The 547693-nt window shown below is 46.0% G+C and overlaps 1 protein-coding gene across 4 annotated transcripts; it reads left to right on the top strand.

Annotated features, from left to right (window-relative positions):
• The first annotated feature begins 114568 nt into the window (after positions 1–114568).
• Positions 114569–484095, top strand: CDK12 (cyclin dependent kinase 12). 4 transcript variants are annotated; one of them, XM_077459478.1, is made up of 14 exons: positions 114569–116667; positions 133826–134704; positions 198287–198463; positions 210041–210180; positions 249666–249836; positions 249927–250116; positions 250197–250253; positions 253743–253844; positions 289180–289257; positions 298824–298940; positions 311775–311906; positions 366696–366898; positions 414815–415300; positions 482577–484095. In XM_077459478.1, the coding sequence occupies exons 1-14, from the start codon at positions 115649–115651 to the stop codon at positions 483242–483244; spliced, it is 4419 nt and encodes a 1472-aa protein (XP_077315604.1). In that variant the 5' UTR covers positions 114569–115648; the 3' UTR covers positions 483245–484095. The 4 variants fall into 4 exon arrangements, with proteins under 4 accessions (XP_077315604.1, XP_077315608.1, XP_077315605.1 ...); XM_077459482.1 differs by having other exon boundaries at positions 482634–482767; XM_077459479.1 differs by having other exon boundaries at positions 114570–116667; positions 414815–415255.
• Positions 484096–547693: the final 63598 nt, after the last annotated feature.

Consider the following 547693-nt stretch of genomic DNA (forward strand, 5'->3'; position numbering starts at 1 on the left):
GACCAGCTGCTGTTGAATGCCCAGGATTTGTTGTTGCATGGCCTGGATGTTGCTCTCCATTAAGTCGATCCTGGCATTCCAGGCCATGATCTGCCCTATCAGCCTCTGGGCACTTTCCGCTGAAAAGGGCTCCGCAGCTTCTCCTACCACCACCAGATCATCACCTAAAAACATGTGTAGATAAAAAATTGGTTAAAATATACAGCCATTAATTGTTTACCTTAAGCTGGGTTGTCAGACACTCACTTTCACTTTGTGGGGTGTGTAACGCCACCTGCTCTTCCTCCTCCACATCTAGCCCTGGGCTGGGCTCATCCAGTGGAGCTACGGAGCTTGGTCCAGCGGAGGATACCGAGCTTGGCTGCTCCCTCGAGGACACTGGGCTGGGCAGCTCCAATACTGGCGCGGGGCTGGATGGCTCCATCACCGACACGGGGCTGGGGCTGGGGCTGGGGCTAATTGCCCAATCAGGCTGGCGAGGTCGGGGGGTCCTGGGCTGCTCCGCCTCTTGTCTGAGTCTTTGTTTCCCTATGAGAATGAAAAAAAAATAAAAATACTTTTAAGCATAGTGATATTTGAGTTCAGAAATTTGAATATGAAACATTGGTTTGAAGTGGTGTAAAATTATTAGCTGGTTATTACAAGATCCTAGTTTAATACATCCTTAAAATGACTTTTTTTTAGTTAGGCTGTGTTCAGACTGCTGCGATGTGTGAACGCTGCAAATCTACTGTGGTTTCACGCATCGCATGCGGAGTTCGCACTGCCCTATGTGACCTGCTGGGAGTATCAGTGTAAAGTTTTATTGACACCTCCAAATTAGTTATCATTTCACAGTGCAATCTTTAAACTCGGACAGGAATCGGACCACATGGTGTGAACACCCATGTGATCCGATTTGGCTGTGGACTAAAAAAAGGGCCATGTACAAGTTTGGTCCGGATGCGATGTAAATTCAGCCATACTACATGCATGGCTGAAATCGCATCACACAGAGATCACATGTGATTTGCACTGCAGTGCGGTGCAAATCACATTTGATCTCGTACATTGCAGCAATGTGAACCTAGCCTTTAACCAAACTGTGATACTGTATATCTTTTGTCCAAGTTTCACAGACGGACACACTCGAATCAACGCCTGGAGTACCTGTGTGTGATTATGTCAAAAATATTCTATGAAGGCCCAAACTACACTTATAAATGTTTCCTAGTCCAGATGTTGAACCAGCATTTTATCTATCTATCTATCTAATTTTTTTAATTGAGTCTACATTGCACTGAATAAATTTATGAAACTTTATTAAAAATTTATATCCTATAAACTGAGCGTGACAATTCAGTTTATCATGAAAAAAAAAATAAAATAACTAATTAAAATCTAATCCAACACCAGATAAATTTACACCATACACAAATTCATGCTATTTACGCCCACATATACGAACAACCATATGCGCCATATTTTCATAAACTACCTACACGAACGATTACGATCTAATCCGCCAGATTTACACCGCCTACACGAACGATTAATATAAATCCGCCAGATTTCCAGTCACTATCTACATGAACGATTACGATCAAATCCGCCAGTTTTACATACACTATCTACACGTACGATTACGATCAAATCCGCCAGTTTTACATACACTACCTACACGTACGATTACGATCAAATCCGCCAGTTTTACATACACTATCTACACGAACGATTATGATCAAATCAAACGATTATGTCCGACAGTCACGAGAAACGCGGAGTTTACTCACTTTTTTTCAGGACCTTTTTGATGCGGTCATATTGGTCCGGCTCCCTGGACTTGATGTCCGACCATCTTTTCCGCAGCTGGTCCTTTCCTCTCCGTACCCCGAATTTTGACTCCAAGGCTGTAACCACCTCGTCCAAGATGGCGCTTTTCCTTATATTTGGTTTTGGGTAAGGGCCATGTTCCCCATCATAATCATCCCTCTTAAGGATAGCTACCATCTCCACCATCTCTTCGAACGCCATATTGGTGGCCTTATATCTCCTCCTTGCTTGGGGCCCATGGCTTTCCTCCGCGCTGCTCACGCTGCTAATTGAACTTGCATCCGCCATTTTCCACTCTCATACACCCACAGCGGAAGGAGGGTAAAAGGGGCGGGGAAACACGGTCGCAAGGAACGTCAGGGGCGGGCGACGCAGGCGGAGCCTGAGCGCATGCGCCGTATATAAAGCGGTACCACGAGGCCGTACGCTTGTCCGAACGGGAGCAGCGAGTGCTACACGCGACGGTAAGATAGTTATCATTTTATTTTCGGTTAATTTAAAGCCTGCGTTAGGGATATCCATATTGAATTTTATTCTTATTGATGTTTAATTGATTTCTATGTGGGTTGGTGGTTGAGTGGGCTTGGTGTTTTGTGTGGTAGTGTGGGGATGGGTGTATAGGGGGTGGGGCTAGTGTGTGTGTGTGTGTGTGTGTGTGTGTGTGTGTGTGTGTGTGTGTGTGTGTGTGTGTGTGTGTGTGTGTGTGTGTGTGTGGGGGGGGGGGGGGAGTGTTTGTGTGTGTGGGAGGGGTAGTGTGTGTGTGTGTGTGTGTGGGGGGGGGGGGTGTTTGTGTGTGTGGGGGGGGGGAGTGTTTGTGTGTGTGGGAGGGGTAGTGTGTGTGTGTGTGTGTGTGTGGGGGGGGGGGGGTGTTTGTGTGTGTGGGAGGGGTAGTGTGTGTGTGTGTGTGTGTGTGGGGGGGGGAGTGTTTGTGTGTGTGGGAGGGGTAGTGTATGTGTGTGTGTGTGTGTGTGTGTGTGTGTGTGTGTGTGTGGGGGGGGGAGTGTTTATGTGTGTGGGAGGGGTAGTGTGTGTGTGTGTGGGGGGGGGGGGGAGTGTTTGTGTGTGTGGGAGGGGTAGTGTGTGTGTGTGTGTGTGTGTGTGTGTGTGTGTGTGTGTGGGGGGGGGGGGATGTGTTTGTGTGTGGGGGGGGAGTGTTTGTGTGTGTGGGAGGGGTAGTGTGTGTGTGTGTGTGTGTGTGGGGGGGAGTGTTTGTGTGTGTGGGAGGGGTAGTGTGTGTGTGTGTGTGTGTGTGTGTGTGGGGGGGGAGTGTTTGTGTGTGTGGGAGGGGTAGTGTGTGTGTGTGTGTGTGTGTGTGGGGGGGGAGTGTTTGTGTGTGGGGGGGGGAGTGTTTGTGTGTGTGGGAGGGGTAGTGTGTGTGTGTGTGTGTGTGGGGGGGGGGGGGGGAGTGTTTGTGTGTGTGGGAGGGGTAGTGTGTGTGTGTGTGTGTGGGGGGTAGCGTGTGTAGTAGTGTGTGTCTCGCCTACATTCTCACAATATAGTGTGCATTTGGTCTGACTTTTTTTTTTTCTTTTCAGAAAATGAAAAAGTATACTGCAGACCCCTTTAAAGAGGAGGCCTTCCTCTCCACCTTTATAGATCTAGTGGAGTCCCACAGCAATCTGTGGGATACAAAACACCCCCAATACCCAATCCGTGCTGCCCGGAAGAAGACACTGGAGACAGTTTTGGCGTTTGTGAAAACCCGAGTCCCCCAGGCAGACACTGTCTTTGTGAACGCCAAAATTCAGAACCTGCGTAGCGCGTATAGGCGGGAGCAAAGAAAGATCCTAGAGTCCCAAACATCAGGATCAGCAGCAGGTCAGGTCTATGTACCTAGGCTGTGGTATTATGACAGGCTGCGTTTTCTGGATGACACGTCAGAAGCCAGGCCGTCACTTTCGACTCTTCCATCTACCCGTCCCTCCACCCTTCCCTCCGCCTCAGGTGAGCCATCCCTGGAAGATCCAGACCCTTCCTTGCTGGACGAGGTTGATGCGCCCAGCTGGAGCCAGGTATATTTTAGTTTCTAACGTTTGGATTGCTCAAATATTAATGATGTCAAGTTCAATGTTTGAATTGCTTCCAAATCTAGGATTTCATCACAAATTAAATTAGATAGAAGGATACAGTAGTTTACACAAATGTGGCTCAAATCTTAATGAACTGATGGAAAAATGATGGTGTCAAAATGATAGCCTTTTGTATTTCAAGACAAATGTATTTGCAAGTGAGAACTGTAAAATTGTTAGTGATTGATGATTTCTAAATATAGACATATTTTAGTTATTGATTGCTTTGTTTTTTTACACAGGATGAGCTCACCCAGGAGGAGGCAGGGACCAGTGGTATGGAGGAGGAGGCCGGGACCAGCCACACGCAGGAGCTAGCTGGGCCCAGCAGGAGTAGGACTGAGAGCCAGGTCCCTCCCCTCCGCCTAGCCAGCAAAAGGCCCAGGAGGATGTGCCGTACAGAGGAGGAGTCCTTGGTGCTGATACAGCGAGCCACCCAGATTTTGTCCAAACCCCCCAATCCGCAGGAGGCCTATGCCACTTATCTGGCTAGCAAGCTCCAAGAAATGGACAAACCCCAAAGAAACATGTGTGAGGCAATCTTCTTTGATGCCATACAACTGGGTCTGAAGGGTGAGCTCACACCCACCACGAAGCTCTACAAAACAGACCCTACTGCTCCTCCTCCTCCTCCTCCTCCTCCTCCTCCTCCTCCTACTACAACTCCACCACCAGAGGCACAGCCTCCAGCGAAGCGTGGAGGGAAGGCTAGACAGAAGAGTCGCAGGTGACTGCCTGGCTTCAGTCTGCTCTGAAAGAAGACGCAGGCTGTTGTAGTACCACAGTCTGGGGACATAGATCTCATCTGCTGCTGTTCCTGGTCTTTGGGATTCTAGGACCTGGTTGTGCTCCCTATGTACATGCTACGCAGGTTCTGAATTTTGGTGTCCACTCACTTGATGTGTGCCTGGGGGACAAAAGGCTTCACAAACGTCAAAATTGTCTCCAGTGTTGCCTCCCTTTTGTTTTTTGTTTCTGGTTCTGAGGAAAAATAAAAATTTATTATTTCAAAAAAATCTTGTATGTTTTCTTTTTTTTTTTTTTTTATCAATATTTTTGTATAATTTTGGGTTAAAAAAACAAAGTTTATTTGTGAGTAGGCAGATACATGTCAAAAGACTCTGGGGGTTATTTACAAAACACATGTTCATGTAAATATGCTAACTTCAAGTGCAATTTTTAAAGCACTGCAAGTGCACTTGGAAGTGCATTCGCTGTAAATTTGAGGCTTAACATTTGAAATGAGGGGAAGCTCTGCTGATTTTGAACATGCAATCATGTGTAGGCTAAAATGATGGTTTGGGTATCTATCTATCTATCTATCTATCTATCTATCTATCTATCTATCTATCTATCTATCTATCTATCTCTACTTGCATAGTCCTGCTTGGCCCAAAAAAATGCAAGTCCATCTTGTTTCAAACCCCCCACCCAAAAAAAAAAAAAAAAAACAATAGTAGTTCCAAAAATATATAGTAATAGATTTTTTTTTTTTCTGAAATAAATAAATATATATATATATATATATATATATATATATATATATATATATATATATATATATATATATTATTTATTTATTTATTTTTTTTTTGGGTTGGTTTTTTTTTTTTTTTTTTTTTTTATATAAATTGGGAATATATTTTTGCTAGAATTGGAAGATTAATCATAGGATGAGGATGAATAAAAACATGTAGTATAACTCTGTGTGAATATAAGCAGCAAAGCTACTTCACTTTTCTTGCATTACGAAGAAGAAAAGAACGGGCTATATTAAAAAAAAAACACAAAATTAGCAGCATGACGAATATGCTAGCTTCAATACGAACACTAGTTTTACAAGACCGAGCGCTTCTGCCCTGTAAATTCTTTCTGAGTATGCGCGGAACTTAGTTTGACGAACAAGCCTACACACGGGCGGACTGTTCGCTCAAACCAAGTTTCAGCGGACAGTTTTACGGAAATTCCGAAAAACTTTGTTCGTCAGACTGTCCGCTGAAACTGTCCGCTGAAAGCCCACACACGAGCGGACTGTCCGCTGAAACACTGTTCAGCGGACAAAGTTGGGCGAACAGTCCGCCCGTGTGTACGCGGCCTGACTGAAAGCTCTATTTAAAACGAGCAAGATATTTAGCTATAAAGGTGGATATAGCGTTGTGTATACTGCGTTCAGAGCACGCAGACAGCACGCACAATCTCCTAACACTGACTGAAAGCTCTATTTAAAACGAGCAAGATATTTAGCTATATAGGTGGAGGTTTTTATTTAAAAAAAAAAACTGCTGCCAGTTGTATTTACAAAACAAAGACATAAATACTCATTCTTGAAAAGAAGAAAGGAAAACCAACTTAAACAGACTTAATAAAATAGAAAAGAAAACATGCTTTCTTCACCAGCTTAAAAGAAAAGTCACTCGGATTAGAACAGTTTATCTACAATAACAACCTATCTATATACACTACACACCCTTTAAAGACAGGAACGTAACGAAACCATCAGTGCCTACCATGCTTTTAAAATTAGATTGCCCAAAAAACTAAACGTGAGGGACAGGACAGACAGACCCACCACCTAGGGAAAAAGAAGGGGGAGGATCATCAAGGTGGCCGGAAAGAAAAGCCTCTCCACAATCTGGCACACCTTTCCCTGCCCGTTCTTTCTCCCTCAAGATACCTCACCTTCACCAATTCCCGAAAGATATCACCCGCCACCTCATGCACGGGCAGGAACTTGCCCCTAGTGGACACTAAGCACCGCACGTGCCAGGTGTAATAAAGGCAAACTGTACTAACTAAAAACAGTGACGATAACTCCTGACCCCTCCGGACCATGAAGTCGCCGAACACCCTCTCAGAATAGGTAAGGGCCCGGAGACGGGGATAGCCAATGGCATCCCCAACCTTCCCCAGAACCTCCAAGTTGAAAGGGCACTCAACCAAAAAGTGGTCCATGGTCTCCAGTGCCTCTCCACACTCGGGACGAGGACAGCCCCTGTCCTCAAGACTCCGGTACTTTAAGTTCGACCTCACATAGAGCCGTCCATGGAACGCCCTCCATGCAAGATCCCAGAACTTGGCCGGAATTCTCTTAGAATTCAGAAGGGCTAATCCCTCCCTGAGAACCCTGTCCGGACAATCCCTTAAGGCTAGTGGTCTCAAAAAGTCAGAGGTCATGACCCGCTGGTACAGCTCGCGCCGACCAAACGAGCCCACCTCCAGGGCCGTTATCCTCCACCGCCTCAGTACCCTTAGGGCAGTTGGAACATAGGTGGGGAGGTACCCATGGGATCTCCGTAGATCACCGGGGTGACCACCCCCCTCCCACCCCCTCAGGAAAACCAGAAACCAGCTCTTACATGAGCGTTCCCACAGGGAGGGTTCGTCCTGAAAAATGGATTGTAGGTTGAACTTAAGAAACACCACGGTAAAGAAAACCGTGGGATTAATCATGTCCAACCCACCCTGCCTCCTCTGTCGGTACGTGACCTCCCTCTTTATCAGATTCAGCCTGTTTCCCCACAAAAGCAGAAAGAACAGACCGCAGATCCGCGCATAGAGTGATCTTGGCAGAAGACAAACGTAGCTGACAAAGAGGAATTCGGGAAGCAAATAGGTTTTGACAAGACTCACCCTTTCCCTCAGTGACAGCTTCCAGCCTTTCCAGGCATTAACCTTTTGGGTGGCACTCACCAGCCTGCGCTCCCAATTTAGTTTGGGATAGTCACCCTGGCCAAAAAGGATGCCCAGAATTCTCATTTCTGGCCGGGGCATGGGGAATACATCCGGGAGGGCAAACTGCTCACCCTCCCTCCCCAACCAGTGAACTTCACTCTTAGTCCAGTTGACCAGCGAACCGGATGCCTCGGAGTAATCTCCAATCTGTGTTTCCACAAACTTGGCCTCCTTTCGGCTAGCCACTACTACGGAGGCGTCGTCCGCATAGGCCACCACCCTTACCGCCTTATCCGTGCCACTGCAGGGCTCCGCCTGGACCCCCCCCAGGTGTCCGCAGTCTAGCCTCCTTACGAAGGGGTCAACCGCAAAGACATAGAGCAGGGGACTCAGCGGGCAGCCCTGCCTAACACCAGAGTCCACCGGAAAGGTAGGACCCACCCAACCATTGACAAGAGGGAATCTTTCAGCCCCCCTGTACAAAACTCTGAGCCAATCGATGAATTGATCAGGCAGACCGTATCTCCCCAAGAGAAGCCAGAGATACTCATGGTTCACCCGGTCAAAAGCTTTCGCCTGGTCTAATGCCAACAGATACCGCCCGTCACCCGTTGCCCTGCACCTTTCCACAGCCTCCCGGACGTTGAGGACAGCACTAAAGGTGCTGCGGCCAGGAACCGTGCAGTGCTGGGAAACAGACAGTAGCTTGCCCGCGACTGCAGACATACGCACAAACAGTATCTTCGCCAGGATCTTTCTATCCGTGGAGAGAAGGGCGATAGGGCGCCAATTCTCCACCAGGGACGGATCTTTCCCCTTTGACAGAAGGATCAAGGCCGACCTTCTCATCGAGGGAGGAAGCAGGCCAGATGCCAAACACTCACTGAACACCTCCCTCAGGCAAGGAGCCAAGTGAACCCATCGGGTCCCGGCGACTTCTTTAGAGACAAAGAGTCTATGGCCTGTTCAACTTTGGCCACAGAGATCTCCTCTGTCAAAGAGCCAAGGGGGTCAGACCCCACCTCAAGTGGAGTCTCATCAAGAAATTTCTTGGCTTTTCCCAGGTCCAAAGGCTTCTTCTTCAGGAGGTCTGAAAAATGGGCTCTGGCGATCCCCAGGATTCCCGGCCTGGACCTCGCCAAAGAACCCGAGGGATCCCTCAGTCCGTGTATGACCTTCCCACTCACCGCGTCACCACAGCTCTTGTAGGGGTCCGGGTTGGTGAACTTCCCGTAATCCCTCTCAAGAACCAGGGAGGCGAGACGGTCATACTGACACTCCTTCATCTGAAGCTTCAGACCTGAAATCTGGTCCTGAGGGCCACCATCAGAAACCAAGCGGTCAAGCCGCCTGCGCAACTTCTGGTAGGCCTGGAACCAGGAAGCTGCCCGACGACCAGAGACTTCACGGAAGAAGCCTTCCGACCAGTGGCGGAATTATCAGGGTCGCAACAGTCGCAAGTGCGACTGGGCCCTGTAATTCTCTGCCACTTCAGGGGGCCCACTGGCAGCCCGCCCGCCGCCTTCCGCCCGCCGCCCGAGGGGCCCGCCTGACTGTCCGGCCGGGTGTGTGTGTGTGTGGTGTTATTCATTATCGCCTTGTCGGGTTCATGCCGTGGTGAGGGGGGGGGGCTTCCTGCACCAGCGTGAGAGAAGTGCTCGGTTGGCTCCGCCCCCGCCTATCCAGAGCGACTGTAAGGGAGGCGGGGCGGACACACAAAAAACTTCAGCCAATTCAGTGAAGGCGCTCTCTGAAGCAAGGCTGTCCACCCCACCCCCCCCAGACTGTTCCACCCCATCCCCCCAGACTGTTCCACCCCATCCCCCCCGACTATTCCACCCCACCCCCCCCAGACTGTTCCACCCCACCCCCCCCAGACTGTTCCACCCCATCCCCCCCAGACTGTTCCACCCCATTCCCCCCAGACTGTTCCACCCCATACCCCCCCCAGACTGTTCCACCCCATCCCCCCCCAGACTATTCCACCCCATCCCCCCCAGACTGTTCCACCCCATCCCCCCCCAGACTATTCCACCCCATCCCCCCCCCCAGACTGTTCCACCCCATCCCCCCCAGACTGTTCCACCCCATTCCACCCCATCCCCCCCCCAGACTGTTCCACCCCATTCCACCCCATCCCCCCCCCAGACTGTTCCACCCCATCCCCCCCCCCAGACTGTTCCACCCCACCCCCCCCCCAGACTGTTCCACCCCATCCCCCCCCCCCAGACTGTACCACCCCATCCCCCTCCAGACTGTTCCACCCCATCCCCCTCCAGACTGTTCCACGCCATCCCCCTCCAGACTGTGCCACCACCTCCCTCCAGTGCCACCACCACCCCTCCAGTGCCACCACCCCCTCTCCAGTGCCACCAGCCCACAACCCCCTCCAGTGCCACCACCACCCCTCCAGACTGTGCCACCCGCCCTCCAGTGCCATCACCACCCCTCCAGATTGTTCCACCACCCCCCTCCAGACTGTTCCACCACTTCCCCTCCAGACTGCCACCACCGCCCCTCCAGACTGTGCCACCACCTCCCTCCAGTGCCACCCCTCCCTCCAATGACACCACCACCCCTCCAGTGCCACCATAGTGCCACCAGCCCACCACCACCCCTCCAGACTGTGCCACCCCCCCTCCAGTGCCACCACCACCCCCCTCCAGTGCCGCTACCCCCACCTTCCTCCAGTGCCACCACCCCCCCTCCAGACTGTGCCACCACCACCCCTCGAGTGCCACTAGCCCACCACCCCCCTCCAGTGCCACCACCACCCCCCCTCCAGACTGTTCTACCACACCCCCCCAGACTGTTCCACCCCATCCCCCACCCTAGACTGTTCCACCCCATCCCCCCCCTAGACTGTTCCACCCCATCCCCCCCCAGACTATTCCACCCCATCCCCCCCCAGACTATTCCACCCCATCCCCCCCCAGACTGTTCCACGCCATCCCCCCCCAGACTGTTCCACGCCATCCCCCTCCAGACTGTTCCACGCCATCCCCCTCCAGACTGTTCCACGCCATCCCCCTCCAGACTGTTCCACGCCATCCCCCTCCAGACTGTGCCACCACCTCCCTCCAGTGCCACCACCCCCTCTCCAGTGCCACCACCCCCTCCAGTGCCACCAGCCCACAACCCCCTCCAGTGCCACCACCACCCCTCCAGACTGTGCCACCCGCCCTCCAGTGCCATCACCACCCCTCCAGATTGTTCCCCCAGCCCCCTCCAGACTGTTCCACCACTTCCCCTCCAGACTGCCACCACCGCCCCTCCAGACTGTGCCACCACCTCCCTCCAGTGCCACCCCTCCCTCCAATGCCACCACCACCCCTCCAGTGCCACCATAGTGCCACCAGCCCACCACCACCCCTCCAGACTGTGCCACCCCCCCTCCAGTGCCACCACCACCCCCCTCCAGTGCCGCTACCCCCACCTCCCTCCAGTACCACCACCCCCCCTCCAGACTGTGCCACCACCACCCCTCGAGTGCCACTAGCCCACCACCCCCCTCCAGTGCCGCCACCACCCCTCCAGACTGTGCCACCACCCCTCCAGTGCCACCAGCCCTCCACCCCCCCTCCAGACTGTGCCACCACCACCCCCCCTCCAGACTGTGCCACCACCACCCCCCCACCAGACTGGTCCACCATCACCCCTCCAGACTGTTCCACCACCCCCCCTCCAGTGCCACCCCTCCCTCCAATGCCACCATCCCCCCTCCAGTGCCACCACCCCCCCTCCAGTACCACCAGCCCACCACCCCCCCTCCAGACTGCCACCACCACCCCTCCAGACTGTGCCACCACCCCCCGGACTGTGCCATCACTCCTCTAGTGCCACCACCACCCCCCCTCTAGTGCCTCCACCACCCCTCCAGACTGTGCCACCACCCCCCTCTAGTGCCACCACCACCCCTCGAGTGCCACTAGCCCACCACCCCCCCTCCAGTGCCACCACCACCCCTCCAGACTGTGCCACCACCCCTCCAGACCCCTCCAGACTGTGCCACCACCACCCCTCCAGACTGTGCCACCACCACCCCTCCAGACTGTGCCACCACCACCACCCCTCCAGACTGCCGCCACCCCTCCCTCCAATGCCACCATCCCCCCTCCAGACTGTGCCACCACCACCCCCCCTCCAGACTGTGCCACCACCACCACTCCTCCAGACTGTGCCACCACCACCACTCCTCCAGACTGTGCCACCACCACCCCCCTCCAGACTGTTCCACCACCCCCCCTCCAGACTGTTCCACCACCCCCCCTCCAGACTGCCACCACCGCCCTCCAGTGCCACCCCTCCCTCCAATGCCACCATCCCCCCTCCAGTGCCACCACCCCCCCCTCCAGTACCACCAGTCCATCACCCCCCCTCCAGACTGCCACCACCACCCCTCCAGACTGTGCCACCACCCCCCGGACTGTGCCAGTGCCACCACCACCCCCCCTCTAGTGCCTCCACCACCCCTCCAGACTGTGCCACCAGCCCCTTCTAGTGCCACCACCACCCCTCGAGTGCCACTAGCCCACCACCCCCCCTCCAGTGCCACCACCACCCCTCCAGACTGTGCCACCACCCCCCTCCAGTGCCACCCCCCCCCTCCAGTACCACCAGTCCACCACCCCCCCTCCAGACTGCCACCACCACCCCTCCAGACTGTGCCACCACCCCCCGGACTGTGCCAGTGCCACCACCACCCCCCCTCTAGTGCCTCCACCACCCCTCCAGACTGTGCCACCAGCCCCTTCTAGTGCCACCACCACCCCTCGAGTGCCACTAGCCCACCACCCCCCCTCCAGTGCCACCACCACCCCTCCAGACTGTGCCACCACCCCCCTCCAGTGCCACCACCACCCCTCCAGACTGTGCCACCACCCCTCCAGTGCCACCACCCGCCCTCCAGTGCCACCAGCCCTCCACCCCCCCTCCAGTGCCACCCCCCCTCCAGACTGTGCCACCACCCCTCCAGCCTGTGCCACCACCACCACCCCTCCAGACTGCCACCACCCCTCCCTCCAATGCCACCCCTCCCTCCAATGCCACCATCCCCCCTCCAGTGCCACCACCCCCCCTCCAGTACCACCAGCCCACCCCCCCTCCAGACTGCCACCACCACCCCTCCAGACTGTGCCACCACCCCCCCGGACTGTGCCATCACCCCTCCAGTGCCACCACCACCCCCCTCTAATGCTTCCACCACCCCTCCAGACTGTGCCACTACCACCCCCCTCTAGTGCCACCACCACCCCCCTCTAGTGACACCACCACCCCCCCTCCAGTGCTGCTACCACCACCCCCCCTCCAGACTGTGCCACCACCCCCCCTCCAGTACCACCACTGCATTGGGGACACAGGCTGAACTGGGGACACAGCTTAAATTGGTGACACAGGATGCACTGGGGAAACAGGCTGCATTGGGGACACAGCTTGAATTGGTGACACCGGCTGCACTGGGGACACCGGCTGCACTGGGGACACCGGCTGCACTGGGGACACAGCTTGCATTGGTGAGATCGGCTGCACTGGGGACACAGGCCTCACTGGGGACACAGGGTGCATTGGGGTCACAGGGTGCATTGGGGACACAGGCTGCACTGGGCACACAGGCTGCACTGGGGACACAGGCTGCACTGGGGACACCGGCTGCATTGGTGAGACCGGCTGCATTGGTGAAACCGGCTGCATTGGGGACACCGCTTGTATTGGTGAGACCGGCTGCATTGGTGACACCGGCCGCACTGGGGACACAGCTGAAATTGGTGACACAGGCTGCACTGGGGAAACAGGCTGCATTGGGGACACAGCTTGAATTGGGAACACTGGCCTCACTGGGGACACTGGCCTCACTGGGGACACTGGCCGCACTGGGGACACTGGCCGCACTGGGGACACAGCTTGCAGTGGTGAGACCGGCTGCATTGGTGAGCCCGGCTGCATTGGTGAGACCGGCTGCACTGGGGACACAGGCCTCACTGGGGACACTGGTCACACTGGGGACACTGGCCACACTGGGGAAACAGCTTGAATTGGTGATACCGACTGCACTGGGGAAACAGGCTGCATTGGGGACACAGCTTGAATTGGTGCAGCCTGTGTCACCAATTCAAGCTGTGTCCTCAGTTCAGCCTGTGTCCCCAATGCAGTGGTGGTACTGGAGGGCAGTGTTACTGGAGGGAGGGTGTTGGTGGGATTGCCTGCATAAAACATTGTAATTTCATGAGATACATTATGAGGGCGTGTTTGGGGGCGGAATTAGGGGCTGGGCATGGTAGGGGTTGGGTGGGGCAACAGATGGCGAGCAGTGGCGGAATTAGCAGGATCGCAACAGTCGCAGTTGCGACTGGGCCCTGGAATTCCATCACTGTGGGGGGGGGGGGGGCGGCGTGGTTGCTATCCACGGGGCTGTGAGTGGAGAGCGTGTCTGTCATTTAACAGCAGCGCAGAGACACCGGGACTGACGTTTAATTTTCCCTCGTTCTCTCTCCCAGGGAACACAAAACACACAGCTGATCTGCTCCCCCTTCGGCCCCCCCTCCCCTCTTCTCTCCTGTGTTCTCCACGGGAAATGTGAGCTTGTTAGCTTCGCACCTGAATGCCCGCGGAGAACACAGGAGAGAGGAGGGGAGGGGGGGCCGAAGGGGGAGCAGATCGATCTGTGTTTTGTGTTCCCTGGGAGAGAGAACGAGGGAAAATTAAACGTCAGTCCCGGTGTCTCTGCGCTGCTGTTAAATGACAGACACGCTCTCCACTCACAGCCGTGCTGACCCCTCTCCAGTGTGTGCAGAGACTCAGGAAGATCCCGCCGCCCATCAACATCCATAGAGCTGCTGATCGTTGCCTCCCCCCAGGTGCGGGGGGGGGGGGGGTTACAGAGTTACAGAGATCTGCTGGGGGCCAAGGTGCACATTGGAGTCCAGCAAGGTACAGAGAAACCTCTTTAAGGGGGGGGTGACTGTCTAGGGACCCTAAAGTAAGGGGGGCTCTCTGGGGACCCTGATGTAAGGGGGGTATCTGGGGATCCTGAAGCAAGGGGGCCCTCTGTGAACCCTGATGTCCAGTACCACCGCCACCCCTCCTCCAGTACCACCACCACCACCGTGCCATCCACCTTCAGTACCACCACCACCTCTCTCCAGGACCACCACCACCCCTTTCCAGTACCACCACCACCCCTCTCCAGTACCACCACCACCCACCTCCAGGACCACTGCCACCCCCCCTCCAGTACCACCGCCACCCCCTCTCCAGTACCACCACCATGCCACCCACCTCCAGTACCAGCGCCACCCCTCTCCAGAACCACCATGCCTCTCCAGTACCATCGCCACCCTCCTCCAGTACCACCACCCACCCTCCAGTACCACCGCCACCCCTCTCCAGGACCGCCACCCCCCTTCAGTACCACCACCGCCACCCACCTCCAGTACCACCACCACCCACCTCCAGTACCACCGCCACCCCCTCTCCAGTACCACCACCATGCCACCCACCTCCAGTACCACCACCACCCCTCTACAGGACCACCATGCCTCTCCAGTACCATCACCACCCTCCTCCAGTACCACCACCCACCCTCCAGTACCACCGCCACCCACCTCCGGTACCACCGCCACCCCTCTCCAGGACCGCCACCCCCCTTCAGTACCACCACCGCCACCCACCTCCAGGACCACCACCCCTCTCCAGGACCACCATCCCCCTCCAGTACCACTGCCACCCCCCTCCAGTACCACCACCACCCACCTCCAGGACCACTGCCACCCCCCCTCCAGTACCACGCCACCCCCTCTCCAGTACTACCACCATGCCACCCACCTCCAGTACCACCGCCACCCCTCTCCAGGACCACCATACCTCTCCAGTACCATCGCCACCCTCCTCCAGTACCACCACCCACCCTCCAGTACCACCGCCACCCACCTCCGGTACCACCGCCACCCCTCTCCAGGACCGCCACCCCCCTTCAGTACCACCACCGCCACCCACCTCCAGTACCACCACCACCCACCTCCAGTACCACCGCCACCCCCTCTCCAGTACCACCACCATGCCACCCACCTCCAGTACCACCGCCACCCCTCTCCAGGACCACCATGCCTCTCCAGTACCATCGCCACCCTCCTCCAGTACCACCACCCACCCTCCAGTACCGCCGCCACCCACCTCCGGTACCACCGCCACCCCTCTCCAGGACCGCCACCCCCCTTCAGTACCACCACTGCCACCCACCTCCAGGACCACCACCCCTCTCCAGGACCACCATCCCCCTCCAGTACCACCGCCACCCCCCTCCAGTACCACCACTGCACTGGTGACACAGGTTTCACTCGGGACACAGGCTGCACAGAAATGTTTTACTTTGTTCTACAGTGAAAAAAAATATAGTATCAAAATCATGCTTTTCGGGGGGGGGCCTTCCTGATTTCTTGCATCGGGGCCCTGAGGTTTCTAGTTACGCCTCTGCTTCCGACCTCTTCTTCACTACTTCCCACCATTCCTGGCGAGAGCAGCCGCTCTCAAGGAGTGAAGCTTGTTCCATAAAGAAATCTTCATAGGTCGACCTGACTTCAGGGTCCTGAAGTAGCGACCCATTTAGTCGCCACAGGCCCCTACCCTTCTGAGGGGTGTCCGCCACATTCAGAGTGACCGACACCATACAGTGATCGGAAAACTCGACCGCATGCAGCACAGGAGCCGCAAAGGACGAGTCCCCCTTCAAAAAAATCCTATCTAGTCTACTCTTACTACTACCTCTGGAGTATGTGAAACCAGTGAGGTTGGGGAAGTGGTGAACATGCACATCCACCAACCCGGCCTCCCTCACTATGCGATTCAAAAAGATACTATCATATCCCAGAGGGCCTGAGGTGCCTGCCCGGTCCTTTGACCTGGTGACTAGGTTAAAGTCACCACCAAAGACCACCTGCTGGGATGTAAACAGGTATGGTTTCAGCAGCACAAGAAGGTCCTTCCTCCCTCTCCTTGACTGGGGACCATAGAAATTTATGAGGCGGAGAAATTCCCCTCTCACGACTGCATCCACAATCAAACACCTAATGATTTCTAATTCAATCACTCGTCGACGAGCCACCGAACCGGTCTTAAAAAGGACCGCAACACCACTGCAGGGCTCAGCCGCAAGAGACCAGAGGGAGGGCCCATGTCTCCACTTCCTCTTTGCTAGGTGCATCTCTGCCACAGATGCCAGCCAGGTCTCTTGCAAAAACAAAATGTCGGCTTCAACGCGGCCGAGAAAATCAAAGGCTGAAAACCTAGCCGCCGCAGAACGCACAGTTGCAACATTAATCATCGCAAGGCGTATTGGAGCGGGTACCGTCATCCTTAGTGATTAAAGTTTACGTTCCTCTCTATATTACAAACCCAAGTTAATCCTCCTCGGAATCGGAGGATAGGACCCCAAAACGGTTCCAGAGGGCGAGCGAGGATTCCCCACCCGCCCCCAGACTGGTGCTGGGCTGAGGGTCCTCGCCACCCTCCTTCCCCAGGCCCTTCCTCTTCCGTTTTTTTGGCTTTTTCTTAACCCAGCCCGACTTGGGGGGCTCTCTCCCACTCTCACCGTCCGACCTCCCACTAGACACCTCCTTGGGGTGCTTATTCACCCCCTTACCCACCTCAGAGGTGTCCATTGGGAGACCACCCTCCAGGCCAACCCGCCGACCACCCACCACCTCCGTGGAGGCGGGAGGAGGCATGAGAAGGGCCGCCGGATCCGGAGGCAGACATGGTACATCTGGGGGGGAGATGCGGACGGGGAAGGAGAAGAAGGGGGGGAAAGGGAAGGTGGCGGGGGACGGGAAGGGGAGGCAGGGAGAGGGGAAACAAGGGGGGGAAGGCAGGGGCTGGGGAACTGGTGGAGGGGGGGAGGATGCTTCTTGACAGAGGGCTTTTTTGGTTTATCCTGAACCTCTGCTGGATTCCCTACCGTCACCCCATCGGGCACAGTACCGGACGGGGCCGGGGAACCTGCTGACATACCCACCCCTGCAGTACCTGCCCCCTGCTCACGCCTGGGGGGTCTGACCCTTTGAGGGAGGGGGGCGCCCTCATTCTGTGACCCAGAAGGATTGGGGCCCCCACTTTGTCTAGGGACCCGCCCACCCTCCGGGCCTGGAGCACTCTCCTCAGTCTGGCACCCCCTAAAAGCTTTGGGGCAACGACTGAAGGGGTGCCCCATTTCCCGACAGAGGTTGCAACCCTCAGGTGAGTGGCCGAAACCATTACACCTCACGCAGCGAGGCATAGTGCAGTCCGCGCTAAGGTGCGTGGGACTGCCACATTTGAAACAGCGACGGGGCTGGCCAGGGTAGAAGACCAGGATCCGGTCTCTCCCTATAAACGCACTCCCGGGTACATGCGCCACGGTGTTGTTGTGGCGCTTGAGCCGGATCCTGACCAACCAAGCACCTGTCCAGACCCCGCGCTTGTTCAAATTCTTCCTCAACCCTGTCTGGAGCTGCCCATACCGCGCCAGCCAGGTTGCGATGTCCTCAGGAGGAAGGGACTCGTTTCTAACCAAGACGGTCACGTTCTTTATCTCCTCCTGCCTCGAGAGAGGTACTACACGGAAACCTTTCCATGGATCTGACTTCCTGACAATCTCGTACAGGGTCAGGAAAAGTTCCATAGAGATCACGGAGACGAAGCTCACATCGAACTCCTTGCTGTTCGCAGGATGTATGACCGCAAACAAGTCAGAAACCTTGAAGCGTAATCCTAGACGGTAGTCAATTACTTGACCCCTACTGGGACACGCGGCCGTTCCCTCCCACCTGAGCTGCACCACATTCCGCCTGCGCCTCTCCGGACCCCCCGTACCCCTTGACCACGCCTGTGCCCCCTGGAGCTGTTCCTCAGGGGGGGCCCTGAACAGAGGAACCTGCCACCTGGGCAAATGAGCGCCCAGCTTTCAGGGCACCTAAGAGGTTTGCCTCTTCCTGCGTGCCCAAGATGGGATTCGGGACTGTGGGGGAAGGGCCAGACCCCTGCTGAGACGAGCCCATGGGCTCTGACGGAGCAGCACACACACCCCAACTCCCACCCTCTATCCCCCCCAACAGGTGACTTGTTCTCAACCACCACCGTAGATGGGGACGTAGCCACACCCCCCACAGCAGCAGGGGCTTGAGAAGAACCCACTTCCATCCCCTGTGCCATATCCTGCTCCTGCTGTTGGGACCCCTCCAGCTCCCTGATGAAATCCAGGGCTGGGCACTCCCCCCTTAGTTCCCCCATAGGGGACTCCCCCCAACTTGTCTGTCCACCGGGTAAAGCTCCACTGGAGGATTCAGGGGTACCCATGGCAGTAGCCACCAGAGGAGCCTCTACCTGACCCAGAGGAGCAGGAGACTTGGTCACCGAGGCCCGGGGTGTCCCCACCTCCTCAGTACATTTTTTCACAACCTCCGGGGTCACCGCAAGTGGTACTTCCAGTTCACGGAGGTCACTTCCGACCGCACCCCCGGAAACAGGAAGTGACACATCCATCTCCCCGCCCTCACCCTCCCTGGTGTCTGCAGAGCATGTTTGTCCAAGATGTTTTTCCCGAACATGGTCCGTGCTTGCCAGCACCTCCCCCTCACCACATGTGGCCGCGGTGGGGGCCGCCATTACGGCCGGCACCCCTCGCACTGTCCCAGATGCTGCGGGCTCGACCGGGGCCACTGGGGGGCCCGCACAGCATCACTGTCCACCAACCTCCGGCCGCCGATCTTCACAGGTCCCTCCGGGTGGCCTCTAGCAAGGACCACCACCAGCTTCCTTCCATGCTGTTCCATCCGACTTGCCTCTCCCCCGGAGCTTCCCTGTGCATCATGAGGTACCCTACCCAGATCTATCTGCTCCACGGCCTCTGGCTGAGAAGGTGAGACAACAGGGATCTGGGGACCCTCCACACTTACGGCTCCGGGGGCCACGCTCACCCGGCTGGTCTCCACCTCGGGGCGCTGGTCTTCCTCACCCATTGAGGCTGCTTCCTCCACCGAGGTTTGTAGCTTCTCCTCCGATCCCGACAACACTTTCTGGGAAGAGCTCTTTCTCTTGGCCGCCTGGGATCCTTTCTGGCTTGCCCTCAGGAGTTCTTTCTTTACCTCAGAGAGGAAACCCCTCTCACCGACACAGCGTTCGCAGAGACCGCCCAGCAACCGCCATAGGTCTCTGCATTCATGCTTCAGGCCTTCAATGGCCTCCCGGTATTCCCCCCTTCTGCTACTGGCTGAGCGGTCTCTGCGATTCCGCAGGTCCGCTAGTCTCTCGGATTTCAGCACGTAGGCCAACGTGGCCTTCTGTATAAGGACTTTAATCCTAGTCCTCTCCCGGCTGGGCCCGGGTCCAGTCCAGTAGTTCAAACTGTGTCTGCAGGAACAATCTCTCCTCCCTGGAGAGGTCTTTCACTCCAGGGGGATGAACCGTGGGCCCAGGCCGGGAAGAGGGCCCCAGACCTGGGCTGGCTGACACCATCAGCTCCCTCTCCTCCTCCAACTCTCTGGAAGCTCTCACACTCTCAGGACAGTTCAGAGCACACAGACAGCACGCACAATCTCCTAACACTGACTGACAGCTCTATTTAAAACGAGCAAGATATTTAGCTATATAGGTGGATATAGCGGTGTATACTGCGTTCAGAGCACGCAGACAGCACGCACAATCTCCTAACACTGACTGAAAGCTCTATTTAAAACGAGCAAGATATTTAGCTATATAGGAGGATATAGCGGTGTATACTGAGTTCAGAGCACGCAGACAGCACGCACAATCTCCTAACACTGACTGACAGCTCTATTTAAAACGAGCAAGATATTTAGCTATATAGGTGGATATAGCGGTGTATACTGCGTTCAGAGCAGGCAGACAGCATGCACAATCTCCTAACACTGACTGAAAGCTCTATTTAAAACGAGCAAGATATTTAGCTAGATAGGTGGATATAGCGGTGTATACTGGGTTCAGAGCACGCAGACAGCACGCACATCTCCTAACACTGACTGCAAGCTCTATTATAAAAGATAGATATATCGCTAGATATATAGGTGAATATAGCGGTGTATACTGCGGTCAGGGCACGCAGACAACAACCACTACAGAAGAGCAAGAACGAAAAAATTGGCCGAAAACGATCGGTGTATACTGTGTTGAAGGTACACAGAACACCCACTAACTGCTTCAGACGCCAACACACTTCACAGGGCCGCCGCGCTGGCGGCCTTATATAGTGTGGGGCGTGTACTACGCAGCCTGAGCTATGATTGGCCACAGGCATCCTGCCTTTGGCCAATCATGGCTCTCCTCGCTGCCGGCGCTGTGATTGGCCAAGCATGCGGGGTCACAGTGCATGCTTGGCCAATCATGAGCCAGCAATGCACTGCGATGGGGCAGTGCATTGTGGGCCGTGAGCGCCACACGAATTTGGCGCGAACGGCCCATAACGTTCAGGATTCGCTGAACGGGCAAACAGCCGATGTTCGAGTCGAATGTATGTTCGACTCAAACACGAAGCTCATCCCTATTGATGACCAAAAACTAAAACTATGTCCCATTTTCACACACAGGAAGACCTCAGCTGGGAGGAGGCTGTGGCAAGTGGCAGCCGGGAGGTCGACCATCGCCCTCCTCCTCCTCCTGCCACAACTACAGGAGCCGAGCCACAGCCTGGAAGGAAGCCTGGAGGGAAGTGTCAAAGGAAGACCAGAGAGTGATGGCCTGGGTTCAGTCTGGTCTGACAGAAGATGCATCCTCTTGTAGGACCACAGCCTAGGGATATAGATGTCATCTGTTCTTCCTGATCTCTTGGACTTCTGGACCAGACTGTTCTCCCTGAGATATGTACTCCTCAGGCCACCAATTTTGCATTTTCAAATTAGTTCATGTCTGCCCTGGGGGGCCAAAGGCTTCACCAAATTGACCAGTTTCTCCAGCGTTGCCTTCCTGTTTATTTGTTACGGACACCTAAATAAAGTTTTTTTTGGTTGAAGAAATACTTGCCTATGTGTTTTACTTCAAAAAGGACAGTTTATTTGTGAGTAGGCAGGTACATTTCAAAAATACAAAGTCAAATGAATAACAAGGGGCACCAACACCAAACAACCTCCTGTAGATTAAAAAAGAAAACAATAAATTAAAAAGATAATAATGGTGTTGTGGTAAGTTGACACACAAAACACACCAAAAAAAAACCAACCACAAAATTATAAAAAAATAAATAAAAAATATTGGGGAGATGTGACAAATTAAAATATTGTATTGATGAAATGAGTAAAAAGAATAAAGAAATAAGTTTGGGAGAAGTGTGTGTGAATATGAGCAGCAAAACAACTTCATTCTTGTAGCATTGTAAAGAAAAAGAGAATGTGCTGCATGAAAGAATTTTTAACATTGCAGCATGACAAATGTGCTATATCGATTACGAGTGGTAGTTTTACCTGACTGAGCGCTTCCGTCTCAGAATTTTATTGTGAGCATGCGTGGCACCTTGTCCGTCGGACTAGGCTACACACGATTGGAACTGACGTGATCGGATCATGTTGTCGGAAAATTTTATAGCCAAGCTCTCAAACTTGGTCCGTCGGAAACAGTCCGATGGAGCCCACAGACTGTCGGATTATCCGACAACACGGTCCTATCAGACATTGTCCATCGGAATGTCCGACTGTGTATACAAGGGCTTATGGATAGTTTTGGACTTTAATATTTTAAACTGATTTTTTTTCACATCAGTGAGTACCTTGTACTTCTCTTTTTTTTTTTTTTCACTAAACTCCAAATTATAGTGAACCAGAATCAAAAAGGCAAAGATTAAGCTAAAATTGCTAAGCTATGGCATGGCTACAAGGCGAGTTTGATAATGTCTCTATATTAGCTATTTTTATCGGCATTTTGCTCTTTGCTATAGTTTGGCTTTTATTTAATAAACCCGTTATGTGTTAAATGAGTGTTCTATAACACGTCTCTTAAATATTGCCTAAGACACCCATAAGGCATGGGTTCATTGAGGTAGACTGGAATGAGAGAATAACCTAAACATGGCATGTGCCATGCTATGTTTAGTGTATTTTCTCCTTCCAGGCTACCTCTATGACTCTTGGGCCTGGTTCACACCTATGGAATTTTTAGTGCTTTTTGCATTTTGCAGATTTGCACTACAGAACGTGTTCCATAGGAAACCATGGTAAATGGAATGTAGTGCAAATCAGCAAAATGCAAAAAACACTAAAAATGCATAGGTGTGAATCAGGCCTAAAGGTGTATGGTCTATACACAAACTGATTAAGCTAGTTTTGTTGTTAATTACCTGTAGTAGCCCTTCTAGGCAGTGAATTGATGTGTGTAAGCTTCATTGTATGGGTAGTTTTGGTTGGAAGTTTATATTTAAACAGATGTGTATTTCACATCAGTGAGTACATTGCACTTTTAAGTAGTGAATTGATGTGTGTAACCTGCATCTGTTTGTATTGGATGTTGATGACTTTGTTTTAAGTATAATAAAAATAGAACTTTTGTATGCATATTTTTTTTATTGATTCTAAGTTTACTCTTCTGCCAATGTGTGCATTGCACAAAGGGAATATGTGTGCGCAATGCCCCTGCATATATTCTATTTTTGCTCCCTGCATACGATTAATACTGACTTAAACATAGGTATATATAATACTCGTCGTAGGTGAGCTCAGTGTATGTATGTCTCTACTGTCCATCAGTGTATGTATGTCAGGTAGGTGAGGTCACTGTCAGGTGGGTGAGGTCAGTGTGTGTCAGGTAGGTGAGTCATACATTGATGCATCATTGATGGGCAGCACTAGTAAGCCAGTGTCAGGGCTGGCTTAGCCCTTCCTCCTCTGTGCTGGTCGCTCAGCTGTCGGCTAATTGCCCGCGCTCTTCTCTTTCCACAGTTACCAGCTGTTCCCGATGATGCTCGTCTGACCTGCCTATTTAAAGCCTTCCAGCTCATTTCTCCATTGCCTTCATGTTTGGTCACATCACAAGGAACCATCTCCTGCTGCTTGTTTCAAGACTGTCTTGCTGACATCCCTCCTGGCTTCTTATCCTGCTTGCGGTTGCTCTCCTTGGATCCCTGACTTCTGGACTGGCTGATTACCCGATCTGGTGTATGAACTTTGGACTGGCTGACTACCCAATCTGGCTACTGGACTCTGGCTATGTTTGACTACGCTTTTTCTATTTACCTTTATATTTGTATTATTAATAAACAAGTGTGATTTGATTGTACTTCTGTCTCTGTCTGTTTCATGGTTCCTGACAGCCAGTAAGCAACCAGCAAGTTAGCTTACCCTCGCCACATAACCCCATCGCTCTGCCAAAAACACCCGTGACACGACCACCCCGGGTCCCCCCACGGTGCCACTATCGGCCTTCGGGCTGAAGCCCCTGGTCTTTTTGACACCTAGCATCGCCCCTGCCAGTTGGGGCAGCACAGTATGGATGACACCAAGGGTTCCAGTTTCTGTTCACTCTGCTTCTACCAGTTCTGTTCCTGCCAGTCCTGTTCCTGTCAATCCTGCACCTGATGTTCCAGAACCCATGCAACTTGGATGGATGTGTCCATCTCTGACATCAGAGAAATGCCTTTGTCGACGACAAAATAACCTATGCTTGTATTGTGGGGAAGCTGACCATTATGTGCATACCTGTCCTGCAAAGATGTGTAAGTGTCCAGCTATTTCGCCTGTTAACCTGTTATCTTTGTCTGCCAATACAACTCTCCTAGCCCTTCCACTCTCTTTCCAGATGCCGAAAGAAGCAGTTTCCGTCAACGCTATTATTGACTCTGGGAGAAATTGCATTGACTGAGGGGGCGTGGCCGGATGGTGATGGCGGCGGTGGTGATGTGTGAGGAGTGAGAGAGGTGTGTGCTCTCACTGCACGCCGATGTGGAGCTAAACCGAAGGCGGTGTGACCCGTGGCACCCTTGATTTCCCCAGAGGAGAAGCAGTAGGTCTCCGTGAGCTTTGGCGGAGTACCTGCGGAATATCTGTGGAGTCCGGCGGAGTCCGGTGCTTGGCGAGAGAGAGGAGACGTGTGGCAGCAGAGCGGAGCGGTGAGGGCACAGGAAGCCCCACTGACAGCGTGTGGAGGGCGAACGAGAGATTCTCAGTCCGTGGCTGCGAGGTCTCGCGAAATCTGTGCGGAGTGGAGCTACAGTGCTAGAAACTGGAGAGTGTCATAGTCACAGCCAGGTACGACACAAATGATATTAAAGATACAGATACAGCACCAGTGGAGATTTCAGAGAGACATTTTCCTTATGTTAAGCTACCCACCACTGCTCTCTGAGTTTAAAAAAGGGAGATGCTGAAGATGATGTGGTGAGGTGGTGTTAAGTGGATGCTGTACCATTTGGGTGTGTAATATATGTGGACACATGAACAGAAAGCGCACATACACTTTGAAATCCTGCTGCTACTCCCCCCCCCCCCTTAGTTGTTGAGAGAGGGGGAGAAGAGGAAGGAAGGAAAGGGATTATTATTGAGCAGTGGAGTAGCTGGAAATTGTTGAAATTGAATGAAAGCCCGGCATTAGTCCCTCCCATCGGTGAGCCTTGGCCCAGGAGAAATTACCCCCCCCCCCTTTTTTTTCACCTCCTTTTTTGGAAGGGAGTGAGGAGGGAGAGGACTAAAGGGGGAAAGGGAGCTCCTGTGGGATACCTGTGGAACTGAATCATGTCTGCAAGGAGGAGAGGGGAGGAGCATGTCGGACAGGAAAACGTTGGGATACAATCACTGAGATCAGCCAAGGATAAAGACAAGGAAAAGGGCCCCCAGCCCATTGCAACAACTGTGATATTAGCAGCAGCTAAGCTGGAAAAATATGCTCATACCCCCGATAATACGCCAACTAAGGGGGGACAGGGGAGTCAAGTAAAATCTTCAATGGATAGAAAGAGCCAAGGGCAGTCAACGCAGGCGGGAGCAAAGCACATAAATAATAAAAGTATGAGTGGTGCTGGAAGATCTGAAACAGCCCCTATGCAGGTGTCCTCAACAGATAGAGAAGGAGAACCAACGCTGAAGGAGGTCTTGGGGGCAGTTAATATTTGTAAACAGTCACTGGTAGAGCTATGCGATCAAACAAAAAGTATTAAAGAGGAGCTGGCCCTGATGCGGCAGGAACTTCAGATGACGGTTGATAGAATAACAGCAGCAAAAGGGAGAATTTGTCAGATTGAAGATGAGGTGTACCCACTGAACCAAGAGGTTAAAGATCTAAAAATACAGATGGGAAAATTTGAAGGGAAACTGGACGAAATGGAAAACAGGCTCCGAAGGGACAATATAAGACTGGTAGGCCTCCCGGAGAAATGTGAAGGCTCTGATCCAATCGAGTTTTTGGAAAGATGGTTTACTGAAGTGTTTGGTAGAGAGACTTTTTCCCAACAATTTGCAATAGAAAGGGCACATAGAGTCCCGCTTAGAATTCTGCCAGCCTAGATCTGTGCTACTGACATTTTTGAATTATCGAGATAAAGTTGTTTTACTCTGTAAAAAAAGGGAGATGGGAAGTATTACTTACAATGGTGCAAAAATTTTGTTTTATTCTGACTTCTCACCAGATCTGCAGAAGCGCAGAGCGGAATTTATTGAGATCAAGCGCAGACTCCAGAAACTGGACATTACATACGCTTTGCTCTATCTGGCCCAGTTACGGGTAGTAGCACTGGGAGAGACCTTATTTTTTGATACCCCGGCAAGTGTAGCGGCCTGGGTGCAGGAGAAGGGGGACCAGTTACTGAGGAAGTGATGTTTTTCCATATATGTGGTTCTCTTCCCTTCTTTTTGGTTATTTTTTTTTCCCTTTTTTCTTCTCACCGCCCCCTACATTTCTTATGGGGGGGGGAAAGTACACGCACAGGGGGGGGTGCATCGGGTGCACTGTATTTGAAAAACTAGTATAATATGCTGAGTTGGGGTGTTGTGAGTGGTACACAGTATAATAGGAATTTATGAATGAGAAGAAGGGAGGGTCAAAACGGGATGTTGTTGAGTATAAAGGGGGAGGGGGGTTGGGATGAAAGCACAAGAGAAAGAGGGGAGGGGGGGGCAAGATGGTGTGGGTTGGGTGGGAGTGTAGCGGTCACAGAAAAAGCCCCTAGGGGTAACCTAGATTGGTACAAAGGGGGAGGGGGGAGGGATTAAGGAACACTGGGGTATACAAAGCACAGGAAAATGTTGAAGCTTGCACAGTAATAGATGATAAATTAAAATTAATGAGTAAACAAGGGTTGAAAGCATGTATAGATGTAAAGTTTATATTTTGTACTCAGAAGCGAAGATTAGGAAAGGATGACATTATGATGTATAAAGGGATGTTTAAACTTATCAAGTCTTTTATTCAGTGGGGTCTCTTCTTTCTCCCTACGCCCCCTTTTCCGCCATGGTCTGCCGGTGGAGATGCAGGGATAATTTTTGCTCTGTGCCAAGGAACTCTAATTCCAACCTTCTGTGTTTTTTTCTTTCTTCTTCCCCTCCCTTTTTTTTCTTCCTTTTTGAATTATGCAGTCTAGAGCTTTGAATTTTGGCTCTTGGAATGTCCGAGGGCTAGGGGCTCCTGTTAAAAGAGCAGCGGTGTTTGACGCCCTTGAAAAATGCGATGCAGGGCTGATCTGCCTACAGGAGACGCATCTAACTGAAGATACCAAATTAAAAAGTCAAAGCAGGAAATTTCAAGCTCAGTTCCACTCAGTTTACACCTCCTATTGAAGGGGTGTGGCTGTGTTGGTAAGGAGAGAGGTGGCGTTTTCCTGTCGGCAGATCAGCATAGATAAAGAGGGGCGATTTGTTTTTTTATACTGTGTAATTGAGAATCAGGAGTATGTTTTTGCAAACATTTATATTCCTCCGCCATTTAAATTGGAAGTTCAATATTGTTTAATGAAATTCATAGCGGATAAATCAGGGATGCCAGTTATAGTAATGGGGGATTTTAATGAGGTCATTAATAAAAGCCAGGATAGGTTTCCATCAGGAATATATATGCAGACGGAGGTTGAGCTCCGGTTGTCCCGGTTTCTGCAGGAGGGGGGACTGTTTGATATGTGGAGAGTGCGGAATCCGGATCTGCTACAATATTCATGTTTTTCAAGCTCCTACTCCTCACTCTCAAGAATAGTTTTAGTTCTTGGGAATGAGGAGGCAAGCCCTGTAGTAAGGGAAATAGACTACCAACCCAGGGGGGTGTCAGATAGGTTTCCATCAGGAATATATATGCAGACGGAGGTTGAGCTCCGGTTGTCCCGGTTTCTGCAGGAGGGGGGACTGTTTGATATGTGGAGAGTGCGGAATCCGGATCTGCTACAATATTCATGTTTTTCAAGCTCCTACTCCTCACTCTCAAGAATAGTTTTAGTTCTTGGGAATGAGGAGGCAAGCCCTGTAGTAAGGGAAATAGACTACCAACCCAGGGGGGTGTCAGATCACTCACTAGTGACAGTATCGGTAAATTTAGGGGGGACAAGACCCCCAAGAGTATGGAAAATGAATCCAGTATGGTTCGAGATAATTGGAGACCCTGATAAGGTGCTATCTAAACTAGCAGAGTTTATAAAGTTTAATAATGAGTCTGCAGAAAGAGGAGTGATATGGGATGCATTAAAGGCCTACCTCAGGGGTATCCTTATCCAACAAGTAGTGAAAATTAGGAAGACATCCAGTGAATGGGAGAACAGAGTTAAAACGGAGCTAGCGGTAGTAGAAAGAGCTTTTGTAGAAAACCCCACCCCAGAGAAACAAAAAATATGGTTAGAAAAACAACAGGAATATAAGGCAGTGATTATTAGGAAAATAGAGAATAAAAGATTGTTTCAGAAACAAGTGGAGTATGGGGAGGGGGAAAAAGTAGGGAGGATGCTGGCACAGATAGTAAGAACTAACTCCTCGCCATCCACCGTCCCTGTGATCAGGACAGAGAAGGGAGAAATCTCAACACAGGGTTCAGTGATTACAGATACCTTCAGGGCATATTATGCAAAACTGTACAGATCACAAGGGGTGACGGGCGATGAGGACATGGATATATTTTTCGTGAACATCAAAATACCGTCCCTCACCAAGGAGGAGAGGGAGACAATGGAAGCCCCATTAACGTTAGAGGAAATTCAATTTGCAGTGTCCGAAATGGTTAATCAGAAATCCCCAGGACCAGATGGTCTTCCTGTGGAAACCTATGAATATTATGGTAAAATATTGCTGCCAGAGCTTCTCAAAGTATTAAATTGGGCAAAGGAGGAGGGGAGATTGCCCACCTCAATGACCGAAGCAATGATAATAGTTTTGCATAAAGAAGGGAAGGATCCGTTGGAAACCCAATCTTATCAACCCATTTACCTCCTTTGTGCGGATGCTAAAATATTAGCCAAAGTACTAGCAGTCAGATTGAATAAAATCATCTCCAGATTGATACATCCCGATCAAACGGGATTTATCCCGGGTAGGTCCACAAGTATGAACATAAGAAGATTATATCTTAATCTGCAGGTACCAACAGAAAACGAAGGCAAAAAGCCAATCATGGCTTTGGATGTGGTCAAAGCCTTCGACAGTTTAGAATGGAGATATATCTGGCGTGTACTGGGCGAATTTGGATTTGGTCCCACGCTCATTGCGTGGGTAAAAACTCTGTATAATGGCCCTAGTGCCAGAATCAGGGTTAATAATGAGTACTTAGATAAGATCTTTTTAGAGAGGGGGACAAGACAGGGGTGCCCTTTGTCGCCCCTGATCTTCGCCCTGGCGATGGAACCAGCCATTGCATGGAACTAGCCATTGCAATTGGATGCAATACGAATATGGTTGGCTTCCAAAGGAGGATGAGGGAAGAGAGGATCGCGTTGTATGCGGATGATATTCTCCTCTTCTTGGGGGACACAGAGCAGTCCCTCAGGTAGGGGATGAAAGTCATTATAGATTTTGGTAGGTTTTCGGGATTGGTTATAAACTGGGAAAAATCAGCCCTTATGCCAGTGGATAAATTGAGGAGCCAAAGACCAGCGGCAGTGCCGCAGATGGAAGTAGTGGAATGAATAAAATACTTAGGGATACATACAGGGCCGCTGATAGGCCAGTACAACTGGCCCTGCTGTACCGGGCCTGACCAGCAGGGGGGCCCGGGCAACCTGAACTGCAAAGTAAATTTTTAATGAAAAAAAAATAAGATTCTCCTCCACCGATCATCGTCCGCACCCCCAGCCGCTCGGTAACGTTTTTTTTTTTTTTACAGATGTGCTTAATCTGTTCTGTATGCGGCTGCAGGGAGGGGAGGGACTATTTGTTGTATTTCGGGCGTGGAAGAATACGTCTTCTGCGCCCGCTCCTCATGCTCCGCACACCGCACAAGTCCCGGCCAGCATATCCTATGGTGTTGCGGAGTGATATTCCTCTCTCTCTCTCTCCCCGCGTGAGAAGAAGTAGCAGAGTGAGAGGAGCAGAGAGAGCAGGGGCCGGGCGATCGAGCTATTGTGGACACTCAGGAAGAGGGAGAAAGTGATCTCTGCTGGGGCCAAGGCAGCTGAGCAAACAATTACACAGGTGAGGTGTATGCTTGCTTGGGGGGGGGGGGGGGCTTGAAGTTCAACATCTACTACTACTCTGCAATACATACCCTGCCAATACTCTGCCAATACTCTGCAATAAATACCCTGACAATACTCTGCAATACTTACCCTGACAATACTCTGCAATACTTACCCTGACAATACTCTGCAATACTTACCCTGACAATACTCTGCAATACTTACCCTGACAATACTCTGCAATACATACCCTGACAATACTCTGCAATACATACCCTGACAATACTCTGCAATACTTACCCTGACAATACTCTGCAATAAATACCCTGACAATACTCTGCAATAAATACCCTGACAATACTCTGCAATACTTACCCTGACAATACTCTGCAATAAATACCCCGACAATACTCTGCAATACATACCCTGACAATACTCTGCAATACATACCCTGACAATACTCTGCAATACATACCCTGACAATACTCTGCAATAATACCAAAAATACCATTTTATTTATTCATTAATGGTTTGTATTACATATAAATATTAAAGAGGTATGTTCTCATCTGAAAACAGTATTTCTTTTGGATAATCAAACCTATAACTGGCTGGAGAAAAACAAATATCACTTGTAGACAAACCTACACTTTGTTTCAAGGCGGGGTCTGGGAGGGGCAATGGGTGGGGTCAGGGGTGGGGCTGAAGGAGGGACCAGGGGCGGGGCCAGGGAGGAGCTGAGGGGGGCCCCATCAGGAAGGCTGTACGTGGCCCCATGATTTCTATCAGCGGCCCTGGATACATATACAAAGAGATCCCAATAAATATATAAGTGATAATGTTGCCCCATTAATAGCTAAATTTAAAAACAAAATTGAAATCTGGAAGAGACTCCCATTATCAATTGCAGGGAGATGTAATCTGATTAAAATGTTATGGATGCCGCAGTTATTGTATGTGCTACATAACTCCCCGATATGGGTAGATATAAAATGGTTCAGGAAAATAAAGGTACTATTTCGAGAACTCATATGGAGAGGAGGAGTGTAGAGGATTGCCTTACAAACCCTGCAATCACCAACAAGAAAAGGAGGAATGGCAGTACCACACCCAAGGAGCTACTTCCTAGCTGCCCAATTGCAGCATCTGGGAATGAGTAAAGAGATAGGTGGTGGAACAAACAAGGCTCTAATGCTAATAGGGACACCCCACAAGACTATGGTAGAAGCTCTCGAGGTAAACTCATTCCCCCAAAGAACACCTACAATAAAATTAGCGTTAAAAGTGTGGAAGGCAATAAAGGCGATTAAAGGTCTGGGAGGCTTAACCAAATACGCCCCTTTGTGGAATAACCGGAACTTGCAGGAAATGGAAAAGATAGGGGGATATAAAGACTGGGAAATAAAGGGGATAGACAAGCTGGCCCAGTTATACACAGGAAATATATCAAAAACATTTAACGCATTAAGATCGGAATTTGATATACCAAAACAATCATTTTATAAATACCTTCAAATTAGACACGCGTTAGGGAAACAATTTAATAAGCAGGGACCAGTTTGGAGCAATTCCCCTATCTATTGCAGATTAAACTCCCAAGAAAGGGCAAGAGGATTTATAGCAGATGTTCACCCACTTATATGTGAAGGAAGTATAGTAAGTCCAGAAAGGTTTAAATGTATAAGGAAATGGGAGGAGGAATTCGGAACATTTACGGATGAGCAGTGGATGAAGATATTGGAGGGTGGGCACTCAATCTCAGTCTCGCCTGCCCAGAAGATGTCACATTTGATGCTGCTACATAGATCATATTATAAACCAAAGAGATTGTTTAGCTTTGGACGTAGAGCGGATGATGAATGCCCTAGATGACAGGAGTCTGGGGGACCTGACACACATGTTCTGGCGATGCCCAAAACTGTTTCGCTACTGGTCAGAGATTGTTACCATTTTGAATGAAATATTTAGAGTGGCGGTCGAGGGGGACCCCAGAGTATGTGTGTTGGGTCTGGACGAAGGAATAGGAGGATCAGCATGTATAAATAAAGCAGTATTGAGGTGTATGTTTCAAGCAAGAAAATTGATAGCGCAGAGGTGGCAAGCAAAAAAAACCCCTCCAGTAGCAGACTGGTGGCTGGCAATTACAGAAACAATATGGAAGGAAAAGGTAATATATCTAAGGAGAGGAAACTTTAAAGAATTTAAAAAGATGTGGAAACCCTGGCTGGATAGGCTGAGATACCCAGTATGAGGGATTGGGAAGATAGGGGAGGGGGAGAAGGGAGGTTGGAAGAAGGGAATGGTAAAGAAGGGAAAAAAGAAGGAAGAACATCTAAGCAGTGAGAGGAAAAGTGGATTGATAGTAGAAGAATTAATGATACTTCATGGATAAGAGTGTTTTTTAAAGGCCTACCCTGTTATGCAGAAACGTTTTACTTGTTAGGGTGAAATAACTGGATATATTTTTTATAAAGAATGTTTTTTTTCTGTAAAATACTGAAGAAAATAAATAAAGATTATGAAATAAAAAAAAATAAAAAATTATTGACTCCGGAGCATGCAGTTGCTTTATTGACTTGACTTTTGCAGCCAAGCAACGCATTCCTCTCCAGCCAAAAACTCAAGGACTTTCACTTTACCTGCCATTTGTCTTATGAATTAAATCAGGACTAGTAACTCAAGAGATACCTCCGTTACCTGTTGTTACCCCCACCAAACATAAAGAACTGCTAAGCCTTGATGCCATTACATCCCCATTGTTTCCCATTATCTCAGATTAATTGGATTACTGGGAAAGTCAGTTTTTAATCTCACTATTGTCGAGAACATTGTTTGCCAGACCCTTCAGATACTTCTATGACCCTGTTATGCATGGACTTGGATCAGGAAATGTGTCTAACTGTGCCTGGGTTCTATCATGAATATCTTGATGTCTTTAACCACCCGGCCGTTTATATGCATTGGCCGGGTGGGAGCCGTCTACTCCTGATAGGACGTTCAGGAACGTCCTTCAGAAGTAGCGGGATCGCGCGCGATCCCGATGTGCTCGTGTCACCCGGACACGGCACATCTCAGATCGGCAGGAGGGCTCTGTGATTGGCCCTCCTGATCACATGACGGCCGTGTCCAATCACTGCCGTCATGTGATGTAAACAAACAGCCGGTTGCTAGGCAATCGGCTCTCCTCTCCTCACACGGAAGTCATCGCTGAGGAGAGGAGAGCAGAACGCTGCAGCCGGCTGATGATCAGTGAGTATGAGCTGTTTTTTAGAGCTTTTTACTCACTGATAGGGATGAGCTTCGTGTTCGAGTCGAACGTACGTTCGACTCGAACATTGGCTGTTCGTCCGTTCAACGAAATCCGAACTCTTGGTCCGTTCGCGTCAAAATTCGTGTGGTGCGCACGGCCCACAATGCACTGCGATGGCGCAGTGCATTGCTGGCCCATGATTGGCCAAGCATGCACTGTGACCCCGCATGTTTGGCCAATCGCAGCGCCAGCAGCGAGGAGAGCCATGATTGGCCACAGGCAGGATGCCTGTGGCCAATCATAGCTGAGGCTGTGTAGTGCACGCCCCACACTATATAAAGCCGCCATTGAGGCGGCCTCGTGTAGTGTGTTAGCATCTGAAGCAGTGGGTGTTCTGTGTACCTTCAACACAGTACACACCGATCATTTTTGGCTGATTTCCTATCTTGCTGTTGTGTAGTGGTTATTGTCTGTGCCCTGACCGCAGTATACACCGCTATATTCACTATTCACTTCACTATATTTATATATCTTTAATAATAGAGCTTGCAGTCAGTAGTGTTAGGAGATAGTGCGTGCTGTCTGCGTGCTCTGTACCCAGTACATACCGCTATAATCCACCTACATAGCTGTTCTCTATTTGAGCCCAATTGCCATCTGCAGGAGTTATTGGAAGTTGTGTGTGCCACCAGCACAGCACAGTATACATCTGTATATACCCCTTTATCTCTGCTGTTTTCTGGTTATTGTCTGCGTGCCCTGACCGCAGTATACACCGCGATATTCACCTAACCTACATAGCTAGTGATCTATCGTTATTAATAGAGCTTGCAGTCAGTAGTGTTAGGAGATAGTGCGTGCTGTCTGCGTGCTCTGTACCCAGTACATACCGCTATAATCCACCTACATAGCTGTTCTCTATTTGAGCCCAATTGCCATCTGCAGGAGTTATTGGAAGTTGTGTGTGCCTCCAGCACAATATAAACTACCCAACTGCTGTTTTACCCAACTCCCTTCAGGCCATTACCATGTCTGGAAGGCCAGCAAGGAGAGGCAGATAGGCGCGAGCCGATAAAAGAGGGCAAGCAGGCTCTGTGTCTAGAGACAACAGTGCTGGTCGTGGACGCAGTGCATTGTCATCAGCACGTGGCCATGGGACATGCTTGTCCTTCTTTTCGGCAGCTGGACATGTTGAACCGCAACATGCCAACGACTTGGTAGAGTGGATGACCAAGCCCTCTTCATCCTCCTCATCCTCTCTCACCCAGTCTCAGGGTAGTCGCAAAGCAGCTGCCAACGCATCGTCTTCCCTCCTCTCAATGTCATCATCAGTGACTCCTTCCCTAGACCCACCACGTCCTCCTGAGGAGTCTCCTGAACTCTTTGAGCACAGTGTTGAGTACATGCTCCAGGAGGATGCCCAGTGTTTGGTGGGCTCTGATGATGACACTCAGCTAGAGGAAGGCAGTAGTGTGAGCACAGAGAGAGGGGATGCTCAAGAAGGACAGCAATCTGGCAGTCATGTTCCACAAGCTGCAGCATACTGCCAGGTTTGCTACAGCGATGAAGAGGGAGGGGATGATGAGGGCACTGACTCCACGTGGGTGCCTGGAAGGAGGGAGGAGGAGGAGGAGGAGGAGGAGGCACATGTCCAACGAGGCAGGATGCCCTCCGGGGGCCAGCTTAGGGGCAGCACACCGACTGAATCACACCGCAGAGCTCCGCCTGTGCAGAGCGCTGCCTCTGCGCGTTATTCTAAAAGTTCTTTGGTGTGGGCCTTTTTTGAGACGAGTGCATCAGATCGCACCGCTGCTATTTGCAACATATGTCTCAAGCGTATCTCACGTGGCCAAAACATCAGCCGCTTGGGCACCACATGCTTGACCAGACATATGTTGACCTGCCATGCAGCTCGTTGGCAAGCGTACCTCAAAGACCCACACCAAAGAACAAAGCGGACCTCTCCTTGCTCCTCATCAGCTGGCATCTCCAACCCCACTAGACCTTCAGTCCTCTCTGAAACCTGCTCTGAGAGGAATGAAGGTGTAGAATTAGGTGTGTCACAGCCAAGTGCTTCCGGGAACTCTGCTAGCGGTACACCCACGTCCGATTATAGCAGGCAAATGTCCCTGCCCCAGATGCTGGACCGGCGGAAGAAGTTTACTCCCAGCCATCCACATGCCCAGCGGTTGAATGCTAGCTTGGCTAAATTGCTAGCACTTCAACTGCTGCCTTTTCAGTTAGTAGACTCGGCCCCCTTCCGTGAGTTTGTACAATGTGCGGTTCCTCAGTGGCAGGTCCCCAAACGCCACTTTTTCTCACGGAAGGCGATTCCGGCTCTCTACCGGCATGTGGAAGGCAATGTCCTTGCCTCGCTGGACAGGGCGGTCAGCGGTAAGGTGCATATTACCGCTGACTCATGGTCCAGCAGGCATGGACAGGGACGTTACCTGTCTTTCACGGCCCATTGGGTCACTCTTCTGGCTGCTGGGAAGGATGCAGGACAAGGTGCAGTAGTGTTGGAGGTTGTTCCGCCCCCACGCCTCCAAAATGCTACTATTGGTTGTGACACACCTCTCTCCTCCACCCCCTCCTCTTCTTCTTCCTCCATGGCCTCTTCCAGTGCTCTGTCCTCAGAACCAGCGGTGCTCCGTAGGCGTTGCAGGGGCTACGCAAGTACGCAGGCAAAACAATGCCATGCCGTGCTTGTGCTGGTTTGTTTGGGGGACAGGAGCCACACTGGGGCGGATGTTTTGTCAGCTCTGCAGGGGCAGGCCGAGAGGTGGTTGACGCCACGCCAGCTTAAGCCAGGAATGGTGGTTTGCGACAATGGCACCAACCTCCTCTCCGCCCTCCGACAGGGACAACTGACCCATGTGCCCGGTGTAGCTCATGTCCTTAACCTGGTGGTGCAGCGGTTCTTGGGCAGGTACCCCAGCTTACAGGATGTCCTGAAGCAGGCCAGGAAAGTCTGTGTGCATTTCCGCCGATCATTTAATGCCTGTGCTCGGCTGGCTGAGCTCCAAAAGGAGTTGAACCTGCCCAAGAACCGCCTTATATGTGACATGCCCACCAGATGGAACTCAACATTGGCCATGCTGCAGCGGCTGCACACGCAGCAGAGGGCCATCAATGAGTACCTGTGCGACTACGGCACCAGGACAGGGTCAGGGGAGCTTGGTTTTTTCTCACCACGCCAGTGGGGCATGATCAGGGATGCATGCACTGTCCTGTCACCATTTGAGGAGGCCACAAGGATGGTGAGCAGTGACAGTGCATGCATCAGTGACACTGTACCTCTTGTCCACCTCTTGGAGCATACGCTGCGTGGAATAATGGACAGGGCACTTGAGGCAGAACAGAGGCAGGAAGAGGAGGACTTCCTTGCCTCTCAAGGCCCCCTTTATCCAGACAGTATTCCTGCTGTGCCACCCATCACACAGGAAGAGGATGAGGAGGAGGAAGAGGAGGAGGAGGATGATTGTGTCAGCATGGAGGTGGAGGCTGGCACTCAGCATCAGCAGCAGTCTTATAGGGATGATTTACAGTCCCAAGAAACACGTGGACTTGTACGTGGCTGGGAGGAGGTAGCTGCGGATCATGTTGTCCTTAGTGACCCAGAGGACTCCGGACCGAATGCCTCAGCTAACCTACGCTGCATGGCCTCCTTGATCCTGCAAAGCCTGCGGAAGGATCCTCGTATTCTTCGGATCAAGGAGAGGGACCATTACTGGCTGGCCACTCTCCTTGATCCATGGTACAAGGGTAAGGTTGCCGACCTTATCTTGTCATCGCAGAGGGAGCAGAGGATGAGACATCTCCGGGAGGCCTTGCAGAAAGCTCTGTGTAACGCGTTCCCAGAGACTGGGAGGTTACAAACTCCTGGTCCTGGACAACGTGTTGCTGAGGCATCGGTCAGAAGGAGCGGTGGAGAAGGTGGCCGTCTGACTGATGCTTTCAGACAATTTTTTAGTCCGCAGCCCCAAGGTATGATTGGTTCCAGCACCCATCGCCAGCGTCTGATTTACATGGTGCAGGAATACCTAGGGGCAAGGTCAGACTTGGACACCTTTCCCACCGAAAATCCTCTGGCTTACTGGGTCTTGAGGATGGATCACTGGCCAGAGCTTGCACAGTATGCAATTGAGCTACTGGCCTGTCCTGCATCCAGCGTTCTTTCGGAACGCACCTTCAGTGCTGCTGGTGGCTTTGTTACCGATCACAGGGTGCGCCTGTCCACCGAATCAGTTGATCGACTGACCTTCATCAAGATGAATCAGTCTTGGATCACCCACAGCTACCAAGCACCTGAAGCTGATGTAACCGAATAATTTTTTTTGAAATACCACATCCCTTCAAGACTGCCTATGCTGATGCTGAGTGACTGTCCTGTTATGTTGATTGTCTATCCTCTTCCTCCTCCGCTGATATGTTGGAAGAACATTTTTGGTTCTGGGTGATGCCAGCAGCCCAATTTTTCTGCCCCTGTTTAACAGGGGTGTTTAATTACAATTTTTGATGCAATGCTTTGCAGCAGGGCTAATTCCTGCAATAAAACTAGAGTATATGGCAGAGGTTGCAGTGTGGTGGCACCAGCACCAGTGCCTAAGGCCCAATTTTTCTGCCCCTGTTTAACAGGGGCGTTTAATTACAATTTTTGATGCAATGCTTTGCAGCAGGGCTAATTCCTGCAATAAAACTAGAGTATATGGCAGAGGTTGCAGTGTGGTGGCACCAGCACCAGTGCCTAAGGCCCAATTTTTCTGCCCCTGTTTAACAGGGGCGTTTAAGTACAATTGTTGATGCAATGCTTTGCAGCAGGGCTAATTCCTGCAATAAAACTAGAGTATATGGCAGAGGTTGCAGTGTGGTGGCACCAGCACCAGTGCCTAAGGCCCAATTTTTCTGCCCCTGTTTAACAGGGGCGTTTAATTACAATTTTTGATGCAATGCTTTGCAGCAGGGCTAATTCCTGCAATAAAACTAGAGTATATGGCAGAGGTTGCAGTGTGGTGGCACCAACACCAGTGCCTAAGGCCCAATTTTTCTGCCCCTGTTTAACAGGGGCGTTTAAGTACAATTTTTGATGCAATGCTTTGCAGCAGGGCTAATTCCAGCAAAAAAAATAGAGTATATGGAAGAGGTTGCAGTGTGGTGGCACCAGCAGCAGTGCCTAAGGCCAAATTTTTCTGCCCCTGTTTAACAGGGACATGTAATTACAATTCTTGATATAATATTTCACAGGAGGGCCCCTTCCTGTGCCCACCCAGAGTAACGGTGAGGACTTATAGTGTTGTGGCACCAGCACCACAACCACCAAAGGTCAATTTTTCTACCACTGTTCAACAATGGCATGTAATTACAATTCTTGATATAATCGTTCACAGCAGGGCGCTCCAGCGCCCACCAAGAGTCACTTTGAGGGCTTACAATGTTGTGGCAAAACGCAAACGCAAGGAGACAGCAGCAAGTGAGATGAAAAAAGATGGACGACAAAACAAATTATACAGGGGTGATAACCCTTCCCTATGTTTTCCAAAAAGCTTAAAAATAGTTTTTTTGACTGGAGCTACACTTTAAAAATGTACCAGTTGAAAATTACAAACAGATTCAACTTAACACAACAAACCTACACAGTCCCTGTCTTGTTTGCACTGCCTGTATACTGCTGTTCTGAGTATATAGGGCCTGGGGGCCACACGCATTTCCTTTTTTTAATATGGGTACAGGGTTCCCCTTAATATGCGTACAAGACCCAAATAGGCTGGTAATGGGCAGGGAGGGCTACCCATGCCATTTTTCTGAATGATTTTCAACCATATTGCAGGAACCAGATATAACATTAAAACCGCAAGCAGTTTTAAATGGTGTTATTTCCGTTTAATGTCATTTTGTGCAGGGACTGTTCTAAACACGGGAAACACGTGGCACTTCACAGGCATACTACAGACACCCCCCAAGCACCATATTTAAAGGAATATTTCACTTTTTTTTTCACTTTAATCGTCAGTAAAATCAGTGCTCCCGCCAAAACGGCCATTTTTAAAAACATTTTAGGCATTGACCCATGTCCCCTGGGGCAGGAGCCAGGTCCCCAAACCCTTTTTAGGATAGTATCTTGCATATTAGCCGTTAAAATTAGCACTTTCCATTTCGAACGTTCGAGTCCCATAGACTTCAATGGGGTTCTAACGTTCGTAACGAACGCGGGGTCCGTTCGAAAGTTCTGGTGCGAACCGAACCAGGGGGTGTTCGGCTCATCCCTACTCACTGATCATCAGTCTAGTGTCAACACACAACACACCACATAGTACAAACACAGTCCCCACACATGTCCCCAAAACACACATGTCCCCAAAACATACATGTCCCCAAATAATAAAAACACATGTCCCTAATAATAAAAACATGTCCCCCACATATGTCCCACTAAAATCACATGTCCCAATGATTATCTGCACACATATGTACGTGATCACCTGCACACATATGTACGTGATCATTTGCGTACATATGTCCGTGATCACACAAACCAATTGTTATACAGTTAACGGAATTTTTTTTACCAAAAACATGTAGCAGAATACATTTTGGCTTAAATTTATGACAAAATTAGATTTTATTGGATTTCTTTTCAAATAGAAAAAAGAAAATATTGTTTTTTTTCCAAATTTCCGCTTTTTTTGCGCTTATATCGCAAAAAATATAAAATGGAGTCGTGAATAAATAACACCAAAATAAAGCTCTATTTGTGCGAACAAAATGATAACAATTTCATTTGGGTACAGTGTAGCATGACCGCGCAATTGTCATTGAAAGCGCTAGAGCGATGAAAGCTGAAAATTGGGCTGGGAAGGAAGGGGGCGAAAGTGCCCTGTATTGTAGTGGTTAACAAGCGGAGGGCTGACACTCTCCCTCCTCATCGGCCATATGACTGCCCGATTGAATTGCTTCCTGGAGCCAAGATTCCCTTTGGATTTCTCCACTCACAGAAAGGAAACAGGACGCTCTGAAGGAATATGTCAACAAAAACCTAGAGAAAGGATTTATCTGCCCATCTAATTCTCCAGTAGGAGCAGGAATATTTTTGTTGAAAAGAAAGACCACTCTTTGTGACCATGTGTGGATTACTGGGAACTGAATAAGATTACGGTAAAGAACCACTATCCCCTTCCTCTTGTACCCAAACTGTTCCAAAGATTAGGATCCACAACTGTCTTTATTAAGTTGGACTTGCGAGGGCCTATAATTTAGTCTGTATCCGTGAACAGGATGAGTGGAAAACAGCTTTACGTACCAAATTTGGCCACTTTGAGTATCTTCTCTGTGGGTTGATTTGGGCTCTCTGTGTGGTTTGAATCAGGGTCTTCTGTGGGTTTAATTAGGCTCTCTGTGGGTTGAATTGATCTGCCTTCCTGGGGGTTGATTTAGGCTCCATGTGGGTTGAATTAGTCCCCTCTGTAAGGGTAGTATTGCACAACCTTTTATGGGTGGAATAGTACCCCTTTCTATGGGTGAAATAGTACCCCTTTCTGTAAGGGTGGAATAAGGCCCCTTTATGTGGGTGGAATAGTACCCTTTGCTGTGGGTGCAATTAGGCCCCCTTTATGTGGGTGGAATCTGTGGGTAGTATTGTGCCCTTATCTGCGGGTAGATTACTGTCACATTTTTGTTCTATTTTTGAGGAACATGTATTAAAGTGACTAGTGCCCATTGGTGTGGGTGTATATTATAATGCCCATTTGTTTGGGTTTACTGGGGAATAGAGATGAGCCGAACACCCCCCGGTTCGGTTCGCACCAGAACTTTCGAACGGACCCAAAATTCGTACAAACTTTAGAACCCCATTGAAGTCTATGGGACTCGAACGTTCGAAATTAAAAGTGCTAATTTTAATGGCTAATATGCAAGATACTGTCCTAAAAAGGGTTTGGGGACCTGGTTCCTGCCCCAGGGGACATGGGTCAATTCCTAAAATGTTTTTAAAAATAGCCATTTTGGCTGACGCACTGATTTTAATGACGATTAAAGTGAAAAAAAAGTGAAATATTCCTTTAAATATCGTGCCTGGGGGGTGTCTATAGTATGCCTGTGAAGTGCCACATGTTTCCCGTGTTTAGAACAGTCCCTGCACAAAATGACATTTAACCGAAATAACGTCATTTAAAACTGCTTGCGGTTTTAATGTTATATCTGGTTCCGGCAATATGGATGAAAATTATTGAGAAAAATCGCACGAGTAGCCTCCCCCTGCCCACTACCAGCCCCTTTGGGTCTTGTACGGATATTAAGGGGAACCCCGTACCCATATTAAAAAAAGGAAATACGTGTGACCCCCAGGCCCTATATACTCAGAACAGCAGTGTCATGGTTATGCAGTGATCTTCCTGTGTTTGCTTACCTCCCCTCATGTGTTCAGACTAAGAGGCCAACCACTTCCACCTGGTGGTTTTATAACCTCTCCTCTAAATATGGCTCCACCCCAGGCCCTATCAGGGAGCCCTATATTAACCTGTGCACTGCAGGCCATCAGTGCTGATCAACCATTGTGTATACCTTTGTGTGTTAGCTTCCTGTTTCCTGCCGTGTGCTCCTCTACTGTTTTCCGTTACCGACTTTGGCGTGTCTTCGACTATCCCTGTTTGTCTGTGATCCTGACCTTTTGGCGTGTCCCCGACTATTATTTTCTGCTTGTGGCCCCGACCTTGGCTTTGTCCCTCACCATCCCTATCCTCCTGTTGCCTACTGTGGGTGTGAGCTGGGGGACCCTGGGGGTCGCGACCTGGAGCCAGTTGCAGCCAAGTCCATCCTCACCACTAGAGGCGCTGGTGAACACCTGCTGGCTCTTAGAATCCGCGCCCCAGGGAATCTTACGCTCTAACCCCAGTGGGATCTGTCCCCCATCTGCAGCAGTCAGCCGTAGGGTCCACAACCTTGCGGTGCACTCCTGATCCCTACGGTGTGCATCTGTTACCTCACCTCAAGGTGACCTGACAAGCAGTATACAGGCGGTGCAAACAAGACAGGGACTGTGTAGGTTTGTTGTGTTAAGTAGAATCTGTTTGTCATTTTCAACTGGTAAATTTTTAAAGTGTAGTTCCAGTCAAAAAATCTATTTTTAAGCTTTTTGGAAAACATAGGGAAGGGTTATCACCCCTGTATAATTTGTTTTGCCGTCCATCTTTTTTCATCTCACTTCCTGTTGTCTCCTTCCGTTTGCAAGTAGGAGACGTTTGTAAGTTGGATGTTTGAAAGTAGGGGCCTGCCCTATATGCTCTGCAGAAGTGGCGGAACAAGGTGTTGGTGTTGCCACAACATTGTAAGCCCTCAAAGTGACTCTTGGTGGGCGCTGGAGTGCCCTGCTGTGAACGATTATATCAAGAATTGTAATTACATGCCATTGTTGAACACTGGTAGAAGAATTGGTCCTTTGGTGGTTGTAGTGCTGGTGCCACAACACTATAAGTCCTCACAGTTACTCTCGTGGGCACAGGAACGGGCCCTGCTGTGAAATATTATATCAAGAATTGTAATTACATGCCCCTGTTAAACAGGGGCTGAAAAATTGGGCCTTAGGCACTGGTGCTGGTGCCACGACACTGCAACCTCTCCCATATACTCTAGTTGTGGTGTAGGAATGAGCCCTGCTACAAAGCGTTGCATCAAAAACTTTAATCAAATGCCCCTGTTAAACAGGGGCTGAAAAATTGGGCCTTAGGCACTGGTACTGGTGCCACGACACTGCAACCTCTCCCATATACTCTAGTTGTGGTGCAGGAATGAGCCCTGCTGCAAAGCATTGCATCAAAAATTGTAATTAAACGCCCCTGTTAAACAGGGGCTGAAAAATTGGGCTGGTGGCATCACCCAGAACCAAAAATGTTCTTCCAAAATATCAGCGGAGGAGGAAGAGGATAGACAATTAGCATAACAGGACAGTCACTCAGCATCAGCATAGGCAGTCTTGAAGGGATGTGATATTTCAAAAAAAATTATTCGGTTACATCAGCTTCAGGTGCTTGGTAGCTGTGGGTGATCCAAGACTGATTTATCTTGATGAAGGTCAGTCGATCAACTGAGTCGGTGGACAGGCGCACCCTGTGATCGGTAACAAAGCCACCAGCAGCACTGAAGGTGCGTTCCGAAAGAACGCTGGATGCAGGACAGGCCAGTAGCTCAATTGCATACTGTGCAAGCTCTGGCCAGTGATCCCTCCTCAAGACCCAGTAAGCCAGAGGATTTTCGGTGGGGAAGGTGTCCAAGTCTGACCCTGCCCCTAGGTATTCCTGCACCATGTAAATCAGATGCTGGCGATGGTTGCTGTAACCGATCATACCTTGGGGCTGCGGACTAAAAAATTGTCTGAACGCATCGGTCAGACGGCCACCTTCTCCATCGCTCATTCTGACCGATACCTCAGTAACACGTTGTCCAGGACCAGGAGTTTGTAACCTCCCAGTCTCTGGGAACGCGCTGCACAGACATTTCTGCAAGGCCTCCCGGCGATGTCTCATCCTCTGCTCCCTCTACGACGGCAATATAAGGTCGGCAACCTTACCCTTGTACCATGGATCAAGGAGAGTGGCCAGCCAGTAATGGTCCCTCTCCTTGATCCGAAGAATACGAGGATCCTTCCGCAGGCTTTGCAGGATCGGGGAGGCCATGCAGCATAGGTTAGCTGAGGCATGCGGTCCGGAGGTTCTGGGTCACTAAGGACAACATGATCCGCAGCTACCTCTTCCCAGCCACGTACAAGTCCACGGGTTTCTTGGGATTGTAAATCATCCCTACAAGACTGCTGCTGCTGCTGATGCTGAGTGCCAGCCTCCACCTCCATGCTGACACAATCATCCTCCTCCTCCTCCTCCTCATCCTCTTCGTGTGTTATGGGTGGCACAGCAGGAACACTGTCTGGATAAAGGGGGCCTTGAGAGGCAAGGAAGTCCTCCTCTGACTGCCTCTGTTCTGCCTCAAGTGCCCTGTCCATTATTCCCACGCAGCGTATGCTCCAAGAGGTGGACAAGAGATACAGTGTCACTGATGCATGCACTGTCACTGCTCACCATCCTTGTGGCCTCCTCAAACGGTGACAGGACAGTGCATGCATCCCTGATCATGCCCCACTGGCGTGGTGAGAAAAAACCGAGCTCCCCTGACCCTGTCCTGGTGCCGTAGTCGCACAGGTACTCATTGATGGCCCTCTGCTGTGTTTGCAGCCGCTGCAGCATGGCCAACGTTGAGTTCCACCTGGTGGGCATGTCACATATAAGGCGGTTCTTGGGCAGGTTCAACTCCTTTTGGAGCTCAGCCAGCCGAGCACAGGCATTAAATGATCGGCGGAAATGCACACAGACTTTCTTGGCCTGCTTCAGGACATCCTGTAAGCCCGGGTACCTGCCCAAGAACCGCTGCACCACCAGGTTAAGGATGTGAGCCACACAATTTGCAATAATATGCACCTTACCACTGACCGCCCTGTCCAGCGAGGCAAGGTGTTAGGTACCTGGGTGGTGAGCCTGACTTGGTGGAAGGAGACCTCTCTTACGGCTCTGGTTCAAGTCCCCCTGAAGTGGGAACAGAGAGACAAGAGCACAGCGGGGTAGGAGCGTCTGGCCAGATGCAGCAGCAGATGCTGATGAGATGGAGATCCTCCGGATGCAGGAACCTCAGCAGCAGATGGCAGCCGATGATGGTTGGCAAGCTGACTGTGGCGGCTGGGTGGAAAGTCCACGGACCTTGAGAGGCAGTAGCAGGTTCAGGAAGGTCTCTGAGCAGGAGAATAAACAGGACCGACAACAAGCAGGAACCAGCAGGTGAGAGGCAGAAGAAACGTCAACAGGCAGAGGTTCAGCAATGGTAATCAGTCCGAGATAGGTCAAACAAACCGAGGTCGGGGCAGGAGAGAGCAGCGGAGTCAGACAGGAGCCGGGTCGGGTAATCAGGTAAACTTCAGGCAGAAAACGGGTTGCTTCAGGTACTAGCTGCAGACGAACAGCACAGAACATCTGCAGCTGTACCTTTAAAAAGGGCCACTGGCGCAAATCGTGTTAGCGCGCACACGTGCGCACGCGCGCCGCGCGCGCAGGCAAACAGCGTGCACCCACGCGCCTGAGGCGCCCAGCGGCGCACGTGCACGCGCCGACCCGCGGCACGAGTGCGCATGCGTGAGCGGCGATCGGCTCGCACGGAACGGACGGAGCCCTGACATTGCTCCCCCACAAGGGGCAACCTCCGGGTGCCCCTAGCGACTCTCTTTTCCGGGTGCGCGGAAAAGAAGGCCCGAATTAATCTGTCAGCATGCAGGTTAACAGCAGGTTCCCAAGAATTATTTTCCGGGCCATAGCCCTTCCACTTAATCAAGAACTGACCTTGTCCCTGCCGTCTTCTGAAGTCCAAAATGGCCTCCACCTCATACTCTTCATTTCCATTAACCAGCACAGGCTCAGGCGGTCTTGTTCCTCTATCAGGAAAGGGATCAGGTACAGCAGGTTTGAGCAGAGATACGTGGAAAACTGGGTGTATTTTCATGGAGTCAGGTAAGGATAGTTCATAAGACACTTCATTAATCCTCCTCTTAACTGGAAATGGCCCCAAAAATTTGGGTGCCAATTTCTTGGAAGGACAGGCTAATTTCAAGTTAGAAGTGGAAAGCCATACCTGATCCCCGATTTGAAGAACCAGTTCTCCTCTTCTCCTTTGATCGAAGACCTTCTTACTGTCCGCCTGAGCCTTAGCTATGGCTTCTTGTAGGATCCGGTTGTTGCGATGGAGAAAGGACACCGTGTCCTGGACTGCTGGAACATGGGATTCTGAAAGGAGATCAGGAAGAAAAGACAAGTGAAAACCATAATTTGCAAAAAACGGGGAGTGCCCTGTGGCAGAATGACTGGCGTCGTTATAGGCGAATTCCGCCAAGGGCAAAAGGGATACCCAATCGTCCTGTACAAAAGGCGTAAAACATCTAATATACTGTTCGAGAGTCTGGTTGGTACGCTCAGTCTGTCCATTGGTCTGGGGGTGATAAGCGGAGGACAAGGCCAGTTCTATCTTCAAGGTCTCACATAGGGCTCTCCAAAAACGAGAAGTGAACTGGACCCCCCTGTCTGACACGATATTAGTGGGTACCCCGTGAAGTCTGATTATCTCCCTAATGAAGATGTGAGCCGTCTCGGATGCAGAGGGGGTTCCCTTCAATGGTAGGAAATGGGCCATCTTGGACAAGCGGTCACAAACCACAAAAATGGCTGTACAGTTCTCAGAGGGAGGAAGTTCAACAATAAAATCCATTGTGATCATCCGCCAGGGTCGGTCAGGTGCAGGGAGTGGTTTTAGCAGCCCCCAGGCCCGGTTTCTGGAAACTTTACTTCGACTACACAGGGGGCAGGAGTTAACGTACTGCTTGCAGAATTCCCTCATGCCAGGCCACCAGAAGGTACGCTGTACAAGCTCCAGTGTTTTGCGAAAGCCAAAGTGTCCTGCGAGGGGGTGATCATGAAGAAAACCCAGGATCCTCATTCGGACGTCTTCAGGGACAAAGATTAAATTGTCTTTCCATAGCAGACCCTCTCTGGATACCAATGTAATCCCCGGGGGACAAGAGGATATGAGGGAAGCTCCTCTTAACTGGGACAGCAGGTCTGGCTGGATAAGCAAAAAGGTGCTAGCAGTAAGAATGGTGTCTGGGGGTGCGGTGTCCTTGGAACCATCAAACATGCGAGAAAGCGCATCCGGCTTCACATTTTTTGAACCAGGACGATAAGTAATATGAAAGCAGAACCCAGAGAAGAAGAGAGCCCAGCGGGCCTGCCGAGGCTTCAGACGTTTAGCGGTACGGAGGTACTCAAGGTTCTTATGATCAGTGTAAATGAGTACGGGATGGACCGCCCCCTCCAGTAAATATCTCCACTCCTCTAGAGCGGACTTGATGGCTAGCAACTCCCGGTCCCCCACGTCGTAGTTCCTCTCCGCAGGAGAAAGTTTTCGGGAAAAGAACCCTACGGGGTGCATCAGATCATTGTTGCCCTGGCGCTGGGAAACCACTGCCCCCACTGCTACCTCGGAAGCATCAACCTCCAAGATATAGGGTCGAGACGGGTCGGGATGGCTGAGAATGGGAGCAGAAGTGAACAAGTTCTTGAGTTTCTCAAAGGCTACCTGTGCTTCAGGGCCCCAATAGAAGTGTACGTTTTGCTTAGTGAGCTGGGTGATGGGAGAGATGATGGCAGAAAACCCCTTAATGAACTTTCTATAAAAATTGGCAAAGCCCACAAAGCGCTGGATCCCCTTCTTATCAGTGGGAGCTGGCCAATCAAGAACAGCGGATACCTTCTGCGGGTCCATTTTAATGCCTGCTAGGGAAATTTCAAGGCCAAGGAACTGAATGTTCTGCTGCTCGAACTTGCATTTTTCGGCTTTAGCGTTTAACCCGTGTTGCCGGAGCCGAAGCAACACTCTGCCGACATGCCCACGATGTTGTTCTAGAGACCCGGAGAAGATCAGAATGTCATCCAAGTACACAATGACAAAAATGTCCAGAAAGTCCCGGAAAACATCATTTATCAGATGCTGGAAAGTGGCAGGGGCGTTACAGAGCCCGAAGGGCATAACCAGGTACTCGTAGTGCCCAAAACGAGTTCGGAAGGCAGTTTTCCACTCGTGGCCAGCCCATATACGGACCAGGTTATAAGCTCCCCTCAAGTCTAACTTGGTAAAAATAGTAGCCGACCTCAGCTTCTGAAAAAGTTCAGGTATCAAGGGTAGAGGATAACGGTTTTTAACCGTAATCTTGTTCAGCTCCCAGTAATCCACACAGGGCCGAAGTGACTGATCCTTCTTGGTGACGAAGAATATTCCGGCACCAGCAGGAGATGTGGAGTGGCGGATGAACCGCTTCTTAAGGTTTTCAGCAATGTAGACCTTCAGGGCTTCTTGTTCTTTCTCAGACAGGGGGAAGACACGTCCAAACGGGATCTCTGCTCCTGGAAGAAGCTTGATGGTACAATCATAAGGACGGTGTGGAGGAAGGGAATCAGCCCCCCGCTTACTGAAAACGTCCAGGAATTCGTGATAGGGTTCAGGAACTGACTGACACAAGTCCAGGTCTGAGTCCAGACAGAGAAGCGTTCCGGGCTGGGCAGGAACCCCAGGAAGGCAGTGATCTAGACAATAGGGGGATAGAAACTTCACCTCCCCGGAGGACCAGTCAATGGTGGGGTTATGGGCCTGGAGCCACGGTATGCCTAGGATTACCGGAAACAGTGGTGAAGAAATAACATCAAAAGTTAGTAGTTCCGTGTGCTGGCAAGAGGTGGTAGCTAGTAGTGGAAAGGTCTCCTGGGTGACTTGACCGGATTTAATTTGAGAACCGTCGGCCAGGAAGATGGAAAGTCCATGAGGCTTCTTCCGAAGAGGTATGGAATGCAGGTCGGTGAAGGCAGAGTCGATGAAGCAACTGCAGGCCCCGGAATCAAGGATAGCGTTGACGTGGACTGTCCTTTCCTGAAGCTGTAATGAAAGTAGAAGAGCAATGTGGGAGGTGTTGGCTGGCAAGATTACGGAACTGTTGGACACAGAAGAAAGGCACTTACGTGTCTTAACAGGGCAGTTGGTCACGTAATGTCCAGCTGCCGTTGCCGGGCTCGCTCTTCGGGTGACAGGGTGGGCCGCAGTAGTCCGAGCTGCATGGGCTCATCAGAGGTTTGAGCAACACTGGCAGGTCCCCCTTGAGGGGAAGAGGTGAAGAAAGGTGCCGGAGTAGGAGTTCTTGCGGTCATCCAGGCTGGTCTATGAGGTTGAGAGGAGCGTTCGGCCCTTCGCTCACGAAGCCTCCGGTCAATCTGGATGGCCAGAGCAATTAGGCCTTCCAGGGAGTCTGGGGTACCAACACGGGCCAGTTCGTCTTTAAGGCCTTCAGACAGACCCATACAGAATTGATGTCTCAGGGCCGACTCGTTCCACTGGGTGTCTGCGCTCCAGCGTCTGAAGTCCGAAACATAGTCCTCAACCGTTCTACGGCCTTGCTGAAGCACAGATAAAGCAGATTCCGCAGTGGCAGTCCGTTGGGGGTCGTCATAGAGCTGGGCCATTCCTTCGAAGAAAGAAGAGAGGGTCTGGGTGAGGGAGTTATCGTTTTCCAGAAGATGATGGGCCCAGGACTGAGGTTCTCCTTGCAGAAGAGAGATGACGAATCCCACTTTAGTTGCTTCCAGGGAGAAGGTTCTGGGCTGAAGGGCGAAATACAACTGGCAGGCGTTGCGGAATGCCCAAAACTTAGAACGGTCCCCTGCAAACCTCTCTGGGATAGGTACCCTTGGTTCAGGTGGAAGCATCATAATGGCAGAGTGAGCAGCTGGCTGAGCAGGAGGAGGCTGAGGTACCGTGACTGTTGGACCAGAACTAGATAGGTGCTGAACACGCTCTTCCAACCTGGTGAAGCCGTCCTGAAAGGATTTCACGACCTGGGTGAGGGCCGCAAGATGCGAGCAGATCTCCTTCATGGCGGAGACCCCTTCCGCAGGCTCAGTCATGGCTGTTCGTACTGTTAGGTACCTAGGTGGTGAGCCTGACTTGGTGGAAGGAGACCTCTCTTACGGCTCTGGTTCAAGTCCCCCTGAAGTGGGAACAGAGGGACAAGAGCACAGCGGGGTAGGAGCATCTGGCCAGATGCAGCAGCAGATGCTGATGAGATGGAGATCCTCCAGATGCAGGAACCTCAGCAGCAGATGGCAGCCGATGATGGTTGGCAAGCTGACTGTGGCGGCTGGGTGGACAGTCCATGGACCTTGAGAGGCAGTAGCAGGTTCAGGAAGGTCTCTGAGCAGGAGAATAAACAGGACCGACAACAAGCAGGAACCAGCAGGGGAGAGGCAGAAGAAACGTCAACAGGCAGAGGTTCAGCAATGGTAATCAGTCCGAGATAGGTCAAACAAGCCGAGGTCGGGGCAGGAGAGAGCAGCGGAGTCAGACAGGAGCCGGGTCGGGTAATCAGGTAAACTTCAGGCAGAAAACGGGTTGCTTCAGGTACTAGCTGCAGACGAACAGCACAGAACATCTGCAGCTGTACCTTTAAAAAGGGCCACTGGCGCCAATCGCCTTAGCGCGCACACATGGGCGCGCGTGCCGCGCGCGCACGTGAACGGCGTGCACCCGCACGCGCCTGAGGAGCCCGGCGGCGCGCGTGCACGCGCCGACCTGCGGCGCGAGTGCGTATGCGCGAGCGGCGATCCACTCGCACGGAACGGACGAAGCCCTGACACAAGGACATTGCCTTCCACATGCCGATAGAGAGCAGGAATCGCCTTCCTTGAGAAAAAGTGGCGTTTGGGAACCTGCCACTGAGGAACCGCACATTGTACAAACTCACGGAAGGGGGCCGAGTCTTGCCAGCTTCAACCGCTGGATGGCTGGAAGTGAACTTCTTTCGGCGGTCCCAGCAGCTTGGGCAGGGACATTTGCCTGCTATAATTGGACGTGGGTGTACTGCTAGCAGAGTGCCCGGAAGCACTTGGCTGTGACACACCTAATTCTACACCTTCATTCCGAGCAGGTTTCAGAGAGGACTGAAGGTCTAGTGGGGTTGGAGATCCCAGCTGATGAGGAGCAAGGAGAGGTCCGCTTTGTTCTTTGGTGTGGGTCTTTGAGGTACGCTTGCCAACGAGCTGCATGGCAGGTCAACATATGTCTGGTCAAGCATGTGGTGCCCAAGCGGCTGATGTTTTGGCCACGCGAGATACGCTTGAGACATATGTTGCAAATAGCAGCGGTGCGATCTGATGCACTCGTCTCAAAAAAGGCCCACACCAAAGAACTTTTAGAATAACGCGTAGAGGCAGCGCCCTGCACAGGCGGAGCTCTGCGGTGTGATTCAGTCGGTGTGCTGCCCCTAAGCTGGCCCCCGGAGGGCATTCTGCCTCGTTGGACATGTGCCTCCTCCTCCTCCTCTCTCCTACCAGACATCCACGTGGAGTCAGTGCCCTCATCATCCCCTCCCTCTTCATCGCTGGAGCAAATCTGGCAGTATGCTGCAGCTTGTGGAACATGACTGCCAGATTGCTGTCCTTCTTGAGCATCCCCTCTCTCTGCGCTCACGCTACTGCCTTCCTCTAGCTGAGTATCATCATCAGAGCCTACAAAACACTGGGCATCCTCCTGGAGCATGTACCCAACACTGTGCTCAAAGAGTTATGGGGAATCCTCAGGAGGACGTGGTGGGTCTAGGGAAGGAGTCACTGATGATGACATTGGGAGGAGGGAAGACGATGTGTTGGCAGCTGCTATGCTAGTACCCTGAGCCTGGGTGAGAGAGGATGAGGAGGATGAAGAGGGCTTGGTCATCCACTCTACCAAGTCTTCGGCATGTTGCGGCTCAACATGACCAGCTGCCGAAAAGAAGGACAAGCATGTCCCATGGCCACGTGCTGATGATGACGATGCACCGTGTCCACGACCAGCACTGTTGTCTCTAGACACAGAGCCTGCTTGCCATCTTTTATCGGCTCGCGCCTGTCTCCCTCTCCTTGCTGGCCTTCCAGACATGGTAATGGCCTGAAGGGAGATGGGAAAACCAGCAATTGGGTAGTTTATATTGTGTTGGAGGCACACACAACACCCACTCCTGCAGATGGCAGATGGCTCAATTAGAGAAGAGCTATATAGGTGGATATAACGGTGTATCCTGCGGTCAGGGCACGCAGACAGCACGCACAATCTCCTACAACTGACTGCAAGCTCTATTTAAAAAGAGCAAGATAGCTAGCTATATAAAAAAAAACTGCTGCCAGTTGTATTTACAAAACAAAGACATAAATACTCATTCTTGAAAAGAAGAAAGGAAAACCAACTTAAACAGACTTAATAAAATAGAAAAGAAAACATGCTTTCTTCACCAGCTTATAAGAAAAGTCACTCGGATTAGAACAGTTTATCTACAATAACAACCTATCTATATACACTACACACCCGTTATAGACAGGAACGTAACGAAACCATCAGTGCCTACCATGCTTTTAAAATTAGATTGCCCAAAAAACTAAACGTGAGGGACAGGACAGACAGACCCACCACCTAGGGAAAAAGAAGGGGGAGGATCATCAAGGTGGCCGGAAAGAAAAGCCTCTCCACAATCTGGCACACCTTTCCCTGCCCGTTCTTTCTCCCTCAAGATACCTCACCTTCACCAATTCCCGAAAGATATCACCCGCCACCTCATGCACGGGCAGGAACTTGCCCCTAGTGGACACTAAGCACCGGGCGTGCCAGGTGTAATAAAGGCAAACTGTACTAACTAAAAACAGTGACGATAACTCATGACCCCTCCGGACCCTGAAGTCGCCGTACACCCTCTCAGAATAGGTAAGGGCCTGGAGACAGGGATAGCCAATGGCATCCCCAACCTCCCCCAGAACCTCCAAGTTGAAAGGGCACTCAACCAAAAAGTGGTCCATGGTCTCCAGTGCCCCTCCACACTCGGGACAAGGACAGCCCCTGTCCTCAAGACTCCGGTACTTCAAGTTCGACCTCACATAGAGCCGTCCATGGAACGCCCTCCATGCAAGATCCCAGAACTTGGCCGGAATTCTCTTAGAATTCAGAAGGGCTAATCCCTCCCTGAAAAACCTGTCCGGACAATCCCTTAAGGCTAGTGGTCTCAAAAAGTCAGAGGTCATGACCCGCTGGTACAGCTCGCGCCGACCCAACGAGCCCACCTCCAGGGCCGTTATCCTCCACCGCCTCAGTACCCTTAGGGAAGTTGGAACATAGGTGGGGAGGTACCCATGGGATTTCCGTAGATCACCGGGGCGACCACCCCCTCCCACCCACTCAGGAAAAACAGAAACCAGTTCTTACATGAGCGTTCCCACAGGGAGGGTTCGTCCTGAACAATGGATTGTAGGTTGAACTTAAGAAACACCACGGTAAAGAAAAACGTGGGATTAATCATGTCCAACCCACCCTGCCTCCTCTGTCGGTACGTGACCTCCCTCTTTATCAGATTCAGCCTGTTTCCCCACAAAAGCAGAAAGAACAGACCGCAGATCCGCGCATAGAGCGATCTTGGCAGAAGACAAACGTAGCTGACGAAGAGGATTTCGGGAAGCAAATAGGTTTTGACCAGACTCACCCTTTCCCTCAGTGACAGCTTCCAGCCTTTCCAGGCATTACCCTTTTGGGTGGCACTCACCAGCCTGCGCTCCCAATTTAGTTTGGGATAGTCACCCTGGCCAAAAAGGATGCCCAGAATTCTAATTTCTGTCCGGGGCGTGGGGAACACGTCCGGGAGGGCAAACTGCTCACCCTCCCTCCCCAACCAGTGAACATCACTCTTAGTCCAGTTGACCAGCGAACCGGACGCCTCAGAGTAATCTCCAATCTGTGTTTCCACAAACTGGGCCTCCTTTCGGCTAGCCACTACGACCGAGACGTCATCCGCATAGGCCACCACCCTTACCGCCTTATCTGTGCCACTGCAGGGCTCCGCCTGGACCCCCCTCAGGTGTCCGCAGTCTAGCTTCCTTACGAAGGGGTCAACCGCAAAGACGTAGAGCAGGAGACTCAGCGGGCAGCCCTGCCTAACACCAGAGTCCACCGGAAAGGTAGGACCCACCCAACCATTGACAAGAGGGAAGCTTTCAGCCCCCCTGTACAAAACTCTGAGCCAATCGATGAATTGATCAGGCCGACCGTATCTCCCCAAGAGAAGCCAGAGATACTCATGGTTCACCCGGTCAAAAGCTTTCGCCTGGTCTAATGCCAACAGATACCGCCCGTCACCCGTTGCCCTGATGTTGAGGACAGCACTAAAGGTGCTGCGGCCAGGAACCGTGCAGTGCTGGGAAACAGACAGTAGCTTGCCCACGACTGCAGACATACGCACAAACAGTATCTTCGCCAGGATCTTTCTATCCGTGGAGAGAAGGGCGATAGGGCGCCAATTCTCCACCAGGGACGGATCTTTCCCCTTTGACAGAAGGATCAAGGCCGACCTTCTCATCGAGGGAGGAAGCAGGCCAGACGCCAAACACTCACTGAACACCTCCCTCAGACAAGGAGCCAAGAGGCCCTTAAAGGTCCTGTAGAACTCCGCCGTGAACCCATCGGGTCCCGGCGACTTCTTTAGAGACAAAGAGTCTATGGCCTGTTCAACTTCGGCCACAGAGATCTCCTCTGTCAAAGAGCCAAGGGGGTCAGACCCCACCTCAAGTGGAGTCTCATCAAGAAATTTCTTGGCTTTTCCCAGGTCCAAAGGCTTCTTTTTCAGGAGGTCCGAAAAATGGGCTCTGACGATCCCCAGGATTCCTGGCCTGGACCTCGCCAAAGAACCCGAGGGATCCCTCAGTCCGTGTATGACCTTCCCACTCACCGCGTCACCACAGCTCTTGTAGGGGTCCGGGTTGGTGAACTTCCCGTAATCCCTCTCAAGAACCAGGGAGGCGAGACGGTCATACTGACACTCCTTCATCTGAAGCTTCAGACCTGAAATCTGGTCCTGAGGGCCACCATCAGAAACCAAGCGGTCAAGCCGCCTGCGCAACTTCTGGTAGGCCTGGTATCGGGAAGCTGCCCGAGACTTCACGGAAGATGCCTTCCGACCTCTTCTTCACTACTTCCCACCATTCCAGGCGAGAGCAGCCGCTCTCAAGGAGCGAAGCTTGTTCCATAAAGAAGTCTTCATAGGCCGACCTGACTTCAGGGTCCTCAAGTAGCGACCCATTTAGTCGCCACAGGCCCCTACCCTTCTGAGGGGTGTCCGCCACATTCAGAGTGACCGACACCATACAGTGATCGGAAAACTCGACCGCATGCAGCACAGGAGCCGCAAAGGACGAGTCCCCCTTCAAAAAAAACCTATCTAGTCTACTCTTACTACTACCTCTGGAGTATGTGAAACCAGTGAGGTTGGGGAAGTGGTGAACGTGCACATCCACCAACCCGGCCTCCCTCACTATGCGATTCAAAAAGATACTATCATATCCCAGAGGGCCTGAGGTGCCTGCCTGGTCCTTTGACCTGGTGACTAGGTTAAAATCACCACCAAAGACCACCTGCTGGGATGTAAACAGGTATAGTTTCAGTAGCGCAAGAAGGTCCTTCCTCCCTCTCCTTGACTGGGGACTGTGACAGTGGGGTCACTTTGGACACAGGGTGAATAAAAGAAACCCCCGATATGGTCTGTGATAGCCATATTCAAGGCTGTATATACATTGTATATAGATTGGATGTATACTGTATATGGGGGTTAAGTATCATTGCTGTGAGGAATTAAGTTGTTTTGCATTTCTATTGTTCATTTAAGTCTGTCCTTGTGTGTATTGTAAAGTGCCAGACAGACTGGCTGCCAACCCTTTGTGAAAAGATGTGTATTGGGTGGGATCGTTTGAAGCCTAGCAAACTTCAGGATGAGGTGTTGAGTCTTGGGATGTGTGGGTGGAGCTGGGCCCTTGTTCATGTCAAAGCATGTGCCTTGAATTGTGTATAAAGTTACAATGTTTCTCATTAATAAAGTCATTTCCTACTACAGAAGAGACAGAGTGCGTCTCGTCTTTTTGCCAGAGGGGTCGGCTCCTATAGGAAAGGGTCGTTTAGCTGTGGATATTGGTAGCGAGTGGATGTGTGTCTAGGAGAGGGAACATCGTAAACGGCGTTAACCCCCTTTATATTAGGGGTGCTGTTACATTGGTGGCAGCAGTGAGATCTTCCCTCCAGTTACTGGGACACTTCAAACCACCACAGTAAATGACCAGCTATGCAGCCTGCAGGAAAGCCACACTGAAAGACTTACTTGAGAGCCATGGAGGGACCAGTGGGACAAAGAACAAGGCCACCTTGATCAGGGAACTAACCGAGATGGATCAGAGGGATGGTGATGCAGGACCGCGGTCAGTTGAAGACTTGTTTTAGCAACGAGTTCGACAGCGGGTGGCATTATATGGTGCTAACCCATCAGAGACCGCCATACAGAATGCCATTAGAGACATCCAGCTGCAGGATGAGCGACAGGAGAGAGAACTAGAGCGGCAACATGAGCAGAGAATGGCAGAAATACGGCAATCGGAGACAACACCTAAAGATGCAGCGCCTGTCCGTAAGTTGCCCTTTCGGGCGTTCAAACTATTTAAGGAGGGAGAGGAGGAAATTGAAGCATTCCTGCAGGACTTTGAGAGACTATGCCAGATACATGAAGTACTGCCCCAAGATTGGGTCGCCTTACTGGCAAGTAATTTAACTGGCAGAGCAGCGGATGCGTATCGGGCCCTGGAGGATGAGGACGCTAAAGACTATGACCGGGTAAAAGAAGCTCTGCTAGCCCGATTTGCCATTACACCCGAAGCCAGCCGGATTAAGTTTCGAGAATCCCGGAAACAAACCCACATAACATACGTGGAGTGGGCACATCGTCTGCAGCGAGACCTTAAGGGCTGGATCCAGGGAAGCCACGCTCATACCATAGAGGACATCACCCAACTAGTACTCTTACAACAGTTCTTTAACCACACCCCTCCGGTACTACGTGATTGGGTACGAGATAAGCAACCACGGACTGTACAGCAAGCGGCTACTTTGGCCGATGAATATCTGGACTCTCCAAGGTCAGGCGGAAGCGAGCGCTATCCACCATCTCGGCCCAGTTTATCAGCCTCTAACACAGCTTCAGCACCAACCCCAGCGGCCACTTATCCTCAGCAGCCCAGGTTCAACTCCCAGGACTATGCACAACCCATCAGGTGTTTCGGATGTAAACAGCTAGGGCACAAAAAGCCAAACTGTCCATTAAATCCAGCCATCCAGTCCCAGTCATGGAGACAACCAGCAAGGGGGAGCCCCCGCACACCCATGCCTGCGGCCCACTGCGTTGAGGAGGAAGAACATTGGGGCGTCCTGCACGAGGCTGATCCAATACAAGCAGCAAACCTGGACAACAGGAAACAACACAGGCAGACGGTCTGGGTTAATGGAACGGTAGCCAATGGCTTACGTGATAGCGGCGCTACCATGACCCTACTACAGAAGAACCTCATCCCAGAGAGCCAACACACCGGAGACACTGTAGCCATAAGAGTAGCGGGAGGTACCATCTTCCGGCTACCCGTGGCCCGTGTTCACCTGGATTGGGGGGTTGGTTCGTGACACATGAATGTGGGGGTGATGAAGGACTTGCCTGCGGATGTACTACTGGGGAATGATTTAGCCCCCCTCCTTTCTGCTTACACCCCGATGGACCCCGATGAAGTCAACCCTGTGACTACCCGTGCACAGACACGTACTGCTGGAACCGGCCCGCTCGCTGCAGAGACCCAGGTGAGACTATCCTCCCCGACACGTACCTTAGATCAGGCGCGCCTAGGCTGGGATACCCCAGAAGCATTCGGGAGGGAAACTCGGGAGGACCCGACCTTACACAAGTATAGGGCTAAGGCAGATACTCAGGAAAGGGGAATAGATGGGGAGCTGTTTGAATGGGATGGGGATAGACTGTATAGGATCCCTAAGCCATCTCAGAGAAGTAAGGCCCCTTCGCAGAAACGACAGCTGGTGGTACCTAAGAAATACCAGCTGGAGATTCTGCGAATCGGGCATGATGTGCCGCTAGCAGGACATCTAGGGTTCCGTCGCACGGCCCATAGGATCACACAGAATTTTTTCTGGCCCAATTTTAGCCAGGATGTGCGACAATACTGCAAAACGTGTGACACATGTCAACGGATAGGGAAGAGGGGGGACCACCCTAAGGCTAAACTCATGTCCATGCCTATTATTGGGAAGCCCTTTTACCGCATAGCCGTTGACATTGTGGGTCCCCTGGCCCGGCCTAGTCCATCCGGAAAGAAGTATATTCTCACTGTGGTGGACTACGCCACCCGTTACCCAGAGGCAGTAGCTATGTCCAACATTGAAGCAGGGACAGTAGCTGATGCCCTGGTTAAGATTTTTACCAGAGTGGGGTTCCCTAAGGAGATTCTCTCTGACCAGGGAACCCAGTTTACTGCGGTTCTCACCCGGCAGTTGTGGAAGGTGTGCAATATTAAGCCCTTACTGAGCTCCCCCTACCACCCCCAGACTAATGGTCTCTGCGAACGCTTTAACGGGACCCTCAAGAAAATGCTGAGGACCTTTTCGGACTCTTGCAGAGACTGGGAGAGATTCCTGCCTCACCTGTTATTTGCGTACAGAGAGGTACCTCAGGAATCTACTGGGTTCTCGCCCTTCGAGTTGCTCTATGGGAGAAGGGTCCGCGGACCCCTCGATCTCATCAGAGGACACTGGGAGGGAGAGACAGAGCAAGAAGGGACCCCCATAGTACCCTATGTTCTGGAACTCAGGGACCGCATGGAACAACTGTCTCTGATGGTAAGAGAGAATCTCCAGGCGGCCCAGGGAAGACAGAAGAGATGGTACGACCGGGGGGCCCGACAGCGGGTCTTCCAGGTTGGGCAGAAGGTCTTAGTGCTCAAGCCTGTGAAGACCGACAAGATGCAGGCATCTTGGCAGGGCCCGTATAAAGTAGTAGCCCAGGTATGTGATACTACCTATGTCATTGCCAGCTGTGCAGATGAAAGAATCTAGCGAACCTTTCATGTGAACATGCTGAAGGAGTATCAGGAACGGCAGGAGGATGTTGCTTCAGTATATGCCCCTGCTGCGGATGACTCAGAAGGTTTACCCCTCCCTGACTTACTAGAGAGAGAGCCCCAGACTGACCTCATTAGCCTTGTACAGCTAGGAGACCGGTTAAGCCCCACAAAGAAGGAACAGGCTAAGCGGCTTCTGTGGGAGAAACAGGCGACGTTCTCCCAAAGACCGGGCTATACGACCTTGGCTGTACATAAGGTAGAGACCCCTGGACAAGCACCCCTCCGCCAGCCCCCCTACCGTATCCCTGAAGCAGTCCGAGAGGAAATGCGGAAGGAGATACAGGAGATGATTCAGTTAGGAGTCATTGAGCCTTCTGACAGCCCTTGGGCCTCGCCTGTAGTCCTGGTGCCTAAGAAAGACGGGACTACCCGGTTCTGCGTGGACTACAGGCGACTCAACGAGAAGACCACCACCGATGCCTACCCGATGCCCAGGGTAGACGAACTACTAGATCGTATAGCCAGGGGACGTTATTTAACTACAATAGACCTGTGTAAAGGTTATTGGCAGATCCCCCTGGCCGAGGATGCTATCTCCAAGTCGGCATTTGTTACCCCATTTGGCCTGTACCAGTCTAAGGTCATGCCATTTGGAATGAAAAATGCCCCGGCGACCTTCCAACGTATGGTGGATAGGCTCCTCGATGGCTTCCAGGATTTTGCATGTGCATATCTGGATGACATTGCGATCTACAGTGGGTCTTGGGAGGAGCACCTGGTTCACGTAGGAGTGGTTCTGGACAAAATTCGGGCCGCAGGCCTGACCTTGAAACCAGACAAGTGCCATCTAGGGATGGCGGAGGTGCAGTACCTGGGACACCGAGTGGGGTGTGGGAACCAGAGACCCGAGCCAGCCAAGGTAGAGGCAGTAGCTAACTGGCCCACGCCCCGTACTAAGACCCAGGTATTGGCCTTCTTGGGAACTGCAGGGTACTACTGACGTTTTGTCCCTAATTCTAGTGCTATCGCCAAACCCCTGACTGACCTGACGAAAAAGAATTTACCTAGGCAAGTCCTCTGGTCTCCAGCTTGTGAATCCGCGTTTCTAGCCCTCAAGCAAGCACTTGTAAATGCCCCTGTCTTGGCTGCCCCAGTACCTAACAAACGTTTTCTTGTCCACACCGATGCTTCCATGTTTGGACTGGGGGCGGTGCTGAGCCAAGTTGGGGAGGATGGAGGAGAACACCCTGTCGCATACCTGAGTAGAAAACTATTACCCCGGGAAGTGAGCTATGCGGCAGTGGAGAAGGAGTGTTTGGCCCTGGTCTGGGCCCTTAAAAAGCTGAACCCCTACTTATACGGACAGGAATTTTCACTGGTCACCGACCACAACCCATTGGTCTGGCTTAACCGGGTCTCCGGAGATAATGGCAGGTTGCTGCGGTGGAGCTTAGCCCTACAACCTTACAACTTCACCATCAGCTACCGACCCGGTAAGCAAAACGGCAATGCTGATGGGTTGTCCCGGCAAACCGACGCCCTCCCGGGCTCCTAGTGCAATGTTGATGGGTTATCCAGTATTGGAAGAATGGACCCATGGACTAACTGCGGAGTCAACCCGTCTGGGGTCCCCTCCTCTGTTAGTCCCCTGCCGAAAGGGGAGATGTGTGGCAGTGGGGGTCACTTTGGACACAGGGTGAATAAAAGAAACCCCCGATATGGTCTGTGATAGCCATATTCAAGGCTGTATATACATTGTATATAGATTGGATGTATACTGTATATGGGGGTTAAGTATCATTGCTGTGAGGAATTAAGTTGTTTTGCATTTCTATTGTTCATTTAAGTCTGTCCTTGTGTGTATTGTAAAGTGCCAGACAGACTGGCTGCCAACCCTTTGTGAAAAGATGTGTATTGGGTGGGATCGTTTGAAGCCTAGCAGACGTCAGGATGAGGTGTTGAGTCTTGGGATGTGTGGGTGGAGCTGGGCCCTTGTTCATGTCAAAGCATGTGCCTTGAATTGTGTATAAAGTTACAATGTTTCTCATTAATAAAGTCATTTCCTACTACAGAAGAGACAGAGTGCGCCTCGTCTTTTTGCCAGAGGGGTCGGCTCCTATAGGAAAGGGTCGTTTAGCTGTGGATATTGGTAGCGAGTGGATGTGTGTCTAGGAGAGGGAACATCGTAAACGGCGTTAACCCCCTTTATATTAGGGGTGCCGTTACAGGGACCATCCAAATTTATGAGGCGGAGAAATTCCCCTGTCACGACTGCATCCACAATCAAACACCTACCGATTTCTAATTCGATCATTTGTCGACAAGCCACCGAAACCGGTCTTAAAAAGGACCGCAACACCACAAGCCGCAAGCCGCAAGAGACCAGAGGGAGGGCCCATGTCTCCACTCCCTCTTTGCTAGGTGCATCTCTGCCACAGATGCCAGCCAGGTCTCTTGCAAAAACAAAATGTCGGCTTCAACGCGGCCGAGAAAATCAAAGGCTGAAAACCTAGCCGCCGCAGAAAGCACACTTGCAACATTAATCGTCGCAAGGCGTATTGGAGCGGGTACCGTCATCCTTAGTGATTAAAGTTTACGTTCCTCTCTATATTACAAACCCAAGTTAATCCTCCTCGGAATCGGAGGATAGGACCCCAAAACGGTTCCAGAGGGCGAGCGAGGATCCCCCACCCACCCCCAGACTGGTGCTGGGCTGAGGGTCCTCGCCACCCTCCTTCCCCAGGCCCTTCCTCTTCCGTTTTTTTGGCTTTTTCTTAACCCAGCCCGACTTGGGGGGCTCTCTCCCACTCTCACCGTCCGACCTCCCACTAGACACCACCTTGGGGCGCTTATTCACCCCCTTACCCACCTCAGAGGTGTCCATTGGGATACCACCCTCCAGGCCAACCCGCCGACCACCCACCACCTCTGTGGAGGCGGGAGGAGGCATGAGAAGGGCCGCCGGAGCCGGAGGCAGATATGGTACATCTGGGGGGGAGAGGCGGATGGGGAAGGAGAAGAAGTGGGTGAAAGGGAAGCTGGCGGGGGACGGGAAGGGGAGGCAGGGAGAGGGGAAACAAGGGGGGGGAGGGGAAGGGGGGGTTGGGGAACTGGTGGAGGGGGGAGGATGCTTCTTGACAGAGGGCTTTTTTGGTTTAGCCTGAACCTCTGCTGGATTCCCTACCGTCGCCCCATCGGGCACAGTACCGGACGGGGCCGGGGAACCTGCTGACATACCCACCCCTGCAGTACCTGCCCCCTGCTCACGCCTGGGGGGTCTGACCCTTTGAGGGAGGGGGGCGCCCTCATTCTGTGACCCAGAAGGATTGGGGCCCCCACTTTGTCTAGGGACCCGCCCACCCTCCGGGCCTGGAGCACTCTCCTCAGTCTGGCACCCCTAAAAGCTTTGGGGCAACGGCTGAAGGGGTGCCCCATTTCCCCACAGAGGTTGCAGACTATAAGTCTGCAACCCTCAGGTGAGTGGCCGAAACCATTACACCTCACGCAGCGAGGCATAGTGCAGTCCGCGCTAAGGTGCGTGGGACTGCCACATTTGAAACAGTGACGGGGCTGGCCAGGGTAGAAGACCAGGATCCGGTCTCTCCCTATAAACGCACTACCGGGTACATGCGCCACGGTGTTGTTGTGGCGCTTGAGCCGGATCCTGACCAACCAAGCACCTGTCCAGCCCCCGCGCTTGTCCAAATTCTTCCTCAACCCTGTCTGGAGCTGCCCATACCGCGCCAGCCAGGTTGCGATGTCCTCAGGAGGAAGGGACTAGTTTCTAACCAAGACGGTCACGTTCTTTATCTCCTCCTGCCTCGAGAGAGGTACTACACGGAAACCTTCCCACGGATCTGACTTCCTGACGATCTCGTACAGGGTCAGGAAAAGTTCCATAGAGACCACGGAGACGAAGCTCACATCGAACTCCTTGCTGTTCGCAGGATGTATGACTGCGAACAAGTCAGAAACCTTGAAGCGTAATCCCAGCAGGTAGTCAATTACTTGACCCCTACTGGGACACGCGGCCGTCCCCTCCCACCTGAGCTGCACCACATTCCGCCTGCGCCTCTCTGGACCCCCTGTACCCCTTGACCATGCCTGTGCCCCCTGGAGCTGTTCCTCAGGGGGGGCCCTGAAGTTCTGGGCACCAAACTGGCCATACAGGGGGCCCAGAGGAACAGAGGAACCTGCCACCTGGGCAAATGAGCGCCCAGCTTTAAGGGCACCTAAGAGGTTTGCCTCTTCCTGCGTGCCCAAGATGGGATTCGGGACTGTGGGGGAAGGGCCAGACCCCCGCTGAGACAAGCCTATGGGCTCTGACGGAGCAGCACACACCCCCCCCCACTCCCACCCTCTATCCCCCCCAACAGGTGACTTGTTCTCAACTCCCACCATAGATGGGGATGAAGCCACACCCCCCACAGCAGCGGGGGCTTGAGAGGAACCCACTTCCATCCCCTGTGCCATATCCAGCTCCTGCTGTTGGGACCCCTCCAGCTCCCTGATGAAATCCAGGGCTGGGCACTCCCCCCTTAGTTCCCCCATAGGGGACTCCCCCCAACTTGTCTGTCCAACGGGTAAAGCTCCACTGGAGGATTCTGGGGTACCCATGGCAGTAGCCACCAGAGGAGCCTCCGAGACCCCCAAAGCCCCTACCTGACCCAGAGGAGCAGGAGACTTGGTCACCGAGGCCCGGGGTGTCCCCACCTCCTCAGTACATTTTTTCACAACTTCCGGGGTCACCGCAAGTGGTACTTCCAGTTCACGGAGGTCACTTCCGGCCGCACCCCCGGAAACAGGAAGTGACACATCCATCTCCCCGCCCCCTCCCTCCCTGGTGTCTGCAGAGGATGTTTGTCCAAGATGTTTTTCCCGAACATGGTCCGTGCTTGCCAGCACCTCCCCCTCACCACATGCGGCCGCGGCGGGGGCCGCCATTACGGCCGGCACCCCTCGCACTGTCGCAGATGCTGCGGGCTCGACCGGGGCCACTGGGGGGGTCCGCACAGCATCACCATCCACCAACCTTCGGCCGCCGGTCTTCACAGGTCCCTCCGGGTGGCCTCTAGCAAGGACCACCACCAGCTTCCTTCCATGCTGTTCCATCCGACTTGCCTCTCCCCCGGAGCTTCCCTGTGCATCATGAGGTACCCTACCCAGATCTATCTGCTCCACGGCCTCTGGCTGAGAAGGTGAGACAACAGGGATCTGGGGACCCTCCACACTTACGGCTCCGGGGGCCACGCTCACCCGGCTGGTCTCCACCTCGGGGCGCTGGTCTTCCTCACCCATTGAGGCTGCTTCCTCCACCGGGGTTTGTAGCTTCTCCTCCGATCCCGACAACACTTTCTGGGAAGAGCTCTTTCTCCTGGCCGCCTGGGATCCTTCCTGGCTTGCCCTCAGGAGTTCTTTACCTCAGAGAGGAAACCCCTCTCACCGACACCCCGTTCGCAGAGACTGCCCAGCAACCGCCATAGGTCTCTGCATTCATGCTTCAGGCCTTCAATGGCCTCCCGGTATTCCCCCTTCTGCTACTGGCTGAGCGGTCTCTGCGATTCCGCAGGTCCGCTAGTCTCTCGGATTTCAGCACGTAGGCCATCGTGGCCTTCTGTATAAGGACTTTAATCCTAGTCCGGCGCTTCTGCATCCTCCCCGGGTCCTCTCCCGGCTGGGCCCGGGTCCAGTCCAGTAGTTCAAACTGTGTCTGCAGGAACAATCTCTCCTCCCTGGAGAGGTCTTTCACTCCAGGGGGATGAACCGTGGGCCCAGGCTGGGAAGAGGGCCCCGGACCTGGGCTGGCTGACGCCATCAGCTCTCCTCCTCCAACTCTCTGGAAGCTCTCACACTCTCAGGACAGTTCAGAGCACGCAGCCAGCACGCACAAGATCCTACCGCTGACTGCAAGCTCTATTTAAAAAGAGAAATATAGCTAGCTATATAGGTGGAGATTTTTATTAAAATAAAACTGCTACCGATTTACATAATCAAGAACTTAAAAGACTCTTACTTGAGCAAAAAAAAAAGAGCAAGAAAACAACTCGTACAAATGTTTTTAGACAGACAGAATCTATCCAAACTGCCCCCTCCTAGTGAAGGTAAAGTCCATCTCAAAAAAAGGGGAAAAAGAGGGCCCATCCCGGACGACCCCTAGCCCCATGATCATCTGGACTACTTATAAGAAAAACAGAAGCTTATCCAAACAATTTCAAACATTATTCTAACTATGTACACTTTATTACATACCCCCTATAGGCAGGAACGTAACGAAACTGACGGTGCATACCATGTTTTTCAAATTAGGTTGCCCAAAAGCTAAAAAAAGGGTGAAAGGACAGACAGACCTTCACCTAAGGAAAAGAAGGGGGAGATCATCAAGGTGGCCGGAAAGAGAACCCTCTCCACAACCTAGCACACCTTTCCCTACCCATTCTTTCCCCCTCAAGAAACCTCACCTTACCCAATTCCCGACCAATATCACCCGCCACCTCATGCATGGGCAGGAACTTGTACCTAGTGGACACTAAACACCGAGCGTGCCAAGTGTAGTAAAGGCATATGACACTAACTAAATACAGTGATGATAACACAAACCCCTCCGGGCTCTGAAGTCACCGTACACCCTCTCAGGATAGGCAAGGGCCTGGAGACGGGGATAGCCGATGGCATCTCCAACCTCCCCCAGAACCCCCAAGTTGAAGGGGCACTCGACCAAAAAGTGGTCCATGGTCTCTAGCACCCCACCACACTCAGGGCGAGGACAGCCTCTGTCCTCTAGGCTCCAGTACTTCAAGTTCGATCTCACATAGAGCCGTCCATGGAACGCCCTCCATGCGAGATCCCAGAACTTGGCAGGAATTCTCTTGGAATTCAGGAGGGCTAGTCCCTCCCTGAGAACCCTGTTCGGACAGTCCCTTAAGGCCAGTGGTCTCAAAACGTCCGAGGCCATGACCCTCTGGTACAGCTCACGCCGGCCCAGGGAGCCTACCTCTAAGGCCGTTATCCTCCACCACCTTAGTACCTTCAGGGCGGTTGGGACATAGGCGGGGAGGTACCCATGGGACCTCCGAAGGTCACCCGGGCGACCGCCCCCCTCCCACCTACTCAGGAACACCAGGAACCAATTCTTGCACGAACGTTCCCACAGAGAGGGTTTGTCCACAAAAATGGATTGCAGATTTAACTTCAGGAACACCACAGTAAAGAAAACCGTGGGGTTGATCATGTCCAACCCGCCCTCCCCTCTCCGTCGATACGTGACCTCCCTTTTTATCAGGTTCAATCTGTTTCCCCACAGAAGCAGGAAAAACAGACCGCAGACCCGCGCATAGAGTGATTCTGGCAACAGACATGCGTAGCTGACATAGAGGAACTTGGGAAGCAAATAGGTTTTAACCAGGCTCACTCTTTCCCTCAATGACAGCTTCCAGCCTTTCCAGGCGTTAACTTTCTGGGTGGCACTTACCAGCCTGCGCTCCCAATTTAGCTTGGGATAATCACCCTGGCCAAAATAAATGCCTAAGATTTTAACCTCTGGTCGGGGCGAGGAAAAAACGTCCGGGAGGGCGAACTGCTCTCCCTCCCTTCCCAACCAGAGAGCTTCACCCATATCCCAGTTGACCAACGAACCAGACACCTCGGAGTAGCCTCCAATCTGTGTTTCCACAAACTGGGCCTCCTCTCGGCTAGCCACTACCACCGAAACGTCGTCCGCGTAGGCCACCACCTTCACCGCTTTATCTGGGCCACTGCCGGGCTCCGTCAGGACCCCCCTCAGCTGCCCACAGTCTAGTCTTCTTACGAAGGGGTCGACTGCGAAGACATAGAGCAGGGGACTCAGCGGACAGCCCTGCCTAACACCAGAGTCCACCGGAAAGGTAGGACCCACCCAGTCATTGACTAGAGGGAAGCTCTCGGCCCCTCTGTACAAAGTCCTGAGCCAATCAATAAATTGATCAGGCAGGCCGTATCTACCCAGGAGAAGCCAGAGGTACTCGTGGTCTACCCGATCAAAAGCTTTCGCCTGATCTAACGCCAGCAGATACCGCCCGTCACCCGTTGCCCTGCACCTCTCCACAGCCTCCCGGACGTTAAGGACTGCACTAAAGGTGCTACGGCCGGGAACTGTGCAGTGCTGGGAGGCAGACAGCAGCTTGCCTGCAACAGCAGACATACGCGTAAACAAAATCTTTGCCAGAATCTTTCTATCCGTGGAGAGAAGGGCGATAGGATGCCAATTCTCTACCACGGACGGATCCTTCCCTTTGGACAGAAGGATCAAGGCCGACCTTCTCATCGAGGGAGGGAGCAGGCCAGATGCCAAACACTCACTGAACACCTCCCTCAGACGAGGAGCCAAAAGGCTCTTAAAGGTTTTATAAAATTCTGCCGTGAACCCATCAGGCCCCGGCGACTTCTTTAAAGACAACGAGTCAATGGCCTGCTCAATTTCGGCCACTGAGATCTCTTCCACCAAGGAGTCCAGGGGGTCAGACCCCACCTCAAGTTGAGTCCCGTAAAGAAATTCCTTGGCTCTCCTCAGATCCAACGGCTTCTACCGAAGGATGTCTGAAAAATGGGCTCTGATGATCCCCAGGATGCCTGGCTTGGACCTTACCAGGGAACCCAAGGGATCTCTCAGTCCATGTATGACCTTCCCACTCACCGCGTCCCCGCAGCTTTTGTAGGGATCCGGGTTGGTGAACTTCCCGTAATCCCTCTCCAGCACCAGGGAGGCGAGACGGTCATACTGACACTCCTTCATCTGGAGCTGCAGATCCGAGATCTGGTCCTGAGGGCCACCATCAGAAACCAAGCGATCTAGCTGCCTGCGTAACTTCTGGTAGGCCTGATACCGGGATGCTGCCCGACGGCCCGAGACTTCCCGGAAGAAGCCCTCCGACCTCTTCTTCACCACTTCCCACCATTCCTGGTGGGAGCAGCCGCTCTCAAGGAGCGAGGCTTGTTCCAAAAAGAAGTCCTCATAGGCCGATCTGACTTCAGGGTCCTCAAGTAGCGACCAGTTTAGTCGCCACAGGCCCCTCCCTTTCTGAGGGGTGTTCGCCACATTCAGAGTGACCGACACCATACAGTGATCGGAGAACTCAACCGCATGCAGCACAGGAGCTGCAAAGGACGAGTCCCCCTTCAAAAAAAACCTATCTAACCTACTCCTACAACTACCTCTGGAATATGTGAAACCAGTGAGGTTGGGGAAGTGGCGAACGTGCACATCCACCAACCCAGCTTCCCTCACTATGCGATTCAAAAAGATACTATCATATCCCAGAGGGCCTGAGGTGCCTGCCCGGTCCTTTGACCTGGTGACCATGTTAAAGTCACCACCAAAGACCACCTGCTGGGATGTAAACAGGTATGGTTTCAGCAGCGTAAGAAGGTCCTTCCTCCCCCTCCTGGACTGAGGTCCATAAAAATTGATGAGGCGGAGGGATTCCTCACGACTGCGTCCACAATCAAACACCTACCGATTTCTAATTCATTCACTCGTCGACAAGCCACCGAACCAGTCTTAAAAAGGACCGCAACACCACTGCAGGGCTCAGCCGCAAGAGACCAGAGGGAGGGCCCGTATCTCCACTCCCTCTTTGCTAGGTGCATCTCTGCCACAGATGCCAGCCAGGTCTCTTGCAAAAACAAAATGTCGGCTTCAACCCGGCCGAGAAAATCAAAGGCTGAAAATCTACCTGCCGCAGAACGCACACTTGCGACATTAATGGTCGCAAGGCGTATTGGAGCGGGTACCGTCATCCTTAGTGATTGAAGTCTACGTTCCTCTCTATATTACATTTCTAAAAGAATCAAACCTCCTCGGAGTCCGAGGAGGAAAGGATTCCGAACCTGCTCCATAGGGCCAGTGAGGAACCCCCCCTGCCCCTGAACTAGTACTGGGTTGGGGGTCCTCACCACCCTCCTTCCCCGAACCCTTCCTCTTCCTCTTCTTTTTGTTTTTTTTCTCCCATTCCACTTTGGGAGGTTCCCTCCCACTCTCCTCATCTGACCTCCCACTGGAGATCTCCTTAAGCCTTTTATTAACCCCTTTACCTGCCCCTGAGATGTCCATCGGGGCCACCTCCCCTGTACCAGCTCGCCGACCACTCACAACCACCGAAGAGGCTGGAGGGGGCATTAGTAGAGCTGCCTGATCCAGGGGTGGGTGCAGATTACCCGTAGATTTAATTACTGAAGGGAGGGGGGGAGGGGGAATGGAGAGAGGGGGAAGGGGGTAAAGGAGAAGAAGGGGAAACTGGGAGGGGGAGACCAGGGGGGGGAGAGGGGAAGGGGGGGGCAGGGGAAAGGGAGGAGGATGGGGGGGAACAGGGGGAGGGGGGAGGGTGATTTTTGGACGAGGGCTTTTCGCCCTGGCCGGTTCCCAGGTGGTTTTGTTGCCGTTGCCCCATCTGACACAGGATCAGACTTGCCGGCTCCTTCACTATGCCAGTTCCTGCCCTTGATCCACGCCTGGGGGGTCTGACCCTTTGAGGGAGGGGGGAACCCTCCCTCTGTGACCCTGAGGGGCTGGGATCCCCACTCCGTCTAGGGACCCCCTCACCCTCCGGGCCTGGGGCACCCCCTCCAGCCTGGCACCCCCTGAACGCCTTGGGGCACCGACTAAAGGGGTGTCCCATTTCCCCACAGAGGTTGCAGACAATAAGCCTGCAACCCTCAGGTGAATGGCCGAAGCCATTGCACCTCACACAGCGGGGCATTGTGCAGTCCGCGCTGAGGTGCGCGGGACTGCCGCATTTGAAACAGCGACCGGGCTGTCCAGGGTAGAAGACCAGGATCCGGTCTCTACCTATAAAGGCACTGCCAGGTACATGCGCTACGGTATTATTGTGGCGCTTGAGCCGGATCCTGACCAACCACGCACCTGTCCAAACCCCGCGCTCGTCCAAACTTTTCCTCAGCCCCGTCTGGAGCTGCCCGTACCGCGCCAGCCAGGTCGCGATGTCCTCAGGTGGGAGTCACATTTTTACCTCCTCCTGCCTCAAAAGAGGTATCACCCGGAAACTTTTCCATAGATCTGACTTCCTGACGAGCTCGTACAGTGTCAGGAAAAGCTCCATGGAGACCAAGGAGACAAAACTTACATCAAACTCCTTCGAGTTTGTGGGATGTATGACTACAAATAAGTCCGAAACTTTAAAGCGCAGCCCCAGCAGATGGTCGATGACCTGACCCCTGCTGGGACATGCAGACGCCCCTTGCCACCTGAGCTGCACCACATTCCATCTGCGCCTCTCAGGTCCCCCCGTACCCCTCGTCCAGGCCTGCGCACCCTGGGGCTGATCCCCAGGGGGGGCCGGAAATTCTGGGCGCCAAACTGGCCGTACAGGGAACCCAGGGGGACAGAGGAACCTGCCACCTGTGCAAACGAGCGTCCAGCCTTCAGGGCACCTAAGAGGTTTGCCTTCTCCTGTGTGCCCAAGATGGGAACTGGGTCTGTGGGGGAAGGGCCAGACCCCTGACGAACCGGACTCTCTGGCTCAGCACCTCTACCCACCGTATCCCTACCAACAGGTATTTTACTCCTTACCGCGGGGGAAGGAGCAGCACCCCCCACAGTTACATGATCCTGAGGGGGAGTTACCTCCATTTCCTCAGGTCCCCGTTCCTGTGACCCCCTCCAACTCCCGTATAAATTCCAGGGCCAAGCATTCATTCTTCAATTCCCCCATCGGGGACTCACCCCAGCACACCTGTCCCGCCGGAAGAGATCCCCCGGAGGACGCTAGAGTTGCCGCCTCCCGGGAGGCATCCGACATTACCACCTCCCCTCCCCCAACAAGCGACACCAAAGGCCCTTCCAACTGAACCTCAGGTGTCCCCACTTCCGCTTCGGCCCTCCCAGGACTTCCAGGGCCACCGCGGATGTCACTTCCGGTTCCCGGAAGTCGATGAGGTCACCAAGGTCACTTCCGGCCGCGTCTCCCGGCACCGGAAGTGATGCACCCGCTCTCATCCCGCCACTCCTCCCAGTGTCAGCAAAGGACGCTTGTCCGCACTGTCCAACCAAAACTGAACTTGTGTCCATTCCTGCCAGCACCTCCCCCTCTCTCCATGCGGCCGCGGCGGGGGCCGCCATTATGGCCGGTTCTCCCCGCACCACTACGGACCTGGCGGGAGCGGCCGAGGTCACTGGGGGGGTCCCGGAGGGGGGTCGAGCTGTACTGTCCGCCGGGGACCTCTGACCACTGGCCTTCACTGGCCCTTCCGATCGTTCTCTGGTGAGGACCACCATCAACTTCCTGCTTCGTTGGCTGTGACTTGCATCTCCACCGGAGCCTTCACGTGCCTCATCGGGTACCCTACCCGGATCCACCTGGACTGCAGCCTCAGGCATGGCAGATGTTAACACAGGGATCCGGGGACCCTCCGCACTGATGGCTCCGGGGGGCATACTCTCCCGACAGGCCATGGACTGGTCTTCTCCAGAAGTTGTTACCTCCTCCGGAGTCTGTTGCACCTCTGCTTCAGGTGAGGGCTTCAGGGGGGACTTCGGGGGGGGGCACTTCCTCGCCTCACCGCCTGGGATCCTTCCTGGCTGGCTCTCAGAAGTTCCCTCTTTATCTCCGCCAAAAAACTTCTCTCACGTTTCCCTCGCTCGCAGAGACCGCCCAGCAGCTGCCAGAGGTCCCTGCATTCTCGCTTTAGGCCATCTATGGTCTCTCTGTATTCACCACGTTTGCTGCTGGCTGAGCAGTCCCTGCGATTTCGTAGGTCGGCCAGCCGCTCTGAACGCTGCACATAGGCCGCCGCGGCCTTCTGTATCAGTGCCTTTACCCTTTCTCTCCTCTTCTGGAGCTTGCTTGGGCCCTCTCCTGGCTGGGCCCGGGTCCAGTCCATCAGTTCGGACTGCGTGAGCAAGAATAGCTTCTCCTCCCTGGAGAGGTCTCTCGCCCCAGGGGGGGTTGTCTGAGACCCAGGCCGGGAAGAGGGCCCCGAGCCTGGGCTAGCTGACGCCATAAGGCCGGCTGTCCAAAAACAGCCGTGGTTCTCTACAGAGCTCCTCCACACACGTCTGTTCTCCAGGAGTATACCTCTCCTGGTGTGTACTGCGTTCAGGGCACGCAGACAGCATGCACAATCTCCTACAGCTGACTGCAAGGTCTATTTAAAAAGAGCAAGATAGCTAGCTATATAGGTGGATATAACAGTGTATTCTGCGGTCAGGGCACGCAGACAGTACGCACAATCTCCTACAGCTGACTGCAAGGTCTATTTAAAAAGAGCAAGATAGCTAGCTATATAGGTGGATATAACGGTGTATTCTGTGGTCAGGGCACGCAGACAGCACACACAATCTCCTACAGCTGACTGCAATCTCTATTTAAAAAGAGCAATATAGCTAGCTATATAGGTGGATATAGCGGTGTATTCTGCGGTCAGGGCAAGCAGACAGCACGCACAATCTCCTACAACAGACTGCAAGTACTATTTAAAAAGAGCAAGATAGCTAGCTATATAGGTGGATATAACGGTGTATTCTGCAGTGTGGGCACGCAGACAGCACGCACAATCTCCTACAACTGACTGCAAGCTCTATTTAAAAAGAGCAAGATAGCTAGCTATATAGGTGGATATAATGGGGTATTCTGCGATCAGGGCACGCAGACAGCACGCACAATCTCCTACAGCTGACTGCAAGCTCTATTTAAAAAGAGCAATATAGCTAGCTATATAGGTGGATATAACGGTGTATTCTGCGGTCAGGGCACGCAGACAGCACGCACAATCTCCTACAACTGACTGCAAGCTCTATTTAAAAAGAGCACGATAGCTAGCTATATAGGTTGATATAATGGTGTATACTGCACTACAGAAGAGCAAGAAGGCAAAATCGGCCGATAACGAATGGTGTATACTGTGTTGAAGGTACACAGAACACCCACTAACTCCTACAGACGCCAACACACTACAAAAGGCCGCCACGCTGGCGGCCTTATATAGTGTGGGGCATGTACTACACAGCCTGAGCTATGATTGGCCACAGGCATCCTGCCTATGGCCAATCATGGCTCTCCTCGCTGCCGGCGCTGTGATTGGCCAAGCATGCGGGGTCACAGTGCATGCTTGGCCAATCATGAGCCAGCAATGCACTGCGATGGGGCAGTGCATTGTGGGCCGTGAGCGCCACACGAATTTGCCGCGAACGGCCCATAACGTTCGGTATTCGCCGAACAGGCGAACAGCCGATGTTCAAGTCAAACGTATGTTCGACTCGAACACGAAGCTCATCCCTACTGGGGAAGAATATTGCCCATTTGTGTGGGTATCCTGGGTTAACATGGTGCCCCTTTTTGAATTTTACATGTAGATTGTTTTTTATTTATGCATGTCATTGTACTATGTGTCCATGTTTGTTTTGCTTGAATTTGTATTACATGTCATACTGGTGCAATTTGGCTGAAAACTAATAAAAAATATGTAAAAAAATAACTTTTTTATTGTCTTAAATGTATTTTAGGTGTACTTTGCTATTAAAATGTGTTGTTTGTGTGTTCTAATAATCACCTAGCACCACCCCCGCAAACCCCAAAAAATACAGAAGGAAATGTGCCCATGTGCCCATCCTATGAAAATGTGCACAGGGTACTGTCATGGTTATGCAGTGATCTTCCCGTTTGCTTACCTCCCCTCATGTGTTCAGATTAAGAGGCCAGCCACTTCCACCTGGTGGTTTTTATAACCTCTCCTCTATTTTTTTGTTTTAAATCTTCTTTATTATTTTTCTTATAACAAATACATCAAACCATTACTTTCAATCTTAAAACATTTGGGGTTTACACATATACCCCAGTATCTTCACATTCATACATTCTTTTACATATCCATAATAACATTATATGTTGGCTCTAGAGGGGGGGGTTTGTTGGAGCGGAGATGTTCTGTGGAGGGAAAAAAAAGAAAAAAAAAAAAAAAAAAGGGAAAGAAAATTTTTGTGTTTATCCTTTCTCTTTCTATAACCTTCCTTTGGTGCATTATTTATACTTTGTGCGAGAAAGAGAAGAAAAAAAAAAAAAAAAAAAAATTTTTTTGTGATTGTGACATTTATTTTAATATCTCCACATATGGTCATCTCCGTTCTTCCCCCCCCCCCCCCCCCCCCCCCATGCCCTTTCCAACCCTTTTTCACTTCCATTTATCTTGAATCATACTACAAACAATAACAATACCACAATACAACAAAATTTAACGGTTGTGGTTCGGCTCTCACTTCCCTCTTTCCCTTTCCCCCCCCTTCCCCCTTACCCTTTCTACGGTGCACCTTTGGGGGATACGAGCTTACTCAGCAACTTCTTAGTTATTCTCTCCCTCCCCTCCCCCCTCTCCTTTTGGAGATCTCTGGGGGGGGTTTAGTTGAGATTATCTAAATTTTTAATCTGACATGGCATACTCTTACTCTATTTCTCGAGAGTAGTGCTTCCAGCCTGCCCACATATTTTTTATGTTTTTCCTGTTGTTCTTTTATACTATATATCCATTTTTCAGCTTCCATTATTTTATCTACCTCTCCCTTCCATTCCAATAATGTGGGGCATGCTGTCTGCCTCCAATATCTAGGTATTAATAATTTGGCTGCATTCAACAAATGTGGTGTAACGCCTTTTTTATATGATTTGATGGATCCTTCTGTACCATGAAATAGGTATTGTAGGGGTGTCATTTCTATAGGTTTTGTTGTTATCCTCTCTATCCATCTAGCTACTCCCTCCCAAAAATTCCTAATTTTTGGGCATTCCCACCATAAGTGAAGGTATGTCCCCTTATCCTTACATCCTCTCCAGCAATGCCCATCCGCTGTTGGATATATCTCTGCTATTCTAGCTGGTGTTCGGTACCATCTGGTTATAAACTTATATGACATTTCTTGTATTGCTGCACTTATTGATGTCACATGTGTCATTTCCATGATTTTTTTCACTTGTGTTGGTTTAATTGTGCATCTTAGTTCCTTCTCCCACTCTCTTATAAAGTAAGGGGTTGTACTGCTTTGTTCACTTAAAATTATTTTGTACATCTGAGATAGTAAATTACTTGATTTTTCTAATTTCAGACACATCTTCTCGTATGTCGTCAGGGAACTCAGGGGTCTTACTTGGGGTTCTAATTTATTGAAAAAGTCTCTTATTTGATAGTATCTCCATCTCGACATATGTATGTCTCCTTGTGCTGATATTAAATCTGTCAGTGGAAGTAAACTTCCTAGTGGAGCATATCTTAAACATCTTGTGTTCCCCCCTGACCCCCAGGAGCCTAATGCTCCCTTTTCTTCCCCCGGTGGAAACCATGGGTATCCCCCTAATGGAGCTAGTGGTGATGTACGTGGAGCGTATTTTTCATTTTTATTCATTCTGTCCCACACTGCTAACGTATTCCGTGTTAATGGTGAAGTCCACTTTGATAATGCTCTATTCGTAACCTGTATCCATGGGGCCCCTGCTAAATTTCTACCCGCCATATTTTCTTCCACTGATACCCATGCTTTATTTAAGGAGTCATGGCACCAATTTAATATACGTACCATAGCCATTGCTTTGTAATACGTAAATACATCTGGGAGCCCTATTCCTCCTTCCTTCTTATTTCTGCGCAAGATGTCATATGCTATCCTAGGATTTTTCTCCTTCCATATAAAGGATATAAACATTTTACGTATTCTCTTGAAAAAGATCTGAGGCACTGCTATCGGGACAGTATTTATGATATATAATATTCTGGGTAATATATTCATTTTCAAGGTATTTATCCTTCCGAACCATGTCAGTGAGTGATCCTTCCACCTGTTTAAATCTTTAGTTATTTCTGTTATTAAGGTTTCATAATTCAGTTCATATAAAGATTTAACCTCTGCCGTTATATGTACTCCCAAATAATATAATGATTTCTTTTCCCATCTAAATGGTAGGTTATTCTTCATCAATATTGACATTGATAGTGGGACATGACAGGGTAGTAGTATAGATTTTTCCATGTTTATTTTAAAGTTAGACATTCTTCCGTATCTCTGAACTTCCTCCATCAATGCCATTATTGATCCCTGTGGTTCTGAAAGATAAAATAGTAGGTCATCAGCATATGCTGATACCTTGTGCTCTTCAGTTCCTATTCTAATTCCTTTTATTCCCTTATTATTTCTCACCCTGCACAGAAATGGTTCGAGAGTTAAGGCAAACAATATTGGGGACAGGGGACACCCCTGTCTTGTGCCGTTTCGTATTTCAAAGCATCCTGATAGGGTACCGTTTACTTTCACTCTTGCCCTAGGTTTGGCATATAGGGCTACTATCCATCCCATCAATCGGTCTCCCATACCTATTGCTCTCAGCACTTCTTTCATAAAGTCCCAGTCAACTCTATCAAATGCCTTTTCGGCATCCATTGATAAAATTGTCCTGGGTACTCTATCTGGGCCATTTTGCATCCAATGAAGTATATGTAGAGCTCGGATGGTGTTATCTTTGGTTTCTCTCCCTTTCATGAAACCCGTTTGATCGTGATGGACCAGTTGTGTTACCTCTTCTTGTATTCTGGTGGCTATGATTTTGGCTAATAATTTAGTGTCTGAATTGAGCAATGATATGGGTCTATAGTTGGCACATTCCTGTGGATCTTTCCCCTGTTTCGGCAAAACTGTTATATATGCTAACAGTGCTTCTGGGGACATTGTACTAGAGGCAGAGATTTTATTGAAATATCTGCATAAAGGTGTTTCTAGTATCTGAGCAAACTTTTTATAATATGCATTAGTTAACCCGTCGGGTCCTGGGCTTTTACCCCTCGGCAGGTTCTCTATTGCTTTTCTTATTTCCTCTTTAGTTATTGGCTCTTCTAGTTTTCCTATTATCCTAGCCGGGAACATTGATATTGTGGAACCATTAATATAATCTTTCATCTCTTCTATCCTCCCCCTATCTTCCACCTGCTCCAGGATGGGTTGGATATTATATAGCTTCTCATAAAATTGTTGAAATTCCTTTGCTATTAATTTTGTGTCTTTTACTTGTTTATTGTTCACTCTGATTTCATGTACATGGGATGATTCCCTCTTTTTTTCTAGTTGTCTAGCCAATAATCGGCCGCATTTATTCCCATGTCCATAGAATCTGTGTGCCATAAACCTATATTTGTCCCTGGCCCTTTTGTCAAGTAAGCTCCTCTCTCATAATTCCCAGCTGCCTGGCATCTTCTGGTTCACGAGTGCTCTTGTGTTTGTTCTCTAATTCCTTTATTCTTTCTACCTGATCTTCTATCTCTTTTCTCTTTTCCCTCTTTACTCGTGTCCCATGAGCTATTAATTCCCCTCTAATTACCGCTTTGTGGGCTTCCCACACTGTTTGCTCAGATACTTCCTCTGATGTGTTTAATACAAAGTACTCCTCTAATTTATATTGAAGGTCCTCTATTATTTTTTTGTCATCTAATAGTGACTCATTTAATCTCCATGTTCGTTCCTTATGACCTGCGTGTGTAAGGGAGATCACCGCCACCACCGGAGCATGATCTGAGATCGTTATTGACTTTATATCTACTGCTTTTACATATTCTAGGTAGTATTGATCTACCAGGATCCAGTCCAACCTGGAATAGGTGTTATGGCTCTTTGAATAGTAACTATAGTTTTTTTTTTCTCCATTTAGTGCCCTCCAACTATCTACCAAATGTGAGGATTGAAATAATTTTTTTACCTGTTTAAGTGCTCTAAATGATAAAGGTGTTTTCCCCGTTGTTGTGTCTAATTTGGTGTCAACTATAATATTAAAATCCCCTCCGAGAATCAAAAACCCTTCCCTGAATTTTTCTAATACTCTTAGTGTTTTTCCTAAAAAATCAACTGTGCGTGTGTTTGGTGCATATATTGACGCAAATGTGTACCTTTGTCCCTGCAATGTTCCTTTAATAAATAGGAACCGCCCTTCTGGGTCTGTGTTCACCACTGTGGATGTCAAAGGGCACGTATTCCCAAAAGCTATCGATACTCCTCTTGCTCTCGCAATTGGTGATACTGCATGAAACCATTGGTTATATGGGAATAGCGGTAGCCTTGGTGTGGATCCTGATGTGAAATGTGTTTCTTGTAGAAACACTATGTCTACAGCTTGGTGATTTAATTCCTGCCAGAGACGTCCCCTTTTTTGAGGTGAGCACAATCCCCTTACATTATAAGTCATTATTTTCAATACTTTAGCCATTTCTTTACTCTGAGTAATTGTATACCATTCTTAATCTGCTGCTGAGTGTCTCTTTTCCCCATTTCCATGTACACCTGTAAAAAACTCCAAAAAGAAAAAGGAAAAGAAAAAAAAGAAAAGAGAAAAATTCCGTACCGGCCACATCCACAACTTAACACTTTACTTAGTAAAATGTGCCAACTAATGATAGGGTGAGCCCGTTTGGTTGCTCCCAGCTCCTCCCGAGCCCTCCCCCCTTCCTGCATATTGCAGGTTTAGTCAGTCCCTTTTCACGGGACCCGCCTAATTGGAAAAAAAAAAAAAAAAAAAAAAAAACCCTACAGTAAAATTAAGTGAGGGTTTGAGTACTGACCCATACTCCCCCCCCTCCCTCTTGGCTTTACTTATTTCTATTTCTTCCCAAATCTCTTTTCTCTTCCCTTCTTACAGTTCTTTTATGCTAAAATATGCTATCTTCTTTCGTTAGCCTTTCCCTCCTACTTGGGACCATGGCTCCCGTCGTTGGATTAATGTCTTGATGTTAGTGGTTCTCCAGTCCTGGAAATCTACGAGTGGGAGTTCTAATATTTCTAAAAACTCTTTTAAATCGTCTTTAGTACGGAGTGCTGCTGTTTTCCCATTCCTTGATGCTATTAAACGGAAGGGGTACCCCCATCGGTACCTAATATCTGCTGCCTGTAGAGCTTCCAACAATGGTCGGACCATTCTTCGCTGCATTAGTGTGCGACGGGATATGTCAGGGAACAGAAGAATATGGGCTCCTTCATATTCAATTGTGGGGGTGTCTCGTGCAATTCTGATTATTGTTTCCTTTATTGTATACTTATGCAATTTGCATATCACATCCCTGGGCTTCTCTTTGTTTTGAGTGCTGAAGGAGGTGACACGATGAACTCTGTCCATTTCAATAAGTTCCGGCGCAGCTGTTCCCATAATTTGACAGAGTAACTTTTGGACTACTGTTGGTAGATCGCTGTTATGATATTTTTCCGGTAGACCTCGTATGCGTATATTCTGTCGCCGATCCCTGTTCTCAAATTCGTCCATTTGATCTCTATAATTATTCATTACTTCCTCATGGTATTTAATAGTGTCTTGGGTCTCTGCTACCGCCTGTGCCATCTCTTCTTGGGTATTTTCAATTCCTTCCATTCTATTACCTATTGTCACCACCTCTTCCTTTAATTCCTCTACTGCTAATTTGCATGATTTCTCTACTGTTGCTATTAATTGTTGAATATCCGCCTTCGTAGGGAGGGCCCTTATATGCTCTCTTAGGTCCCATTCTATATTTATATTTTCCGGCTCTTCCCCCTCAGAACCTCTTTTATTTTGCTCTTTCCTACTCTGATTTTCCGGACTCTTTTTTACCATTTCTTTCCTTGGTGTGTCAACATGAGGTCCTTTATGGTCTTTGTCTTTCACCCTTTTTTCTTTTTGCTCTTCCTCGGGTATATTACCTCCTTCATCAGTTATACCTTGGGTTCCCTCCTCTTCGCTGACAGCTGCTCTTTCTTTAGCGGGGGGTCTTTGTGAGTCCAAGCCCTGATCTATTGGGGTTCCTTCCATTATTGAGAGTCTTTTTTTTTCTCCCCTTACTCCACCGCCCCTCCAGTCCTCTTTCATACCTCCTGGGGTTTGTGCTCCTTCTCTTTGCCTTCCCTCCAAGTAGTTTCCGCTTACTCTCCGCTCTTCTCTGCTTGTGGTTTGTAACCCCCGACCGTACCCCATTGGCTCATTATGATCCAATGTTGATGCTCCTCGTCCCATCTTTGTATGCCCACCTGCCATCTCCAAGCTCCCCCGTCTCCCTTCCTGGCTTCGGTTTGTCGATCGTTCACCCTTTGGCGGCGTCAGGTAGGCCCGCAATACACTTGCCGAATTCCTACTTCCACCCGCAGCTGGTTGTAATGCCGCACGTCTACGTGTTGTCATTCCTACTACTTACTCCTCTCCGCTTCTATTATTCTTTCTTATCCTTTGATTCTTTTTTATTATAGTCCAGTCTCTATGCTACCCCACACTGTGCATCTACGCTTCTGTTGGGTCTTAAAAGAGAAAAACAAAGAAAACCTAGAGTATGCCAGGGAGTAGTGCTATTTAACTTTGTTCATCAGCTTCTTTTTGTTGCCGGTCTATCTCTACAGCCAAAAGCCACTTCCTGTGTATAGGTGTTTATATTTATATGTTCATATTGTCTGTTGTTCAGTTCCTATGAATCCGATCACTAATGTCCATACACCATTATACTTGTGGTTATAAAACCCTATGTATGCACTCAGGGTAGCTCAGGTCTTATAATCAAAATTACTTTCCCATATAAATAATAAAAATGGGTTCTCTCTCACCCTCTCTTCTGATGCTCTCCAAGCTATTCTCCAGACTGTTTTCCTCTGTGTCTTCGGTCCAAACAGGCAGGGGGCTCACAGGAGGTTCACAGGGGGCTCGCAGACCCACTCCGCCGTCCGGGTAAGATCCGTTCGAACGTCCCACCCGGTCTCCTCCAACAGTGTCAGCACGGTCTGTCAATCCCTTCGTTGCTCCGCTCCTGAGTGTAGGAGGTCCCGAAGTCTCGCGAGACTTACCACTTCTCCCGCTGGGCTCACCGCTTCGTTGCTCCGTCGCCCGCTCTGCAACGCTCGGCTCCCCGCCGGTCCGCCAGTTCCAGTAGCCAGGCACCGCAACCGAAGCCGCTGTGGGAAACAACCGAAGCCGCTGGAGAGAAGGAGGAGGGGGGTAGCAGAGAGGTGAGACCTTCCTGGTTTTTCGGGGGGGTATCTTCAGGCTTGCCGCTGGTTAGCCATTTCGTTGTCCCTCTCTGAGGGGATAGGGAAGTCGATCATTCATCCCGCTGAGACTACTTCCTAGCGAGGGAGGGGGGAGCGGCATCAGTCGCTCATTCACTCACACGCTCCTCTCCACCGGAAGTCCGGCATGCTCTTGTTGTAGGGTAACAATTGTCTCATAACCTCTCCTCTAAGCATGGCTCCACCCCAGGCCCTATCAGGGAACCTTATATTAACCTGTGCACTGCAAGCCAACAGTGCTGATCAACCATTGTGTATTCCTTTGTGTGTTTAGCTTCCTGTTACCTGCCGTGTGCTCTTCTGTTGTTCCGTTACCAACTTTGGCGTGTCTTTGACTATCCCTGTTTGCCTGTGATCCTCAACAGACAACACTGGCCTCTGCTTTCGTGGCTGTCCAGAAAAAGGTACCTATATACATATCTGGTGGCATTGCCCAATTGTACAATCATTTTGTACGTCCAATTTTTCCAGACCCAATTATAGCTCTCCTTAATTTAAAACCAGCCTTTCTGAATCAGAAACAATTCAAATTAGTTCTTACACTCCTGATAGCCGCAAAGCAGACTATAGCCAATGTGTGGAAAACAGACGTGGTGAATATTGCAGAAACCAAACGTAGAATGAATCAATCTTTCATCCATGCTAAAATGAACGCTATAGAAAAAAACCAGATGACAAAGTTTGATATCATATGGAAACCCTGGATTAAATATTATACGTTAGATAATATTGATAACCGAGTTTTATTGTTATGGTGTTTACGATTTTTTATAGAATTACAACATTAGCTGACATATAAAACCTCCAGAGAATTATTCCATACTTACTATAAACATACTTTGGAAGTTATGGTCAAAACTTTAAAATCATATATTTTCTTTTAGACATATTTATATTTTCTTGGGATTAAAATGTTTAAAACTCAGCTATAAGAATGTTTTCAAATTCTAAAATATAGGCCATTTATTGTCAATATCTTGAAATTCTTCTTTGCTTTATATCATCCGTACTTCAATATGTCTTTTTATTTCTGGTATCAAATAATTTGTCTTATATTCTGTACTTGTAATTTATTTTAACATAAAATAAAAACTTTTGAACAAGAAAAAATAATAATTGTGTCCCTTCATACTGTATATGACTATTTTTCCGTACAGCTGTCATAATCTTATCCTTAGTTTGAGTATAATGTAGTTTACATATTACATCTCTAGGTTTGCTCGGATCAGCTTTTTTTGGTCCCATGATTCTGTGTGCTCTATCAATTATAATTTCAATTTCTAGTGGATCCTGTATTATTTCTTGAAATATCTTTTGTAGTACTTGAAATAGCTCTCCTGTTTTCAGATTCTCTTTTAATCCTCTTATCCTTCTGCTCCTATTTTCTTGCTCATCAATAACATTCATTGCTTATTTTAGTTCTTTATCTTGCTCCTGTTTTTTGTTCTTTACCTGCATCATCTCTTTTTCCATACTTTCCATTCTTATGTCCATATTCCCTATGTCATGGTTATGCAATAGAGTTGGTCTGCTTACCTGTTCCCATGTGTTCATCTCTAGAGACCAGCCGACCCTCACCTGACTGCTTTTGTAATCCATCCTCTGGCATGACTCCACCCTAGCTCCTATCAGAGAACTTTATATTAACCTGTGCACTGCAGGCCAATCCCGCTGATCAACCATTGTGTATTCCTTTGTGTGTTTAGCTTCCTGTTACCTGCCGTGTGCTCTTCTGTTGTTCCGTTACCAACTTTGGCGTGTCTTTGACTATCCCTGTTTGCCTGTTATCCTGACCTTTTGGCATGTCCCTGACTATTCCTGTCTGCTTGTGGCCCCGACCTTGGCTTTGTCCCTCACCATCCCTATCCTCCTGTTGCCTACTGTGGGTGTGAGCTGGGGGTCACGGCCTGGAGCCAGTTGCAGCCAAGTCCATCCTGACCACTCGAGGCTCTGGTGAACACCTGCTGGCTCTTAGACTCCGCGCCCCAGGGTATCTTACACTCTAACCACGGTGGGACCTGTCTCCCATCCGCAGCAGTCAGCCGTAGGGTCCACAACCTTGCGGTGCACTCCTGATCCCTACGGTGTGCATCTGTCACCTCGCCTCAAGGTGACCTGACAGGTACATTATTACATTGGGAAAATCATACTTGCAAGACAAGTGGTAGGAGACTCAATTCTTAGAAGGACAGAGAGGCCAATCTGTAACAAAGACCTGAAGCGTCAAACAATATCTTGTCTGCCGGGCTCTTGGGTTCGGAACATCACGGATCTGGTGGACAGATTACTGGGAGGGGCTGGGGAAGACCCAGCTGTCATTGTGCACATTGGCACCAATGACAAAGTTAGAGGTAGATGGAGTGTCCTAAAAAAAGATTTGAGGGATTTAGGAGCTAAATTGAGGAAAAGGACCTGCAAGGTAGAATTCTCAGGAATAATACCGGTACATCGAGCCACACCAGAAAGGCAGAGGGAGATTAGGGAAGTAAACAAGTGGCTGAAGAGCTGGTGTAGTATGGAGGGGTTTGGGTTCCTGGAGGACTGGATCGACTTCTCAGTTGATAATCGGTACAATAGAAGGGATGGACTGCACCTAAATGAGGAGGGTGCAGATCAGCTGGGAATGAAGATGGCCTAAAAGTTAGAGGGGTTTTTAAACTAGGCGATGGGGGGGAGGGTGCAGAGGTAGGGATAGTAAGCGCGGAACATATTCCAGAGGGTAGTATTGGGGGCATTAGTGGTAGGTTGACCAAAGCACATAAACCCAAGCAAAAGTATAGTAGCAAATCCTAGTTGCAATCTCGGAACAACCAATAAGAGGATAATATGCAACCGGTCTACACTTCATTGCATGTTCATCAATGCCAGGAGCCTGGCGGACAAGATGGGTGAACTAGAGATACTATTATACGAGGAGGATTTGGATTTTGTAGGAATTTCAGAGACCTGGTTCAACAGCTCTCATGATTGGCTGGCAAACATTCAAGGGTATACATTTTATCGCAAGGATATAGAGGGTAAAAAAGGGGGAGGGGTCCTGCCTATATATCAAGAATAATGTAAAGGTGAATGTGAGCGATGACATCACTAAGTGTGCTAGGGAGGATGTGGAATCCTTATGGGTAGAGCTCCAAAGGGATGAAGCTAAGGGGAAAATAATACTGGGAGTATGCTATAGGCCCCCTAACCTGAGGAAGGAAGGGGAGACTGAACTGCTATCACAATTTGGATTAGCAGCAAGGATGGAAAGTGTTATCATAATGGGGGATTTTAATTATCCAGACATAGGCTGGGCAGAGGGAACGGCACATTCATCTAGGGCTCACCAGTTCCTAAATGTCTTGAAGGACAATGTTATGGGTCAGATGGTACATGCACCAACTAGAAATAAAGCGTTACTGGATCTACTGATTACCAACAATACAGACCCGATCATGGATGTGGAAATACGGGGCGATTTAGGAAACAGTGACCACAGTTCAATTGGCTTCTGTATAAATCACACAAATAGGAAACATAAGGGGAATACAAAGACACTGAATTTCAAAAGAGCCAACTTCCCTAAACTAGGAACCTTACTAGAAAGCATAAAATGGGATAAAATCTTAGGAACAAAGAATGCGGAGGAGAGATGGGTTTGCTTTAAGAGCATATTAAATAAGGGCATTAGCAAATGTATCCCATTGGGTAATACATTTAAAAGAGAGAACAAAAGTCCTGGATGGCTTAACTCCGATGTAAAATGCATATAAAAGCAAAGGAGAAGGCCTTCAAAAAATACAAGGTTGAGGGATCATCATCAGCATTCAGACTTAATAAAGAATGCAACAAGAAATGTAAGGGTGCAATAAGGACGGCTAAGATAGAACATGACATATACATAGCGGAGGAGAGAAAAAAAAATCCCAAGAAATTCTTTAAGTATGTAAATAGGAAAAAAGGGAGGACAGACCATATTGACCCAATAAAGAATGCGGAAGGACATCTGGTTACAAAGGATGGGGAGATGGCAAACGTATTGAATTTATTCTTCTCCTCAGTCTTCATGAGGGAATCGAGGGGCTTCAGTAACCAAAACTGCAGTGTTTATCCTCAAGACACATCATAGGAAGCACCTTTATGGTTAACAGAGGACAGAGTTAAAATTAGACTTGGGAAAATTAACATTAATAAATCCCCGGGACCAGATAGCTTGCACCCAAGGGTACTTAGGGAACTCAGTCAAGTAATTGCTAGACCATTGTTCCTAATTTTTACTGACAGTCTACTGACTGGAATGGTACCAGCTGATTGGAGAAAAGCCAATGTAGCACCAATATTTAAAAAGGGCCCAAAATACATCCCTGGGAATTACAGACCAGTTAGCCTAACATCAATAGTATGTAAACTCTTGGAGGGGATGGTAAGGGACTATATACAAGATTTTAGTAATTAAAACGGTATCATTAGCAGTAATCAGCATGGATTCATGAAGAATCGTTCTTGCCAAACCAATCTACTAACCTTCTATGAGGAGCTGAGTTGCCAGCTAGATTGTCAGAAACCATGAATCAGACCGAGACAGAAGTACAATTAAATCACACTTGCTTATTAAATAAAAATAAAAAGGTAAATTGAGAAAGCGTAGTCAAAGCATAGCCAGAGTCTAGTAACCAGATCGAATAGTCAGCTAGGCCAGAGTTCAATAAACAGATCTGGTAATCAGCCAGGCCAGAAGTCAGAGATCCAAGTGGAGCAACAGCAAGCAGGATAAGGAGCCAGAAGGGATGTCAGCAACCCAGTCTTTAAACAGAACTGCAGGAGATGGTTTCTTGTGATGGGACCAAGGCGAAGGCAGAGATGGAGTGAGCTGGACAGCTTTAAGTAGGCAGGTCAGGATGATCAGGAACAGCTGGTAACTGTGGAGAGAGATGAGAGCTGGCAATTAGCTGACAGCTGAGCAGCCAGCCCAGAGAAGGAAGGACTAAGCCAGCCCTGACATAGATAAAGGAAGGCCCATAGATGTGGTTTATCTGGATTTTGCTAAAGCATTTGACACAGTTCCCCATAAACGCTTACTGTACAAAATAAGGTCCCTCGGCATGGACCATAAGGTGAGTACATGGATTGAAAACTGGCTACAAGGGCGAGTTCAGGTGATAAATGGGGAGTACTCGGAATGGTCAGGGGTGGGTAGTGGGGTCCCCCATGGTTCTGTGCTGCGACCAATCCTATTTAATTTGTTCATAAACAACCTGGAGGATGGGGTAAACAGTTTAATCTCTGTATTTGTGGACGATACTAAGCTAAGCAGGGCAATAACTTCCCCACAGGATGTGGAAATCTTGCAAAAGGATCTGAACAAGTTAATGGGGTGGGAACACACCTGATGGAGGGGGGAGGAGCTGCTGATTAGGATGGCTCCGTAAGGCTGACATGCTGCTGCTACAACCAGCGTCTCTCTATCCCCGGAGTTGAAGGAGGGATTTGGATGTAACCGAGCCTTGGTTACCTGCCTTGCCTACCCGCATTTTTTTTTAGTTGACCGTGCAGAGCTGAATTGGTGGTCTGTAGCCTACAAGCTTACTATTGCTACTATTTGCAACTTACCGATCATAGCTGAGTCATAGACGGAGGTGAGGAAGCCCGTGGGGTGCCGCAGAGCGAGGAGCAAGGTTGGTGGTCTGAGATGCGGGAGTTGATCTGGGTGCTCTGTCTCGCTGTGTTGTGCAGGGTTGGAGACGGATCGGAAGCCTGGTTCCTCCCATCGGCAACCTTCGGAGAAGCGTGTGGCAGTGATTGGGAGAGCCTCGAAAGCCTCGGAAAGCACTCGGCAAAGACCGGGAGGTCTTGGTAAACTTCGGAGAGCCTTGGGGAATATTCGGAAACCAGCGGGGAAATACGGAAAGGAAGGTACTCCGAGACGCAAACTATTGTAGGTGGGATCCTGACGGAATGGATGAGTAATAAGTAAACACAATACAATAGACTCACCCCTGAGCCAGACAGCCAGAGAATAACTAGGAGCCTGGTAGTCTGAACGGGAGCCTTTCAGAGGAAAACAGAAGGGGGTTGAGTGAACTGTATGTATATGTGCATATACGGAAGACAATAATAATACTGGAGACGGCTATATGGAACTGTAAACTTACTGAAGTAATAGCTACATTAGTCACAAATGTGCCACTGCACTAACTGTATTAATCTGCACCAGAACTTTAAATACTAACTTAGAAAACCTATATGCTAATCAATTAAGAATAACAAAGGTAATTACTACATTTGATTTTAATTCAAGAAATCTGGTCCTTTGTATATCTCATGGTTGGAAAATATTACTACATTTGATCTTAATCCAAGAAAGCTGGTCTTTTGTATATCTCCTGGTTGGAAAAGGTTTGAAAATACTACTGGGGAAAATTTTGTACATGTGCTGATCTGGGAATGATATAACTGAAGATCTATTGAGTGTGGTGTGCATAAATTGTAAAGGACTGAGACTGACATACTTAGAATACGTATAAAAGAAAGGAGACAAAAGCGTAAATATAACAAAAAGCTAGGTATGGCACCAAAAAAGGGAACAAGTCACTATACAGTGGTGGGAATAAAAAAGAAAAGGAGGGTATAAATAAAAACACCACTGGGGTCAAAACAATGCAAACTACTGATATAAAGGAATTTTTCCAGCAATTGCAACCGTACTCACAACCACAATCACCCCAGACAATACAAATATTACAACTATCCCAAGACGCATCAAATCTAGTGGAATCATCTCTAGCATCAGGAACGTCAGGAGAGGAGTTAGCAAACCATCCTAGAAACAGTTCTCCAATAGACACCATGGAAATAGCAATAGAAGAAAAAAAGGAGAAAGATAAAGTAAAATGGGATATAAAAAAATACATATCCTCTCTGCCCACTAGGGCAGATATGGACCATTATATTCAAAGATTGGAAAAATCATATAAAATAGAAATTCAAGAGATAAAAGTAATTACTCTGGAAACACAAGAGAAAGTATGGTGTCAGGTCACCTTGAGGCGAGGTGACAGATGCACACCGTAGGGATCAGGAGTGCACCGCAAGGTTGTGGACCCTACGGCTGACTGCTGCAGACAGGAGACAGGTCCCACCGGGGTTAGAGCGTAAGATTCCCTGGGGCGCGGAGTCTAAGAGCCAGCAGGTGTTCACCAGAGCCTCGAGTGGTGAGGATGGACTTGGCTGCAACTGGCTCCAGGTCGCAACCCCCAGGGTCCCCCAGCTCACACCCACATTAGGCAACAGGAGGATAGGGATGGTGAGGGACAAAGCCAAGGTCGGGGCCACAAGCAGACAGGAATAGTCAGGGACACGCCAAAAGGTCAGGATCACAGGCAAACAGGGATAGTCAAAGACATGCCAAAGTTGGTAACGGAACAACAGAAGAGCACACGGCAGGTAACAGGAAGCTAAACACACAAAGGAATACACAATGGTTGATCAGCGGGATTGGCCTGCAGTGCACAGGTTAATATAAAGTTCTCTGATAGGAGCTAGGGTGGAGTCATGCCAGAGGATGGATTACAAAAGCAGTCAGGTGAGGGTCGGCTGGTCTCTAGAGATGAACACATGGGAACAGGTAAGCAGACCAACTCTATTACATAACCATGACATAGGGAATATGGACATAAGAATGCAAAGTATGGAAAAAGAGATGATGCAGGTAAAGAACAAAAAACAAGAGCAAGATAAATAACTAAAATAAGCAATAAATGTTATTGATGAGCAAGAAAATAGGAGCAGAAGGATAAGAGGATTAAAAGAGAATCTGAAAACAGGAGAGCTATTTCAAGTACTACAAAAGATATTTAAAGAAATAATACAGGATCCACTAGAAACTGAAATAATAATTGATAGAGCACACAGAATCATGGGACCAAAAAAAGCTGATCCGAGCAAACCTAGAGATGTAATATGTAAACTACATTATACTCAAACTAAGGATAAGATTATGACAGCTGTAGGGAAAAATAGTCATATACAGTATGAAGGGACACAATTATTATTTTTTCTCGTTCAAAAGTTTTTATTTTATGTTAAAAAAAATTACATGTACAGAATATAAGACAAATTATTTGATACCAGAAATAAAAAGACATATTGAAGTACGGATGATATAAAGCAAAGAAGAATTTCAAGATATTCTCGTGGGAATGACAATAAATGGCCTATATTTTAGAATTTGAAAACATTCTTATAGCTGAGTTTTAAACATTTTAATCCCAAGAAAATATAAATATGTCTAAAAGAAAATATATGATTTTAAAGTTTTGACCATAACTTCCAAAGTATGTTTATAGTAAGTATTATATAGTAAGGGAGGAACATAAAAGGTATATAGGAGGGGAAGGGGAGGGAATAATTCTCTGGAGGAGGTTTTATATATCAGCTAATGTTGTAATTCTATAAAAAATCTTAATCACCATAACAATAAAACTCGGTTATCAATATTATCTGACGTATAATATTTAATCCAGGGTTTCCATATGATATCAAACTTTGTCATCTGGTTTTTTTCTATAGCGTTCATTTTAGCATGGATGAAAGATTGATTCATTCTACGTTTGGTTTCTGCAATATTCACCACGTCTGTTTTCCACGCATTGGCTATAGTCTGCTTTGCGGCTATCAGGAGTGTAAGAACTAATTTGAATTGTTTCTGATTCAGAAAGGCTGGTTTCAAATTAAGGAGAGCTATAATTGGGTCTGAAAAAATTGGACGATCAAAAAATTTGGTAATTATCAAAATGATTGTACAATTGGGCAATGCCACCAGGTATGTATATAGGTACCTTTTTCTGGACAGCCACGAAAGCAGAGGCCAGTGTTGTCTGTTGAGAATTTGGCGATTCTCGCAGGAACCAAATACCAGCGTGTGAGAACTTTATATGATGATTCAGATGCCAATATATTTATAGAGGAAGATTTTGTGAAAGACCATATGTTGGACCAAGACCTAGAATCGATCATACAATCCAAATCTTTTTCCCACTTGGCCACATATTTAGGTATAACAGTATTAGAATTAGATATCAATTGTGTATACAATGATGTAATACGACCTTTAGCATGTGGTTCCTTGAGACAAAATCTTTCAAATTGAGAAATATTATGTAAGTTTACATTTAAATTGAGAAGAGGAGTATACAAATTTTTGATTTGGAGATATCTGAATATTTCTGATTGTGGAAGTTGATATAATTTACATAGATCTGTAAAAGATTTTATTGATGTAGTTGAAGTTAAATTATATAGACATTAGTGATACCAGCCTTAGACCAAGCTTTAAAGGTTTTGGGATATTTCCAGGCTGGGTAAAAAGTCGGATTCTTGTGAAAAGATAATAGCGGATTTTGTGGAGATTGCAGACCATGTGAATTTCTATACCTATCCCATATAGATAGAGAGTGCTTAGAAATGGGGTTATTTATAGACTTACGATCCACAGGTTATAACCATAATATATTGTTTATAGGAAGAGGATCACAGTCTACAGCTTCAATGAGGACCCATAAAGGAATCTCTGTAGAAGAGTGATATTTTGTTAATTGAGATAATTGAGCTGCCTTATAATATATGTTAAAGTCTGGAAATCCCAAACCCCCCAAAGCTTTGGGGAGAACAAGTGTTTTTTTGTGAAGTCTGGGTTTTATTTTCCCCCAAGTAAATTTCGTTACTTTTTGTTGAATCAGCCTAAGAAAATATGCAGGAATATGAATCGGGAGAGTTCTGAATAAATATAAAAATTTCGGAAGAACAGACATTTTTATGATATTGATTTTCCCAAACCATGATATCGGCATTGATGACCAATTAGATAAGGACCTTGTAATATTTTTTAATAGAGCTGGGTAGTTAGCTGCAAATAAATTGGAGGGGTTAGGAGTAAACTGCACACCCAGATATGGGAGGCTATGATCTACCCACTTAAAGGGTAGTGAATTTTGTAAAGATTGTTTATCTTTCTCGACAAGTGAAATGTTTAATGCTGAAGATTTTTGAATATTGACCTTAAGGCCCGAAATAAATTAGAATTCTTGTAGTACAACCATAAGATTTGGGGCCGAAACATGTGGAGAAGATAGAAAAAGGAGAATATCGTCTGCGAATAAACAGAGCTTATGATGAAAGCCACCCATTTCAATACCTGTTATAGTGGGTTCCATCCTAATTCTTTGTGCTAAAGGTTCAATGAGTAAAGCAAATAATAATGGCGAAAGTGGACATCCTTGACGAATCCCCCTCAGTATATTAAACTCGTCCGATTTGTACCCTGCATATCTGATATAAGCTTTGGGATCTTGATACAAATTAGAGATCCATCGTAAAAATTAGGGCCGAATCCCCATTTGGAAAGGGTATAGTTCATATATGACAATGATACTGTGTCAAAAGCTTTCATTATATCTAAAGAAAGAAAACAAGTGTGAATACGTCTTTTTTTAGCGGCATGTGACAGGAGTGTTGCCCGTCTAATATTACCTCCTGCTTTTTATGTCCAAATTTAGTAACGAAATAGGGCGATAATTAGACCATACTGAATCGTCTGTGTGAGGTTTAGGGAGCATACAGATAATTGCAGTCAGGGTTTCTCTTCTAAAAGAATGACCTTCCAAAAGGGAATTAAAAGTGTTTGTCAAGACTGGAGATAGGGTGTCTACAAACGTTTTGTAATACAGCGCAGAAAAACCATCAGGAACTGTCCTTTTATTTAGTTTCAGATTTTTGATAACTTCAGATACCTCTATAATTGACACTGGTTCCTCCATCATTTCCATTTGTGTTTTAGATAGTGTCGGTAGAGATATATGAGAGAAAAAATCTTTCGCTCTAGAAGGGTCCAACTCCTTATTAGAAGAGTATACATTTTTTAATTGTGTTTTGAATTTTTTAAATATTTTTAAAGGATTATTTGTGTATACCCCCCTAGAGATTTTCAACGGTTTCGTTGGGTTCTGGCAGGATTTTAATGCCCTGGCTAATAGTGTGTGAGGTTTATTTGCATTGATATAGAAATTGTGTTGTGATCTCTTGGTGGTTTTATCCGCTGCTTCAGTAAGGAATATATCAAATTCCAATTTGCTTGCTGTAGACATATGCCACGGAGAACAGGTTTGTGTGCTTCCCATGATGTAGTCGGAGAGATGTCAGGTGTGGAGTTATATTTTATATAATCTTTGAGCGCAATTTCAATATTATTTTTATGAGCTGGATTTGTGAGTAGGAAATCTCTTAATATGTCCATATATGATCCATGTTGGATCTTTTTTTTTGGAATTATAGAGGCAACAGTAATGTAGAGTGCACTATGGTCGGACCATGGGATGGGAATAATTTTTGTAGATATTATTTCTGGAATTAGCCCTATGGACAGAAATATATGGTATATCCTAGAGAATGAGCGATGAGGGAACGAGTAATGTGTGTATTGTCTCTTGGTTGGATTCAATTCTCTCCAAGTATCTACTAGGTTATGTTTTGTAATTAGTTTTGATAAGAGTTGTTTGTCTGCTGTATGTGACTGTGGGATTGGTGATTTATCCAAAAATGGAAATATGGTCTGATTAGAATCTCCACATAGAATTGTAGTACCTATTTTGTGGTGTTCTATAGTTTGAAATAAATGAGAAAGAAAAGAAATAGGATTTTTGTTAGGAGCATAGTATGATGTAATGGTGATAGCAGTATCAAGTAGGTATCCTTTAAGAATCAAGTAACGACCTTCTGGATCCTTGATTTCCTTCATTCGTGAAAATGGTGTATTGCGATGGAAAGCTATAAGCACGCCTCGTTTTTTAGAGGAGGCCGAAGCTGTGTATACTTGGGGGTAGTCTTTACTGAAAAATTTGGGAGTGGATTGTGACGCAAAATGAGTCTCTTGGAGGCAAACTATATGTATTTTTTTGGATGAAAATGGGCGGAAGGCTTTAGTGCGTTTGTGTGGAACGTTTAGTCCCTGAGTATTTAATGATATGATGTTTAATGGGGCCATGGAGTTGGGAAAAGTAAATATATGTTGGTGTTTATGTAAGAACGTGTGTCATATAAGAAATTATTTGTCTCCAGAGTATAGGGGTGGAGGGAGGGAGGGGAAAGGAGATAATGACTGAAAAAGAAAATACAATTAATATACAATATTGAAATATATCTTAACATATCTATGTTCTTAATGTGTCCGTTGGGAGGAGAAAAACTCTCCCTCCAAGGGTACATGAGCCACTGTCAACTGCCCGGTGTACACCGAGCTGCTGAGGGTAGCAAGAGAGGGTGCAAGGAACTTCCCTGCAGAACACCAAGAGCCAATCATATAATTTCATTTTTCAAGCTAAAAATAAAAATGTAAGATTAAGGCAACCTCAGAGACAAAGAAGAGAAGAGAGAGAAAAAAAACAGTTAGAATAAGGTGCCTAAATTATTAGGAACATTACTTAAAAAAGATTATGATAAAAATATTGATTGGAAGTCAGAGAAAGAACTTGGCAGTAGCCATTCTGTTGAAAAGGCAAGATAGTAGCCTCAGTACAAGTGTTTATCAGTCCATAGTGTCAGCCAGATCTGGATCCGGAGGTGGAGATTGTATGCAACTTCTTTTCTGTGGATTGTAGTCTTCTTCTCTTCTGGAAGCAGAGGAGGGATTATCAGCATATGAGGATGATTTTTGGTGAGTGTCCGCAGCATCTCTTGATGTGTTTATCATCCCAAGTTTCTGTAAAGTAGTTTGCAGGTCCTTAGCTGTTCGGCACATATATTTGCCACTTTGGAAAGTAAAACACACTGAGAAAGGAAAGCCCCATTGGTAGATTATGTCATTTCGCTGTAATATTTGCAGTAGTGGTTTCAGGGTTCTTCTTTTGTTGATTGTGATTTGTGAGAGGTCTGTGAATAATTGATATTTATGACCCTGAAAAATTAGGGGATCTTTATTTCTAGCTGTATTTAGCAGTAGTTCCTTAGTGCGGTAGAAATGCAATTTTGCGATAATGTCACGGGGAGGACCATCTGTTTTCTTTGGTGCTAGGGCTCTATGAACCCGGTCCATTTCAAGACGCTCTAGTGGGATAGCTGGTTGTAATTCTTGAAAAAGTGCAGTAATAGCACCGTTTAAATCAGTCACAGATTCGGGTATTCCTCTAATGCGTATATTGGAGCGTCTTGCACGATTTTTCGAAATCCTCCAATTTGGATTTTAATATGTAATTTTCCTCTTTAAGAAAATCAATTTCTGAGGTAATGTTAGATGTATAATTTTCCAGATCGTCTGCTCTAATTTCCAGTGCTGATGTACGCTGACCAAGTATTCTAATGTCTTTAGTAAGGTTTCTGGTGATAGTATCTGCAGTGGATTTTAGTGATTTTTGAAGCAGATTTTCTATTTGTTTCAGCGTTACAGGAGGGGATAAGTCTTTTTGTGTGGAAAGTTCTAAATTCTCCAGAGCTGACATATTTTTCTCAGGTATTTGATTAGAGAGACTATGTGCCTTTAATGAGAGAACATCTTTATGTAAAGCAGCAGAAGGGGCTGTCTGTTTGTTCTCCTCACTGTGTCTCCCCTCAGAGGGGGAGGGTTTCAGTGCCATACTGCTGTATGTGTGAGGCGGCGCTTTCTTGTTAATTTTCTGCCTCATGAGTCTCCTCTGACCCCCCCCCCCCCCGAATGTTACCTATGTAAGGTAGGGATATTTATCTACCATTTGGTATGATATATGTGCGGAGGGACAAGTTACCTCCGCCGTTATATGGCTCCGTTGTCCTGCTGAGAATGGAGCTCTAAGCCAGCATTACCTCTCGGCTCGGCTCCGCCTCCTCCCTCCGTTCAATTATTATTTTTTCAAGATCTAAGATAAGCTTACATTGGATAAAAGAAGAGCATTAAAACCCTTGCTGGAACAGCTAACTAAGGCCGAGTACACACGGGCGGACTGTCTGTCCAACTAAGTCCGTCAGACAATCTGACAGACAGTCCGTCCTACTTTTGAATGAACGGACTTGACCACACACGATGAACAGACAGTCCGTTGAAAGCTTGCGCGATGACGTGTACAGCACGTACGACGGGACTAGAAATACAACGTCCAATACACTGCAATGCAACCTTCGGCCGTGTAAATCCTTTCTGAGCATGCGCCATACTTAGTCCGTCCAACTTGCCTACTCACGAGCGGACTGTCCGCTGAAACCAAAGTTGGACGGACAATATTACGGAAATTCCGAAAGACTTAGTCCGCCAGACTGTCAGCTGAAAAAGTCCGCTGAAGCCCACACACGAGCGGACTAAGTTGGACAGACAGTCCGCCCGTGTGTACGCGGCCTAAGAAGAATTTGCAATACAGATGGAAATTTTCTTTTCAATTACAGGTTCAATACAAGGGTCAAACAGTAACATATAGGGATTTGGATGATCTAGTGAACTTTCAGAAGACTCTCCAAATCCTATAAGTAATAATACTGGATTGGCCTAAAGGATTTAAGAGACTGTATAAAAAATTATAAAACTTTAAAGAACTGTGAGGAGAGTGGGGTGAGGGAAGATGGATGGGAGGGAGGGAGGGGGGGGTATGGTGGGGTGGAGGGAGGAAATGGGGGGGGGGGGAAACTTTAGTAATCTTAAAACACATGGAGTAATAATCACATAGGAATGTAACACTTTGTGTAAATGATATGGAGATGATAAATATCTAATAGATAGAACTATTAATGGAAAATATCACTTATCACGTATTACTTTATCAATTTAATTTGAAATGTAAGGGGGTGGGGGGTGGGGAAGATAGTATAAAATGTTAATAGTAATGTATCACATGTGAATAATTAATATAATAGATCATTTATATAAATACATTTAATACATCAAAAATGAAATTAATATAAAAGGGCACTTAAACACAAATGGGTGGGAAAAGAATGGGATATTAATAAGGGGTGAGAATGGGTAAGGAGAAATAGATATGATTTTAATATAATAACATTAATATAGATGAGCTATGATTATTTCTTCCCTCCCCCTGTCTCTTTTTATGTTTTTTTTTTCCCTCTCTTCTCTTCTCTCTTTTCTTTCCTCTCCCAAGTTAAAATATAGTGGAGAGAGGGAGGAGAAGGGGAAAGAAAGAATATAGAGGCAATTCGGGATCAGTAAAGGAAAGGGAAGGACAAACAGGATTTAGAAAGAGGAAAATTGAGGTGAGAGAGAAAGTAGAAAAATAACAAAAATAGCATGAGAAAGCCAACAGGTAGCAAATCTGGATCAGTAGCTTCGGTTGCCCTTCAATAGGGATCTTACTATAAGTAAGTTAGACTTATTAAGTCAATAGATAGGGGATAAGAGGTGTGGAAGGGAAGGGAAAGGGTGTGTAGAGTGTGGAAGAGAGAGAAAGAATAGGGAAGTGTGTGTAAGGGTGGTGGGAGGGTAAGTTGAAAGGGGAGTTTTTTTTTTTTTCTCCTCTTGCTCTGCCCTAGGTTCCTGAGTGCCCCTCTCTCGATAATCTCTCTCTAGAGTGATGGGAGGGGTAGAATTCTGCTCCTTCAATGTAAGAGGCCTTAACTCCCCCTCAAAAAGAAATCAAATTTTACAATTTCTCCATAAGCAAAAAATAGATATTGTTTTATTTCAAGAAACTCACTTTCGTTCAGATCACATACCCAAAATAAATAACAGGAATTATACTACATGGATACATGATACATTTTTATTTTCCAAATCAAAAGGAGTATTGATTGCGTTCCATAGGGGTTTACCATATCAAATATTACAAAAATATAAAGGTAAAGACAGCAGGTCCTTTATAATAAAGGTCATGCTGTATGGTAAAAAGTTCACAATAATTAACCTTTACCTAACTAACTACAAACAAATAGAGGCTGGAGTGAAGGCCCTATCGGACGCAATGGAGAAAGCAGAAGGAACAGTAGTTTTGGGTGGAGATTTAAACTTTATAATGTATATTAAATTGGTTACTACTAATACTCAAATTCAAAGGAAAAAAAATAAAATAAAGGAGTTTAAAAGCCTATTGGGAAAAAATATCAACTAACTGACATATGGAGGGCCCAGCATCAAATGGAAAAAAAATTCACTTACTACTCGAACATTCATAACTCATATCACAGACTGGATTATTTCTTTGTAAATAAATCCGGTCTGATGATGACCCCAGCATCAGAAATTGGAGGATTTTTGTGGTCGGATCATGCTCCAATATATCTGGAACTTAAAGAGGAAGTAAACCCTGATGGGTTTACTTCCTCTTTTTTTCCCTGCAAAGGTAAAGCATAATGGACTACTATGCATCGCATAGTAGCTCATTATGTGTCACTTACCTGACACAGGAGCCAGCGAAGTCGCCGCTGATCCCTGTAGTCCGCCGCGTCCATCTTGCTGGTGGCGTCTCGCAGCTCCGACCAATGACAGCGGCGAAGCCGCGATGACGTCACTCCCGCGCATGCGCACGGGAGTCGCGCCTCGCAGCTCCGCCGCTGTCATACGGCGAGGCCGCGATGACGTCACTCCCGCGCATGCGCACGGGAGTCGACAAATTTGGCAAATCCATTCTTGGACTTGCCGCATTTAGTGCGCATGCGCGCCGCTGTCTACGGCGCATGCGCCGTAGACAGCGGTGCCCATTTTCGGGCAAATATCTCCTAAACCATATAGGTTTAGGAGATATTACTTGGACCTACAGGTAAGCCTTAATCTAGGCTTACCTGTAGGTCAAAGTTGTTTGGAAGGGTTTACTTCCATTTTAAGATAAATGAGTCAAAAAAAATGTATGGAGTATGGAGGTTGAATGATAATTTAATTAAAGATAAAAAATGTGAAACAGATATTCAACAAATGATAAAGGAGTTTTTAATAATACATGAGAAAGATGAGACCTCGCTCCCAACACAATGGGAAACGCTAAAGTATGTATTAAGGGGAATATTCGTCAAGCATGGATCAAGAATAAAAAAAGAAAGGGAACAAAAAAAATCTCAATTATTGCTAGAGATTGAAAATATAGAAAAAATACATAAGCAGAGCCTGGACCCAGCTGATAGAATAAGGTTAAAGGATAAACAAATAGAGTTACAATCAGTGCTTGACAAAGAATCCCTCCAAATTAGAGCTAAAAATAGAACGCAGTGTGGTACCAATTTGGAAATAAACCTGGAAAAATTCTGGCCAAATCATTAAAAGTACAGCAACCGCTAAGTTATATAGTAAAAATCTTGAAACCAAATGGGGAAATGACATACGACCCAGTAGAAATATCTAAATCCTTTCACACTTATTATACTAAATTATATAACATAGAAGAACAGCAAGATTATAAAGACAAAATGGGAAAGACAGAGGAGATATGTAACTATGTAGAAGAAACGGCCATATCTAAATTTTCTAAAGAAACCATAGAGATTCAACAAGCAATTGCAGAATTGGCTTTGGGGAAAAGCCCAGGTCCAGATGGGTACATTGCTAGATTCTATAAGGCTTTTCAAGATTTGATCATACCTATACTTAAAAAGACATTCAATTCCATATCTGATATACAAACATTTGCACCACAAAGTACTGAGGCTCATATCATATTAATACCAAAACCTGAGAAAGATCATACACTATGTAAGAACTATAGACCTATATCTTTGACAAATATAGATATAAGAATATACTCAAAGATTATATCTAAAAGAATAATTTCGATTATATCAGAGCACCCAAATTTGGAGCAGACAGGGTTTGTGAAAGGGAGAGAAACAAGGGATAATATAATCAAAACTTGTACGTTAATGTAATATGCTCAGAGAACTGCCATCCCAGCATGCCTCCTAGCAATAGATGCTGAGAAGGCATTTTATACGGTGGGATGGCGGTTATTGGAAGAAGCGTTAAAGCAGATAGGAATAGGGCCAAAAATGTTGGGGAGGATTACTGCATTATATAACAACTCAAGAGCCAAAGTTATAACAAATGGAATCTTATCAGAGTATATAAAGAACTCAAATGGAACCCGACAGGGATGTCCCCTATCCCCACTGCTATATGTAATAGTGATGGAGCACCTTATGGAAGCCATAAGAAAAAATAAGGACATTAAAGGGATATAGGTTAAGGGCAAGGAATATAAAATGTCTGCATATGCAGATGATCTACTATTATATGTAACTAATCCTATAATAACAATCCCAAACTTAATAAAAGAACTTGATAGATTTGGGGAATTGAGTAATTATAAAGTAAATTATGATAAATCTAAGTTGATGAGCATTACGCTAGAGGAAGATATACAAACAATAATACAAAAGGTTTGGGAAAAAAATACTGCGCTAAAGAAATCTCTCAACAATCAGTCTAAATATCTAAAGGCTGCGATTGATACGATGTGATACACACCTATAAAGCATAAAAGTCAGGAATTTCAACCGCGCTCACAATTACAAAAATCTAAAAAAATATATCTAAAACCTATAACAGAATAATATGTATACACTATAACTAGTCAAAAATTATAATACAAAAACTCAACTAAGTGAATAATAAAAATATACTCTATAACTCATACAATAATCAAGTGTACAAAAAAAAAAAATTATATATATAAAGTGCTCAAAAATTATATATAAGCAACAGTTCCTCATAAAGACGTAGTAATGAGCATGCAGTGGTAAAGTGCACAGAATTTTTGTGAACAATCAGAAATATTATAAATAGAGTGCTCAAAAATTATATATAAGAAAACAGTTCTTCATCAAGATGTAATCGTGGGCATAACAGTCCAATAATCATAAGTGTTTCTTCTCAAGAAATCCTATGCGGGTGCAAGAGAGAGAATTTCCTTCACCAACACCGTGCTGATAAATGGTAAAAATGCGCGCTTACCAAATCCCAGAATCAGAAAGGCATTTGATATCAGAAATCTTAGGGGTCATCACACAGGGACATCACCTCGTTTTCACGTGGTTGGACCATTCATAAAAGGCAAGCAAAGACTCCCATAGCGTAAAACCGTAAACCAAAATCTTTTATTCCATAATAAAAAACATACTCACAAACATAAAGGTCAAATCAGCGTTAAGAAAAGTCGGCTGGCAAAGCGAACGCCCAAATGTCACGTGATTTGCGTCAAGCACGTCAAGACCAGCCTACGTACGTTTCGCCATATGTGGCATCGTCTGGGGCAGACGATGCCACATATGGCGAAACGTACGTAGGCTGGTCTTGACGCGCATTTTTACCATTTATCAGCACGGTGTTGGGGAAGGAAATTCTCTCTCTTGCACCCGCATAGGATTTCTTGAGAAGAAACACTTATGATTATTGGACTGTTATGCCCACGATTACATCTTGATGAAGAACTGTTGTCTTATATATAATTTTTGAGCACTCTATTCATAATATTTCTGATTGTTCACAAAAATTCTGTGCACTTTACCACTGTATGCTCATTACTACGTCTTTATGAGGAACTGTTGCTTAAATATAATTTTTGAGCACTTTATATATATATATATATATATATATATATATATATATATATATATATATTTTTTTTTTTTTTTTTTTTTTTTTTTACCATTTATAAGCACGGTGTTGGTGACGGAAATTCTCTCTCTTGCACCCGCATAGGATTTCTTGAGAAGAAACACTTATGATTATTGGACTGTTATGCCCACGATTACATCTTGATGAAGAACTGTTTTCTTATATATAATTTTTTAGCACTCTATTCATAATATTTCTGATTGTTTACAAAAATTCTGTGCACTTTACCACTGTATGCTCATTACTACGTCTTTATGAGGAACTGTTGCTTATATATAATTTTTGAGCACTTTATATATATATATATATATATATATATATATATTTTTTTTTTGTACACTTGATTATTGTATGAGTTATAGAGTATATTTTTATTATTCACTTAGTTGGGTTTTTGTATTATAATTTTTGACTAGTTATAGTGTATACATATTATTCTGTTATAGGTTTTAGATATATTTTTTAGATTTTTGTAATTGTGAGCGTGGTTGAAATTCCTGACTAATAATACAAAAGGATTTCCCATTTAAATGGAAACAGGATGCGATTACATATCTGGGAATATATATTCCCAGAGATTTAAAGCAACTGCAAGATCTGAATTATAATACAACAGTTTATAAAATAATTATTTTTTTAGAAAAATATGATAAAATAACATATTCATGGTTAGGGAAAATAAATATTGTAAAGATGGAAATATTGCCAATAATGTTGTATATTTTTCAAACAATGCCTATAAAACCATCAAAAAAACTGAAGAAGGACTTGAGAAAGATGGTGGGAAGCTTTATATGGTCCCACAAAACTCCTAGGGTAAGTAGAGAAATAATAATTAGATAAAAAAAAAAATGGAGGATTAGCGTTACCTGATTTTTATAAATATCTGCAAGCGGGATCATTGATAAGAATAATAGACTGGCAGCATAATGCGAATAATAAGCAATGGGTCAACTTAGAGGAAGAAATTGTGTGGATAAAAATAGAACATCTACCATGGATGAAACCTAATTTAAGACCGAAAGAAAAGGAATTACCAATTTTTGTTAAAACTACATTAGAAATTTGGGATGCCATATTAAAAAAAGGAAAATTATCTTCTATGATAGGACCCATGACTCCAGCATTCTCCAATCTTGAGTTTGAGCCAGCACTAAAAGTTACAACATATTTAAAATGGAATATATTGGGGCATGAACAGGCAATACAAATCTTGGTGGATGGGAAAATGCCACTATTCCAGGATCTGGGACAAGAATTTAAAGACAAATGGCTACAATATTTTCAATTAAGAAGGTTTATTGATCCAATCAAAATGAGAATTAGCAGACAGATAACTAAATTTGAACAAATAGCAATAGATAAAGATAAATCGATTAAAAAATTATCTAAGATATATAATTTATTACTTCTTTCTGGAGATATTAAGGAAATAACAGGAGTGAAAAAATGGGAGGAAGAAACAGGGAATATATTAATGGAAAAATAATTGGAAGAAATCTTTGAGAAAATACATAAATTATCAATAGCAACTAAATATCAAGAAAAAAATTATAAGATCGTAATAAGATGGTATAGGAGTCCAGTGGTAATGAATACGATAAAAAAAGAGAATTCTGAAAAATGTTGGAGATGTAAGATAAAGAATGGGACTCTTGAACATATATGGTATAGTTGTTGTAAGATAAGAACATTCTGTAATGAGATAATGGAAATTTACCAAAAAGTGGTAGGAATAGAGATAAACAAAGATATAAATACTGTACTATATTCTCTTATATCAAAAACATTAAAACAAGGGGGGCGTGGCGCCGCGCAGCGTGATGGCCGCTTTTTGAAAGAGCTCCGCTCAACGCTCGGGGAAGTACCGTCCACAAGCCTGCTAATCACGTCCCACAGCCGGTAGATCGAGCACCAGCGACGTAGGAAACCCCCGCCAATCAAACGACTATGCGGAGGAGAGCGCAGCACCCGGCAAACACCATGAAATTGCCGGATTTCTATCCGGCAGTAGGCCGCGGGCCACAGAAAGATGGCGGAGGAGGACGACACACAGAACGGCGCTCCCAACATGTATCGTCACCTAAGACGAGGCCTGGAGCGGAACTCACGGTGGAGATGGATGCGGAAGCAGGTACGCAGTCCTCTGATTCGGACTCCCCGAACGTTTCTCCGTCGTCCCGAAGCCCTGTTAAGTCTAAGCCTAGACTGGATCCTGCTGCAAGAGCACATAACCGAACGGATGGGCTGGACATGGAAGTGAGCGATCCGATCGGCAGAGGTACAGCAATCCAACCACAAGTGGATCCGTTCACACAGTTCCCAACTACAGGTCAGCCTATTTCTGATACTACTCTTAAGGAACTGTTAATGCTGCTGAGGTCATCTTTACAATCTGACATGACGGCCTGTCTACATCAATGTAGAGCTGAAATTAGTGACTTGGGGGGAAGAGTGCACCAAGGGGAAACTAGAATGGGTGACGTCACCTCTTCTTTCAATGCGTTGGTGGACTCACACGCAATGCAACAAGAAGCTATCGACAAAATGCAATTAAAAATGGCGGACCTTGAGGACCGTTCCCGTAGAAACAATCTAAAGATCCGAGGGGTCCCGGAAACAATACTAGCACAACAACTGCCATCCTATGCTCAGGACCTCTTCCAAGCACTGGTCCCATCACTGTCTCCACTGGATCTGATGATCGACCGAATCCACAGGGTCCCCGTCGGGTACCGTCGTTTTTACCCCAGGAAGTACCCCGGGACGTTTTGCTCAGAATGCACTTCTTTCAAACTAAAGAAAAAATCCTGGAGGCACTCCGAAAAGGCGATAATATCCCAGAGGCGGCCTCCAATCTCCAGATCTTACCAGACCTCTCGCAACACACCTTGCAGCTTCACCGCAACTTGGCGACCATAACCAAAGCCATGAGGAACCACAAGATCCTATATAAATGGAAGTACCCTGCCAAACTACAAGCGACTTTCAATGGATCCACCCATCTTATCCACTCCCTGGAGGAAGGGTTGCATCTCATGGGAACCTGGCAGATCCTGCCACCTGACCATTTTCCGGATCCATCTCAGTCGTCAAGCAGACTGCCGATCAAATTGCACAACGACTGGCAAGTAAAACCACATCGTAGATCCAGTGCTCTCCACACTTGATTCCTTATAGCATGGTCCTCCTCCCCATAGCTTCCAGCAAAGTTCCCTGAGCGTTCATGGTACATGTTATCGTACCGTAAACCCCCACTTTGGGCATTTCCATTGCCTGACCTGTATGGGTCTTGTTTCTTACCCCAGTTCTCCTGTTTTAATTTTTTTCTTTTTCTTTTTTTTTTCCTTTTTCCGATTGTGTTCTTTTTATGCTCTTTTTGGCGCTTACACATGTCATGGTACCTGCCTACTACGCTCCGATCCGCATAAACACAACCTGTGTAAATATGGGACTTCTCTGAGAAGTTACAGTACACCAACTGTCACAGTACTCACTCCACAATTGGGACCCAGAGGACTACATCTCTGCAAGCCACGCTATACTCCGGTACTCTCAATGATACCCACACCTACCGTCTACAACTTCTCCTGGTCCTTAATCATTCATCATCTGAGCACGGTAATAAACATCGCACTCTAACCAGAGCCCATGAGTATTAACATTCTTTGTCTTAACACGCGTGGACTTAATCATCCTGCTAAAAGGCGATCCCTCTGGAATGAAGCGATCAAGCAGAAGGCTGACATACTGGCAGTGCAAGAAACACACTTTCACAAACTGTCCAAGCCACTTTGCACGCACCAGAACTTTCCGTTCATTATACACTCTTCCATCGCGGCAAAGAAAAGAGGCGTCATGATAGCCGTGAGAGATTCGGTGAACTTTGAACTTAAAGATTCCTTTATTGACCCCAACGGCAGGTTCATCATATTGGTTTGTAATGTCAATCGGATCCCTATTACTCTTGCTTGCATATATGCTCCCAACTCGCACCAATTGAGGTTTCTTAAGAAAGTTATTAAACAAATGGAGTTGATGCGAGTTGGAAGCTTACTGATTTGTGGGGACTTTAACATGATTTTAGACAAAGACTTAGGCCGCGTACACACGGGCGGATTGTCTGTCCAACTTAGTCCGCTGAACCGTGTTTCAGCGGACAATCCACTCGTGTGTGGGCTTCAGCGGACTTTTTCAGCGGACTGTCTGACGAACAAAGTCTTACGGAATTTCCGAAATTTTGTCCGTTCAAACTTGGTTTTGTCCGTCCAAACTTGGTTTCAGCGGACAGTCCGCTCGTCTGTAGGCAAGTTGGACGAACTAAGTATGGCGCATGCTCAGAAAGGATTTACACGGCCGAAGGTTGCATTGCAGTGTATAGGACGTAGTTTTTCTAGTCCCGTCGTACGTGCTGTACACGTCATCGCGCACGCTTTCAGCGGACTGTCTGCTCATCGTGTGTGGTCAAGTCCGTTCATGCAAATTTTGAACGGACTGTCTGTCAGATTGTCTGATGAACTTAGTTGGCCAGACAATCCGCCCGTGTGTACGCGGCCTTAGATACCTCTTCTGGAGTCAGGAACCATTCTCCCAAATTCCGTGACCTTCTGCTACAGGAAGGACTGTATGATGCCTGGCGCTGCCTTAATGCAAACGAGAGATCATACACATACTATTCCCCAAGATTTAATTCCTACTCCAGACTAGATATGTTCATTACGGTTGGGGACTTACCGTATATACTCGAGTATAGGCCGACCCGAATATAAGCCGAGGCCCCCAATTTACCCCCAAAAAAACTGGCAAACTTATTGACTCGTGTATAAGCCGAGGGTGAGACATGCCTGTCCATCCCTGTGTGTGTGTCCGTCCATCCCTGTGTGTCCGTCCATCCCTGTGTGTCCGTCCATCCCTGTGTGTCCGTCCATCCATCCCTGTGTGTGTGTGTGTCCATCCATCCATCCATCCCTGTGTGTGTGTGTGTGTCCATCCATCCATCCCTGTGTGTGTGTGTGTCCATCCATCCATCCATCCCTGTGTGTGTGTGTCTCCATCCATCCATCCATCCCTGTGTGTGTGTGTCTCCATCCATCCATCCCTGTGTGTGTGTGTCTCCATCCATCCATCCCTGTGTGTGTGTGTATCCATCCATCCCTGTGTGTGTGTGTCTCCATCCATCCATCCCTGTGTGTGTGTGTCCGTGTGTGTGTGTGTGTGTGTGTGTGTGTGTGTGTGTGTGTCCAGCCTACCTGTGTCCCGAGCCTGTGTCCCGAGCCTCCGTCCCGTGCCTTGCCTCCGTCCCGTGCCGTGCCTTGCCTCCTTGCCTCCGTCCCGTGTCGTGCCTTGCCTCCGTCCCGTCCCGTGCCGTGCCTTGCCTTGCCTCCGTCCCGTGCCTTGCCAGGATCGCCGCTCTTCGCCGGCGCCTCGGCGGCCATTCTAAAATTCAAAAGCCGCGCCTCCGCCTTCGCCTGTGATAGGCGGAACACTGAATTTCCCAGCAGCCTGTGTTCCGCCTATCACGGACATCGTCTCATCCTCGTCCGTAGTACGAGGATGAGCGGATGTCCGTGATAGGCGGAACACTGACTGCTGGGAAATTGAGTGTTCCGCCTATCACAGGCGGAGGCGGAGGCGGAGGCGTGGCTTTCGAATTGTAGTATGTCCGCCGTCTGTCTGCTCGATACGCTGATCGAGCAGTCAGACGGCGATGACTCGAGTATAAGCCGATGGGGGCACTTTCAGCCTCAAAAAAGAGGCTGAAAATCTCGGCTTATACTCGAGTATATACGGTACTCCACCGGATCACAGAATCATCTATTTTAGATATCACCTGGTCAGACCATGCCCCTGTATTGATCTGCATTACAGGGAGCAGGTCCCAAGTTCCATCTCGTATTTGGAGGAATAATGAGTCTATATTTCAGGACCCAAAACCCCAAATAGAAATCTCCCAACACCTGGAAGAGTACTTTAGATTCAATGACCCTGAGTGCACTAGTCCCTTCACTAACTGGAACGCCCATAAGGCTTATATAAGGGGAGTTCTGATAAAACTCAATTCCAAAATTCTTAAAACACGCTCTACTACACTAAATAATCTACTAAACGAACTCCGTTCTTTAGAACAAAATAATCAATCCAACCCTTCCCCGGACCTTGCTAACAAGCTATTTCATGTGAGATACAAAATTAGGGAATGGTACTGTGCTCAACATGAACACGCCATGCAAAATCAAAAAACTCAAAATAAATTACTATGGGAACCACAATAGAGCGGGCAAATTTTTGGCCAATCAGTTGAAAGATAAACGCTCCAAAACCTCAATCCCACACCTGTTCCACCCCAAAACCTTGGCAAAGATAGAACACCCCCAGGCAATTGCGGACGCATTCGCAGATTATTATGCATCCCTTTATAACCTACACTTGGATCCTAATACAAATAAACCTACAAAAGAGAGTATAGATTCCTTCTTAGCTAAAGTCCATCTACCCTCACTATCACACACACAACTCCAGGAGTTGGAAACCCCATTTACCCCAACGGAATTGGAGAAAGCTATTCGATCACTGCCTTTAGGAAAATCCCCAGGCCCTGATGGCCTCTCTAATGTCTACTACAAAAACTTCAGCACCATACTATCCCCCCACCTTATGTCCATCTTTAACATAGCTAGGAAAACCGGATCTTTCCCTACTGAAATGCTCAAGGCCTATGTCGTTACGCTACCCAAGCCAGGGAAACCTTCAGATACTCCAGCTAACTTCCGCCCCATATCTCTTCTCAATGGGGACATCAAATTATATGCTAAAGTGATAGCGAACAGAATCTACGATATCATGCCTACCTTGGTGGGTCCGGACCAAACCGGATTCATGAAAGGGAGACAAGCATCAGACGCCACACGATGTCTATTGAATATCATCCACCAAGCTAGGGCCGGGGGAACGCCTTCTCTGCTTCTCTCAATAGATGCGGAGAAGGCGTTCGACAGGGTCCAGTGGGAATATACTCTAAGAAAATTCGGCTTTCAAAACGAAGCCCTATCAGCTATCTTGGCGCTTTATTCCAATCCCTCTGCCCAAGTCTTTACTCTGGGGCTCTTATCCAAACCCTTCACTATATCGAATGGCACCCGTCAGGGGTGTCCTTTATCACCGTTAATCTTCAACCTGATGATAGAACCCCTGGCGGAGGCCATTCGATCCCACCCACAAATTTCAGGACTCAAAACCAAACGAAAGGAACACATAGTTAACTTATTTGCAGATGACATCATTATTTTTTTTATCAAATACGGTTGTATCCCTCCCGTTCACACATGACATTTTAGAAGCATTTGGACAGATATCTTTTTATAAGGTAAATTTTACCAAATCCCTTATACTAGATCTAGGCCTAAATCCCCACACGAGCTCCCATCTACAAAAAGCATATCCTTATATATGGGCCTCTAAACAGATTCCCTACCTCGGCATCCTATTAACAGCAAACCTGCCCCAGTTAGCGGACGTCAACATGAAAACTCTTTTACAAGACGTTAAAAATACCCTTTCCAAAATCTCACTTACTGAATTATCGTGGGCGGGAAGAATAGCATCATATAAAATGTTAATCCTACCGAAAATCCTCTACACATTCAGAACTCTCCCAATACCATATAAAGCCTCACATTTCCATGAATTAACAAAACTTCTCAAACAGTACATCTGGCAGGGCAAAAGAGCCAGATGCCCAATTAACAAACTTATAATGCATAGGAAAGCGGGAGGCATGGGCCTTCCTGACATTAAGGATTATTACTGGGCGGCCATATTAGCACAGGCAAAACTTTGGTTCCTCCCCAACCCTGAACCACTATGGGTAGACATCGAGGCGTCTATAGCAAGCATCCAACCTATTAGTCTCCTTCTCTTAGCAGACACTTGGAAACTCAGATCTTTAACATGCCTCTCCCCACCCATCACAGCGACCATAGTAGCCTGGAGGCATCTTCGTCAACAACAACTGCTGGGGAAGCTTCCCACTAATATTAGAATCCCGATTCGAACTTTAGAAATATTGCTTCCTTACAGCAATATTGCCACGTGGAAAGATAATGGAATAGAATGGGTAGATGAGTTATACAAACAGGGAACTCTAAGATCATTTGACTCCTTGAGATCCAGCTTCAATTTACCCCAAACTGGCAAATTTCTATATAACCAGGTGGCCTCTTTTCTATCGAGATCCCCACCACCAAACGTTGAAATTCAAACACTTATATGGCAATATTATCCAGAGATAAAGGCATCTCTCTTTTATATAACAATCTACAGCACAAACAACTTCTAGTGAAATCCTCCTCTATGCTTACTTGGGAGAGAGATTTAAACGAAATCTATGATATCAGTCAATGGAGCTCTGCCCTCAGATACAATTATAAAGCCTCACGTTGCGTTAGCCATTGGGAGCTCACACAGAAGATTTTACATAAGTGGTATAGAACCCCCCACCAATTAGCAAGAATGTTCTCTACTCACTCATCTCTATGCTGGAGAGACTGCGGCAATGTGGGCACCATACTACATATATTTTGGCACTGCAAAAACGTCACTAGCTATTGGAGGAAGCTATTTAGTATACTTGCAGAAATCACAGGGGTGCTGCAGTCCCCAAGCCCGGCTCTAGCAATTCTCCATCTCGGTATTGATAATTACCCGCCCGAGTTCCGTATAGTAGTGACACACATCCTCATCACGGCCAAGTTGGTTATAGCCCGACATTGGAAAAGTGCATTATCCCCAAATCCATCAGAAGTTCTAGTCCAGGTAAACCTAAGCTTTCATTATGAAAGATTATTAGCTCTTAGGAAATCTTGTGGCAAAAAATTTGACTCACAGTGGAAAAGTTGGACAGAGTGGTACAAGAAATGATCACTATTTTCATTAGTAGTAGGATCCCCTGAACAGGTCCCAAATTGACCATCACACCATGATTCATCTAATGTCATCCAACTCCACTCTGGATGGCCCCTCTGTCACAGCGTGATCCCAATTTGGGGTGCGGAGGGAGTCACCCAGAGGTCCGAGTGCCATAGGGTGTACTGATTGACTAAAATTGCAGGTTGACCCTTAAATGTGACTGATCGAGTTCATAATTATGGATTTGTGAGTAAAGCCAGTAGACGGAAAATGTGCTGTTACTTGTAAGCGAATTTCTGCATTACTTTGTTACGTTCTTGAATTACTTTTGATTTGATTTATTTTTGACTCATTTCGATTTGTATCCTTTATCGATCTGTAACATTCACTATAGCTCATTGATATTTGTATTGGTTTTTTTCCCTTTTTTTTGTTGTTTCTGTTGTATCACTTGGAAATCAGAAAACTTAATAAAAACGATTTTCAAAAAAAAAAACATTAAAACAAGGGGAGGTAAGGAGGAGGAGAAAGGGAAAGAATTTTGTACTTTTTTTTATTTTTTTTATATGTGAGTGTTGAATTTTGGATGAATGCATGTATGTATGATGTATCATTAGACAAATGTTAAGATGATGTGTGTGTTTTTTTTTTTTTTTATATAAATAAAAATAAATTTAAAACAAATTAATGGGCTGGGCAACTACATGGCAAATGAGGTTCAATGTAGAAAAATGTAAAATAATGCATTTGGGTGGCAAAAATATGAATGCGATCTATACACTGGGGGGAGAACCTCTGGGGGAATCTAGGATGGAAAAGGACCTGGGGGTCCTAGTAGATCAGAGATCCAGATAAAACGATAAATCTCCCGCTCTACAAGACTCTGGTCTGGCCGCACCTGGAATATGCTGTCCAGTTCTGCACACCAGCCCTCAGGAAGGATGTACTGGAAATGGAGCGAGTACAAAGAAGGGCAACAAAGCTGATAAAGGGTCTGGAGGATATTATTTATGAGGAAAGTTTGCGAGCACAGAACTTATTCTCTCTGGAGAAGAGACCCTTGAGAGGGGATATGATTTGAATATACAAATAACATGCTGGTGACCCCACAATAGGGATAAAACATTTTCGCAAAAAGTGAGTTTAACAAAAATCGTGGCCACTCATTAAAATTAGAAGAAAAGAGGTTTAACCTTAAACTACGTAGAGGGCTCTTTACTGTAAGAGCGGCAAGGATGTGGAATTCCCTTCTACAGGCGGTGCTCTCAACGAGGGGCATCAAGAAACAATTAGATAAGCACCTGAACAACCACAACATACAGGGATATACAATGTAATACTGACATATAATCACACTTAGGTTGGACTTGATGGACTTGTGTCTTTTTTCAACTTCACTTGCTATGTAACTATGTAACATGTCATGTTTAAATTGTAACTTGCCAGGTAAAATACTGATTGATCAGCTGCTGATGACAGGCATTCCCACAAGGATTCGGTGAGATTTCTGTCACAGAAATGTCCTACTCATCTTTCATCATCTCCACATCTATACCCTCCAGCAGTTCTTCATGCTGGGTGTTGTGGAGGATGCAGCAGTCAAGTAACATGCCCCCACTTTCCCCAGAGCATACTTCAGGAACCCATCCGATAAGGATATACAGCGGAACCTACTCTTCAGGACATCAAAGGTCCGGGTCATGGAGCTGGCTTGGTTATACCGTGCCTGGGCTCCAGAGGTACAGTAGGTGACAAGTGTGAAAAGCCAGGGGAGGAATGGCTATCCGGAATCACCTAAATGTTAAACAAAAAATGAAAGTTGCATTTAAGTTTGCCAAAACAATAGCATAGGTGGGAATAAATTGGAAAGAGGGGCACATTACTGAGGAGTCACAGGTAAGAGCTTGCAAAGGAGAGACATGCATTGGAAAGAGGGGGCATATTACTGAGCAGTCACGGATATAAGCTTGCAGAGGTGAGACATGCATTGGAAGGAGGGGGCACATTACTGTGCAGTCACAGGTAAAAGGCATGAAATGATCTTACAAGTATGTAAACAAACATGCATGCAATAAAACAAATATGAGGATTATCCACTGCCCACCGAGTAGCCAGCCATAAGGGAATGAGTTGTTTTCAAACAGCTGTGACTGTCTGAGAATATTGGTGTCATGGACTGACCCCAGGAATCCAACTTGTTCATGGAGTGGTAGACCTTTCTGTTTGGGTAAATATGCTCCTTCATGCTCAGTGGAAAGAGGGGGACATGGGTGCAATCTATAGCACCCATTACATTGGGGATTGAAGCCATGCCATAGAAGCCCCCTTTGATATGATTCCACTCCTGGCGAGATGCAGGCATATACATGAAGGTGGACACAATCTCACAAAATCCTTCCAACAGTCTTCCAAGGACCCATGAAAAAAGATGCCTGTGAAATTCCAACTGCATTACCAGCCACCATCTGGTATGATGCCTTGCCTAGGGTTGTCACCTCATACCTTTAAAACCCGAATACATCTTTATTACACAGGTTCTGTGGCTGATTATGGTGGTAATTAAACTTACTTGGTGCCTTATCTGCATTAAATTAGCCTAAGAACCTCTGTAATTGATATGTGTTTGGGTTTAAAGGGATGAGGTGGCAACCCTAGACTTGCCCAGGAAGTGTAGCACGGCCAGCAATTATGTAATGTCTGGGACTGCATGACTCCTCCGGGTGGTGGCTTCCAGGTACATCCACAGCCTCACATAGAGCATGAGGATCAGCTCCTTTGGTAGCCAGAACTTCCTCAGCACTGAAGTCATCCAGCAGAGTTCTCTTGGAAAACTGACAGGGAGCCATCAGAACAACCCTTCTCCTCCTCCTCCTCTGACGCCTCCACAGCAGATTAAACTGGAATAGGCTGATCTCAAATGTCTCCATTGGGGACAAAACACCAGCAACTCTCTCTCTCCACAACCTCTGATTTTAACACCAAAAACTGCACTGGTTTCTGCACATTTTTTTATTTCCTGTTTCGTTTGTGAATTGGACTTAACCAATTATTGCACGATTTTTTGCACAATTTACCAACAATTTTTTATTTATTTATTTACCACAAAAAAAAAAAATGTTTTGTGTGAATTGTACTTAAAGAGTTTGTTAACCCATCTATATAAGACTATGTCAGCCCCTCTATTAAATGCTGGTATTGCACACAATGTCAGTAGTTTTCAAAAACTAGCGTTCTAAATACCTAATTTGAGCTGTCTTCAGGCCAGTCATATTACTCGTGGTCGCTTTACAGCTCCGATGGATTGCTTCTGCGGGAGGGGCCATGATCTCCCTCTGACGAATGCTTTAAGTAATGCTGACCCCCTAACATGCCACATTTGACATGTCTTTTTTTGGGGGGAGTGGATCTAGCTGCCACTTCCTCCCGGGGCACCGCGGTGCCGGGAGGAAGTTCACCTCTCCCCCCTCCCTCTCGGCAATCATCTGGGACACGTCACAGGTCCCAGGTTATTGCCCGGCCAGTCACAGTGTTAAGCCACAGCTGGGCGCCTGCATTGACAATGCCGATGCCACAGAGTGGAGGGGGCTCTCCCCCTCCTTTCTGTAGAATATCTTTCCATATATTCATATATTCCACCTGTCCCACGGTCCAGCGATGCAGGTGAACAAAGCCCCACTCCTCTGAGTGAGCCTTTGTTCGGCTGCATCGCTGGACCGTGGGACAGGTGGAATATATGAATATATGGAAAGTTATAAAAAATTACTGAAGGCCAGCCCCGGACTATTTGGCTGGCAAAAGATCAGATAGTTTTTTGCAATTCGGCACGGCGTCGCTTTAACTGACAAATGCGCGGTCGTGCAACGTGGCTCCCAAAAAAAAATCCCCCCCCCCCACAAATAGAGCTTTAATTTGGTGGTATTTGATCACCTCTGCGGTTTTTATTTTTTGCTCTATAAACAAAAAAATAGTGACAATTTTGAAAAAAAAAATGCATTATTTTTTACTTTTTGCTATAATAAATATCCCCCAAAAAAATCTAAAAAACATTTTTTTCCCTCAGTTTAGGCCGATATGTATTATTCTACATATTTTTGGTAAAACAAATTGCAATAAGTGTTTATTGATTGGTTTGCGCAAAAGTTATAGCCTCTACAAAATAGGGGATAGTTTTATGGCATTTTTATTAATAATTTTTTTTTTTACTAGTAATGGCGGCGATCAGTGATTTTTAATGTGACTGCGACATTATGGCGGACACATCGGATACTTTTGGCGCTATATATTTTGGGACCATTCACATTTATACAGCGATCAGTGCGATTAAAAATGCATTGATTACTGCATAAATGTGACTGGCAGTGAAGGGGTTAAGTGTGTCCTAGGGAGTGATTCTAACTGTAGGGCGGAGGGGCTGTGTGTGACACAACACTGATCACCGCTCCCAATTACAGGGAGCGGTGATCAGTGTAACTAGGCAGAATGGTGAAATGCTTGTTTACATCAGCATTTCCCCGTTCTTCCTCTCCGTGAAATGATGGCAGGGATGTCCGTGGGACCCGCGATCACACTTACGAAGCTCGTGGCGGGCGCACGCCCGCAAACTGCTTCTTGAGGGGCAACGTACAGGTATATTAATATGCCTGTACATGCCCTTCTGCCTAGGTTTATCGGAGTGATCTAGTCGGCAAGCGGTTAACTAATCTTTTTTTGTATAATTCTCCTTTAAGGGGGCGTGGCAGGGGGGGTGTCTCCTATGCTTAACTACTTTTGCTAATAGATGTCCCTCGTTTACATCAAAAAGTTGAGAAGAATGCTATATGTACATGTGGCTTGTGAAAAGCACAGGCACACTGAGAATGTTTCTTTCAGTCTACCAGTCAAAGAACACATCTATTCGCACACCCATTTCCAGCTATCACGTGCATTAAAAGCACAAGAACACTCTCCTTGAACTTCTGAAAATGGTTCAATAAAGCTTAGTGACGAAGTGAAAAAAAAAATGCCCAAAAAAATGGAAATCTCGCAGCGCCACCACAGAAGGCCCACAGGGCACGCGAGAATTGACTGCATGCTACTGAAACTCAAGTCTATTAGTTTGCTCGTGGTCCTGAAGCCTCGCGATTTTTCCAGTTAGCAGCCAAGCCTCGCGAGATTTAGAGAGACGGCTGCTAACCTGTGGGAAAACCAACACTCGCGAGATTTGGATGAGTATCCTGCTGGCTGTGGTAACGCAAGGCGGCCGCTTATCGCGGTGGAACCGTATTATTTCCCGCTGAAGTTCTTTCCCGGTGACGGGAACCTGCGCTTCAAACAGCTGAATGCAGTGGTGAGCGGACGGAGCCTGGAGGGAGGAAGAGTGTGGCAGTCTAGCAGTAAGGAAGGAAAGGCCGCCCAGTGCTGACAGGACAGGAGAGGCCTGAAGTCATACTCTGTGTGTGTGTCAGGGGAGAGACCAAGTTCGCCTGGCACGAGGAGGGGACACCAGCGGCCAGAGGTCATTGGCCAGTGTGGTATGTGTTGTAGAGACCATTCCCCTGTGTGAGGACCACATCATTGCTTTTCATTCAGCTGAAGCCACGTTCATGTCCATCGGCAGAGCTTGTAGGAGATTCTGCGCCTACTCATTGTATGGATATTTCTCCTGCAACAGCATCCTGTTTATGAAGAGAGCTCGAGAAAGGACACAGCCCCCCTGCAATACCACCAGTGATTGTGCACCTACTGCTCATCACAATTCCGGGAGCTTACAGAAAAGCTGGACAGAGCTTCCTGATACTGACATCTAAGTTACAGGTCTGTGGAACTTCATAGGATAGTTAAAGGTTTAGTGGGGTCAGAAGAGAAGGGGATAAGTATTTATGCTTTGGAACTGTTGGTAAAGCATCGCTTATTAGAGTTACAGCATGCAAAATTGATAAAGAACCATTCAGTTACAGTTTTCACATTGGTCAAATTAAAATATATATTCCAGCTGTTTTTAAGAAGAAAGGTTCTGCTGTTACACAGAAGATTTATATGGAGGGAGGCTAGTGTAGTTCCCTTTCATCTACGGTGGCACTATACTACCTCCTGTTAGAGGAGTCAGACATTTTTGTAGATGTTAGAAAAACCAGGGTGAGAAGGACAATTTTTTTTTTTTTTTTTTTTTTTGGCCCGTAATTTTTCTATTTTGGAATATTTTGTACAAGATTTCTCCCAGATCTATCTTTTTTTTTGTGGGGAATACCCTCCCCTCCCCCCTTCCCTTTTTTGTTTTCCGCAAAGGAATGCCAAACCCCGTGCGGCATGGGAATAAAAAGGACAGTGGAGGATCTACATCTAACATGCCGCAGAGCAGTGGCAGCAGCAATAATAAAGACCGTCTGAGGCCCAGTTCTAAACACAAGCGACATAAGGCCAAGCATCTCAGAGATTCTCCTCTTACATCTGAGCCAGTGGCACCTAACACACTAAAGCTTGTGGAATATGATGACATAAGCTCAGACTCTGATAGTTTCTCTGATGATGTTCCAACTAAAACAGAGAAACGAGAAAATGATGAGCGTAGGGGGGCTGAAAGAAGTGATAAGGTACATAGATCAAAGCATCGGCATCAGCATAAACGCATTAAGGAAACTTTTAAAAGCAAGCAGTTGGAAAAAGAGCGTAAACCAGAAAAAAGTCAGGAAGTGGTTGTGAGCAAATTACAAAGTTCCAAAGACAGGACATCCAGTGCAACCAAAAGGGTGGCTGAGGAGCAAGAGGATCATAACCGCAGTTCAAGAAGTAGCAACAAGGAGATTCGGACATCTAAAGTGCATAGGGAAAAATCACGGCGGGAGAGGGAGCTTAAGTCTGGTCACAAGGACCGCAGCAAAAGCCACCGCAAAAGAGACTCCTCCAAACGTTATAAAACATCAGACAGTCCTAAAAGAAAAGGACGTAGTCCACGAAGGAAGTATGGAAGCAGTCCAAGACAAGAAGATAGCTATTCTGATGCCTCGGGTGGGCTGGACTATGATGGAAGTCCACAACGTTCACATGTTTCTTCCAACTATATTGAGGGTTACAAGAAAAATCTTGAAAGTCCAAGCTACAAAGAACCTTCTGCATACCAGAGCAATGCTCGCTCCCCCAGCCCATACAGCCGGAGACAGCGCTCACTGAGTCCATACAGAAGGAGATCCTCTAGCTATGAGAGGGGAAGTGGCTCCTATAGTGGGCGATCTCCAAGCCCCTATGGGCGTAGACGGTCCAGTAGTCCTTTTGTTTCCAAGCGCTCAGTGAGTCGGAGTCCAGTGCCCAGGTATATATATTTTTATTTGACATGTAGATTTACATTATTTTCTACGTTTTTTTTTTTTTTTTTTTTTTTATATATTTATACACTTAAAATAAGCTTGTGTTTTGTCCGTGCAGGGAAAACCAACAGGTTCACTATAATGCAAATCCCCCCCCCCCCCCCCAAGTTATCTTAAAGCAGAAAATTTTTCTCTCCAGTGCTGCAGTGTCCTGGAGCTCCCTGCCAGCCATTGACATCTTTGGACCGTCTAGGTCGGCCTGTCAGTTTTTTAGGCGGACCTGAACGGACTCTCCATACAGGTCTATGGAGCTAATGAAAAAGGCTTTTGTAAACTGCAAATTATAACTTGGAGCTTACTTGGTTCTAAGGGCTCTTTTCCTGCTCCCATATACACTGGGTTTTTGTGCAGCAACATTTGAGCACTGTCATGCCATATGGTCTCTTGTAGCCAGGTATGTTGCATTGATGTTGGGCACATGGGTGCTGTGTGCACTGCCATTGAAACAACGACCTTTGTCAATGGCGTCAGTTTGAAATGCTCATGAGATCTTTCAGAATACACTGGTGCATTTAACCTGCTATTGACCTCCTCCTGGTCTGGCTTTGACTTGCTTCAAGCAGGTTTTGCATATTCTTAGACTTTCAGGAAATGCAAAACTTTTTTGAAGTGAATATAATCCTGTTGACACATACCCTAAACTTTTTTGCATGGACAACTTTTAATGTTCACTTTAACATGCTTATAAACCCAAACAAACCTTTTAATTAGGGATGCACCGAAATTTCGGCCGCCGAAACATATCGGCTGAAAATGCCCTTTTTCGGCAATTTGCCGAAAGAGAAAAACGGCCGATAATAGAGCCGAAAATGGTGCGTGGCCTGGGTGGGGGAGGGGCTCCGCCCCCCGCCCCTGGTGACGCCCATCATGGGGGGTGTATGGCGCAGGAGAGCCGACCGCCGCCTGTTTGATCACAGCGCCGGGAACATCACAGCTTTCATTTCAATAGCTGCGTGTTCCTGGCCGCGCGCCGTCACACGCAGCCCCTCCCCCTTGTCCGGGCACTTAGACAGACAGATCATCCACAGGATTGGACGGATGATCTGTCTATCAAAGTGCCCGGACAAGGGGGGGGGGGGCTGCGTGAGACGGCGCGCGGCCGGGAACACACAGCTATTGAAATGAAAGCTGTGATGTTCCCGGCGCTGTGATCAAACAGGCGGCGGAGGCGGCTCTCTTCCCTGCACAGGCTGGCTGCAAAATGGGACACACTGGCTGCAAAATGGGGGACACTGGCCTGCAACAGGGGATGCCTCCTGTACCGTGTCCCCCGTCTCTGACCATCTCCTGTACCGTGTCCTCCGTCTCTGACCATCTCCTGTACCGTGTCCCCCGTCTCTGACCATCTCCTGTACAGTGTCCCCCGTCTCTGACCATCTCCTGTACCGTGTCCCCCGTCTCTGACCATCTCCTGTACCGTGTCCCCCGTCTCTGACCATCTCCTGTACCGTGTCCCCCGTCTCTGACCATCTCCTGTACCGTGTCCCCCGTCTCTGACCATCTCCTGTACCGTGTCCCCCGTCTCTGACCATCTCCTGTACCGTGTCCCCCGTCTCTGACCATCTCCTGTACCGTGTCCCCCGTCTCTGACCATCTCCTGTACCGTGTCCCCCGTCTCTGACCATCTCCTGTACCGTGTCCCCCGTCTCTGACCATCTCCTGTACCGTGTCCCCCGTCTCTGACCATCTCCTGTACCGTGTCCCCCGTCTCTGACCATCTCCTGTACCGTGTCCCCCGTCTCTGACCATCTCCTGTACCGTGTCCCCCCGTCTCTGACCATCTCCTGTACCGTGTCCCCCCCGTCTCTGACCATCTCCTGTACCGTGTCCCCCCGTCTCTGACCATCTCCTGTACCGTGTCCCCCCGTCTCTGACCATCTCCTGTACCGTGTCCCCCCGTCTCTGACCATCTCCTGTACCGTGTCCCCCCGTCTCTGACCATCTCCTGTACCGTGTCCCCCCGTCTCTGACCATCTCCTGTACCGTGTCCCCCCGTCTCTGACCATCTCCTGTACCGTGTCCCCCCGTCTCTGACCATCTCCTGTACCGTGTCCCCCCGTCTCTGACCATCTCCTGTACCGTGTCCCCCCGTCTCTGACCATCTCCTGTACCGTGTCCCCCCGTCTCTGACCATCTCCTGTACCGTGTCCCCCCGTCTCTGACCATCTCCTGTACCGTGTCCCCCCGTCTCTGACCATCTCCTGTATAAAAATATTTTTTAAAAACAGTAATTTTCGGTATTGGTGCTGTTTCGGTATCGGTTTCGTTTTTCGGCCTAGTGTATTTTTCATTTTCGGTATCGGTTTCGGCACCAAAAAACCCATTTGGTGCATCCCTTCTTTTAATATATTACAGCTTACCAATCCTTAAGAGTAGCTCCACTTTTTCAGAATAAAAAACAGCCTCTGGGTAATTGGTGTGCTTTGAAAGGATTTTAACAAACTTTGTTGCAGAGTTCTACTTGTGTCTGCTCTGCAGAATTTTTTTTTTTTTACACTGCATTGGTTGGATATTGAGTCTGAATGAGAGGAACTAATTCATTTTAGTCATATGGTGCAGTGTCTGCATCCCCCTAAAAGTGAATAACCCTAGAGTAGCTCAACAAAAATTACATTTTTGTTGCGGAGAATACTTAAAGAGGAAGTAAACCCTTTCAAACCACTTTGACCTACAGGTAAGCCTAGATTAAGGCTTACCTGTAGGTCCAAGCAATATCTCCTAAACCTATATGGTTTAGGAGATATTTGCCCGAAAATGGGCACCGCTGTCTACGGCGCATGCGCCGTAGACAGCGGCGCGCAGGCGCACTAAATGCGGCAAGTCCAAGAATGGATTTGCCTAATTTGTCTACTCCCGTGCGCATGCGCGGGAGTGACGTTATCGCGGCTTCGACGAATGGCAGCGGCGGAGCTGCGAGACGCGACTCCCGTGCGCATGCGCGGGAGTGACGTCATCGCGGCTTCGCCGCTGTCATTCGTCGGAGCTGCGAGACGCCACCAGCAAGATGGATGCGGCGGACTACAGGGGACAGCGGTGACTTCGCTGGCTCCTGTGTCAGGTAAGTGACACATAATGAGCTACTATGCGATGCATAGTAGTCCATTATGCTTTACCTTTGCAGGGAAAAAAAGAGGAAGTAAACCCATTAGGGTTTACTTCCTCTTTAAAACCTGATTTTATATTTTAGAGCAGAGCTCTTCACCCAAGCAGGAATATTTTACATACAATTACAGTGCTGCAGGTTGTAAACGTAGAGTATTTTGTAATAGCATTAAATTACAGAATGGCTTTTATAGCATTTGTATATGCTGTATTTTTTATTTTTATTTGCCACTTTTTTTCCAACTTTTAAATGTGGCGGCTGCATATGTTTTCCATTTGTAGGCTTGTTCCACCGCCCCCCCCTCCCCCCCCTTTTTTTTTTTTTTTTTTTTTTTTTTTTTTTTTTTTTGGGACAATCCAACCAGTAACATCCTGCCCTCATCTTGGGGTGTTTCCATACCACTAGATGAGCAATGCAGACACATTTTGCACAGCAGCATTGTCCACCTGGGAAGGGAGGGCAATTATTTGGTGCAGTAGCAGATTTGTATAAACCTGACTTCCAAAATAAAACTGAAGTCCTGCCACCACTTTTTAAGCAGGTCCCATTCACACAGCGGGATTAGCTGCATGCCCCCAGCAGGACCAGCTTTTACCAGCACGGGAATGCATTCAACACCTGTGCATCACCATGCTGGTAAAAGATGGCCCCGAAAGGAGAAAACAGCTAATCTCCCGGTGTGAATAAGGGGTCTATGAGCAACAGTTTTTCCTTTTTCGAATAAAGAGGAAGGGTGGAGAGGCTGAAGTTAGTATGTGAGAACTGATTGAAGTAAAGGAACACACTGCCTTTACACAGCAGAACTGTGTTCTGAATAGACAAGCTCCTTTCTGAGCCCCCCCACCTTTCCCGACACAAATTCATCTTGTGTTGGAAAACTTCTAAGAAGTTGCTCATGCTGATGAGGTATAAAGCACCAGAGAAAAAGGACGCTTAGAGTATTGGAGAGAAGTAAAGACTACAGTTATGTGCTTTGCTCAGTTTCCATGACTGAGGTTTACAACCACTTTGATTTTATGCGGAACAATATGGCCACTTACAAATGAACCACTTACCGACCGCCGCACACATATACGTCGGCAGAATGGCTCGTACAGGCAAATGGGCATGCCTTTTACGTCCTTTTGAATTTGCCACCTTGCAGGCACATGTGGCCGCATGCCATGGGTGTGTGCCCCCGGGCTACGCAAACTTGATGGTCTCTGGTGGCCCGCGATCGTGAAGCAGAACAGGGAGATGTAAACAAGGCATTTCCCTGTTCTTCCTAGTGACATAACAGGGATCGGGAGCAGTGATGGCTGTCATGTCAGTAGTAGCCCAGCCCCCCCCACAGAATCACTCCCTAGGACACACTTAACCCCTTGATCACCCCTTAGTGTTTAACACCTAACCTGCCAGTGTCATTTATACAGTAATCAGTGGCTATTTATAGCACTGATCACTGTATAAATTACAAAGGTGTCAAAAGTGTCCCATGTGTCCACCATAATGATGCAGTCCCGATAAAAAAATTGCAGATTGCAGCCATTACTAGTTAAAAAAAAAATAAAAATGAAAATGCTATAAATCTATCCCCCATTTTGTAGACATGAACTTTTTTATTTTTTTTCAAAATTTTCGCTTTTTTTTGTTTTATAGCGCAAAAAATTAAAACCAGAGGTAATCAAATACCACCAAAAGAAAGCTCTATTTGTGGGGAAAAAAAAGGTACATTTTGTTTGGGTACAACATCGCAGGACCACACAGTTGTCAGCTAAAACTACACAGTATCGAATCGCAAAAAATGCTCTGGTTAGGAAGGGGGTCAAGTGGCTAAGTTGGAACCTCTGTTGGGCTTCATGTACAGGGGACAATTTCACATCCTCCCCTCAACGATTTAACTTGACAGATAGTAGCCCACGTTTAAAATGTCAGTTTTGCCACATTTACATGCCACGTTTGTGTTTAGAAGCGTTTTTTTTTTTTTTTTTATGGCCAAAAACTAAAAATGCCTATAAACGAAATGTGGGTTACCTCATTTAGACGCGTTTGGCATCTGAAACGTCGGAAATTTTGTCGTCTGAATGCATTTTTTTTGCCTCCAAAAAAAGGCCTATAAACGCAACTGTACACTAAGGATAACATTGAATGAGTTCAGGGGCAGTTGAAAAAAGTGTCAAACTGCCTCTGAATGTCTGTTTAGCAGCAGCAGTGTACATGGACGGAGCGATCACGTTGTCAACGCCGACGAGTGCTCCAAGATGGGCGCCGCTCCGGAACTAGGCCGAAGCCCGAACTTTCCCAAGGCCGAGACCGCGGAGCGCTCCGCAGATCGAGAGGTGTATTGATCCGAACGGGGGTGACCCATTCGGATCACGGATCGGTGACGAATCCTATGTGTACATGTACACAGCTTTGTTGCCGTTATGCAGTTGCGTTTTAACAGCGTTTCTTTGGAAGCAAAAAAATGGGTTCAGACACTGAACATTTCCACATTTCAGATGCCAAACGCAGCTGAATGCAGTACCGGTGTTTAGATGCGTTTTCGTTTATAAGCGTTTTCGTTTATAAGCGTTTTTACAGGCACCCTATATTTTAGACTGAAAAGACAAAAATATAAAAATAAAAAATAAAGGAAAAATAATAAATATATATAATATACACATACCTGATCGTCACCAAAAGACGTTAGTCTGGTGACACGCTCTTCCTCATGTTGGTGTCCATGCGTGTCAGACTGGGTCGTACATTTTCAAGTAGAAGGTCAAATGTTGCAATGGACATGCGTGTGAACTTAAAAAAGGGTAGGTACGCAGCTATACGTACATGTTTACAAAATATCCTGCCGACATTCGCTGCACAATCAAAGGATGGGTCCAATAGCAACGAACTCTGACTCTGGACCTCTCATGCAATTTTCTATATCGTTCTAGCATCATCAAGAGCAATGTCAGGAGCATTTCCTCACATATGCTCATTATGGGATCCATTTCCAAAAAAAAGCACAGAAATAGAGGCAAGTACAAGTAGACAACGGCTTTCTGCTGCTGCTACTCACTCTGGTCAAAATGGCTAAAATTGTTAACTTACAATGTTTTTTGAGCTTGGGGAGGGTACGAGGTGGGTCAGCATGGTGTCAGAAGCTGGGGCTTCTTCCCCAGCTATCCCTGTAATTGCAACCGGCTCACCTGCAAATAATGCAGTGACTAGGCCCCTGTTGTGACGTGTCAGAGGATGCAGACCAGGACAGTTAGAACAGTGAGGATGATTCTGGGTCAGTGCAGGAAAAAGCGCCAGTTGGAACACTTATCACAGCTGTGCGGGATACCCTGAAAATACAGGATGCAGCAGGATCTTCTGCTGAGGTGTCAGCCCCTTTTTGGCCCCATAAACCCTCCCGTAAACTTAAGGTGTTAACATATTTGACTTTTTCATCTACAAGGAATGGGGAAGCCCGTAGCAGCCTTTTCAGTCCCAAGAAGAATGGCGGCACGTTACCCCTTTGAGGAGAGCCTCCTTAAAAAACGGATGGCTCCTCCAGTTGTTGACCCCCCCCCCCCCCCCCCCCGGTATCCAGGTTGAATAAAGTAACCACGGTTCCGGTAGCAGGGACTCCTGCATTCAAGGACCCTACCAACAGGAGAGCCGAGGCGGTGGCCCAGTCTATGTTCACGGTAGTGGGGTCAGTTGTGCAACCTGTACTGGCTACAGCCTTGGTGTCGCAGACGCTTACTGAGTGGGCAAAGTTATTGCACTGTGAATTGGAGACTCAATAGTCTCTCCCAGTCTGCATAGAACTAGCAGACCAGTTGGTGCATGACCTTAAGAATGTCTGTGATGCGGCCTTGGATACTGTCCCCCTGCTCTTTAGAGTATCGGCAGTGGTGCTATGGCACCTGATTTGGCTGAAATGCTGGTCTGCGGACCAGGCGTCTAAAAAAGCTCTGGTGGATTTGCCATTCCGTGGTGAGAGGCTATTTGGAGCTTCGCTGGACGACATTAAGAATGTTACAGGTTGGAAGAACACGTTACTTCCACATTCCAGGAAGGGTAAGGAGCCACGCTGTAGGCAAGGGCCCTCCTTTTCCGCTCAAACTGCTTTTTTGCCCGCCCGGGAGGACAGGTAAGCGCTCCCAGTCCGACAGGGCGTCTGCTGATGGACAAAAGCGTCCCCGGGTTCGCAAACCCAACAAGCCTATGAGCAAAAATACTACTGCGTGAAGGTTTGCCCAAGCCCAACACACGGGTGGGTGGGGGGGGGGGGGAAGAGAGTCGCCTTCGGGAGTTTGCAGTTTGGTGGACCTCACTGCTGTCCCACCAATGGGTCTGCAAACTGGTTTCATTGGACTACAAGATTAGTTTCTTGTCCACCAAACAGATTTTTTCCCCTCCAGCATACCTTTACTCCCGGCTTGCCGGGAAGCCCTGTTAGGGGTAGTAAAGGACCTACTCATACGCAGGGTGATAGTGCCTGTTCTGAAGCTGGAAAGGTTTCAGGGATTCTATTCCAATCTGTTTGTAGTCCCCAAAAAGGAAGGGGTACGTCCAATCCTGGACCTAAAAGCCCTCAATGGCTTTGTGAAAGTACAAACTTTCAGGATGGAGTTGGTTCGCTCCGTGGTTGCTTTACTCCATCAGGAGGACTTCCTGGCATCTCTGGATATCCAGGACGCGTACTTATATATACCCATATGCCTCAGTCATCGGAGGTTCCTGCGATTTGCAGTTGGGGAAGAGCATTACCAATTTGTCGCGCTTCCTTTTTGGCCTGGCGTCAGCACCCCGAGTCTTTACCAAAGTGTTCGCTCCAATTCTGATGCTGTTAAGGCAGCATGGGATCGCAATAGTAGGTTTCCTAGATGACTACCTTCCGAGAGCAGCTTCTACCTCAGAATTAAGGGAGGATGTGGCGATCACCATGCAAACTCTACGAGAGTTTGGTTGGGTGCTTGTGCCGACTCAACGCCTGGAGTACCTGGGCTTGGTACTGGACTCCATGGAAGTGTTTCTCCCTTCAGACAAGCTGCAAACTCTCCGAGCCCCGGTGAGCCCCATGCTTCTGCATGTGTGTTTTGGGCCTCATGGTAGCCTCCTTTTTTGAGGCGGTATCGTACGCTCAATTTCACACCCGAGTATTGTAGAAGGAGATCCTGTCCAAATGGGACAAATCTCCGTTATCTCTGGATCGTCGGATTCAAGTGAACCAGTTAGTCAGGGATTCCCTCCTCTGGTGGCTGAGGTCTCCGGCCCTTCGGTTCGGGAGATCATTTCTTCCTATCCATTGGACGGTGATCACAACAGACGCCAGCCTGACCCGCTGGGGTGGAGTGCTGGGGGTACAGTCGACCTAGTTGCTGATCAGTGTGCTCGAACTTCGGGCGAGCAGGCTGTGCACATGGTCAACAAGGCTACAGGGGTGTCCGATCAGGATCCAGTCAGACAACGCCACAGGGGGTGGCATATGTCAACCATCAACGAGGAACAAGGAGCTCAGCCACAGCACAAGAGGTTGCTCACATCCTCCTGTGGGCAGAAAGACACGTGCCAGCTGTGTAGGCCATATACATCCCGGGCGTAGAAAACTGGCAGGCAAACTACCTAAGTCGCCAGATGCTGGACCCAGAAGAATGGTCATTACATCCTGAGGTATTCAGGCTTCTTTGCCTGAAGTGGGGCACACCAGATGTGGTTCTCTTGGCCTCTCGGCTCAATCGAAAGGTGCAGAGGTTTGTGTCCAGGACAAGAGTCCCCTGGGCGCACGCGTCGGACGTGTTAGTGGCTCCATGGGAGCAGTACTGGCTGATTTATGCCTTTCCTCCACTCAAACTGTTACCATGTCTGCTACACAGAGTGTAGGCCGAGGCAATTCCATACTGATTGCCCCAGATTGGCCTTGGCGTCCTTGGTACGCCTACCTAGTACGCCTGGTGGTGGATGCTCCTTGGGGGTTGCCAATGCGAGAAGACCTCCTCTCGCAAGGTCCGATACTCCATCCCGCTTTACTGTCGTTGGTTTTAATGGCAAGGTTGTTGAAAGCCAGGTGCTAAATGAGGTCAGTAATTTCCACTATGCTGAGGGCATGGCAGTCTTCTTCTCGGAAGATTTACCATCGTACGTGGAAGGCCTACATCTCCATGTGTGAGGAGATGGTGTGGCATCCACGCACTTATTCGGTTTCCAGGATTCTACTGTTTTTACAGCGAGGTGTGGATCAGAAACTTGCCTTAAGCACCATCAAGGGACAGATATCAGCCTTGGCTCTTTTTCCAACGCTCCTTGGCGTCTCACTCATTGGTAAGCACCTTTGTGCAAGGGGTTCGGCATGTAGTCCATCTGGTTCAACCACCCCTACCTCCATGGGATCTGAACCTGGTGCTATCAGCGCTTCAGAAACTGCTGTTTGAGAACGTTTAACTCTTTCCCAGAAAGTTCTCTTTTTAGTGGCTGTTACATCTGCCAGGAGGGTTTCTGAGTTGGCGGTCTTGTCTTGCAATTCGCCCTGTCTGGTTATCCACAAGGTTAAGGCGATGCTTCGTCCGCGGCCCTCTTTTTATTTTTTTTTTATTTTTTATTCCAAAAGTGGTTTCGGCTTTTTATCTCAATGAGGACATTGTGTTACCATCCCTTTGTCCTAAGCCGACACATCCAAAAGAAGTTGCCCTACACTCCCTGGACATAGTCCGGGCTCTAAGGGTATATCTGTCTGCTACGGCTTCCTTCCGGAAGTAAATTTTTTATTTTATTTTTTCCGTTTACTGGTCCAAAGAAAGGTCTGGTGGTCTTGTCGACCACCGTTTCCCAGTGGATCAGACAGATCCTGGTCCAGACTTATGCCTTTAAGGGGCAGATGCCCCCCCCTGTCATGGCCACCAGGGCAATTGGGACCTCCTGGGCTTTCCGATATCAAGCGTCTGTTTCCCACATGTGTAAGGTAAACTACAAAGTTGATTTAAGCGCATCCTCGGATGCTTGCTTTGGCCGCAAAGTTTTGCAGGTGGCTGTGTAAAAGTTGCTATTTACACCCTTTTCTTTTTGAAGTTAGTTTTTAACACATTTTTTGATGCATGCGTTGGCCACAAGTTCTGATGCGGTCATTTCAAATGGCAACTCCTCCGTTGAGGCGTGCCTCTGGTTGTGGGTGAAGTTATTTTTTTTTACCCCTCGTTTTGACACTGCTTGGGGACATCCCTCCGGTCAAGATTTAAAGGAGCTGTGTCCGTCAATGAACTTCAGAGAAAAGGATTTTACGGTGAGTACAAAAATCCTATTATTGCAATAATCTCAATTTTGTTCTCTATATATAATGTTTGGGGGTTCTAAGTAAATTTTATAGAAAAAAATAATAGATTTTAACTTGTAACAAGTGACAAAAAAAGTTTAGCCTTCAAGTGCTTAAAATGCCCTAATTTGCAGACTGAACATTCCTTTGATCGAAAAGAACCGAGAGATGCATTATTTATCTTCATCGCTCGGCTCTCCACTTGTTTAAAGGAGAAGTCCAGCTTAAGCTCATTTGGCTGGACTTCTATGGCTTACAGGAGTGTAATTAGTTTTCCTCTCCTGAGACCCGTTTTCAACAGAGAGCGGACTGAAGTCAGCTCTTTGCTGACGTCACAGGTATCAGTCCAGGCACTGCGCCATCACGGCAAAGTCTGGAGCCACCAGGTGCCTGGACTGATACCTGTCTCAGGCTCTTGGCGATCTTTAGCTGAGAGCCTGAGATGGCTGCACCAGCCCCTCCACAACTCAGTGTGGCCAGATTGGAGTGCTGCCGATTGACAGTCAGCAGCTCTTTGCTCGGGGAGCTGAGAGAACCAAGCCATCTGCGATGTTCGGTCGCTCGGTTATCAGTGCATAGGTACCAGGGGACAGATGCAGCATCATACACCTAGGCAAGTAACATGAATCGTGGGAAATGCTGTATAATAGAGGAGGTTCAGCCCCCTTCCCCCATCAATGAAAATTTAAAACTCAGCAGCGACAAATACTGCTGACTTTTAATATATGGACACTTAACTGTACATGGAGGGCATGATTTCAGCACCGCAGCCTATATTCTGATCGGGTGCAGCCGTCACGATTACTGATTACCAACTGCCCCGCTAGCGGCCGAAAAAGGGTTAAAAGCTGCTCCATTGTTTTCTATGGGAAGGGGCGCTTTAGGAGCAGTAAATACACCGCTGGGGCTTTCACACTGGAGAGGCCGCAGCGGCTGGTTCAGAGCGCTTAACAGGCGCTATTTTTACGCTGTAGCTCCTGCAAAGCACCCCAATGTGAAAGGGGCCAAAGGCTGGAAAAACCGGGCCGGAATTTAGTCTCTCACAATGGAACGAATGCAAAGTGAAATGTACCTATTGTCATGCATTTCCCTTCGCATACCGTCACTATATATGTAGTGTGTGTGTGTGTGTGTAACCTTGGATTGTGAGAATAATTTGTTCCAGAAACATGCTTGTAATCCAAAGCACTTGTATATCAAAGCAAATTTCCCCATAAGAAATAATGGAAACTCGGATCTAATAGAGTTAATAAATAATGGAAACTCAGCCAAACTATCAAACCATCCAATGGCTGGTGTCCTAACGAATCACATGTGCAGCACCATAGCAGTTGAAGATTAAACAGAGGCAAACATGGCAGCTTCCTTGGCTGAAAATGATAGGGGAGTTTACTTCCACTTTAAAGCGGGACTGTACTGGGGGAAAAAAATATTAAAAGCCAGCAGCTATAAATACTACAGCTGCTGACTTTGAATAAATGGACACTCACCTGTCCCGGGGTCCAGCGAGGCCGATGGATCGCTCGGCTCTCGGCTGCTGCCGCCACCATTCTAGGTGAGGGAATCGGGAAGTGAAGCGAATCGGGTTCACTTCCCGGTTCCCTACTGCGCATGCGCGAGTCGCGTAGCGCAATAGGAATTGTCCGCGCTGTCTCTGGGACCCGTGTGTGTCCCAGCAGACAGCGCAGCAGGATAGGAAGAGGCATAGACTCCCACGGGAGTCTATGCCCGGAAGTGGGTGTAAATACCTGTCTTTGACGGGTATCTCCACCCCTCTCCCCCCTGAAAGGTGCCAATTGTGACACCGGAGGGGGGGTTCCGATCAGCGGAAGTTCCACTTTAGGGTGGAACCCCACTTTAAGTACCGTAGTTTGTTGCCATTCCACGAGTGTGCACAATTTTAAAGCATTACATGTTGGCTATCTATTTACTCAGCGCAACATCATCTTTCACATTGTACAACAAAATTGGGCTAACTTTTTTACTGTTTTTTAATTTTATTTATTTAAGTAATTCTTCCAAAATTTGCTGCGCAAATGGTGACAAAATATTGCAATGATCGCCATTTTATTCTCTAGGGTCTATGTTAAAAAAAAAAAATATACAGTGGGGCAAAAAAATATTTAGTCAGCCACCGGTTGTGCAAGTTCTCCCACTTAAAAAGATGAAAAGCCTGTAATTGTCATCATAGGTATACCTCAACTAGAGCTGCACGATTCTGGCCAAAATGAGAATCACGTTTTTTGCTTAGAACAAAAGATTGCGATTCTCTAAAGATTCTTGCGACGTAAAATTTTTCACATTATACAAAAAAAAGGGCTAACATTACTGGTTAGTGTTTTTTTTTCTTTTTCTTTTTTTTTTTTTTGAAAGATCGCTGCGTAAATACAGTGTGACATAAAATATTGCAACAACCACCATTTTATTCTCTAGGGTGTCTACTAAAAAATTATGTTTGGGGGTTCTAAGTAATTTTCTAGCAAAAAATAAATAAATTTTAACTTGAAACCAACAAAGAAAAAGGTTTAGGCCGGGTTCACACCGCTGCGATGCGGGAACGCCACGAATCCGCGGCGTTTTCCCGCATCACATTACTCCCGTCGGCAGTTCACACTGCCCTATGCGGACGGCTGGGAGTGTCAATGATATGTTAATGACACCCCCAGATCCGTCCGCATATCGCAGTGCGATCTGCCGACTCGCACAGGAATCGAGTCGCATGGTGTGAACCCCCATGCGATCCGATTCTGTTGCGGACCAAAAAAAGGGTCCCGTGCGAGTTTGCTGCGGGAGCGATGCGAATTCAGCCGTACTATCTGTATGGCTGAACTCGCATCGCTACGGAGATCGGATGTGATTTGCACTGCAGTGCGGGTGCGAATCACATCCGGATCTCCCCCCGCAGCAGTGTGAACCCAGCCTTAGCGTTTAACAATGTACTTTGGCAGAATGGCACGTACAGGGAAATGGGTGTACAGGTACGTCCCTTTGAATTTGCTGCCGTGCCATCGCATACGCGCAGGTTGGGACCCCCGTGAGTCCGACTGTGGGTCCTGTGGACTCAGTCGCCGTGGGGACACCCACGATCGTCTCACGGGGAGGAAGAAGGGGGGGGAGTTGCCAATGTAAACAGCATCTCCCTGTTCTGCCTAGCAACAAGTGATGCTGATCTCTGCTCCCTGTGATTGGAGCAGAGATCAGTGATCTGTAAAACACACAGCCATGCCCCCACAGTTAGAAACACGTCCCTAGGACACACTTAACCCCTATACTGCCACCTCCTGGTTAACCCCTTCACTGCTAGTATTGCACAGTAATCGGTGCGTTTTCTATAGCACTGATTGCTGTTTAAATGACAATGAGCCCAAAAATGAGTCAAAAGTGTCCGATGGGTCCGCCATAATGTTGCAGTCACAATAAAAAAATTGCTGATCACCGCCATTACTAGTAAAAAAAAAAAAAATGTATAAAAAATGCCATAATGGCAGTAATGCTTATTTTGATTTTTAAATTTTTTTTTACCAGAAATATGTATCAGAATACGTATCGGCCTAAACTGAGGGGGAAATTTTTTTTTTATATATTTTTTGGTGATATTTATTATAGCAAAAAGTAAAAAATTCATGCGTTTTTTCTTTTTCAAAATTGTTGCTCTTTTTTTTGTTTATAGCGCAAAAAATAAAAACCGCAGAGATGATCAAATACCACCAAAAGAAAGCTCTATTTGTGGGGGGGAAAAAGAGGACATCAATTTAGTTTGGGAGCCACGTTGCATGACCGCGAAATTGTCAGTTAAAGTGACGCAGGGCCGAATCGCAAAAAGTGCTCTGGTCTTAAGCCAGCAAAATGGTGGTTAAAGAGGAGTTTCCCCAAAAAAAAAAAATAAAAAAAACTTAACTTGATTTTAATAATCGGACACTTACCTGTCCCAGGGTCCAGCGATATAGGGGAACTCAATGTGATGCCGGCATTGCAACTGTGGGCACCCGGCTGTGGCTTCACAGCCGGGCACCCACTGCGCATGCGCGAGGAGTGCCGTGCAGTCATCTGGGACCTGCCATGTGTCCCAGATGACTGATGGGAGTAAGGGGGCGGAGCTGAGCCCTTCCTGCACCGAGCGGAAGCGATGTCAGGAGCCTAGGCCCTGAAGGAGGCAGACTACGAGGGAGCCCCTAGCAACAGGCATTTGGAGGGGAGTTAAAAAAAAAAAAATTTCCCACATATTTTTTTTTTGGTGTGTGGAACACCACTTTAAGTGGTTACAATTTTTTCCCTTGCACACAAAGTCTATTGCATTGACAAATTGTTACAATGTTTATATTTAAGTTCAATTGATAAATAATTTTTTGATTCTTGGCAGACTGCCCAGTTTTTTCTTTCTTTTTTGATGGCTGTGCTGTCAGAAGAGCAGAGAATTCTAATAAATATTGCGATAACGATTCTTGGCGATTAATTGTGCGGCTCTAACCTCAACTATTAGAGACAAAATGTGGAAACAAATCCAGACAATCGCATTGCCTGGTTTTTGAAAGAATTTATTTGCAAATGTGGAAAATAAGTATTTTGTCAATATCAAAAGTTCATACTTTGTTATATATCCTTTGTTGGCAATGACAGAGGTCCAACCTTTTTTTGTAAATCTTTACAAAGTTGTCACACACTGCTGCTGGTATGTTGGCCCATTCCTCCATGCAGATCTCCTCTAGAGCAATGATGTTTTGGGGCTGTCGCTGGGCAACACAGACTTTGAACGCCCTCCAAAGGTTTTCTATGGGGTTGAGATCTGGAGACTGGCTAGGCCACTCAAAGACCTTGAAATGCTTCTTAGGAAGCCACTCCTTCGTTCCCTGGGCGGTGTGTTTGGGATCATTGTCATGCTGAAAGACCCAGCCACGTTTCATCTTCAATGCCCTTGCTGATGGGAGGAGGTTTGCACTCAAAATCTCACGATACATGGCCCCATTCATTCTTTCATGTACAAGGATCAGTCGTCCTGTTCCCTTTGCAGAGAAACAGCCCCAAATCATGATACTGCTACCCCCATGCTTCACAGTAGGTATGGTGTTCTCTGGTTGCAACTCGGCATTCTCTCTCCTCCAAACACGACGAGTTGTGTTTCTACCAAACAGTTCTACTTTGGTTTCATGTGACAATATGACATTCTCCCAATCCTCTTCTGGATCATCCAAATGCTCTCTAGCAAACCTCAGACGGCCCTGCCATGTACTGGCTTAAGCAAGGGGACACATCTGGCACTGTAGGATCTTAGTTCCTGGCGGCGTAGTGTGTTACTGATGGTAGCCTTTGTTACGTTGGTCCCAGCTCTCTGCAGGTCATTCACTAGGTCCCCCCCCCCGTGTGGTTCTCGGATTTTTGCTCACCGTTCTTGTGATCATTTTGACCCCACGGGGTGAGATCTAACGTGGAGCTCCAGATCAAGGGACATTATCAGTGGTTTTGTAAGTCTTCCATTTTCTAATTATTGCTCCGACAGTTGATCTCTTCACACCAAGCTGCTTGCCTATTGCAGATTCAGTCTTCCCAGCCTGGTGCAGGTCTGCAATTTTGTTTCTGGTGTCCCTCGACAGCTCTTTGGTCTTCACCATAGTGGAGTTTGGAGTGTGACTGTTGTGGACAGCTGTCTTTTATACTGATGACAAGTTCAAACAGGTGGCATTAATACAGGTAATGAGTGGAGGACAGAGGAGCCTCTTAAAGAAGATACAGGTCTGTGAGAGCCAGAAATCTTGCTTGTTTGTAGGTGACCAAATACTTATTTTCCACCATAATTTGTAAATAAATTGTTTCAAAAATCAGGTGATTGCCTGGAATTATTTCCACATTTTGTCTCTCATAGTTGAGGTATACCTATGATGACCATAATGCGCCTCTCGTCTTTTTAAGTCATATATATATATATATATATATATATATATATATATATATATATATATATATATATATATATATATATATATATATATATATATATATATATATATGAGAGAGAGAGAATTTTTTTTTTTCAAAAGACTGTTTGAGGGGGTGAGATATCATGGGTCCAGACCGATGTAGTCTATCTTTTGAGATGGGGAAAGGGACTATGGAAACACATTACCCAGTTCCTTTCTGCAGCCTCAAGTGCACTGCACATTGAATGAACAGGAGACAGTTTCCTGCTCATTTATAAGCTGAAGCATAGTAAACTGTTTACTATTCTTGTTATAAATTAATACAGTGCGTGATCGGTCCTCAAAAGAAGGGGGCTGGTTAATTTATGTTGCTCACCATATGAAAATCTCATGTTTCTTTTGACCATGTAACCTGTTTAACCTTGTACAGCCTTGTATACAGGTCAGTTATTATTTTTCACGGGTAATTTTGTATGAGTCTTAAATATAAAGTAGTTATAAAGGCTGAACTTTTTTTTTTTTACCTTTAATGCATTCTTTGATAGTGCAGCCCCCCCGCCCACTCTTATACTCCAGCCCAATCTCGATCTGATGATGTGTAAGTGACTTGCTTTGGTGGTGAACAGCCAGAAGTGCAGACGGAGGACCCGAGAAGAGTAGTACAGGGGCTGCACTGTTCAAAATCATTGTACAGAGCAGGTAAGTATTACATGTTTAAAAAAAATAAAGTTTACAATCACTGTAAGGTGGAAACTTAAACCCTTTTACATGCTGTATTTCTATTTTATTTCTGTATTGAAGAGTTTTAATTATAGTCTCTGTTTGTATAGGAAGTCTGCCAAATCCCGAAGCCGCAGTCCTATCTACTCAAGAAAATCCTCCTCGTCTCGTAGTAAAAAACAAAAGTCTCAGTCCCAAAGTCGCCATTCCAGTATTTCACCTGCCCGCTTGCCATTGAACTCCAGCTTGGGTGCTGAACTGAGCCGAAAGAAAAAAGAGCGGGCACTAGCTGCTGCGGCAGCTGGTAGAGACTCTAAAGGAGGTCAAGTGATAAAAAAAGAGATTGGAGATGGAAGAGGGCTCCCAACAATGGATGCCAAAAAGGCAAACAAAAATCTTAAGCTGGACAAGTGTGTGTCTGATACAGAACTGTCAGTGGTAACAAATGTAGATGCAAAGGTATTATCTAGTTCCGTCAAGTCTGAGGAGAATGAGAAGAAGCTACTTTTACCAGTGAAGGATGTGAAACAATCAGGAGTTAAGGATGGTAGAGCTGCTTTTGTCAAAGAGGAGATCTTGACACCAATGGAGGAAGTGACAGACAAAGAGAAGGACAAAGATATACCACCTCCTTTGCCTCCTGTGCAGTCTCCTCAGCCACCTTTACCTGCTTCCTCTCCACCTCCCCAAACTCCTCCGCTTCCTCCTCTTCCTCCTTCACCAGCTGTACTTGTACAACCTCCACCTCCTCTGCCACCTACTCCTACTTTGTCAACCTTTTCTATTTCTATCACCGTGGCTGCCTCAGTAACATCCTCCACCCATACACGTTCTTCAACATTATCCACTCAGGCAAATACACAGCCTCCAGCTATCTCTTCTACTAAGCCAGTTTCAACTGTTAATCTTGCTATCCCACATATGAAAACTTCAACACTTCCTAATTTACCCCTGCCACCTTTACTGCCCGGAGAGGATCATATGGAGAGGTGAGTACCTGTTTTTTGTACTGTTGCTTTGAATGGGTAGAGATTGTATGTCAGCTCTGTAGTGCTCCTAGTTGTTAAGTCTCCTTCAGGGCAGTTTGCAGGTTAGGATTTTTGATATGCTTTTATATTAGGAAATGCAAATTTGCTCAGCATCCTTTGCAATCATTTGATCACAAGCTGATTTTCCAAACCTGCATGAAGTTGAACTAGATTGAAATTGGAGGACTACTACTATAGGCATGTATTATGAGGAAGCATAACAAATGCCTGAGCAGAAAATATGGTTTATGCAAAATCTTTGTATGGTGTACATTATTATGAGAAGTAGTAAATGTGAGTAAGGGAGCATAAATGTAAAAATCTATCAAATTATTTAATACACGTTAAAGAGGTTTTTTTTCTCATTAGATCTCCTTTAGTTGGCAAGTTTTAGATGTCTTGGTTGCCTGGCTCATGAAAACCTTTTTGGCCCTCTATTCAGAAATGAAAAAAATAAATAAAATCTTTTGCCTTTAGTCATACTTTTCAATAAAGTGCTGTCTTTGCTCTGTTAGGGATATTCACTCTCTCCGTTTACTGAAAGTGAAAAACAGTAACAGTAAATCTGTACCTATTACTAGTGTCCTCATTGATGACCAGGGATTCCTTTACCTTGTAGGAATTTTCCATCGCTTCTTTTTTGGGGGGTTGGAGCCTTCCTTTTTACAAAAGTCAAAATGGAAAAGAGAGTTTTGCATTTAGTTCTACTTTAATATAGCAGCATTTCACTAACGGAACATGTACATCCATTGAACAGTTATTTTATATGATGTTAATTGTCATTAGTTATGTGGAGTATGTGGTTTTACAATGCTTTCGGGTGTTATTTTTTTTTTTTTTGTAAGACGTTTGAAAAGTTGAGAATATTACATTAGGACTCGTTTTTACTTGTTAAACCGATTGTATACCCATTTTTTTCTACTTTGATCTACAGGTAAGCCTCTACTAAAGTCTTACCTGCAGGTAAAAAGAATATCTCCCAAACCTGTACGGTTTAGGAGCTATTCCCCTTGCATGCAGCCTCTGACTTCAGCGGCACATGCACTCTGAGTTTCCCAGCTGAAAGGTCCGGCAGAGGCCAGACCTTTGGATCGTTGGTGCGGTGCTTTCCTCTCGACAGCCGATTTAAATTTTTTATACGACAAAAGCTGGATGTGCAGCCTATAAAATCTTTGTCGGACATAAACACAACGTGCGATTTTTCATTTTAATCAGTACAGTTTTCATCCAAAAAAAAGTCGTAAGAGCAAGACTACGCATGCTCAGAAACGAAAGAATACATACATACAAAACTATTCAACACATTACGTCACTTCTGAAGTTTGAATTCTGTTGTATGAAAATTTTCATATGGTGAGTAACTTCTTCACTTTCAACATGACTAGAATGCAACAAAAAAATGGATGGATTTTTGTCTGAAAATCTGACCCCTTGTACGATGCTTTACTCATAGCAAAGGCAACAGAGGGTGTTTACTTGCCATAGTCATTGTGCCCATGGCAAACATTTTTTGCTCATGTAGCACTGGGCAGACCAGCCATTCAAGCATCTAGCAGGGGGCATTCCGCCAGTGTTCTTCATTTGTATGCAATACATGGTTGCAGTTTGTTAGTTGCTACACTTAGTGTTAAAAACATGCAGTCAGGAGGCGTCCTATTGCCTCTGAAAAGCCTTCTCAATGCGGATAACTTTTTTCAGAGGCATGACAATTTAGACCAGGGGTGTCCAAACTTTTTTCAAAGAGGCCCAGATTTGATAAAGTGAACATGGGTGAGGGTCGACCATTTTGCCTGACATTCTTTGAACCGTTAAAATTCGGTCGTCCGAGCACTCATACACTGCCCAACAAGAATTCTCTTGCCTTTGTTTTGCTCGTTCCCGACACACAGACCAATGCTCTGCTCTTTAGGGGTACCGTTAATTCTTAATGGTACCCCACACATTGGAAACGTGGGGTGCTTTTGGTGCAGTGCAATAAAAAAAAAGAAAATAAAAAAAAGCTCTGGGGCTTCTTTCCCTGCATTTTTGTGGGTAGGGAAGCCCATTGACATGCATGGTCTGCCCTACATGCAGCCATGCAGATGTGAACCAAGGGCTTGTTGGAGGGGCAGTAAAACCACATGGTTAAGCTGTTTTTACCACCCCCAACTTCTCCCCCTTTAGCTGCAGAGGGAGCAGCTGGGGGTGTACCCAGGGTGAATGGGCCTGCACTGCAACTACCCCGCAACTGTGTGGATTGCACAGTTGTGGTATATTGATGCTGCATTTACGGGCTTAAAACAGGTGGTGAGGAGGCAGCATAATGCCTCTTTACCACCTTTCAAATGCCTCTGAAAATCGTTCTGTGTATGGATTGCTTTTCAGAGGTGCAGCAGTCCTAGCTGCTATCACACACGCAAGCCCCACAAAGGCAGTTCTGATGGTACAAGAATGGAGGGGGGTGTCTGAATTAAAAGTAACACGCACATACAGACGCGCGCGCGCGCATACACACACATGCGCGCACGCGCACATAGACAGACGCACATTTTTTTTGTTTAGAATCAATAACAAGTGGGACACAATTGTGAAGTGGAACGAAATCTATTGGATAATTTAAACTTTTTTAGCAAATAAGAAACTGAAAAGTGGTACGTGCAAAATTATTCGGCCCCTTTGCTTTCAGTGCAGCAAACTCACTCCAGAAGTTCAGCGAGGATCTCTGAATGATCCAATGTTGTCCTAAATGACTGATGGTTATAAATAGAATCCACCTGTGTAGTTTCTGTATAAATGCACCTGTCTCAGGGTTCTGTTGAAAGCGCAGAGAGCATCATGAAGACCAAGGAACAGGCAGGTCCGTAATACTGTTGTGGAGAAGTTTAAAGCCGGATTTGGATACAAAAAGATTTCCAAAGCTTTAAACATCCCACTGCTCCACTGTGCAAGCGATCATTTTGAAATGGCAGGAGTATCAGACCACTGCAAATCTACCAAGACCTGGCCATCCCTCTAAACTTTCAGCTCAGACAAGAAGACTTATCAGAGATGCAGCCAAGAGGCCCATGATCACTCTGGATGAACTGCAGAGAACTACAGCTGAGGTGGGAGAGTCTGTCCATAGGACAACAATCAGTCGTACGCTGCACAAATCTGGCCTTTATGGAAGAGTGGCAAGAAAGCCATTTCTCAAAGATATCCATAAACAGTCTCGTCTAAAGTTTGCCACAAGCCACCTGGGAGACACACCAAACATGTGGAAGAAGGTGCTCTGGTCAGCTGAAACCAAATCGAACTTTTTGCCCACAATGCAAAACGATATGTTTGTCGTAAAAGCAACACAGCTCATCACCCTCAACACACCATCCCCACTGTCAAACATGGTGGTGGCAGCATCATGGTTTGGGCCTGCTTTTCTTCAGCAGGGACAGGGAAGATGGTTAAAATTGAGGGGAAGATGGATGCAGCCAAATACAGGACCATTCTGGATGAAAACCTGTTGGAGTCTGCAAAAGACCTGAAACTGGGACGGAGATTTATCTTCCAAACATACAGCAAAATCTACAAAGGAATAGTTCACAAACAAACGTATCCAGGTGTTAGAATGGCCAAGTCAAAGTCCAGACCTGAATCCAATCGAGAATCTGTGGAGAGAGCTGAAAACTGCTGTTCACACATATGCTGCTGTTCGCACATATATGGACACGCGTGCGCGCACATATACGGACACACGTGTGCGCGCGCGCACATATACGGACACACGTCTGCGCGCACATATACGGACACACGTGTGCGCGCGCGCGCACATATACGGACACACGTGTGTGCGCGCGCGCGCACATATACGGACACACGTGTGCGCGCGCGCGCACATATACGGACACACGTGTGCGCGCGCGCGCACATATACGGACACACGTGTGCGCGCGCGCGCACATATACGGACACACGTGTGCGCGCGCGCGCACATATACGGACACACGTGTGTGCGCGCGCGCACATATACGGACACACGTGTGCGCGCGCGCGCACATATACGGACACACGTGTGCGCGCGCGCGCACATATACGGACACACGTGTGCGCGCGCGCGCACATATACGGACACACGTGTGCGCGCGCGCGCACATATACGGACACACGTGTGCGCGCGCGCGCACATATACGGACACACGTGTGCGCGCGCGCGCACATATACGGACACACGTGCGCGCGCGCGCACATATACGGACACACGTGCGCGCGCGCGCGCACATACGGACACACGCGCGCGCGCGCACATACGGACACACGCGCGCGCGCGCGCGCACATACGGACGCACGTGCGCACATACGGACACACATGCGCGCGCACATACGGACACACATGCGCGCGCACATACGGACACACATGCGCGCGCACATACGGACACACATGCGCGCGCGCGCACATACGGACACACATGCGCGCGCGCGCACATACGGACACACATGCGCGCGCGCGCACATACGGACACACATGCGCGCGCGCGCACATACGGACACACATGCGCGCGCGCGCACATACGGACACACATGCGCGCGCGCGCACATACGGACACACATGCGCGCGCGCGCACATACGGACACACATGCGCGCGCGCGCACATACGGACACACATGCGCGCGCGCGCGCACATACGGACACACATGCGCGCGCGCACATACGGACACACATGCGCGCGCGCGCGCACATACGGACACACATGCGCGCGCGCGCGCACAAACGGACACACATGCGCGCGCGCGCGCACAAACGGACACACATTTTGTGCGCGCGCGCATGTGTGTCCGTTTGTGTGTCCGTTTGTGCGCGCGCATGTGTGTCCGTTTGTGCGCGCGCACAAACGGACACACAAACGGACACACATGCGCGCGCGCGCACAAACGGACACACATGCGCGCGCGCGCACAAACGGACACACATGCGCGCACAAACGGACACACATGCGCGCGCGTGCACAAACGGACACACATGCGCGCGCGCGCACAAACGGACACACATGCGCGCGCGCGCACAAACGGACACACATGCGCGCGCGCGCACAAACGGACACACATGCGCGCGCGCGCACAAACGGACACACATGCGCGCGCGCGCACAAACGGACACACATGCGCGCGCGCTGAAGAAAGGGTTAAATGTGGCTGTGTAGTGCCATAGCCGAAGAGCTGCCCATTAATTTCAATGGGCAGGGGCGGTGGAGTAATGGTGTATACACCGCTCATCCACCGCCCCAAAGATGCTGCTTGCAGGACTTTTTTCAGGTGCTTTTTTTTTTGCACCTGTTTTGATCGTTGCATTTGCAGTGTTTGCACATTCATCTTTATGGACTGTTGAACTCCATAATCACTTAACTTGATGACTCGGAGCACTGGCACTTTACACTTTTATATTTTGCGTTGCCCTTTGAAATTTTTGCAGTGTTTGCACATTTATCTATATGGACTGCACAGATAATTAATTTCTGCTCAATATATTGATTGTGAAGTTTTTATATAGTTTGCAGCGTTTGCACGGATATGTTTTGGCACTCTGCACTTTTTTCCTTATTGCTGGCTTATCACAAATTATGCACTGCACATGGTAATAATTTGTATGATATTCTTCCATGTCTTTGTTTTTATTATTATTCGATATAATCTCGTTTGATTATATATATCTGATATTCACACTCACTGTTCATGTTGCATTGAAGGAGTGTTTGGTAGTACAACTTCACATTTTATCTTAAATTGTTTTCACTGATTCCTTTTCCCTTTTTAGTCTTTTCACTCTGGGCATTTTTCCTTTCTCTACCTTTTTTCTTCCCTCCTTTATCTTTTCCCCTCTATATTGCGCAGCACTATCACATATAGATATTAACAGCAGCTTTCTACTCCCTGTATCTAATTGGCTGGCGCAGAGATATTTTATTTGCTACATTGCTTTGGCCTTTGGCCTTGCTGAGATCACCCCCCCCCCCCGGGATCTAGAGGTACCACCTCCAGTGCTAGAAGTTTAACTGCCAGGGGCTTTAACCTATGGTAAAGACCAATGTGACGGCCAATGGTGGTCTTTTATAGAGATGGCTTCTTGAAAGACCAGAGTTTTTCTGACATGTTTCTGGAGAATATGGTGGGCTGTTAGTAAGTGCCAGTGTTTGGATAAAACATCATGTAGCTGGCCATGATGGGACAAAAATCTGTTAATCACCTTAATAGTAGAGTTCGACCGATATGGGTTTTTCCCTGGCCAATGCCAATATTTAGAAATCGTGGAGGCCGATGGCCGATCTATAATGCCAATTTTTTTGGGCCGATATGTTAGGCCGATTTTTAAATAATGTCCCCCCCCCCCCCCTTCATCTCATAAAATCTAACAGACACCTTTCACACGGGCATTTTTCAGGTGCTTTTGGGCTAAAAATAGCACCTGTAAAGTTCCTGCAAAACGGCTCCCCTGCAGTCTGTGTGAAAGCTAGAGTGCTTTCACACTGAGGTGATGCGCTGGCAGGATGTTAAAAAACGTCCTCCAAGCAGCACATTAGGAGTGTTGTATATACCGCTCCTCCACCACTCCAGCCCATTGAAATGAATGGGCATCACTGCTGAAGTGCATGCAATGTGATTTGGCAGCGGAACTTCACGGGCGTATTTAACCTCTTCCTCGGCCGCTAGCTGGGTTATAAGTCCCCTGCTAGCAGCCGAATAGTGCCGCTAAAATGACGGTGAAGCACCGACGGTAAAGCAACTAGCAGCGTTTTACCGTCAACGCCTGCCTGCTCCAGTGTGAAAGCAGCCTTAAGTAATAAGTGATACAGCAAATTTCTTACATTTAAACATTTATTAACCGATTCCCGACCAGCGCACGACGATGTACGTCGACAGAATGGCACGGGCAGGCATATTGGCGTACAGGTACGTCCAATCTTCAATGCCGCCCTGCCATCGGGAGCGCGGCGTCGGCGGCGCGCTCCCGCGCTGGTCGGGGCCCCCGTGAGTCCGGTCGCGGGACCCGCGGATTCGATCGCCGCGGGCATACCCGCGATCGTCTCACGGGACGGCTGAATGGAGGAAATGCCGTGTAAACAGCATTTCTCCATTCTGCCTAGCAACTAGTGACGCCGATCTCTGCTCCATGTGATTGGAGCAGAGATCAGTGTTCACTAAATGAAAGCCCAACCCCCCCACAGTTAGTAACACACCCCTAGGAACACTTAACCCCTATGCTGCCACCCACTGGTTAACCCCTTCACTGCCAGTGTCATTTACACAGGAATCACTGCATTTATATAGCAGTGATTACTGTATAAATGACAATGGTCTCAAAAATGTCCGATGGGTCCCCCACAATGTCGCAGTCACAATAAAAATCGCTGATCGCCGCCATTACTAGTAAAAAAAAATTTTTATTCCCTAGGGTCTCTGCTAAAAAAAAAAAAAAATATATATATATATATATATATATATATATATATATATATATTTGGGGGTTCTAAGTGATTTTCTAGCAGAAAATACAGGATTTTTACTTGTAAGCAACAACTGTCAGGAAAGATTTAGTCTTTATATGGTTAAACTGAGAACTCTACACACAGAGCTCAGTTCATTCATAAGTGTAAACATTGTATCTCTTTGCTCTTTTCTTGGCAGTCTGCCCAGAGAGGAAACAAGTCACTTCACTGAAGACTCTGGCAACTTGCATTGACTTCTATTACAGAAGTCATTTGCAAGTCACACTGAAGATATATCGCCCTTTTTATCAGCACAATCGGCTGATGCCGATTAAAAAAACGCCAAATATCAGCCGATATATCGGTCAACCTCTACTTAACAGTATCTGAATGTTTAGGTTGTGGAGGGTCATGGAGCAGAGAAGTTCTTGTATGAGCTAAAGCTCGGTTAAAAGCTTTCCTCAGCTTGGTGTGAGAGTAACCTCCTAAGTAGCAAATGTTCACGTAGCAGAACAGCCTGTGTGTGGAAATCTTCCTCTCTTGCACAGTTTCTGCATACATGCGTAAGGAATACTGTGCACAAGAGGTTTAGGATGTGCACTGGAGGGGTGCCTCAAAGTGTTGTCAGCTGTAGGTTTTCGGTATAGATTAGTGCCAATGGTCCCATCTGAGTTTCTGATGATCATAAGATCCAGAAAGGGGATCTTTGTATCATGAACATAGGTGAAATGTAGATTCATGTCATTAATATTAAAGCAGGGTTCCACCCTAAAGTGGAACTTCCGCTCATTGGAACCCTCCCCCCCCTCCGGTGTCAAAATTGGCACCTTTCAGGGGGAAGGGGGTGCAGATACCTGTCTAAGACAGTTTTTTGCACCCACTTCCGGGCATAGACTCCCATGGGAGTCTATGCTGTTTTCTGTCCCGCCACGCTGTCTGCTGGGACGCATACGGTTCCCAGAGACAGTGCGGAGCATTCCTATTGCGCTGCGCGACTCGCGCATGTGCAGTAGGGAACCAGGAAGTGAAGCCGCAATGCTTCACTTCCTGATTCCCTCACCTAGAATGGCAGCGGCAGCAACCGAGAGCCGATCGGTCGATCTCGGCTGCCGACATCGCTGGACCCTGGGACAGGTGAGTGTCCATTTATTAAAAGTCAGCAGCTGTAGTATTTATAGCTGCTGGCTTTTAATAGTTTTGTTTCCAGTGGAATCCCTCTTTATTCAAGTACTTAAAGTCTCTCAGCATTACTGGTGGACCTGTTCATACCAGAAATAGGATGTCTTTGAATCTATACCAGCACAAGATGGATTGCACATAAATGACAAATTTTGTCATTGGAGAACACACTTCGCCCCCAAGTCCCCAGATAGAGGTTGGCGTAGGACTGTGCACATGAGGTTCCCATCGCTATGCCCTGGGTTTGCAAAAAGTGTTGTTCTCTGAAAACAAAACAATTCCTAGTACGAATAAAAGTATTTAAGGACATGGCCATTGAGGGGCCAAGTAGTACAATCTTTTTTTATTTATTTATTTATTTTTTTAGGAAAACTGATTCGATCATCAAGACTCCCTGCTCATGGGGGATACTCGAGTATGAAGCCTTGATATCGATGGTCACGAGCAGGGAGTTCCGAGGGATCTTAATCTCCTCGATGTTTCATCAGGACTGCAGTGTCATGGATATATGAAGGCAGATTCAGAACATGGGTTATTTAAAAAAAAAAAACTGTAGACATCTGCTAGCATTATCTGTTAGGGATCCGATCAGAGGCACTAGGTCTTCTGGGAGGTCGATGCAGGTTTTGTGTAAGGTATAGAAGGTTGGAGTCTGGATGTTTAATGACCAGATAATTAAAGGGGTTGTAAAGGTTCGTTTTTTATTTTCTACATAGGTTCCTCTAAGCTAGTGCATTGTTGGTTCACTTGCCTTTTCCTTCAATTTCCCTTCTAAATGTTTTTTTTTCTTTGTCTGAATATCTCACTTCCTGTTTCTCCTCAGTAAACTTCTCACCATCATCCGAGCTGGTGGTTAGTCAGCCTGAACAGCTTACTGAACAGCTTACTGAGGAGGAACAGGAAGTGAGAAATTAAGACAAAGAAAACAAAGGAAAAAAACATTTAGAAGGGAAATCGAAGGAAAAGGTAAGTGAACAAACAATGCACTAGCTTATAGGAACCTATTTAGAAAACAAAAAACGAACCTTTACAACCCCTTTAAGGGTATCCCTGTAGATCAGGCCTTGCCAAAAGGCATTGGTACAAAGCTCTCAAAATTCATTAATAATAATAATAATAATAATAATACCAAGTAGGGTTATTTAAAACCTCAAGACACATGGTCTGATATTGGGCATGCGGCTTGACAACATTGTTACCGCCCTTGTCAAATGGTTTAACAATGATATCAGTCCATTTCTGTAATAGTTTAGCTGAAAGTTGATTGGTACAAAGGTTAGAGGTACAGTCCTTCTATTTATGGTGTTTATTGTCTTTAATTGATGTAAAAACACCTAAATTGTTGGGGAATTCGTCAGGTCTGGGAAATTACATGATTTAGGTTTGAATCTCTTGGGATTGGTGAACTGGGTTGGGGGGAGTCTCCTCCGGAGCAGCTGCAGAGACAGCTGCAACCAAGGAACCATCCTGGGTAGAGCCAGGAGCATCCTCAATGGTCCCTTAACCACTTCAATACTGGGCCTATTCTGGCATGTAAATATCATCATTTTTTTGCTCAAAAATGGCGGTCATTGCAACTTTTTATCTTGCGCGGTATTTGCGCAATAATTTTTCAAATGCCTCTTCTTTTTTTTTTTTTTTGAGGGGAAGAAGAATTAAAAAAACGAAATGGTAAAGTTGGCCCAATTTTTTTGTTCAACCACATCCCGCCTGGTCAATAGCATGTTGACGTCCGGGAAGTGGTTGCCTTATCCTGATTGGGCATCATATGGCATCCAGCAGGATAAGTTGCTGGGGCACGCAGCTCGGCGATTCGGGTGGTGTGTGTCCCTTGGACACATCGCTTCCCCGATCACGTTAAACAGCCAATGTAATTGGCTGTTTACCACGCGATCGGCTGTCAAAATCGCAAACCGATTACCGGACATGAGGTGCGGGGATGGGGGAAGGCGTGTGTCCCTTGAACACAGCGCTTCACCGATCATGTTAAACAGCCAATCACAGCCGGTCACAAATGTAAACAAAGCAGCAGTTACTATCTGATCCCTGCTCTCTCCTCACACCGATCATGTGAGGAAAGAGCAGGGATCAGTAAGTGAGATCAGTGTCTTGTACAGTTTTACTGTGCACAACACGGCCTCCCAATAAAGAGCACCTGTCACACAGCCCAGTCAATCAGCCCATCTGTCACAGGCCCACCGCCATCGGTATCACCACCAGTACCGCCATCAGGCCCACCATCTATAATGCCACACAAGCCGTTACCAGTATCGCCACTAGTGCCGCCATCGGTACCACCTGTACCGCCACCTGTACCACAACCACCACCCATACCCTCACCTGTACCTCCACCCATACCGCCATCAATACTAGTACCACCACCACCCATACTGCCATCGGTACCACCACACAGCCCCACCACTAATACCCCCATCTGTACTACTACCACCAGCAGTACCATTACACAGGCCTGCCAATAAGCACTGCCATAATGTCTCAAAGGGTTTACACATCTGAGGAGGCATATGAAATTCTTGCCATGTTGGATGATGAGAGCAGCGGGGAGCTCCCATCTGATTCTGGTTCGGAAGAGACTCCCAGCTCCAGCCCCGTGACACTGGTGGAGATCCAAGAAGATGCGACCCCATTGTAAAGCCTGAATGTGTTCACAACTACAATATATACATGGGTGGGGGATAGATTTAAACGATCAGATGCTACAGCCCTATTTATCAACCAGAAAGTCTGTTATTGGTACAAGAAAGTTGCGTTTCACATGGCCCTTTTTAATTAGTTTGCTACCAAAAAGCAACTCAAAACCAACAAATCTACCTCAAGTATATTGAAGATGTCATCACTGCCCTCATTTACCAACAAGGTCCCGTCCCTGATAGTGTGAGTTGACTTCACGAACAACACTTTCCCTGTAGCCTTCCCCCCACAGAATCTGGAATGCTATGTATGCAACAGAGGAGGAGTAATGGCCCTCCCAACCTGGCCTGTGCATCAGAGATTGCTTAAAAAATTATCATCCATCCATCCATCCAATATTAGTTCCCCTTATTATTAATGGACTGCCATTTCCCCATTTGCCTGCTACCCTATTACTACCTTCCATATTAATTAACTGACCTTGGCCTGTTTACCGACAATGTCTTTGCTTGCCGATTTAAACCATGTTTCTGACTTCCACGTGCACCGACCTTGGCCTGTTAATCGACTATGTTTTTGCCTGTCACTTGGACTGATCTTTTGGCCATCTACTTTAGTACACAGGAGTCTCACATATGTGAGGGGCTTCAGAATAGTGTTCTGAGTAGAGAAAAACAGCTTTTCATTTTCTGTGCTCCCAGAAGAGGGTCTGGTTGCCGGGAGGCTTCAAAGTGATTTGGGTGGGAGAAGCCTCTACCCCTTTCCCTAAGCGTGATGGTCCTTCCTGCTGTCTGGACCCATACATTGGCTGTGCTGACCATATACTGCCTGTAATCACCCATGACATTATGGACCATGCTTCCTACTGTTTGGACCAATACTTTGGCTGTGTTGACTTTGAACAGTATTTCTGCCTGGGCACCTCTGCTTTATACCTCGGGCTGTGCTCACAGTATCTCTGCCTGTACAAACTATGGACAGTATTCCTGCCTGCTGCCTGGATGATTGCTTTTGCTGTCGCTGACCTCATTCCTGCCTGCTGCCTGGACCGATGCTGTCCTCTGTTGACCAATCCACTTCTAAAACCACAGGTAATCTTTTGTTATTTTGTATGTACATGCTATGTGTTAGAAATATGAAGGGCCTTCAAAAATGTGATCGCTAGTCAGAAAATATGTGCAATTAATGCTGCTAGAATGCCTGGGTGTGCTACTTGGATGTTGGGCCTCTGTACTTGGCCAGATGTGTAAAAGTCTCAAACATGTGGTATTGCCATACTCAAGAGGAGTAGCAGAATGTATTTTGGGGTGTAATTTTTGCTATGTACGTTCTATGTGTTAGAAATATCTTATAAATGGACAACTTTGTGTAAAAAAAAAAAAAAAAAAAATATATATATATATATATATATTTTTTTTTTTCTCCCCACATATTCCAAAACCATCTGGAAAAAAAATGAACGTTCAAAAGACTCATGCCTCATAGATTATACGTTTGGGGTGTGTGCTTTCCAAAGTGGGGTCATTTTGTGGACAATTGCATTGTCCTGGTGCTTCAGGGCCTTCAAAAGTGTAAAAGGTGGTTGAGGTGGAAAAAAAAAAAAATCTTAATTTTCTCAAGAATTGTGGGAAAAAATTATAACTTAAAAAAAACTCACCATGCCTCTTAGTAAATACTTTGGACTGCCTACTTTCCAAAAAGGAAACCGCTGACATCCTACACTCCATAGAGGTCTATGGATCATCCGTTCAGGTCCGCCAAAACTGACAGGCGGACGTGAACGGATCTTTCGTGTGAAAGAGGCCTTAGTGTCTCAAACGCGAGAAGCCTTCAGCACATCAGGTGTGATCAGATGTGATCAATTTTCAGTGATTGGCACCATAGTTTGTAGACTCTATAACTTTCACAAAGACCAAATATTATACACTAATTTGGGTTATTTTTTTTTACATACATTTTGTTTATTAATTTATGAAGAAAAATTACTTATTTACTTTTTGAGTTACAGAGGTGGTCTAGTGCTAGAATTTTTGCACACGCACTTAACGCACGTGGCGATACCTCACATGTGTGGTTTGAATAGTGTTTACATATGTGGGTGGGACTTGCGTTTACGTTCTCTTCTGAGCACAAGCTACTTGGGGACAGGCGGTTTTAAAATTTTTTTTTTTTTTTTTACATTCTTATTTGGTCACTTTTATTCCTATTACAAGGAATGTAAACATCCCTTGTAATAGGAAACTATTAGGGATGCACCGAATGTTTTTTTTTGGTGCCGAAACCGATACCGAAAATGAAAAATACACTAGGCCGAAAACCGAAACCGATACCGAAACAGGACCGATACCGAAAATGACTGTTTTCAAAAAATATTTTTATACAGGAGGTGGTCAGAGGCTGGGGACATGGTACAGGAGGTGGTCAGAGGCTGGGGACATGGTACAGGAGGTGGTCAGAGGCTGGGGACATGGTACAGGAGGTGGTCAGAGGCTGGGGACATGGTACAGGAGGTGGTCAGAGGCTGGGAACATGGTACAGGAGGTGGTCAGAGGCTGGGGACATGGTACAGGAGGTGGTCAGAGGCTGGGGACATGGTACAGGAGGTGGTCAGAGGCTGGGGACATGGTACAGGAGGTGGTCAGAGGCTGGGGACATGGTACAGGAGGTGGTCAGAGGCTGGGGACATGGTACAGGAGGTGGTCAGAGGCTGGGGACATGGTACAGGAGGTGGTCAGAGGCTGGGGACATGGTACAGGAGGTGGTCAGAGACAGAGAACATGGTACAGGAGATGGTCAGAGGCTGGGGACACGGTACAGGAGATGGTCAGAGACTGGGGACACGATACAGGAGGTGGTCAGAGACTGGCGACACGATACAGGAGGTGGTCAGAGACTGGCGACACGGTACAGGAGGTGGTCAGAGACTGGCGACACGGTACAGGAGGTGGTCAGAGACTGGCGACACGGTACAGGAGATGGTCAGAGACTGGCGACACGGTACTGGAGGTGGTCAGAGACTGGCGACACGGTACAGGAGGTGGTCAGAGACTGGCGACACGGTACAGGAGGTGGTCAGAGACTGGCGACACGGTACAGGAGGTGGTCAGAGACTGGCGACACGGTACAGGAGGTGGTCAGAGACTGGCGACACGGTACAGGAGGTGGTCAGAGACTGGCGACACGGTACAGGAGGTGGTCAGAGACTGGCGACACGGTACAGGAGGTGGTCAGAGACTGGCGACCTGATAAAAGAGATAAGTGCAGCCAGTGTTGCCCCCAGTGATGCAGCCAGTGTTGCCCCCAGTGATGCAGCCAGTGTTGCCCCCAGTGATGCAGCCAGTGTTGCCCCCAGTGATGCAGCCAGTGTTGCCCCCAGTGATGCAGCCAGTGTTGCCCCCAGTGATGCAGCCAGTGTTGCCCCCAGTGATGCAGCCAGTGTTGCCCCCAGTGATGCAGCCAGTGTTGCCCCCAGTGATGCAGCCAGTGTTGCCCCCAGTGATGCAGCCAGTGTTGCCCCCAGTGATGCAGCCAGTGTTTCCCCCAGTGATGCAGCCAGTGTTTCCCCCAGTGTTGCCCCCTGTGATGCAGCCAGTGTTGCCCCCTGTGATGCAGCCAGGTAATCAGCGAGTACTTACTGTCTTGGTGCATCCCCAGTTGTAGGTGTAATTCTGGGAGGTGATCCTGTGTTTACTTACAGGGAATGTCCGCTCTTATCAATAGTTTTCTTAGATAAACACATCAGTCTAATGTAAAAAAAATGTGGCAATGCTGTGAAAATCTCCTTCCTCTGATGCAGCCAGCGATGCCCCTGTGCAGTGAAGAGAGCCGCCTGGTTGAATAGAGCGCCGGGAACATCACAGCTTTAATTTCAATAGCTGTGTGTTCCCCGTCGCGCGCCGTCACACACAGCCCCTCCCCCTTGTCCAGGCACTTTGATAGACAGATCACCCGTCCAATCTGGACAGGTGATCTGTCTATCAAAGTAACCCCGGACAAGGGGGAGGGGCTGTGTGTGACGGCGCGCGACGGGGAACACACAGCTATTGAAATTAAAGCTGTGATGTTCCCGGCGCTCTATTCAACCAGGCGGCTCTCTTCACTGCACAGGGGCATCGCTGGCTGCATCAGTCCTGCGCTATTCACCCCCATCATGGGAGGCACCAGGGGCGGAGTTCCACCCCAGGCCCCGCCCCATTTTCAGCTCAATTATCGGCCAATTATTTTTCCTTTCGGCAAATTGCCGAAAAGGGCATTTTCGGCCGATATGTTTTGGCGGCCGAAATTTCCGTGCATCCCTAGAATCTATGTGACAGATCCCCTTTATGGAGAGATGCGGGGTCTATAAGACCCCGCATCTCTCCTCCAGGCTGGAAAGCACGCGATTGATGGGAAAATTCACTGAACTCATGCTGACAGCCGCAATCGTGTTTACATCCAGGAACCCCGGCGTGATGGTCAAAGCGTCGCGCCCGGGCCTCTGGTGGTCATAGCGTCGCGCCCGGGCCTCTGGTGGTCATAGCGTCGCGCCCGGGCCTCTGGTGGTCATAGCGTCGCGCCCGGGCCTCTGGTGGTCATAGCGTCGCGCCCGGGCCTCTGGTGGTCATAGATATGACTGATGACAATTTGCTCACTGGAAATCTCTTTCGTGGCCATTGGCCGCTATCCGGTGCTTCTCCGGTCTCTCGCTTGCCATCGGGCGCACGGAGAAGCCCCAGACGGTAGCGGTCGGCGCGGGGGGGACACACGTCCTCTCCTGTCGCCTATAAGAGCAATCAAATGGCGGAACTGCCGCCATGATCGTTCTTATGGTGCACAGAATCGCCAGCTGGAAATATCTGAATGCATCAATCAGCTATCCCCTCACAAAGTCAAGGACGTCATTTTACTATGGCCCATGGTAGGGTAGTGGTTAATAAAGTAAGATTAAATCGCGAAGCGCATGGAACGCCTCCATAGTAAAGTTATTTGTGCGTTTGTTTAGTTCACATTCAAGGTTGGTGTTTTGTGTCTCTTTAAAAAAAAAAAAAAAAAAAGGATTTTCGAAGTTAAATTTCATGCAAAAAGATAATCTTTGATAGTTTCTGTAATGTGTATTGAGTCGATGGGATAGAACGCCAGGCCTAATTGCAAGACTGATAACTCATCAGGCGATAATTTGGTGGAGGGGAGGTTAATATTTAATTGTTATGTGTCAAGGCAGTGTTGGATGAAGGTGATTGGGAGGGGGGTGGATTTTGCGTACAAAGGTGTCTATCGTCTATCTTGCATTTTAGTTTCTTTAGGTCTGGTAGAGCCAGATCTAAAAAAAAAATTGTGTGCGTTTTGTGATGTCCTGGGATTCAAAAGAGATGATCCCATGATTTTTGGAATCGCACTGTGTAGTGTCGAAGGGGTACCTCCACCGAAGCCTGGTTTGCCTGAGGTGATCCCCATGTGTCTGCCGATTTTGTGTTTGGTGGAAGTATTTTTTACCCTTTTTAGGTGTCAACAGTGAAGCTCCACTGCCAAATCGTGACCGTTTGAATGTTGAATTAGATGTGGTAGGCCCCACAAATCGAGAACTTATTTGATGGGAGAAATGAAGAAAGTGATTAATCAGATTTAGATTGATCTGTAGTAGGGTTGTGGGGAAGAGTTTTCCGTTAGGGTCCTCTCATGCCCACAGATCTCCCAGACCATTTATATGCAAAGCCTTCAGAAAATGTCAATTTGTCCTTGACAAATTTGGCCTTTTTCTTGGTAACTGTATTTTATTCATCCCCTCCAGGCGTTCCTTCACTTCTTTCTACTTAGTGAAGAACGGAGCATCTAGAAGTGTTCTAGGGACATCAATTACACATCAAATTGTTTGACTACCTATTGAAGGCCCTAAAGCACCAGGACAATGGAAACACCCACAAAAAGGGCTCCATTTTGGGAAAACAAACACCCCAACGTATATTCTACGTGTCATAATGAGGTTTAAACTTGTATTTTTTTTCCCCAAAGTTTTTGGAAAATGTGGAAAGGAAATGAAAACATATATATATAATTTTTAATACACAAACTTGTCAATTTATACAAAATTTCTAATGCATAGCATGTACATAGCAAAAATTACACCCCAGAATACATTCTGCTACTCCTGGAGAGTATGGCGAGTGACGTGTCAGACTTTTACGCAACCTAGCCTCCTAGAGGCCCAACATGCAAGGAGCATAGTTTGGTGTTCTAGGGACAAAATTTACTTATCTAATTTCTTGACAATCTATCACATTTTTGAAGACCCTTCATAGTTTTAACACATGACATTTACATACCAAGAATTACACCCCAGAATACTTTCTGCTGAGCCAAGGATAAACATAAGATTACCTGTGGTTTTAGTAGTGCAGTTTTCCAAAAATGAAAGCATTGGTCCAGGCAGGAATATTGTCTTTAGTCAGTACAGGGATATTGTCAGCACAGCCAAAGCATTAGTCCAGGCAGCAGTCATAAATGTGGTCAACAGCAGCCAAAATGTTGGTCCTGGTACACTGTTACCTGTAGACACTCATTGTGCCACTCTCCAGCCTTTCATGAACATACTGCTTCTTGCTACAACTAAATATTTCCATAGTACAGGTAGCAGGCAGGGGTGTTGTCAATTCATGTGGCAGGCAGAAGCACGATGGCAGTAAGTCAGATAAAACTTGGGCACAGGGCTAGAGGCTTTCTTGCGCCCCAAATCTCTTTTGAAGCATCCAGTCTCCTAATCCAGAATTTTCAAAACCTGAAGAAAAGCAAAAGATTTGTTTTCTCCTTCCAGAAAAACAGTTCTGAAGCCCTTCATTAAATCTAATTAGCAATAGTTTCCCTATTAAACATTGCATTGAGGACTTCTTGTAAGGACGCTCCATTCCACTGCATAGCTTGGTGTCATCTGCAAAGACTGAAATGGTACTTTTAATTCCAGATCCTATATCATTTATAACAGGGCTCGACAAAACCCGGGCGCCAGGTCGCATTTGCGACTAGAATTAGCGATCTGGTGCCTGGGGTAGCACAGCTGGGGGTATCCTGTCTCCGTGGACCCCCCCCCCCCCCCGGAGTGATCGCGTAATGGCCGGTAATTGAGGCCGCGGCTTTGAGGCCTTCTGTGGTCCTATGATTCCTTCTGGAATCTGGCGCCCTCTTGTGGTGGCCGCTGGTATGACAACCAGCAATGCTAATGGAGCTTCCCCTGCCTCTTTTCATTGATTGCCAATCTCCTTCCCTTTATTTCGAACCCCTAAACATTATATATATTTTTTATTCTAACACCCTAGAGAATAAAATGGTGGTCGTTGCAATACTGTCTGTCACACCGTATTTGCGTAGCGGACTTACAAGCGCACTTTTTTGGGGGAAAAATAATTTATTTAATAAAAAAAATAACACAACAGTAAAGTTAGCTAAAAACTTTTTTTATATTGTGAAAGATAATGTTACGCCGAGTAAATTGATACCCAACATGTCATGCTTCAAAATTACGCCTGCTCATGGAATGGCGACAAACTTTTACCCTTTAAAATCTCCATAGGCGACGTTTAAAAAAAATTCTATAGGTTGCACGTTTTGAGTTAGAGGAGGTCAAGGGCTAGAGTTATTGCTCTCACTCTACCGATCACAGCGATACCTCACATGTGTGGTTTGAACACCGCTTTCATATGCAGGCGGGACAGGGCGCATTTAAAATAATTTATTTTTTCTTATTTTAACTTTTATTTAGATTTTTTTCACTGTTCTTTTTTAAAAAAAATTGTGTCACTTTTTTATTCCTATTACAAGGAATGTAAAAATCCCTTGTAATAGAAAAAAGCATGACAGGACATGCAGTGCATTAACACTGACTGCCGTCCTCCTCCCTCCTCCACACTCAGCGGCGCCGCGTTAATTAGGTGAAACTGACAAGCAACGAAGAGAGGAGGATCTGTCAGATTTCAGCTTGATGTCGGGGTGGGCGAGACCCGGCCGCTATCAAACACCAGCCAATGGGATCTGGGCGGGCCACTACGTGTATGTGGCCCCGCCCCTTTTCTTAAGCAGCCCAATTGTTGGCTGGTGTTTGATAGCTGCTGAGTCCCGCCCACCGGCCGTGCCCCTCCCACCCCGGCTGGGTCCCGCCCACCCCCGACATTAAGCTCAATTCTGACAGCTCCTCTGTTACATTTCAGTAACAGAGTGCTCTGTGTGAAACCTGCCAGTGCCATCTGCCAGCGCCAATCAGTGCCAGCTGCCAGTGCCACCTGCCGCCACCAATTGGTGCCATCTGGCAGTGCCAACCAGTACCACCACCATCAATGCCACTGCCAACCAGTGCCACCTGCCACTGCCAACCAGTGCCACCTGCCACTGCCAACCAGTGCCACCTGCCACTGCCAACCAGTGCCACCTGCCAGTGCCGAGTGTTCCCGTCAATCGGTGCCACCGCTAATCCGTGCCACCTGCCACCGCTAATCCGTGCCACCTGCCAGTGCCACCGCCAATCAGTGCCAACTAGTGCCACCGTCAACCAGTGCCACCTGCCAACACCAACCAGTGCCACCGCCAATAAGTGCCATCTGCCAGTGACAACTAGTGCCACCGCCAACCAGGGCCACCTGTCACTTCCAAATCAGTGCCACCTGCCAATCAGTGCCACGTGCCAGTGTCAACCGCCAATGCCATATGGCAGTTCCACGTGCCTGCCACCGCCAATCAGTGCCACCTGCCACCGCCAATCAGTGCTACCTGCCAGTGCCATTGCCAATCAGTGCCACTTGCCACCACCTACCAGTGCCACTGACCGTGCCCCTCCCACCCCGGCTGGGTCCCGCCCACCCCCGACATTAAGCTCAATTCTGACAGCTCCTCTGTTACATTTCAGTAACAGAGTGCTCTGTGTGAAACCTGCCAGTGCCACCTGCCACTGCCAATCGGTGCCACAGCTAATCAGTGACACCTGCCAGTGTCAGTGCCACCTGCCGCCACCAATCGGTGCCATCTGCTAGTGCCAACCAGTGCCACCACCAATCAGTGCCACCTGCCACCACAAATCGTTGCCACCTGCCAGTGCCACCGCCAATCAGTGCCAACTAGTGCCACCGCCAACCAGTGCCACTTGCCACCGCCAACCAGGGCCACCTGTCACTTCCAAACCAGTGCCACCTGCCAGTGCCAATAGTGCCACCTGCCAGTTACAAACCAGTGTCACCTGCCAATGCCATCCAGTGTCACCTGCCAATGCCATCTGGCAGCTCCACGTGCCTGCACCGCCAATCAGTGCCACCTGCCACCACCAATCAGTGCCACTTGCCACCACCTGCCAGTGCCACCGCCAATCAGTGCCATCTGCCAGTGACTAGTGCCATTGCCAACCAGGGCCACCTGCCAGTTCCAAACCAGGGCCACCTGCCATCACCAACCAGGGCCACCTGCCAATCAGTGCCACGTGCCAGTAATGCCACCTGCCAGTGCCAGTAATGCTACCTGCCAGTAATGCCACCTGCCAGTAATGCCACCTGCCAGTAGTGCCACCTGCCAGTGCCAACCAGTGTCACCTGCCAATGCCAGCTGGCAGTTCCACGTGCCTGCCAGTGCCACCATCAATCTGTGCCACCTGCCAGTACCACCACCAATCTGTGCCATTTGCCAGTGACTAGAGCCATTGCCAACCAGGGCCACCTGCCATTGCCAACCAGGGCCGCCTGCCATTGCCAACCAGGGCCACCTGCCATCACCACGTGCCTGCCATTGCCACCTGTTGCCAGCCTTACTCTTTCTGGTCAGCCCATAACCCTGATGTAACAGCGTTTCATTGGAGTTATTGACTGGGTGCTTCATTGTGAGTTAGTGATAGGGGGTGAAAATGAGTGACATTACCCCGGGAGCTGACAATCCATACCACTCTTAAAAAAATAAAAAAAACTGGCTCCTAACTTTTTTAACTGGCTCCTAAATTCAAAGCAAATTTTTCAACCCCTGGGTAATGTTGCCCTATTCCAAAATGGCGAATTAGGAGCGGGAACCAGGAGCTCAGAAGTGGGCGTTTACAATTTGTGGTCAGTGTATACTTAAGGCGGTGGATCAAGCGCCACCCGTACCCCAGGAAGAAGTCAGCTTTGATGAAATGACGTAGGGTTGAGCGGAGTGCTGACGTCACCGCCATTCCCCGTTGGTCTTTTTTAACTGGCTCCTAAATTCAAAGCAAATTTGTCAACGCCTGGTCCCCAGTATGGGAGCCAGACATGGCCTTGACCTTTAGAATTACGTGTTTCCTTTCCCAGTTACTGTCTATAAAATGACATGTTAGGCTCATAAGTGATTCTGCTTCACCAGACCAACAGTCTGTTGTGAAGGACAAATAGGGGCCAGCATTTTCTGTTGCAATTAGGGTCTTAATCCACTGTGTAACCTTCTTGTACACACTGTCCAGCATGTCTGTGCGGTAGTATATTTCACTTTTGATTGAATATCTTGGTTCTATGGTTGCCAGCAAGCGTTTGAAGCCAATATCTGTAACAACTGTAAAGGGCTGGTTGTCTGTGGCAATCATTTCTGTGATTAGGGTATCAATTTTCTTGGACTGGGGATCAGTATTTTGCCATTTTCTTTTAGAATCAAACATCTGTACTACTGTGGAGGAGGGGGGTAGAGAGGTGGCTGTGGAGGAGGGGGGTAGAGAGAGGTGGCTGTGGAGGAGGGGGCTAGAGAGAGGCGGCTGTGGAGGAGGGGGGCTAGAGAGAGGCGGCTGTGGAGGAGGGGGGCTAGAGAGAGGCGGCTGTGGAGGAGGGGGGCTAGAGAGAGGCGGCTGTGGAGGAGGGGGGCTAGAGAGAGGCGGCTGTGGAGGAGGGGGGCTAGAGAGAGGCGGCTGTGGAGGAGGGAGGCTAGAGAGAGGCGGCTGTGGAGGAGGGGGGCTAGAGAGAGGCGGCTGTGGAGGAGGGGGGCTAGAGAGAGGCGGCTGTGGAGGAGGGGGGCTAGAGAGAGGCGGCTGTGGAGGAGGGGGGCTAGAGAGAGGCGGCTGTGGAGGAGGGGGGCTAGAGAGAGGCGGCTGTGGAGGAGGGGGGCTAGAGAGAGGCGGCTGTGGAGGAGGGGGGCTAGAGAGAGGCGGCTGTGGAGGAGGGGGGCTAGAGAGAGGCGGCTGTGGAGGAGGGGGGCTAGAGAGAGGCGGCTGTGGAGGAGGGGGGCTAGAGAGAGGCGGCTGTGGAGGAGGGGGGCTAGAGAGAGGCGGCTGTGGAGGAGGGGGGCTAGAGAGAGGCGGCTGTGGAGGAGGGGGGCTAGAGAGAGGCGGCTGTGGAGGAGGGGGGCTAGAGAGAGGCGGCTGTGGAGGAGGGGGGCTCGAGAGAGGCGGCTGTGGAGGAGGGTGGGGGTACAGAGAGGCGGCTGTGGAGGAGGGTGGGGGTACAGAGAGGCGGCTGTGGAGGAGGGTGGGGGTACAGAGAGGCGGCTGTGGAGGAGGGTGGGGGTACAGAGAGGCGGCTGTGGAGGAGGGTGGGGGTACAGAGAGGCGGCTGTGGAGGCGGGGGGGTACAGAGAGGCGGCTGTGGAGGAGGGGGGGGGGTACAGAGAGGCGGCTCTGGAGGAGGGGAGGTAGAGAGAGGCGGCTCTGGAGGAGGGGAGGTAGAGAGAGGCGGCTGTGGAGGAGGGGGGTAGAGAGAGGCGGCTGTGGAGGAGGGGGGTAGAGAGAGGCGGCTGTGGAGGAGGGGGGTAGAGAGAGGCGGCTGTGGAGGAGGGGGGTAGAGAGAGGCGGCTGTGGAGGAGGGGGCTAGAGAGAGGCGGCTGTGGAGGAGGGGGGTACAGAGAGGCGACTGTGGAGGGGGTGGGGGGGTACAGAGAGGTGGCTGTGGAGGCGGGTCATCCATTTTCTAAATGCCAGCTTGTCAGCCTCAGCCAGGTTTCACTTTAAAAGGATATTAAATAAAGTCTACAAGGGAGCACAGTAGCACACTCCATTTTTTGTGACTTACCATGCATACAAGCTGGCATCTATCTGCATGCACCTGATAGGGCTAGGTGCATGCTGATGAGCTGACCAGCCAATCAAATAGTGAGATAGAAGCAGCCAGCAGGCTCCGCCTCCGCAGGGAAGGAAGAGGAGCTTAGCTAGTGCTGGCTACTATCTTCTGCGGAGGCTTGTGACATTCTAATGACGTTCCTCTGCTACAGCCTGGGGAGGGGCAGGGCGGTGCGGTGCCAGTGAAACTGTCTCCTTCTACTCTATAGTGGCCGGCCGCACGGGTGAAGGATCGAGGATTAATTTTACATGCTGCTGCAGCGGGGACACAGGTCTGTACTGCAGGCGGCCGGGTATAGTGTTACCCGCAAAAATCGGCATGGTATGCACAATAATCGTCCGATGCCGATTTCATAAAAACTGCCAAATGCCGGCCGATATATCGGTCGACCTCTAAAAATGTCCCTCTAAGAGCTATGGGCAATGACTTGGAGACAGGTGGGGGGGGGGGGGGGGCTGGCTTTCTTGCCCTCACTCTTCTCCATGTCAGGCCAGGGACAGGTCCAGATCGCCGTTACGGACCTGGCTCCTAACTTTTTTAAGCTGGCTTCTAGATTCCAAGCAAATTTGTCAAGCCCTGATTTATATAATATATATTATATTAAAAAGTAGTTCTTCCTCCATTTTCTTACTCTCCTTTTTCTTCTTCTTTTTTTTCTCTTATCTTTTGGTTTATATTTTTGTTTTATAATCTAGTGAGCGGTTTGCAGATGATGCTACACTCCTCATAGGAATCACAGAGTTATATATTTTTTTTCCCTGATTTATTTTAAACTCTAACTTTATGCACATAAAAGCAAAAGAAAAGGTCTTCAAATAATATAAGGCTAAGGGGTCATTTTCAGCATTCAGCAATACAAGGAATGCAATAAGAAGTTTAACTACCTCAATACAGTTCACTTACACCCCCCTCCTGCCCAGACCAATTTTCAGCTTTCAGCGCTCTCACAGTTTGAATGAATGATATTCAGTCATGCAACACTGTACCCATATGAAAATTGCATTGTTTTTTCGTGGTAACCACGTCCTCTGTCTCTGCCCATCTCCTGTACCACGTCTTCTGTCTCTGCCCATCTCCTGTACCACGTCCTCTGTCTCTGCCCATCTCCTGTACCACGTCCTCTGTCTCTGCCCATCTCCTGTACCACGTCCTCTGTCTCTGCCCATCTCCTGTACCACGTCCTCTGTCTCTGCCCATCTCCTGTACCACGTCCCCTGTCTCTGCCCCTCTCCTGTACCACGTCCCCAGTCTCTGACCATCTCCTGTACCGTGTCCCCAGTCTCTGACCATCTCCTGTACCGTGTCCCCAGTCTCTGACCATCTCCTGTACCGTGTCCCCAGTCTCTGACCACCTCCTGTACCGTGTCCCCAGTCTCTGACCATCTCCTGTACCGCATCCCCAGTCTCTGACCATCTCCTGTACCGCATCCCCAGTCTCTGACCATCTCCTGTACCGCATCCCCAGTCTCTGACCATCTCCTGTACCACGTCTTTCTGGTTCCATTCGGTGCACCCTACCCATACCACTTTTCAGCTTTCAGCGCTGCCACTCTTTGAACGACAATTGTGCAGTCATACAACACACTGCACTGAAATTTATTTATTTTTTTAATTCCCACAAATAGAGCTTTTTTTTGGTGGTATTTGATCACCTCTGGGTTTTTTTTTTTGTTAAAAAAAATTAGAAAAAAAAAATACAACTATTTTATAAAACGTTGAAAACAGGTAATTTTTATTCTTCAATGATTGCTGATGGGGCAGCTTGGCGGCACTGATAGGCAGCACTGACACTATTGGTGGACATTAATAGTTGGCACTCATGGGCATTGATGGGTGGCACTGATTGCTGGCACTGCGGGCACAGATGAGAGAAGGCTGTGCATCTTCCTCTAAGGGACCGATGTTCCTTGCACAGATACTGATGATCGTGTTTTTTTTCTTTATCATCTTTATCATACATCACGGGACACAGAGCCACAGTAATTACTGTCTGGGTTATATGGCACCTTTAGGTGATGGACACTGGCACACCCTAAACAGGAAGTTCAATTCCCCATATAACTCCTCCCGTTACCAGGGATACCTCCAGTTTTTTTGCCAATGTCTTAGGTATTGGTCACGAGTAAAGATGTGCTGAGCTCCGCTGGAATATTCCTTACTGGGGCAAGCCGTGCAGCTGGATCCATTCAAAGTGTCTTTTCCAGGCCGAACTGAATGGTATACTCGCCTTATGTCCGAAGAAATGGGTTTTGCGTGTAACGCTTCTCTTTTTTAGAGAGCTGGATCCTGGGATCTAGTAGTTGTTTTTTTTAGCCATATTCCTGGTGTGGTGCTTTTTACAGGCCTAGGGCTGTGGATCCCCCGATAAAAAGGGGGTCTCAGTCCCTGAAGGTTTTCTAACGGAGCCCACTGTGAGAAGGGAATATTGTGTCTGTTACCACAGAACCCTGCAGCTGGATAAGGTAAGGGCGATGCCTGAGGAATTTTTCTATTTCTTATGTGTTTTCTCCTTTTAAAGTAAATGTTGCTATGCCTATCGTCCCCACCGGGGGCTGTCAAGAGCACGTACCTTTTCCATGCCTGTCAGTCTTGCCTTTGTGTCTCAGGCTGCACGCTTCTCCGGCCCAGAGCTCCAGGTAAAGTTGTGGGAAAGAGGGCGGTGTCGCCAAAAATGCATCGGAGCCTCAGTTAGTGGAGGATATCTGAGAATCTGCAAAAGGGGAAATCCTTAACGGTTGCCTGGAAGGTGGTAACAAATGCAGCCTTTCAGGTTGGTGAGCAGTCCTGGAAGAAGCGACCAGGGAAATGGTCCATAACCTAAAAGACCTTACCCATCGACATTTTAGCGATTCGGGCAGCGCGTCTAGCCCTAAAGGCCTGGACATTCAGGTTGCAGAAATCTCCTGTCAGGTTTCAATCCGGCAATGCCACAGCAGTGGCTTATATCAATCACCAAGGGGGCACCAGAAGTCGGGCAGCCTAGGCAGAGGTAAACCATATCCTAACCTGGGCAAAAGAACACGTGCCGTGCATTTAGTTAATCTTCATTTCAGGGGTAGGTAACTGGCGGGCAGACTACCTAAATCGCCAGCAGTTGTTCCTGGGCAATTGTCCCTTCACCCTGACATCTTCCTGGCTATGTGCCAATGATGGGGGACCCCGGACATAGATCTGTTTGCGTCCAGGTTCAACAACAAAGCCGACAGCATTTCAAGAACAAGGGATCCACTCGCGTGCGGATATCAGATGCATTGGTGTCTCCGTGGGATCAGTTCTCACTGATTTATGCGTTCCTATTCTGCTGCTACCGCATAGTCTTCGCAGGATCAAGCGGGAAAGGTTAAAGCACCCCTGAATAGAGGTCGACCGATATATCGGCTTGCCGATTTATCGGCCGATATTTGCCGTTTTTTAAATAATCGGCCGATTCTGCTGATAAAAAGCCGATTCTACAGCGGGACTTTGAAATGACTTCTGTAAGAAGTCAGTGTGAGTTGCTGAGTTGTCATAGCAACACTTTCCTCCTCTCTGGGCAGCCTGCCAAGAAAAGAACTAAATGTTACAATGTTTACACTGAATGAATGAAGTCATCTCTGTGTAGAAGTTCTCAGTTTAACCATTTAAATACTATTCTTACACTTGTTGCTTACAAGTAAAAATCCTGTATTTTCTGCCAGAAAATCACTTAGACCCCCAAAAATTATATATATATTTTTTTTAGCAGAGATCCTAGGGAATAAAATAGCGGTTGTTGCAATATTTTATGTCACACGGCATTTGCACAGAGGTCTTTCAAATGCATTTTTTTGGGAAAAAAATACACCATTTAAAAAATAAAAATAAAATAAAAACAGTAAAGTTAGTCCATTTTTTTTTTTTTTTTGTCCAAAAGTTTTGACTACCCGTTTTTATTTAATATATAGGTTTTTTTTTTTTTTTTATCTAGATCATACATACAAGTAAACTGATTGGAGGTTTGTTTTGTTTAATAAATGTTTAAGTGTAAGAAATTTTCTGTATCACTAATGAAGGCTGCTTTCACACTGGAGCGGGCAGGCGTTGATGGTAAAACGCAAGTTTTAGCGGCGCTTTACCATCATTTTAGCGGTGCTATTTGGCTGCTAGTGGGGCACATATAACCCAGCTAGTGGCCAAGGAAGAGGTTAAATGCGCCCATGAAGCACCGCTTCGGCAGTGGTGCCCATTCATATCAATGGGCAGGAGTGGTGGAGGAGCGGTATACACCACTCCAAACGTGCTGCTTGCAGGACTTTTTTTTTAAGATCCTGCCAGCGCATCGCCTCAGTGTGAAAGCACTCTGTCTTTCACACAGACTGCAGGGGAGCCATTTTGCAGGTACTTTACAGGCGCTATTTTTAGCCCAAAAGCGCCTTAAAAAACGCCCCAGTGGGAAAGGTGTGTTAGATCAAGGGGGATTAAAAATAAATAAATAAAATAAAATAAAATCGGCCTAACATATCGGCCCAAAAAAATCGGCATTATATATCGGCTATCGGCCACCATGATTTCTAAATATCGGCATCGGCATCGACCAGAGAAAAACCCATATCGGTCGACCTCTACCCCTGAACCCTTGGGACTTGAATTTAGTTCTGTTGGCATTACAGAAACTGCATTTTGAGCTGATACGACATGTTCCTTTGGTCCTTTTGACAAGGAAACTAGATTTTCTGGTAGCCATTTTTTCTGCAAGAAGGGTATCAGAGCTGGCAGCTCTTTCTTGTAAAGAGCCGTATTTAATCTTTCACAAGGATAGAATGATATTGCGTCCTCATCCTAGCTTTCTGACAAAGGTGGTTTCAGGTTTTCACCTAAACCAGGATATTGTTGTACCTTCATTTTTTTCCAGAACCCTGTTCTAAGGATACGTCACTACACTCTTAGGATGTAGTGAGAGCAGTCAAGATCTATTTGAAAGCGACTGTTGAGATTCGGAAAACAGATGTTTTGTTTGGGTTGCCGGAAGGTCCGAGGCAAAGGACAGGCAGCATCAAAATCCACTATTGCCAAATGGATTTGGCAGGTAATTATTCACGCTTATGGCTTGAAGAGTAAGTTTCCAAGTTTTCAGGTCCAAGCGCACTCCACCAGGGCTGTTAGTGCTTCGTGTTAGTGCATCACCAATCCTCCATGGCTCAAATCTGCAAGGCCGCAACCTGATCTTCAGTTCATACATTCACCAGGTGGCTGTAAGAAGGCATAAGGATGTCGCCTTTGAGCGTAGTGTGCTGCAGGTAGCGGCATAGGTCCTCATGTCTGATTGCACCCTACTTTTGTTGTTTCTGCTCCCCTCAGGTGGCATTGCTCTGGGACATCCCATACAGTAATTACTGTGACTCTGTGTCCCATTATGTACAGCTTACCTGTAAAATCCTTTTCTTGGAGTACATCCCCTCTTTCTGGTTACATGTGTATGGCTTTGCTACAAAACTGAGGTACTCCGGGTAAGGGGGGGGGGGGGGGGGGGTTATATGTGTGCCAGTGTCCATCACCTAAAGGTGCAATATAACCCAGACAGACAATTTACTGTGTACCGCGATGTACTCCAAGAAAAGGATTTGACAGGTAAGCTGTTAAAAAAAAAAAAAAAGAAGAAAAAAAATGTTCTCATGCTGTCAGCGTGAGGAGAAAAAAAAAGGGACTATATCCAAGATTTGACCCATAGTCCATATTTGGATAATTGAGCCCCTATCAATTGGGGACATTGAAATATATTTCTCCATATAAAAAATATATTTTTAAAGTATTAGTTTTTCTACTACATATAAATTTATGGTATATGAATTTGTATGTTGCAATTTGTAAGGAAATTTTCTTATAATTTTTTATAATCTTAAATATATCTTTTTATATATGTTTCGATACATTATTTTGGATATTTTGACTTTTGTTCAAATGGGTACATAGGTATTCGTATATTGAGAGAGAGTGGGACGTTTTTTACTTGAGATATTATAAGTGAATCTGTCAATAATAGAGTGTAGCGGTTCCTTTTCTTTCACCCTAAGATACCTTATAGTATATGCCGGATGATTGGGCTAATAGGTTAATGCAGGGCTTGACAAACCCCAGGCGCCAGGTCGCCAATGCGACCAGAAATCGCAACCTGGCGCCTAAGCTGCCACCAGCCCTCTCAATATTGATGCCCCAGACATGCAGCGCATGAACACTGACTGCCGTCCTCCGTCCTCCGTCCTCCTCCCTCCTCCCTCCTCCACACTCAGCGGCGCCGCGCTAAGTGTGTGAAACTGATAAACAACGGAGAGAGGAGGATCTGTCAGATTTCAGCTTGATTTCGGGGGGTTGGTGGGACCCAGCAGCTATCAAACACCAGCCAGTGGGATCTGGGCGGGCCACTACGTGTATGTGGCTCTGCCCCTTTTCTTAAGCAGCCCAATTGTTGGCTGGTGTTTGATAGCTGCTGAGTCCCGCCCACACGGCCGGTCCCCGCCCACCCTACCCGGGTCCCGCCCATTCCGACATTAAACTCAATTCTGACAGCTCCTCTGTTACATTTCAGTAAGAGTGCTCCCTGTGAAACCTGCCAGTGCCAGCGCCAACCAGTGCCACCTGCCAGTGCCAGCAATCAGTGCCACCGCCAATCAATACCACCTGCAACCACCAACCAGATGCCACAGCCAATCAATACCACCTGCAGCCACCTACCAGTACCACCTAGCAGTGCCAACCTGTGCCACCTGCCAGTGCCACCGTCAGTCAGTGGCACCTGCCAGTGCCGAGTGTCACCGTCAGTCAGTGCCATCTGCCACCGCCAATCAGTGCCACCGCCAACCAGTGCCACCTGCCACCGCCAACCAGTGCCACCTGCCACCGCCAACCAGTGCCACCTGCCACCGCCAACCAGTGCCACCGCCAATCAGTGCTAACTAGTGCCACCGCCAACCAGTGCCACCTGCCAACACCAACCAGTGCCACCGCCAACCAGGGCCACCTGCCATCACCAACCAGGGCCACCTGCAACTTCCAAACCAGTGCCACCTGCCAATCAGTGCCAATAGTGCCACCTGCCAGTGCCACCTGCCAGTGCCAATAGTGTCACCTGCCAGTTCCATCCAGTGTCACCTGCCAGTTCCATCCAGTGTCACCTGCCAGTGCCATCTGGCAGTTCCACGTCCCTGCCAGTGGCAACCAGTGCCATCTGCCAGTTCCATCTGTTGCCAGCCTTACTCTTTCTGGTCAGCCCATAACCTTGATCTAACAGCGTTTTATTGGAGTTATTGACTGGGTGCTCCATTGTGAGTTAGGGATAGGGGGTGAAAATGAGTGGCCTTACCCCAGGAGCTGACAATCCATACCACTCTAAAAAAAAATGGCTCCTAACTTTTTTAACTGGCTCCTAAATTCAAAGCAAATTTGTCAACCCCTGGGTTAATGTTGCCCTATTCCAAAATGGCGAATTAGGAGCGGGAACCAGGAGCTCAGAAGTGGGCGTTTACAATTTGTGGTCAGTGTATACTTAAGGCGGTGGATCAAGCGCCGCCCGTACCCCAGGAAGAAGTCAGCTTTGATGAAACGACGTAGGGTTGAGCGGAGTGCTGACATCACCGCCATTCCCCGTTGGTCTAGGAAGGACGGGCAGTGTGAGCGAGAGAGAGCTGGCCGGCTCGGCATTTTTATACACGCTTGTATACAGCAGAATTGTGAGTGTACAATCTTGATTTTATATTGCTTATTAAAAATTTTTATACGGCGTTAGGCTATGGGGACCCTTTTTGTTTTATTTTATTAAACAAATGTGGTTGAAACGAGAGACATTTTGAGGAAGGGGCATACAGATTGGAAATATCAGCTGTGTCCCTGGAAGGTCCGGATTGGTGGTTAAAACTACAGGCACGTGTGATCTCCCTAAAAAGAGATCTTGCTAGCTGGTAAGCCTCACTGGATCTAGTGGTGGAGGATTCTGTTTCTGGGCGCACTTGCTTCAAACTCTGAGGGTGTTGTGTGCGAAGCCACCTAAGCGGATTGAAGTTTTATCTTCTCATTCTCCTGTTTTTATTATTTTTGGACTATTCACGTGTCATTATTTTTGCGCTTGTATCAACAATTTGCACATAAGGTGAAATTAAGTTGGTGTTATGGTGGTATCGATATGATTTAGCATTATTTATGATATAAGTTTTTCAGCGCAGCTTTCTTTTTTTGATATCCAAGATTTTGCTGATTGAAAACCTTATCATTGGCAGTAATCACCATGAAGGATTATTTGTGCCAGACCAATCTATCATTCTGTGAGGAAGGAAGGCCGGTGGATGTGGTGTATCTGGATTTTACAAAGGCATTTGTTAGTCCCCTATAAATTACTTTACAAACTGAGGTCTTTTGGCATGTAACTAGATTGAAAACTGGTTATAGGGGTGTATTCAGAGGTTGGTGATAAATGGTGAGTACTCTGAATAGTGGTGTGGTAAGTGGGGTGCTCTAGAGATCCTGGAGCCAATTCTGTTTAACCACTTAACAACTGGCCCATAGCCGAATGATGGCTACAGGGCGGTTGCTTAACTCTGGGAGGCCGTCCTATGACGTCCTCCCAGAATTCCCCAGGGGGCCGTGCACTCAAGAGCATCCGTGACCGCCAGGCCCACAGGACCCGGCGCATCACCGTTCATGGCTGTTTACCACGTGATCGCTCTGTCAAATGATGGAACGATCACTTGTAAACAAACCGGCGTCATGTTATGACGCTGGTTCACCCCTCCCCTCTCTGTACCAATCGGTACAGTGAGAGGGGAGAGATCAGGCTGGATCTGCAGTGCCCACAGCGCTGCTCACCGAGAACCCCTCAATACCCAGCAATACCCTGCCAATACCCAGCAATACCTTGCCGGTACACTGCAATACCCAGCAATACCTTGCCAGTACACTGCAATACCCAGCAATGCCCTGCCAATACTCTGCAATACCCAGCCATACTCGGTGATACCCTGAAATACCCAGCCATACTCGGTGATACCCTGCAATACTCGGTGATACCTGGCCATGCTCGGCTGTACTCGGCCTCTGTATGTGGCCAGGCTGTGGAAGTCTCACATGTGGTATCACCGTACTCAGGAGGAGTAGGAGAATCTATTTTGGGGTGTCATTTTTGGTATGTTCATGCTATGTGTTAGTAATATTGTATAAATGGATAACTTTGTGTTAAAAAAAAAAGCATTTTAACCACTTCCTGCCCGCCGGCCGCTATATGATGTCCTTGACTTTGTACGGGGATATCTGAATGATGCCTGTAGCTACAGGCATCATTCAGATATCAGCTTTTTCAGCCGGCGATTCACTACACCGGGCTCGACAAACCCCAGGCGCCAGGTCGCCAATGCGACCAGAAATCGCAACCTGGCGCCTAAGCTGCCACCAGCCCACTCACTATTGATGCCCCAGACATGCAGCAGCATTAACACTGACTGCCGCCCTCCTCCACACTCAGCGGCGCCGCGCTAAGTAGGTGAAATTGACAAGCAATGGAAAGAGGAGGATCTGTCAGATTGATGTTGGGGTGGGCGGGAACCGGCCAGTGTGTGAGGGACCCAGCAGCTATCAAACACCAGCCAATGGAATCTGGGCGGGCCGCTACGTGTATGTGGCCCCACCCCTTTTCTTAAGCAGCCCAATCGTTGGCCGGTGTTTGATAGCTGCTGAGTCCCGCCCACCCGGCCGGGACCCGCCCACCCCGACATCAAGCTCAAATCTGACATATCCGCCTCTCTGTTACTTGTCAGTTTCACACCCCGGCTGGGTACCGCCCATTCCGACATTAAGCTCAATTCTGACAGCTCCTCTGTTACATTTCAGTAACAGAGTGCTCCATGTGAAACCTGCCACTGTCAGTGCCACCTGCCACCGCCAATCAGTGCCACCGCCAACCAGTGCCACCTGCCACCACCAATCAGTGCCACCTGCCAGTGCCACCGCCAACCAGTGCCACCTGCCAACACCAACCAGTGCCAACCCAAACCAGGGCCACCCGCCACTTCCAAACCAGTGCCACCTGCCAATCGGTGTCACCTGCCACTTCCAAACTAGTGTCACCTGCCAATGCCAACCAGTGTCACCTGCCAATGCCATCTGGCAGTTCCACGTGTGTGCCACCGCCAGCCAGTGCCACCTGCCACCGCCAGCCAGTGCCACCGCCAATCAGTGCCACCTGCCAGTGCCAACTAGTGCCACTGCTAACCAGTGCCACCTGCCAACACCTACCAGTGCCACCACCAATCAGTGCCATCTGCCAGTGACAACTAGTGCCATCGCCAACCAGGGCCACGTGCCATCTCCAACCAGGGCCACCTGCCATCTCCAACCAGGGCCACCTGCCATCTCCAACCAGGGCCAGCTGCCATCTCCAACCAGGGCCAGCTGCCATCTCCAACCAGGGCCAGCTGCCATCTCCAACCAGGGCCAGCTGCCATCTCCAACCAGGGCCAGCTGCCATCTCCAACCAGGGCCAGCTGCCATCTCCAACCAGGGCCAGCTGCCATCTCCAACCAGGGCCAGCTGCCATCTCCAACCAGGGCCAGCTGCCATCTCCAACCAGGGCCAGCTGCCATCTCCAACCAGGGCCAGCTGCCATCTCCAACCAGGGCCAGCTGCCATCTCCAACCAGGGCCAGCTGCCATCTCCAACCAGGGCCAGCTGCCATCTCCAACCAGGGCCAGCTGCCATCTCCAACCAGGGCCAGCTGCCATCGCCAACCAGGGCCAGCTGCCATCGCCAACCAGGGCCAGCTGCCACTTCCAAACCACTGCCAACGCCAGTGCCACCTGCCAGTGCCAGCCAGTTCCATCTGTTGACAGCCTTACTCTTTCTGGTCAGCCCATAACCCTGATGTAACAGAGTTTCAATGGAGTTATTGACTGGGTGCTCCATTGTGAGTTAGGGATAGGGGGTGAAAATGAGTGGCCTTACCCCGGGAGCTGACAATCGATACCACTCAAAAAAAAAACAAAAAAAAAAACTGGCTCCTAAATTCAAAGCAAATTTGTCAACCCCTGCCCTACACCATAAGAACAATCATAGCGGCTGTTCCGCTGCTTGAGCGTTCTTACAGGAGGCGGGAGGGGACGCCCCCCCCCCCCCCCCCCGCCGCCATCCGGAGATTCTAATGCCTCGCTAATACGATCAAAGCCAGAATCTTTTTTTATTTCAGGCTTCCCAGCCTGGTGGTGAGATGTGGGGTCTTACTGACACCATATCTTGCTGTAAAGAGGACCTGTCATGCCATATTCCTATTACAAGTGATCAAAAATTTTATTTTTAGGGAAAAAATGTTAAAATAAATTGAACAATAAAAATTTGTTTAAAGCGCCCCTGTTCCCATGTGCTCACATGCAGAAGCGAACGCATACGTAAGTCCCGCCCACATATGAAAACGGCCTTTAAACCACACATGTGAGGTATCGCTGCGAACGTTATAGCGAGAGCAATAATTTTGGCCCTAGACCTCTGTTAGGAATTTCCCTTGTGATCAGTAAAAACTCCAGGTGTTCTGAGAAGCAGGAAAATTTATTTCTGATGTGGCCCACAAAAGAGAGACATGCTTACAGAACAAAAGCTGAAGAAAAATGTCTGCCAAAAGAAAGTGTCCCGCCTTCACATACCCCACAAGAAAAACATCTCTATGCTTCTATTGGCTGAGGGAACATAAATAACGTTGTCATGGCACAGGATGGCACTTTATTTGCTATTCATGTTCCGTACATTCTTAGACTATCATATTAAGTTAAATCTAATCATCCTACTTACTATGGAGTTAATTAAGACAAAACAATACAATGAGTTAATACAATAATGTGCTCAGAAGTAAGCTTTTTAACAAATCAGTCTCAGGACTATTGTTTTTCTAATAGTCACACAATAAACATTTAAAACTTTTCTAACATTCCCTCCTCTTTGTGTGACTATTTTACCCCAATACATTTCGATGAAAGTCCCTGTGTTATACACTTTCGGACTGTATGTCATTGAGTTGAGCTTCAATGTCCACATAGGTCTCCTCAGAGGTAGAGAGGGTTTGATACATTGTTCTTGAGACTGCAGTTTCAATGAGTTTTTGTGAAAGTCCTCGAATACAGGGAATGCAGCAGCATCCGCAAGTGGCCAAAACAGCCAAAGCCACAGCGATTGAGATCAAACATGATGTGATAAATCCAGTCCATTTACCGAACCATCCTTCAAGCCAAGTTGTGAATGGATCATTAATACCTGAGTTTTCCGCCAATTCATTCGATAGCGCAGTCAGTCCTTCCAAGGCTCTGGTCACTGTCCCTCCAGGAGCTGTATTGTAGGGATAAAGGTACAACACATGCTACCGAACATTTTGCATACCCTCCTCTTTCAGCTAAGACCATATCTAAAGCCATTCGGTTCTGCCAGGCCATTAGAGATGTGGGGGCCAACTGTTCTGCTAGGCTCTTCACAACATCCCTAGTATAGTTTACAAATCGTTGTTGGTTATAATATATATAATTAATCCAGTCAACATTTTTATTTATAGTCACCCAACAGAGAAGACACTCACACCCAGCTGTCACCTGATTCCTGGCTTTAAACTCGTCCGGAACCCCGCGAGGAACCCCAATCTCATCTATGTAGATCTAAGAGTCAAATGACCCCAAGGGAGAGGTGTCCCTACGATACTGTCGGTGACTCTTAGTCCACGGGTATTCTGACAGGATTCTCAGGGGCATAGCCAGCTGGACCATAGCGCAATCCCCTTGGGCATTGGCTGGTAGTCCAGCTCACAGTTTCTTATCCCCAAACATCCACCAGACATCAGCTCTCTGAATGTCATGTCCAACCCAGTCACCGTTGTCCGTGTTAATCCTCTCCACACAGTAGTCATCAGGCAGTGACCCAAGATACACCGCGCTACGGGTCCCTGGGAGTGCAAAACAAGTAAAGTTGCCCGGATAAGCGGTAACCGCTGGAGGTATCTGAGGTCTCTGTACTGGGGGAAACAACAAACTCAATGTGTGACAAGTAGAATTTTCTTCAGGTTTATAGCTCTTATTATACAATTGCAGCATACATTTTAAACCTTCTGGATCTGTATTGTGATCTAGAGGAAAAGGAACTGTTGCTAAATGTGGTCTGGCTCCGGCACAAACTAAACAGTTTTCCTTTTTCAGAGTTTTAACCTCAACCATTGTAACCACTCATTTTTTATTCTTGGTCGCCCGTCTCCAAAGCTATGGCATCTTCTATTGTTACATTAGTGAATCTTATAGTTATACTCAGAACTTCTATTTTAGTATGGCCTTCTTCTTTCCCTTCTGAGTCTACCTTTTCCTGTTGTCTAGTTTTATTAGGTGGTAATACCTCAAGGAAAAATGTTCCTGAGGGATCAGTTCCTGACACCCATGCTCCCATGGAATACAACCGCTGATCTTCCTTCCTCGGCTCCTTTAATGTTATTAATAGTTGGTTACAGTTCTTACTATTGTGAAGGGGGAGTTGGCCGCTTTTGTGATTATGAGTCTCTCCTTTATACCACTCTTTTTAGCCCCTGGTTGATTATACCCCCAATCTTAATACACTGTGGTCCACAGGGCCTGATCCCATGCTTGACATCCTGCCTTATTCCAGAGCCAGCAGATATATTTATCTGCCCATAGAAGTCCTCTAGCCCCAGTTGTATCCCCACAATCTGCAATCTGACAGAAGTCTACCAGTATAGTGCTAGTTATTCCCTCTATAAAGTTTTAGATTTAATGCTTTTCCTATTCTTTCCTAATTCAAAGGTTCCTCTACTCTTCCATAATGTATTACCCCTCTTATGGATGCCTCTCCTAGAGTCACCAGTAACCCAAGGATAATTACTGTCCCTTTCATCCTAACCAGCTACAGAGTTCCAGCGAATAGGATAGGGGAGTTGGAAGGGGAGGGAGACTTCACCGGTTTGAGACAAGTCCCACCTTGTGTGAGACCTCCCTTTGTAGCCGGATTTTCTGAACCTCTGGTAGCCATCTGGCCCTACTCTGCCTGTAAAACCTTTTTACAATGGGACTGGTGAATCCAGGTAGACCTCTCTGCAATCATTATCACAGTAGGGGTTGTTAAAAGGACTTTGAAAGGACCATCCCACCTTGGGGAGTACCACTGCTTTTTTCTTATTACTTTTTATTGAGACCCAATCTCCCACATGCACCTTTTTCATCTTCTTTTGGGGGTGTGATATACATACTGGTCACAGCTACTAGTAGGCAATACATCCAATTATTTTTACCTATTTCTTCCATAGCTTTTCTCAGTTTGCTTTTTAGAATGCCATTATGTCTTTCTACCAATCCAGCTGATTGGGAATGATAGGCACAATGGTATTTCCCTTTAATTCTCATCACTTCTGTCAAATGTTGTATATTTTTAATTACAAAATGGGGTCCAATATCACTGTAAATCCTTTCAGGGATTCCAAATCTAGGAATAATATCTTAGTAATGCTTTGGCTACAGTCTGTGCATCTGCACTTCCTGTCGGGAATATCTCCACCCATTTGGTCAGGGTGCCTGGGTACCAAACAATATTTCTTCCTTTCACCTTTGTCTAATTCAATAAAATCCATGCAAATGTGTTGGAATGGATATTGTGGTGTAGGGAACTTCCCTTTCTGTGGTCTTATACCTCCCTGAGCATTGTGTCTTGCACATATAAGACATTGAGAGCAAAAAGTTTTTTGAGTAATTTGTGAATCCATAGGCTGTACATACTTTATTTAACATCTCAGTCACCCCCCTGTTTGACACATGCATTACTCCATGTGTCAATACTGCTGCATACCTAAATAAAGATTTTGGTAATATCGGTTTCCCTTCAGGTGATGTGTAAATATCATCAATTATTGTGCAACCCTTTGTTTTCCAATATTGTTTTTCCCCGGGGGGGGCATTTTGCTGCATATCAGTAAGGACTGTATGATCTATCACTATGATTTCTCGTCATTATTTTATGTGTTTCTTGTGCCGCTATTTTGGCAGCTTCATCTGCCCTTTTATTTCCCTTTGAGATGGGGTCCGTATATTTTGTGTTTGCTTGACATTTACAGATTGCAAGCTTTTTTGGTAACTGTATTGCATCTAGGAGTTCTAAAATGAAGTCCGTATGTGAAAATGGTTTACCACTGGAGGTGACCATCCCCCTGTTTTTCCATTGTTGTGCAAAAACATGTGCTGTTGAAAAGGCATATTGACTGTCAGTGCTACAAGTTCTGCAACTTGTGCTGAATAATGTTTTGGTAGTGGCCCCGTTTTCAAAATCTCATCCTGTGTCACTTCTGCATATCCTGTTGCATTTGTGCCATCTGGATTTTTCTTACTAGAACCATCAACAAAAAGTATCATGTCAGGATTAGATAACGGTATATCTTACAGATCACTTTGTGGCAGTACCTTTTCAGCGATGGCAGCAGTGCAGTCATGTTTATACCCGTCAGTAGGAAGCGGTAGTAGTGTGGATGGTTTTAATGTAGTACACCTCTGTATTGTTAAGTGAGGTTGTGTCAAGAGTATTGTCATACAGGAAAGGTGTCGTGCTGGGCTCAAATGTGATACCTTTTGTTGTAACAGGATAAGACACTGCATTTGGTACCTTTTCAGTTAGTAAAGTTGAATAAAGACACCAGTCCATCTGGTTCAGCCTGAGTGAGTGTCCAGCCCCTACCCCTGTACACCCACATCGTTCTCCACCCCCAAGGATCCAACGTCCCCATTCATATACCAGGGCCAACCTGGGGCAGAAGCCAATCAACCCACCTGCATGTCCCCGGAGTGCGGGAGGAAACCAGAGCACCTGGAGGAAACCACGCAGGCACAGGGAGTACATGCAAACTCCAGGCAGGCAGCGCCATGATTGGGATTCGAACCAGCGACCCCCTTCACTGCTAGGCGAGAGTGCTAACCACTACACTGCTGCTGCTACCAGTGCTTGTACACAGAGTGGAAGTGCTCTAGTTGCACTGTCTAATTCTGTAGAGTAATCCTTCCTCTAAAACCACCTGTGCCTCTTCCTCTATGAGACCCCTCTGGTTCTGCCTCAGCAGTGTACTCTTCTGCATCCTCCTCTCCTTCATCACCTTGCACAAAAACCTTTACTTTCACATTCTTTTTTGCCTTTGTTTTCAAATACTTCTCAGAATGCTTAGCATATTGTAAAACATCTAAAACTGATGCAGTTCGGTAAGTAACCATGTTTTTAACAATGTAATCCTTATGATCCTGCTTCAATCCATTTAAAAAAAACAATCTTTAGCTGTTGTTAATATGCACAATACACATCCTCAGCTTCGGGGAGCCCGGAGAACACTCTAAAAATTTATTTAGGTAGTCACTGACACTTTCCTTGTCTTTCTGTACTGTCATATTTATTTTTTGCCAATCAGTCCGTTGTACCCATCTAAGATGGCATCTGTTCAATAAGGCAGTCAACCTGTTCCCTAAGTCTGGGCTTTCTGGAGGCAATGGATCCCCCCGTCCCTGTGCATTTTCTGGGGCGCAGGGGTATTCCTCACCGTCCTCCACACCATACCTAATAGGAGGTTTACTTAGTCTCTTGGCTCCTGCTGGGGCACCTAGTACATGAGTTATGGCATCAGTTAATGTTTCAAGGATCGATCTGTTCATCTCCAGGACTGAACTACTGTCTGGAGAGATTGAGGAAGTGGAGTTGGGGTTTTGTTCAGAGGCGGTTCCTTTGACAGGGGTGGATGTCACAGGGAAGGTGTTACTCTGGGCAGTTACTTGCACCTGAGGGGGAGGACCATTATAGGGAGGTGGTCTCTGGGTGTAGCAGATGAGATCATCCTCTTTGTCCACTAGGGACAATTGGTCTTGGCATTTTTCCTTTGTTCTTCCTTCTACCCTAATTCTAGCATGCTGAAGCCAATACTCCGCCATTTCCAACCCATACCTTTTTTGAACTTTGGGTCCTGACATTTTAAGCTTATCCACAGGGCCCCAAAATAGAACTTTCTTTCTTTTTAATTTTTTTTTAGTATTCTGATTCAGAACTTAGCCTTTTGACTTATAAATGTACCCAAATATAAACAGCATTGCATCATTAACACTTCACAGTTGAAAGTCTATGAATTCTAAAAATAACTCCAATCCAATATAAATATTTACTTTAAGACTATTATTCAGACTCTTTCCCACCAAAAGGCCTAATATTTTCACAGATGCACAAATTGACTTCTGCCAGGCAATCTGCATTTTCTTGTTTCCGAGAAACAGCTTCTTGACCATCATAGTAATGAAAACATCCTCAGCCTTTTTTTCTTTTCTTTTCACATTCATCAAGCCACCTGATAATAATTCTACAACATTCTATTTACTCCAAAGTGCAATCTACCTTCTTTTTCTTTTATGCTAAGTTTCAATATTTACAATATAACCCTTCTGTATTGTCATAGCTAATCAAGGGTTAACTTTTACAACTTCTGGCAGAAGCAATCCTTCCATGAGGAGAGGGGGAGAGTGAGTGCAGTGCGTTAGGTGAAGAATGACTTTTGTCTTCTTAGAAATACGCAGCACAAAAACATGTAAACAAACAAAGCAATACAAGAGAAAAAAAATATCAGCACTCCCCACACTATCGAGAGAATCAAAAAGGGTTAAACATGAACAAAGATAAAGTAAACACACACAGAAGAAAGTTAGCCTTGCGATCTTTGTAGATCACTTAACTAAACGGCGCTTAAATAGTCAGGCATTCAACCTCTGACATTCGGTATACCTCAAATCTTTTTGTTATCTGTCCGGACAGCGGGTGACGTAATTTTTTACCTTAGACAACGTCCCCAAGTGTCTACGAGCACTGGACCACCTAGAATATTATAGGATCAATACCAATGTCGGCAATTACAACACATTAGAAGCAAAGAGAAAGAGAAGAAAAGACTCTTAGAAAGAATTAAGAATTATTTAAATTATCTTACCTCTCAAACACCTGGACTGGATCACACAAGGTTCGGAAACAGACAGTGGAATCCAGATCTTTTGGCCCCGCCCCCTTTTCACCAATAACATTGAATGGGGGGACTTTAATATTCAGTGAGCTTCAAAGTCCAATACTCACCGAAGTTTTGTCGGGCCGTCTGATCTGAAAACCAGCGTGTTGCTTCCGGCTCGAAAGACCAAAAATGTTAGGAATTTCCCTTGTGATCAGTAAAAAATCCAGGTGTTCTGAGAAGCAGGAAAATGTATTTCTGATGTGGCCCACAAAAGAGAGACATGCTTACAGAACAAAAACTGAAGAAAAATGTCTGCCAAAAGAAAGTGTCCCGCCTTCACATACCCCACAAGAAAAACATCTCTATGCTTCTATTGGCTGAGGGAACATAACGTTGTCATGGCACAGGATGGCACTTTATTTGCTATTCATGTTCCGTACATTCTTAGGCTATCATATTAAGTTAAATCTAATCATCCTACTTACTATGGAGTTAATTAAGACAAAACAATACAATGAGTTAATACAATAATGTGCTCAGAAGTAAGCTTTTTAACAAATCAGTCTCAGGACTATTGTCTTTCTAATAGTCACACAATAAACATTTAAAACTTTTCTAACAACCTCCTCTGTAACTCAAAACATGTAACCAGTAAAAACAAAAATTAAAGCGTTGCTTATGGGCATTTTTAAGTAGCGACGTTTGGCGCCATTCCACGAGCGTGTGCAATTTTGTAGGGTGTCATGTTAGGTATCCATTTACTCGGCGTAACTTCATCTTTCACATTATGCAAAAACATTGGGCTAACTTTAATGTTTTTTTTTTTTTTGTTAAGCTCAAAACTGTTTTTTTCCCCCAAAAAACACGGTCGAAAAATTGCTGCGCAAATAGCGTGCGAGATAAAAAGTTGCAACAGCTGCCATTGTATTTTCTAGGGTCTTTGCTAAAAAAACATATATAATGTTTTGGGATTTAATGTGATTTTCTAGCAAATGATGATTTTTACATGTAGGAGAGAAATGTCCGAATTGGCCTGGGTGCTCCAGAACGCCTGATGGTGCTCCCTGCATGTTGGGCCTCTGTATGTGGCCACGTTATGTAAAAGTCTCACACATGTGGTATCGCCATACTCGGGAGTAATCGCAGAATGTGTTTTTGTGTGTGTGTGTGTGTGTGTGTGTGTGTGTGTGTGTGTGTGTGTGTGTGTGTGTGTGTGTGTGTGTGTGTGTGTGTGTGTGTGTGTGTGAAATAACCTGATAATATAACAATTATGTGGGAAAAAAAATCTTGATTTTGCAAAGAATTGTGGGAAAAAATGACAACTTGAAAAAACTCATCATGCCTCTTACTAAATACCTTGGAATGTCCTCTTTCCAAAAAGGGGTCATTTGGGGGGTATTTGTACTTTTCTGGCATGTTGGGTCTCAAGAAATGAGATAGGCTGTCAGTACTTCATGTGTGATCAATTTTCAGATATTGGCACCATAGCTTGTGGACACTCTAACTTTCACAAAGACCAAATAATATCCACCAATTTGTACTTATTTTTACCAAAGATATGTAGTGGTATAAATTTTGGCCAAAATGTATGAATAAAAATTACTAATCTGCTAAATTTTCTAACAAACTAAGACATTTTTTTTTTTTTTTTTTTTTTTTTTTTACAGAATTTACTGTCTTTTTTTCTTTTATAGCACAAAAAATAAAAAACCCAACGGTGATTAAATAACACCAAAAGAAAGCTCTATTTTTGTGAAAAAAGGACAAAAATGTCATATGGGTACAGTGTTGCATGACTGTAATTGTCATTCAAAATGTGAGAGCACCGAAAGCTGAAAATTGGTCTGGTTATTAAGGATGTTTAAGTGCCCCGTGGTCAAGTGGTTAATATATTCATTAATGATATAGAGGATGGGATAAATGGCTCAATCTCTGTGTTTGCAGATGATACAAAGCTAAGCAAGGCAATGCCTTCTACGCTGGATGTGGAAACCTTACAGGGAGACCTAATTAAAAAAAATGGGGTGGGCAACTACATGACAGTTACTCGCTGGGGATAGAACCTCTGGGGGAATCCAGAATGGAGAAACATCTAAGGGTCCTAGTAGATGACAGGCTCAGCAATGGCATGCAATAAAAAGTTGCCAGCAAAGCCAACAGAATATCGGCACGCATTCAGAAAGGTGACTTACTCAAGGAATAAAACGATTATTCTTCCACTCTACAAGACTCTGGTTTGACCACATCTGGAGTATGCCGTCCAGTTGTGGGCACCAGTCCCCAAGGAGGATGTGCTGGAACTAGAAAGCGTACATAGTAGGGCAACAAAACTGGACTGGAGGACCTCAGCTTTGGGGAAAGGCTACAAGCATTGAATTTATTCTCTCTGGAGAGGAGCCGCTGAAGAGGGATATGATAGCAATCCACAAATGTCTTACTGGTGACCCTAGCATAGTTAAACAACTTTTCAGTGAAAGGGAGTTAAACCATTTCAATACCAAGCACTTACACACCTTCCTGCCCAAGCCAATTTTCAGCTTTTAGCGCTGTCGTAATTTCAATGACAATTGTGTGGTCATGTGACATTGTACCCAAACAAATGTTTTATCATTTTGTTCCTACAAATAGAGCTTTCTTTTGGTGGTATTTAATCACCTCTATGATTTTTTGCGCAAAAAATAAAAAGACCGAAAAGTTTTTAAGTTAAAATGTTTTGTAAATACGTTTTCTCCTTCAATGGTGGGCACTGGCACCACTGACAGCCACTGATATGGCTCCACTGACGGCCACTGATATGGCTCCACTGACGGCCACTGATATGGCTCCACTGACGGCCACTGATATGGCTCCACTGACGGCCACTGATATGGCTCCACTGACGGCCACTGATATGGCTCCACTGACGGCCACTGATATGGCTCCACTGACGGGCTCTGATGATGGGCCCTCGTAGGTGGCATGGATAGGCTCTCGTAGGTGGCACGGATGGGCGGCATTGATGACAATTAGTGGCATTGCCGGGCATCACCGTTGTCTTTTTCACCAGTATGTACTAAATCGGTGCCCATTTGTGGGCATTGATTGGCACAGATTGGGCATTCATTTGAACATGTGGATGGCCATGGGGTACATACCTGCCCATCCACATGTTGCCCCCTTCCCTGGTGGTCCTAGTGGCATCCCTGGAGGTCCTGCTTGGTCATCTGAGGGGGGCTGCACTGATAAACAATCAGGGCAGACCCGCCCCCAGTGAGGAGAGCCGTTGATCGGCTCTCCTTTACTCGCGTCTGTCAGATGCGAGTGAGGAAAAGGCTATCAACGGCTCTTCCTATTTACATTGTGATCAGCCGTGATTGGACACTGCTGATAACGTGGTAAAGAGCCTCCGTCATATGACGCCCAGTCAGGATAACTGAACCACCGCCTGGCTGTCATTTTGCTATAGGCCGGGCAGAAAGTGGTTAAAAGCACATGCGGCAATTCACTAAATTGGAAGAGAAGCAGTTTAATCAAAATCATCGTAAAGGGTTCTTTAAAGAAAGCGAAAGTCCACCGCTCCAGGCCAATCCACCGGCAGACTACCAACTCTCCAGTAGGACTGCAACTAACGACTATTTTCATAATCGATTAGTTGCCCGATTATTGTTTTGATTAATCGAAATAATCGGTTAATAACCTTTAAAAAAAAAAAAAAAAAAAAAAGCGTGGTGTATAATTTAGTTAATATGTAACGTTAAAAAAAAAAAAAAGCAATTTATTCTTAAATATCTCTATGCAGTGGTAAATATAAATAACCAACTATATGGCTAGAGAGCAAAATCTCTAATCCACTCTGAGAACAGTCAGAAGAGATATACTGTATATACTATTAGAGGAGATCTTCCCACAAAAAAATAAAATTAATTTTAAGAAAGTTTTTTCAATTTTCTAATTGTTAGTGGGGTCAAATTGATGTTCATTTTCAACCACAGTGATGGGAAAATTTGGAAATAGAAAACTGCTTGGTGAAAGGAATTTTCAGACCGTGTATGTGGTTTTCGTTCAAAACAACATTCTTTCAGCGAATGTACAAATAATTTTTCCTCTGAAAATCTTTCCGTGTGGCCAGCATAAGGCTTGGTACGCAGTTTGCTTTTGTTCTGTTTCTGCAGTGCTTTTTGCTGTTCATTTTGATTTTTGCGCATGTGATTTTGTTGTCATTTGAGTTTTAACATTTTTTTGGCCAATTTGTTTTTGGACAGATTAAAAAAACACATTGCTGCAAAACCCATTATATGCATTTCTGCAGCTTCTCCATTGTAGTACATTGAACCAAAAAAAGCATTGTTTTGTGTTAAAAAAAATAGTCGCTGACCGTTTCCAAATACACAGCAGAGGCTGAAAAAAAGCATAGATGTGAACGTGTCCCATAGGAAACCATGTAAATGAATTGTAGTGCGTTTCTGCAAAAAGCACCAAAAACACATAGATGTGAACCAGTTCTAAGACATTTAGAGGGGTTAAAAAAAAAAAAAAACTAAAAGTAGCCCTTTATACTACAACAAAAAGCAGATAATCACTACTGTAAGGAGTTAATTTTTTTTTAACTGTAGAACTGTGAAAGTGGTATTTACAGTAGCGATTATTTGCTATTTTTGTACTATAAAGGGCTCACTTTCGTTTTTTTTTTTTAAACCCATTATGTTACTGATCGATTAATCGATTATGAAAATGGCAATCGATTAATTTCATAATCGGTTAGTTGTCGATTAATCGATTAGTTGTTTCAGCCCTACTCTGCAGACAGGTGGGGGTTTCAGGTGCAGGCTGATTGCACAAACCAAGTATACAGGAAACGAACAAAACTCTGGACAGTGCGGTTCTTTACTGTTAGGGTGGTAAGGATGTGGAATTCTCTTACACAAGCAGTGGTATCAGTAGGGAGCATTCAGTGATCATTTCAAAAAAATATTAGAGGGTCATTTGAATGATCACAACATACATTGATACGTTTTTCCTATTGAAATAAACACGATTCACACACCCACACAAGTTGAACTGGATGGACTTGTCTTTTTTTCAGCCTTGACAACTATGTAACAGATCAGCCCAAGTAGTAGGCAGAAGCATAGTTGATATACAGGCCAGGGTCAGTTCACGTGGAAGATGTTAAAAGCGGGGAAATAGTTAAAAATATGCGCTAATATTTTAGGCAAGTGTGAAAACAACGGAAGCAATCTCCAATGCATAAACTGGGTTGGGAGGGACACTGGGGACAATGGTAGCTGGTATCTCTTCTATTACTCCTGCTCTTTTGCATACGTGACATCTTTTTTTGGCTTTTTCGGCCTGCTTCAGATGGTAGAATGCTGTCTGGGAAGTGGCATTCCTGAAGTCTGCTAACAACATCAGAGCAAACGTTTTTTACGATGGGACTTTGTTGGTAGATGAGGGACATGACTATTTGTTCTGTGCATGGGGGTGGGTCTTTCCGTGGATTTGGTGTAGGTGATATAAGCATTGTAAATTGCCAAATAAATTAGATAAATTGCAGCTTTCTTATACCAGAAATGAGTTGCCAAATAGGGCTGAAGCATTTGATCATTGAAATCCACCAACCAAGTAAAGATTATTATCTTGGACGCATGTAGGTTTTTGAATGGGATTGTCTCGTCTGGGAATCTCGACTGAGGTGTCGTTATTGATGATGAACAGCATGTATACGTTACTCTTATTTTTTCACTTCAAGGCCAGCGCTTCATCTTTTGTCCGACTTGCTGATTCCCCCCATTCGTAGTTTATTGCTCCCTAAAGCTTGTGGGAAGCCCTTCTTGTTCTTTCTGGAGCTACCGCATGCCATGGTTTATGCACAGTTTAGGTGTCTGAAAAGGGGCAGGCTGGTGTAAAAGTTATTCAGATATGTGATAATCTTTTTAGGGCTGAAACAACTAATCGATTACCATTTTCATAATCGATTAATCATAATGGGGTTAAAAATGGGGGGTAGCATAATGGGGTTAAAAACTAAAATGAGCCCTTTATTGTACAAAAATATAATCACTACTGTAAATATTACTTTCACTGTTCTACGGTAAAAAAATGAACCCCTTCCAGTAGTGATTATCTGCTTTTTTTGTACTATAAAGGGCTAATTTTAGTCTTTTAACCCCATTATGTTACTAAATGTCTTAGGCCTGGTTCACATCAGTTTTTTGGTGCTTTTTGCAGAAACGCATTACAGTTCATTTACAAGGTTTCCTATGGGACACGTTCATATTTGTGCTTTTCAGCCGCTGCATATTTGGAAAGGGTCAGGGACTTTAAACGCAAAACGGTGCTTTTTTTGGTTCAATATACTTCAATGGAGAAGCTGCAGAAAAGAATGTAACGCGTTTTTGCAGCAATTTGTTTTTTAATCTGCCCAAAAAAAAAAAAAAATGCAAATTGCAGTAAAATCACGTGCTCAAAAATCAAAACGCATAGCAAAAAGCAGTGCAGAGACAGATCAAAAGCAAAAACTGCATAGGTTTGTACCGAGCCTTATGCTGGCCACACGAATATTTTTGCAGAAGTGGGTATGCCAGGTCCCATACGATTTTTCCAGTTGTACCCATGTAGATTGGACATTCAGGGGGCTCTTTCACATAGCTTGTATTTGACTCCATATCTGGCCCTTTTTCTTGGAGTATATTGTTTTATTCCTAGCCGGCCAGTAAAGTGTACAAGGGACTCATCCATACATATTTTTTATTAGGGACATAAAGTTCAGAAAATCTGAGGGATTTTTGAGTGGGGTGAATTTTGTATAATTTTGTCATACTTGGGATTATCTCAGGGAGGGCACTGGGCATTGTCTCTGAAGTGAAGGAAGCGTAGGATCATCTCATAGCTGGACCTGGGCATTACAGAGGAATAAATGGCCATTGGGTGGGTGGACCAGTAGGCATGACCTTCATTTTTTGTTTTGTTTTGTTTTTTGGTAAGCTTCATGTTAGGGTGGCTCCACTCATACGAAAGGGCATAGAATAAACCAGGTTTGTTGGCAAACTACTGCTGGGCAAATAGATTTGGTTAGTCCAGAATAAATTAGCGGAAAGTGTCAGACAAGAAATTAAGAAAAACCATTTCAGAAAAATTCTCACTATTGGCCTGCATACCTGGTTGTGCAGTGAAAGGGGGAGTGCTTGCTGATCTTGAGTTGGAAGGCAGCCATGTTAGTTTGGGTTGTCAAGAGCATCTGGGAGGTATGTATGGGCCCTGACTCTTGGGGGGGGTTTGACACTCCTTTGGTATTTGGGGGCGATACTCCAGCGCTGCTACTGGGCCTGGGCATTTCATCCTGGGGTCTATCACTGGTGGCTTTCTGGTTTTCAGAGCACCTTTTAGGAGGGACTTTTTCTTTCTCTGATCCATTGCTTTTGATCGGTTTAAATGCCAAATTGAAATCTGACTATGGGAACTCCCTGCTGCTCTCATAGGTCATGCTTAGGATCTGAAACGCCTCCTCACTGGTGTAAACTTTTTTGGACATGGCTGGGACTGGTAGACTGCTGATGGTAGCTGTGTGACGGGGCACTCTATTGATGGGTGGTTACATGGCGGGTATTCTGGTGATGATACTGATAGCCGATGGGCGGCAGGTGGACTGCTGGCGGTTGCTGATGGGCGGCAGGTGCACTGCTGGCGATTGCTGATGGGCGGCAGGTGCACTGCTGGCGGTTGCTGATGGGCGGCAGGTGCACTGCTGGCGGTTGCTGATGGGCGGCAGGTGCACTGCTGGCGGTTGCTGATGGGCGGCAGGTGCACTGCTGGCGGTTGCTGATGGGCGGCAGGTGCACTGCTGGCGGTTGCTGATGGGCGGCAGGTGCACTGCTGGCGGTTGCTGATGGGCGGCAGGTGCACTGCTGGCGGTTGCTGATGGGCGGCAGGTGCACTGCTGGCGGTTGCTGATGGGCGGCAGGTGCACTGCTGGCGGTTGCTGATGGGCGGCAGGTGCACTGCTGGCGGTGGCTGATGGGCGGCAGGTGCACTGCTGGCGGTGGCTGATGGGCGGCAGGTGCACTGCTGGCGGTGGCTGATGGGCGGCAGGTGCACTGCTGGCGGTGGCTGATGAGCGGCAGGTGCACTGCTGGCGGTGGCTGATGGGCGGCAGGTGCACTGCTGGCGGTGGCTGATGGGCGGCAGGTGCACTGCTGGCGGTGGCTGATGGGCGGCAGGTGCACTGCTGGCGGTGGCTGATGGGCGGCAGGTGCACTGCTGGCGGTGGCTGATGGGCGGCAGGTGCACTGCTGGCGGTGGCTGATGGGCGGCAGGTGCACTGCTGGCGGTCGCTGATGGGCGGCAGGTGCACTGCCTGCGGTCGCTGATGGGCGGCAGGTGCACTGCCTGCGGTCGCTGATGGGCGGCAGGTGCACTGCTGGCGGTCGCTGATGGGCGGCAGGTGCACTGCTGGCGGTCGCTGATGGGCGGCAGGTGCACTGCTGGCGGTCGCTGATGGGCGGCAGGTGCACTGCTGGCGGTCGCTGATGGGCGGCAGGTGCACTGCTGGCGGTCGCTGATGGGCGGCAGGTGCACTGGGGGTGGGGTTGGGGGGGGGGTGTGTGTTAGGAGATAAGAGCTGGTAACAGCCAGTTACTGCTTTGTTTACATTTGTGATTAGCATGTGATCGGCTTTGTTTATTCACAGCCAAACAGGCACGTTCTTTGGCTGTTTACCGCGGTCGGTAACCAGCTGTTTCCTGGGGACACCCTGGCACCTACTTTGCTGTGCTGCGTGCTCCCTATCGTGCATCCAAGTTTGAATGTGACAACCGTCCTATGAGGTCATCCCAGAACGAGAGCCTCCTCGCTCCACCATCTTATTACTATACGGTGGATGAGAGGCGGTTAAAGAAAAGATTAATCTTCTTTAGAGGTCGACCGATATGGTTTTTTCTCTGGCCGATGCCGATATTTGCAAATTGCGGCGTCCGATGGCTGATATATAATGCTGATTTATTTCTTTATTTTTGGGCCCATATGTTGGGCCGATTTTAAATTTTTTTTCCCCCCTTCATCTCATAAATCTAATAGACAGTTTCAGGTGCTTTTGGGCTAAAAATAGCACCTGTAAAGTGCCTGCAAAATGGCTCCCCTGCAGTCTGTCTGAAAGTCTGAGTGCTTTCACTCTGAGGAGATGCGCTGGCAGGACGTTAAAGGCCGCTAGCTGAATTATAAGTGCATTGATAGCAGCTGAATAGCGCCGCTAAAATGATGGTAAAGCGCCGCTAAAACTAGCAGCATTTTACCGTCAATGCCTGCCTGCTCCAGTGTGAGAGCAGTCTTAAGTAATAAGTGATACAGAAAATGTATTGCATTTAAACATTTATTAAGCAAAACAAACCTCCAATCGGTTCCCTTGTATGTAGAGGTCGACCGATATATCGGCCGATATTTGGCTTTTTTTAATTTATCGGCGTTGGCTGATTGTGCTGATAAAAAAGGCCAATTAGCGTGACTTGCAAAAGACTTTGTAATTGAAGTCAATGCAAGTTGCCTGAAGTCTGTGGAGGGACTTGTTTCCTCTCTGGGCAGTCTGACAAGAAAAGATCAAAGAGATAAAATGTTTATAGTTATCAATGAACTGAACTCCCTGTATCCCTGTTCTCAGTTTAACCATTTAAAGACCAAATCTTTTCTGACACTTGTTGCTTACAAGTAAAAATCTTGTATTTCCTGCTAAAAAATCACGTAGAACCCCCAAAAATGATATATATATTTTTTTACAGAGACCCTAGGAAATAAAATAGCGGTTGTTGCAACATTTTATGTCACATGGTATTTGCGCAGCATTCTTTCAAGCGCAATTTTTTGGGGAAAGACACTAATGATTAAAAAAAAAAAAAAAAAAAAAAAAACAGTAAAGAAGAATATTCAACAAGACAAGTAAGGCTGTTTCTCCAATCCCTCGCCATCACCCCTCAGCGAGCTTAAAAAGTCACCCTTGAACAAGAAATGTGTTACTGGCAGGATCACCAAGAGAAGAAAAAAACTGAAAAAATAAAGCTAATGCAGCAACTACATGGAAGGACTGCAGAGACATCTATTGGCCAAAGAAGAGTTGGTTAATGGTACATTGAAGGCTCATTATTTCAGGCATTCGGTGAGTGCATCCCCAAAGGGGGATCGTTTGAACCACAAGTGGTGCATCGTGCAGTGGAAGCTGTTCCTCTACCTTAATCAATAAGAGCTGGTTTATCGAGCACCATTATTTCTCAACAACGGATGAGACTAATGCCGCGTACACACGATCGAATTGTCTGGCGTACTTAGTCCGACATACATTCCGGCAGATAATCCGGCGGACTTTCTACAGAACGGACTTGGCCACACACAGAAAGTCCGACGTTCGCTTGCGCGATGATGTACAGCACGTACGACGGGACTAGAAAAAGCCAGTATTCAATAGCTTCCTTTTTCGTACTTGCTTTGAGCATGCGTCATTCTTAGTCCGCCGTACTAGCATACTGACGAACATATTGTCCGCTGAAACCCAAGTCAGACGGGAAGATTGAAGTGCAAAAATACTTTCTTAGTCCGCCGGATTTCACGCTGGAAAAGTCCGCTGAAGCCCACACACGATCGAATTGTCCGCTGAAATGCGTTTCGGCGGACTAAGTAAGCCGGACAATCTGATCGTGTGTACGCGGCATTATGATTACTCACTTTGGTTGAAAGTGTCTATGCGCTGCTATATATAGAAAATTGACTTTTCATTTAAGTTAAATTTTTTATATATTTTTTTAGATTTTAAGTAAAGTTAGTCCATTTTTTTTTCCTCCAAAAGTTTTGAGTACCTGTTTTTGTGAGATATAGATATAGATATAGATATAGATATAGATATAGATATAGATATAGATATAGATATAGATATAGATATAGATATAGATATAGATATAGATATAGATATAGATATATAGATATAGATATAGATATAGATATATAGATATAGATATATAGATATAGATATATATATATATATATATATATATATATATATATATATATATATATATTTTTTTATAAATTATACATACAAGTGAACTGATTGTAGTGGAGGTTTGTTTTGTTAAATAAATATTTACATGTAAGACATTTTCTGTATCACTTATTACTTAAAGCGGGGTTCCACCCTAAAGTGGAACTTCCGCTGATCGGAACCCTCCCTCCCTCCGGTGTCACAATTGGCACCTTTCAGGGGGGAGGGGGTGGAGATACCTATCAAAGACAGGTATTTACACCCACTTCCGGGAATAGACCCCCGTGGGAGTCTATGCCTCTTCCTGTCCTGCCGCGCTGTCTGCTGGGACACACAAGGGTCCCAGAGACAGCGCGGACAATTCCTATTGCGCTACGCGACTCGCGCATGCGCAGTAGGGAACCGGGAAGTGAAGCCGATTCGCTTCACTTCCTGATTCCCTCACCTAGAATGGTGGCGGCAGCAGCCGAGAGCCGAGCGATCGATCGGCTTCGGCTGCCGGCATCGCTGGACCCCGGGACAGGGGAGTGTCCATTTATTAAAAGTCAGCAGCTGTAGTATTTATAGCTGCTGGCTTTTAATATTTTTTTTCCCCAGTACAGTCCCGCTTTAAGGCTGCTTCCACACTGGAGCAGGCAGGCGTTGATGGTAAAATTCTGCTAGTTTTAGCGGCGCTTTACTGTCATTTTAGCGGTGCTATTTGTCTGCTAGCGGGGCACTTATAACCCAGCTAGTGGCCGAGAAGGGGTTAAATGCACTAGTGAAGCGCCGCTGCTAAATCGCATTGCAGGCACTTCGGCAGTGGTGCCCATTCATTTCAATGGGCAGGAGTGGTGGAGGAGCGGTATATACACTGCTCCAAAGATGCTGCTTGCAGGACTTTTTTCAACCTCCTGCCAGCGCATCGCCTTAGTGTGAAAACACTCCGGCTTTCACACAGACTGCAGGGGAGCCGTTTTGCAGGCACTTTACAGGCGCTATTTTTTTTAGCCCAAAAGCACCTGAAAAACACCCCAGTGTGAAAGGTGTCTTAACTGTTAGATTTTATGAGATGAAGGGCGGGGGGGGGGGGGGAAATAATAATCGGCCTAACGTATTGGCCCAAAAAAATCTGCATCATATATCACCCATTGGCCACCACGATTTCTAAATATCGGTATCGGTCTACCTCTACTTGTAATGTATCATTTAGATTAAAAAAAGAACTATATGTTAAATACACAAAAACAGGTAATCAAAACTTTTCATGAAAAAAAGGGCTAACTTTACTGTTTTCTTTTTTAAATCATTAGTGTATTTTTTTAAAAAAAAATGCATTTGAAAGACCTCTGCGGAAATACAGTGTGACATAAAATATTGCAACAACCACTATTTTATTCCCTAGGGTCTCTGCTAAAAAATGTGTATAATTTTTGGGGGTTCTAAGTGATTTTCTAGCGGAAAATACAGGATTTTTACTTGCAAACATCAAGTGTCAGAAAAGATTTAGTCTTTAAATCGTTAAACTAAGAGCTCTACACACTGAAGTTCAGTTCATTGATAATTAGACATTATATCTATTTGCTCTTTTCTTGGCAGACTGTCCAGCGAGGAGACAAGTCTTCCACTGTAGTCGGGCAACTTGCATTGACTAAGATTACAGAAGTCATTTACAAGTAGTGCTGAAGATGTAATCCACCTTTTTTAACAGCACAATCGACCGATGCCGATTAACAAACGCCAAATATCGGCCGATATATCGGTCAACCTCTAATCATCTTATTTGCTTTTAATATAGAGAATAAATATACACTTTAAAAAGTGAACAGCCTGCATTCTTTGAGTACATCAACCCCATTGTCTATGGCGGACTTTGTACACACAGACGTTGCAGGCCAGACCTCTGAAGGTAAATTTTGTTTTTCCACAAAGAATAGGTTCACTGCCGCCATCTAGCGTAGTGTTCCTCAACCTTTTTTCACTGCACCCTTTTAAAATATTGAGGCATCCCACACTTGAGGTTGAGCAGGGGATGGTAAATCCACACAGCCGCGCTGTAATTTTACCCCCCAGCCACTCCCTCTTTAGCTGCAGAGACAGTGGCCAGGATTGTAGATGTGCCATGGGAATGATGCTTTGCTTCTGAGCTGCAGCAAGAATTATACTTCCTGTTGCATTTGATGGGCAGTACCAAGTGAATGGGGCCTCTCTGAAGCTGCTTCGCAACGCAACTGCATGTATTACATGTGGTTGTGGCATCATGGTTTGACATTTAGGGGGTTAAAACAGTGAGGAGGCAACATAGTTTAAGGGTTAGGGTTAAAAGTGACATACATACACACATGCATGGTAGAGGGAGGTGAAGCACATCGGGGCTCTGCACATTAATTACTATTACCTTGATTGAGCTCCCACTCTGCCGACATGGCGTTAAGCGTTTCTTTGCTTTTGCTTTCTAACCCCGTGTTTCTCAGCCAGGATGCTACAGCATCCCTGACTTACTCGGATAGCACTCTGGTTAAGAGAGGCTGATCTAATCACTAGATCAGCCTCTCTCAACCAGGGTGCCATCTAAGCTCAAGCTGTCAAATAAGAGGCAACAGCAAAGCGTTTATAATAGTCTGTTGGATGGGTTAGCAAGAAGGATGGTAGACAGTATGTCAATCTTTCTTGTGAAAAGAGGAATTTTATTTTGCCTTGTTTACCTTAGTCCGGTAGCATAATGACCGTATCAAAGTCATATATCCTTTTCTTCATGACATTTTCTCTTCACGCTGCGAAATAAATTGGTGTAGCATGGCAAAACAATTAATATACAGTCCAAAGTCCCATAAGGTTATGTGTAATCATAGAGCCAAAAAATTGTGAATATAAAAAAAAATAAAAAAATCAATCGTCGGTGAAATACAGTGGGGATGGAAAGTATTCAGACCCCCTTAAATTTTTCACTCTGTTCTATTGCAGCCATTTGCTAAAATCATTTAAGTTATTTTTTTTTCCTGATTAATGTACACACAGCACCCCATATTGACAGAAAACGCAGAATTGTTGACATTTTTGCAGACTTCATAAAATAGAAAAACTGAAATCACATGGTCCTAAGTATTCAGACTGCTTTTCTTCACACATACCGTTTAGAATTAAGGCCAAAAGTTCTATCTTGGTCTCATCAGGCTGTGTGTCTTGCACTGAGTAGAGACTTCCGTCGGGCCACTCTGCCGTAAAGCCCCGACCTATGGAGGGCTGCAGTGATGGTGGACTTTCCACTACTTTCTCCCATCTCCCGACGGCATCTCTGGAGCTCAGCCATCGTGATCTTTGGGTTCTTCTTTATCTCTCTCATCAAGGCTCTTCTCCCCCGATAGCTGTTTGGCCAAGCGGCCAGCTCTGGGATGGGTTCTGGTCCTCCCAAATGTCTTCCATTTAAGGATTATGGAGGCCACTGTGCTCTTGGGAACCTTAAAGAGGATGGGTTTACTTCCTCTTGTCTCCCAGCAAATGTAAAGCATAATGGGCTACTATGCATCGCATAGTAGCCCATTATATGTCACTTACCTGACACAGGAGCCAGCGATGTCACCGCTGTCCCCTGTAGCGTGGAGTCTCCATCTTCCGGGTATCGCTGCTCCGGCCACTCACAGCGCCGGAGCAGCGATGATGTCACTCCCACGCGTGCGCACAGGAGCCGCCACTAACGGCATATCGCAGTTGGCAGCAGCATGCCCAGTGCGCTTGCACACCGCTATCTACGGCGCATGTGCCGCAGACAGCTGTGCCTGTCTTTTTGTAAATATCTCCTAAACTGTGTAGGTTTAGGAGATATTTATTGGACCTACAGGTAAGCCTTAATCTAGGCTTACCTGTAGGTCAAAGTGGTTTGTAAGGGTTTACAACCACTTTAAGTGCAGCAGAATTTTTTTTGAAACCTTGGCCATGTCTGTGCCTTGCCACAATTCTGTCTCTGAGCTCTTAGGCTGGGTTCACACCGCTGCGGGTGGGAGACCCGGATGTGATTCGCACCGCACTGCAGTGCAAATCACATCCGATCTGTCTTTGCGATGCGAGTTCAGCCATACAGATAGTATGGCTGAATTCGCATCGCACCCGCCGCAAACTCGCACAGGACCCTTTTTTTGGTCTGCAGCAGAATCGGATCGCATGGGTGTTCACACCATGCGATCCGATTCCTGTCCGAGTTTGCAGATCGCACTGCGATATGCGGACTGGTCTGGGGGTGTCATTAAGATTTCATTGACACTCCCAGCAGTCCGCATAGGGCAGTGTGAACTGCCGGCGGGAGGCATGCGATGCGGAAAAACGCTGCGGATTTGCGGCGTTCCCGCATCGCTATGGTGTGAACCTAGCCTTAAGGCAGTTCCTTTTGACCTCATGATTCTCATTTGCTCTGACATGCACTGTGAGCTGTAAGGTCTTTACTAATCAAGTCCAATTAGTATAATCAACACAGCTGAGCTCAAATGAAGATGTAGAACCATCTCAAGGATGATCATAAGAAATTAACATCACCTGAGTTAAATATAAGTGTCACAGCAAAGGGTCTGAATACTTAGGACCATGTGATAATTCAGTTTTTCTTTTTTAATCTGAAAAAATATCAACAATTCTGTGTTTTTCTGTCAATATGGGGTACATTAATGAGGAAAAAAAATAACTTAAATGATTTTAGCAAATGGCTGCAATATAATAGGGTGAAAAATTTAAGGGGGTCTGAATACTTTCCATCCCCACTGTATATTCCTATACTTCAAAGCACCCCATGCCTGCTCTCTTCCTGCACAGAGACAATTCATCACCAGGTGAAGGGCCTGCTCACCTCCATACAAATCAAAAATCGCTCCCCTCTTTTTATACCCCAGGCAGATTCCTCCAGTCTTCTTTAGTTAGTGAACGGCTTCCGTTCTTGTGACTCACGAGGATCACCACAGATTCAGCTTGCATATTAACCACTTGCCGACTTAACTGTAAATGTACATTACATTAAATACCAGGGTTATGGCAGCAGCTAACTTAGAGGAGGGCCGGTTATACAAAAAAAAAAAAAAAGTCAGCAGCTGCAAACACTGCAGCTGCTGACTTAATCAACACACTCACCTGTCCAGGGTGCCCGCGATGTCGGCCGCCCGAGGCCGACCCGTCCCTCGGCTCTCGGGTCCCGGTGCTGCCATTCCTTGTAAGGGAAACAGGCAGTGGAGTCTTACGGCTTCACTGCCCGTTTCCTACTGCGCATGCGCGAGTCCCGCAGCTACTGCGCATGCGCGAGTCCCGCAGCGCTTTCTGAATGGGACGCGCTGTGTTCTGGAACACACAGTTCCCAGAACACAGCGCGACTCGTTACCCAGAAGACGCCGCAACGAAGACAGAAGATCTCTGCGGAGGAGGAAGAGGAAGATTAGGAGAAAGTGCCTAGCAACAGGCATTTCTGGTAAGTAAAAAAAAAAATTTTTTTCATTTTTTTTTTTTTTTATATTTTTTTGTAATTTTTAATATTTTTTTTGTTTTCAGGGTGGCCCTCCACTTTAAGCAAGGAAAAAAGGACCAACATAGTTTACTCTGTTTTGACCCTTTATTAAAACCCCACTTAAAAACACACAAAAGTAAAATATGCAAGCATCTCAAAACAGTATTATCCAGCTGACCACCTCTAGCGGGCTTTGCCGAAGAAGCTCTATCCTGTGGCATAACGTGCCTGGGGAGGAGTCGAGTTTGTAAGAATTCCAGGCGCGCACCCAAGAATGTCAGTGACCTCACGAATTAAACGGCCGCTGATTGTGGCCGCTTACCACGTGATTGCTCCGTCAAACGATGGAGCGATCACTTGTAAACAAACCAGCGTCATGTCGCCGATTCCTCCCTCTCCTCTCTGTACCGATCAGATGGCAGCATAGCTGTGGGCTGGATCTGTAGTGCCCACAGTGCTGCTCTGTGACCATTGCAGTCACATCCAGCCATCCATCCCGTTCAGCCATCCCTCCATGCTCTGCCGTACCCTGGCAATGCTCTGCCGTACCCTGGCAATGCTCTGTACCTGCCATACTCTCTGTATATGGCCAGGCTGTGCAAGTCTCACACGTGGTATCGCTGTACTCAGGAGGAGTAGGAGAATCTATTTTGGATGTCGTTTTTGGTATGTATATGCTATGTGTTTGAAATATTGTATAAATGGACAACTTTGTGTTAAAAAATAAAAATAAATGCATTTTAACCACTTCCATATGACGTCCTTGACTTTGTGTGGGGATATCTGAATAATGCCTGCAGCTACAGGCATCCTTCAGATAACATTTCAGCCAGCAATTCCCTACACCATAAGAATGATCATCGCAGCTGTTCCACTGTTTGATCATTCTTACGGGAGGTGAGAGGGAACGTGTTTACATTCCTTGCAATAGGAATAAAAGTGATCAAAAAAATGTATTTTTGGTGAAAAAATTTCAAACTAAAATAAAGTAAAATGAACAATAAAAAAATAAATAATTTTTAGGCGCCCGGGCCTAAGTCCCGCCCAAATAGAAAACATTTTTCAAACCACACATGCGAGGTATCGCTGTGAATGTCAGAGCGAGAGCAATCATTTTGGCCCTAGACCTCCTCTCTAACTCAACATGTAACCAGTAAAAAAATTGAAAGCGTCGCCTATGGGGATTTTTAAGTAGCGCCATTTGGCGCCGCTCCACGAGTGTGTGCAATTTTGAAGGGTGACATGTTAGGTATCTATTTACTCAGCGTAACTTCATCTTTCACATTATGTAAAAACATTGGGCTAACTTTACTGTTTTGTGCTTTAAAAAAAACAAAACTCCCCCCAAAAAAATTAGTTTGAAAAATTGCTGCACAAATACCGTGCGAGATAAAAAGCCATTGTATTCTCCAGGGTCTTTGCTAAAACAAACATATATAATGTTTTGGGGTTCTATGTAATTTTCTACAAAAAATTATGATTTTTACTTGTAGGAGAGAAATTTCAGAATTGGCCTGGGTGCTCCAGAACACCTGATGGTGCTCCCTGCATGTTGGGCCACTGTATGTGGCCACGCTGTGTAAAAGTCTCACATGTGGTGTCGCCATACTCGGAAGTAAGAGCAAAATGTGTTTTGGGGTGTAATTTGTGGTATGCATATTAGAGGTCGACCGATATATCGGCCAATATTTGCCGTTTTTTTATTAATCGGCATCGGCCGATTGCGATGATAAAAAGGCCGATTTAGAAAAGTGGGACTTGGAAATTACTTCTGTAATAGAAGTCAGTGTAAGTTGCCTGAGTCGTCATAGAAACGTCTTTCATCCTCTCTGGGCAGTCTGCCAAGAAAAGAGCAAAATGATACAATTAGGGATGCACTGAAATTTCGGCCGCCGAAACATATCGGCCGAAAATGCCCTTTTCGGCAATTTGCCGAAAGGAAAAAACGGCCGATAATTGAGCCGAAAATGGGGCGGGGCCTGGGGTGGAACCCTGCCCCCGCCCCTGGTGCCTCCCATGATGGGGGTGAATAGCGCAGGACTGATGCAGCCAGCAATGCCCCTGTGCAGTGAAGAGAGCCGCCTGGTTGAATAGAGCGCCGGGAACATCACAGCTTTAATTTCAATAGCTGTGTGTTCCCCGTCGCGCGCCGTCACACACAGCCCCTCCCCCTTGTCCGGGGTTACTTTGATAGACAGATCACCTGTCCAGATTGGACGGGTGATCTGTCTATCAAAGTGCCTGGACAAGGGGGAGGGGCTGTGTGTGACGGCGCGCGACGGGGAACACACAGCTATTGAAATTAAAGCTGTGATGTTCCCGGCGCTCTATTCAACCAGGCGGCTCTCTTCACTGCACAGGGGCATCGCTGGCTGCATCAGAGGAAGGAGATTTTCACAGCATTGCCACATTTTTTTTACATTAGACTGATGTGTTTATCTAAGAAAACTATTGATAAGAGCGGACATTCCCTGTAGGTAAACACAGGATCACCTCCCAGAATTACACCTACAACTGGGGATGCACCAAGACAGTAAGTACTCGCTGATTACCTGGCTGCATCACTGGGGGCAACACTGGCTGCATCACTGGGGGCAACACTGGCTGCATCACTGGGGGCAACACTGGCTGCATCACTGGGGGCAACACTGGCTGCATCACTGGGGGCAACACTGGCTGCATCACTGGGGGCAACACTGGCTGCACTTATCTCTTTTATCAGGTCGCCAGTCTCTGACCACCTCCTGTACCGTGTCGCCAGTCTCTGACCACCTCCTGTACCGTGTCGCCAGTCTCTGACCACCTCCTGTACCGTGTCGCCAGTCTCTGACCACCTCCTGTACCGTGTCGCCAGTCTCTGACCACCTCCTGTACCGTGTCGCCAGTCTCTGACCACCTCCTGTACCGTGTCGCCAGTCTCTGACCACCTCCTGTACCGTGTCGCCAGTCTCTGACCACCTCCTGTACCGTGTCGCCAGTCTCTGACCACCTCCTGTACCGTGTCGCCAGTCTCTGACCACCTCCTGTACCGTGTCGCCAGTCTCTGACCACCTCCTGTACCGTGTCGCCAGTCTCTGACCACCTCCTGTACCGTGTCGCCAGTCTCTGACCACCTCCTGTACCGTGTCGCCAGTCTCTGACCACCTCCTGTACCGTGTCGCCAGTCTCTGACCACCTCCTGTACCGTGTCGCCAGTCTCTGACCACCTCCTGTACCGTGTCGCCAGTCTCTGACCACCTCCTGTACCGTGTCGCCAGTCTCTGACCACCTCCTGTACCGTGTCGCCAGTCTCTGACCACCTCCTGTACCGTGTCGCCAGTCTCTGACCACCTCCTGTACCGTGTCGCCAGTCTCTGACCACCTCCTGTACCGTGTCGCCAGTCTCTGACCACCTCCTGTACCGTGTCGCCAGTCTCTGACCACCTCCTGTACCGTGTCGCCAGCCTCTGACCACCTCCTGTACCGTGTCCCCAGCCTCTGACCACCTACTGTACCATGTCCCCAGTCTCTGACCATCTCCTGTATAAAAATATTTTTTGAAAACAGTCATTTTCGGTATCGGTCCTGTTTCGGGATCGGTTTCGGTTTTCGGCCTAGTGTATTTTTCATTTTCGGTATCGGTTTCGGCATCAAAAAACCCATTCGGTGCATCCCTAGATACAATGTTTACACTTGAATGAATGAAGTCATCTCAGTGTGTAGAAGTTCTCAGTTTAACCATTTAAAGACTAAATCTTTTCTGACACTTGTTGCTTACAAGTAAAAATCCAGTATTTTCTGCCAGAAAATCACTTAGACCCCCCAAAAATTATATATATTTTTTTAGCAGAGATCCTAGGGAACAAAATAGCGGTTGTTGCAATACTTTGTCACACGGCATTTGCACAGAGGTCTTTCAAATGCATTTTTTGGGGAAAAAAAATTAAAAACAGTAAAGTTAGCCAATTTTTTTTTTTTCGTCCAAACGTTTTGACTACCTGTTTTTATTTAATATATAGTTTTTTTTTTTATCTAAATCATACATACAAGTAAACTGATTGGCGGTTTGTTTTGTTTAATAAATGTAAGAAATTTTCTGTATCACTTATGAAGGCTGCTTTCACACTGGAGCGGGCATACGTTGATGGTAAAACGCTGCAAATTTTAGCGGCTCTTTACCATCATTTTAGCGGTGCTAGTGGGGCACATAAAACCCAGCTAGCGGCCGAGGAAGAGGCTAAATGCGCCCGTGAAGCCCCGCTGCCAATTCGCATTGCATGCGCTTCGGCAGTGGTGCCCATTCATATCAATGGGCAGGAGTGGTGGAGGAGCGGTATAAATCACTCCAAACGTGCTGCTTGCAGGACTTTTTTTTTAAGATCCTGCCAGCGCATCACCTCAGTGTGAAAGCACTCTGTCTTTCACACAGACTGCAGGGGAGCCATTTTGCAGGCACTTTACAGGCGCTATTTTTAGCCCAAAAGCGCCTGAAAAATGCCCCAGTGGGAAAGGTGTGTTAGATTTTATGAGATCAAGGGGGATTAAAAAAAAAAAAAATCGGCCTAACATATCGGCCCAAAAAAATCGGCATCATATATCGGCTCTCGACCGCCATGATTTCTAAATATCGGCATCGGCCAGAAAAAAACCCATATCGGTCGACCTCTAATGCATATGCTGTGTGTGAGCATTAACCTGCTAATATGACAACTTTGTGAAAAAAAAAAAAATCTTGATTTTGCAAAGAATTGTGGGGAAAAAATTACAACTTCAAAAACCTCACCATGCATCTTTTTAAATAACTTGGAATGTCTTCTTTCCAAAAAGGGGTTATTTGGGGGGTATTTGTACTTTTTTGGCATGTTAGGGTCTCAAGAAAGGAGTTAGGCCGTCAATACTTCAGGTACGATCAATTTTAAGATATTGGCACCATAGTTGTGGACTCTATAACTTTCACAAAGACCTAATAATATACACCAATTTTTACTTATTTTTACCAAAGATATGCATCAGTGTAAATTTTGGCCACAAATTATGAAGTAAAATTAATAAGTTGCTAAACTTTATAACAAACTAAGAAAAAATCTTTTTTTTTTACAGAATTTTCAGTCTTTTTTATTTTTATTTTATAGCGCAAAAAAAAAAAAAAAACCCAGAGGTGATTAAATACCACCAAAAGAAAGCTCTATTTGTGTGGGAAAAAAGGGCAAAAATTTCATACAGGTACAGTGTTGCATGACTGAGTAATTGTCATTCAAAATGTGAGAGCGCCGAAAGCTGAACATTGGTCTGGTTAGGAAGGAGTTTAAGTGCCCGGTGGTTAATCAGGGTTTTAATAAAGTCTCAAAACAGAGTACACTATGTTCATTCTTTTTACCTTGCTTAATAGGAGCGTAGTCTGGCGGGATCCTCGTTGAGTTGAGGATGGAAGCCATTAACTTTGGTTTGGAGGAATCTGCCTGGGGTATAAAAAGTAGAAATTTTTGATTTTTGTATGGAGGTGAGCAGGACCTTCGCCCGATGATGGCTTGTGCATGAAGAGAGCGGCATGGGGTGCTTTGAAGTATAGGAATATAGATTTTGTTTTTCCATATTTATATACTTTTTTTTTTTCTTCTTCCCATATTCGCAATTTTTGGGATGTGTATGATTAGACATAACCTTAAGGGAATTTGGATTGTATATTGTTTTGCTGCCGTACACTGATTTATTTTGAAATTTTTTTACAGGTGTCATGGAATCACTTTCACAGTATTTGGCTGTGAAGCACTTTTTCATATTTTTTTCACATCTATTGATGTAATTTGAGTAGTTATATTCATTTTTGAAGTGTATTAATTGCACTGATTGTAATTCCTATGTATATTTTCTTTTTACAGTCCCATGGAGATTATCCCCTTAAAACCTGTCAAAAAAAATAAAGAACAGAGACCTAGGCACCTCCTGACTGACCTTCCATTACCTCCTGAACTTCCAGGAGGAGACCCATCCCCTCCTGAGTCTCCAGAACCCAAAGTAGTAACATCTCCACAACCACCAGTAAGGAAGAGACCAAAGTAAGTTTGTGTCCATTTTTTTTTTTTTTTTTTTTTTAGATGTTTGCCGTGGTGGCTGATCGCCTGTTACTGTGTATCTGCAGGCATTTCAGTTATTACTGCATTATGTTTACTCTAGGGCACGGATATGCAATTAGCGGACCTCCAGCTGTTGCAGAACTACAAGTCCCATGAGGCATAGCAAGACTCTGACAGCCACAAGCATGACACCCAGAGGCAAAGGCATGATGGGACTTGTAGTTTTGCAACAGCTGTAGGTAAGCTAATTGAATATACCTGCCCTAGGGTTTATGTATTAAATGTATGCAAAAACAATCAATTGATGGTGTAGCGCTCCAATGTGGACTGTGATAATATAAATACCCACTTACAACGTGGACATGGATATGGGACAAAAAAATATATATATGTAAAATTATAAAAACCGTGATCAATAATGTGCAAAATAGGAGTAAAAACTGGCTAATTACAATCGATAAAGAGTACTTAACAGTTAGCATAAATACAATGATACTATACATGTTAGACACAGGACACCGAGAGTGATGTTTTTACCATCCGAGCTCACTGCTCGTTTGTATACAATGCATGGTTGCTAGTTTTAAATGTGAATACCCTATTTTTTGCTTTATATTGAATAAACTTACATTGAGTGTTAAACATACTACCCCAGAGAGCCTCTCCTATGTTTCTCTGCTTTACCTGCTTGACATAGTGGTAGCAAACCACTCTGCTGAGTACTTGTCCCTGGAAACAAGCTGTGACACTTTAGGTGATCTACAACTGAGAAGAAAGGAAAGAGGCTCCTTCCCCTCTGTCCCAGAGTAACCCACTGTGCACCCCCACCCGCTCTGGGATGACGTTATGTCTTTTTTTTTTTTTTTGCGGGGGTTACAACTGCTTTAAAAAGATAAATATATTTTTATTTTTTTTTGTTTTGGATAATCATACTTCCCTAGGTGGATGCAGCATCAGACCAGCGTGTTTGCACTAAGAAACGAGTCACTGAACACCGCCAATTTTTAGTTCTTTCACCTCCCCGAGCGTAGAGCTGCTGTCTGTTGGCATCTCTCCTGCTCTGCTCCTCCACACTCATTGGAATGCTGAGCTGTGGAGTAAAGTGGAGTGGCCGTCTCATCGGCTCGCTAAGACTGCCATCAATCAAGGCAGCTGGCAGATCCAGGCTTCCTATGTCAGGATGACGTGCTACCTCGACGGATTGCAGTGACGTCAGCAAAGAGCGGACTTCAAATTGCTCTCAGCTGAAATTGGGTCACAGGAGTACAAAACTAATTGCACTCCTGTGACCCTTAGGAGAAGCCAAGCCTAAAATGCTCAGGCTGGACTTGTCCTTTTAAGGGTAAATTACACTATCAGGTCTCCTTTCTTCTATGAACCAGCAGGAAACACTCCCAGAATGGGCCGAATTCCTCAACATTACTCCATAACCTCATACAGTATATGAAAAACTCATTCACCAATGTTTATTAACCCCCTTCATGGCGGAGAGTAACACAAATCCTAACTCACAAATTTGATTTTACAACTTTGACATCTGTTAGTAAAACTGTCCATGTCATCGCAACTACTCTGTTTATCCAGGTAAATTGTACCTTGTATTTTTTCAGGACAACTTAGGATTTTAATATTTTTACCTTACACTTCTTGTAGTGCCCACCCATAGTTCTGCTAACTTTGGATCGTAAAAAATTGTAATATTGTCAGATAGTATTTTTTTTTATAAATGCAGGCCATCTTCAGCTGCACAAAGCTACCATGGCTGCTTCTAGAATCCGTGGCGAATAAAAACAAATGATTTGATAAGTAAATTGAGGTTTAAAATGTACAGCAATATCCAATGTGGATGATGTTATCTACAACCAAGACAAAGATGTTATAAATTGGCTTTTCAGACTGTAGCTGCTCTTTAAGTATGTGTTCCGCCCTGAGTGAAAATGACGTTGCAAACAAGAAGGCTCCATCATATGCATTTCGTCACTTCCCGATATCTTCTCGAAGTGGACCCAGTGCAACTTCTTCCACTCTCTAAATACTCTATCCCATTAGCCATGTGATTACACCTCTCCTGCCGCATATTTTTATGCATGTAGTGCATCCAAAAATCCCTCATGGACTTTGAAGGCACATTCCAATGTACACACATATAAAAATTGTATACATTTTATTGAAAACTTATTGTAAAAAGGGAAACGTACGCCCTATAAAAATGACATGGTGACAAAAAACATACAATACTATACATATCATATCTCCTAGCTTGGTGTACGTTACCCTTATAAACCATCTAATCCATCCATAGAGTTGTCTATGTTCAACTTCAGGTCAGCCCAGGTGAACATGTTTCAGACATATAGTCCTTCCTCAGGGAATGGGGTATATTTCCTTTTAGAAATAGACACAAGAAATTTGATTACATTAGTTACATCTGAGAATCTATTCATAAACATATATGTGAGCGTAGGTCTTATGGTAGTATACATTTATGTAAGTAATGGTTGCTGTTAATACTTAAAACAAGCAGAGATATGGAAATATACTCACTTGTAGGGGAATATGGTAATCCGTATTGCATCCACGAAAAAAAAAAAATACATTCAAAATAGAAATTCATAGGGTATATGAGATTGATATCTCAATAGCCTAGGATTGTACTGGTTACATAGGAGTGGTTGAAAGACACAAGTCCATCAAGTCCAACCCATGTGTGTGACCATATGTCAGTATGGCATTGTATATCCCTGTATGTTGCGGTCGTTCAGGGGCTTATCTAATAGTTTCTTGAAACCATCAATGCCCTCTGCTGAGACCACTGCCTGTGGAAGGGAATTCCACATCCTTGCCACTCTTACATTAAAGAACCCTCTATGCAGTCTAAGGTTAAATTTATTTTCTTCTAATTTTAATGAGTGGCCATGAGTCTTGTTAAATTCCCTTCGGCGAAAAAGTTTTATCCCTATTGTGGGGTCACCAGTATGGTATTTGTATATTGAAATCATATCCCCTCTCAAGCGTCTCTTCTCCAGAGAGAATAAGTTCAGTGCTCGCAACCTTTACTCTTAACTAATATCCTTCAGACCCTTCATTTAGATCCTCGCTCCATTTCCAGTACATCCTTCCTGAGGACTGGTTCCCAGAACTGGACAGCATACTCTAGGTGTGGTCGGACCAGAGTCTTGTAGAGTGGGAGAATTATTGTTTTATCTCTGGAATATCCTTTTTAATGCATGCCAATATTCTGTTTGCTTTGTTAGCGGCAGCTTGGCATTGCATGCCATTGCTGAGCCTATCATTTGCTAGGACCCCCAGGTCCTTTTCCATCCTAGATTCCCTCAGAAGTTCTCCCCCTAGTGTATAGATTGCATTCATATTTTTCCACCCGAATGCATTATTTTACATGTTTCTACATTAAATCTCATTTGCCGTGTAGTTGCCCACCCCATTCATTTGTTCAGATCTTTTTGCAAGGTTTTCACTTCCTGCGGAGAAACTGTTGCCCTACTTGGCTTAGTATCGTCTGCAAATACAGTGATTGAACTGTTTACCCCATCCTCCAGGTCGTTTATGAACAAATCAAACAGGTTTGGTTTGTTCATATGTTGTATAAGTAGGCAAAGAAATAGTTACCATTTCTCTCTAGTGTGTATGTATAAGTAAAAAATGGTGGATGAAATACCTTGTGAAAAGGAGCAGCATGTCCACCTGTAGTGTGTATGCTCTAGGCCATGGGTGCTCTATCTGTGGACCTCCAGCTGTCACAGAACTACAAGTCCCATCTTGCTTCTGCCTTTGGGAGTCATGATTGTAACTATCAGCCTTGTAATGCTTCGTGGGTCTTGTAGTTCTGCAACAGCTGGAGGTCCACCAGCTTGATAACTGTGCTCTAGACAAAGGCAGACATATGGGGTGGTATGCTGTATATACTATGGTCATTTGGGGAACGCCTCCCATCTGTAATCCTGATAAGTTACAGCTGCTGGTCTCCACAGGCTACCCCGCCATAGGCTGGCTGGAGCGGCACTGTGATGCAGTCCCCCAGTGATGTGGCGCAGCTCTGCCCACATCCCTGCTGACGTGCAGCAAAGGCCGGACATGCGCTCCAATCTGGAACGCATTTCGGGCAGAAGTGCAGCGTGTCTCTGGAAGATGAAAAAGCGCCCTTGCTCCTACGCAGGCCAAAAATAGGACTCTGGTTGGAGGACCCACTAGAGTCCTGCATGTTGGGTAATGCAGACAGCGATTGAGGGGCCAGAGGCACATCCACCACATGTCCACAGAATCCCCTCCAGTCTAGAACGCAACACGTGTACAGGATGGAAAACATAGGAAATGCATTGTAATACATAACATTTGAGATAACACAAAAAATTGCATAATAGAGAAAATCTAAAAAAATATCAAGGCCTAGAGGTATATCCGGTCACATATTCCAATAATTATATAAACAAGCACACACACCCAATTACTAATTAAGTTTACATCCTCCTGATATGAAACCTTGTAAAAACCATTTGAAATTATATGCTCATTAAGGCCTGGTGGTAATGGTAAGTTCACGTTGTTGGAAAAAATTATACTAAACTCCTGGGGTTTTGCAGTTTACATAATGCATGGGTCTAAAAGTGTTCCCATAGGACTAGATGACGTGTATGGGCATCCATGAGTGGAGAATATGTGTATCGTTTACAAGGGAATGTGCCCAAAGTTTTACAGCTATCACCTCTCATTTATCAAAACTCACTATAGACTAGTTGATCCCTAATGTATGTAACCCTTCTCTATAAGTAATAGTGGGTTTTTTCAAGCACAAATGGAGCAAATGAGGAGTCAGTGGTTAAAATATGCCAACGCTTTGTGATAATTTGTTTTACCTGCCTTTGTTGATTTATTTAGTATTTTGTAATTCTGGTTGTTTCATCCTTTTTTATTTTTTATTTTTTAAATAGGTCCTGGTGTGACCTACTTTTGGATCATTTGTAAGCTTTCTTTAACCACTTCCCGACCAGCGCACGACGATGTACGCCGACAGAATGGCACGGGCAGGCATATTGGCATAAATGTATGTCCAATCTTCAATGCCGCCCTGCCATCGGGAGCGCGCCGCCGGCGGTGCGCTCCCGTGCTGGTCGGGACCCCCGTGAGTCCGGTCGCGGGAGAAATGCTGTGTAAACAGCATTTCTCCATTCTGCCTAGCAACTAGTGACGCTGATATCTGCTCCATGTGATTGGAGCAGAGATCAGTGTTCACTAAATGAAAGCCCAACCCCCCCACAGTTAGTAACACACCCCTAGGAACACTTAACCCCTACACTGCCATCCACTGGTTAACCCTTTCACTGCCAGTGTCATTTACACAGGAATCACTGCATTTATATAGCAGTGATTACTGTATAAATGACAATGGTCTCAAAAATGTCCGATGGGTCCCCCACAATGTCGCAGTCACAATAAAAATCGCTGATCGCCGCCATTACTAGTAAAAAAATAATAATAAAAAATTATTAATTAAAATGCTATAAAACTATCCCTATTTTGTAAACGCTATAACTTTTGCGCAAATCAATCGCTTATTGCGATTTTTTTTTTACCAAAAATATGTAGAAGAATACGTATCGGCCTAAACTGAGGGAAAAAAATGTTTTTTTTGGGATATTTATTATAACAAAGAGTAAAAAATTAGTTTTTTTCAAAATTGTCGCTCTATTTTTGTTTATAACGCAAAAAACAAAAACCGCAGGGGTGATCAAATACCACCAAAAGAAAGCTCTATTTGTGGGAAAAAAAGGACGTCAATTTTGTTTGGGAGCCACGTCGCATGACCGCGCAATTGTCAGTTAAAGCGACGCAGTGCCGAATCGCAAAAAGTGGTCTGGTCTTTGACCAGCAAAATGGTCCAGTCTGAAAGTGGTTAAAGGGGAATTTGAGTATCCACGTTCATGAAGTCTTACTGAGTTTCTTGATCAAAATGTACATTATCCAAACAATTGCGTCTTGCTCTTAGGTATTGACTGTAAGGGATAGAGGTTAAAAGGGGTTTTGGATGGAAATTGAAGCATACAATATTGTTTTTATTTTTATTTTTTTCATTAAAGAGTTTTATTGAGGCAAATAATAATACAATAGGAGCAACACAACACAATGTGATCCACGATTGTGGAAGAAACACAATGTGATCCACGGTTATACAGTCAAATAAACTAAAGATTGTCTACAGAACCATAATACAACGTACCAGGAGCTGGCACCAGAGTTGTAAAATATGATTGCTAACAACTTAGCCAAATAGTTCCACTTCAAGCGAGGATCCAAAATACTATAACAATGCTACTGAATTGAGTTAGCAAACAGAATTTGAATACCTCATGCAGAATTAGCCTGAAGACAGGTTTCCATTGTGTTTGACAGAGATTAGGAGTATCAGAGAGCCTCAGATGAGAATTACAGAGAAAATAGTTGGTAGAGAATAGGAGGGAAGAGCTTGGGAAGGGGAGAGGGTAGGGGCCTTGGGGGGGAAGAAGAAAAATAAAACAAGGCAAATAAGTAAAGGAGGGGTGAAAAGAATAGAAGGGGAAAGGGAAATCAGAAATTAGAAATTAAGGGTGAACCCCTAGAACCAGAGGGTTCGCCACCATGTAGCTTCGAGAGATGTGGATCAGTCCCCCTTTCCGGTCACGACCCACTCCACAAGGGCAATCGGAACGTCTTGGGCCTTCCGACACCAAGCGTCGGTCGCTCAGGTGTGTAAAGCGCCGACCTGGTCATCTGTCCACACGTTTACCAGGTTCTACAAGGTAGACGTCAGTGCATCAGCTGATGCCTGTTTTGGCCGCAACGTTTTGCAGGCGGCTGTGTAGTTACAATTGAATATGCAATATATATTTTTCCTGTTTTTTTGATGAAAACTACTGTTATGTTAATGCACTGTTGCATTACTTCCGCAGTTTGGTGCGGTCTTAGGTGATTACTCCTGTTGAGGATACCCTGTTGTTTTGTGGTGGTTTTCCATACACTGTTGTTTTTTTGTAGGTATAGTTTCACTAGTTCCCACTTGCCATGGTGGATGAAGGTTTTTATGCTGTTTTTCCCACCCCTCATTTTGGTACTGCTTGGGGACGTCCCATTTGATAAAGAGAGGAGCTGTGTCGGTCGGTGAATATAAGAGAAAATAGGATTTTTTTTGTGCTCACCGTAAAATCCTTTTCTCTGTAATTCACCTCCTGACACAGCAGCTGCCCCTCCTTTTTATCTTTACGTTATACTGCTTGTTGACGTACTGAGGTCTGTCTGCAGCTGGGAGGGTTGTAGCCTGAGGGATGTATAGTCTAATGCAGGGGTGTCCAAACTTTTTTCCAAAGAGGGCCAGATTTGATGAAGTGAACATGTGTGAGGGCCAACCATTTTGCCTGACATTCTTTGAGCCATTAAAATTTGGTCGTTCGAGCACTCATACACTGCCCAACAACAATTCTCTTGCCTCGCTCGTTCCCGACACACAGACAAATGCTCTGCTCTTTAGGGGTACCGTTAATTCTTAATGGTACCCCACACATTGGGAACGTGGGGTGCTTTTGGTGCAGTGCAATAATAAAAAAAAAAAAAGCTCTGGGACTTTTCCCTGCATTTTTGTGGGTAGGGAAGCCCATTGAAATGCATGGGCTGCCCTACACGCAGCATGCAGCCACGCAGATGTGAACCAAGGGCTTGTTGGAGGGGCAGTAAAACTACATGGTTAAGCTTTTTCTTACCACCCCCAACTTCTCCCCCTTTAGCTGCAGAGGGAGCAGCTAGGAGTGTACACATGCTGTGGCTGCAGCTGGAGGTATACCCAGGGTGAATGGGCCTGCACTGCAACTACCCCGCAACTGTGTGGATTGCACAATTGTGGTATAGCGATGCTGCATTTACGGGCTTAAAACAGGTGGTGAGGAGGCAACATAATGCCTCTTTACCACCTTTCAAATGCCTCTGAAAAGCGATCTGTGTATGGATTGCTTTTCAGAGGAGCAGCAGTCCTGGCTGCTATCTCACACACAAGCCCCACAAAAGCAGTTCTGATGGTACAAGAATGGGGGGGGGGGGGGGGTGATCGTCTGGATTAAAAGTAACGCATAGACACATATACAGACATGCGCACACACAGACACATGCATATACTTGCATACATACAGACACATGAACATGCAGACACATGAACATGTGCGCGCCCACACATACAGACACATACATGTGTGCATCCACACACATACAGACATGTGTGCATCCACACACACATACAGACACATACATGTGTGCATCCACACACACATACATACATGCACGCACACAGACAGGCACACGCTTACAGACAGGCGTGCACAGACAGGCACGCGCACAGACGCATGCATGCGCGCACAGACGCATGCATGCATGCGCGCACAGATGCACGCATGCATGCGCGCACAGATGCACGCATGCATGCGCGCGCACAGACGCATGCATGCACGCGCACAGACGCACGCATGCGCGCGCACAGACACATGCGCGTGCACGCACGCACACGCACACACATACATAAAGCCATTTTAAAACTAATCTAGCTTGTAGCCCGGTACAGTACCTTTCCAGCTTCCTCATTCAGCCGGGTACTGCATTGTAGGGGGAAGCAGAGAGCACAGCACACTTCCCTGCACTTTACTTTCACTTTTGAAGCTGACGGAGCTTCACACAGTTCTGGGGATGGGGGTCATCTGACATACCTGATCCCGCAGCACACCAGGCGGGCCGTTCAAAACCGGGCCACGGGCTGGACTTTGGACATGCCTGGTCTAATGTTTATAAATATTTAATGTAAAAAAATTTGCAGGAATTAACCTATACAAAGAGATGGGAAGATGAGCTGGGGATTACTATCCCCAGATCAAAATGGGGGGAAAAAGAAATTAACACACAAATTATCGCTCTCTAATTTGAAAGAAAGAAATTATAAAATACTAGCCAGATGGTATAGATGCCCAGTGGATATGCATAAAATAAACTCTGACAATGAGGAGCTATGTTGGAGATGTCAGGGGACAAAAGGTACAGTGTCACATATCTGGTATTTTAATATATTTCCTAACTGCAGTACGGACTATTATAGCTATGAAGTGGTAGAATATGACAGAGCCTTCTATAGAGGAATGGGTATGTGAGATGAGCGAGATGCTGTCCCTGGAGTAGAGGATGATGATTGAAAAAGGTTTAAAGGAGCAAATAGTAACAACAGGGCACATTTTGAAAGAGTTTAGAGCTTCAACATCTTTATTAAATCTAATATGAGGTAGAGAAGATGGGCCCAAATAGAGATGAAGGGAGCAAAGGGTAAGGGGTGTTTGTTGTTTGAGGTATCTATATGGGAGTGGATCAGTGTGGTTGGTGAATTTGAATGAGAAATGAGAAGTAATGGGTGTATGTCAAAACAAGAGGTATGGATTAAATATAAGAAAATACATGATATAAGAGAATAGAGGTTAGAAGGAGGTATAGAAATTGATTATATTGTGAAAATAAACTGTAACCCAAATACTTTAGAAGATAAATTTGGGATTTTGTAAATGTTTAAAATTGTAAAAAATGTTTTGATAAAGATTATAAAAATAATAATAAAACAAATTAAATACATTAAAACAAATAATAAAACAAACAAAACTTACATGGATAACAATAAAAAGTTGACACTCTTTTTCATCATTTTCTACTTCGCAAAAACACCTTTTTTTTGCTATACATACATATTAAATATATGAGCAAATGTAGTTGATTCCTTTATACATTCATTTTAGTTTAAATAGTTTTACTGGGCATATAGGAAAATGTAATTAAAGTTATAGTTTAAAGTGGTTGTAAACCCTTACAACCAACTTTCACCTAAAGGTAAGCATAGATTAAGGCTCACCTGTAGGTCCAAGAAATATCTCCTAAACCTACACGGTTTATGAGATATTTGCCGAAAGACAGGCACCACTGTCTACGGCGCATGCACCGCAGACAGCGGCGCGCAGACGCACTGAGCGCGCCGCGGTCAACGGCGATATACCGCGAGTGGCGGCTCCCGTGCGCATGCGTGGGAGTGACGGCATCGCGGCTTCGCTGAATGACCGCGGCAGAGCAGTGAGACCCACTGAGCAGATGGATGCGCCGGACTACAGGGGACAGCGGTGACATCGCTGGCTCCTGTGTCAGGTAAGTGACACATGGTAAGTGACACATAGTGGACTACTATGCGATGCATAGTAGTCCATTTTGCTTTACCTTTGCAGGGAATGAAAGGAAGTAAACTCATCAGGGTTTACTTCCTCTTTAACTGTGATTTATTTTTTACTTTTTTCCCATCTCTACAACTTTAGTCCCATTGCTTACCTGTGATAAATGTTTCCCAGGCTGCTGGGTTCTGTGTAAATTTTACAGCAGAGATACCTGGTCGTCTTTCTTGCTCTGAACTTCTAGTGCTGTGGGTGTTAACAACTTTTGGTATTCGTACTGAGTTGCACTTAGGTTGATCCAAGGGAGACCCATCCCCTCCTGCCCTTCTATCCACTTAATTTATTTTTATTTTTTTAAATTGATTACACTATTACCCAAACCTTCCTCTCCATTTCTCTCAAGACCACCTACTCTGAAGATCCCTTGTCTACTCCTCCCAAGCGAGTCTCCAGGACCACTCCAGAGTATCTCCCATCCTCTAGAATCCTGCTATCTCCTAGTCTGGCTGCCTTTAGGCGATCCCTGAAGAGATATCATGCCTCCAACTCCTCTTTATCACTTTCATCAGCACTTCCATCCCACACAGTTACGACCTTTTGTGCCACTTGACCCACTCTATTAGATTGTAAGCTCTCATGAGCTGGGCCCTCTTAACCCTCTTGTGTTTTATTGTATTGTAACTGAATTGTCTCCCTTTTATATTGTAAAGCGCTATGTAACCTGTTGGCGCTATATAAATTCAGTATAATAATGCACTGCCTGTAACCTAATCTGTGAATTGCGCAGAGTCTGAGAGAGATGTATCTTCCTTGTTCACATTTTGGTTAAAGGCAGTGTAATCTGTGTGAGAACTTTTCTCATTGAAGATGTAGGGAGCTGTTAACCCTGGCAGTGCTGGAATTTCATAGCAAAGAAGACCAACCTCTCTGCAGTAAAGATTTCAACAGGATCCAGCTGTGCCTGCACAACATCCTTTCATAACAAGTAGGAAATTTGACTAAAGACGTAGAGTAAAAAAAGGCTTAACTTGTGGTTTAATCTATTCAAGCTCGTTAATGGGGCTATCAGGTTTTTTATTTTTTTAGTACATATTCAAGGGCCCTGCTGGTGTAATAGATAGCTGGTGACCGCCTTGGTCGGTGGTTTAGCCACAGTTTGAAGTCTGAATGTGGCAGTATTAATAGGTCAATCTGTTCACATCTATTTCATTTTTTCAGAGACTCTAGCTAGTTGGACCTTCCTTGGCTAAATCGAATTTGGAACTCCATCAGGATCCCCAAAAATGGCAATATCGCATCTAACTGCATGCATTTCTTTTGTTGTATCCCTTTCTTTCAGAATATGCTGCCCCCGTTATGGTGAGAGGAAACAGACAGAAATTGACTGGGGTAAACGCTGCGTGGATAAGTTTGATATCATTGGTATTATTGGTGAAGGCACATATGGACAAGTTTACAAAGCCAAGGACAAGGATACAGGTATGTTTTTTATATCAGTTGGTTTAGCTCTCAAACTTTTTTGTGGCTTTACGTTAGGTTCTTAAATTTTAACCCTTTCGCTGCCAGGCCCTGGGCTCCACTTTTAAACTTAGCTGGCCGGGTCATTGGAATTTTTCCATTGTTTTATTTTTCCCTTATGCCTTATGTCTGGAGGTTTTCCTTTTTCACTTAAAACTTTCAGAGTTTTTAAAAAGACCCCCCCCCCCCCCAAACCCCATACCATATATTTTTTGAAACCGCATGACCAGTAGAATAAAAAAATAATAATAATTTTAAGGGCCTGCGATATTTACCAAATATTTATCAAAACTATAATTTTGCTAAAAATTACACTAAAATCATAAAATTTTACAAGATTCCTACTAAATATAAAAGCTTAAAGGGATTGTAAAGTGAATTTTTTTTTTTTTTAAATGACAAACATGTTATACTTACCTCCACTGTGCAGCTCGTTTTGCACAGAGTGGCCCCGAACCTGCTCTTCTGGGGTCCCTCGGCGGCTGTCTCTGCTTCCTCCCGCAGGTGCTTCTCACGTTCATGCGAGCTCCCTCGCATGGTGAGAAGCATCTGCGGGCGCGCTCCCGTGATACAGCCGGCGGCTATAGCTGCTCGGTGTGTCACACGACCCCGCCCCCGGCGCTCCGCATCAGTGGATGTGATTGACAGCAGCGTGAGCTAATGGCTGCGCTGCTTTCCATCCATCCACTCCAGCCAATCAGCAGCCAGGCTGAACAGTGGAAAGGACGACGGGGGCAAGCGCGGGATTTTCGAGGGGTGAGGTAAGTAAAACGGGGGCTGGGGGCGCAGGCACTGTCAGATGTTTTTTCACCTTAAGGCATAGAATGCATTAAGGTGAAAAAACATTTACCTTTACAACCCCTTTAATCTGTGTTCAGTAAATAAATAACAAATGTTTGTAAATTTTAAATTGCGCCTTTTTGCCAACTGGTGAAAATCGAACATATGCAAAAATGTCTCTAAAAATATCAAGGTTTTCATTTTTCACAGCTTTCACAGTTTTTGTAAAAGACCCCCCCCAACCATATATTTTCTGAAAGCACATACCGTATATACTCGAGTATAAGCCGAGATTTTCAGCCTCTTTTTTGAGGCTGAAAGTGCCCCCTCGGCTTATACTCGAGTCACCGCTGTCTGACTGCTCGATCAGCGTATCGAGCAGACAGACGGCGGACATTAAAATTCAAAAGCCGCGCCTCCTTCTCCGCCTCCGCCTGTGATAGGCGGAACACTGAATTTCCCAGCAGTCAGTGTTCCGCCTATCACGGACATCCGCTCATTCTCATACTACGGACGAGGATGAGAGGATGTCCGTGATAGGCGGAACACAGGCTGCTGGGAAATTGAGTGTTCCGCCTATCACAGGCGGAGGCGGAGGCTCGGCTTTTGAATTGTAGAATGGCCGCCGAGAAGAGCGGCGATCCTGGAGCGGCGATCCATCGGCACGACACGGGACGGAGGAGGCACGGGACGGAGGAGGCACGGGACGGAGGAGGCACGGGACGGAGGAGGCACGGGACGGAGGAGGCACGGGACGGAGGAGGCACGGGACGGAGGAGGCACGGGACGGAGGAGGCACGGGACGGAGGAGGCTCGGGACGACGGCGGCTCGGGACGGAGGCTCGGGACACAGGTAGGCTGGACACACACACAAGGCTGCACGGACACACACACAGGGATGGATGGATGGACGGACACACACACACACACACACACACACACACACACACACACACACACACACACACACACACACACACACACACACACGGATGGATACACACACACACACACACAGGGATGGATGGATGGATACACACACACACACACACACACACACAGGGATGGATGGATGGATGGATACACACACAGGGATGGATGGACGGACACACACACAGGAATGGATGGATGGATGGATGGACACACACACAGGGATGGATGGACGGACACACACACAGGGATGGACGGACACACAGGGATGGACAGCCATGTCTCACCCTCGGCTTATACACGAGTCAATAAGTTTTCCAGTTTTTTGGGGGTAAATTGGGGGCCTCGGCTTATATTCGGGTCGGCCTATACTCGAGTATATACGGTAACCAGTAGCATAAAAAGGTGCTTTTGATTACCTCTAAAACTCAATCCATGTTCGGATTGTGCTCCAGTAGCCACTGATAGGCAGTGAGGAAGTGATGCGAAATCTTACTTCCTGTTTTAACCCCATTTTACCAACAAATGCGCAAGCTTTGCAAGAAGTTGCCGGGCGTTTGTGCTGTTTTCCTCTATGACATTAATGTATAGTGTTCGGTGGATGCCTTCGCTACAAGTTGGGTCAAATTTGACACGGGCACGAAGCATCAAGGCATCAGCACCCTGTATACTGCCTATTGCAATTTAAGGTGGGGGGGGGGGGGGGGGGGCAGGTGCAGCATATTTCTTGGTAAAATGGGGTCAGAGCAGGCGGTGAGGAGGCTTCCTCAATGCCTGCCAGTAGCCACTGGAGTGTGAACTGAACGTGGACATTGTGTACATTGAATACACTGTGTGCACTATTTTTCATTCACAAACTGACATACAGTAAACAGTCTACTATGTGTCGGTGATGAAAGAATACAGAAGCGATCGGTACTAATCACTGAATACATTCTTTCAGAAAAGGAAGGGTTCTGGTAAACGGGTGTCTAACAATGGGTGAGAAATCAGCTGTCAGCGGATTCCCTGCTGACGGATAAAAAAACAAATTGGGGACAATAAAAAAAAAGTGAAAAAAATTGTTTGGACCCTCTCCCCCATTCCATACCGGGCCCTTCAGGATTATGAGGGGCACCGCCATGCAAAAAAAAAAATATATATATATATCTTGCCCCGTCCCAAATACATAGTTAGCAAGGTTGAATAAAGACACCAGTCCATCCAGTTCAATCTGAGCGAGTGTTTACAATTGTCCCTATCCCTGTACATTGCACACTCACAGTGGTCCCTGCCCTCAAGGAGCCCACAATCCAAGGGTCCCCATTCATATACTAGGGCAAATTTTGGACAGAAGACAATTAACCTACCTGCATGTCTTTGGCGTGTGGGAGGAAACCAGATTACCCGGAAGGAAACACACGCAGGCACATGGAGAACATGCAAACTCCAGGCAGGTAAGGGTCATGGTTGGGATTTGAACTAGCGACCCTTTTTCCTACTAGACGAGAGTGCTAACCACTACACCACTGTGCCATTCCAGACCCTTATTCAAACATAAGGGGACCCCCAGATTCCGCTACCCTCATGTGAATGGGTATGGGGTACATAGTACCCTTACTCATTCACCCCCCAAAAAAATTGTAGTGTAAAATAAACACAGGAGACAGTTTTTGACAATTCCTTGATTAAAAAAACAAAACAAAAACAGTGTTCCCCAATGTAGATCCATCATTGGTTATGAACATGAATGATGGCCGCTGAACCGAGGAATAAAAAGACGGCTCTGCCATTACGACAGCTCTTAAAGGGGCGAGGCCACCCGTGGCCCTGCCCCTTGTCACGTTACCAACCCAGCTTTCCCCCAATCGGTGGCGCAAGCCTTTTGTTATTTAAGAAATTTTTGCACAGCATCCCTCCAGCCCCTCTGGAGAGAGGCTAGGGATGCCATACAAACATAGCAGCTGTGGCAGCCTACATTGACAAGGTAGGCAAATGCACTCCTGGAGGGATACCGTGCAAATGTAGTTGATGAGTGCAGGCTGTGTGCGCTAATGAGGTCAGCAGGCAAACTACTTCCTGTGTCTTAATGTTTTCTATGTCCTAAATCTACATACCAGGAAGTCATGAAGTTTTCTATGGAACACGGCAGGGCTTAGGTAAGGCCTTGTTCTAAAAATCCAAAAGAGGTTTTATTTTTCTGCAACAGGTACATTAATGGTATGTTGGTAAAAAGGGGAGCTGGATTTAGAATTTTTTTATAAATTTTTTTTAACTTGGTCTTTAACAGCATGTTGAAGGTGTAAACCCTCTGTATTTACTTGCCTTGTTTGTGGACTTTGATAATGATGCACCTGCCTCATGGAGCCAAAGTGTGCCAATTCATGCACAGGTAGTTTTTTTTGTGGATGCAGGCTCAACACCTACACCCATCCAAAAATGTCCCTGTACATAAGCTTGAACACTTTCTTTATCATACATGCCCTTTTCAGTGCTGTCAAATGTCAATATGAAATGTTTAACTTTTTATTTGAGACAGATAGAGCTTTCCTTGGTGCCATTTAATCAACCCTGGGTTTTTTAGTCTCTGTTAAAGTATCTCACAAAAGTGAATACACCCCCTCCACATTTTTGTAAATATTTTGTAGCTTTTCATCTGACAACACTGAAGAAATTACACTTTAATACAATGTAAAGTAGTGAGTGTACCGCTTGTATAACAGTGTCAATTTTGCTGTCCCCTCAGAATAACTTAACACACAGCCATTAATGTCTAAACCGCTGGCAACAAAAGTGAGTACACCCCTTAGTAAAAATGTCCAAATTGGGCCCAAAGTGTCAATATTTTGTGTGGCCACCATTATTTCTCTTTCATTCATTGACAGACACCGCTCTTTTAATTCTTGACCTCAGGGTTATCAAGCCACTTCAGCAGAGGACTGGGCAGAACATGTAACACATGTAAAAACAGCAAGACTGCACAACACCTCCTAGAGGGCGGTCCCTCGGGCTATAACCCCTCACCCTGCTTCCTGCAGCTCAGTTTTTTTCTGCTTGGGGTAGGAGAAGGACTTTGCTCCCTGAGGGGACGATTGGTCCTGGGATTTTTTTGATCCTGTAATCTACTATTAACAGCCGACTGGGTGACAGGCTGGATAATATAGGTCCTTGTAGTCTCCTCGGCCTGGTCATCGAGCTTGAGCAGACCCTAGCTACTCGCTGGGTTGGCCACGACATGCCCCTTCTGCTCCAGGCCGGTGAGCTGTTTGCTCACACATATGACCCGGCTACTGCTGTCCGTGTCAGTGTGCCGTGGCCAGCACCCTGTACGGCTTGGGTGATGGGTCTGTGGTGCAATGCGTCCAGCAATCCCGACAGGAAGGTTAAGTACGTCTCTCCCTGCCTTGGCCAGATAGAGCAGCTGGGCATTACCTGGCATTATACCTGGGAGGTCGACTAGAGGGTCGGTCTCTCTCCCTTTCCTCTCTCCCTTTCCTCTCTCCCTTTCCTCTCTCCCTTTCCTCTCTCCCTTTCCTCTCTCCCTTTCCTCTCTCCCTTTCCTCTCTCCCTTTCCTCTCTCCCTTTCCTCTCTCCCTTTCCTCTCTCCCTTTCCTCTCTCCCTTTCCTCTCTCCCTTTCCTCTCTCCCTTTCCTCTCTCCCTTTCCTCTCTCCCTTTCCTCTCTCCCTTTCCTCTCTCCCTTTCCTCTCTCCCTTTCTCTCATTCCCTTCTCCCCTTATGCAGTGTATGGCTGTTAGCCATTTTCTAAAAGGTTCGGCAGCCATTTTCTTGGTGTTTTTTGTACTAAGGATGGCCAGCGGCTATTATCTTGTAGCCTCGGCACGTTTTTACCTTTAGTGCTGGGTCTGTGTACCTCAGAACAGCGCGGTTTTCACTCTGAGCACTTTGTGACTGAAACAGGGCAGAGCGGTCAGCGGCAGCACAGTGCAACACTTGGTCAGGGTGGTGAGTCCTGCAGAGGGGCCCCTCAGTCTGTGAGCAGCTAGGAGGGTGGGATTTGTGTACCTTATCTTAAGTCCCTAAGTTGTGGCAGGCGAGGGAGGATCAGACCTTTGTTGCCAGGGTGGAAGCGGCGTGCGGGCGCAAGGGGGAAAAAAATGCCCCCCCCCCCCCCGCCCCATCTTCTTGGCAGAGCTCTGCTTCACACTCGGGTCCCACGGTGACTGGCTGCTCCTGTTCAGACGTGTCAGAGGATGCGGACCAGGACTGTTCGGTCAGTGAGAATGACTCTGTGTCCGGGTTAGCACAGGAAAAAGCTCTAGTAGGAGCACTTATCAAAATAAGTTAATCTATAAGAAATGGGGAAGTCCGCAGTGGGCCTTCTCAGTCCCCAGAAGAATGGCGGTGCGTTAACCCTTTGAGGAGAGCCTCCTGAAAAAATGGACTCTCCTCTGGTCGTTGACCCCCTGGTATCCAGGTTAAATAAAGTAACCATGCTTCCGGTTGTAGGGACTCCTGCCTTCAAGGATCCTGCCGACAGGAGGGCCAAAGCAGTGTTTGCGGCCACTACCTCTGTGGGGTAGTGGGGTCAGTGTTGGGACCTGTGCTGGCCATGACCTTGGTGTTGCAGACGCTTACTGAATGGGCATAGCTATTGCACCGTGAATTGGAGAAGCAACAGTCTCCCCCGGTCTTCGTAGAACTGGCAGACCAGTTGTTGCATGGCATTAAGTATGTCTGTTATGCGGCAATGGATATGGTCCCCCTGTTCTCTAGAGCATCAGTCTTAGCAGTGGTGCTACGGCGCCTTATTTGTCTGAAATGCTGGCCTGCGGACCAGGCATCTAAAAAAGCTCTGGCGGATTCGCCCTTCCAAGGTGAGAGGCTTTTTGGAGCTTCGATGGATGACATTATTACAAATATTACTGGTGGGAAGAGCACGTTGCTCCCACAGTCAAGGAAGGGTAAGGCGCCACGTCGTAGGCAATGGCCCTCTTTTTCCGCTCAGAAACTGCTTTTTTTTCGACCCGCCCGGGTCGGCAGGTAAGCGTTACCCAGTCCGTCAAGGCACCTGTTGAAGGACAAAAGCATCCCTGGTTTTACAAGCCAAACAAGTCTGAGCAAAAATGTTACCGCATGAAGGTTTGCACCTGCCCAACTCTCGAGTGGGGGGGGTCGCCTCCGGGAGTTTGCAGCCCGGTGGACTTCTCTACTGTCCGACAAGTGGGTTTGCGAACTGGTTTCATCGGGATACAAGATAGTTTCTTTCTTGTCCACCAAACAGATTTTTTCCCCTCCAACCTACCTCTACTTCCAGCTCATCGGGAAGCCCTATTCGGGGCAGTACAGGACCTGCTACTGTGTGGGGTGATAGTACCTGTACCGATGCTGGAAAGGTAGCCCCTCAATAGCTTTGTGGAAGTGCAAAGGTTCAGGATGGAATCAGTTCGCTCCGTGGTCGCTGCACTCCATCAGGGGGATTTCCTAGCGTCCCTGGATATCCAAGACGCGTATTTACATGTACCCATATGCTTCAGAGGTTTCTGCGATTTGCAGTCGGGGAAGAGCACTATCAATTTGTGGCTCTCCATTTTGGCCTGCACCCCGAGTCTTTACCAAAGTGTTAGCTCCTATTCTGGTGCTGTTAAGACAATGTGGGATCGCAATCGTGGGTTACTTAGACAACCTCCTGAGAGCAGCTTCCGCCTCAGAATTGAGGGAGGATGTAGCGAACACCGTGCAGACTCTCCAGGCGTTCGGTTGGTTGCTGAACCTAAAGAAGTCAGTGTTAATGCCTTGAGTTCCTGGGGTTGCTGTTGGACTCGTCAAAGCGAGAGTTTTTCTCCCTTCAGACAAGCTGCAGACTCTTCAAGCTGCGGTGAAGTTGTTAATGAACCGCAGGTGATCGTCGCGCTTCTGCATGCGGGTTTTGGGCCTCATGGTAGACACTTTCGAGGCGGTACTGTACGCTCAATTTCACACTTGAGTCTTGCAGAAGGAGATTTTGTCAAGATGGAACAAATCTCCATTATCCCTGGATTGCCAAATTCTGGTGAGCCAGTTAGTCAGGGATTCCCTTCTCTGGTGGCTGAGGTCTCCGGCCCATTGGTCCGGGAGATCGTTCCTTTCTCTCAATTGGAAAGTAATCACAATGGAGGACAGCCTGACCGATTGCGGGTGGAGTCCTGGGAGTACAGTTGGCCCAGGGCCTTTGGTCGCAGGAAGAATCCCAACTGCCGATCAATGTGCTCGAGCTTTGGGCGGTCAGACTTTGCCTCTCCACATGCTCAATGAGGCTACAAGGGAGTCCAATAAGGATCCAGTCAGACAACGCCACGGCAGTGGCGTACGTCAACCATCAAGGAGGAACAAGGAGCTCAGCTGCAGCAGGGGTGGTCGCTCACATTCTCCAGTGGGCAGAGCGACACATAGTTACATAGTTAGTCAGGTTGAAAAAAGACACAAGTTCATCCAGTTCAACCAAAAAAAAAAAAAAAAAAATATATATATATATATATATATATATATATATATATATATATATATATCTCATACCAGCCCATATACCCAATTCTATACCCATAGTTGATCCAGAGGAAGGAAAAAAAAACCCCAGCAGAGCATGATCCAATTTGCTTAAGCAGGGGAAAAAATTCCTTCCTGATCCCCCGAGAGGCAATCCGATTTTCCCCGGATCAACTTTACCTATAAATTTTAGTACCCAGTTATATTGCGTACAATTAGGAAATAATCCAGGCCTTTCTTAAAGCAATCCACTGACGTGCCGGCCCTGTCGGCCATATATATCCAAGGCATAGAAAACTGAGGCAGACTGCCCAAGTTGTCAGATATTGGACCCAGGGGAATGGTCGTTGCATCTGGAGGAATTCAAGCTCCTTTGCCTAAGGTGGGGCACCCCAGATGTGGACCTCTTGACCTCTCGGCTCAATCGGAAGATGCAGAGTTTTGTGTCCAGGACAAGAGATTTTTGGGTGGATGCATCAGACGACTTGGTGGCCCCATGGGGGCATTATCGGCTGATTTATTCCTTTCACGCCCCCCCTCCACTCAAGCGTCTACCATGTCTGCTGCGCAGAGTGGAGGCTGAGGGGATTCCAGTAATTCTGATTGGCCTTGGCATCCTTGGTACCCTGACCTAGTACAACTGGTAGTGGATGTTCCTTGGCGGCTGCCGCTGCAAGAGGGCCTTCTAGCACAAGGTCCGATACTACTTCCTGGTTTACGGTCGCTGGTTGTTGAAAACCAGGTGCTAAAGACCGAGCTCTGTCAAACTCAGTAATTTCCACTATGCTAAGGGCACGGAAGTCGTCTTCTCAGATTTACCATCATACATGGAAGGCTTACATCTCCATGTGTGAGGAGATGGGGTGTCGTCCGCGCACTTATTCAGTTTCCATGATCCTGCTGTTTTTGCAGCGAGGAGTTGATCATAAACTTGCCTTAAGCACCATCAGGGGACAGATATCAGCCTTGGCTGTCTCTTACCCACGCCCCTTGATGACTCTCATTGGTGAGTACCTTTGTGCAAGGGTTTGGACACGTCCCTCCGGTTCGACCACCGCTTACTCCGTTTGATATGAATCTAGTGCTATCAGTGCTTCAGAAACTGCTGTTTGAAAACATTAGTAGTTTTTCTAGTGGCTATTACATCTGCCGGATGCTTGCTTTGGCTGCAAGGTTTTGCAGGCGGATGTGTAAGGTTGCAATTGCACTTTTTTAAAGTTACTAGTTTGTTGAAAACGCATCATTTGATGCTCAAGTTGGCCGCTGGTTTTGATGGTGTCAGAAACCATGAATCAGACCGAGACAGAAGTACAATTAAATCACACTTGTTTATTGAATAAAAATAAAAAGGTAAATAGAAAAAGCGTAGTCAAGCATAGCTAGAGTCCAGTAACCGGATTGGGTAGTCAGCCAGGCCACAAGTCAAGGATCCAAGTAGAGCAGCCGCAAGCAGGATAAGGAGCCAGAAGGGATGTCAGCAAGCCAGTCTTTAAACAAACTGCAGGAGATGGTTTCTAGTGATGTGACCAGGGCGAAGGCAGAGGTGAAGTGAGCTGGAAGGCTTTAAGTAGACAGGTCAGACGAGCATCATCAGGAACAGCTGGTAACTGGAGAGAGAAGAGAGCTGGCAATTAGCTGACAGCTGAGCAGCCAGCCCAGAGAAGGAAGGGCTAAGCCAGCCCCGACAGATGGTGGCTGTTGAAGATGGCGACTCCTCTGTTGAGGTGTTCCCTTTGTTGTGGATGAAGTTATGTTTTGCTGTTTTTTTTTTTACACTTCTTGGGGACGTCCCTAAGGTCAAGAATTAAAAGAGCTGTTTCTGTCAATGAACAAAAGGAAAAATTTTATTTTTGTACTCGTAAAATCTTTCTCTGTTCATTGATGGACACAGCATCCGCCCCTCCTCTTTATGTTTCTACTGCTTTTTGTCAAACTGAGCTACAGTAAGCAGGGTGAGGGGTTATAGTCAGAGAGACGACCTCCTGGGCGGTGCTGTGCAGTCTTGCTATTTTTGCATGTGTTACATGTTCTGTCTAGTCCTCTCCTGAAGTGTCGTGATAACCCTAAGATCAAGAATTAAAGGAGCTGTTTACTACATTGAACTTAAGAGAAAAGGTTTTTACAGTGAGTACAAAAATCCAATTTTTTCCAGCACTGCCTTAAACCTCTTGGGCATGGAGTGTACCAGAGCTTCACAGGTTGCCACTGGAGTCCTCTTCCACTCCTCCATGACGACATCACGTAGCTGGTGAATGTTAGAGATTGCGTTCCTCCACCTTCCGTTTGAAGATGCCCCACAGATTCTCAATAAGGTTTAGGTCTGGAGACATGCTTGGCCGGTCCATCACCTTTACCCTCAGCTCCTTTAGCAAGGCAGCGTTTGTCTTGCAAGTGTGTTTGGGATCATTTTCATGTTGGAATACTGCCCTGCGGCCCAGTCTCTGAAGTGAGGGGATTGTGCTCTGCTTCAGTATGTCACAGTACATGTTGGCATTCATGGTTCCCTCAATGAACTGTAGCTCAAAGACCACCTCTGGATAGGACGCCGAGTACATGCATTCAGCTTCTTTGTTCGAACGTTGGCGAGGCCTGTTCTGAGTTCTGGAACATTTTCTGTTAAACCGCTGTATGGTCTTGGCCACAGTGCTGCGCCTCAGTTCCAGGTCTTGGCAATCTTCTTATAGCCTATGCCAGGGGTGTCCAAACTTTTTTCAAAGAGGGCCAGATTTGATGAAGTGAACATGCATGAGGCCCGACCATTTTGTCTGACATTCTTTGAACCATTATAATGAAAATGCACTGCCCAGCAAGAATTTTCTTGACTTTTTGGCTGCGTGTGGTGTAGAGTCTAAGGATGAGCTTGGGCATGTTATTTGGATATACCGTATTTATCGGCATATAACACGCACCTTCACTTTAAGAGGGATGCTTCAGGAAAAAAAAAAATACATTTTAAATAAAGAACTGTGACGCAAAATAAGGGTCAGTGCCCATCAATGCAGCCTCGCCACTGCCGTGACGGCAGCCTCGCCACTGCCGTGACGGCAGCCTCGCCACTGCCTACACCAGCCCCCCCTGAGGCTGCCAGAACTGAACAATGAATACGGTATATATCTTCTGTGAGCCAACGAATCCCCGAGCGCGCAACCACAAAAGATTCATATCTCCAAATTACTAGTGGGGTCGTATAAAACTAGAACATGGGCCACACAAATTGGCCTGTGGGCCGGACTTTGGACATGCCTGGCCTATGCCATCTTTATGTAGAGCAACAATTATTTTTTTCAAAGCCTCATAGTTCTTTGATATGGTGCCATGTAGAACTTCCATTGACCAGTATGAAAGAGTGAGAACGATAGCATCAAATTTAATACATCTGCTCCCCATTCACTCCTGAGACCTTGTAACACTGAGTCACATGACTCTGTTAATTGGGCCCAATTTGGACACTTTCACTTAGGGGGTGTACTCACTTTTGTTGCCAGCAATTTAGACATTAATGGCTGTGTGTGGTTATTTTGAGGGGACAGCACATCTTCACTGTTATACAAGCTGTACACTCGCTACTTTACATTGCAGAAAAGTGTAATTTCTTCAGTGTTGTCACATGAAAATATATAAGAAAATTTTTACAAAATTGTCAAGGGTGTACTCACATTTGTGAGATACTGTAAATGAACAAACAATACCAAAAATGTTGAAAAAAAAAAGTTTCTCTTATATTCACCGACTGACACAGCTCCTCTCTGTAACAAATGGTTGTTAGCGTTATCACTAGGAGAATACTAGGCATAGTTGTAACACAACACTCAGAACTCTTAGTTCTGCCCGGGGGGAGGGGGCGGTTCCTTGGGCTACAACACTCCACCCTGCCAAGCAGCCATCAGTTTTATTTTGCCTAGTAAAGGAGAAGGATCTAGGAACCCTGCAGGCCCATCTGTCCATGCTTTTTTAAGCAGAAGCTTGGCTTTTTGTGCAAGATGAATGATCCTGTGATCAACTATCAACAACCGGCTGGGTGGCAGGCTGGATACCCTTATCCTTGTAGTCTCCCCAGTCCGGCCATCAAGCATGTGCAGGTTGCAGCTACGGCTCGGCAGGCCACAACGAAAACTAAAGCTCCAGAGGTGGTCGGTGAGCTTTTATGCTCTGCGGAGTACATATGACCGGGCTACTGATGTCAGCGTCACAATATGCCGAGGCCGGCAGCTACCCTGTACTGATCAGTGAGTAGATCTGCAATGCAATGTCTCCCAGCTCTTCAGGATTGGCAAGTACAGCTCTCCCTGCCCTGGCGGGGCTGAGCAGCTGGGCATTCCGTGGGAGGTCAATTGGGGGGTGGGTCCCTCACCTCCCTCTCTTCTCTCCCCTGTCCCTATCTTCTCTCCCCTCCCCCTCTCTGGGGGGATGCTGCATGTGGTGCTGAGCGGTGTATGTGTACATATCCCTGAGGGCTCTCACCTGGGATAGGGGTATGGCTGGCTGGTGGTGTCCTGGATCTTGTGTGTTAAGCTCCCGGAAGGTGCCTGTTGGGGTCTGCTGTGTTTTTCGGTGCAGCACTGTGTCTCTGGCACATTCTGTCTTCTGATACCTCATGGAGCTGGGCGGTGGCCATTTTAGGTGTGGGCGAGGGCAGCATGTCCTTCTGGGCTTCAAGCGGCCATTTTCCAAGTGCTCTCCTATTCAGGACACTGGTGGCCATTTTCTGGAAGCCTGAACACGTTTTTCAGTGTTCTCTAGCAGCATGTGCTCTCACAGCCATTTTCCCTGTGTTTCCTGTCTGTTTACTGGATGCTGGGCGGCCATTTCATTGAAGCCTGAGCACGTTTTTCAGATCATTTAGCGCTCATTCTGACAGCTGCCACCGACAGTTTTTGTTTCCTCTGCACCTGGGAGCACTCGGGGTCTACAGGCACTGCTTGTGAACTGTGCAGAACTCTTCAGGGTGGTGAGTCCAGTGGGTTAGACCCCCTCAGTCAGCATCAACAAGGAGGGTGGGACTGTCACTGTCCTAAGTCCCCTTCGGGTGAGCCAGTGGATCCCTCTACTGATGTACCAGTCCCTTTTGGGCCCCGCAAGCCAGCGCGTTCACCTGAGGTGTTCCCGTATCTGACTTATTTTGACAAGTTAATTTACAAGGAATGGGGTCACCCGCAACCGACCTTTTTCGGTCCCCAAATACGTGGCTCTGCCTTACCCCTTTGAGGGAAGCCTTCTCAAAAAATGGTCGGCTCCTTCGGTCGCGCACACTCCCAATATTCAGGTTAAATAAAGTAACCACGATCCCGGTTGAGGGGACTCCTGCATTCAAGGATCCCACGGACAGGAAGGCAGAGGCAGTGGCTCTTTCCTTGTTTACGGTTGTGGGGTCAGCCGTGCGACCTGTACTTGCATCCGCACTTGTGTCGCAGACACTGACTGAGTGGGCAAAACATTTGCGCCGCGAATTGGGATAGCAACAGGCTTCCCCTGTCGTGGAACTAGCAGACCAACTAGTGCAAGGCCTTAAGTAAGTCTGTGATGTGGCCCTGGATACTCTCCCTCTGCTATCCAGGGCTTCAGTGTCAGCTGTGGTGCTGAGGCACCTCATTTGGCTAAAATGCTGGTCTGCTGACCAGGCATCTAAAAAAAAAGTCCTTACGGTTCTTCCCTTCCTTGGCGACCGGCTCTTTTGAGCTTCATTAGATGACATTATTACAAATGCCACCGGTGGTAAGAGTACCTTACTCCCAGAGGCCAGGAAGGCTAAGGAGCCACGCCGTAGGCAAGGGCCCTCTTTTTTTCGCTCACAAACCGCTTTTTCGTCCGCCCGGAGCTTCGTCAAAACGTCCCCAGCCCGACAAGACGCCCACAGACAGTCAAAAACGTCCCTGGAACCGCAAGCCTAAGAAGCCTGCAAATAAAAGTGCTACAGCATGAAGGTTTGCCCCCACCCATATCTCAGGTGGGGGGTCACCTTCGTGAGTTTGCAGCCTGGCGGTCCTCCTGGTTATCCAACCAATGGGTTTGCGATCTGATTTCCATAGTCTACAAGATCGTTTCTCTCTTGGCCGCAAAACAGATTCTTCCCCTCCAGCATACCTGTATCCCCGGTTCGCCGGGAGGCCATTTTGGGGGCGGTAAGGGATTTGCTGAATTGCGCGGTGATTGTACCGGTTCCGGAATCGGAACGCATCCAGGGATTCTACTCAAATCTGTTTTTGGTTCTCAAGAAGGAAAGGGTACGTCCAATCTTGAACCTAAAAGCCCTCAATCACTTTGTAAAAGTGCAGAGGTTCAGAATGGAATCAGTTCGCTCAGTAGTACCTGCATTCCATCAAAGGAACTCTCTGGCTTCCTTAGACATCCAGGATGTGTACCTGCACATACCCATATGCCTCCGGCATCAAAAGTTCCTGCGGTTTGCAGTCGGGGAAGCCCACTATCAGTTTGTGGCTCTTCCTTTTGGTCTGGCTTCAGCCCCCCCCGAGTCTTTAGCAAAGTATTGGCTCCAGTTTTGGCGTTGCTACGGCAACGTGTTATCGCAATCGTGGGATACCTAGACTATCCCCTCACGAGGGCTCCTTCCACCTCAGAATTAGAGGAGGATGTGGCGATCACCATGCAGACCCTGCAAGAATTTGGGTGGCTGTTGAACCTAAAAAAAAGTCGGTGATCGTACCGACCCAGTGTCTGGAGTACCTAGGCTTGCTGCTGGACTTAGGCCCAGTTCCACCCCTCACTCCTGCAGCAGGAGATTTTGACAAAATGGGACACATCTCATTTGTCCCTGGATCGACAGATCCAGGGTAGCCAGTCAGTCAGACTCACTGATCTGGTGGTTGAGGTCCCCGGTGATTCAGTCTGGAAATTCGTTCCTTCCGCTGAAATGGACGGTGATCACAATGGACGCTGGGGTGGAGCGATGGGGGTTCAGTCGGCCCAGGTCCTCTGGTCGACGGAAGAATCCAAGTTGCCAATCAATCTGCTCGAATTTAGAGCGATCAGGCTGTGCCTCTCCACATGGTCGATGAGACTGCAAGGGCACCAAACAGGATCCAGTCAGTCAACGCCAGGGCCATGGCATACGTCAATCACCAAAGGGGATCAAGAAGCTCAGCCGCTGCGTGGGAGATCGCTCATATACTTCGGTGGGCAGAGTGACACGTTGCCGGCCCTGTTGGCCATGTACATCCTGGAAGTGGGATCTGGCAGGCGGACTATTTGAGTCGACAGATGCTGGACCCAGGAGAATGGGCATTGCATCCGGAGACATTCAGGTTACTGTGCCTGAGTGGGGCACACCAGACATGGATCTTCTGGCCTCCCGTATTGATCGCAAGGTGCCATGATTCGTGTCCAGGACAAGAGATCCATGGCCCTACTCGTCAGCCCGATAGGCTGGTGGCTCCATGGTATCAGCCGATCTACGCCTTTCCTTCACTGAAACTGTTACCACGTCTGCTTCGCAGAGTGGAAGCCAAGGGGATCCCAGTAATATTGTTTGCCCCAGATTGGCCTCAGCGTCCTTGGTACGCAGACCTGGTGCATCTGGTGGTAGACGCTCCCTGGCGACTGCTGTTGCAAGGTCCGATTCTCCATCCTGCTTTACCATCGCTGGCTTTAACGGCATGGTTATTGAGAGCTAGATGTTGTGGAACGGGGATCTGTTGGACTCGGTGATCCCAACTATGTTGAGAGTATGGAAATCTTCTTCTCTGAAGATATACCATCGTACCTGGAAGGCCTACATCTCCATGTGTGAGGAGAAAGGATTGCATCCACGCTCCTTTTCCATATCCAGGATCCTGCTGTTTTTCCAGCAAGGAGTTGACCAGAGATTGGCTTTAAGCACCATCAAAGGACAAATTTCAGCCCTAGCTGTCTTTTTTTCAACGACCCTTGGCGTCTCACTCATTAGTGAGTACCTTCATTCAGGGGGTACGACATATAGTCCCTCCAGTGCGTCCACCTTTACCCCCATGTAATTTGAACCTGGTGTTGTTGGCGCTTAAAAAAACCTCAGTTTTGAAAATATCAGGGAGATTCCCCTCTTGACTCTTTGCCAGAATGTGGTCTTTCTAGTGGCCATCACATTGGCCAGGAGGGTTTCGAAACTGGCGGCCTTGTCCTGCAAGTCGCCCTATCTGGTTATCCAAAAGGATAAGATGGTGTTGCGTCCGCAACAGTCTTTTCTGCCAAAAGTGGTCTCAGCTTTTCATATCAATGAGGACATTGTATTACTACCTTTGTGTCCTAAGCCAAAGCACCCTAAGGAGGTGGCCCTTCACGCTCTTGATGTGGTTAGGGCTCTGAAGGTGTATTTGTCTGCCACGGCTCCTTTTCTGAAGTCAGACTCACTGTTTGTTTCGGTGGCTGGTCCAAAGAAAGGCATGGCGGTGTCGTCGGCCACCATTTCCAGGTGGATCAGACAGATTGTAGTGCAAGCCTATGCCTTGAAGGGGCAGGTGCCCCCCTTACCGGTCACGGCCCACTCCACAAGGGCAATCGGAACGTCTTGAGCGACCGACGCTTGGTGTCGGAAAGCCCAGGTGTGTAAGCGGGGACCTGGTCATCTGTCCATACGTTAACCAAGTTCTACAAGGTAGACGTCAGTGTATTGGCTGATGCCTGTTTTGGCCGCAAAGTTTTGCAGGCGGCCGTGTAGTTGCAATTGAATATGCAATATGTTTTTCCTTTTTTTTTTTTTTTTTTTTTTTTTTTAGAAAAACGCAGTACTGTTCTGTTAATGCACTGTTGCATTACTTCCACAGTTTGATGCGGTCTTGGGTGATCACTCCTGTTGAGGATACCCTGTTTTTTTGTGTTTGTTTTCCACGCATTGTTGTTTTTTTGTCGGTGTAGTTTCAGTAGTTCCAACTTGCCATGGTGGATGATGTTTTAATGCTGTTTTTCCCACCCCTCGTTTGGCACTGCTTGGGGACGTCCCATTTGTTACAGAGAGGAGCTGTCTCGGTCGGTGAATATAAGAGAGAATAGGATTTTCTGTACTCGCCGTAAAATCCTTTTCGCTGTAATTCACCGACCGACACAGCACCCGCCCCTCCTTTTTATCTTTACGTTATACTGCTTGTTGACGTACTGATGGCTGCTTGGCAAGGTGGAGGGTTGTAGCCCAAGGGACCGCCCCCCTGGGCAAAAGTAAGAGTTCTGTGTGTTGTGTTACAACTATGCCTATTATTCTCCTTGTGATAAGGCTAACAACCATTTGTTACAGAGAGGAGCTGTGTCGGTCCGTGAATTAGAGAAAAGGATTTTACAGTGAGTACAAAAAATCCTATTTTTTCTTAGTTTAGAGTTATAACATTTTGCAAATAAACTTTATTCAAAAATGTTGGTTAAAATGTATTCTGCTGTGTTTCTTTGCAAAAATAGCCTAAATCAGTATACATTATTTAGTCTGAAGTGAAAGTCTACAAACCGTGTGTGTATGTATGTGTATCAATGGTTTGCCACAGAAATCACATGTGCCAGTGCTGCTCTGAGCAGCTGGGTACCATACATTTTCCTGTGTCTGGTGGTCACAGCCGGTTACAGATTGCACTGCTGTGCAATCAGGTGATTGGACACTGGCAACAGCTTTTACTGAAAATGCCCCCAGTGCAATCTTGTATAAACCCTCCTACTCTGTAACTCCAGGTTTTTTTTTCATACATAAGGAGACACAGAGCCATAATAGTTACTATGTAAGTTATAGGCCACCTTCAGGTGATGGGCACTGGCACGCCCTAAGACAGAAAGTGCACTCCCTATAAATCCACTCCCACTACTGGGAGTACCTCAGTTTTTCACCAGTGTCTAGGTGTTTGTCATGGAGTAAAGATGTGCTGTGCTGAGCTCCACTGGAGCAATCCTTGCTGGGGCTAGGTACGCAGATGGATCCATTCAAGGTGTCATTTTGGTCGAATTGAATGGAGTGTACGAAGAAACAAGGTTTTTCCCTGTGAATGCTTCTCTTTTGAGAGCTGGACCCCGGAATCCAGTACTTTTTGGCATTAAGGCCATAAAGTTTACTGCCGGTGTGCTATTGCAGGTCCAGGATTGTGTGTTTCCTCTATTATCCCCACCTCCTGAAGTTTTAACGGAACCCACCTTTAAGGGTGAAGATTGGGTCTGGTGGTTTACGGCAGAAAACCCTGCGGCGGGAAAGGTAAGTGGAGTTTTTCTAAGAAATCTTTAAATTTTATGAATTTTCCTTTAAAGTAAATGTTATGCCTCCCCACTGGGGTCTGTATGTAGTGTCACCACCGGGGCCTGTATGGAGCACGTACTTTCTCATGCTCTGCTCTGAGGTCACAATGTGTCGTAGAAGCAGCAGCCTTTTTTCCAGCCAGCAGGCAGACCTTCCGGTAAGTTTGGGGGGTTTTTGCTTCCTCCAGACACCCCCGCCTGGGCTGAACTCTTTCCCTCTTCATAAGGCTGAGTATATGGGAGAACTGAAAACAAACGTCAATGCCGTTTTCTTTCACCGCCCCTATACAGTGCGTTTTTGAGGTCTCCTCCACGCCCTCCCTCACAAGCTGATCCCAGTGGGAAAACTTTTTGAAAGAGAAAGGTGGGGGGGGGGGGTTCGCGGATCAAGGTCAGGGGTGAGGCTTAATGCGCCGTTGGCGTCCTCCAGCGTGGGAGTGTGTTTTTGTGTAAAAAAAACAAACAAAAAAAAAAAACACTCCATTTGTGCTGGCTTCAAAATTGTCAGAGCGCATAGGGAGCGTGAAAGAGGTTTTGATGACACAGGCATTTCCTGCTTAACACATTTACTATTCGAGGACACATGAATCGAGGACACACAAGGAAACAGTCTGGAGACTAGCTGGAGAGTACCAGAGCGCCAGAAGAGAGGGTGAGAGAACTTTTTTTGCTATCTCTATGGGAGAATAACGTTGATTATAAAACTTGAGCTACCCAGAGTGCATACAAAGGGCTGTATAATCATAAGTATAATAGTGTATGGACATTTGTGATCGGGTTCATAGGAACGGAACCAAAGACAATTGGAGCATATCAATATAAACATCTATACACCAATATACGGGAAGCGGTTCTTAGCTGTGGAGTGAAACCGGCAACTAAAAAAAAAAAAAAAAAAGAAAAAAGATGAAGAGCTGATGAGCTGAACAAAGTTAAGAGCACTCCTCCCTGGCAGACTCTGGTTTTTCTTGTTTAGACCCAACAGAAGTGCAGATGCATAGATGCACAGTGTGGGGTAGCATATAGATTGGACTTTAAAAAAAAAAAAAAAAAAGAGATAGTAAAGAATAATAGAAGCGGAGAAAGCAGTAGGAATGACAACACGTAGACGTGCGGCATTACAACCAGCTGCAGGTGGAAGTAGGAATTCGGCAAGTGTATTGCGGGCCTACCTGACGCCGCCAAAGGGAGAACGATTGACAACCCGAAACCAGGAAGGGAGACGGGGGAGTTTGGAGATGGCTGGTGGGCATACAAAGGTGGGACGAGGAGCATCAACATTGGATCACAATGAGCCAATGGGATATGGCCGGGGGTTACAAACCACAAGCAGAGAAGAGCGGAGAGTAAGTGGAAACTATTTGGAGGGAAGGCAAAGAGAAGGAATACCAACCCCCGGAGGCATGAAAGAGGACTGGAGGGGGGGTGGAGTAAGGGGAGAAAAAAAAAAGACTCTCAATAATGGAAGGAACTCCAACAGACCAGAGCTTGGACTCACAAAGACCCCCCGATAAAGAAAGAATAGCTGTCAGCGAAGAGGAAGGAACCCAAGATATAATAGATGAGGGAGGTAATATACCCGAGGAAGAGCAAAAAGAAAAAAAGATGAAAGACAAAGACCATAAAGGACCTCATGCTGATACACCAAGGAAAGAAATGGCAAAAAAGAGTCTGGGAAACTCTAATAGGAAAGAGCAAAATAAAAGAGGTTCTGAGGGGGAAGAGACGGAAAGTATAAATATAGAATGGGACCTAAGAGAGCACATAAAGGCCCTCCCTACGAAGGCGGACATTCAACAATTAATAGCAACAGTAGAGAAATCATGTAAATTAGCAGTAGAGGAATTAAAAGAAGAGGTGATGACAATAGGTAATAGAATGGAAGGTATTGAAAATACCCAAGAAGAGATGGCACAGGCGGTAGCAGAGGCCCAAGACACTATTAAATACCATGAGGAAGTAATGAATAATTACAGAGATCAAATGGACGAATTTGAGAACAGGGATCGGCGACAGAATATACGCATACGAGGTCTACCTGAAAAATATCATAGTAGCGACCTGCCAACAGTAGTTCAAAAATTATTCTGTCAAATTATGGGAACAGCCGCGCCGGAATTTATTGAGATAGACAGAGTCCACCGTGTCACCTCCTTCAGTACTCAAAATAAAGAGAAGCCTAGGGATGTGATATGCAAACTGCATAAGTATACAATAAAGGAAACAATAATTAGAATTGCACGAGACACCCCCACAATTGAATACGAAGGAGTCCATATCCTTCTGTTCCCTGACATATCCCGTCGCACATTAATGCAGCGAAGAATGGTCCGACCATTGTTGGAAGCTCTACAGGCAGCAGATATCAGGTATCGATGGGGGTATCCCTTCCGTCTAATAGCTTCAAAGAACGGGAAAACAGCAGCACTCCGTACTAAGGATGATCTAAAAGAATTTTTAGAAATACTAGAACTCCCATCCGTAGATTTCCAGGACTGGAGAATCACTAACGTCAAGACAGTAATCCAACGACCGGAGCCATGGTCCCAAGTAGGAGGGAAAGGCTAACGAAAGAAGATAGCACATTTTAGCATAAAAGAACTGTAAGAAGGGAAGAGAAAAGAGACTTAGGAAGATATAAAAATAAGTGAAGTCAAGAGGGAGGGGGGGGGGGGGGGGAAGTATGGGTCAGTACTCAAACCCTCGCCTAACTTTACTGCAGGGTTTTTTTTTTTTTGGGGGTTTTTTTTTTATTTATTTTTTTTTCCCAATTAGGCGGGTCCCGAGGAAAGGGACTGACCAGACCTGCAAATGCGGGAAGGGGGGAGGGCTCGGGAGGAGTTAGGAGTAACCAAACGGGCTCACCCTATCATTAGTTGGTACATTTTACTAAGTAAAGTGTTAAGTTGTGGATGTGGCCGGAACGGAATTTTTCTCTTTTCCCATTTTTTTTTTTTTTTTTTTGGGGAGTTTTTCACAGGTGTACATGGAAATGGGGAGAAGAGACACTTAGCAGCAGATTAAGAATGGTATACAATTACTCAGAATAAAGAAATGGTTAAAGTATTAAAAATAATGACTTATAATGTAAGGGGATTATGCTCACTTCAAAAAAGGGGACGTCTCTGGCAGGAATTAAATCATCAAGCTGTAGATATAGCGTTCCTACAGGAAACACACTTTACATCAGGATCCATACCAAGGCTACCGGTATTCCCATATAACCAATGGTTTCATGCGGTATCACCAATTGCGAGAGCAAGAGGAGTATCGATAGCTTTTGGGAATACGTGCCCTTTGACATCTATAGTGGTGAACACAGACCCAGAAGGGAGGTTCCTTTTTATTAAAGGAACATTGCAGGGACAAAGGTACACATTTGCTTCAATATATGCACCAAACACATGCACAGTTGATTTTTTAGGAAAAACATTAAGAGCATTAGAAAAATTTAGGGAAGGGTTTTTGATTCTTGGAGGGGATTTTAATGTGATAGTTGACACTAAATTAGACACAACAACAGGGAAAACACCTTTATCATTCAGAGCACTTAAACAGGTTAAAAAATTATTTCAATCCTCACATTTAGTAGATAGCTGGAGGGCACTAAATGGAGAAAAAAAAAAACTATAGTTACTATTCAAAGAGCCATAACACCTATTCCAGGTTGGACTGGATCCTGGTAGATCAGTACTACCTGGAATATGTAAAAGCAGTAAATATAAAGTCAATAACGATCTCAGATCATGCCCCGGTGGTGGCAGTGATCTCCCTTACACACACAGGTCATAAGGAACGAACATGGAGATTAAATGAGTCATTACTAGATGATAAAAAAATAATAGAGGACCTTCAACATAAACTAGAGGAGTACTTTGTACTAAATACATCAGAGGAAGTATCTGAGCAAACTGTGTGGGAAGCCCACAAAGCGGTAATTAGAGGAGAATTAATAGCTCACGGGACACGAGTAAAGAGGGAAAAAAGAAAAGAGATAGAAGATCAGTTAGAAAGAATAAAGGAACTAGAGAACAAACATAAGAGCACTCGTGAACCAGAAGATGCCAGGCAGTTGGGAATTATGAGGGAGGAGCTTACCAAGTGTCTTGATAGAAGGGTCAGGGATAAATACAGATTTATAGCACACAGATTCTATGGACATGGGAATAAATGCGGCCGATTATTGGCTAGACAACTAGAAAAAAAGAGGGAATCATCCCATGTACATGAAATCAGAGTGAATAATAAACAAGTAAAAGACACAAAATTAATAGCAAAGGAATTTCAACAATTTTATGAGAAGCTATATAATATCCAACCCATTCCGGAGCAGGTGGAAGATAAGGGGAGGATAGAAGAGATGAAAGATTATATTAATGGTTCCACAATATCAATATTCCCTACTAGGATAATAGAAAAACTAGAAGAACCAATAACTAAAGAGGAGATAAAAAAAGCAATAGAAAACCTGCCGAGGGGGAAAAGCCCAGGACACGATGGGTTAACTAATGCATATTATAAAAAGTTTGCTCAGATACTAGAAACACCTTTATGCAGATACTGCAACAAAATCTCTGCCTCCAGTACAATGTCCCCAGAAGCACTGCTAGCTTATATAACGGTTTTACCGAAACAGGGGAAAGACCCACAGGAATGTGCCAACTATAGACCCATATCATTGCTCAACTCAGACACTAAATTATTAGCCAAAATCATAGCCACCAGAATACAAGAAGAGGTAATACAACTGGTCCATCGCGATCAAACGGGCTTTATGAAAGGTAGAGAAACCAAAGACAACACCATCCGAGCTCTACATATACTCCATTGGATGCAAAGTGGCCCAGACAGAGTACCCAGTACAATTCTATCAATGGACGCCGAAAAGGCATTTGATAGAGTTGACTGGGACTTTATGAGAGAAGTGCTGAGAGCAATAGGTTTGGGAGACCGATTGATGGGATGGATAGCAGCCCTATATGCAAAACCTAGGGCAAGAGTGAAAGTAAACGGTACCCTATCAGGATGCTTTGAAATACGAAATGGCACAAGACAGGGGTGTCCCCTTTCCCCAATATTGTTCGCCTTAACTCTTGAACCTTTTCTGTGCAGGGTGAGAAATAACAAGGGAATAAAAGGAATAAGAATAGGAACTGAAGAGCACAAGGTTTCAGCATATGCTGATGACCTATTATTTTATCTTTCAGAACCACAGGGATCAATAATGGCATTGATGGAGGAAGTTCAGAGATATGGAAGAATGTCCAACTTTAAAATAAACATGGAAAAATCTATATTATTACCTTGTCATGTCCCACTACCAATGTCAATATTGATGAAGAATGACCTACCATTTAGATGGGAAAAGAAATCATTATATTACTTGGGAGTACACATAACAGCAGAGGTTAAATCCCTATATGAATTGAATTACGAAACCTTAATAACAGAAATAAACAAAGATTTAAATAGGTGGAAGGATCATTCACTGACATGGTTCGGGAGGATAAATACTTTGAAAATGAATATATTACCTAGAATAATATATATTATAAATACTGTTCCGATAGCAGTGCCTCAGACCTTTTTCAAGAAAATACGCAAAATGTTTATATCTTTTATATGGAAGGAGAAAAATCCTAGGATAGCATATGACATCTTGCGCAGAAATAAGAAGGAAGGAGGAATAGGGCTCCCAGATGTTTTTATGTATTATAAAGCAATGGCTATGGTACGAATATTAAATTGGTGTCATGACTCCTTAAATAAAGCATGAGTATCAGTGGAAGAAAGTATGGCGGGTAGAAATCTAGCAGGGGCCCCATGGATACAGGCCACGAATAGAGCATTATCAAAGTGGACATCACCATTAACACGGAATACGTTAGCAGTGTGGGATAGAATGAATAAAAATGGAAAATATGCCCCACGTACATCACCACTAGCTCCATTAGGGGAATACCCATGGTTTCCACCAGGGGAAGAAAGGGGAGCATTAGGCTCCTGGGGGTCAGGGGGGAACACAAGGTGTTTAAGATATGCTCCATTGGGAAGTATACTCTCACTGACAGAATTAATATCAACACAAGGAGACATACATATGTCGAGATGGAGATATTATCAAATGAGAGACTTCTTTAATAAACTAGAACCCCAAGTAAGACCCCTGAGTTCCCTTACGACATATGAGAAGATGTGTCTGAAATTAGAAAAACCAAGCAATTTATTATCCCAGATGTATAAAATAGTTTTAAGTGAACAAAGCAGCACAACCCCTTACTTTATAAGAGAGTGGGAGAAGGAACTAAGATGCACAATAAAACCAACACAAGTAAAAAAAATCATGGAGTTGACACATGTGACATCAATAAGTGCAGCAATACAAGAAATGTCATATAAGTTTATAGCCAGATGGTATCGAACACCAGCTAGAATAGCAGAGATATATCCAACAGCGGATGGGCATTGCTGGAGAGGATGTAAGGATAAGGGGACATATCTTCACTTATGGTGGGAATGCCCCAACATCAGGAATTTTTGGGAGGGAGTAGCCAGATGGATAGGGAGGATAATAATAAAACCTATAGAAATGACACCCTTGCAATATTTATTCCATGGTACAGAAGGCTCCATCAAATCATATAAAAAAGGCGTCACACCACATTTGCTGAACGCAGCAAAATCATTAATACCTAGATATTGGAAGCAGACAGCATGTCCCACATTATTAGAATGGAAGGGAGAGGTAGATAAAATAATGGAAGCTGAAAAATGGATATACAATCTAAAAGAACAACAGGAAAAACATAAAAATATGTGGGCAGGCTGGAAGCACTATTCCCGAGAAATAGAGTAAGAGTAGGCCATGTCGGATTAAAAATTCAGATAATCTCACCTAAACCCCCCCATAGATCTCCAAGAGGAGAGGGGGAGGGGAGGAAGAGAACAACTAAGAAGTTGCTGAGTAAGCTCGTATCCCCCAAAGGTACACCGTAGAAAGGGGAGGGGGGAAGGGAAGGGAGAGGGAAGGAAAGGGAAAGAGGGAAATGAGAACCGAACCACAACCGTTAAAACTTTGTTGTTTTGTTGTATTGTTATTGTTTGTAGTATGTTTTAAGATAAATGGGAAGCGAAAAAGGGCAGGAAAGGGCCTGGGGAGGGGGGGGTGGGGAAGAGCGGAGATGACCATTTGTGGAGACATTAATATAAATGTTACAATCACAATTTTTTTTTTTTTTTTTTTTTTCTCTCCCTTGCACAAAGTATAAATAATGCACCAAAGGAAGGTCACAGAAAGAGAAAGGATAAACATAAAAATTTTCACCCCTCTTCTTTTTTTTTTTTTCCTTCTTTTTCCCCTCCCACACAGAACATCTCCGCTCCAACAAACCCCCCCCCCCCCCCCCCCCTCTAGAGCCACCATATAATGTTATTATGGATATGTAAAGGAATGTATGTCTGTGAAGATACTGGGGTATATGTGTAAACCCCAAATGTTTTAAGATTGAAAGTAATGGTCTGATGTATTTGTTATAAGGAAAATAATAAAGAAGATTTAAAAGAAAAAAAAAAAAAACACATTTACTATTTTGATGAGGCTTTTTAATGAGCATTAATAGTAGTGGCAGTGGCTGGACTATTGCTCAGGCAGTGGATGCGATTTCTGGTAGTTTCTCTGCTTTCTGCATCGGGCTAAGGTCAGAAGGGGGTTTAATACACCCCCAAAATAGAGCTAAAAGGGTCCCCCTCAAGCTCTGGAAATCCTACTCATCTCTACATATGGCATCCTCCTCTGCGAGGGAGTGGCTTGTCAGAATGAGCATCGGACCCATGAAATGTTTGCAACGGTTTTCAACACTGCAACCTCTGTGTATTTTACCAAAAGATCTTTTTTCCCTCGGCCGTAATGGGTTTAAAAAAAAAAATAATAATAATTTAGCGACTTCAATCGCACAGGTTCTTTTCCATTGCCCAGGACCCTCTAACGGAGGAACTAGGAGTGGGAAAAGATGAATCCCCTCTGGGGACCGTGTTGAGGCAGATGACTCCTCTTCTGAGGTGCCAAATGTGGGAGAATTAGCTTGTCTCAATTTTAAGTTTGATGGTGCATTTACTTGTTGGATGGTCCGCTCCACATTTATGCTCTCTTAACTGAGTGTTGGGGTTCGCTAAAGCCTCCTCAAACTGTGCATGTCTTTTTCTGTACATTTATTGTTGGAAAAAAAAAATTTGTATCTGAGAGGATCTCAGATGAATCTTTATTTTTCCCTCCTCAAAATTTTTTTTTACACTTGATCCTAAGGTAGAGGAAATTTATTAAGTAGATTATACCTGCAATTAACGCTGCTATATCCTCTGTGAATAAGAGCTTTTGTTCGGCAGACACTGCTCAAATGCTTAGGCATCCAACGGATAAAATGTTGGAATTCCCATTAAAACAAACAAACAAAAAAAAACTTTTTTCCTGGTAGATTGAGCAGCCTGCGCTGACAGTAATTGCTTAATCATTGTGAGGCCAGTTTAACAGGTGTTCAGGTATACTGCTCAGCAGGGCTAGGATCTTGCAGCTTTATCTTTGCAATAATTGCTTTGTGAGTTTCTATTGTATAACCTCCACAAGGGCCTTATGCAGGTGCTTGCTTATAAACTAGCCACACGCACAATTGCTGAGATGCCTACGGCCACATCACCCTGAAAGCGCTCGATCCTGTCTGATCTCATAGGCTAAGGGGTCAGGCCTGCTTAGTACCTGTAAGGGAGACCGCCTGGAAATACCAGGTGCTATACACGGTTCTGTGCACGTTGTTGCGAACACAAACAGCTAACGGCATGAGTGCGGGAACACACGTCAGCGGAGGATAAACTTCCTTTCACCATGCAGAAGCTCCTGGCTAGTCTTCCTTTTGCAATGAAACAGCTATTTGAGAATGTTTGGATAATTCATCCAAAGAGAAAGTACCCCTTTTGCCATTTAAGTAAAGGAGTAAATATATTTTCATTTTTAAAGCTCCTTTTGTGCCAGGGCATCAGGCTCCAGGCAGTCACGATGGCCGGTTCAAAAGGTAATCCTCAGTTTTAACCCCAGGGACAAAGGAGATCTTGGGGAGGAAACCTACAAGATAATGAAGCCTCCTTATGAGGAGGCGCCCCGCTCACTCAATAGGGGAAATGCTTCTGCAGTTCTCAAGGTTCTGACGAATAGAGGACTTCCTAAATAGTTCAAGGTTCAAGCTGGAGTTCCAAGAGTTCCTGTCTCCTTGTTTTTTCTCTATCCGATCAGTAGTCTCCTTCGCACAAGGGGGAGAACTTCTGGCGTTGATCGACATCAAGGAATTCTTATCTCCATGTGCTGATCTTCCCCGCTCACCAGAAATTTCTACGCTTCGAGGTAGAAAATCTTTATTTCCAGTTTGTAGCGCTACCTATTCAGGCTAGCTACTGTACCTCGAGTGCTTATAAAGATCCTGGCTCCTCCTTTAGCCAGGTTAAGGGCTCAAAGTAAAACGACACTAGCCTACTTGCACAATCTTCTCTTGACAGATCAATCAGTAGCCAGTTTAAACCAAAGTTCCTCAACCTAGAAAAATCCTCCTTAAAACCATCAAGGAGATTGCAGAACTTAGGGCTGATCATAGATACAGTCCAGAAAAAGTTATTTCTTTTCATAAATCAGGGGACACAGGGCCCATAGTAGTTACTATGTGGGTTATAGGCCACTTTCATGTGATGGACACTGGCACTCCCTAAGATAAGAAGTGCACTCTCTAAATAACCTCTCCCACTGCTGGGAGTACCTCAATTTTTTTGCCATTGTCTTAAGGAGTTGGTCACGAGTAAAAATGAGCTGTGCTGAGCTCCACTGGAGCAATCCTTGCTGGGGATAGGCATGCTGACCGAATCCATTCAAGTTATCCTTTTTTTGGGCCAAATTGAATGGTACCCAGGCCTCGTATCCGAAGAAACCCCCAAAAAAACACCCCCGAGGGTACCTGTGGTCCGCCGCTCGCCCGGGAAGATGGATCTTGTTGAGAAATGGGGAGGAGCCGTAAGCAATGCCGGGGGGGGGCAGGGCTAACAGTGTCGGTGTTCTCCGACTCCAGGTGCACGTGGAGGAATCTTTTAAAAGCATACTGTGTGCTGCTGCTGGCTGTGGAGGGACTCAAGCAAAGAGGTGGTATTTTTCAGGTTTTGTGACAGGCATTTCCTTTTGACGCATTGTTACTGCTTCAGGCTGGGCATTAATAGCAATATTTTGCTGGATTATAGCCAAGCAGTGTATGCATTCCTTCTGGTAGTACCTCTGCTTTGTGCATTAGGCTATGGGTGGACGGGGGACAAGGAACCCCTCAAAGGGTTCTAAGGGATTGATTGTTTTACAACAACCTAAATCCTTGTCCATGAAAATGTCATCTTCCTCTGAGAGTGATGCGGGCAGTCAGAGTGAGCCGTCAGGGGAGACTGGTGTTGCAGCAGCGCTGGACACTTCAGCCCCTTTATATATCACCCAGGAGTTTTTTTCTTCTACCATTTCTAGTTTGGAACAGAAGATTGATGCTATGATCACTTTCCATAGTGGATCCAAGCATAGCAGATCCCCATCCAGTGCTTGGGACTCTCATCCTGAGGTACAAGGGGCAGGGGATTAGGAAGTTCTTACAAAAGATCAGGAAGAAGATATCTTCCCTTCCGAGGATCCTGATATGGAGGGTGTAGTCTCACAAGACAATTTGTTGGTACACTCCCTTACTAAAATGGTTCTCTCAACCTTTTTGCTGCCTGTAGCACAGTCTATTGATGAGCCCACCTCTGGTTTGGGATCAATAATGCCTCCATCTGGGGAGGCTTTTCCTAGCCATTCGTGGCTAAAAAAGCTGATATATTCAGATTGGGAACACCCGGATAAGCAGTTTTTTCCTCCCAAAAAGTTTTCTACACTTTATCCTATGGAGGATGAATTCTATTAAAAATGGGGGGGGGGGGGGGGGGGTTCCAGCAATCGATGCGGCAATCTGTTTGGTAAATAAAAATTTCACCTGTCCGGTAGACAATGCACAGATGTTAAAGAATCCAACAGATAAAAAGTTGGGATTTTTTGTTAAGAAAAACATGTCTCTGGCAAGTTCAGTAGTGCAGCCGGTTCTTGTGGCAATGGGATTGTCTCAGTTCATAAAAGACCAGTTTGTAGAGATACTTAAGTTTATTCCTGATCAGCAGGCCCAGCAATGGGCTGGCACATCAGATGCACTATGTTTTACGGTGGATGCTATGAAGGATTCTATTCAAGCTTCACGGCTTATGCTAGGACTAGTGCATACACGCAGAGTCCTATGGTTGAAAAGTTGATCAGCCAAATCACTGTGTAAGAAGCTCTTGGCCAGTTTACCATTTCATGGTGAACGGTTATTTAAAGACGATTTGGATAAATCTATCCAAAGGATTTCTAATGGAAAATGTTCTCTTTTACCAGAAAAGAAGTTTAACCACTTGAGGACCGCCGTATTGCCATTGTACGTCAGCACAATGGCACAGGCAGGCATAATCACGTACATCCACGTGATTGCCTTCCAGCGGGTGGGGGGTCCGATCGGACCCCCTCCCGCTGGTTACGGCGGTCCGATTCGGTCCAGGAGCGCTCCGTGATGAGGGGATGGCCGTTGGTTTTCGGCCACCCCCTCTGGATCGCTCCTGGCCAATGAGAAGCTTCCTCCCCTGTGTATTGTTTACACAGGAAGGAGGAAGTGATGTCATTCTCCTCGGGGCGGTCTTTTTGACCGGACTACGAGGAGAACAGTAAAAGTAAGTGTGCACCAACACTACACTGACATGTAGGTACACACAGGCACACAAACCCCCCGATCCCCCCCCCCCCCGATCGCCCCCCGATCCCCCCCCCCGCCCCCCCTCCCCCCCCAGTCACAGTGTCACTGATTGCATTGATCATTTCTTTACTGATCAATGCATTCAGTGTCAGTTGTGACAGTAAAAACTGTCAGGACAGTTAGTGTTAGGTCCAGGGTAGCCCCCTATCACTCCCCAATAAAGATTTAACCCCCTGATTGCCCCTAGAGTTAACCCTTTCACCCCCTTTTGCCAGTGTCACTAAGCGATCATTTTTCTGATCGCTGCATGTGTCGCTAGGTAGCTAGTTATTTTTTTAGGTTCACCGCCAGGTTTTTATAGCGCTAGGTACCCCGATATACTACCCAATAATGTTTTTAACCCCCTGATTGCCGCTAGTTAACCCTTTCACCCCCTTTTGCCAGTGTCACTAAGCGATCGTTTTTCTGATCGCTGCATTAGTGTCGCTACAGTCGCTAGGTAGCTAGTTATTTTTTTAGGTTCACCGCCAGGTTTTTATAGCGCTAGGTACCCCGATATACTACCCAATAATGTTTTTAACCCCCTGATTGCCGCTAGTTAACCCTTTCACCCCCTTTTGCCAGTGTCACTAAGCGATCATTTTTCTGATCGCTGCATGTGTTGCTAGGTAGCTAGTTATTTTTTTAGGTTCACCGCCAGGTTTTTATAGCGCTAGGTACCCCGATATACTACCCAATAATGGTTTTAACCCCCTGATTGCTGCTAGTTAACCCTTTCACCCCCTTTCACCAGCGATCACAGTATAAGTGTCACTGGTGACGCTGGTTAGCCAGTTAGTTATTTAGGTTCCCCGTCAGGTTTTTATATAGCGCCAGGGACCCCCATATACTACCTAATAAAAATTTGAACCCCCTGATTGCCCCTAGTTAACCCTTTCACCACTGATCACCGTATAAGTGTTACGGGTGACTCTGGTTAGTTTGTTTTTTATAGCATTTTATATTCAAATCCGGAAGGCAGTGCTTGGTTTTCGGGGTCCCGTACGTGGCTAGGCTCCCAAAAAGTCCCCCACATGTGGTATCCCCGTACTCGGGAGAAGCAGCAGAATTTATTTTGGGGTGTAATTTGACTTCTGCACATAGCATGTGTGAGCAATATATCATTTAGTGACAACTTTGTGCAAAAAAAAAAAAAGTTTGTAATATTCCCGCAACTTTTGGCAAAATATAAAATATTCCATGGACTCAACATGCCTCTCAGTAAATAGCTTGGGGTGTCTACTTTCCAAAATGGGGTCATTTGGGGGGGTTTTGTGCTATTTTGGCATTTTATGGCCTTCGAAACTGTGATAGGTAGTGAGGAGTTAAATCAAAAATTTGCACCCTTAGAAATCCTGAAGGTGGTGATTGGTTTTCGGGGTGCCGTGCGCGACTAGACTCCCAAAAAGTCCCACACATGTGGTATCCCCGTACTCGGGAGAAGCAGCAGAATGTATTTTGGGGTGTCATTTCACATATGCCCATAGCATGTGTGAGCAATATATCATTTAGTGACAACTTTTTGTAAAAAAAAAATTTTTTTTTTTTGTCATTATTCAATCCCTTAGGACAAAAAAATAAATATTCAATGGGCTCAACATACCCATCAGCAATTTCCTTGGGGTGTCTACTTTCCAAAATGGGGTCATTTGGGGGGGATTTGTACTGCCCTGCCATTTTAGCACCTCAAGAAATGAGATCGGCAGTCATAAATTAAAAGCTGTGTAAATTCCAGAAAATGTACTCTAGTTTGTAGACGCTATAACTTTTGCGCAAACCAAAAAATATACGCTTATTGACATTTTTTTTACTAAAGACATGTGGCTAAATAAATTTTGCCCTCAATGTATGACTAAAATTTAGTTTATTCGATTTTTCTTATAACAAAAAGAAGAAAATATCTTTTTTTTTCAAAATTTTCGCTCTTTTTCCATTTATATCGCAAAAAAAAAAAATCGCAGAGGCAATCAAATACCATCAAAAGAAAGCTCTATTTGTGGGAAGAAAAGGACGCAAATTTCGTTTGGGTGCAATATTGCATGACCGCGCAATTACCAGTTAAAGCAGCGCAGTGCGAAATTGCAAAAAGACCTCTGGTCCTTAAGGTGTTTATTGGTCCGGAGCTGAAGTGGTTAAGCATTTCTCCTTTAAACATGCATCTTCTGCAGTGCCAGGTGCATCTGCCTCTAGGCAGTTTCAATAGCCTCCACCGTCAAGAGGAAGATCTCATGGGCAGTCCCAGGGCTAAAAGAGGACTTGGGACAGAAAGCCAGCAAAACTAAATTCTAAAGCCTCCTTATGAAGGGACGCTTCAAAGATTTCGCAGGAACAATGTCAAGACAGATGGGTGACTTCATCAATTTCACTAGATTACAAACTAGAGTTCCGAGAATTTCTATCTCCTCGTTTGCGAAAATCAAATGTTCCCAGAGATCCAGAGAAAAGGAAATCTTTCTAGCTCTGGATCATCTCTTATCCCGGGAGGTGATATCAGAAGTTTCCACGGAGGAACAGGGTTCAGAGTTTTATTCAAACCTTTTCACGGTTCCAAAACCGACCGGGGAGGTAAGAACCAGGATTTAAATATCCAGTCCTTTCGCATGGAGGCAATCTGATCGGTTGTCTCCATTTTGCCAGGAGGGTTATTTTTGCCATCAATATAAAGGATGCATATCTCCACATACCGATATTTCCCGCTTCGAGGTAGAAAATCTTAATTTTCAGTTTGTAGCTCTGCCATTCAGTCTAGCCACCGCACCACGTGTGTTCACAAAGATCCTGGCACCTCCTATAGCCAGGTTAAGGGCTCAGGTTATAACTCCTAGCCTATCTAGACGATCTGTATTTAGTAGATCGATCAGTCTTCGGTCTAAACCAAAGTTTCATCTCAGCTGTAAGCTACCTGGAATTCCTAGGCTGGATTCTCAACCTAGAAAAATCCTCCTTAAGCCTTTGAGGGCCATAAGATTACCGTCATCAATATAAAAATAATTTTTTTCCCTTTAACAATCTATTTAAACAATAAATAAAACCATTTCCACACTTGTCATTTTTGGGGGAGGAATTATCATCCAATAACATCTGACTATTTAGGTTACTTTTTATGGAAAAAAAGCCGTTTTTATTTTCATACAGTTTCGCAAGTTCGTACACTAAAGTTGCTGTAACTAAGCCATTTCATGGAATAACTGGCAAAAAGCTAGATCCATTTGTTGGTAAGAACAAAACGCCATTCTTTCGGCCTGGAACAAGCAGGTCCAGGCTTTGGACTTTCCAATGCACTTATCACCCGAGGTGCATCAGAGCCTTAATTGGTGGTTGATATCCAGCAACCTCCAAAAGGGGAAATCCTTTCTACCAGTATCCTAGAAAGTGCTAACAATGGATGCCACCCTTCTAAGCTGGGGAGCAGCCTGGAAGAAGCTTCTGTGCAGGGGAAGTGGTCCAAGTCAGAAAGGACCATGTCCATCAACATTCCAGAAATTCGGCCAGTACGCCTGGCCTTAGAGTCCTGGACGCTCAGACTATGGAATTGTCCTGTCAGGTTTCAAACCGACAATGCCACAACTGTGGCCTACATCAATTGCCAAGGGGCAAGGGGGCACGAGAAGTTGTGCAGCCCAAAAATAGGCGAGGGAAAGGTTCTAGCTTGGGCAGAAAGCAACATTCCTTGCCTATCAGCAATTTTTATTCCAGAAATAGAAGGTTGGCAGGCGGACTACTTGAGTCGCCAACAGTTGTTTCTGGGAGAAAGAAAAACATCAAGGGACACAGAGGTCTCTCCCTTCTTGGGTATGCTTTGCTACAAAACTGAGGTACTTCCAGTAGTGGGAAGGGTTATATAGGGAGTGCACTCTATATATCTCATTTTATATATATATATCTCATTTTTATATATATAATTCTCTCTCTGTCTCTGTCTCTCTGTCTCTGTCTCTCTGTCTCTGTCTCTCTCTCTGTCTCTCTCTCTGTCTCTCTCTCTGTCTCTCTCTCTCTCTCTCTCTCTCTCTTATATATATATATATATATATATATATATATATATATATATATATATATATATATATATATATATATATATATATATATATATGTCCTGCTCACAGTCCATCTCTCTGAATCGGAGGAAGCTTTGTATTCATTGTTAGAATACATTGCTTTCTGTGAATGACTGAGAGCCACTTGGACTCTATTGTGTTCTTAGTAGGAGACTGAAAGGTCTCTGCTTGCACCCGTGATACAGTGCTGTATGTAGCAGCAGTTAATACAGCACATCCAGCGGCCACACGTTAGTTTGGGCCAGCTATGTCCCTCATTATGTAAAGTGTAAAAAAAAAAAAAGCTTACGTTCAACATTAATAACAGTAATATAGTTCAAAACAGTAAAGCCATGTTTAAGTATGCACAAACATGAATAGTAGTGTCCATTACAATTATGAATACACGAGTGCAGCAAGTATCAATGAAAACCTGAATCAATAAACACTATATAAATCGCTACAACTCTATACACTGATAAATAGTGTAAGTGCAATTAATGTCCCAATGTTTGTGTGTTGTGCTAGGTCTCCACCATCACCGGGGTGCTGAGTATTGAGTTAGGAAGCTGTACTACCACACTATTCTACATGTTCCCCCAGGAAGTCAATGTACTTTGGGGCATCTGTCCTGCAGCAGCTTAAGTCCCTGCAAATAAAATTCTTCCAGCAGCTGGTGTAACCACTCATTTGTAACATTAGTTGCCTCCAGAACGCTCCCAAATCATTGTCCCTTTAGGTGTTTTTTTTGAGATTGGGGAACAAATGATATTCAGAAGGAGCCAGGTCAGGCGAATAGAGTAATGGGGCATTGCTTGAAAGTCTAAGGAGGTCAGTTTTGCCATTGTTTCACCTGCAGTATGTGATGAGGTGTCATGAAACAGGATGACACCTTTTGGAGAGCTTTTTCCTTGATATTTTGCCTCAACTTCGTCAAAGCACAGCAATTTGTTGCATTGATGGTTGAACCCTTTTGGAGGTAGTTCACCAGTAGAACGCCCTTCTTATCCCATAAAAACTGTTGCCATTTGCTTCTGCACTGACTTTTGCACACACAACTTCTTTGGCCTGGGGGGACCACTGTGCCTCCATTCTTTACACTGTTCCCTTGTCTCAGGATAATAACAGTAGATCCATGTCTTATCACCAGCTACCAGTTTGTCCAGAAAATCTAAATCATTTCTTGCTAAATGTTCCAAAACATCCACCAATGTCTCCACACGTTTCCTCTCTTGTTCGGTTGTCAAACATTTTGGGATCCACTTTGCTGCAAGCTTTCTCATTTCCATGTCTTTGTTGATAATGACACCAACTCTCACGTGATAATCCAAGATATGGAGCAATACTTTTGGCTGACTTCGGCGGTCCTCCATGATCATGTCATGGATGGCTTTCACGTTTACAGGCACAGACAGAAACAGGCCTTCCACTGGGTTTCTTGCTTTCAACGCCAAAATGGCCAGTTTTTAAATTGACAACCCAACGTTTAACTGTTGCATATTATGCAGGTACTCACAAACCTAGGTTAAGAGCAAGCATGAAAGCGCTGCTCGGCTCCAGTGCATCGCCATGCGTGATGACGTTGCCAGTATCACCTGCACCAGAACAAGGTCACGTTGATTCTAGCTTCTTCTCAAGCCCGCTACAGACAGCCTATTTAAGGCGGATTTCATCTGAAGTATGTGTAATTGGCTTTTGAAAACATTTTGCCCTTATAGAATATTTGGTCTCCAGGGCCCAAAAGCGCTCTTCTACCTCTCTACCAACTGAATCTGTTCAGAAATATAAACCTGATGTTTAAACCCCTTGAAGAATATATTGAGAAAGGTAGTGGACACAGAAGAGGATCCTGCAGAAGAAATTTCAGTTCATGCATGTTATGAGACCTGAACTAGGGCATCACAACATTCTTTCTACTGTATATTCACCTATTAATGCAGTGCATACTGGCCTTTGCATAGCAGCTTAGGAATCGACTCAGCCTGAGCAAGCTTTTATGGACACAGGCTGGTGAAGTCTTAAGACTTTTACCTTGCACTCTTGAATGAATTGTGCTTTGCATGCGCATTTGCCTTATTCTGAAGAGATATTCTTCTAAAACCCTTTACTAAATTATATCCTATGGAGAAGGAAATTATGAAATGATGGTCTGTCCCTATAGTGGATCCTGCTATTTCTGTACCCAACATGCATGTCACTGTTCCTGTTGAGAACGTTCCCTCTTTTAATGATTCTGGTTACAAAAAGCATACATGGACCAAGGAGGGAAGCTGTCCCCACTTGGACAAGACAGTGATTATTGCTAGTAGCTAAAGCAGCCACTAGCAATAATCGCAAGTGAATCCGGCAGGCTGGTTGTATCCAGGTTGATTGATCAACTCCGTACATTCAGCCTGCCCACACACACAATTTGAACAGTCTATGGCCATCCTAAGGAATAACCATTGTTTATTTTTACAAATGCCTATCTAATTAAAGCGATTGTCTCGTTTTTTTTTTTTTTGTTTTTTTTTTTCTATAATAAATAAAAAACCTTATACTTGCTCTGTTGCAGTTGATTTGCATGGAGTGGCTCAGATCCTCCTGTTCTCAGGTCCCACATCTGTGATCCTGGCTCCTCCTTCCTGACCAGTGCCCCCACAGTAAGCAGCTTGCTATGGGGGCACCCGAGCTGAGTCACAGCTCTGCTCCCTGTGTTCATTCAGACACCACCCTCTCACTCTCTTGATTGGCTGGCTATCTTTTATTGACAGTAGTGGCAGCCAGTGGTGCTGCTGCTGTGTCTCAGCCGATCAGGAGGGAGACTCTCAGGTGGCTGAGACACTCGTGGACATCACTGGACAGAGAGGGACCTCGGATAAGTGTTGAGGGGCTGAGGGAGGCTGCTGCACACAGAAGACTTTTTTATCTTGATGCATAGAATGCTGTAAGATAAAAAAACCTTTTGACTTTACAATCCCTTTAAATTCATCAGGGACAGTACTGGCGTGTCAAGCCATGGGGCCTATACTAGTCTATGTTCATAAATGTAACTTTCAAGCCTTAGATTATCACCCATTAGGGTTACTTTCTTTCAATGTAGATGGGTCAGTAGATTTTCGAGTGTATTATCTTTTTAGGTACCTTGAAGAGTGCTCTGGCTATAGATTGTTTCAGGTGTTTCTCAGCCTGAAGATCATTTAGAATACCCAGGAGACCTTGTTTGGGGTCCTCTCTAATTGTGACCTGAAAGACCCTGTCAAGGGTGCTCACCATCAACAATAGATATGTAGTTTTCGGCTCCACTATAGAGGGTTTATTGGATCGCCATGCACTCTACAGCATCTTGTACACATTGGATCGTCCCCAACCCCTCTTTTACCTAAATCATCCAGTCAGGTTACAGGCAGAAAACTGACCGTGGCCCTCATAAAACTGCCAAGGAGGTACCAGAAGCCAGGCCACCCTGTAGGAAGCAAGCCTGATTTTTCTCCTGGGCAGAGAAACACATGTCATTTACATACCAGGAATGAAATATTGGCAAGTGAACTGTCATAAAAAAAATCAATCCCCCACTCCGCTAAAGGTTCTAATTGGTAATCAGGCCTGCCGCTACTTTATATGACATAGGTCAAAACATGGAAAAAGGGTGAGTAGTACCACATCGCTGTCAGCCTGAATAAATACAATAAAATTGAACTGTAGTTCGTGCAAAATATATCCCTTATGTACTATATTGATGCAGTTTGTTGCTTCTTAACTTAAGTCTTTTTCCCCAGTGATGATCCTTCCTTACTCTGCAAGTTCATGTAAGAATGGATTCCAGTGATCATCATTGCTCTAAAATTGGCCTAGGAGAACTTGGTACTCAGGCATACACCGACTCATGCCAGATGTGCCTTGGCCTCTTCTAAACAGGTCGGACCTCCTGTTCCAAGGCACTCTGTTCCTCCTGCTTCTCAGTCACTGCCTTTAGTGGCAATGCTGTTGACACTCCGGTCCTTAAAGATGGGGACAGTTCTGATGCCGACATTCCCACCTTAAGGCAAGAAAAGCTACCTCTCGTAGGAGCTCTCTCATCACCAGGCTTACGTTTTTCTTGTGCGAATAAACAGACCGCTCGACCTCCAGGAATATGCTATAACTTTCATCTTAGCCTTTCTACTCTCTGGCTCAGTCCAGCATCTGGCTCTTTGTTCTCTGAAGGGACTTTGTTCTGTCTTACCCATTCTATTTCATTAACTCGTGGCTTTGAAGTTGCTTGCTCAGACCTTTGTACAGTGAGTTGCTCCTGTCAAACCCTCCTGTCCTCCTGTGTCTACTTGGGATCTGAATCTTTTACTTTCTGCTCTATACTGACCCCTCTGAACTGATTTAGCAACCTTTTCTTTTTTTGTATAGTCAATGTGGTTCTGAGACCCACGCCCTCCTAACCTCCCCAAGGGTTCTCTTCATTTTTTTTCAATGAGGATATTGCCACTGTTGGGTGTCAGTGAATGGAATAGAGCCTTCTGTTTTCTGTTGGAGTAAAAGTGCCTTGTATCAGTGAAATGGAAGCCCCAAAGTCCAGAAAAAGGCAAGCAAAGGGCAGAGGTTTGGAGACCACTGGTCTATGACTACAAGTCCTGTATTGTACAGTTGAGATAATGGGAATTTTGGCTTAACTGTAAATTCAATATCTTGGAGTACAATACAGGACACGGGTCCCTCTCCTCCTCTGACCACTGCATCTTATATTTCTACAAACTGGAGCCCCATGGAGTGAGTGGTTATATGACAGTACACTGGGGGCATTTCCAGCATTGCTTTTGCCAGTGTCCAGTCGCCTCAAGGTAGCGGCATATAACCTATTGTCATGGCCTACAAGCCCTGTTTCCTTTACTGTACTCCCGCGATATTGGTTTTACAGGTCAGTTAAAATTCACATTCAATACATTTGTTAGATTACTTAAATTATTCTCAAATAAAATCTTGAGCTAAGTGCATATAAATTAGTATAGATCAAAACCTTAGGCATGTTTTAAATAGTAGTAATGTAAAATTTGAATCCTAACTGATATAAGTCTATTGTGCATTGTTGATCATTTTGACAGAGCATACATAACTTTTTTTTTCAATACCACATTGGTTAATGGTATTAGTAGTTGCTGCAGTTAACAGACTTGAAGACAGGAAAGTCTAACTTGATCTTCAATGATAATCTACCAGGAGAACTTGTGGCCTTAAAGAAAGTGCGTCTAGATAACGAGAAGGAGGGCTTCCCTATTACTGCTATCCGGGAGATAAAAATCCTTCGACAGCTCATCCATCGCAGTGTTGTCAATATGAAGGAGATTGTTACTGACAAGCAAGATGCTCTGGACTTTAAGAAAGACAAAGGTGACTTCCCAAAAGAATCGCTATCCTCATGTGGTTGCTCATTATTTGCTCAGGATTTCTGTTGTAACACTGACTGTTTCTGTGTATTAGGTGCCTTTTACTTGGTATTTGAATACATGGACCATGACCTGATGGGTCTCCTGGAGTCTGGGTTGGTGCAGTTTTCAGAAGACCACATAAAGTCATTTATGAAACAACTTATGGAAGGACTAGATTACTGTCACAAGAAGAATTTCCTGCACAGAGACATCAAGTGTTCAAATATCCTGCTGAATAACAGGTGACAATTAGTAAGGTGGTATTTCTCAAACGGATGATTGTGTGAAGAGGTCAAAAACTCACATTGTGTTCTTTTTACAGTGGGCAGATTAAGCTGGCAGATTTTGGATTGGCAAGGTTATACAACTCAGAAGAAAGGTAATCGAGAACTTAATTTTTTACTCTGTACTATTTTGTTGGATAACACATCAAGAGCAAATTCAGAATAACAGAAGAGTTTAAAGTATATATGAGATTTTCATTTTGTTGTGTTTAACTTATTAATTTTTAATGTTGCATTCTAAGATGTAGTTGAAACTTTTGACTTCATGCGAACAGTGGGAGTCCTCTCACTGGCAGTTAAAGGTGAAGTGCAAAGGGAAAATCATTTCAGCATTATAGAGGTTCTTAAAGAGGAAGTAAACCCTGATGGGTTTACTTCCTCTTTGTCTCCCTGCAAAGGTAAAGCATAATGGGCTACTATTCATCGCATGGGGCGGGGCTCCGCTCCCCGCCTCTGGTGCCGCCTATCACGGGGGCTTCCTATAGCGTAGAAGAGAGAAGAGCCGCTGCCTGGTTGATTAGAGGGCAGGGTACACCACAGCTTTAATTTCAATAGCTGTGTGTTTCCCACTGCGTGCTGTCACATACAGCCCCTCCCCCTTGGATTGGACGGGTGATCTATCTATCAAAGTGCCCGGACATGGGGGATAGGCTGCATGTGACAGTGCGCAGAGGAGGAGACACAGCTATTGAAGGAAAAGCTGTGATGTTCCGGCACTTTAATCAACCAGGCAGCGGCGTCTCTACTCTCTCTTCCCTTCACAGGTTGGCTGCACTACTGGGCACACTGGCTGCCTCCATCTGATGGGCACCGTTGAGGCTGCATTGATTTCTTGTATCATGTCCCTAGTCTCTGACCATCTCCTGTACCATTTCCCCAGTCTCTGACCACCTCCTGTACCGTGTCCCCAGTCGCTGACCATCTCCTGTCTAAAAAAAATTTTTTTAACCACTTAAGGACCGCCGTATTGCCAATGTACGTCATTACAATGGCACCGGCAGGCACAAGCACGTACATGTACGTGCCTGCCTTCCAGCGGGTGGGGGGTCCGATCGGACCCCCTCCTGCTGGATATGGCGGTCCGGTTCGCTGCAGGAGCGATCCGTGATGAGGGGATGGCCGTTGGTTTCTGGCCATCCCCTCTCGATCGCTCCTTGCCAATGAGAAGCTTCCTCCCACTGTGTATTGTATACACAGGAAGGAGGAAGTGATGTGATTCTCCTCGGGGCGGTCTTTTTGACCGGACTACGAGGAGAAGACAAAGTAAGCACCAACACTATACTGACTGACATGTAGGCACACACAGGCACACAAACCCCCCCCCCCCCGATTCCCGCCCCCCCCCCCCCCCCCCCAGTCACAGTGTCACTGATTGCAGTGATCATTTATTTACTGATCACTGCATTCAGTCTCTGTTGTAAAAGTAAAAACTGTCAGGGCAGTTAGTGTTAGGTCCAGGGTAGCCCCCTATCACCCCCCAATAAAGGTTTAACCCCCTGATTGCCCCTAGAGTTAACCCTTTCACCCCCTTTTGCCAGTGTCACTAAGCGATCATTTTTCTGATCGCTGCATTAGTGTTGCTAGGTAGCTAGTTATTTTTTTAGGTTCACCGCCAGGTTTTTATAGCGCTAGGTATCCCGATATACTACCCAATAATGGTTTTAACCCCCTGATTGCCCCTAGTTAACCCTTTCACCCCCTTTTGCCAGTGTCACTAAGCGATCATTTTTCTGATCGCTGCATTAGTGTCGCTAGGTAGCTAGTTATTTTTTTAGGTTCACCGCCAGGTTTTTATAGGGCTAGGTACCCCGATATACTACCCAATAATGGTTTTAACCCCCTGATTGCCCCTAGTTAACCCTTTCACCCCCTTTTGCCAGTGTCACTAAGCGATCATTTTTCTGATCGCTGCATTAGTGTCGCTAGGTAGCTAGTTATTTTTTTAGGTTCACCGCCAGGTTTTTATAGCGCTAGGTACCCCGATATACTACCCAATAATGGTTTTAACCCCCTGATTGCCCCTAGTTAACCCTTTCACCCCCTTTTGCCAGTGTCACTAAGCGATCATTTTTCTGATCGCTGCATTAGTGTCGCTAGGTAGCTAGTTATTTTTTTAGGTTCACCGCCAGGTTTTTATAGCGCTAGGTACCCCGATATACTACCCAATAATGGTTTTAACCCCCCTGATTGCCCCTAGTTAACCCTTTCACCTAGGGATGCACCGAAATTTCGGCCGCCGAAACATATCGGCCGAAAATGCCCTTTTCGGCAATTTGCCGAAAGGAAAAAACGGCCGATAATTGAGCCGAAAATGGGGCGGGGCCTGGGGCGGAACTCCGCCCCCGCCCCGCCCCTGGTGCCTACCATGATGGGGGTGAATAGCGCAGGACTGATGCAGCCAGTGATGCCCCTCTGCAGTGAAGAGAGCCGTTTGGTTGAAGAGAGCCGCCTGGTTGAATAGAGCGCCGAGAACATCACAGCTTTAATTTCAATAGCTGTGTGTTCCCCGTCGCGCGCCGTCACACACAGCCCCTCCCCCTTGTCCGGGGTTACTTTGATAGACAGAGCACCTGGGTTGGAGTTCTGGAAAAATCTCAGGTAAGGAGGATTGCCACAGGAAAGGTCATTGCTCATCACCAGCTTGAAATTGAGGGCGATTCACTTTGCTCTATGCCCTACTACGTTGCTCAGTGCAGCTCAAGGGAATTTCTGTAGTGGACTAGTCCAGTGGTTCTCAACTCCTGTTGTCAGGACCCACTAAGAGGCCAGATTGTAAGTATTACCTTGGGGAGATGCTGACTTGAATACTGCAATCACAGAGCAGCAAATTCTATCACCTGTGATGTATTTCAGTTATCTTTCATACCTGGCCTGTTAGTGGGTCCTGAGGACAGGAGTTGAGAAACACTGCACTACTTGGACAACGGCACGACGGTGGTGTGCATAACTCGACAAGGAGGTACCAGATGTCTGGTTGCCCAGTAGGAAGTGGATCTCAGACTATCTTTGGAGGAACTCCTTGTTTCCGCACTATCCACATTCCAGGTGTGGCATTTTGGCAAGTGGATTTTCTCCTCCGTCAAATACAGTCTCCTGGGGGTGTGGTCTAGTGACACCATAAGACCAGTTCTCCTCCTTCATTTATGCCTTGTCTGCTTGACAGGACACGAGTGAATGAAACCATCCTTCTATAGATGGCCATGTGGATCGAAATTCTGGTTCAGCTGACAAAGTTCGATGTGTGGCCACTGCCGAGTGGGCTTATTGGAATTTTTTTTTGATCAGTGGCTGCAGCCAATAGGCTCACATCACAGAACACGGTGAACCCCCACTCCTCCTTGATTTGTGGTTCATGATTTTCTACAAAAACGAAAGGATTGCCTAATTGAGAGGGGACTTCCTTTCTTGTTTTTGGTAGTGTCCTGTGGTTGTTTTTTTGTGTAGTTTTTAATAAGAGTGTAAGGGAGGTTTATGAGGGGCAAGAAGCCAATGTTAAAACATGGACTTTTTTTTTTCTTTTTCTATTGGGTTACAGCTCTTTTACTGGAGAAGGTGTTGAATGTCATATTTTTTTTGTTTTCCAGTCGCCCATACACAAATAAGGTGATAACACTGTGGTATCGACCTCCAGAGCTGCTACTAGGGGAGGAAAGGTATACCCCTGCCATAGATGTGTGGAGTTGTGGGTAAGTCACATCTGTGCCATTATTTCCAGCATGGAGGTAATGTGAGATTTTGCTTTGTATTGTTCTTTTTCCACTGTGGGTACCTAGGCTAGATATGCAGTAAACCTTTATAATCAAGGCTTTAGGGGTATATGGGCATGGTTGTAATAAATATTTACTCCATGTCTACAGATAATCTTCCTAGCACAAAACACATGCAATGGTCTATAAAGTTCTTCTGCATTTACATGCATACTGTGTTTAGACTCAAAGAATTAAACTCCCATTGCATTAAATTTACCTGCGTAAGCATGTCTATTGAACTGCATTTAACAAGAAAAAACTCCACTGATAACTGCATTTTTGGAGTCCTTGTGCTTTTATTCTTTTAAGTTTGTAACTTGAACGTATCAATAGCATTTAGATTCAAAATTCTTGTTTGAGCTTAATTAAACCCCCCCCCCCTTTTTTTTTGTTTCTTCAGATTTTATTTGAAAGTAAGTCTGAGTCCTTGCATTAATTATTTTATCTATGAAAATTGGTTGAACATTCTCCACACATGCGGACGGTTCAGGTCCACCTGTCAGTTTGTCAGGCGACGCATGTCAGTGGTGACATGTTGACATCCGCTCTGCTAAATCCAGACGGATGGAAACCCTATTTTCCATCCATCTGAGGGATTGGATCGGATGAAAATGGACAGGGGGATCCGTTTTCATCCGATTCCCAATAGGAGAGCAGAGCTCTGACAAGTCCGTCTGTGCAAAGTGAGCAGCAAGTTCTCTGTGATGGAAGGGTGGTGAAGTCCTGTGTTTTTGTTACTCAGTCTGCCTCAGACCTTATGTAGAAGTTAACCAGTTGGCTATACAGCAACCTGCTCATATCAGCATGTAACCTCTGCACTGGTCTGTGATTCTACTCCTAACCCTCCAGGGCTCAGCTGGCTCCTTAACCACTTCCCGACCGGCGCACGCCGATGTACGTTGGCAGAATGGCACGGGCAGGCAAATGGGTGTATACCTGTACATCCCTTTAAATTTGCCGCCCTGCCATCTCGAGCGCGCCACCGCCGGCGTGCTCACGTGCCGGTCGGGACCCCCGTGAGTCCGGTTGCGGGTCCCACGGATTTGATCGCCGCGGGCATACCCGTGATCATCTCATGGGACGGCTGAACTAGGAGATGCCGTTGTAAACAGAATCTCCCAGTTCTGCCTAGCAACAAGTGACGCTGATCTCTGCTTCATGTGATTGGAGCAGAGATCGGTGTTCACTAAAAGAATGACCAGCCCCCAACAATAACACACCCCTAGAAACACTTAACCCCTACACTGCCACCCACTGGTTAACCCCTTCACTGCCAGCATCATTTACACAGGAATCACTGCATTTGTATAGCAGTGATTGCTGTATAAATGACAATGGTCCCAAAAATGTGTCAAAAATGTCCGATGTGTCCGCCATAATGTCAGTCACAATAAAGATCGCTGCCATTACTAGTAAAAAATATTTTTTTATAAAACTATCCCCTATTTTGTAAACGCTATAACTTTTGCGCAAACCAATGAACCGCTTATTGCGATTTTTTTTTTTTTTTTTTTTTTTTATAGCAAAAATATGTAGAAGAATACGTATCGGCCTAAACTGAGGGGAAAAAATGTTTTTTTTACATATTTTTGGGGGATATTTATTATAACAAAAAGTAAAAAATGTTTTTTTTTTTCAAAATTGTCACTATTTTTGTTTATAGCGCAAAAAATAAAAAACGCAGGGGTGATCAAATACCACCAAAAGAAAGTTCGGTTTGTGGGAAAAAGGGACGTCAATTTTGTTTGGGAGCCACATCACACGACCGCGCAATTGTCAGTTAAAGCGACGCAGTGCCGAATCGCATAAAGTGGTCTGGTCTTAAGCCAGCAAAATGGTCCGGGGCTTAAGTGGTTAATCAGCCAAGGACCAGTTCAGGGAGCTGGTGGATAATACCCAGATCATCCATTTCCAGCCTTCTCCATTGACAGCATGAAAGTACTCGCCTCTGAGTGCATTAGAGGTCATAGTTCTCAAAATCTCAGCCTAACCAGAGGTTTCAAACGCAACCCTCTCCTCACACATACACAGTCAGTATGCAGGTAAATATATAATACAAAATATACAGAATAATAAATTACATGTTAGACATCCCACACACGCCAGAGGTAGATGAAGAAATTTGATGGTTTGCAATAGTTTTTCATCTTTTGCCTATTTCGATTGTTGAGTATCTTCATATTTTTGCAGTTTCACAAATGCATTACATTTTAAGCCTAGCAATCTAAAGTAGACAGTCTATTTTTATTTTATTTTTATTTTTTTTTGTCTGCAGTGACCCTGCTCTTTGTTAAAGTTGCTTTAGGCTAATCGGTAATTTACAGCCACTGTACATCGCATGCCTAATTATCTGAAAAAAACTCAACTGGTATGGCATTTGTTAATGTATGCATTAACCACTTAAAGACTAGCCTCGTTTTGGGATTTTGGTGTTTATAAGTTTAAAACAGTTCTTTTTGATAGAAAATGACTTAGAACCCCCAAACATTATATATTTGTTTTCTAACATCCTAGAGCAGTGATTCTCAACCAGGGTTCCGTGGAACCCTAGGGTTCCTCCAGAGGTTGCTAGGGGTTCCTTCAGCATTGGGCAATTTCTATCTCTCAGATAAGTACCCACTGACACCATTGATCTTTTTAACTATCTGTAAGGAGGTAATTCTGCCCAATGACCACAAGTGTATGGACCATTCTAACCACTCACCATCACTAATGTATCATGAGTTGCAGATTTCTAATTTTTAGCAGGGGTTGCCTGAGACCGCAGAACTATTTCAAGGGTTCCTCTATGTTGAAAAGGTTGAGAAAGGCTGCCCTAGAGAATAAAATGGCGGTCATTGCAATACTTTTTTTCACACCGTATTTGCCTTACAAGCGCACTTTTTTTTTTGGAATAAAATTTAACTTTTTTGAATAAAAAAATAAGACAACAGTAAAGTTAACCCGATTCTTTTTATATTGTGAAAGATGTTGTTATGCCAAGTTAACTGATACCCAACATGTGACGCTTCACAGGTTGCATGTTTTGAGTTACAGAGGAGGTCTAGTTCTAGAATTATTGCTCTCTCTCTCTAATGATCGCGTATGCGTTCGCTTCTGCGCACAAGCTCGTCGGGACAGGGCGCTTACATTTTTTTTCTTATTTATATTACTTTTATTAATTTTTTTTCACTGTTTTAAAAAGGATAAAAGTGACCCATTTTTTTTTCTCTGACAAGGAATGTAAACCCCTTGTAATAGAAAAAAAGCGTGGTAGGTCCTCTTAAATATGAGATCTGGGGTCAAAAAGTAGGATTAAAATGCAATAAAAAAAAAAAGTTCTCAATTGAAAAAATGACTTTAAAAAAAGTGCCTTTTAAGAGTTATGGGCGGAAGTGACATTTTGACGTCGCTTTTGCCCTGCTATTGTATGGAGACTGGTGGGGGCCATCTTCCCCTCAATCGTTTCCATACCCAGGCACAGAGAGGACCCGATTGCCTCCGCCGCTGCCGACGGGATGCATAAGAGTGGCGGGGGGCCCCCTCTCCCACGGTTGATAACGATGATCTTGCGCTGAATCCGCTGCAGAGACCACTGTTGTTGTAAATATGACCAGCTTCTGAAAATATGGATATCTCGGATTTGCCCGTATCTGCTGCCGTTACCGAGATATCCATCTTCAAAGTGCCGAAGTCTATGTACAGGAGCCGGTTGGCAAGTGGTTTAAAACCTACACACGTTTGGGGTTCATGTACTCTTGGTTAACAGGAAATAATTTACGGCTTGTTCACACTTGTGCGGACAGCTGCGTTTTTCAGCACAGTTGTTTTCTACATGTCCTATTCACACTTCAGCACTTGCCGACAGCAATTTATATATACACTGGAGCTCAAAATTAAAACAAAATGAACACTTGATTTTTTTCAGAAATAATGTAATTTTTATTGCTCAACATTTAATGGAATTTTTGTTGTGGTTATACCATGCTAATAGAACAGTGTTTTTCAAAAAAAAAAAAAGGCACATCAACAAAAAAATACTTGTTCTCTTTCGTTCCTTGACTAACACAGCTCCAGTAATCTTGATGTGGGGTTATTACGCCACCTTCAGGAGAGGACTAGAGAGAACATGTAATACATGTGAAAAACAGAACTTTACAGTTCCTCCCAGGGTGTGGTCCCTCTGGTAATAACCCCTCAGCCTGCTTCCTGCAGCTCTGTTTTTTTTTCTGCCTAGTGAAGGAGAAGGACCTAGGCTCCTTGCGGGACCATCGGTCCTGGGAATTTTTCAGAATCTTTTGCGCAAGATTTTAGGATCCTGTGATCTGCCATCAACAGCCGGCTGGTTGACAGGCTGGATAATTTAGATCCTTGTAGTCTCCCCAGCCTGGCCATCGAGCGTGTGCAGACCCTAGCTACACGCTGGGTTGGCCACGACATGCCACTCAGGCTCCAGGGGCGGCCGGTGAACGCAACTCTCTGGGGCACACATGTGACCGGACTACCAATGTCCTTGTCAGTGTGCCGTGCCCAGCAGCCACCCCATACTGCTCAGGAGTGGGTCTGTGATGGGATGTAAGCACTGATTGCGGTGCAAAACGCGTCAGAATTTTCCTGTACCCTGTTATTCCTTTTGCTGTGGATTTTTTTACTTTGTTTTGATGTGACCCACGTTGTTTCAATTAAAGATGGGATTTCCAGTCTTTTTCCAGTGTGCGGCTATCCAGAGTTTTGTCCTGCTTGTTTGCTCAATACCCCTCAGGCTCCAGAGGCTCCTGTTGAGCACAACGCTCTGGGGCACACATATGACTGGACTACCAATGTCTTTGTCAGTGTGCTGTGGCCAGCAGTCACCCTGTACTTTTTGGGACTGGGTCAGTGATGGGATAGCATCCAGGCGAGCTGGGGACAAGTACAGCTCTTTCTGCCTCGGCGGGATTGAGCAGCTGTGCATTCCCTGGCAGGTCGATTAGGGGGTCCCTCTTCTCCCTCTTTTGTCCCAGTGTCCCCCCCCCGTGGGGGATGCTGAATGGCTGGGCTGCTGAGTGGTGTGTGTACCTGTAGCCAGGTATCCTCCAGGGTGCTCTGATCCTGGATTGGGGGCTGCGTTGTCTGTGGTCACTCCGCGGGGGGCCTGCATGTGCTGCTGCCATTTAGCGCTGTCTGCCGCCATTCTCTGTTCATTCACTGTGTACAGTTACTTGTTGGCCATTTTCTGTTAGTCTGTGGAAAGCATGGTCGGGGGAACATTTTCCCTGCGATTGTCCTTTATACAAGGTGGCCAGTTTTGTTGTAGCTCGGCGCGCTTTTTATCCTCAGCGCTGCCCCCTGTTGCTCTCTGGACACCTGGGACCTAACACTGGACAAAGGCACCTGTAATAAGAGTGGCGCAGCACTCGGTCGGGGTGTTGAGTCCTGCAGTGGGGCCCCCTCAGTCTGCAGCAGCTAGGAGGGTGGGACTGTGCACCTTTCCTAAGTCACCAAGGCTGGCAGACAGGGTGGGTCAGCATGGCTTCAGAAACTGGTGTTTCTTCCCCAGAATGCCCTGCAATTGCAACCGGCTCATCTGCAAACAGTGCAGTGCCTTTGGACACCTTGTCGGTGGTCTTTGAACTGTTTGTTGCAAGGGTGGAGGCCGTGTGCGAGCGCAAAGGTGGTAAAAAATGGCCCCTGCCTCCCCCTATCCTCCGGGAAGAGCTCTGGCTCAGACTCTGGCCCATCAGTGACTGGCGGCCCCTGCTCTGATGGATCAGATGACGCTGACCAGGACCCATCGGACAGTGAGGGTGATTGCCCATTCGGGTCTGCTCAAGACAAATCGCTAGTTGGAGCACTTACCACAAGATACAGCAGGATCCTCCACTGAAGTAGCGGTCCCTTTTGGGTCCCGTAAGCCAGCCTGTGTACCTAAGGTGTTTCCGTATCTGACTTATTTCGATAAGTTCATATACAAGGAATGGGGAAGCCCGCAACAGACCTCCTTGGTCCCTAAAATAATGGCGTTGCGTTACCCCTTTGAGGAGAGCCTTCTGAAAAATGGTCGGCTCCTCCGGTCGTGGACCCCCCAGTATCCAGGTTAAACAAAGTAACCATGGCCCCGGTAGAGGGGGCTCCTGCATTTAAGGACCCTACTGACAGGAAGGCCGAGGCAGTGCCCCATTCCTTTTTTTTTACGGTTGTGGGGGTCAGCAATACAACCAGTCCTGGCCACGGCACTAGTGTCAGACGCTTACTGAATGGGCAAAACTTTTGCAATGTGAATTGGAGGAGCAGCAGGCTACTCCTGTCTGCCTGGAACTAGCAGACCAGTTAGTGCATGGCCTTAAGTGCTTTTGTGACGTGGACCTGGATACGCTTCCCTTGCTCTCCAGGGCTTCAGTGACAGCCGTGTTGCTGCGGCACCTGATTTGGCTAAAATGCTGGTCTGCGGACCAGGCATTCAAAAAAAATCCTAAATGGATCTACCCTTCCTTGGTTAGCAGCTATTTGGAGCCTCGTTGGAGGACATTATTCAGAATGTCACAAGTGGGAACAGCACCTTGCTCCCACAGGCCAGGAAGAGTAAGGAGCCACGCCGCTGGCAAGGGCCCTCATTTTCCACTCAAGAGACTTTTTCGTCTGCCCGGGACTTTGGCTAAATGCTCCCAGTCCAACAGGACTACTACTAAGGGACAGAAGCGTCCCTGGACTAGCAAGCCTAACAAGCCAGCGAGCAAAAATGCTTCCACATGAAGGTTTGCCCCTCCCATCACTCGGGTGGGGGGGTCGTCTTCTGGAGTGCAGCTCGGTGAGCCTCTTGGCTGTCCGGCCAATGGGTCTGCAAACTGATTTCCTCTGGCTACAAGATTGTTTGGTGGCCAAGAAAGAAACTGAGTCTTCCCTGTTGGGGGCAATAAGGGACCTGCTAAGATGCGGGTTGATAGTGCCTGTTCCCGGAATCGGGAAGGTTCAGGGGCTCTACTCCAATCTGTAGTCCTCAAAAAGGAAGGGGTATGTCCAGTCTTGGACCTGAAAGCCCTCAATTGTTTAGTAAAAGTACAGAGGTTCAGAATGGAATCAGTTCGCTCAGTTGTTGCTGCACTCCATCAGGGGGACTCCCTGGCATATTTGGACATCCAGGATGCATACCTGCACATACCAATATGCCTCAGATATCTGAGGTTTCTGCGATTTGAAGTAGGACAAGGCCACTACCAGTTTGTGGCTCTCCCCTTTGGCTTGGCTTCAGCACCCTGAGTCTTTACCAAGGTATTGGCTCCAATTTTGGCATGTTTGCGACAACTTGAGATCGCAATCGTGGGTTTCCTAGACGATCTCCTCCTGCGAGCAGCTTCCGCCTCAGAATTGAAGGAGGCTGTGGCGATCACCATGTAAAGCGTGCAGGAATTTGTGTGGGTTTTTAACATCAAAAGGTCGATGCTTATACCGACTCAGCGCTTGGAGTACCTAGGCTCACTGCTGGACTCCGTTGAAGCTAGAGTGTTTCTCCCTTTAGACAAACTGCAGATTCTCAGAGCCGCGGTGAAGCTGTTGCTGAACCGCAGGTGGTTTTCGCTGTGCTTCTGCATGCAAATCTTGGGTCTCATGGTGGTCTCCTTCGAGGCGGTACCGTATGCCCAATTTCACACCAGAGTCTTGCAGAAGGAGATATTGACAAAATGGGACAAATCTCTGTTCCTTTATCGGCAGGTTTGATTGAGCCAGTCAGTCAGGGACTCGCTTCTCTGGTGGCTTAGATCACTGACACTTCGGTCCGGGAAGTCGTTCCTACCTCTACATTGGACAGTGATGACAACTGACACCAGCCTTGACCGGCTGGGGTGGAGTACTGGGAGTACAGTTGACCCAGGGCCTCTGGTCGGGGGAGGAATCTAAGTTGCCAATCAATGTGCTCGAGCTCTGATCGATCAGGCTATGCCTCTCCACATGGTCGATGAGACTAGGGCATCCGATCAGGATCCAACCAAACAACGCTACGGCAGTGGCATGTGTCAGCCATCAAGGAGAAACAAGAAGCTTGTCTGCAGCACGGGAGGTCGCTCACATCCTTCGTTGGGCAGAGCGACATGTACCGGCCCTGTCGGCCATTTACATCCCGGGAGTAGCAAACTGGCAGGTTGAATATCTGGAAGTTGCCAGATGCTGGACCCAGGAGAATTGTCATTGCACCCGGAGGGGGTCAGGCTTCTGTGTCTGTGGTGGGGCACACCAGACATGCATCTTCTGGCCTCCCTACTCAATCGGAAGGTGCCGAGGTTCGTATCCAGGACAAGAGATCCTTGAGTGGACGCGTGCGACACGTTGATGGCTCCATGGGCTCAGGACCAACTGATCTACGCATTTCCTCCGCTAAAACTATTACCACATCTGGCGGCTACCGATGCGAGTAGGCCTTCTGTCTCAAGGTCCGATTCTCCATCCTGCTTTACCATCGCTGGTTTTAACGGCATAGCTGCTGCGAGACAGGTGCTAACGAACCGAGGCCTCTCTGACTCAGTGATTTCAACTATGTTGAGGGCATGGAAATCGTCTTCTAGGAAGATATACCATCGTACATGGAAGGCCTACATCTCCATGTGTGAGGAGATGGGGTGGCATCCACACACCTATTCTGTTTCCAGGATCCTGCTGTTCCTACAGCGAGGAGTAGACCAGAAACTGGCTTTAAGCACCATCAAGGGACAGATATCAGCCTTGGCTGCCTTTTTCCAATGACCCCTGGCGTCTCACTCTCTAGTGAGCACCTTTGTACAAGGGGGCTGGCACGTAGTCCCTCCGGTGCGTCCACCCTTGCCCCCGCTTCAGAAACCGCCATTTGAGAACAGAAAAAAATCCCTTGTTGACTTTCTCAGAAAGTGGTCTTCCTAATGGCCATTACATTGGCCAGGAGGGTTTTGGAACTGGCGTCCTTGTCTTGCAAGTCACCCTATCTTGTTATACACAAGGATAAGGTGCTGTTGCAGCCGCAACCTTCTTTTCTACCGAAGGTGGTTTCGTCCTTTCTCATCAATGAAGACATTGTTTTATCATCTCTGTGTCATAAATCTCTACGTCCTCAGGAGGTGGCCGCCCATTCCCTGGATGTGGTCTGGGCTCTAAGGTTATATCTGTCTCTGCCACGGCTCCCTTCCAGAAGTCAGACTCTGTTTGTTTAGGTAGCTGGTCTGAAAAGAGGATGGTGGTCTCGTCGCCCACCATTTCCAGGTGTATCAGACAGATCGTGGTCCAGGCTTACACCTTGAAGGGACAGGTGCCCCCCTTTCCTGTCACGGCCCATTCCACCAGGGCAATTGGGACCTCTTGGGCTTTCCAACATCAAGCTTTAGTCGCTCAAGTGTGTAAGGCTAGACTTGGTCGTCCATTCACACTTTTACAAAGTTCAGCAAAGTGCATGTATGGCCCATTTCACACTGGGGCGGTGTGGGCGTCGGCGGTAAAGCGCACCGCTATTTTTAGCGGCTTTCTACCGTTGTTTTAGCGGCAGTCTGCGGCCGCTAGCGGTGCGGTTTTAACCCCCGCTAACGGACGAAGAAGGGTTAAAACCGCCCACAAGCCATCGGTATAGCTGTGCTGCCCCATTGATTTCAATGGGTAGGAGCGGTGAATACACCGCTCCTTTCACCGCTCCAAAGATGCGGCTAGCAGAACTTTTTTCACCGTCCTTCTAGCGCACTGCTCCAGTGTGAAAGCCCTCCGGCTTTCACACTGGAGTGAAAGGGGCCGGTTTTTTCAGGTTTTATTTTTAGCGCTGTAGTGCCTGAAAACAGCCCCAGTGTGAAAGGGTCTTAAGCGCATCGTCTGATGCCTGCTTTGGCTGCAAAGTTTTGCAGGCGGCCATGTAATGTGGCAATTTTACACTCTTTCTTCTGTTAAGAAAAAGTTAACTTTTTTTTAAATGAATGCTGCATTTGGTTGACCGCAAGTTCTGATGCAGTTAGTTTTAGATGGTGACTGCCCTGTTAGGGAGCACCGCTGGTTGTGGGTGAAGTTATGTTGCTGTTCCCACCCCTCGTTATGGCACTGCTTGGGGACGTCACTACGGTCAAGATTACTGGAGCTGTGTAAGTCAATGAACGAAAGAGAAAATAGGATTTTTGTACTCACAGTAAAATCCTTTTCTCTGAAGTTCATTCACTGACATGGCACCCTCCCCTCCTATTGGTTTACGTTATACTGCTTGTTGATTTACTGAGCTTCAGGAAGCCGGCTGAGGCGTTATTACCAGAGGGTCCACCCCCTGTGTGGAACTGTAAAGTTCTGTTGTTTTTCACATGTACTACATGTTCTGCCTAGTCCTCTTCTGAAGGTGGCGTAATAACCCTACGGTCAAGATTACTGGAGCTGTGTCAGTCAATGAACTTCAAAGAAAAGGATTTTATGGTGAGTACAAAAATCATATTTTGTAGAAAACGCAATGATCAAAATTAGAAAACAGAAATGACTGTAGACCGAGAAAGCTTACAACTAAAATTTCTGAAGGTTACAACAATGAACAAGTAGTAGAAATTGTACGGGCCCTTACTTTGAATTTATTACATCTACAGCCACAGGACACCACTAGTCTCTCAAACTGCTCTGGTATGATTTTGTTCCACTTCTCTACCAGTCTAGCCCACTCCTGCTTCCTGTACGAACGATCAAATGGCTAAATAGCCGCTATACTTTCTCATTCATTCACTGACGCACAGCCTTCATAATGATAGGGTTATATCACCTCTATTAGGGGTAGGACTTGGCAGAACAAAAAGCAAACGAGTACCTGGCTACGCCCATGGGCCGTCCTTCAGTCAGTATATAACCCCCACCTTGCTCTAAGTATTCAGTTTTTTTTTCTGCCTAGTCAGGAGTAAGGACCTGGCTCCCTTTTGGGACCCTTGGTTCTTTGGATTTTTGTTTTAATTTTTTTATTTCTCTTTTATTTCTCTTTTATTTCCCTTTTTTTTTCGTGTGATGATCTGCAATCAACTCCTGGGCTGGGTGACAGGCTGGATTATATAGATCCTGGTAGTCTCCCCAGCCTGGCCATCGAGCCCATGCAGACCTTTGCTTTGCCGCGACAAGTCCATTCTGGTCCAGGGCGGCCGATGAGATTGAGTCTTGCAGGGACACATATGACCGGGCTACTGCTGTCTGGATCAAAGTGTCGCCATGGCCCACAGCCACTTCGTCTAAGCGGGAGATGGATCTGTCTGAGAGTGTTACCTGTGCACTTCACTGAAGCGCTAAGTAAAGGGCCCCCCCGCCTCTCCTCCCCTGGAGAGGTGGGGGCGCGGATACTCCCTGGGGTGGTTAGTCCCTCCGGTTTCTCCTCCTGGCACAATGGGACAAATAGAGCTTTATACACACAATAACACTGCGCAGTACCAAAAGTATAGGAAAAAGCTGCCAACACGCTAAAACTAGGATTTTTTAGCCACAGAAATGTCAAATATAAAGTGTAAGCGCTAAATATATGTTGCCGTGATAATCAGACTATGAAGTGAAAACAGAGAATGATAAATATGAAAAAATAAACAACATATATACTGAAAAAGGATATAAAAAAAACCCATACAGTGTATTCATATAACTGAATTTTTTGTGAAACATGACCCCAAACATGGGGATATAAATATAAAAAATGAAGTATTTAAACACAGATGGTGATTAAATAGAGTCCATATTTTATAATAATAAATGTGCAAACATGAGTCCCAACAAAATTTAGTAAAGGCCGGGATCCAAATCAAATGTAGCCGTGAAAATTCCACCACAGTGCAACTCCCACCACCTTAAGAAGCTCAGGCTTACCAGATGGTATTGACCCGAGTAGACATATATCTAAGGGGGTCAACAATCGCTTACAGTTCCAACTACTGAGGCACTGGTTCATCGTTTCATGGTTGTGTGGATCCCAAAACAAGTGGTTCTTTCAATATAATCGACTGTATGTAGTAACAGCTTTTAGAGAGACAACTCCGGCATCAACCCCGACATGAAATGGAAGGATAGAGCCAAAATGGTGTGATAACGTTAAAAAGAATGTTTAATAAAAATAAAGTATCAAACTCGCATTCCAGTGGTTAACAACGAGCATATCAGGAAAAATAGGCAGTGGTAGAGTCTTTCCGACGCGTTTCGACCTATGGGTCATCATCTGGGGTGAACTGCTACCACTGTTACACTGCCTTATATAAGTTACATACCACAATGCACTGAGGTTCAATTGGAATCCACCCCTGTGTGTCACAGGTGTCAACTTCAGGTATGGAGGAAAACGGGGGCCGGGCGTGCGTTCCACGCCTCTATCTTATAAAGTGAATTGCGTTCCACCTGATACACTCATATAGTTGAGCCAGATATTTAAAATCACCATCTATATGAAGTATCATGAATTAATATAACAACCTAAAGTATGGTGGACGGATGGAGCATAAAACCTATAGTAAAATGCCAATTTATGCAGTCTAATTTGCGTTCCAGACTTCTAAAAGAATCGATAATGACAACACTGCATCATTTCCGGTGGGACCAGAACCGGAAGTGAATAAACGTCACTTCCGGTGACCTGTATAGTGATAACACCAAGACCGGAAGTAGGCCACGTCACTTCCGGTGGGGTGAGGATGGAAAATGTATAGTCGGGACCGGAAGTAAACAAACGTCACCTCCGGTACAGTAAAGACGCCCCTAATACCATCAAAACGGGAACTAGAGAACCTCCAAACAAAATTGTAATATATAAAAATATATAAAAAAGGAATCAAAGATACACAAGCATCTTCAAATCTATCGCATGACACGCATCAACTATCAATGGTGGATATATACAATAACCAGAATTCTCTCTTCAATAGTAAACAAACAAAGAAGAGAAGATATTTTTGTCTAATTAACTATTCTCACTCAAATGTGCATAACAAAATATCTAATGAGTGCGTGGCCAGGGCGAATATAAGAAATGGCCCGCACTCAATTTGTCTTGAGGAAATTATAAATTATCATCAAGACAAATCATATATAACCAATGAAATGTCCACTGAAGTGACAAACAGGAGTGAAACCCACACAGAAAAAAATAATTATACTTTAAGATAATGTTGGGTGCTATTTTGCTCTGCAGTGATGGAGCACCTCTAAAAAGGACGCTAGCTCTTTCAGGGAGTTTAGGGCCTAAGATGGATTCGTTTTTAAGGGTTTCCCAATGTTTGCTAAAGATGGTTTTTATTTGTCTGTGTTGGATATTGAATGTAGTAAATAAAGACCATTTAAACTCGTCCCCATTAGTCCGAGGGTTTTTTTCCTGTAATAAAGTTTCCCTACTGATATGAGAAACTTCCTGCAATTGTTTATCAAGGATTGATGCTTGATACCCCTTATCAATAAACTGCTGTTTTAAAAGATTAGCCTGATTGAAAAAAGTATTTGTCAGTACAGTTCCGACGGAGTCTAATGAATTGACTATGTGGAACGGAGGAAAGCAAGGTTTTATGGTGACAGCTGTCCATAGAAATGTAGCTATTGCGATCTGTGGACTTAAAATGTGTCTTGAAACAAAATCTGCCTGACACAATCCCTATCTCCAAATCTAAGAATTGTATCTTCTCAGTACTCATCTGACAGGTCAATGAGATGCCCCTATCGTTGGAATTCAAACCAGAAAAGAATTCCGAGAGTGTTTCAGGGGTACCACCCCATAGGAGGATGTCGTCTATGTACCGGACCCACAAAATCAATGATGGGCTCCGTTGAGCATAGACGACATCCTCCTATTTAGCCATAAAGAGGTTGGCCAAACTGGGGGCGAACTTAGCCCCCATGGCCACAGCCCTCCGTTGTAAAAAATATTGGCTATTGAACCAAAAATAACTATGACTTGTTGCAAACTCCAACAACTCAATAATATTACAACAACTCAATGCATTATTGCTCCTGCCTATGTTGCATCTTTGTATACATGCATACCACAAGAGAAGGGCATTGAAGCAGTGCGCCACTTTTTGGATAGGGAGCAGTCCCTTGTCTCCTGTCAACGTGGCTATATTATTGAGTTGTTGGAGTTTGCAACAAGTCATAGTTATTTTTGGTTCAATAGCCAATATTTTTTACAACGGAGGGGTGTGGCCATGGGGGCTAAGTTCGCCCCCAGTTTGGCCAACCTCTTTATGGCTAAATGGGAGGAGGATGACGTCTATGCTTAACGGAGCCCATCATTGATTTTGTGGGTCCGGTACATAGACGACATCCTCCTCCTATGGGGTGGTACCCCTGAAACACTCCCAGAATTATTTTCTGGTTTGAATTGCAACGATAGGGGCATCTCATTGACCTATCAGATGAGACCTGAGAAGATAGAATTCTTAGATTTGGAGATAGGGATTGTGTCAGGCGGATTTTGTTTCAAGACACATTTTAAGTCCACAGATGGCAATAGCTACATTTCTATGGACAGCTGTCACCATAAAACCTGGCTTTCCTCCGTTCCACGTAGTCAATTCATTAGACTCCGTCGGAACTGTACTGACATAAATACTTTTTTCAATCGGGCTAATCTTTTAAAACAGCAGTTTATTGATAAGGGGTATCAAGCATCAATCCTTGATAAACAATTGCAGGAAGTTTCTCATATCAGTAGGGAAACTTTATTACAGGAAAAAACCCTTCGGACTAATGGGGACGAGTTTAAATGGTCTTTATTTACTACATTCAATATCCAACACAGACAAATAAAAACCATCTTTAGCAAACATTGGGAAATCCTTAAAAACGATTCCATCTTAGGCCCTAAACTCCCTGAAAGAGCTAGCGTCCTTTTTAGAGGTGCTCCATCACTGCAGAGCAAAATAGCACCCAACATTATCAATCCTCCAGTTCGGCCCACCTTCTTTCATAATCTTGTAGGGTTTTTCCCTGCAAGAAATGCATTGTATGTCAACACAGCGCATTGACGAAACGGAAGGTTGTTGAGTTTACATCAACAGTGACCGAGAGGGGGTATTCTATTAAATCTTTCTGTACATGCAAAACAAGATACATAGTTTATTTAATAACTTGCCCATGTGGGAAACAGTATGTCGGCCGTACCACAAGAACGTTCTCTATCAGGGTAGGTGAACATATTTCCCTGATTAAGAGTAAAGAATCAAAGCATACGGTTCCAAGACATTACAAGGAATTTCACGTTAGCGATCCAGAAGGTACACAATTCATTGTGATTGATAGGTACACTCCACCATGGAGAGGGGGGCCCCTTACAAGAGGGGTCTCGAGGTTGGAGACTTATTGGATTTATGAACTCCAATCCCACTCCCCATTTGGTATGAATGTGGAGTGTGATATTAATGCTTTCATTGATGATTCTTAACCACTTGCTTACTGGGCACTTAAACACCCTTCCTGCCCAGACCAATTTTCAGCTTTCGGTGCTCTCACACTTTGAATGACAATTACTCAGTCATGCTACACTGTACCCAAATTAATTTTTTGTTCTTTTTTTCCCACAAATAGAGCTTTCTTTTGGTGGTATTTGATCACCCCTGGGGTTTTTATTTTTTGCGCTATAAATGAAAAAAGACCGAAAATTTTGAAAAAAAACGCATATTTCTTTGTTTCTGTGACAGAATTATGCAAATTATTAATTTTTCTTCATAAATTTTGGCCACAATTTATACTGCTACATATCTTTGATAAAAATAACCCAAATTAGTGGATATTATTTGGTCTTTGTGAAAGTTAGAGAGTCTACAAGCTGTGGTGCGAATCGCACAAAATTGATCACATCTGATGTACTGGTGGCCTATCTCGCTTCTTGTGACCCGAACAAGTCAGGAAAGTACAAATGCCCCCAAATGATCCCTTTTTGGAAAGTAGACATTCCAAGGTATTTAGTAAGAGGCTTGGTGAGCTTTTTGATGTTGTCATTTTTTTTCCACAATTCTTTGCAAAATTAAGATTTTTCATTTTTTTTATTTTTCTCCACAAAATTGTCATTGTAATAGGTTATTTCTCTCACATGGTATGCGTATACCACAAATGATACCCCCAAAAAATTCTGCCACTCCTCCTGAGTATTACAATACCATGTGTGTGGGACTTTTTCACAGCCTGGCCACATAGAGAGGCCCAACATGCAGTGAGCGCCATCATGTGTTCTAGGAACATAAATTACACATCTAACTTGTTAACTACCTATTACACTTTTGAAGCACCAGGACAATGACACGTGACACTGATGACAGATGGCACTAATATGTGGTACTAATATGTGCCACCGATGACGGCACTGATAAGTGGCATTGATGACACGTGACACTGACAACAGATGGCACGTGACACTGACAGGTGGCACTGATGATAAATGGCACTGATACGTGGCACTAATGACAGATGGCACTAATACGTGGCACTGATGACAGATGGCACTAATACGTGGCACTGATGACATGTGGCACTGATGACATGTGGCACTGATGACATGTGGCACTGATGACATGTGGCACTGATGACATGTGGCACTGATGACATGTGGCACTGATGACACGTGGCACTGATGACAGATGGCACTTATACGTGGCACTGATGACAGATGGCACTGGGGACAAATGGCACTGACAACAGGTGGCACTGGGGACAGATAGCACTAACAGGTGGCACTGGGGGCGGGTGGCACTGGGGCAGGATGGCACTTTTTTTTTTACACTTTTTTTTTTTTTTTACACTGACGGCTGCTGCAGCCGTTCATCTCTCCCCTCTCACACTCTGTGTGAGGAGGGACAGCGGCGCTGAGAGATGATCTCATATGTTTACATATGAGGTCATCTCCCATTGGACACGCCGATCGCACTGTAAACGGGCGCTGTGATTGCCCGTTTACAGCGATCTGTGTTTGCCTGTCCCCGGGGGACACGGCAAACACAGAACTTCCCCGATGCGCGCCCGCGGCGGCGCGCATTGCGGAAGTAAACATTAGGACGGCCACCCGGACGAAAGCGCCCGCTCTACGGCCGTCATTCGGCTATAGGGTGGGCGCGAGGTGGTTAAAGTATAATTTTTCTCTTTTTTTTTTTCTGTGTGGGTTTCACTCCTGTGTGTCACTTCAGTGGACATTTCATTGGCTTATATATGATTTGTCTTGACGATAATTTATAATTTCCTCAAGACAAATTGAGTGCGGGCCATTTCTTATATTCGCCCTGGCCACGCACTCATTAGATATTTTGTTATGCACATTTGAGTGAGAATAGTTAATTAGGCAAAAATATATTCTCTTTGTTTACTATTGAAGAGAGAATTCTGGTTATTGTATATATCCACCATTGATAGTTGATGCGTGTCATGCGATAGATTTGAAGATGCTTGTGTATCTTTGATTCCTTTTTTATATATTTTTATATATTACAATTTTGTTTGGAGGTTCTCTAGTTCCAGTTTTGATGGTATTAGGGGCGATGCTATTATGTTGACATCTACGCCTCGTCTTTACTGTACCGGAAGTGACGTTAGTTTACTTCTGGTCCCGACTATACATTTTCCATCCTCGCCCCACCGGAAGTGACGTGGCCTACTTCCGGTCTTGGTGTTATCACTATACAGGTCACCGGAAGTGACGTTTATTCACTTCTGGTTCTGGTCCCACCGGAAATGATGCGGTGTTGTCATTATCGATTCTTTTAGAAGTCTGGAACGCAAATTAGACTGCATAAATTGGCATTTTACTACGCCCACCATACTTTAGGTTGTTATATTCATAATACTTCATATAGATGGTAATTTTAAATATCTGGCTCAACTATATGAGTGTATCAGGTGGAATGCCATTCACTTTATAAGATAGAGGCGTGGAACGCACGCCCGGCCCCCGTTTTCCTCCATACCTGAAGTTGACACCTGTGACACACAGGGGTGGATTCCAATTGAACCTCAGTGCATTGTGGTATGTAACTTACATAAGGCAGTGTAACAGTGGTAGCAGTTCACCCCAGATGATGACCCATAGGTCGAAACGACTCTACCACTGCCTATTTTTCCTGATATGCTCATTGTTAACCACTGGAATGTGAGTTTGATACTTTATTTTTATTAAAAAATCTTTTAAACGTTATCACACCATTTTGGCTCTATCCTTCCATTTCATGTCGGGGTTGATGCCGGAGTTGTCTCTCTAAAAGGTGTTACTACATACAGTCGATTATATTGAAAGAACCACTTGTTTTGGGATCCACACAACCATGAAACGATGAACCAGTGCCTTAGTAGTTGGAACTGTAAGCGATTGTTGACCCCTTAGATATGTCTACTCGGGTCAATTCCATCTGGTAAGCCTGCGCTTCTTAAGGTGGTGGGAGTTGCACTGTGGTGGAATTTTCACGGCTACATTTGATTTGGATCCCGGCCTTAACTAAATTTTGTTGGGACTCATGTTTGCACATTTATTATTATAAAATATGGACTCTATTTAATCACTATCTGTGTTTATATACTTCATTTTTTATATTTATATCCCCATGTTTGGGGTCATGTTTCCCCAAAAATTCATAGTTATATGAATACACTGTATGGGTTTTTTTTATATCCTTTTTCAGTATATATGTTGTTTATTTTTTCATATTTATCATTCTCTGTTTTCACTTCATAGTCTGATTATCACGGCAACATATATTTAGCGCTTACACTTTATATTTGACATAATGTGACAAATACTCAGGGTCTTTGGACAGTCTGAGTCGGCTAAGTCAGGAATCGTGAATTTTCCCTAGTCTGGTGGCTTCGCTCTCCGGTGCTTTAGTGAGGTTATCCTTTCTCCCCTTGTATTGAATAGGGTGACCACCAATGCCGGTCTGCCCGGGGGGAAGAAGAGGTCCTAGGACTGAGCTCTACTGGACGTTGGTGAAATCCGGACTACCGAGTGATCTCTTGGAACTTTATGCGAACAGACTAGTTCTGGATCATGAAAGGATCGACTTTGGGGGCTCCCGGTAGTGATCCAGGTGGGCAAAGGCAATGGCGGTGGCGTATGTCCAGGGCAGGCCAAAATAGGCTGTTGCTAGTATCCTCTGGAGGGCAGAGCGTCGTTCTGGCCTTTTCTGACATACTTTCCAGGAGTGGAATACTGTAAATCGGATGCCTCGGTTGGGTTGATCCATGGGGTGGGCCCTTCACTGGGCCACGTTTTGTCGTATTGGTCTCCACGGGGGCATGCCTGAGGTGGTTCTGTTTTTGCGTCTTGGCTCAACAGGACGGTACCAAGGTTTCGGCTAGTGATCCACGTTTACTCGGACTTTCCTAATTTAGAGCCTTTGCTGTGGCCTTTTGGCAGGATCACGGCTGCGGTGATTTTGGCCATCCTACTGGATCCCGATGGGTCCCGGTGGTCTGGGTGTGTTGACCAAGTGCGCCAACGTTTTTATGGGTGACTGCTTTTTAGGATGGGCCTACGGTCTCCTGGACCGTTCTAACATCCTGTTTTTAAAGGTGTTGGTTTTTAACGGCCTGGCTGTGATGAGCCAGGTGCTGCGGTCTCCAACACACCTGTTGGGGGGGGGGTAGGAAATGGGCCTTGAGTACTATCAAGGCCCAGGTGTCAGCCTGGGTGATCTTTTTCAGTGTCTCCTGGTCTCCCACTTCCTGATGTCTTCCCTTTTCCAGGGGTTAGACGCCTGTTTCCACCAGTGCGGTGGTTCTACTGCCGTGGTACCTTTTTTTTCTTGGTTCTCCAGAAGTCTCTCAATCTCTTTTTCAAGATATTCGGGAGATTCCATTACTTTCTCTGGCTTGGAGGGTGCTCTTCTGGGGCTATCACCTCTGCTCACAGAGTGTTAAGAAGGGGGCGTTATCTTGTCATTCACGTTACCCGTGTTAAGGTGGTGCTTTGCCTTTTTGTTTACAGAGTTCTGTCCCTGGATTTCCATTTGAATAAGGACGTTGTATTGTCTTTCTTTTGTCTCCCTAGTCAGCACTTTCCGAGGAATTTGACTTCTCTGCTATGAAAGGGTATTTGCAGACGGGCTAAGAAGGGAGCGTTGTGGTTTTGTCTACAACCTTTCTCTAAGTGAGGGGGGCGCTGTTCTGTCAGGGATTAGGTGCCTCCTTTCCAGTTATGGTGCTTTCTTCTCGGGCGCTTAGTGCTGCTTGGGCCTTCTGTCATGCGGTCATTGTGCAGATTTGCAAGGCGACCACTGGTTGTCATCCTACTGGTTCACAAGTCTAGGAAGTGAATGAGTTGGCGTCTGCGGATGCCTCTTTTGGCCGCAAGGTTTTTTCTCTTTTATTCATTGATGGACAAGGCATCTTCATCTTGACCTTAGGGTTATATCGCCCCTGCAGGAGAGGACTAGGCAGAACATGTTAAAAAAAAAAAAAAAAAAAAAAAAAAAAAAAACTGCACAGTACCGCCCAGCGGGTGGTCCTACTGGCTATAACCCCTCACACTGCATCCAGCAGCTCAGTTTTTGTCTGCCTAGTGTTGAAGGACCTGGCTCCCGGTGGGATCATTTTTTATTTTTTTCTGTCTTTTTGATTCCTGAGATCTACAATCAACAGCCGGGCTGATTGCGGGCTGGATAATATAGATCCTGGTAGTCTCCCCAGTCTGGCCATCGAGCGTGAGCAGACCTTAGCTACGCGCTGGGTCGGCCATGACATGCCCGTCTGATCCAGGGGCAGCCGGTGAGCTTTATGTTCCGGGGCACACATATGAATGGGCTACTGCTGTCCGTGTCTGTGTGCTGTGGCCGGCAGCCACCCCGTACTGCTCGGGTGATGGGTCTGTCCGTGGAATGCGTCCAGCAGTCCCTGCAGAAGGGCTATGTTTCCACCTGTTTTGGCAGGATGGAGCAGCTGGGCATTCCCTGGGAGGTCGACTAGGTGGGCTCTCACTCTCCTCCTCCTCCTCCCTGTTCCTTCCCTCCTCCTCATTCTATGGGATGATGTGTGACTGGGCACATGGGGGTGCGGTGCATATACCTGGCTGGGGGTCCACCCGGGGGGGGGGGGGCTCCTGGTCTTGCCAGCGGGCTGCTCTTGGTGTTGGGAGTCTGCTCGTCCTCTTCCCTGTTTCTGTCTGGGCCATGGTGGTGTCTTTTAGTGTGTACGCCATGTGGGGAGGCCACCACGTGGACCGCAGACATTTTTTTTTGCCCACTGCCAGTTTTTTCCTTTCACACATTTTCTAGAAGTCCAGCGGCTATTTCCCCAGCGCTCTTAGGTATTTTTTGCTGAGGCGGTCGTTTTCTAGCAGTCGCTGCTTGTTTTGCCTGTCACTGGGTGCTTGTTTCCTTCTAGAACAGCGGACAGCAGCAGCACAGCACAGTACCTGGGTCAGGGTGGTGAGTTCTGCGGGGGGGGGGGGGGGGCCTCAGTCTGTGGCTGCTAGGAACGTGGACATTTTGTGTGACTTGCATTAGGTCCCTAAGTGGTGACAGGCGAGTGTGGGTCAGCATGGTGTCAGAAGTTGGCGCTTCTTCCTCAGACATCCCTTTTATGGCAATCGGTTCCCCTGCACCTGCGGTGCCTATGGACGCTCTGTCAGTGGTCCTGGAGTCCTTTGTTGCCAGGGTGGAAGCGGCGTGTGGGAGCAAGGGGGGTAAAAAAATGCCACCTCCCCCAACGTCTTCTGGGGAAAGCTCTGATTCAGACTCTGGTCCCGCTGTGGCAGACGGCACCTATTCTGACATGTCAGAGGATGCGGACCAGGACCGTTCGAACAGTGAGGATGACCCCGTGTCCGGGTCAGCACAGGAGAAAGCGCTTGTAGGAGCACTTAAAACAGCGGTGCGGGATATCCTAAAGAGGGAGGGGTACGGCAGGGGCATCTACAAAGGTATCGACCCCTTTTGGGTCCCACAAGCCGGCCCACACGGCTATGGTGTTTACTTCCCTAACTTATTTTAATACGTTAATTTACAAGGAGTGGGAAAGCTTGCTGCGGGACTTTTCAGTGGCTGTGCGTTCCCCCTTTTGTGGAGAGTTTCCTGAAGAAATGGACATCTCTGATTGTTGACCCCCTGGTATCTCGGTTGAATAAGGTAACCACGATTCCGGTGGAAGGGACCTTTGCTTTCAAGGACCCTGCCGAGGCGGTTGCCCGGTCCATGTTTACGGTGGTGGGGTCGCCCCCCTTTCTCTCTAGAGCCTCAGTTTCAGCAGTTGTGCTACGTCACCTGATTTGGCTGCAATGCTGGTCTGTGGACCAGGCATCTAAGAAAGCACTGGCGGATTTGCCCAATCAGGGAGAGAGGCTATTTGGAGCCCTGCTGGATGACATTGAGTGTTACTGGGGGGTAAGAGTACCTTAGTCCCATAGTCCAGGAAAGGTAAAGAGCGCACGTGTGTGTGTGTGTGTGTGTGCGTGCGTGCGTGGTGGGGGTCGTCTTCGGGAGTTTACAGCTCGGTGGACCTCCCTACTTTCTGACCAGTGGGTCCGCAGGCAGCCCTGTTTGGGGCAGTACAGGACCTGCTGCTGCACGGAGTGCTTTTTCCCACGCCGGAAAGGTTTCAGGGATTCTACTCCAATCTGTTTGTAGTCCCAAAGAAGGAAGAGGTCCGTCCGGTCCTGGATTTCAAGGCCCTCAACAGCTTTGTGAAAGCACAAAGGTTCAAGATGGAATCATTTCGCTCAGTGGTGGCTGCACTCCATCAGGGGGATTTCCTGGTGTCCCTGGACATCAAGGATGCATAAATGCATATCCATATATGCATCAAGCATCAGAAGTTTCTGCAATTTGCGGTCGGGGATGAGCACTACCAGATTGTAGCTCTCCCTTTTGGCCTGGTGTCAGCACCGAGGATCTAAACCAAGGTGCTAGCCCTAATTCTGGCTTTGCTAAGGCAGTGAGGGATTTCAATCATGAGTTACCTGTGCGACCTCTTAAGAGCAGCTTCCGCCTCAGAATTAACGCGGATGTGGCAATCACCATGCAAAGTCTTCGGTTGGGTACTGAACCTCCAGAAGTCGGTGTTGATGCCAACTCAACGCCTGGAGTACCTGGGCTTGCTTCTGGACTCCTCAGAGGCGAGAGTCTTTCTTCCTTCGGACAAGCTGCAGACTCATATAGTTGGTGTACGGAAGGTGGTCGTTGCTGCGTTTTTCATGTGACTTCTGGGTCTCATGGTAGCCACTTTTGAGGCGGTACCGTATGCTCATTTCCATACTCGAGTCTTGCAAAAGGAGATCTTGTCCAAATGGGACAAATCTCCGTTATCCCTAGATTGTCAAATTCAAGTGAGTCAGCTAGTCAGGGATTCCCTGCTCTAGTGGCTGAGGTCGCCGGCTCTTCAGTCCGGGAAGTCGTTCCTTCCTCCTCTTTGGATAGTGATCACAACAGACGTCATCATGACCGGTTCGGGACGAGTTTGGGGCGTACAGTCGGCCAGGGTCGCTGGTCGCATGAAGCATCCCATCTTCCGATCAATGTACTGGAGCTTTTGGGCAATCGGGTGGTTCCTCCACATGGTCACAGAGGCTGCAGGGGTGTCCGGTCAGGATCCAGTCGGAGAAAGCCACAGTGGTGGCGTATGTCAATCATCAAGGGAGGAACAAGGAGCTTGGCTGCAGCACTGGAGGTCGCTCGCATCCTGCGGTGAGCAGAGCTGCGCCTTCCGGCTCTGTCAGCCGTGTGCATTCCGGGCGTAGAAAACTAGCAAGCGGACTACCTAAGTTGTCAGATGCTGCCTCAAGGGGAATGGTCGCTGCATATGGATTTATTTTGGCTCCTTTACCTAAGGTGGGTCACACCAGATATGGATCTCCTGGCCTCTACACTCAATCGGAAGGTACAGAAGTTTGTGGGCAGGTAAAAAAATCCTGCGGCAGACGCATTGGTGGCTCCATGGTGGCATTACTGGCTGATTTATGCCTCCCACCACTCAAACTTCTATGACGTCTGATTTGTAGAGTGGTGGCCGAGGGGATTCCAGTGATACTGAGTGCCCCAGATTGGCCTCGGTATCCGTGGTACGCCGACATAGTACGAATGGTGGCAGATGTTCCTTGACGGCTGCCGATGCGAGAGGACCTTCGGTCGCAAGGTCCAATACTTCATCCTGCTTTACTGTCGCTGGCTTTAATGGCATGGCTGTTGAAATCCAGGTGCTAAGGGACTGAGGTCTGTCGGATTCGGTTATCTACATTATGCTGTGGGCATGGACGTTATAATTTCGGAAGATTTATCATTGTATGTGGAAGGCCTACATCTCCATGTGTGAGGAGATGGGGTGGCATCTGCACACATACTCTGTTTCCAGGATCCTGCTATTTTTGCAGCGAGGAGTGGATCAGAAACTTAAGCTCCATTAAGGGGCAGATATCAGCTTTGGTTGTCTTTTTTTTTTTTTCAGCGACCCTTGGAGACTCTTTCATTAGTGAGTATGTTTTTTCAGGGGGTTTGACATGTGGCCTCTCCGGTTCGACCACCGCTACCTCTGTGTGATTTGAATCTGGTGCTCTCGGTGCTTCAGAAACCTCCGTTTGAAAACATTAGGGAGATCCCCTCATTGATACTCTATCAGAAAGTAGTCTTTCTAGTGGCTATTACATCTGCAAGGAGGGTTTCTGAGTTGGTGGCCTTGTCATGCAAGTCTCCCTACTTGGTCCTCCTCAAGGATAGGGTGGTGTTGCGCCCGCAGCCTTAGTTGCTTCCAATGGTTGTTTTGGCCTTTCATCTAAATGAGGACATTGTGCTTCTGTCCTTATGTCCTCGGCCATCACACCCCAAAGAGGTTGCTTTGCATTCCTTGGTCGTGGTCTGGGCTCTGCGGGTGTATCTGCTACGGCTCCTTTTTCGGAGGACGGACTCGCTGTTTGTATCCGTGGCTGGTCCGAAGAAGGGCCTGGTTGTCTCATTAGCCACCATATCTCTGTGGATCAGACAGATTGTGGTTAAGGCTTATGCCATAAGGGGGCGGGCGCCTCCCTCCCCAGTTACGGCACATTCTACCAGGGCAATTGGTGCCTCTTGGGCTTTCCGACATAAATTGTCTGTTTCTCAGGTGTGTAAGGCGGCGACCTGGTCGTCCGTTCACACTTGCACTCACATGAAACTTGTAATATTTAGTGAATCTTCAGATGCTTGCTTCGGCCGCAGAGTTTTGCAAGTGGCTATTTATGGTTGCAACTCCTCCGTTGAGGAGCTCTGGTTCTTATGGGTGTAGTTAGTTCTTGCTGTTCCCTCCCCTCATTTTTTTGACACTTTTTTTGAGATGTCCCTAAGGTCAAGATGAAGATGCTGTGTCCTTCAATGAACGAAAGAGAAAATAGACTTTTTGTACTCACCGTAAAATCCTCTTCTCTGAAGTTCATTGACGGACACAGCGCCAACCCCTCCTATTTATGTTTGTACTGCTTTTGACGAATAAAGCTGCTGGATGCAGTGTGAGGGGTTATAGCCAGCAGGACCGCCCCCTGGGCGTTTCTGTGCAGTTTTGCTGTTTTTAACATGTTCTGTCTAGTTCTCTCCTGAAGGGGTGATATAACCCTAAGGTCAAGCTGAAGATGCTGTGTCCGTCAATTAACTTCAGAGAAAAGGATTTTATGGCGAGTACAAAAATCCTATTTTTGCAGACTGCTGGCTAGAGGGTCTATTCCCTCTTGAAGGGGTATTGTTCAGGTTAGGTTTCAGCTTGTCCTGGGTAAAGTTCCCGTTACCTGGTTGGCTCTTGTATTGGCCTTGGGATTTTTCATTTTCCCACCTCCTAATGTTGGCACTGCTTTGGGACGTCACTATCATTATGAAGGCTCTGTCAATGAACGAATGAGAAAATAGGATTTTTTACTTACCGTAAAATCCATTTTTATGAAGTTCATTGACAGACACAGCACCCGCCCCTCTGTGGAGTTCTTTTGATACTTATATTACTGCTTGCTAGTAAACTGAATACCTAGAGCAGGGCAGGAATTCTATACTGACTGAAGGACAGCCCATGCGAATAGCCATGTGTTAATTTGCTTTTTGTTCTGCCTAGTCTTACTCCTAATAGAGGCGATATAACCCTATTGTTATGAAGGCTGTGTCTGTCAATGAACTTCAGAGAAATGGATTTTACGGCAAGTAAAAAAATCATATTTTTTTCTTAGTTAAGGGAATCGCCAGCTGAAAAGAAAAATATTTGAATGATGCCAGTAACTGCATTCCCATATCCTCATTGAAAGCTTTGCACATCATATGACGTTCTGTGGTATGGAAGTGGTTAAAGGTGAGGAAGAGTTTTGGGGTCTTTTTGACTCCAGATCTCTCCATAAAGAGGACCTGTCATCCTTATAATAGAAATAAGGAATGTTTGCATTCCTTGTAATAAGAATAAGAGTGATCCAAATAATTAAAAAGGCAAAAATAAAAAGTAAAAAAATTTAAGGTAAAGTACCTCATCCCTCTGTACTTGCAGGCATATGTAAACTGTTATCGCACCACACGTGTGGTATCGCCGTAAATGTTGGAGTGAGCAATAATTCTAGCTCTAGACCTCCTCTGTAACTCTAAATAAGTAACCTGTAAAGGTGTTTAAGAACCCATTCACACGTGAGCGTTTTGTAGCCTTTAAGCCTGAAGCTTCAAAACGCTAGAGGGGAAAAAATCTATTATTCTCAATGGAGATGGTTCACATCTCCACTCCATGTCACCTGAAGCCGAACGCCTGAAGCTCAAACAAGTTCCGGACCCTTTTTTGTAGCTCGAATCGGGCAGATTTGGGCGTTTTTCTTCTTTTAACATTGGTGATCTTTTGCCCTGCACAAAATCGAGGCAAATCGCGGTAAAAAACCCCGCAAAATCGTGGTAAATTTGCGCCATTTTCTGCTTGAAAACGCTCAGGTGTGAATGCAGCCTAAGGCTGGGTTCACACTGCTGCGGGGGGGAGATCCGGATGTGATTCGCACCGCACTGCAGTGCAAATCACATCCGATCTCCGTAGCGATGCGAGTTCAGCCATACAGATAGTATGGCTGAATTTGCATAGCTCCCGCAGCAAACTCGCACGGGACCCTTTTTTTGGTCCGCAACAGAATCGGATTGCATGGGTGTTCACACCATGCGATCCGATTCCTGTGCGAGTCGGCAGATCACACTGCGATATGCGGACGGATCTGGGGGTGTCATTAACATATCATTGACACTCCCAGCCGTCCGCATAGGGCAGTGTGAACTGCCGGCGGGAGTAATGCGATGCGGGAAAACGCCGCGGATTCGCGGCGTTCCCACATCGCAGCGGTGTGAACCCGGCCTAAAGGTATCTGTCATGGAGCCCCTTTGGTCTACAGGATCTTATTCTGAGCCTGAATCTGAAAAATTAGTGACTCCCTCTTCACTATCTGTCATGCTCAGAAACGTGTAGGCCTCTTCACTAGTGTACCTTCGATTTGCCATTTTGGGCTCTAAATTTACTGGTACACTAGTGAGACTCTCAGGTAAATAAGCTCCTGACTGATTCAAACGCTAACAAAAAAGCTGTTAGCGATTGCAGGGATCAGGCCTGACTCTGTGAACGCTGCAGTTGTGTGTGTAAGGGAACAGAGCGAAAGATTTTCATTTAGTGTGTGCTGTTTTCATATGCAAAATATTACATACAAAGGACTGCGCATGATCAGCAACAACAAAAAAAAGGCTTTTGTCATTCAAGAATTTTTGTACATTATTGTTCCTCCATTCCGACTTGCTGTGAAACATCAAGGAAAACCGTTTCATCTTTAGACTAATTTTCTCATAGTGTGTATGGGGCTTTAGTTATTTTTCATGTTTGGATCTCTGCCTCAGGTTGTCTACCCTGGACTTGTACTAAGTAATGACAGTTATCGCTAAATAAAAAGGCCCAGAAAATGTATAAATTGCTTTGGTCTGCAAAGTCATTTTTCTGTGTCTTGGTCTGCTTTAATCCCCTTTTCTGATGGGATAGCTTGAAAAAAAAAATGTTTGGACTTCAGGGTGTAAACAGAATTGGTTGAATTCAAAAGAGTATGAAAAAAATGGATAAAGGCATTCACAAATAAAAAGCACAATACAAGACTCCCAAACGTGAACAAGTATAAGTCAAAATGTCTACAAGTACAGAATCCTCATACACATGAAAAACAAGGCATAAGATGATGGTCATAGTATGGTTGTGGCAGTTAGCCCTCGTTCATATTGACTGCGGCTTTGAAATCACGCGACTTGATATGAAATCGCACAATTTCAAAGCCACCTAGTGCAATCTGTCCAGCTTCATGCGCAGATGTCTATGCAAGTCACACCAAAAATGGCCAAAGGTGGTGCAGGAACTAATTTTTCAAATCGAGGCTGCACAGCAAAGTTGGCAATGCACAGATTTGAAAAGTGTGATTGCCGGCAATAGAGTTCGACTTGTCAAATCACATGACAATTCGCTCCAATGTAAATGAAGGCTAAAAGACAATCTTTATATGTCTAAAAAGCAGACATATATCTAATATCAATTGAGCACTGCTAACCATCATAAACCCTACAAGCCAAACATGTCTGCTCGGTGAATAGTGTAAGCAATGAAACCAAACCGTGAACCAACACAATAGCCATACATTCAATTAGTGAAAAGAGGAAAGTAAATGAAAGGAATGGGGAGGGGGCAAAAACAAAAGTAGCGGGGAAGGGAAAGGAGGTACGCAGCTATCAATTTTCCTGGGCCCAGTTATTGTCTCTTTAGGCTACCTCAACCTATGCTCAGGACACAAAGGAGTCAAAGTCAGATGGAAAAACAGAAGTGGGACCATACCATCACATGAGCTTATTAATTTAAAATTTTCACTAGCAATCATGTTCCATATGGTCAGTTTTGTCCACTTCGCATGCTCATTTAGCCAAGGAAGGGGTTTCAGTGTTCTGCCATTGTCTGGCGATTACAGACGGTGTAGCTGTCCAATTTTGACATTAATGCAAAACTCCTGGCAAATATATATATATAAAAAAAACAATACAATAATGCATTTTATTCATTTTTTTATTAACTTTCAGAAAGATTTACTTGTAGAAAGGTGTACTTGAGTTTGGCTTGGTATCAGCATCTGGGCTCACAGATTAGAAAATTATAGCACAAGAGCCAAAGCAGGCTTTGCTGTGTCCCAATGTACTGACGTGGATGAGTCTGGTTTGGTGACTTTTCATTGTGCTGCTGCTTAACCACTTGCTTACTGGGCACTTAAACCCCCCTCAGTCCCAGACCAATTTTCAGCTTTCAGCGCTGATGCACTTTGAATGACAATTGCGCGGGCATACAACACTGTACCCAAATGAAATTTTTATCATTTTTTTCCCACAAATAGAGCTTTCTTTTGGTGGTATTTAGTTACAGCTCGGAGTTTTATTTTTTGCTAAACAAACAAAAAAAGATGCAAAAAAAAAATCATGTTTTTATAGTTTGTTATAAAATTTTGCAAACGGGTCATTTTTCTCCTTCATTGAAGTGCGCTGATTAGACGGCACTGATAGGCTGCATTGGTGGGCACTGATGGGCTGCATTGGTGGGCACTGATGGGCTGCATTGGTGGGCACTGATGGGCTGCACTGGTGGGCATTGATGGGCTGCACTGGTGGGCACTGATGGGCTGCACTGGTGGGCACTGATGGGCTGCACTGGTGGGCACTGATGGGCTGCACTGGTGGGCACTGATGGGCTGCACTGATGGGCTGCACTGGTGGGCACTGATGGGCTGCACTGGTGGGCACTGATGGGCTGCACTGGTGGGCACTGATAGGCATAGTTAAGGCGGCACTAATAGGCACAGATAAGGCGGCACCGATGGGCACAGATAAGGCGGCACTGATGGGCAAAGATGGGCACAGATAAGATGGCACGGATGGGTGGCACGGATGGGTACCACTGATAGGACTGATGGGCACTGATAGGTGGCTCTGATAGGTGGCACTGCTGGGCACTGATGGGCGGCACTGCTGGGCACTGATGGGCACTGATGGGCGGCACTGGGGTGCAGCACCTTTGAGGCAGCAGATTGTGGGCACTGCTGGGTGGCACTGTGGGTGGCACTGCTGGGTGGCACTGTGGGCACTGCTGGGTGGCACTGTGGGCACTGCTGGGTGGCACTGTGGGCACTGCTGGGTGGCACTGTGGACACTGCTGGGTGGCACTATGGGCACTGCTGGGTGGCACTGACGGGGGGCACTTACTTTTATTAAGTGGGGCACTGCAGGGGGCAGGTGGGCACTGTCAGGGGGCAGATGGTCGCTAGCAGGGCTGGCCGTGATCGGGACTGATGTCCTGATCACGGCTGCCGGTGATCGGCTTTTTTTTTCTCCTCGCGCTGTCAGCGCGAGGAGGAATAATAGCCGATTGCCGGCATCGTTATATCACATGATCAGCTGTCATTGGCTGACAGCTGATCACGTGATAAGGGGTCGGGATCGACCCCTTGCACGGATCGGTGATCAGGCGAGTCTCATGGACTCGCCGATCACAGAGCGCGTCGCGCGCGTCCCTCAGGGGGCACGCAGGGCGCTCGTACACGGGACGACGTCAATAGACGTCGAAAAGGAGATCCGCGCTGTAGCCGTCAATTGACTATAGCGCGGATCTCAAGTGGTTAATTGTCCAGTTATGGGCTGGGTGGTGACACCACTTTATTCCTTAAAGTGATATTAAACTCAAAAGCAAACAATTTATTATATTGCAACTTACCATTTCTTAGATGTCATGGCTGTTAAGTTTTTATTTTTTTTAGACTTTCTTCTGATTTCATCTGGTGATCCAGCCAGTAAAGTCAGATTTTCAAAAGAAGAAGCTCTTCAGCAGACTGTTTCAGTTATAGATATGAGACAAACCATTTAATTCTAGCAGTGGCACTTACAATGATCAGCATTTATTTTTGAATAACCGGTTTGCAGTAACGGCCTATAAAGTGTTAGCTGGAGTTGGTCTTCAATGTGTTAGTATATTTACATCTGATAGTCCATCTAATACTCCCCTCCACCCAGACTGTCAATACTGCTGTCCAAAGGTGCTCTGTTCTCATTCATCTAGAATGGTGGCAGTCTAATACAGGAGGTGTGTTACTGGCCAGATCACCAGGTGAAAACGGAGGGGGGAAAAAAAAGCCTAAGAAAAAACTAATGCATCCATTACCTAGAATGAATGGTAAGCTGCAATATTTTAAATTTTTGTATTTAATGTCGCTTTAACTCCAGCTGAGAAAGCAGTAACCGTTTCCTGTATGTACCGCCTAGAAGGTGTAAGAATTGCTAAAGTGGACATAATTTAATTTTTTTGGGTCTGATATAGCAGTTTGTATTTTCAAAAGTATTGATACCCCCCCCCCCCCCCCTCATTATTTTTGCTGAATAGTTCCAATTTGCTATGTTGCAATGTTGAAACTCGCACAAGTAAATGGAATCCACAATTATTTATGCTTAAGTCCACAGAGAAAACAGTCTGGATTTGCTTTATGACCTATTTTCGGTAGCCCAACCTAATATTTTGTAGCATGCCTTACAATTCTTTAACTGCAATAGTGCTTTCTATAGCTCTGAGTAAGACTTGTACACTTTTTAAAGAGGTTGTCCACAAAAAACAGAAAAAAAAAACCCTTCGAGACAGGCATAATCTAGCATGCATTGCATACTAGCTCATTATGAAATACTTGTCTCTGACCGATGACCTGAATTTGCATTGGCAGTCTGAGTACATGGCCGACATCTTCCTCCGGAGTTACTTGCGTTTTCACAGCTACTGTAGAAATGGCACCAGCGGCCCGTTTCTTCAATGTGTGTGCGCCAATGATGGCAGCAGTGCATATACTGATTATCTCCTAAACTGTGCAAGTTTAGGAGATATTCACAGTACATACATGTAAGCCTTGTTATAGGCTTATCTGTATGTAAAAGTGGAGTTTACAGACGCTTTATCTGGCAATTAGTTGCAGCCTTCTTGAGAAAACTGCTTTAATGGCTATAAATTTGATGGGCTCCTACTCCTGAATGTGAGTGTCAACCTTTTTCGTTAATCCTCTGATGGATTCCGATGTGGGCGTAAAGCAGGCCACTTCAGAACAGACTGGTAAATTGTGACTGAGATTTATAATACCGAACATTATATTTTACTCCAGGACCACTTGATAATTTTCTGATTCCACATTGCCTTTTACAGAGTCTGAGTGAAAATAACAATCCCATGGTGTTATGGTGCCTTTTTTTTATGTTTCACAATAGGTTTGGTGTGTTTTTCCCTTTAAAATACTTTTTTTTTTATTATACTGTATATACATCTACTGAGCATTTCAATGGTCCACCTGCTCTTAAACCTGATAATACAGGCATCTGTTTTTACAGAAACCTAAAGCTCTTTGGAGAAGGTTTTGTGTTGTTTGCTTTTACCGTGCTTGTCTGTTCTTCTTGTCTATGTTCACTGTGCTACACTTTTACATATTTACTAGATGGAAGATGCACATAATGCTAATAAAAAAAAAAAGACTAGTCTGCTTGGAGGTTTGCTAAAATTAAATATGGCTTTTGAGTTCCATTAATCATGTCCATGTGATTATTTTATTATTATACAGGATTTATATAGCGCCGACAGTTTGCGCAACACTTTAAAACATTAGGGCAGACAGCACAATTACAATATAATTCAATACAGGAGGAATCGGAGGGCCCTGCTTGTTGGAGCTTACAGTCTAGAAGAGAGGGTAAAGTGATATGAAAGGTAATAACTGTGGGGGATGAGTTGATGAAGAAAATAAAAGTGCAGTTGTTAGGTGGAGGCTGGCTAGGCTTGTCCAAAGGGAAAAGTTTTCAGGGATCGCCTAAAAGTAGATAGATTTACAGATACCTTGTGACAGGGTATTCCAGACAATGGGAGCTTGTCAGAATTAGTCCTGGAAGCAAATATGGGAGCAGGCAATGAGAGAGCTAGAGAGGAGGAGGTCTTAGGAAGACTGAACAGGATGATTTAGGTTGGTATTTTGAGACTAGGCTAGTGATGTAGCTGGGGCCAGCTTTGTAACTTATTGTTAGTATTTTGAATTTAATTTGTTTGGCGAGTGGCAGCCAATGGAGGTATTTGCAGAGATGGTTAGCAGACATTGAGCGGTGTGTAAGGTGTAGGAGTCTGGCAGCAGAATTCATGATGGACTGATGGAGGAGGAAGTAGAATTGTAAGTGACATTTGAAGATGCGATGGGATAGGTAGGATGAGAGCCACCAAAGTGTAACGTCACGGAGACCGAGGGAGTAACGTTTTTTTTCAGGAGGGGGTGGTCAACTGTATGAAAGGTCCAATGAGTATAAAATTGTGTCCATTGGTTTTTGGGGTTAGTAAGTCATTTGTGAGTTTCTGTGGATCATTGTGGGTGGAATCCAGACAGAAGGGGATCAAGAAGGTTGTTATTTGAGGTGGTCAGTCGGTTGTAGACCAGGCATTCAAGGAGTTTTGAAGAAAAGTGGAGCTAGGAGATAGGACGTCGATTTAAGGTTGGTAGGGTCCAAGTATGGCTTTTTAAGTATGGTGGTGACCAGTGCATGTTTTAGAGCATTGGGGAAGATGCTGGAAGAGAGGGAGAGATTGAAGATGTGGGTGATAGTGAGAGGGTGACTGTAGTTTTTGAGAGTGAATAGGATCCAGGGGACAGGTGGTTAGTTGGGCGTTAGAAAGGAATTTAGCAACTTTGTCTATAGTAGCAAGTTTGAATAAGGGAAGTGTCAATTTTACCTGTTTACATGGAGAGATACCTGTAGGGTGAAGATTTCATCACAAATTTTCCCAGTCTTATTTTTGAAGTGATTAAAAATCTCCTGTGCAGTGAGTGGGTTTCCGAAGCTATAGTGTTGCGCATTAAGCTTTACGCATTTGTCCATAAAAAGGACCCATCTGGAACCCTCTTTATGACAATCAACAAATACATTCCATATTGAAGGGGGAGCTTTGTCAGGAGAGAAATATCCAAATTGGAGAAAAGGTGAAGGCGTTCACCCAACATGGGTTCAATATAGTGGGATGTTAATGCGGTCATTAACAATAGTTAGTTATTGTTCCTCCTTCAGTTGGTAGTTTGTATTCTGTTTTCATTGTTTTTTATCAGTTGTATGGTGATGATAATTTTATCAGTGTAGGGATGACCACAGGAACTTGCGTTTTTATAATATATATATATCGACACACACACAATGAATTTACCGAGTGTTTTACTTCTAATTATTCATAATTTTTATGTATCTATATTGTGGCACTTTTGGGGTCCTTTGGTGACTGGCCTCTCAGTTTGGATCCTGTCATGGCACTTTTTTTAATTTACTTTTTTTTTTACTGGTAATGACGGTGATATGCGATTTTTAGCAGTATTGTGACAGATAGATCAGACTTATTTGACACATTTTTGGGGCCATTGGCATTTATACAGCGATCAATGCTATACAAATGCACTGATTACTGTTTAAATGAAACTGGTGGGGAATGTTAACACTAGGGGGTGATCACGGTGTTGATTGTGAATTCTAACTGTATGGGGATTGGACTGAGTAGGTGAGGAGACATATCACTGTTCCTACTTAATAGGAACAAACGATATGTTTTCTCTCCTGTGACAGCACAAGGATTTGTGTGTTTACACACACAAATCCCCATGCTGCTGCTCGTGCATGCTACCGGCATGGCTGGCGGCGATTGCTGGCCACGTGCTTCAAGTCTTCCGCCGTGTGGCGGGCGCCTGCCCTCTGGCGGCTTTTAAAGGAACCCCGTACCTGTACAGGGTTTTGCACAGGGGAGCCATTCTGCCCCTGTAAATAGCTGTGAGCCGGTCGGGAACCGGTTAATAGTACCAGAAGATGACAATATGTGTAATAATTCATATTGATTGGCTTGGTTTTCTTCCTGTGTTTCTTCCCGTTTGTAATGGACTTAGAAGTATGTTTGTTTGAATGTGGTGACCCGTGGGCCTGCCATGCCCCTGATGATGTCATATTTGACGAAGCATGGAGGGCAGAGCCAGAAACTGTGACGTTACCATGCATGCGTGACTGCCATTGGAATTATGGGAAATGTAGTTGAATACTTGCTAATCTGTTATACGTACATTTATGCGCAAATGTCTATTGACATATTGTGAACGCGAGAATAAGTTCAAAAGTAAATGTGTGAAAATACATACAAAAAAGGCAGAAAAAAAGCAGATGTTCAGACAGGCATATCGTGTGCAAGAGGCCTAATGCTAATACTATTCGCTACAACTGTGTATGTATTTCAACTGCATATTTTGCTATTTGATTGAACTACAGCATTGACATTTTTAGTGAAGCATTTAATACTTAATATTTAAGGACCGCGTTTCTTCAAAAGAAAATAATTAATGGTCATTTTATTTCTTGCCTTACAGATGTATTCTTGGTGAACTCTTTACAAAGAAACCAATATTCCAGGCTAATCAGGAGCTGGCTCAACTAGAATTGATTAGGTATTTTCTTAAATTGTTTTACATTTATGCAGCTTTATTGTTCAATGCCGCAAAGTGCAAATTAAGTTTATTGCTAAGATAACCCAAGAATATGTGATTTGCTCAAGGACAGACAAAAATCCTGTTTGTTTTTTTTGTTTGTTTTCTTTTGTCCCCCCACCCCCAACAAATCTGTGTATGGTTGTGTGTAAGGTTATACTGACCCAAACTGCTCCATTATGCCACCTATTTGCCTAGTGCAATATTTGCAAAATTTTGCCATTTAGAGCTACTATGGGGGTGTTAGAGAGCACTGCGATCTTATATAGAGATGTCCCATTTGTCATTAGAGAGCAGAAAAAAAAAATGCTTATTCTAAAGTGTTTCACCACTTGTGCCCCTTCTCCACTGATCCGGTGCTGTCACGTCTGCTGCTCTCTTTCCTGCTTTCACCGGACACACTCGTGGCTCTCACTGCTATCGGTCAAATCCTGTGAGAAAGGGGTTGGGTGGGGCCATAGCTGAGCCAAGCTGTGTGTGTCTATGAATGAACACAGCCTGGCTCAGAAGCATGCCCCTGCATGGGTGCCCCCTCAGCACAGCTCCAGCAAGGAACAGGAAAAGAGGATGCTTTGTGCAGTATCTTTGTACAGCGTAGGTAAGTATAACCTCTTTTTTTTATTACAAAGAAAAAAAAATAGTTTATCTCAATAATTACAAGACACTATATTCATAGACCCTAGATTATAGGCTGGTGCCTTTTGAGAACACTAACTCTGGGCTTTCCCCAATAACCCTACCACACTCTGAGAGTCCTCGGTTTTTTTCTAGTGTCCTAAGGTGATGGACATCATCTCCCTTACGGAGAAATCCCTCTTAGCTTACCTAGATTATTTTTTTACTTTGGATTCCACCAGCTCTTCGCTGTCTTCCAATTTAACAATGGAAGTAGTGCATCCAAATCATTGCAACATTGGTAAAACCCTGATAGTCTTGCCCTGACTTCACACCTTGTGGACAGCCTGCATTCTTGCTTTAAGCACTGGATCCTGTGTGTGCGCTCACCTTGGCATTTGGTGCAACGCATGTAGTTTGCTGCAGAGTGCTAGAGGGCCAGGGGCTTGGTCCATCCCTTTGAAACCCGGACCTTGAAGACGACTTAAGTGGTATGCCTACTGTGACAGGCAAAGCCTGGACCCCAAACAGGAACCAAAAAGACCATGGTCAGGTAAGAAATGCTCACCCTGTTTCATTGACCGTTACTGTAGTTCCATTGGAAGATTGAGAGGTAATATCTCCATTGCTTAAATAAATAGAAAGTGATCCTGCGCAATGGTGTATAAAGCATAAACTAAAATAATCTATTAGAATTGTAGTGAAAAAAGATATATATATAGAATACATATATTCAAATATGTATATAAATAAAAATGTGATGTGCAATTGTTTAAAAGGCACTTAGTAAATATCCATGAATGCATGAATGAGGAAAAAATAAGATAAATATATCCATAAAATATTAAAAAAACTTCTTTAAAAAGTCTCTAGAATTGTTCTTATGCTCCCATACGTAAGTTTCCCTCAGATGTTAATAAAACACACAAATATAGATTTGTAATCCAGTAATGAGCTCACAGAACTCTCACCTCCACTCCTTAGTTATGTCAGCATCAGGTTGTACTGGATAGCCTCCTCGCCTATTTCGGTATCTGCGGCCAGGAGGCCTTCCATCCCTATAGCTGGTTGAATGTGTAGAAAGCCACCACATTCACATTTATATCATTCAGTGTGTAAAACTCACCAAGGGGAAAAAGAGGCAAAGGATACCTCCAATGTTGTAGTATATTAAAACCACTTTTTTAGTTTAAAAAAATTAAAAAATTTAAAAAGGGACATACTTCTGGTGTTTTTTTTTTTTTTTTTTTTTAAACCTTTGATAGTGTTTATGTCTGGAGAGGGCAAACCTATTTAAGCTAAGGCACAAAGCGTAATCAACTGAAGATTGTTGGGATTCACATGTGCTTATATTCAGCACTGCGGAGCACTGTGAAGAACTATTGAACTTCATGTTTAATATGTTACAAACAGTCCAACTGGACGTTTTGGGTATTCTCACTTATAGCCCTGCACTAATGATTTTTTTTTTTTTATAACCTGATTGATATGAATGGATCTATAAGTGTTGAGTATAAATTAGGTACAGGTGTTTTTTTTTTTTTTTTTTTTTTTTTTTTTTTGCTGTGCAGTCCTAGGTCTAGTCTAGTCCTAGTCGGACATGTTGGTTTGTATTTCTTGCTGGCAAAGAGATACTCCTCATCATTCATAGTGACAAGGTACTACTATGCCCAAGGCCATCCATCCTTCCCAATGTGGTATCAGACTTCCATCTCAATAAAGATACAGTTCTTTCAACTCCAAAAAAATTGCTCTTCATTTCCTGGACATAGAGCCACCAGTGTCTACCTCAGAGCAACAGCTTCTCTTAGGATAATGAACATTTGTGCAGCCCTCAGGACCAATACAATTAAAAAAATGTGAATTTCTTCATCCATTTAAAATGCGTTCTGCTACATGTCTTTTATAAAAAAAATTCCATTAAGTGTGTATTGATTGGTTTGCATGAAAGTTATAGCACCTACAAACCTTAAGATATTTACTGGAATTTGTTTTAAAAAAAAATGTTTATATTCGTAATGGCAGGGCACAGCGGGCAATTTGACAATGACACTTTGTGGGACCTGGCTAACTGCCACTGACATCTCCAGTGACACTAATACAGTTATCTGTGCCAGTAATATACACTGACACTGTACTGATTACACTGGCTGGGGAGAGGTTACCATCTGGGGCAATCAAAGGGTTAAATGTGTGCCTAACTATGTTTACTGTGTGGTGCTTTTACTAAGGGATGTGCCAGTTTTTATTCCCTGCGTCACAGGGAAACAAAAATTGTCAAATTGCCGGTGTCAGAAGAGTGCTTTGTGTTTGCTGGAGCCAGTGACCGCACAGTCAGGTGGGTGCCCCCTACCCGCTAATACAGAATCGCAAATATATTATTATTATTATTCAGGATTTATATAGCGCCAACAGTTTGTGCAGCGCTTTACAATATGAGGGCAGACAGTACACTTAAAATACAAATCAATACAGGAGGGATCAGAGGGCCCTGCTCGTTAGAGCTTACGATCTAATACAGAATCGCAAATATATACCTGATCTTATCCTTATCTTGAGAGTACATCACGGGACACAGAAGCTTCATTACATAGTGGGTTATATAGGCACCTCTGGTGATTGGACACTGGTTAACCCCCCAATTAAGGAGAGTTCCTCCCCTATATAACCCCTCCCATATGGGAGGCACCTCAGTTTTGTAGCAAAGCAATAGGAAACCACGTAAAACCCAAGAGGGGCGGGAGCCCTGTGTCCCGTGATGTACTCTCAAGAAAAGGATTTTACAGGTAAGATGTATATAAAAATCCTATTTTCTTGATCATATATCACAGGAGCTTCATTACATAGTGGTATGTCCCAAAGCAATGCTCAGATTGAGGGGAGGGAGACACAGATCATAATTATAGACCGGAGGACCTAAACTGCAGCCTGCAGTACACTGCGCCCAAAGGCGATATCCTCTTGCCCTCTGACATCCACCTGATAGAATCTGTCAAATGTGTGGACTGATGACCAAGTTACAGCCTTACAGATCTGAGCCAGGGAGGCCTGGTGATGCACTGCCCAAGAAGCACTTACAGCCCTAGTTGAGTGCGCTTTCTCTTGAAAAGGAGGGATCTTCCCTTTAACACTATAGGCCTGAGAAATAATCTGTCTAATCCACCTTGAGAGAGTGGATTTTGATGCCGCCTGGCCCTTCCTAGGGCCTTCCGGCAAAATAAATAAGCAATCAGTTTTCCTTATCTGAGCAGTTGCCTGAAGATAGATACTGATCGCCCTTAGCACATCCAAAATGTGCAAAGATTCTTCTTCTGCAGACTGTGGGTCTGGAAATAAGGATGGTAGGATTACATCTTGATTCAAATGGAATCCTGAAACCACCTTAGGCAGAAAGGACCTGCTGGGACGCATTACCACCCGGTCCTTATGAATAATTAGATACGGCTCTTTGCTGGAGAGAGCTGCTAGTTCTGACACTCTTCTAGCCGTGGATATGGCTACCAAGAAAACCAATTTTTTAGTCAAAAGAACTAACGAAGCCTGATGCAAAGGTTCAAAAGGTTGCCCCTGCAAAGCCGAGAGAACCAAATTCAGATCCCATGGGCATACTGGAGGTTTGACTGGCGGCCTTATCCGCATAGCCCCCTGGATGAAAGTCCGCACCAGGGAATGCGATGCAAGTGGCTTCTGAAAAAACACTGACAAGGCGAAATCTGCACCTTGATAGTGCTTACGGCCAAATTCATTTCTAGGCCTGACTGGAGGAAGGCCAAGATCCTGCTAATGACATACTTTCTAGGATGTCATTCCCTGAGTTCACACCAGGAAACATATGCCCTCCAGATTTTGTAGTAAATAAGCCTGGAGGCCGGCTTTCTGGCATTGACCAGAGTAGAAAGGACTGGCCCCGAAAGCCCATGGTCTCTCAGAATGTGGGTCTCGGCGGCCAAGCCGTCAAATTCAGACTGTGTAAAGCAGGATGGTAAATTGCACCCTGTGAGAGCAGATCTGGTCGGAGAGGGAGGATCCACGGCCTGCCTACTGCCAACTTCATGATCTCTGCGTACCACGGTCGCCTGGGCCAAGCCGGGGCTACCAAAAGAACCGACTTTGTTTCCCTCTTGACTCTTCCCAGGAACCGCGACGGAAGCGGGCACAGGGGGAAGGCATAAATCAAATTGTACTGATCCCTGGGAACTGTCAGAGCATCCGACCCCTGAGCGAGTGTATCTCATGTCCTTGACACAAATTTGTCAAGTTTTCTGTTGAACCTGGACACAAACAGATCTACGTCTGGAGTACCCCACCTGCGACATATGTTCCCAAACACATCGGGGTGCAGAGCCCATTCTCCTGGGCACAACTGCTGGCGGCTCAGAAAATCCGCCTGCCAATTTTCCACTCCTGGAATGAAGACTGCAGAAAGGCATGGAACATGCCTTTCTGCCCAGACAAGTATGCGAATCGCCTCTTTTTGCGCAACCAGACTCCTGGTACCGCCCTGGTGATTGATATAGGCCACTGCTGTGGCATTGTCGGACTGAACCCGAACAGGGAGACCCCGTAGTCTGAAAGACCAGTTTATGAGAGCCATATAAACTGCCCGGATCTCCAAGACATTTATGGGCAATAGCTTCTCGATCGCAGGCCATTTCCCCTGCGAGCACGTCTCCTCCAACACTGCTCCCCAGCCTGTCAGGCTGGCATCTGTCGTAATAACCTTCCATGGAAGAGGAAGAAAAGTTTTGCCTTTCAGCAAATTCTCGGTTTGTAACCACCAGACGAGACTCTTGCGTGTCCCTGGGGATAGACGCATAGGAAGATCCAAGGACTGGGCCTTCCTGTTCCAAGCCGCAAGGATGCATCTTTGCAGAGGCCTTGAGTGGAACTGGGCGAATGGAACGGCCTCTAAGGAGGCGACCATTTTCCCCAACAGTCTCATGCATAACCGAATGGGGGATGATCTCCTGCCCAGAATTAGGCACACCAGATCCCCGATGGAAAAGGCTTCTGGCCTTGGAAGAAACACCTTGCCCTGAGCGGTGTTGATAAACATACCCAGGTATTCCAACCTGGTAGCAGGCTGTAGGGACGACTTTTCTAGGTTTATAATCCAACCTAGGCGTTCCAGATGTTCTCAAAACACTGTGGTTCAGGAACCTTACTGTTTTCTCCGTGAGAAGCAAGTCGTCTAGATAAGCCATGACGGCTATACCCTGAGCTCTTAGGTTAGCCAAGAGAGGGTCCAGATTCTTTGTGAAGACTCGAGGGGCCATAGCGAGCCCGAACGGCAAGGCCACAAATTGAAAATGACGCCGCTCTACCGCGAACCTTAGATACTTTTGGTGTGCGTAAAAAATTGGCACATGGAGATATGCATCCTTGATGTCTATTGAAGCCATAAACTCTTCCCCCTTGCAGGGAGGAGACCACAGTGCGAATTGACTGCATTCGGAAGGACCGGATGCATAAAAAACGGTTCAGATCCAGGATAGGTCTGACACTTCCATTTGTCTTTGAAACGGTGAAGAGATTCGAGTAAAACCCTGAACCCTGTTCTTTTGGGTCCACTTCTACTATCATCCCCTGGGATAGTAAGTGATCTAAGGCCAGAAATAGCGGTCTTTGCTTTACTGGGTCCCTGAGGATCCTTGACCTTAGAAAGCGAGAAGGTGGAATCTCCTGAAACTCTAGCTTGTAGCTCAGAGATACCGAAGAGACCACCCACTTGTCCCGGATCTCTTCCCGCCAGGCTTCCGCAAAAACTACAGGAGCCTTCCCCCCACTCGGCCGAGCGGGGGCTCCCCTTCACAAGGAAGCTTTTGGGCTCTGCTTGGCAGGCTTTCGCCCCCAGGATTTCTTCTGCCCCTGGGCCCGGCCTTGAGCCTTTCCTGTAGAGGAGGGTTGAGAAGGCCGTCGCCACTGCTTAGAGCTTGATGCTCCGGCAGAGAGAGAACGCCTAAATGATGGACGTTTGCTCCTTTTGACTGGAAGGAGAGTAGATTTACCCCCTGAAATTTTTTGGACGAATTTGTCTAATTCCTTAGCCATAGGGCCCTTCGCATGTGTACCAACAGGAGAGACAAACGAGATGCTTGTTGGACAGAATCCAAAATCGCATCAATCATGAAACACAGAATTTGAGGTATTTCTGCATAATTCTCCACTTCCTCACTGGGAAGGAGGCCAAGCATCTGCTTAACCTGTTCCTTGAGGAACTGACACAACCCCACAGCTGCGACTGTAGGTTGCACTACAGCGCCAGTCATGGAAAAGGAGGCTTTTAATGATGTTTCCAGCTTCTTATCAGTTGGATCTTTAAATACCTGAGCATTATCCAAAGGACGGGTCAGGTTTCTATTCACGCAAGAAACAGCCGCATCGACAGATGGGACCTCCCATTTCTTGGTGAAACTTTCCTCCAGAGGATAAAGCATAGAAAACCTTTGAGGAGGAGCAAACAGTTTATCGGGATGTCCCCAATCCTCATACAACAATTTATCCATTAAGGGATGAATTGGAAAGGAAAAGGCAGTCTGTGGGATTTTCCTGACCCCCAGGGAAGAAACAGAGGACGTAGCGACCTCAGCAGCAGGCATTCTGAATGTGGTACGCACCAATTCAGTATAATATTGCATCTTTTTTCTGAGCGCCTGGGAGGAGAGGACTCTCTCCTCTTCCTCTGATTCATCCGACTGCTCAAGATCCCTGTCCCAAGATGGGGATCTCTCCTCATTGTCAGAAGTGTCATCTGAAAGAGGAATCTCAGCAGAGGGAGGGAATCTACCCCTTTTCCTGCTATCTTTCAGGGAAGCTGAAATAAAATTCATTATTCTCCCTTCAAAACCCTCCAATGTAGCCCTAAGGGAGTCCTCAGTGATGTATACCGGGGCTGAAATATTAGAAGAGGCTGCAAAACCTGACAGGGGCACTGACTCATCCTGTGGGGCTGGCTCCAGTCTTGCAGGGGGGGATGGTAACCTACAGGCATTTTTAGAACCCCTAGACCTAGGCGGTGATTTTCCAGCGCCCTTGTTACCTCCCCCTGAGACCCTCTTACGAGGAGACATAGTCCTAAGCTACAAAGCAGAGGTACTAGTACAAAGTGCAATCACTGTTGTGCTTAAAGTCTCACAATAAATATATATGCTTAAACTGCACAACCTGATGCTGAGTAGGTGTCTTAGGTTTGCTTGGATCCAATCCCTTGGGATGCTTACTGCCCATAGCTCCTGTGTCTCCACTTACAGCCCCCTAATGCTCTGGGCTTTTTAAAACTGGCGCCTGCACAGTACAGCGCCATGCACAGCTCGCAACCACACTCCCCCCCCTCCTCCATTAGCACGGGGGCGCGCGTGCAAGCGTGCGTGTGCACGAAGACCGCCGGTATCCAGGGGGGAAGGGAATCTCCATTGGAGCTGCGTGGGACCCCTGTATTACCTTCATTGTGGCAGAGATTGCAGTGGAGATGTGAGTCATCTGGGAGAACCAGGCTTCACTGAGCGTGTGTATCTGAAAGGCATGTAAGTATGCATCAGGCTGCTCTTACTCCCTCTAGTGGTGGAAACCAGGTAAGACATACAACTACTCAATGAAGAAATCCATAATATAATTTATATAGGATTAACTTCCCTTACCTGTCCTCGCCGCAGGAATTGCTGAAAACAGACAGATTCCAGCCTTCACCCATCACAGCGGGCAGACTTGTGCCAACCTTCAGGTTTTTTTGGGGTTCCTTCTCAGAAGAACCTCCTACCTGAACCTTGTAAAAGACTCTGCCACTATGTAAATAGTACATCAAGTCTGGATTTCCCAGAGCCCAGTCTTCCAATAGGAGAGGACTTATAGGCAAAACCTAGTTTCTTCGGATGACGAAGCTCGGGTACCATATCATCTTGGGAGTCAAAATATCGGCCCGAGATATGGATCTGGTTATTGTAGCCCTTAGGCCCCCGCAGGGACCTGCCCAGAGCTTTCTTCATAGCACATGTTTTACATGACCAACCACCATAGACACTGGCGAAAAAACTGAGGTGCCTCCCATATGGGAGGGGTTATATAGGGGAGGAATTCTCCTTAATTGGGGGTTAACCAGTGTCCAATCACCAGAGGTGCCTATATAACCCACTATGTAATGAAGCTCCTGTGTCCCGTGATGTATGATCTTGAAATATATATATATATATATATGTATATAGTGCTATAGCACTATGATTCTGATAAAATATATATCTACACACAACACACACACACACACACACACACACACACACACTACTATAGCAGTACAACTACAGTGTGCCGGTTGGCAAGTGGTTAAGTCAATTCTTTCTCGCTGGATCAGGCAGCCGATCACTAGAGCCTACACTCTAAAGAATTCCTCCTGCCCTTTTATTTGCCCACTTCTAGATCTGACCACTGTAGCTCAGCTCTGTAAGGCCTCCATCTGGTTGATTTTGTTTGTACAGTTTAAAGTTTTACTAAGTGGAACTCCAGTCTTTTTCTGGTGGTACCTTTCTCATTCATAGCATAGGGACATCCCACCGTCTCTAAATACTCAGCCTGTGCCTGTACAGTTAATCTAAGAGGAAGTTGACTGACTGTAAATTCCATTTCTTGGAGGCAAGGATCCATGCTACCATCCCTTCTGTTTCCTGGATACTCTGCATCGCTTGCTACAAAATGGAGGACGAGTGTGCAGGGGTAATAAGGATGGTACTCGGGGGGAGTGTCCTCAAATGCTTTTCCAGTTTCCCCATACTCAGCCTGTCCCCGTTAAATGTACACCAAGATATGACATTTTCAGGTATCTCAATTTGCTGCTTTTGACTTGTCTTTTTTGCAAAAATCACATGTATCATTTATTTTATTTAATTTTAAATGCCCTTGGCTTTTGTTTTTTCTACTTGCAGCCGTCTTTGTGGGAGTCCTTGTCCTGCTGTCTGGCCAGATGTTATCAAATTACCGTATTTCAACACCATGAAACCGAAGAAGCAGTATAGAAGGCGATTACGGGAGGAATTCTCCTAGTAAGTCTTTGTGCTGGTAGTATGCTTTTAGCTTGAATGCATGTAAAGACTCTATCACTAAGCATCTGCAACAGTCGGTGCAGCTGCTGTGTTTTCCCCTCCCCGTCCTCCTGCCCTATCACAGCAGCTCTTGTGTATACAAATACAAATACAGAGGCTTATCTGAATAGGCAGCAGAGCGGAGGGGCAGGCATATCTGCCCTGTGTTCTCTCCTCTCTCACAGCCCCCTATTGTCTGTGTATGCTGCAGAGCCATAAAAATAGACATGCAGTATCTGACAAAAGTCAATACACCCCTCATATTTTTGTAAATATTTTATCTTTTCATGTGACAACCCTGAAGAAATGACACTCTGCTACAATTTAAAGTAGTGAGGGTACAGCTTGGTTAACAGTCTAAATTTGCTGTCCCCTCAAAATAACTCAACACACAGCCATTAATGTCTAAACCGCTGGCAACAAAAGTGAGTACACCCCTATGTGAAAATGTCCTAATGGTGTTACAAGGTCTCAGATGTGAATAGGGAGCCGGTGTGTTTAAATTTGGTACTATTGCTATCTCTTACTAGTCATTGGAAGTTCAACATGGCACCTAATGTCAGTTTGTGTTACAAGATACTTGCCACCTTCAGCTGTATATAGCAGGTTTTTGTGTCTGTGATGTCACTCCTCCTGGCTAATTTTCAGAGTTCTCTGATTTCCTGTTTCCTTCCTTTTCCAGTCCTGATACTACATCGCCCATGATCATTTGAGCCTCTGTAGTTTTAGGACAGGCTATGAAAGTTATTGTACCAGTTGTGGGAGTTAATGGGTTGCTGTGGGTCTTTTCTACGCCTTCATGTGGGTGGTGAAAGGTGTAAATGTAGCATACCTCCTCCTGTGTCATGACTGTCTTGCAGCATGCCAAAGAATAATGGCTTAATGGAAGACTACAGAGGAAGAGCTATGGGAGGTTATTACGAAGGTGTTTACTTCATATGTAAATCACATCACAGAGAGCAGGGATCCCTCCCTGTTCACACTGGTCTGCATATTTAACTGGGCAGGATTTAATTCTAATTGTGATCAATTCAATCCTGCCCAGCAGCAACACCGCTAACTTTCAGAACAGGCTGTGTATGAAGGGGTTTACTTATTATTTTATTTGTTAAAGATTTTTTATTCGCCAAATGTTTATACAGAGTATTATCATAGTGCAATAAACAAAGTTAGACACAGATCAAAAAATATCCAGATCAATAACATTTGCATATACAATAAAGATTGTTCTTCACCTCCATGTCATGTTCTTTGTACATTTGGCTTCATTTTATTTTTTTTGTCAAAACCAAACTAACTTGAAGCAGAAGTACATTCAAAAAGAGAAAAAGTTATTTCTATAGATAAGACAATTTATGTGCATATAGTACTTCATAGTCCCAAGAGGGGAAGATGTCTTCCTGCAAACGTTTGTGCTGTGTGCTGCCGTTTAGCTCTCCGGAAGATCGTTCCATCTCCAACCCGGTCATATAATACAACCTATGTAGTTACACATCTTTTTGTAGAGTGTTTTCAGAATTAAACCATTTCCCCCATATTTTATTAAATTTTTTGGTTGATCCCCTGGACTCGTATGTAATTTTATACATAGTAATATTTGCGTTAACTAGCCCCTTTCAAGCATTTAGTGTTGGATGCTCTCTTCTGATCCAATGAAGTGCAATCAGCTTCCTTACATAATAAAACAACAGTCTTAGTAGTATTCTCATATTATTGCTCATAACCTCATCTTCTATAACCCCTAACAGTCAAAGACGTGGACTACATATGTTTGGTATATCCAATGTATCGGCAATGAATTGGGTTACCTGAGACCATAGTGGCCTTATCCTGTCACACCCCCAAACCATGTGTATAAAAGAGCCCACCTCTGTCAAGCATTTGTGGCAAGTGGGGTTATCCCTGCATCCCATTTTATACAACCATAGAGTGGTATAATACATTTGATGTAAGAACCTAAGTTGTGTCAGTTTGTCTCTTGCAGAGATGACAGCAGGTAAGTAGGAGGCAAGAACTGCCTCCCATTGCTCCTTTGTGATTTATGGTATAATCGGCACCCATTTTTCTCAGAGTTTCTTTTCCCTAGGGTTCACCCTATCCAGTAGCACATTTTAATATGTGGATATTCTCTTAGTATGGTCTGGATCAGCAAGCAATTTCTCTAGTTTAGAGTTTTCCAACAACAATGTTCCAGTTCCAAACTGAGCATAAGCAGCATGTTTGTTTGGTGAACTGGTATTTCCTCGTATATGGGACGTTTAGTTCCCTTTTCAGCTGTACGAAGGATTTTAGTTCCCCATTATACAGCTGATGAAGGTATGCAAGTCCAAATTTGGCCCACTTGAAGCCATCCTCTAAACAGAAAAATTCCTTGAGCTGAGGATTAAACCATAAGGGGGCATTAGGGGAGAGGTGAAGAGGGGTGTCCATTATATGTTTTATACAGATCCCCAGTATCCACTTAGCAGACTTGAGTATCTCATTACCCTCTGCCATGGGTGTCTTTCCTTTGAAAATGAAGTTTAATAAAGTTTCATATGAGTTTACTGTTGCTGCCTCCACCGTGACTGCCGCATTATTTTCTTGTGGGAACATTCACCAGTGGATGAATACCAATCGGGATGCTAAGTAGTATAGGTGTACGTCAGGTATTGCCAGTCCCCCTCTTTGGATTGGCAGTTGTAAGACCTCCAAAGAGGCTCTAGCTGCACCATTGCTCCACAGTAAAGATGTCAGCAAACAATTAATATGTTTGAATATTTTTTTTTTTGGGATGTACATAGGTGATTGGAAAGCACATATAGGAATTTCGGAAGAAAAATCATTTAAAATAAATTGGCTCTACCGTAAAGCGCGAGTGGGAGATCCTTCCATTTCTGTATCCTATCACCAAAAGCTCTTATTATGGGCCGTAGATTAACTTCAGTAAACTTGTCCACTGGGGGTTGGTTTGTTACTCCTAGGTATTTGAACTTTTCTACAATAGCTAGGGGGCATTGAGTTGAGAGGGTTAGGTCCGGCTGAGGGTATAGAGTTAAAAGGACCGACTTGGTCCAGTTGATCCGGAAGCCAGAGAAATATCCGAACTCTCGAATTAAGGTGACCGCTGTGGTCAAGGACACATCGGGGTCCTTTAAGTGTAAGAACATGTCGTCCGCATATAATGATACATGTTCCTCCAGGTCCCCAAACCAGAAATCCCTGTAAAGTATCGTTAACTCGGAGCTTGGCAGCCAGTGGCTCAATGGCCAGAGCAAATAGGAGAGGAGACAGGGGGCACCCCTGTCTCGTTCCCCTTTGAATCTGAAAGGAATCAGAAATCAGTCCATTAACGCTAAGGCTAGCTCTGGGGTTTTTATATAGTAGTCTAACCCAGGAGGTAAATTTTAGTGCAAAACCCATTTTGTTTAGGAGGGCAAACAAATAATTCCATTCCACTCAATCGAACGCCTTTTGGTGTCCAGAGATGCAATTACCTGTTTGCCCCCATTCTCATGTGGAATATGCAGGTTGACGTATAGCCTGCGTAGATTCATATGGGTGGATCTACCGGGTATGAATCCTGTCTGATCTGAATTAATTAATTTAAGGGTCACCGACTTCAACCTACTGGCCAAAATTTTGGCCAGTATTTTGACATCCGAATTAGAGAGATCGGTCTATATGACTCACATTCCTGCGGATCCTTCCCAGGTTGGGGATTACTACAATTAAGGCCTCCCTCATAGAGTCTGGTAATATGCCCTCTTTCCCTGCTGCTATAAAAACTTTATGGAGAGTTGGGGGTAACTTCTCTTTATGTAGTTGGTACCACTCCGTTGGGAGTCCATCTAGGCCAGGTGATTTACCAGGTTTGCGCCATTTATTTCTTCGATCGATATTGGTGATTACAAAAGTTGCCCATCTTCCTGAGCTAGGGATGGAAGGGTTAAGTCCTGCATATAAAGTGCTAGGTGCTGGTCAGTATTCTGATTCTGAGTCTGGTACAGGGTTTCGTAGAAATTCAGAAATGTGTTTAGAATCTCCTGAGATTCCCCCACCACCTTTCCATTTGTTTTTTTAAGTTTCATTACCGAGATCGAGGTATTGAGTGGTTTCGCTAAAAAGAGAAGGTGACCGCTCTTATCTCCAAATTCAAAGAAGGACCTATCCTGGCGTAGTTTCTTTTTGGCCGTTCGGTCAGGAGTAAACTGTACTGTTGCATTTGGGCCTTCCACAATGTATAATTGGTAGGTGTTGAGTCTTATATATTGCCTTTCAGCGTCAGTGGCCTTGACCCCTGCATCTCTGATATCAGAGTTAAGCGCCTTAGAGAAATTTCTAGTCTCAGTGGTAAAAACTCCCCTCATGGTCATGGTCAAAGGCATCCCATTGATTAGCCATTGGTGTTTCCACCCCATTCAACTCCCAATATTTAGGGGGGGGGGGGGTGCGGGTCACAGTGCTCTAATAGCAACAAAAACAACCCATATCAATAATCCGTATGACCTGAATATCAACCAGTTTAAAAGTCCTTTAGTCGATTAAGGTAAGGTCTAGCTGTCAGGAGAAGGGGATTTGAAATGGGGAGAGGGAGGGTGTAGGGGTGGGGGGGGTGCTGGTATTGTGGAGGATTTGTCTCTCACACTCAGGATGATGACAGAATGTAGTGTCCCGGCTGGAGCTCCTGTAAAGCGCTGCTCACATGTCCGCCGCTAGCTCCGCCCCCTCGAGGTTTACTTCTTTCATAATGCTGAGATCTGTGAAGTGGGACTAGGGAGGTTTGGACTATTCTTGTAGGTGTGGCTAGGTGGGATTGAAAGATATAAGTTGAATGTATACAATTCCAAACACTATCAGGGCTGTGAGGGAAGTTGCTTCATTTGCATAGTTTTGAAAGCTTCCATAGGGGAGTGTTACAGACTCTAGCTGCTGCAGGAGGGGCTGTGGAGGGGACAGTCTATAAGCAGAATATACAGAGTGTCACATGACCCAAAGCCACAACTAAGACCGTGTTTACACTTGTATGACAAAAGCTCCGACATTGGAAACTCATGTCGCATGAGATGTGAAAATCAATGTTTCCTTATTAGAGCAGTCTTAACTGGTCTGACAAAAATTAGTCCGACTTTGCAAATGCTCCCTGTACTACTTTGGTCCGACTTCAGCCCATTGAATATCACTGAAGTCAGATTGCCCTCTTATCTAATCCAAATTTGGCATGCGACTTGACCTCTGATCTTGAAAGAGAACCCCATGCAAAAATGAAAAAAAAAAAGGCATGGGTTCCTCTTCCAAGACCATACCTGTCCCTTGGGTCCCCACCCCAAAGCACCTTGCCCCCATGTTGATGAGGACAAGGGCCTCTTCCCGACAATTGTGGCCGTTGGTTGTTGGGGTCTGCAGGTGGGGAGCTTTTGCAATCTGGAAGCCCCCTTCAACAAGGGGGGCCCCTAGGTTATGTGAATGAGTATGGGGTACATTGTACCCCTATCCATTCACCTAAAAAAAAGTGTCAAAAATAAAACGCAGTACACAGGTTTTTAAAGTAGTTTATTGAGACTGCTCCGGGCTCTCCTGCGATTTCTACTCTGCTCTCCGGGTCTACCAGGGTTGGATTAGGACAGACAACATTTTGGCCCTGGACGTCATCCAGACTGGCCCACTTTGGTCAGAGTGTCCCCATCGGCACTCCCCCCTTAGATCGGAGTGTCCCCATCGGCGCCCCCTCTTAGATCAGAGTGTCCCCATCGGCGCCCCCCTCTTAGATCGGAGTGTCCCCATCGGCGCCCCCCTCTTAGATCGGAGTGTCCCCATCGGCGCCCCCCTCTTAGATCGGAGTGTCCCCATCGGCGCCCCCCTCTTAGATCGGAGTGTCCCCATCGGCGCCCCCCCTCTTAGATCGGAGTGTCCCCATCGGCGCCCCCCCTCTTAGATCGGAGTGTCCCCATCGGCGCCCCCCCTCTTAGATCGGAGTGTCCCCATCGGCGCCCCCCCTCTTAGATCGGAGTGTCCCCATCGGCGCCCCCCCTCTTAGATCGGAGTGTCCCCATCGGCGCCCCCCCTCTTAGATCGGAGTGTCCCCATCGGCGCCCCCCCTCTTAGATCGGAGTGTCCCCATCGGCGCCCCCCCTCTTAGATCGGAGTGTCCCCATCGGCGCCCCCCCTCTTAGATCGGAGTGTCCCCATCGGCGCCCCCCCTCTTAGATCGGAGTGTCCCCATCGGCGCCCCCCCTCTTAGATCGGAGTGTCCCCATCGGCGCCCCCCCTCTTAGATCGGAGTGTCCCCATCGGCGCCCCCCCTCTTAGATCGGAGTGTCCCCATCGGCGCCCCCCCCCTCTTAGATCGGAGTGTCCCCATCGGCGCCCCCCCCTCTTAGATCGGAGTGTCCCCATCGGCGCCCCCCCCCTTAGATCGGAGTGTCCCCATCGGCGCCCCCCCCTCTTAGATCGGAGTGTCCCCATCGGCGCCCCCCCCTCTTAGATCGGAGTGTCCCCATCGGCGCCCCCCCCCTCTTAGATCGGAGTGTCCCCATCGGCGCCCCCCCCTCTTAGATCGGAGTGTCCCCATCGGCGCCCCCCCCTCTTAGATCGGAGTGTCCCCATCGGCGCCCCCCCCTCTTAGATCGGAGTGTCCCCATCGGCGCCCCCCCCTCTTAGATCGGAGTGTCCCCATCGGCGCCCCCCCCTCTTAGATCGGAGTGTCCCCATCGGCGCCCCCCCCTCTTAGATCGGAGTGTCCCCATCGGCGCCCCCCCCCTCTTAGATCGGAGTGTCCCCATCGGCGCCCCCCCCTCTTAGATCGGAGTGTCCCCATCGGCGCCCCCCCCTCTTAGATCGGAGTGTCCCCATCGGCGCCCCCCCCTCTTAGATCGGAGTGTCCCCATCGGCGCCCCCCCCTCTTAGATCGGAGTGTCCCCATCGGCGCCCCCCCCTCTTAGATCGGAGTGTCCCCATCGGCGCCCCCCCCTCTTAGATCGGAGTGTCCCCATCGGCGCCCCCCCCTCTTAGATCGGAGTGTCCCCATCGGCGCCCCCCCCTCTTAGATCGGAGTGTCCCCATCGGCGCCCCCCCCTCTTAGATCGGAGTGTCCCCATCGGCGCCCCCCCCCTTAGATTGGAGTGTCCCCATCGGCGCCCCCCCCTCTTAGATCGGAGTGTCCCCATCGGCGCCCCCCCCCTCTTAGATCGGAGTGTCCCCATCGGCGCCCCCCCCCCCTCTTAGATCGGAGTGTCCCCATCGGCGCCCCCCCCCCTCTTAGATCGGAGTGTCCCCATCGGCGCCCCCCCCTCTTAGATCGGAGTGTCCCCATCGGCGCCCCCCCCTCTTAGATCGGAGTGTCCCCATCGGCGCCCCCCCCTCTTAGATCGGAGTGTCCCCATCGGCGCCCCCCCCCTCTTAGATCGGAGTGTCCCCATCGGCGCCCCCCCTCTTAGATCGGAGTGTCCCCATCGGCGCCCCCCCTCTTAGATCGGAGTGTCCCCATCGGCGCCCCCCCTCTTAGATCGGAGTGTCCCCATCGGCGCCCCCCCTCTTAGATCGGAGTGTCCCCATCGGCGCCCCCCCTCTTAGATCGGAGTGTCCCCATCGGCGCCCCCCCTCTTAGATCGGAGTGTCCCCATCGGCGCCCCCCCCTCTTAGATCGGAGTGTCCCCATCGGCGCCCCCCCCTCTTAGATCGGAGTGTCCCCATCGGCGCCCCCCCCTCTTAGATCGGAGTGTCCCCATCGGCGCCCCCCCCTCTTAGATCGGAGTGTCCCCATCGGCGCCCCCCCCTCTTAGATCGGAGTGTCCCCATCGGCGCCCCCCCCCCCTTAGATCGGAGTGTCCCCATCGGCGCCCCCCCCCCCCTTAGATCGGAGTGTCCCCATCGGCGCCCCCCCCCCCCCCCCCCCTTAGATCGGAGTGTCCCCATCGGCGCCCCCCCCCCCCCTTAGATCGGAGTGTCCCCATCGGCGCCCCCCCCCCCCCCTTAGATCGGAGTGTCCCCATCGGCGCCCCCCCCCCCCTTAGATCGGAGTGTCCCCATCGGCGCCCCCCCCCCCCTTAGATCGGAGTGTCCCCATCGGCGCCCCCCCCCAGGAAACTCCTGGTAGTCCCAATGGCCAGCTAGTGCCTGGGCTCTTCTCCTTCCTTCGCTGACGTCTAATGCCTCTGCTGGTTCTTCGCTGCTGATGTCTACTAGCCCTTTCCGGTTCTTCTCCGCCTGTCTGCTGTCTTCTGTCTCTGCCGGGTCTTCGCTGCTTCTCCATATGCCCGTGGCATGATGGGGCTGTGACGTCATTAGGGACAGGGCCACTGGATGACGTCACCCAGTGACCCAGCTCCATGCCAATATAAGTAGTGGCTCACTGCACACCTAGCATTAGAGCAGGAGAGAGCACTGAGTCAACATCGGAAGAACAACACGGGGAGAAGACAGCAGAGAAGACCTGGTAAAAGAGTGAGAAGACAGCGGAAAAGACCCGTAATAGGCAGAAGACAGTGGACAGTGGGGGAAGAACCAGAGAGGGATAGAAGACATGAGCGGAGAAGAACTGGCAGAGGCGGGAGACGTCAGCAGAGGAGGGAGGAGAGCCGGAGAGGAAAGAAGAAATCAGAAGAAACGCTCGAGCTGTCTTAATTTAAAAAACCTGTGTACTGTTTTTTATTTTTTTTCCCGGTGAATGGGTACAATGTACCCTGTACTCATTCACATAGGTTGGGGGGGGGGGGGGGGGGCGCGGGATTTGTGTGCCCCTTTGTTAAAGTGGGGCTTCCAGATTCCAATAAGCTCCCACGCCCACAGACAACCAGTTGCCAGGGTTGTCAGGAGTCCCTTGTCCTCATCAATATGGGAACAACGTGCTATGGGGTGGGGGCGCTTGCTTGTTCTTACCCCCTTTCCTAACCTGCCAGGTTGCGTACTCGGAAAGGTCTGGTATGGATTTTGTGGGTGATCCCATGCCGTTTCTTTTTTTTTTTTTTTTTATTTGACATGGAGTTTCCCCTAAAGATTCATACCAGACACACAGTGCCTAGTATTATCGGGATCAAAGTCAGATCCCTGTTCTTTGAAGTCGGACTTCAAGTCGCAGGGCAAAGTCGAATCCACAGTCGTACCAGTGTGAACACTGCCTAAACCCAGAAAATCAGGGGAGCTGCAGACAGAGCAACGTGGTACAGAGGTATGATCTATGCTGGAATTGCTCATTCCATTCAATTGTAGTAAAAGTAAGGTTGGAGTTCAGCTTTAATGCATGGTGTTTCTGCACTTTTTACAAAATGGCTGAATTCCTGGAATTCAACTTGAAATTCCAGAAACCTACAGGGGATCTGAAACTTTGATCAAAATAGTGGCTGGTGAAGGACTAGCTGTCAGAATTGCCTTTAGGCTCCCTACAGCTGATCTTTATCCGATTACTGACTCATCATGCCTCGTTCGGCTCTGTCTCCATGTCAGAGCTTGCCTCCCTGATGATTGGTGGGGTCAATATCCAAGAAGCATCATGGAATGCAAATAAAGCACAGCTCTACAGAGGGAATGAAGCAGAAGCAAGGGAGATCCTTGCACTGCAGATGATTGAAAGATTAGCTTCAGCAAGTGGAGCAGTTAGCAGCACAGCAGTGACATCTCCAAGTCTCATAAGACTAGCCAGTCACAGGCAACAAATATGGGGATCTCACACTACAGATATACTACAATGGGACCCAAGCCACTTAAAAAAAATATTCTTTTCAGGAGAAGATTGAGGCAAAATTACTTTTTTTTTCTCGGGATACACAAATAAATTTTTTAGATCTTCTCCGTGTGTGTGTGTGTGTGTGTGTGTGTGTGTGTGTGTGTGTGTATGTATTATACACACACACACGGCTTGACAAATTTGCTTTGAATCTAGGAACCAGTTAAAAAAAAAAGTTAGGAGCTAGTTTTTTTTTTTTTTTTAAGAGTGGCATGGATTGTCCGGGGTAAGGCCAGTAATTTTTGCCCCCTAACTCACAACTGAGCACCCAGTCAATAACTCCAATGTAATGCTTTTACATCAGGGTTATGGGCTACCAACAGATGGAACTGGTTGGCTCTGGCAGGTGGCACTGGTTTGGGACTGATAGATGGCACTGACAGGTGGCTCTGGTTGGCATGTGGCGCTGGTAGGTGGCCCTTTTGGCATTGGCAGGTGACACTTTTGTCACTGGCAGGTGTCACAGATTGGCAGTGGCACTGGTTAGTGATGGCAGGTGGCACTAATTGACGGCGGCCCTTTTGGCATTGGCAGGTGACACTTTTGGCTCTATTGGCAGGTGGCATTGGTTGGCACTGGCAGGTGGCACTGACACGTAGCACTGATTGGCAGTGGTAGGTGGCACTGGCAGGTGGCACTGATTGGCGGTGGCGCTGGTAGCTGTCACTGGCAGGCATTGGTAGGTGGCACTGGTTTGGAACTGGCAGGTGGCATTATTGGCATTGGCAGGTGGCACTGGCTAGTGATGGCAGGTGGCACTCATTTAGCGGTGGCACTTTTGGCATTGGCAGGTGACACTGGTTGGCCCTGGCAGGTGACACTGGTTGGCACTGGCAGGTGGCACTGGTTGCTGATGGCAGGTGGTATTGGTTGCTGAGGCACTGGTTGGCGTTGGCACTGGCAGGTTTCACACTGAACACTCAGTGTGAAACTGACATGTAACAGAATGGAGCTGTCAGAATTGAGCTTAATGTTGGGGTGGGCGGGACCCAGCAGCTATCAAACCCCAGCCAATGATTCGGCTGCTTAAGAAAAGGGGCGGGTCCACATACACGTAGCAGCCTGCCCAGATCCCATTGGCTGGTGTTTGATAGCTGCTGGTTCCTGCCCACCCCCGACATCAAGCTCAAATCTGACAGATCCTCCTCTCTCCTTTCTCAGTTGCTTGTCAGTTTCATACACTCAGCAGCTCTGGCAAGCACCAAGTGCCGCTGAGTTTGGAGAAGGGAGGAGGGCGGCGGTCAGTGTTAATGCACTGCATGTTTGGGTGCGTTTTCTGGTCGCCACGGCGACCTGGTGCCTGGGGTTTGTCGAGCCCTAGATATAGAGAAATGTGTGTGTATGTAAACCACTTCAGCTCCGGAAGGATTTTCCCCATATTTTGCAATTCTTCTCTGCTTCACTTTAACTGTCAATTGCGTGGTCGTGCAAAGTTGTACCCAAACTAAATTTATTCCCCCCCCCCCTGCAAATTGCACTTTCTTTTGGTGGTATTTGATCACCTCCTGTGTTTTTTTTTTTTTTTTTTGTTTTTTTTTTTTTTGCGCTATAAACAAAAAAATTGTGACAATTTTGGAAAAAAAAAAACCACAAAACTATTTTTTACTTTCTGCTATAATATATAGGAAAAGTGAAAAAAAAAAATATTCATCAGTTTAGGCATATGTAGTCTACATATTTTTGGTAAAAAAAATCCCAGTAAGCGAATTTTGATTTGCGCAAAAGTTATAGCGTCTACAAAATAGGGGATAGATTTAGGGACTTTGAATTTTTTTTTTATTATTGTTTTTACTAGTAATGGCAGTGATCTTGTTAGTGGGACTGCGACATTGCGGCAGACAAATCTGAACCTAAGTGACACTTTTTGTTGACCAGTGACACCAATGAACTGATCAGTGTTAAAACAAAATGCACTGATCAATGTATAATTGACACTGGCAGGGGAGGGTTTAACACTAGGGGGCAATCAGAGGGTTAACTGTGTTCCCTGAGTGTTTTCTAACTGTGTGGGGGAAGGGCTCATTGGCACAACACAAAGATCACTGTTCCTGATCGCTAGGAACAGCAGATCTCCATCTTGTCCCGTCGGAATGGGATCTGCCTTGTTTACATCCCCATTCTGCCTCTGTACAGAGATTGTCGGTGGCAGGTGGACATAGTGTCTGCCGGAACCCTTGCGCACACCCTTCCCTGGCGTGCAGTGTGCATTTGCCCACAGTATCTCATGCACTAAATGACGTACAGGTACACAGTTTCATGCAGCTGGGCTGCGCTGCCACATTATATGTGACGTGGTCGGTCCGGAAGTGGTTAATTTAGCACCACTTTAATCCCTTTTAGATATCAGTAGGCAATAACTGAACCAAAGATTTTTAGTAGCATTGTTTGCACTACTTAACTCATTTGCAAATTTTTGCTAGAAGTAGCAGTTGATAAAGCAATGGAATTAAAGGCTTCCTATGGGTGTATGTGTGTGTGTATTTGAGTACTGTGTGATCGTGCATGATTTATTATTGCTTTCGTCTTGTGTAGCTTTACAAGGGTAACATCCATCCTTTTTTTTTTTTTTTTTCTTTTTTTTTTTTTCCTTGCTGCGTTTTAGCTCCTTGGTGTTTTGTTCATTGTCCTCCTTTAACAGTGTTGGTTAGGCATAATAGGGTTGGTCCAACAATTTCAATCTCGCAAACCTCTTTTGTGCACAGTAGAGCATATTGCTGTGGTATTTTTCTTTACAAAGCTAGTTGTTTAACAGTTTCTCTGAGAGACTGTTAAAGCATAAAATAAAAATTACTTTGATGCAAATATAAATGCACTGTGACAATACATTTGTTGGGAAAAAGTGCATTTTAGGTTCTTGCAGTGTATAAACAATATTAAGGTTTGTGGCGATGGGCTTTTATTCATGTCAGGCAGGCTTTGTAATGCAGAACAAGCCCATAGAAATTTAAAGCAACTCAGGAAGATATTCGATGACTTCTAAATGATCATATGAATATCTCAAACTGATGCCAATGGCCTGTTAATTCAAGAACTTGGGGAATGTATAACATTGAGATGTATTTGACCTGCACTCTTGTGTTTGCCTTTATTTTCAGCATTCCAACTCCTGCTTTGGATCTCCTAGACCACATGCTAACCCTGGATCCCAGTAAGCGTTGCACTGCAGAACAGGCTCTTCTGAGTGACTTCCTGAAGGATGTAGATGTGAGCAAGATGCCTCCTCCAGAGTAAGTCTAGCCCAGTACAACTATAGGATGGGATTTTATGAATATAAATCAACATTTTTTTCTGGATTGCTCTTAAAAGGGAAAGTATAGTATAGTAGGTGGTAAGAATGCAGTACTTACCTCTGGACCGCTCCTTTTCTCGTGTTTACACAACTACATACATGCAGTGTTTTGATTTTGAAGGCCTTTTTTCAAGCTATCATTAGTCTTTAGACTAATCATTTAGTCTTTAGACTGAAAATGTGCTTTCTTTTCTGGGAAAAGAAAGTTTATCGGAAGAGGAATTGACAGTGGTGCCTGCCACATATATTTTTTATTCACACAATTGTAACACTGTGAAGGATTCCCTGCATTAAATGGTTCCCGACCGGCTCACGTCTTTTTACGGGGCAGAATGGCACCCCGTGCGCACAACCCTATACAAGTACGGACAGCCCAGGGATTTGAGTATGTAAACACACAAATACCTGTTCTGTCATGGGAGAGGAGACGTGTAGTTTGATCCTACTAAGTAGGAACAACGATATGTCTCCTCCCCTAGTCAGTCTTATATTGTCCTATCCCCATACAGTTAGAACACACTAAGGGAAAACACACATTTAACCCCTTGATCACCCCCTAGTGTTAACCCCTTCCCTACCAGTGACATTTATACAGTAATCAGTGCATGTTTATAGCACTGATCGCTGTACAAATGTCAATGTTCCCAAAAATGTGTCAAGTGTCCTATCTGTCGCAATACCGCTAAAAATCTGATAACCGCCATTACTAGTAAAAAAAAAACCATAAAAATGCCATTAATATTTCCCATAGTTTGTAGATGCTATAACGTTTGTGCAAACCAATCAATATACGCTTATTGTGATTTTTAATTTTTGTTTTATTTTTTTATTTTTTTACCAAAAATATGTAGAAAAAAACATATCGGCCTAAACTGATGAAGAAATGTGTTTAAAAAAATTAGGGTATTATAGTAAAAAGCAAAAAATATTGTGTTTTTTCTTTTTTTTGTCACACTTTTTTTGTTTATAGTGCAAAAAATAAAAACTGCAGAGGTGATTAAATACCAGAATACAAAGAGAGAGGAGCCTCTGGGTGTATATTTAAAAAAAATTTGCACACAAAGTTTTACAACTCACATTTAGAAGGTTAAAATGCGCAATGGATAAAACAATCCAGGGAGTGGGAATCATCAGATCGGTCCAATCATCCTGCTGGCTGGGATGCTGGAGACTGTCATATCCAGAAAACTGCTGTGGAAAGAGCGCTGGTCATGGAGACAGAGCGAGGGATGGTACACAGGTGGGGGATGATGACATCACTGGCATGCTGCGGCCAGGTGTTGTGAGCGTTCGAACTGAGATGGCAAGTAAGCTGCGCTCCTTCGTCAAGCTGAAGGGGGAAGTGAAAGGACGAATAGATAAAGCTCTGGGGAAGGGCGTGGCTAAAACGGGAGAAGAAAACTACACAGACTGAGAGGAGGAGTGAGGGGACGAGTTAAGGCTAGGGAGGGGCGTGTTTAAGGCAGAAGAAAAAAACATATGCAGTGAGAATTGCTATAGAACGGAGAGAGAGGGAAAGGGATGACAGCTATTATCTCAAAACTAATAAGGGCAAATGATTATGAATGGGGGAAGCAATACGTAAGTAAGTAGAAAATATAACGATGAAGATGGGAATAAAAATAAAAACAATAAAAGTAAAAATAAATAAAAATAAAAATTTAAATAATAATAATAGTAAAAATAAATAAAAATATCCTGCCGGCAGGATGATTGGTCCGATCTGATGATTCCCCACTCCCTGGATTGTTTTATCCATTACACTTTTTAACCTTCTAAATGTGATTTGTAAAACTGTGTGATTAAATCTACACCCAGAGGCTGCTCTTTGTGTTCTTTTATAGTTTTGGAACATGGTTTCTGTTTCCCTTGAGGCTGCCCTGTGTGTATGAACTCTGGCAGAAATCCTTTATGGACTCTGGACTAACAGCATGTTTATATAGTCTCAGACTACCTGCACTGTGTGTGTAAAAAAATTCCACTGATCTGGCTCACTGCGCATTTACTTGTACAGTGATTAAACACCACCAAAAGAAAGCTCTGTTTGTGGGGGAAAATAGAAGGCAGATTTTGATTGGGTATTACATGACCGTGCAATTGTCAGTTATCACGACGCAGTGCCAAATTGTAAAAAGTGCTCTGGTCAGGAATGAGGTAAAATATTCTGGGGCTGAAGTGGTTAATAAGGGTTTTTAAAAAAAGAGAAAGTACCAGCTTGAAAAATACTTCTTAGTCATACAGTACAGGACACAGGCAAAGTATTCAAATACCCTGGTTTATAGGTTCATACTTTGTGATTTAGGTGATTGAACACTGGCAAAGCTTTCAAGGACTTGGCCTCTGGGCGCATCCCTTATAACCCTACCCAACCACAAGTCCTAATTTTTGCTAGTATCCTAAGGTAATGCCTATTCTCCTTTGCGGTGAAGTAACTTTTAGCTTCTCTATTTTATTATTTTATCTTTGGTTTCTTCAACTCTTCAATCATCACCTTCACTGCTTCTAATGTCAAAAGTAGAAGCAGTGCATCTGGATTGGTGCAACCTCAGTAAAACTTTGGGAGCTGTTTACAGCTTCCATGTCATGGGAATGACCTCTAATTTTGCTTTGGGCATTGAATCCTGCATGGATGCTCACATTGGCATTTCATTGTATTTGTTATGGAACCCAGACCTTGAAGATTCCTTTTGTGGGTGTGCTCACCTTGCCAGGATGACGTTTGAACTTTATACACAATCCAATGCCAAGGACAGGTAAGACAGGGTCACCCTATATCTCTGTTACTGTAAAAACACAGGTGCTTCTTCCCACCCTTTCACCAAGATTTGTTTCAGAATGTCCTATACTCGGGTTGCTGTGTACTCCATTCGGACAAGCCTACCGTATATTCTGCACCCTTCCCTGTGCATACCCCCAAGTGGAATACCATCATCCCCATACTGTAGCTATTGTGAAACAAGGTGAATAGGCACCATGGCCAATCCTCAGTTGAATATTCGCTCTGTTGATCACCGGCACAACACTCAACCTCAGAATGATGCTGCTTCTCTTGCACTGGAGCAGGAAATGATTTTAACACCGTACTCTGCATCTAATTTTAGTGTTATCTCAGGCATGCAACAAGTGGCGTACCTGACAATGGTGACATGTCACCATTCTACAACGAACGACCCTAATACAGCTATCTTTGTCCATGGCTGCAAAGCACCATGCCCTTTCTCCAGCTCCTCCATCTCTACCTGAGTCAGATCCCGATATGCTTGCGTTGGAGAAGGCATACACAGAATGGAATGAAGAGTACATTATATAGAAATAGTATTAAGGGAGGCTGCAGAAGATTTTTCTCCCCTACACACTTTTACAACTGATGTGGTATCTTTATGCAACAGGATTTCTATGTGGATAAGCTCACTTCTGCTGTGTGCAAAAACTTTGGAGTTGTAGCTTTGATTTTCTGTCTGTTAAGACATTTTCCGTTGAGGAACAAACAATGTCTTTGTTGAACTCTATCCAGTGGAAAAAGAGTTGTCGGGTCACCTTGAGGCGAGGTGACAGATGCACACCGTAGGGATCAGGAGTGCACCGCAAGGTTGTGGACCCTACGGCTGACTGCTGCAGACGGGGGACAGATCCCACTGGGGTTAGAGCGTAAGATTCCCTGGGGTGCGGAGTCTAAGAGCCAGCACGTGTTCACCAGCGCCTCTAGTGGTGAGGATGGACTTGGCTGCAACTGGCTCCAGGTCGCGACCCCCAGGGTCCCCCAGCTCACACCCACAGTAGACAACAGGAGGATAGGGATGGTGAGGGACAAAGCCAAGATCAGGGCCACAAGCAGACAAGAATAGTCGGGGATACGCCAAAAGGTCAGGATCACAGGCAAACAGGGATAGTCAAAAACATGCCAAAGTCGGTAGTGGAAAACAGTAGAAGAGCACACGGCAGGAAACAGGAAGCTAACACACAAAGGAATACACAATGGTTGATCAGCACTGATGGCCTGCAGTGCACAGGTTAATATAGGGCTCCCTGATAGGGCCTGGGGTGGAGCCATGCTTAGAGGAGAGGTTATAAAAACCACCAGGTGGAAGTGGCTGGCTTCTTAGTCTGAACACATGAGGGGAGGTAAGCAAACACAGGAAGATCACTGCATAACCATGACAAGAGTTCACTTAAAAAGTGGTCTGTTCCAGTAGTTGATTCAGCCGTCTTATTCTTAAAGTAGTTGTAACCCTAAAAGAGCCTTTCACTGGCAGTCCCTTTCCTTTAACGAACAATAACACGCTCGCTAACTGTTTTTTTTTAAATATGCCTCGAAATACCCTTTCTCTTACGTTCACCGACTGACACAGCTCCTCGCTTAGACCATTGGGTTGTTATACCACCTTCAGGAGAGGACTAGGCATAACATGTAATATAAAAACTAGAACTTTCTAGTTTCGCCCAAGGGGGCGGTCCCTTAGGTAACCCCACAGGCTCCCTTGCAGCTTCAGTTTTTTTCTGCCTAGAGAAGGACCTAGGAAGCTTGTGGGCCCATCGGTCTGTGGATTTTTTTTGCAGAAGCTTTGCTTTTTGTGCAAAATTAAAGATCCTGTGATTTGCTATCAACAGGCTGGGTGACAGGCTGGATACTCTTATCCTTGTAGTATCCCCTCCGCCTGACCAGCGAGCGTGTGCAGACCAGAGTTCCGTGCCTGGTCGGCCACGACATGCCTCACCTCCAGAGGAGGTCGGTGAGCGTAAATATTCTGGAGCACACATGACTGGGCTACTGATGTCTGCATCACAGTGTGCCAGGCCAGCAGCCACCCCGTACTGATCGGAGAGTGGGTCTTTGATGGAATGTCTCCCAGCCCTTCAGGACTGGTAAGTACAGCTCTCCCTGCCTCAGTGGGGCTGAGCAGCTGGGCATTCCCTGGGAGGTCGATTTGGGGGTCCCTCACCTCCCTCTCTTCTCTCCCTGTCCCTATATTCCCTCCCTCCCCCTCCCTGTGGGGGAGGCTGTATGGGCTGCTGAGTGGTGTGTGCGCCATACATGGGCTCTCCGGGGGGGCTCTCACCGTGCTGGCTGTACCCTGGACGTGTGTAGGTCTCTCCCTGGAGGTGTCTGGAGGCTGTGTCTCTATTGATCGCTGTAGAGCTGTTTCACCGCCATTGATCTGTCTGTTTTGTTCACTGTCCCTCATGGTATACAATGCATCTTTGGTGGGGCAAGGAGCAGCATTCTCTCTGATCATTTTCCTGTAGTTCGTCGGCCATTTTCCCTGTGATAATGTCCTTTATACTAGGCGCTCGGCGGATATTTTCTTGAAGCTTGAACACGTTTTTGGTCAGTTTCCGCGACATTCAGAGCAGCTCTGCACAGCGTAGTTTGGTCTCCTATGCATCTGGGAGCTGACACAGGCACTACTAGCTGGAAAGCGCAGAACCAGTCAAGGTGTTGAGTCTTGCGGGAAAGAGCCCCTCAGCCAGCAGCAGTTAGGAGGGTGGGACCATGACTGTCCTAAGTCCCCAACAGGTGGCAGACAGGGTAGGGTCAGCATGGCTTCAGAAACTAGTGTTTCTCCCCCTGAAATCCAGGGAATTGCAACCGGTTCTTCTGCAGCCAGTGCAGTGCCTCTGGACGCTCTGTCAGTAGTCCTCAATTCGTTCGTTGCCAAGATGGAGGCGGTGCATAGGTGCAAAGATGGTAAAAAACAGCCTTCCTCTGCTATCAAGGGCTTCAGTGTCAGCAGTGGTGCTGAGTTACTTAATTTGGCTAAAATGCTGTTCTGCTGACCAGGCATCTAAAAAATCCCTGACGGATCTTCCCTTCCTTGGCGACCGGCTCTTTGGAGCCTCATTGGATGACAGTGTTAAAAATGCCACAGGTGGTAAGAGTACACTACTCCCACAGGCCAGGGAGGCTAAGGAGCCACGCTGCAGGCAAGGACCCTCATTCTCCGCTCACAAACGGCTTTTTTGTCAGCCCCGGGTTTTGACCTAGCGTCCCCAGCCCGACAGGACGACCTCTGAAGGACCAAAGTGTCCATGGAACCGCAAGCCTGCGAGCAAAAGTGCTACCGCATGAAGGTTTACTCCCACCCGCAACATGTGTGGGGGTTGCCTTTGGGAGTTTGCAGCCCGGTGGGCCTCTCGGCTGTCCGACCAATGGGTCTGAGATCTGAATTCCTCAGGCTACATGATAGTTCTTCTCTTGGCCGCAAAACAGATTCTTCCCCTCCAGCATACCCGTACTCCCACCCTATTGGGGGCGGTAAGGGACCTGCTGAGTCACGGGGTGATATTCCCTGTTCCGGAATCGGAACGTTTCCAGGGTTTCTACTCAAACCTGTTTGTAGTCCCCAAAGAGCAAGGGGTACGTCCAATCTTGGACCTGAAAGCCCTCAATTACTGTGTAAAAGTACAGAGGTTCAGAATGGAATCAATTCACTCAGTAGTTGCACTCCATCAAGGGGACTCCCTGGTGTCCTTGGACATCCAGGATGTGTACCTGCACATACCCATATGCCTTCGACATCCGAAGTTTGTGCAATTTGCAGTCGGGGAAGCCCACTACCAGTTTGTGGCTCTCCCTTTTGGTTTGGCATTAGCCCCCCAAGTGTTTATTAAGGTATTGGCTCCAGTTTTGGCATTGCTGCGGCAATGCGGGATCACGATCACGGGATACCTAGACTATCTCCTCCTGAGAGCATCTTCCGCCTCAGAGTTAGAGGGGGATGTGGCGATCACCATGCAGACCCTGTAGGAATTTGGGTGGCTGTTGAACCTAAAGAAGTCGGTGATCTCGACACAGAGTTCCCTATATGGACCCCTTGTATATTTGTACATGTTAATCATATCCCCCCTTAATCTCCTCTTATCAAGAGTGAATAAATTCAATTCCTCTAATCTTTCCTCATAGCTGAGTTCCTCCATGCCTCTTATCAGTTTGGTTGCCCTTCTCTGCACTTTCTCCAGTTCACCGATATCCTTTTTGAGAACTGGTGCCCAAAACTGAACTGCATATTCCAGATAAGGTCTTACTAATGATTTGAACGGGCAAAATATCTCTCTCTCTGGAGTACATACCTCTCTTAATACAGGAAAGACTTTGCTCGCTTTGGAAACCGCAGCTTGGCATTGCATGCTGTTATTGAGCTTATGATCTACCAAAACCCCCAGATCCTTCTCCTCTATGGATTCCCCCAGTTGTACTCCCCATAGCATGTATGATGCATGGATATTCTTAGCCCCCAAGTGCATAACTTTACATTTCTCAACATTAAACCTCATCTGCCACATAGTCGGCCAAGTAGGCAGAGCATTGAGGTCGGCTTGTAAATTGGAGACATCGTGTAAGGTCGTTATTCCACTGCATAGCTTGGTGTCATCTGCAAACACGGAAATGTTACTTTTGATCCCAGACCCAATATAATTTATATAGATATTAAAAAGTAAGGGTGCCAGCACTGAACCTTGGGGTACACCACTGATAACCTTAGACCATTCAGAGTAAGCATCATAAACCACTACTCTCTGAATTCTGTCTTTTAGCCAGTTTTCTATCCATTTACAAACTGATCTTTCCAAACCTGTAGACTTTACCTTACACATGAGCCGTGTGTGCGGAACTGTATCGAACGCTTTTGCAAAATCCAAATATATCACGTCCACCGCCACCCCTCTGTCCAAGGTTTAACTTGCCACCTCATAAAAATAAATCAGGTTTGTCTGACAACTTCTGTCTTTCATGAATCCATGCTGTCTGTTGCTCAAAATATTTTTTTCCTGCAAGAACTCGTCTATGTGGTCCTTTATTAATCCCTCCAGTATCTTCCCAACTATAGAAGTTAAACTAACGGGTCTATAATTACTTGGTAAAGACTTTGTTCCCTTTTTAAATATAGGCACCACATTGGCGATGCGCCAATCCAGTGGTACTATTCCTGTCATCGAGTCCCTAAAAATTAGATACAATGGCTTTGAAATTACAGAGCTCTATTTTTTTTATGATCTGTGGGTGGATGCCATCAGGTCCAGGTGCTTTATCCACCTTTATTTTGTCCAAATATTTCTGGACCATATCACTTTTGAGCCATTGTGGATTTGGGGCTGCGTCGGTACCACCCCCATTATGGACATGAGCTCCCCCATGCTCCTTTGTATACACAGAGCTGAAGAAAGTATTTAATAAGTTAGCCTTCTCTTTGTCCTCAGTCACCCACTCCAGATTATTTTGCAAAGGACCTACATGCTCAGACTTAACCTTTTGTACTATTAATATATTTGCAGAATTTCTTGGGGTTTGTCCTACTATCTTTTGCAATCTGTCTTTCATTTTGAATTTTTGCATCCCTGATTTCCTTTTTACATATTCTGTTATATTCCTTGTAACATTTAAATGACACTAGCGTTCCTTCATTTTTATATTTTTTAAAAGCTCTTTTTTATAGTTTATAGCTTTTTTAACTTTGGCCGTGAGCCACATCGTTTTTATATTTAACCTTTTAAACTTATTGCCCATGGGAATATATTTTGCCGTGAGATCACAAACAGTCTTTTTGAAGAATTCCCATTTCTGTTCTGTGCCCATTGCTGCCAATATTCTCTCCCAGTCTAAGTCCTGGAGAGCAGCTCTCATCCTTGGAAAATTTGCTATCTTGAAATTAAGTGTTTTTATCTTTCCCGTATCTTTCCCACATATCATCGTACCTGGAAGGCCTACATCTCCATGTGTAAGGAGAAAGGATGGTGTCCGCGCTCCTTTTCTATATCCAGGATCCTGCTGTTTCTACAGCAAGGAGTAGACCAGAAATTGGCTTTAAGCACCATTAAAGGACAAATATCAGCTTTGACAGTCTTTTTTTTTCAGTGACCCCTGGTGTCTCACTCTCTAGTGAGCACTTCTGTTCAAGGGGTCCGACATGTAGTTCCAGTTACCCCTGTGGAATCTGAACCTGGTGTTATCGGCGCTTCAAATATCGCCATTTGAAAATATCAGAGAGATCCCTCTGTTGACTCTTTCCCAGAAAGTGGTCTTTTTAGTGGCCATTACTTTGGCCAGGAGGGTTTTCGGAACTGGTGGCCTTGTCTTGCAAATCCGCCCTATCTTGTTATACACAAGGATAAGGTGCTGTTGCAGCCGCAACCTTCTTTTCTACCGAAGGTGGTTTCGTCCTTTCACATCAATGAAGACATTGTTTTATCATCTCTGTGTCATAAATCTGGTTATCCATAAGGATAAGGCCATTTTGTGTCTGCTACCTTCTTTTCTGCCGAAGGTGTTTTTGGCATTCCATATCAATGAAGACATTGTGTTAGCATCTATATCCTAAGCCGACACATCCTAAGGAGGTGGCCTTTCATGCCCTGGACGTGGTTTGGGCTCTGAGGGTTAAATTTGTCTGCTACGGCTCCCTTATGGAAATCAGACTCCTTGTTTGTTTCAGTGGCTGGTCCGAAAAAAGGCATGGCAGTCTCGTTGGCCACCATTTCCAGGTGGATCAGACAGATTGTAGCACAGGCCTACGCCTTGAAGGGCCAGGTGCGCCCCTTTCCGGTCACGGCCCACTCCACAAGGTCAATCGGAACGTCTTGGGCCTTCCGACATCAAGCGTCTGTCGCTCAAGTGTGTAAAGTGGCGACTTGGTCATCTGTTCACACGCTTTTAAAAAATTCTATAAGGTAGATGTTAGTACATCGGCTGATGCCTGTTTTGGTCATAAAGTTTTGCAGGCGCCTGTATAATTGCAATTGCACTTTACATTTTTTTTCCCCTTTTTTTTGGTAAAAACGCAGTACCTTTTAAGTAATGCACTGTTGCATTTGTTATCGCAGTTCTGGTGTGGTTTGGAGGTTGTGCCCCTCAGTTGAGGAGCACCCTGTTTTTTTGTGGGTAAAAAAGCTTTGGTTATACTGTGGATAAAGTTTATACTAGTTCCCACATGCCATTTTGGGTGAAGTTTTATACAGTTTTCCCACCCCTCGTTTTGGCACTGCTTGGAAATGTCCCAATGGTCTAAGACCGCGCTTGACAAATTTGCTTGGAATCTAGAAGCCAGCTAAAAAAGTTAAGAGCCAGTTTTTTTTTTTTTTTTTTAAAAGCTTTATTCTCAATATAAAAATTAACCAATCTTAAAGCGGAGGTCCACCCTAAAATGGACCTCCGCTCATCGGAATCCCCCCACCCTCCGGCGCCACAATCGGCACCTTTCAGGGGGGAGGGGGGTGCAGTTACCTGGATAATCCAGGTAACTGCACCCACTTCCGGGCTAGCTCTCTGCGGAAAGGGGCGTACATTACGCCCCTTTCCGCAAGCGCCCGCCCCCTTCAGCAAGTGCCCCGCTGCCTGCTGGGAAACACACAGCTCCCAGAGGCAGCGGGGACCGTCCGGATTGCGCCGCGCGGCTCGCGCATGCGCAGTAGGGAACCGGGAAATGAAGCCGAAAGGCTCCATTTCCTGATTCCCATACCCAAGATGGCGGCGGCAGGACCCGATAGACGAGCGAGCGATCGGCTTCGGGTGCCGACATCGCGGGCGCGCTGGACAGGTAAGTGTCACTATTTAAAAGTCAGCAGCTGCAGTATTTGTAGCTGCTGGCTTTTAAAAAAAAAAAAAACGCGGAGTCCCGGTGGACTCCCGCTTTAAATTTACACAGACAACTATAACGAATGTGACTGCTTTTATTTCCTGCCTTGCAGGGACACAAGCCACCATATCCCCGCTAAGGGTCCAAGCAGGTCTGCCTGAAAAACTGACAGGCGAACCTGTTCAGACAGCACGTGTGAAAAGGGCCTTTTTGACCCCATATTTCATATTTAAGAGGACCTGTGATGCTTTTTTTTTCCTATTACAAGTGATTTTTACATTCCTTATAATAGGAATAAAAGCGACAGTTTTTATTTTTTCAAAAGAACAGTGCGCACAGAGACAGGATTTCCCAGCTGTGACGCCTCATGCGCCAGGTCGCTAATTCTAGTCGCAAATGCGACCTGGCGCCCGCGGGTTTCTCGCACCCTGGTCTAAGAGGAACTGTCAGTCGGTGAACCGAAGAGAATATAGGATTTTTTCTGTACTCCACGTAAAATCCTTTTCTCATGTTCACCGACTGACATAGCACCCGCCCCTCCTATTTTTCTCTACGTTATACTGCTTCTTGACGTACTGAAGCTGCAAGGCAGGCTGTGGGGTTGTTACCTAAGGGACCGCCCCTTGGACGGAACTAGAAAGTTCTTGTTTTTATATTACGTTAACATGTTATGCCTAGTCCTCTCCTGAAGGTGGCGTAATAACCCAATGGTCTATGAGAGGAGCTGTGTCAGTCAGTGAACTACAGAGAAAAGGATTTTACGGTCATTACAAAAAATCCTATTTTTCCAGTTATGTTGTGGCTGGTCACGTGACTCCCAGCTGATCTGCTATTATGATCCAGGGCTAAAGAGGGAGGAGCTGAGATCTCCCTCTGACATTGGCCAGAAGTCACGTGACTGCTGTGCTGGCCGCTCGGCACCTCCCGCTGTAGCCTTGGATCTTAGTAGCAGAGCAGCCAAGAGTTAAGTGACCGGCCTGAAGATGACTAGAGACATTTTTCATACATCGTGGGACACAGTCAGGCTAATATTGATTACCTGCTGGGTTAGACTTAATCATTAGGTGAATTGACACTGGGAGACCAAAGGTCTTCAGACAGGAAGTGATCCCCTATATAACCTCTCCCATACAGGAAGTTTTTTTTATTTGCCAGTGTCTGCAGGGTGGATGGCACAGTTTGTTTGAGCTCTCTGAGTTCTGGGGCTGAAGTGGTTAAAGTGGAGGGCCACCCTGAAAAAATAAAATACATTAAAAATGAGAAAAAAATCATTTAAAAAAAAATGAAAATTTTTTTTTTTTTTTTACTTACCAGAAATGCCTGTTGCTAAGCACATCATCATAATCTGCCTCTTCCTCCTCCGCGGAGATCTTCTTTCTTCTCTCCTCCGTGCGGCGTCTTCTGGGTAATGGGTCGCGCTGTGTTCTGGGAACTGTGTGTCCCAGAACACAGCGCGTCCCATTCACAAAGCCCTGCGTGACTCGCGCATGCGGAAACGGGCAGTGAAGCCGCAAGCTGCCCGTTTCCCTTACCCAAAATGGCGGCGCCGGGACCCGAGACCGAGGGACCGGTCAGCTTCGGGCGGCCGACATCGCGGTCGCCCTGGACAGGCAAGTCTACTTATTAAAAGTCAGCAGCTACAGTGTTTGCAGCTGCTGACTTTTAAATTTTTTTTTTTTTCAAAACCTGCCCTCCTCTTTAAGCTGTGTAGGCCAAGCATGTTGTGCTTCCAGAAGGCAGCTTTGGGAAACAGAGCAGTCTCTAAACAGACACTTGCAGTGGTTCATTTTTCCTTACCCATGTCACATGAGTCACCAGGTGTCGCTTGGCAGGCTAAAGGTGCTTAGCAGGATTGTTGCATTGGGGCTTGGTGACCCCTATTAAGGGGTCTCCCTTCTGAGGTGTCTTACACCTAAGTACTCTTTGTGGCTATTAAATGTTGGCAAAAAAGAGTGGTGGGACTAACACCACAGGGAAGGGCACACCTATGTCATCAATAGTTCCTGATGAACCTAGTCATGTCCTTAGTGCTGTATCCCTTGAAGGACCAGAGGCTCCCGGGCAATCTGAGCCTCTGCGCCTATCTTGTATTGTGCCTACAGTCAACGCTGCTGCTTCACTCTTTATCACTTTGGATGAATTGTCCTCAGCCCTAGCCCGGGTTACAGCATAGGATTGCTGGCATGATTGCCTCCTTCCTGAAGGGTGATGGCAAGCATGATAGAGCCCCCTCCCCAGAGTCTCCTAGTCTGGAGCAGGAATGGGTTGAGGATGGGGAAGGGCTTAATGCTCAGGATTGGGTGAAGTGCCTGGCAGATGAGTCTGCTTCCGAGCAATCTGAACAAGAAGATATCCAGTCGATGTCTGCCTCTCAGTTGCAGAGGCTTTTGATCCTGTCTCTGACTGAAATGGTTCATTCTGCTTTTAAGTTGCCTCTTGCAGAGGTGACTGATCCCCCTGGTCCTCTTTGGGATCTCTAAAGACTTCTTCAGGTCACACAGACTTTCCCTCTAAACACCCCTCTACACCCCCTGTTCAAAAAGGTGTTGTACGCTGATTGGGAACATCCTGACAGGACTTGTTCCTCTTAAAAGGTTTTCCCTTTTATATCCCATGGATGAAAAGTTTGTTAAAAAATGAAGCATGCCAGCTGTAGATGCAGCAGTCTCTTTAAACAAGAACTTAGTTTATCCGGTAGATAATGCACAGGGCTTAAAAGACCACGTTGACAAGAAAGTGGATTTGTTATTAAAGGCTTCCTTTTCTTTGGCCAGTTCAACTATTCAGCCAGCTGTTGCGGCAGTTGGTTTTTGCCAGTACGTAAAGGATCAGGTCTAACGGTCTAACCAGGAGGATGATCTGCCTGAAAATAAAACAGACATTCCTCGAGCATTGTGTTTTGCTGTTGATGCTTTAAAGGATTCAATACAGCAGGTTTCTCACCTGGCTCTCTTGTCTGTACGTATGCGCAGACTTTTATGGATTAAGAACTGGTCAGCCGAGCTTCCTTGTAAGAAGTTATTGGCAGGTTTCCCATTTCAGGGCAAATGTTTATTCTGTGATCATTTGGAAAAATATATCCAAAAGATTTTTGGAGGGAAGAGTTCTCTACTTCCTATGAAGAAAAGCACCAGATGTCCCTTGTTTGAAAACCCAGAATTTGCTTCTTTAAATGTCTCAAGGTGGGGGCGGTTCCTCCGTCAGCAAGGTGTAGGGGCAGGGGCAAGCTGCAAGGCCAGTTCCAGGGAGACCCTGGGTCCAAAATTCTTCTAAACCCAGTACTAAGCCCTCCTTTTGAGGGAACGCCCTCCTTTTGACGGAATGCCCCCACTCCATCGGATGGTGGAAGGCTGCTACACTTTGAGGACATTTGGGAAAACAACAATTCAGGATGAGTGGGTCACCTCAATTATATCTTGTGGTTACAAGCTGGAGTTGCGGGGGGTTCCCCGCTCAGAGGCTTCTAAGATCCAGCGCTACCTCGGATTCTCGCAAAAATAAACTTATTGCTTCAGGCACTACATTAGCTAGTGCATCAAGGAGTGATTGTAGTTTCCTGTATTCGAAAGGGGCACATGGTTTTTACTCAAACCTGAACAAGTATCTATTGAAACAGTCCTTTCGGATGGCGTCTGTCCACTCAGTAGTAATCTCACTCCAGAGGGGAGACTTTCTAGCCTCCATTGATATAAAGAACACATACTTGCACGTACCCATCTTTCAGTCTCATCAGAGGTTCCTACGTTTTGCAGTAGAGGAACGTCATTTTCAGTTTGTGGCCTTCTGGCTTGCTACAGCTCCCTGGGTGTTCACAAAGGTCCTAGCACCAGTACTGGCCTTTTAAGGGCCCAAGGGATCCTGGTGCCTGGTTATCTGACAACCTCCTGCTCTGTGATCACTCAGTACAGGCTCTAGAACAGAGCATAATTTACATAGTGCAGTATTTTAAAAACTTAGGCTGGATCATAAATACTGAAAAGTCAGCCTTGAGACCAGCCCAAAGTCTAAGGTATTTAGGTCTGATCCTAAACACGGTCCAAGCAAGTGTTTTCTTGCCACCAGTAAGGATCTGTGTAAGTCAGATAAAGGGCACCAGACAACCCTCTATTAGGCTCTGTATGAGTCTTCTAGGGAGGACCCTGCCCATCAACGTCCTAGAATTACGGGCAGGTCCTGGACGGTGGAGTTTCAGGACTGCCCCATCAGGGTTCAGTCCGACAATGCCACAGCAGTGGCCTATATAAGCCCCCAATGGCGATACCAGGAGCCTTTCAGCTCTGAAGGAGGTGAACTACATACTAGTCTTTGGAGAGGGACATGTGCCAATTATATCAGCAGTCCATATCCCGGGAGTAGAGAACTGGAAGGCAAATTATCTCATTTGGAGCTATTAAGGCAATTTTATTAGACTTGCTGTCACGCAAGCTAGCCTTCCTGATACCTATCACCTTTGGCTAAAAGGTTGTCGGAGTTGGCGGCCCTTTCATGCTGGGAACTGTACTTGATCCTTCACAATGACAGTCGTGTTTCAACCTGTCCCATCCTTTTTACCAAAAGTGGTGTTGGCCTTTCATTTAAATCAGGACATTATTTTGCCTTTTTACTCTCTGCCTCGTTCAGCGGAAGAGAGACTACTGCATTCTTTGGACATTGTCTGGCCAGTCGAGGTTTATTTGCCGAGATCTGAGGGTCAGACTTTTTTTGTTTTACCAAAAGGACCCAAGAAGGGGCAGGCAGCTTCCAAAGTTTACATTGCCAATTGGGTCCATCAATTGGTCATTCAGGCCTACGGTCCCTCCGATCTGAAACATAAAGCTCCTCACTTTAGGGTGAGAGCTCATTCTTATAGCGGTATAGGAACCTCATGGGCTTTTTGCCATTGGGTATCTGTGGCTCAGATTTGTAAGGCTGCTAACTGGTCTTCAGTTTAAGTTCTGATGGCTATTTTTTGTCAGGGTGTCTTCCTCCCCTCAAAGATATTGACGGATGTCCCAGCAGGTAATGAATATTAGCCTGACTCTGTGTCCCATGATGTACTCAAAAGGATTTTACAGGTAAGTATGACCTAAAAATCCCATTTTAGAAACAGCTTTTTAACCACTTGCTTACTGGGCACTTAAACCCCCCTCAGTCCCAGAGCAATTTTCAGCTTTCAGCGCTGATGCACTTTGAATGACAATTGCGCGGGCATACAACACTGTACCCAAATGAAATTTTTATCATTTTTTCCCCACAAATAGAGCTTTCTTTTGGTGGTATTTAATCACAGCTGGGAGTTATATTTTTTGCTAAACAAACAAAAAAAGATGCAAAAAAAAATAAAAAATCATGTTTAATAGTTTGTTATAAAATTTTGCAAACAGGTAATTTTTCTCCTTCATTGAAGTGCGCTGATGAGGTGGCACTGATAGGCTGCACTGGTGGGCACTGATAGGCTGCACTGGTGGGCACTGATAGGCTGCACTGGTGGACACTGATAGGCTGCACTGGTGGGCACTGATAGGCTGCACTGGTGGGCACTGATAGGCTGCACTGGTGGGCACTGATAGGCTGCACTGGTGGGCACTGATAGGCTGCACTGGTGGGCACTGATAGGCTGCACTGGTGGGCACTGATAGGCTGCACTGGTGGGCACTGATAGGCTGCACTGGTGGGCACTGATAGGCTGCACTGGTGGGCACTGATAGGCTGCACTGGTGGGCACTGATAGGCTGCACTGGTGGGCACTGATAGGCTGCACTGGTGGGCACTGATAGGCTGCACTGGTGGGCACTGATGGGCAAAGACGGGCACAGATAAGATGGCACGGATGGGTGGCACTAAGGGGCATAGATGGGACTGGGCGGCACTGCTGGGCACTGATGGGCACGGATATGTGGCACTGGGGTGCAGCACCTTTGTTGAGGCAGACTGTGGGCACTGCTGGGTGGCACTGTGGGCACTGCTGGGTGGCACTGTGGGCACTGCTGGGTGGCACTGACAGGGGGGACACATTTTTTATTCAGGCAGGCAAAGCAGGGGGCAGGTGGGCACTGGCAGGGGGCAGGTGGGCACTGGCAGGGCTGGCCGTGATCAGGACTGATGTCCCGATCATGGCCGCCGGTGATCGGCTTTTTTTTTTCTCCTCGCGCTATCAGCGCGAGGAGGAATAATAGCCGATTACCGGCTCCGTTATATCACATGATCAGCTGTCATTGGCTGACAGCTGATCACGTGATAAGGGGTCGGGATCGACCCCTTGCACGGATCGGTGATCAGGCGAGTCTCGTAGACTCGCCGATCACAGAGCGCACCGCGCGCGCCCCTCAGGGGGCACGCCGGCCGCTCGTTCACGGGACTACGTCAATAGACGTAGTCCCGGAAAAGGAGATCCGCGCTGTAGCCGTCATTCGGCTATAGCGCGGGTCTCAAGTGGTTAAACAAGCACTTAGAGTGAGTTATCGCCAGATAAAGGAAGGGGCTGCCAGGTTGTTTTGTAACTTGTGTACAGAGGAGAGCTGTGCATAATGGAGGCACGCAAACTGACCACGGTAGTCAGGGCTGAGCAGCAGCGTGGATTTTATTTAAAGCGGGAGTCCACCGGGACTCCGCGTTTTTTTTTTTTTTTTTTTTAAAAGCCAGCAGCTACAAATACTGTAGCTGCTGACTTTTAAATAGTGACACTTACCTGTCCAGCGCGCCCGCGATGTCGGCACCCGAAGCCGATCGCTCGCTCGTGCCGCCGCCATCTTGGGTATGGGAATCAGGAAATGGAGCCTTTCGGCTTCATTTCCCGGTTCCCTACTGCGCATGCGCGAGCCGCGCGGCGCAATCCGGACGGTCCCCGCTGCCTCTGGGAGCTTTGTGTTTCCCAGCAGGCAGCGGGGCACTTGCTGAAGGGGGCGGGCGCTTGCGGAAAGGGGCGTAACGTACGCCCCTTTCCGCAGAGAGCTAGCCCGGAAGTGGGTGCAGTTACCTGGATTATCCAGGTAACTGCACCCCCCTCCCCCCTGAAAGGTGCCGATTGTGGCGCCGGAGGGGGGGGGGGGATTCCGATGAGCGGAGGTCCATTTTAGGGTGGACCTCCGCTTTAAGTCAAGTAGATTTTAAATTGCTAGTAAAAAAGCTTGATTTAAATCAAGGGGTGTGGCAGCAGCAGGTGAGTGTATGCCTGGTGACGGGTGCTGCCATAATGGATTTGAAATGACAGGTGCTCTTTAAATTTAAGGACTCATTCTTGCTGGCAGTTAGAATCTTTAATACAGTTGCAATAAAAAGTATGTGAACCCTTTTGGAATGGTATGGATTTCTGCACAAATTCATAAAATGTGATCTGATCTTCATCTATGTCACTACAATAGACAATCACAGTCTGCTTAAACTAATAACACACAAAGAATTACATGTTACCATGTTATTTTTGAACACTCCATGTAAATATTCACAGTGCAGGTGGAAAAAGTATGTGAACCCTTGTACTTAATAACTGGTTGAGCCTCCTTTTGGCAGCAGTAACTTCAACCAAACAATTCCTGTAGTTGCCGATCAGACATCACAAGGTTCAGGCGTAATTCTTGACCATTCCTCCTTACAGAAATGTTTCAGTTCAGCAATATTCTTGGGATGTCTGGTGTGAATCGCTTTCTTGAGGTCAGGTCACAGCATCTCAATTGGGTTGAGGTCAGGACTCTGACTGGGCCACTCAAGAAGGTGTATTTTCATCTGTTTAAGCCATTCTGTTGTTGATTTACGTCTATGCTTTGGGTTGTTGTCCTGGTGCAACACCCATCTTCTGTTGAACTTCAGCTGGTGGACAGATGGCCTTAAGTTCTCATGCAAAATGCCTTGATAAACTTGGGAATTCAGTTTTCCTTCGATGATGGAAATCCGTCCAGGCCCTGATGCAACAAAGCAGCCCCAAACCATGATGCCCCCACCACCATACTTCACAGTTGGGATGAGGTTTTGATGTTGGTGTGCTGTGCCTCTTTTTCCCCACACATAGTGTTGTGTGTTTCTTCCAAACATCTCAACTTTGGTTTCATCTGTCCACAGAATATTTTTCCAGTACTGCTGTGAAACATCCAGGTGCTCTTGTACAAACTGTAAACGTGCAGCAATGTTTTTTTTGGACAGCAGTGGCTTCCTTTGTGATATCCTCCCATGAAATCCATTCTTGTTTAGTGTATTACGTATCATAGATTCGCTAACAGGGATGTTGGCATATGCCAGAGACTTTTGTAAGTCTTTAGCTGACGCTCTAGAATTCTTCTTCACCTTATTGAGCAGTTTGCGCTGTGCTCTTGCAGTCATCTTTACAGGACGCCCACTTCTAGGGAGAGTAGCAGCAGTGCTGAACTTTCTCTGTTTATAGACAATTTGTTTTACCTGGGACTGATGAACAGCAAGGCTTTCGGAGATACTTTTATAACCCTTTCCAGCTTTATGCAAGCCAACAATTCTTAATCGTAGGTCTTCTGAGAGCTTTCTTGTTTGAGGCAGCGTTCACATCAGGCAATGCTTCTTGTGAAAAGCAAATCCAGAAATGGTGTGTGTTTTTTATAGGGCAGGGCAGCTGTAACCAACCCTCCAATCTCATCTCATTGATTGGACTCCAGTTGCCTGACACATCACTCCAATTAGCTCTTGGAGATCTCATTAGTCTAGGAGTTCACATACTTTTTACACCTGCACTGTGAATATTTACATGGTGTGTTCAATAAAAACATGGTAACATTTAATTTTTTGTGTGTTATTAGTTTAAGCAGACTGTGATTGTCTATTGTTGTGACTTAGATGAAGATCGGATCACATTTTATGACCAATTTGTGCAGAAATCCATTTCCTATGTAGAATAAGCTTTCAGGTTAGTAAATCGTCCCAAACTGTGTCTCTTTTATATCCTGTCGCCATTTTGCTCTTCCAGGGAGGTATAAAGCACTTAAAGCTATGTGCAGAAAGAGCGCAACGTTTATAAGCTGCTTAGAAGGTTTAGCTTTCATTTTTACTGCTTGCCCAGCCTCCTTACACTTAGAGCCTGGTACAGAGGCATTTCTCTACAAACAATCATACAGTTTGTAGTGTACATAGATTTGCAAAACAATGTGATAAAGGAATATTCCTGAACTTTGTTTTATCGCATGGTTACTGTGAAATTGTGTGATCGCATCAATGCATTGCATGTTCTCTTCTTGCAGAGCTTGGATTCATTAAATGAGTTTACCAAAAATTTAAATATTGCTGAATATACAGCCTCATGCTACAAAACTATGTTCCATTTCATGCTGAATAATCTAAATTATCAATGTAGCTTAAATAGAAAACTATGTTTTAGATTTTTTCCTCTAAAAGCATTTTATTACATTTTTTTTAACAAAACAAAAAATCCAATTCAAAGTGGAGTTTCACACAAAAATGGAACTTCCGCTTTTCGGGAACCGTCCCCGCCTCCGGTGTCACATTTAGAACCTTTCAGGGGGGAGCGGATACCGGTCTAATACACGCATCTTGTTCCCACTTCCGGCATAGATACCCATGCCACCCGCGGGTATCTACACCACTTCCCCCGGGTCCCAGGAGACACCAGTGGGAATACACAGCTTGAGTCGCGCATGCGCAGTGAACCAGGACGTGAAGCCGCAAGGCTTCACTTCTTGATTCCCTTCCCGAAGATGGCTGCGGCAGCACCCGAGAGCCAAGATACAGAATAGCATCGGGTACCGACATCACGGGCACCCTGCACAGGTAAGTGTCCATATTTTAAAAGTCAACAGCTGCAGTATTTGTAGCTGCTGACTTAAAAAAAAAAAAAAAAAAAAAAGCGGGACTCTGCTTTAAATCTTACACAATCTGATTTAACCACTTCAGTACCGTGATCGTGTGTCATGGTACCAAAACAAAATTGATGAATAGCTTTCTTTTGGTGGTGTTTGATCACCTCTGCAATTGTTTTATTTTTTGCGTTATAAACAAAAAGACTGTTTTTTTACATTTTGCTACAATACATATCCAAAATATATATATATATATATATATATATATATATAAAAACGAATTTATTCATCAGTTTAGGCCAATATTTATTATTCTACATATTTTTCGTAAAAAAAAAAGTGCATTAAGTGTATATTGATTGGTTTGCGCAAAAGGTATAGCACCTACAAATTATTGTATTATGTTTTATGGACTTTTAAATTTTTTCATTGTTTTTACTGGTAATTCCGCCGATCTATGATTTTTAGAGGGACTGCAACATTTCAGCAGACAAATCTGACCCCAAGTGACACTAGGGGCTATCAAGGGGTTGACTGTGTTCAGTAGGGGTGCAACGGATCGTCACCGTTCCTAGATCCGAACGGGTCACCCCGCTCGGATCGGCACATGCTGCGATCCGCGGTCTCGGCCTTGGGAAGCGGCGGCAATCTTTCTACACCCAGGCGTTTACAATGCGATCACTTGTAAACAAACCGGCGTCATGTCATGACACCGGATTCTCTCGCCTCTCTCTGTACTGATCTGTACAGTGAAGAGGTCGGATGGAAGCAGCCATCCCTCCATACCCTGCCATTACCCAGCAATACCCTGCCAGTACTCTGCCATACCCTGCCAGTACTCTGCCATACCCTGCCAGTACTCTGCCATACCCTGCCAGTACTCTGCCATACCCTGCCAGTACTCTGCCATACCCAGCCAGTACTCTGCCATACCCAGCCAATATTACAGTGGGGACTATATGGTGGTTGAATTTTTACAGTTTTTTTTTTTAATTCAATTATTATTTGCTGATCCGAAAAATGATCCGATCCATGACTGAGCCGAGGAACGATCCGATCCCTGAGTTTTGATCCGTTGCACCCCTAGTGTTCAGACATCGAATCTGACAAACCAAATCTGATTTAACTACTTCCCACCCGGCAAATGTATATATATATACGGCAGGGTGGGAGCTTTCTCCTCCTGACTGGACGTTCCTGAACGTCTTTCAGAAGGAGGAGGATCACGTGTGCCCGCGCAGTGGCACAATCCCGATGCGCTGGTGTCACCCCGACGAGGCGCATCTCGGATCTGCAGGAGGGCTCTGTAATTGGCCCCTGTGATCACATGACGGCCGTGTCCAGTCACAGCCATCATGTGATGTAAACAAACAGCCGGTTGCTAGGCAATCGGCTCTCCTCTCCTCACACGGAAGTCATTGCTGAGAGGAGAGCGGATCGATGCAGCCGGCTGGTGATCAGTGAGTATGAGCTGTTTACAGCTTTTTACTCACTGATCACCAGTCTAGTGTAAAACGGTGTAAACAAACGTCCCCACACATGTCCCCAAAACACACATGTCCACAAATAATAACACATGCCCCCTACATATGTCCCACTAAAATCACATGTCCCAATGATTATCTGAACACACATGTCCGTGATCACCTGCACACATCTGTACATGATCATTTGCGTACATATGTCCGTGATCACACAAACCAATTATTATATACTTAACGGACATTTTTTTCCCAAAAACATGTAGCAGAATACATTTTGGCTTAAATTTATGACATTTGATTTTATTGGTTTTCTTTTAACCATCTCACGCCCGCCCTATAGCCGAATGACGGCCGTAGAGCGGGCGCTTTCGTCCAGGAGGCCGTCCCTGGACGTTCTAATGTTTACTTCCGCAATGCGCGCCGCCGCGGGCACGCTTCGCAGAAGCTCTGTGTTCGCCGTGTCCCCCGGGGACAGGCAAACACAGATCGCTGTAAACGGCCAATCACAGCGGCCATTTACAGCGCGATCGGCGTGTCCAATGGGAGATGATCTCATATGTAAACATATGATATCATCTCTCAGCGCCGCTCTCCCTCCTCACACAGAGTGTGAGAGGGGAGAGATGAACGGCTGCAGTGGCAGCCGTTCTGCTTTGGTTTGTTTTGATAAAAAAAAAAAGTAAAAAAAAAAAGTGCCATCCTCCCCCAGCAGTGCCATCCATCCTCCCCCAGCAGTGCCAGCCATCCTCCCCCAGCAGTGCCATCCTCCCCCAGCAGTGCCATCCGCCCCAGCAGTGCCATCCGCCCCAGTGCCATCCGCCCCAGTGCCATCCACCCCAGTGCTACCTGCCCCCAGTGCCACCTGCCCCCAGTGCCACCTGTTGTCAATGCCATTTGTCCCCAGTGCCATCTGTCATCAGTGCAACGTATAAGTGCCATCTGTCATCAGTGCCACGTATTAGTGCCATCTGTCATCCGTGCCACGTATCAGTGCCATTTGTCATCAGTGCCACCTGTCAGTGTCACGTGTCATCAATGCCACTTATCAGTGCCATCTCTCATCAGTGTCACGCGTCATCGGTGCCATGTATTAGTGCCATCTGTCATTGGTGCCACATATTAGTGCCACGTGTCTTCAGTGCCACGTGTCTTCAGTGCCACGTGTCTTCAGTGCCACGTGTCTTCAGTGCCACATATTAGTGCCATCTGTCATCAGTGCCACGTATAAGTGTCATCATTGCCACGTATCGGTGCCATCTGTCATCAGTGTCACGTGTCATTGTCCTGGTGCTTCAAAGGTGTAATAAATAGTCAACAAGTTAGATGTGTAATTTATGTTCCTAGAACACATGATGACGCTACCTGCATGTTGGGCCTCTCTATGTGGCCAGGCTGTGAAAAAGTCCCACACATGTGGTATTGTAATACTCAGGAGGAGTAGCAGAATTTTTTGGGGGGTGTCATTTTTGGTATACATGTGCCACGTGAGAGAAATAACCTATTACAAAATTATTAGCTGTATGCTCAGTTTTTCTATTACAATGACAATTTTTTGGAGAAAAAAAAAATGAAATATCTTAATTTTGCAAAGAATTGTGGGAAAAAATTGACAACATCAAAAAGCTCACTATGCCTCTTACTAAATACCTTGGAATGTCTACTTTCCAAAAAGGGGTCATTTGGGGGGTATTTGTACTTTCCTGGCTTGTTCGGGTCACAAGAAGCGAGATAGTCCACCAGTACATCAGATGTGATCAATTTTGTGCGATTCGCACCACAGCTTGTAGACTCTCTAACTTTCACAAAGACCAAATAATATCCACTAATTTGGGTTATTTTTGCCAAAGATATGCAGCAGTATAAATTGTTGCCAAAATTTATGAAGAAAAATTAATAATTTGCATAATTCTGTCACAGAAACAATGAAATATGCGTTTTTTTCCCAAAATTTTCGGTCTTTTTTCATTTATAGCGCAAAAAATAAAAACCCCAGAGGTGATCAAATACCACCAAAAGAAAGCTCTATTTGTGGGAAAAAAGTACAAAAAATTCATTTGGGTACAGTGTTGCATGACTGAGTAATTGTTATTCAAAGTGTGAGAGCACCGAAAGCTGAAAATTGGTCTGGGCAGGAAGGGTGTTTAAGTGCCCAGTAAGCAAGTGGTTAAAATAGAAAGAAGAAAATAGTTTTTTTCCCCCAAATTTCCGCTAGTTTTTCGATTATATCGCAAAAAATGAAGTAGTGAATAAATATCACCAAAATAAAGCTCTATTTATGCAAACAAAATTAACAAAATTTAATTTGGGTACAGCGTAGCATGACAGCGCAATTGTCATTGAAAGTGCGAGAGCGCTGAAAGCTGATAATTGGGAAGGAAGGTGGGGAAAGTGCCCTGTATTGTAGTGGTTAAAAAAAAAAAAACCTTTTTTTTTTTTTTTTTCTCTCTGCTCAGCAACCATGGTTATTGTGGTTTGCTCACAGAGGGGGACACAGGAAGTGGTAGGATCAGCCAGAGAGGGCCAGATTAGACAGCACTAGCACTGTGCTGTTTATTCTGCTATAAAGGAACAGGTGCCCTATTTTATTTTTATTTTTTTTACAAACATCCCACTGTACCTATTGAAGATGTTCCTTTATTCATGGGTTCTACAGATAGAAGAACATTTGCGATTCCTCTGAAGGCTTTTTACTCTGACAGGCTCAGCCCTGCAACCAGCCCTTGCTCTAATTTCATTATGTCAAGCTGTGTGGATTTATTAGAAGATGTCATGAGACCAGAATAGCTCTAATCTGTTAACATGCAGAATCTTGTGGTTCAAAGACTTGACCAGTGAAGTTGCCTGCAAAAAGAACCTCCCATATATGATCAGGCAGACACGTTTTTGGAGAGGCAGTTGACCAATTCATCAGATGTCACAGGATGGAAAGCTTTTCTTTCACAAAGATCCCAAATTCCTCAAAATCACCAATCACCTAAATAACCGTGCCCAGGATTCAACTTTAAAACCAAAATTCAACCCTTTATTTTTCCTTACAAAGCCCACAAAGTCTTCCTCAATGTCCTCTTCCTAATTAAGGAGGGCCCTACCTCTTAAGAGTGGGGGGACGTCTGTTCGTTTGCTTCTCCCTTGAAGGGGTACAAAATTGAAGTCAAAACTACCCCCTCACCACTTTCTTCTCTCAAATCAACCAAAATCTGCCAAAGGACAGTCAGAATTGCCCTGAACCAGTAGTTGTGCCAGTACCTGCCCAAGACCGGTTTTAAGCATACTATTTGTCCTATTCTCAACCTAAAAAGTGAATTTAGTTATGGATATTTTATGTATAGTTATATGGCTACTCACCACGAATACCATTCAGAGAATGCTTTGCACTTTCTGAATGAATGCAAAGCATTCTGACATCACCATGCCTCTTTACCGCATCCACTTGGAGAACGCTTTGCATTCATTCAGAAAATGCAAGGCATTTTCTTAATAAAACGTGCTGAGCGGCCTACTTCCTGTTCTCAGAGTAGCAGCATCTAATTCAGTGATTTTTAGCTTCAGTGCCACACGTATGGTATATGGATAGTAACATTGGTTCAAGCTGGAATTCCTCTTTAAAATCCTCAACAAATACCCTATAATTGCTAATTTTTCCAAGGCATCCAGAAGTGCGGTTATTGCCTCCTGGAGACAAATACTTGGCATCTGTAGCTATCCAAGGTGCTTATCTACATTTTCCATGTTGTCCACCTTGTCAGCCGTTGCAGTTGCAGACAATTTGTCTATCTCTGCTTCTGCCTGTCCTCTGCTCACATAATACTCACAAAGATCCCAGGTCCTCTTCCTGCCCTTCTTAGAACTTGGGACATCCAGGTCACAAGTCATCTAGATGACCTTTTTCTGAAGGCTATATTCCTCTTATAGCTGTCTGCAAATAACCGCAAGACATTTTTGGTTCTTACAACAGGAGAAATTTCAGGAGATCGTCAGAGCTATTGTGAAGCATGTCTGCTCACATGAGTGGCCAAGCCACGCCCCACATAAGACAATTCAACTGCTCCAGGCCTACCAATACAGGACCTCCAATCTGTAAGGACAAATCAAGGTGCAATCACACAATCTCATGGGTGTGGCATATATAAACTATCAAGGGGGCAACAGGAGTCTTGCAGCTTTAAAAGAAGGAAGCCCTATAATCTCATGGATGGAAACGCATTGTCATGCAATCTCTGTTGATTACATATACACTCTCACCACTACCTGGATCATGGAGAAGAGGGCCCTGTATCCTGTTATCTTTATCTGATGTGCTGCTAATGGGGGACTCCAGATCTTAAAATCTTAGCCTCCAGTTCAAACAACAAACTGCCTCCTGTTTGTGCTTAAGAGTAAGGATCTTCTAGCAATGCTTTGGATGCCCTGATAAGTTCAATCTTATTTAAGATTTTTCTTCAGTGCAAATTCAGCCTCATCTACTCAAAAATTAGAGCAAGAGAGGAAGACTGTGATTCTTGTTGCATCAAACTTGCCTAGAGGAACTTGGTATACAGACATCAACTTCTAGCAGATGATCCCTGGACTCTCTCCAACAGGCCGGATCTGTTGTCTCAGGACCCTCTATTCCATCCTGCTTCTCAGTCTCTGGCTTTAATGGCATGGCTGTTGAAGCCTATATCTTAAAATATAGAGAGATCTGAGTCTGTTCCTACTTTGCGCTAAAACATTCAGGTCTTAAACATGATTGACCTTAAGCACTCTGAAAAGTGTGAGGTTTCAGAATTATCCATTCTTTGAAATCCCTTGTAAAAAAAATAAAACTCTTATTCAAGGTGTACCTCACTTGCCCTTAAATGCCTTTGCCTACATACTGTAGTGGTCTTTTTGGTTGCTATTACATCTGTCAGACTTGTCTGAGTTGGCAGCTCTTGTACCGTTCTTCATCCTTCGGAATAATAAGGTAGTCTTGTGCCCAAGATCATCCTTTATTTCTAAGATGTTATCAGTCTTCCACCTTAATGAGAACATTGTCCTGCCATCCTTATGTCTGTGTACACATTCTGATTATCGAATGATAAAAATTGATTTCGGATTGATCGTTCAATAATCTGATTGTTGGTACACAACTTTCGACAGCCAATCACGGCAGTCCGTCCAACAAAATCCGAAGGGACAAACAGAAAAACTTTGCTCGGACAACAGCCCATCATATGACAATCGTTTAATCGGTACAGTATGCATCCTCCAAAAATCAATAGATGAACACCACGAATAATTGGAAACATGAAAATAAACCAGAGGGACACAGGGGTCACACGTATTTGACATAATTTCAGATACATAGCTACGCACAGAGGAAGGTTTTTCCAGAATCGTACGACAAAAATCTTTTCATAGAGCACATTTTCCACTGTTGTATTCCATATTCGTTTTACGCAACAAAATGCGAACAATGTCGTACAATAATTAGAACGTGTCTACGAGGCATTATCCTCTGCTCCAAAGCATCTAAAAGAAAATTTCTCCTTATTGTCTGGATGTAGTCAGTGCCATTGGAGTCTACTTTAAAGCAATAGCTTCGATCAGGAAGACCGTATCTCTATTTGTTTTGTCTTCAGGACCTAGCAAGGCATAACCTGTATATCACTCAATGGATATTCAATTTGATTGCTAGAGCATGCACTCTGAAGCTGAAATCCAAATTTGACATCCTAGATCAGGGTTATTGAATTAACCACTTTCCGCCCATGCTATAGCCAAAGTGCGGGTAGCTACGGTGCGGGCTTCCAGTGCTGGGAAGGAATCAATAGACGTCTTCGCGTGATCACGCTGCTCGCACGCCCTGTGAATTGCTGAGTCCTTCCGACTTGGCTGATCACAGAAAAGGGTAAAGGGCGAATGACAGCGGCCCCTTTACCGCATGATCAGCTGTCATCTAATGACAGCTGATCACGGAAGCAAACGGAAGCCGGTTATTGGCTTCTTTTTCTCCTCACGATCAGCGCGAGGACAGAAGCAGAAATCCGGTAACCGTCTTCTGTAGCAGGTCAGGACATTGATCCCTGCCTCGGTGCCCAACATTGCCACCTATTAGTGTCCATCAGTGTCACCTATCAGTGCTGCCTCTCAGTACCCCCTCGGCACCGCCTCATTAGTGCACATCCGTGAAGGAGAAAAATGTACCTATTTGCAAAATTTTATAACAAACTATGAAAATTATTTAATTTTTTCAAAATTTTCAATCTTTTTTTTTTTTTTTTTTCTTTAGTAGTGATTAAATGCCACCAAAAGAAGGCCCTATTTGTGTTTTAAAAAAAATATTAAAACTGAGTACAGGGTTGCATGTTTGTGCAATTGTCATTTAAAGTGCGACAGCGCTGAAAGCTGAAAATTGGCCTGGGCAGGAAGGGCCCAGTAAGCAAGTGGTTAATATTCATGGTCCAATTAGTAAAATTTTCTTCCAGCAGGGGTCCAAATCGCAATTTTGTGATTGTCTCAGGTTCTTTACATCACAGCCCAGCTGTGCAAGTACGGCAACACATTCATTTGAATGGGTTGCCATGCCTGTGTTTTCTGCTGGGTAAAAGGTCCTAGCACCTTTTTTAAAAATGCAGCCTGCAGCCGCATGGAAACCGCATAGAGCTTTTGTACAATGCAATTTCCATGTGCGGGAAACCCCACTATTGTATTTCATTGTGTTGAAGACTTAATGGTACCCATTACATGTTCTGTGCAGCTGCTGTCCCCCTTCACATCTCTCCCACCACAGCATTGCCCCTTCACATGTCTTCCCACCTCACTGCTCCTTTCTCAACCCCCCCCCCCCCCACAGCACTGCCCCCTCTACATGACCCCCCCCCCCCTACACAAACAGCACTGCTCCCTTTACATGATCACCATCCAGCACACACAGAGCACTGCCCTCCTGTATATGACCCCTACGCATACAGCATTGTCCCCCTGTACATGATCCCCAACACACACAGCATAGCTCCTTTACATGATCCCCAGCACACACAGCACTACCCCCTCTACTTGATCCCCAGCATACACATGCAGCACTGCCCCCCCTGTACATGACTACTCCCCTCCAACTACTCACACACAGCATTGCCCCACTTTACACGTGACCCCCACCACACACACAGCAATGTCCCCCTGTACATGACCACACACATAGCACTGCCCCCCTTAACATGACCCTCCTAGACAAAAGGCACTGCCCCCCTTTACACAATCCCCCAAACACAACACTGCCCCATTTTACATGACCACCCTCCCATACACACAGCACTGCCCCTTTTAGATGACCCCCACCCACAGCGCTGCCCCCTTTACATGATCTCCACCCACAGCACTGCCCCCTTTACATGACCCCCCACCCACAGCACTGCCCACTTGAACATGACCCCAAACACACACACACAGCACTGCCCCCCCATGTCCATGATCCCAGATGCACAGCACTGCCCCCCCCCATGTCCATGATCCTAGATGCACAGCACTGCCCCCCTGTACATGACCCCAAAAGGCACAGCACTGCCCCCTGTACATGACCCCTAACACACAGCACTGTCCCCCCCCCTGTACATGATCCCCAATACACACAGTACTGCCCCCCTTGACATCATCCCGGTACACGCACAGAGCTGACCCCTCTACAGGATCACCAACACACACACACACATAGTACTGCCCCCCTCTACATGGTCCCCAACACACCGCAATGCTCCCCTTTACATGACCCCCCCAGGGCACTGCCCTCCTGTACATGACCCCCTACACACAGCATTGCTCCTCTGTACTTGACCCCCAACACACACAGCATTTCTCCTCGGTACGTGACCCCCAATACACACAGCATTGCTCCTCTGTACGTGACCCCCAACACACACACACACACACACACACACCACTGCTCCCTTGAACAACTCCCCCTAACAAAATGGAGCTACTTCCCCTGAACATGACCCCTAACGCACGCGGCACTGCCCTCCCGTACATGACCTCCTACTCACACAGTGCTGCCCCCCTGTACATGATCTCCCTACTCGCACATCGCTGCACCCCTGTACATGATCCCCAGCACACACAGCACTGCCCCCCTATATATGACCCCCTGCATACAGCACTGCCCCTGTACATGATCCCTAAGATGCACAGCACACTCCCTTTACATCACCCGCCTCCCCCCATCCTTCACAAATTCTCAGCCATGTCCTTTGGAGAACAGAAGATGGGACAATCCTGGACTGAAGGCAGAGGCACAGTGCAGTGGCCCGCACATCTAGGGTAGCTGTGGAGTGCATGCGCCCCCACCATGTTTACCGGCAATCACGCTGGAAGTGACAGAGAGGCTCACTGGGTTGGCAAAAACGTAATTTCCGGCATGGATGCAGGAGGGAGGATGGGAGCTGGTGGCTATTTCCGCTTCTGGTCCGGTGCAGAGGCACTATGGGAGTCTGGAGGCGGCGAGTGAAGCCACACGTGGAAGGCTGCACAGCTGTTATGGAGGTGTCAGCGGCTGCAGCTGTGGGGATGGGCACAGGCACCATCAGGTAGGAGGCAGCGGTTAAAGTCTGCCTTTTTTTTCTTTATCTGGGTTTTTGGGCTCTCTTTTTTTTATTCCCCCCCCCCCGTGGCAAGGGGCCTGTCTGGGCACTAGAGGCTGACTGGTTTCTTAGTGCACCTGTGTGGTGGTCCTTGTGAAAGCATAGACTGGGTCTCGCTTAAGGTCCCCTGTTTTTTTTATTTATTTTTTTTTTTTTCCCCTTATTGTCTTTTCTCAGGCCAAAAGCTCTGACCCAAAGTAGAGATGTCCTCCTTGCTGGGAGAAAATTGGAAAATAGCCCTATGCAGGGCTTGCATCACTTCTTTAGTTAAAGAGGAATCGGCTTCTGTTTGTGATGATCTGGTTGCCTCTGTAAATAAAGAACTATATGCCATGATACAAACTTTTCGTGACTCATTAGTGAATCCAGCTGCTAGTAACCCTTCCACTTCAGAGTCTTCCCAGGGTTCTCTTTCTATCCCAGTGTTGGAAACTCTTCCTGAAGACCCTTCAAATAGGGAAGAGCAGTCCCCTGCTCCTTCTGTTAAACATTCAGAGGAGGAGGTTGAGGAGTCTGAAGCAGTTCCCTCCAAATTCTATCCCTAGAAAAGGTGGATGGGCTCCTTAAAGCTATTCATGCTACGCTTAAATTTAGAAAGTAAAGACTTATCTCTCCATGACCGCATGTATGCGGGGTTAAATGAACCTAAAGGGCAGACATTCCCAGTTCATGTCTGAGGCCATTTGGAAAGAATGGCAGGATCCGGAGAGAAAATCCTTTTTTTTTCCCCTAATCCCACAAGAGGTGTTTTCCTTTCGAGGAGGACCCTTCTGAGGTGTGGAACAAAGTGCCCAGGTTGGATACTGCCTTCTCCCTGGTCTCAAGATCCACAGACCTGTCTTTTGAAGACATGGGGGTTCTGAAGGATCCAATGGACAAACGCATTGGATCTTTTGCTCAAGAGATCATGGCAATCAATCATGAGCAATTTAAAGTCGCCAATGGCCACAACATGTGTAGCCAGGATCTAGAATACTGGGTCAACCAGCTAAAATCGCATATTGATTCTTCTAAACAGGAGACTTTAGATTCTTTTCCTACCCTGGTCTCTGCAGTTGCTTATATTGCAGATGTCTCAGTTGAAGCAATTAAGATGTCGGCTAGATCAGCAGCTTTAACAAATGCTGCAAGGAGAGCTTTATGGCTTAAGACCTGGCCAGGTGTTTCAGCGTCAGAAAGCAAACTGTGTGGGATTCCCTTTTCAGGTGATGTTCTTTTTGGCCCTGACCTCTATAATATTCTTGACAGGATGGCCGATTAAAGAGATCCTTCCCGATCAAAAAGAAAAAGCAGGTTCCAAAACATCTTTTTTGGCCTAAAAAAAACTCAGGATCAAGGCACCAAGTTTCAGAGGAAAAGAAAGAATTGGTCCACGCAGAAACCGAAAAGTAAAGGCGGAATTCTCTTCCGTCGTACACAGGCCGAAAAGTCACAATGACTCATCCCTGCGGGTGGGTGGGAGACTATAAGAGTTCCTTCCACAGTGGTTGGAGAACTTCAAATCAGTTTATTCTGACCACTCTTTCATAAGGCTATACAGTTGAGTTTACCAAAAGCCCCCCAAAAAGGTTTCTGATAATAAATACCCCACCCCATCTCAAACCTCTAAACAAATGCATCAAATACAGGAAGTTCAAGATGGACTCAATATTTTCGGTCAAGAACCTACTGACGACTGGATGCTTCATGGCGTCAGTAGGTTTAAAGGATGCATATCTGCATATTCCGATCTCACCCAAGTCTCAGAGGTATCTCAGGTTGTTGGTGAGGATGGAAGGCGTCATTCATCATCTACAGTTCAGGGCCTTACCCTTCGGTCTATCATCCTCACCCCGAGTATTCACCAAGGTGATGGCAGAAGCGCTAGCTCCGCTTCGTCTTCAGGTAATCGTAGTTATTCTATATTTGGATGATCTGCCATTTTTTGACCCATCAACTGAAGGAATTACAGCACAATTTAGACAGAGCACGCAGTCATTTGGAGGCTCTGGGTTGGATTTTAAACCTCCAAAAATCGTCCCTAGACCCATCCCAGGAAATTCGGTTTCTAAGGTATCTAATCAATTTTGTGTATCAAAAGATCTTTCTTCCTTTAGTCAAGAAGGACAAGATTCACGATGCGGTCCAACCAGCGTCTGACAGTAAGACATGTTATGTCAGCCTTGGGGGTTCTGACTGCATCAATTCTGGCCGTTCAGTGGTCAGGGCTACATTTTAGGTGTCTACGGGCTTTTCTTCTGAGATCTTAGGATCACAAGGTGGTATCCCTAGAAACAGAGATAAAAATTCCAACTCAGTTGAAAACATCACTATGGTGGCGGAAGAGGCAGGATATCCTATCGGAGGGGTTAGTCTGGGCTTTTCCGTTCGAGAAAAGACTGACAACCGATGCCCGCTCCTGGGGTTGGGGGGCCCACCTAGGAAAGAGTTTCACTCTGGGAACCTGGTCCAAGAAAGTGGCCGCAAGGTCCTCAAACTGGAGATAGCTCAAGGCGATTGCCTTAGCTCTAGGGTAATTTGCTCTGGTTCTTCATTCTCAGCATGTTCAGATACTAACAGACAATGCCACGGCTGTGGCTTATATAAACAGGCAGGGGAGTACAAGGAGCAAGATGCTGTAAATACTAGCCTTAGAAATTCCCTGGGTAGAGGGACATTTGCTGTCTCTATCAGCAGTCCACCTAAAAGGGACCCTGAGCATGGGTGGTGGATTTCCTAAGCAGGAACCCTATTCAGGAAGCAGAATGGTCTCTGAACCCAGAAGTTTTCAAGATGATTGCCGAAAAATGCGGGCAGCCAGAGGTAGACCTGTTTGCCTCAAAAGAGAATGCTCAGGTTCTTCAGTTCCTTTCCCTGAACAATCACGACGGGTCACTGGGGACAGATGTGCTGGCGTATCCATGGAAATTCCATCTGTACTACGCTTTCCCCCCATTCCAGTTAATTCTCTTAATAAGATTCAGAAGGAAGGGGTACCAGTGATACTAATCACGCCTTTTTGGCCAAAAAGAGCCTGGTTTTCAACCGTTCTGAGAATGGCGGTCAAACCTTGTTGGTATCTGCCTCTCAGGCACGATCTGCTGTTACAAGGCCTGGTAAATCATCCAGAAATAGTCAGTCTGGCACTCACAGCCAGGTTTCTGAGGAGCAGCCCCTGAATAGCAAGGGTTTTTCCAGCCGTATGATCACAACTCTTAGCAAGTAGAAAAAAAGGTGACAAGGAACATTTATTCTAAGATCTGGAAGGTTTTTAATACATGGTGTAATTCTTCTGCCCATTTTTGAGTTTTTACAAGTAAGTCTGTTATCCTCTCAGGTGCTGTCCTGAAAGATGCCTTGGGAATAACCAAGTTAGACTTACCGGTAACTTGCTTTCCAGAAGTCTTTCAGGACAGCAACATCCAGCCCTATTGTATTTTGATATGCTACCCTGTGACTAACGTATGTGTTTTTGTTCCAGCCGGGGCCTGAGGTTCTCTTCTACAACTGCTGTATGGTAGCGAGGCGCCTCCCTTTAAAGGAAGGTGTTTCCTAAGGTTTGTGGGAGGAGTCACTATCTCTCAGGTGCTGTCCTGAAAGACTACTGGAAAACAAGTTGCCGGTAAGTTTAACTTTGTTTTTCCATTGTTGATGGTTTCATCTATGAAGCTCCATGGCTGCACCCTAGCCACTGCATTCTGTTCTTTATCTTCCATATTGATTTACTCATCAGCAGTGCCTTGGGGGATCCTGCTTACTCCCCTTGGCATGCTGTAAGCGACTGGTGGTTTTTAGGTCCATGGCTGTGGTCTGATATAAATGTGTCGCTCACGCAAATGTGAAAACCAAATGCTAAATCAAAATACAAAGTGGGGTTTGCAGCAGCTTAATGGTGTCTACTAACCATGCATTTGAGCCACTGACCATTTTTCCTTGCATTTGTGGTCTGCCATTCTCTTTGAAAACATATGTGGAGGGTTATTCATGACCCCCACTGCAGTGCAGATAAAGAGAGGAATGCCTTGAGGATGCTGCGAACCCAGGTATCCAATTAGGAATGCTGTGCCAATGGAGGTGGGTCATTTGCACATACCTCCGTAGGGGTATTCGGGGACAAATAGACCACAGCTGTGACCCTTTTAACCACTTACCCACTGGGCACTTAAACCCCCTTCCTAACCAGGCCAAGTTTGAGCTTTTGGTGCTCTCACATTTTGAATGACAAAATTACTCAGTCATGCAACACTGTGTACCTATTTGAAATGTTTGTCTTTTTTTTCACACAGATAGAGCTTTCTTTTGGTGGTATTTAATTACCGCTGTTTTTTTTTTATTTTTCTGCGCTTTAAAGGAAAAAAGACTGAAAATTCTGTAAAAAATAAATAAATAAAAAAATAAAGCATTTTTTTGTTTCTGTTATAAAATTTTGCAAATTATTAATTTTTCTTTATAAATTTTGGCCAAAATTTTTACTGCTACATATCTTTGGTAAAAAATAACCCAAATCGGTGTATAACATTTGGTCTTTGTGAAAGTTAGTCCACAAGCTATGGTACAAATCTCTGAAAATTAATCACACCTGATGCACTGATGGCCTATCTCATTTCTTGAGACCCTAAAAAGCCAGGAAAGTACAAATACCCTCCAAATGACCCCTTTTTGGAAAGTAGACACTCCAATGTATTAAGAGGCATGGTGAGCTTTTTGAAGTTGTAATTTTTTCCCACAGTTCCTTGCAAATTCAAGATTTTTTTTTTCACAAAATTGTTATGTTAGCAGTGTATTTCTCACACACAGCATATGCATAGCACAAATTACACCCCAAAACACGTTTTACTACTCCTCCTGAGTATGGCGTTACCACATGTGTGAGACTTTTACACAGCGTGGCCACATACAGAGGCCCAACATGCAGGCGTTCTTGGAGGACAAATTACACATATAATTTCATATTATACCATCTTACACTTTTAAAGGCCCTGGAGCACCAGTACAATGGAAATGCCCCAAAAACCATCCCATTTTGGAACGAAAACAACCCAATGTATAATCTATGGAGGCATAATTAATCTTTTGAACATGTCATTTTTTTTTTCTACAAGTTTTTAGAAAATGTGTAAAGAAAATAAACCCTTTTTTTTTTTTTTTTTTTTTTTACACAACATTGTCAATTTACACAGTATTTCGAACACATAGCATGTACATAACAAAAATTACACCCCAAAATAGATTGTCCTACTCCTGAGTATGGCAATACCACATGTGTGAGACTTTTCCTCAGTCTGGCCATATAGAGAGGCCCAACATTTCAGGGAGCACCATCAAGTGTTCTAGGGGCAGAAGTTTCAAATCTAATTTGACTACCTATTACACTTTTGTGAGGCACTGTAGTGGAATGGGTGAGCTTGAATGGGGATAGATGAGCCATGGGTGGGTACGGCTGAGTATGGATGGGGTGGCTGGGTACGTCTCGGGATGGATGGATTGATGCGTATGCTGAGGATGGATGAGTAGGTTTAGTATCAATGGATGGCTGAGTTTGCTGAGTATGGATGGATGACTGCAATGGGCACATATTAGCTCTGTGGGCACTACACACCCAGCCCACATCGCTGCTGCCATGATCTCTCCCCTCACATTGCAACGATCGGTACAGAGAGGGGAGATGGGAACCGGACATGATATTTGTCCCTAAATACCCCAAAGGAGGTATGCTCTTCTGGCCCTCCATTGGCACCGCAGTCCTAATGTGATACATGGGTTCAAAGCATCCTCAAGGCATTCCTCCCTCTCTGCACTGCAGTGGGTGTCATGAATACGCTTCCTATTTCTTATCCAGGTAGAATATCTTGCCTTATAGAAGTTTTGCGATAGCAGGTTTTACAGCCTTGTTGTTCATCCTTCACTTCTGAATTGGGGTCTGTCTTTGCTTTTGAGTCAGAGATAGTGGAAGAGGGTAGTAGTGGAGTAGTCTGCTCACCCCAAGGTCTCCAGCATGGTGTTCCTATCTCTGCAAAGATTGGGATTGTCTTGCTTCTGTTCTGCTACTATTCTACTGGGTCATTTCTCCAGCTTTGCATAAGGAACACTTTAAGCTTTCCACTTCTGTTCATATTTCCCAAGCCAAATGGAGGCTTTCGGCCCATTCTTGATATGAACATTCTCAACTTGTTGCTGACAATTCAAACGTTCTGCATGAAATCAGCCAAAGTCAGACTTTTGCCTCTCTCCTTTCAATAAGATCATCTGGCTTCAGTAGACATTTGGGATGCTTACTTGCATACAATCGCCTTTCCTCCTTGACCTTGTAAATTATTTTTTTTGTGCACTGAACTAGTAACTCAAACAATCTTCTCAGCTTTTGTGTTTGCCAGTGGACTATCAAAAATCTGCTCTCTATATAAGAGAAATAAGTGGATGAGGTGTTTGTAGTCGAAATCAGACGTGTATTCTGGGGTGACAACACCTAATCTTTTTTGATCAATGTAGTAAGGCAAGATCACCAGGTACAAATAAATATAGAGAACAAGCCTGTAAAAAGGAAAACGAAAGTCTCTCAATGGTGTCTGAAAATCTTTGCAGGTTTTTCTTAATAATCCAAGAGTTTTTATTAGTATTGGAATGGGCATAAAGTAAAGGTTAAGTGTAGCCAAAGCTTTTTTGGCTTTACCTCCCCTGTGGACCACATAGTGATAGTGCTGCACCTATTGCTCAGAGATGATGACACTGTATGCTCATGCATCAGCCAGTATGTCTGATCAGTTGCCACAGAAGAACAGTGTCACCATAGTGACACTGCACTGTTCTGGTGACCGTATGTAAAACAAAACAAAAAACTTTTTTTTTTTTTTTTTTAAATACTGTCTCCCCAGCAAGTGCAGTGTCACTATTGTGATCACCTACAATTGCTGGCTGTTCAGATGTCAGTGCAATCAGTCGGTGTCCCCGATTACCACCACACCTGTCCCAGAGTGGACTCATTCAGATGTTAGGTACTGTCTGAAACGTCACCTGAAAGCTTTCGCCACTCCCCAACCTCTTGTGAACAAGCCCAAATAGTACAGCCAGTCATGGTGTTCCTGATCTGTGCCACACCAGTCCTAATGTCACCAGACCAGTGCAACAGAGTTCTTGACACCAACACAACACAAAGACTTGGCGACGCCCATAGGCAAGCCTAGTTGATATACATCCCCCTCTGTGCTAAATGACTTGAGTTTTTTTTTTAGTCAGTAGTAAGGACCCAGTTACCTGCTGAGATCTTTAGTCCTGGCAATTTTTTTTCCCTGGATTTTCTCCCGTGAGATCTGCAATCAACTGCCTCCTGGGCGACGGGCTGGTTATGTGATCCAGTGGTCTCCTCAGTCGCAGCATCCCACTAAGGTGGTGAGGCGGTTCAGTCTGGAGCGGTGTCCCTCTGGTCCTGGTATGGTGAGTAAATGTCCCCCGTCTCCCCTTGGGTTTGCGGTGGATGCGGGCCCTTCCTCGGGTTGGTTGGTCCTGCGGGTTTCCCTCCACCCTCTCTTCCTGGGGTGGATGGTCCCTCTCCTGGTAGCCAATTTCCCTCTCCCTCCTCTATATGGGATTAGTGTGGTGCCATGATGGATCCTGGGGGTTGGGGTTGAGTACCGGTGGGCAGGGGGTGCGCGCCATCAGGTGCAGTGCTTACCGGTGGAGGGAGGCACAGGGAGCTCCCGGGGGTCCGGTGCCCGGATCCTCTTTCATGGGCCTTCCTGGGGACTATCAGCCTTGTGTAGTGCGGCTGGCACCATTTTGTCATATCCGGCGTCTTTTTTCCCTAGTGCCTGATGACTTCTTATTGCTGGGGCCATGTTTGTGTAGCTTGATGGTCATGATTTGGTGGTTTTTGTGCTCAGGCAGTGGGGGCCATTACTGTGTAGCCCAGGCGACGTTTTTAGCAGTCGAAAGCTCCTCCTCCTGTGGTGTTCTCTTCCTCCTATGGTGTTCTCTTCCTCGGATGCCACAAGTGTGCGGGTCTACACCTGAGGCAGCAAACACTACGCCGGTGGGGTGGTGAGTCTCGTGGGGTACCTTCCTCTCTCTGCTGCAGGCTGTGGGGTCTACTGGTGTTCCGGTATCACTACTGGCATGAGTGGTGTCACTTTGCAGTGGTCGCTCTTGGTGGGGGTGATGTCTCTTTCCCCTAGAGAGTCTCAGGAGCATGTTTCCACACCTGACCCCCCCCCCCCCCCCATCAGAGGCTGCAGGTCCCTCTGGGTCACATCCATCCGTTTACTCACTGATGGTGGCCCTGGACCCCTTTGTGTCCCGGGTGGAGGTGGCTCTTGGGTGGCAGACTAGCAAGAAGCGTCCTCGCCTTCTTCATCTGTCTCAGATCCAGAATCGCATTCTGCTGCCATGGATAGGGCTCACCCTGAAGGGTCTGCGGTTGCGCGCCTAGATTCTTCGGACAGTGAGGATTAGTCCTCTCCTCCTGGCGGCTGCTCACGAGAAGGCGCTGTTGGACTCTGTGTGGGAAGCTTTAAAAATTAAGGATGCAGCTGCGGTGAAGGTGCTGGTCCCTTTTGGCACTCACAAGCCGTCTTGCGCAGTAAAAGTGTTCCCTTATCCCTCCCTTTTTTGACAAGTTTGTCTAGAAGGAATGGGAGCGTCCAAAATGTCCCTTTTGCGGTCCCAAAGTGCCTTGCTGTGCATTATCCTTTTGAGGAGTCTTCTCAAGAAGTGGACGACTCCACCTGTGGTGAATCCTCTAGTCTCTCGACTGAACAAAATCCACCTTGATTCCAGTTGAAGACTCTGTCTTTTTAAAGATCCGGCAGGCAGGAAGGCAGATATGCTCTGTTCACTATTGCAGGTTCGGGGCTTTGACCGGTCCTGGACATTGCCCTGGTGTCTCAAACGCTGACAGTGGGCAAAGCTGTTGAGCCCTGACCTGGAGGATGATCAGTTTCTCCTGCCTTCACTGCATTGGCGGACCTGCTTGTCCAGGGGCTGCAGTTTGTCTGCAATGCCTCTTTGGACACAGCTCCCTTGCTTTTTAAGCTGTCTTTTTCAGCAGTAGTGCTTCGGCGGATATTGTGGCTGAAGTGTTGGCCTGTGGACCAGGCCTCTAAAAAACGAAAGCAAAAAAAAAAAACCTCAAGCTGATCAGCCTTTTCAAGGTGATTGGTTGTTTGGGGTCACTCTGGATGATACCATTAAGAGTGTCGCGGGGGGAGAGTACTTTCTTTATCGTACATCATGGGACACAGGGTCTTAAGTAATTACTTAATGGGTTATGGGCCACCTTCAGGTGTTGACATTGGTATACCCAATCAAGGACGTTCACTCCCTATATAACCCCTCCTCCTTCCAGGAGCACATCAGTATATTGTCCAGTGTCTAAGGTGTTGGTCATGAGTGAAGATGTGCTGTGAGGAGCTCCAGTAGGGATCCATGCTGGATTTAAAAAACCTCCACAACCAGATCCATCCATGCCACTGTGGCCACAGGATGGTACCCGGGCCTCTCATAGAAGAACAAGGTTTTGCCTGTAACGCTTCTCTTTGATGCCTAGACCCTAGGAACCAGGACCCTTTTTGGCCTTGCTACATTACCTAAAGTTGTCCTGAGGGGGTGCTATACAGGTTCAAAGGAGTGGAACCCCTATTAAAAGGTACCAGGTCTTTGAAGGTTTAACTGTGCTGCCCGCCATGATGGGTGAAGTTTGGATCTGCTATCCTGCAGCGAGGATAAGAGAAGGGGGAGAAGCCTAGGAACTGTAAAAAGTCCACCCATGCTTTTTCATATATATATATATATATATATATATATATATATATATATATATATATATATATATAATATAATATAATATAATATAATATAATATAATTATCCTGTATGTTTTTAAAAATGTCTCCTCTAGAAGGGAGTATTTTACACTTACCTTGTACGATGCCTTTTTCAGCAGCTCTTTGTCAGGCTATAGCAGCAGGTGTGGTCCCAGCAGCCAGAGAGGGGTTCTTAATGGAACAGATGGTGTTCCTCTTCTGAGGGATTTAAAGGGGGTACAGTAATTCATGAACATAGAAAAACACCCATTTGCATTTTTTTTTTGCATAAAATGAAGTCTTCCTTTAAAACTAGGAGCCTAAAAAACACTGCTGACATAAATTTCCCTCCCCATCCCCTCCCCTCCTGGAGAGGTGCGGTTATAGCTTCCACTGTTTATCAGGCTTGCCCTTGTTGAGCCTGGACAGGCATTCAGCCCCTGTATAGCATTACAGACTCTAAAAGTCCATTGCCGCCGGCGCCGCCTCCTTCCCTTCAGGTCTTCATCTGCAGACCCGAATGCCGTCCGCACACGCGGACTAGTGTTATTTAAAAAAACAACAAAAAAAGGAGGGGGGGGGGGGGTTGGGTGGTGGTTATTGCAGAGGGGTGTAACTCACAGATAGACTGCTCCTTGTGCGTCACGTCACGTCCATGCGGCGCACGCGGCGCATACACTAGGGTGGAAGATGCTGAGGACGCTTAATCAGGTTTTCACCTGAGGCTTAAAACAGACGCTCTCAGTTCACATGCTGAAAACAGAAGTATGTCACACTAAGGGACACAGGAGCGCCAGGCATGTAAAGGTGTGTAAACAGGCATTTCCAGTACAGGAAGTTCAGGTTACTCAGCATCAATGGCTGATCCTTATGTTATTGTTTTTTTCTAAAACTATTGTTCAGCAAATACTATAATTTTTTTTTCTTAAAGTGCCTCTGCTTTTGTGCTTAGCACTAGGACTTCCAGAGCTACCACAAAGGTACCAAGGATTTCACCCCTAGGCGCAGGGAACTCCAGTCATGCCTCCACACAGTTATCCTCTCCGGAGATACCTGATATGGCAAGCCAGGGTGAGTCATTGGAAGCAATGGGTGGTCCAACTGCTTCTCACACTTCAGCCCCTGTATACGTGACTGAAGATGCATTACCCTCTGCCCTGCAGGGCTTAGAAGGAAATTTAGCAGCTTAATCGCATTCTCCATCCTAAGGGATAGGAAACGTGCTAGCTCCCCCACCTCAAACCCCTTTTTACAAGGGAACTGTGGGCACAAGATGAGGTATTAATCTTTTCACTGCGGAGCAAACCGTTTATGAACCTTATGCAACCTCGCAATCTGACAGATTGATGGTACAAACTCTTACAGAGATGGTTCATTACACTTTTTATGCTACTCCGAACAGTCAGCTGAAAGTTTGGTCCCTTCCTTGTTGTGTTTTTGTTTTTTAAAACCTTTACGGCATTTTTCATTTTTCCCTCCAAAGTATCTCAGTTATCTGTCATGGAAGAAAAATTCACAAAGGATGGAAAGTACCTGCAGTAGACACTGCGATTTCCAGCATAAGTAAAGATGCATAAATGCTTAAGGATCCAACAGATAAGAAGTTGGAATTTTTTGTTAAAATCCTGCTACCAAAGGTGCTATGTTTTGCCATAGACGCCGTAAAAGACTCTGTCCACCAAGCGTCCTTCCTTGTGCTTGTGCTAAAACACATGCGTAGGACCCTGTGGTGAAAAAGTTGGTCAGCCAAAGCATCTTGCAAAAATGCGTCTGACTAGTTTCCCCTTTTCATATGATCAAATACATTTAAATGATTTCTAGCAGGAAAAGTACTTTTGTCCAAGAAGGTATAAACGTCCTTTTATTTAAATGGACTCCTTGCCCTGCGCCAGGGGCAGCTGCTTCTAGGCAGTGGTGATTGCCTCCACCGTCAGACTAAGAGGAGAAATCACTCAGCCCCTGTATACATGCTTGAACATTGTTTTTCCTCCGCCCTGCAGGGCCTAGAAGGAAAATTAGCTTCTGTAATTGCATCCGCTATCCAAGGAAGGGTGTTGGATATCTCCCCCACCCCCAACCCCCCCCCCCCCCCCCCCTTAGATCCCTTATTAAGGGAACAGTGGGTCGAGGATGAAGGGTTTCCCTCAGGAGGAAAGTCAAACCGATTTACTCTTGCCTATTTCAAGCTACCTCTAGTAGTAAGCTGATCTGTTTTTTTTTTTCTTCGCTTCCTTAAAACCTTCACTGACTTTTTCATTCATTTCCTGTACAAATCCACGCAGAGCTTCAACAGATCCATTCTAGATCTAAAAGTATCTAAATCAGTTACTGAAGATCCTTTCCTTTCTATGGAGTCGATCACGTCAGTAGTTTCTATCCTACAAGGAGGAAAACTTCTGGCGCCTATCGGCATCAGGGATGCATATCTGCATGTCCATATATTTTCTGCTCACCAAAGGTTTCTGCGGTTAAGAGTAGAACAGCAGCATTACAGTTTATAGGCTTGTCCTTCGGGCCAGCTACACCAGCCTGAGTGTTCACAAAAGTGTTAGCCCCACCTCTAGCCAGGTTAAGGGCACATTGCTTAAACAGTCTCGGCATACCTAGATCTATTGCTAATAGACCAATCAGTGTTTGGAGTAAGGTGTATGCATTACAACCAGTAACCTGGATAAGTCTGGGTTGCGTTCTCAACTTAGTGAAATCTCCTTTAAAACCGCTGAAAGAGCCAGAGTATTTGGGTCTGATGATAGATACAGCCCAGAAAAAGGGTGTTCTTTCCCAGGCAAAAAACATCATAAGAGTTGGTGTGGATGGTCAGGTCAAAAGGAGATCCCTCCATTTTCCTTTGCATGCAGTTGTTATAAAGAATGGTGGCTTCATTTAAAGCAGTTCCCTATGCTCAGATCCATTTGAGACTGTTGCAAAACAGTATTCTATCGGCTAACAAGACAATCCAAGCTTTGGAATTGCCAATGCCACTGTCCCCAAGGGTGTCCCAAAGCCTCTGGTGGTTACTAACCAGAATATGCTGAAAGGAAAATTCTTCAGACCGGTTATCTGGAAAGTGGTAGCGAAAGATGGCAGCCTTTCAGGCTGGGGAGCAGTACTAAGGAAGACAACTGTCCATGGACAGTGGTCAAGAACCGGAAGAGCCTTGCCCATCAACATCCTAGAGATTCGGACAGTGCGTCTGGCTCTAAAGACCTGAACTTCCAGGTTAAGGGATTGTCCTGTCAGGATCCAATCCGTCAATGCCATGGCTGTGGCCTATATAATTCGCCAAGGGGGCACCAAGAGTCTCTCAGCGCAGAGAGAGGTGAACCATATTCTAACTTGGGCAGAAAGAAATATTCCGTGCCTATCAGCAGTCTTCATTCCGGGAATTGGAAGGCAAACTACTTAAGTTGCCAGCAGTTATTCCCAGTGGAATGGTTTCTTCACCTCAACACATTCTCGGGCTGTTTGACAAAGATGGGGTACTCCGGACGTAGATCTTCTAGCGTCCAGTTCAACATAAAGTTAGTCAACTCTGTCTCCACAACAAAGGATCCATTTGCATGCAGAACAGATGTATTGGTGATAACGTGGGTTCAGCTTTCACTGATCTATTCATTTCCCCATATTCAATTGCTGCCTCGATGTCTTTGCAGGATCAAGCTGGAAAGAAAACCAGTAATTCTGGCAGCACCAGTGTGGCCCAGGTCATGGTATGCAGAAATCTTAAAAGGTGGCAGTGGAGGATCCATGGTCCCTTCCACGAAGGCCAGTCCTGCTCTCACAGGGGTTGATATTCCATCCTACTTTATGAACGCTAAATTTAATGGCCTGACTATTGAAACCCACATTCTGAGGAAACATGGGCTTCCGGTACACAGAGCTGTAGTAGTTACTACATGGGTTATATATCGGACCGTCAGGTACTGGACACTGGCAAGCCCCCTAAGGCGTGTACTTCCCCCATATAACCTTCTTTTTGAGAGCTGGGTCCTGGGATCCAGTACTTTTTGATAGTAAGGCCATTAAGTTTTTACTGGCAGGGTGCTGTGGCAGGTGCAGGATTGTGGGATAACCTGAGAGTTCCCTGGTTCCTGATGGTTTCCATTAATGTCTTGGAGCCTACCGTGAAGGGTGAAGATTGGGTTTTTATCTCTTATGAAACCCTGCTGCAAGGATAAGGTAAGGTAGATGTTCTTTTGCTTCTATGTATTGTGTTGTCATGTCTATGTGTCACCACTGGGGGCTGTATTGAGCACTCACCATCCTGACGTTGGAAACAGCAGAAGCTTTCACTCTCCTCTCCTTCAGCCGCCACAGACCCTCTGGTAAGAAAAGGGGGTTCCTCCTTAAAACCATCAAGGAGATTACAGTACCTGGGTCTGATCATAGATGCCATACAAAAAAAAGTTATCTCTACCCCAGAAAAGAATCATTTCCATTGTAGAGCTAATTCAACTCATCAAGGCAATTAAAAAGCCTTCCATTCGGTTGTGCATGAGCCTATTGGGACAAATGGTGGCCTCCTTCGAGGCCATCCCTTAAGCGCAGTTTCAATATTGCTAAAAAACTCAATCCTGTCTGCCTGGAACAAGAAGGCTCAGGCCTTAGATTTTCCAATTCATCTGGCTCCCGACGTAAGTCATAGCATAAATTGGTGGTTGATATCCAGCAACTTTCAAAAGTTAACCACTTGAGATCCGCGCTATTGCCAAATGACGGCATTAGCGCGGATCTACTTTTCCGGGACGACGTCTATTGACGTCGTCCCGGTTACGAGCGGCCTGCGCGCCCCCTGAGGGGCGCGCGCGGCGCGCTCTGTGATTGGCGAGTCCACGAGACTCGCCTGATCACCGATCCGTGCAAGGGGTCGATCCCGACCCCTTATCACGTGATCAGCTGTCAGCCAATGACAGCTGATCATGTGACAGAACGGAGCCGGTAATCGGCTATTATTCCTCCTCGCGCTGACAGCGCGAGGAGAGAAAAAAAAAGCCGATCACCGGCGGCCGTGATCGGGACATCAGTCCCGATCACGGCCAGCAATACAGCTGACCACCTGCCTCCTGCCAGTGCCCACCTGCCCACCGCAGTGCCATCCTGAATGAAAGTGCCCCCCATCAGTGCCACCCAGCAGTGCCCATAGTGCCCACAGCGCCACCCACAGTGCCACCCACAATGCCACCCACAGTGCCATCCAGCAGTGCAACCAACAGTGCCACCCACAGTGCCCACAATTTTCCTTAAAGGTGCTGCACCCCAGTGCCGCCCATCAGTGCCCAGCAGTGACGCCCAGCAGTGCCGCCCATCAGTGCCCAGCAGTGCCACCTATCAGAGCCACCTATCAGTGCCACCTATCAGTGCCCATCAGTCCCATCTATCAGTGGTACCTATCAGTGCCCATCCGTGCCACCCATCCGTGCCACTTATCCGTGCCACCCATCCATGCCATCTTATCTGTGCCCATCTTTGCCCATCAGTGCCGCCTTATCTGTGCCGATCGGTGCCGCCTTATCTGTGCCTATTAGTGCCGCCTTAACTATGCCTATCAGTGCCCACCAGTGCAGCCTATCAGTGCCCACCAATGCAGCCTATCAGTGCCCACCAATGCAGCCCATCAGTGCCCACCAATGCAGCCATCAGTGCCGCCTAATCAGCGCACTTCAATGAAGGAGAAAAATGACCCGTTTGCAAAATTGTATAACAAACTATTAAAACATGTATTTTTTTTTTTTTTTTTTTTGCATCTTTTTTTGTTTGTTTAGCAAAAAATAAAACTCCGAGCTGTAACTAAATACCACCAAAAGAAAGCTCTATTTGTGGGAAAAAAATGATAAAAATGTTATTTGGGTACAGTGTTGTATGCCCGCGCAATTGTCATTCAAAGTGCATCAGCGCTGAAAGCTGAAAATTGGTCTGGGACTGAGGGGGGTTTAAGTGCCCAGTAAGCAAGTGGTTAAAGTAATTTCTACCAGTCTCCTGGAAGGTGGTGACTATGGATGCCAGTCTTTTTGGCTGGGGAGCAGTCCTGGAAGAGGATTCTGTCCTGGGGAAGTGGTCCAGGTTGGAAAAGACCTTGCCTATCAACATTTTGGAGATTCTGGCAATTCATCTGGCTCTAAGGGCCTGGATGGTCAGACTGAGGGGCTGTCCTGTCGAGGAGTCGTGCAGCCCAAAGAGAGGTGAATCATATTCTGTCTTGGGCAGAACACAACGTCCCTTGCCTATCAGCAATTTTCATTCACGGGACAGAGAATTGGCAGGCGGACAACTTGAGCCGCCAATAATTATTTCCTGGAGAATGGTCTCTTCCCCACTACATCTTCCTTGTAATTTGTCAGAGATGGGCTACTCCAGATGTAGACCTGTTCGCGTCCAGATTGAACAACAAGGTCGACAACTTTGTGTCAAGAACAAAGGGTCCGCTAGCTTGCAGAACAAACGCATTAGTCTTTCCATGGGATCCGTTTTCTTTGATCTGTGCATTTCCTCCAGTTCTGCTTCTTCCGCATCTTCTTCGCAGGATCAAGCAGGAACAAAAGGAGGTGATTCTAGTGGCCCAGAAGATCTTGGTTTGCCGAGACCATAAAGATGGCAGTAGAAGTTCCTTGGTATTCCATCCTACCTTACAGATGCTCCATCCTACCTTACAGACGCTAAATTTAATGGTCTGGCTATTGAGACCTGCATTCTAAAGGTTCGTGGGTTGTCTCCTTCAGTAATATCTACCATGATTAATGCCAGGAAGCCGGCTTCCAGGGTCATTTACTGTACAGTCTGGAAGGCATATGTTTCCTGGTGCGGATCCAGGGGTTGGCACCTCTGGAAATATGTCATGGGTAGAATCCTGTATTTCTTGCAAATGGAACTAGAAATGAATCTGACCTTGAATACTATTAAGGGCCAGATCTCGGCCTTATCAATATTTTTTCAACGGCCCTTAGCGTCTCACTCTTTAGTGGGTAGCTTTGTTCAGGGGGTAACACGGATCAATCCTCCTATCAAGGCACCTCTAAATCCTTGGGATTTGAATTTGGTCCTGTAGGCTTTGCAGAAACAGCCTTTTGAACCTTTACATGAAATTCCCTTGGTTCTTTTGACTAGAAAGAGTCTTTCTGGTTGGCGTTTCTTCTGTGTTACGCCCTCATCCTAAATTCCTACCAAAGGTGGTGACAGATTTTCACTTAAACCAAGATATTGTTCTTCCTTCTTTCTTCCCAGAGCCTTGATCTAGGGAAGAGGAGGCTCTATCTACATTGACTTGATGTAGTAAGAGTGGTCAGAGTGTATTTAAAGGCGACCGCTCATGTTCGTAAGACATATGTTTTATTTATACTGCTAGATGGTCCAAAAAGAGTACAGGCGGCGTCGAGATCCACCATTTCCAAGTGGATTCGTCAAGTCATTATTCGGGCTTATGGTTTAAAGAAGAAAATTCCTCCTTTTCCTGTTAAGGCACACTCAACCAGGGCGATTAGTACCTCTTGGGCGGTGCATCATCAGTCCTCTATGGCTCATATCTGTAAGGCTGCGACTTGGTCTTCAGTTCATACGTTTACTAGATTTTATCAAATCAATGTTAAGGGTCATGAGCATACTGCCTTCGGGCTGCAGTATGAGTCCTCTGACTTCCTTTTTTTTTTTTTCTTGTGTGTCCACCCCCCCCCCCCCCCCCCTTCAGTTGCCATTGCTATGGGACATCCCATGTAGTAATTACTACTGCTCTGTGTCTGATGTAAGAAAAGAAAATAGGATTTTTAAATCAGTTTAGCTTGTATTGCTTGGCTACAAAACTGAGGAGTCCCAGTAATAGGAGGGGTTATATGGGGGAAGTACATGCCTTAGGGGCCAGTGTCCAGCACCTGTTGATCCGATATATAACCCATGTAGTAATTACTACAGCTCTGTGTCCCCTGATAAACATCAAAGAAAAGGATTTTACAGGTAAGCTATTTTAAAAATCCTATTTTTCTTCCACAGTCAAAAAAGGGCAAGGAGCCACGTTGCAAGCATGGTCCTTCCTTCTCAGCAAACGTTTTTTCATCACTTAGATTCCACTGATAAAGACTCAGTTTTTCAATCCCACCTTCGGGGGGTTCTAAGCCCTGGTTGGGCAAACCAAGAGCGGGTTCTCCAGACCCCAGATGAGGCTCTTTTGGCATGGGTTTCCGAGCCCATGAACCTCTCTGATAAGACATGTGGGTCCACAAAGTGATTCTGTCTGGTTACAAGATCGAGTTCCAGTCTTGTCCCCCAAGCAGATTTTTTTTTCCAATCTGCGGCTGTCTTCCGGAGCGCTTGTTAGACCACCAGGGCACGGTGCATCTCTTCATCAGGGGGACTTTCTTGCCTCCATGGACATCAAGGATGCCTACCTGCATCTTCCGATGTGTGCACAACACCAGCGGTTCCTCTGCTTTTGCTGTGGGAAAGGAGCATTATCAGTTTGCGGCGTTACCTTTTGGTCTCACCTCTGCTCCTCGGGTCTTCAAGGTATTGGCCCTGGCCCTGTTTCTGGCACTGCTGCGCCAGTGGGGAATTGCTGTTCTGGGCTACCTGGATGACCTGCTGCAAGAAGAGTCCCCTGCAACCCTGATGGGCGACGTGGAGATGGCTATTCAGACTTTGGGTAGTTAATAAATTACCAAAAGTCTTCACTGATTCCAGTTCAGAAATTGGTTTATCTGGGTCTTACTCTGGATTCTGCTCTGGCCAGAATGTTCCTTCCGCAGGACAAACTCCAGAAGTTAAAGGCGGCAACCCGTTAACTGCTGTCTAGCAGGTTGATCCCCCTGTGGAAAAATTTGGGAAAAAAATACTGCGCTAAAGAAATCTCTCAACAATCAGTCTAGATATCTAAAGGCTGCGATTGATACGATGTGATACACACCTATAAAGCATATAAGTCAGGAATTTCAACCACGCTCACAATTACAAAAATATAAAAAAATATATCTAAAACTTAGAATAATATGTATACACTAAAACTAGTCAAAATTATAATACAAAAACCCAACTAAGTGAATAATAAAAATATACTCTATAACTCATACAATAATCAAGTGTAAAAAAAAAAAAAAAAAAAAAAATATATATATATATATATATATATATATATATATATATATATATAAAGTGCTCAAAAATTATATATAAGCAACAGTTCCTCATAAAGGCGTAGTAATGAGCATATAGTGGTAAAGTGCACAGAATTTTTGTGAACAATCAGAAATATTATGACTAGAGTGCTCAAAAATTATATATAAGAAAACAGTTCTTCATCAAGATGTAATCGTGGGCATAACAGTCCAATAATCATAAGTGCTTCTTCTCAAGAAATCCTATGCGGGTGCAAGAGAGAGAATTTCCTTCTCCAACACCGTGCTGATAAATGGTAAAAATGCGCGCTTACCAAATCAGAGTCAGAAAGGCATTTGATATCAGAAATCTTAGGGGTCATCACACAGGGACATCACCTTGTTTTCATGTGGTTGGACCATTCATAAAAGGCAAGCAAAGACTCCCATAGCGTAAAACCGTAAACCAAAATCTTTTATTCCATAATAAAAAACATACTCACAAACATAAAGGTCAAATCAGCGTTAAGAAAAGCCGGCTGGCAAAGTGAACGCCCAAATGTCACGTGATTTGCGTCAAGCACATCAAGACCCCATGTGGACTTGCATGCGGGGGCTAGGCTGGATGGTGTCTACATTCGAGGCGATCCCGTTTGCTCAGTTCCATACAAGACCTCTGCAAACGGAGGTCTTGTTAAAATGGGGACAAATGTCCAGGGTCTGTGGACAGTCAGATTCGGCTGAACCAAGGAACCAAAGGGTCCTTGATCTCAGGCTTTGTTCTCCGACTTTTCGGCAGGGGAACTCCTGTCCCCTGGACGGTGGTCATCACCAATGCCAGTCTGTCCAGGTGGGGAGGAGGAGTCCTGGGCCTGAGCTCAGCTCAGGCATGCTGGAGGCATCCAGGCTACCTGTCAACATCTTGGAACTCTGGGCGATCAGACGCTGGATCATTGAACGGATCGACTTCAGGGGCTCCCGATATGGATCCAGTTGGACAATGCCATGGCAGTGGCCTATGTCAACCACCTGGGAGGAACAAGGAGTGTGTTAACGGGCCTGGAAGTAGCAGGCATTCTCTGGTGGGCAGAGCGTGTCATCCCGGCCTTCTCCGCCATCAACATTCCCAGGGTGGACAACTGGCAGGTGGATTACCTCAGTCGACACGTGTTGGACCAAGGGGAGTGGTCCCTTCATCAGGAGGTATTTTAACTATGTCTGCGTTGGCTCTCCAGAGGTAGATCTGATGGCATCCCAGGTCAACAGGAAGGTGCAGAGGTTTGTGGTCAGGTCTCGGGGCCCTCTGGTGGACCCCTCAAATGCTCTGAGGGCTCCGTGGGGCCAGTATCGTCTGATCTACGCCTTTCCTCCTCTCGAGCTTTTTCATCGGCTTTTACGCAGGATCGAGGCGGAAGGATTTCATTCTAGTGGCCATGGACTGGCCTCGTCGGTTCTGGTATGCCAACCTGGTGCGTCCGGTCACAGATGCCCCCTGGTGGCTACCTCTCAGGGAGGATCTACTATCCCAAGGGCTGATCATGCACCCTGCTTTACCATCGTTGGCTTTAACGGCCTGGCTGTTAAAATCCAGGTGTTGACGGATAGAGGTTTACCTGCGTCTGTGATTCCGACACTACTCAAAGCTAGGAAGTCTACTTCCAGAAAGGTATAGCATCGGATGTGGAAAGCGTACATTTCATGGTGTGAGTAAGTGAGGTTTCACCCACGTTTCTTTTCGGTGGCTCCAATTTTGACTTTTCTTCAGAGGGTCTGATTTCTATTTAAATGAAAGGCAAATCCACTTTGTACTACAAATGCAAACTACAAGTGCAAAGTGCATTTGAAATAGCCCTGAAAAGTGCATTTGGAAGTGTAGTCGCTTTAAATCGGAGGGGTAGATCTGAAATGAGGGGAAGCTCTGCTGATTTTATCATCCAATCATGTGCAAGCTAAAATGCTGTTTTTAATTCTCCTTGCATGTCCCTCTCGGATCTACAGCTACTGCACTTTCAAGTGCACGTTTAGTGCATTTTCAAGTGCACTTTGCACTTGTAGTGCAAAGTGGATTTGCTTTTCATAAATAACCCCCATTGTGTTGCCTTCCCTATGTCCCAGGACGCAACATTCGAGGTAATTTGACTTGCACACCTTGGATGTGGTTCAGGCGATCAGGGTGTATTTGGCGGCCACTGAGGTTTTTAGGAGGTTCCTCCTGGACCTTCAGTCATCAGGCGTCCGTGATGCATGTATGCAAGGCGGCCACCTGGTCATCGGTGCACACTTTAACAAAATTTTACAAAGTCAAGATTCTGCAGGCTGCGGTCTAGAGGGTTTTTCTCTCAGGAAGGGGTTTTCTTGATCAGGTTGGGCTCGTTATTCTTGTTGAGCTCCAGATTGTCTGGTTGGCCTGTTTTTTTGTTGGCTGCCCCACACCTCATGTTTGGCACTGCTTTGGAACATCCCTATGGTTCTGAATAAGAAAGCGCTGTCTCTGTCAATGAACAAATGAGTAAATAGGATTTTTGACCTAACGGAAATTCTGTTTCTCTGAGTTCATTGACAGACAGCACCCACACCTCTATGGAGTTTTTAATCCTTCTGACACTGCTTTTGACCACACTGAAGGCCTATAGCAGAGGGGGGTGTATATCACCCAGTACTGCCCATGGGCATAGCCAAGTCTTTTTCTCTACCTAGTGTTCTACTTCTGTAGGAGTCGATATAACCCTATGGTTCTGAATAAGGAAGCTCTGTGTCTGTCAATGAACTTGACGGTAAGTCAAAAATAATATATATATATATATATATATATATATATATATATATATATATATATATATTTTTTTTTTTTGGGGCGTTTCCGCCATCTTGATGCTCCAGGCCCTGCAAAAATAGAGGTAGTCAAGAAATGAGATAGGAAATGTATGCACCTAGAACGCTTACTCCTTGGATTTTGGGCCTCTCTATGTGGCTAGGCTGTGGAAAAAGTGTCACACGTGGTATTGCCATAATTGGGAGGATTAGCAGAATGCATTTTGTGGTGTAATGCTGTGTGTTTGTTTTGCTTCTATCTATTAAAGTTACTTTGCGGTATAAGAAAGGAAGCTCAGATCTTTGCAGTGTATAAATGTTCTTTTACTATACAAAAATGTTTTATATACACAATTATAGGAATACAATACAAGACTGACAGATATACCTATACCAAGCAAAATGCTACCTATTTCCTAGCAAATAAGCTTATAAAAGTTACTTAACTCAGGTCACTGTGGGTTCATCATCTCAGTAGGCAACAAGGACTCCATAATGACTTAACACCAATGAAGGTCTGTACCAGCCAGAAGAAGCTATACCTGGAGACTCCGTTGCCTCTTCTCCAGCAACTGCTTATAAAAGCCTTGGGGTTCTGGCACTAAAGGGACTCAAGTAAAATGAGTGTAGCAGAATATGTTTTGGAGTGTATTTGTAAGTGTGCGAGAAAATAACTTGTCAAAATGACAACTTTGTGGAAGAAAGCAAAATAAATAAAAATGTAATTTACTATTTATTTTTTTATTTTTTATTTTTTTTTAAATTGTGACATTTGCACTATCTTGATATTTTAGGACCTCAAGAATTGGGATAGGCATCAGGATTGCAGGAATTTACATAGTACATTAGGATTGATGAATAAATAAGAAAAGATTTTGAATTGCCTTAAATCGTGCAGAGAGAATCGCGGAACGGCTGTCGCCCAAACGATATTTCGGACCTTCTTTTGGGCGACGGGCATATGATTTGTCAGGTGACAATCATGGCAAAATCGCACCATGATTTGGGTGCCATTCAAAGAAACAGGGACCGCAAGGGCATCCCACTATTTGCAGCAATTCGGATTTGCATGCAGAATCGCGACGATTCCGCCTGCGATCCGCAACGCCATAGTGTGAACGTAGCCTAACTCTTTCCTAGACTAAATAACATACAGTGCAATATAATGCATTTTGACCCACTTTTTGAAGAAAGATTATTTACAAAGTTAATAGTAAAAGAAACGTAACAAAAAAAAAACAAAACATTAGGGATTAAATCTCACTAAAAGAAAACGTCTCAAAAAATTGTATAAAATAGAGTACAGTGTTGCAAGACTTAGTAGTTTATCATTCAAAGTATGACAGCACTGAAAAATGTCTTGGACTTAAAGGGGGAGTGAAGCAGTCCTTTTTCAAGTTTCTAATTTCATAAAAGCAGCAGATGGAGTTAGAAATTCTTTTTGATATTATATAGTTACATAGTTACATAGTTTGTAAGGTTGAATAAAGACACCAGTCCATCCAGTTCAACCTGAGTGTCTACAATTGCCCCTATCCCTGTACATTGCACACTCACATCGGTCCCTACCCTCAAGGAGCCCACAATCCAAGGTCCCGATTCACATACTAGGGCCAATTTTGGATAGAAGCCAATTAATTTACCTGCATGTCTTTGGAGTGTGGGAGGAAACTCCAGGCAGGTAGTGTCATGGTTGGGATACAAACCAGCGACCCTTCTTACTGCTAGGCGAGAGTGCTAACCACTACACCACTGTGCAACCCAATGTATTAGTGGTTTCAATATTGAATATAAATATACAGCTACTTCATGGCAACTTCTATCCGACTTGTGCCTATAGACTTTGAGGAAACGCTTGTGCTCAAAGAAGCTCAATAAGTGCACAAAAAAGCACAAAGCTTCTTCAAGCCGAAATTAAAACTCATATGCTTGTAAAAGTAGCTTTTTGTTTTTGAGCTGCAGTTTGCATGAGCCCTAAGTCGGAGCCTTATCTTAATTGATGTGATTCGGATCCGACATTACTGGAAGATTTGTTACAAATGATTGAAAGACTCTAGATGGCCGCACTCCAAGATAAATACAGGGTTCACGAATAAAAGGCATTTGAATTTATCTTGGAGTGTGGCCGTCCAGTTTTTCAATCATTTGTAACAGGTATATGCCGTTACCTGCACCTGGGTTTCTCTGTTCCTGGAAGAGCTGTTTAATAGCCTTGTCGACCTGCCTGGTTTTCTCACATTACTGGAGGGTTACCCAGGCATTCCCTGAAGTTGCCTTTAAGTCACTACTATAATCTTTTTTTATTTTTATTTTATTTATTTTTTTATATGGACTATAGACTGAAGGAATTAAAAATAAATGGTTGTGGATTGAATCATCTGCGTTTCCATTATTTCTTAAGCGAAAATTCGCTTTGATATGAGTGCTTTGGATTACAAACACATTTCTAGAATGAATTATGCTCATGTGTTTTTTTTTTTTTTTTTTTTTTTCTTATAGAATGAATTATGCTCATGGTTTTACTAAATCAGTTTTGGATAGAGTTTTTATTTATTTTTAAAATACTAATGGACATCTTGTCTTTGCTGGTCTCTGAATAAGCTTTAGCTCGGTATTGTTTAACATTAGGAACCAGACTTTTTACTTTACTAATTGTTCTTTCTCATAGCCTACCCCACTGGCAGGACTGCCATGAGTTATGGAGCAAGAAGCGCAGAAGGCAGCGGCAGAGCGGCATTATAATCGACGAACCACCTGCCATCAAAGCTCCAAGAAAAGAAAGTATAGCAGCAGTTGGCACAGAAACTGTCAAAAACAGCAGCCCAGCTCCTTCTCAGAATGTCAAAAATGAACCTATTATAGCTGACTTGAGTAAGTAGTCATTCATCAGCTTTGTATTCAAGCACATTTGTAATTATTTGCAAGAAATCAGACAGCTAATGCTACTTAAAGAGAAACTTCATTCCCTCCCTTTATTTTTTGGGAAGAAATCCCCAAATAATCTTAAGCCCAGTGATTGAGCGACCTCTTGTAGGATTTGAATGCCCTGCTCCAGCACTTCAGGCCATACTACTCTATGGCAGCAGGGAACAGGTTGTCTCTTCTGGGTTCTTGCAGCCAGCCCCCTTTATGATAAAGCATATTTTTAAGGAAACCGACTTGGGCCATAGAATACCCCATTTCCTCCTGGGATGCATGAAAAAAAAGTATGATTGCAAAATTAATGCAATAATAAAAAAAAAAATCTATTTGTTGTTCTGAGGGGATGGGTGGGTAGCTAGGGATGGGATGATAGAAAGTAGCTCAGGAGGGTTAAGATTTGCTTTAATATTATTTTCCTTAATATCAATCTATATATCTTAATCATACAGGACATATGGCTTATATTCATAGACTAGGAATTATATGCAGGCTACCTTTCAGTGATTGGACACTGGCAAATACATTTGGGCCACCCCTGCTGGCTCCCTTCTATATCTCCACATAATTAGTGAAAATCTAGTATTTTGCTAGCATCCTAGTGTTAGTATCGCACAATGAAATTTGATGAGAAATGGCTCAGTCCTAAACTGCGTAAAGGGTTCTTTACTGTTCAAACAGTAAGTATGTAAAACATTTCTGCAATTGGTGATTTCAGTGGGGGGTGTAGTTAAATTCAGTAGATTTTTAGATGTATTTTTTTAGCGTGTAAACCATGTACAGGGATATGCAAAATGGTGGTGGTCTTAACACACACGTTAAACTGGATCCCCCAGTGTGAATGAAAATTATAGGTTCCAAACCCGTGCAACCTAGCAACCAAAAAACAACGTAAAAAAGAAACAAATGAACCACACTCATGTCATTGCGTATCATAAATCACCATAGTGGATGCACAAATACATTTTAAAAATACATAAAAATTGTGAAGTCCATGTATAGATCCCATACGTGAATATGTCGTCGGTGAGTATAGGAAAGGTTCCTCTACACCCGCATGCAGACACACAATGCACTCACCACCAGGGGGATGGGAGGAGCCGCTAGTACGTAGCGGGCGTATGCTGAGGCGAGCCTCTCTTCAGCCACCCGATTTCCTGCACGGGCCGAGCAGAAGCCCTGGGAGAGATGAGATGCAGCATGTCCCATGCTGCATATTCGCATAGACCGGCAGGGTCTGAGTGGAGTGAACGGCGGAGCTTTGGACCGGCAAATGCCCCTATCTCTCCCCCCGCAGTGTAAAGCCGAACGGAACGCTGGATGCACTAGTGGAAGAGGAATGGAGCAGAGTCTGTGATGTGGGATCTGGACACGCAGCACAACTGAGGCTCTCTCACTCTGGTCTGGCTGGAGGTGGTAATGTAATCTAAAAAGACTGTTATATATGTACATCTCTGCTTTCTCAATGGGTGGACTGTTGCTTAACAATTGAAAATGAATGGGTCTGCACTGGCAAAGACAGCTGGGGAAGGTTATTTAACTGTGTTACTGCCTGCCTGCTGTAAACTAACACTGTGATATTCTTTGGAATAGCGGGGGGATCTGTGGATGAGCATTATACCAGAGTCGCAGCCGGAGGTGATATAGTAGAATGTGCGACTGACATGCACCAATAGAGAGATGGATGTCCCCCAACCTAAGAGATTACTACATTGTCACCTACCAACTAATTGGCTTACATATTGTATTACACGAAAATAAAGTAACAACAATATTTGAGATACGGATCTGGGTAGAGATTGGCTCCCCTTGTCCTCTGTCTCTCAGGTGAACTTATGTGCAGGGACTGTTGGAGGCGGTAAAGTAAAACTATTAAGTATCCTACATATGCATATCTTTTTTTCTTTACACTAAATGAACAGCTGTTGGATAATAGAAAGCAAAAGGGTCTGTACTGGGAAGGTCAGGGGGGTTAAAAGCTATTTTGCTGAACGACGGCTACAGCCCAACTTCTTGATACCCTATGAAACTGGGAGGCCCAAGGACGGACTGTTAAAGGAGTGCTATATTAGGGCCGCGATTGGGGGCGCTGTACTAAAAGATATAGTCGTGCATATAAACAGAGAAATAAATACACCCCAACTTAAAGCGGGAGTCCGCCGGGACTCCGCGTTTTTTTTTTTTTTAAAGTCAGCAGCTACAAATACTGCAGCTGCTGACTTTTAAAATAGTGACACTTACCTGTCCAGCGCGCCCGCGATGTCGGCACCCGAAGCCGATCTCAAGATCGACACTCGAGTGCTGCCGCCGCCATCTTGGGTATGGGAATCAGGAAATGGAGCCTTTCGGCTTCATTTCCCGGTTCCCTACTGCGCATGCGCGAGCCGCGCTGCGCAATGAGGACGGTCCCTGCTGCCTCTGGGATCTGTGTGTTTCCCAGCAGGCAGCGGGGCACTTGCGGAAGGGGGCGGGCACTTGCGGAAAGGGGCATAATGTGCGCCCCTTTCCGCAGAGAGCTAGCCCGGAAGTGGGTGCAGTTACCTGGATTATCCAGGTAACTGCACCCCCCTCCCCCCTGAAAGGTGCCAATTGTGGCGCCGGAGGGGGGGAGGAATCCGATGAGCGGAAGGTCCATTTTAGGGTGGACCTCCGCTTTAAGAGACCGACGCCCTGCCTCCCGCCAACTAATCTGCTTAAACATGGTTGTATTGCAGGAAGCAGATTAATATCAGTTTGAGATTTTGCTCTCTAGGCCTGGTAAAGACTGACACGACCAGTGTGTGTGCCCCCCCCCCTCTTCTCTCCTCTCCCCCCTCCCCCCGGGTTTAAAGGCCTAGTAATTGGTAGTAGATTGGCTGGAGTGGAGAAGAATGTGGGGGAAGGCAAATAAAAAAAATGGGGCCAGGAGCCGTTAGCTCGGGGGGGATTCGACGGTATATGATGGGGGAGACAAGTCTGATGGAGAACAGCCAGGAAACCCCCAGACAGGCAACCTCAGAGAGGACTGGAACTAGTAAACCTAGAGGGATGGGGGAGGGGCCCGTAGTGGAAAAAAACTAAAGATATGTGTATTACATGCGCCAGAATTGGGGGAGGGGGGAGAGCTCCCAGGAAGGAGATGAGGTTAAAAGAAGTGAAGAACAGAAAAGGAAAGGAGGGATACCCCCCATAATAGAAGATGGGCTAGGATCAGAGGAGCCTCAAGCAAATCTAAGCCTAGTAACATAAATATTTACGGAAGCACTATCCAAAAAACGTTGTTGAAATTGGACATTGCGGCACTGAGGGCGGATATAGGGCAAGTGTTGGGTAGAGTCGAGGAAGTGGAAGATAGAATGAATAAGTATGACCACAAATTGGTGGAAATAAGGGAACAAATGAAATCCATCCAAAAAACAAATAGATCGATCCTATATAAAATCGAAGATCAAGAAAATCGGGGTAGAAGGAAAAGTTTGAGGATAAGAGGACTAGCAGAAAAGTTTAAAAATGAGGAACTAAGCAAAGTAATGCAGGATCTGTTTAATCCCATACTAGGAAGAGCCGAAGAAGAATGTTTAATCCCATACTAGGAAATATTAAAATTAGATAGAGTACATAGGATCACGAGATACCAATTCCAAGCCAATCAAAATCCAAGGGATGTAATAGTTAGATTCCTTTATGAAGAAAAGGTTTTGGAAAAGATACGTAAAATGGACAAAATCATGTTTAAAGAGATGGAGCTGCAGATATTTTCAGATTTGGCAGGAAAAACACTGACAAGAAGAAGACTCCTTAAACCTTTGATGGAACAAATGACATAATTGAATATCCCCATCAATGGGGATTCCCAGCGTGCCTCAAGGGCAGGAGAGATGGCCGCTCTGCGGTCTTAAGGTTCCCAGAGGACTTAACAGAGTTCTGCAGTAAATTCGACATCCCTCCACCGGCTCTACCGGGGTGGGAGGAGGGGAGAGAAGCAGAGAGCAGACTTAGTACGCAATGGCTACAGATCCGGAGGGGGGGAGGAAGAGATGGGGTGTAAACATCAATACTCATCTCCTGGGGGGAGGGGGATCCGGGGCCCGGGTGGGCGTAAGGGTGGTAGGAGAGGGGGGACCTGGCGGACCGCGATCGGAGAGGCTCGCCCCAAAGAATGCTGGGAAATCAAACGACGACCAGTCGGATGTCGGGGTACCCAAGCAAAGAACAAATACGGAATTTGTTCACTCTTCAAAATGGAGGAGGGGGGGGGGGTGGTTTGATTGATAATTTTCTCTCTTAGTTGTGGACATACTGATCTGATGACAGCAGCGGATTGGATCCATTTCTGTGACCTCATGTAAGACATCTACGATTTTCTCATATGCGCAGTTTTGACTACCTGAGGACGTTTATTCAAGTGTGGGATCTATACATGGACTTTACAATTCTTATGTATTTTTAGAATTTAAATGAAGATTTATTTATTGACTATGATGATTTCTGATATAACAGCGTGGTTCCTTTATTTCTTTTCCCCCAAAATACTTGCCTGTAATGCCTTTGACGCCATAAGTCTTTTCACATAATTTTAAATTTGGTGATCTTTTCTCATTTGCACTTAGTCTCACTTTGCGACTTAGTTGCAACACACCTCCTTGCTTGATGCACTTCCACCCACCATATCAGCAGAAAACGTGCATTCAATATTTTTCCTGCACTTCCTGATGCCTAGTGCTACAGAGACTTACACAACCCATTCCTCCTGCATCCTTTCTGTGAGTACCCTACCAGGGATCTCCTCACTTAACAATGGCAAAACACAGACCCAAGGAAGCTGGGACAAATGACATGCTTGCTGCCAGTGGCCTACAAGAAACTCAAAACACTGTTCAGGGTGGTTGCTATGCGACAAGGGAACCGCTATGTCCTATTAGCACACAACTCCAGCTGACTCTTGCTGCCTCTCTGGCACACACATTCTGGTCTATGAGACAAAAGCAGATTTCTCTTATATTCACCGACCGACACAGCTCCTTTGTAGCAAAATGGGACGTTAGCCCCATCACTAGGAGATACTAGACAAGTTGTAATACAAGACTTCAGAACTTAGTTCCGCCCAGGGGGGTGGTCCCTCAGGCTACAATCCCCCACACTCTGCACCAGCAGCCTCAGTTTTTTTTTTTTTTTTTGCCAAGTGAAGGAGATAGACCTAGGAACCCTGCAGGCCCATAGGCCTGTGTTTTTTTGAAGCAGAAGCTTGACTTTTTGCACAAAGATGAATGATCCTGTGATATTCTATCAACAGCCAGATGGGTGACAGGCTGGTTCACTTATTCTTGTTGTCTCCCCAGTCTGGCCATCGAGCGTGTGCAGGTTGCAGCTATGGCTCGGCAGGCCATGACATACCTCAGCTCCAGAGGTGGTCGTGAGCTTTTATGTTCCGGGGCATACATATGACCGGGCTACTGATGTCTATGTCGCAGTATGCCAGGCCAGCAGCTACCCTGTACTGATCAGTGAGTAGTTCTGCAATGGAATGTCTCCCAGCTCTTCAGGTATGGTAAATACAGCTCTCCCTGCCTCGGTGGGACTGATCAGCATGAGGTTTGCCTTTGTGTCGGTGTAGTGCTGTGGCTCTGCCACATGTTTGTTTGTCTCTCATAGCGCTGGCTGGCGGCCATTTTCAGTGTGGGCAAAGGACAGCATACTTCTGGGCTTCAAGCGGCCATTTTCCTGGCGATTCCCTATTCAGCACACTGGCGGCCATTTTCTTTAAGCTGGACCATGTTTTTGTGCTCTAGCAACAGCTTTGTGTGCCCTGAGCTTCCTGTTTGTCATTACTGAGCACTGAGATGGCTCTCTATGTAGTCTGAGCACGTTTTTGAGATCGCTCAGCGATCGTCCACCGATCGCTCTGACAGACTGCCACCGACAGTTTTGGTTCCTCTGCATCTGGGAGCGCTAGGGGTCTACAGGCACTGCTGTAAACAGCGCGGAACTCCTCAGGGCGGTTAGTCCGGCAGGTTAGAACCCCTCGGTCAGCGGCAGCAAGGAGGGTGGGACTGTCACTGTCCTAAGTCCACTTCGGGTGGCAGACAGGGTAGGGTCAGCATGGCTTCAGAAACTGGTGTTTCTTCCCCAGAAACCTGCAGGTGGCGCAGTCCCCATGGACACCCTGACAGCGGTCCTCAATTCATTCGTTGCCAAGATGGAGGCGGTGCGTGGGAAGAAAGGTGCTAAAAAGCGGCCCCTGCCCCCCACCCCCCCGGCCTCTGGGGAGAGCTCTGATGCAGACTCGGGTACTGCTGAAAACGGTGACCCCTGCTCTGTCTTGTCAGATGACGCTGACCAGGACCATTCGAACAGTGAGGATGAGTCCCCGTCTGGGTCTGTGTGTGACAAAGCCTTTGTTGGAGCACTTATCACAGCGGTGCGTGATACCCTGAAGATTCAGGAGCCAGCGGATCCCTCTCCTGATGTACCGGTCCCTTTTGGGTCCCGCAAGGCAGCACGTTCACCTAAGGTATTCCCGTGTCTGACTTATTTTGACAAGTTCATTTACAAGGAATGGGGTCGCCCGCAACTGACCTTTTCGGTCCCCAAATACATGGCGGTGCGTTACCCCTTTGAGGAAAGCCTCCTCAAGAAATGGTCGGCTCCTCCGGTCGTGGACCCCCCAGTATCCAGGTTAACCACTTTCAGACCGGACCATTTTGCTGGTAAATGACCAGAGGTCTTTTTACAATTTGGCACTGCGCTGCTTTAACTGGTAATTGCGCGGTCATGCAATGTTGTACCCAAACGAAATTTGCGTCCTTTTTTTCCCACAAATAGAGCTTTCTTTTAAAGGTATTTGACTGACTCTGCGATTTTAATTTTTTGCGATATAAACGTAAAAAGACCGCAAATTTTGAAAAAAAAATGATATTTTCTACTTTTTGTTATTAGAAAAATCCAATAAACTCAATTTTAGTCATACATTTAGGCCAAAATGTATTCAGCCACATGTCTTTGGTAAAAAAAAAGTCAATAACTGCATATTTATTGGTTTGCGCAAAAGTTGTCACATCTACAAACTAAGGTACATTTTCTGGAATTTACGCAGCTTTTAGTTTGACTGCCTATCTCATTTCTTGAGGTGCTAAAATGGCAGGGAAGTACAAAACCCCCCCAAATTACCCCATTTTGGAAAGTAGACACCCTAAGGAAATTGATAAGAGGCATGTTGAGCCCATTGAATATTTTTTTTTTTCCCCGCAAGCAATTGAATAATGACAAAAAATTTTTTTTTTTTTTTTTTTTTTTTTTTACACAAAGTTGTCACTAAATGATATATTGCTCAGACATGCCATGGTTATATGTGGAATTGTACCCCAAAATACATTCTGCTGCTTCTCCTGAGTACGGGGATACCACATGTGGTCGACTTTTTGGAAGCTTAGCCGCGTACGGGGCCCCGAAAGCCAAGCACCGCCTTCAGGATTTTTAAGGGCATACATATGTCATTTTACTCCTCACTACCTATCACAGTTTTGAAGGCCATAAAATGCCAAGATGGCACAAAACCCCCCCAAATGACCCCATTTTAGAAAGTGGACACCCCAAGCTATTTGCTGAGAGGCATGTTGAGTCCATGGAATATTTTATATTTTGCCACAAGTTGCGGGAAAATTACAAACTTTTTATTTTTTCACAAAGTTGTCACTAAATGATATATTGCTCACGCATGCCATGGGCATATGTGAAATGACACCCCAAAATAAATTCTGCTGCTTCTCCTGAGTACGGGGATACCACATGTGTGGGATTTTTTGGGAGCCTAGCTGCGTGCGGGGCCCCAAAAGCCAAGAACCGCCTTCAGGCTTTCTAAGGGCGTACATTTTTGAGTTCACTCCTCACTACCTGTTACAGTTTTGAAGGCCATAAAATGCCAAGATGGCACAAAACCCCCACAAATGACCCCATTTTAGAAAGTAGACACCCCAAGCTATTTTCTGAGAGGCATGTTGAGTCCATGGAATATTTTATATTTTGCCGCAAGTTGCGGGAAAATTACAAACTTTTTATTTTTTTTCACAAAGTTGTCACTAAATGATATATTGCTCACGCATGCAATGTTCCCCATTGACAACGTCAGGTATGACGAAACGTGTCTGGGAAGGCACGCAGTGACGCCACCACGTTGTCGGAGAGGAGGACGGGCTCCTGTTTGCCGGCCGGCTTTTTATGTTACTTTTATATGCTGTATACTTTCGACTTACATGTAAGTGCGCTACTTTTTATTTTTAATAAATTGTCTCAACGTTATTACGCTATGTTGGTTCCTTTCTTTCCTGTGGACCGCTGAGTACCTTTTTGGGACCACGGAATAGATTACCTTTTCGTGAGTGCTGTTGTGATGCGGAGAGCTGACCCATTATAAGGAGGATTACTTTGGTGTGACCTACCATCTATTTATAACGCTCCAATCTATATACCCTCTGGTAAGCGCACTCACTATACGGTAACGGGCACTTCGTGCGCATTCAGAGTGTGTTGAATCACTGTGGTGTCTCCATTTAAGAACATAATTGTTAATCATATGGACTTACACATGAACTTTCTATGAATGGACTTTTTGCATTGTCATTTTTTATGCACTTTTTTCTTATGCACTTGAGGTGTTTTTGATTGCATCAATCATTTATATATTAATTATTTATATTTTTATTATTTCACTTCTTTTACATAATTGGTTAGAGGGCTGGCGCAGATTTTCTGTATTCTTGTATTATTGTTGAGTGTCTATATCGCATTTATTGCTGCTGCCTACATTACACATTGTTAGTTTGCTTTTTCACTATTTTTCCCCAGCGCGGTTTATATATTTTTTTCTATATGTGAAATGACACCCCAAAATAAATTCTGCTGCTTCTCCTTAGTACGGGGATACCACATGTGTGGGATTTTTTGGGAGCCTAGCTGCGTACGGGGCCCTGAAAACCAAGAACCGCCTTCAGGCTTTCTAAGGGCGTAAATTTTTGATTTCACGCCTCACTACCTATTACAGTTTTGAAGGCCATAAAATGCCAAGATGGCACAAAACCCCCACAAATGACCCCATTTTAGAAAGTAGATACCCCAAGCTATTTGCTGAGAGGCATGTTGAGTCCATGGAATATTTTATATTTTGCCACAAGTTGCGGGAAAATTGCAAACTTTTATTTATTTATTTATTTTTTTCACAAAGTTGTCACTAAATGATATATTGCTCACACATGCCAGGGGCATATGTGAAATGACACCCCAAAATAAATTCTGCTTCTTCTCCTGAGTAAGGGGATACCACATGTGTGGGACTTTTTGGGAGCCTAGTCGCGTACGGGGCCCCGAAAACCAAGAACCGCCTTCAGGATTTCTAAGGGTGTAAATTTTTGATTTCACACCTCACTACCTATCACAGTTTTGAAAGCCATAAAATGCCAAAATGGCACAAAACCCCCCAAAATGACCCCAATTTGGAAAGTAGACACCCCAAGCTATTTGCCGAGAGGCATGGTGAGTATTTTGCAGCTCTCATTTGTTTTTGAAAATGAAGAGAAAAAAAAATAATGTATATTTTTTTTCTTTTTTTCAATTTTCAAAACTTTGTGACAAAAATGAAGGTCTGCAAAATACTCACCATACCTCTCGGCGAATAGCTTGGGGTGTCTCCTTTCCAAAATGGGGTCACTTGGGGAGATTTTGTGCTATCTGGGCATTCCATGGCCTCCGAAACTGTGATAGGCAGTGAGGAATGAAATCAAAAATTTACACCCTTAGAAATCCTGAAGGTGGTGCTTGGATTTTGGGGTACCGTACGCGGTTAGGCTCCCAAAAGGTCTCACACTTGTGGTATCCCCGTACTCAGGAGAAGCAACAGAATGTATTTTTGGGGTGTAATTTTACATATAACCATGGCATGTTTGAGCAATATATCATTTAATGACAACTTTGTGCAAAAAAAATAATAATAATAATGTCTTTTTTCCACAACTTTTGTCAAAATATAAAATATTCCATGGACTCGACATGCCTCTCAGCAAATAGCTTGGGGTGTCTACTTTCTAAAATGGGGTCATTTGAGGGAGGTTTTGAACTGTCCTGGCATTTTATACACAACATTTAGAAGCTTATGTCACACATCACCCACTCTTCTAACCACTTGAAGAAAAAGCCCTTTCTGACACTTTTTGTTTACATGAAAAAATATTTTTTTTTTTGCAAGAAAATTACTTTGAACCCCCAAACATGAAGTGTTTTTTTAAAGCAAAAGCCCTACCGATTAAAATGGTGGGTGTTTCATTTTTTTTTTTCACACGGTATTTGCGCAGCGTTTTTTCAAACGCATTTTTTGGGGAAAAAACACACTTTTTTTTATTTTAATGCACTAAAAATCACTATATTGCCCAAATGTTTGATGAAATAAAAAATATGATCTTAGGCCGAGTACATGGATACCAAACACGACATGCTTTAAAATTGCGCAGAAACGTGCAGCGGCGACAAACTACGTACATTTGTAAAAGCCTTTAAATGCCTTTACAGGTGACCACTTTAGATTTACGGAGGAGGTCTACTGCTAAAATTAGTACCCTCGATCTGACCTTCGTGGTGATACCTCACATGCATGGTGCAATTGCTGTTTACATATGACACCAGACCAACGCTTGCGTTCGACGTTGCGCCTTAGCAGGGGGGGGGGGCAGGGGTGTTTTTTTTTTTTTTTTTTTTTTATTATTTATTTTGCTTTTTTTTGTTATTTTTAAACTGTTCCTTTCATTAATATATATATTTTTTTATGATTTTTATTGTTATCTCAGGGAATGTAAATATCCCCTATGATTGCAATATAGTGACAGGTACTCTTTTTTGAAAAAATTAGGGTCTATCAGACCCTAGATCTCTCCTCTGTCCTCAAAGCGTCTGACCACACCAAGATTGGTGTGATAAAATGCTTTCCCAATGGCGCTGTTTACATCCCGCAAAATCTAAGTCATGAAATGCTCGTAGCTTCCGGTGTCTTAGGCCATAGAGATGATTGGAGCCATTCTGGTCTCTGATCAGCTCTATGGTCAGCTGGCGGAACCACCGGCTGCATTCTCAGGTTCCCTGTTGGGACAGGAGAGCCTGAGAAAACCATGGAAGATGGGGGGGGGGGGGGGGGGACATTCCCTCCCACTGCTTGTAAAAGTAGTCTAGAGGCTAATTAGCCTAGAATGATACCAAGATGATACCTAAACCTGCAGGCATCATTCTGGTATAAGCACTCAAAGTCCAGCAACATACCAGTATTGCTGGAACTGGTTGGGCATATATTGTAATTTTTTTTTCATGCAGCCTGTGGGCTGAACAAAAAAAAAATATTGATCGGTGGGTATGCCCACCATTAGATACCTCCCTTCATCCACCCACTTCTAATGGTGGGCATACATGCACCATTTATATATGCCGAAGCATGGGGGCATCCTCCCGCAAAAGGTAGGAGCAGATCGCTCCTCCACCCCTTATGCCCCCAAGCTTCGGCGTATATGCTCTTTTTTAACTGTGGTGGTGAAATCACCCCCGACAGTGCTGGAGTCGCGGCTTTATGTATCGTGGGAGCAAACGCTGTTGCTGTCAAGATAAATAAATCCGCGCTGCAACTGAATGGCGTACCTGCTAAGCAAATGATGGTTAACAATAAAACAAAGTAACATTACAGTATAACAGTAAGACGTACCATACCTGCAAAGCAAATAGAAAAAAAAATTGCAAAAAATAACACATTTAACACAATCTGTGCCTAAAATATATATATGCCGAAGCATGGGGGCATCCTCCCGCAAAAGGTAGGAGCAGATCGCTCCTCCACCCCGTATGCCCCCATGCTTCGGCATATATGCTCTTTTTTAACTGTGGTGGTGAAATCACCTCCAACAGTGCTGGAGTCGCGGCTTTACGTATCGTGGGAGCAAACGCTGTTGCTGTCAAGATAAATAAATCCGCGCTGCAGCAGAATGGCGTACCTGCTAAGCAAATGATGGTTAACAATAAAACAAAGTAACATTACAGTATAACAGTAGGACTTACCATACCTGCAAAGCAAATACAAAAAAAAATAGCAAAAAATAACACATTTAACACAATCTGTGCCTAAAATATATATATGCCGAAGCATGGGGGCATCCTCCCGCAAAAGGTAGGAGCAGATCGCTCCTCCACCCCGTATGCCCCCATGCTTCGGCATATATACTCTTTTTTAACTGTGGTGGTGAAATCACCTCCGACAGCGCTGGAGTCGCGGCTTTACGTATCGTGGGAGCAAACGCTGTTGCTGTCAAGATAAATAAATCCACGCTACAGCTGAATGGCGTACCTGAAAACAAAAAATGGTTAACAATAAAACATTGCAGAATAGAATACAGTACAAAGGAGCAGAACAATAGAGAGAGAATAGAGAGAGAGAGAACAATAAAACGACAACTGTTTTTTTTTTTTTTTTTTTTTTTTTACTTTTTTTTTTTAACACTTTTTTATGTAACTTTAACACTTCCGTTGTAACGGTTCCAGCGGTTTGGGTCTCTCAAAATGCGATGGCATCTTGGGAGACCCTGTGAACGTGTGCCTAGCCTGTGCAATGCTGTACCCTACTCTAAAACTCAACTAGTTCATGGTAGCGTTCAAAACATTCACCAATGCAAAGACCAGGATTGTCAGGACAGCGGGGACAACAATAACGGGAGTCACGCCTATATCCGCGCTTTCTGCAGACACGACATTTTCTTTGGGGGGCTCGTTGAGTAGGGGTACTCGGGATGACATAAGGATAATGCCTCTCATGCAGCCGGCTTACTGCATCTGGTTGGGGAACGTGAGGTGGAGCACCGCCTGGATACAGAAGGGCTCTGACGATATCCTCCTGGAATTTAAGGAAGGATCCAGTCCGTCCTGAAGCTTTGTGTAGTACATAAGCATTCAGTATAGCCAATTGGAATAAATAAACAGACACTTTTTTGTACCAGTGTCTGGCCTTACGGGCAACTAGATACGGCGCCAACAACTGGTCATTGAGGTCCACCCCTCCCATATTAAGGTTATATTTGTGGACACAGAGGGGCTTCTCCACAATACCAGTCGCCGTAGGAATTTGGACCGTCGTGTCTGCATGAAGGGAGGTAAGAACTAAAACATTCTTATTATCCCTCCACTTCATAGCGAGCAAATTATTACTGCGCAAGCAGGCTCTCTCCCCCAGCCTAAGACGGGACTCTACAAGCCGCTGGGGAAGGTCGCATGGTGCCACATGCTCCAATCTGCTGCTCAACAAGTGACTAAACAGTGGCACGCTTGTGTAATAATTGTCCACGTACAAGTGGTACCCCTTTCCGAATAAGGGTGACACCATGTCCCACACTATCTTGCCAGCGCTTCCTATGTAGTCAGGGCAGTTCTCCGGCTCTACGTGACTATCTTTACCCTCATAAACCATAAAACTACGTGTATAGCCTGTGGCCCTGTCAGAGAGCTTATACATCTTGACCCCGTATCTGGAACGCTTGTTGGGGACGTATTGTTTGAATGACAAGCGACCAGAAAACTTAATCAGGGACTCATCAACGCAGACAACTTGATGGGGAGTAAAAAAGTCTGCAAAACGTTGGTTGAAGTGGTTTATGAGGGGCCGAATTTTGTAGAGCCGATCGTATTCAGGGTCTCCACGAGGACGACAGAGTTCATTGTCGCTGAAGTGCATGAACCGCAAAATCAGCTCGTATCGTGCCCTGGACATGGAAGCAGAGAACACGCGCATATGGTGAATTGGGTCAGTGGACCAATATGACCGCAACTCACTCTTTTTGGTTATGCCCATATTGAGGGAGAGGCCCAGAAAGATTTTAAATTCGGAAACCGTAACTGGTTTCCATTGTCTGGCAAGGGCGGACTAGGGAATAGTGGCGATGTGTTGACCAGCGTACAAATTGGTTTGGTCCACAATAGATCTATAGAGATCTTCGGTGAAAAACAGTGAGTAAAAGTCAAGTGTTGTAAAATCAACTGTTTCCACGTTAATGCCAGGTTGGCATCCGATCATGATACAGTCAGACAAAACCATGGCTGTGGTGTACGTAAATCACCAATGGGGAACAAGATGCTCCGCCGCTGCACGGGAGGTCGCTTATATACTTCGATTGGCAGAGCGACATGTACCTGCCGGCCATTTACATCCCGGGAGTGGAGAACTGGCAGGCGGACTATTTGAGTCGACAGATGTTGGACCCAGGAGAATGGGCATTGCATCCGGAGATGTTAAGGTTGCTGTGCCTGAAGTGGGGTACACCAGATGTGGATCTACCCGCCTCCCGTCTCAATCGGAAGGTGCCATGATTAGTGTCCAGGACAAGAGATCCGTGGGCACATGCGTCAGACGCGCTGGTGGCTCCGTGGGATCAGTACCAGCTGCATATTTTACAGTTGATATTGACCTGATCTGTTCCTCCTGCGGCCAGCATATTAGTGCCTCATCCCACGTTGTTTGATATGTTCCCCCCTTTTTTGATTAAACTTTGCACCTGGATCTGCGAACCCTTGCATTTACACAAAATCTTTTTTGGATGCACAAATATGACAAATTGTTAAGATGCCCGTTAACAATTCTTAAAATTATTGGCTGGTTTACTCTTTTGGAGTGCTTCTAAACCTTACAATACTAAATATTCGGGTACACTGATGTCTATATTTTAACCGCTTACTGGGCACTTAACCACTTCCCGACTGCTGCACGCCAATATACGTCCTCAGTCTGAAGAGGAATAATGTTATGGCAGCAGCTAGCTGCCATAACCCTGTTATTCCCCCCCCCCCCCCCCCTTTTGGCCAGCGGTCTGGTTTCCGATAATGGTGGTCACTGCGGCCGATTAACCGCAAGATCACTTTTATCGGCAGTGGGAGAGGCTCCCCTCCCGAGCTGTCGGCAGTGGCGGAGGTGATCGAATCTTCTCCTTTGTTGGCTATGGAGATGAGATAAGGGAAGATGGCCACACCCGTCTCCATACCATTGTGGTGGTAGCTCTTAAAGGGCCGTGTTTTTATTTTTTATTTTTTATTTTTTTCTATTACAAGGGATGTTTACATTACTTGCAATAGGGATGAAAGTGACACCATTTTTTTTTTTAAAGAACAATCTAAAAATATAAAAAGTAAAATAAATATATATATATTTTTAAACGCGCCCCGTCCCACCGAGCTCGCATGCAGAAGCAAACACATATGTGAGAAGCGCCCGCATATAAAAATGGTGTTCAAAGCACACGTGTGAGATATTGCCGCGATTGGTAGAGCGAGCGCTATAATTTTAGCCCTAAACATACTTTGTAACTCAAAATATGCAACCTAAAAAATTTTTAAAAAGTTGCCTATGGAGATTTTAAAGGGTAAAAGTTTTTAAGCGTGACATGTTGAGCATCAACTTACTCGGCATAACATTATCTTTCACAATATAAAAAAAAAATTGGGCTAACTTTACCCTTGTCTTATTTTTTAATTTAAAAAAAGTGCGCTTGTAAGACCGCTGCGCAAATACGGTGTGACAAAGTATTGCAACGGCATTTTATTCTCTAGGGTGTTAGAAAAAAAAGTATAATGTTTGGGGTTCTAAATAATTTTCTAGCAAAAAAAAAAAAAAACTTTTAACTTGTAAACAACAAATCTCAAAGAGAGGCTAGGTCAATTTTCAGCTTTCAGCGCTGTCACACTTTAAATGACCATGCAACAATATACCCAAATTAAATTTTTATTATTTTTTTTCACACAAATAGAGCTTTCTTTTGGTGGAATTTAATCACTGCTGATTTTTAACCACTTGCCTACTGGGCACTTAAACACCCCTCCTGCCCAGACCAATTTTCAGCTTTCGGTGCTCTCACACTTTGACAATTACTCATTTACTCACTTAGTCATGCAACAGCGTACCCAAATAATTAATTTTTTGTCCTTTTTTCCCACAAATAGAGCTTTCTTTTGGTGGTATTTGATCACCTCTGGGTTTTTTATTTTTTGCGCTATAAATTAAAAAATAATGAAAATTTAAGAAAAAACTAATTTTTTTTGTTTCTGTGATAAAATTTTGCAAATTATTAATTTTTCTTCATACATTTTGGCCACAATTTATACTGCTACATATGTTTGGTAAAAATAACCCAAATTAGTGGATATTATTTGGTCTTTGTGACAGTTAGAGAGTCTACAAGCTGTGGTGCGAATAACACAAAATTGATCACATCTAATGTACTGGTGGCCTATCTCATTTCTTGTGACCCGAACAAGCCTGGATAGTAAAAATACCCCCCAAATGACCCCTTTTTTTGAAAGTAGACATTCCAGGGTATTTAAGAGGAATGGTGAGCTTTTTGATGTTATTTTTTTTAATGCCCTATAATAAATTATGCTACTCCTGAGTATTACGATACCAAATGTGTGGGACTTTTCCACAGCCTGGCCACATAGAGAGGCCCAACATGCAGGGAGCGATGTCACGTGTTCTAGGAGCATAAATTACACATCTAACTTGTTGACTACCTATTACACGTTTGAAAGCCCTGGAGCACCAGGGCAATGACACGTGACACCGACGTGGCTCTGATGACAGATGGCACTGCTATGTGGCACTGATGATGCCACTAATACGTGGCACTGATGACACGTGACACTGACAGATGGCACTAATATGTGGCACTGATGACAGGTGGCACTTATATATGGCACTGATGACACGTGGCACTAATACGTGGCACTGATGACAGATGGAACTAATACGTGGCACTGATGACAGATGGCACTGATACGTGGCACTGATGACTGGCACTAATATGTGGCATTGATGACACATGACACTGATATGGCACTGATGACAGATGGCACTATGTGACACTGATGAAACGTGGCACTGATGACAGATGGCACTATGTGGCACTGATGACATGGCACTGATGTGGCACTGATGTGGCACTGATGACAGGTGGCAGTGGGGGCAGGTGGCAGTGGGGGCAGGTGGCAGTGGGGGCAGATGCGCACTGTATTTTTATTTATTTTTTACACAGACTGCTGCAAAGATGCAGCGGTTCATCTCTCCCTCCTCACACGCTGTCTGTGTGAGGAGGGAGAGCCGGCGATGAGAGATGATCTCATGTGTTTACATATGAGATCATCTCTCATTGGGCACGCCAATCACGCTGTAAACGGCAGCAGTGATTGGCCGTTTACAGCGATCTGTGACTGGCTGTGTCCGGGGGACACGGCCAGCACAGAACTTCCTCGATGCACGCCCGCGGCGGCGCGCATTGGGGAAGTAAACAGAAGGACGTCCAGGGACGGCCTCCCGGCAGTTAGCGTCCGCACTGTAGCCGTCTTTTGGCTATAGCGTGGGCGCGAAGTGGTTAAAAATGTTTTTGCTAAAAAATAAATAAAAAAAGACCAAAAATATAGGACCCCCCAAAAAAAACTGTTTTATAGTTTGTTATAAAATTCTGAAAACCAGTACGTTTTCACCTTCACTGATGTGCACTTATAAGGCGACACTGAGAGGTGGCACTGTGAGGTTTTGAAAACCGATAAATGTTCTCCTCGATGTGCTCTGAGTCTGCACTGATGGTCACTGATGGGCTGCACTGATGAGGCGACACTGAGAAGTACTAGTAGGCGGTACTGATAGGTGGCACTGGTGGGCACTGCATAGCAGCAGTGGCTCTAGATGATCGGGAATGATGTCCCTCTGACAGAGGTCGCTAATCTGTTTGGTTTTTTCCCCCCTCATGCTGCTAGCATGAGGGGAAAAAAGCTGATTACGATCTTCTGTTTACACCACGTAATGTCATTGGGTGACCACGTGGTAAGAGGCCGGGATTGGCCCCACATTCTCAGGAGCATGTACATGGGTGCCCTCCCGGCAATTAAAGCCCATACTGTAGCCGTCTTTCTGCTATAGTGCGGGCTGGAGGCGGTTAATATATCTATTTAGGTGTGATAATGAAAATGCCCTGAAAAAGCCTAATTGGCAAAACATGTCGGGATAAGCAGTCTATTCACCATTAACCACTGATCATTTTTGTAAGATCCGAAAGAAATTGATCCAGCAATTTTAAACAATGAATTTCTTTTTCTTTAAAGTTTATTTGTATATACCTTTTTGTTTTTGACTAACGCTTTTTAGCTAATTGAATAAAACACGTGAATTTTAATGGAAATTATGAGTCTTGGTTACTGGCACGTTAAAACTCCCAACTCCTAACTAGAGGTCGACCGATATATCGGCCGATATTTGCTGTTTTTTAAATAATCGGCATCGGCCGATTGTGCTGATAAAAAGCCGATTTAGAACTGCAGCGGGACTTTGAAATGACTTCTGTATAGAAGTCAGTGTAAGTTGCCTGAGTCGTCATAGAAACACTTTCCTCCTCTCTGGGCAGGCTGCCAAGAAAAGAACAAAATGATACAATGTTTACACTTGAATGAATGAAGTTATCTCCATGTGTAGAAGTTCTCAGTTTAACCATTTAAAGACTAAATCTTTTCTGACACTTGTTGCTTACAATCCTGTATTTTCTGCCAGAAAATCACTTAGACCCCCCCATAAATTATATATATTTTTTTTAGCAGAGATCCTAGGGAATAAAATAACGGTTGTTGCAATATTTTATGTCACACGGCATTTGCACAGAGGTCTTTCAAATGCATTTTTTTGGGAAAAAAATACACTATTTAAAAAATAAAAATAAAATAAAAACAGTAAAGTTAGCCCACTTTTTTTTTTTTTTTTTGTCCAAAAGTTTTGACTACCTGTTTTTATTTAATATATAGGTTTTTTTTTTTTTTTTTTTTATCTAAATCATACATACAAGTAAACTGATTGGAGGTTTTGTTTTGTTTAATGTTTAAATGTAAGAAATTTTCTGTATCACTTATGAAGACTGCTTTCACACTGGAGCGGGCAGGCGTTGATGGTAAAACGCAAGTTTTAGCGGCTCTTTACCATCATTTTAGCGGTGCTATTTGGCTGCTAGTGGGGCACATATAACCCAGCTAGCAGCCAAGGAAGGGGTTAAATGCGCCCATGAAGCACTGCTGCCAAATCGCATTGCATGCGCTTCGGCAGTGGTGCCCATTCATATCAATGGGCAGGAGTGGTGGAGGAGCGGTATACACCACTCCAAATGTGCTGCTTGCTGTACTTTTTTTTTTAAGATCCTGCCAGCGCATCGCCTCAGTGTGAAAGCACTCTGTCTTTCACACAGACTGCAGGGGAGCCATTTTGCAGGCACTTTACAGGCGCTATTTTTTAGCCCAAAAGCGCCTGAAAAACGCCCCAGTGGGAAAGGTGTGTTAGATCAAGGGGGATTAAAAAAAATAGTAATATAATAAATAAATAAAATAAAATCGGCCTAACATATCGGCCCAAAAAAATCGGCATCATATATCGGCTATCGGCCGCCATGATTTCTAAATATCGGCATTGGCATCGGCCAGAGAAAAACCCATATCGGTCGACCTCTACTCCTAACAGGTGCACCTCTTCTTCGTGTTTTGAGCATATAAAGCTATTGAGGCATGGACTCCTCTCTCCTTGCTGCAGCTGATTTGTTCCATATGCAAGTGGGCCATCAGGGTCGGCTTGTGGGGCCCCATCTACTTAATATTCATAGAAGGCGGACCGGCTCTCAAGCAGGTGTGTGGACAGCTATGCAGGAGCCACATCTGTCAAAGCTGGGGGATTCCAGCACCACGGTAAGGCCTATGTCTGGTCTGTTACTTATTTACCTATATGTTACAGGGCTCAGGGGCGCGTGTGTAGTGTCTGGTGGCTTTTGGTGCATACCCTCTGCATATGGTGTGGTTTGGGCTTATTTTCCCTCTCTCCGTTGAGATTTTTTGGTGAAATAGGATCAGGGATGAGCTTTATGTTCGAGTCAAACTCGTGTACGACACGAACATTGGCTGTTCGGCAGTTCGCCGAACAGCGAACAATTTTGGGTGTTCATGGCAAATTCGAAAGCCGCAGAACGCCCTTTAAAAGTCTATGGGAGAAATCAAAAGTGCTAATTTTAAAGGCTTATATGCATGGTATTGTCATGAAAAGTGTTTGACCTGGGTCCTGCCCCAGGGGACATGTATCAATGCAAAAAAAAGTTTTAAAAACAGACGTTTTTTCAATAATGCTTAAAGTGAAACAATAAAGGTGTAATATTCCTTAAAATTTCGTACCTGGGGGGTGTATATAATATGCCTGTAAAGGGGCGCATGCTTCCCGTGTTTAGAACAGCCTGACAGCAAAATTACATTCCTAAAGGAAAAAAAGTAATTTAAAACTACCAGACTCTTCAGTCTGGTAGTCTGGTATGGATTTTAAGGGGAACCCTGCACCAATTAAAAAAAAAAGCGTAGGGTCCCCCCAAAAATCCATACCAGACCCTTATCCGAGCCTGCAACCTGGCAGGCCGCAGGAAAAGAGGGGGGGGGACGAGAGAGCACCCCTCCCAACTGCACCAGGCCACATGCCCTCAATATTGGGAGGGTGCTTTAAGATAGCTCCTCAAAGAACCTTGTCCCCATGTTGATAGGGAGAAGGGTCTCCTCCCCACAACCATTGCCCGGTGTTTGTGGGGGTCTGCGGGCAGGGAGATTATCGGAATCTGGAAGCCCCCTTTAACAAAGGGACCCCCAGATCCTGGCCAGAAGTGATGTCGGGGGGTGGGGTCATCCGTTTACGTAAATGGGTGACCCCACCCCCCTCTGACATCACTGGGAAAGCCATAGGGAAGTCCCCGTCCGTTATTTACGTAGTGTCAGAAGAATGGAAGCGTCGCATGGCTGAAGACTCCCACAGAGGCAGATTGTGCGGACAGCGCAGAGAAGAAGCTGGAGGAAGAAGCGACACGAGAAAAGCAGAGGAAGAAGTAGATGAAGATGATGGAGAGGAAGTTGGAGAAACAAGAACACGGAAGGAAGACCAGAAGAAAGATGAAAGAAGAAGAATTTAATAAAGGACTTGTCAAAAATGGTCCCTTGTCTTTTTTTAACCTTTGTCACTTTTTTGTGAAATGGTAGGGTTATATTTGTACCCCATTACCAATTCACACAGGGGGGGTGGGGGAAGCCTGGAGGTCACCTTGTTACAGGGGGTTTCCAGATTCCGATAAACCCCCCCCCCCACTCGCAGACCCCCACAACCACCGGGCAAGGGTTGTAGGGATGAGGCCCCTGCCAATGTTGAGGGCATGTGGCCTGGTACGGTTCAGGGGTGGGGGGGTGCTCTCTCGTCCCTTTTTTCCTGCGGCCTTCCAGGTTGCGTGCTCAGATAAGGGTCTGGTATGGATTTTTGGGGAAGACCCCACGTCCTTAAGGCCCTTTTCACACTGGGAATGCATGTTTAATGCTCGCATAAAAGCCAGACAAAAGTAGTACAGGGACTACTTTAAAGTCGACACGACTTGGAGTCGCACATGTAAATGGTTATCATTGGAAATCATGCGGAACGACTTTTCATGCAACTTTGCAGTCCCAAGTTACACGACTGTGAATGGGGCCTAAAGCGTTTGTAAAGCTACAAACATGTCTATATTTAACCTCTCTGTTGGAATCGCACAGAGTGGCCGGGTACCTCCTCTCTTTGGGTCCCCCGTCGGCGCCCCTGGCCCTTCCTCTTTCCATTGCCCCCATGAGAAGCTGCTTGCCATGGGGGCACTTGTGCATGCTTGCACCCAAGTCCCTCTGCTGTGTCCATTGACACAGACAGCGGGGCTCATCCCCACTCTGTCACTTGCTTTTGATGAACAGCCCTGGTAGCCAATGGCTTCCCGTGCCCCAACAAAGCCAGTGAGACCCAGAAGTGAGGGTAAAAAACGATCTGCCGACGTGCACAACGCTGGATCAAAGGGGATCTCACTTAAAGCGGTAGTAAACCCGCAATTTTTTTTTTTTTTTTAACACCTGCAAAGCAAAAGGCATAATGAGCTAGTATGCACCGCATACTAGCTCATTATGAAATACTTACCTTAGAACTAGGCCCCGACATCTGGCCCGATCCACGCCGAGGGAGCTGACATGCTCCCTCTGCGTTTCTTCCGGGTATCGCGGCTCCAGCGCTGTGAGTGGCCGGAGCCTCGATATCGTCACTCCCGCGCATGCGCGCGGGAGTTTTCATTCGGGCCTGCCGGCCACTGCCGGATTTTCAGGCCGAGAATCCCCTTGTGTGCATCCGCCGCTGCAGTCAGCGGCGCATACCGAGGGGAATATCTCCTAAACCGTACAGGTTTAGGAGAGATTTTTTTTACCTACAGGTAAACCTTATTATAGGCTTTCCTGTAGGTAAAAGTTAAAAAATTGAATATACAACCACTTGAAGTAAAGGAGGCCTGAGGGGCGATGCTGACACCTAAACATTTTTTACCTTAATGCAAGGAATGCATTATGGTAAAAAAAATTTGACTTTACAACCCCTTTAGGGATTTCATGCAGTCTATATGAAAGATGAGATGACTTGCACATTTCCGTCTTTCAGAAACCAGCTGCAGGAGTCTCTGTACATAATGAAAGGCTACTTGTCACCTCGGGTACTACTGCCTTCTCAGCCACTGCCTCGAGCAAGAAGCCTTTAGAGGAACAAGGGTCTCAGAGGAGTTCGAGGAAGATTCTTCCAGCATGTCAGAATCGGAAGGAGGGGAAATTGATGATAAAGCTCCTAAATCACAAAGATTTCTTTTTTGCCTTCAGATGAGACGGATAATCTTCTAAAAGTAATCTAGCATATACTTAAACTTGTGGAAGAGCAGCAGAATTTATCAGAAAACTGGACACCATTCAGAGGGAATAGAAAAAACCTGAAAGGGAAAGGGTTCATTCCAAAAAAAACTTAAAACTGAGATTTCTCTTCAAAGAGGAGGTTGTATTGCTCTGGGAAACATGTCCTAAGTTAGATGCACCGCTATCAAAAATTTCTAGGACAGACTTTTTATGAAGTCGGGGGTTCTCTAAAAGATCCCATGGATCGTAAAGCAGAACATTTTTTGAAATGTGCCTGGGAGGCTAGTGCTGTGAATGTTAAACTGACCATAGCAACTACAAGCGTAGCCCATACCTTGGACATCTGGTTGGGTTAGCTAGGTTCACATATAGAACAGGGCACCCCAGCAGAGAAAGTTCTTCAACCGTTGCCTGTTTTGGAGAAAACCTTAGCTTTCATTGCTGATGCTTCTACAGAAGCCAATAAATTCACAGCTCGGTCCACTACACTCCATATCTCGTCAAAGAGAGTGATATGAAGTCCTCGCAGGTGGACCTAACCTTAAAGGCCATGCTTTGTGCGCTCCCATTTGAAGGAAACCTCCTGCACAAAGCTAAAATCAGTGTTAGTGAGTTCTGCCGACATGAAAAAAGGCTTTCCCATGCCAAGCAAGCAGAATGGAAGGAAGCTTTTTCGTTCCAACAGGCAGCGCCAGAATAAAGAAACCATCCAGAAGAACAATAAGAAAAGCTGGTCTTTCAGAAAAGAGAATGGAAAAGGGGTTTCCATTTTAATCCCAAGGACCAGAAGAAAACAGTCACAGTGACTTAATGGGCATTGTGGGGGGAAGATTGGGGGCATTCCTCCCGCAATGGCCGGAAGTCACAATGAACCCCTTCATACTTGATAATATAGGGTATGGATACAGAATAAAATTTTCGGGCCTCCCATACATCCCCCCCCCCCCCCAACCCATACCACAAAGGGTGGCAGCTTTGAAGCCTTGAGGTTGAGAGAAATGAACATCATCCCCTATCTGGACGATTTATTGATTTTCGTGAATTCAGAAACAACCTAAAAATAACGCAGCAGATACAATTTCTTTCTTGCAGGAATTGGGGTATATAATAAATTGGGAAAAATCTCAGCTTATTTGTATAAACAAGACTACTTGGGCTACATAAGACACATTGAACGCCAAGATATATTTGACCCCAGAAAAAGTGCCAACTCTGCATCAAAATGCGGTTCAGCTCTTGAGTGCAACAGAATGCACAATAAGGGATGCCATGAAGCTGTTGGGAAGCACGACGATGGCACTACCTGGGGTCCAATGAGCACAGCTACATTTAAAGACCATTGAAAGTTATGCTCTTGCATAGTGGGATGGGCTTCAGAGGTTTCGCTAGACTTGAATACCTATTCCATAGGAGTTGAAGAAATCTCTCATGTGGTGGCTAAAACTACAAGTGCTGGAGCAAGGGCGCAAGTGGAAACATGGGGATATAGTCATAATCACTACAAATGCCAGTTCCTGGGGATGGGGCGCTCACTCAGAAAATGACTTAGCCCAACTCAGTGATGTTTACTAAGCTCCGCACATCTGAGGGAGCTGGCAACCATGACAGAAGCTTTTCTAGCTTTTCAAGAAACAATAAAAGGAAAGGAAGTTCACATACTGTCAGACAATATCACCATGGTGGCTTATTTAAACAGACAAGGCACCACAAGGTCAGAAAAGCTTAGTTGCAGGAGAACTTGTGGGTTGAGCAGATGCAAACCTTGTCTCCTTAACGACACTTCATCTGAAAGGACAGCTGAATCAGTGGACAGCTTAAGCCTGCAAGGAAATAGTGCAGAATGGTGTCTGAGTAGCACAAGATTTGCGTGAGCTAGGGAACACCTGTAATTGATCTTTGACAACAGATCCAATGGAAAGGTGAGATGTTGTTTCTTCATTCAAGGGGACCCACAGCGCACAGGCACAGATGCACTATCTCAACCTAGGGTGGAGGAACTGCTATATGCGTTTCCACCTTTTCCTTTTGGGTGATTCAGTAACTGCAGATAACAGAAACAAAGGTAATCCTTATTGTGCCTTTTTGGCAGAACCTTCTGTTTCAAGGCAAAGTATACCTCCCTTGGCAGTGTGGCTTCTAAGGGGAAGGAAGATTGCATAAACCCTCAAAGCATATATATATTTTCATAAAGCAGACACCGTTAGAAAACATTTATGGTAGTTCGAATTTTTTTATGTTACACCATATTGCCGCAACTGGGAAATTAAAAATTTCAATGGAAGTACACCAAAATTAATTTTAGGACATACTAGCGCAAGAAATTACCCCTTTTTTTAGGTAAAATATAAAAGGTTGCGCCTAATAAATACCCAACATGTCAAACCTGTAATTTGTGCGCTTGTGAAATGGTGACAAATTTCAGTACCCTATTTTTTTTTATAGGCAATGCTTTAAAAGCCTCCTACTGGTGACCAGTTTAGCGTTACTCTCATTCTGACATGCACATGCAAATGTCTTTCTTCCCCCAAACTGTTTCTCCAATCTCACACTCAGGCCTTGAGATCAAAGAAATGTTCCTGCATGGGAGTTCTGGGCATTGAGGCTGTACCATTCATCCAGTTTCGCTTAAGTCCTCTTCAACGTATCTATTTGGCATGGAACAAATGTGCTCCCTTTCTCAACCACTCTATGCAACCCATCCCTTACAGTGGTTATGTAGATCAGCCTTTCTCAACTGGGGGGGCCTCTGAGGTCGTCAAGCTTGCCCCAGCATCCTGGTAGAGAGAGCCAATCAGATGAGACAGAATTCCTGCTGCTCAGCTGAACTGTATGTACATCGGCACAAGATCTCAGACAGTGAAAGCAAAGGGAGCTTTCCTGCAGAGTGTGTGCTGTGCTGTATGCCTCCCTCTACAGTGCAGTGCCCAGCAGAGTGCAGGTAGTACTGACGTTTCTTTAAAAGTCTGTTTTTTCTATATATTTGTGTATGTATGTACATTACTTTTAAACTTTCCCTTGATCCTGTACGATCAGAACTGCTTTTTTTTTTTTTTTTTTGGGCTTGTTCGTAATCCAAGGACTGACGCTTCTCTGAAAACATCTTTAACCTGATATGTCAGAGATAGTGGACTTGCAAACTGGAAACCCTGGCCTCCAGGTTCATCAACGTTTCCTCTGTTTGTGGCCAGGGCTAAAGATCCTCTAGTACTGTAATTGGATGCTCTGATAATTCTTTGGAATTCAGTTCAGGCAAATCTTTGCTTTTTCTTCAGTGAACATTCTGCCTCAACTACTCCATAAAATGGAGAATATTTAGATGATTCCAAACTGGCCCAGGAGAACCTGGTACACAAACATACTCGTGCTTCTAGGAGAACCCCCCCCTTACCCTTCCAAACAGACCAGACCTGTTGTCTCAAGACCCCCTGTTCTTTCCTACTTCTCTGTCAATGTCATGGCTGAAGCCTAAACCTTTGAAGGACAGAGAGGGGTCACTGAGTCTATCATTCCCTAATTGCTAAAAGCAAGGAAAACCACTTCCAGGAAGACATACTGTTCTACCTGGAAATCCTTCTTTGCCTGGTGTGAGCACAGACCTTTCAATCCCAGAGATTACTTTGTGCCTTGCATTCTGACCTTCCTACAATTGAGACTAGGCCAGAGTTTTCCTCTTGTTAAAGGCCTTTTCTTAAGATGTTTCTTGGATCAAACGACCCTTACAGCACCTTGTGCTTCCTTAGGACTTCAACTTGTTTCTCTATTAGGCAACTGCCTGTGAATGATCTATGCTGCAATGTAGCCTTCTTGGTTGCTATCAGGTCTGTCAGCCACCTCTCTGAGCAAGGACAAAGTAGTCTTGTTCCCAGGACCCTTATTTGTTCCTAAGGCTCCGTTCACACCTAGGCAATTCAAATTGCAGGTGGAATCTCAACAAAATTCGGGATGTGTTTGCGATAGTTATTTCTTAATGGCACCCCAAACGCGGTGCAATTTTCTTTCCTTCATTGACGGACACAGCTCCAGTAATCTTGACCATAGGGTTATTACGCCACCTTCAGGAGAGGACTAGGCAGAACATGTAATACATGTGAAAATAACACAACTTTACAGTTCCGCCTAGGGGGCGATCCCTCTGGTAGTAACCCATCAGCCTGCTTCCTGCAGCTCAGTTTTTTTTTGCCTAGTGAAGAAGGACCTAGGCTCCCTGCGGGACCATCGGTCCTGGGATTTTTTGCTGAATATTTGCCTTTTGTGCAAGATTTTAAGATCCTGTGATCTGCTATCAATAGCCGGCTGGGTGACAGGCTGGATAATCTAGATCCTTGTAGTCTCCCCAGCCTGGCCATCGAGCATGTGAAGACCCTAGCTACGTGCTGGTTCAGCCACGACATGCCCCTCAGGCTCCAGGGGCGGCCGGTGAGCACAATGCTCTGGGGCACACGTGACCGGACTACCGATGTCCTTGTCACAGTGTGCCGTAGCCAGCAGCCACCCCATACTGCTCAGGAGTGGGTCTGTGATGGGATGTCCCCAGCTCGTCCGGATGGTAAGTACAGCTTGGGATGCTGCATGACGGGCTGCTGAGTGGTATTTGTGGGGTCCTGAGGGGTCCTCCAGGAAGCTCTGACCTTAGATTGGGAGCTGCGCTGGGTGTCTGGAGGTCTGCATGTGCTGATTGCCATAGCGCTGTTCTGGTGCCATCATCTTTGTTCATTCACTGTGAATTTTTTTTTTTTGTGTACCTCAGTGGAAAGCACTCTGGAGCTCGGCGGCCTTATACAGGGCGGCCATTTTGTTGTAGCCCAGTGAGGTTTTTATCCTCAGCGCTGGTCCCTGATGCTCAGAACGGTACATTTTTTTGCTCAGGACACCTGGGAGCTGATACTGGACGCAGACACCTGTAACTGAACGGCTCAGCGCTCGGTCGGGGTGGGGAGTCCTTTGGTTGGGGCCCCCTTAGTCTGCCGCAGCTAGGAGGGTGGGATTGTACACCTGTCCTAAGTTCCCAAGGGTGGCAGACAGGGTGGGTCAGCATGGCTTCAGAAACTGGTGTTACTTCCCCAGAACTCCCTGCAATTGCAACTGACTCGTCTGCAAATAGTGCAGTGCCTTTGGACTTTTGTCGGCGGTCATTGAAACGTTCATTGCCAGGGTGGAGGCGTGTGAACGCAAAGGGGTAAAAAGCGGTCCCTGCCCCTCCGACCTCTGGGGAGAGCTCTGACACAGACTCTGGCTCCACTGAGACTGGCGGCCCCTGCTCTGTTATTTCAGATGACGCTAACCAGGACCGATCAGACAGTGAGGAGGATTTCCCGTCTGGGTCCGTGCAGGACAAAGCACTAGTTGGAGACCTTATCACAACTGTGCATAATACCCTGAAAATTCAGGATACAGCAGGTTCTTCTGCTGAAGTAGCGGCCCCTTTTGGGTCCCGCAAGCCAGGCCATACACCTGAGGTGTTTCCATATCTGACTTCTTTCGATAAGTTCATATACATGGAATGGGGAAGCCCGCAACTAACCTTCTCGGTCCCTAAAAGAATGGCGGTGCGCTACCCCTTTGAGGAGAGACTTCTTAAAAAAAATGGTCCGCTCCTCCTGTCGTGGATGCCCCAGTATCCAGGTTAACAAAGTAACCACGATCCCGGTAGAATGGACTCCTGCATTTAAGGCCTCTACCGTCAGGATGGCCAAGACTGGCCCGTTCCTTATTTACAGTTGTGGGGTTAGCAATACTGGCCACAATACAAGCCTTGATGGATCTACCCTTCCTTGGTGAGCGGCTCTTTGGAGCCTCATTGGATGACATTATTAAGAATGTCACAGGTGGTAAGAGTACCTTGCTCCCACAGGCCAGGAAGACTAAGGAGCCACGCCTCAGGCAAGGGCCCTCATTTTCCACTCGAGGCTTTTTCGTCCGTCCGGGACTTGGGCTAAACGCTCCCAGTCTGACAGGCCTAGAGGCGATTCAGTTCGCATTGTGCGCTATACAAGTGTTTCATTCATTCATTCATTCACAGGTCAAACTCTGAGGGACAAAAGCCTCCCTGGACCCGCAAGCCTGTGAGCAAAAGTGCTACCGCATGAAGGTTTGCCCCCGCACGTCTCTCGGGTGGGGGTCGCCTTTGGGAGTTTGCAGCCCGGTGGGCCTCTCTGCTGTCCGACCAATGGGTCTGCAAACTGATTTCCTCTGGCTACAAGATAGTTTCTCTCTTGGCCACCAAACAGATTCTTTCCCTCCAGCCTACCCTGATTCCTGGCTCGCCGGGAGGCCCTGTTGGGGGCAGTAAGGGACCTGCTAAGCAGCGGGGTGATGGTGCCTGTTCGGGAGTCGGAAAGGTTTCAGAGGTTCTACTCCAATCTGTAGTCCCCAAGAAGGAAGGGGTACATCCAATCTTGGACCTGAAAGCCCTCAATTGCTTTGTAAAAGTACAGAGGTTTAGAATCGAATCTGTTGACTACCATTGCGAGATTACCTGGTGTCTCAAGGTCCAATTCTCCATCCTGCCTTACCATTGCTGGTTTTAACGGCATGGCTGTCGAGAGCCAGGTGCTTAGGAACCAGGGCCTGTCGGACTCTGTGATTTCTTTTTTTTTTTTCTTTTTTTTTATGCATCAGAGATCAGCCAGAAGTTTATACTGATTTCAGCGGCGGCCGTGGCCCGGATACCCAATATTAATAACCAGTTTATTATCACCACTTGTGAGAGGATGTCTAGGCTGCTGAACCATCATATGCATTTTCTCTCTTTTTTTTTTTTTTTTTTCCCTCCTTTCTCTCTCTTTCATTTTATCCCTTTCCTTTCTTTCTTCTTCTTTATTTTTCATTTAATACTTAAATTCTTTTTATTTATTTTTCTTTATGCAAAAAAAATAAAAATAGAAATTCCATAAAATAAAAACAATGTTCAGTAACAAGGATATTTCTTTTGTTGGGGTGTTTCAACATTTTCTATTTTCATTTACCCAGCATTTTATCACTCCCTCCTCCATTCCCCCCCCCCCCCCTCCAGGTTGAACACCAACTCCTAATTTTACCCTCTGTAGATTTTAAATTACCCTATTCTTCATCCATTTTTTATTAATCAGGTGGGTACCCTATTTCATTCAGCCATGGTCTCCATATTTTCTCAAACCTTCTGAGGTTTCCCCTGCGTATATATACAGTCTTCTCTTTCCAAATTAGATCATTAATAACTTGGGTCCATTCACTCAAAAGAGGCGCTCTATCAGACTGCCATTTCTGCGCGATCAATTTCCGCGCTTGAAATAAACACCGTATTACTGCCAACGTAGTATTTTTTTGTTCCCCCGTTATTTTCCTATATCCCAAGATACAGATCTTGGGGTCTAGGTTCAGCTTGGTCCCAAAAGTTTTATTTATAATTTCTACTATTCCCTCCCAATATCAAAAGAGCTTTGGGCACCTCCACATCATGTGTATAAGATCCCCGTGTCCTCGGCATCTAGGGCAGTCGGCGTCCGTCCTTCTTCCAAATAGTAACAGCCTCTTAGGAGTGAAATAGGCCCTATATAGTAACATTAAATCTGATACTTTCTGTGACGGGGAGACCGATACCCATGATCCTAGTTCCAGTATTCTCTTCCACTGTTCCTCTGTAATTTCACCTATATCCTCCTCCCACTTCTTCTTTTGCTTAACTAGGCCTGGCTCTATTTCAGTAGTCTTGCATATTAATTCATAAAGGGCAGATATAGCTCCCTGGGGTTTATCTATTTTCATTATCTCCTGGGGAAGGGATATCTTATCCCATTCAGGTATCTGTGGGCCAAACTGCGCTGTCAAGGCATGCCGGAGCTGCAAGTATCGATAGAATGTTTTTTGCGGTACGTCAAATTCTCTTTTTAAAGTGGTTTGGTACCTAAAAATGAAAGTTCATGTTATTAAAATCAACAGTTAGCATACTTACCTAAACGAACCCTGAAAAAAAAAAATATTATTTACTTACCTTTTATTTCTGATGTTTCAGCTGACTTCCGGGTTCTCCTCCCGTGGGAGTAGGGGTGGCTATCGTCCTCGCAATGGTCCCTGGGAAATTTCCCAAGAATCCATGGGGGACATTGAAATTGCGAAATCTCGCGAGATTTCGTTCGGACGCTGGTCACGTGACGAGGGCGTGTACAAATTTGCCATTTTTAAAGTGGGCAGGCAGCTGTATCTGCCATTACACACAAGGTAGCAAGCAAACAAGTGATTGCTTCTGTGGGTTCGTTTTCATTCATTCTTTGTTCTCTGTGCTGTGTGGTTTTCGTTGCCTTGACAACGGGGCGGGAACTTCCTGGAGTTTTTCTTTCCTTGTCACTGCTCTCACTGAGCATGTGCAAGATGGAGCGGAGCATGCTGGGAGCCAGACGTCATCATATACCAGGAAGTAAATGCCTGTGGGCTTCAGACGCCCACAGTTAAAATGGAAAATGCCAGAGTAGGTTTTTATAAGTCATCCTGAAGAAAAGATTCGTCGCGCCGGGGGTCAAATAAACGCCGGACGTGGATGCCAATCGAAGCTAGCACTCACCCACCAGTGAGACAGGTAAGAAAAAAATAAAAAAAGAGCGGAATCCCACTTTAAGTCTATAAATGTTTTCAAAGTACTACCATCATAAGTTTGACTTAACCTGATTATACCCTTCTTTTCCCAAGTGCTGATTTTCCCAATTGACCGTACTTCTTGCAAATTCATATTATCCCATAATGGGGTGTATTCTGTCCATCCTTTACATCCCAGCATCTTTTTTACCGTTCTCCATACTTTGCTTACCATATTTGTTATGGGGTCCTTACGATGAAAAGAGCTTGCCTCCAGTACCTCCACCACGGTTTTATGTGGGGCTCCTATCAGCATTGCTCTGCCATTTGGGTTAACCTCCCCCTCCTGATCACAACCCACCAAATGTTGCAGCTGGGCTGCTAAATAATAATTCCTGGGGCTAGGGACCGCTAATCCCCCCCTATCTGTTGGCTGCTGTAACGCCTGGAGTCGAATTCTCGCCTGTCCCCCCTTCCAGATTAGCTTCCGGAAGAGGGTTTCAAGTTTTTTAAACCACTTCTTCCCTATCCACACTGGGGCATTGTGCAGGGCATATAACAATTGTGGCAGCCATATCATCTTTATCAGGCCACGTCTGCCCGCTACTGACAGTGGGAGTCGCCTCCAGGCGTCACAGCTTCGCTTAAATTTACCCATTAGCGGGACCAAGTTTTTATCAGCATACTGCTCTAGATCTGCTCTTAAATATATACCGAGGTATTTCATTACCTCTACCACCTCCAGCCGCGGTATCCTTCCTGCGATTCCCACGCCTGGATTATCTAATTGAAGCAGCTCTGACTTTCCCCAATTTATTATTAAGCCCGAAAATCCTCCGAAATTTTCCACTAGATTAATTGCCCTTACCAAAGATTGACCAGTGTCCCCTAAAAATAGGAGAACATCGTCCGCGTATAATGCGATCCTTTCCTCCCTACCCTCTTCCATTTGAAACCCTAGTATCCCCGGTTCTGATCTAATAGCAATCGCTAGTGGCTCCATTGCGATAGCAAAGAGCATTGGGGAAAGTGGGCACCCCTGCCTTGTCCCTCTGCTCATTTCTATCCTTTCAGATTGTTCTTTATTTATTCTTTCTCTGGCAGTGGGGGCACTATACATCATTTTAATCCATCCGATGAATGTGGGACCAAACCCACATCCCTCCAGGACACGCCACAGATACTCCCATTCTAAACTGTCAAAGGCCTTTGTCACGTCCAAGGACAGAATGGCCCGCGAACCCATCCCCACCGGAGGGGCCTGAATATTTAAAAATGCCCTTCTTATGTTCATACTGGTTGATCGCCCTGCAATGAAGCCTGTCTGGTCTATATGTATAAGCCTCTTAATTACCTTATTTAACCTATTTGCCAGAGCCTTAGCTAAAACTTTTGCATCCGAGCATAAAAGTGATATCGGCCTATACGAGGCTACCTCTTGGGGATCTTTCCCTTCCTTAGGTATAACAATAATGGTCGCCTCCCTCATAGATGCAGGTAGTCTCCCCTCTAACTTTGCCCCCATTAAAGTCCTAAGTAATTCTGGAAGTAAGATTTCACTATATTTTTTATATATCTCCACCGGAAGGCCATCTGGCCCTGGAGATTTTTGATTGGCCATACCTAGCACCGCCTGGTGTATCTCACTCAAAGTTAAAGGGGCTTCCAACTCCTCCCTCTCCTCTTGTGTGAGGGTTGGGAGTTTCACTTTCTCCAAAAAAGCATCCATATCGTCTTTATTTCTCTGACCTCGGGTTCTATATAGGTCCTCATAAAAAGCTCTAAATGTTTCTACAATCTCCTTCCCGTTTGTGAGGACTATCCCATTCGTGGACTTAATCACTGAAATTATAGATGGGGGGGAGTTAGTTTTTACTAGCTGAGCCAACATCCTGCCCACACTCTCTCCTTCTCCAAAGTAACGTTGCTTCTGAAATAGCCGCTTATTTTCTTCCCTTTTAATAATTAATGATCTATACCCCTGCTGTTTATTCAGCCATATCCCTTTCTTTTCATAAGTGGGCTCTTTAACATAATTCTCCTCTGCCTCCATTACTTCCTTCCTGATCCTTTCCTCCCAACTCCTATTTTTCTGTTTAATTTTAGCTACCTGATGGATCAAAATGCCTCTGATGTACGCTTTTAATGTGTCCCATGTTATATTAGCTGGAGCCGTATCTATATTAAATACTTAGAACTCTTTTATTCTTATTGGAATTTCTTCTACTTCCGTCAATAATTCCAGCCAGAATGGACTAATTCTCCAGCCCCCCGCCGTTGTTCTTTTTTTTTCCCCTATACTCAGCGCTATTTTCAATAATGAGTGGTCCGAAATCCCTCTAGGCAAATACTCTATATCCCTTACATCTTGCAGCGCTTCCTCATTACCCAGGGCCATGTCTATTCTGGAGAGTGTCGAGTGCGAACTTGGAAAAACAAGAATATTGCTTAATGTTCACATTCCTCACTCTCCACATGTCTAACAGTCCCACTTCCCTCAGGAAGTCACTCAGTCTTGTTGACCCTGTCTGTCCCAGGTGACATTTAATGGGGAATCTATCAATCCCTCTGTCAAGCACTTCATTAAAGTCCCCCAGCATTATAACTGGAACCTCCTCCTTGTTCACCAAGAAGTCCATAAATTTGTACACCACCTCCATCTTAAATGGGGGCGGTACGTAGACACCCGCTAAGACACAAGGTTTATCCTCCAAACTACAGTATAAAAAAACATAACGGCCGAGTTCATCAATACTGGCCTGTCTGCAGGAAAACCTCAGCCCTGTTCCTATCATTACGCTCACTTCTCTCGAGTATGAAGTATAAGTGGAGTGGTACTGATTTTGGTATCCCCTATTTTTAAGTTGGGGTATGGTTAACTTTGTTAAATGTGTCTCCTGCAAGCAGGCCAGTCCGATCCCATGCCTCTCCAACATCGAGAAAACCGTCGCACGTTTAATTGGACTCCCCAGGCCTCTTATATTCCAGGAGGCCACGTTAAGTATTTTGTCCTGCATTATTCAACATACAAAAAAATAAATAAAGTAAACAAAGAGGTGAAAGTACACTATACGTGCTCCAACCCCAACCTCCTAAATTACAAATTCCCCACAAGTGTATCATCTTTATAGTATTAACTTCTAAATCAACTATTGTTTGTGCAGCCGCTATATAGTGTTCAACCCACAACTTCTTGTAATCCCCTAACTCAAAAATTACTTGATCCAATCCTCCCTCTCTCCCTTCCCGCCCATTCCTAACCATCCCCTCCCATCCCACCCACCCAACCCTCCACCTATCTAGGCAATCCCCCAAGGGGGTACTCATGGCCTTCTCACTCTCCTCCCTACCATCCTTCCCTTCCCCACTCTTATATCCTTCTTCCTCCACCGAGGAAGATACAAAAACCAAAAGTGATAATAAACAAGTGGCAAGTATTACCACAACCTTTAACCCTGTCTCCCCTTCTATCAATCTTTCATACTTCATTTAAACCACTCTCATCTCTCTCCCCGTGCTCCAGAAAAGATGCTCAATAACAAACAGGTAAAACACAAGAAATCCCGATTCCCCCCCTCCCCCCTCCCCTCCCCTCCCCCACCCCCCTAATATGTCTATAATGACTCTTTATTGGCCTCCAACCATAAGACTACATCACCCGGGGAGTCAAACAACTGTATTCCCCCCAGCGCCGCTATTCGCAGACGCGCTGGGTATAAAAGGGCATATGTAATCCCATGGGACCGTAAGGTACGTTTAACCTCTAAGAACTCAGCCCTATGCCTCTGTAATTCTGGGGAGTAATCTGGAAAAAAGGAAATCTTCACACCATTATGCATGACATTACCCAAGTCCCTTGCCCTACGCATCAATACCACTTTGTCATTATAATTGAAAAATTTCAGGATCGTTGGTCTAGAACGACCCCCCATAGGTGGGGGCTTAAAAGGGACTCGGTGAGCCCTTTCTATTGAAAAAAAGGCTGAGAATTTTTCTCTACCAAACTTTTCTATAAACCATGATTCTAAGAATCTTATAGGATCAGGTCCTTCACACCCCTCAGGTAGTCCCAACATCCTTATGTTATCTCTGCGGAGTCTATTTTCTATTTCATCCATTCTGGTAGATTGATTGACTAGTTGTTTCCTCATGCTATTAACTTCTTGCTGCACTGGGTACAAATCATCTTCCATTTGACTTATCCTTGTTTCGAGCAGTGCAGTTCTTTCTGCTGCTTTTTGCATGTCCTGTCTGAACAGTGACAACTCCTCCTTCATACTCTTAAACTGACCACATAGCTCTCCCAATGACGTTTTGCATACGTTAACAGCTTGAAGAACCTCTCTTAAGGTTGGGTCCTCCTCGGCGGGGGGAGTACTCTTAGCAATGATTTCCGTGTCATCATGGGTTACCCCTTGACGTTTACTTGCACTCTTTGGGCCTGATACACCAGTACTATTTAATGCTAAGGGTTGACCTTGGCTCTTTCTATCCACTGCGCCCCCCTGTTGCGACTTCGCTTGTGTAGGTTGGCCCAGTGATATCAAATGCTCTCCCTTTGTTGGAGACTGGCCTAGTGTGCGAGTATACCGCTCTAATTTTGCTGCAGCTGCTTGTGCTACTTGTGAGTTCTTTTCTTTTGAGGAGCGAGGATGTTGTGCCCCTTCGCTCTCCACTAGCACATGTTCCTCTCCACGGCGCCTGGACATCTTTTATTCAGGATTACCACCAAAATTACTACCAAGGTCACTACTAGGGTGGAGGCCTTAATCAGTAAGGCAGCACAATTACAGCGAGAGGGAGATGGAGAAAAAAAAAAAAAAAAAGGAAAAAAAAAAAAAAAAGAGACAAAGACCAATACTATGGTCCAGAGAACCTTGGAAAAATAGGGTAAATGTTTCTTTAACGCCTCAGAAGGGAGCTAGGACAAAAAGGGAGGGGGGGGGGAGACTGTAATGGAGGAGGGGGAAAAAAAGTCCCATATGCTGGGTTGGCTTAACTAGGTATACATCCAGCCAAGCTCAATCATTTTTCCTTCATTAAAATCGTAACACTTTACCGATGTCTTTGTAAGCAGGGTATACCTCACTTATGCGATTTCCAAAAAAAAAAAGAAAAAGAAATAGAAAAACCCCCAACAGTTCAAACATTCACACAGACCTTGTACTTTCTGATTATCCGTTATTAACCAGCTTGGGGTACTTGGAGATAGTGAGATATCTATCCTCTCAATATGTGAGTTGGAGATTCCCTTGATACACCGCTATAGTTTGTACACATGCAAATCTTCTTACCACTGAGCAGCTGGGTCTGGGGTCTCAGGGCTTTTTAAATTTCGAGATCTCCTCCTCACAAAAAGCCTTTCGCAGCTCCTCTCACCACTCTCCACGTGTCCCCCAGTCACTCAGTGCCTGGCCGTAGCGCATCCTGCAGGAGTCACTCGTAAGGCTTGTCCTTCCGTCTTATTTCGGCGTGCTTCGGCGGGACTCGGTACCTTCCGGTAAGTTTCGGAATACCTCGGCTCCCCTTGCCGGGTTCCGGAATCTCTGCTGTATCCTCGCTATTTCCGCTTTATCGCCTTACCCGCCTCCCGCCTAACACCGCTCTATTCAGCCGCTCAGCTGCTCCATCTTCCCAGCCACTATTTGCGCAGCATCGGAGGCACAGGGAGAGAGCTCATCAAAGCCTCACTCACATCTCCGCACACGCCCTCCGCACCTTGCACATCCGGCCACTCCCCCCGGACTCTGTGATTTCAACTAGGTTCAGGGCACGAAAATCTTCTTCTCGGAAAATATACCATCGTACCTGGAAGGCCTACATCTCCATGTGTGAGGAGAAGGGGCGGCGTCCTCACCTATTCCGTTTCCAGGATCCTGCTGTTCCTACAGCGAGGAGTAGACCAGAAATTGGCTTTAAGCACCATTAAGGGACAAATATCAGCCTTGGTGGTTTTTTCCAGCGACCCCTGGCATCTCACTCTCTAGTGAGCACTTTTATACAAGGAGTCCGGCATGTAGTCCCTTCAGTGCGTCCACCTTTGCCCCCATGGGATAACCTGGTGCTATCGGTACTTCAGAAACCGCTGTTTGAGAACATCAGGGAAATTCCCTGGTTGACTCTTTCTCAGAAAGTGGTTTTCCTAGTGGCCATTACATCGGCCAGGAGGGTTTCGGAACTGGCGGACTTGTCTTGCAAGTCACCCTATCTAGTTATCCATAAGGATAAGGTGGTGTTGCGTCCACAACCTTCTTTTCTGCCGAAGGTGGTTTCGGCGTTTCACATCAATGAAGACATTGTGTTACCATCTCTGTGTCCTAAACTGACACATCCTCAGGAGGTGGCCCTTCATTCCCTGGACGTGGTCCGGGCTCTAAGGGTATATTTGTCTGCCACGGCTCCATTTCTGAAGTCAGATTCTGCTAGTTTCGGTAGGTGGACCGAAAAAGGTATGGCGGTCTCGTCGGCCACCTTTTCCAGGTGGAACAGACAGATTTTGGTCCAGCCCTACTCTTTGAAGGGGCCCCCCTTTCCTGTCACGGCCCATTCCACCAGGGCAATTGGAACCTCTTGAGCTTTCCGAAATCAAACGTCAGTCGCTCAAGTGTGTAAGGCGGCGACTTGGTCATCCATTCACACCTTTACCAAATTCTACACAGTGGATGTAAGTGCATCTTCGGATGCATGCTTTGGCGGCGGCCGTGTAATGTTTCAATTCTGCACTCTTTCTTCTGTTTTAACCAGTTAACAACCGGCCCATAGCCGAATGACGGGTAAAGGGCGGTCGCTTAACTCTGGGAGGCCGTCATATGACGTTCTCCCAGAATTTCGCTGTCGCGCGCCCCCTGGGGTGCGCACTCGAGAGTATCCGTGACCGCTGGGTTCACAGGACCCTGCGCATCACGGTAAACGGCCGTGATGACAGCGCGATAACTTGTAAACAAACCGGCGTCATGTAATAATCTGCGATGCCCTGTCAATACTCTGCAATACCCTGCCAATAATTGCCATACCCAGCCATACTCGGTGATACCCAGCCATACCAGTCATACTCGGTGATACCCTGCAATATACGGTGATACCCAGCCATGCTTGGCTGTACTAAGCCTCTGTATTTGACCAGGCTGTGGAAGTGTCTCACACGTGGTATCGCCGTACTCAGGAGGAGTAGGAGAATCTATTTTGGGTTGTCATTTTTAGTATGTACATTTTGGTATGTACAATATGTGTTAGAAATATTGTATAAATGGACAACTTTGTGTTAAAAAAAAAAGCATTTTAACCACTTCCCGCCCGTCGGCCGTCATATGACGTCCTTGCTACAGGCATCATTCAGATATCGGCTTTTTCAGCCGGCGATTCCCTACACCTTAAGAATTATCATAGCGGCTGTTCCACTGCTTGATCGTTCTTACAGGAGGTGAGAGGGGACACCCCCGCCCTCCGGTGCTTCTACCGACTCGCCAATGTGATCAAAGCCAGAATCTTTTTTTTTTTTTTACCCCATAGCTCACTGTAAAGAGGACCTGTCATGCCATATTCCTATTACAAGGGATGTTTAAAAGTGATAAACAAATGTATTTTTGGGGAAAAAAAAGTCAAACTAAAATAAAGTAAAATGAACAATAAAACTCGCACGTTATTACATCTTCTGCCTAGTCCTCTCCTGAAGGTGGCGTAATAACCCTACGGTCAAGATAACTCAAACTGTGTCTGTTAATGAACTTCAGAGAAGGATTTTACGGTGAGTACAAATATCCTATTTCTGCCACGATTGTCAACCGGCAAAACGTGCTAAAAACGCTCCTGGCTCTGTGGCAAGATTTGGTACAGGAGCTTCTTTTTGGACTGGAGGGAGGCCCATTCAAATGGCGCAGCCCCCAAAAATGCTCCATCGAAAAAAGCTGAAATAAACACGGTGCAGCAGCTGTCTCTGCACTACACTCAGGTGTGAATGGAGCCTAAGGTGGTATCAGCCTTCCATCTCAGTGAATACATTCTTTCCTTTTGTTGTGCTGGACTTCAAAGCACCCAAAGATTATTACTCTTCACTGTCTGAATGTGATCAGAACCATCTGATTCTACCTGAAAGCTACAACTTCTGTCAGGAAGATATACTTCCTTTTTGTCCTACCCTCAGGATCTCCTCATCGCTGGGTGGAGAAGACCACTACTCTCAAGAGCTTACACTGCTCCTCCTGCACCTACTCGCTCTACTAGGTCTATAATAGTTTCCTGGAAATTTTGAGTTCAAACCTGTTTCTCAGCTTTGTGAGGGTGCCACCTTGTCCTAAATTGCTGCGGCTAGCTTGTCCCGGAAGTGGGAGATAGGAGGAATCAAATGAGTGTAACTTCCACTTCAGGGTGGAGGTCCGCTTTAATATTAAGACTCAGTTTTTTATTGTACAACCAGATATTTACTTCAAGATATGGAATTAAAGTAGTTGTAAGGTCAGAATTATAAATAACTGCAATCCTCTCTGTAGTAGCCAGATATAAAGGACCGTGTGTTTGTTTTAAAAAAAAATATCTTCTGGCACACAGTTAGCCCCTACCCCCTCTCCTTCCCCGATCTAAGGAAAGCAGCTGGAGGTGCTAAGATTCCCCTCTGATGTATGTCAGACAGCAGAGGGTGGAAATGTGATGGCACAGAGGTGCTGTACAAGGAGGTTTTTAGGATTATAATTTTAAAAACTGACACACAGTACTTTATACCTTGCTACAACTGAAGGGGGGGGCAGGGGTGCCAGTTATTTATAAATCTGACTTTACAGCTGCATGCAAATAGCAGCAGGAGGGGAGGGCCGGGTTTGGAGATCTACTTTCACACACAGACTAGGAAATGACAGACAGGGAGGGAGCGGGAGGGACTGTGTCCACACAGCATGACGGAGGCATGTAAACTGACCACGGTATCATGGATCAGCAGCCATGATTACCGTGAAAAGTACAAACAGGGGGCATTGTAACAGGCAGGATCAACCAGGTATTTTATAATATAGAGTTGGACAAAGTACTTTGCAGCAGCACTGTGGTATTTATCATACTTTACAGGAATGGTAACTTTTTTTAGGGTTACAGCCATTTTTAAGTAAAAAAAAAAAAAAGTATTTTCATTACAGTACAGGACAGAGGCTTTAATACATAACAACGATTTAGTGGCAAAGCCACAAAAATTTTAACAATCCCTCCTATAAACGCTGCCTCAGGATTTTTGCTCATTTTCTCAGGTGATGGTTGCATCTCTGTAGGAGAGATTAGTGATCCCTTTGTTAAAGTTTTATTACAAGCTGCACCAAGTCATTGCGTCACAGGTTGTCAGTTTTCTGGATCATTGCAGCCTAGTTTAGTGCTGCGGAGCCTGTGCTCAGACCCCATGTGAATATAGGAGCAGAGTCGAGTCGTAAGTTGCAACTGCTCTGGACCGGCACACAAGCAACTTGCCAGGGTACTTTGTGCAAAGTGCACATCGCCACTGGTTGCTCTATAGGTCCAAGGCAATGGTCCACCTACAGGGGTGCCCAGTACTGGAAGACTCCACCCACTCCCCATCGGAGAGGGGCAATTGGCCCTGCCGAAGTGGGCCAAGAAACTCCTTGCGGCCTTGCTGGATAACTGCCAGGTGGAATAAGCTGGAGTTGGTCTGCTAAACGCAGGTCTGGTGATCAGGCTTTGACTGGTTATCAGTGCAGCCTGATCAGGGTTTATATAACCCCTACGAAGACCCTGTGTTCCTGTTAGAAGGCCTGGCTCGTGTTCCTGGGCCAGGGTTCATTGGGCTGTTCTTAAGGCACTTGGGCCATCGTGGACACTACTGCACAGTCACCAATCCACCATCTTGCGGCTTTCAAAGGTGATGAGGCTGTTGTACAGGTACCATCTTGGTATTCCTGAGGGCTTGTGGCACCAATTGTTTTTACATGCTAAGCTGCTATTTCAGGAATAAAGGCATGTGTGGGAGCCATTTTTATTTGGACTCAAGCTGCAGAAGGAAGAATCGGACTGTGCTCACAAGAAGGATCACCCAGCCAGGGATTACACTACCAAGGAGTGGGGTAGGGCTCGCAGAAAATAGATTCTTCTGCAGGGGACTACACACTGTGCAAACTCAATGACAAATACCAGTGGGTTTAAGTACCCCATAGGGGATGCATGGAGGACCCTAAACACAGGAAGGAGGTGCAAAATTGCATCATTTAGCCACTTTCTATGATCCCAGGCATATTTTTTTTTTTTTTTTTAAACAGGGGCTTCCTCCCTAAATTAGACATTCAAAGCTCCCCCATCTTCTAACTTGGGGGCAGTATTGCCACTGCATTCTTCTTACCTGAGCAAAGATGAATTCTCTTGGCAAATATCCTCTCTGAGAAGGAAACCCTTTTTCAAAAGACAGGCTCAAAAGTCTCGGGCCTGCAGCCCTTCGTCTCCCTTTCAACCTTCTAACTTTCTAATTCAGATTCTTCTGGGTTGGTTAGTGGAGGAGAATGAGGTGACAAGGGGACATTTTTCTGATTCAAATGATATGGTGTTTCCAAAACTGAAAGATGCCACACCAGGGTGCCTATAGATAGAGGTGCTCAAATATCTTAGACTGTGCCAGAGGGCCTGAAAGTGACCAGCATGGGTTCCTTGGAAACTGATTAAACCTCCATATGTGCTCATGCCTTGCGACACATTCAGAGAAGGTTTAGGCTCTTCCTAAACACTTTGTGCAACTAAGCTATGCAGGACAATAACCTTACAACAGCATACAGCAACTTTACAAGATGAACTCAATAAAATAGTGGGGTTGGCAAATACATGGCAAATGAGGTTCAATGCAGGAACATGTAAAGTAATGTGCGGGGGGGGGGGGGTGGGGGGTTGAATGCAAGCTGCACACTTTGGGAAGAACCTCTGGGGGAATTTATGATGGAAAAAGATCAAGGGGCCAATAGAAGATGGAAGACTCAAAAATAGTATGCAATGCCAGGCTGCAGCAAGCAAGACCAGCAGAGTATTAGCATGCATTAAAAAAAGGTATATACTCAAGAGGTAAAACTAAGTCAGTAACTGTACAAAACTCTGGTCTGGCCACATCTTGACTATGATGTCCAGTTCTGGTCAACAGTCCTCAGGAAGAACGTACTAGAACTGTAGAGGGTCCAGAGAAGGGTAACAAAGCTTATAAGGGAGCTTGAGGATCTCAGTTATGAAAAACCGCTGCAAACATTAAAAACATATTCCCTGGAGAACAAACGCTTAAGGAGATATGGCAAAATACAAATATCTAAATGGGGATTCCAGCATACGGAGGAAACTATTCAGGCTCAGGTTGCTCAAGAAGACACATTGCAACTCAGTGCGGCTAGATGAGAAGAGTTTTAAGGTCTCATGTACACTGGTAAACAAACTGGTGCTGCTGGTAAACAAACGTTTTGAAGCATTTTTTTTTCAACTGCTCCTGAACTCTCCTCAATATGTTATCTTATCAGTACATATCGTTTACAGGCATTTTTCATTTTTTACAAACCCTTCTAGACGCAAACGCGGCTAAACAGACAATTTTAGATGCCAGTTTCTAGCCGTCAAGTTAAATCATTCAGGAGAGGTTGAACAAATGTCCCAGGTACATGAAGCCTAAAGGGGTTTTTTAGTTTTTAACTACTTCCTGACCGCCGGCAGTCAAATGACGGCCAGGTGGCGCATCTATTGTGGCGGGAGGCCGTCATATGATGGCCTCCCGTTTAAACAGGGAATGCGCGCGACCGTGCGCGCTTATCCCTGTTTCTTCGGTGGCGGCGTGTCACGGAGACACCGCTCGCCACCAAAGGGGGTGAACAGCCATTGGTTATGGCTGTTTACCACGTCATCGGTCGTGATGAAGTCATGGGCGATCACAGATGGTCACACCCCCACTGTGCACGGAGAATGCGCGCGATCGCGAGCGTGCTGCGCGTGCACGTCGGTGGCGGCATGTTCCCCGGGAACGCTGCTCGTCACAGACGCTGGTAAACAGCCATTGGCCGGCTGTTTACCCACGTGATCGGCTGTGATCCTTTCACAGCCGATCATTAAAAACCGCGGTAACGAGATGTTACCGGGATCTCCTCCTCACACACCGATTGTGTGTGAGGAGGAGATTGCGGTAACATCTCGTTACCGCCCACAGTGTACACCAATCACACTGATTGCCCCCCGTCACCACCCCTCATAGTACCTGCCATCAGAGTCCCCGACTACCTGTCACCAGGCCATCAGAGTCCCCGACTACCTGTCACCAGGCCATCAGAGTCCCCGACTACCTGTCACCAGGCCATCAGAGTCCCCGACTACCTGTCACCAGGCCATCAGAGTCCCCGACTACCTGTCACCAGGCCATCAGAGTCCCCGACTACCTGTCACCAGGCCATCAGAGTCCCCGACTACCTGTCACCAGGCCATCAGAGTCCCCGACTACCTGTCACCAGGCCATCAGAGTCCCCGACTACCTGTCACCAGGCCATCAGAGTCCCCGACTACCTGTCACCAGGCCATCAGAGTCCCCGACTACCTGTCACCAGGCCATCAGAGTCCCCGACTACCTGTCACCAGGCCATCAGAGTCCCCGACTACCTGTCACCAGGCCATCAGAGTCCCCGACTACCTGTCACCAGGCCATCAGAGTCCCCGACTACCTGTCACCAGGCCATCAGAGTCCCCGACTACCTGTCACCAGGCCATCAGAGTCCCCGACTACCTGTCACCAGGCCATCAGAGTCCCCGACTACCTGTCACCAGGCCATCAGAGTCCCCGACTACCTGTCACCAGGCCATCAGAGTCCCCGACTACCTGTCACCAGGCCATCAGAGTCCCCGACTACCTGTCACCAGGCCATCAGAGTCCCCGACTACCTGTCACCAGGCCATCAGAGTCCCCGACTACCTGTCACCAGGCCATCAGAGTCCCCGACTACCTGTCACCAGGCCATCAGAGTCCCCGACTACCTGTCACCAGGCCATCAGAGTCCCCGACTACCTGTCACCAGGCCATCAGAGTCCCCGACTACCTGTCACCAGGCCATCAGAGTCCCCGACTACCTGTCACCAGGCCATCAGAGTCCCCGACTACCTGTCACCAGGCCATCAGAGTCCCCGACTACCTGTCACCAGGCCATCAGAGTCCCCGACTACCTGTCACCAGGCCATCAGAGTCCCCGACTACCTGTCACCAGGCCATCAGAGTCCCCGACTACCTGTCACCAGGCCATCAGAGTCCCCGACTACCTGTCACCAGGCCATCAGAGTCCCCGACTACCTGTCACCAGGCCATCAGAGTCCCCGACTACCTGTCACCAGGCCATCAGAGTCCCCGACTACCTGTCACCAGGCCATCAGAGTCCCCGACTACCTGTCACCAGGCCATCAGAGTCCCCGACTACCTGTCACCAGGCCATCAGAGTCCCCGACTACCTGTCACCAGGCCATCAGAGTCCCCGACTACCTGTCACACAGGTGTCCTGGTGTTCCAAGACCTTCAAAAGTGTGATGGGTAGGAATGAAATGAGATGTGTCATTTATGCTCCTAGAACGCCTGAACGTACTACTTCAATGTTCGGCCTCTCTATGTGGCAAGGCTGTGTAAAAGTACTACTACACATGTGGTATCGCCATACTCGGGAGGAGTAGCAGAATGTGTCTTGGGGTGTCATGTTTGCTATATACATGCTATGTGTTAGAAATATCTTATAAATTGACAACTTTGTGTAAAAAAAAAAATGCGTTTTAATTTTTTTTCCACATATTCCAAAAACTAGACTGTATAACTTTCACAAAGACCAAATATACACTAATGTGAGTTATTTTTACCAAAGATATGTAGCAGTATAAATTTTGGCCAAAATGTATGAAGAAAAATTACTAATTAGCAAAAATTTATGACAGAAACAAAGAAAAAGGCATTTTTTTCACAAAATTTACATTTTATTTTATTTATAGCACAAAAAAAAAAAAACACTAGTGATTAAATACCACTAAAAGAAAGCTCTATTTGTGTGGAAAAAAGGACGCAAGTTTCATATGGGTACAGTGTTGAATAAATGAGTTATTGTCATTCTAACTGAGAGCTCTAAAAGCTGAAAATTGGTCTGGTCAGGAAGGGGATGTAAGTGCGCTGTATTGAGGTGGTTAAATAACAAACATATACTTGCCTGCACTGTGCAGTTTGTTTTGCAGTGTAGCCCTGATCCTCGTCTTCTGGGGCCCACCAGTGGCTCTCACGATGGCTCCGCTGCTGTCAAGGTCTGTGGGGTAGGGGCCAGGAGCGCTGGTGAGGGACCAGAGATCAGGAGGATCCAGGCTGCTCTGTGCAAAACCATTACACAGAGTAAAGTATAACACGTTTGTTATTTTTAGACAAAAAAAAGTAAGATTTTATCATTTTAACACACTTGACATATTCATCAAAGATGTCATTCAAGTAAATGTCTTTCTTTCACTGTGGAAGTTGCCAAAATCCTCTTCAGCAGCTTCTTCCTCCTCAAAATGAAGCGCACCTCAACGCTCAACCTAGACCTCAACTGCTAAGCCTAAATTCAGCCCTTCCTTTTAGTACAAGCATGCACCTTCTCTCGACCTACCTATGCTCCTATCCAACCAAGCAAGTTATTGCCTAGCATGACAGATCTTTCCTCCATTACTGGAAAGTGATAAGATGCCAGTCTTTGACTGGAGAGGAATGTTCTAGTCATTCAAGTTTCAGGGAACATGGTGAAAGTCATGCTCTCCATTAACATCCTGGAGCTCAGCGCAAAATTGGATGGCTATGCAACACTAGGACCCCCCTCTGTAAGGACACCCTATCAGCATGCAATCCGACAATGCAACGGCTGTAGCCCCCTTTAACCACCACAGGGGCACCAGGGGTCTTGCAGCCTTGAAGGAATGCAGCCTGATCACCTGATAGACAGGTTACTCACTGTCCAGTCATATTAGTGGTCCACGTTCCAGGAGTTGACAACTGGAAGGCAGATTACCTCAGCTGTCACCACCTGGACCAAGGTGTTTGGGACCTTGAATCTATTATGTCAAGTTGTGGCCTACAGAATCAGCAACAAGTTACATCCTGTTTGTGGGCAGACCCTAGAATCCTGTAGCGCTGGCATCAGATGTAAGGGCAGAAGGTTTTTTTTTTTTTTTTTTTAAATCTTGATGCATTCTATGCATTAAGATAAAAAGCCTTCAGTCTGTAGCAACCCCCCTATATACTTACCTGAGCCTCCCTCTGTCCAATTATCTCCACGAATGCCTCAACCTTCCAGGATTCCATGCATTAAGATAAAAATCCCTTCTGTGTGCATCAAGCCCCCCTAATACTTACCTGAGCCCCATCTCAATCCAGCAATGTTGCACTGGAGAATTGGCTTTTCGGGACTCTCTCTTGATTGACTGAGACACAGTAGCAGCGCCATTGGCTTCCGCTGCTGTCAATCAAACTCAACCAATCAGGAGAGAGAGGGGGCAGGGCTGAATGACAGCTCCATGTATGAATGGACACACGGAGCTGCAGCTCGGCTACCCCCATAGCAAGCTGCGTGCTGTGGAGGCACTCAGCAGGAGGGAGGGGCCAGGAGCACAGATGAGGGACCCAAGTAGAGGAGGATACAGGCTGCTCTGTGCAAATGCACTGCACAGAGCAGGTAATTATAACATGTTATTTTAATAATAAAAAAACACTAGAATTTACAACCACTTTAATAGTTCTCTGGTCTCAGTTCAGGCTAATCTGTCCTTTCCACTAGTGTAATTTCTACTTAGTCTGCTCTGTGAAATAAAGCAAGAGAAGAAGTCAGGTTATTTTTTTTTTTTTTTTGCACCAAACTGGCCCAGAAGAACCTGGTACACAGACATACTAAGACTAATAGGAGACCTCTCTCAAACGAGGACACCTTGTTACCAGCCACAAAAGCCACTTAAAGCTCTAATGTCCGACCTGGAAATCTTTCTGTACCAGATGTGAATAAACACTTCAGTCACAGAGATGAATCTGTCCTTGCATGCTGCCCTTCTACAGTCAGGACTTTCTACTGTGTCCTGTGTTCCTTGTCATGGACATCCAGTTTTCTGAAGATGGAGTTTTTCGGCCACAAGATTCTTGCATCTTCATTCTGAAGTTGGGTCTGCTAACCATTCATAGGCTTGGTGGGACATTTTCATTTTGCCTAGTTGTTGCCCACACCTCTTGGACCCTTGGGATTTCCCAGGGTCTATGAATAATCTGCCTTTGTCCTGTAGTAGTCTACTGTTAAGATGAGGAATTTTGACTTGCATTGAAACTCCATATGTTGGAGTACGGTACAAGACGCACTACAAATCTGAGAACTGACTGAGTGGGGTAGTGTTATAGCGGAGGTGCCCAGGAAGTGCGTCCTCAAAAGCTTTGCTAGTGTCCAATCACCTGAAGGTATGAGCCTGTAGCCAAGGGTCTGTGAATGCCCAGATTTGATCCTGTATTGTACTCAATGATATGGAATTTATAGGCAAGTCAAAATTTCTCTTCATAAATTCTTGTGCACGTCAGTCATCTATTTTTGTTTTCTTTCCCAGCTGCCTTGGGGGATATCACACAACAGCTTAATCAAAGTGAGCTTGCTATCCTGCTGAATCTTCTCCAAAGTCAGACAGATCTCAATGTTACCCAGATATCTCAGCTTTTGAATGTTCAGGGTAATCCGGACATACAACAACAACTGGAAGCCCTTAACCAGTCTATCACTGCATTAGCCAGTTCTACAGTTGTGACATCAGAAGTGGAAGCCTCTAAAGAAATTCCAGCCCCAGAGCAAGCAGAATCAGAAGGCCTTGGAACTCAGGGAGACATGCAGAACGTTTTGGCTGTTCTATTGAGTCAGCTCATCAAACCACAGGAAGCAGCAGAGTCCACAGGGGAAAGCAATGGAGAGCAGACAGCAAATAATCCTTCTGTGCAGCTAAACCCTAATGAAGAGGAGGAGGAAGAAGGTGCAGTGTTGGAGGAGGATGACGCAGGTAATTCGTTGTCACCCACAGTCACCCATCTCTTCCTCACTGCATGTAAGGAAACCAGACATGGTAGAGCTTTATAAATGCACAGGAGGTAACATTCTGCTGTATGATTCTCTATGTGCTGAAAAGGTGTCCTTGAGATTCTCTCTGCAGCACAAGAAGGGAAAATGCAAAGACCTTACACTCCTGTATTTTGGTTTATAATAAACTGTACAATTTAAATTTCATTAATCGTATTTGGACCATTTACTTGCAATTGCTCTAATTAAAATATAAAAAAATAGGTGTTCTTGAGGAGATGTGTTAGAATGACTACTTCAGTATTCACCTATGCCTTTTTCTATGCTTTTCTAGTTCTGTTTTTTTTCTGTTTCTTTGCGTTATTCTATCTTACATTTAAGTATATACTGGTTTCCCTGGCATGTCTTTACACCTAATTGTTTTATCCATTTCATTTATGGCTTGAACCTATAATCTGTGCCTTGCCTATCTATGTGCTTGTTTCATCAGAACTATGTTCTCAATCCAAATGCCACATTTTATTTGTCTGCACACCGCTAAAGCTGGCCACATGTTGCCAACACTGTAGTACAAGGGCCTCTCTACAAAATGAAATACATGTATATCTAGTGAGGCAGGCCCTGGCACTGTGTAGTTAAGTTTAAAGGAGATTTTACAGTTTAATTGTAATGTGTGACCTGCTTTAGGATGGTGATCTGTGTGCAGATTTTCCATTAAATTTGACACCTTTTGATGGATTTGTAGTCATTTATCACCAATTTGGCCCACAGTCTGTAGCGGTGTGTACATAGTTTAAGTTTATTACCTTTTCTGTGTAGGAAAGGGAACATTCTTTAAAAGATTAGAATACCCAAGTGTACCTAAAGAATTTTTTTTTGTTTATATTTGACATTCTGGAAGTAGTACCAAAAATATTGAATTGCACACAAGAAATTGGCCATTTGTAGCTGCGTGAAAACTGCAGACTTGGAGATCAGTAGGTAGGACTGATATGTCTTCAGGTTTACCTGCATTTTATGTTTTTGCTAATATTTTAGCTTCAAGGGAGACTTCACACAAACTGTGTAATACACTGTTGAATTCCATATAGGTTTACTGTTTTACTTGTGTTTGTAATTTTGGACAGCATTCAGAATTGCTTATGTAAAGTTTTTTTTTTATTATTATTATTCCATGGCACAAGATGTATTACACTACAGTACAATACAGCCAGGGCAGGTGCAAAGATTTTTGACACCCTAGACGAAACCTAATTTTGCTGCCAACTTTGGACCCCGCCCCTGACTCCACCCTCTTTGCTCACTTCCTCATGCCAGCCGTGGTCCGCTGGCCTCAAGCCCTCACCTGCGCCTCTGGACCCGGCCGGAAGAACAAACGTCAACAGCGAGCTTACTTAACACGCCAGCAGCACACCAGTGCAAGGAAGGCGAAGGTGCTTTTTGATGCCTCCCGCCAATTGTCCTCCTGCCATCCCCTCTCTGCCACAATGCACACCCCCACCCCCATATAGCATACACTTTGCCTTCTGATGTTACATCATCAATGTTACCGTGCATTCCGTCATGAATGTAATGCAGTGTAGATCGCATTGCATTTCATTCTTTCTGGCCTTGATGTCAGGGGAAACTGTCAATGTTGCTTCTGGGTCAATAACAAGAAAGGGAGGAGAGTGGACGTGTGTCCGCTCTTCTCCCTCCCCCTCTACCTGGAGGCACCCGCAATGGGCAAGCTGCGCTCTGGATACATAGCGAGTGCCACTTTACTGTGGTACAGTGTTGCCAACCCCCCAAAAGTGAAATTTACTGCAGGGGTGTCCAAAATTTACAAAATGCACCAATTTTTCAACTGACAAAAATCATGAAATTTACTAACAGAGCCACATTTTTTACGGACACTACAAAAAAAGTACCTAAAATGGCTGATTTCAGTGGAAAACGGGGCAAATATCAATATTTAAGCTGTATAGTGTGCTAATCGCACATGTAATTAGTGCGATTAGCAATGTGTTTAAGGTCTAATAGGCAAAAAACATTTCTCCATTTATATGATGGTCCGGTTAATAGAACCCAACACAGGGTTTTCCTTTACATTGTAAGTGGGAACTCCTATGGACCCTTACATAAAAGGGAACATTGTGGAGCCTGATGTAAAGGAAAACTCTAAGGACTCGGCTGTAGGAGGCGATGCTGTGGACTCTGGTGTAAAGGGAAACTGTTATTAAAGGGAGTCTCTGGTCACTACAGCCCCCTCCTTACACAAGAGTGCACAGAGCTTCTCCTTACATTACAGTCCACAGAAACTGCATACATGGCACAAGAGATAGTCGGAGACTGCGGACATGGTGTAAGAGATTGTCAGGGATTGCGTACATGGCACAAGGCATGACCAGAATCTGCATACATGGGATGATCAGAGACTGCGGGCATTGCACCAAGGTTGGTTGGAGGCTGCGGGCATGGCACCAGGGTTGGTTGGAGGCTGCAGGGCATGACACGGGGGACGGTCGGAGACTGTAAGCAAGGTACGAGGGGCGCTCAGACTGGAAGCCACTTTCTGGAAGCCTGAACACGTTTTCAGTGTTCTCTAGCAGCAGCATGGCTCCTGTGCTCTCACAGCCATTTTCCCTGTGTTTCCTGTCTGTGTACTGGACGCTGGGCGGCCATTTTATTGAAACCTGAGCACATTTCTAGAAAGTTTTTAGCGCTCATTCTGGTGGCTGCCACCGACATATCTTTTGTTTCCTCTGTACTTGGGAGCACTCAGGGACTACAGCCGCTACTTGTGGACAGAGCAGAACTCCTCAGGGTAGTAAGTCCGGCGGGAAAGAGCCCTTCAGTCAGCGGCAGCAAGGAGGGTGGGACTGTCACTGTCCTAAGTCCCCTTCGGGTGCCAGACAGGGTAGGGTCAGCATGGCTTCAGAAACTGGTGCTTCTTCCCCCGAAATCCAGGCAATTGCAACCGGGTCACCTGCGGACTGCGCAATGCCCATGGACACCCTAACAGCGGTCCTCAATTCGTTCGTTGCCAAGATGCGAGGGAGGCGATGCGTGGAAAGAAAGGTGCATTAAAGAGGCTCCTGCCCCCCCCCCCCCCGTCCTCTAGGGTGATCTCTGACACAGACTCTGGTCCTGCTGAGGCTGGTTACCCCTGCTCTGTCTTGTCAGATGACGCTGACCAGGACCGTTGGGACAGTGAGGATGAGTCCCCTTCCGGGTCCGGGCGCAACAAAGCGCTTTTTGGAGCACTTATCACAGCTGTGCGTGATACCCTGAAGATTCAGGAGACAGCGTCTCCCTCTACTGATGTACCGGTCCCTTTTGGGTCCCGCAAGCCAGCACGTTCACCTAAGGTATTCCCGTATCTGACTTATTTTGACAAGTTCATTTACAAGGAATGGGGTTGCCCGCAACGGACCTTTTCGGTCCCCAAATACATGACGGTGCGTTATCCTTTTGAGGAGAGCCTTCTCAAAAAATGGTTGGCTTCTCCAGTCGTGGACCTCCCAGTTTCCAGATTAAAGTAACCATGATCCCGGTTGAGGGGACGCCTGCATTCAAGGATCCCACTGACGGGAAGGCCGAGGCAGTGGCTCGTTCCCTGTTTACAGTTGTGGGGTCCGCCGTGCGACCAGTACTGGCATCCGTACTGGTGTCGCAGACACTGAGTGGGCAAAACTTTTGCACCGCAAATTGGGAGAGCAACAGGCTTCTCCTGTCTGCGTGGAACTAGCAGACCAACTAGTGCAAGGCCTTAAGTAGTTTCTGTGACGTGGCCCTGGATACTCTCCGTCTGTTATCCAGGGCTTCAGTGTCAGCTGTGGTGCTGAGGAGCCTGATTTGGCTAAAATGCTGGTCTGCTGACCAGGCATCCAAAAAGGCCCTGACTGATCTTCCCTTCCTTGACGACCGGCTCTTTTGGAGCCTCTTTGGATGACAATTTTAAAAATGCCACCGGTGGTAAGAGTACCTTACTCCCACAGGCCAGTAAGGCTAAGGAGCCACGCCGTAGGCAAGGGCCCTCTCTTTCCGCTCTCAGCTTTTTCATCCACCCGGAGCTTCGACAAAATTTCCCTGGAACCGCAAGCCTGCCAATAAAAGTGCTACCGCATGAAGGTTTTCCCCCCACCCCTGTCTCGGGTGGGGGGGTCGCCTTCAGGAGTTTACAGCCCGGTGGTTCTCCCGGTTATCCGACCAATGGGTTTGCGATCTGATTTCCACAGGCTACAAGATAGTTTCTCTCTTGGCCGCCAAACAGATTATTCCCCTCCAGCATACCCATATCCCCGGCTCGCCGGGAGGCCCTCTTGGGGGCGGTAAGGGACTTGCTGAATCGCGGGGTGATTGTAGCGGTTCCGGAATCAGAACTCTTCCAGGGATTCTACTCAAATCTGTTTGTGGTTCCCAAGAAGGAAGGGGTACGTCCAATCTTGGACCTAAAAGCCCTCAGTCTCTTTGTAAAAGTGCAGAGGTTCAGAATGGAATCAGTTCGCTCAGTAGTCGCTACACTCCATCAAGGGGACTCCCTGGCATCCTTAGAGATGAGAGGAGGATGTGGCGATCACCATGCAGACCCTACGAGAACTTGGGTGGCTGTTAAGGAAGTCTGTGATCATACCGACCCAGCATCTGGAGTACCTAGGTTTGCTGCTGGACTCCATGAAAGCGAGTGTGTTTCTCCCTTCAGACAAGCTGCAGACTCTCAGATCCACGTAAAACTGCTGATGAACCGCAAGTGGTCGTCGCTCCACTTTTGCATGCGAGTACTGGGCCTCATGGTAGCCTCCAAGGCAGTGCCTTATCTCTAGTTCCACACCAGAGCCCTGCAGAAGGAGATTTTAACAAAATGGGACAAATCTCAGTTGTCCCTGGATTGACAGATCCAGGTGGGCCAGTGAGTCAGAGACTCACTGATTTGGTGGTTGAGGTCCCCGTGATTCAGTCAGGAAAATCATTCCTACCTCTGAGATGGACCGTGATCACTACGGGTGCCAGTCTATCCGGCTGGGGTGGAGTGATGGGGGTTCAGTCGGCTCATGGCCTCTGGTCGACGGAAGAATCCAAGTTGCCGATCAATCTGCTCGAATTGAGAGTGATTAGGCTGTGCCTCTCCACATGGTCGACGAGACTGCACGGGTGTCCGATGAGGATCCAGTCAAACAACGCCTCTGCGGTGGAATACTTCAATCACCAAGGGGGAACAAGAAGCTCAGCCGCCGCAAGGGAGGCTGCTCAGATACTTCGGTGGACAGAGCGACACGTACCGGCCCTGTCGGCTGTTTACATCCCGGGAGTGGAGAACTGGCAGGCGGACTACTTGAGTCGACAGATGCTGGACCCAGGAGAATGGCCATTCCATCCGGAGATATTCAGGTTACTGTGCCTGAAGTGGGGGCACACCAGACATGGATCTGCTGTCCTCCCGTCTCAATCGGAAAGTTCCAAGATTCGTGTCCACGACAAGAGATCCGTGGGAAGATGCCTCAGACGCGCTGGTGGCTTTGTGGGATCAGTACCAGCTGATCTACGCCTTTCCTCCACTGCAACTGTTACCACGTCTGCTTTTCAGAGTGGAAGCCGAGGGGATCCCAGTAATACTGGTTGCCCCAGATTGGCCTCAGCATCCCTGGTACGCAGACCTGGTGTGTCTGGTGGCAGATGCTCCCTGGCGACTGCAGTTGCGAGAGGACCTTCTGTCTCAAGGTCCAATTGTCCATCCTGCTTTACCATCGCTGGCTTTAAATGGCATGGATTTTGAGAGCCAGGTGTCGAGGAACCGGGGTCTGTTGGACTCGGTGATCCCAACTATGTTGAGAGCATGGAAATCTTCTTCTCGGAAGATAGACAATCTTACCTGGAAGGCCTACATCTCCATGTGTGAGGAGAAAGAATGGCATTCACGCTCCTTCTCTATATCCAGGATCCTGCTGTTTCTTCAGCAAGGAGTAGACCAGTAATTGGCATTAAGCACCATTAAAGGGCAAATTTCAGCCTTGGCCTTGAACCTGGTGTTGGCGCTTCAAAAAGCGCAGTTTGACAATAGGGAGATTGCCCTGTTGACTCTTTCCCAGAAAGTGGTCTTCCTAGTGGCCATCACATCGGCCAGGAGGGTTTCGGAACTGATGGCCTTGCCTTGCAAGTCGCCCTATCTGGTTATACACAAGGATAAGGTGATGTTGTGTCTGCAACCGTCTTTTCTACCGGAAGTGATCTTGGCTTTTCATATCAATGAGGACATTGCATTACCATCTTTGAGTCCTAAGCCGAAGCACCCTAAGGAGGTGGCCCTTCACGCTCTGGATGTGGTTTGGGCTTTAGATTGTAAGCTCGAACGAGCAAGGCCCTCTGATCCCTCGTGTATTGATTTGTATTGTAAGTGTACTGTCTGCCCTCATATTGTAAAGCGCTGCGCAAACTGTTGGCGCTATATAAATCCTGAATAATAATAATAATAATAATAATAATAATAAAGGTGTATTTGTCTGCTACGGCTCCTTTTTGGAAGTCGGACTCGCTGTTTGTTTCGGTAGCTGGTCCAAAGAAAGGCATGGCGGTCTTGTCGGCCACCATTTCCAGGTGGATCAAACAGATTGTACGCCTTGAATGGCCAGGTGACCCCCTTTCTGGTCACAGCCCACTCCACGAGGGCAATCGGAAAGTCTTGGGCCTTCCGGCACCAAGCGGCTGTCGCTCAGGTGTGTAAAGCGGCGACCCTGGTTGTCTGTCCACACGTTTACCAAGTTCTACAAGGTAGACGTTAGTGCATCGGCTGATGCCTGTTTTGGGCGCAAAGTTTTGCAGGCGGCTGTGTAGTTGCAATTGAATATGCATTTTATATTTTTTCTGTTTTTCCTGTTTTTTCGATAAAAACACAGTATTGTTTTGTTAATGCACTGTTGCATTACTTCCGCAGTTTGGTGCAGTTTTTGGTGATCACTCCTGCTGAGGATACCCTGATTTTTGTGGTGGTTTTTCCACGTACTGTTTTTTGTGGGGTTAGTTTCACTAGTTCCCACTTGCTATGGTGGATGAAGTTTTTATGCTGTTTTTCCCACCGCTTGTTTGGCACTGCTTGGGGACGTCCCAATGGCTAAGAGAGGAGCTGTCGGTCGGTGAATATAAGAGGAAATAGGATTTTTTGTACTAACCGTAAAATCCTTTTCTCTGTAATTCACCGACCAACACTGCTCCCGCCCCTCCTATTATCTTTACGTTACACCGCTTGTTGACGTACTGAGGTCTATCTGCTGACAGGAGGGTTGTTACCCAAGAGACTGCCCCCCTGGGCGGAACTAAGAGTTCTGAGTGTTGTGTTACAACTAATGCCTAGTAGTCTCCTAGTGATGAGGCTAAAAACCCAAGAGAGGAGCTGTGTCGGTCGGTGAATTACAGAGAAAAGGATTTTAAGGTGAGTACACAAATCCTATTTTTCCTTAATGCATTCTTTGCATTAAGGTAAAAAATGTTTAAGCATCAGTATTGCCCCCTCAACCCACCCTTTCTCTGACAATCATTTGATCCATCGATGTGCTGGTCTGCAGCTCTTCTCTCACCTCACTGGCTTGTCTCACAGGCTTTGTTGGTGCATTGAGCCTATCAAAACCAAGACAAGGGAAAAGGGGGTGGTTCCGGAGTCCCACTGTCCGTGACTATAGACCCAGACAGCGAGGCTTGCGAGTGAGCCATGTGTGCCTACATATAAAGCGACCAGTAGCGCCAGTGGGGGACCCGAGAAGAGCCGGTTCGAGGCCACTCTTTGCGATTCCATTCCACAGAGCTGGTAAGTATGTATGTTTAAAAGTGATTGTAAATGCTTTTTTTTTTTTTCTTTTACTTTTTTAAAGGATAAGTTCAGCTTAATGAACATGTTTCCGTTTCCCGCACTCTCTATGACAGCAGGCTGGCGATCTTATCTCTGTACTTGCTGTCAATATTTGAAAAGAGCACTGCCATGTGGGGCTTTGCACACATGGCCATAATCTTTCATTAATAAAGTTCTGTAAATGAATGAACTACTAGTACCGACATCCTAGATGGCTGTCGGCTTGTAGTTCTCAAATTACCAGGGGGCTTTTGATGGCTGTAGTAGTTCATTGATTCTTCTGTGTTCTAAAACTACCTGCTTATACATTGTATGGGCAGATAGCTTACATTGACAGTCTGTAGGAGTCCTGCAATCTTTTGATCGTGGGTACAATGCTTTGCAGTCTTTAACCCCTTAAGGACCGCCGCATGGCAATGTACGTCATCAGAATGGCATGTACAGGCACAAGCACGTACATGTACATGCTTGCCTTCCAGTGGGTGGGGGGTCCGATCGGACCCCCTCCCGCTGGATGCGGCGGTCCGTTTCGCTTCAGGAGCGATCCGGGATGAGGGGATGGCCGTTGGTTTCTGGCCATCCCCTCTCGATCGCTCCTGGCGAATGAGAAGCTTCCTCCCGCTGTGTATAGTAAACACAGGCAGGGAGGAAGTGATGTCATTCTCCTCTGGGCGGTCTTTTTGACCGGACTACGAGGAGAACACTGAAAGTAAGTGCACCAAACACTACACTAACATGTAGGCACACAAACCCCCCCCCCCATCACCCCCCGCCCCCCCCCCCCCCTCCCAGACACAGTGTCACTGATTGCAGTGATCATTTATTTTCTGATCACTGCATTCAGTGTCAGTTGTGACAGTAAAAAGTGTCAGGGCAGTTAGTGTTAGGTCCAGGGTAGCCCCCTACCCCCCCACAATAAAGGTTTAACCCCCCTGATTGCCCCTAGAGTTGACCCTTTCACCCCCTTTTGCCAGTGTCACTAAGCAATTGTTTTTCTGATTGCTGCATTAGTGTCACTGGTGCCGCTAAATAGCTAGTTATTTTTTTAGGTTCACCGCCAAGTTTTTGTAGCGCTAGGTACCCCGATATACTACCCAATAATGGTTTTAACCCCCTGATTGCCCCTAGTTAACCCTTTCACTCCCTTTTGCCAGTGTCACTAAGCGATCATTTTTCTGATTGCTGCATTAGTGTCACTAGTGTGGCTAGGTAGCTAGTTATTTTTTTAGGTTCACCGCCAGGTTTTTATAGCGCTAGGTACCCCCATATACTACCCAATAATGGTTTTAACCCCCTGATTGCCCCTAGTTAACCCTTTCACCAGCGATCACCGTATAAGTGTCACTGGTGACGCTGGTTAGCCAGTTAGTTATTTGGGTTCCCTGTCAGGTTTTTATATAGCGCCAGGGACCCCCATATACTACCTAATAAAAATTTGAACCCCCTGATTGCCCCTAGTTAACCCTTTCACCAGTGATCACCGTTTAAGTGTTACGGGTGACTCTGGTTAGTTAGTTTGCTTTTTATATCATCAGGGCACCCACCCTTTATTACCCAGTAAAGGTTTAACCCCCTGATCACCCGGCGGGTGATATCAATTAGGTTTTAGGGTCAGGGTCTGCGTCGCCCCAGGCAGCGCTAGGTTAGTGCAAGTACCGCTAACACCCACACGCAAAGCATAAACCTCCCGTAGTGGTATAGAATCTGAACAGATCAATATCTGATGAGATCTATACTAGCGTCCCCAGCAGTTTAGGGTTCCAAAAAAACGCATTGTTAGCAGGATCAGCCCAGATACCTGCTAGCACCTGCGTTTTGCCCCTCCGCCCAGCCCACCCAAGTGCAGTATCGATCGATCACTGTCACTTGCAAAACACTAAACACATAATTGCAGCGTTCGCAGAGTCAGGCCTGATCCCTGCGATCGCTAACAGTTTTTATTGGAAGCGTTTTATATTTAAATCCGTAAGGCAGTGCTTGGTTTTCAGGGTCCCGTACGTGGCTAGGCTCCCAAAAAGTCCCCCACTTGTGATATCCCCATACTCGGGAGAAGCAGCAGAATTTATTTTGGGGTGTAATTTCACTTATGCCCATAGCATGTGTGAGCAAATATATCATTTAGTGACAACTTTGTGCAAAAAAAAAAAAAATTGTAATATTCCTGCAACTTGTGGCAAAATATAAAATATTTCATGGACTCAACATGCCTCTCAGTAAATAGCTTGGGGTGTCTACTTTCCAAAATGGGGTCATTTGGGGGGGGGGGCGGGGGGGTGGGGGGTTTGTGCTATTTTGGCATTTTATGGCCTTCGAAACTGTGATGGGTAGTGAGGAGTGAAATCAAAAGTTTGCACCCTTAGAAACCCTGAAGGCAGTGATTGGTTTTCGCGGTGCCGTACGCAGCTAGACTCCCAAAAAGTCCCACATATGTGGTATCCTCGTACTCAGGAGAAGCAGCAGAATATATTTTGGGGTGCAATTCCATATATAACTATGGCATGTGTGAGCAATATATCATTTAGTGACAACTTTTTCTAAACTTTTTTTTTGTCATTATTCAATCACTTGGGACAAAAAAAAATATTCAATGGGCTCAACATGCCCCTCAGCAATTTCCTTGGGGTGTCTACTTTCCAAAATGGGGTCATTTGGGGGGGGGGGGGGTTGTACTGCCCTGCCATTTTACCACCTCAAGAAATGAGATAGGCAGTCATAAATTAAAAGCTGTGTAAATTCCAGAAAATGTACTCTAGTTTGTAGACGCTATAACTTTTGCGCAAACCAATAAATATACGCTTATTGGCATTTTTTTTTTACTAAAGACACATGGCTGAATAAATTTTGCCCTAAACGTATGACTAAAATTGAGTTTATTCGATTTTTCCTATAACAAAAAATTGAAAATATCTTTTTTTTCTCAAAATTTTCAGTCTTTTTCCATTTATATCGCAAAAAATAAAAATCGCAGAGTCAATCAAATACCATCAAAAGAAAGCTCTATTTGTGGGAAGAAAAGGATGCAAATTTCGTTTGGGTACAACATTGCATGACCGCGCAATTACCAGTTAAAGCAGTGCAGTGCGAAATTGTAAAAAGACCTCTGGTCCTTAGGCTGACAACTGGTCCGGGGCTGAAGTGGTTAATAAAATAAAAAAACTAATAAATGCAGATTTTTTTTTTTAACCTGCAAAAAAATGTATCTTTTTTATTTTTTTTTTATATATAATTAACTTGTCCATTACCACTTGGTTACTGGGCACATATACCTCCTTCCTGCCGAGGCCATTTTTCAGCTTTCAGCACTTCCACACTTTAAATGACAATTGCACAGTCATTTAACACTGCACCCATGTGAAATTTTTATCATTTTTTTTTCACAAAAATAGAGCTTTCGTTTGGTGGTATTTAATTGCCACTGGGTTTTTTTTTTGCTAAACAAAAAAGACCCCCGATCCCTCCTTTACACGTTTTCGGCGATTCTGAATACTGTATTTATTTATTTTTTTAATCCGACGCCATTGGCTGTTATGGCTGGAAAGCCGATCGCCCGCTCTGAAAAACAGTACCAGGATGATGCCTGCAACTGCGGGTATCATCCCGTTATCCCCCGGAAGCAGAGTACACACATCTGCATACGCTCGGCGGGAAGAGGTTAATCTAAGAATATTGTTTGTTGATTTTGGTTCATGATGATTTCAATTCAAACAAACAAAAAAAGTTTTCCTTAGTAATGTGCAAACATACTTCAGAGTTCTAAGATTTCTAATCTACAATCGCCTCATGCAACTGTCTGAACGCGAATTCAGGTTAAAACCTATAACGCCCAAAAATATAGCGCTCACAGCATGATTCCATTAAATATATACACCCCCTATGTAATCCACATATCGCAATGATAAAACCACAAGTTTATTCAGTGACCATTTTAAAAAGTTCATAGTAATGTTGGTGTTTGAAAATCTATTTGGGCAATAAAGTATGCTTTTCTAATCAAGATGTGATAGAGATCAGGAGCCCCAATTAGCATGTGATTGGTATTAACGCTGCCAATAACTTTAGTTGTGTTTTAAGCTCTTCAGTTTAACAGTATAAGCTTTTTAGTTGTGGATAGTTGGCAAATAATTCTGTATTTATTAATATGTAGTCTTAAAGTGGTTGTAAACCCTTACAAACCACTTTGACCTACAGGTAAGCCTAGATTAAGGCTTACCTGTAGGTCCAAGAAATATTTCCCAAACCTATACGGTTTTGGAGATATTTGCCCGAAGACGGGCACCACTATCTACGGCGCATGCGCCGTAGATAGCGGGGCATCGTCGATGAAGATGCCGCGCGTCTCGGCTCCCGTGCGCATGCGTGGGAGTGACGTCATCGCTGCTCCGGCGAATCACAGCGCCGGAGCAGCGAGACCCACGGAGACCCACCAAGAAGATGGACGCTCGGAACTACAGGGGACAGCGATGACTTCGCTGGCTCCTGTGTCAGGTAAGTGACACATAATGGACTACTATGCGATGCATAGTAGTCCATTATGCTTTGCCTTTGCAGGGAATGAAAGAGGAAGTAAACTCATGAGGGTTTACTTCCTCTTTAAAGTTTTTATATAATACTATACTTGTACACCTCCACTGATCACTAGTGAAGGAATGGGGTTAATAGCGCTCACTGATGAATAATCTTAAGTGGAGGTTTAATAGTGCCGCCACTCCGCCATTGCTGTGTTTTTTCGTTATGGCCATTGACACCAATGATTTCTCTTACGCATGCAATGCGGTGCGTTGCAAAAAATGCAGCAGAAAATTTTCAAATGTTAAGGTGCTTTACAGCCTATTAACTTTGAATGCACTTGCCCAACTTGATGCAGTGCACCTTAGTGCACAAAACACACTGCACACAGGTATTGAGTTTGGCACTTGAAGCCTTCTATAATTTTCAAATTGTCCACCACTGCTGTATAGCATTGGTGGTCAACTTTGATAAGCTGCGATCTCAGGTGTGGCCTTCATGCCATCAAAGAAAACAGGCTACAGACATGCAATAGTCAAAAACTGTAGACTTGCTGCAGTAGGTGGCTAGAGACTGCAGACATAAATTATACATTTTTGTAGACTGAGAGTATGCTTCAGGAGACAGTCAGACTGGATACACTTTAATTGAGACCGCTAAAGATTACTGCTATTGCGGCCCCGTTATAAATCCATATTTACTAATTTTGCTCCCTACAGCCTGCTTAGAAAATACTTGTGCCACAGCAAGATACATTTTAAAAGATCAACAGGAAACTAGAAAATGCATTTCCCGAAGAAAATGCGTGGGAATGCTGAATAGCATCAAAACTGCCCCATCATATTCCTCGATTATAAATCAGTACATGGTGTGTATGTGCTCTCCCCCACTGCCCATCACTGTGTATAAGAAGTGTTGCTAACCATGGAAGCAAAACGGACAACAAAAGCCTGGATAACCTACATTTAATACATTTTTTCTGAAATGATCACTAAACTTAAACAGCTTTTTCACAAAAACTGTAAAAGATATCAAACTGAAAAGATATAGCCAGATAGCAGAATATTTTGTGAACATTTTAAAATTTGTTTGGTGTCTATAGGTGAAAGTATGAAGGAGCTGAAACTTTTGGCAGCAGCAGAAGATTTTACGGTTTTTAAGCCTGCTCTCATTGACTTCAATGTTAAAAAAAAAGTGTTAAAAAGCTTAATATTTTTAAAAGTATAAATAGTAGGAAAAAAGTTGAAGAAGATCACACATCAGCTAAAGGGCTTAACATTTTAAAAGTTGAATGGCTTTAATAGCTGAAAGTATGTAGAAGTTCCGCAGGGCCAAAAAACACGGAATAATAAAATTAAAAAGATGATGATTAATAAGAAAAACGAATAACAATAGTGGGACTGCTGAAGCATTACCACTAACTAGAAAATGCATTTCCTGGAGAAAATGTGTGGGAATGCTGAATAGCATCATATTGCCCCCATCAAAACTGCCCATCATATTCTTCTATTATAAATCAGTACATAGGGTGTCTGTGCTCTCCCCTACCGCTCATCACTGTGTTTAAGAAGCGTTGGTAACCATGGAAACAAAACAGACAACAAAAGCCTGGCTGCCCTAAATGTAATGACATTTTCTGAAATGATCACTAAACTTAAACGGCTTTTTCACAAAAACTGTAAAAGATATCAAACTGAAAAGATATAGCCAGATAGCGGAATATTTTGTGATCATTTTAAAGTTTGTTTGTTGTCTATAGGTGAAAGTATGAAGGAGATGAAACTTTTGGCAGCAGAAGAAGATTTTACGGTTTTTAACCACTTGCCGACCGCCGCACGACGATGTACGTCGACAGAATGGCACGGGCAGGCATAAGGGCTTACATGTACGTCCTTGCCTGCCCGTGGGTCGGGGGCCCGATCGGGCCCCCGCCCGGTGCCTGCGGCGGTCGGTATTCGTTCGGGAGCGATCCCGGACGAGGGGACGGCCATTCATTCATGGCCACCCCCTCGCGATCGCTCCCGACGAATGAAAATGTCCGGTGACATCACTTCCTCTCCTGTAATGTAAACACAGGAGAGGAAGTGATGTATTCTCTCCTCCGTGTCGGTATTTTTCGTTCCGGCACCGAGGAGAGAGCATCGGTGAGTTGCACAAGCACTACACTACACAGTAGAACATGCCAGGCACACTCACACCCCCCCCCTTTACCCCCCGATCACCCCCCAATTACCCCTGCCCCCCCAGTCACAGTGACACCAATTGCTTTTTTTTTTTTTTTTGCATTGGTGTCATTTGTGACTGTAATAACTGTTAGGGCAGTTAGGGTTAGCCCCCTTTAGTTCTAATGTGCCCCCCTAACCCCCCCAATAAAGGTTTAACCCCGTAATCACCCCCCGTCGCCAGTGTCACTAAGGCTGGGTTCACATTGCAGCGGTTTATGAGAACGAATGTGATTCGCACCGCACTGCAGTGCAAATCACATCCGATCTCTGTGCGATTCGAATTCAGCCATACAGATAGTATGGCTGAATTCGTGTCGCACCCGCCGCAAATTCGCACGGGACCCTTTTTTTGGCCCGCAGCAGAATCGGATCGCATGGGTGTTCACACCATGCGATCCGAGTTTGCAGATCGCACTGCGATATGCGAACTGATCTGGGGGTGTCATTAACATTTCACTGACACTCCCAGCAGTTCGCATAGGGCAGTGTGAACTGCCGCCGGGAGGCATGCGATGCGGGAACCCGCCACGGATTCGTGGCGTTCCCGCATCGCTCCAGTGTGAACCCAGCCTAATAAGCGATCATTTTTCTGATCGCTGTATTAGTGTCACAGGTGACGCTAGTTAGGCAGGTAGGTATTTAGGTTCGCCGCAGCTTTTTATAGCGCCAGGGACCCCCATATACTACCGCATAAAGCCCCCTGATTTCCCCCTAGTTAACCCTTTCACCAGTGATCACCATATAACTGTTACAGGTGACGCTGGTTGGTTAGTTATTTTTTTATAGTTTCAGGGCACCCGCCATTTATTACCTAATAAAGGTTTAACCCCCTGATCACCCGGCGGGTGTCATTTGTGACTGTAATAACTGTTAGGGCAGTTAGGGTTAGCCCCCTTTAGTTCTAAGGTACCGACCTAACCCCCCCAATAAAGGTTTAACCCCGTGATCACCCCCGTCGCCAGTGTCACTAAGGCTGGGTTCACATTGCAGCGGTTTATGAGAACGGATGTGATTCGCACCGCACTGCAGTGCAAATCACATCCGATCTCTGTGCGATTCGAGTTCAGCCATACAGAAGGTATGGCTGAATTCGTGTCGCACCCGCCGCAAACTCGCACGGGACCCTTTTTTTGGTCCGCAGCAGAATCGGATCGCATGGGTGTTCACACCATGCGATCCGAGTTTGCAGATCGCACTGCGATATGCGAACTGATCTGGGGGTGTCATTAACATTTCACTGACACTCCCAGCAGTTCGCATAGGGCAGTGTGAACTGCCGCCGGGAGGCATGTGATGCGGGAACCCGCCGCGCATTCGTGGCGTTCCCACATCGCTCCAGTGTGAACCCAGCCTAATAAGCGATCGTTTTTCTGATCGCTGTATTAGTGTCACAGGTGACGCTAGTTAGGCAGGTAGGTATTTAGGTTCGCCGCAGCTTTTTATAGCGCCAGGGACCCCCATATACTACCGCATAAAGCCCCCTGATTGCCCCCTAGTTAACCCTTTCACCAGTGATCACCATATAACTGTTACAGGTGACGCTGGTTGGTTAGTTATTTTTTTTATAGTTTCAGGGCACCCGCCATTTATTACCTAGTCTCACTAGTGTACCCCTAAATTTAGGGGTGTCTACTTTCCAAAATGGGGTCATTTGGGGGGGGGTTTGTGCCATCTTGGCATTTTATGGCTTTCAAAACTGTAACGCCCTTAGAAATCCTGAAGGCAGTGCTTGGTTTTCGGGGCCCCGTACGCGGCTAGGCTCCCAAAAAGTCCCACATATGTGGTATCCCCGTACTCAGGAGAAGCAGCAGAATTTATTTTGGGGTGTCATTTCACATATGCCCATGGCATGCGTGAGCAATATATCATTTGGTGACAACTTTGTGAAAAAAAAAAAAAAAGTTTGTAATTTTCCCGCAACTTGTGGCAAAATATAAAATATTCCATGGACTCAACATGCCTCTCAGCAAATAGCTTGGGGTGTCTACTTTCTAAAATGGGGTCATTTGTGGGGGTTTTGTGCCATCTTGGCATTTTATGGCCTTCAAAACTGTAATAGGTAGTGAGGAGTGAAGTCAAATATTTACGCCCTTAGAAAACCTGAAGGCGGTTCTTGGTTTTCGGGGCCCCGTACGCGGCTAGGCTCCCAAAAAGTCCCACATATGTGGTATCCCCGTACTCAGGAGAAGCAGCAGAATTTATTTTGGGGTGTCATTTCACATATGCCCATAGCATGTGTGAGCAATATATCATTTAGTGACAACTTTGTGAAAAAAAAATAAAACAAAATTAAAGTTTGTAATTTTCCCGCAACTTGTGGCAAAATATAAAATATTCCATGGACTCAAAATGCCTCTCAGCAAATAGCTTGGGGTGTCTACTTTCTAAAATGGGGTCATTTGTGGGGGTTTTGTGCCATCTTGGCATTTTATGGCCTTCAAAACTGTAATAGGTAGTGAGGAGTGAAGTCAAATATTTACGCCCTTAGAAAACCTGAAGGCGGTTCTTGGTTTTCGGGGCCCCGTACGCGGCTAGGCTCCCAAAAAGTTCCACATATGTGGTATCCCCGTACTCAGGAGAAGCAGCAGAATTTATTTTGGGGTGTCATTTCACATATGCCCATAGCATGTGTGAGCAATATATCATTTAGTGACAACTTTGTGTAAAAAAAAAAAAAAAAAATATTTTTTGTCATTATTCAATCGCTTGAGGCAAAAAAATAAAATATTCAATGGGCTCAACATGCCACTTATCAATTTCCTTAGGGTGTCTACTTTCCAAAATGGGGTCATTTGGGGGGGTTTTGTACTGCCCTGCCATTTTAGCACCTCAAGAAATGAGATAGGCAGTCGTAAACTAAAAGCTGCGTAAATTCCAGAAAACGTACCTTAGTTTGTAGATGTGACAACTTTTGCGCAAACCAATAAATATACAATTATTGACTTTTTTTTTACCAAAGACATGTGGCTGAATACATTTTGGCCTAAATGTATGACTAAAATTGAGTTTATTGGATTTTTCTAATAACAAAAAGTAGAAAATATCATTTTTTTTCAAAATTTGCGGTCTTTTTACGTTTATATCGCAAAAAATAAAAATCGCAGAGGCAATCAAATACCATCAAAAGAAAGCTCTATTTGTGGGAAGAAAAGGACGCAAATTTTGTTTGGGTACAACATTGCATGACCGCGAAATTACCAGTTAAAGCAGCGCAGTGCCAAATTGTAAAAAGACCTCTGGTCATTTACCAGCAAAATGGTCCGGTCTGAAAATGGTTAAGCATGCTCTCACTTCATTGTTAAAAAAAAAAGTGTTAAAAAGCTTAATATTTTAAAAAGTATAAATAGTAGGAAAAAAGTTGGAGAGCACACATCAGCTGAAAGATCTGAACATTTTAAAAGTTGAATGGCTTGAATAGCTGGAAGTATACAGAAGTTATGCAGAGCCAAAATGTACGGAATAATAAAATTAAAAAGATGATGATTAAACAAATAACAATAGTGGGACTGCTGAAGCAGTCCCACTAAATAACGAATAACACTAGTGGGACGGCTAAAGCATTCCCACTAATATATAAAAAGAGAAAAGGGATGAACAGCACTGAAAAAATTAGAAAAAATAAATATTACTTTGAAGCAGGTCATAAGAATATTTCCTGATTGTACAAAGGCTTCCTTAAAGTAAAACTAAAGGCAAAACTTTAGAACACCTTTCAGGTTTTTATTTGCACTCTGTGTCAAAAGTGATAGAAAATCCTAAATTTTGGGCTTGGGTTTTTTTGTCCAAAGAATAGGAAAAGAGTGGAAATCTTCCAATGGGTACACTAGTTCTGGTGACCTTAGTTAAGTTATTTTCTCTCATTTCCTGTTTTGGCTATGGGGCAAGAAGTGAAGAGAAATTTTTCCAATGGGACAGAAAAGTAAAACTGACAGGGATTATAAGGCTTCCTTACGCTTGCCCTACTTTAACCAGTCCCTACCCTAGAGAATAAGAGACCCTAGAGAATAAAAAAGCACAATATTTGAGCAGGGATTTTTTTTAAACGCTTTTTAAAGAATTTTTAATGCAAAGAATATATCTCTATTCATTGATGGACATAGCAGCTCTTTCTCTCCTTTAAAAGAGGACTAGGCAAAAAGTGTTAAAAACAGAAACACTTGCACAGTACCACTCAGGGGGCGATCACATTGTCTATAACCCCTCACACTGCATCCAGCAGCTCAATTTTTTTCTGCCTAGTGTAGGAGAAGGACCTGGCTCCCGGTGGGACCATTTGTCCTGGGAATTTTTTTCTTTTTTCTGCATTTTTGATTCCTGTGATCTACAATGAACAGCTGGGCTTGATAATATAGATCCTTGTCTCCCCAGCCTGGCCATATAGCATGAGCAGGCCCTAGCTACGCGCTGGGTCTGCCACGACATGTCCCATCTAATCCAGGGGCGGCCGGTGAGCTATATGCTCCGGGCCACACATTTGACTGTGCTACTTCCGTCTTTCAGTGTGCCGTGGCTGGCAGCCATCCCATACTGCTCGGGTGATGGGTCTGTCTGTGGAATGCGTCCTGCAGGAGGGTTAAGTATGGTTCCACCTGTTTCGGCAGGATGGAGCAACTGGGCATTCCCTGGGAGGTCAACCAGGGCAGTGGTCATCAACCCTGTCCTCACAGCCCACTAACAGGTCAGGTTTTATGTATTACCTTGGGGAGATGCAGACCAGAATACTGCAATCACTGAGCAGCAAATGATATCACCTGTGATGTATTTCAGTTATCTTGCAAACCTGGCCCGTTGGTGGGCCCTGAGGACAGGGTTGATGACCGCTGGGCTAGGTGGTCTCTCTCTCCCTTTTTTCACTCCTTGTCCCTTCCCTCCACATGCTATTGGGCTGCTTTTTGACTGGGCACATAGGGGTGCTGTGCACATGCCTGGCCAGGGGGCTCTGAGTCCTGGCAGGGGGCCGCGCTGGATGTCCACTCATCCTCTTCCCTTTTTCTGGGCCACGGTGCTGGGGTGTCTGTGCTGTGTGAGATGTGAAGAAGCCGCCGCTTGCTCCGCGGCCATTTTCCTAGGGACGCGTCCATTTTTTTGTAGCCACAGCCAGTTTTTTGCCTTTAAGCCATTTTCTAGTAGTTCGGCGGCCATTTTCTTGGTGCCCTCGGACATTTTTACTGAGGCTGCTGACAGACATTTTCTTGTAGCCTCAGCTTCTTTCACCTCTAGCGCTGGGTGCTTGTTTCCTTCTTGAACAGCACGCTTTCTACACAGACACCTCGTGGATGACACGGGGAGAGCGGACAGCAGCAGTACTTGGGTCAGGGTGGTGAGTCCTGTGGGGGGCCCCTCAGTCTGTGGCAGCTAGCAGGGTGGATTTTTTGTTGGACTTGCCTTAGTTCCCTAAGCGGTGAAAGGTTGATTTTTGAAAGAGTGTTGGTCAGCATGGCGTCAGAAGCTGGCTCTTCTTCCCTAGACATCCCTCTTATTTATTGCAATGGGTTCACTGGCACCTGTGGTGCCTATGGACGCTCTGTCGGCGGTCCTGTAGGCCTTTTTTGCCAGGGTGGAAGTGGCATGCGGACACAAGGGGGGTAAAAAACGCCCCCTCCCCCTGGGGAAAGCTCTGATTCAGACTCGGGGCCCCGCTGTGACAGGGAGCCACTGTTGTGATGTATCCGAGGATGCGGACCAGGACCGTTCGGACAGTGAGGATGATTCCGTGTCTGGGTCAGCGCAGGAAAAGGCATTTGTAGGAGCACTTATTACAGCGGTGTGGGATACCCTAAAAGTGGAGGATACGGCAGGGGCATCTACAGAGGTGTCGGTCCCTTTCGGGTCCCAAAAGCCGGCCCGCACGACCAAGGTGTTAACTTACCCATAAGTTTATTTACAAGGAGTGGGGAAAACTGCAGTGGGCCTTTTCAGTCTCAACGCATGGTGGTGCGTTACCCCTTCAGGTGAGTCTCCTGAAAAAATGGACATCTCCGATTGTTGACCCCCCCCCCCCCCCGGTATTCAGGTTAAATAAGAAAACCACGATTCTGGTGGACGGAACCCCTGCTTTCATGGACCCTGCCATGATTACTGTGGGGAGGTCAGCATTGCGGTTAGTTTTACCCACGGCCCTGGCGTCGCAGATGCTTACTGAATGGGCATAATTGTTGCACCATGAATTGGAGAAGCAACGGGCTTCCCCGTTCTGCATGGAGCTGGGGGACCAGTTGGTGCAGGGCCTTAAGTATATCTGTGATGTGTCCTTATATACAGCCCCCTTGCTCTCTAGAGCCTCAGTATCAGCAGTAGTGCTATGTCGCCTGATTTTTCCCAAATGCTGGTCTGTGGACCAGGCATCTAAGAAAGTACTGGTGGACTTGCCCTTTCAGGGAGAGAGGCTATTTGGAGCCTCGTTGGATGAGATTATTAAGAATGTTACTGAGGTAAGAGCACGTTACTTCCAAGGAGCCACGCCGTAGGCAAGGACCCTCCTTTTCTGCTCAGAAGCAGATTTTTCGTCCGCCCGGGTCGGCAGGTAAGCGTTCCCAGTCCGACAAGGTGCCTGCTGAGGGACAAAAGTGTCCCTGGTTTTGCAAGCCTGCGAGCAAATTTGTTACCACATGAAGGTTTGCCTCTTGGGTGGGGGGTTGTCTTTGGGAGTTTGCAGCCCGGTGGACCTCCCTCCTTTCCGACCAGTGGGTCTGCGAACTGGTTTCCTCAGGGTATAAGGTAAACTTTCTTTCTTGTCCGCCAAACTGATTTTTTCCCTCCAACATTCATCTTCTTCCTGCTCGTCGGGAGGCCCTGTTTGGGGCTGTACAGGACCTGCTGCTGCACGGGGTGATAGTACCTGTACCAACGCCGGAAAGGTTTCAGGGATTTTACTCCAATCTGTTTGTAGTCCCAAAGAAGGAAGGGGTCCTTTCAGTCCTGGACCTCAAGGCCCTCAACAGCTTTATGAAAGTTCAAAGATTCAGGATGGAATAATTTCACTCAGTGGTCGCTGCACTCCATCAGGGGGATTTTCTAGCATCCCTGGACATCAAGGTTGCATGCTTGCATGTCCCCATATGCATTAAGCATCAGAAGTTTCTGCGATTTGCAGTCGGGGATGAGCACTATCAATTTGTAGCTATTCCTTTTGGCCTGGTGTCTGCACCGAGGGTCTTCACCAAGATGCTAGCCCCAATTTTGGCATTGCTAAGGCAGCGAGGGATCGCAATTGTTGGTTACCTGGACGACGACCTTCTGAGGGCAACTTCCACCTCAGAATTAAGGGAGGATGTGACATTCACCATGCAAGAGTTTGGTTGGGTACTTAACCTACAGAAGTCGGTGTTGGAGCCGACTCAACACCTGGAGTACCCGGGCCTGCTTCTTGACTTCTCAGAGGCGAGAGTATTTCTTCCCTTGGACAAGTTGCAGACTCTTCAAGCTGCGGTGAAGTCGTTGGGGTGATTGTTGCTGCGTTTTTTGCATGCAAGTCCTGGGTTTCATGGTAACCACTTTCGAGGCATTACCGTATGCTCAATTCCACACTTGAGTCTTGCAAAAGGAGATCCTTTCAAGATGGAACAAATCTCTGTTGTCCTTAGATTGTCAAATTCGAGTGAGCCAGCTTAGTCAAGGGCTCCCTGCTTTTCGGTCCGGCAAGTTTTTCTTTCCTCTCCGTTAGACGGTGATCACAACGGATGCCAGTCCGATCGGTTGGGGGCCAGTTTGGGGTGTACAGTCAGCCCAGGGTCGGTGGACCCAGGAAGAATCCCACCTGCCTATCAATGCGCTGGAAATTCGGGCGATCAGATGGTGCCTCTTTACATGGTCAAAGAGGCTGCAGGGGCGTTCGGTCAAGATCCAGTCGAACAACGCCATGGTGGTGGCGTATGTCAACCATCAAGGACGAACAAGGAGCTTGGCTGCAGCACTGGAGGTTGCTCACATCCTGCGATGGGCAGAGCGGCATGTGCCGTCTTTGTCGGCTATGTACATTCCGGGTGTAGAAAACTGGCAAGCAGACTACCTAAATCGTCAGATGCTGGACCAAGGGGAATGGTCGCTAAATCCGGATGTATTTCAGCTCCTTTTTCTAAGGTGGGGCACGCCAGATGTGGATCTTCTGGCTTCTCAACTCAATCGGAAGGTACAGAGGTTTGTGGCCAGGTCAAAGGATCCCTGGGTGGACACGGCCGACGCGTTGGTGGCTCCATGTGGGCATTATTGTCTTATTTATGCTTTTCCCTGATTCAAAATTCTACCACGTCTGCTTCGCAAAGTTGAGGCCAAGGGGATTCCTTTAATTCTGATTGCCCCAGATTGGCCTTGACGTCCTTGGTACTCCGACATAGTACGAATGGTGGCGGATGTTCCTTGGCGACTGCCGATGCGAGAGGACCTTCTGTCACAAGGTCCAATACTTCATCCTGCTTTACTATCACTGGCTTTAATGGCATGGCTGTTGAAAGTCAGGTGGTAAGGGACAGAGGTCTGTTGGATTCGGTAATATCCACTATGTTGAGGGCACGGAAGTCATCTTCTCGGAATATTATCATTGTACGTGAAAGGCCTACATCTCCATGTGTGAGGAGATGGGGTGGCTTCCAAGTACCTATTCAGTTACCAGGATCCTGCTGTTTTTGCAGCGAGGAGTAGGTCGAAAACTTGGATTTCTGCACCATTGAGGGGCAGATATCAGCTTTGGCTATCTTTTTTTCAGTGACCCTTGGCGACTCATTCATTGGTGAGTATGTTTGTTCAGGAGGTTTGACATGTGGCCCCCCTCCGGTTCGACCACCGCTACCACTGTGGGATTTGAATCTGGTGCTCTCAGTGCTTCATAAACCGCCGTTAGGAAAAACATTAGGGAGATTTCCTTATTGATACTCTCTCAGGAAGTAGTCTTTCTAGTGTTGTTTTATATTTAGAATGTATAATGTGCTAACATTAACCTCCCAATATAACACCTTGTAACCTCCTAATGTTTAAAAGGTGAATCATGTGCAAAATAAGCAAACGGAGCCTATTATAAATAACATAACATTTTTCACCATAACAAATATCAATGCAATGATACATTATTAAACACAATAAAAAAAAGAAAATGAGATTATTATAATGTGATGAACCACAGTGCACAAATCTCTCAATGGGACAGCATACCGCTGTGAAGAAATGTAACGTCTTTAGTGATTGATGAGTTTAGACAGGTTTCAATGAGTAACCCCAATGATAGACGCCTTGCTCATATATTCAGCTGCTCATTAGCATGGGCTGGCTTCTGGCTTTCAAAGAACTTCCGCAATATGAAACAACAAAGAAAAAGACCATTGCGCAGATAGTATATTGAATATTCCCTATAAACTAAGGGTTAACTTCACTCACACGTTCCAGCAGAATGAATCGCATATGGTAAGGTCAGTTGCACATAGCTAACAGTTGAGATCTCCTCACATGCCAACAGTGCACACACCAGCGTTGCTGGTTACTGGCTCCTCCCAAGGGAAGATAGGGGAAGGGAGGAGCCAGTGACGAGCAGTGCTGTGTATGCACTGTTGGCGTGTGAGGAGATCCCAGCTGTTAGCTGTATGCAACTGACCTTACCATATGCGATTCCTTCTGCTGGAAAGTGTGAGTGAAGTTTACCCTTAGTTTATAGGGAATATTCAATATACCGTATTTATTGGTGTATAACACGCACTTTTTCCCCCTTAAGCAGGGGAAAATTTGCGTGTTATATGCTGATCCCCCTCAGTTCTGAGCAGCTTTCAGCCGCCTTCAGCTCTTCTCGGCGGCTTCCGGCCGCCTGCGGCCGTTCTCGGCAGCTGAAAGCTGCCGAGAATGGCGGAAAGCTGCCGAGAAGAGCCGAAGGCGGCCTCGGGCCGCCGAGAACTACCGCGCTTCACCGAGATACACAGGACATCCGGCTCTGTATCTCGGCGGCGGCATTTAAAAAAAATAAAAATAAAAAAGGCAAATAAAACTGACAAGGCTGCAATGGTGGACAAGGTAATGGTGGACAAGGCTGCATATGACATTGACAAGGCTGTAATGGTGGACAAGGCTGCATATGACACTGAGAAGGCTGCATTAATGGACGAGAAGGCTGCATTAATGGACAAAAAGGCTGCATTGATGGGCATTTACATGTAAGTTTTTTTTTTTCCCTTAAACTTCCCTCCTAAACTTGGGGTGTGTGTTATACTGCGATGCGTGTTATACGCCGATAAATACGGTACTATCTGCGCAATGGTCTTTTTCTTGTTTCATACTGCGTTAGTTCTTTGAAAGCCAGAAGCCAGCCCATGCTAATGACCAGCTGAATATATGAGCAAGCCGTTTATCATTGGGGTTACTCATTGAAACCTGTCTAAACTCATCAATCCCTAAAGATGTTACATTTCTTCACAGCGGTATGCTGTCCTATTGAGATATTTGTGCACTGTGGTTCATTACATTATTATCTGATTTTTCTTTCTTTTTTATTGTGTTTAATAATTTATCGTCACATTGATATTTGTTATGGTGAAGGATGTTATGTTATTTATAATAGGCTCCATTTGCTTATTTTGCACATGATTCACTGATTAACCATTAGACCATGTTATATTGGGAGGTTAATATTGGCGCATTACACATTCTAAATATAAACAACGCTTTTTGAGTGCTATCAGTTTACATACACAATAATTGCAGCTATATTATTTGGTCATCTTCTAGTATTTGTCATTTATTTACTAGTTCATATCAGTGCTTTAGTACACTTTTTACGGTTTCTGAGTTGGTGACCTTGTCTTGCAAGTCTCCATACTTGATCCTCCACAAGGATAAGGAGGTGCTGCGTATGCAGCCTTCGTTTCTTCCAAAGATTGTTTTGGTCTTTCATCTAATTAAAAGGACATTGTGCTTCCGTCCTTATGTCCTCGGCCGTCACACCCCAGACATATGGCTTTGCATACCTTGGACGTGGAGCGGGCTCTGCGGGTGAATCTGTCTGCTACGACTCCTTTTCGGAGGTCGGGCTCGCTGTTTATATCGTTGACTGGTCCGAGGAAGGAACTGGCGGTCTCATTGGCCACCATTTCTCGGTAGATCAGACAGATTGTAGTTCAGGCTTGTGCCATAAGGGGACGGCGCATTCTACCAGGGCAATTGGTGCCTCTTGGGCTTTCCGACATCAAGCGTCCATTTCCCAGGTGTGTAAGGTGGCAACCTGGTCGTCCGTTCACACTTTCACTAAATTTTACAAGGTTGACGTGAGCGCATCTTCGGATGATTGCTTCGGGCCGCAAGTTTTTGCAGGTGGCTGTTTAAGGTCATACGTGGTGCGAACACAGTTTACTTATGCAGGTGCAACCTATGTATACATTTGCTTCTGTGTGTGAGCATGATCACTTTTTTATTATCACAAGGGATGTAAAGATCCCTTGTTATAGAAATAAGGCAGGACAGGTAGAGGTGCGCATCTTCACTGGCTTAACGATTCGATTACGATTATCATGTCAACGATTACATTTGGCGATGCATCAAGATTTCTGCACAAGGTTTTCATAAAAAAAAATTCAAGCAGTCAGGAGAACTCTTTATTTGTTCTATAAAAATAAAAAAAAGCAACCAACATGATACAGGAGATGGTCAGAGACGGAAGACATGATACAGGAGATGGTCAGAGACTGCAGACATGATGCAGGAGATGGTGAGAGACGGCAGACATGATGCAGGAGATGGTGAGAGACGGCAGACATGATGCAGGAGATGGTGAGAGACGGCAGACATGATGCAGGAGATGGTGAGAGACGGCAGACATGATGCAGGAGATGGTGAGAGACGGCAGACATGATGCAGGAGATGGTGAGAGACGGCAGACATGATGCACCATGTAGCCAGAATTGGGTTCTAATGCGCTGCTGCTGGCATGGAGACAGACCAGTGCTGTCAATAGTGGATTTTTCCAGTGTAATGACCAAACGGAAAAAAAAAGCGATCAATATATGGGGTGCATAAGTGGCTTAGTGCTAACTGGATCTTGGAAGAACAGAGGGAGGGAGACGGGAGAGAAAGGGACAGTTCAGTGATCAATGTATAATGCAAAATGCAATGCTCACTCATTCAGGGACGAGGCTGGAAGTTCACACAGCTTTCAACGTGCAGCTGCTGACTGTTCTTCATATCTCCCACGCAACCACCCCCCCCCCCCCCCATCTCTCCTCTCCTTCACAGCTGTACGTCGTCATAGGGGAGTAGGTGGGCTGGACAGATACAGGGGGAGGGAGGAGGAGGGGCAGCTGCATGCAATGCATTGTTCATCTCCTATCCGTTGCTGGGAGGAGGAGTGAACTTCACTGGGTTGTGTGTGAGACGAGTATCAAAGACACTCCGGTCAGCTGCAGCCACCGTCCCCAACATGTACAGACTGATTCTCCTGTCCTACAGAAGAAATCAGTCTGTTTTCTCAAACTGTCACAGGGATAATGGGAGGCTGGAAACACTACAATGCCCACCCACCAGTGCAGGATCTCCAGGAACTTCGCCAACTCTGATTGTTCCTCCACTCCCACTGATGTGATGACAGCTACAGTGATCTGTTTACAGCTCCGTGCGTCTTTGCGCCTGCACATTGGGGAAATGAGGGGTCATTGTGCAGTGTCCACAGGTACAAATCCTGAGGAGGGGGAGGGCCTGGGTGGTTCCAGCATGCTGAGGTTACATCACCCATTGACGGGGATGGCTCAGCCAGCCGATGGGTGGCTTGTCATCACCAGCAAAGACACTGTTGTGCGGGGGGAGGGGGGAGGAGCCGGTATGACGTCATGCATAATCGATTACGCTGGCTACCGCGTCAATCCCGAATCAGGAAGGGTAGAATCGTGATGTGGCGATCATTTTCAACACCTGTATTGACAGGTCCTCTTTATGGAGACATCTAGGGTCTATAATACCCCAGTAATCTCCTCTACCCTGCAAAGCATGAGATCAAACAATAAATAAATCGATCTTTGCTTCCCAGGGGGAAAAAAAGGCACTGTTTACATCTGCCAGCGCCGGTAGTGACGACATAACGTTGCTTCCGGCTTACCAGGATCATGGAGATGGGCGTTGTTCTCTCCCGCTGCCTGTAAAATTAAGTAATTGGCCATATTAGGATGGATTTTACATTGTAGGAAATCGCTGGCTGAAAAGGAGACCTGGATGATGCCTGTAGCTGCAGGCATCATTCAGATATCTCCACTTCAAGTCCAGGGTGACATACGGGCAGGAAGTGGTTAATCATGACTGGTTGATATACAGCTACCTTCAAGTGATTGGATGCTAGCAAAATGCTGAGGGACATCACCCTCTCTATAAACCCACCCACTCCTAACTCGTCTCCGTGTTTTGGCTAGTGTCCTTAGGTGATGAACTTCTACCATTTAAGTATTTAGCCTAGGGTACTCTTCTTTTTTCCTTTGTGTACTTTGGATCTTCTGGTGTTTATGGGAAGAAACAGGATGGCCCAGGGTTACATTTTGTCTTTCCAGGTGCACCCAGTGTGGCACTATTGTGTTCATGTGCATACCCCCTAGTGTGCCTTTGTTACCCCTGTTACCTGCACTCCATGCCTCTTTCCCTTTGCAAATGGAACTCCAGGCCAGCAACATCTGGTTCTTTCTCCTTGAAGGCACATTATTTTCACATCACTTTACTGTGGCATGCAAATTCTTGGCAATGAGGTACCCCCCTCCTTTTAGTGATATAGAGTTTGTGAATACCCCTTAGGACATGCTAGCTCATTTTAGCTTCTTTGGGGGTGGTAGTACCTTTTGTTCAGGGCCTTAGTCCCCTTTCCTCTGATTTTGCCCCCATTCTGGCTCCCTAACATTTGGTTATTCAGCTCATCGGCCATACCAGCTTCCTCCTTTTTTTTTTTTTTCTGTAGAGGAATTTTCTGACCAAATCAGATTTTATATGCTGATTTTCTGTTCTGATTGAAGCCATAAATACCAGGGTCTACAGCCATGCTTCTTCAGCCACCCCTCCTGTTGGTTGTTTAATCTTGCCCTTGAGCCACAGTGCCACAGGGAGTAGGTGACAGCTGAGAAGGACCATTTGCCTTTTGAGGCATTGGATCAAGATGACAGGCCTGTTACTTAGATTTCTCCTAAACTAAAGATGAACATTGCTATGCTTATTGGTGCTGTATGCTGCTGTTTAGTATTAAAGCAGCTAGTGTCTGCCCCATTCTAGGACAGGGGTAGGCATCCATGGCCCTCCAGCTTTTTTGAAACTACAAGTCCAATGAGACATTGCAAGATCCTGACAATCGTAGGCTTGACTCCTAGAGGCAGAGACATGATGGGATTTGTAGTTATACCACAGTTGGAGCGCCAAGGTTGCTTACTCCTGCTCTAAGGCACCCAGTATCGGGTTTTTTCTGTTCCACTTATGGATAGAGCCTGTCCTTTCTGGAAACTTACCTCACCCGGAGATTTTCTCCTCCTAAATATTTTGTCCAACGTTAATCTATTGGGGAATTTTCCTTTGGAAATAGGTACTTTGTGGTATATTAACAATTTCTTGCCTTAAGACATTCACAACCTCAATGATGGATGATCTCATGTTCAAAGACTTAGTAGGTAAGAGGTTAGAAGACCTGCTTAACCTTCATGCGTGTGTCAATACACCGTGTTTAACCCTGTGTGATGCCCGGAAGCATTTATCCCCTTAATGACCAAGCTATTTTTTGCGATAAGGCACAGAATTGCTTTAACTGACAATTGTGTGGTCTGTGCGACGCTCTACCCAAACAAAATGAATGTCCTTAAAAAAAAAAAACTGAAGGGGGGTTGCGACTTTAAATGAAGCAATTGTATAGTAGAGATAAACTGTAAATAAATAATATTTAAATATTTAATTGACATTCATCTAGAATCATAAAGAATATAATTTATTTCATATGTATATATAATGCACATAGAGCATGAACATAATGAGTAGAATAATACAGTCAAAATGACACATGATCAAAGTCAAATAAATAAATTAAAAGGAGAAATTAATTTTTAAAAGAAATATGAATGCTATGGCACAAAATTGCCACAGCGACAGACCCAAGACTGGCACGTGCACCCACAAGGTATATATAGGTCTATTGGCTAGTATAAAAACAATATCATGGAATAGTAATAACTGGGTAGGGATCAATCCATATGGAATACAACTGTGTCATCAAATATAGCTCGACGCGTTTCGTGGATTTTTCCACTCGTCAGGAGCAGATCTACCAGAGATTCCTATAAAAGTATATAAGATATGTCAATGTTTAAAATAGAATTATACATGGTATTATATGTCAATAGATGGCTCAGCAAACACTCACCAACCCAGACAGCGCACACAGCGCATGGTGACCGGTGCAGGGTAGGCCACGGATATATACCCCACCGCGAGAGCTGAGGGAGCATAATAAGGAGGTGAAACATCAGACAAACAAAAGATGTGTTCAATGTGGACAGCCAATTTCGTATTGCCAGACGTGATGATATGTAATCAGTGGAATAAGAATATCTGGGAACAAAATATTATACTGAAATATGTGTATTGTGCATAACAAAAGTGTATTGTGAATAAATTATATAATAATATAATATATTAATATATAATATATAATATATATATATATATATATATATATAATATAATATATATAATAATTAATATATAATATAATAATAATATAGTGAACCCAGTGTGACTTCACAAGGAGTAATTACCATAATATGTAAAATAACAAGGAAAAAATGATAATGAATGTCCTATTTCTTTGTGGGCGGAGGTGTGGGGGGCTGGTGGTATTTGATCACCCAGGCGGTTTTTATTTTTTGGGCAATAAACAAAAAATAAACAAAAAATAATACATATCCAAAAAAAAAATATATAAAAAAACAAATATATTCATCAGTTTAGGGCAATATGTATTCTACATATTTTTGGTAAAAAATGTAATTGCAATAAGCGTATATTGACTGATTTGCGCAAAAGTTATAGTGTTTACAAACTCTGAGATAGATTTATGGACATTGTTTTTACGAATAATGGCGGCTAGATGTGATTTTTAGTGGGACTGCGACATTGCGCAGACAAATCTGACCCCAAGTGACACTTTTTGGGGACTAGTGACGTTAGTGATCAGTGCTAAAAACAAAATACATTCATAAATGTATAAATTACACTGGCAGGGAAGGGGTTAACACTAGGGGGCAATCAAGGGGTTAACTGTTCCCTGGATATGTTCTGGGTGGGTGGGCTTATTGAGACAACACAAAGATGGCTGTTCCTGAGCACTAGGAACAGCAGATTTCAGTATTGTCCCCTGTCAGAATGGGGATTCACCTTGTTTACATCCCTGTTCTGCCTCTGTACCGCCATCGCAGGTGGCCGGCGGACATTGACATCGAGCTCCCGTGCCCACTGTATGTTATGCTAAGACCAACATACAGGTAGGTTGGTTTGCACAGCCATGCACCCTGACGCAGTATATGCGCGGTGGTTGATCCGGAAGTGGTTACATGGAATTTAAGCAGCATTTTTAAAGACTCATAAACATTGAGTACCTGCCACTTTTGTGAGGGATCAACACTTATAAGCAGCTTCCATGAATTTCAATGGTAACATTCTGCAACTGCGCCTTAACTGCATCTAAAGCATTTACGTTGTGTTATTGAAGCATTTATAAAGTGTTAACTGGGTGCTAGGGGAGAGGCAGTGGAGGCTCCTGTATGCCAAAATGCACTAAGAAATGAGAGAGAACTAGGACGGAGCAGCTCCAGCCACTTACTGTGGGTACAAAGCAACCATGTAATAACACCATTTGCTTCTGTGTGCAGGATAAACCATCAAGCCAGCCAATAATGCTGACGGTGACAGACAGGAGCCGAATCATTGATCATTATTGCCAGTGGGAGATCATTTTGTGACATCGAATGCCTGCAAGCATCTTCGCCAGCAAGTGTCGATACGTGGAAGTGACAATGCCAGCAGTGTCATGAAGTCTGATATTTATGTATCAGCACTCAAGAGGTTGCCAGTGGGCAGATTCTATGCCTGATATTGAGACAAATATCAGCTGTGGAATCCACTCACTGCTAATCACAAGGCAAGGGGGACTTGATGGGTTAATTTTCTTCAAAAATGGCAATGAAGAGAATACTTAGACATGACTCATGTCAAAGTTAAAAGGAGACGTTTTTCTCGTGACACAGGACACCTTATATCTGTTATATTCAAAGAACATCGGGAGGTATGCCCACAATTTGTGGTAAAGAATATGGAAATTCTCTGCAGGACTATGGCATGTACCCAGTACCAACATAAAACCCTCTTTTTTCCGCTGGGGGCTGTTATTTCCATGACCATCTTGAGCTGGACTAAGCTAAGCATCAGAGATCAAAGTATATGAATCCATCTTGCAGAGAATTCACAAAAATGTCTCACACACCACTACCTAACGACTCCTCAAATCAGATAATTTCCTTTACATCACTTTCCCTTTAAGCACTTACCCTTAGAAAAAAAAAACTTTCACAGGCATTTAACAAGCAATCTTGATGCTTTTATGAATACTTAAATAACATGTAATGCTGCAGGCATGTTTTTGAGCTCTGCTTTGTACTTCCTAATTCACACACATATGATCAAGCCCTTGAAGTCACAGAAAGATACTCCGCTTAATAAACATTCTACTAATAGCAGCTAAGAGTTGTACTACCCCTTTCCTGTTATAGCATCTGTACAGTGGGGTTCATTTACGGAAGGCAAATTAACATGTACAAATAACATAACATGTACAAATACATAAGGGGTCTATATAGCGAACTTGGTGTTGAGTTATTCACTTTAAGGTCATCACAGAGGACAAGGGGGCATGGAAAGGTTTCTTCACAGTAAAAGCTGTTAAATTATGGAATAGACTCCTCCCAGAGGTGTTTCTGGCCGGCTCAATAGATTGCTTTAAAAAAAAGTCCTGGATTCTTTCCTAATAGTACATTATATAACTAACATTTATAGGTAAAATTGATCCAGGAAATATCGGATTGCCTCACAGGGGATCAGGATACAAAAACAGTTAAAACAATGTGCAGGACTATAATTGGGTAAACATGTGAAACTTCAATTATTCTTTAAATGTGTTTTTAAATATACATTGAACTTTTATAAAACATTACCACGTTAGTAATTACAATAAGCAGATCAGATTTTTTTTTTTTAACACATTGTATATAACTAAGTAAAATAACTTTATTTAAAAAAAAAAAATTTAGAAAGCATAAGGAAGGATTAAATGCCCTGTTGCCATTTTACTGCTATTTGGTGCTCTATATGCAAAAAATTGGTGCATAAACTGCGCCCTAAAATATCACCACTCTGCGCCTTATGGAAGAATCCCAGAGGCTTACTAAATGTCCAAGTAATATATACCTTTTGAGCAGTTACTATTTTTTTAAAAACATTTTAGAAAGACAATAAAAAAAGAGGTCATACACTAAAAATTCAGCGCTTGTTTATGTCCACATGTGATCATGGACCCTCAAATAAATTCAGTTAAATATAGTCCCGTAAAGTCCCAGAAAACAGGAGAAGTAAAAAAAGTGGCTTAGTAAGAAAGTCCTTGCTGCACTGTGTCTGAAGCTTCCACCAAATTCCACCACGTGAAGCACCGAAGCTCCCCAATGGGGATGCACTCACCAGACACCGAAAATATTCAGGGTTTTCAATATAAGAATTTTTTCTCTACTTTTCCCCTGCTTTCCTGATTCTCTCCACCAGATGTCAGTAGTGTATAGGTAGGGTTCCCTAAATATATGAAAGGCAAAGGAACATCCACATAGTGTAATCCCGTTCAACTTTTTATTCCAAAAAAAAACACCCCACATCCAGTTATGCATAACATAAAACATTCAGTAAGAGCATAAAAATAAAGTGTACTGTGCCTTAGAAATTCCGGCCCCCGGAAGAGCCTGAGTCATCCGCTGTGTACACCGGCGGATGGCTTCCTAGATAACCTGGCTGGCTGGAACGCTTGTGCTGAGGTGCAGACGTCACATCTGGTAGGCCATGACCCTGACGTTTAGTCATAAGCTGACTTCTTCTGAGGGCACCCGCTCATCTCCACCTGAAAAACGGACAGGCGGATTGTGTGGAAGGGGCATTACTGTAAAGGAAAATTCTCTGACCACAGCACAGACCGAAAACTAGGGAGAGACTGGAACTACTGTCTGCTTACTATTGCTTTTAAGGTTAATAGAGGAAAGGGCTAGACAAGGTATGTAGAGTTTAGAATAATTTTATATTACACGTACAGGGCACCGGCTAGATAAACGTAGTCCCTGAGTTATAGGCTGCTACCATTAGGTGATTGGATACTAGCAAAGCTTTTGTCATGCCCCCCACATGGTGAGATCTCAGTTTTCTTGCTAACATTTGTAAGTGATGGGCCACTTTACCCCTATGGAGAAGTTTCGGTATTTAATGATCTTATTTATTTGAATTCTTTAATCGACACTTCACTGCCTTCTACTATAACAATACAAGTAGAAAAATTGGATTAGTGTGACCTCAGTAATACCTTGAGAACCAGGATCTACTGCTGCAATGTTGCTTTGGGCACTGGATCCTGCTTGCACATATTCACCTTGGCACTGAGTGCAATTTGTGTGAGTTGCATGGTGCGCTATAGTTCCAGGGCTATTGTCAATTCCTATGGTTTCTAGACCCTGAAGTCCCCTCCGGGAATATGTCCACTGTGACAGGTGAAGCTGACTTTGAATGGTTAGACAGGTTCATCCTGTAACTTGATAGCAGGACTTGTGATAAGTTCACTTTTTAGAGAAAAAAGAATGCAAATTTTTGCGGCTAAAAAATAAAAATGTGCATTTTCTTTTTTTTGGTGTCTGTAAGGCATTGTACTAGGGATGAGCAAGTGGATACAATCTACCAGGAAGAGAGAATGAACTACCACGGCGCTCCACAGCGACCTTGTCGTTTTTCTTTCACAGGACACTGTAAAGGAGTGATGCGGCTAGGCGGGCAGAGCCCCACTTGCCCACATTTCTTTCAAATTGTGACAGCTAACGGGGGAGAAAATCCCCACTAGATGTCCGATCGGGAGGTGTGAGGACGGTCCATTTGTAACATGTTACACCCTGAAAACGACAAAGGTGAACTTATACTTTCATTTTATTAACTGCTTGCAGTCCACTTATTAGTGTCTCCTGAATAATAATTTTTACATTTAAAACTTCCTTCCACTCTTTTGCCACAGGTACTTTGCTTCAGGACCATCAACATCTCTTTATTTGTTTACCCTCGACAAACACTAGCAACAGATTCTATAGTAATTCCCTGGACTTTGTTTAGGTTAATCTATGCCTTCCCTTCATTCAAGCATTCTTCCTTGACTGCTCTGCAAAATAGAGGAAAGAGAAAATCGGTGATTTTCATTGCATCAAACTGGCACGCATACATACTGTATCTTCTAGGAGAGGCCTCTGCCCTCTACCCAACAGGTCAGGCCTGCTGCCTCAAGGCCTCCTGCTCAATTCTGTTTCTCAGTCACTGTCTTTTTTTTTAAACTTTATATCTTTATTATTTTCTATTTCAATTCAAAAACATCTCATACAGCCTTTCAATATAAAAAATACAGTAGTCACCCAATTCCTGTTTACATATCCCTCATCCATCCTTCCCTTCTTACAGTCATCACCTTCCACACTCATACACTCCCATTCATCATAGTTCCTTCTTGTTAAGAGACACCTTCATTTATCATTTTTACATACCATTTCTTCCATATCTTATCAAATTTTTTAATACCCCCTTGTCTCATATATGCCACTCTCTCTTTAAGGATAACCCTGTTCATATTTTGCACCCACTCTCCACTCGTGGGGGGAATGGCCGATTGCCACTTCTGAGCTATGAGTTTTCTAGCCTGGAAGAGACACCTTACTTTGGCTAAGCTACTATCCTTAGGGACATTACTCCCCCTAGTCCAACCCAATACACAACCCATTGGTTCCATTTCCACTACCATCTCAAAAACCCTACTAACTATCGTCACAACCTCTCTCCAATACCGGTATAGCTTGGGACATCTCCAAAACATATGGATCATGTCTTCTTCTGTCCTTCCACACCTAGGACATGCTGCATCACTCCTTCTACCAAATTGAGCCAGTCTTTTAGGAGTATAATACGCTCTGTATAATAAGAGTAGGTGTGAGAACTTTTGAGATGGGGAAATGGACACCCATGGTGCCACCTCAAGAATCCTCTCCCATTGGTCTTCGGAGATATCCCCCACATCAGACTCCCATTTTTTCCTATTTTTTTGACCCTGTGTTTTTTCCTGAGATTTCTTACACAACTCCATGTACACTTTAGAAATTAAACCTTTCCCTGATTTTGCTCGCAGTATATCTTCTATAACGGGTATCTCACTCCATACCATTGCTGTCTCCTGGAACTGTTTATTCAAGGCATGCCTGATCTGCAAATATCTAAAAAAGGATCTTTTCGGGATTAGAAACTGATTCCTCAGCTCTTGGAATTGTTTCATTCTGCCATCTAGATAAATCTGATGGACAAAGTGTATACCCCTTTTTTCCCATTCCCTTACTTGTCCTATTTTTGAAACTTCTTCCAACTTTTTATTTGCCCATAAAGGGGAATATTCCGTAAATCCCCCATAACCCAGTATTCTTTTGGTTGTTTCCCACACCTTAATCATTAGTCCCAAGGTAGGGATATCTCGTATAAGTGCCCCTGCCTCTAATGCTACCACTACTGGCCTTCCGAGGAATTGTTCGAGAGGGGATCCCCTCTTCAACCCCCCTCTCCCCAACCCCTCTCCTGCCAGATGTTGTAGCTGTGCTGCTATAAAATAATTAAACGGGTGTGGGAGCGCAACTCCCCCTTCATTACTTGAGAGTTGTAAAGTCTTTAACCCAATACGTGCACGTCCCCCCTTCCACATCAATTCTCTAAATATAGTATCTATCTTGTGGAACCAGTCTTTATATATCCATATTGGAGAATTATGTAATACATAAAGGAGTTGCGGCAAAAGAATCATTTTAATAAGGTTGCATCGACCCGCCACCGAGAGTGGTAATTTCTTCCATATCTTAATTTTTTGTTTGAATTTAAATAGCAATGGAACCAGGTTGTCTATCATATAGTGCTTAGGGTCTTTAGAAATACATATACCCAGGTATTTCATTTTACTCACTATCTGGATATGAGCTGCTTCACATGGTAAAGGGCTGTCAAGTGGGTCTATAGGCAATATACAGGATTTGTCCCAGTTTATTTTTAGGCCCGCAAGATGACCAAAGTTGGTAATTCTATGCATCACCTCCCCAATTGAGTGGTAAACGTCTCCGAGAAACAACAGTAGATCATCTGCAAATAATGCTACCTTTTCTTCTTCCTTTCCTCTCCTAAAACCTTTTATCCTGCTGTTTGACCTCAGGGATATAGCCAAAGGTTCAATTGCCATGGCAAACAAAAGAGGAGACAGGGGACACCCCTGCCTCGTACCTCTCTTCAAACTGATCCCAGTCGAGCTTTCATTGTTGACTCTAATCCTTGCTTCCGGGCAACTATATAACATTTTAACCCATTTTATGAATACCGGACCCACCCTGTATTCACTCAAGACTCTCCACAGGTAACTCCACTCCAGTGAATCAAAGGCTTTAGCCGCGTCCAATGACAGGACAGCTCTCTGGCCAACTCCATCCACTGGTAACTGGAGGTTCAAAAAGACCCGTCTTATATTTGTGCTTGTGGATCTCCCAGGGATAAATCCTGACTGATCAGGGTGGATAATTTTCCCTATCACTCCGTTCAGTCTCTTTGCCAAGACCTTAGCTAGGATCTTTACATCGAGATTCAACAGAGAGATAGGTCTATATGATGAGGGGTTGAGAGGGTCCTTGTTTTCCTTTGGCAACACTATTATATTTGATTCCCTCATTGAGAGAGGAAGTTCTCCTGCTTCTATCGCCCAGTTAAAAACATTTAGGAGCTCTGGGATTAATACCTCACCGAAGTGACGATAGACCTCCACCGGGAGACCATCTGGGCCTGGGGCTTTCTGACCTGTCATTTCCTGCACTATACACCGAATCTCTTCGATTGTTATAGGACAATCTAACATATCACCATCTTCTTTCGAAAGGTGCGGGATAGCCAGCGGGCTAAAGAATATATCCATTTCCTCCCTCATCTCGGCCTGATTAGATTGGTATAGGTCCTCATAGTACGATCTAAATCTCTCCAAAATATCTGATTTATTAGTAGATATCCTGCCGTCTGCCATACTGATCCTGGGAACCATGGACGGAGCAGAGTTTGTTTTCACCAGGTATGCTAGCATCCGACCTATCCTTTCTCCTTCCCCAAATACCAATTGTTTCTTAAATAGGAGTTTATTTTCGGCCTTCTCCAACATTATATAACGATATTCCTGCTGCGCTTTCATCCATTTTCCCTGATTATCTAGTGTTGAGTTTTTGATGTACTGAATTTCTGAATTTACCACACTCCTTGAGGCATTCTCTTCCCTTTCCCCAGACTGTTTCTTGATTTTAGACATCTGTTGTATTAAAAGGCCTCGGAGGTAGGCTTTCAATGTGTCCCATACCATCCCTGTTTGGGCCGAACCTGAGTTGAAATTTATAAATTCTTTAAGTGAGCTCAGTACTTCCTTTGGATCCCTCATTAACTCCAACCAGGTAGGGCTAAATCTCCATCCTTTTTGCTGACTTCTCTCTCCTATGTTCACGCAGCTCTTTATTGCTGAGTGGTCCGATAAACTTCTTGGCATATACCTTATTTTTTTTATTAGTGCTACCGCCTCGTCGTTCCCCATAATCATATCTATCCTTGACAGGGTTGAATATGTGGTGGAGAGACACGAGAAGGTACGAGATATTGGATTCTGGAGTCTCCAAAGGTCCTTCAGACCCATTTCTCCCAAAAATTGTGCTAGGCGACTCTCGCTTCGACCCCTATGCTGAGCCCTCCCGATAGGAAATCTATCCAGTAGATTGTCCATAACCATATTGAAATCACCCATTAGTATCAGTGGGACTTCCGGTTTATCCAACACAAATTCAACCAGGTCATATAAGACATCCATAGTGGATGGTGGTGGTATATAAACGTTGGCCAGAATCAAAGTCTTTCCCTCTAAAATACCGTGTAAAAAAATATACCTTCCTTGTTCATCTATCTTCACCTGTAGACAGTTAAATGACACCCCTCTTTTAATAAAAATACTAACCCCCCTAGAGAAGGAGGTATGGCACGAATGGTATTGGATATGATATTCCCTCCACCCTAGCTGGGTAGTGATGGTTTTGGTAAAATGTGTCTCCTGGAGAAAAAGAAGCATTGCTCCATGAGACAGTGCTGATAACTTAACTGCCATCCTCTTCTTCAGGTCCCCCATCCCTCTAACGTTCCAGGAGTAAAAAATAAGACCTCTCCCCTCTAATACAGTGCGTTCACTCATTATTAACTAAAGTGATAACTAAAGTGACAGTGCCTAAAAGTTAATATGTGTAACTCATCTTTAATATTCCCTTTGATATAATAGGCTTTCAACCATTGATTTCCTCTAAGTGTATATCCTCGTGACCCTCCTCTACTACTCTCTCTTATATAATATCTTTTTGCCCTTTGTTTTTTTATAAATAAATGTGCTCTATATAGTGCTCTAGTTACAAAAACAATCCTCATCCATACTTCTCCCACCTGCCACTCAAGCTTTGACCACCATGTACTACTTTCACCACACCCATACCATACACCTTCCTCCCACTCTTCTCCCATTGCCTCTTTAGGCATCACCTGGGGCCTTTTTTTGTGACCTTCCCACACACACCTTATCTGTGGATCACTCCACATGCTTTACTTAAACCTTACTACCCACCCACCCCCCATCCCGCCCCTCCCCTCCAAAATCACCAAACAAAAATATTACCCCATGCAGCTTAATCAATATTCAAAGTCGTGAGGGCTCCGCCAACCCCCCTAATCAGAGGGGGGCAAGCGTGACCCTCCCCTCCCTCAAATCCCCCTCAGATCCCCCTCCCCCTCCCCCCCTCCTCCCCAAACAAAACAATCTAAACAAAAGTGGGATTACATCTAAGGCATAAGGGGGAGGGGGGAGAAGAAAAAAGGAAACCCCCCCCCCCCCCCAGGGACCACAAAAAAAAAAAAAAAAAATGGGAAGGGGGAAAAATCCATCACTACTAAAGTCTTCGGGGGTGCGACTCCAACCACTCCTCCACACCTCCAGGGTTATCAAAAATTATAGTCCCTTCGGGGGTATTTATCCGTAGTCTTGCTGGGTAAAGTAATGCATATACCATGTCCATTTGACGGAGCTTCCTTTTAACTTCCCCAAATTTGGCCCTCCTTCTTTGAAGGTCTGGTGAATAATCCGGGAAGATCGACACACGCGAGCCATTATATACGATCTTACCCTTTTCCCTGGCTTTCCGGGTGATCGTCTCTTTATCCTTAAAAAATAGTAGCTTAGCCAAAAGCGGTCTTGGAGGGGCACCCATCTGTGGGGGTCTTGAGGGGACTCTATGTGCCCTCTCAATAGAGAACATTGAAGAAAAAACGTCCTGACCAAACATATCCCTAAGCCATTTCTCCAGAAAGGCTATAGAGTCTGAACCTTCACAATTTTCTGGCAGGCCTACTATCCGAATATTCTTCCTCCTCATCCTGTTTTCCATTTCATCTAATTTGTTGTCCTGCTTCATTAACTGATCTTGCATTGACCTAATTTCCTTGATCAGGGGGGCCAAATCATCTTCAACCCGTCCCAGCCGCTCCTCAAGTACTGTGGTCCTATCCTGGATCTTTTGAATATCCTGTCTAGTATGCACTAATTCCTCTCGAATAGAAATAAGTTGGGTGCTCATTCCTCCCAGGGATTCTCTACAGAGGTTGACTGCCATCAAGACCTCCCTTAATGTTGGCTCTGGTTCTAGATCAAGTCCTCCCTGCAGACCTCCTTCCAATGAGCCAATTGCCCCTTCCATACTCCCCTCCTTAGGTTGGCCCTCTGGATCCACACCTCCCTCCTTTTCCTCCAAGGCGATTTGAGACTGACTTAGCCCTTGACTTTTCCTGGTGCCTTTAATAACAGATAACCTGTTAGTTTGGGGTTGCTGTCCCTGTTGTGGACCCTTGGGAGAAGTCTGACTAGACCCCTGGCCCGGGTTATGGGCATACTTTTCTAATTTTGCGGCTGCAGCTGCTTGACTGGCTTTAGTCGCACGATGTGACGGCATGATGATTTTATTTGCTCCACAGAAATATCCTCAGAGAGTATATATATATATATATATATATATATATATATATATATATATATATATATATATATATCTACACACATATATATGTTTAATTTCTCTCTCACCCTTGGGCAAGATAGTAATAAGGAGTCCTGGAGATAGAAAAGAACACACAACACTGAGTTGCGCTTCTAGAGATTCCCCCCAAAAAAAAAAAAAAAAAAAAAAGGGGGGGGAGGGGGGAATCAACACAGTTCCAGCTCCAACCTCCCAAACTACTCGGTATAGGTTACCACTTCAAAGCTGGTTAAAGTCCCTTTAAAGTGGGACTTTTTGTTTCTCCAGACTCTAATAAACAGGGCGTTCTCGATTTGCGGCTTTGAAAGCGTTTTTGTACAGGAGAGATTTACACAGAAGGAGTTAATAACAGGCTTCTCCCATCAGGGGGCAAATGAAAGAAATGGAGCATCACAAATGGGCATGTACTACACCATTTTACACTCTGTGCTGCAAGCTCTGAACTATGTCAAACCCTCAGTATCTTCTGTTCCAGGTTTTAAATTTAAATATGTAGCCAAGCACTTTAAGGCAAAGATAGAAAGTCTCTTCCAAAAGTAAAAAAAAAAAAAAAAAAAAAAAAAAGGGTTTCATTACTTCCTTTCCTTTTGCAATTCTCAATCTTCTCCTCAGTGGAAAGTTCTTTTCAGGGTTAAGACAATAAGGAAACAACAGGCAGGAAGTTTTGCAGGAGGGTTTACACACAGGAATTGATTATAAAGACTGATGCATCTTCCTTCTCCTGTATACCATATCTTAATCACTTAACAGTTCAGGTTCATCACACCACATGGCAATATTTTTTCTCACCAGTTTCTTGCACTTGTCTGCATGGTGTCTCCTGCATATCATTCCCCTGCTGTACGTAGCTGATCCGAGATCTCCACCTCCCCTCGTTCTCAAGGGTTAACTCCAGAGTTGCAGCAGCAGTCAGAGAGGAAACCTGACCCCTTCCATCAAGGACTTGCACGGAGCGCCCTCGCTACAGCAAAGCGTGGGGGTGGACAGCGAGAGATATCCTTTCATCCGGTCGGCTAAATGCCGGTCACCTCATCCATCATCCACTGCAAGGAGGTTTCGACGGGACGGTGAGAAAAAAACACCGCTCATTGCGGTACGCTACCAGCGTGGAGGGGAGAGCGAGGCGGAACGTCCGCTCACTCACACATGCACACCTTCCTCCTTCTCCATCCGGTCACGCCCCCGCTATCCAACGTGACACCAATCGTTTTTCCTCAGTCACTGTCTTTAACAGCATGATTATTAATACTCAGATCTTAAAGGGGTTGTAAACTCTCAAGGTTTTTCACTTTAATGCATTCTATGCATTAAGGTGAAAAACCTTCTATATTAAAGAAGCCTCTCTTTACATACCTGAACCCGATCGTTCCAGCGACCGGGACAAGGACAGCAGCTCCAAGCCACTGTCTCTGGTTCTCATTGGATAGATTGATAGCAGCAGGAGCCATTGACTTCCGCTGCTGTCAGTCAAATACAGTGACACAAGAGGCAAGGGTCGGAGCTGAGTCTTGTTTGTGTCAATGGATGCATTGACAGGAATCGGGAACGTGCCCGCACAAGTGCCTCCATGGAAAGAGGCCCTCCGTGGGGGCACTCGAGTTGAAGAGGAGCCATGCTGGAGGACCCCAGAAGAGGAGGATCGGTGCTTCTCTGTGCAAGACCCTTGCATAGAGGAGGTAATTATGACGTTTTTTTTTTTTTTTTTTTTTTTTTAAACCAAACCTTTACAACCCCTTTAAAGGACAGGGGTACAACAGATTCTTTCATTCTCACATTACTTAAAGCCAGAAAAGTCACTTATAGAAAAATCTACTACCGTACCTGGAAATCCTTTTCTGCCTGTGAATGCGGACATTTCGACCAGAGATTATGCAGTACCTTGCTTTCTGGACATCCTGTGGTTGGGACTTGATCAAAAATTGGCTCTAAGTACTTCATAGGGATGGATTTGAGCCTTGTTTATTCTATTCCAAAAGCCTTTTGATTCACTTTCATTTGTTTAAAACCTTCATTCGGGGCCGGTTCACACCAGATGCAGTCCAGTGTGTTTCATTTCTGCATCAAAAACGCATGGACAGTAGATTATATGGGCTCTAATGGCCTAGTTCCAGTGCTGAAAATAAAGCAGAGCATGCAGCATTTTCTTCTGCACAGAACTGTAGTGGAACATTGGATAACACGTTAAAGCAAAAATAAAAATAACATTTTGGAAAAAAAACTGTGAAAATGCATTAAAATACACCTGAACGCAGCAGAAATCAAAATTGCATGGGCAAAAATGCATCCGGACTGTTTGTGGTGTGAACCAGCCCTCAAGGTATGGCATGAATCAGAAGCCCATTACAGCACATTGACTTCTTTCCAACGGGAGTAATGGAACTTTTTCTTGATCATCTGGCTGCAGCTGCTTATCAGTGTATTCCGACCGCAGAATACAATCACACAGCTGGCAGGACAGCTCACGTGTGGATCAGGGAAAATCTTTTTTTTTTTTTTTAATCAGTCCTCTGCCTGATAAAAAAAGCATCTATTATCAGCCTTAGGCCCCTTTCACACGGGATGGATCCGTGATGATCCGCTTGCTCAGCGGGGATCGCTCAGTTTATCCCTGCTGAGCCGGCGGAAGACAGGGCGGTTCCTGCATACTGTGCAGGGGCCGCCCTGTCAGATCTCCGCTCTCCCCTATGGGGGATCGGATGAACATGGACCGTCTGTCCGTGTTCATCCGATCCGCTCTGCAGACGGATAGAAAAATAGGATTTTCTTCCGTCTGTAGAATCAGACCATTGCGGAGACGGACAATATTGGGTGTCTGCGGATGTTCATCGCAAACGGATGGATGAAATACGGACATACAGTCCGCATGTGTGAAAGGGGGCCTAACACTGAGTCTTTCAAGCCTCTAATATCCACTTTTGACTGTGTCGATCTGTGCATAATTAATGCACACGGTAGGCTCATAGACGTATAGTAAGTTCCCCAATGTCACCTATGGCATATCCTCTAACCCTGCGAGCATTTGTCTGTAAGTGCCTATCCTTATTCTTATCTCTGAATCAGAAAAAAATACATAGTGCCTGTGGTTGGTAGGAGGAATAGTGCCCCGTTGTTGGTGTCCGTGTGAAGAATAGTGTCTCCTCATTGGTATTAGTGGGAGCAATAGCTCTGTTTTTGTTTTCAGTGGGAGAAATATTGCTCACTCATTGGTATTAGTAGGTGGAATAGTGTCCCATTGTTGGCGTCAATGAAAGCAATGGAAACATTGGGACCCCATTGTTTGTGTCAGTGGAAGGAATCTCTCATCATTGGTGTCAGTGTGAAGAATCATGCCCAAAGGGCCATATCTGGGCTGCAGGCCACAGTTTGGATACTACGATCTAGAGGATCAACATGCTTTTACCAGCAGCCGCTGTACATGAACGCTTCCTCTGTATGAACAGGGAACTTCCTTGCAACCATGGCTGTCTCCTGATAATGTAAAGAAGCGTTTTTGAAAATTCCCTGACAAATTGTCCCTACCTTGTGTAGTTCTTTAAAGTGACTCTAAACAGTATCCTTATTCTCCAAAAATACATGCATACATAGCCATTACTTAAAGTGGTTGTACACCCTGTACAACCACTTTTACCTACAAGTAAGCCTATATTAAGGCTTACCTGTAGGTGCTGGAAATATCTCCTAAACCATATTTACAATAAAGCCCATACACAGATGTCTATGGTGCATGCGCACTTAGAAATGGCAGATTGTGCCGTTTCTAAAGGGGTCACGCCGTGACTGGCACCTCCCATGCGCAGGAGTGACATCGCTCAACTCTGACCAGTCACAGAGCCGGAGTTCGCGGCCCAGGAAGTAAGATGGGGGGAAGATGGACATTCGCTGCTAGTGGGGACTGCAGTGATATTGCAGGCTTTTGGTTTCAGATAAGTGACACATAATTAGCTACTATGCCCTGATCGGACGCCCTTGCGACTGCCGCTGCCAGATTACCTCCTGTCTCAAGGTCCAATCTTTCACCCTGCTTTACCATTGCTGGCTTTTACGGCATGGCTATTGAGAGCCAGGTACTGAGGTACCGGGGTCTGTCGGACTTGGTGATTCCAACTATGCTGAGGGCACGAAAATTTTCTTCACGGAAGATATACCATCGTACCTGGAATGCCTACATCTCCATGTGTGGGGAGAAAGGATGGCATCCGCGCTTCTTTTCTATATCCAGGATCCTGCTGTTTCTTCAGCAAGGAGTAGACCAGAAGTTGGCGTTCAGCACCATTAAGGGGCAAATTTCAGCCTTGGTTGTCTTTTTTTTTCAGCGACCCCCCCTGGCGTCTCACTCATTAGTGAGTACCTTCGTTCAGGGGGTACGACTTGTAGTCCCTCCAGTGCGTCTGCCGTTTCCCCCATGGGATTTTAACCTGGTGTTGTTGGCGCTTCAAAAGCTGCCGTGTGAAAACAAGGAGATTCCCCTATTGATTCTTTCTCAGAAAGTGGTCTTTCTAGTGGCCATCACATTGGCCAGGAGGGTTTTGGAATTGGCAGCCTTGTCATGCAAGTCACCTTATCTGGTCATCCACAGGGATAAGGTGGTGTTGCGTCCGCGACCGTCCTTTCTACCGAAGGTGGTTTCGGCTTTTCATATCAATGAGGACATTGTATTACCATCATTGTGTTCTAAGCACCCCAAGGAGGTGGCCCTTCATTCTCTCGATGTGGTTAGTGCTCTGAGGGTGTACTTGTCTGCCACGGCTCCGTTTTGGAAGTCAGACTCACTATTTGTTTCGGTGGCTGGTCCAAAGAAGGGTATGGCGGTCTCGTCGGCCACTATCTCCAGGTGGAACAAACAGATTGTAATCCAAGCCTACGCCTTGAAGGGGCAGGTGCCCCACTTTCCTATCACAGCCCACTCCACAAGAGCAATCGGAACATCTTGGGCCTTCCGACACCAAGCGTCTGTCGCTCAGGTGTGCAAGGCGGCGACCTGGTCGTCTGTCCATACGTTTACCAAATTCTACAAGGTAGACGTCAGTGCATCGGCTGATGCCTGTTTCGGCCACAAAGTTTTGCAGGGGGCCGTGTAGTTGCTAATATATATATGCAATTGAGATTTTTTCCTTGTTTTTCGTTAAAAACACAGTACTGTTTTGTTAATTCACAGTTGCATTTCTTCCGCAATGTTGAGGTCTTGGGGATCACTCCGGTTGCGGATACCCGGTTATATGGTGGTGTTTTTCCACACACTGCTGTTTTTTTGTGGGTTTAGTTTCACTAGTTCCCACTTGCCATGGTGGATGAAGTTTTTATGCTGTTTTTCCCACCCCTCGTTTGGCACTGCTTGGGGACGTCCCATTTAGTTACAGAGAGGAGCTGTGTTGGTCGGTGAATATAAGAGAAAATAGGATTTTTGTACTCGCCGTAAAATCCTTTTCTCTACGTTGTACTGCTTGTTGACATACTGAAGCTGCTGAGGCAGCAGGGAGGGTTGTTAGCACAGGGTCAGGCCCCTGGGCGGTACTGACAATTCTGTAGTGTGTTACCATTTTGCCTAGTTTCTCCTAGTGGCAGGCTAACAAACCCATTTAGTTAAAGAGAGGAGCTGTGTCGGTCGGTGAATTACAGAGAAAAAGATGTTACGGTGAGTACAAAAATCCTATTTTTGCAGCTCTCACTTGTTTCTGAAAATGAAGAAAGACAAGAAATTATTAAAAAAAAATTCTTTTTTCAAAACTTTGAGAAAAAGTGAGGTCTGCAAAATACTCCCCATACCTCTCAGCAAATAGCTTGGGGTGTCTACATTACAAAATGGGGTCGTGGGGGGGAGGGTGCCATCTGGGCATTCCATGGCCTCCGAAACTGTGATAGGCAGTGAAGAGGGAAATCAAAAATTTACACCCTTAGAAAGCCTGAAGGCAGTGCTTGGTTTCGTCTCTATTAGACCCTAGATCTCTGCTCTCTCCTCAAAGCATCTTACCACACCAAGATCGGTGTGACAAAATGCTTTCCCAATTTCTCAATGGCGCTTTATACATCCAGCGAAATCAAAGTCATAAAATGCTCGTAGCTTCCAATTTCTTAGGCCATAGAGATGATTGGAGCCATTCTGGTCTCTGATAAGCTCTATGGTCAGCTGGCCGAATCACTGGCTGCATTCTCAGGTTCTCTGTTGGGACAGGAGAGCCAGAGAAAAACATGGAAGATGGGGGGTCTTGGAGGCTGATTAGCCGATAGGATTGCTTTTACATGAAAGCCAACCGCTGGCTGAAAAGAATGATACCAAGATGATACCTAAACCTGCAGACATCATTCTGGTATAACCACTCAAAGTCCAGCTACATACCAGTATGTTGTTGGGCATATATTGTAATCTTTTTTTTTTTTTTTTCATGCAGCCTGTGGGCTGAACGAAATACAGAGATTGATCTGTGGGTATGCCCACCATTAGAATACCTTCCTTCATCCACCCACTTCTAATGATGGGCATACATGCACCATTTATATATGCAGAAGCATGGGGGCATCCATCCCAAAAGGTAGGAGCAAATCGCTCCTCCACCCCTGCTGCCCCCATGCTTCGGCATATATTGTCAGGACGGGAATAACAAAGATAGCGGGTGTCACGCCTGTATCTGCGCTTGCTGCAGACACAACATCTTCTTTGGGGGGCTCGTTGGGTAGGGGTACCCGGGAGGACATATGGGAAATGCCTCGCATGCAGCTGGCTTACTGTGTTTTGTTGGGGAAGGTGAGGTGGAGCACCGTCTGGAAACAGAAGGGCTCTGACTATCTTTTTGTGGAATTTAAGCAAGGATCCAGTCTGTCCTGAAGCTCTGTATAAGCACATGAGCGTTTCAAAGCCAATTGAAATAAAGACACTTCCTTGTATCAGTGTCTGGCCTTACGGGCAACTAGATACGGCACCAACAACTGGTCATTGAGGTTCACCCCTTCCATATTTTGGTTATATATGTGAACACGGGGGTTATCCACAACACCAGTCTCCGTATTAATTTTCGTGTCTGCATGAAGGAAGGTAAGAAGGAAAACATTCTTATTATTCCTCCACTTCATATCGAGCAAGTTATTACACTGCAAGCAGGCTCTCTCCCCCAGCCTAAGATGGGAATCTACAAGCCGCTGGGGAAAACCCCGGCGATTAGGTCGCATGGTGCCACATTCTCCAATCTGCTGATCAGACAAGTGACTAAACAGTGGCCTGCTTGTGTAATAATTGTCCACGTACAAGTGGTACACCAAGTCCCACACAATCTTGCCAGCGCTTCCTATGTAGTCAAGGCAGTTTGTCAGCTCTACGTGACTATCTTTGACCTTGTAAACCATAAAACTACATGTATATCCTCTGACCCTGTCACAGAGCTTATACATCTTGACCCCGTATCTGGCACGCTTGCTAGGAAGGTACTGTTTGAATGACAAGCGGCCATAAAACGCAGACAACTTGATGGGGAGTAAATAAGTCTACAAAACGTTTGTTGAAGTGGTTTACGAGGAGCCGAATTTTGTAGAGCCGATTGTATCCAGGGTCTCCACGAGTACGACAGAGTTTTATTGTCATTGAAATGCAAGAACCGCAAAATCTGCTTGTATTGTGCCCTGGTCATGGAGGCAGAGAACACGCGCATATGGTGAATTAGGTCAGCGGACCAATATGCCCATGTTCAGGGAAAGGCCCAGAAAGAGCTTAAATTTGCAAACCGTAATTGATTTCCAATCTCTGGCAAGGGAGGACTGGGGAATAGTGGCAACGTGTTGACCAGTGTACAAATTGCTTTGGTCCACAATAGATCTATAGAGGTCTTCGGTGAAAAACAGCAAAAAAAAATCAAGTGACGTAAAATCAACTTTTTCCACCTGAGTGCTGGGTTGGCCAGTGAATGGGGGAAGTACAGGTGCTGCAGAAGTGGTGGGTTTCCAATTAGGATTGGCGAATGCAGCAGGAAGGGCTCTTTGGGCACGGTAGGCCTGTGTTTGTGTTCATAGTGGCACTGGGACACTACTTGTGCTTGCCACCTCACCAGCTTGAACTGCACTTATGGGACTCACCACATCACCACTTGATAGTGCAGTGCTGGATGTACGACTAGGGTGTACTAGGCTGCTGGTGCTTGTCAGTTCACCAGAAGGAATAGCGGCGCTAGTGCTCTATACGAGGGACCTGCGGAACTTGCACCTCAGTGACAGAATAAGATGATTGGGGTCTGGCACGCCTGACCTCGGCAGGGACCACAACTCCGTCGTCAGAGCTATCTGTCATGGAGCCGTTGTCTACAGAATCGTATTCTGAGCCTGAATCTGACAGATGAGTGACTTCCTCTTCACTATCTGTCATGCTCAGAAACGTGTATGCCTCTTCACTGTGTACCTTCGATTTGCCATTTTGGGCTCTAAATTTAGCGGTACACTAGTGAGACTCGCAGGTAAAAAAGCTCCTAGGCTGTCAGCGACGATCAAAATGCTACCAAAAAAACTGTTGGCGATCGCAGGGAACAAGCCTGACTCTGCGAACACTGCAGTTGTGTTTAGTGTTTTGTAAGTGACAGTGATCGATCGATACTGCACTTGGCTGGGCTGGGCAGAGGGGAAAAATGCAGGTGCTAGCAGGTATCTGATCCCTCTAACACTACGTTTTTGGGGAACGCTAGTATAGATCAGATATCGATCCATTCACATACTATACCACTAAGGGGGTGTATGCTGCGTGCGTGGGTGTTAGCGGTACTGGTACTAACCTGACGCTGCCCGGGGCGACGCAGACCCTAAAACCTAACTTATGTCACCCACCGGGGGTTAAACATTTATTAGGTAAAAAAAATAACCAGCGTCACCCGTAACAACAGTTATACGGTGATCACTGGTGAAAGGGCTAACTAGGTGGCAATCAGGGGGTTAAAACCTTTATTAGGTAGTATATGGGGGTACCTGACACTATAAATGGCTGCGGCAAACCTAAATACTTACCTCCCTAACTAGCGTCACCTGTGATATGATAATACAGCGATCAGAAAAACGATTGCTTTGTGACACTGGTGACGGGGGGTGATCGTGGGGTTAAACTTTTAGCAAGGGGGTTAGTGGGGGTACCCTAGACCTAAAGGGGTCTAACCCTGACTGCCCTAACAGTTATTGCAGTCACAGTGCACCAATGCAGTAATCAGAAGAAAATAAAAAACTGCCATTGGTGTCACTGTGATGGGGGTGTGAATGGTGGGTGAAATGTGTGCCTGCATGTTCTACTGTTGGTGTTGTGTTGGTGCAACTCACTTTGGATGTCTTCTCTCCACAGGAGCCAAACGAAAAGGCTCCACAAGGAGAGATGACATCACTTCCTCTGCCGCTGTTTACATTACAGCAGCAGAGGAAGCTTTTCATTTGCCGTGATCTATCGTGAGGGGGTGGCCATGAATCAGTGGTCTCCCCCTCAGCATGGATCGCTCCCGCAAAGATGTCGACCGCCTTAGGCACCAGGGGGGAGCGGGAGGCAAGTAACGTTACTTTGCCTGCACTTGCCATTTTGCCGACGTATATCGTCGTGAGGCGGTCGACAAGTGGTTAAAAGGACTTTTCTAGCACAGGCAAAACCCTTGAGCCTTGGGACGCATTGAAAATGTCATAACCACTTTCAGACCGGACCATTTTGCTGGCTTAAGACCAGAACACTTTTTGACACTGCGTCGCTTTAACTGACAATTGTGCGGTCGTGCGACGTGGCTCCCAAACAAAATTGACGTCCTTTTTCCCCCACAAATAGAGCTTTCTTTTGGTGGTATTTGATCACCCCTGCGTTTCTATTTTTTTGCACTATAAACAAAAATAGAGCGACAATTTTGAAAAAAACACATTATTTTTTACTTTTTGTTAAAATAAATATCCCCCAAAAATATATAAAAAAAGTTTTTTTTCCCTCAGTATAGGCCAATACATTTTCTTCTACATTTTTGTGGTAAAAAAAAAAATCGCAATAAGCATTTGATTGGTTTGCGCAAAAGTTATAGCGTTTAAAAAATAGGGGATAGTTTTATGGCCTTTTTATTAAAAAAAAATAATAATAATTTTTACTAGTAATGGCGGCAATCAGCGATTTTTATTGTGACTGCAACATTATGGCGGACACATCTGACTTTTTTGACACATTTTTGGGACCATTGTCATTTATACAGCAATCAGTGCTATACAAATGCATTGATTCCTGTGTGAATGGCACTGGCAGTGAAGGGGTTAACCAGGGGGTGGCAGTGTAGAGGTTAAGTGTTCCTAGGGGCGTGTTACTAACTGTGGGGGGCTGGGCATTGTGTTAGTAAACACTGATCTCTGCTCCAATCACTGGGAGCAGAGATCAGTGTCACTTGTTAGGCAGAACGTGGAGATGCTGTTTACAACGGGATCTCCCCGTGAGACGATCGCAGGTATCCCTGCGGCGATAGAGTCCGCAGGACCCGCGACCGGGCTCACGGGGGTCTTCGACCTGCACGCGAGCGCGCCGGCGCGCACGGGATGGCAGGGTGTCATATAGAAATGGGCGTACCTGTACGCCAATATGCCTGCCCGTGCCATTCTGCAGACGTACATCGGCGTGCGCTGGTTGGGAAGTGGTTAAGCCTTCCATTTTAGATGTGATGGTCTCTTAACCACTAGAGATCCGCGCTATAGCCAAATGACGGCTACACCGCGGACCTCCTTTGCCGGGACTAAGTCTATTGACGTCCCGTGCACGAGCGGCCTGCGCGCCCCCTGAGGGGCGCACGCGGCGCGCTCTGTGATCGGCGAGTCTGAGACTCGCCTGATCACGGATCCGAGCAAGGGGTCGATCCCGACCCCTTACCACGTGATCAGCTGTCAGCCAATGACAGCTGATCATGTGATACAACGGAGCCGGTAATCGGCTATTTTTCCTCCTCGTGCTGACAGTGTGAGGAGAAAAAAAAGAGCCGATCACCAGCGGCCGTGATCGGGACATCAGTCCCGATCACGGCCAGCTTACCAGTGCCCACTGCCAGTGCCACCTCAGAATAAATAAGTGCCACCCAGCAGTGCCCACAGTGCCACCCATCAGTCCCCTCAGTTCCACCCATCAGTGCCCACAATCTGCCTCAACAACGGTGCTGCACCCCAGTGCCACATATCCGTGCTCATCAGTGTCATCTACCAGTGCCCAGCAGTGCCACCTATCAGTGCCCATCAGTCCCATCTATCAGTGGTACCTATCAGTGCCCCTTAGTGCCACCCATCTGTGCCACCTTATCTGTGCCCATCAGTGCCGCCTTATCTGTGTCCATCAGTGCCGCCTTATCTGTGTCCATCAGTACCGCCTTATCTGTGCCTATAGGTGCCACCTTATCTGTGCCTATTAGTGCCGCCTTAACTATGCCTATCAGTGCCCACCAGTGCAGCCTATCAGTGCCGCCTCATCAGCGCACTTCAGTGAAGGAGAAAAATTACCTGTTTGCAAAATTTTATAACAAACTATTAAACATGATTTTTTATTTTTTTTTATTTTGCATCTTTTTTTGTTTGTTTAGCAAAAAATAAAACTCCCAGCTGTAATTAAATACCACCAAAAGAAAGCTCTATTTGTGGGGAAAAAAATGATAAAAATTTAATTTGGGTACAGTGTTGTATGCGCAATTGTCATTCAAAGTGCATCAGTGCTGAAAATTGGTCTGGGCAGGAGGGGGGTTTAAGTGCCCAGTAAGCAAGTGGTTAAAGACATCTAAATTGGTTTCTCAAATGGCAATATTGTCTGTTCATACGCATAGGGCACTTTGGCTACATATCTGGGACATAAAAGATACTTTTAAGGAGAACCATATATATTTGCTCTTTGAGGGAAGGCTTTGCCTTGGCAATATACTTTATCATGCCTAAATCTCATGCCGATTTTGATGCAGAAGATCTGTAGGCGAGAACTATCTCTATTGCTAGTCTACCTCCAAAGCATTCAGAGTCTGCCTCCCATTTGTACCACAGATCTTGGTGCCACATACTTTCTATTTAGAACCTCACCCCCACAATAACTTAGGCCTTTATTTTATTTTATTTTTTTCTGTCTGTATTGGGCCCCAAGGGATGCCTTCTCATGAGGCTCATTCAAGTGGCCGCTGACACCTGTCTTGCGCTGTTTTCTGCATCCGCAATGGATCTGTTTACAGCCAGCCTATAAAGGTAGTGTATCTCAGTCAGTCAGTTCCTAGCTATTTTCACTTATATCTGATGTATCCTGTTCCTTGTGGCTCTTGTACGCAGTCTAGTGTCTGAATTTTGGATATTATGTTTATCCTGGATCCTTTTCCTAATTACTCCTTTGTGGTTTAACCACTTGACCTCCAGAAGGTTTTACCCCATTTTTTGCTATTTGGCACTGCTCTTTTTTACCTGGTAATTGCGCTGTCATGCAGTGTTGTACCCAAACAAAATTTATGTCCGACACACACACACACACACACACACACACACACACACACACACACACACACACACACACACACACACACGATATAAACAAAAAACCATGACAATTTTGAAAAACTGTATTTTCTACTTTGTTTTAAAAAAAAAAAAAAATTATATCCAATAAACTCAAATTTTGTCATACATTTAGGCCAAAATGTATTCAACTAAATGTAAAAAAAATACCAATAAGCGTTTGGTTTGCGTAAAAGTTATAGCATCTACAAACCAATATACTAACATTTACGTAACTTTTACTTTCTGACTGCCTCTATCTCATTTCCAGGGGAGCTAAAATGCCAGGGCAGTACCTCACCCCCCCCCCCATATTTTCCTTTTCTTTTCTTTTCTTTTTTAAGTAGGACACCCCAAAGAACTTGCTGAGAGGCATGTTGAGCCCATTTAATTTTTTTTTTTTTGTCACAAGATTTTAGAAAATGACAAAGAATTATTTATTTATTTTTTTCACACAAAGTTGTCATTTAAATGATATATTGCTCAAGCATTCCATTGGTGTATGTGAAATTACACCCCAAAATATATTCTGATGCTTCTGAGTACAGGGATAACTTGTGTGACTTTTTGGCAGTCTAGCTGTGTACAGCAGGACCCTGAAAACCAATCACCACCATCAGGCTTTCTAAGGGCATAAATTGCTAATTTCACTTCCTCACCACCCATCAGTTTTGGAGGCTCTAAAATGACAAGATAACGCAAACCCCCCAAATTACCCCTCTTTGGAAAGTAGACATTCCAAGGAATTTGATAAGGGGCATGTTGAATGTTTTGCAGATCCTTGTTTTTTGTCACAAGGTTTTGAAAATTGAAAAAATTAAATAAAAAATACACTTTTTTCTCTCTTAATTTTCCCAAAAATTCCGACAATAAATTAGATCTGCAAAATACTCACTATGCCTCTTAGCAAATACCTTGGTGTGTCTACTTTCTGAAAAGGGGTAATTTGGGGGACATTTTCAGGGCCTCCGGGAACTGATGGGTAGTGAGGAAGTGAAATAATGAATTTCCGACCTTAGCCTGAAGACAGTGATTGGTTTTTGGTTTCCTGTACGTGGCTAGTCTGCCAAAAAGTCTCACACATGGTATCCCCTTACTCATGAAAAACAGCAGAATGTATTTTGGGGTGTAGTTCTGCCTCTACCCATGAAATGTGTTACCAGGTGTAAAATAATTAGATTCCTTCAATGGAATTAATGATGAGTTATACTTCCATTTACCTTGTTTGTGTGTTAGGTCCCAAATTTGAATTGTGCTGGAATCCATATCATCTTACCCAACCGTGCATTACTGATTGTGTTGTCTAATTTTACCCACTTTTTTCATTTTTCTCTTTTACCCACTCCATTACTTGTGATATTAACACTGCATTGTAATCGTTTTTAAAATCTGGTATCGTTAATCCAGTGCTCGACAAAACCCGGTCGCCAGGTCGCATTGGCGACTAGAATCAGCGACCTTGTGCCTGGGGCAGCATAGCTGGGGGTATCCCGTCTCCGTGGACCCCCCCCCCGCGCGATCGCGTCGGGCCGCGCCGCAGGCGGCCGGTAATTGAGCCCCCGGCTTTGAGGCCTTCTGTGATCCTATGGTTCCTTCTGGAATCTGGCGCCCTCTTGTGGTGGCCGTTGGAATTACAACCAACAATGCTAATTGATTTCCTGCCAGTCTTTCTCCATCCCTTTACTTAGAACCCCTAAACAAAAAAAAAAAAAAAAAAATATATATATATATATATATATATATATATATATATAAAAAAAAATATATATATATATATATATATATTTTTTTTTTTTTTTATTATTTATTCTAACACCCTAGAGAGTAAAATGGTGGTCGTTGCAATACTGTCTGTCACATCGTATTTGCACAGCGGACTTACAAGCGCACTTTTTTTGGGGAAAAAATTTTTATTTAATAAAAAAAAAGACAACAGTAAAGTTAGCCTAATTTTTTTTTTTATATTGTGAAAGATAATGTTACGCCGAGTAAATCGATACCCAACATGTCACGCTTCAAAATTGCGCCCGCTCATGGAATGGCGACAAACTTTTACCCTTTAAAATCTCCATAGGCGACGTTTAAAAAATTCTATAGGTTGCACGTTTTGAGTTAGAGGAGGTCTGGGGCTAGAATTATTGCTCTTACTCTACCGATCGCAGCGATACCTCACATGTGTGGTTTGAACATTGCTTTCATATATGCATTCGCTTCTGCACGCAAGCTTGGCGAGACAGGGCGCATTTAAAACATTTTTTTTCTTATTTTAACTTTTATTTTCATTTTTTTCACTGTTCTTTTAAAAAAAAATGCGTGTCACTTTTATTCCTATTACAAGGAATGTAAAAATCCCTTGTAATAGAAAAAAGCATGACAGGTCCTCTTTTATATATGAGATCTGGGGTCAGAGAGACCTCACATCTCATATTTACACTAAAATGCAATTTAAAAATGTCCCTCTAAGAGCTATGGGCAATGACTTGGAGACAGGTGGGGGGGCGGCTATCTTCCCCTCACTCGTCTCCATGTCAGGCCAGGGACAGGTCCAGATCGCCGTCACGGACCCGGCTCCTAACTTTTTTAGCTGGCTCCTAGATTCCAAGCAAATTTGTCAACCCCTGCGTTAATCCTCCTTGCATTTTGTCTTTCCTTAATGCCGAGAATTGAATTCTTGGTTTCTTATTCTGTCAGATAAACTTAGTTGTTATAGTTTTTAGATCTTTGAAATATGTCTGAGGTAACGCAATAGGCAACATTTATACATGGCTTTTGGTACTATTACCATTTTTATAATATTTATTTTTCCTATCCATGAGAGGGGCCTTGTTGCTATTTTTTTAATTTCAGTTTTTATTTCATTTCGTAGTGGAATAAAATGTACTTAATGTATTTTCCCAAAAGATGGTGTTAATCTAATTCCTACATATTTTAACCACTTAAGGACCGCCGCATGGCAATGTACGTCGGCACAATGGCACCGACAGGCACAAGCACGTACATGTATGTGCTTGCCTTCCAGCAGGTGGGGGGTCCCCTGGCTGCGGCGGTCCGTTTTGCTTCAGGAGCGATCCGTGATGAGGGGATGGCCGTTGGTTTCTGGCCATCCTCTCTCGATCGCTCCTGGCGAATGAGAAGCTTCCCCCGCCTGTGTAGTGTAAACACAGACAGGGAGGAAGTGATGTCATTCTCCTCGGGGCGGTCTTTTTGACCGGACTGCCTGAACACATAGTAAGTGCACCAAAGACTACACTGACATGTAGGTACACATAGGCACACAAATTACCCCCCGATCGCCCCCCCCCCCCTCCCCCTCCCAGTCACAGTGTCACTGATTGCAGTGATCATTTATTTACTGATCACTGCATTTAGTGTCAGTTGTGACAGTAAAAAGTATCAGGGCAGTTAGTGTTAGGTCCAGGGTAGCCCCCTACCCCCCTAATAAAGGTTTAACCCCCTGATTGCCCCTAGAGTTAACCCTTTCACCCCCTTTTGCCAGTGTCACTAAGCAATCGTTTTTCTGATCGCTGCATTAGTGTCTCTGGTGCCGCTAGGTGGCTAGTTTTTTTTTAGGTTCACCGCCAGGTTTTTATAGCACTAGGTACCCCCATATACTACCCAAGAAAGGTTTTAACCCCCTGATTGCCCCTAGAGTTAACCCTTTCACCAGCGATCACCGTATAAGTGTCACTGGTGACGCTGGTTAGCCAGTTAGTTATTTAGGTTCCCCATCAGGTTTTTATATAGCGTCCGTGACCCCCATATACTACCTAATAAAGGTTTTAACCCCCTGATTGCCCCTAGTTAACCCTTTCACCCCCTTTGCCAGTGTCACTAAGCGATCTCTTTTTGATAGCTGCATTAGTGTCACTGGTGCCGCTAGGTAGCTAGTTATTATTTTTTCACATCAAAAGCTTTTATTGCAAAATAGAAGCATGTGTTGTACAAAACACGAGACAAGAATACAACAGCACGGTTGATAACAATTCTACTAAGAGATACTTATGATGCACAACGAGATTCTGTCTTTACCACGGATCCCTCTGTCAATACATACTCAGTTCGCTTCAGTTTTATTACATTGACATTTAGAGCGTGTTGAGCAAACAAAAACCTTATGCCATTATCACAGCTTTACTTTAGAGAGATCCGGTCCAATTGCACCATGTGGTATAATAAACTATATAGCCAGAGTAGGTCTGACCACTTCTATAATCAGGAAAGGTAGCAGAGTTAGAAGGAGAGTAGTATGAGAAGGAGATAGAAGAACAGAAGGAAAAGAAAGAAAGAATGATATGGAATGAAAAGGAAGAAGGGTAGTCTGCTGAGAAAAAAGGAAGAGAACAAGGAACGACTTAGTGAGCCTGAAGCAGCTCAGCGTACTGCCTGGAGTATCTGAACACAATCCAGGGGGTCCAGATAGCATGAAATAGATCCACATTCTCATGAGCCTGTGCTACTGTTTCTTCCATTATATACAGATCTGTCACTCTTTTCAGCCATTCTGATACTGTGGGGACTCTGGGAGAACGCCAATGCAGCGGCACTAATGCTTTTGCTGCATTTAAAAGATGCTTGAGAAGAGAATTTTTATAGCTCTCCCGTGGTGTATCGGTAATGTGTAGGAGGCAACAAGCTGCATCTAACGTGGTGGAGGTGCCCGTGATTTGCTTAATTATGGACCTCACTGCGTCCCAAAAAGGTGTTAGTTTTGGGCAACTCCACCAGATGTGTGTTAGTGTCCCTACCTCGCTTTGGCACCTCCAGCAGTGTTCTGGCACCTGAGGAAACCACCTATGAAGCCTGTCCGGTGTATGATACCACCTGATCAATAGTTTGTAACCCAACTCTTGCGTGTTGGTGTTAACCGAGCATCGGTGTGCCAGTGCACAAGCGTTCCCCCATTGTGAGTCCGTAATCTGTCTACCGAGCTCTCGAGACCACTTACTCTTAGTCATCCCCAGGGAGCTTGGAAAAGTTTTGTAGCCATGAATAGGCCATCGAGGTGGTTTTAACCTGTCTCTCGCCAGACGCACACACCTCCTCAAAGTCTGTCAATGGTCTTGTAAATTCCCCCTTATGTCGTGAGGAGTTAACATAGCTCCTGAGTTGGAAATATGTCCAAAGAGGAAGGTTGGGTATTCCCCAGTCTCTCTTAAGAACAGATAGGTCTTTCAGCCTGCCCCCAGTGAAGCAATTCTTTGCCACTCTTGGGGAGTCTAACTTCTGATCGGTGAAGATAGCATTACCCATTCCCGGTAGGAAGTCAGGGTTATCCCTTAGCGGAGTCAGTGGGCTATTCTGGGTCGTCACTGCTGAGTGTTTCATAGTTGTATGAAGTAATGAGAGTGTAGTCTCAGTAAGGGGGTTTAAGCTGAACCCCTCCCTCAGCTTGGTCAAGGGGATCCATGGCAAAAAGTGCAACCTGCGTCCGAGCATCCTTTCTTCTAAACGTACCCAGTCCTTATCGTCTCTGTGGCAATGCCAATCAACTATTCTGGTCAGGTGTGCCGCTATCTGGTAGTTTTTGAAATTTGGCAGGCCCATCCCTCCCTTATCTTTGGGTGTCGTCAATAGCGTGAATTTAGTCCTAGCCCTCTTTTTATTCCACAAGAAATTCAACGCCAGCGAGTTTAATTTATTAAAGAAACTCCTCGGGATCTTAACTGGTAGTGCCGGAAATAAATATATTAGTCTAGGTAAGATTGACATCTTCAGGATTGCTGCGCGTCCAAACCAGGAGAACCATCCCGCCCCCCATTTGCGCAAATCTTCTTCGATCTGTCTTAACAAGGGGGGAAAGTTAAGATCGTAAATTGTAGCTACGTTCGGGGCTACCCACACACCCAGGTATTTTAACGCTTTTTCCTCCCAGCGAAACGGGCAACTCCCCTTGATCCTGTCAAACTCTTCGGTGGTGAGACCTATATTCAATGCTTCTGATTTAGCATAGTTGATTTTTAAATTAGATATGTACCCAAATATCTTAAAAGCGTGGAGCAGGTTAGGCAACGTCGTGTGTGGGTCGACTAGATAGAACATCAGGTCATCGGCGTATGCTGCCACCTTGAACTCTGTCTTGTACCCTGAAGCCCCTAATCGATTCCTTTCCTTTAACCACTCTTATAAACGGCTCTAGAGATAGAATAATCAAAAGTGGGGACAGAGGACAGCCCTGCCTGGTCCCATTTGTGATCTTCACCGGGTCGGAAAGGGAGCCATTAATCTTAACTCTGGCTGATGGACTCTGGTAGACGGCAGAGATCCAAGACAACAATCTTGTTCTCATCCCCACCCAACTACACGTGGCCATCATATAGTCCCACGCCACCCGATCGAAGGCCTTCTCCGCGTCCATAGACAGGAGAAGGCCTCCGATCTTCCTTTCTCTAGCAGTCTGGGCCAGCAGGAGTGTTTTAGTGATATTGTCTTTGGCCTCTCTTTCTTGCATGAAACCCACTTGTTCCGGCCCTATCAGTCCCGGTAGCAATGGACCCAATCTATTGGCCAAAATCTTTGTTAAAATTTTTAAATCCAAGTTCAGCAATGATATAGGTCTATAGTTTGAACAGATAGAAGGATCTTTGTTGGGTTTAGGTAGCACTGTTATATGTGCCGAGAGGAAATCTGGGGTAACTTGTCTAGGCGTCGACAGAGAGTTCAAGGCTTTCTTGAGTGGGACCGCTATAATGTCACGAAAGGTCTTGTAATAGCTGGCCGTATAGCCATCTGGCCCAGGGCTCTTCCCCGATTTCAGTTCGTTAATGGCCCGCTTCACTTCCTCGTCAGAGATCGGTTCATCAAGGGTACCCCAGTCATTCTCCTCAAGAGTTGGAAGTCCGCTTTTTTTCTAGGAAGTCTACAATAATTTGACGTCTATTTCCAGTCAAGTCAGGAGGTTTGTGTTGAAGAGGTAGGTTGTATAATTCCGTATAGTACTTATGGAAGTGGGCCGCTGTAGAGTCATTGTCAACCTCGAGGGAGCCGTCCGAAGCCCGGATTCCACTGATAACCTGACTGGAGTAGTGTTCCCGAAGGGTCCTCGCCAGCAGTCGACCAGTTTTGTTGCCCCCCTCATAATATATCTTTTTCTTAAAAAATAATAGGCGTTTGGTTTTGTTGTGTAGTAGATCATGTAGTTGTTTTCTGGTTTCCAGTAAGTCAGTGGCCGTCTGTGCGCACAGTGTGCGCTTGTGTAGGGTCTCAAGTCTGTTAATTTTGTCCATGAGTTCTCTCACCACCCTGTCCTGATCCCGTTTACGTTTCGCTCCTAGACTAATGAGCACTCCTCTGATGGTGCATTTCTGTGCTTCCCAAAGCACCAAAGGATCTGTGTCTGGTAAGTCATTGAGTAAGAGGTATGTTTTTAGTGCTTCTTCAATTAGAGGCAGGGTGGTCGGGTCCGTCAATAGGGAGGAATTTAGTCTCCAAGTGGCAGAGTGTCTTTTGAGCAGGCCAAAGTCCACTGTCACTGCTATCAGTGCATGATCTGAGATCACCTGTGTGCCTATCTTGGCCTCACTAATCGCCCGTAAATCCCTTTGCGTCACAAACAGATAATCGATACGGGAATATTTGTTATGTGGTTTAGAGAAATGTGTAAAATCTCTGCCCTCAGGGTTCAGCAAACGCCATGAGTCTATCAGTTGCATAGATTGCAGAAGCTTTTTGATCCGCTTCAATATCTGGAATGTGACGCAAGATTTCCCCGTGGACGTATCTGTCAGCGGCTCTAGAGGGATGTTAAAGTCCCCGCCCAATATAGTACACCCCACTGCAAAACCTTGCAACTCTCTAATAAGACGTTTACAAAATTGCAAGTGGTTTCTGTTGGGGAAGTAGGTATTGGCCAAAGTTAGAGGTCTACCCCTGTAGGAACCCTTCAAGAACAGGTAGCTGCCACCTGGGTCCGAAAGGGTCTCAGAGACCTCGAATGGCGTGTCCTTGCCCAGGAGTATGGAAACTCCCTTCGTCTTGGACACGTCATTCGTCGCATGAAATGTTTTCGTAAAGTATCTGTTGGTCAGCCTATGCGTCTGGCGAGTAACAAAATGCGTCTCCTGAAGGAAAACACACTGCGGCCTACCTTTCTGTAGCTCCCTGAAGACTGTGGATCTCTTTTCCGGAATATTCAGCCTCTGCACATTATGCGATAGCACGAAGGGTACAGGGCCCAGTTCCTTGTACACCATTGTAAGAGTACTTCGAAAAGAGAAAGAACAAAATATGATAAACAGTAAGTGATTAGAATAGGTTCTTCAGAACAACCAACCTCCGATTTAATTCGGACCAATATTCAAGATTATCAGGTATCTATGACAGAAAGGTGGGTAGAAGGAGGAGGACGAGGAGAAGAAAAGAAGAAGAAAGAAAAATAGAGGAAAAGAAGAAGAGAGAAAGAAGAGGAGACTCTAGAAAAGAGGAAATGAGATCAGGAAGCAACAGAGAGAAGAAGCTGCCTCCAAGAGGTAAGTAATTAGAGATAAAACCTCAGTAAACCAAACACAGCCTACCGGGTTGCAAAGTAGCCTTTTCCAAGATCAGGTGAACTACCCGGTCTGGAAAAGCTTGGTAGGGTCGTGGGGTGAATCCGAAAAGCAGCTCGCTTTGTTTGTGGATCTGACCCAGGCGCGCCTTGAACAGTAACACCGTGTAATCCCTAATAAAAAAAAAAAAATTTGAGAAAACGATCACAGTGTAAAAAAAAAAAAAAGGAAAATAATTCAACAAATAACATAGAGAAATGGGATAGAGAGTCAGCAATTAAAAACCAATGGAATGTAAAAGTCTGTCTTCTTCTTTTCTGTGGTTCAAATCTAAAGGACAATGGCTCAAACCCCCCTGTGTAATTGTCCCCGGGCCATCTGCCATCTGTATCCGTAGTGACGTGCTGCAGCCGGTAACTAGGTGAAGTGGGAAGAGTGTTGGCCAAGTCTCAATAGTCCCAAAGTATTCCGGAGCCCAACTGAAACAAGGTACCATTAGCATGCTGTTCAACAATCCCCGGCGTAAGCCGTTCTCAATCCACATGCAGGTAAGGCATGACCTCACATTAATGGTACGGCAAAAGGAATGTAGCCAAACTAATCCTGCTTTTTGGTGGGATTTGGAATCATGGGACAGTCTGCAGCGGTCCCAGCAGTGAACAAAAAGCTCCATAGTCTATACTCCCATCCACCCATGGTGACAGTATCGCAACCTTCCCCTTAGCGTAGTCCATATGTAAAAAGGTGAAACAGATCGCAAATATGGAGAGGGGCCCAAGGGTAAGCAACATCCCACAACTGTTTGCAATAATGCGATCTGTATACTGAGCCATGTAGTAGGAAAAGCAGGTCTAGAGTAGCGTAGTGTCTCCCATTCAGTGCGGGTCAGTAGACCGCTCCCTTCAGATAGGCCAAGACTTCCCTCTGCGTAAGCCAGCAGTCACACAATCAGCACCCAATATGGCCCGAGAACATCACACGGTACGGTGGAACACAAGCAAATTAATCCCGGTCTCCTCTCCTGATTCTGGAGGGAGTGGGTCTGGGATTAGGAGTATCCATAATGGAGTGGCTCCCCTTGTTGCTTCTCATACGTTTCGGCAGCTGTTTCTCAGGAGTCAAGCAGGCCGAGCCATGGGGTTCCTGGGAGCTCACAGGCAGGGCAAATTGCTGATACCACTCCGGTAAGGCTGGAGGCTCCAGACGTAGGGAGGTACAAAACTCTGGTAGGTCACTTGGAGTACGCAAGGACAACTGTTTACCCCCATGTGTTACCACAAGAGCGAAGGGGAAGCGCCATGTATACCTGATCTCACGCTCTCTGAGTATATCCAGTAACGGGCGTAGTGCTCTCCGGTTGCGCAATGTGATTTGAGACAGGTCCTGGAAGAGCATAATGGCTGCCCCGTTGAAGACAATGCGGTCATTCCCCCTTGCTCTTCTCATTATGTCCTCTTTTAGAGGGAAGTTCTGGAGGCAGCAAATAATATCTCTGGGGGGTGCAGAATCTGGGCCTCTTGCTCTAAGTGCTCTGTGAGCGTGCACAAAATCTATGGCCGCATCTTCCTGTCTGTCTAGGAGACTGTTAAAGAGTCTTTGTAGGGCAGGAATGATCTGGTCAGGTTCCACAGATTGGGGGATCCCCCTTACCCTGATGTTATTCCTCCTCCCCCTATTGTCCAAATCCTCCAAATGGCGGTTCATTTCTATGAAATGTGAGGAGTGTGCCTCTGCCACCGACTCCAATGTGCGGATGTCTCTGTCCCTCCTTCTCCCTGCTGTCTCCACTGCTGTGATTTTTTCAGTCAGTACTAGCAGGTTAGTCTTCAGATCTGTTATGGCTGCTGAAAATGTGGATTTTATGTCTGCAGAGAATCCGGACATGTGGTCATAAGTGAGGGGTTTAGAGGAGTGAGAGAGACCTCTACCTGTGTCCTCCGAGGCAGACTGGGAGTCCTCGCTGAAATCTTCCTCCTCACCATGCGCCCGCGCCATCTTGTCTTGGCTGTTTGCCCGCTGTATAGTCTGAGATTTAAAGATCTTGTTGATATTCCGGGCCGCTCCGCCGCTCGGATTCCTCCGGGCACTAGCGTGAGGCGTTAGCTGTTTTTTTTTTGCTTTTTTGCTTTTTTTGGACAGATAAGGCTGTTTGCTGACTCTCTCTCCGGAGCTCTGTTAATGCGCCGCCATCCTCTCCGCCGGCCAAGCCACACCCCCAGCTAGTTATTTTTTATGTTCATGTTAGAATATTAAAATTTATAAATGGTTTGGGTCTTTTGAGAATGATTGACTTGCTTATGTATATCATTATATATTCTAGATATGGATAAAGTGAAATAGATGTGTGTATGTATGTATGTATGTATATATATATATATATATATGTGTGTATGTATGTATTTACATACATGTATGTAAAAGTCTCTTTGAAGCTTCATATGCATTTCATGGGAAGCAGTTCTATGTACATTTCACATATGGCTGTAATTTAGAGTCAGTTGACTATTCACCTCCCCCATTGTAAGAGATAAGGTTACATCCTTGTATAAAAGACACAAAGTTTCAGTATGATACAAGTTATTTCTTTATATTACAGTATTTCCTGATTAGGATTATCATTACGTACATTGCTTTTTAAACGTATATAATCTATTTACTGATATATGTAGTATTTGGTTTAAACTTGTATAAGGTAAATGGTTTAATACATGGCAGTTTTGCCATCCCAATAGAATGTTTTTATTAGAGACGGTTTTCTGTTGGATGAGGTGGGAGGGAATTTGCTCATTCAGAATTCGCGGGCTTGTCCTGTGGTACAAGAGAGCTCAGAGAGACACAGACTTTGGAAGAGAAGCTGACAAACCTTCTCACACACACACAAAGATACATTTATACAATCTTCATTTTAAGAATAAGAAAATTATCGATGCTATTTTATATTCTACATTTTGACACTGTTTTTGTAATATTTTGCTATTTTTATTATTAAATCAATTTTGGTATTTTTACACGAGAACTGAACGGATTTTCTTGGAACTTTCCTCATCAATATGAATTATTGAAATATAGTTAATACAGTAATAACTCAATTTCTACAGTTAACCGCCAGGTTTTTGTAGCATTAGGTACCCCCATATACTACCCAATAAAGGTTTTAACCCCCTGATTGCCCCTAGAGTTAACCCTTTCACCAGCAATCACCGTATAAGTGTCACTGGTGACGCTGGATAGCCAGTTATTTAGGTTAACTATAACTAACTAACTATAAAAAACATATTTTTTCAATATTTCTGGTCTTATTTTCATTTTTTTTTGCAAAAAATAAAAAAATTCAGTGGTGATTAAACGCCACTAAAAGAAAGCTCTATTTGTCTGAATAATAATATAAACTTTTCATGTAGGTGCAGTGTAGCATAACAGCGCAATTGTCATTCAAAGTGTGACATCTGCAGTGTCATCTCCCAATTGGCTTCATTGGTCTATCTGTTGTTGGTGTTCCCTCCTCTCCCCTGCAGCCATGCTGACTGACACAAGGAAGTGGGATCACTTGACCAGCGTGGGCTGAAAATAGGTCACTATACAGATCTATCTTAAGCCTCATACACACGGTCGGACTTTGTACAAACTTTTCCGTGGACTTTTGTACAAAGGGCGTGGTCCACAAGTTTGTATTGCATACACACGGTCGGACTTTTTGACAACAAACACGAACGTAATGACGTCACAACGTACTGACGCCGCTTCAAAAGAGGACGTTCAATGACTCCAGCGCCACCTTTGGTGAACTTCTGTATTGTAGTCTGATCTTTTGCATTAGTTCTGAGCATGCGTGTTTGTACCTTGTACAAAAGTCCGATGCTTTTGCGTACACACAGTCGGACTTTGCTCCATCAGACTTTTGTTGCCATAAAGTTTGTCCGTTCGCACAGCCAACAAAAGTCCGATGAAAACAGAAAAAGTTTGTCCGATGGAGCGTACACACAGTCGGATGTTGCTCCAAAACAGCTAATTTGCATGTTTGTTGTCAAAAAGTCCGACCGTGTGTACGGGCCTTTACACAAGTTGGTTAGCATAGGTGTCAGGACGGGGCAGGACCGTTTTAAAAGTTTTGCGGTTAAAGGGGAGTTACACCTAAAAGTGGAATTTCCACTTATCTGTCTCCTCACCCCCTGTGGTGCCACATAAGCCCTGAATTCCGCAAAAAAAAAAAAAAAAAAAAAACGATGTAAAGGCTTTTTTGGGTTCTGAGGCGAAATTCTTAAGTGATTGTATGTTGGTGATTGAAACTACTCTTACCATTGGAAAGCATATTTATTTATTTATCTCTTATATTGCAACCAAATTACTGAAATCAGTGTCCATGTGTTTTTAATAATATCCCCTTAAATATTAACTCTGAACACAAATTATTTGGAAGACTACAGTTTTGCAGCTTATAATAGGTCTGATGCTGCATCTGTCCCCCGGCACCTCTGCACTGAGAAGCGAGTGATCGAACGTCGCTGGTCAATTGATTCTGGCAGTTAATCATACAAAGACTGCACACTGTCAGTCACAGCTTTCCTCTCTGCTCCCTCCTCGCTCAATGGAGCACCGGGCCGTGGAGTGGGCGGGGTTGGCTGGCTCAGTCTCTCAGCAGCTCGCTGAGAGGCTGAGCCAGATGTCGGTCCAGACTCCATTGTCACAATGACACGGTACCTGGGCCGACGTTCTGTGACATCTGCCAAGAGCGGACTTCACCCTGCTCTCTGAAAACGGGTCTCAGGAGTGCAAAACGAATTGCACTCCTGTTATCCATAGGTGAAGTACAGCCAAAGGGGCTTAGGCTATACTCCTTTAATTAAATCCTAGTGTAAAATACAAACCAACTCCTTTCCCCATTACCAATTATCTGTATTTCCTACAATCTTGTTTTAAAGTACTTCTAAAGTTAAAACTTTTTTTTACCTTAATGCATTCCCTGCATTGAGGTAAAAAATGTTACTGTTTTTTTAAGACCTCACCCTGATCCAGCACTGCTCCAGTTCTTCTCTCCCCTCTCTCTAGTCACACAGAAAACTCAGGCAGCAGCCGGAGCCTGTGTGTCTGTGGAGGCCAACAGCCTGGCTTTGGAGTGTGCCTGCACATGTGCCACATAGAACACGCAGGAGAGGAAGAGTGGATATCGCTATTGGGGGAACTCCAGAAGAGGAGGTAAGGGCCCCTCTGTGCAATACCATTGCAAAGAGCAGGTAAGTATAAACATCTGATATTTTAGGGAAAAAATTGTAATTACAACCACCTTAACTCTTATGTAATTTTAACATTGTGAAGTTCAGCTGTAAATATCTTGGTTTTTTTCTTCCCTTTTCTCTTTTTCATTTACATTCTTGTAAAGATGCAGTCAAAGGAAGTAACCTTTCTCCTGCTTGTCAACCTTGTATCCTTCCACCAGAAAAAAGACCACCAGAGCCTCCTGGACCGCCACCTCCTCCACCGTCTCTTTCCAAGGACCGTGCTACTGATCCAGAGCCAGTGGGGACAACTTCCCTAATGCAACTTTTCTCTCAGTCAGAGGTAGAGCCTGCCGCAATGAAGGTTTGTAGAGAGAACCCAGGATTGAGCTCGGACTTTACTCGAAATCTGCCCCCCAGGACTTACAGCTCAGAGGGGCCAGAAGAGAGAGACTCAGGGCAAATGCTTGGGGAACAGTCCCCTCAATCGATCGAGAAAAGCCGAACATTTCCAGTACAGCTGGGAGAATCAAGTGGTTACCAGGGAACAGGGTCTCTGCAATTTCCAGGAGATCAAGACCTCAGGTTTACAAGGGTCACTTTGGGAATGCACTCTGGTACAGTGGCCACACATGGACAATTAGAGGTGACCAGTAACAGCTCTCATCTTTACCAAGAGGCCAAAAACCTCAGCTATAGTGATTTGGGGTCAGGGACTGCAGCAACAACAAACCAGACTTGGGTTGCCCCACCCCAAGCATTCAATAAGACATACAGAGCACCTACACGTGCGACTCCAAGGGGAGGGCAAGGAAGAGGAGTCCCTTATTGAGTTTATTATACTGTTCTTTACCTGCCTTTTCTGGCCTCTTTTTAAATGCGGTGACTGACAAGGTGTGGCTAGCTATGGCAGCTGCAGTGGATATAAACCCAGAGAGCCTTGAAAATCGGTTGGGTTTTTGAAGAAGGGAAGTATGAGAGACGGATACTCAAATGGTCAATTGCTGCTTCATGAATGTGTTTGGGACACTTATACCCTGTGATGTAGAGTTTGCCCTCCCCATTCATTGTTCTTTTCCAAGTTTTAGTCACTTGGGCAAGTGACGGTTCTTCAGAGATGGCAAGCACCATCATTCTCAGATGGTTGAAAGGTGGGCTTCATAATGCGGTGTTAAGTGTTCAAAATTACCCCATCTGCTACCAAAGGGCTCACAATGCTATTCTGTATTGTAGGTCTATTTGGAAATGTATCTAATTATGTGGTACCCCTCAGGAAACTAATAAGAGAGACCCACATAAATGCAAATGCAGCTGGCTGTGTACAGTTTTTTAAGAGATTTTTTTTCTCTTGTGTCATTAACTGCTGGATTATAGATGCAATTTCTCACTGTTTTCCTCTAAACTGCTTTTGTTTTGTTTTACTTCACACCTTCTGGAGCACCTCATGCTCTTAAAGAAAATTCCAAGGAGAAGACCATGTCGGTGAACAAATATTGTTATGCCCTATTGCGTTTATATAAATATATACTTTTTTTAAGTTGTATTTTTAGGGCAAATTTAGGCCTCCATTACACAAACTCCTGTCTTTGTTTTTCTCCCAGTTGTGTTCGCTGACTATGTGAAAAAAATATTTTTTTTAAAGTTGTTGAAGGGCCTAGACAAATAAACAAGAATTACAAAGTACGATTACTGCTTTTTTAATATTGTTATTGAGTGGAAAGTTCTATGATTCATTTAACAAATTAACAGTAAGGCGCATTAAAATGCTTGAATGAATAAACAGAAAAGATATTCTCCTATGCTAGTGCGGGGACCTTAGTTAGGGTTGGTAGTATTTTCATGGTGGTGTTAGTGTGTAGTTAATCATTCATGCCCCGCTGCCTTGGCCGACTGGGGGACGTCCAAAGTACTATACACAAGAGAGATGAGGAAGGCATGCATGAATCCTTTTAAAACGGTGGCTGGGTTACAAGAATGATAGCACAAAAACAAATGGTAATACATGTAGATGATGCCCATACAACGGATAAAGGGTGAATATTTGGCTAATGCGTTTCGAGGATTTTTTTCCTCTTCAGTGCCTTTAGAAAACCGGGTCTGGTCTGTATGTTACAATGGTGAGGGCTGGATGGATGATGTATCACAGGGTGAGTATTAACCATACGGGAGGATTATCTTTCACTGTAGTGATATTCTTTCTACGTCACCGCTCTCAGTACCATGGGAGTGTGGTCTTGCAAAAACCCCAAGGTTAGCACAGTCCAGCTCCGGCTGTTTGAGCAGCCCTCAGGCAGGTCTCTTTCCCACAGGTGGTGGAATAGGAGTTTTGGAGAGAAACCTGTCTGAGGGCTGAATATGTGCTGGAAACTGCCAAAAAGCTAGAGCTGGACTGTACTAACCTTGGGGTTTGCAAGACCAACGGATGACCTGATCCCTATACACGCTGTCATGTAGAAAGAATTTCACTACAGTGAAAGATAATCCTCCTGTATGGTTAATACTCACCCCGTGATACATCATCCATCCAGCCCTCACCATTGTAACATACAAAGCAGACCCGGTTTTCTAGGGCTCTTAAGATTTTATCCTTTGTATGATCATCATTTACATGTATTACCGTTTGTTTTAGTGCTATCAATCTTGTTATCCAGCCACCTATGAATACGTAGTGTTTTCTGTATATACCAATTTATTTTGAATAAATGTTTTAAAAGTATGCATGCATCAGGCCACGTGCCTTCCTTATCTCTTTTGTGTACATTAAAATGCTTCTATGGACGCTGGATCTTCCTGCTAGGAGGAAAAATCCGCCTTAAAAAATGTGTTTATGCGCGCATTGCATTTGCAGACTCATTCTGTTGGCTACAATATAGGTTTATTCTAGCCATTAGAATGCATTTATGTGCACACAGTGCAAATATGCTTCTCTAGGAATGCAATTCATAACAGAAGAAAGATGTCTGTTGGGGGCAAGTAAGAAAACTCTACAATGTCCCGATCTAACAACGCTCAGTTATTAATGCGCTTGCAGCTGTGTTTACATTAAAACAGGAGTGCTACGCTGGCAGGAAAGAGGAGGTGGGGGTTTTTCAGAGAACACAGCCAATACTTCCTCCTAGCTCTCTCCTCGTCACTCATTCTCCAGCTCCTCCTTTCTGGCAGTACAGCACTCCTGGTGACCCACCCCCTCATGGTAAACCATTAGGCCCAGTGCAGCTGCCCCTCCTAAACCCCCCATTACCCCAGAACTCTTTGAAGGTGTGAGCTTTGGGGCTGTTAGCTTCATCCTTTCTTAAACGTTTGCTGACCTAGGACAAGAATGCGAGCAGTGAAGCCGAAGCCACTTGACCTGCAAACTAGTTTCAGGTCATGGACTCTAATTACTAATCCTACTAATTCCTTTAATCTACTTGCTCTCACAGAAACCTGGCTCCACGAATCTGACACCCCTTCTCCTGCTTCCCTCTCCCAGGGTGGCCTTCACTGGACTCACTCCCCTAGGCCTAATGGACGCAAGGGAGGTGGAGTGGGACTCCTCCTATCCCCCCAATACACCTTCCAGATTATTCACTCCCCTCCCTCTCTTTCCCTCTCATCATTTGAAGCTCACTGTATTCGTCTATTCTCTCCTACTTCCCTAAGAATTGCTGTCATCTACCGGCCCCCTGGACCAGTATCAACTTTCCTTGATGAGTTCTCTGCCTGGCTACCCTACTTTCTGTCATCAGAAATTCCCACAATCCTTCTTGGTGATTTCAACATCCCTGCTAATACAAACACTCCTGTGACTTCTAAACTTCTTAGTCTAACCTCTTCATTTGACCTGAAGCAATGGGTACAGGCTTCTACTCATTCTGATGGCAACACCCTTGACCTTATATTCTCCTACCTTTGCACTCCATGCAACTTCTCAAATAATCCTTCTCCTCTTTCTGACCATCACTTAATTAGTTTCTCTCTCTCCCTGTCTTCCAACACCCTTCCCTCCAATCGTCTAACAATCACCCGTAGAAACTTTCGCAACTTCAACTCTTCTCTACTTTATTCTGCTGCTGGCCACCTCTATGACAAAATCTCTCCCCTGTCCTGTCCCAACCAAGCCACTTCCACCTACAATAAAACCCTGTCCTCCATCCTGGACAAACTCGCTCCAATCACTACACGCAGAATCAGACCTCGACCACTACAACCCTGGCAAACAGATGACACTAGAATTCTCAAAAAACGCAGTCGTGCTCTTGAGCGTCTGTGGCACAAGACCAAGTCTCTCAAAGACTTCAACCAATACAAATCTGCCCTCCAAAAATACTACTCTTCCCTTCACACTGCCAAGCAGACCTACTTTACAACTCTTATTAACACCTTCTCATCCAGTCCCCGTAAACTTTTCTCTACATTCAACTCTCTACTCCGTCCTCCACCGCCTCCACCCACTGACTCACTCACAGCCCAGGAGATTGCTAATCACTTCAAAAACAAGATTGATACAATCCGTGATGAAATCTCCACTCTACAGGTATCTCCCCCAGTTAAGACCCCACAGGCACTCTCAACACTCCCCTTACTCAAAACTGCCACTACAGACGAAGTTGCTAAACTCCTTTCTAACGCCCACCTAACCACCTGCCCCCTGGATCCTATTCCCTCTCAAACACTACAGTCACCATCTGACTCTATACTACACTCTCTAACCCACATCTTCAATCTCTCCCTCACCTCTGGCATTTTCCCCAATGCTCTAAAACATGCACTGGTCACCCCCATACTTAAAAAGCCATCCTTGGACCCTACCAATCCCAACAACCTACGCCCTATCTCCTTGCTCCCTTTTTCCTCTAAACTCCTCGAGCGCCTGGTTTACAACCAACTGAGTGACTACCTCATCAAAAACAACCTTCTTGATCCCCTTCAATCTGGATTTCGCCCTCAACACTCAACAGAAACTGCTCTTTTAAAACTCACAAATGACCTACTAACTGCTAAAACCAACGGACACTACTCTGTACTCCTACTTCTGGACCTTTCAGCTGCCTTTGACACGGTTGACCACCCTCTCCTCCTCAAAAAACTTTACTCCCTTGGTCTCCGTGACTGTGCTCTTCAGTGGCTCTCATCCTATCTATCCCAACGCACCTTCAGTGTCACTTACAATTCTACTTCCTCCACTCCTCTTCCCCTCTCTGTTGGAGTCCCCCAAGGTTCTGTTCTCGGACCTCTTTTATTTTCAGTCTACACCTCTTCCCTCGGTCAGCTGATAGCCTCTCACGGCTTTCAATATCATTTCTACGCTGACGACACTCAAATCTATCTCTCCGCCCCTCAACTTACTCAATCAGTCTCCTCACGCATCACCAACTTACTAACAGACATATCTGTATGGATGTCACAACACTTCCTTAAACTCAACTTGTCCAAAACCGAACTTATAATATTTCCTCCCCAACGCGCCTCTTCCCCTGACTTCTCTGTCAAGAGCCATGGCACAACCATCCACCCATCCCCACATGTCAGGGTGCTAGGTGTTATCCTGGACTCTGAACTCTCCTTTCAGCCCCACATCCAATCACTTTCCAAAGCTTGCCGCCTCAACCTCCGAAACATCTCTAAACTACGCCCCTTTCTAACCAATGAAACCACAAAGCTCCTGATTCACTCCCTGGTTATCTCTCGCCTTGATTACTGCAACTCCCTCCTCATTGGTTCACCTTTAAATAGACTATCCCCCCTTCAGTCCATCATGAATGCTGCTGCCAGACTCATACACCTTACAAACCGCACAGTGTCTGCTACCCCTCTCTGCCAATCCCTCCATTGGCTGCCACTTGCCCAACGAATTAAATTCAAAGTACTAACACTTACTTACAAAGCCATCCACAACTCTGCCCCCAGCTACATCTCTAACCTAGTCTCCAAATACCAACCTATTCGCCCACTTCGTTCCTCCCAGGACCTCCTGCTCTCTAGCTCCCTCATCACCTCCTCCCATATCCGCCTACAGGACTTCTCCCGAGCCTCGCCCATCCTCTGGAACTCACTACCCCAATCTGTCAGACTGTCTCCAAATTTATCCACTTTCAGGCGATCCCTGAAAACCTTCCTCTTCAGAGAAGCCTATCCTGCCTCCATCTAAGAACTTCACTATTCTCTCCATTAGCTCATCCCCCACAGCTATTACCCTTTTGTATAACTTGACCCTCCCTCCTAGATTGTAAGCTCTAACGATCAGGGCCCTCTGATTCCCCTTGTCTTGAATTGTATTGCATTGTACTGTCTACCCCAATGTTGTAAAGCGCTGCGTAAACTGTCGGCGCTATATAAATCCTGTATAATAATAATAATAATTAGCAAAAGGAGAAGGATGGTGGCTGTAGGTCTTGTGGTGATCTTTATCAACAGGCTCACTTTCAAGAATCAGTCTAAAATGTGCATATTTTTGGTAAAGCACTGTGAATCATAAACAACCCCCATACTTTCTTTATCGTACATCACGGGACACAGAGCCATAGTAATTACTACATGGGTATATAGGCCACCTTCAGGTGATCGACACTGGCACACCCAATACAGGAAGTTCATCCCCTATATAACCCCTCCCCTTACCAGGAGTACCTCTGTTTTTTTGCCAGTGTCTAAGGTGTTGGTCATGAGTGTAGATATTTGGTCTCAGGAGCTCTGCTGGATAAGTCCTTACTGGTTTGAAATCGCCTCTACAGACCGGATCCATCCAAAGTGCCACTGAGGCCAAGGTGCATGGTACCTGGCCTCACATAAGAAGATTGAGGTTTTGCCTGTAACGCCTCTCCTTGTAGGGCTGGACCCCGGGACCCAGTGCTTTGGTCATGCTCACATTACCATAAGTTTTTCCTGGCAGGGTGCTATATGGGTCCAAGGGAGTGGAACCATGATAAAAAGGGACCCAGTCCTTGAAGGTTTACTAAATGCAGCCTGCCGTGATAGGTGAAGGTTGGATCTGTCTGATATACAGCACAAATCCTGCTTCGAGGATAAGGTAAGGGAAGAAGCCTAGGAACTGTAAGAAGTCCACCTATGGTTTTTCTTCCTTGAATAAAATGTTGCCATGCCTAATGTCTCCACTAGAGGGAGAAAAGGCACAGACCTTTTTATGTTTGCCTCTTAGGTCAGCTCTGTGTCAGCTAAACAGCATGGGGATCACAGCCAGCAGGGAGGGGGGGATTCCTGGATCAGGAAATTGATGGGAAGTTACTGCGCTTTCCCCTCTGGGGAACAAGCGGGCTGGAAGGGTACAACAGTGGCTTGTACTTCCCCCTACCCCCTCCCTTTCCTCACGGGGTGCGGTGGCTTCCCCTGTGTTTGGTTTTTATTTTTTATACATAAAACCGGCCTCCCCCTCTCCTGGGTCTAACGTTCCGGCAGACCTGAATGATGGCCGTGTGTGCGGGAGCCCCTTTATGTTTAATGGGTTGGATTGAAGTGGGTGTGGCGGAGCTCAACGCTGTGGACGCGACATATCGTCCACGAGGTGCACACTGCGCATGCGCAAGGACGCCAAACCCAGTCAAACAAGCTGTTCTCAGCTCAAGGCTGCAGAATGCGGGTCTCTGATCCACAGGAGCGGTGGTGGCACATAAGGTTTGCATACAGGCCTTCCTAATAGAGGTGGAATACATTTTACTCAACACCAGGCTGAGCTTTAATAGTAGAAAATAGTGCATTTATTTAAGTACCTCTGCTTTTGCGCTTAGGACTATACCTCCCAAAAATCATGGTACAAAAACCTTGAAATCTGCCTAAAACATCGTGCTCAGGCGCTGGGGTTTGTAGTAATGCCTCCACATTGACTTCCTCCCCTGAAGTACCAAAACTGGCTAGCCAGGGTGAGCCATTGGGTCCTGTAAGTGTTACAGATGCTTCTAGCATCTCAGCTTCTGTTTGTCACTGAAGATACCTTTTCCTCTACCCTGCCGGGTCTAGAGGAAACATTAGCGGCTTTAATCGCATCTTCCATTCAAAGGTCAAGAAAACAAGGTAGATCCCCCGCCTTAGGCTCTCTATCAGGGTAGCAGTGGATGGGGCAAGATGAGTTACCCTCAGGGGATCAGGAGGAAAGACAGTCTAATGATTACTCTTCTGAGGAATCAACTGTGGAAGAACCATTTTCAGCCTCGCAATCTGAGAACTTGCTGATACATTCTCTTGCAGAGATGATTTGGTCCGCTTTCAAGCTGCCTTTATTGGAGTCAGTCGAAAGTTAAATTTCTGCCTCGGGTTCTCTAAAACATCCTCAGACTTTGCATGAGTTTCCTGTCCATGCATTACTGCAACAACTTATATATGATGAATCGGTTCACCCAGATAAGCATTTCCTCCCTCCTAAAAGATTTTCAGTTCTGTAACTCATGGAGGAAAAATTCACCAAAAGGTGGAGCGTTCCCATGGTTGATGCCGGTGTGAATAAAAGTCTAACTTGTCCTGTGGAAAATGCTTAAGGATCCAACAGATAAGAGATTGGAATTCCTGTAAAAATCCTCCTTTTCTTTGGCAGGTGCAGTGACTCTGCAGTTTCCTGCTCAACAGGCCCAGGAATTGGCTGAACTGCCAAGGGCGTTATGTTTTGCCATTGACGCCATTAAGGATTCTATTCACCAGGCCTCCCACCTTGTGCTTATGTTACACATGCGTAGGATTCTATTTTTGAAAAATTGGTCAGCTGAGATACCATGCAAGAGGCTCCTGTCTGGATTTCCTTTTCATGGGGATCGGCTTTTTGGGGACGATATGGACAAATACATCAAAAAGTTTTCTGGTGGGAAAAGTACGCTTTTGACAGTTAAAGGAAAAAATAAATATTCTTAATTTAAACAAACTTCTTCTCCAGGGCCAGGGGCATCAGCCTCTAGGCAGTCCTGACGGCCTCCGCCATCAGGGTCCAGAAGGAAACCTCAGGGTCAGCTCCAAGCACAGAAGAAGTCCTGGGCACAGAACCCTGCAAAACAGAATTCCAAGGCCTCATCATAATGGGGCGCCCCTGCTCCCCAGGGTGGGGGGAAGACTGCCATTTTCAGAAGTCTGGCAGTGGGAGATTCAGGACAAATGGGTTATCTCCACTATAACTATAGGGTACAAACTGGAGTTTCTAAAGTTCCCATTACCTTATTTTCTGAGATCAAACATTCCCAAAGATCCAAGGAAAAGGCAATCTCTGTTTCGGGCATTAGACAGGTTACTGTCTCAAGGGGTGATCATGGAGATCCCCACGGAAGAGCAAGTTTTGGGGTTCTATTCAAACCGCTTCACGGTGCCGAAACTAAATGGAGATGTCAGACTTATTCTAGATCTCAAAAATCGCAATCAATACCTGAAGCTCCGCTCTTTTCGCATGGAGTCGATCAGGTCAGTGGTTTCTGTCCTACAAGGAGGGGAAATTCTGGGGTCCGACATCAGGGATGCATACCTGCATATACCTATATTTCCCACACAGCAACGATTTCTGCGGTTCGAAGGTAGAACAGCACCATTTTTAGTTTTTGTGGCCCCACCCTTTGGGCTGGCTACAGCACCTCGGGTATGTACAAAACTTCTGGCTCCACCTCTTGCCAGACTAAGGGCACAGCGAATAACAGTCCTGGCATACCTGGACGATCTGTTGCTGGTGTGGATCGGTCCATTTACGCTTGGAGCAAAGTGTATGAGATATGACCAGATACCTGGAAAACCTAGCTTGGATTCTGAACCTAGAGAAATTTTCTTTAAAACCACTAAAAAAGCCAGAGTACTTAGGTCTGGTCATAGACACAGTCCAGAAAAGGCAGATTTTGCATCAGGCAAAGGTCAGCACTATAAAAGAGCTAGTACAAGTGGTCAGGTCAAAGAGCGATCCCTCCATTCGCCTTTGCATGAGCTTGTTTGGGAATATGGCTTCATTTGAAAGCGGTTCCCCATGCCCAGTTTCATACAAGACAAAGCAGTATCCTGTCTGCTTGCAACAAAAAGGTCCAAGATCTGGATTTGCCAATACGGTTGTCCCCGAAGGTGTCACAGAGCCTCAGTTGGTGGTCGATAACACAGAATCTGCTGGAGGGAAAAACTTTCATACCAGTTATCTGGAAAGTGGTAACCTCAGATGCCAGCCTTTCAGGTTGCGGAGCTGTACTAGAGGGAACAACTGTCCAGGGACAGTGGTCCAGGACCGAAAGAGCCGTTCCCATCAACATCCTAGAGATTCGGGCAGCCCGTCTCGGCACTGAAGGCTTGAACATTCAGGTTATGGGGTTTTCCTGTCTGAATCCAATCCCACAATACCACAGCTGTAGCTTATATCAGTCACCAAGGGGGCATCAAGAGTCGCGCTGCTCAGAGAGAAGTGAATTATTATATTCTGCTTTGGGTGGAAAGGAATGTTCCTTGCCTATCGGCAGTCTTCATTCCAGGAATAGAGAATTGGCAGGCGGACTGCCAGCAGTTATTCCTGGGGGAATGGTCCCTGCACCTCGATATTTTTCGGGCTGTTTGCCAAACATGGGAGATCCTGGACGGTAGATCTTTTGGCATCGGAGTTCTGCATGAAGTTGGTCAACTTTGTGTCCAGGACAAGGGATCCACTCACACGCGGGACAGATATGTTGGTAACACCATGGGATCAGTTCTCACTGATTTATGCAGTTTTTTATTTCAAAGACCGCTTGCTTTGCATTCTTTGGTCCGGGTTTTTATGCAAGGGGTAATGCGGCTAAATCCGCCAATTAAATCTGCTTTGATCCCTTGGGACTTGAACTTTGTCAGTGTTGCAAGAACAGCCTTTTGAACCGATACAGCATACTCCCTTTGTCCTTCTGACAAGGAAATTGGTGTTTCTGATTGCTAGATCCTCAGCAAGCAGGGTTTCAGAATTGGCGGCTCTTTCCTTTAAAGAGCACTATTTGATTATTCATGAGGACCGGGTTGTGTTGCGTCCTCATCCATGTTTTCTGCCTAAGGTGGTTTCAGGTTTTCATCTAAACCAAGATATTGTTCTTCCATCGTTTTTTCCAAAACCATGTTCTAGGGAAGAAAAGTCACTACATTGTCTTGATGTCAAGGTCTATTTAAAGACGACTGCTCAGGTTTGAAAGACTGACGTCTTATTTGTGCTGCCAGAAAGTCCTAGAAATAGGACAGACAGACAGCGTCAAAATCAAATATTTCTAGATGGCTTAGACAAGTTATAATTCAGGCCTATGGTTTGAAAGTTAGAATTCCACCTTTTCAAGTCAAGGCGCACTCTACCAGAGCGGATAGTGCTTCTTGGGCAGTGCATCACCAGGCCTCTATGGCTCAGATCTGTAAGGCTGCAACTTGGTATTCAGTCTATACGTTCACCTCAGGTGGATGTAAAGAGACATGAAGATATAGCCTTTGGGTGCAGTGTGCTGCAGGCAGCAGTATAGGTCCTCAAGTCTGTCGGCACCCTGTGGGTTGTATCTCCCTCCCCTCAAATAGCATTGCTATGGGACATCCCATGTTGTAATTACTATGGCTATGGCTCTGTGTCCTGTGATGTACGATAAAGAAAATCAAATTTTTATGACGGCTTACCTGTAAAATCCCTTTCTTGGAGTACATTACGGGACACAGAGGTCCCTCCCCTCTTTTTGGGATTTATGTATATTGCTTTGCTACAAAAACTACTGGTAAGGGGAGGGGTTATGTGTGTGCCAGTGTCCATCACCTGAAGTTGGGCTATATACCCATGTAGTAATTACTATGGCTCCGTGTCCCGTGATGTACTCCAAGAAAAGGATTTTACAGGTAAGCCGTTTCTCTTATATTCACCGACAAACACAGCTCCTCTCTTAGCCATTGGGTTGTTACGTCACCTTTAGGAGAATACTAGGCATTACATGTTATGTAAAACACACAACTTTCCAGTTCTGCCCAAGGGGTGGTCCCCTAGGCAACAACCCCACAGCCTGCCATGCAGTCATCAGTTTTATATTGCCTAGTGAAGGAGAAGGACCTAGGAACTTTTTTTTATTTTACAGAAACTTTTTTTTTGCGCAAAATGATAGATCCTGTGATCTGCTGTCAACAGCTGGCTGGGTGACAGTCTGGATACCCTTATCCTTGTAGTCTCCCCAGTCCGGCCATCGAGCATGTGCAGACCAGAGCTCTGCACTGGGTCGGCCACGACAAAACATCAGCTACAGAGGTGGTCTGTGAGGTTTTTATGCTCCGGGGCGCACATATGACCTGGCTACTGATGTCTGCGTCACAGTGTGCTGGGCCAGCAGCCACCCTGTACTGATCAGAGAGTGGGTCTGTAATGGAATGTCTCCCAGCTCTTCAGGACTGGTAAGTACAGCTCTCTCTGCCTCGGTGGGACTGATCAGCTGGGCATTCTCTGGGAGGTCGATTTGGGGGTCCCTCAGCACCCTCTCATCTCCCTGTCCCTATCTTCCCTCCCCCACCCTGTGGGGGATGCTGCATGTGGCTGCTAAGCGGTGTGTGTGTCATATGTAGGGCCTCTCTGGGTGGCTCTCGCGTGGGGGGGGGGGGGGGTCTGCGCGTGCTGGCTGTGTTCTGAGTCCTGTTTCCTCATGTCCCTGGAGGTGCCTGTGAGGCTGTGCTTGTGTCTCTTGCAGCGCTGATTACCACCATTTCTTTCTGCTCTGTCCCTCATGGTTTCAGTATCAGCGGCCATCTTAGGTGTGGGCAAGGGAAAGCATGCTCTCTTGTGCTTCGGTGGCAAGTTTCCCTGTGATTTGTCCTTATACTGGATGCCAGCGGGCATTTTCTGGAAGCCTGAACACATTTTTCAGCTTTCTCTAGCGGCAGCATGTGTCCCTGTGCTCCGGAGACCATTTTCTTAGTGTTTTATGTCCTTCTACTGGACTTTGGGCAGCCATTTCCATTGAGCCTGAGCACATTGCAGAGCGGTTTCAGCGCCATTAGCAGCAGCTTTCACTGACACAGAGCACATTCCTCTGCACCTGGGAGCCAACAGAGACTACAGGCGCTACTTGCTGGATAGCGCAGAACCTTTCAGGGTGGTGAGTCCTGCGGGAAAAAGCCCCTCAGCCAGCAGCAGTAAGGAGGGTGGGACTGTCACTGTCCTAAGTCCCTTTCAAGTGGCACACAGTAGGGTAATCATGAAACTTCAGAAACTGCTGTTTCTTCCCCCCAAATCCAGGCAATGGCAACCGGTTCGCCTGCGGAATGCGCAGTGCCTTTGAACACCTTGTCAGCAGTCCTCAATTCGTTTGTTGCCAAGATGGAGGCGGTGCGTGGTCGCAAAGGTGCTAAAAAACGGGCCCTGCGCCCCCCCTCCTCCTCTGGGGAGAGCTCTGACGCAGACTTGGGCCCTGCGGAGGCTGGTGACCCCTGTTCTGTCGTTTCAGATGGCGCTGACCAGGACCGTTCAGACAGTGAGAATAAGTCCCTGTCCGGGTCTGTGACAAAGCACTTGTTGGAGCACTTATCACAGCTGTGCGTGATACCCTGAAAATTCAGGAGCCAGCAGATCCCACTGCTGATGTAGTGGTCCCTTTTGGGTCCCGTAAGCCAGCCCGTTCACCTAAGGTGTTCCCGTATCTGACTTATTTTGACAAGTTCATTTACAAGGAATGGGGTCGCCCGCAACTGACCTTTTCGGTCCCCAAATACATGGCGGTGCATTACCCCTTTGAGGAAAGCCTTCTCAAGAAATGGTCGGCGCCTCCAGTCGTGAACCGCCCAGTATCCAGGTTAAACAAAGTAACCACAATCCCGTTAGAGGGGATTCCTGCATTTAAGGATACCATGGACAGGAAGGCCGAGGCAGTGGCTCGTTCCTTGTTTACGGTTGTGGGGTCAGCCGTGCGACCAGTACTGAGTGGGCAAAACTGTTGCACCATGAATTGAGAGAACAGGCTTCTGCTGGCTGCGTGGAACTAGCAGATCAACTAGTGCGAGGCCTTAAATACATTTGTGACGCGGCCCTGGATACTCTTCACCTGTTATCCAGGGCTTTAGTGTCAGCAGTGGTGCTGTGGCGCCTGATTTGGTTGAAATGCTGGGCCGCCGACCATCCAAAGAAGCCCTGAAGGATCTGCCCTTCCTTGGCAACCGGCTCTTTGGATGACATTATCAAAAATGCCACAGATGGTAAGAGTACAGTGCCTTGCGAAAGTATTCGGCCCCCTTCAACTTTTCAACCTTTTGCCACATTTCAGGCTTCAAACATAAAGATATAAAATCTTTATTTTTTGTGAAGAATCACCAACAAGTGGGACACAATTGTGAAGTGGAACAAAATCTATTGGATTTTTGAAACTTTTTTAACTAATAAAAAAATGAAAAGTGGGGCGTGCAAAATTATTCGGCCCACTTGTGTTAATACTTTGTAGAGCCACCTTTTGCTGCGATTACAGCTGCAAGTCGCTTGGGGTATGTCTCTGTCAGTTTTGCACATCGAGAGACTGAAATTCTTGCCAATTCTTCCTTGCAAAACAGCTCGAGCTCAGTGAGGTTGGATGGAGAGCGTTTGTGAACAGCAGTTTTCAGCTCTTTCCACAGATTCTCGATGGGATTCAGGTCTGGACTTTGACTTGGCCATTCTAACACCTGGATACGTTTATTTGTGAACCATTCCTTTGTAGATTTTGCTGTATGTTTGGGATCATTGTCTTGTTAGAAGATGAATCTCCGTCCCAGTTTCAGGTCTTTTGCAGACTCCAACAGGTTTTCATCCAGAATGGTCCTGTATTTGGCTGCATCCATCTTCCCCTCAATTTTAACCATCTTCTGGTCTGATCATCTGTCCCTGCTGAAGAAAAGCAGGCCCAAACCATGATGCTGCCACCACCATGTTTGACAGTGGGGATGGTGTGTTGAGGGCGATGAGCTGTGTTGCTTTTACGCCAAACATATCGTTTTGCATTGTGGGCAAAAAGTTTGATTTTGGTTTTATCTGACCAGAGCACCTTCTTCTACATGTTTGGTGTGTCTCCCAGGTGGCTTGTGGCAAACTTTAGACGAGACTTTTTATGGATATCTTTGAGAAATGTCTTTCTTCTTGCCACTCTTTCATAAAGGCCAGATTTGTGCAGTGTACAACTGATTGTTATCCTATGGACAGACTCTCCCACCTCAGCTGTAGTTCTCTGCAGTTCATCCAGAGTGATCATGGGCCTCTTGGCTGCATCTCTGATCAGTCTTCTCCTTGTCTGAGCTGAAAGTTTAGAGGGACGGCCAGGTCTTGGTAGATTTGCAGTGGTCTGATACTCCTTCCATTTCAAAATGATCGCTTGCACAGTGCTCCTTGGGATGTTTAAAGCTTGGGAAATCTTTTTGTATCCAAATCTGGCTTTAAACTTCTCCACAACAGTATTACGGACCTGCCTGGTGTGTTCCTTGGTCTTCATGATGCTCTTTGTGCTTTCAACAGAACCCTGAGACTATCACAGAGCAGTTGCATTTATACAGAGACTTGATTACACACAGGTGGATTCTATTTATCACCATCAGTCATTTAGGACAACATTGGATCATTCAGAGATCCTCACTGAACTTCTGGAGTGAGTTTGCTGCACTGAAAGTAAATGGGCCGAATAATTTTGCACGCACCACTTTTCAGTTTTTTATTTGCTAAAAAAGGTTAAAATATCCAATAGATTTCGTTCCACTTCACAATTGTGTCCCACTTGTTGGTAATTCTTCACAAAAAATTAAAATGTTATCTTTGTTTGAAGCCTGAAATGTGGTAAAAGGTTGAAAAGTTCAAGGGGGCCGAATACTTTCACAAGGCACTGTACACTACTCCCACAGGCCAGGAAGGCTAAGGAGCCACGCCGTAGGCAAGGGCCCTGCTTTTCCGCGCACAAACTGCATTTTTGTCCGCCCGGAGCTTCGGCAAAGCATCCCCAGCCCGACAGGACGACCACAGAAGGACAGAAGCCTAACAAGCCTGCGAACAAAAGTGCTACCGCTTGAAGGTTTGCCCCCACCAATGACTCGGGTGGGGGGTCGCCTTCGGGATTTTGGAGCCTGGCAGTCCTCTCCACTGTCCGACCAGTGGGTCTGCGATCTGATTTCCTACGGCTACAAGATAGAGTTCCTCTCCTGGCCGCAAAACAGAAACAGATTCTCCTCCAGCATACCCGTTTTTCCGGCTGGCCGGGAGGCCCTCTTGGAGGCAATAAGGGACCTGCTGAATCGCGGGGCGATTGTACCTGTTCCGGAATTGGAACGTTTCCAGGGCTTCTACTCAAACCTGTTTGTAGTTCCCAAGAAGGAAGGTGTACGTCCAATTTTGGATCTAAAAGCCCTCAATCACTTTGTGAAAGTGCAGAGGTTCAGAATGGAATCAGTTCGCTCTGTAGTCGCTGCACTCCATCAAGGGGACTCCTTGGCATCCTTAGACATCCAGGATGCGTACCTGCACATACCCATATGCCCTCGCTATCAAAAGTTTCTGCAGTTTGCAGTCGGGGAAGCCCACTACCAGTTTGTGGCTCTCCCTTTTGGTTTGGCATCAGCCCCCCGAGTCTTTACCAAGGTATTTTGGTTCCTGTTTTGGCGTTGCTGCAGCATTAGCGATCGTGGGATACCTAGACAATCTCCTCCTGAGAGCATCTTCCACCTCAGAGTTAGGGGAGGATGTGGTGATCACCATGCAGACCCTGCAAGAGCTTGGGTGGCTGTTGAACCTAAAAAAGTCGGTGGTAGTACCGACTCAGTGTTTGGAGTACCTATACTTGTTGCTGGAGTGTTTCTCCCTTCAGACAAGCTGCAGACTCTGAGCCGCAGTAAAACTGCTGATGAACCGCAAGTGGTCATAGCTTCACTTTGCATGCGAGTCCTGGGTTTCATGGTGGCCTCCTTCGAGGTAGTACCGTATGCCCAGTTCCACACCAGAGTTTTGCAGGAGGAGATTTTGACGAAGTGGGACAAATCTCCGTTGTCCCTGGATCAACAGATCCAGGTGAGCCAGTTGGTCAGAGATTCCCTGATCTGGTGGCTGAGGTCCCCGGTGCTTCAGTCCGGGAAGTCGTTCCTACCTCTGAAATGGACAGTGATCACAATGGATGCCAGCCTATCCGGCTGGGGTGGAGTGTGTGTGGGGGTTCAGTCGGCTCAGGGCCTCTGGTCGACGGAGGAATCCAAGTTGCCGATCAATCTGCTCGAACTAAGAGCGATCGCGCTACGCCTCTCGATGAGAGGTCGATGAGACTGCAAGGGCGTCCGATCAGTATCCAGTCAGTCAACGCCACTGCAGAGGCATACATCAATCACCAAGGAGGAACAAGAAGCTCAAATGCCACACGGGAGGTCGCTCACATACTACGGTGGGCAGAACGATATGTACCAGCCCTGTCGGCCATTTACATCCCAGGAGTGGAGAACTGGCAGGCGGACTACCTAAGTCGCCAGATGCTGGACCCGGGAAAATGGGTGTTACTTCCGGAGGTATTCAGGCTACTGTGCCTGCGATGGGGCACACCAGACGTGGATCTTCTGGCCTTCCGTCTCAATCGGAAGGTGACGAGATTCGTGTCCCAGACAAGAGATCCGTGGGAAGACGCGTCAGGTGTACTGGTGGCTCCGTGGGATCAGTACCAGCTGATCTACGCCTTTCCTCCACTAAAATTGTTACCACGTCTGCTTCGCAGAGTGGAGGTCGAGGGGATCCCAGTAATTCTGGTTGTCCCAGATTGGCCTCAGCATCCTTGGTACGCAGACCTAGTGCGTCTGGTGGCAGACTTCCCATTTTGACTGCCGTTGCGAGAGAACTTTCTGTCTCAAGGTCCGATTCGCTCTGGAAGTGGTTCGGGCTCTAAAAGTGTATTTGTCTGCCATGGCACCCTTTCGGAAGTCAGTCTCACTGTTTGTCTCGGTGGCTAGTCCAAAGAAAGGCATGTCGGTCTCGTTGGCCACCATTTCCATTGGATCAGACAGATTGTAGTACAAGCCTATGCCTTGAAGGGGCAGGTGCCCCCCGTTCCGGTCACGGCCCACTCCACAAGGGCAATCGGAATGTCTTGGGCCTTCCGACACCAAGTGTCGCTCAAGTGTGTAAAGCAGCGACCTGGTTGTCTGTCCACACGTTTACCAAGTTCTACAAGGTAGACATCAGTGCATCGGCTAATGACTGTTTTGGCCGCAAACTTTTGCAGGCGGCTCTATAGTTGCAATTGTGTATGCAATTTTTCTATTTTTCCAGTTTTTTGGGGTAAAAACGCAGTATGAATGAAATACTTGTATAGCGCACAATGCGAACTGAAACGCCTCTAGGCGCTGTGGCGAGCTTTGATCATCTGCTAAAAGAGGAAGGTCTTGAGTTTTTTCCTAAAAGCCAGGTGATTTTCTTCCAGGCGGATGTTGATTGGTAGAGCATTCCATAGCTGAGGCCCTTGGACAGCGAATCTCCGATCGCCCTTGGATTTATACCGGGATTTGGGCACGAGTACCTTAAAGTTAATGCACTGTTGCATTTCTTTGCGCAGTTTTTGGTGCAGTTGTGTGTAGTCCCTCCTGTTGAGGGTACCCTGGTTTTGTGGTGGTTTTTTCCATGCACTGTTATTTTTGTGGGTAAAGTTACACTAGTTCGCACTTGCCATGGTGGATGAAGTTTTATGCTGTTTTTCCCACCCCTCGTTTGGCACTGCTTGGAGACGTCCCAATGGCTAAGAGAGGAGCTGTGTCGGTCGGTGAATATAAGAGAAAATAGTATTTTTTGTACTCACCGTAAAAAAATCCTTTTCTCTGTAATTCACCGACTGACACAGCACCCGCCCCTCCTGTTTTTCTTTAAGTTATACTGCTTGTTGACGTACTGATGACTGCATGGCAGGCTGTGGGGTTGTTGCCTAGGGTTGCCTTGGGCGGAACTGGAAAGTTTTGTGTTTTACATAACATGTAATGCCTAGTATTCTCCTAAAGGTGGCGTAACAACCCAGTGGCTAAGAGAGGAGCTGTGTTGGTCGGTGAATTACAGAGAAAAGGATTTTACTGTGAGTACAAAACATCCTATTTTTTATTCTCCCCTTATACTACCACCTTGCAGCCACTTCTGTCTTCATGTGCGTACTCTAGAGATGGCTGCATATGATTGCTAAGGATGAACTTACTGATGGGCACACATCAATGTTATCTACACATTTGCATGATAACCAGAAACTTTTGTTTATCAAAATTGTCCACTAAATCAATACTAATAAAGTTATCGGTGCCTTTCTTGACAGCTAATTTCTTAAATGAGTTTGTTCCAAGCTACTTTAATGGCACTTTCCTATACCTCGAGCTGTTTAAAGCCCACTACAATTAAGTTATTTAACTGAAATGTCAGCAATTTAACTTATCCCTATAGACAACGCAGGAGCACAGTTGAAAGTGAGTTGCCACCCCACAACAGGAGCTGTCTGAACAATGACTTGACAAATTCTTGCTAAGGCGCTTTCTGTTGCATTGTGATACCAGGCATTATGAAAGCTGTAGATTTTAAAAGACTGAACGGTTTTGAAAAGCATTTGAAATTGGTAACCCCCGTAAAGAAATGAAAGTGGTTGTAAACCTGGAAAGTCAAATACAAACAGAACACTAAATCTAATAAAGAACACAGTCATATAACATTTGTGCATATGGCTGGTGAAGGACAGCCTATTTGTAATCTCCCCGCTGCACTGAATCAAAAAGACACCACGAAAAAAAATGGTGCCACCACTACCCTTATCTTTTGATTGACAGTCTTAGTAATGAGACACATGCCTGAGCCTGTGTGAAGTAGGCATGTCTCCTGCTGCTCTGTACTTCACTGAGCTGTGGCAGAGATCAAAGTGGAGTTTACTTTCACTTACCTCTCCTCCGGAGATAGAGATACAAAGCTCACTGAGACGGAGACATCAGAATACATTGTCTCTGATTAGGTGGGAGGGGGAATAATGGGATGTTAGGTCTCCACCCCCAAGCTTTGGTACTATGCCACAACCACAGAGTGGCAGATTTCTGAAGGCTATAACCCGAATGAGAATTACTTTTTAATGGGTACACACAATGTGAATTAGTTTATAACAACATTATCAACTAAACCGTGCAAAAGAATGGTGTTTTGGGTTTACAACCTCTTTGAGGTAAGAGATTTTAGTTAACTTAGTTTAGATCAGATTTAAGATATTACATCTTTACCGCTCACAAATGGGTGTGTCTGCTGTTATCTTTAATCTTTCCCTATCAGAGCATACTTAATGTGATTGTAGCCGTATTAGTGCAATTGTGACAGAGAAAATTGAGTACTGTCCGTGATACTTTTTTTATTTGCACTTTTTTTGTTTTGTTTTGTTTTTACATTCTGCTTAAAAATTTGTAAATCAGTTCTGCTTTGACCTTGAAGAAGTTGACATAACCCGAAAGCTTGTCCTGAAAAATTGTATGTTAGTGCAAATAAAAAAAGTATCACGGACTGTACTCAATTTTCCCTATCAGAGCAGAAATGTTGGGCTGACCCACAAAAGGACCAACCTGTCCTAACCGTGATTGGGGCTGGTAACTGGCTCTCTGGTCCTCTAGAGGACCATAAAACTGTCAACATCCTGTAGCCTTTCATATATTTCTGACTTACAAGCTGACCTCAGTGCACTGTTTAATTGGGCAACTATGTGGCAGATGAGGTTTAATATTGATAATTGTTGATAGTTATGCACTTGGGGGGCTAAGAATATGCATGCATCATACATACTAGGGGGCTTACAACTGGGGGAATCACTGGTGAAGGATCTGGGTGTTTTGGTAGATCATAAGCTTAATAGAATGCAATGCCAAGCTGTGGTTTCCAAACAGAGCAAAGTCATTTTTTGTTTTGAGAGGTATGGACTCCAGAAAGTGAGATATAATTTTTCCGCTGTACAAATCATTAGTAAGACCTCACCTGGAATATAAAATAAATGGAAATACCACCAAACCGCGCAAGTGGAATAATTAATAACGTGAAATCTATATGAGAGCAGCACGTTGTGTGAAAAATAAATGAAATAAATTAACTAGTTTGTATAAACTGCGCTCTCTACAAAGTACAAAAACAAATACTTAACACAAAAAGCTGGTGAAAATACTGATAAAATCTAACATCATAAATGCATGTTCATCTCAAGTCCAAATGTGAGGGTATCAACATAAGTGTTTGGTTTTTTAAAAGTAAAAAAAAATGTCAAACTTGGCAAACAAAATCTGACTTCTGGATGAGATCTTCCTATATTTCGGCAATCATCATAAGGGTTAATCTTCCACCACCACCCATCACACAGTTTACTCACCAGTAGTGACTCTCATTACAGGAGTCAGACACGCTTATATGGAAAATGCCAGATGGAGTCTCACAACCACGTCTTGATCCAAATGCTGTGGACTTGTTTGTAAAACCCTTGGTGCAGGTTTGGTCATTAGACCATCAATGCCATAGGTTGGGAAAAAGATTGGAATATTCCCATAGTGAAGTATGTCAGAATATCTAAAATGTATTAAAAGCGTAAAAAAACAAAAGTGAAAAACCGCATACATTCAGGCAGTTTTTACAAAAACGCTGTTTAGCGGCGTGGCTAGGGCAAAAGTGACGTGTCACGTTCAGTATACCCTACCGGTTTCATCAGTATCGCTCTGACGTCATCATGGGTCATAAGGACGGACACGTCGCCTCCATCTAAATACAACCGCCAATTAAGGATATCCAATCCAGTGCCATCCTTAATGATTAAAAAGAAACGTGATGCTGGATGGATATAAACTTCGAAGAATTGATTTATTAAAATCATAATCAGATAAAAATTAAATTAAAATTTATTTTAAACTACCATCATATGGCTAAAAAGCAAAAAATATAAACTGTCATCTTGTGGCTGAAAAAACAAACTGCAGTTAGGAAATCGAAAATTAATATAGACTGCCATCATGTGGCTAAAAAGCCAAACTACAATTATATGACAAATTTATTATAAGACATCTAGGCTGCCATCTTGTGGCTGAAAAGTCAAATTACAATATAAAAATGTATAAAGCCATCTTATGGTAAAGAAGGGAAAATGAAATTGAAAAAGATGAATTAAAATTTAAGATTTAATTAATTATTCATAGGCAATACTACCTACTAATGGCCACTTTCAAAGATGAGACTGAAATGGTCCTTTCACAAATATAATTCAATAATTACACAGAAAACAGTTCAAATCAATATCGACGTTGATGCCTGCCGGAGTGAGTGTATTTCATTTATATATCCATTCTGTCTCATTTTTTAAAGGTTCTCTGAACTCCCCTCCAATCACCATCTAATCTATCTATGCCAAGAAATCTGGCCAAACCAGGGTCCCTATTATGATAGATTCTGGTTAGAGAGGCTGTGTTTTGGAAACCTGTTTTTTATGTTGGTAAGATGTTCGTTAATAGGGGTACAGAGATTTCTTTTCGTATGTCCCACGTCCTGTAACCCACAAACAATGAGGTATGTTACATAGGTGGATTTGCATGAAATTATTTTTTCAATCCTATATTCTTTACCTGTACTAAATGATGTAAAATGTTCTACTTTTCTCACATGGTTTCTAGTCAACTTGCAGGCCTTACACTTCTTGCAATAAAAAAATCCCTTTGCATCCAAAAAAGTACCTGCTTTCTTTGGGGGGGGGGGGGGGGGTCAGTACATTAGGGACTCATTTATTTTGCAGATTTGGTGCATGCCTATAAATGCATTTGGGGCGTTTAGGTAATAATTTGGACAATGTTGTGTCCCTCAACAAAACTGGCCGATGTTTAGAAAAGATTTTCTCTACACTTTTGTAGTCCCTATTAAAATTAGTCAAATAAGGTATGTAATCCGGCTCATGTATCTTTTTAGTTTTATCTTCTAAGAGTGTGTCTCTATCCATTTGCAAAATAAGTGATTGGATAGCCCTAAGATCATGTTCCCTATACCCTTACTCTTTGAATTTGTCAACCACTAGGTTTGATTGAAGCAAGTTATCTGATGTAGTATCACAATTACACCTAATCCTCATCAATTGGCCCTTAGGAATCCCTCTTAGCCAGCTAGGGTGATGACAGCTAGCCGTAGGTATATAGCTGTTTCTGTCGGTACCCTTAAAGTGAGTCTTAGTCCGAATTTGCTCATTATTTTTAAAGAGAACCAAATCGAGAACTAATCTCACACAAGTTCCAATTACCCATACATTTTTTCCCATAACAGTTGTGGTTGATACTATTTAAGAATATTTCCATTGCCTCCACTGTACCCTTTCCTCAAAATCACAATATCATCAATGTACCTCTTGTATAGGGAGATCTCGGGGATCCAAATATGCTATGGTCCTCCCATTGGCTCAAAATGTTTGCCACACTGGGAACATACTTGGCTCCCATAGCCACCCCTTTGATCTGCCCGTAACAAGACCCTTCGTGCTAAAAGTAATTAACATGGCTAGTAAATCAAAAAATTGTACATATCCCTAAAACCTCTTTCTACAAAATCAAACGCTTATGAAATAGCGCTTATGACAAAATTAAATACGTTGATAATAGCTAATTTAAGGCACAACCCACTGCTGCTATAAAAGCTTACTCAAGGCAAGCTTGCATATAAAAATACATATATATACACACAATTAGATCAAAGCTAGCTAAAAACCTATTCTGTGTAAGCAGCGATGGCAACAACCGTAAAAAACCAAACCGTAATCCACTGCAGAAATAAATTTACTATACAATGACTATAATCCTCTGACCCTCGGATGATGTCTACCAATGACAAAACACATCAGGGCGTGGCTACATGACAGCATTTGAATAGAGTGAGAACCTTTGAAAGAAATATCTTGTGTCCGAACACCAGTGTTTGAATACTGCGCCTAAACCACTATTATCATTGGATTCTTACGGATACAATTTTGTTATATGCCTCTTATATTGTGGAAACGTGTAAGTGCAAAACTGTAAGGGGGAAATCTTGTAATAAACATTTTGAAACAGTAGCTTGTTTTCTTTCCTTTCTCTATGTGAACTAGCCCATAGAGCAAAAGATCTGTTCATCCCGCCAGCAGCCCATTCTTGTGTGAAGTAACCCAAGCCGAGATCCGGAGCCATGGACGATCCATTGGTATAAGCTCACGTTCCAGCTCTGTCTGGTAAGAATTTAATCTATAGGGTGATGTATTCTCCTTTATCCAGGATTGCATAGTGTTTGAAAGGATTACTCCCAGTGATCTCACTTACGGGATTATTAACATTTGCTCATCATCTGCACTTTGGACTGTGACACTCACACTTTTTACTGCAGATAAAGAGACTTTTATATGATTGTTATTATAGTCATTGTATAGTAATAATAATTTATTTCTGCAGTGGATTACAGTTTGGTTATTATGGTTGTTTCCAGCTCTAACATGGCTAATTCTAAAATCTCAATCAAAAATTATTTTCTCTTATATTCACTGACCGACACAGCTCCTCTTAGCCATTGGGTTGTTTGCCCTATTACTAGGAGATACTAGGCATTAGTTGTAACACAACACTCAGAACTCTTCGTTCCGCCCAGGGGGCCGGTCCCTTGGGTAACAACCCTCCCGTCTGCAGACAGACTTCAGTTTTATTTTGCCTAGTGAAGGAGAAGGACCTAGGAACTCGGTCCGTGCTTTTTTATGCAGAAGCATGCTTTTTGCGCTAGATGAATGATCCTGTGATCTACTATCAGCCGGCTGGGTGACAGGCTGGATGCCCTTATACTTGTAGTCTGGCCATCGAGCGTGTGCAGACCAGAGCTCTGCGCTGGGTCGGCCACGACAAAACATCAGCTCCAGAGGTGGTCTGTGAGCTTTTATGCTCCGGGGCGCACATATGACCGGGCTACTGATGTCTGCGTCAGTGTGCCGAGGCCAGCAGCCACCCTGTACTGATCAGTGAGTAGGCCTGTAATTGAATGTTTCCCAGCTCTGGACTGGTAAGTACAGCTCTCCCTGCCTCGGTGGGGCTGAGCGAGCAGCTGGACATTTCCTGGGAGGTGGTTAGGGGGTCCCTCACCTCCCTCTCTTCTCTCCCTGTCTTTATCTTCCCTCCCTCTTCCCTGTGGGGGATGCTGCTGAGTGGTGTGTGTGTGTGTGCCTATACAGTGCTCTCACCTGGGGCTTCGCTGCCTAGCAGTGCCCTGGGTCCTGTTCTTCATGCCCCTGGAAGGTGCCTGTGAGGTTTTGCTGATGTCTTGTATGGCACTGTGTTCACTGCCATTGTTTTTTTCCTGTACCTCATGGAGCTGCTGGCGGCCATTTTAGTTGCGGGCAAGTGCAGCATGCTTTCCTGGGCTTCAGCAGCCATTTTTTCTCTTATATTCACCAACGGACACAGCTACTCTCTTAGCCATTGGGACGTTCCCAAGCAGTGCCAAACGAGGGGTGGGAAAATAGTATAGAAACTTCATCCACCATGACAAATGGGAACTAGTGAAACTTTAACCACAAAAAACAGTGCGTGGAAAAAAACCACCACAAAAACCAGGGTACCCTCAACAGGAGTGACTACCCATAACCACACCAAAAACTGTGGAATGTAATGCAAGAGTGCATTAACTTAACAGTACTATATTTTTATCGATAAAACAGGAAAAAAGGAAATATATATTGCATATTCAATTGCAACTATATGGCCGCCTGCAAAACTTTGCGGCCAAAACAGGCATCAGCCGATGCACTGATGTCTACCTTGTAGAACTTGGTAAACGTGTGGACAGACCAGGTCGCCGCTTTACACACCTGAGCAACAGGCGCTTGGTGTTGGAAAGCCCAAGACGTTCCGATTGGCCTTGTGGAGTGGGCCGTGACCCTGAAAAAGGGGGGCACCGGCCCCTTCAAGGCGTTGGCTTGTACTACAATCTGTCTGATCCACCTGGAAATGGTGGCAGACGAGACTGCCATGCCTTTCTTTGGACCAGCCACCGAGACAAACAGTGAGTCTGACTTCAGAAAAGGAGCCGAGGCAGACAAATACACCTTCAGAGCCCGAACCACGTCCAGAGCGTGAAGGGCCACCTCCTTAGGGTGCTTCGGCTTAGGACACAAAGGTGGTAATACAATGTCCTCATTGATATGAAAAGCCGAGACCACTTTCGGCAGAAAAGACAGTTGCGGACGTAACACCATCTTATCTTTGTGGATAACCAGATAGGGTGACTTGCAGGACAAGGCCGCCAGTTCCGAAACCCTCCTGGCCAATGTGATGGCCACTAGAAAGACCACTTTCTGGGAAGGAGTCAACGGGAATCTCCCTGATATTTTCAAACGGCGGTTTTTGAAGCGACAACACCAGATTTAAATTCTATGGGGGTAACGGACGCACCGGAGGGACTACATGTCGTACCCCCTGAACTTAGGTACTCACTAGGGAGTGAGACACCAGGGGTCGCTGAAAAAAGACAGCCAAGGCTGAAATGTGCCCCTTAATTGTGCTTAACACCAATTTCTGGTCTACTCCTTACTGAAGAAATAGCAGGATCCTGGATATAGAAAAGGAGCATGGATGCCATCCTTTCTCCTCACACATGGAGACGTAGACCTTCCAGGTACGATGGTATATCTTCCGGGAAGAAAACTTTCGTGCTCTTAACATAGTTGGGATCACCGAGTCCGACAGACCCTGGTTCCTCAGCACCTGGCTCTCAATAGCAATGCCATTAAAGCCAGCGATGCTAAAGCAGGATGGAGAATCGGACCTTGAGACAGAAGGTCCTCTCGCCACGGCAGTCGCCAGGAAGTCCTCTCGCCACGGCAGTCACCAGGTCTGCGTACCAAGGACGCTGAGGCCAATCTGGGGCAACCAGTATCACTGGGATCCCCTCGGCTTCCACTCTGCAAAGCAGGCGTGGTAACAGTTGCAGTGGAGAAAAAGGCGTAGATCCCACAGAGCCATCAGCTTGTCTGCCCACGGATCTCTTGCCTGGACACGAATCGTGGCACCTTCCGATTGAGACGGGAGGCCAGAAGATCAACGTCTGGTGTGCCCCACTTCAAGCACAGTAACCTGAATATCTCCGGATGCAATGCCCATTTTCCTGGGTCCTGCATCTGTCAACTCAGATAGTCCGCCTGCCAGTTCTCCACTCCCGGGATGTAAATGGCCAACAGGGCTGGTACGTATCGCTCTGCCCACTGAAGTATGTGAGCGACCTCTCGTGCAGTGGCTGAGATTCTTGTTCCCCCTTGGTGATTGATGTATGCCAGTGGCGTTGTCTGACTGGATCCTGATCAGATGCCCTTGCAGTCTCATCGAACATGTGGTGAGGCACAGCCTGATCGCTCTCAATTCGAGCAGATTGATCGACAACTTGGATTCTGCCGTCGACCAGAGGCCCTGAGCCAATTGAACCCCCATCACTCCATCCCAGCTGGATAGTCTTGCGTCCCTTGTGATCACTGTCCATTTCAGAGGTAGGAACGATTTTCCGGACTGAATCACCGGGGATCTCAACCACTAGATCAGCTAGTCTGACTGACTGGCTCACCTGGATCTGTCGATCCAGGGACAACTGAGATTTGTCCCATTTTGTCAAAATCTCCTTCTGCAGGACTCTGGTGTGGAACTGGGCATAAGGTACTGCCTCGAAGGAGGCTACCATGAGTCCCAGTACTCGCATGCAAAAGTGGAGCTACAACCACTTGCGGTTCATAAGCAATTTTACCGCAGATCTGAGAGTCTGCAGTTTGTCTAAAGGGAGAGAAACTCTCACTTCCATGGAGTCCAGCAGCAAGCCCAGGTACTCCAGGTGCTGGATCAGTACAATCACCGACTTCTTTAGGTTCAACAGCCACCCAAATTCTTGCAGGGTCTGCATGGTGCTCGCCACATCCTCCTCTAATTCTGAGGCGGATGATGCCCTCAGGAGCAGATCGTCAAGGTATCCCACGATTGTGATCCCACGTTGCCGTAGCAACGCCAAAACTGGAGCCAATAACTTGGTAAAGACTCGGGGGGGGGGGGGGGGGGGCTGATGCCAGACCAAAAGGAAGAGCCACAAACTGGTAGTGGGCTTCCCCGACTGCAAACCGCAGAAATTTTTCATACCGAGGGCATATGGGTATGTGCAGGTACGCATCATGGATGTCTAAGGATGCCAGGGAGCCCCCTTGATGGAGTGCAGCAACTACTGAGCGAACTGATTCCATTCTGAACCCCTCTGCACTTTTACAAAGTGATTGAGGGCTCTTAGGTCCAAGATTGGACTTACCCCTTCCTTCTTCGGAACCATAAACAGATTTGGGTAGAATCCCTGGAAGCGTTCCGATTCCATAACTGGTGCAACCACCCCACGATTCAGGTCCCTTACTGCCCCCAAGGGGGCCTCCCGGCGAGCCGGGGATACGGGTATGCTGGAGGGAAGAATCTGTTTGGCGGCCAAGAGAGAAACTCTATCTTGTAGCCTGTGGAAATTTGATTGCAGACCCATTGGTCGGATAACCGAGAGGACCAGCGGGCTGCAAACTCCCGAAGGCGACCCCCCCCCCCCCCACCCGAGACATGGGTGGGGGCAAACCTTCATGCAGTAGTACTTTTTATTCTCAGGCTTGCGGTTCCAGGGACGTTTTTGACAATCCGTAGTTGTCCTGTGAGGCTGGGAATGTTTTGCCAAAGCTTCGGGCGGACGAAAAAGCCGTTTGTGAGCGGAAAAAGAGGGCCCTTGCCTACGGTGTGGCTCCTTAGCCTTCCTGGCCTGTGGGAGTAGGGTACTCTTACCACCGGTGGCATTTTTAATGTCATCCAAGGAGGCTCCAAAGAGCCGGTCATCAAGGAAGGGAAGATCCGTCAGGGCTTTTTTGGATGCCTGGTTAGCAGACCAGCATTTTAGCCAAATCGGGCGCGTCAGCACCACTGCTGACACTGAAGCCCTGGATAACAGACAAAGAGTATCCAGGGCCGCGTCACAGATGTACTTAAGGCCTGCTAGTTCCACACAGGAGGAGCCTGTTCCTCTCCCAATTTGCAGCGCAAACGTTTTGCCCACTCAGTGTCTGCGACACAAGTGCGGATGCCAGTACTGGTCGCACGGCTGACCCCACCACCGTAAACAAGGAACGAGCCACTGCCTCGGACTTCCTGTCCATGGGATCCTTAAATGCAGGAGTCCCCTCAACCGGGATTGTGGTTTAACCTGGATACTGGGGGGTCCACGACTGGAGGAGCCGACCATTTTTTGAGAAGGCTCACTGCCATGTATGTGGGGACCGTAAAGGTCTGTTGCGGGTGACCATGCCTTGAAAACGAACTTGTCAAAATAAGTCAGATACGGGAACACCTTAGATGAATGTGCTGGCTTGCGGTACCCAAAAGGGACTGGTACATCAGCAAAGGGATCTGCTGGCTCCTGAATCTTCAGGGTATCACGCACAGCTGTGAGAAGTGCTCCAACAAGCGCCTTGTCACGCAGGGACCCGGACGGGGACTCATCCTCACTGTCCAAACGGTCTTGGTCAGTGTCGTCTGACAAGACAGAGCAGGGGTCACCAGTCTCAGCAGGACCCGAGTCTGCATCAGAGCTCTCCCCAGAGGACGCACCTTCTTCCCACACACCGCCTCCATCTTGGCAATGAACTAATTGAGGACCGCCGCCAGGGTGTCCATGGGCACTGCGCAGTCTGCAGGTGACCCAGTTGCAATTGCCTGAATTTCGGGGGAAGAAACACCAGTTTCTGAAGCCATGCTGACCCTACCCCTTCTGCCACCCGAAGGGGACTTAGGACAGTGACAGTCCCACCCTCCTTGCTGCCACTGGCTGAGGGGCTCTTTCCCGCTGGACTCACCACCCTGAGGAGTTCTGCGCTATCCCACAAGCAGTGCCTGTAGTCCCTGTGGGCTCCCAGGTGCAGAGGAAACAAAATCCTGCGTCTGTGGCAGCCGCTGGAATTAGCGCCAAACCGCTCTGAAATGTGCTCAGGCTTCAATAAATTTGTCTCCCAGCATCCAGTACGAAGACATAAAACAGGGAAAATGGCTGTGAGAACACATAAGCACATGCTGCTGCTAGAGACAACTGAAAAAAACTTGTTCAGGCTTCCAGAAAATGGCCGCCAGTGTCCTGATAGGAGATCACTAGGAATAGGATTTTTTGTACTCGCCGTAAAATCCTTTTCTCTGTAATTCACCGCCCGACACAGCACCCGCCCCTCCTTTTTATCTTTACGTTATACTGCTTGTTGACGTACTGAGGTCTATCTGGTAGACTGGAGGGTTGTTGCCCAAGTGCTGCCACCTGGGCGGTACTAAGAGTTCTGAGTGTTGTGTTATAACTAATGCCTAGTATCTCCTAGTAATAGGGCAAACAACCCAATGGCTAAGAGAGGATCTGTGTCGGTCGGTGAATTACAGAGGAAAGGATTTTACGGTGAGTACAAAAAATCCTATTTTTGTTCTGCTTTAAGACTTGTTTTTGAGTCAAGAGCCCTCCTAGTAGTTTTTAAAACATCTTTTTGAACAAGATTAGTATAAAGGGATTCAACATCAATCATTACAATGATTGTGTCATCTTGAATTGGAATACCCTTAAGTAGATTTATAAGATGTTTGCTGTCTCGCAAATAAGATAAGATTTAACAATGGGCTGTAAAAAATAATCAACATATTCACCCAGTCTAAATAAAATTGTTTATGCCACAAATAATAGGTCTTCCAAGTGGGCATTGAGAGTTCTTATGTATCTTGGGCAATTGATAAATTATGGGAAGTCTGGGGGCATCAGGAACAAGATACCTAGCCTCTTATTTGAAATTCCTACTTCTTTTGCTTTATGTACACTATCTGTCATAAGAATAATAAGATTACCCTTTATTTTCTTATAGGTCATGGTGTCACCTACCAATCTATTACGTTCTTTCATGTAGTTACCTTTATTTAAGACTACGATCCCTCCCCCCTCCCTTTATCCGCTTGGCAGATGGCAATATTTCTCAAGGGCCTCTATTCCTTTTTGAATGCTACTTTTCTTTTCCACTTTTAGTTTTGATGAGCCTAATGTCTTGCTCGACCATAATCCTAAATGTCTCAAGGAAATGGTTAGACGACTTCATGGGGTGAAAAAAAAAAAACTGATTGGTTTCTTAATCTGCTATGTTGATATTCTAATTCTGTAGCCTGAATAATAGGGGTATGTCTTTCTGTGTAGTGTTTAATATTTAATTTAGGTACAAATTTCTCAGTATCAATAAACGCCTCAAATTTATTTAGTCCTTTATCCGGGGCATACTTGAGACTTAACTCCAACACTTTAAGCTTATTAATGGTAAAAGTCTCATCAGTTAAATTAAATATCCCTTGACCAACTACTCTTTCTTTTTGTTCCTTCTTCCTCCTCCCTTTCCTCTTCGTTGTTTCGTTAGGGCCCCTGAGTGGGCCAAATGGGTGGCTTTTTTCTAATCACATTTTTCTTTGTAATCTTTTTTATTAATTATTTTTATTGAAAAATTTCAAGACAAACATTAAAACATTGAAATAAGAGCAACACTGACAAAGTGCCAGTTTGTTCCATGACCGACGTGGTCAACTCTGACATAACCGTTTACCTAACATGCAACTGACTGTGTACACCCAAATCCCAACCCCCCTCCCCCCAATAACCTGTAAGTTCACCACCATCTTTGGTTAAAAAATGTATCCTACACTTAAATTGAAATTCTCAGGATACCATCAGCGGATTAAGCATGTTACCTGAAGCAAAGGCCAGTTACTGCACATCTATTATCAACATTTTAAATCAAAACTCAGTGTATTACATAAGAGTGTATTTGTAGTTTTTGCTCCATTCCTTTATCGTATCAGGGAGACATTAGAGAAGCTTTGAGATGTTGGTTACAGTAGATGAGGTGGTAATCAGTCCTATCCAACCGTGGTATTCAAATTAAACCAAGCCTGCCACACTTCGTTAAACTTTTTCCCACACCCTCTGGACTGGTATGTTGCCTTATAGTAGGGCATCATAGAGTTCACAATCCCCTTCCAGAAGGGAATGTCAGGGGGCACGGAGGATCTCCATTTCATTAGTATAGCCTTCCTCCCATAAAAAAATAGGATGTTTATTAGCGTTCTAAGAGCTGTTGAGGCCTACAAACAGGCCCTAATCGATAATGGGATAGGCACTTTCAGTATATCCTCAATGCACGACACTGCCCCCTCCCAGACGTTCTTAATTTGAGGACATTCCCAAAAGATGTGTTTAGCATCAGCCGGTGAGAAGCCACATCACCAGCACTCCGGAGAGACCAACGTGTATATTGCAGCAAGTCTGGCAGGAGTGAAATATATCCTGTGTAAAAAAATTGAATTGTATTAGTCTTAGGGATGCACCGAAATTTCGGCCGCCGAAACACATCGGCCGAAAATGCCCTTTTCGGCAATTTGCCGAAAGAGAAAAACGGCCGATAATGGTGCCACCCATCATGGGGGGTGTGTAGGAGGAGAGCCGCCTCCGCCGCCTGTTTGATCACAGCGCCGGGTGATACGGCTCTCTTCCCTGCACAGGCTGGCTGCAAAATGGGACACAGGCACACTGGCTGCAAAATGGGACACAGGCACACTGGCTGCAATGGGACACACTGGCTGCAATGGGGCACACTGGCTGCAATGGGACACCTGCACACTGGCTGCAATGGGGCACACTGGATGCAATGGGACACACTGGCTGCAATGGGACACAGGCACACTGGCTGCAATGGGGCACAGGCACACTGGCTGCAATGGGGCACACTGGCTGCAATGGGGCACACTGGCTGCAATGGGGCACAGGCACACTGGCTGCAATGGGGCACAGGCACACTGGCCTGCAATGGGGCACACTGGCCTGCAATGGGGGACACTGGCCTGCAATGGGGGACGCCTCCTGTACCACGTCCTCTGTCTCTGACCATCTCCTGTTCCACGTCCCCATTCTCTGACCATCTCCTATACCATGTCCCCAGTCTGACCATCTTCTGTACCATGTCCCCAGTCTCTGACCATCTCCTGTACCACGTCCCCAGTCTCTGACCATCTCCTGTACCATGTCCCCAGTCTCTGACCATCTCCTGTACCACGTCCCCAGTCTCTGATCATCTCCTGTACCGTGTCCCTGTCTCTGATCATCTCCTGTACCGTGTCCTCTGTCTCTGACCATCTCCTGTACCGTGTCCCCTGTCTCTGACCATCTCCTGTACCGTGTCCCCTGTCTCTGACCATCTCCTGTACCATGTCCCCTGTCTCTGACCACCTCCTGTACCGTGTCCCCAGTCTCTGACCATCTCTTGTACCGTGTCCCCAGTCTCTGACCATCTCTTGTACCATGTCCCCAGTCTCTGACCATCTCTTGTACCATGTCCCCAGTCTCTGACCATTTCTTGTACCATGTCTCCAGTCTCTGACCATCTCCTGTATAAAAATATTTAAAAAAAAATATGTTTTGGTATCGGTGCTGTTTCGGTATCTGTTTTGGTTTTCGGCCTAGTGTTTCGGCACCAAAAAACCCATTCGGTGCACCCCTATTTAGTCGATCTCTTTGAAAGAGTAAGTGTTTAAAGGAGTGGTCCCACATATCCCTTTCCTCCCCATCTATATCCGGCACTTCCCCCTGCAAACACTTCATACATTTTGTCAGAGCTGCCAGACTTTTCTTAAACATTTCCTTATGTGACAGACAGTGTTTTAGGGAGGTCTTCCCCCATAAGCATATCTTCCGAAGTCGAAGCGATGGATTCTAGCACCCCTTCCCCAAGGAACGCGTGGTGCAGTTGTATGTATCTGAAAGAGTACGAGTGTCTGGCCTTAATTTGATCAAATGTCAGGAGAATCCCATCTCTTGTGATATCCTTTAGAAGCTTTATGCCCTTGATCACCCACACCATAGGTTCTGGAAATGTGTGGAAATGGGGCAACCTGGGATTCCCCCACAATGAGGTCTGTGGTGAGAAACCCAAGTAGCTCGGGCACGCCAATTGTACTGCCTGCTCCCATGCACTAATAGTAGCTTTCATAGCCAGCGTGAGAGGTAGTTCTGATTTGATGGCTAGACAAAGGTTCTTATATGACCCTAAATGAGCCGCTTCCACAACTGTGGCAAAATCTCCTTCATCAGATATCAACCATTTATGGGAAAACACCATTTAACCGGCTAAATAATACTTCCTCCAGTCAGGTAGGGCCAGCCCTCCCTGTCCCCAGGGTTCCTGAAGCACTTTGAGCCCTATGCGTGGTGGTTTTGGTGCCCATAGGAATGAGCTAGTAATACTGTCCAGTTGTTTGAAAAAGGACATAGGGACCCATACAGGGTCGTTTCTCACGAAATATAAAATAATTGGACGTATTTTCATTTTTAGTAAGTTTATCCTCCCTATAAGTGACAGTGGAAGCCTCTGCCAAGCTTGAGTCTTTTGCTTGAAGAATGTTAGTAAGGGCACCAAATTGAGTCAAGTATTCAGTACTGTCAGCTGTAATCTTCACTCCTAGGCATGTGATAGATGATACCCACTTCAGCGGCAGACTATGGTCAGCCTGTTCCTTGGCCCCCTCATCTAGAGGCAGTATGGAGGACTTTCTCCAATTGATTTTTAATCCAGAGAAAGTGGTAAACTCATTTAGTATTCTCAGGGTCGCCTGCAGCGAGGACCCAGGGTCCTCCAGAAATAATGTCGTCATATATTGCCAGACATTCCTTGATTGTACCTACTATTATGGCTTTAACTTCACTAGAGGCCCTGAGTGCCACCGCTAGAGGTTCCATGATAAGTGCAAATACATATGGGGAGAGAGGGCACCCCTGTCTAGTACCTCTTCCCACTGAAAAAAAGGGAGATGTGGACTGGCCCAGCCTAATTGCCACCCTGGGGTTGTGATACAGTAGTGTAATCCACTGCCTGAAAACACGGCCAAACCATCTTTTCCAGTACCCGGACCATGTATTTCCAATTGAATCGAACGCCTTTTCTATGTCGATCGACACGATTCTTGTGTGCGCCCCACACCCGGAGAGCTGAAGAGAGTAAACAATCTTCTCCAATTCTTATTGGTAGACGTTACATAGTTACATAGGTTGAAAAAAGACACAAGTCCATCCAGTTCAACCACAAAAATAAATAAATATAATGAATATCATACCAGCCCATATACCCACAATTGATACAGAGGAAGGCAAAAAACCCCAGCAGAGCATGATCCAATTTGCTAAAGCAGGGGAAAAAATTCCTTCCTGATCCTCCGAGAGGCAATCAGATTTTCCCCGGATCAACTTTACCTATAAATGTGGAAAAGAATAGAGGAAGGTAAATGGGACTGTTACGGTGCTAATAGTAGTGAAAAGAATAATATATTTATAAAAAATAAAATTTTATTAAATATACTAAAAACGGCCACAAGGGTACAGTAAGTTCAAATTTTTGAGCTACAAATATTAATATCCATACAGACAGTGTTCACAATTCATCAGTTAGTTTAAATGACGAAATTCTTGGCTATTCAGATGAGAAATCCCGACATGTTTCGCCTACACAGAGGCTTCTTCAGGGGAGCCAATAATTGATAGAAGAATTTTTTTTAAAAAACAACAGATGAGAAAGAAAATTCACTGTAAATAAAGTACAACAAAAATAGTTACATAATTGCGTTCCGGTCATGAAGCCAGTCTGATCAATATTGACCAAGGAAGAGATCACCCTGACCAGCCTATTGGCCAGGACTGTTGTCAATATCTTCAGATCCGTGTTCAGTAGAGTTATAGGCCTGTATGATGCACAATCTAAAGGATCTTTCCCGGGCTTCGGCAGTAGGACCATATACGCATCCATCATTGATGCCGGAAGCTCATTTAGCTACAAACATGGCCAGAAGCGTATTTAGTGTTGGTGCCAACTCCTCAGCATATTTTTTTTTATATAAGTCTGCTGGAATGTCATCTTGCCCCGGAGCCTTATGCGGAGGAAAATAAAAAATAGCTGCCACTATCTCTTGGTTATCACATCATCCAGTATAAGCCTTTCTGCCTCAGATAAACTCAGGAGGGTAGTATCCTCCAAAAGGGCATCCAAATATTTAGGGTCATAGTTCAATATGGGGGTGTAAAGGTCCTCAAAGAAGTCTTTAAATTCACCCAATATTTCTATAGGGTCACTAACCAGCACCCTTTCCCTGCCTCTAATTACTGGGATATTTGTAATCTGATTATCTACAGCAACCAATCTCGCTAGTAACTTTTCATTTTTGTCACCCTCCGAAAAAACAGAGTTCATCCTATGTTTGGCCTCCGTATGAGCTAGATCTGAAAAATGCAAGAGAAGACGCCTTGCCTCCATTAACGACAAATAAGTGGTATCTGAGGGGTTGTTTGCATGTCTCTCCGCATTCCTTTTTGTTATCCTGTAACCTACAGATTTCAGCATTTTGGGCCACCCTTTCAGCTTTGATGGTAGAGATACACTCCCTCCTTATCACTGCCTTAAATGCGTCCCACACTATTGGTGGGTCTGCCGACTCTCTATTAGTTGACCAGTAAGAGGTGATCAACTCCTGTATGTGGGAAGACACCTGTTGATTCTTCAGCCAGCCTGTGGACAGCCGCCAGCCCCCCGTCCCCCTCTCAGCCAAAAAGATAAGGTCAAGGGACAGGGGACAATGATCAGATATACCCTTGGCCAGGTAATCAATATTTTTCACAACTGACAATGCTTGGTTCCCAAAGGCTAAATCGATCCTGGCTGATGAATGGTGGGTAGACGAGACGTGAGAGTATGCCCTACTGGAGGCATTTTTGGATCTCCACAACTCAGTCAGCCCAGTCACTGACGCCCATGAGAGAATGTCAGCATAACCCAACCTCCCTGGGTTGGTCGAGTCCATCGCATCCAAAATAGCGTTGAAATCGCCCATCAAAACAAGATGGAGGTGGGCTTATGGAGCCAGTCTAGTAAACATATATAATACTTGCACATTAATAGGAGGAGGTAGGTATACATTTGCTAATGTGCGATGTGAAAAATTATTGCGTTAACCTTTAAACCTACAAAAAAGCAGCTGCTACACACGAATGTGACAAAATTCATATAAACGGAAAATAACAATGTAGCGCTAACAAAAACAACTAATATACTTAAAAAAGTGCTATATACTGAAAAGAGGACCCTGTATCGAAAACAGCGTGTCATTCAAATTGGTGAAACATAGTAAATGTCCATAAGGATTCAATATAATCTGAAAAGTAAACAAATAGTTCTGTCCCAAACTCCTATATGTCAATCACAGATGTAATAGTTCATATTATGGAAGGATAGGGAGACATCCAATAGGCATCCGAAGGCAGCGATGTCAGATATATAAAGAATGGGTACTCTTACCAGAGTCCGTGGACCTGCATGTGAATAACACCAGGTGAACCAAGCATGAACAGGTAAGTTCTCAATCTCGCAGGGACAGCACGATGGGTAGGTCCTCGATCTCTCAGGAGCAGTACAACCAATCGCAGTTGATCCTTCATTTGGAAGGGAACACTCCACGATGTCCTCAGGAGCTCCGACCCTCTCTTAATGAAGTCCAAAGATTGGGGAACAGCCACCAAACAATGGGTCTCCGATGGATATAGAGGAGGCTCACGGCGTGGATCATATAAAAAACAAAAAAGGACAACAGCCTCCCATAGTGTAGTTCGAAAAAGCACTTGCGCTGTTTATTGACATAAAACCAGCATACGAAAAATATAAAAATTATAAAATAAAAAGTGATCACAGTGTTAAAAGCAATATAGGGAACATAGAAACCATCCCTACGCATTTCATCCCAGGGGACTTCTACTGGGGCATTTAACTGTTCCCCCCTATTGCTCATATATATATATATATATATTTATAAATAACTAAAGAAAACCAAGCACCAATCACTGGTCCCAATCAACAATTGATAATAAAACGTTCCCAGATAGGAGGAAAACCAACTCATGATTAACAATATTCACCCCCCCCCCCCCACTCTGGGAGCCAATCGCTCACCCCCTAAGAAACTCACTCTTCAATGACTAGTGATCCAGGAAGTAAGGAAAATGGGGTTATGCTGTGAACCATGTCTAAAAATGCCTGCGAAAATGGGAAAAAATCCTGCAAAAATAGAGTTTTCAAACACATAATATTAATTAGCCAATCACTAGCTTTATTACTGACCCGTATGGTCAAAAATAGCCAATCACGGATCAAACATGACCAACACAAAAGCGCAGTAAGATGACACAAGCCTCAAAACGAGGCTTGGTCATCACATCGCGTCCGGAAATGACGTCGAAGGCGTGTGCTCCACCCATCGCGGGACGCAACGAACGCACGCCCGCCATCCGGAAATACCGGCAAAGGTGCATGCGCAACACCCCAATAAGCGCACGCCAACCATCCGACAAGCGCACGTTGTGAAGACCAAGGTTCAAGACTGTGCAACCGCAGCCATGAGCGCAAGCACGCACACGCGCCATAATGAAAGGCAGCGGGTGCACACTCGCAAAATTAGAGAACAACTGGTGCACAAGACTCCCATCTAGCGGCCATTCAAGAAAAAAATAATGTGTAAAAATTATATCAGACGCACATCAAAAAGACACCACGTCTGAAATAGCTAGCTAGAAAAAAAATTAAATTGAAAAAAAATAAAGGAAAAATGTAATAAAATAAAAAGCATGAGACTCAAGCCGCAAAAATGAGACATGGTGGAGCCATCACATCGAGAAATGTCATCACTACTGGGATGCGCATGGAAGTGTCCCCCAAACAGACACGGCATGCATATACTGAACCACCAATGATGCACACCCAAGATGACAAATCATAAAACGCCCCTCATGCGCATATGCACCCATGCGCCACTGCTATGGGCCACAAGGGTGCATCTCGCCACTATACCTCCCGTCTAATTGGTTAGGGGATAACTGCCAGACGCGCACCGTAAAGCTCTGCGTATGATCTATATCCTACTCCACCTTGTGGTGAGTCAAAAAACATCCTGGCTTCCAACAAAATGCATGTATAGGAAGCCACGATGCAGAAAGAAAAACTTTTTAGCTTCAAAATAAATTGGAATACATAGTAGTCCCATATAGTAAACCTCTACAATCAATCAACTTACCCCTTAATGTATATTAATCACCCTACTCAGCATAAAAACAAATAACTACAGCATCAACTATCCAACTTATATGGAAGACCAAAAAAGGAATGGCCCCCAAACTTAAGCTTTATTTATAAAGGAGTTGATGTCCCACTCCACGTTCAAATCGAATGGTGAGTAGGTTTTAAGATGATAAATCCATTGGGTTTCAAGGCAAAACCCCACGAAGGCGAGATTCGCCTCTCCAATGGGGAACCAATTTGTCAGTAATGTAGGGTCCTGATCGTGGTGTTCCAGATAGTGCCGAGGGACACTATAAGTCTTACCACCTTTTATGTTGGTCAGATGTTCGTTGACCCGGATGGAAAACGTTCTAATGGTGCATCCTATATACTGTTTATTGCAAGGACAAGTCAACATATAGACAACAAACTTGATAGCACAGGTGGTAAAGTGTTCCATATGGTAAATACGTTGTGTGACTGTAGATGAAAACGTCTCACTTTTACGCTTACCACAAACATTGTGCAGGCAGACATTACATCTGCGACAGGGATAGTGTCCCTTACACTGTTGAAAGAAAGGAGTATGTCTAGGTGGATCAATAACATTTGGTGAAATTTGTCCCTGAATTGAATGAGCACCTCTGAAAATAACACCAGCATTAGTGGGGATGGTGGAGCTTAAAAGTCTATCGCTATGTAACAAACCCCAGTGTTTTTGAATAATGCTTTTAATCTGTCTAGATTGAACCGAATAAGATGTAAAAAAACGACCACCTAAATCTATCATCCTGACCCTTCTCAGGGGCAGGCAATAGTAATGTGTTTCTATCTAATTTGGAGATCCTCTCTATCTCAACATCCAAAGTGGCAACCTGATAACCTATCCTTCAGAACAGCTGACTGGGTATAGAAATCGTCCAATCGGGTACAGTTCCTCCTCAGTCTGAGGAACTGACTCCGAGGGACTGACTTCAGCCATTGTGGATGGTGACAACTATCGACTGGGATGTAACCATTCCAGTTGGTAGGTTTAAAATGTGTTTTAAACTCTAGTAGTTTGTCAACAACTTGGATCTCCAAATCCAATAAATTAACAGAGGTAAGACTAGCTTCATAGCTAAGACGTATACCTCTATTATTCACATTGAGAGAGGTCATAAACCCATCAAGTGATGCACGGTTGCCATTCCATAGGAGGAGGATGTCGTCTGTGTACCTTGCCCAGAAGACCAACTCGGGTCTCCTGAGGGCATAGACGACATTCTCCTCCCACTTGGCCATAAATAGATTGGCCAGGCTGGGGCAAATTTATCTCCCATAGCCACACCCATAATCTGCAAGAAAAACTTTTCCTGAAACCAAAAATAATTTTTGCTGAGTGGCAAACTTAAGAAGCTGCATAATAAAATTGTGTTGCAATAAGGGGAGAGCGGTAGTCTTAGATAGTGTTCAACAGCACTAAACCCCAACTGATGCAGAATGCACGTATATAATGCAGCCACATCCCCTTTGACTAGAATCATACCTTCTTTGTATTTAACTGTCTGTAGCAACCTAATAGTATCCCCAGTGTCCTTCAAATATGAGGTTACACATCGGACAAGCGGCTGAAGGTGGAAATCTACATACTTCCCGATTCTAGATGTAACCGAGTCGATCCCACTGACTATAGGTCGTCCAGGGGGATCAACAAGGTTTTTATGAACCTTCGGAAGTTTGGAATCCGAGGTGCAAGGGGAACTAAATGGCTCCTCTCTTGTTTATCTAAAATTCCTATGGCATAACCCTCATTAACCAATTTGGTCAACAATCGTTTGAACCAGTAGTAGAATCAAAATGGGTAAGGGAATATGTATCCGTATCTGCCAAATGTGACTATTGCTCCGCTCTTGTCGGCGGGGCGTATAATCAAATTTTTTTGCTCACAAAGTGATTTCAATCCCTTTTTATATTAGGATCCAAATAGTTTTTTTTAGGGGGTAACTTATCTAAGTCTCGCAAAACTAAATTGCGAAATATACACTAATAGCGACGGATTTGAAAGCCCCGTATTTGTATACTCATCCTCAACGACAGAACTCGTATTGGAAGGGGAAGAAAGAAAATGTCTCTGGATGCTTACCGTAGTTTTCTAATACATTTTTGAATGTCAATGAAAGTAGAAAATGTATTGAGTGTCTTCGAAGGGACATATTTCAATCCCTTGTCTAACACCAATTTTTCTTCACTGTTTAAGAATACCGAACTTAAATTAAAAATACCAGGGCAGGCTAAGTCCTTTTTCTTTTTGCCTTGGATCCTCCACCCCCCTCTGGTACCTCTCTTCTTTCTGAACTTCCTAGTTACTCTTGGGTTGACCCGGGAAAACCCGACTGGTATGAAGGTCCAGGTTGATTCTGATTATACTGGTAGGGAGAACGAATAAATTAATACCTTGCAGTGATACTGAAGGACCAATCTTTTTCTGCCAACCAAAAACGAGATTCGTTTTTTAATCAATCGTATCACGGTTGTATTTCTTCTGCTTCTTGTTACGTTGATCCCTCTCTTCCTTCTCTAAATTATTTCTCAATGCAGTAGAGAGGGAAACATATTCAGAGGTGGTATTAAGAGGGGCAAGTTTCTCCTTCAGATCCTTGATCTCTCTGTCGATAGCAGCTAATCTCAACTTTTTTCTATCGACCAAGAAACTGAGGAGCTTAATCCCCCACCTCATTGAAATAGCAGAACCATGACTCAATATCAGAGTCCCCTTGTTGGGGAAACACATCCCAACTAAGCCCTCTGGGAACCATTTTTTCTTTGGTATATTGTTCCAAGAAGGCTGTATCTCATTGGAGATGGATCTCTGTTGTCATTAAGTTTTTTAACCTGAAAAACATTCCACTGATTTCTGTGTCGGAAATAGTAACAGTAAATACACCATCAGTGTTAAGGGACCTAGTGGTCCTATATTCGAAAACATCCATAATGGATAGTGAAAAAAGAAGTGTGCAGGATTGCAGCAATAGAAAAGTGTCCAAATAAGTAAATGTGCGATGTGAAAAATTATTGCGCTAACCTGTAAACCTACAAAAAAGCAGCTGCTACACATGAATGTGACAAAATTCATATAAACAGACAAAATAACAATCTAGCGCTAACAAAAAACTAATATACTTAAAAAAGTGCTATATACTGAAAAGAGGACCCTGTATCAAAAATAGGGTGTCACTCAAATTGGTGAAACACAGTAAGTGTCCAATAAGGATTCAATATAATCTGAAAAGTAAACAAATAGTTCTGTCCCAAACTCCTATATGACAATCACAGATGTAATAGTTCATATTATGGAAGGATAGGGAGACATCCAATAGGCATCCAAAGGCAGTGATGTCAGACAGATATATAAAGAATGGGTACTCTTACCAAGGTCCATGGACCTTTATGTGAATAACACCAGGTCAACCGAGCATGAACAGGTAAGTTCTCGATCTCACAGGAACAGCACGATGGGTAGGTCTTTGTTCTCTCAGGAGCAGTACAACCGATCGCAGTTGATCCTTCAATTGGAAGGGAACACTCCACGATGTCCTCAGGAGTTCCAACCCTCTCTTAATGAAGTCCAATGATTGGGGAACAGCCACCAAACAATGGGACTCCGATGGATATAGAGGAGGCTCACGGAGTGGATCATATAAAAAACAAAAAAGGACAACAACCTCCCACAGTGTAGTTCGAAAAAGCACTTGCACTTTTATTGCAATAAAACCAGCATACAAAAAAAGATAAAAATGATAAAATAAAAAGTGATCACAATGTTAAAAGCAATATAGAGGACATAGAAAACATTCCTACGGGTTTTGTCCCAGGGGACTTCTACTGGGGCATCTAACTGTTCCCCCATATTGCTCATATTTTATATATATATATATATATATATATATATATATAACTATAGAAAACCAATCACTGGTCACAATCAACAATTGATAATAAAACGTTCCCAGATAGGAGGAAAACCAACTCTAGTGATTGGTTAATGAATATTATGTGTTTGAAAGCTCTATTTTCTCTAGTCGTCTGTCCAGGATAGCACTAGAGAGATAGGCTCCACCTCCAGAGGCAGGAAACACAATCCAGATCTTTAAAGGGTGGTCTCCGTCCCTTCCCCTTCAGTCTTTGTGTTTCCTCCACCGGAGGAGGAGGCTGGATCAGGAGCTCTCCTTCCCCTGACGGTGGGATTGCCCATAAGAGACGGGGAAGGAGTTCTGTGTACCTGTTTTTGGTAGCAGACATCTGAGGTCCTCCGGTCGGGTTGACAGCCGCTACGAACCGGCGTTCTCCTTCTGAAGCCCGGGGAGGGCTGGCGTTCCCTCGACTGACGATGGGTTCAGATTTGGGCGCGAAGTCAGGCGGGGGGCGGGCACAGGCATCGAGTTCCGGCCTGTGGAACGCAGGAGGAGGATAGAGGACTTCCGGCAATCCACTTCGGCTCCGGGTCGCGCGGCGAGCGTGGACGATCGGAACCTTGGCGGCTATTTTAAAAAGCCCCGGCCACATAACGTTCGTGCTGCATCACAAACGAAGGGAAAAGCCTCCAGGCGGTTAGGCAAGATTCCGATCGGATATGGATGCAGAAGAGTGGCAGTGGAGCCGAACCAGCTCAGGTAGGCAAACACAGAGGTGTCTTGTACCTACATGGTTGGGAGTGAGGGGGGGAGTGATGGACTAATCAATGCAAAGGCATTCTGAAATGGTCCAGGTGTGTTTTTCCTCCCTCCCTCTCTCAAACGGGATCCGGACTAAAGAGTCTTGCGAATCCTGTTAGCGGTTGGTGGGGTGCACATAGGTGTTTGGTGAAGGCATCCTATTTTTTGCTAAGGTTTCGCTGACGTTAGCTTGTCTGTTTTTTCCCTTCCTTCTTCTCTCCTTCTCTTGTCTTGGGCTCTGCCCAAAGAACCAGAGAGGTCAGGGGGGAAGAAGAGATGTCCTTCATGTATGAATAAATTAAAAGAAAGATGGTCTAAGCCCCTTTGCAAACCATGCATAGACAAATTGATCTATAAGGAAGCTACGGGAGCCTGTAAGGATTTGATTTCTGGAGTACAGAAAGAAATGCAATCCATCAAGACAATGCTAGCGAACCTTGAGACCCCAAAACCAGCCGCAGTCCCCCCTGCTTCCACCCTAGTGGAAGGTGACGAATCAGGGGAAGAGGAATTTGATTCACTGGATGGCCTAAGTGAGACGGCATCATCCAGAGATATTCCTGTGCAAGGGACAAGCTCTCCCAGATACAGGCTCTCACTCGAGGAGGTAGATGCCTTACTGGGGGTGATTTATGAGACGCTCGAAATTAAAGAAGAGCCAGTCTCCCTGTCCTTGCATGACCGGATGTATCAGACCCTAAAGGCAGATTCAGTCAGGGTTTTTCCGGTTCATAGCACACTGGTAGATTCGATAAAGGAGTGGGAGAAAAAGCTATTTTTTCCTAAAAATATGAAGCGGAGATTCCCCTTCAGCAAGGACCTCACTTGCGTCTGGAACAAAGTGCCCAAGGTAGACGCAGCCTTTTCCCAGTGTGTAAAATCAACCTCGCCTTTGAGGACATGGGTGTTCTTAAGGAACCCATGGATAAAAGGATGGAGGTGCTGCTGAAGAGGTCATGGGAAGTAACCATGACTAAATAAAAACCTGCGATGGCCACGACAATAGTGGCTCGCAACTTGGAGGTCTGGCTGGAACAATTGCAAAGCCATTTGGAAGGGGGGACCTCCAGAAAGGAAATCCTGGATTCCCTTCCTATGCTGCATAAAGCAGCAGGTTATATGGCAGATGCCTCTGCGGAGTCTGTTAAATTGTCAGCCAGGACCGCTGCCCTCCTAAACGCATCTCGCAGGGCACTTTGGTTGAAGTCTTGGTCAGGAGACTCGGCCTCAAAGGTGAGGTTATGTGGCATCCCCTCTGAGGGAGACCTCTTGTTCGGACAGGATCTCGAGAAAGTCCTGGACCGTACTGCGGACACGAAGGCCTTTCCTGTTAAACCCAAAAAGACTACAGGTAAACGCTTTTTTTCGTCCCCAAAGGCAGGGACAGTCACAAGGACAGACCTCTAAGGAGTCAATCCCTAAGAAACAGTGGATGGGAGGAAAACAGGCGATCTTTTTTCCTCCTAAAAAAAAACACTAAATCCCAGTGACCTGGTCCCTGTGGGGGAAAGACTGGGGCAGTTCCTCCCACAGTGGGAGAAGACTACCCCAAATACTTTTATTCTGAGGATCATCAGGGAGGGTTACACAATACAGTCAAGCACACCCCACCTACAAGGATATGTCTGACCAAGCCTCCCAAGGATCCCCAGAAAGCGACAGCTTTGCTGTCGCAAATTGGCGACTTAATAGACCAGAGGGTTCTAGTGCCAGTTCTGTCACAAGAAATAAACCACGGTTTCTACTCGCATGTGTTTGTAGTGAAGAAACCGTTAGGCAAATTCCGGTTAATTTTGAATCTAAAGTTGCTGAACAAGTGGGTAACTTACAAGAAATTCCGGATGGAAACAATCTTTACAGTGAGGTCAGTACTCCCTCCAAATTGTTTCATGGCCTCTCTCGATCTGAGGGACGCGTACCTACACATCCCCATTCTAGAAGACTCAAAAGTATTTGAGGATAGTGATTCTTTGGGGAAGACAGATCCGATACCTCCAATACAGGCCTCTGCCATTCGGTCTATCTTCTTCCCCCAGGATATTTATGGCTCCCCTGAGGCTGAAAGGGGTCGCTGTCATACCATACTTGGACGACCTTTTATTCTTCGCCCCCTCAAAGCTCCAACTGCAGGGAGGTCTGAGGGTAGCCATCTCTCTTGCCTAAAAAGGCTGGGGTGGTTAATAAACGAAGAAAAGTCGCACTTGATACCAACACGGGCCATACAGTATCCAGGTTTCCTGGTAGATTCGGTGTCACAGAAAGTCTTCCTCACAGGGGAAAAAGTAGAAAAGGTGAAAGAGATGGTAACCTTTTTGCAGTCCAATCGGACAATTTCCATCCGCTCAGCTATGGCAGGGTTGGGCCTATTAGTGGCAACAATCCCTGCGGTTCCTTGGGCAAGAGCTTCTTTCAGGTGCCTTCAAGCCAATATTCTGAGCAGCTGGGACGGGACACAAGAATCCCTGGACGGGATTATCCATCTATCCTCAAAGACCAGAAGGTCTCTTTGGTGGTGTAAGAGAGGAGAACCTAGTACGAGGTCTATGGTGGTCTCCTCTAGTGTCTGTCCGCATCACTACGGATGCCAGTGCTTGGTGCTAAGTAGCCCAAGGATGCTGGGGGAAGACACAGTCCCAGAGGTCGGCCAATTGGAGGGAGTTGCAGGCAATCTGGGAAGCCTTAAGGGCGTTTGCCAGGGATCTGAAGGACCACCATGTACAGGTCCTCTCGGACAGTTTAGTGGCGATTTCCTACCTAAACAGGGAGGAACGAGATGCCCTTCCTTGATCAAGCTAACAAGTATGATCATGCATTGGACAGAAGAAAACCTAGAATCTGTTTCAGCGGTCCATCTAAAGGGGGTGGACAACCACCTGGCAGACTTTCTGAGTCGACACCGGGTGTACGAATCAGAATGGTCCCTTAACAGGGAGAGTTTCCAGCTGATGCGCAATGCGCAAATGGGGTCTTCCGGAGGTGGACTTGTTCGCCAAGAAAGCGAACACCCATGTCCCAGTATACGACTCCCTAGAGAGGGACGCAGGGGCAAAAGGGATAGACGCTTTGGCACAAAACTGGGCGTTTCGCACTTGCTACGCCTTCCCCCCATTCAAGCTAATTCCTCTAGTCGTGAGGAAATTTTTGCAGGAACGGACCACATTAATACTGGTGGTTCCGTATTGGCCGAAGAGACCGTGGTTCTCAATGCTGCTGGGTCTGACAGATGAGCCTCCCCTAATACTGCCCGAGAGAGAGGATCTGCTGTCCCAGGGTCCAGCTCTGTTGCCAGAAATACAGACCCTAAAGTTATCGGCCTGGCGTCTGAAGAGAGCCTCTTGAAGTTTAAGGGGCTCTCGGATAGGGTGATTAGAACACTCCTTTCTAGTAGAAAGAGGGTATCCCAAGCAATTTATGTTAAGTATTGGAAGGTTTTTTGTTCATGGTTGGACACTAAAAAGGTGTCTATAAGTATCCCGACAGAAAGTACATTAGTACCTTAAAGGTACAGATTGCAGACCTATCTGTTTTTTTGGATCAACATCTGGCGGCAGACCCGCTGGTCAGCAGGTTCTTTAAGGGATTGACCAGGATTAAACCTGTTCCTTTCAAAAATTTTACCCAAATGGGACCTGTCAATTGTGTTACAGGGATGGGTAAAAAAAGTCTCGGGAAGAAGAACTTTCCTTGAAATGGATCACGCTCAAAACAGTGTTCCTAGTGGCTATTTCCACAGCCAGACGCATTAACGAGCTTCAGGCACTTTCAGTGAAAGAGCCGTTTTTACAAATTTTTGAAGATAGGCTGGTGTTGCGCACAGACCCTGGGTTTTTACCCAAAGTAGTGACAGATTTCCATAAAACACAGGAAATTGTTTTTCCTTCGTTCTGTGGGTCCCCCACTAATCCTAAGGAGGTAGAGTTTAACCAACTTGGATGTAAGAGCCTGTGTCTTACAGTATCTGGAGATGTCGAAAAGCATTAGAAAATCAACTGCATTATTTGTTTTACATGCGGGTAAAACATTGGGGTCACAAGCTTCAAAGAATACAATTGCAAGGTGGATCAAACAAGCTATTGTAGAAGCCTACAAAGGGATGAAAATGGAATGTCCTTTTTCCCCCCATGGCTCACTCTACACGGGCACTATCGACCTCTTGGGCAGAGTGAGCTGGAGCGACACCAGAACAAATTTGTCGAGCAGCAACTTGGTCAAGCTACTCGACGTTTATGAAGCATTACAGATTGGACCTTATCTCAGCGCAAGATCAGGCGTTTGGGAGAAAGGTCCTTCAAGCGGTAGTCCCCCCCCTAATCTGGTAAGTTCTCGTTGATCCTCTCTAGTGCTGTCCTGGACAGACGACTAGAGAAAACGAGAGTTAGACTTACCGGTAACTCTGTTTCTAGGAGTCGTCCAGGACAGCATGGATTCCCTCCCTATATGCTGTTATAATGCTGGACAAGTGTTTTTGTCATTACAGAAGCCGTTTCCGGGGAAGTTCTCGGTTACAAGACTGAAGGGGAAGGGACGGAGACCGCCCTTTAAAGATCTGGATTGTGTTTCCTGCCTCTGGAGGTGGAGCCTATCTCTCTAGTGCTGTCCTGGACGACTCCTAGAAACAGAGTTACCGGTAAGTCTAACTCTCGTTTTCGCTGGCTTTTTGCCTGTTTTCACGGGTATTTTTAGACATGGTTCACAGCACAGCCCCATTTTCCTTACTTCCTGGATCCCTAGTCATTGGAGGGTGAGTTTCTTAGGGGGTGAGCGATTGGCTCCCAGAGTGGGGGGTGTGAATAATGTTAATCATGAGTTGGTTTTCCTCCTATCTGGGAATGTTTTATTATCAATTGTTGATTGTGATTGGTGCATGGTTTTCCATAGTTATTTATGTATATATATATATATATATATATATATATATGAGCAATATGGGGGAACAGTTGGATGCCCCAGTAGAAGTCCCCTGGGACGAAGCGCGTAGGGTTGGTTTCTATGTTCCCTATATTGCTTTTAACATTGTGATCACTTTTTATTTTATAATTTTTATATTTTTTGTATGCTGGTTTTATGCCAATAAACAGTTTAAGTGCTTTTTCGAACTACGCTATGGGAGGCTGTTGTCCTTTTTTGTTTTTTATATGATCCACGCTATGAGCCTCCTCTATATCCATCGGAGACCCATTGTTTGGTGGCTGTTGACCAATCTTTGGACTTCATTAAGAGAGGGTCGAAACTCCTGAGGACATCGTTAAGTGTGTTCCCTTCCAATTGAAGGATCAACTACGATCGGTTGTACTGCTCCTGAAAGATCGAGAACCTACCTATCGTGCTGTTCCTGTGAGATTGAGAACTTACCTGTTCATGCTCGGTTGACCTGGTGTTATTCACATGCAAGTCCATGGACTCTGGTAAGAGTACCCATTCTTTATATATCTGTCTGACGTCACTGCCTTCGGGTGCCTATTGGATGTCTCCCTATCCTTCCATAATATGAACTATTACATCTGTGATTGACATATAGGAGTTTGGGACAGAACTATTTGTATACTTTTCAGATTATATTGAATCCTTATGGACACTTACTATGTTTCACCAATTTGAGTGACACCCTGTTTTTGATACAGGGTCCTCTTTTCTGTATATAGCACTTTTGCACTTTTTTAAGTATATTCATTTTTTTTGTTAGCGCTAAATTGTTTTCCCATACATTTGCTAATGACATTCTGTGCTGATATGTCTAGCAGGACAGCCACATATCTTCCCTCCTGGTCCGAGAACACCTGGTGTATTGTACATGGTAAAGCCTTACTAATAAGGATCGAGACTCCTCTGGTAAATGTAGAAAAATTTGCGTGAAAGTTTTTTTGAACCCATGGTCTATGCAAAGCCAGGACCCTGCTACCATCCAGGTGTGTCTCCTGCAGGAAGGTGGCATGCGGCCTGGACCGCTTAAGATACTGAAATACATTTATGCTTGTTATTTTTAGTCCTCTCACATTCCAGGACACAATTTTTGCACTGTTAGCCATTATCATGTAAAGGTGGTTGTGAATTCCAGAAACCTCAGTGCAGTACCCTGTACAGCCTACATGTACTGGATGAGACATTAGACCAGTGCCACATACAATCTATATAACTTTCCCTTAGTGAGTAGTGAACTGAGTTACAACTCCCCCCCCCCCCCCACCATTATACCAGTATTGAACAAAAAAACAACACATAACCACCAAAAATGGGAAGAACAAAAAGATTAGGAAGTTCAGCAAGTTAGCATGTTTTCCCTGCTATGGAGCCCCATGAGAGAAGGCTTAAGGAGCACAGAACTCCACAAATTTAGCTACACATCAGGTCAGTTAAACAGTCTCATGGAGCCCTCTAGTGGACCATAACCGTGCAAAAGAAAAAAAATGGTTTGTGGGCTTCAGGGATATGAATTTGTATAAAGTCGGGATCAGCTCCTTCTGTATTGAGGGAGAGGAGACAAGACAGCCTACCCAGGGACATTGTGGTGAAACCACACTTCTTCGGAGTCAAGGAAGAGGTCATGCGTAAAGCCAGGGAGGCAGAAAATCTCACCATACAAGGCCATCCTGTTCAAATATTCGCCAACCTCTCTCCCTACACGATACAAAAGAGAAGATCACTAAAACCTCTGCTACAAATCCTATCACAGAAATCGATCGCTTATAGATGGTTGTTTCCATTTCGTCTGAACTTTACCTTCCTAAACAAGCCTTACAATTTTGCAAATTTTGTGGAAGGTGAACGCCTACTGCTTCAACTGGGCCTCATCTCCCATTCACCTGCAGTGATGCCAGGAATCCAATGTCCACCAAAAGACCCCTACCCTCAAGCCCCATCAAACCACTATGGAAAAGCAGCAAGCCAAGAGATCTAAAGATGGTCGTCCACCCTAATGCGGATCCTTCAATCAACCTTTTGATACTCTGTCAGGGCTTTTTCTATTTTGGCCCTGGTTGCATTACTGTCCCAGTCATTTTTGCCTACCTTACACAGACCCTGTCTACGGTTACATAGCACAACGATGGCTAATCCACAGCCTCCTTCCCTTTTGCATCAGCCCAGCATTTAACCTCCCTGCATTACTTCACCCGCTATACCTCGCCGGGCAATAATAATCTCTCTCTCTCTCTATATATATATATATCTCCCACCCTCCCCCCCCTTTTTTTTTTTTGCCATCGGCCCTCACTTTGCATCTTTTCATGGCGATCTGGCTGGATCAGCTTCACTTCGCCTCCCACAGTCTCAGAGTGGCCTTTTATATCCACCGAGAGACTGCAAAATGCCGCCCTACTGGGTATTGCCAAGAAGTAGGGTAAACTTTTGGGGAGAGGACGGCAGCTCTCTCTCCCTGCACAGGATCCTTGGTCCTACATGAGCCGCACCTTTTCTTATACTACTTTTACTGTTACTTTTTTGCTCTTATAGTTTTCATTATTGCAACTGCTTATCAGATTTTTAAGTGTGATGTATCTGACATGCATTGTTCTTCCTCCACAGGATCGGCCTTCTCTTTCCCCCTCTTTTCCCTCCTTTGGGTCACCCAGCAGCATGACACAACGCCTACCGATGTCCCACCATAACCCGTGGCTGTCCCTCCCTGAGATCTACAGCTCTCTTCCGGAGACCGGGGTAAGAATCCTAAGATTGATGCGTACATTCTCCCCCCTGATCCATGCTCTTCGACACCACTAAGCCCAACCCCTTAAGTACTGCTTCTCATAACGTCCAAGGGATGAACTCTCCAGCGCAGACAATAAAACCAAGGAAGTGGCAATCTGTTTTTCTAAAAACCTGACATTTTCCTCAAAGGACGTTGTGAGAGACCAAATGGGCAGATACATTCTAGTGAAAGGCGTGATTGAAGGCGTACAATACTCATTTGTCTCTTATTGCGCCCCGAACAAAGGTCAGGCTCCCTACTTCTCGTCCATGATGTCCACACTTGGCCCACAGCTGGAAGGGAAAAGCATGAGAGGCGACACAAATCTTCCCTTTGATCAATCACTAGACAAATCGGGGTCAGGCCCCTCCCGTTTAAGGAAGCCCCCAAAACAAAGCATTAGGATAGCTTCCACACTTCGGCCCTGGGCCTTGTGGACATCTGGAGGGAACTAAACCCTAGATCAAAAGATTACACTCACTACTCTGCACCACATCAACTTCACACCAGAATAGATCATATATTTATTCAGTCCCACAACATTACATGTGCCACAAAAGCAGTTATCAGAGATACCACTATTTCAGACCACTCTATAGTCCTTCTCCACCTACAGCGTGCCCATAATCCATGTAAGAATCTTATATGGCGTCTGATCGAAGGCCTTCTGAGCGATCCAGTCCAATGCGAGATCCTTGCATGGGAAATCCAAGAATATTTCCTCCTCAACAATAAAGACTCTATATCCCCGGAAACCCTTGACTGCCCACAAGGCAATTATTAGGGGGTAGATTATTCAGATTACCTCACGACTTAAAAAAGAACACACAGCAGAATTTACCAACCTCACCAGGAAATACCAATTCATAAGTAAATCTTATAAACAAAAACCCACTAAGGAATCCCTGGATTCCTTCAAATCCACTTGAGCAGCATTAAACCTAGCCCTGACTACCGAAGCTGAGAAACAGCTGAGGTGGTCAGGAGCAATCTTCTACTCCCAGAAGGACAAGATAGGAGCCAAATTAGCAGCGATGCTATCTCCTAAACCCCGCACATACGTCTTTCCCAAGATACAAACGCAGACAGGGGAGTTAATCCAAAATCCATGCCCTATCATGGAAACGTTTCAGGAGTTCTATACCTCCCTGTACAAAAAGTAGATTACGGCTCTCAGCCCTCTCTAGAAAAATTCCTAGATAACGTCCCTCTTCCCAAACTCTCCTCGGAGCACTCCAACCTCCTAGATGAACCGATTACATAAACGGAAGTCACCCAGGTAATTAAACGGCTCAAACCAAACTCAGCCCCAGGCCCTGACTGTTTCTCCGTTGCCTATTATAAAAAATTCGCCCCTATCTTTGCCCCTGGATGGGGCCCTGAATCTAGCTTATATATCAGTCATACCTAAACCAGGAAAGGATACGACACTAGTCTAATTATCGTCCAATTTCTTTAACCACTTAAGGACCAGGCCTCTTTTTCAGATTTGGTGTTTACATGTTTAAAACAGGTTTTTTTGCTAGAAAATTACTTAGAACCCCCAAACATTTTATATTGTTTTTTTTTTTCTAACACCCTAGAGAATAAAATAGCGGTCATTGAAATACTTTTCTTCACACCGTATTTGCGCAGCGGTCTTACAAGCGCACTTTTTTTGGAAAAAATTCACTTTTTTGAATAAAAAAATAAGACAACAGTAAAATTAGCCCAATTTTTTTTATATTGTGAAAGATAATGGTACGCCGAGTAAATTGATACCCAACATGTCACGCTTCAAAATTGCGCCCACTCGTGGAATGGCGTCAAACTTTTAGCCTCAAAAATCTCCATAAGCGACATTTAAAAAATTCTACAGGTTGCATGTTTACAGAGGAGGTCTAGGGCTAGAATTATTGCTCTCGCTCTACCGATCGCGGCGATACCTCACATGTGTGGTTTGACCACCGTTTTCATATATGGGCGCTACTCACGTATGCGCTCGCTTCTGTGCGCAAGCTCGTCGTGACTGGGTGTTTTTAAAAACCTTTTTTTTTCTTATTTATTTTAATTTATTTTATTTATTTTTACACAGTTTTTTTTTTTTTTTTTAAAAAGGATCACTTTTATTCCTATTACAAGGAATGTAAACATCCCTTGTAATAGAAAAAAGCATGACAGGTCCTCTTAAATATGAGATCTGGGGTCAAAAAGTCCTCAGATCTCATATTTGGACTAAAATGCAACAAAAGAAAAAATTACATTTAAAAAAAATATGCCTTTAAGAGGTATGGGTGGAAGTGACGTTTTGACGTAGCTTCCGCCCTCCTATGGTATAGAGACGAGTGGGGGCCATCTTAGCCTCACTCGTCTCCATACCCAGCTAGCAAAAGGACCCGATCGCCTCTGCCGCTACCGACGGCTCCGGTAAGCAGCAGGAGGGCGGCGGGAGGGGAGGTGGCACCTCTCCCGCCGCCGATGGCGGTGATCTCGCGGCAAATCCGCCGCAGAGACCACCGTTATCGTACAGACGACCGGCGCCTGAAGAGATGGATATTTCGGTTGTGGCAGCAGCTGCTGCCGTTACCGAGATATCCCTCTTCAAAAATAGGACGTACATCGTCGTGCGTTGGTCGTTAAGTGGTTAATCAACGATGATCTCTAAATCTTAACAAAAATATTAGCCAACAGACTCTATTCTTACATCGCACTTTACATCCATAAAGACCAGGCGGGCTTTATGCCGGGGAGACAGGGATCTGACCAAATTAGGAGAGCAGTTGATATCATTTCACTCCTCAACTCCCAATGGGACGGAGGCCCTCGCCAAGAGTGATTTCTACTGTCGATTTGACCTACAAAAGGCATTCGATACAGTAACCTGGCCTTACCTCTTTAAGGTTCTTGTAAAATGGGGTTTTGACCCACACTTCCTGGGGACTCTGCGAGCCCTGCACTCGAACCCCTGTGCACAGGTTAGACTACAGGGCTACTACTCTGAACCCTTCTCCATAGAAAAAGGCACCAGACAAGGCTGTCCACTCTCCCCCCTCCTTTTTGCTATAGCTATTGAGACATTAGCCATAGCAATCAGACACAACCCTGATATCAAAGGAGTGCTCTGTGGAAAACAAGAACACAAGTGTGCGCTATTTGCGGATGATTTGCTATTATTTGTTACGTCTCCACTGATATCAACACCCAATATTCTATCCTTACTAGACAAGTTTGGTATAATTTCTGGGCTCCTCGTAAATGTCTCAAAATCAACAGCACTAAACATCACTATCCCCCCCTAACCTCCTGTGCAATATACAGAGCCATTCCCCAATTTCCTGGTGCACGAATCACATCCCATACCTAGGGGTTAATCTCCCCCCCCCCCAGAATTGATGCCTTATATTCTGCTTACTACCCTGCTGCCTTTCACAAACTGTCATCAGACCTCACTACTTGGGCTAGACAGGACCTTTCCCTGGCTGGGTCGCATTAATGCAATCAAGATGACCTTCCTTACACGCATATTGTATTTATTCAGGTCTGTTCCTATCCCAATTCGGAGGTCACAACTACATAAGATTCAATCCAACATACTGCAATTTATATGGGGCTCCAAAGGCAGAAGATGCTCTAAAAAAAAATCCTATTCAGACTCAAATCCCAATGGGGACTGGCCCTACCCAACATTTGGTGGTATTACCAAGTAGCACAGTTAGCCCAGATATCCATTGTCTACTCGCGAGGCGTAAATCCAGATTGGGTCTCCATGGAGAGACAAGCAGTCCCCCGACATACCATTGACTTCCTAATATGGGCATCCCCTAAACTGAGACCTCCGATCTTAGCTCCCACTCTCTCCCACTCACGAGCTCTATGTGATCAAATCCACAAAAATCATCCCTGATTTCAACACTCCGCCCCCTGACGCACATGTTCCACAACCTTGACTTGCCCCCTGGAATGAACATATTGGCTTTCAGTTGGTGGCTTAATAAAGGACTAATCAGAATAGGGAATTTTTTTCACCGCCTCAGGCCCCTTATCTCTCGCATATTGCGTCAGTAAATTAGAAATGCCAAACTCTGAAAGGTTTCGTTACTCACAAATTCTACATTTTCTTCACTCAATCTGGCCTTATAAACCAGAACCCCCTAGTGCCACAAAATATGAATCATGGTGCTCGGACATCAGGGATCAGAGGGGTGGAATCTCCATCATCTATGCCTCCCTTGCATCTGATTCCTCCAAACCTCCTTATGCCCTCTCATGGTAAAAAGACCTAGATATGACCTGGGACCAGGACAAATGGTTCTCCTGCTTCCAGCGCTCTTTCAAAGGCATACTGAACATACCTTTGATTGAAGCAAGCCTCAAAGTCTTAACCCGATGGTACAGGGTTCCCTCCCTCCTCGCCAGGATCTATCCAGATGCTTCCCGCTGTGCTTCCTGAAAGTGCAACCATATTGGAACAATGCTCCATGTCTGGTGGTCAGGCCCACGCATAAGGGGTCTCTGGAACAAAGTTTTTGCGTTACTACGTAAGGTAACGACTGCATAAATTCCTCAAACACCAGACATAGCATTACTCAACCTCAAAATTGACAGCATAAACAAGCACACACAAGCGTTGATTTTTCTCTTATATTCACCGACCGACACAGATCCTCTCTGTAACAAATGGGTTGTTAGCCTTATCACTAGGAGAATACTAGGCATAGTTGTAACACAACACTCAGAACTCTTAGTTCCACCCAGGGGGGCGCTCCCTCAGGTTACAACCCTCCACCCTGCAAGCAGCATCAGTTTAACTTTGCCTAGTAAAGGAAAAGGACCTAGGAACCCTGCGGGCCCATCGGTCCGTGTTTTTTTACGCAGCTTGGGTTTTTACGCAAGGTGAATGATCCTGTGATCTACTATCAACAGCCGGCTGGGTGAAAGGCTGGATACCCTTATCCTTATAGTCTCCCCAGTCCGGCCATCGAGTGTGTGCAGGTTGCAGCTACGGCTCGTCAGACCACGACATACCTCAGCTCCAGAGGTGGTCGTGAGCTTCATGCTCCGGGGCGTACATATGACCGGGCTACTGATGTCTGCGTCACAATATGCCGAGGCCAGTAGCTACCCTGTACCGATCAGATGTAGATCTACAATGGAATGTCTCCCAGCTTCAGGACTGGTAAGTACAGCTCTCCCTGCCCCGGCAGGGTTGAGCAGCTGGGCATTCCCTGGGAGGTCGATTCAGGGGGTCCCTCCCCCTCTCTTCGCTCCCCTCCCCCTCTCTTCGCTCCCCTCCCCCTCTCTTCCCTCCCCTCCCCCTCTCTTCCCTCCCCTCCCCTTATCTTCCCTCCCCTCCCCCTCATTGGGGGGATGCTGCATGTGGTACTGAGCGGTGTGTGTGTAAGATCCCTGAGGGCTCTCGCCTTGGATAGGGGACTGTAAGGGTCTGGCTGTGTCTTTGGTGCAGCGCTGTGTCTCTGCCACGTTTCTATCTCTGTCCCTCATGGAAGCTAGCCAGCGGCCATTTTAGGTGTGGGCAAGGGCAGCAGGTTTTATGAGCTTCAAGTGGCCATTTTCCCAGTGCTTCCCCATTCGGGACACTGGCGGCCATTTTCTAGAAGCCTGAGCACGTTTCAGTGTTCAGCAGCAGCTACATGTGCTTTCAGCTTCCTGTCTGTTTTACTGGACGCTGGGCGTCCGTTTTATGTAGTCTGAGCACATTTTTCAGATCGTTTTAGCGATCATTCTGATGGACTGCCACCAACAGTTTGGGTTTCCTCTGCACCTGGGAGCGATAGGGGTCTACAGGCACTGCAGTGAACAGCGCAGAACTCCTCAGGGTGGTGAGTCCGGCGGGTTAGAGCCCCTCAGTCGGCGGCAGCAAGGAGGGTGGGACTGTCACTGTCCTAAGTCCCCTTCAGGTGACAGACAGGGTAGGGTCAGCATGGCTTCAGAAACTAGTGTTTTCAGGAAATTGCAACCGGGTCACCTGCTGACTGCGCAGTCCCCATGGACACCCTGACGGCGGACCTCAATTTGTTAGTTATCAAGATGGAGGCGGCGCGTGGGAAGAAAGGTGCTAAAAAGTGGCCCCTTTGGGGAGATCTATGACACAGACTCCGATCCTGCTGAGGCTGGTGACCCCTGCTCTGTCTTGACAGACGATGCTGACCAGGACCATTCGGATAGTGAGGATGGGTCCCCGTCCGGGCGCGACAAAGCGCTTGTTGGAGCACTTATCACAGCTGTGCGTGATACCCTGAAGATTCAGGAGCCAGCGGATCCCTCTGCTGTTGTACCGTCCCTTTTGGGTCCCGCAAGCCAGCACGTTCACCTAAGGTGTTCTGACTTATTTTGACAAGTTCATTTATAAGGAATGGGGTCGCCCGCAAAGGACCTTTTTCGGTCCCCAAATACATGGCGGTGCATTACCCCTTTGAGGAAAGCCTTCTCAAAAAGTTGTCGGCTCATCCGGTCGTGGAACCTCCAGTATCCAGGTTAAATAAAGTAACCACAATCCTGGTTGAGGGGATTCCCGCAGACAAATTGCAATCTCTCAGATCCGCGGTAAAATTGCTGATGAACCGCAAGTGGTCGTCGCTCCACTTTTTCATGTGAGTACTGGGGCTCATGGTAGCCTCCTTCGAGGCAGTACCTTATGCCCAGTTCCACACCAGAGTCCTGTAGAAAAAATGGGATAAATCTCAGTTTGGGGGTTCAGTCGGCTCAGGGCCTCTGGTCAACAGAAGAATCAGAGTTGCCGATCAATCTGCTCAATTGAGAGCGATCAGGCTGTGCCTCTACACATGGTTAATGAGAATTCAGGGGCATCCGATCAGGATACAGTCAGACAATGCCACGGCTGTGGCATACGTAAGGGGAACAAGAAGTTCAGCTGCTGCATGGGGGATCGCACACATACTTTGGTGGGCAGAGCGACACTTATCGGCCCCGTCGGCCATTTACATCCCAGGAGTGGAGAACTGGCAGGCGGACTATCTGAGTCGACAAATGCTGGACCCAGGAGAATGGGCATTGCATCCGGAGATATTCTGGTTGCTGTGCCTGAAGTGGGGCAGACCATACGTGGATCTACTGGCCTCCCGTCTCAATCGAAAGGTGCCAAGATTCGTGTCAAGGACAAGAGATCCGTGGGCCGACACGTCAGACGCACTGGTGGCTCAGTGGGATCAGTACCAGCTGATCTATGCCTTTACTTCACTGAAACTGTTGCCACGTCTGCCTCGCAGAGTGGAAGCCGAGTGGATCCCAATGATACTGGTTGCCCCAGATTGGCCTCAGCCTCCTTGGTACGCAGACCTGGTGACTGCCATTGCGAGAGAACCTTCTGTCTCAAGGTCCGATTCTTCATCCTGCTTTACCATCGCTGGCTTTAATGACATGGCTGGTGAGAGCCAGGTGCCGGGGTCTGTCGGACTCGGTGATTCCAACTATGTTGGGAGCACGGAAATCTTCTTCTCGGAAGATATACCATAGTACCTGGAAGGTCTACATCTCCATGTGTAAGGAGAAAGGATGGCATCCGCGCTCCTTTTCCATATCTAGGATCCTGCTGTTTCTCCAGCAAGGAGTAGACCAGAGATTGGCATTAAGTACCATCAAAGGGCAAATTTCAGCCTTAGCTGTCTTTTGTCAACGACCCCTGGCATCGCACTCCTTAGTGAGTACCTTTGTTCAGGGGGTACGACATGTAGTCCCTCCGGTGCGTCCACCGTTACCCCCATGGGATTTGAACCTGGTGTTGTTGGCGCTTCAAAAACCGCCGTTTGAAAACATCAGAGAGATTCCCCTGTTGACCCTTTCCCAGAAAGTGGTCTTTCTAGTGGCCATTACATCGGCCAGGAGGGTTTCGGAACTGGCGGACTTGTCCTGCAAGTCGCCCTATCTGGTTATCCACAGGGATAAGGTGGTGTTGCGTCCGCAACCGTTGTTTTTTACCAAAAGTGGCTTCGGCTTTTCATATCAATAAGGACTTTGTATTACCAACTCTGTGTCCTAAGCCAGAGCACCCTAAGGAGGTGGCCCTTCACTCTTTTGACGTGGTTAGGGCTCTGAAGGTGTATTTGTCTGCCACGGCTCCCTTTCGGAAGTCAGACTCACTGTTTGTTTCGGTGGCTGGTCCAAAGTAAGGCATGGCTGTCTCGTCGGCCACCGTTTCAAGGTAGATCAGACAGATTGTAGTACAAGCCTACGCCTTGAAGGGGCAGGTGCCCCCCTTTCCGGTCACGGCCCACTCCACAAGGGCAATCGGAACATCTTGGGCTTTCTGACACCAAGCGTCGTTTGCTCAGGTGTGTAAGGTGGCGACCTGGTCTTCTGTCCATATGTTTACCAAGTTCTACAAGGTAGACATCAGTGCATTGGCTGATGCCTGTTTTGGCCGCAAAGTTTTGCAGGCGGCCGTGTAGTTGCAATTGAATATGCAATGGATATTTTTTCCTGGTTTTTCGATAAAAACGCAGTACTGTTTTGTTAATGCACTGTTGCATTACTTGCGCAGTTTGGTGCGGTCTTGGGGATAACTCCTGTTGAGGATGCCCTGTTTTTTTGTGGTGGTTTTCCACGCACTGCTGTTTTTTTGTGGGCATAGTTTCACTAGTTCCCACTTGCCATGGTGGATGAAGTTTTTATGCTGTTTTTTCCCACCCCTCGTTTTGGCACTGCTTGGGGATGTCCCATTTCTTACAGAGAGGAACTGTGTCAGACGGTGAATATAAGAGAAAATAGTATTTTTTGTACTCACCGTAAAATCCTTTTCTCTCGAATTCACCGACCGACACAGCACCCACCCCTCCTTTTATCTTTACGTAATACTGCTTGTTGACGTACTGATGCTGCTTTGCAGGGTGGAGGGTTGTAGCCTGAGGGACCGCCCCCCCTGGGCGGAACTAAGAGTTCTGAGTGTTGTGTTACAACTAATGCCTAGTATCTTCTAGTGATAAGGTTAACAACCCATTTGTTACAGAGAGAAGCCGTGTCGCTCAGTTGATTACAGAGAAAAGGATTTTACGGTGAGTACAAAAAAATCCTATTTTTTCATCCTACTGGGCACAAAAATTACTACAGCTGCCCACTGGAAAAAGATGACGGTTCCAATCACAGCGGTAAAGCATAAAATATCCTGGATCGTGGCACAAGAGAAAATAGCATCATACAGGACAAAAAACACAGCTTTGAACTCATGGGAACCCTGGTCCACATACTGCCACATACCCCTATACCCGTGCGCCAAACCCTCTAATTAATCATGACGCTGGGCGACCCTCCCTTCCCCCCACTATTCCTTACCTCCTTCTCCTCCCCCCTCTCCTTTACGGTCTTTTTCCCTCTTGCGTATTCTCTCTCCCATCCTACACTGGCTTCCTTATGTCAAGGCCGATCCTGACTTCATCAGGTTGTTCCAGAAGATCTTTAGGCGGGAATGAGGGAGCTCGTTTACACGGGAACCCCTCCTCTACTGGTTATCTGAGCTGACTTCTGTAACTGCTCTCCACAACCATGTCTCTCATGTCAGGTACATCCCGATCACAGCAAGGTTGTGTAGCAGCCTGGTATAGTACCCAAAAGGCTCTGAAAATCGGATTATATCCAGGATTAATGCGGAGCTCCAGAGAAACGCTTCTTGCCTCATTCACATCCGGCCACGCCCCCCCTTCTTTGTAATCATTAAGGATGACACTGGATTGGATATCCTTAATTGGTGGTTGTATTTATATGGAGGGGACGTGTCTGTCCTCACGATTCCTGATGACGTCATAGTGTTACTGATGAAACCGGTAGGGCATACTGAACGTGACACGTCACTTCCACCCTAGCCACGCCGCTGAACATCAGCAGCGTTTTTGTTTGTGTAAAGACTACACGCATGTATGCGGTTTTTCACTTTTTTTATGCTTTTTAATACCTTTTTTGATATTTTGACATACTTCACTATAGGAATATTCCAATCTTTTTCCCAACCTATGGCGTTGATGGTCTAATGACCAACCCTGCACCCCGAGGGTTTTACAAACAAGTCCATCCAGTGTCCAGGCAGGTCGCAGCACTTCTAACTACACAGCATTTGGATTAAGCCGCGGTCGTGAGACTCCATGTGCCATTTTTCATATAAGCGTGTCTGACTCCTGTAATGAGTACCTGCTTTCTGGTGAGTAGACTGTGTGACTGGTGATGGTGGTGAAAGATTAAGTTTAAGTTAGAACACTTTTACTTTTGAACACCAAGCACTTACCGTATATACTCGAGTATAGGCCGACCCGAATATAAGCCGAGGCCCCCAATTTACCCCCAAAAAAACTGGCAAACTTATTGACTCGTGTATAAGCCGAAGGTGAGACATGCCTGTCCATCCCTGTGTGTGTGTCCGTCCATCCCTGTGTGTCCGTCCATCCCTGTGTGTCCGTCCATCCCTGTGTGTCCGTCCATCCATCCCTGTGTGTGTGTGTGTCCATCCATCCATCCATCCCTGTGTGTGTGTGTGTCCATCCATCCATCCCTGTGTGTGTGTGTGTCCATCCATCCATCCATCCCTGTGTGTGTGTGTCTCCATCCATCCATCCATCCCTGTGTGTGTGTGTCTCCATCCATCCATCCCTGTGTGTGTGTGTCTCCATCCATCCATCCATCCCTGTGTGTGTGTGTCTCCATCCATCCATCCCTGTGTGTGTGTGTCTCCATCCATCCATCCATCCCTGTGTGTGTGTGTATCCATCCATCCCTGTGTGTGTGTGTGTCTCCATCCATCCATCCCTGTGTGTGTGTGTCCATGTGTGTGTGTGTGTGTGTGTGTGTGTCCAGCCTACCTGTGTCCCGAGCCTGTGTCCCGAGCCTCCGTCCCGTGCCTTGCCTCCGTCCCGTGCCGTGCCTTGCCTCCTTGCCTCCGTCCCGTGCCGTGCCTTGCCTCCTTGCCTCCGTCCCGTGTCGTGCCTTGCCTCCGTCCCGTGCCGTGCCTTGCCTTGCCTCCGTCCCGTGCCTTGCCAGGATCGCCGCTCTTCGTCGGCGCCTCGGCGGCCATTCTAAAATTCAAAAGCCGCGCCTCCGCCTTCGCCTGTGATAGGCGGAACACTGAATTTCCCAGCAGCCTGTGTTCCGCCTATCACGGACATCGTCTCATCCTCGTCCGTAGTACGAGGATGAGACGATGTCCGTGATAGGCGGAACACAGGCTGCTGGGAAATTCAGTGTTCCGCCTATCACAGGCGAAGGCGGAGGCGCGGCGTTTGAAGGGTAGAATGTCCGCTGTCTGTCTGCTCGACACGCTGATCGGGCAGGCAGACAGCGATGACTCGAGTATAAGCCGAGGGGGGCACTTTCAGCCTCAAAAAAGAGGCTGAAAATCTCGGCTTATACTCGAGTATATACGGTATGTTGATGTCTTCACATTTGGACTTGAGATGAACATGTGTTTATGGTGTTAGATTTGATCTGTATTTTCACTAGCTTTTTTTGTGTTAAAGCCAAAGTCCAGTGATTTTTTTTTTAAATGTCAGCAGCTACAGATACTGCAGCTGCTGACTTTTAAAATAAGGACACTTATCTGTCCAGGGCGCCCGCGATGTCTGAACCCGAGGCCAAACCGTCCCTTGATCCTCGGATGCTCCCTCCTCCATCTTCGGTAAGGGAATCAGGAAATTAAGCCTTACGGCCTACAATCAGAATGGTCCCTGCTGTCCCTGGGACCCGTGTGTGTCCCTGCAGACAGCACAATGTGATGGGAAGAGGCATAGACTCCCATGGGAGTCTATGCCCGGAAGTGGGTGCAAATACCTGTCTTAGACAGATATATGCACCCCCCCCCTGAAAGGTGCCAAATGTGACACCGGAGGGGGGGAGGGTTCCGAAAAGCGGACGTTAAATTTTTGTGTGAACCTCCGCTTTAAGTAATTGATTTTTGCACTTTGTAGAGAGCGCAGTTTTAACAAACTTTTTAATTTTTCTCATCTGGAATATGCAGTTCAATTTTGGGCACTAGTTCACAAAAGTTATATTAGTGCAGAAAAGAGCAACCAAACTGATAAGAGGCATGGAGGAGCTCAGCTATGAGAAAAGATTAAAGGAACTGATATGATCAACATGTATAAGTACATAAGTGGTCCATAAAGTGAATAACTCAACAAGTAGCTCACTTTAAAGTGGTTTGGTACCTAAAAATGAAAGTTCATGTTATTAAAATCAACAGTTAGCATACTTACCTAAACGAACCCTGAAAAAAAAAAATATTATTTACTTACCTTTTATTTCTGATGTTTCAGCTGACTTCCGGGTTCTCCTCCCGTGGGAGTAGGGGTGGCTATCGTCCTCGCAATGGTCCCTGGGAAATTTCCCCAAGAATCCATGGGGGACATTGAAATTGCGAAATCTCGCGAGATTTCGTTCGGACGCCGGTCACGTGACGAGGGCGTGTACGAATTTGCCATTTTTAAAGTGGGCAGGCAGCTGTATCTGCCATTACACACGAGGTAGCAAGCAAACAACAAAGGAAACAGCACCAGCGCATTTTTGCTTCAGCCAGCTTCTCACAAAAGGCAAGTCATGTTTATTCCATGTATAATTAGCCTCATTATGTTGCTAATTATACCTATATTGTATTGTGTAATTAGTTGCTGTATTTCTACTGTTAGCAATCCTGCTGTAATATACCAAATTGTTTTTGTCTCTAAATTGAATGGTTTTTGTATTACATTTTTTTTTTATGTTACAATCTTTAGACCGATCAAATAGTTTTAAAAAACTTTGTAATTTAGTATATATATATATATTTTTTTTTTTCACTATTTACATTTTTTTTTTTCACCTTTCCTTTTTTTTTATTTTATTTATTTTCCAATGTAAATTTTTTATTTTTCTACCGGACCTTTTTTTTTTAAAAATGTCGTACTGAATTTAAATGTATTTTTAATTTTACATGTATTATCAAAATAAAAAACTTTATTTTTTTTTTTTTATATTTTATTAAATTTAGATCGGCTTGTACTCTGCTACCGGACGGACAATTTACAAATTGATATATATATATATATATATATTATATATATATATATAGATAGATAGATATCCAGCTATATATTTACAGGTATTTTTATCCAAAATATATATTTCTATGTACTTCTTTATCTGTTCATTATTCTTTGAATATTTTGATATCTAGTGTGGTGTGGTGTGGTATGTGTGTGTGTGTGGTGTATATATATATATATCTATCTCTCTCATTTTCATATGTTTAACCTCAATTTTTAATTACCTTTTACAGTGACCGAAGACTGTGTATTTAGCAAAGAATTCCTCACCTTTTTAACCGCTGCTTTAATTCAGGTAAGAAAAAAAATTATTTCGTATACATGTGTTTAAATTATTATCTATTTTTTTTTTATTTGATCTTACTTTTTTTTTAATCTGCATAAAAGTTTGAAAAGCTTGTTCTTATATGTTTATAATTTTTTTTTTTTTTCTTTTATTAAACCGACAATCTAATATTTTTTTTTGGATTCCATAGATTGCACTGACAATTGGATTTGAATTTTTCAAAGCCATGCCTGAATAAAATCATGCTTAGATTTCGTGATTTATTATTTATTTAGAAAATTGAACTTATCTGTCATCTCTCTCTCTCTCTCTCTCTCTCTCTCTCTCTCTCTCTCTCTCTCTCTCTCTCCCCTCCCTCCCTCCCTCCCCTCTCTCCCTCCCTCTCTCTCTCCCTCCTCCCTCTCTCTCTCTCTCTCTCTCTCTCTCTCTCTCTCTCTCTCTCCCTCCCTCTCTCTCTCTCTCTCTCTCTCTCTCTCTCTCTCTCTCTCTCCTCCTTCCTCTCTCTCTCTCTCTCTCTCTCTCTCTCTCTCTCTCTCTCTCTCACACTCCCCCACTCTTAC

This window comes from Lithobates pipiens, unplaced genomic scaffold (genome assembly GCF_037356315.1).
Source record: "Lithobates pipiens isolate NorthernLeopardFrog02 unplaced genomic scaffold, aLitPip1_a1.2 Scaffold_28, whole genome shotgun sequence".
NCBI lineage: Eukaryota > Metazoa > Chordata > Amphibia > Anura > Ranidae > Lithobates > Lithobates pipiens.

What these genes read in the sequence shown, in the direction of transcription:
- CDK12 (XM_077459478.1), top strand. Translation starts at nt 115,649, where the DNA reads ATGCCAAACCCCGTGCGGCATGGGAATAAAAAGGACAGTGGAGGATCT. An exon ending in AATATCCTGCTGAATAACAG is followed by an intron (nt 250,117 to 250,196) that starts GTGACAATTAGT and finishes TTCTTTTTACAG; the next exon opens with TGGGCAGATTAAGCTGGCAG. An exon ending in ATAGATGTGTGGAGTTGTGG is followed by an intron (nt 253,845 to 289,179) that starts GTAAGTCACATC and finishes CTTGCCTTACAG; the next exon opens with ATGTATTCTTGGTGAACTCT.